Source organism: Geotrypetes seraphini, chromosome 3 (genome assembly GCF_902459505.1).
Source record: "Geotrypetes seraphini chromosome 3, aGeoSer1.1, whole genome shotgun sequence".
Lineage (NCBI taxonomy): Eukaryota > Metazoa > Chordata > Amphibia > Gymnophiona > Dermophiidae > Geotrypetes > Geotrypetes seraphini.
The window spans coordinates 124142310-124719025 of record NC_047086.1 but is presented as its reverse complement, the minus strand read 5'-3'; the positions used below and the strand labels follow the sequence as shown (position 1 = coordinate 124719025).

The following is a 576716-nucleotide window of genomic DNA, read 5'->3' as shown; positions in this document are numbered from 1 at the left end:
TGTGGAAATCAGAAACCAGACAACAAAGGTAGAAAAAAAATTCTATTTATTTTTTGCTTTAGTTGTGTTGATAAAAATTTATAAACAAAGCCCTGCCAGCTGAACATCTCTTTCTCTAGTTCAGCAGCAGGAACTTTGATTTATAAGAAAGGAATAAGCTAAATATTACAGTACTAAGGCTTATATGGATGCAGCGGGGACGGTGACGGGGCGGTGAATGGGATGGCAGTGGCGGTGACGGGGCGGTGAATGGGATGGCGGTGACGGTGACGGGGCGGTGAAGGGAACGGCGGTGACGGGGCGGTGCAGAGGATGGTGGGGCCGGTGACGGGGCGGTGACGGGGACAGATTTTTTCCCCGTGTCATTCTCTAATCAGGATTTCTCCCATTTTTACACTGGGTTTTTCAATTCCAAACAAAAATATGCTTCATTTAAATTCAAAAAGGAAAAAAACAACAACACTCCAGCAATTAGCACAGACTACAATTCCCACAATGCCCTCCGTTCACCTTCCTAAAACTAAACTGTGGTTAGGCCCAAAATTGGATCATCTTCCTTCCACTGTACTTTTGGATTCTGGAGCCTCCCTACAAATTGAGTTCTCCCCTAAGATTTTGGGAATACTTTTTGATTCTTCTCTTACTTTTAAGGATCAAATAAACTCTCTGGTTAAGAAATGGATTTTCAGCTTATGAATGTTGAGGAAGGTCAGATCTCTTTTCCATCAACGTCATTTTTCTGTTTTGGTCCAATCTATTATATTATCCCGATTAGATTATTGTAACGCCATTTATCTTGGCATCACTAAGAACTGCTTTCAAAGACTACAATTAACAGAATACCGCTGCGAAGCTGATCTATGGAAAGAGCAAATTCGACCATGTGACTCCTTTGCTTTTCTCTCTCCATTGGCTCCCGATTTATTTTAGAATTCAGTTTAAGTGTTTATGTATTGTTTTTAAGATTTTACATGGTATCTTTGCTCCTCTTGTTCCTCTGCTATACAAGTTTACAAGTTTATTAGGATTTTATATACCGCCTATCAAGGTTATCTAAGCGGTTTTTACAATCAGGTACTCAAGCATTTTCCCTATCTGTCCCGGTGGGCTCACAATCTATCTAACGTACCTGGGGCTATGGAGGATTAAGTGACTTGCCCAGGGTCACAAGGAGCAGCACGGGGTTTGAACCCACAACCCCAGGGTGCTGAGGCTGTAGATCCAACCACTGCGCCACACACTCCTCCTACCTATGGAATGTTTATAGATTTTCATATGCAAGAGGCATTCATCGATTTGAACTTTCTCTTCCTTCTAGGAAAGGAATTCAAGGAGTTAAGAATTTTAGCAGCTCTGTCCCAGTTCCTTCCAACTCTTCCATAAACTTCTAAAAACTTTTTTATTCGCTAAACATTTTGAAAACTAACTTTTGTATTTCAGTTTACTTTATTTTTTTAATTTATTGTTAATCACGTCGAGCTTCCTTTGGTTGAAGACTCGGTATATAAGGTTAAGTTTCAGTTTAGTTTAGCTCAGACAATTCCCACAATACCCTCTGTTCACCTTCCTTGGTTTAGGCATTTGTGCAGTTTCATCTCCCTTCACAGATCGACCTTTTCTTAACTACCCTTTCATCCAGCATCTCTCCCTCCTTCCCCACCACCCCAGGGTCCACCATCTCTCCCTTTCTTTTCCCAACTACCCTCCTATCCAGTATCTCTATCCCCCCTCCACACCATCCCCTGTGTCCAACTTCTCTCCTTTTCTGTTCCTTCCCTCCCTAAATCCCATTGTCCTTCATCTCTCTCCCTCTCTTCTATTTTTAGACCCATTATTTCTTCCCCCCCAGAGTCCGGCATATGCACATCTCTTTGAACCCCCCTTCCCTCCCTCCCTCCGTGTACTTCTATACCAGGGCCCCCTCCTCTGAAGGTCTGTCCCCCCTGAAGGCCTGCACCCCACCCCTGAAGGCCTGCCTGCCACCCTTGAAAGCCTGTGCTACCATCCCTGAAGGCCTGTTTCCCCCTTGAAGGCCTGTCTCCACCCCTTGAAGGCTTGTCCCCCCACTTAAAGGCCTGTCCCCCCCCCCTTAAAGGCCTGCATCCTACCCCTGAAAGCCTGCCTGTTCCCCCTGAAGGCCTGTGCCACCATCCTTGAAGGCCTGTCCCCCTCCCCTTGAAGGCCTGTCCCCCCCTTGAAAGCCTGTCTTCCCCCCTTAAAGGCATGTCCCCCCCTTAAAGGCCTGCATCCCACCTCTGAAGTCCTGCCAGTCCCCCCTAGAGGCCTGTGCCACCATCCCTGAAGGCATGTCCCACCATCCCTGAAGGCATGTCCCCTCTCCCCTTTGAAGGCCTACATCCCCCCCAAAGGCCTGCCTGCCTGTCCCCCTGAAGGCCTGTCCCACCCCCGACCCCCACGAAGGACTGCTCACCCACCCACCCCCCACCCCCCGGAGGGCCTGTGTGTTCCTCCTGGCCTCCCACTGGTGTCTGGCTTCCCCCCTGGCCTCCCCGCACTTACCTTATAGGAACAACCTGCAGAGAAGATCGCAGTGCTAGCGATCTTTGCAAACTGGTTCGGAGCTGTTTCTTCTGCTGCGGTCCCGCCCCTCCTCTGATGTCAGAGGCAGGATCACGGCGAATGAAACAGCTCTGAAGCAGTATGCAAAGATTGCTAACACCGCAACACTGCAGGCTACTCATATAAGGTAAACGGTTTAAGGAGGCCAGGGGGGAAGCCGGACGCTGGGGGGAAACCGGACACCAGGGGGGTAAAGCTGGACAACAGCACTTCCCGACTGACCCTCCCCCTCTAAAGCAGGTGCGGCAGTGGCCTACCAGCAAGAGCAGCGTTGCCGCTCCTGCTCTAGGGGGCAAGGGAGGAGGGTCAGCCAAATCGGGAAGCCAATTTTTTTTTGTTTTAAATTGATTCGAATCGATTCACCCAAAGTGAATCGGTGAACCGATTCGAATCGTGAATTGGGCAGCACTACTCTCTACGGTCCAGCCAGCATGGTGGAATAGAAGGAAAAAAACACAATTTAAGTTTCATTCTTGCCTTTAAGCTGCAGCCTGCATTGCTCAGACCCACTCCATAAGTTCTGGCCTGATTTCAGCCTTCTACTCACTGGGTTCCTGTTGCACTGACTCCCCTTGGAAGTTCAGGTCAGAAACCGGAACAATTTCCTCTGGTAGCTCTTTCATTGCTACATCAAGAGGGACGTTGGAGACAGGTGTGCTGGCTAACTCCTCCCCTTCTGCATCCTCTGAGCTTAATTTAAGTTCCGGGCTTCTATGGGCATGCCCTGACTCACCCAACCTCCTTTGGCAACCAGATGTCAGGTATTTCAGGAATTCCCCCTTGTGTTTCTCAATGTTTGTAAAAAGGCAACTTTCCCCTCTCCCCCCCCCTGAATTCTCCTGAGTCAGGGAAAGTCTTACCCTGGAGCTTTGGTTCAGCATAGCTTCTCTCTTTTCTATCCCTTCCCCAACCTTGTTCCTATTGGGGCTCAGGACACTAGCAGGCTTCTCAAACCAAGGAATATAAGTTGGTTTAGCTCCTAACATAGGAGCTGGCTTGAGCACTGGCAATGTTTCATCAGCGTGTGCAGTGTGTCTGCCACAATGGATCAGTGGCGTACCTAGGGGGGGGCGGGGGGGGCGGGCCGCCCCGGGTACCAGCCCTGAGGGGGTGTTCCCGGCCTTGTCGCTCAGTCCCCCCCCACGCCCGAAGGACCGCTCGCCCCACTGACCTTCCAGCACACCTATGAAGCAGCCCGCAGCAGGATCGCGACGTCAGCAATCCCTCAGCTGCTTGGGCACTGCTTCCTGCGCCGCGGTCCCGTCCCTCCTCTGACGTCAGAGGAGGGGGCGGGACCACGGCGCAGGAAGCAGCTCCTAAGCAGCGCAAAGATAGCTGACGTCGCGATCCTGCTGCGGCTGCTTCATAGGTAGTGCGGGGAGGCCAGGGGGGCGAATGGTCCTTCGGGGTGGGTCGGGGCATCAGGCCTTCAGGGTGGGGCGGGCGGGCGGGCAGGCAGACTTTCAAGGGGGAGGGGGGGTGACAGGCAGGCAGGCAGGCCTTCAAGGGGGGGTGCAGGTCTTCGGGGGGGTGCAGACCTTCAAGGGGGTGCAGGCCTTCAAGGGGGGGACAGGCAGGCAGGCCTTCAAGGGGGGACAGGCCTACAAGGGGGGGGACAGGCCTACAAGGGGGTGCAGGCCTACAAGGGGGGGGGACAGGCCTTCAAGGGGGGACAGGCCTTCAGGGGGGGTGCATGCCTTCAGGGGGGGTGCCGACCTTCAAGGGGGTGCAAGCCTTCAAGGGGGGGACAGGCAGGCAGGCCTTCAAGTGGGGGGACAGGACTTCGGGGGGGTGCAGGCCTTCGGGGGGGGGTGCAGACCTTCAAGGGGGTGCAGGCCTTCAAGGGAGGGGACAGGCCTTCAAGGGGGGGACAGGCAGGCAGGCCTTCAAGGGGGGGTCAGGCCTTCAAGGGGGGGACAGGCCTACAAGGGGGTGGGACAGGCAGACCTTTAAGGGGGGACAGGCCTACAAGGGGGTGGGACAGGCCTTCAAGGGGGTGCAGGCCTTTGGGGGGGTGCCAACCTTCAAGGGGGGGTGCAGGCCTTCAAGGGGGGGACAGGCCTTCAAGGGGGGACAAGCAGGCAGGCCTTCAAGGGGGGGCCAGGCCTTCAAGGGGGGGACAGGCCTACAAGGGGGTGGGACAGGCAGACCTTTAAGGGGGGACAGGCCTACAAGGGGGTGGGATAGGCAGACCTTTAAGGGGGGACAGGCCTTCAAGGGGGGACAAGCAGGCAGGCCTTCAAGGGGGGGTCAGGCCTTCAAGGGGGGGACAGGCCTACAAGGGGGTGGGACAGGCAGACCTTTAAGGGGGGACAGGCCTACAAGGGGGTGGGACAGGCAGACCTTTAAGGGGGGACAGGCCTTCAAGGGGGGACAAGCAGGCAGGCCTTCAAGGGGGGGTCAGGCCTTCAAGGGGGGGGACAGGCCTTCGGGGGTGCAGGCCTTCGGGGTGGGTGCAGGCCTTCGGGGGGGGTGCAGGCATTCGGGGTGGGTGCAGGCCTTCGGGATGGGTGCAGGCCTTCAGGGGGGGACAGACCTTCGGGTGGGGGGTACAATCCTTCGGGGAGGGTGCAGGCCTTCAGGGGTGGGGTTTAGGCCTTCAGAGGGGGACAGACCTTCGGGTGGGAGGTAAAGTCCTTCGGGGGGGTGCAGGTCTTCAGGGGTGGGGTGTAGCCCTTCGGAGGGGGGACAGACCTTCGGGGAGGGGGGGTCCTGGTGTAAAAGTACACAGAGGAAGAGAGGGAAGGGGGGGTTCAAAGATACGTGCATATGCCAGACTTTGGGGGTTAGAAATAATGGGTCTAAAAACAGAGGAGTGGGAGAGAGATGGTGCATAATGGGATTTAGGGAGGGAAAGAACAGAAAGGGAGAGGACTTGGAAACAGGAGATGGTGTGGAGGGGGGATAGAGATACTGGATAGGAGGATAGTTGGGAACAGAAAGGGAGAGATGGTGGATCCTGGGGTGGTGGGGAGTTGAGAAAAGGTGAATCTGTGGATGGAGACAAAAAAAAGGAAAGATGCCAGATCTCCGGGAGAGGGAAGGGAAACGGAAGGGGAGAACAGAGATGGCAGACGGATGGTTAGCACGGAGAAAGGAGACCCTGGCAAGCAAGACAACAAGAGCCTGGGACCAACAAGATTTGAATATTGATCAGAGAACAAAAGGTAGAAAAAAATAATTTTATTTTCTGTTTTGTGATTACAATATGTTAGATTTGAAAAGTGTACATGAGACAGCTTGAAATGGGAACTTTTCTATTTTTGTGAATGGCAAGGCTGAGTTCAGTTAAAATATATGCTTTATAAGAAAATATAATAATGTGTTTTATAAAGTTTATAAGCATTGCTGGCATACTCGGTGAGGTGTTCCTAGTGTTGGTGGTGGTGGTAGCATGTCAGTGTGTTGAGAGGAAGAGGTAGTCTGGGAAATTCTGCTGAGCAAACTCTGGGCCCATTTCCACCCCCAGTTAGTCCACTCCACTCAACTGGTTCACACGCTGAGTGGGTCTTTGGGTGTTATTTCTGGGTAGTTGTTTTAGAATCTCTTCCAGTGGTTTGTCAGTATCTCCTTCTGGTCCAAGGAAGGAAACTTTGTCAACCTTAGCATTGACCTTCAGAATATGTTTGTAACAGCGCTGCTTGTGTGGCATTAGGCTATGTAGTGATCGAAAGAAAAAAACAGACCTTTGCACATTTTTGCACTATATGGTGGGTGTATGAGGAGATTCATTTCCTGCACAGTTAAGTCCATGTGAAGTTACCTTGTGCTGTATTTGACATCTAGCAAGGTCTCTGTTTGGAAGGAAAGATCTAAGCTTAAAAATGAAGTGGCCAGAAGATATGTTAAAAGTAGATAGCGTAGCTGGTTTTAAGAAAGGTTTGGACAAATTCCTGGAGGAAAAGTCCATTGTCTGTTATTAAGACATGGGGGAAGCGTCTGCTTGCCCTGGATTGGTGCACTCAGCAGCAACAAATACTAGTTTTGGCTGGCTCTTTCCCCGCATTTCTCCTCTCTTCCCCACGATTTAATATCCAGTTCAGGCAGTAAGTAAATGCATCGGCATGGGGGGTCTGGTAAGTCTTGGGGGCTGGGGATGGAAGGTGAGAATCAGTTCTGTAGGCTATCAGAAATTTGCTTAATTATCTACTCACACAGAAAAGCAGTAAAGTCAATAGGTTCTCTGAGTGGGAACAACCTGTTTGATCTTGCACTCTTGTGATTGACCAATTGTTTATCACTGTTTAATTTATCACATTGATTAATTTGAGCACACCTGAGGTGTCCTATGATGGTGTGCACTGCAGGCAGAGGAGCCTTATTGTGTAAAGCACTGGAGAATTCTCTCCTCTCGCTTACCTCTCACGCTGAGGACACCCTGCTTCAGTATAATCATTTATATGATTTATCTTATAAACATTATTACGTGGTCTTTTCCTCAAGTGCTGAGACATCAGGTTGTTCCCACTTGGAGAACCTATTGACTTTTACTGCTTTTCTGTGTGGCTTTAACATTTTTGCTATTCAGTATACCTAAACTATTATTCAGTAGAAAAAATATGGTTTGTTCAATCAAATCCTGTGTGGACATTGGACTTCTATGAGTGAATGTTCTGCTTGATTGAACAAACTAAATTTTTTCTACTGAATAATAGTCTAGGTACAATGAAAGTAAATAGCAAAAATGTTTGAGTAGATAATTAAGGAAATCTTTTTCATATTGCTTGCTTATGGACTGGGAAAAAAGACTGTTCAAGCAAATGTCTCCAGAACTGCTTTAATGGAAAAATGTGATTTTTTTTTTTTAAGTACTTTGTGAAATTTATTGTTGTTGTGAAATTTATTGTTATACTTTGTTTAAACTTAAAAAGCGGTGTCATTAACAGTGAATCTAATCGAAAAATCGATTCAACAGGGTGAATCGAATCGAATGAAATATTTTTCTCTGAATCGGGCAGCACTATTGGCTACCATGAGAATGGGCTACTGGGCATGATGGACCATTGGTGTGACCCAGTTAGGCTATTCTTATGTTATGTTCTCATCTGTAGGGGCCTTTGTTTTCACTTCTTATTTTAATGTATTTTTTTCCTGGGAACTTATCAGTGTTTTTTTATAATGGGAACAAAAATGGAAGAGAATTAATGTGTGTGGAATGGGGGGGTAACTAATTTCTTCAGCTAAATAATTCAATCCACTTCAAACAGACATAGGAGAACTCACGCACCATTCACACACCCTCCAACCAAAAACGTCAAAAGAAAAAAACTGTTCGACAACCTCCTAGCCATTCGAGCTGCAACACTTGACCCCCAACTCTACAACCTATTGACCTCGACCACAAACTACAAAACCTTAAAAAAGAAATAAAAACCCTTCTATTCAAAAAACACATAAAACCAAACTAACATAATCAGAACTGTCCCAAGCATCACCTGCAACTACTCCATATGTACTTCTGATGTCATGACAATTCAGACATAATTTATGTTATGTTATGTTTGGAATAATGGTTACATAAATGAGGTTCAATAAAAGAAAATTTTCACTGCCTGTTTCTATTCTGACCATTTATTCCATTTCATGGTTATTGCAAAAAAAAAAAAAAAAAAAAAAAAATTTTACATGAGGGGGGGGGGGGGTGTCAAAAAATGATGGGCCCCGGGTGCCACATACCCTAGGTACGCCACTGCAATGGATAGTCACTTTGTTCACTTGCTAACAAGGATAGATAATGGTACCTCTGAAGCCACATTTATAAATGCCAACAGAGGCAGAATTAATCTCTAAGGTTATAAATACTAGTATGGGGTATTCCTCCTCTCCCTTTACATAAGAAACTAATAATGAGAGCAAAATAGTTTTCTCTCATTCAAAATTTGTCAGGTTCCTTGGGTCCCAGCAACCACATCAAAATGGCAAGTTCTGTGATTCATACACATTCTGGCAAAGAACCAGTATGCCGGGGTCTTGTAAAGGTGAGAGATGCCAGACAAGGCCAATATTAAGTTGGCAGCTGCTTAGTTACGGGTCGAGACAGAGTTTATTAGGGTTTCCTTAGTCCCTGGGCATTGCAGTAAAGGAGCCGGTAAATTCATCTACCTACTGTAACTGGCTCTCACCTCACACAGCATTAATCACCTCAGTGAAATCTGGGGTTTCCACAAAAAACAGTTGGCAGCCTGTGTCTGTCCAAAATATAAATGAATGGACATGAGAAAGGAAGCACCTGCAGACCAAGGAAATCCAGAACAACTTTTATTACCCTTTTTCACAGGTCCATTCAGGAGTACATTAGGGGTTTCCTCTTTCCTTTTCTGGTACTTCACACTCATTCATAACAAAGCACATTGTCCTTCTGAGGTGCAAGCCATAGAATATGTCTAAGGATAATAGTATTAGAAACCTTTGCCAATGAACTTATTTTTAAAACACTTGAATAGATGACTGAATATGTGACTTTTTTTTTTTTCCTAAGGCAAGCTTGTCTAACATTGCAATACGTGGAAAGGCCCATTGGCATGAGAGGAAAATTGATAGGCTCATTTTAGTAATTTAAAGTTCTTTTAACTAATTACACACAAAATCACCATACTTTCCAAACTGTCAGGCAAAATTTAATCAGGAACTAGTTTGCCGAACATGTGAAAAGGAAAAGTTGATGTGTTAACTGTTCCCAAACACAGTGCCATTTGGCTACAAGCACGACTATGACAGCTTTTTGAAATGTGTGAAGAGTGATTGCACGTGTTCTAATAATGGCACGTCATATTGTAAATAAGGGAATCATTCAGAGTGGCACTCATCCAGGAAGGTCATATTTTAATCCCATTCAGGCTGCCTGTCTTTTCCATGTCATACAAATGCTCCTATTCCTTCCAGGGGCTGTGGTTCACCATTTCCCTGTTTCCACATCCATATCTAGACCGTATGTCATCCTTTGGCTATACTTGCTTGGGCAGGGGATTCCTTCTCACTTTCTGTGTCTGTAGAGCAAGGGTGGGCACTTTTATACAGAGGGCCACATGAATGTCAGTACTATATATAGTTCTCACCATTTTCTTCTTAGGCACTTTAGCTTAATCTGTGATCCCAATCTGGGACAGAGAGGTTAATTCTAGGTGCCTAATTCCATATACACAAATGGTTCAATTAATTTTAATGCTAACAATTTTTCTCCTTTGATGTATCCACTTTTCTGTAAACTGCCTAGAACCAAAAGGCATTCACGGTATATAAATAAAGATTTATATTATGTTATCTTTCTATCCCTTGCAGGCCACAACATTATGTAATGTCAGAATCAGAAATGCATAGAGTCCATAGACTTTCTCTGATAACACTGCACAACAAAGTTTTTGCTTCCTGAACACTGCTGGGTGTTTCTTATAGAATTTTGGGTGCTGATCATGAATATTACATCAAAAATTACCCATCACGTACCATTTCAGAGAAATCTTCAATTTTGTCGTGATTTTTTCTTATATTTGGATGCAAACAATTTTTTCTCCCATAAGTGTCTTATCAACAACGGTTTGTGCCGCCTGGGTATGTCCATGCATAAAATCTAGCCAGGTTGGAAGCTGTTTTATGGAAGATGACATCCTGGGCATGTCTGGGCAGGTCTGAACGAGCTTGCGCTGTCTCACCATGCTATAATGGTGGCTTCCATACACCGATCCTGCTCATTTGGTTAATATAGATAGTCCGTGTGTGTATATAGTATCAGTATAGTAAAGTATAGTAGTATAGTAGCTGTAGCAATATAACAGTAAGTAAGCTTGATGCTATAGACGTTTTGGTGTCGGGCAATATGTCTCGTCGGTGTCGTAACAGCCGCGACACATTCTGCTATATCTGTGGGGAATATACACTTACGCCTCAGAGACGTTCGATGACTGCCCTTGTAAAGAAAGCCTATCATCTGTATTTTGGCTGCAAAATAGGTGATCAAGACAAGCAATGGGCGCCTCACATTTGCTGTGCGACATGTGCTGTTAGTCTGAGAGCCTGGCTCAGAGGTACTCGAAAGACGATGCCATTTGCTGTTCCGATGATATGGCGAGAACAGAAAGACCATGTGACGGACTGTTATTTCTGTTTGACTAATGTGTCTGGTTTCTCTGCCAAAAACAAGAAGTCAATTGAATATCCTAATCTGCCTTCAGCAATGAGACCCATGCCACATGATGACAGTCTTCCAGTTCCGAAACCACCAGAGGATTGGACCTTAGACGAACCAGATGAAGAAACTGCAGTGCAGGGTTCTAACAGTGACATTGACCCGGATTTTGAACCATCCTCATCAGGCGATCCACATCTGATAACACAGTCCGAATTGAACGATTTGGTCAGAGATTTGGGTCTGTCAAAAGCAAAAGCTGAGCTGCTAGGTTCGAGACTGCAGGAATGGTGTTTGCTATCACCAGGTACGAAAATTTCTGTGTTTCGAGACCGGCATCATGATATAACCAAATTTTTTGCACAAGTCGACAGTCTCTGTTTCTGTTGTGACATTGAAGGATTGTTCTCGGTCTTTGGTTGTGATCACAACCCGGAAGAGTGGCGTCTTTTCATTGATTCGTCAATGTTAAGCCTGAAAGCTGTTCTGTTGCACAATGGCAACGTTTATCCTTCAGTACCTGTTGGCTATGCAGCACATATGAAAGAAACATATGAGAATATGGAAATGTTACTAAAGTATGTCCAGTATACCAGGTATAACTGGAATATCTGTGGAGACCTCAAAGTCGTTGCTCTGTTACTAGGACTGCAGCTTGGCTATACAAAGTACTGCTGTTTCATCTGCGAATGGGACAGCCGAGACAGAGAGTCGCACTATTCTAGAAAGAACTGGCCACTCCGTAAAAAGTTAGTTCCAGGACAGAAAAATGTAGCACATGAATCGCTTGTTGACCCGACAAAGATATTTTTGCCTCCTCTTCACATTAAACTGGGACTCATGAAGAATTTTGTGAAAGCAATGAACAAGGAAGGGGAAGGTTTTCGTTATTTAAGACAGATGTTCCCAAGAATAACTGATGCCAAGATCAAAGAGGGTATTTTTGTTGGCCCCCAGACATGTTATGTTATCAGACATGTTATGAGTGACAAGCGATTTGAAGATCTGTTAGTTGGGCCGGAAAAAATTGGCTGGAAAGCCTTGAAAGACGTTGTTGACAATTTTCTGGGCAATTACAGAGCCCCAAACTACATTCAGCTGGTAGACAAACTTCTCAAAGCATACAAGAGAATGAAGTGCAATATGTCACTCAAGATTCATTTCCTCCATTCACACTTGGACTTCTTCCCCGCAAATCTCGGTGCTGTGAGTGACGAGCACGGTGAAAGGTTTCATCAAGACATAGCTACGATGGAGAAACGATACCAGGGCAATTGGAATCCGTCAATGCTTGCCGACTATTGTTGGATGCTACAACGTGATGCACCAGACACTGAATATAAAAGAAACTCGGGAGCAAAACACTTTTAATTCTGTTTCATTTAGTCGCTTGTGCGAAACGTAAACTTGACTATATATTTTATTGTCAGTAAACATAAAAATGTCTATTTCTCATAGTTCTTACGTGATGCAGTAAAACCAAAACCATATTTGAGCATACCAAGTTGGTACCTGTCATAATCACCAAAAACTTTTCAGGAATCAAGACTTAACCAAAAAATTGTTGTGCAGTGTAAGCAAATAAGTAAAAATTTAATTAAAAAGTAGAGAAAAATGAAAGCAGAAAAAGACCATATATATGGCCTATCTAGTCTGCCTATCCTCTCCCTTAGAGATCCTTTGTATTTGTCCAAATGTTCTTGAATTCAGATACATTTTTCATCTCTACCACTTCCACGAGGAGGCTGTTCCACACATTCACCTTTCTGTGGAAAAGTATTTTCTGAGGTTACTTCTGAGTTTGTCCCCTTATACCTTCATCCTATGCCCCCTCCTTATAGATCTTCCTTTCAGTTGAAAGAGACTCGTATCATGTGCGTTTGTACCATGTACAGTAGATACTTAAATGTCTCTAACATATCTCCCCTCTCCCGCCTTACCTCCAAAGTATACATATTGAGCTCTTTAACTGTCTTCATACACTTTATGGTAAGGACCTCCAACCAATTTAGTCGTCTTCTTCCGGATCTCCATCCTGTCTATATCTTTTTGCGGTCTCAAGAATTGTATACAATATTCTAAATGAAGTCTTACCAGAGTCTCATACGGGGGCATCATTGCCTCCTTTTTCCTACGGGCCATTCCTCTCCCTATGCACCCAAGCATCCTTCTAACTTTCACCATCACCTTCTGCTTGTTTGGCCACCTTAACTTCATCACATATGATCACACCAAGTCCTGCTCCTCTTTTGTTCACAGAAGTTCTTCATCCACTAAACTGTACCGTTCCCACAGGATTTTGCAACCCAAATGCATGACCCTGCATTTCTTAACATTAAATCTTAGCTGCCAAATTCGGGACCATTCTTCAAACTTGCTAGGTCCTTCTTCATGTTATCCACACCATCAGAGGGGGGGTGGGGTCGTCTACCCTATCACAAATGTTGGTATCATCTGCAAAGAGGCAGTCCTTACCAGACAGCCCTTAAGCAATATCACAAAAATGTTAAGAAGACCAGGTCCAAGAATCGAACCCTGTGACACCCTGCTGGCACTCCACTTACCACTACCCTCTGTCACCTTCCACTCAACCAGTTCCTAACCCAATTTGTCACTGTGGGGCTGCTAGAGTGGCTATTTTGAAAATATTTGCAAAATATGGAATTTAAAATTGCCAAAACTCTGACGTTTTCTGTGCATACTTCCCAAGGTCTCATAAGTCAGAATTATGGGCCACAGGTCCATTTGCCCCTATAGTATGCAGTTTACTATGTCTTCACTACTATACTTTATGGACATGAGTCTTGGACATAATGCCATCTCTACATTCCGAAGCTTCATCAGTTTAATCTATGCTGCATCTGCCAGTGTCAGAAGGGAAGAGAGAATTATTACACTGAGGCTACAAGCAGCTCAGCTTCATTAGGTTAGCTGTGTTGTGTATAGGGAATGTATTCATATTCCTAAAATATTTTTTCTTTGGGCAGCTGGCAAATGGGCAACAATCATGAGGTAAATAGTTTAAAAGACAGTCTGAGAACCTATATGATGGCATGAAATCTGGAGACTCCGACCTCTGCTCAGCTGCCAAAGATGGAACACAGTGGCATCTGATTTGCCCCACGGCTGTGTACCAGTTGGAGGTTTATTTTGTTGCTAATAGAGAAATGTCTGTGCCACAAAGCACCTGCATATCCATTTAATCCTTCACTGGAATGCAAACTCTGTGGAATATTGTGCAGTTTGAGAGTTGGCCTGTAGTCCTATAAAAAGCACCATCGCTGACAAGACCTATCAATCAGCGACTGGGTCCAGGTGCTGGCTGACAGAAATGGTTTCTGTTTAGTGTGTACAAGTTGAAATTCCAGCTGATATACATTCCCTTGGTATTCTGATTGTATTGTAGCACAGATTGTTCTACTGGTGTTAGGACGGTGCCAGCATATACTTTCCGTTGGGTTTGAAATTGTAGCACTTTTGCTGTCCAAGCTCACATACAGTAGTGTTGTAAAAATGTAACCCATCACATTCACTTATACATCATTGTTTATCTGGGAATCAATCTCATGTGCTTGGCTATGACTTCCATATGCACTGTAAGGCAAGAATGCTAGTTTCATAAACCACTTTTAATTCTATTTTTGAACTGCATTTGCATCAAATATGGATAGAATCTTGCTATCAGGGTTGCTGCTTAGATCATTAATACTCATCTCAGCTATACAAATATTTCATTTTCTTTTGTTTTTGTCTCCAGCCTCCAGTGAAGTGATTTTTCTTACCAGGGTCTCCTACATATTGTAGCAGTTTCATACTATCCTCCACAGCAGTTATAGTGGCCAGTGCACCATTTCAGGCCCTGATGAGCTCATCGTTTTGAATATGAGATAACGCTTGTTCACTCACCCTGCAATGTTAGCGTGGGGTTTCTGAGCACTCTCGTCCGAACTCTTGTCTTTGATGCTTATGACTAACTGGTCATAGATATGTTCTCTATTATAATCGCACACATCAGTCAACCATATTTTTTGCAGACTGGTATGCATTGATCTTTGTACACATCTGTGAAAGGCAGAGCTTTCATTTATCACATTTCTGGAAAAATGCTTTTGGAAGCATCCAAACTTTTTCAGGAATCTTCTGTTATCCAGGGTCATATTCAAGTGTAGGTGAAGGATGTGGCATTCTCTCTCCATTTTAATCTTCAATACCTCAACATTTCTTTTATTATATTTTTCTTCCAGGCCTGTTGCAATTTTTTAATTCTCTCTTATGATCTGGAAAGGACCCAGTTTTTGAAGATATCACCTGTTATTTCCACAGGTCCCTGAACTGGAATCAGACTTGCAGCTATGTCTTCTTTGTATGTAACATACTGGGACAAACCAAAGGTCCATCAAGCCCAATATCCTGTTTCCAACAGTGGGCAACCCAGATCCCAAGTAATAAAACATATTTTATGCTACTTATCCTAGGTATAAGCAGTGGGTTTCTCCAAGCCATCTCAATAATGGCCTATGGACTTCTCTTTTAGGAAATTATCCAAGGCTTTTTTAAACCCCGCTAAGCTAACCGATTTTACCACATTCTCCGGCAATGAATTCCAGAGTTTAATTACACATTGTGTGAAGAAATATTTTCTCCAATTTGTTTTACATCTACTACTTAGTAGATTCACTTCTAAGGTTCTGTTTTAGGTGGATAGCAGATGGGTTGGCCACTGTTGGAAACAGGATACTGAGCTTGATGGACCTTCAGTCTCCCAGTATGACAATTCTTATATCTTATACTAGCTGATGCCCCGGCGTTGCACGGGTATATAATTATAGCAATAACACAGTAAATGGATTGAAATAAAGATACTTTATAGTGGTGAATGAAATTATTTTTTTACAGCTTTATAAAAAGTACAATAATCAAAATATAATGTGAAATATTTGACAAAATGATTACAATACAACTAACACAAAACTTGATTATAAACAACAATTTTAGTTTCACCTCCAGGAGCAAGAACATATAAATTCTTGGGTGAACCCACCCTTGATCAAGCAACATAGAGTTGTCCATGGGAAAAACAGGGGGATCTTAAATCCACTCCACAGTATGTAATAGTCTGTCCCTGTGATTTGTTGATTGTGATAGAGAATGCAAGTCTCACTGGAATTTGCAATCTCTTAAACTGAAAAGGAAGATCTGTAGGAATAAGTGGCATCCAAAAGTTTCAGTATTGATTTAAACAACTCAATATGTGGAAACTCAGGTTGAAAAGAAACTCCATGCAGTTTGTTCCCAGTTCTGAATGGAACCTGTGTTCCTAGCTCAGGATATGTGAGTACTCATGTAATGTAATAACATTATGAACTGGGGTGCATGAAGGAAACAGTTACAAACACAGTTAGAACATACAAACTCTATATGTATGGTGTCCGTGCTAGAATAGAAACGATGTCCCTAGTGGTTATAGTGTCATAGAAAGTGTTTTATAGTTGGAATTACTGTGAGAATGGCAGCTGTTTACATTTTTTCCATTGACATGAATGGGTGAAATCTGTTTGTAGCTCCGCCCACGTGTGCAGGTGGGCCGCGAGACCCCCAGAACATATCACCCCAGGTAGTGAGGGATCTGCATACCAAGTTACGTTCAAATCGGTAAAGTCGTTTTTGAATTACTGTGAGAATGGCAGCTTTTTACATTTTTTCCATTGACATGAATGGGTGAAATCCGATTTTATGTTTGTAGCTTCGCCCACGTGTGCAGGTGGGCCGCGAGACCCCAGAACATATCACCTCAGGTAGTGAGGGATCTGCATACCAAGTTTCATTCAAATCGGTCAAGCCGTTTTTGAATTACTGTGAGAATGGCAGCTTTTTACATTTTTTCCATTGACATGAATGGGTGAAATGTGAATTTCTGTTTGTAGCTCCGCCCACGTGTGCAGGTGGGCCGCGAGACCCCAGAACATATCACCCCAGGTAGTGAGGGATCTGCATACCAAGTTTCGTTCAAATCGGTCAAGCCGTTTTTGAGTTACTGTGAGAATGGCAGCTTTTTACATTTTTTTCCATTGACATGAATGGGTGAAATCTGATTTTATGTTTGTAGCTCCGCCCACGTGTGCAGGTGGGCCGCGAGACCCCCAGAACATATCAACCAAGTTACGTTCAAATCGGTAAAGTCGTTTTTGAATTACTGTGAGAATGGCAGCTGTTTACATTTTTTCCATTGACATGAATGGGTGAAATCCGATTTTATGTTTGTAGCTTCGCCCACGTGTGCAGGTGGGCCGCGAGACCCCAGAACATATCACCTCAGGTAGTGAGGGATCTGCATACCAAGTTTCATTCAAATCGGTCAAGCCGTTTTTGAGTTACTGTGAGAATGGCAGCTTTTTACATTTTTTCCATTGACATGAATGGGTGAAATCTGATTTTATGTTTGTAGCTCCGCCCACGTGTGCAGGTGGGCCGCGAGACCCCCAGAACATATCATCCCAGGTAGTGAGAGATCAGCATACCAAGTTTCGTTCAAATCGGTCAAGCCGTTTTTGCGTGATCGCGGCACATACACACACACATACATACATACACACATACATACCTCCGATTTTATATATATAGATATCAGCTCCTTTAAAATAGGCCTGGAAACATTGGGATGCAATTTGGTGGCCCAATACTTCTGAGTTATAAAAACATTCCAGATTTTAGGGGTTATTTTACAAGCTGTACCACTGCTTATGGTGTGCAGCTACTACACACTGCAAGCACATTGACAATAACAGCTGCATTAGGACAAGACAACTTATGTTAGTACCTTTTAAATCAATTTAAAGGGCAAATAATGCAGGTTATTGTCCTAACACAGCTTGATAACTTCCCCCCTAACTATACAAAAGGGAAAACTATACGGGAAACATAATAAAGGAGCATAAAATATATACAGTGGTGTGCAAAAGTCCTGCATCAAATGGTGAAATTCGAGTATTTAGTCATTTGAAACTCAGTTAACATAATTTAATCTATAAACAACATAATTGTGTCTGAAAAGTATAATTCCATGTAATTTCATGAAATTTCTGGTAATTCCTTGATAAATGTGACTATTCAGCTACATCAGATTGATCAGAATGATTTTGATAACAGGCATAAGAGTTTGTGTGAAAACTGAATTGAAATTCACCAATCAGCAGTATAGCATTTGTAGCAAATCAGAAGTGATATTTTTGCAGCCAATCAGCATTAAGCTTCACTACATGGTGGGAAATATAAATTTCTGGGATTCCTGCAACTGATATCATTCAAACTGATTGACCAGCGATATCAATAGCAATGAAATCCAAATTTTAGTTCTTGTCGCTGGAAAACCGGGTTCAAATAGTGGTTCTTGGTGAAGAGGGGTATTCCAGCAGGCAGATTGCACAGAGGTTGAGATGCAATCAAAGTACAATGATCAGGGTGTTTCAGAAGAAGGAGACAGGAGGAACATAGGAGACAGTATTCAGGTCGACCAAGAAAGACAAGTTACAGACAAGATCTAGTATTGAGACACACATCTCTTGACAAAAGGAAGCTGATGTCACCTGAGAGTGAATTGTGGGAAAGAGAAGAGAAAGATGTCAGACCACCAGAGGGGGGAGAGATAGGGAGGAGATGTTGCAAAGGGAGGGGAGGAGAGGAAGGAGAAAGAGAGGGAGGATATGCTGCAAAGGGATGGGAAGGTGGGGAAGAGAGATTTAAGAATCACTGTTTAAGAAAAGATAGAAAGAAGGGAAAAGAAAGAGGGAGGAGAGATGGTATACATGGATGGAGGGGAGGAAGAGCAGAGAGAGGGAGGAGATGGTGCAGTAGGGAAGAGGGAAGGGAAGACATGGAACAGTAGATTTGAGAAGGAAGCAGAAAAATTGAAGAAAGTTGAATATTAAAAGTTAATGCCAAAGAAGGATGTATACCAAAACACAATCACTCACCCGTTAGAACAATCTTATATTATCAGGCTTGGTAAGTGTTGCAGCATTGAAAAACACTTTTTACATTTTTTGTGTGCTGATAGATGCTTCAACAGGGCACCATGCAGTGATATGAAGTCACTGATACTGCGGGTTCATAATCACAGCACATAATCATGAGCACTAAGGCTTCTGTTACACATTAAACTGTCCAAGTAGCTCTTCAGAAAAAAGGAATGGCACTTATCTGAATTGGTGCATCTCGGCTCCAACACAGAGCTATGTCAGGAAGTCAAATGTGAAGACTCTTTAGTTTGTCTTTTTCTTTTCTTTAAATGACTCTGACACTCATAGTTTGAAAAAAGATGCCCCAGGTGAGGGATTTTGTGTTGGTTTACTATTGGTCTCCTACCCCATCCCAAGCAATTTGTTTGGATTTAAATCCCCTGTGTTTTTTGAAAGAAGGATGTAAGGCAGAAAGTGAAGAAGGAGAGAAAAACAACAAATGATGGCCCTGGAAACACAATTAAGTGCACAGACAGAAGGAAGTTCAACCAGATCATAGCCCTGAGACTAGCCCTATCTGCATACATTCCGGTTCAGCAGGAACTTTTCGAGCTTGGTCTTGAATCCCTGGGGAGTATTTTCCCCTATGACAGTCTCCAGAAGAGCATTCCAGTTTTCTACTACTCTCTGGGTGAAGAAGAACTTCCTTACGTTCGTATGGAATCTATCCCCTTTCAATTTGACAGTGCCCTCTTGTTCTTCCTACCTTAGAGAGAGTGAACAACCTTTTCTTTTTCCACCAAGTCTATTCCCTTCAATATCTTAAATGTTTCAATCATGTCCCTTCTCAATCTCCTCTGTTCGAGGGAGAAAAGGCCGAGTTTCTCTAATCTTTCGCTATATGGCAACTCCTCTAGCCCCGTAGCCATCTTAGTCGCTCTTCTCTGGACCCTTTCGAGTAGTACCGTGTCCTTCTTCATGTATGGCGATCAGTGCTGGACGCAGTACTCCAGGTGAGAGCGCACCATGGCCCAGAACAGTGGCATGATAACCTTCTCCGATCTGTTCGTGATCCCCTTCTTTATAATTCCTAGCATTCTGTTCGCCCTTTTCGCCGCCACTGCACATTGTACGGACGGCTTCATCGACTTGTTGATCAGAACTCCCAAGTCTCTTTCCTGGGAGGTCTCTCCAAGTACCGCCCCGGACATCCTGTATTCGTGCATGAGATTTTTGTTACCAACATGCATCACTTTATACTTATCCACGTTGAACCTCATCTGCCATGTCGATGCCCATTCCTCGAGCCTGATTATGTCACATTACAGATCTTCGCAATCCCCCTGTGTCTTCACTACTCTGAACAACTTTGTATTGTCCGCAAATTTAACTACCTCACTCGTCGTATCGCTGTCCAGATCGTTTATAAAGATGTTGAAGAGCATGGCACCGAGCCCTGTGGCACCCCACTGGTGACGCTCTTCCAGTCCGAGTATTGTCCATTTACCCCAACTCTCTGTTTCCTATGCTCCAGCCAGTTTTTAATCCACGTGAGTATTTCACTCTCAATTCCATGGCTCGCAATTTTCTGAAGTAGTCATTCATGCGGAACCTTGTCAAACGCCTTCTGAAAATCCAGGTATACAATGTCGACTGGGTCGCCCTTGTCTATCTGCTTGTTTACTCCCTCGAAGTGCTACATTTTTGTCAAACAAGATCTGCCTTTGCTGAAACCGTGCTGGCTGGTCCTCCTCAGACCGTGTCCGTCAAGGTGATCAATGATACGGTCCTTGATCAGCGCCTCTAACATCTTTCCCGGTACTGAGGTCAGACTCACCGGTCTGTAGTTTCCTGGGTCTCCCCTGGAACCTTTTTTGAAGAGTGGCGTAACATTCGCCACCTTCCAGTCCTCTGGAATCTTTCCCAATTTGATCAACAGATTCGCTATTAGCTGAAGCAGTTCAGTTATAGTCCTTTTCAGTTCCTTGATGACCCTCGGATGGATACCATCTAGTCCCGGGGATTTATCACTCTTAAGCCTATCAATCTGCCTGCATACCTCTTCTAGACTGACAGTTAACCCTGTCAGTTTCCTGTTTTTGTTTCCAGCATATAGCCTGATTGGTTACAGTATGCTGTGTATATCCTCTTCGGTACATACAGATGCAAAAAATGCGTTCAGTTTGTTGGTGATTGCTTTGGCTTTCTTTAGCGCTCCTTTTATTCCTTGGTCATCCAACGGTCCCACCGCTTCCTTCGCGGGTCGTTTCCCCTTAATATATTGAAAGAACGGCTTAAAGTTTTTCGCCTCCTTGGCTATTTTCTCCTCGTACTCTTTTTTGGCCCCTTTTACCGCCTTATGGCACCTGCACTGATGTTGTTTGTGCTTATTTCAGTTTTCATCAGTTTTTGACCTTTTCCATTCCTTAAATGAAGTTTTTTTTGTCTCTGATCGCTTCCTTTACCTCTACAGTGAGCCACGTCGGCTCTTTCTTCTTTTTCTTTTTGGATCCCTTGTTGATACTCGGTATATATAGATTTTGCGCCTCGGTGACCGTATCCTTAAAAAGGACCAAGCTTGTTCTAGCATTTTTACATTGTTCATGCTCTTCTTAATCTTCTTCCCCAACATGCATCTCATCCCTTCGTAATTCCCTTTTCGGAAGTTCAGTGCTGTGGCCATCGTGCTGGACTGATGTTTCGCCCCTGTGTCCAGGTCGAAGCGGATCATATTGTGATCGCTGTTTCCCAACGTTCCTTCTACTTCTACACCTTGTGCCAGTCCTCACAGTCCATTTAGAATTAAGTCCAGAATTGAGTTTCCTCTTGTATTTTCCTTGACAAGTTGTTCCAGGAAGCAATTGCCTACAGCATCCAGGAACTTGGTCTCTCTAGCGCAGTCTGAGGTACCTAAGTTCCAGTCTATCCCCGGATAGTTGAAATCACCCATGATAACTACATTACCTCCCTTGCAGTTGCGTTTAATCTCATCCGTCATTTCCCCATCAATTTCCTCGGACTGCCCTGGGTGTTGGTAGTAGATGCCGATCCTAGTTTCCAGTCCATTTGTTCTTGGAATTTTGACCCATAGACACTCTAACTTATCCATCTGGTGTGGCATGTTCTCTCCAGTAGATTCAATTTCCTCTTTGACGTATATGGCAATGTCTCCTCCTTTTTGAGTCACTCCGTCTCTGCGGTATAGTTTATATCCCAGTAGCACTGTGTCCCATACATTTTCCTCAGTCCACCATGTTTCTGTGATGCCGATGATGTCAATGTTATCCTTTTGTGCCACAGCTTCTATTTAACCCATCTTATTTCTAAGGCTCCTTGCGTTCATGTACATACACTTGAGTTTGCAGTCTGTTCCCTTCTTGCATGTCCTTCCCTCTTGTGTCCCTTTTGGTCTGTTTTGCATGTGATCTGGTGAGTCTTCCCCTCTATCTTCCTGTACAGTATCCTCTGGGTATACCGGTTCCTGAACCATCGACTCTCTCTCTCAGTCGATTGTCGGCTTTCCCCTTCTTCCTAGTTTAAAAGCCTCTCATCTTCTCTCTTGATGTTGCTTGCAAGTAGCCTCATTCCGTCTCTGCTGAGGTGGAGTCTGTCCTTCCTGAATAGCTTGCTCTTCCCACAGAACGAATCCTTCTTCCTCACACCAGCGCCGCATCCACTCGCTGACTGCTTGCAGTTCCATCTGTCTCTTCCCATCTGCCCTGGGTACCGGCAGGATCTCTGAGAATGCTATCCTCTGCGTTCTGGTCTTCAGCTCCCTTCCTAGCATCGGGAACTGGTCCTTCAGTACTTCTCTGTTGTAGTTTCTGTTGCCCATGTTGTTCGTCCCCACATAGATCACTACTGCTGTATTTTCTTCTTCCACACTGCCGATGATCCAGCTGATGCGGTTCACAATGTCTTCTAACTTGGCTTCCGGTAGGCAGGTCACCAGCCGATCCAGTCTTCCTCCTGCTATGTGGCTGTCAACTTGCCTGATGATAGAGTCCCCCACGACGACTGCTGCCCTCTCTATCTTCTCCTGATTTTCCAGTCGCAGGTCTGTGTCCCTGGTGTATGTCCATCTCTCCAGCTGTAGGTCCGTGTCCTTCATTCCCATCCATCTCCTCTCATCCTGGCGTTCGTCTTCTTGTGGGTTCCCTCTGCTGTTTCAAGATTAGAAAAATAAAATCACCAGACAAAGGTAGGAAAAATGATTTTTAATCTAGTGATTGAAATATGGCGGTTTTACATCCGCTGTCTACAGTATATTTTGCACTGTTCAGGAAAAAATGCATTTGTTTCCATTTCTCTGGTGGTGTTGTACTGTATGCAGAGTCTTGCATCTTAGGGTTTCCCTTGTGTATATTAGGACTTTTAGTTTGTGGTCCTGTATTTGCATAGCATATTTCTGTGTTATGCTTGTGTGATCAAGGCCAGATGTTCTGGTAGGAATGAATGTTGAAAAGTGCCATACAGTGTGTTTTGTGTAGTTTAATTTTGTGGTTATCCATTATGTATTGTTAATAAGATTATATTGTATGTATATATGAAAAAATGCACATTACAATTAATACTATTATTATGGGGTGGAGCTTTGGTAGGTCTGGGTTGGAGATTGAGCACCCTCACACCTCTAATCACTGAAGTCAGTGGCATTGCCATGGGGAGTGGGAGGACTTGGGGACCTGAGTCCCCTTAGCTTTGGCTTAGAATACCCTGCCTTCATGGCTGGTGCGGATGCCAAACCCCACCAGCTGAAGATATCACCTACCTGAGCATGCGCCAGAGAGCCAGCATTAGCAGCTAAAGTAGGCCTGAGTGAATTAAGTACTACTGCAGGTGCAAACCAGGCAGGAGATGTCTTTGGCTCGTAAGAAATCTCTGCCATCAAAGGTAATATTGTGGCGGGCGGCCGGAGGGGAGGAAAAATATCAGGACTCCCAATCCATTTTTGGGAACATTCAAAAACTGACTTCTAGCTGTGCCCCTGATTGAAGTTAGAACAAAAATAAGATGCTGTCAGATCTGGGAACCTGGACTAGAAGCCTCTAAACCCACAATCCATGGACAGGGAAACCCTGGAATGGACAGCTTGCATCAGGGACTCCCAGGCTTGAAATCCCTCAGTCAGGAACCCCTTAATCCAAAGCCCTTGACCCAGAGATTCTGATATCAGACCTCAGAGCCATAAAACCTCTGAAGTTATAAAAAATTTGGTGTTAACATATGAGAGGATGCGCTTCTTTAATGAGCCGCCAAAATTTAGGTGCCAAATTTTCATGAGCTGCAAACTGATTCTTTAGGGATAGTTATGCACATAAGTGTTATTATATAATATTAGCATAAATTGGCATTGGAGTATCTAAATGTAGGTGCACATACTTAGAAGAGAAAGGTCCTCTGTGAGAAGAAAGTCAACAAAGTCTACAACAGAGCAGATGGTAACCAGAAGGCGCCATATTATCCAAATGAGTAAGTTTATTCCATCAAGTCAAGAAAAAAATCTTGTTTCACATTAAGACAATGCAACAACTAGATGACACAATATGAATCGTGTTTCGGCCAAACAGGCCTGGATAATATTGTGCCTTTTGATTTCTGTCTATTCCGTTGTTGGCTTTGTTGGTACACACACTTACTCAGCATTTACAGACATAACTTACAGTATTCTAGAAGTAGCCCATGTAAAAGTTGGCTTCATCTAGGACACACCCATGGCCCTCCCCTGTGAATGTCCACCTTGCATTTACATACCGATTTCCAGATTCTATATAAGGCACTCAGATCCTCATGCCCAAATTTTGCATGTGCACAAATAAATTGAGAAACAAACTTTTAACTATCAATAATTGAGTGCTAACAACCAATTATCGAAGTTGGAACTCATTAAAATGTGCATACACATCTGGCTGCATGCTATTCTATGAGGGGCCGCTAAAAAGTTCTCAGTTCAACCAACAAAGTTGGGGCAGTCTCCATCGAAGGCTATACACTTAGTCCAGTGATTTTCCACTTTCATCGTTCTGTATTTTTTCAACAGAATGAAAAAAGTGGAAAATCAGGGTATAGCTCTCGATGAAGACTACCCCAACTTTGTTGGCTGGGCTGAGAATTTTTCAGCAGCCCCTCGTACAAAGCATGGCATGTAACTCAAAAGACGGAGTAGTGTTGCCATTCAACAAATTACATATAATTGGAAGGATTGGAGAAGATTAAATTATAATTTTTGGTGGAACTCTTTATGCCATATCTATAAAATGGAAAGATTTATTGCAATACAGAGGGGATATTTCAGGAAATTTCAGGATGTGTGCAAACCATTAAAATATTGTACGGATTAGTTGACATTGTTTCCCTTAAATTTATCAGTTAATAGTGTAGGGGGGGATATTTTGTTATTACACATTCTATATGATAATGGAATATATGGTAGGGAGGGGTGGGGAGGGGGGAGAGATAAGAGTTTATATAATGTACCAATGATAGCTTGTAAGTGATGTATTTATTGTTAATGTGATTGAATATATATAACACTTATTGAAATTTTGAAAATGAATAAAGATTTAAAAAAAAAAAAAAAAAAAAGAGGGAGTAGTCATGAGCATTCCGAAAAGTTGCACGTGTACTTATATAATGCAACCTCAGCACATCTAAGTTAGGCACCAGCATTTACACCAGGTTTCAGCAGGTGGAAGTCTAATGCCAAAGGTTAGGCATCAGAATTGGAGTTAAGTGCAATTCTATAAAGGGCGCATGCCCTTTCTAGTGCTGAATTTTGAGCACCATTTATAGAATTCCCTCCTAACCTATTTGAGTATATAAATGCAGAAGAGTGGTTAGGAGCATTACTGTCATATATGTGCATAAGTGTCCACTTATGCATGTGAATGGCAGTATTCTATAACTTTAATTTGCAAATGGTGCTTATATTTGGTTGGCCTGCTAAGCGTGAGAGGGTTAGCACTCCTGAACTCTTTTAACAAGCCACGCTGCTGAGCATTGCGAGTTAAATGTTGTGTCGCCCATAGGATTAGAATGGCCATCTCAGCATTTAGCTTGATTTGATTGGGGGGGGGGGGGGGTACATGACATAGGAAGTACTCTATAATGTATGTGGTAAATAGCATTTCCATGTTCACTTATACAATATATATATGAGTGTGTTATTTTTAGTCACTTATAGTAACCAGGGACTGGAATTATTTTTATGCAGTAAGCCCAATATATTATCAGAAGTAACGTGCACTACCGATAACACACTTCCTCCCTTTTTACAAAACCGTAGCGTAGTTTTTAGCACCTGCCATGGCGATAACAGCTCTGACGCTCATAAAATTCTAATAAACATTGGAGCTGTTACTGCTGTGGCTGGTACTAAAAACCATGCTACGGTTTTGTAAAAGGGGGAGGGGGTATTTCTTTAGTCCCATCATGCCTGTGAGGAAGCTGTCCTTCATTAGAATGACTGCACATATAAACTGTTTATTGTGGACTGTGTGTACTTAAATAATTTGTCTCACATCTGTCTAGGAACATGTCCTGTCTCACCCCTCCCCCAGCTCATTCTCCTTTTCTTCCTAGTTACTGTGGCATGATTTCTCCTGTTTCCCTCCTGAGCTTTTTTCCAGGCCATAGCACGGCTTTACTTTATTTGTTCTTGGTAACAATGGCTGTTCCTGCTGGACTGCAGTACAAATATAGTCATTACCGCCCTAAATCATCAGTGATAATTATTTTCCTCATCATTTGAACTTGCTGATTTTTGGATTTAGTTCTATATGTTTTTTCCCCACAATCTGTGATTTTTCCAGAGAATCTTTGATTTGACTTCTTTATATTAATGATTGTTTAGAGCAGAGGTTCCCAACATCGGTACGTGTACCCCGAGGGGTACACAAACCACTACCAGAAGGTATGAGGCACCTGCATGTCTCCCTCCCTCCTTCCTCCTCCCCATAGATGAGCAACAGCTCTCCCTTTGTCTCTTCCCGTGGTCTGTCTTAAACTTGCCTGGATTGCTGCCAGCATAGCAGAGCAGAGCAGTGATCCATACAGCTAGCCTCCGGGCCTTTGCATGCCCTGCCTGCATCCGATGATGCAACTTCCTCTTTCCTCAGAGGTGGGCTGAAGCCAAGGAAAGGCCTTGAGGCAGGCAGGCTGGCTGTATGAATCACAGAACTGGAATACCGGCAGCATTCAGGCAAGTGAAGACAAACCAGGGGACGGACAGAAAGGGAGAGGAGCTGCTGCTCATCGGTGGGAGGAAATGCAAAAAGGGAGATGAGCTGCTTCTGGTTCCTGAGGGTTGAATGATAGGCAAAGGTGTAGTTGGACCTGCAGGGATATGAGAGAGTTACAACCCATAAACACAGAAATTCAGGATTTCCCCGCAACATGGGAAATCTACAGCAAAGAACTCTTAGATCAAATAGCACCTTATAAAACATACAAAAAGAAAAATAGACCACCAAACGAATGGTTTGACGGTGAACTTCTAACCACCAAACAGGAACTAAGAAAACTGGAGAGAATCTGGCAAAAAACAAACAATGATTCAGACAAGTCAAACTGGAAACAAAAAATGAAAATATACAAAAATCTGATCAAAGAAAAACGCACTAAGCATTATGCAAATAAAATCGGTACTTCAAAAATAAACAGCAAAGAATTATTCAAACTAGTAAAAACTATAACCGATACAACACAAATACTGAAAAAGGACACTGAGCCCACTACATCGGCACAAACCCTAGCCAACTTCTTTCAAAACAAAATCACCGAATTAAGAGCAACTCTACCCACATCCACAACAAATGCTCTTCAATTCCTGGACCCCCATGACCAAGACACCAGAGTAGACATGCTATGGGACCACCTCGAATACCCAAACTGGCAGCAATTCCTAAATTTATTTAACAAGTACACCAAATCTAACTGCCTACTTGATGCATGTCCCCCTAAAATCATGACAATTGCCCCCTAGAATTTAAAAAGGAACTTTTTGCATGGCTAACATCCGCCCTTGCAAACGGAACACTAAACAAAAAAATGGGACATATACTAATCACTCCAATCCCCAAAGATCAAAAAGCCTCCTCAGCACTGACACCCAATTTCAGACCCATAGCAAGCATCCCCCTCTTCACAAAGATACTGGAAGGATTGGTCAACCTTCAACTAGTCAATTACCTGGACAAATTTAACCTCCTTAGCGAACACCAATCAGGATTCAGAAAAGGATACAACACAGAAACTGTCCTAGCCTCCTTGCTGAACCACCTTTATGATCTCTTTAGCAAAGGCAAAAGCGCACTGATCCTACAATTAGATCTCAGCAGCGCGTTCGACCTGGTAGACCACGAAATCATGCTACTGTGCCTTGAAGCAATGGGAATCTCGGGAAAGGCAAAGAAATGGTTCCAAGAGTTCCTAACAAACAGATCCTACCGAGTAATCAGTAATGGAAACTACTCTAAACCATGGAAAAACCCTTCAGGCGTGCCTCAAGGTTCCCCCCTATCCCCCACACTTTTCAATATCTACATCGCCTCCTTAGGTCACCTACTACAAAAACTAAATTTAATATACTACATCTATGCGGACGACATATCCATCCTTATACCCTTAAACGACATCACAAAAGAAACTGTAGATAATCTCTCAAACACAATGACCGCAATCGATAAATGGACCACTAATTTCAAACTAAAACTAAACGCAGAGAAAACAAAAGTCTTTCTGGCTAGTCCCAATGACAAAATTACGAAAACATCGATAAAAATAAACAACCACGAATACCCAATTTCCAAAAACATAAAAATACTGGGTATCACTCTTGACACTCACCTAACTATGACTGACCACACAAACTCACTTGTGAAAAAATGCTTTTATACGCTATGGAAACTAAGAACCATAAAAAAATTATTTGACCCTTCATCATTCAGGTTGCTGGTACAGGCACTGATCCTATCCCTTCTTGACTACTGCAACATCATTTACCTAGGCATCCCACAAAAAACAATAAAAAAACTAAGATTAATACAAAACACCGCCGTTCGCCTAATTTTCGGACTTAGAAAAAACGACCACATCAGCCCCTACTACAAAAAGCTGCACTGGCTTCCAATAGAAGCGCGAATTCTATTCAAATTCGCTTGCACCTGTTTCAAACAAGCCTGGGGACTAGCACCTTCATACCTACTAACTCACTTCACCCTACACAACCCCACAAGAACGACCAGAAACAAAAACATCTTTGCATACCCAAAGACCACAGGCTGCAGATACAAATCCTTCTTGGACAGAACCTTTAAGTTCCAAGCGAACAGACAGCAAACCTGGCTGAAAAAACCACATAAACGAACCAAATATGACTTATAATACATTCCGCAAATCGATCAAAACCACCCTATTCGCTAAATTCATTGACTAAAACGGTCCCCTCCCCCACTAAGACCCCCCTCATGGATGTTCTAAATCTTTCAGACACTCATTACCCTTAGATCTCCAATTAATATGTAAGTTTACCATTTAGACTATTGTTCGGCATCTAGACTCTTTGTTCGGTACGGTATTTAAACTTATTGTATAGTATTGTATTTAGACTTACTGTATTGTATTATATGTGGAGTTATTGTATTGTATTAGCATTGTACTGTACTAAGACCTTTGTTATTCGCTGAATGTCCAGCCTTCTTACATTGTAAACCGCCTAGAAGTCGCCTGACTATGGCGGTATAGAAAAATAAAGTTATTATTATTATTATTATTATTATTATATAGAGAAAAAGAGGTGCTGCTGGATGGAGAGTAAGGGAGAGGAAAAGAAGTGCTGTTGGACATGTGTGTGGGGGGGGAGTAGAAAGAAAGATGAGCTGTTGCTGAGGGAAAGGGAGAGAAGTGCTGCTTGATCGAGGGAAGGGGAGGGGTGAGGGTGAGATGCTGCTGAGTGAGAGGAAGAGAGGTACTGCTGGATCGAGGGGAGGGGGAGAGATAAGTACTGATGGTCTGTGGGGGAGGTGGGGGAGAGGGAGATTGAATTGGGGGATGAGATACTGGACTTATGGAGAGAGAGATGAGGACTGCAGGGGAAGAGCGAGGAAGAGAAAGAGATAGATACTAGTCACAGAGTGTGGGGGGAGGGGAGGGGATGGAAAAGAAGAGAAAAGGAAGGGAAAGAGGCACAGAGAAGAGATGCTGAGCATGGAGGGAACATAGGAATAAAGATACAAAAAGGGAGATGCTGGACACAGAGGCGCAAAACTATATCTACTACAGAATCTACATCAGGAAGATAAGAAAAGAAAGAATTCCTCTCAAAAAATATTCTCAAAGCCAGAAACTCCACAAAATCCCTATACCAAGTAGTATATGGTTTGCTGGAAGAAAAATCAAAAAGAAATCACTACCAAATGCTTCCTAACTAGTACAGAATTCAGCAACTTCTTCACAGAGAAAATAGGATGCAGAAAGACAACGGCCTAAATAACAACCTATCTATAGACAAACATACGAGGGAAACCTGGACACCTGGAATGCGCTTCCAGAGGGAGTAATAGGGCAGAGTACAGTACAGGGGTTTAAGAAAGGATTGGACAATTTCCTGCTGGAAAAGGGGATAGAGGGGTATAAATAGAGGATTACTGCACAGGTCCTGGACCTGTTGGGCCGCCGCGTGAGCGGACTGCTGGGCATGATACCGGACGACTGGAGGATAGCGAACGTCACGCCAATTTTCAAAAAAGGATCGAGAGGGGAACCGGGCAACTATAGGCCTGTGAGTCTTACGTCGGTCCCCGGCAAGATGGTTGAAGCACTGATCAAGGATAGCATAGTCCGGCACTTGGACGCACACGACTTAATGAAACCCAGTCAACATGGATTCAGGAAAGGGAAATCATGTTTGACGAATTTACTCCAATTTTTTGAGACCGTAAACGAGCAAATTGATAGTGGGAAGCCTGTGGACATAATATACTTGGACTTCCAGAAAGCGTTCGACAAAGTTCCACACGAAAGACTTCTCAGGAAACTACAAAGCCATGGCATAGAGGGAGATATACAAAGATGGATAGGCAAATGGCTGGAAAACCGAAAGCAGAGAGTGGGCATAAATGGGAAGTTCTCCGACTGGGAGAAAGTGACTAGTGGTGTACCCCAGGGCTCGGTACTTGGGCCGATCCTTTTTAATATTTATATCAATGACCTGGAGGAAGGAACATCCAGTGAGATCATCAAGTTTGCAGACGATACAAAACTATGCCGGGCAATCAGATCGCAAGAGGATAGAGAGAAACTCCAGAGCGACTTGTGTCGGTTAGAAACATGGGCGGAGAAATGGCAGATGAAGTTCAATGTGGAGAAATGCAAGGTAATGCATTTAGGCAATAAAAATAAGGAATACGAGTATACAATGTCAGGTGCAACTCTGGGAAAGAGTGAACAAGAAAGGGACCTGGGTGTACTGATAGATAGGACCCTGAAGCCGTCGGCACAATGCGCGGCAGCGGCAAAGAAGGCAAATAGAATGTTGGGCATGATAAAGAAAGGAATCTCGAGTAGATCGGAGAAAGTTATAATGCCGCTTTATAGGGCAATGGTCAGACCACACTTGGAATACTGCGTCCAACATTGGCCTCCCTACCTAAAGAAGGATATAAAACTGCTGGAGAGGGTGCAGAGACGAGCAACAAAACTGGTGAAGGGTATGGAGAGACTGGAATATGAGGATAGACTTATAACACTAGGATTGTTCTCCCTTGAGAAAAGGAGAATGCGTGGGGATATGATCGAGACCTTCAAAATACTGAAAGGAATCGACAAAATAGAGCAGAGAAGATTATTTACACTGTCCAATTTGACACGGACTAGAGGACATGGAATGAAGCTAAGGGGGGACAGGTTCAGGACTAATGTCAGGAAGTTCTGCTTCACTCAGAGAGTGGTTGACACCTGGAATGCCCTCCCAGAGGAGATTATTGCGGAATCGACCGTCCTAGGCTTCAAGAGCAAACTAGATGCATATCTCCTTAAGAGAGGCATATAAAGATATGGTGGACTATAAATTACGCCAGGTGTACACCTGGCGGGGCCTCCGCGTGTGCGGATCGCCGGACTTGATGGACCGAAGGTCTGATCCGGAGATGGCAGTTCTTATGTTCTTATGTTATGATGGACCTCAGGTCTGACCCAGCAGAGGCATTGCTTATGTTCTTATGTTCACAGTGGAAGAGTTTGAACCAATCGCAGAGAACCAGGTGAAGAAACTACTGAGAAGAGTGAAACCTGGCCCACCATCCATCGACACATGCCCGATACAGCTGATATGAGAACTCGAAAGCCCAGGACTCGCCTACCTCACAGACCTGATTAATAAATCACTACAGTCCATTGAGATCCCTTTTAAATGGAAACTCTCAATCATCAAGCCCATTCTAAAAACTAAAGAAAAAGACCTAGAAGATCTATCTAACTACAGACTGGTAGCCAACCAACTGTAGATATCTAAACTAACAGACAAAATGGCCTGCCAACAAATATCAGACTTTCTAGGAAACGTGTCAAAGCTAGACCAGGCTCAATCAGAGTTCAGAAGATACGTGAGCAGGGCCGGATTTTCCTATAGGCTAACTAGGCTTCAGCCTAGGGCCTCAAGATCAAGAGGAGCCTACATTCAAATTGTTTGCAAAATTAAAATTACACTATTCTAAAAACAGTGAACACTAAAACACTGAACCGAAAATAAGGAGAAATTCTACGCATATGACTAATAAACAAACATAAAAATGTATTGGTTATGATCAACGCGTTCGGTTCATTGGGTCTGTTCGTTTGTATATACTAGATTGCACCAAAGTATAGTTCATACGTTTACTGATTGCTATGGCAAATATTGACGTGCCTTATGCTACTAAGCTCTGGTTTGTTCTTGCATAAATAAAGTGCAAATTGGTGTAGATTGGAACAGACAAACGAACAGACCTATTGATATCCCAACGTTCGGTTATATTCGTGTTACTTCGATAATATGAAACACGTGTTAATGTTATTAGAAAAGATTCTTATTTTAGGATTGCGTACACGATTCTCGCCTTTTGAGTTCAGTAGGTTCAATACTTTAGTGAAGTGTTTATAGACTATTGAAAAAAATTTTTGTGACAATATCTTCATTTCGCGGAATTCTAAGTAAGTTCTTAACATATGTTTTAATTTGCATATTTTAAAATGTATATTATGTGCTTTATTTTATATTTTCATGATTATATCATAAATAATAAAATCCTAGAGCGCGCATGCGCTGTTGAAATATCGTGAGTCCTGGTGGCATGAGGTGTGCTTCTTTGTCACTCCTCACGGCGCCTGCGCCAGCGACACATCAAAATTCAGCCGGGGGTGGGGAATCCGAATTGCACACATGCTCCAGCTCCAGATCGGATCCCGCTGCTCCTCTCTCCCCCCCCCCCCCCCCACCCCTTTCCCGGCTCTGGAGGGGAATCGGTCTCAGCCCCGGGTGATGTATTTTATTATCTCTCATGTAATTTACAAACTTAAAAATGGGAGGTGAAAGGGCCTCATAAGTGGAATAGCTTAGGGCCTCTTTTCATCTAAATCCGGCCCTGCATGTGAGCACTGAAACCCTATTAGTAGCAGTACAGGACTCATCCTCAAACACCATACTAAAGGAGAAGACGTGCTGCTGGGATTCTTGGACCTCTCAGTAGCTTTTAACCTAGTCCAACACACTGCTACAATCAATAAGGATTGTAGTTTAACTAAGACTTTGAGTCTGAGTTAAATTACAATCTTTACTGAGATTCATAAACATTTCTAAATGATTATGTGCTGTGCAAGGAAGTTTTGTTTTTTGTTTTTTTTTAAAGCCGGTGAGGCTCTTATCCTTTCTAGTCCTTCAGCAAGATTAGTTCTGACTGAGAACGGGGATCTGAGGCATTTTCCCTCCTTGTTGATATGCACACATAGTATAAGAGCAATAATCGACATTTAAAGTAACTAAAGAAGTGAGTAGGTATATTATTATTTTTGATCTAATAGAACCCACTCCACCTACATTATTGTGATAGAACCCCACTATTTACTCTTTTCCTTTGAGAATATTAACCATTTAAACGTACTCTGTTTTCTGTCTTTTAACCAGTTCTTAATCCATAATAGGATATTACCTCCTATCCCATGACTCTAATTTCCTCAGAAGTCTTTCATGGGGTCCTTTGTCAAATGCCTTTTGATAATCCAAATACACAGTATCATTGGCTCACCTTTATCCATGTGTTCATTCCCCTTCACAGAAATGCAGTAGATTGGTAAGGCAAGATTTCCCTTGACTAAATCCATGTTGGCTTTCTCTCATCAATCCATGCCTATGTATATGTTCTGTCATTTTGATCTTTATAGAGTTTCTACCGTTTTGCCTGGCACCGACTCCAAATTCACAGGTCTATAATTTACTGGATCACCTCTGGAACCCTTTTTAGAAATTGGCGTCACGTTGACCACCCTCCAGTCTTCCAGTACTCTGCTAGATTTTAGAGAAAAATTACAAATTACTAACAATAGTTCTGCAAGTTCATTTTTCAGTTCTGTCTGGCTCATCTAATCTGCCCAACAAGGTGACCAGAGTTGAATCCGGCACTCTTCCATGTTCCAGTTCTTCATCATTAAATATTAGTACGCTTAATCTCTGTCTCTCTCTGCCAATTTTTGGGTACAGAGCATAGAAGTCTGCCCGGCAATTGTCCTACTTCCCAACTACAGACATTGTCAAAGCCCACTCCAATCTTGATCCTGATCTGTTTTTAGCAATTTACGGGACCCAGACCATAGAAGTCTGGCCAGCAATTCTATCTCATTCTTATTCATTGCGGGCATCCTGAAAACCTGGCTGGCTGAGTGTGTCCTGGATTTAGAAAACTTTGCTCATACCAACAGAGTCACCATTATGCACTTGTTTGTTTACACTTTTTAAAAAGTCTAATAACACGGACAAGTTCTGTCCGCATATATGATCAGTCATTTTGTTTCCCAAAATATCAGAAGAAAGTGAACTCTGCAGATCATGAAGACCAAGGAGCATGTGGCGATGGCCAAGATGGAAGGATAACCACTATTAAAACCTCATAAACAAATTTAGCAGATACGAACAAAAAGATTTTAGGGCCAAAAGCAGTGCTTGACGTTTACAGTGTTGAACTTCACTAGTTGGTAGCCTTGAAGCTTTCATGAAACTTTAGAAGTTAACTGATGAGATCATCTTCCTCTTGGAGTCCATGGCATAGCTCTGCCACATTTAAGACTAATCTAATATTTACAAGTGTTTAATCAAAGGTCTTGCAGCTGAGGCTGTATCATAGCAAATAAAAGAAATCTGTTCAACCATGTCAGTGGAAATACACAAAGTTTTCAGTGGCTGCAGTCACATTGCCTTTCAGCCTAAAAACTGAACAAAAACAAACAGTCAAATGCTCACTGCACACATCAGATCTGTGCCAATGCCAAGACACAGAGTATTGTTTGGTAAGTAAATAGGTCATCTGGAGTGTGCCTACCACATAAAGATATAAATGAATTACAAATGGGAAAAACTTCATCATTCCAATTCAATGAAATACATTTCTTTTTCTTGAAACACACTATAAATTAATCATTAATTGATGCCAATCAATGGAAAATACGGTTTTGATATAATAGAGTGGCTAGGATTTGTATTAAAAGGACAACTTTCCAATGCCATTTCCCTGGGTGAATAGGCTGTCTGAATATTTCCTACCTTTTCCTCAGATAAAAGCACTCAAGGAGATCAACAGCATGTGCACCTTCATCTGCTGAAAAAGTAGGTGGGCTTTGAGATGGGGTTAGGTAAGAATCAGGCATCCAATATATCATGAAGTTTCACATTATCAAACCTATCACCAGGACCAGATGGCATTCACTCCAAAGTCCTGAAAAAGCTTAAACATCAAATTAATAACCTGTTGCTAGTCACCTGTAACCTCAAAACAGCAGCAATAGGTATGGATTTCTCTAAAAGACTCCCAAGGTGATCTGGGAGTTAAAAGTGGTGAATAAATTCAAAGGTGCATGGGATAGACAAGATGCCTAAATAGAAAAAGGATAGAAATACAACATGGCTGTTGAAGTGTTATATTGGGCAAGAGGAACTAAGGACAACACTGGACAGACTCATATGGTCTGTGTCCCTTAAATGGCAAATAAAGTTAAAAAAAAAAAAGGAAGATTCATCAAATCCAGCATGGAGGAATCAAGGCTGATAAGAACATAAGAATAGGTTTACTGGGTCAGACCAATGGGCCATCAAGCCCAGTAGCCTGTTCTCACGGTGGCCAATCCAGGTCACTAGTACCTGGCAAAATTCAAGGAGTAGCAATATTCTATGCTACCGATCCAGTGGCTTCCCCTTTGTCTTTCTCAATAACAGACAATGGACTTTTCCTCCAGCAAATTTTCCAAACCTTTCTTAAGACCAGCTACGCTATCCATTCTTATCACAACCTCTGGCGTTCCAGAGCTTAACTATTCTCTGAGTGAAAAAATATTTCCTCCTATTGGTTTTAAAAGTATTTCCCTGCAATTTCATCGAGTGTCCCCTAGTCTTTGTAAATTTTGTAGGAGTGAAAAATTGATCCACTTATACCTGTTCTACTCCACTCAGGATTTTGTAGATTTCAATCATATCTCCCCTCAGTTGTCTCTTATCCAAGCTGAAGAACCCTAACCTTTTTAGTCTTTCCTCATATGAGAGAAGTTCCATTCCCTTTATCATCTTGGTCACTCTTCTTTGAACATTTTCTAGCACCGCTATATCTTTCTTGAGATAAGGAGACCAGAATTTAATGCCGAACAGACTTCTACAGTCTTTGTCCTACAAATGGCAAAATACAGGTGAAGCTTTGAACTTCTAGTGTTGTTGATCACTTTATTGTCACGTGTTATGAGTGAGGGTACTACACAGCTCAGGGGGAAAGGGAAGACATCTTAACTAGTAGGCTGATTGACTGGTAATACTGTCAACAATAGTTAGGGGTGATATAACCAAGACTCCCAGGTTTAAGTGACTGGGGCCCACTCAGAGTAGCGGGCAAAGCTCTAGCTATCTTGTTGAGCAAACTGGATGGACTGTTTAGGTCTTTATTTGCTGTCATGTACTGTGTTACTGTGAAACTATAGATTGGTTAGCCCAGTGGTGTAGTAAATGGGGGGGAGGGTTTGGACTCTTGGTGGGGGCACCAGCACCTCTCCATCCCCCATGCCAGGCTCACACCCTCTCCCCCAAATACCTCTTTAAATCTTTGCCAGAGCGAGCAACTTATCTGGGCTGCTATTCGCGCCAGCCTGGCTTCCCTCTGAAATCACTTCTGGGTCACAGGACCAGAAAGTGACATCAGAGAGAAAGCCAACACCGGCACAAGCAGGAGGCCAAAGAAACTACTCATGCTGGTGAAAATTTAAAGAGGTACGTAGATGAAGGGAGGGTGCATGTGTGGCATGGGGGGGGGGGGGGTAGGGAGGGAACAGGGAGGCAGATAGGAGGGGGCAGGGGGCAGCACCACCTCAGGTGCCTCCTACCCTCACTACGCTACTGGGTGAGCCTAATGCTGGGACTGGAAAAAAAAGAGTTTAAGATATTCTATAAAATAAAATTACTGGACCAAGGAACAAGCTGAGATGGCCAAGACGGTACAAAGGATAACCACAGGTGTCACATGAGGTGTGTAAAGATGATTTATTTAAAAGCAGACTCAATATGTCTGTGTTTCAGCATAAGCCTCAGGGGTCCTTACTTCTCTATATAATCAGTCATATCAGGGGGCGCTAGAGGGCGAAGTGAGAGATGGCAGCTTGATTATAACGCTCCGGCAAAATCTTACTACAATCGCTATTTCATCAGTGATTAAAATCATTTTCTAACCTGTCATCTGCTACTGTGAAGAGTATAGCATGTCTACTACAAAAGTGAATAAAAGGCATAAGCCAGAACCTGCTTCTCCCAGCAAAAAAACGGAAGACAAGGATGAAGCCGACACCATCCAAATGGTCCTCGCTGAAATATGCACCATGCGTGACACACTTAACGAAGCTAAAGATGAAATAACTGAAATGAGGTCCGACCTGGTTTCATTAAGAGTGGATTTCTCACAAATCAGACTGAGGATGGATGAGCTGGAAGCCAAACAAACGGGCACACAAGCCTCCATCTCCACACTGCAACACCAAATCAAGCACGTGGCACAGCTTGAGAAAGAATTAGAAGAGATGAAACTGCGCTCCAGAAGAAACAACCTACGGATCCTTGGAATCCCGGAGTTTTGCAAGGGATCGTATGCGCTTAAATTTATGGAATCTTTCTTACCAAAGCTCTTGGATATACAATTTATGTGAGATTTTGAGCTGGATAGAGCCCACCACGTCCCATCATTCAGGCCTGCTAATGCACGCTATCCCAGACCCATCATCGTCTGCTTTCTGTGGTATAGTCAACTCACGGAAGTTATGCAAAAAGCAAAATCTAAAGCACCACTCAATCTGGACACTCACAACATCCTAATAGTGCCTGACCTGAGCAAAAATACAGCACACCAACGCAAGCAGTTACTCGTCTTCCGTCCTAGACTCCGGGTGCTCAAAGCACAGTTCGGCATGATGTAGCTGGCTACAATGAGGGTTACACTCAACAATTTTACCAAGAACTTCACTGATCCAAAGCAACTGGCAGACTTCCTGGAGGAACAACAACCGACTAGCATCGACCAAGTTTGACATATTACCATCCGTCACTGCTGATTCTCCTAACAGGTTCTTTATCTGTATGATAATGCTTGGGCTGATGGCGCTCTTTCATGGATTCCACCATGTGGCGGGCCCATCGCTGCACAAGCAGCATGCAGTTTGCCTGTTCCAAATTGTTCTCCTATCACTATGATACTAAATCAATTTTCTTTTTATTAGTATGACATGTTATCATTCTTAGCTACTAATGAACTTAGATCAGTTGTTAACTACAATCCATTCCCATCATTGCTAGTTTCAAGTTTGAAGTTTATTTATAATTTCTTATACCACCCAATCAGCCTTCTAGGCGATGTACAAATTCATAAAAACATAGAACAAACTTTAGCTAAAATACAAGTTTAAGCTGATATTACGTTACCAAACTGTAACTTTTAATAACTTTTGAAGGCATTTAAAGACAAAGACAAACAGGAACAAAAGGTAAAAGGCAAGAACTACAATAGTCAAAGCAAAAGAGAACAATTAAGGAAAAACAAAAGGAGGGGCTGCTATAAATAACGTTGAACTCAATAGTATTTGCACTCAATTGCCCTTAAAAAGACAGGTGGGTCTCAATTGTCACTAGATGCTACTTTATATCACTTATCATAAGATATACATTATTATGATGTTATCATGTTGTTATTACCGACGTGTTCATTATTTTGCATCTTGTATCTATGACTTGTTTTGTTATGGAAAAACTCAATAAAAATTTCATGCACTTAAAAAAAAAAAAAAAAAAATCAGTCATATTAATATAAGTACAGGCAGAAAAGTCCTCAAACTAAGTTATGGTCAATTAGAGGAATTTCTGATTCGACTTTCATGCAGCATAGTAAATGATGTCAGATAAAGGTCTGCATGGTCCATCCAGTCTGACCAACAGTCACATACATTTTCAAACGTTAAAATAAAAATAGTGAAGTGACAAACAACTGCTCTAACACAATAAAAGCCACATCCGCTAGCTCTTGTTGTGTTGGAACAGCTGTTTTGGGTTTTTTTTTAAACTTCTATCTGATGTAACTATCTAATAGAGCCTTTTATATACTATCAGAAAGCGTAAAGAGTATATTTTACTATTTTTGGTAAACATATGGAAGGTGCTGGACTTGGAAGTCAATGAAATTCTGCTAAGGAGACCTTTAATGAAGCATTATGATCAATGTTGTAACTAATTTGCCCTAATATAGGCTTGAAACTTATTGTTTTATCTTTTTTAAATTACTTACTTAAAGAGTCTTTTGAATTTTATAGCGTTCACTTTCTTTAAAGACAGATTAGCTTGTGTTCTGATATAGTTAAACCTATCCTTTTGTTTTTTTCCTTTTTCTCCGAACCCACAGTGTAACTTTATGCTATTCCTTACCCTTCATGTAGGTTTTATATTAAGTGTAATGTGTAATTTGTCAATGTTTGTTATATTTTAGCCTCTTGAATACTTTTATTTTGTTAATGTACATCGCCTAGAAATTTTGTAATAGGCGATTAATCAAATGTCCAATAAAACTTGAAACTTGACAATTTGATGCTGTGCTGGAATGACCTCCAGAGGGAGTGGTCGTGCTTCTGCCACCAAAAGAAAGAGTTCTGTATTGGAGTAGACACTAATAGGCTGGGAAGGGTGAGAGAGGGCATAATTCATATATCTGCAACATGTGCAGAAAAAGCTGGCAGTATCCCACTAACTTGTTATTCAGGCACTGTCAGCATTTTCTCTCCTATACCCAGAATTAGGGTTACCATATGGCTCCAGAAAAGGGAAGACGGATTGAGACATCCGGATTTTACTTCTACTGAAAGCAATGGAAGTAACAAGGACAGATAGAGACATCTGGGCTTTACTTCTATTGAAACAAATGGAAGTAAAATCCGGATGTCTCAATCCATCCACCTTTTTCTGGAGCCATAGGTAACCCTACCCAGAGTAGGTAACCCTACTCCTCTTTTCTTTTTACCCTCCTCTCTCCCTCACACAGAATGTAAGACTCCCTACCACAATTCAAATCTTACACTTTCCTTTTATCCTAGTAGGTATTTTACTTCTGAGCAGGATTGAATGTTTATATGGAGAGAATAGAACATCTGTAAGAGATGAAGTCTTGCTAGTAGCATTGATAACTTGTGCTGATTAAAAAACTATTTCTTTGAGTTACTTGCCATTACTCTGTGCCATCTGTTCTACAACCAGCAGAGGGAGCCAAAGACCCAGAAAAATGTACTGTATATTCAGCTTCAGGTCACAAATGAACGGAATGTATTTAATTATGAGTTTTATTGCACTTTCTTCTGCCCACACATTGTAACAAAGGGTTTGTTTATTTACTGTTATCTATAGAGTTATTTTGAATCATAACTTAAATCATTTAGGGCTAGCTGCATATATTCTAAGAAGTGAAGAGATTATCCTTTTGGGTTTTCTTTTTGTTTAGTTATTCACTTTTCCAAATTTAAGCTCAAGACAAGTCATATAGACTTACAGTAGTGCCTCCCCACTCAGAGGATTTACAGTGGAAGAACTAAATTTACCAATATTCCCCATTATTGTCAATGGGGCTTATCTGGTAATGTGGGGCACAGTTTTATACATGTTTTTTGGCATGCAAAGGTGTTTTTTTAAAATACATATAACACAGTAAAATTAATTTATTTAAATTTATATCCCATCCTCCCCAAGGAGCCCTGAACAGGTTAAATGGTAACATACACAACAGCAAACAAGACTCACAATAATTAACAGAGAACAGAAGACTAAGACAATAGGGTACCATGAGGAGCCTGAAGCATGTGCAGGGAGACACATGATGCCTGAGGCATGCACAGGGAGAGAGTCGTTTGGAGATCTATTAAGAATACAGTGGTTTGGGAGTAACAGTCTGAATGCTAGCTTGTTCTGAGGAGTCAGGTGAAGAGGTAGGTTTTATTGCTGAAAAGTTCATTCAGGGATTTGATGTTAGGAGGTAGTTGATTCCAGTACTTCGGTAAGAGGTAGAGAATGACATGGGGACAATTTTTTCCCCCGTCTCCGTAGGAACTCAATTTCCCTGCCCCGTCCCCGCAAGTTTTGTCGCTGTCCCTGCCCCATTCCTGTAAGCTCTGCCTTAACCATACAAACCTCAAACACTTATGATTTTAAATTGTTTGAGGCTTGTGAAGATGAGGATGGATCTTAGGCATTGGTGGAATGAGGCATTATGACATCACAATCTGAGCTATAGAATGTTGCTTCTTATGATTTTAAAGTGTTTGAGGCTTGTGCAGATTAAGACAGAGCTTGCAGGAATGGGACGGGAAAAGAACTCGCTGGAATGGAACAATGAATTCCTGCAGGGATGGGGAAAAATTTGTCCCCGTGTCATCTAGTAAGCAGTGAGAGTATGACCTTCATCTGGCACTCTCTAGTTGGAGGTTCCAACCAGGGGTTATTTGAAGACGCATTTCTTCCTGGGAGCGGAAGGGTCTGTTTGGAATATAAGGCAGGAGTTTGGCTGATATGTAGCCGGGGGCCATGTTATGGAAGGACTTGAACGCAAGTACTAAGCCTCTGATGATGCAATGTTTGGCTATGGGTAATCAATGGACTGATACTAGCGCTTGGGATACTGAATCGTAGGCGCAAAAGTTCTTCAGTAGTCTGATTGCTGCATTTTGTACACATTGGAGACACTTAATATTTTTTTGCCCAGTCCATTGAATAATGTGTTGCAGTAGTCCATGAGGGAGAGGACAAAGGCATAGAGAAGTTGTGAAAAGTCCATTTCAGAGAAATAGTTTCTTATTTTCTGTAGTTGTCGTAGATAGTAGAACAAAGATGAGACCACTTGTGAGATATGGTTGGTATGTGATAAGTTAGCATTGAGAAGTACCCCCTAGGCTGTGGACTTGGTCTTTAGCAGTTATGGTAGATGATTCCCAGAGGAGAGAGGGGCAGTTGTAGGTGCAATGTTCTTTACGGATCCAAAGGAGTTCAGTTTTTGGGGCGTTTAGTTGGAGCTTGTTTGCAGTCATCTAGATTTTGATTTCTGAAAGACAGTTTTGTAGTTTTGCAATCTGGGAGTCATGTTTGTCTCCTAGTGGTAGGTATAGTTGGAAATAGTCTGAGAGTGATTCGCTGTCGAGGCTGGTGTTCAGGTGTTGATTGTCTCCTTGTGGTGCTGAGAATATATTTTTGGATAATGTAAAGAAGTTCTTTGATCAGTTGAGGGGTTTTAGTAGTTGCCAGAAGTAGTAGGCCTTTTTTGCATCGAGTATAACTAGTTTGCATTCTTCATGCAATTTTCTCCAGTTGGATGTGTCGCCATTTAGCCTGGATTTGTACTATTCCTTCTCTGCTTTCCTTAGTTCTTAGGTTGTCAGTGAGGATTGAGGCTAGGCCCTTATAGAGGTTTTACTTGGGTGTGCCACGTTGTGTCTGCTTCATTGACAGATTTGTGGTTTGAGTTCAGTGTTCTTGCTAGGTTAGAAAGGCCCGAGAGATTCTTTAGGTCGATTGAGTCGTTGTTATAGACTTTCATCTGCTAGGATTGTTTCTTAGGTGTTAGGTTTCTTAGGTAATAGATGATGACAGATAAAGATCTGTATGGTCCATCCAGTCTGCCGAAGTATGTTGATAGCATAAATATGATGTGATACTATATATCCAAGTTTCCAAGTTTATTGGGGCTTAGCTTACATTCTAAAGTTGTAAAGGGGGGGGAGTGAATGAAATGTGATAGTAGGGAAGAGGTCTACAAATAATAAAGGAAAGTGGGGGATACTTGATCTTGATTTGTCCTTGCCATTTGTCTGCCTGGCTTTACATAGAAACATAGAAATAGACGGCAGATAAGGGCCACGGCCCATCTAGTCTGCCCACCCCAATGACCCTCCCCTACCTTTCTCTGTGAATAGATCCCACGTGTCTATCCCATTTGGCCTTAAAATTAGGCACGCTGCTGGCACGCTTTAGCCTTGTTCTCCAACTGCTAAAGCTGTCATTGAAACCCACTCCAGCTCTGCCCAATCTCTCCAGACATAATCAGGGCACAGGACATAGAAACTGGCATGGCACTAGTCTAGTTCTCCAACTACTGAAGCTGAATCTGTCCAGCCATGATCAGGGCACAGACCACAGAAGTCTGCCCAGCCCTGGCTTTGCTGCTCAATTACTGGTGTTGCCATCTAATCATCACTAAGCTTGTTTGATTCCATGTGCTTCATAAAGGATTGCTTTGTGTTTATCCTACACATCTTTTAATTCTGTTACCATTTTCATCTCCACCAGCTCCTGTGGGAAGGCATTCCAGGTATCTACTACTCTCTAGTTCTACCATCCTCCCTCTTCTGGAAAAGGTTTGTTTGTATATTAATACCCTTGAAATATTTGAATAGAAACATGACAGCAGATAAAGGCCAAATGGCCCATCTAGTGTGCCCATCTGCAGTAACCATATAGAAACATAGAAACATGTCTTTACTTTCCTCCAGGGTGTACATCTTCAGGTCATCAAGTTACTCCTCATACTTCTTGTGGTGCAAACTGCAGACCAATTTTGTCATTTTTCTCTGAACCACTTAAAATCTTTTTACATTCTTAGCAAGATACGGCTTCTAAAACTGAACACAATACTTCAGATGGGACTTCAGCAACAACCTTTCTTTTCCTAGTTATTCCCCTCCTTCTGGCTGTGGCCACCACCTTGTCGCACTGTAGTATGATGAGACTACCTCAGGTCATGGTTGCCATTTTAAAGCTGTAGCCACTATGGTCAGGAAAGAGTGAGGTTTGTTCCTACCTCAAAGACCCACTCGACCACCAGGGAGGTAAAGATAGGCATAGGGGGAGAGTCCTATTGACACATGGAGGGGGGGGGCTTGGTATTGGGGGAGATTGTTTTTGTAGGGGGGGTCCTGGTCGCTATTCAGTGGGATCCGCATAGGTGTCTTACTTGGATCCCAGCTGATTATCGACCGGGACCTACATAAATCCATGTGGCAAACTCTTGGCTAGCTGCCCTGGATATTCAGTATTAGTGCCTGCACTAATTTAGCTAACCACAATCAGCATTTTAAAATACACTGACTGCCACTGGCTGAATATTGACCTAACAATCAACAGAACAAAACCAAACTAGAAAGAAATTATTAGACTTCAAGGGGACAATATTCAAACTGCGGGATTTAGTTGGGCTGATTCCCACAGTCAGCGGCAAACCCAGAAATCCAATGCTGGGCTGTATCTGGTAGCTGGTGTTGAATTTCTGGTCTACTTTTAGCCGCTTTCAAGAAAGCCAGTTAAGCTAAAATTTATCAGCCAACTTACTAATTTATAGCGGCCAAAGATAGACCTGCAATTTATGCTAAACTTAGCCAATCAGCCAGTGAATATTGGCGCTAACCAACTATGGTATGTTGCAGGACATAGCTATCTCCCACTGAAAATTCGTGTTTAGCCGGCTTAGTGCTTTTAACCAGTCAGGAGCTGTTCTTGGCCAGTTAAATAGCACTGAATATCAGGCAGCAACATATTAGGTGAAAGCTGGAGTTTTTTTTCTGACTTGAGGTATTTTATTTCTGACTTGTTAAAGTAATTTGCCTTGATTCTAGAGAAAGGCTGGCCTTCCACTGAGAGTGCAGTGAATAAATGAATACGAAATACTGGAGAACTTTCAAGGTGGCAAAACAGTGTGACAAGGCAGTGGCTGAAGCTGTAACCAGAAGGATACTAGGCTGCATTGAAAGATGTACCTGGGGGTACTGATAGACAGGACCCTGAAGCCGTCGGCTCAATGCGCAGCGGCAGCAAAGAAAGCAAACAGGATGTTTGGCATGATAAAGAAGGGAATCACGAGTAGATCGGCGGACATCATAATGCCGCTTTACAGAGCAATGGTCAGACCACATTTGGAATACTGTGTCCAACACTGGTCTCCCTACCTAAAGAAGGATATAACCCTGCTGGAGAGGGTACAAAGGCGAGCCACGAATGTAGTAAAAGGTATTGAGAATTTGAGCTACAAAGAACGCCTCGGAAAACTGGGATTGTTCACTCTCGAGAAGAGAAGACTGCGAGGGGACATGATTTTGTCGAATCCTTTTAGAATACTAAAAGGATACGACACAATAGAGCAAGAAACATCGTTATTCACATTGTCAAACTGAGGGGCACCAGGCCCAGGACAAATATCAGGAAATTCTGTTTCACACAACGAGTGGTGGATGCTTGGAATGCTCTCCCAGAGGAGGTCGTGATGGAGACCACCATTCCAGGATTCAAGGGCAAGTTGGATGCACACCTTCTCGCAAATTACATTGAGGGATACGAGTAAACAAGGTTTCTCAGCAGGGAACACCTGGCTTGGCCTCCGCGAGTGCGGGTCGCCGGACTGGATGGATCTGAGGTCTGATCCGGCGAAGCCATTTCTTATGTTCTTATGTAAGAAAAAAGACGTTGACGCCCCTGTACAAGTCATTAGTGGGGTCCTTTTTAGAGTACTTTGTTCCGTTTTAGAGGCTGTATCTTGCTAAGAATGTAAAGAGACTTAATGAATTTCAAATAAAAGCAACAAAAATGGGGTTTGGACCAAAAGACTCGAGTAACTAAATATGTTTACCCTAGATCAGGGCTACTCAGTTTCAGTCTTCAAGGTCCACAGGCAGGGCAGGTTTTCAGGATATTCACAAGTATCTAAATTTATTTTATTGTAACCTGTTCTGGGCTCCTGAGGAGGACAGACTATAAAAATGAACAAATAAATAAATAAAATAGAATGAGGGTAGGGTTATCAGATGTCCGGGGAGACCATGATATCTCCTCTTTTTAGAAGACTGTCCGGTTGCCCGGATGGATTTCCAAAATCCAGAAGTTTCTCTGGGTTTTGGAAAGCCTCGAGCTCAGGGCGGCATCTGGAGGGCCTCTGAGCATGCGTGAATGTGATGCAATGACATCACACGTATGCGCACATCGCATCCACACATGCTCAGAGGCCCCTCCAGACGTGGCCCCGAGCTCAAGGAAAAAGAGGCGAGGTTTCATGCGCAGGCGGGGCTGGGCTACATGTCCTCTTTTTTTTAAGGAGGAAATCTGGTAACCCTACATGAGAGAGATTTGCATGCATTGCCTCGTTGATATGCAAATCTCATTCATGCATATTCATTGTGGATACTATTTCTGTGTTTCTATGAATGAGTCAATTAGTCTTTCTACCATCATCTACTATGTCAATTCATATTGCTGCATGAATTCAGGTGGATTCAAGAGACTTCTAATGAAGTATTCATTGTGCTTGCTATATCAACGATATCCCTCTAAAAACTGAATTTTAATCCAGATTCTTCTGAGGTAATGACTGAGTCAGTGGATGGAATTTCTCATCTTTGTACATTAGCTGAAATACAACTTTTAATGAGTGCAATAATTCAGTGAAAGTTACTGAAGCAACAGAACACAAGTAGAGCACACATTAGTTAGTTAGTATGTGAATAGCTCTGAAAGCCAGGTTAGTATCCTGATTATTACTTACTATGTGGGAACTAACTCCTTAGGAGGTATGTAAATATTGTATATTTAGCTGCAATAGTAAACATAATATTATATGTGAATATACATAGGAAGATTGATTTGGTATAAACGTATGCATATAAGTAGGATGATCGATGTGCCAGTAATATAAATAGGATAATTGATTGTGCCGGTATTAATAACTCTGTATTGTAACACTGCTACAGAAGCCCCTGTAACTCAGTACAGATCCCATGTATTGTAGCACCTCGCAGAAGCACGTTGTAACTCTGCATTGTAACACCTCTACAGAAGCTCATGTATTGTAACACCTTTACGAAAGCTCATGCAAACTGCTCCGAATTGACTCCCCAGTCATTAGCAGCGGTATAGAAGCTCTCAATAAACAATAAACTCACATCCTCAATTATTTATCAATGGGATTTGTGCACTCAAGTCACATGTCCATTTTGAAAATCGGCCTGGCTAGAAAAAAAATCCCTCTGTCATGATATGGAAAATGCACAAAGATGGTTTAGTAAAAATGTTTCCTGGAGTGGCACTTGGCATGAACTTGTTTTCAGCCATGTCAGTTCCTGGGCTTACTTAGAACAAATATTAGGCAATCTGTTCCAAGGATACACACCTATCAATATTTTTTCTCTGGATTAATAAATGTGTATCATCATAGGATTAAGACTTTGACATAGAAGAAAAAAAGGAATGCTTCTGTAGTGCCTCTGTTGCTTGGTTTAGTTTGATTTGCAGTGAGTGGCAGATACTGTATTCCTAGGCTTAGCTTTACCATAAGCTAAGGTGCCTTAGGTCAGTCATTGTGCACTGATCTGCACAAAACCCCGGAGAAAACAAATGAACATTAGTGTCTTCTATACAACAGAACATGAAGAGGCAAATAAGTTCATATTTTAAATACAAGATAGTGAAGCTAAACACATGGAAGGGATGCATTGTCTCAGGGTAATCTATCTGGTGGCTCTCGCCTTCAAGGGTCTTCAGGACAGTTATTTTTCTTCTGGTCCTGTCTGCTCTTTCACTCAACATAGGCATACTCTTTTCCACTGTTCCCTCTGAGCTGAGTAGGAGTCCTCCAACTGCTTTGTGGTTAGTGGGGGGGGGGGGGGATGCTTCAGTATTGTACTTCCAGTTGCTAGGGACAGGCAGATTTCCTTGCATCCTGCAGAGCATGCTTGCCCAACCTTATTGAAAACGTGATAGTGAAACAGCACCTTCCACTGGAGGACTGTAGGTAGAGAACTCTCACTCAATATGTCATGTCTGTCTGCCCAAATTAGATTATAAGCTCTCCTGACCAGAGACTGTCTATTTAATGTCAAAATGTACACCCTTCAGCACTATAGAAGTTTTAAATAGTAGTAGTAGTAGTAGTAGATTAGAGGAAACAGTGATTTTCTCGGAGTGGAGGAGGGAGATTTCCAATCAAGGCCCAAGCAGAGAACTTCTGCTTCACTACAATGCTCAGAGACATGTTCCAACTAACTTTACTGAATATGCAAAACATGGCGAGAGCAATTTAATAAACTAGGTGCCCATGCTTACATGCCCTTTGCATGTGTAAATGTATAGAATATTTGCATGCATTAAATTAATTTTATTTATTTATTTGAAACATTTATAATCCACTTTTGCACCCAAAACGTATAGGGGCTCATAATCAAAAGAGAAAAATGTCCAAAAACCAGCCTAAGTCGACACTTGGACGAACATTTCCCAAATACGTCCAAGTGCCGATAATAAAAACGGGTTTGGGACGTATTTCTAAACGACCTAGGCCTACATAGTGCCACTGAACGACCAAAGCTAAACATGGCATTTTGGGAGGAGTATCGAGGGCAGGAATTGGGCGGGATGTGGGCTGGCTTAGACTTAGTCGTACAGCATGTATAACCGAAAGTTATACAGCCCACAATCGATGGAACTTGGACGTTGTGACTTAGACCATATAAAACATGGTCTAAGTCACAAAAACCCACCTAAAGTCACCAGATAAGTACTGAAAACACATAACGCAGACCCCCACACACTACCCCAGTGATCACCGACCCCCCCACCCCCACCACAAAAATATTAATCACACCTTTAAAATTCACCTGGCCGCCTGGCATAGGAAAGCCTAGTCGTCCAGCACAGAGGCGGCTTAAGCCATCTTGGGGGTGGGTTAGGGACTCATGCAGAGGAAGACCCATGCCCATAAGCCCCTGTAATCACTGCATTGATATTTAAACATGTGCACTCCCCTATATACCCCCAAAACCCTTTTTTATTGTCATATAATGGCTCCTGCAGTCATGAGGGCTTTTGGGGTGGTAGATAAGTGGGCCTAGGGGATTCTGGAGGTGGTTTGGGGGGTTCACCATGACCTATAAGTGAGCTGTAGTGAGGAGAAGACATGGCACCCTTTTTGTGAAGTTCACAGTAGTGCCCTGTAAGGTATCCCACTATTTAGGTGGCATGTCTGGGTGTTCAGTCCATCACTTTGCAGACCCCTCCCACATCCAACAGTGCTTGTTCTAGGCATTTGTGACTTGGACGAAAAGTTGGACGGAAATGTGGTATAAAGATGGACGATTTAGCAGCTTGGACAATCAGATCGGCAGGACGTATAATTAGACGATTATTGAAACAAACAAATTTTGGCCGTATTTTTCGAAAATGTGTCCTAGGCTGTTTTTTAGTTTGAACAATTTGCAACTTAGATGCAAATGGACTTAGACGTCCCATAAATCTACATGGGTTACAATGACACACTCATAAAAAAAATAAAGCAAATCAAAGAAAACTAGTATTACTTATGCCACAAAATATAACCCTTCAATATACAATAACAAGAGAACCAGAAATACTAGCTCCAGCTTCCATAACAGAAAACTTTCTGAAATAAATATGTTTACAAACACTTCCTAAATTGAAGCCATGACAATGATTGTCAAAGATATAAGGGAAGATCTTTCCACATGATAGGACCAGCAAATGAAAACATAACATAACTAGGGTTACCATATTTTTCTTCAGGAAATCCCAGACACATGACTCTGCTCTGTCCCACCTCCAGCCCCAACTCATTCCACCCCCCAGTCCCGCTCCCACAAAGCCTCCTTTCTTCTTCCAGATGAGTTCCAGCCGTGTCTGGAGGGCCTGGAGGATTTGAAGATATGTGTGACATCATCCGCACATGCTCAGAGGCCCTCCAGACACAGTCAGAGCTCGTCAGGGCTTTCCAAAATCCAGACAAATGCTGGGATTTGGAAAATATGGCTGGGAGCCCAGACAGTCCTCTAAAAAGAGGACATGTCTGGGTTTTCTCGGACGTCTGTATCCCTAAACATAACCCACCACTTACCTTGACTTCCGGAAGAAACTAAAGACATTCCTCTTCTCTCTATATAGCCCATCTCCTATCTTTCACCTCATTCTTTTAACAACCAAAAGATCTGACTTTAAAAAATGTAACATACTAAGGGGTTTTCTAGGGTCAGATTCACATCCAGGGAGAGGAAAAGGGGGAGGGTGGGATACATAGGGTCTATTGAGTGGGAAAATGATGGGAAGGGAGGGGGTATTTGTTTTGAAAGAGTTTTGTAAGAGTACTAAGTGACGTTAATTGTAAAATGATTGTATACTGTATCACACTTATTGAACGTTTTAAAATGAATAAAGATATAAACACAAGTAAAAAAAATGTAACTTGAAGAACTAGATTCAATTCTTATTTTAAACTACAGTGGTACCTTGGATTACGAGCATAATCCGTTCCAGGAGCATGCTCGTAATCCAAAATGCTTGTTTATCAAAGCGAATTTCCCCATAGGAAATAATGGAAACTCGCTTTGATAGGTTCCCCCCCCCCCCGAGGCCAGCAGCGCTGCTCCCCCCCCCCCCACGAGAACCAGCATTGCTCCCCCCGAAGGCCCCCCCCCCGTGAACTGGCACCCTCCCCCCGCAATCCTCACCCCCCCGCCGCCATCGGGCACCTGCCCCGCCGCCATCGGGCACCCCCCTGCCGTGACCTGAGGTTCCCCAAACCCACCCAAATCCTCTTCTTACTTTGCTGTAGCCTCCGCAGCGGCACCGGCACCAGCATGTCCTGTGCGTGGTGCCGGTGCCTGAAGATCTGCCTCCTGTGTTGGGCCTTGACAGTTCACGTTCGACGTGAGAGTTCACGTTTGACGTGAACTCTCAGGCCTTGAGCATGCGCACATGCTCAAGGCCCAGCACAGGAAGCAGATCTTAAGGCACCGGCACCACGCACAGGACATGCTGGTGCCAGTGCCGCTGCGGAGGCTACAAATAGGAAAGTCACTGCTTCTCAAAATTACAAATACAAATAATTTGTTTTGAAGGAGTTTTGAGAAGCAGTGACTTTCCTATTTGTATATTGACATTTTAGTCACTCCACTTCAAGTTTTTGTGCTTGAATTGCTTGCCCCGTTCTATTTTGTTTTGGCTGCGGAGGCTACAGCAAAGTAAGAAGAGGGTTCGGGTGGGTTGGGGGGACCTCAGGTCGCGGCGGGGGGGGGTGCCCGATGGCGGCGAGGGGGTGCGGATCGCGTGGGGGAGGGTGCCGGTTCACGGGTGTTGCTCGCAAATCGAAGCGCGCTCGGTTTCCTAGGCGCCGATTTTGCGAATGTTTTGCTCGTCTTGCAAAACACTCGCAAATCGGTGCACTCGTAAACCGAGGTACCACTGTACATAGATTTCTTGTAGAGAATTACAGGATACAACACACTGTATGGTATGGTATAACATAACATAATGGACTTGCTCCAAATGCACTTGTCGAACTGTAGGAACAGTTAACAACCATTTACTCTGAGATCTCAAAATTTTTGACACATTTACCTGGAAAAGTGTCAGCAGGGCACCTAAGTGCTCTTCTACAATGGCAATTGAAAATGGCAGGAGGGCATATACATGGGCAAAGCATGTGTGGGGCTCTCATCATTGTTTCCTCTTAAGCTGCATGGGAGTCCTCTACCCACAGCTCTGCCAGTGGGGGGTGCTGTGTGGCACCCTGGGGCTGTGGATTCATATCCCTCGCTGCTCCTTGTGACCCTGGGCAAGTCACTTAATCCCTTCATTGCACCCAGGTACACTAGATAGAGTTTGAGCCCACCAGGACATTAGGTACCTGAATGTAAACCACTTCCACTTAGGATATAAGCGGTATATAAATAATAAAATAAACAAATAAATAATACTACATTTTCAATAGTGAGGGGCAGGCAAGCTCTGCCGGGCTCAAGTAACCTCTTGTCTCTAGTGATTGAAAACACAATATTGAAGCACCAGCCCCCACTGGCAGCAATGCAGCTAGAGGATTCTCGCACAGCTTAGATGGAACAATGGCTCTCACATGCATAACTTATAGAATTCTGTAAATAAATTGCGCCCTTCCCCAGGGCAGGATTAACCAATAGGCTAAGCAGGCACATGCCTAGGGCCCGAAATGGTCAGGGGGCCCGATGAAGGAAGGCATCAACATTGTTTTTTCCAAACAGCGATGGACCCCCTCCAGCATCGATCGGCAATGCGGGCCCCCCCCAATCGGCAACGCGGGCCCCCCCCCCAATCGGCAACGCGGCCTGTCCCCATCGACGGAAAGTAAGACAAGAAAGGCAATGGGAACTGTAATTTTGCAAGCGGTGCTGCTTGACCAAAGCTTCCCTCTGACGCAGCTTCCTGTTTCCACCTGGGCGCATGGTGGGGTGGGGCGGGGCAGGGGGGCCCAGTGTACTTGTGTGCCTAGGGGCCCTCTACAAATTAATCCTGCCCTGCCCTTCCCACATTTACGTTGCTGCAGGTACACCAGGCCAATGGCTGGTAAAATTGCATGCATGCTAAATGTGGGATGCTATGTCACTCAAAGTCCAAATGATGAAATTACAACTGTCTTATTTTGGTCACACCATCAGAAGAGAGAGAGATCACTGGAGAAGTACATCATCATGTTTGGGAAGATCGAAGGCACCAGGCGAAGAGGGCAACCTGCAATCAAATGGCTGGACATGTTGAAAACAACCATGGGGATGACGCTGGAGAACCTTTCCAGTCTAGCACAAAACCGATTTCTTTTTAGATCCGCAATTCATCAAGTCGCTAGGACTTGAGCACAAGTCGATGGCAACCCAACAAGTCGATGGCAACCCAATACCGGATTACACTAGAATTCTATAACTGAATCTGGATGCCCAGATGCCTTAATAGAAAAGGCTCCCACCCCTTGTCCTTGGGAAGCCTAAATGGAGGTACCCAGTTGCAGAGTAACCCACATTGCTTTGAAGTAGTCATTCTTTCCTGAGGTTGTACAGCATTAGATAAATATTGTGATCTGTACAATTACACATCACATATTTCCTTCATCTATGATGTGAATCCTTTCAATTTTTGTCAATTCTTTTGAAGGTAAGGGTTTTCCTGAATGTTGGGTAAACTATTCCCTTTTGAATGAGACTTTACAGGGCTTTTCCTTCCTCTATGGGAGACTCTCTCCATAAGGGTATTTTTTCCCCCACAATACCTTTTTCCTGTAGTTAAGCTCTAGTTGCGTATGTCTCCCTTTTTGTTTGTACTTTGTTTGTACTTTGTACTCGACTTCCCAGCTGATTAAGGTTTCTCCTGGTAATTGACTGGGTTATCACTGCCCTGGTTTCCCCCTTCAAATTAAGCCCATACTTTTTGGCTACTTAGAAGAACTTTCAGTTTGTTCTTTTTCCTTTCCTTCCTGGATTCCCCCTGTGTCTTCCCAGACCATCTTGCTTCAAACTACTGCTAATTCCTGGTCAGCACCTGTCTCCTGGCTTTTCCAAAAACCAGGCTTTAAATCCCTGAGTAACTGGGGTACTGCAAACCAAGGAGGATGGATGTATCATTCTTCAACCTTGCATAAGGAAAAATACATTTATTTTCATGTAGCCTTTGTCTGATTCTTTGTAAAAAGCCTACTAATCTTGTTCCATCTTCCATCTTACTGTATCTGGAATCATATCACCATTTATTTTGTCCATCCTAGCCCCTCCTTCCTACCTCTGAGAGGCACACTGACAGGGTGGAATTATCCATATTACAGGTAACTCCATAGAGGGTTGGAATCGAATACAAAGTTTTAGGCTTTCACCCTTAATTTGTGTTTACTCCAGATGATACAGGGATAACATGAAACATCTGTCTCTTGGAAGAGATCCTTGCTACCATGAAGTGTGGGTCTCCTGCATCTCTGGGGCTTTACATAAACTTAAACTTTTCTTTCCACCTGATCTATCTAATGTAAATGATAAAAATGGTTGTTCTAAGCTATTTAGACATGGCTGCATTTGGCACATGGCCAGCAACGACAAAATTAATTATTTGTGCCAATTCCCCTCTGGAAGAGGGAGATGTATGAAAATAATGTGGAGATAATCCATCAAGACCTGCAATGAGGCTTTTGGCCTGTCACCTGGACAGAGTATTGAATGAACAGCAAGTCTCTCAGGACAGACATGTTATGGAAAGTGTTCTATCATCAAAACCAATTCATTAATAATAAGAAAAAAAACCTGGGAAATATATGACAGAGAGTTTCAGTTGTAGCACATAGACCACTAAGAGCAATTTTTCATCCTAATGCCAGCAACTGCACTCAAACAATTGGCTTTTTGAAATAGTATTCATCAAGATGTGATGTTTCATATTCAGAAAATACAAGCATTACATTTCTGATGAAATTCAGATACTCAGAGATCACAGTTTTTGGTTCATTGAAGACTGTGAGGCCGATTATTCAGCCCACGGGAGGCAGTTGGCACTAACCCTGGATATTCAATGCTGGGCTATTTCCGATGAACGACACTGAATATCCAGCTTCACTTTTGCCTATGGAAATTTAGACAATCAAGCCAATATTGAGTGCTAACTGGCCTATTTTGACCACTATATAAAGACAGTTTAGTGCTGAATATCTATGCCTAGTCCCATATGTCGCCCAATATAGCAGGTTAGTGGCTAAGCGCTAACCGGGATATTCAGTGAGAGATATGTTTTGTTCATTTAGTGCTTGATATACCGTTGTTTCTGTGTAACAAGTCACAGTGGTTAACACACCATAGACTATCAGGTACTCTAAGAATTTTCCCAGTTATCTCCCATTGAAAATCTGCAGTTAGACGCCGATATGCTATTTAACCGCCCAAGAGCAGTTCCTGGCTGGTAAAATAGTTTTCAATATCGGGGGGTGGGGGTTGTTTTTGCTGGACTCAAGATATGTACCAAACTCCAAGAGAACCATGCTCTTTGATGCTAGGCCATAGACTGCCACTGCTAGGTTAGAAGAGAGGAGGGGGATTATAAAAATAAGGTACAATTTCTCAAGGACCACCAGGAACAGCAGGTAGGTCCAGGGGGCTACCTAGATGGTGAGAGGGCGGTTTGGGGAAAATTCATGGCAGCAGGCTGGGGGATGGAAGGAAGGGACTTTGTACCATTAAAAAACATATGTGGCTGCCAGCCAGTGGCGTACTTAGGGTATGTGGCACCCAGGACCCATCATTTTTTGACACCCTCCCATGTAAAAAAATATTTTTTGTAATAACCGTGAAACGGAATAAATGGTCAGAATAGAAACAGGCAGTGAAAATTTTCTTTTATTGAACCTCATATATATAACCATTATTCCAAACATAACATAAATTATGTCTGAATTGTCATGACATTAGAAGTACATATGGCATAGTTGCAGGTGATGCTTGGGACAGTTCTGATTGTGTTAGTTCAGTTTTATGCTTTTTTGAATAGAAGGGTTTTTATTTCTTTTTTGAAGGTTTTGTAGTTTGTGGTCGAAGTCAATAGAGGTCGAGAGTTGCAGCTCGAATGGCTAGGAGGTTGTCGAACAGTTTTTTTCTTTTGACGTTTTTGGTTGGAGGGTGTGTGAATGGTGCGTGAGTTCTCCTATGTCTGGTTGAGGTGGATTGAATTATTTAGCTGAAGAAATTAGTTACCCCCCACCCCATTCCACACACATTAATTCTCTTCCATTTTTGTTCCCATTATAAAAAAAACACTGATAAGTTCCCAGAAAAAAAATACATTAAAATAAGAAGTGAAAACAAAGGCCCCTACAGATGAGAACATAACATAAGAATAGCCTAACTGGGTCAGACCAATGGACCATCATGCCCAGTAGCCCATTCTCATGGTAGCCAATCCAGGTCACTAGTACCTGGTCAAAACCTAAAGAGTTTAAACATTCCATGCTACCGATCCAGGGCAAGCAGACACTTCCCCCATGTCTTAATAACAGACTATGGACTTTTCCTCCAGGAATTTGTCCAAACCTTTCTTAAAACCAGCTACGCTATCTGCTTTTACCATAACTTCTGGTCACTTCATTTTTAAGCTTAGATCTTTCCTTCCAAACAAAGACCTTTCTAGATGTCAAATACAGCACAAGGTTACTTCACACGGACTTAGCTGTACAGGAAATGTGAATCTCCTCATACACCCACCATATAGTGCAAAAATGTGCAAAGGTCTCGTTTTTTCTTTCGATCACTACATAGCCTAATGCCACACAAGCAGGGCTGTTACAAACATATTCTGAAGGTCAATGCTAAGGTTAACAAAGTTTCCTTCCTTGGACCACAAGGAGATACTGACAAACCACTGGAAGAGATCCCAAAACAACTACCCAGGCACAACACCCAACCAGTGTGAACCAGTTGAGTAGAGTGGACTAACTGGGGGGTGGAAATGGGCCCGGAGTTTGCTCAGCAGAATTTCTCAGACCACCTCTTCCTCTCAACACATTGACACGCTGCCACCACCACCACCACTAAAAACACCTCACCGGATAGGCCAGCAATGCTTATAACTTCAACAGCCATAAATTTCCAGTGTTGTCTATAACAAAATTTTTTTTACCAGACCTTAATTCAATTAGGAATGGTAAAGATCCTCAGAGGGTTAAACTACTCCAGTGGTTCTCGTGAAACAAATCACTGAACCCGATCTTCATTGGATCAAATTTTCATTAATTATTTTTTGAATCTATTATTTCATTGATTCATATATACTTTTTTAGCATTTCTAATAGTCATATATATTTTTTTAGCATTTCATTTTAGTAAAGTACTTAGCTTAAATGACTTTATGGGAGCGCCTCCACCAACATGCCCATGTTTCAGATTACTTTCGTCAGAGTTGAGACTCCCAATTTTAAATCTACAAAAACACACAAATAAATAGTGTTAAACAGTGAGAATTTCTTAATTATATTTTCTCTCATTTAACCAACTAATCCGGATATCTTTCATATTCTTTAAGTTATATTTTCTTGATATTAAAGTTATATCATTTTAACATTAAAGAGCTTTAAACTTACTATCAAGCATTCGAGAAACCACTCCTCTCTGTAGATAATCATGCTTTGAGAGCGTCTGTCGTCAGTTCCGGTTATAACCCAAGCTCATAAACCGAAACTAAAAATCTGATTGGAGCAGGTTCCCACTGAATGAAACAGTGGGAGCCAATTAATTTGAACTAATATAAGTGAAATTTTTTTTCCAAGAACTGTATTTATTTAGTATTTTGATCACTTTAAATGCCTTTTTATCCATGGACAGGTCTAATTGGATTCAAACTAAAGACATCCAAGATATATCCATTTCTATTCTTTAGTATTCAGAGCTTTTTTATAATTACCAACCTCCCTCCCTATTTTTACAGTATCAATTACACACCACTTTATATCTTGCCAAATGTGGTTCTTGGCTATCCAATGATTGACTATGGGAGCTGCATCCGTCTCAGTATTCACTCTTGATTTATGTTCATTCAAGCGTGTCTTCACAGACCTATAGATTCTCCCCACATAGACCTTATTACATGGGCACTGAATAATATAAATGACATTCATTGTCGTGCAGTTAGTAACCACCTTTGAATAGACTTCTCCTGTTTTGGGGTGTATCCATACTTCTCCTGGTATCGTCAGAGGACACCATTGACAATGGCCACAACCTTCATGATATCCCCGTTGATAAAATGTATCGGGACTATGAAGGATTTCTCCTATATTGTGATGTCTATGGCAATCTGCAAGGATTGCTAAAGTACCCGCGATCCTTTCTGCAGGCTGCTCTCTGCCGCAAACAGGTACAGGGAGGCGCGGGAGGCAAGAGGGGAAGTTGAACACTTCAGCACTTCCCGACTGACCCTCCCTCCTCGCCCTCTAAAGCAGGGGCAGCAGTGCCGGCCAGCAAGAGGCAACACTGCCGATCCTGCTTTAGGGGGCGAGGGGGGAAGGTCAGATGGTGAATCGGGAGGCCGATGTTTTGAGGATTCAAATCGATTCACGTGAAATGAATCGGTGAATCGATTTGAATCGGGCAGCACTAGCGCAAACTCTACAAAACACCACCAATAGTGAACAGAGCAGCTCAACAGCAATACTTACCTTCGGTTAAGCGGCGGCCCTTAGTTCAAAGACCATTGCCCTATTTGAATCTAGCCTTACTTGCGTATGTTCTGTTCCAGTAGGAACTTATCCAACCTTGTCTTGAATCCCTGAAGGGTGCTTTCCCCTATAACAGCCTCCAGAAGAGCGTTCCAGATTTCTACCACTCTCTGGGTGATGAAGAACTTCCTTACGTTTGTACGGAATCTTTTCCCTTCTAACCTTGGAAAAGTGAACAGATTTTCTCTACTAAGTCAATTCCCTTCAATATTTGAATGTTTCAATCATGTCGAATCTCAGTCTTCTCTTCTCAAGGGAGAAGAGGCCCAGTTTCTCTAGCCTATCTTACAGCAACTCCCCCAGTCCCTTAACCATTTTTGTCGTTCTTCTCTGGACCCTTTCGAGTAGTACTATGTCCTTTTCATGTATGGCAACCAGTGTTGGAGAGAGTATTCTAGGTGGGGTGTACCATGGCCCAGTATAACAGCATGATAACCTTTTCAGATCTGTTTTTGATCCCCTTCTTAATCATTCCTAGCATTCTGTTTGCCCTTTTTGCCACCAACATGCATTGCGCGGACGGTTTCATTGACTTGTCTACAAATACTCCCATGTCTCTTTCCTTGAGCCTCTCTCCGAATATAGCTCCGGACATCCTGTATTCGTGCATATGATTTTTGTTACCAACATGCATCACCTTACACTTTTCCACGTTGAACCTCATTTGTAGCTCCACCCACATGTGCAGGTGGGCCGCGAGACCCCCAGAACATATCACCCCAGGTAGTGAGGGATCTGCATACCAAGTTTCGTTCAAATCGGTCAAGCCGTTTTAGAACTACTGTGAGAATGGCAGCTTTTTACATTTTTTCCATTGACATGAATGAGTGAAATCTGATTTTCTGTTTGTAGCTCCACCCACGTGTGCAGGTGGGCCGCGAGACCCCCAGAACATATCACCCCAGGTAGTGAGGGATCTGCATACCAAGTTTCGTTCAAATCGGTCAAGCCGTTTTTGAATTACTGTGAGAATGGCAGCTTTTTACAATTTTTCCATTGACATGAATGGGTGAAATCAGATTTTCTGTTTGTAACTCCGCCCACGTGTGCAGGTGGGCTGCGAGACCCCCAGAACATATCACCCCAGGTAGTGAGGGATCTGCATACCAAGTTTCGTTCAAATCGGTCAAGCCGTTTTTGCGTGATCGCGGCACATACACACACACACACATACATACACACATACATACCTCCGATTTTATATATATAGACTAGCTGATGCCCCGGCGTTGCACGGGGATTTAATTATAGCAATAACACTGTAAATGGATTCAAATAAAGATACTTTATAGTGGTGAATGAAATTATTTTTTAACAGCTTTATAAAAAGTACAATATTCAAATTATAATGTGAAATATTTGACAAAATGAATACAATACAACTAACACAAAACTTGATTATAAACAACATTTTTAGTTTCACCTCCAGGAGCAAGAACATATAAATTCTTGGGTGAACCCACCCTTGAGCAAGCAACATAGAGTTGTCCATGGGAAAAACAGGGGGATCTTAAATCCACTCCACAGTATGTAATAGTCTGTCCCTGTGATTTGTTGATTGTGATAGAGAATGCAAGTCTCACTGGAATTTGCAATCTCTTAAACTGTTTTATAGTTGGAATTACTGTGAGAATGGCAGCTTTTTACATCCTTTCCATTGACATGAATGGGTGAAATCTCAGTTTCTGTTTGTAGCTCCGCCCACGTGTGCAGGTGGGCTGCGAGACCCCCAGAACATATCACCCCAGGTAGTGAGGGATCTGCATACCAAGTTTTGTTCAATTCGGTCAAGCCGTTTTTGAAGTACTGTGAGAATGGCAGCGTTTTACAATTTTACCATTGACATGAATGGGTGAAATCTGATGTTCTGTTTGTAGCTCCACCCACATGTGCAGGTGGGCCGTGAGACCCCCAGAACATATCACCCCAGGTAGTGAGGGATCAGCATACCAAGTTTCGTTCTAATCGGTCAAGCCGTTTTTGAAGTACTGTGAGAATGGCAGCGTTTTACAATTTTACCATTGACATGAATGGGTGAAATCTGATTTTCTGTTTGTAGCTCCGCCCACGTGTGCAGGTGGGCCACGAGACCCCCAGAACATATCACCCCAGGTAGTGAGGGATCAGCATACCAAGTTTCGTTCTAATCGGTCAAGCCGTTTTTGAAGTACTGTGAGAATGGCAGCGTTTTACAATTTTACCATTGACATGAATGGGTGAAATCTGATTTTCTGTTTGTAGCTCCGCCCACGTGTGCAGGTGGGCCACGAGACCCAAAGAACATATCACCCCAGGTAGTGAGGGATCTGCATACCAAGTTTCGTTCAAATCGGGCAAACCGTTTTTGCATGATCGCGGCACATACACACACACACACACATACATACATACACACATACATACCTCCGATTTTATATATATAGATTAGTAAACAGGGCCCATAGCATGTTAGAGGGAATCATGGCTATTGAATGGAGAATCCCTTTGATGAATCTGCATAGTCAACAAACCAATTTGAGAATTGATTTTAAGGAACATCCATACATATTGCAAGATTTGCTTCATATCATCAAGAAATACAAAATGGATTTATTTGAATCACGAGATTTGCTTTTCATTTTTTGGATCTGCTTTGGATTTTGATGCCTAAAAGCAATGGGTAAAATTCAGTTGCTCTAAGATAAATTAAAAATACCCATCAAATTAAACCAACTACTGCTAATACTTACATTTCTATAGCACTATTAGACTTATGTAGTGCTGTACAGATACACATAAAAGTCAGTCCCTGCTCTGTATAGCTTAAAATCTAGTCAAGTCATTTGGACAGGTAGTCAAAATCTACCTGATTGGAACCGTGATTCAACTGTTAATGTTTTTGCTTTTGACTGCCAGGTAATCCCATTTTAAGAAAGACAGAAAATTGTGTCCATTAGTCTTGTACTGTGATTTCTACTTATTTCATATTCATTTCAACTTTAGTAAGTATTTCATGCCTAGCAAGGCCTAGCAAAGCCTAAGGGACTCGTTTTCAAAGCAATTAAACACACAAAGTACAATAAGTTTATATGGTACTTTGTGTGTCTAAGTGCTTTGAAAATGACCCTCTAAACCTTCGTTCATTACTGTCTGGAAAAGTGCATCAAGAACTGTAAAGAAGGAAAGGGAAAAGATGGAATAAAAGTCCACCACATGTAATGCTGTAGCCCAGAGTAACTAGGGATCAACTGTAATGGCAAAATTTCAAGTTGATATATGGTGCCTCAATCGTTATTAATGGTTTGCTGATTTTTACCTTTAAAACTTTGGGTAGATTATTTATTATGTCATAGCAGATCTTGCATGATATATGAAAGGTGCAATAATCTTTGCCTATGCCTCTTTGGATACACTGACTCTATAGCTGTTAATTAGGATTCATTCTGGCTACCCTATTAAGCACACAGACCATACCTGATAATTTTAAAGGTACAAAAGTGCAAAGCAAGGACTCAGAAGAAGCTTGGTTTTCAGGACAAGAAATATCCTGTTTTTCACTGGAAGGGAGAACGTTGAGGAAGAAAGGTTGAATTCATTCTTCCTCTAACAAAATAGACATTAATTTCAGAGCATCTCGAGGGACCTGTGTAGGAGATGTGGAAGGCATTTTTGATATGACACGGGTTCAAATCCCACACTGCTCCTTGTGACCCTGAGCAAGTCACTCAATACTCCATTGCCCCAAGTACACTAGACAGATTGTGAGCACACCAGGACAGATATGGAAAATGCTTGAGTACCTGAGTGTAAATCACTTAGATAACTTTGATAGGTGGTATATAAATACCTAAAATAAAATAAAAAAAAATCGGAAGTTAGACATCGCCTGGAAGATATCTAAAATCTAACAGTGATAATCAAGAAACACTAAAATGTATGGCGTATTTCAAAAATCACCAAGATCTAGGTGTCTACAGGCACCAATAAATTTTCCATGCTTCGAAAATACACAACAAAAATATTTGCTGTGTTGAATGTCAGTGATGATGTCAACATGGTACCGTGATGACAAGCCAGCATTCCCATGACGTGCTAAACATGCATAAATAGTGCTTTTTATAGAAAAATGTTTGTGGGAGTTAGGAGTTACAGAGAGGAGGAGAGGTAGTGGAGGTACAGAACATAAGAATTGCTGCTGCTGGGTCAGACCAGTGGCCATCGTGCCCAGCAGTCTGCTCATGTGGCGGCCCTCTGGTCAAAGACAAGTACCCTAAGACTAGCCCTACATGCATATGTTCCGGTTCAGCAGGAACTTGTATAACTTTGTCTTGAATCCCTGGAGGGTGTTTTCCCCTATGAAAGACTCCAGAAGAGCGTTCCAGTTTTCTACCACTCTCTGGGTGAAGAAAAACTTCCTTATGTTCATACGGAATCTATCCCCTTTCAATTTTAGAGAGTGCCCTCTCATTCTCACTACCTTGGAGAGGGTGAACAACCTGCCTTATCTACTAAGTCTATTCCCTTCAGTACCTTGAATGTTTTGATCAGATAGCGAGGAAAGAGAGAGGAGAGAGTGTGAAAAGAAAGAGCATGAAAGATTTTGAGAGGCTGTGTAAGCAGCATGCAACCAATGAACTCAGAATAATTTTTTCAGCACAGGTGGAGGCTGTCATGTTTCACCAGTTGGTCGTATGCCCCTTGTTGGCATAACACGGCCACATCAGGCACTATATCTCCTGGCAGCATTGATTAAAACCACTTTTCTTCATATGGTCTTACTACATAGAGCAATCTCGGGGCCAGCTCACTAAAGTACAGTGAGCCACCCCAAACCACACTTGTCTGTCCTCAATGACCATCTCCACCTACTCCCAGCAGTGTAAATGTTCCACACAGAGGCCACCAGGCCATCCCAGCTCATGACCCACCTGGGCCAAGTTGGCCAATCCCCTCCTCCAGCCCTCCCTGTAAGCAGCCCGTTGCTCTCTGTCCCTGGCCTTGTGAGGAACATTGCACAGCATGTCCCAACAAATAATCATGTATGTGAAGCAAGGACTCATCACCTGATCCCATTCTCCAAAACTTGATCTTACAGGCACTTCAGTGTGCACTGTTATCTTGAATCATTGCAGGGCTGCTACAGGTACCTGTGCCAGGAGGATCCCAAACTCATCCGGCACATGAGACTGTGCCTTAGGGCTGAATATGAGTACCCTTTCCACAGCACCTCTGTATCCCCCATTATGTCTTCTGTGCAGAGTGACCTTCCTTTCAGTGTGCCCGCACCTCCCAGAACCACAAACAATGAGATAACATAGACTGGCTCGGGTAGGGTTACCAGGTCTGGACAGGTTTTCAAAACAAAGTAGTTTGTCCAGGTTTTAAAAAATGTTGAGCTTGGTTCCACATCTGGAGGGCCTTGTGCATCCCCATAAAAGATGAGGTTTGTGTGGGGCCAGGGTTGGGGGACAGAAAAGGGAGGAGCTATGCGTTCTCTTTCTTTGAAGAACAAATCTGGTAACCCTAGGCTCAGGGAAGGGGGTAGCATTTGCCCATCAGCAGCCAGAAATCCAAAAGGCCATAGCATGCCACATACTTATATCTACCATCTTGTAGCAGCTGAGGGTAAAAACAAAATCTATCCCCACAAATCTTCAACTCTTGAATTGCTACACCTCAGTTCTTACCCCTACACCATACATACATCTGAGGTTGCAGAGAGTGATGAAAGAAAGTGTCCACAGAGGGACCTCACAGCATCCCTGGCCCCTTCAACACCCCCTAACCCACATTCCCCTTCACACACCCCCCCTAACCCACACTCATTGGATAGACCACTGTCAACTTCACAGGCCAGGATACTGCTATGGGAAACATGCCTAAGAGGCACAAATCCAAGTCCCATTAAATGTCCACAGCACAGGGCCTCCCCAAACCCATCCAGCCCCCTCTCTTTCTCTATCTCCCTCCCTACCCTGGGAACTCCCACTTATGTCTGTACATTCCCTCCCTCATGCCGTCCTCATGTGCAGCTTCCCCCCACCACTCTGCTCCCCTACACATTCATGTCCCCAAACCTGCAATCCCACACTCATATCCCAACCATACCACTCTCCAGGGTTCCCTGCTATGTCTTCTTATTGATGTCACCCCTCAGCCCTGTCTTCCTGGTCCCATAACAAGGCCACACATCTGTCCCCATCCCTGCCTCCTGACCCTCAGCTGCACCATCATAGAAACATGTATAATGTTGTGACCCTAATTATAAAACTCTCACACAGAGGCCAACTTGAGGAGCAGCAGAAGCCAGCCTAGGAGCAGCCTACCACACCCTAGTACCCCTTTCTTCCAGAATAATTAATCATTCAGCTTTCTAGAAATATTTTATCTTGTGGCACATTCCCCTTGTGTAAAGATCCCTAAATTTTCAGAGCTAAATGTGTTGCATTGCCAACATAATATTGTAAATAAACTTGCTCTGTAAAATAAGATTCTAGTTCTTTCTTAATGTTCTAAATATACTGCATGTTAAATATTGCACAGAGCTGTTATAAGTAAATAGTGCCTTCCTCAAATTAACAACTACTTATATTTCACATAATAGTAAAACAAGTGCCAGTCGATCTTTAAATTTAATCCATCCAGTTCTTCTTTGTTCAGATGAAACACCCATTCTTGCTTACAGCTTCTCAAAATTAATATTCTGTCTCCTCCCAAAATATTAGTTGGTATATGGTCAATCACTAGATACTTCAGCTCTAATAGCTGATGACCCATGTACAACCAGTGTTCCAGGTTTCTCCAGTTTCGAATGTCTAATACAACTTCTGTGCTCTGTAAGTCACATTCTAAATCCACGAGATGTTTGACTGACATAAAGTTTTGCACAGGGACAAACATGACATAGAATACAAAATCTGTTGAACGTATGTTTAAGTCTAAACTTTTGATTGATTCTTGAGTGTACCAAAAATTCTATTGCTTCAATGGTACGTACACAAGTCAAACAACTTCCACATTTCATATGATATCCAGGCGTTCCAATGGTGACCTTGGACTAGAATCAGTGGGGGTTTAAAATTCCTTTCAAATTATGGCCACAGATAAAAGCCACATGCAAATGTTTCCTTTCAAAAGATTCATACAATTGGGGAACCTCCAAATGTTTCTTGAGAATAGATGTTACCTGCTGTATGCCCAGTCCATAGCAAAGAATACAGTAGGGACACACTCTTCCTCTATACTTGATTTTTTCTCTAGCAACAAATCACATTTGCAATGTTGAGCCTGTTTCTAGGCTCTATTAAATTACACACTATGGATAGCCTCTAGGTAACAATGGGATTTCAAATCTTTTACTTGAGATTTAAAATACTGAATTCCATATTTGAACAAATCCTTCTGTACCACAGAAATTGAGACAGAGTAACACTTTTCTTTAAAGCAGGTGGATAGCAACTTTGAAAATGCATAAAGGTATTCTTAACTGTGTTCTAAAGCCCTCATCAGATCTCAGCACTATCACATCCAAAAACAATATATGTGAAGAATGAGAGAACATAATAAATTTAATATTGGGGTGGCATTGATTCAACCACTTGAAAATTACTTCAAGATTAGTTTTAGTTCCAAAATATTGTTCATAAATCGCACCCATAATTTAATATGGGAGGAAATATTATTGGTCTTCACCCATTTATTTTTAGAAACTGTCATAAATAGATTTGCTACTGATGGCCCCCATTGCAGCTTCTGAATTTTTTTTTTTTAATTCTTTATTGATTTTTAATCAAAAACAGTATCATACAAATGAAAGAACAGTAGATATTATACACATTACACTAATATCTGTACAGGTAACATAAATATCATTCAATAATTTCATTTTCTTGCATATAATAATAGTACAATATATCCTAATATATAATACAAATGAAAAATAAAGTTACCCAAATATCACTATCAATATTTACTCCTCTCCCTCCAACCCCCTCCCCCCCCCCCCCCCCCCCGGATGTGTAAAGATAAATAAATCAAAGGAAAGATATGATGAAAATACACTATTATGTTTTTACAAATTTAGTCAATGGGCTCCAAATTTTATTAAATACCTCATTAAAACCCCTTCACTCTGCATTAATTCATTCGTATCTGTATATTGTGCACACATTCACCCACCAAAAAGTATAATTTATTCTATCATGGTTCTTCCAATTACTTGTAATCAATTGAATGGCTATACCTGTTAGGATCATAAATAGACGACTTATATTTATCTAGAGTGGGTTTCACATGTAAAATCGTTCCACAAATTATAGCTTCATATGATAATGGAACATTTGAATCTAAAACTAGATTTATTTGTTCCCAGATTGACTTCCAAAATATTAATATAAACGGACAAAAATATAACAGATGATCCAAAGTCCCTATACCAATATGACAATGCCAACATCTATTAGACTTAGAACTATCTATTTTATTTAATCGAACTGGGGTCCAGAAAATCCTATGTAACAAAAATAACCATGTTTGTCTCATAGATGCTGATGCTGTACATTTCAATCTCCAAGTCCAAATTCGTGGCCAACGAGACCCAGAAATATATTGTTTTATCTCGATGCTCTAGATGTCTCTAAGACTATTTTTTGGCTTTTTATTCAAAAATCCAGAAATCAATTTGTACCACTGAGCAGCCTGTTGTCCTACTAAATCAGTTTGATAGCAAAGGATTTGCAGGCTAAAATATGTTTTTAAATTTTTCCATTCAGGGAACCCACTCTGAATAGCCTGCTTCAACTGCAACCACCTATATTGTTGAGATTTTAAAATTCCAAATGAAAAATCAAGCAAATTTCCATTAGACATAATGACATCTAATGTCCGAATATCTGTCTGCATCTAATTCTTCCAAGCGATCCCAGCACCGCCTATTTGAATCTTGGAATTTAACCATAAGGTCTGCAAAGTAGACTAAATTATGGGAACATCTGTTAATTTATCAGTAAATTTAATTGTTTTCCATGTGTCCAATAAATTCACATTGTCCTTAGCGTAACTAGGTATTTTAATGTTTAATATATGAGACAGTCTCATCGGGGACATGATTTTCCACTCAAGATATAGCCAGTCTGGGTAATGTTCTAAGAGCTCAGGGAGGATCCAATACATACCTTGACACATTATATAGGCTTGATGATACCTATAAAAATTGGGAAAATTTACCCCACCCTCCACAATTGGTTTTTTGTAGAGATACTAAAGCACTTCTTGCTTTTTTCCCTAGCCAAATAAATTTTGTCAGAATAACATTTAACTTTTTGTAAAAGGATCCTTGAAAATAAATTGGTAACATACCCAATTGGTAACAAATTACCGGCAAGATCATCATTTTGACTGTTTAAACTCTCCCCCACCAAGACAAATGTAAAGGGTTCCATTGCTCACACACCTCTGTGACCTTTAATAATAATGATCTTTCATTTATTTTCATAGTTTCTTTCAAGGTATTTTTAAACCATATACCTAAATATTTAATTCCATCTTCTTTCCAAATAAAAGGAAACTCATCAAATAATCTTTTTGTACAATGTACATTCAATGGAAGAACTTCTGATTTACTCCAGTTTATTTTGTAACCAGAGAATTTTCCAAATTTGTTAATCAGATCCAGTAAATGTGGGATGGTAGTTTCAGGATTTCTCAAATGAAGCAAAATATCATCTGCATATTGAGAAACTTTGTATTCCCGACCTGCAGAAGGAATACCACAAATCTCCTCCGCTTGTTTAATAGCCAACAATAAAGGTTCCAAAACAATATCAAACAGCAAAGGAGATAACGGACATCCCTGTCTAACTCCCCTTTCCAAGCGAAACCGCTCTGAAAAAGTATTATTAATATTCAGTCTAGCAAAAGGGGAGCTATACAAGGTTTGAATCATTTGTATAAATCCAGAACCAATACCAAACCATTCCATAACCTGATACATAAAGGGCCATTCTACTCTATCAAAAGCCTTCTCTGCATCTAGAGATACAGAAAAGGCCGGATCATCCATTTTCTTTGTCAAATTTAGCATATGAAAGGCCAATCTAGTATTATTTGAAGAATGTCTATGAGCAACGAACCCCGTTTGGTGGATGCCAATGATATAAGGAAGAGCCTTGGCCAAGCGTAAAGCTAATAATTTAGCTAATATTTTCCCATCTACATTAATCAAAGAAATTGGCCTATAATTAGCAATCAACAAGGGATCTTTATTTGCCTTTGGCAAAACAATAGTTAATGATTCCGCTATAGTACCTGTTATACAACCATTATTCAGTTGATCCTGATATAAATTTAGTAAATGGGGTAATAATATGTTTTGAAATAATGCATAAAATTCTACCGTATAACCATCACCAGCTGGAGCGGATCCAACTTTAAGGGACTTCTATTTTATCATTTGATTGTAAACTGGCTAGATGCTTGTCGATGGTCAGAATATTAAAGATCAATAAACTTGAAACTTGAACATGGATTTAGTCAGGGGAAATCTTGCCTTGCCAGTATACTTCATTTCTTTGAAGGGGTGAATGAACATGTGGATAAAGGTGAGTTGGTTGATAGACTTCTGAGGAAATTAGAAAGTCATGGAATAGGAGGGATGTCTTATTATGGATTAAGTACTGGTTGAAAGATAAGAAAAAAAGAGTATGGTTAAATGGGCAATGTTCCCAACAGAGAAGGGTTCCATAATCAAAAAAAGAAAAAGCACTGAAGCTATATATTAATAACTCAATCTTATCAAAAAGCTTCAAAAAAATCAAGTAGAAGATATCTACAACTGCTTGTCCTCTATATTTTTTAATAGAACTGATCTTCTCTCCACATATATATATTTGAATAAAGCCTCTGAACTCCATTGAGAGCAAATTTAATATTGGGGTGGCATTGATTCAAGCACTTAAAATTTCTTCAAGATCAGCGATTACAAACTATCATGAATTGCCGGAAGATCCTACTCAAGCTATTCAAACAGATTAGAGAAATGACTCAAATTGGATTGGACAGAGGTTTTTTGTACCCAACAAGAGCTTGTATTTTTAAATGTAACTCATCCTAAGGGTCAAATTTATTTACTTCCTAAAATACACAAAACACTGGTAAAGCTTCCTGGCAGACCAATTGTGTCCAGTGGAGGTTCTTTTCTAGAGCCATTATCTATTTTTGTTGACTACTTTTGAAAGAACTATGGACATTTTTTGCAGAAATTAACCTCTGTGGGTTTGAAGGAGGAATTTACATACATGGTAACCCTAGATGTGAAATCACTATATACTGGATAAAGAACTATGTCTCATTAATCAGTGCTTATGTATATGCCCTGTCATATTATTCTTTATAATAGTCTCTACCATTTTGCCCAGCACTGATGTCAGACTCACTGATCTGTCATTTCCTGGATTAACTCTGGAACCCTTTTTAATAAATCAGTATTATGCTTGCCACCCTTTAGTCTTCTGGTATCATGTGGATTTTAAATATAAATTACAAATCACTAACAACAGTTCTGCAAGTTCATTTTTCAGTTCTATCTGTGCTCTGGGATGTATACCATCAGATCCAGGTGACTTGCTACTGTTCTAATTGTCAAATTGCCCCAATACATCTTCCAGTGTTACAGAGATGCAATATGATAATGTCATGCAAATGCACACATGTGTGTGAAGTCATTGCATCCTGCCCGATGAACAGGTGTCAGAGTGGCACTAGGGCATAACGGGGCAGGGATGGGTGGAACTGGGCGGGCCTGGGGGCAGGACTAGAAGGTCCAGATACTGACGTAAAATCTGGTAACCCTAAGCATGCCCACGTCAATGTCTGCTCGCCCTTTGACATTACTTCCTAGGCACAGGTCCTAGAAGTCATGTCAGAGCGCCAATGCCGACACAGGCAGCAACCTCATGCCAAGGAAGTAAAAAAGGTACGGGGGAGGCAAGGAGTGCATATACGTGGCAAGGAGCGGAGTTGGGAGTCAGAGAGAAAAGGGGTGCCACGCCCTTAAGAAGACCACACCCAGGGTGGACCACCCCCTCCTCTACACCACTGCTACTACACAGCCTAAGTATCCCATAATCATAGACCAGCAACAGATATTGCTGATATGTGAGTGGCCACATATCTCGCTTCCCTCTATTTTTCAATAGATAATCTCATTGCAGTATTAGACCTCAAACATCTACTGGGTATAAACCTCCTCAGAGTTTGTGTTAAGTACCATGAGAACTTATCATAAATCACCTGATGAATTGTTGATAAGATTTTCTGCTCTGTTCGATACATTATAGGCAACCAATGCAACTGTTTCAGCAAAGGCATCACATAATCAAAACGTGAAGCTCCTATAATCATTCTGGTAGCCATGTTCTGAATCACCAAGAGCATGAATCTTAGGTTTGCTATCCCCAGACATAAGGCATTACAAAGGTCCAGTTTGAAAATCACAACACTCTGAATCACTGGTCTAAAATCACACATAGATAACATGGGTTTGATTTTGGAAAGCATCTGCAATTGGAAAAGTGACCTGTAAAATGTGAGACTGCATTGACAATCCTCAGATACTAATAGTAATCACCAAGGGCTTCGAGGCGGGCTTAAGAAAGTATAAAGTTCCTGGTCATGGCAACAGATGAAACATTTCTGGCAAAATTTACTTAGAGATACATATGAGTCAGGAGTTCTTTGGTAGCTCATTGCCAAATTTTTCACAGGATAATTTGAGGCCCTTAGTCTTTTTAAAGCAGCTCTAAAAATTTAAATCATCTTCACCAATTTTATGATCAGAGATTTCTACTTTCTCTAAAAGCAATTTGTTATTACAAATTAAACCATCATTTTGACAAGAACTAGCAATAATGTTATCCATAGTCCTCTGCTCTGGACTTGGACTCATGGAGTTTCTACCTTCATCCTCTGATAAACTATCTAGGTACATTTGTACTGGCTGACAATCAAAATTGTTCAGATTTTTTCTTGTATGACCATCATTTGCATTCATAAAGTCTTCAATCTTTTCACTAGTTGTCTCTGTTGAACCTACTTGAATTTCTTCTGAGACGTTTCTCCAAAGTGAATTGAGAGAAAATGCAGCTGGTTTTATTGTGCCTTCATGCTCTTCATTTCCATGTTTGTAAAATACAGATTTAAAATTCTCTTTTTTTCTCATTTCAGCAACAGCTTCAGCATTTTTTACAGATTTACCACAAACCACCTCCCCTTGACTAGGTACCTTATCAAGTGGAAGAGATGATTTTACCTTATCCATATTTCCAGCATCTAATAAAGTGTCAGAATGCATATGATGTTCTACATCTAGTTTTCCACTCATATTTTTTTCCTGATCCTCCTTTGTTGCAGCATAATGAATTTTATTTTCATTTTCTTTCACAGTCTCTCTATCTGTATGTTCAGTGATGGCATGCACTTCAGGAATTTTAGTATAAAGAGACTTGTTTTGCTTGTTGTTTCTAAGTGCTATATTATATTCTCTTCTCATTCCATCCTCCATTTCATTTTCCCAGTTTGACCATTCTGTGGTGTCTTGATCTTTAATTCTGAATGCATTTCCCTTTCCTTTTTCATAATTACACTTGTCTTTGTATCCATTTAAAGAAGGTGAGTTATTTTGTTGTTCACTTTCTTCTCTTTGATTCTCTCCATCTTCCTGATCATCATCATTACGTTGCTTTTCTGGTGAGGTTTTATTTCTGTCATGTTCAGAATCCTCTCCCAGCATGTTATTTTCAGCACTGCAATCACATGTTTTATTGCTTGGATTGATTTCATTTACTGTATTTGTGTGTTCATTTGGAATTGCCTTCTTTGCAGTCTCAGCAGGAAATGCACTCGATGGTGGCTCATTTTTTGTTTCTTTGTCTTTTTTCATCCTCAGAATTTGCTGTAGATCAAAAGCTTTTACAATAGGAGCATTAGTTGCTATTGTACATTTGACTGGTTTGGGAGCTATCTTTTGTATGCAAGTTTCACAGGGACAGTAATCATCTCCAGCTTCCTGTCCATGTGCATCATCTCCCCAGGATGCACTAAAGGTGAGGTCTTCATCATAAGTGTTCACTGACAGGCAATCAGAAGAAAATCTATTACGAGCCATACTCAGACCACTGAAAGCAGAGTTCTTGTGTATGGTCTGCAAACGTCTTCGCCTTTGTTCTGTTAGTTGTGCACATCTGGTCCTGGATGCTTCAACTGGAGGCCTTGGGATCCTCTTTTCTGTCTTGTTTTTTATTTTTTTAAGTTCTTTTTCTATACTCTGTTGTATTCTTTTACCTACATCATGTTTGAGCTCAGCAATCATTTCATCTAGTCTTTCATTATTTTCCAAATTCCACCTGACTTTAAATTCATTCATTGCATCAACATAGTGAATCATGAACTGTTTCTCAATGTTTTTTAGCAACATCGATACCCATTCAGGGTCTTCAAATGAATGCTTCAATATTAATGGGTCATTTTTCTCATTTAACTCTGAAATATAGTGGACTAGGGATTGTTCAGTGGATTTAAGATTAGCTCCAACCATGTCCTGTGATCTAAATTCATTAAGATCAAATTCTTTATCATCACTACATACATATTGCTCATCACTCTCAGTTCTTTTGTTACTTTCAGTCGTATGAATTGTCTCTTTATCTGTATCCTTCATGTCCCTTTTTGGAACTGGTAGGTCTAAAGTATCATGTTCTTGCTCTGCTTCAATTTTATTTTCTTCTATTTTAATTTTGCTCATATGTTTGTCCAAATCATTTAGGTTATTTACACATTTACATTGCTGATTACTGCTTTCATTTTCTTCATCAATTGCTGAATTTGGAAAAACAGCCTGCAACGAGTCTTCGAAAGCTGTTTCTTCTTTAACCTTATATTTAATAGAGGATGCTAAAAATCTATGGTCTTTCTCATTATCAAAATTATCTGAATTAATCAGATTAGACACAGTAAAAGGTGTAGCATTATTTGTTGTCAAGTTTGTAACTAGCAAGGATGATTTATATTCAGGAATTCTCTCAGGAATTACTAAACAATCCAAAATACCAGCTACACTTTCCTCACCTGACCCTCTAGAATCACTGTTGATATCAATTCCAGAAGACGACACAGGGGTTAATTCATCATCTCCTGAATAATGGTTTGATAATTCTGAAGTTCTGTTTGGTTGAACTGATGTTGGTTTACTTGAAATTGTTCTGTTTTTTTCTTCTTTTCCTCCCAACCAAAGAGCCCGAACAATATTCAGCAACTCTGTATACCTGGGTTTGTATAATTCCATTGACTTCTCCATTGGATTTAGTAAATTTTCATCCAGAAGCTGAAGACTGGCAAGACAAGTGATCAGAACACTGGTGGAACTGCTTAACTTTCTCCACATAGCTGCTGATACTTCAAACAAGCTGTTTGACCTCTCAAATGCTGCTTCTTGTGGAGGATTAAATAAGGCCTTCATTAGCTGTACAGAAGTATGAACAGTCTTTGGCAAGACATTTTTCCTAATATGAGACAGGGGTGCTATAGTGGCAGACGTGCATTCACTCTGATTAATATTCATGCCTTCCAACAAAATATCATCTCCTTTTTTTGCATGATCTGCCTTATGTTCTGGGTTATGTTCTGGGTTATTATTATCACCAGCATTTGTGCTTTCTAATAAAAAACCTGTTTCTTTCATATTCAGGTCAAAGTTTATATTTCCTTTCACAGGTACTTTAACAGAAGTTTCATCTTCAAGCAATCTATTATTTTCAATGAGTGGCAAGTGTTTGGTAACATCTTCATAATCCTTTTTGAGACTATCATCATCTCTATATTCCACAATTATTTCAGAAGGAATCTTCCTCAGCCACTCCTGAACTAATTCTTCTACACATAAGTTTGGTAATGAGGAAGGCATTAATTCACCATCCTCCAAAGAAGCTCCTTTAGCCTTCTTTTCAACAAATGTACTACTGTTCCTCCCATTCTTACTATTTGGATTTTCTTCTTTAATGCTATAGTTCTTTCCTGACATTTTTGTTTTATTCATTGTTTCAAGACTCACTTTTGAAATGAAAACTGATTTATGTCCTAAAATAGATTTCCTGAAATGATCATGCTTTTCTCCTTGTGTATCAACATTTTGTACCAAATCACTAGATGAGGTGGAGGGGGAAGAGCACTTCATACGAGCTGCATTCTCACTCATTGGATTTTTCTGTGGTGGAAGGCAATGCTTACTGTATGTGTAAGCTGTAACAGGGACTGACATTTTGCTTGAGATTTCTGCTTTATTATGAAGCTGCTTATCTTCTTTTTTGAATGGTTGTATAAGCTGCATAACACTGTATTCAGATATGGCATTGCCACTCTTGTGGCATTCCACTGTTTCAATAGATTTATTTTTAAAATCTGCATTACAAGTACTGATATTGTGAAGTACTTCATATCCGGGAAAATTACATTTGCATTTTGGACTAAAAGATTCTGGCTTAATTAATGACCTTGACAGAGGAAATTCATCATGAATACTTGTATTCTCTTCTTTTTTTAAAGAGGACTTTGAAAAGCTTAAAGGAGAAGCTTGGGTTACTGCATCATATTCACAATGACTTACTGTTTTGCATTTTGAGAACTGATGTTCAGATGCAATGTCTGATGGCCATTGATAATCATTACTAGCATAAGGTAAATTTGCTTCACTTACAGATGGCGAACTTGAAAGATGAGAGTTGAGGAGTCTTTTGGATCTCTTTTGCTTTTTAAGGATTATTTTTGACTCTTCTGGTCCAGTGTATGACAATGACATCTCTGACTGTTCTTTGTCACTGTCTTCAAATATTTTTGTTTGCGTGCATTTTCTCTTTGGGGAGTTTCTAGAATAAGAAGGTTCACTTAAATGAATGTTGTCTCTAGTCTTCAGATCTCTTTTCTTACTGTAGTCTTTGAAGTGGAAATATTCTTGTGTAGTGCATTTTTCACATGGAGCAGTAAGCATTCCCTGGGGTTTTGTTAATTTAAGGACATTTTTATCATCTTTATTCCCTACATCATCATTCATCTTATGAGAAGAATGCCCAGACATGCAATGATTTACCTGCTCACAATTGGTTTCTATCATTTGATTACTGTTTTTTCTTGATGTGGTAAATACCTTGATTTCTTCTCTCTTCTTATAGCCAGGATTAGGTGTGGCACCTCTTGTTTGACCACCCTTTTTTGTATGTAAGTTTTCTTTATTTTTCTTAAAATGAACAGATGATTTGGAAATCATAGTTCCTTGTTCTATATTCTCAGTATTGTTTGTTTCACATTTTAAACAAGGTGTTGGGAAAGTTTCAGTGCCATCACTGAAACTTTCTGCTTTACTCTGAAAACCAGTCATGCCACTGGCAACCCTTTTAATAAAATATTGTGAATCTAGTGCACTTTGATTGTTTGTATCTAAGATCATATATGAAGATGGTTGCCTCCGATTATCATCTAAGTTTATCATTCTAGTTTCCTGCACTTCTCCATTTGAGGCAGTTCTTGATAGATCTCTTTGACCATTATACTGATTTATGATACTGTACTGCATTGGTGGGCTTTCATTCTCTAAAGACTCTGAGTAACAGGACAAGTGTTCAGTATATGCTTCACTAGATATAGTACAAATGCTGTCCATGGATGTCTTTTGCTTGGATACTACTCTCCTATATGAAGAGGTATTGGAGCCTGTAGATCTAGTTTGTCTGGCATTTTTCATATCAGAGTTATCTTTCTGGGAATCATCCATGGAATTTCTCCAAATATCATAAGCCTGCTTTTCACAGTTCTGATAATACATGTCTTCAAATTCCACCTCATTGAGTTTGGAACTGTAAGAGTCAGCATCACATGGGTAGAATGAATCATCCGTTTCTGAAAATGCCTCAGCATCCATTCTTTGCAAGTGTCCCTTGCCATCTTTTTGACATGGACACAACTGTTCGCACTTCCCCTTGTGAAGCATGCCAGATTTCTTGATTTGTGTGGACCACTGAAGAGTTTCATTATTTAGTAAATTGAAATGAACTTTCATCTCCACTGACAGACTGCCATCCTTGTTAACATGCACTTTCTTCTCAATATCATCATTTGTTAAGGAATGGGCCATATCTCCTATTTTTGCTTGTTGGCAGGCGCCGGCAAAAGAAGCATTCTTCCCCAGTGACAAATGAATACCATTTGTGGAAGATTTTTCTGACGACAAGGAAAACCTCATCCTGTTGCTTGATGAGGATCTTGGATGTATCACACTTTTTTTTGTTTTCAGTCCAAGATTCACTGGACCACCACATCATTTTAGAGTAGAATTTTCGATAGAAAAGGGAATAAAATAAAAAGGAAACATGTGAGACTACAGGCAACCATGAAAAACAAGCTTAGTCAGCTGATCTGCAACAGATTCACATCCAAAACACAAAAGGGGGAATTTTATAATTAGGGTCAGGGGGGAGTGTCATGAATTTGATATATTCTCTTTCTGTGGATACAACCAAGGTAGTTTACATATATTATATTCAGATACATTTTCTTTCGCTAGTGGGCTCACAATCTAAGTTAAGTGACTGGAGGATTAAGTGACTTGTCAAGGGTCACAAGGAGCTGCAGTAGGAACTGAACCTAGTTCTCCAGGTTCTTAGCCCACTGCACTAAATAAGATTTTACAAGTAATTTTGGGAATAATTCAGAGAGAGGTTCCTCCGTTCTATTTCTAATATCATCCAAACCAATCACTTTAAAGTATGGTACAATCAGTAACATTTTGTCTGCTAATCTTAATGGATGAGATTGACTGTGAATTTTAAGCCGAGAGACTAAAAATGGAGTAAGTCTCTCAGCTTAGAATTCACAGTCCAGATATATGCAGCACCATTTTACAGAGAATGGAGGCATCTAGGTTGGGAAATACTCAATTCTGGTAGTATTTTGGAAAAGAAGCTGCTAACTTAGAATTTCCAGGTGAGGATTTACTAAAATACCTGCAAGAATTCAGGTATATTTGCCTGCATATACAGCAAGAGAAGCCCTTTTACAAATAAACACATGGAAAAATTCAGAGGAGGAAACACAATAAGTGGAAATGCCAAGATATATGCAAGGTGTAAGTGTAGGCAGTTACACATGGTAGTTCAACAGGCAACAGGAGAAACACAATCGTGTCGAGTCTGTTGTTTTTGTGGCAGTTCTTACACATGTACATCAGCCATTGTGAATTCTGCTAATTAAATACAGGGCTCCAATCTTTATTTTCAGTTTGGAGGAGAAAATAAACAATGGGGGATCTATTTTATACAGAACTAGTCAAAATAAAACTATATACATATCAGAGAGTAACTGTAAATCTCACATAGAAATTTTAGATCATACACATGCATTCTCTTAATGAAATGGGGAATAAATATGTAGGCTTTCGACCTAAGCATGGCCTGACCAAACCATATCCTCAACATGTCCCCTTGCAATTTCTGCATATTACGTACATTCACATGTAAGTTGAGCCCCTTCTAAAATCACCATTTACATATGAATTTTTTCCATATTTAAATTCCAGCATTTCCAAGTGGAATTGGCAATAAGGCTTCTAAAATAATCCAATAATCTTATAAGGAAGAAACACTTATGTTCAGAGTGTACAGTATATCTAGTGAGAGGTTGCAGAGCCTATAGTTCATTAAAAAAATATTTTTGTGGGGTTTTTTTTTGTACAATTGTATTACATTCTGTAATTGTGTGCATGTGTGCAGGGCAGAATTAATTCTTTGAGGGCCTCTAGGCACACAAGTACACTGGGCTCCCTGGCCCTGCCCCGTCCCCATTTACCTGTTTTCTTATTTACTTCTTTATTTCCACTTGATTTCTTTTTTTTTATTTTATTTTAAAATTCAAAATAAACAAAGATTACCATACCAGTGCCAGAGTACAGATTTTCTTCTATGCAACCCCTAAACATCTCTGAACAAATCCCCCCTTCCTTCCCTTCCTACCTACTTACCCAGGACTTAAACTCTGAACCCTTTCCTCATGGATCCTGCAGACCTCAGTGGGATCTATGAGGTCTACAGGAGTTAAAACAAGGATCCATGGGGTGAGCGGGATCCATGAGGTCTGTGGGAGTTGAAAAACGAGGATCCTTGCAGACCCCATGCCACAGCCGCTTTCTTTTTTAAGGACATGAGCTTTTAGTTCTGTTGGGTCCATGGGATCCTTGTTTTAACTTCTACCCTTTATGACTTCTTTTCTATTTGTGGTAGGGATTGCTGGTGCTGAATACTACATAAATTGCCTGCTCTCACCCTAGATCTGTGATGCACATATCCCAAAGCTAACATATTCCAGGTAATACATTTAAAATATAACTTTTTTTCCGCCTTTGTTGTCTGCACATTTTATTTTTCCATCATGTTGGTCAACACTAACAGAAAACTATGTCTTTTATACACACAGAACATGGAAACATCCTCGCTCAATATGGAATAGTAATCACAAACTAACCAACCCCCCCCCCCCCTTTTTACAAAAGCGCGGAAGAGGTTTTTAGCACCGGCTGGTGCACTGAATGCTCTATCACCGTTGGAGCAGTGCAGAGCATTCAGCATACCGGACAGCGCTACAAACCTCTGGCGTACTTTTTGTAAAAGGGGCAGGAGAGGTAAAAATAGAAATTTGTATATAAAAACTGAACCATAAAGAAGCCATGCTCTGCATACAATGCAACACCACTGCATGCTCCCTAACACTGTATAAAATATAAATATAGCAGATGTAAATTTGAAAAAAAAGAGAAATAACAAATCACATTACAAATTAACAAATAAAAATAAAACAAAAATTGAAAAATAAATAATACCATTTATTGGACTAATACATTTTTAATTAGCTTAAAGAGGTCAAAATCTCTTTCCTCAGGACAGCAAAGTATACTGCTGTTACAGTATCCTGCCCTGACCTGAGGAAGGAGAATTTGGTCTTTGATAGTTGGTTAAAAATGTTTTAAAAGTAGTCCAATAAAAGGATCAACTTATTTCCATTTTCTATTTATCAACACAGCTACAATACTACTTTATCCTAAAGCAAAAAAAAAAAAAAAATTAAATAAATATAATTTTTTTCTACCTTTGTCATCTGGTTTCTGCTTTCCCCATCTTCTTATTCTCTTCCTTCCATCTATCCACTATCTGCCCCTTCCAGAAACTGTCTGCCTTCCCCTTCCATCTCCCCCCCTCCATCAATATTGGTCTGGCATCCATCTTCTTCTGTTCCCCTCATGGTCTGGCATCTCTCTCCTTCCCCCATGCTCTGGCATCTCTCTCCTCTCTCTTCCCTTTCCTTTTCTTCCCTGGTCTTCCTTCTCTATTTTCTGCCTCCGTCTAAATTAAATTCTCTCCTTACTATCCAGTCCTCAGTTTTCCTCTTTTCACTGTGTCTACTCACAGCTTGCTACTCCTTTCCTTCATCCTCTCCAGTAACACACTAACTCTATTCTCTTCTCCCCATCCAGCATATGCCCTTTTTCTTTATCCCCTCCTTCCATCCAGTATGTGTTCTCAACTTCCATTCAACATCTGCTCCCTCTCTTCTCTCTCCCTTCACCCTACTTTCATTATCTGCCCCCTTCTCTTTCTGTCTCTCCCTCCACCCCAATTCCATCAAGTTATCCTGCCCTCACTTCCCCACTGCTGCTGCTACTTTCCCACTGCTGCTGCTACTTTCCCACACGCACCTGATGGTACATGATAAACCTCAAGCACCACTTAACCTTTCCTCTTGTTGGCCCATCTTCCTTCCTTCCCCTCACCTTCAAGATCACCTTACCATTTCAAAATTGGGGTTTTTTTCAGACAGGCCCTGGCGTCGGCAGCCGTTCTCTCAAGTTGCAAGCAGCTTCTCAGCCCAAAGCCACCTAGGCAGAAACAAGAAGTTGAATCAGAGAGGAAGCTTCAGGCTGAGCAGCCACTTGCAATTTAAGAGAATGGATGCCAACACCAGGGCCTTTCTGAAAAAGAAAATGTTGATTTTGAAACAGACAAGTAACCACAAAGATGAGAGGAAGGGAGGGAGATTGACCAACTAGGGGAAGAAATGCCCAGACCATGGGACCCCCTGGAGCTGTGAGGCTCAGGGCAGCTGCCCTGTTTGCCCTCCCCTAACATTGGTCCTGGTCAAAGCACCACACCGATGGGACCCCCCTAACGTTTTTGGGCCCAAGGCACCTGCCTACTGGCCTATCCTTTGATCTGGTCCTGCATGTGTGTGTGATTGCCTTATCCATTCAGAATAACAAATGTATTTTGAGTATCTTTGTTATTTTAAATGGATAACAAATTTTTGCTGCTCGCAAGAACGGGGACAGTCATTTACAGAGCAGCACAGGACAAGGCAGGAAGCGAAAAACTCGCACCTACCTGCTTGCCGCTCTGCCGCTGCCGTTCGGGGGGAGAAAGGAAAGAAGGACAGGAGGCTGTAGGCAGGAAGCGAAAAACTCGCGCCTGCCTTCTTGCAGCTCCGACTCTGCCTCCCGCTGGGGAGAAATCCGGATGGAAAGGCAGGAGGCTGAAAGCTCCTGCACTACAGTGCTGGACCGCTGGACTGCCAAAGAAATTGCCTGCCTCCAGGTGGGGAGCTCTACCTGCCTGCCTGCCCTGTCCTGCCACTAGGCCTGCCTATCCTGCCCTGTGCCTTGTTCTGGCCTATCACTAAATCACCAGAGGGGGGACAGGGTACAGAGCCTGGCAGGGAGGGGGACAGGGTGCAGAGCCTGACAAGGAGTGTGGTGTTGGGTGCAGAGCCTGGCAGGGAGAATTTGGTTCAGAATGGGTTTTTTTCTTGTTTTCCTCCTCTAAATCTTGGGTACGTCTTATGGTCAGGTGCATCTTATGGAGCGAAAAATACGGTAGGTTCTTACCTGCCAATTTACTTTCTTTTAGCCTCTCCAGATCAGCATAGGGTTAATCTTACAAGCGGGTATATATCTCATCATGACCAGGTGGAGACCAGGTGGAGACTGAGATAAAACTTTGGAACTGTACATATCATGTGACCTCTCCCTAATTACCTCAGTCCGCCAAATAGCCATGCAGAATTAAGAACTATATACAGGAAACAAACAGGACTCTGAACAGGAGTATCAACAAATAAAAATAGGAACGCTGTTGGAAAATGCAAAGGAACAAATGCAAATAGCAAAGGTTCCCATAGCTCGCCAGTTGAGTCAGCCAAGCCACAGCCGCTGTTCTCAATCTCCCCGGCCCTAGAAAAATACTAGATACCGATGGAAAAATGAAAATCTTCATGCAAGAACACGAGAATGGACAGGGTGGGATCCTATGCTGGTCTGGAGAGGCTAAAAGAAAGTAAATTAGAAGGTAAGAACCTAATTTCTCCTTCTTTAGCAACTCTCCATACCACCATACAAGCGGGACGTACCAAAGCAGTCCCCATCATGGGCGGGACCCCCGAAGGGCTGACACTAGAACACGCTCACTGAATACTGCGTCCCAATGAGCCTGAATGTCCACACGGTAGTGTCTGACAAAGGAATGTAGGGAAGACCAGACCGCTGCCTTACAAATATCCACAGGAGGTACCAGCGAATACAGCACAAGAAGCTGCCTGACCCCGAGTAGAATGAGCCTTGAGAAATTCTGAAACAGTCTTTTTCTGAAGAAGATAAGCAGAAGCAATAGTCTCCTTGATCCAGCGCGCAATGGTAGCCTTGAAAGCGCCATCCCCCCTACGAGGACCCGCTAGGACAAAAAGATGATCTGATTTCCTGATCTCCTGGGTCCTGCACAAGTAGGCACGAAGGACCCAACCAACATCCAATTTGCGCAACTGTTTCTGCTCAGAAGAACCTGCCCGACTACCCAGGACCAGAAGGACCATTGACTGATTGACATGAAAAGGAGAAACTACCTTTGGCAGAAAGGAAGGAACAGGCCTCAACGCTACCTGCTCCCTAGAAAACTCAAGGAAGGGAGACCGACAAGAGAGAGCCTGCAGCTCCGAAACACATCTAGCAGAAGTAATAGCCACAAAGAACACTGCCTTAAGAGTAAGATCCTTCAACGTTCAGGCACACAAAAGCCCAAACAGGACCAGATTCAAATCCCAAGAAGGAACAGATGGTCGCATGGGAGTCTTGAGCAACTTGGCCACCCGCAAGAAGTGAACGACATCAGGAATGGCTGTCAGACGCTGATGCTTTAATAATCCACAAAAGGCTGAAAGGGCTGCAAGCTGAACCCGGAGAGAAGACCAAACCAGACCCTTGTCCAGGCCATCCTTCAGGAATTCTAAGATGTTAGGCAAGGAAGCGCGAAAAGCAACCACTCCTCATGCCATATACCACTCTTCAAATATATATTCTATAACAAAATGCTAATAAAAATGATTGAACTTAAAAAAATATATATACGCCAAACTAACACATAAGCCCGAAAAGTGGAAAGTTTGCAGGACCCCAAAAGAGTGGAGATCACTTTGTCTGAATACCCCTTCTTACTTAGGCAAGTCCTTTCAAGAGCCAAGCCATAAGGTAAAAGGGTTTCGGATCGAACATGGGAATGGGGCCCTGAGTCAGAAGATCATGCAAAAGAGGCAGAGGAAGAGGATCCAACATCAGATGCCTCACCAGATCCGCATACCATGGTTACCTGGTCCAATCTGGAGCCACCAGAACCACAAGGCCCAGATGTTGAACTATGTGGAGAAGAACTCTGCCCACTAATGGCCATGGAGGGAACACATACAACAGCCCCTCCATTGGCCATGGTTGAACCAGAGCATTGAGACCTTCGGCCTGACCGTCTCTGCGACAACTGAAGAAGCGGGCAGTTTTGGCGTTGACTCCTATGGCTATCAGGTCCATTAAGGGCTGACCCCAAGACTGCACTATCAAATGATAGACCACATGGCTTAGACACCACTCTCTGGGATCTAACATGTACGACTGAGGAAGTCTGCTTGAACATTCTCCACTCCGACAATGTCAGAGGCTGAGATGTCCTGAAGATGTGACTCTGCCCAGAGCATGAGCAGAGCCGCCTCCTGCACCACCTGAGTGCTCTTGGTGACCCCCTGACAATTGACATAGGCCACCACCGTGGCATTTTATGACAGAACCCGGACCGAATTGCCCGTTAAGAAGGAATGGAAGGATAACAGTGCCAGATGGATGGCTCTGGTCTCCATAACATTGATCGACCAGGTCGCCTCCTCCATGGACCAGGTACCCTGAGCTGAATGACCTAGACACTAAGCTCCCCAACTGAGAAGACTGGCATCCATGAGAAGCACTATCAACTGTGGCTGATCCAGACTCGTCCCTTGAACAAGATGGGAAGTCTGAAGCCACAAATGAAAACTGGAGCGAGCCAAGCCTTTCAGAGGAACAGGTTATCTAGACTGAGGGTCTGGAGTGACCACCTCCAAAGCAGGGCATACTGAAGAGGACGTATGTGGCCCAAGCCCACCTCACCACGTTGACCCCAAGACTTGGAGGAAATCCTGCACCCGAGGACATTAGGACGCCATAAGAAGGCAAATTTGAGAGTGTAATTTGTTTACCCAGGCCTCTGGGAGGAAGACCTTCCCCAAGGAGGTGTCGAACACGACCACAAGATACTCCAGGCAATGCGAGGGCCAACCGGCTCTTGGGAAGGTTGACAACCCATACAGAGTACAGAAGATGATGAAGTGAGGTAAACTGGAAACATCCACAATGGCAAATCTCTCCACTTCAGAGTGTCCAATTTATAAAGAGGTCTAGAGGGTCTCCAACACCCACTCGATTGCATACTGATTGTGTGTTTCAAGCTTTTAGTAGGTGATAATATACATCCTTGGCTCTTATTTTAACCTCCTCCTTGATGTCTTGTTTAACACTTACTGTTGTTTCATAGTTCAATAAACCATTTCAAATAAACAACATAATAGAAAGTATTTTCACTTATCTTTTAATGTGCAGAATCACTAGCCTGCCCCAACGGGACTGTTTCGCAACATAAAGGCTTTATCAAGGGTTCTTAAGGAGCTCCACTCAAGCGTCCTTTCTTTCTTAGGGCTAGGTCGAATCTAATCATTAAAAGATAAGTGAAAATACTTTCTGTTGTGTTGTTTTATTTGAAAAGGTTTATTGAACTATGAAACAGTAAATGTTAAACAAGACATCAAGGAGGAGGTTAAAATAAGGGCCAAGGATGTATATTATCACCCACTAAAAGCTTGAAACACACAGTGTGCAATCGAGTGGGTGTTGAAGACCCTCTAGAACTCTTTATAAATTGGACACTTATTTGCCATTGTGAAGGTTGACAACCCATCCCAACGACTGCAGGAACTCCAGTCGTCCAGGTAACGATGTTCCAGAATGCCCTCTGTCCGCAAGGCCACCATGACGACCACCATAACCTGATAAACATCCAGGGAGCTGTGGCCAGACCAAAAGGGAGCACACAGAACTGAAACTGCTGGCCTATGATCGCAAAACAAAGGAAGCATTGATGAGAGGTCCAGATTGGAATGTGCAATTAGGCGTCTGTCAGTTCAAGAGAGGTTGGAAACTCCCCTGGCTGAACCGGCAGAATGACCGATTGCAGTGTCTCCATGCGAAAAGACGGAACTCTGAGAGCCCTGTTAACCCCCTTCAAATCTAAGATGGGCCGGAAAGTCCCCTCTTTCTTGGGCACCACAAAGTAAATCGAGTACCTGCTGGTGCCCGATTCCTGAGGGGCCACTGAAACCACAGCTCTGAGATCTAGCAATCTTTGAAGGGTCTGGCGAAAAGCCTGCTTCTTCTACTCGGCGCGACAATAAGAAGCTAGAAAATGATCTGGCAAGAAGTGGGCAAACTCTAGAGCATAGCCGTCCCAAATCACCTCCAAGACCCACTGATCAGAAGTGATCTTTGACCATTTGTGAGAAAATTTGCGCAGCCGGGCACCCACCGGAACCAGAGAGGCTGGTAAGGAGTTATTGGGCAGGACGGGCTGCAAGGGAAGTGGCATGGGGATTTCCAGCCCCCCCGATGGGCTCCCTGTAAGGATTGCATGCGGTGAAAGAAATGCCCCCAGGAAAACCCAGAAGATGGGAAGGTAGCAGCCCCGCGGCTAGTGCGAAATCTGCGGAAATCCCGCAGATGCCCCCTAGCAGTGCCTCCTCTAACCGTCTGACGGGCACGATCCTCAGGCAGGCGGGGCACCTTAGAGTCTGTCAAAGTCTAAACCAACTTATCTAAATCCTCTCCAAACAAAAAAGACCCCCGAAAGGGAAATTTTGTGAGTTTAGGCTTGGATGCTGCATCTGCCGACCATGTGCGTAGCCACAAGGTACAACGCACGGCCACCTCAAAAACCATAGACTTCGCAGAAGATCGTAACAAGTCATAGAGGGCAGAGAGGAACAAGGCCGCCATTTCAATCTTCGTGACCTCTTGATCCACCAAGGACCAATCATCAGAGTCACGGTCAAGAATACGCTCAGCCCACCGAAACACAGCGCGAGCCAAGAACCCCCTACACATAGCCGCCTGGACTCCCAAGGCAGAGACATTAAAATTCTGTTTAAGGAGAGCCTCCAATTTATGCTCCTCAGAATCACGAATGGCAGAACCGCCCTCTACGGGCACAGTATGCCGCTTTGAAAAAGCTGAGACCACCGCATCTACCACTGGCTCTATCCACGTCCGGGATGGGATACAAACAAGCCATGGAGTGCGAAAATCGAAACAGCTCCTTCAGCGTATTCCACTGCGCCAGAACAAAATCTCGAATATCCTGATGCATAGGAAAAGAGCAGGATGCCGGGTAGATCCCCCAAAGAAGAGCATCCATCACCCGCGGGGTCTCAGGTGGCATCTCCTCAAAACTTAAAACTGAGGAGACCTGCTGAATCAAAAGTGAGAGCTCGTCTCTGTGAAAAAGGCGCACAGCGGACATCTCCTTGTCGGTAGTCGGGAAAAAACAAGATCCTGCTACCAGCAGCCATCCCCTCAAGAGGATCCTGGGGGTCCTTCCAAGGGTCCAGGTCCTTATCGAAATCTGCACGCTCCTCAGACCACAAGTCTTCGTCTCAAGCCATCCGTGGGCGCTTGGACGAGGGAGGAGGAGGAGGGAACGGGAAAGAAGTAGAAGGGGGCAAAGCTGCAGGGGGTGCGGGGGGGGGGCACCACCTCCCCCGAAACCCCCGGGCCAACTGGAAAAGCCCCAGTAGCCTGTAAATAAGCTTTGCATAAATTAAAAAATAAATCAGGGGAACCCCCCGCGGCCCCATGGACCACCTGCCTGAGCAGGGGTCCCAGCAGAAACCTGCCCATTTTTCTAGGACAGGGGGAAGGTCACCTGAGGTGGAAGAGCTAATGGAGCGTTTATTGTTCATAAATGGAAAAGTTCCTGCTAAAAATAAACCCTCCAGGGCCTGTAGCGGCTGGGAAGCCTGAACAGTCCCAGCCTCTAAAGCAGGTAAGCCGGTATCAGCTGATTTAGAAACAGCTGAGAGGTAGTCCCCAGCCAAATCGGCGGTAAGGGAGTCCTTTTTACCCTCACCGTCGGCGGCTGAGGAAAATCCTCCGTGGGTGGTGGGGGAAGACTGGGCTTCCCCACTGCTCCCAGCCAACTCGCGAGGCACCAGCAGTGGGGAGCTCTGGTCGCCTGCAGCCGCTGCCAACAGAATCCCTGCACTGCACCGGCCTGTACACCGCTTGCACAGGCCACCCGCGAGTGCCTCGCATCTGGAGAAAAATAAGCACTTCTTCTCCTGAGAAGTGCTCATTGCTCCATACGCGACCTAGCTAGGAAAAAAGTGCCAGTTAGTTGAAAAATATAGTAAAATACAGCAAATTTAAAGGGAAAGCAACCCTTCAGACAGGCAGTACCTCATGTTTGTTTGTTTGTTTTTTTACAGAACAGACTCCACTGGCTTTTTAAACAATATGTCTTACCACCAGGGGATAAGGCTTACTGTTGAGGCACCTCTACAAAAATCTGGGGAGGTAGAGGAAGGTGGGTGGAGGGACCCCACTCGAGACCCGCCGGGTTTGATACCCCCGAGGTTGGATGGACCGCTAAACAGGGTCCACCCAAGCTCAATCCGGCAACAAAAATGGATAAAAATTCCTAAACAAATTCCAGCAGCTCAACCAAGGGAGATGGGTACAGCTCACCACACCTGCTGGAGACTGAGAGGAGACTGAGGTAATTAGGGAGGGATCACATGATATGTACAGTTCCAAAGTTTTGTCTCAGTCTCCACCTGCTGGTCATGATGAGATATATACCCGCTTGTATGATGCTGGTCTAGAAAGTTACTAAAGAACTTACATTGTTTAAAATAAGCTTTCATACCTGAGTGTAGCTATACATAAGGGTATCAGTGATAAGCAGTGAAACATAATATAATGTATATATACTGTATATTTGTTGTGAAATAAAACCCCACATTCTTGCAGATGCTGTTTCTTACAAAGCAAAACTAACCATTTTTCTTATTGTCAGTTGATTTGCTTGTTGTGTTGCCATTTGACCTTAATTCCATAGCAGGCAACTTTTGAGTAGAATTTTTTCTTGAATTTTCGGTCAGTATTGGTTTGAATGGCTCCTGACCCACACATACCAATACATCAGGAGAGTGTGCCACAGTTTGTATGTTGTCAATCTACAAAACAAGTACACATTAGTTAAAAATGTGGAGGGGCATAATAAAAAAAAATGTCTAAGTCTCCTTTTGGCCTGAAAGTAGAAGCAGGGAAAATATCCATTATCAAAAAAAACGTCCAAAAGGAGTTTTTTTTAAAATAATGGCCTGCCTCTACGTTCAGCTGTTTAAACGCTCAGACTACCACTACGTCTAAACTTATACCATATAATCAACCTAAAAAAAGCCTAAGCCCCAAATGTCCAAAACAAGAGCTGGATTCTGTAACCGGTGTCTGTCAAAAACAACACCGGTTACAGAATCCACCCCCCTCGACAACATCGGGGCAAGAGGTAGCCCAAACCCTCTTGCCCCGCAAGCCGCGACCCTCCCCGACAACATCGGCGCAAGAGGGAGCCCAAGCCCTCTTGCCCCGCTAGCCACAACTTTCCCCAACATCAGGACAAGAGGTAGCTCAAACCCTCTTGCCCCGCCAGCCGCGACCCTCCCCAACAACATCGGAGCAAGAGGGAGCCCAAGCCCTCTTGCCCCGCCAGCCGCGATCTTCCCTGACATCGGGGCAAGAGGGAGCCCATGCCCTCTTGCCCCGCCAGCCGCGACCCTCCCCAACATCGGGACTAGAAGGAGCCCAAGCTCTCTTGCCCCGCGATCTCCCCCCCCACACTATCCGGCCAGGAGGGAGCCCAAGCCCTCCTGGCCAGCGACACTCTCTACCCCCCACCCCCCACTAAAATACAGGCAGGCGGGATCCCAGGCCCTTCTGCCCTCGATGAAACACTCCCCCATGACCGCCCCCCGAACCCTCAATCGGCCCCCCCTGCCAACCAACGACCCCCCCGCTGACCTCATGACCCCCACACCCCTTCCCCTCCTGTGGGCGGGGCCTAAGACAAATGGGCCAATTCCAGTTGGCCCAGGTACCTCAAGCCCCACCTGTGGGCAGGGTTTGAGCCGCCTGGGCCAATCAGGCCCTAAGGCCAGCCATTCCCATGATGGCTGGCCTGTCGGATGGATGGGCTTGGCACCTGTCCGTCCAACCAACTTTTCTTAAGGTACGGGGAAGGGGGGTGGGGGGTCATGGGATCGGCTGGGGGGTCACGGGTCAGCAGGAAGGCTGATTGGGGATTCGGGGGGCGGTCATTGGGGGGGTTTTGTCGAGGGCAGGAGGGCCTGGGATCCCTCCTGCCCGTATTTTAGTGGGGGGTGGGGGTTAGAGGGTGTCGCGGGCCAGGAGGGCTTGGGCTCCCTCCTGGCTGGATCGTGTGGGGGGAGGAAGATCGCTGGGTCAGGAGGTCTTGGGCTCCCTCCTGGCTGGATCATATGGGGGGAGTGGGGAAAGATCGCTGGGCAAGGAGGGCTTGGGCTCCCTTCTGGCCCCATCGGAATCAGCCGGTGGGGGGGTGAGGCTTATGCTCCCTCTTGCCCGATTGTTGTAAGGGGAAGGGCTCATCACTGCAGGAGAGATAGCTCATCTCTCCTGCCGCGATGATTGCCTGCACCCCTCCGAACCACGGCACTTCGGGGTGAGCATCACTGGCAGGGGAGATGCCCTGCCCCGATGCTCATCCCGAAGTGCCGCGGTTCGGAGGGGTGTAGGTGATCATCATCATGGCAGGAGAGATGAGCGATAGGCAGGTTGCTAGGGCCGCTGAGCTGCAGCGATTAGCTCAGCGGGCCCTTTTTCAGCACTTGTAACTGTTTTGACTTGGTTATACGTGTTGTACGCCTAGGTGTAGGTTGGCCCACCTCCCGCCCTTTCCCCTCTTCTAAAAATGCCTCTTTTCTCTCTGTGCGTTTAGAGGCAGGGGAAAGGCCTAAGCTGGTTTTAGATACGTCTAAAACCAGCTTTGATTATGGGTATTTGGACGATCAGGCTTTTTGATTGCCCAAGTAGCCATTTAGGCCACTTTTTATACTTTTTTTTTTTTTTATTATGAGCCCCATACTGTGAATCTGCTTTTTATTTTCTATTTACCCTTTTCTTCAACTCCCTTGTTCCTTGCAACTTCATTTTCATCAAGGATACTTTTGCAAGGCTTTTTTAAGAATACAGTATGGATATTCATGTGCCTGTATATATAATCGGCTCTTCATATCCATGGGTTTCACATCTGCAGATTCAACCAGTCGTGGACCTGATCATGACTCTCTCTTTCCCCACTTCTCCACATCCATAGATCTTAAGTCCAAGCCCCACCAGGTGTCTCTTTGCAGGCAGGACCTCACCGTGGCTAGCTCTATCCTCTCAAACCCCCACCACCATCATCACCACCACCACCACACACTTCTGCAGATGCTCAAGTCTATCCAGAGTACCTTTGCAGCCAGTCTCAGCCCTGTAGCAATAGCGGCAGCCGTATGCAAAGGCTGCCTGGGTTTTCTGATGCAACTTCCTGGGTGGGCAGAGTCACAGATAAATGCCCGATGCAGGCTTTTCAAGCAGCCTTTGAGTATGGCTGCCACTCTTGCGGTGTGGGGGATCCTGGAACCAATCCCCCACAGATGCCGAGGCCAACTGTATCAAGTACTCCAATAACCTGAACTGAATGAGAGAACAAGATGCAGTTTCTTTGTGTGCTACTTAATGATATGTGAAAGGTACTGAAGGTACCTCAAGGCTGCCACGTGAGGTCACAGCAACTATTTTGAAGAGGCAGCTGTGCTGTGCAGGATTATATGCATATTGCATCTGACATTTCCCCTCCCCACTCCCGATAACCAAGTAGGCACAGAGAAGGGTGAGTCTATGGGGGGAGGGATTAGAAGGGAAGTTGTACCAGGGGGTAGAAGGAAGGATTGGGAATAGGAATAGCCAAAACCCTTATGCGACTGCCTGGAGGTCAATCAAGCACCAGCTAATATTCGCACTGGTGCCTGGTTACCTCCACAGCTAAAATTAAGACAGCCATTTAGTCACTTAACTGGTTAGCAGTGTGACTATCACCGCTAACTGGCCCATAAACTGCTCCAGCACTAAACAGACAGCACAGAGGTGGTGAGTGGTGCTATTTAATGCCACTGTCCAGTTAAGGTGGACACAGGCGATTTAACTGTGTAGAGGAGTCTCTCCTGCCCAGATAAATCACTTTGAATATCAAGCAGTAAAATTTTAATTTTTCAAACAGTTTCACAGGTGAATTTCCACACTAAGAACATGACAAAACTTGCTAGTTATATGGCATTATACCTTTTGGTATACAAAAGAGAGGGGGTCACAAATACAACCAAAAAGTTAACTTTTGCTATTTCTTGCCAGTCAGCAAAAATTCTTCTTATAAGAAAACATTTGATTGTGTGGTGTGGAATACAAGGCTGCAAGGAAACGGGGTTGACAGGAATCCCAAGGAGTCCATCTGGGGTCGCAGGGATCACACGGGGATCTCATGGGATGAGGCATTTTGAGGGGCTCCTACAAATGTTTCCTTGCTAGCTCCTCCTTCTTCCTGCCCTCCAATCATACTCTCCCCTCCACAAAGCCATGGGCAGCGCTTACTACATGCCTCCTGCAGCTGACCCAGAAGTCTTCCCTCCAACGTCAGAGCTGACATCAGAGGGAAAGCTTCTGGGTCAGCCATGTACCATGTGGGAGGAGGATGCAAGTACTTGGGCCACAGAAGGAAGGGAGGGAGCGAGTGAGTGCATTGGGAGTGGGACAAGGAAGGAAGAAAGAGGGGATATGAACTTGGGACAAAGGAGGGAGTGCATTGTGACATGAGAGGGGCACAAATTTCAGACAAAGGCTGGAACAAAGGAAAGATAGAGGGAGGGGGCCCAAACTTGGGACACAGAAGAGGGAGGGAGCGCATTTGGACACAAAAGGAAGGAAGGGAGCATGAATCATGAACTTGGGACACAGAAGGGAGAGAGGAAGAGGGCATGAACTTGTGACACAGAAGAGAGGGAGGGAGAGAGATGCTGAGGTGGGGGAGGGAATAGAAAGGGAGAATTGTTGGGCATAGGTGTATGAGTGAGAGGGAAAGAGAGATGGGGCACATGAGGAAAAGAAGAACTGTTGGACATAGGGAGGGAGACGATTGAGGCAGAGATGAATGGGGAAGAGAAAGATTAGAGGGAGAAATGGGAGTGGCTCTAGGTATCTGGCCAATCAGAGTCTTAGGCCACTGCCAGTACATCCCAGAATGCACTAGGAAGGAGGCGTAAGGCTCCGGTTGGCCCAGGTGCCTAAAGCCCTCCTATGGGAGGGGCATTAGGTGCCTGGGCCAATCAGAGCCTTAGGCCTCTCCCTGATGCATCCCAGGATGCACCGGGAAGGGGAAGGCCAGCAGGAAGAAGTGGGCATCCCTCCTACCAGGGATGTTGTGGCAGGGTGCCAGCAGGAGGGAGTAAGCATCCCTCCTGCCAGGGATTATTTCAGGGGTGGTGGCAGGAGGGATTGAGCATCCCTCCTGTTGGGGGTTGTTTCAGGGGTTTCGTCAGGAGCGAGTGGGCATCCTTCCTGCCGTGGATAGTGTGTGTGTGTGTGTGGGGGGGGGTGTCGGTGGGAGTGGGCATTCTTCCTAACTGCCAATTTGCAGGGGAAAAGGGTTCAGGGGTTTACTGCTGCTGCCACTCAGTTGATCGCAGCAGGGAGATTCCTTTGCCACGATAAACTCAGCAGCAACGTGATTCTCTAAATGGCGCCTGTGACATGGACGCCAGATAGAGAATTGGGGTGGTTAGGTGGAGTTAGGCGTCAGTCCCTTAAGAGAAATGCAATTCTGTATAGGACGCCTGTGTGCGATTCTGAAAAGCTGCTTAGGTGGCTGCTGAGACCAGGTGTCCAATACAGAATCAGGCTCTAAATATAAAAAAGATATAAATTTCTAATAGTGAGTGACTCCTTAGTGTGAGGTTATAAGCCTTATAGAGCACAATCCTCCAGAGGAGGCAAAAGCTACTCCACTCAAATATGGCCTCAATAAAACCAGGGAGAATATATTCCCTCTAAATTAACCATAAGAACATAAGAATTGCCACTGCTGGGTCAGACCAGTGGTCCATCACGCCCAGCAGTCCGCTCCTGCAGTGGCCACCAGGTCAAAGACCAAAGCCCTATCTGAGATCAGCCCTACCTGCGTACGTTCCGGTTCAGCAGGAACTTGTCCAACCTTGTCTTGAATCCCTGGAGGGTATTTACCCCTATAACAATCTCCGGAAGAGTGTTCCAGTTTTCCACCACTCTCTGGGTGAAGAAGAACTTCCTTCTGTTTGTACGGAATCCATCCCCTTTTATCTTTAAAGAATGCCCTTTCATTCTTCCTACCTTGAAGAGGGTGAACAACCTGTCTTTATCTACTAAGTCTATTCCCTTCAGTATCTTGAATGTTTCTATCATGTACCCTCTCAGTCTCCTCTTTTCGAGGGAGAAGAGGCCCAGTTTCTTTAATCTCTCGCTGTACGGCAACTCCTCCAATCCCTTAACTATTTTAGTTGCTCTTCTCTGGACCCTTTCGAGTACTACTGTGTCCATCTTCCTATACGACGACCAGTGCTGGATGCAATATTCCAGGTGAGGGCGTACAGAGGCATGATAACCTTCTCCGATCTGTTCGTGATCCCCTTCTTAATCATTCCTAGAATCCTGTTTGCCCTTTTTGCCACTGCCACGCATAGCGTGGATGGCTTCATCGACTTTTTGACCAATACTCCCAAGTCTCTTTCCTGGGGGGTCTCTCCATGTACCACCCCAGACATCCTGTATTCGTGTATAAGATTTTTGTTACCAACATGCATCACCTTACTCTTATCCACATTAAACCTCATTTGCCCTGTTGCGGCCCTTTTCTCGAGCGCGTTTATGTCCTCTTGCAGGTCTTCGCAATCCTTTTGCGTCTTCACTACTCTGAATAGCTTCGTATCGTCTGCAAATTTAATCACCTCGCTCGTTGTACCAATTTCCAGGTCATTTATAAATATGTTGAAGAGCATGGGTCCAAGCACCGAACCCTGCGGCACTCCGCTCGTGACACTTTTCCAGTCCAAGTATTGTCCATTTACCCCCACTCTCTGTTTCCTATCCGCCAACCAGATTTTTATCCACATGAGTATGTCACCCTTGATTCCATGGCTCGCAATTTTTCGTAGTAGTCATTCATGCGGTTCCTTGTCGAATGCCTTCTGAAAATCCAGATATACAATGTCGACCGGCTCGCCCTTGTCTATCTGCCTGTTTACTTGCTCAAAGAAGTGCAACAAGATCGTCAAGCAAGATCTCTCCTTGCTGAAACCATGCTGGCTGGTCCTCATCAGATCATGTCCATCGAGGTGATCAATGATTCAGTCCTTTATCAGCGCCTCTACCATCTATCCTGGTACCAAGGTCAGACTCACCAGTCTGTAGTTTCCTGGATCTCCTCTCGATCCTGTTTTGAAAATTGGCATAATATTCGCCACTTTCCAGTCTTCCGGAATCCTTCCCAATTTGATCAACAGATTGGCTATCAGTTGAAGCAGTTCAGCTATAGTCTCTTTCAGTTCCTTGATTACCCTCAGATGAATGCCATCTGGTCCCAGGGATTTATCATTTTTAAGCCTATCAATCTGCCTGCATACCTCTTCTAGACTGACCGTCAACCCTGTCAGTTTCCCATCTTCGTTTCCCGTGTATAGCTTGTCAGTTTCTGGTATGTTGTGTATGTTGTGTTCAGTTTGTCGGTGATGACTTTGTCCTCCTTTAGCACTCCCTTTATTCCATGGTCATCCAACGGCTTCCCCCTCCCCCCCCCCCCGCTTTCTTCGTGGGTCGTTTCCCCTTAATATATCGACAGAACGGCTTGAAGTTTTTCACCTCTTTAACTATTTTTTCTCATAGTCTCTTTTGGCCCCTCTTACCGCCTTATGGCACCTTCTTTGATGCTGTTTGTTCTTTTTCCAGTTTTTATCCGTTTTTGACCTTTGCCATTCCTTAAACGAAGTCTTCTTGTCTCTGATCGTTTCCTTCACTGCTACAGTGAGCCATGCCGGTTCGTTGTTCTTTTTCCTCTTGAATCCCTTGTTGATACGTGGTATATATAGATTTTGTGCCTCACTGACCGTGTCCTTAAAAGGGACCATACTTGCTCTAGTTTTTTTTACAGTGCCTATCCTCTTCTTAATCTTCTTCCCCACGATGAGTCTCATCCCTTCGTAATCCCCTTTTTGGAAGTTCAGTGCCGTGGCTGTCGTTCTGGATCGATGTTTCGCCCCTATGTCCAGGTCAAAGTGGATTATATTGTGATTAGAGAATGACACGGTGAAAAAATTGGTCCCCGTCACCGCCCCGTCCCCGTCTCACCATCCCCGTCACCGCCCCGTCCCCGTCTCACCATCCCCGTCACCGCCCCGTCCCCGTCTCACCATCCCCGTCACCGCCCCGTCCCCGTCTCACCATCCTCTTCACCGCCCCGTCACCGCCACTGCCATCCCATTCACCGCCCCGTCACCGTCACTGCTGCATACATAAAAGCCTCAAACGGGTACGATTTTATATACTTTTCTAATATCTCCCCTATGTATCTGCCATTGCCCCCCCCTGTGTCCATATTCCATCCACATGGCATGTCCCCTTTTTGTCTCTGTCCCTATGCCCCAATGCACATAATTTCCCCTCTTTCTGTTACCTTCCTGTGTCCAGATTTCCCCTATCTTCCTCTTCCATACCAGTGTGTCTCTTCTTTTCAACCCCATCTAGCTTTTTTCCCTCTTTCTTCCCCCCCCCCCTGCTTCTAGCATCTGGCTCACCTGCCTGTCCTTCCCTTTCTTTCCTGCTGTGGGTTTTTCTTTCCGTTTTCATCACCTTGGCCCAGAATCCTTTTCCCTTTCACTCCCTCCTTACAGTCTGAGCCGGGAACACTAGCGATCGCACGGTCCTCGCAGCCCCCACCCGCCTGCCCAATCAATCCTAGTGTTTAGCCAGCTCTCTCCCTTCTCCTCACCTTAATTTGCAGGCTTTCTTTTTCAGCGACCTGCACGCTTTCCCAAAGAGCCGCACACGCGCGGCTGCTCAGTGTTCAATCTTCTGCTCTGCTGCAACTTCCTGTTTCCGGTTGCGTCAGAGCAGAAGATCGAAACTGAGCAGCAGCGGGTGCGCGGCTCTCTGATAGCGTGCGGGTCGCCGAAAAAGAAAATCTACAAACTAAGGTGAGGAGAAGGGAGAGAGCTGGCTAAACACTAGAATCGATTGGGCAGGCGGGTGTGAGCTGTGGGGACCGTGCGATCCTTCATGCCTCACTGCGGGGACAAGACCCATTCACCGCCCCGCGGGCGGTGAATGGCCTTGTCCCCGTCGCCGCAGCGACTGCTAGTTTTCTTCCCCGTTTTCGGCGGTGACCCGTGGCTAAAATGCGGTGGCCGCGGGTAAACCGCCACCGTGTCATTCTCTAATTGTGATCACTAGTTCCCAGCATCCCCTCTGCTTTACATCTTGCGCCGGTCCTCGTAGTCCATTTAGAATTAAGTCTCGTATTTCCTCTCGTATTTTCCTTGACAAGTTGTTCCAAGAAGCAATCGCCCACCATCATCGGATGTCACTAGTGTGCATTAAACAAACATGTGAATAGTGTGTAATTTAGTGAATCATCAATCCTGATCAAATTAAATCTAGAGAAAGAGTCATATCCTTCCATGTTTCTGTGTTTCAAAAATCATGTAACACACAGGAAGCCCTTGAGCCAGCTTTTTGGGAAGCAAATGATGCAATGGAAAAAGCAAAACTTATCTGAAAGTAGCAATGCATTTGCAGAATCATCCAGCAGTCCATTAATCAGAGGCATTTAATATTTCCACCCACAGAAAATTAATGCGCTTAAGAATTCAGGTTCAACTAAGCTTTGTTTCAGGGAGAAACCCCTATTTCAGGAACCTCACCATCAAAAATTGCTGATGTGATGTGACGCTTCAAAAAGAAGAAAGTTTTGGCCACACCATTGCTCTACCTTGTGTTATGCTTCCAGTTTCATTTGTATGTCATAAGTTGTTACCTGCACAAGCAATTGGTGTTATATGGATCTCACAAATTTTATGGGTTTTTTAATTTGTATTTGAATTTTATGTCAATAAATTCCTATTACCTTAAGGCTCCTGTTACTACATCCAGAGACTTTTTGTTCCATCTTTTTGTATTTTGGATTGCACAATTAGATCCAGTAGTGTTAAACAATGAACATCATGGCTGCTTGAAGACCAAGATGGTGCTTTCACACAACTGACAGCATGATTTGGGAAGGGAGACTACTGGCTTCTGCTGGTGATTTGCAGAGACATCTTAAGGAAATTATTTTTCTAAAACTTTTTTGCCCTGAGACACAGAATAGGAAAACAGCCTTAGTAAATCAGTTTCTAAAAGAACTATTCCTTATCTGGGTAGGGATTCCTACCCCCCCCCCCAAAAAAAAATAAATAAATAAATAAATAAAAATAAATCACTCTGGACAGTTTTGGAGGCGTGGAGAAGCAAGAGAGGTCTCAACTGCTGGCTCCTATAGTTTGGGGTTGGCTTCAAGATATAATGAAAAATTGTTACGGTCTGTTCTAAACCTTACAGATTAATGACTCTTTAGAGCAAATTGCTGTTATTTGAATGTTTTCGTGACTGATAAAATTGTTCAGTTTCTGATGATGTCATTACAGATTGTGTGCATAAGTTTGTCTGCAACAAACAGCAGTTACAGAGTTGATGCCACGACTTCTTCCTGGATCCCTCTGGTAGCGTTTAAAGAACAAACTGCCTCCTGACAAAGCACTGAAATTAAGTACTTTGTTAGGCAGTTACCAGTGCTTCAAGAATTCAATATACATAACTGGAATATCTGAGTTTAGTTGACTCTACTGATTATATCTAATGATATTGGGATATATGATTTTTCACTGATTGAAGTCAGGTTTACTTTGTACTGAACAGACACTGCAATTATATATAGGAGAATCTAATTTCTTAAGGTGTATTATTTTGTGTTAAGCTGCACTGAAGCACTTTTAGAGAGAGGACTAATGATAGTATGGAGGAAAGACGGGAAAGGGGAGATATGATAAAAACATTTAAATACCTACATGGCATAAATGCACATGAGTCGAGTCTCTTTCATTTGAAAGGAAGCTCTGGAATCAGAGGGCATAGGATGAAGTTAAGAGGTAATCTAAGGAAATACTTTTTTACAAAAAGAGTGGTAGATGGGGTGAAGCCTGCTAGCTGGGGTGGAGCCTGCTAGCTACAGGGAGTAGGCACAGGGGCGGAGCCTGCTAGCTACAGGGAGCAGACGCATGGAGTAGAAGCTCCTCCACACCGACACCAATATACAAGATTCCGAGCTTTATTACATTGTTATTGCGCTCCTCTACAACTGATATTGATCGGACATATTCCACACATGTCACCACCGAAAACTGCAAAAGGAGACTCTACTCTGACTCAGCCCAGCGGTAAGCGGCCTAAAACTCAATCCGGCTTGCCAGACAAAATGGCGACGAAACATGAGGAGTCACAAATTAATGTTTTAATTAAAGAAATGCGATCCTTTAAACACATCATGTAGGAGCAAGTGGATGAAACCAAACGGGTGCGAGCAGAAACAGAAGCTCTAAATGATAAATTTGTTGACGTCCGACATCATCTGGATGCCCTTGAAGAGCAAACCGCCGCACTGCACAACAAATGCTCCTTGCTGGAAAAACACGATAAACTTATTAATTCGCTCCAGCGTGATCTGGAAGATCTCTCAAACCATGGTAGGGGGAGTAACATTCAAATTATCGGCATACCAGAGGCATCAGAAGGATCTGATATTATTGCCTTCCTAACAGATTTTCTGCCGAAATCACTGGGCCTCTCATTCACAGTCCCACTGGAAATCGAACGGGCGCATCATGTTCCCTCACATCTTTCAGCACAATCTACTATGGCGAGGCCTATCGTGGCGAAAATTATGCGTTTTCAACATGCCTTACAACTAATCAACGCAGCAAAGCACATCCTCAACTTCTATATCAGGGCAGGAAATATTTCATAGTCCCTGATCTCGCCAAATCTACTGCCCTGAAGCGCAAGGAATTTCTTTCTTGCCGTCAGCAGCTGAAAGATATCGGGGCAAAATATGGTCTCATGTATCCAGCCAGAATGAAGGTAACCTACAACAATCGCACTACTTCCTATTTTGAACCAACGGAATTAAAATCCTTCTTGGATTCCATTCAAAACGCTATGACTTGACTTAAGTCTCTCTGATGATTAATCATTCTCATAGCTTCCATATCAATGGAATAAATATGATTCATTTTAAGTATGGTGTGGAGCTGTTCAATGCTCCGTGTGTTTCTCACTGGTTCTATCAGGTTTACCCACATGCTGTTGTTACATCTTGATACAACCGGAAAAAAAACTCCAAAAAGAACACTGCTGGAAAAAACTCCAAAAAGAACACCCAAAAAGCAGTAAAGTCAATAGGTTCTAAGGGTGGTATCTTGGACAAAAACGTATGAGCAGGGTAAAACACCCTCAACTAACAAGCACCTAAACCCAAATAATGACAATGAAATGGGATATCCTCAGTGTGAAGGATTAGCAAGGGGAGGAGAACCTCCAGCGCTTAACACACTAAGGCAGAGGCGGGAAGCCCCTACCTGCACAACATCACTGGATATCTCACTTGTGCCTAACACAATTAGTGGATAATAGTGCAGTAAATAATGAATAATAATACGGTGAATAATAAATGAATCACAGAAAAAATGAGGGCCAAGATACCACTCTAAGAACCCCCCCCCCCAGCCAACTCCAGAAAAAATTAAACTTAGCTTGAATTGACGAATGGATAATATCCTTCCGATTTCAAAACGTCTAAAACGAATTCAAGAGCTTGTTCTTCAGGCTGGGTTCAACCAAGCCCAGTTTCAGTGACAAGGTGTCCCTTCATCAGGAACCCATTAAAGTTGAAATGCTGAAGACATCAAAAGCGTGAAGGACCGCAATCCAAGCTGGCTGGAGAGAGGGCAGAGCTACCAGAAGGAAGCCCACGCCGAGCTTTAAAACAGTTCATGAAATACATCAGATGAAATACAGCCAATAGGGAGCCAGAAACAAGCTTCCTATAGGATAGTATTCCACTCGATACAGTCATTTAGTCCGTCTGGTTGAACAGCACGTAAGTGAAAAATCCAAAACTGCTCTCTTAATTGAATGCAAGACATTCTATCGCCCTTATAATTCTTATCTATCTGTTCCAACACAAACCAGGTCAGATCATCAAATTCATGACATTTATCCAGACAATGAGGGATTAGAGGAGCAGTGTTGTTACATCTTGTGCACATGTGCATGCTTTTTTATACAGTCATGCTATGTGTTTGTTATGCTGATCTTTTTCTACTCTTCTTCTGTTCATTTCTTCTCTTCTTATCCTTCATATATGGAATGGTCCGCAACACTGTTTTTCCAATTTCTCCAATCTAAAACTTTTATAACCTATGCCAAAGATTTCACATCTCATACTTCTCTGCTTTTCCACAATGGCTGATCTTCATATAATGTCTTATAATGTCAATGGCCCAATCACCCAATTAAAAGAAAAAAAATTGCTAATTATATTGTTGCAAAGCATCCAGATGTGGTTTTCCTTCAAGAGACACACCTTCCCTCTGCACCTGCTCTTAAATCATTAAAGACTACTCGTCTCATCTTTTTTCACCCGCTATCAACAAAAAGAAAAATGGGGTTTCCATTTTCTTTAAAAATAATGTTCCTATTAACATTCTGTCACACAAAGCAGATGCAGAGGGAAGGTAGTGCCTGGTCCATGCTGTGCTGTGTTAGTGGAATATGTCTTTTTGAATATCTATGCCCCAGTTTTAGATCACCCTGAATTTTTTTTGAGGTCTCCAATCTATGCTTCTTGAATTCTCTTCCAAATCCCTGATCATTGGAGACTTCAACCAAATACAAGATCTGATTCTAGACAGATATTCCTCTTGCAAGCCGTCTCAATCCAAATCATACCATGACAGCATGATTTGGGAAGGGAGACTACTGGCTTCTGCTAGTGATTTGCAGAGACATCTTAAGGAAATTATTTTTCTAAAACTTTTTTGCCCTGAAGCACAGAATAGGAAAACAGCCTTAGTAAATCAATTTCTAAAAGAACTATTCCTTATCTGAGTAGGGATTCCTACCCCCCCCCCCAAAAAAAAAATAAAATAAAAATAAATCACTCTGGACAGTTTTGGAGGCGTGGAGAAGCAAGAGAGGTCTCAACTGCTGGCTCCTATAGTTTGGGGTTGGCTTCAAGATATAATGAAAAATTGTTATGGTCTGTTCTAAACCTTACAGATTAATGACTATTTAGAGCAAATTGCATCCATTTCCTTATATCTACTCAATTCTTCTCAACCACTCAACAAATCCTCATGGAGATTAAATAATCATCTCTTACTAGACAATGATATTATGGAAAAAATTAGAACCTTCACGACTGAATTATTTGAGCTTAACACAAAAGATCCTGAGATTTGTCCCTCTATCATATGGAAGGCATACAAAGCCACCTTAAGGGGTGAACTGATCAAACTTTCCACTTGGAAAAAGAAACTTGCACTACAAAAAGAAAAAGATTTAGAATCATCCATTAAACAATTAGAAACTCAACATATGGCTAATCACATACATGACCCATCAACTATTGAAACTTAAATATGAATATAATTCCTTGACTTCATATAAAGCTAGACAAGATCTCTTTATGATGGCTTTGGGTCATTACATGGGGGACAATCTCATGGGGAAACCTCTTGCTAACTATCTCAAAATAAAGTCTAAAAGATTTACTATTTCTTCTATTCAAACTCCCACAGGTCAAATTGTCACTTTCAATGATTCCATTTTGTCTCAATTTGACCTCTTCTACTCTAATTTATACAAATCTGAACTCACATCACAAGAACCTGATTTTGGTTCCTTTTTAGATAAAATAAAACATCCACAATTGAGTGCCTCCACTAAGTCAGAATTAGAAACACCTATTTCTGTAACAGAAATCATTTCAGCGATTTCCTCTATAGCAAAAAAATAAAGCCCCAGTACCTGATGGGATTACAAACAAATTCTACAAAAAATTCAATATTATCCTAGTCCCTCAGTTCTTAAATTATTACAATTTCATACACTATACTCCGGACAAACAATATAACTTTGCAGACGCTACTATTGTAGTTTTTCCAAAACCTGAGAGAGACCCAACCCTAGTTAAAAATTACCGACCTATTTCTCTCTTGAACTTAGACTATAAAATTATGGCTAAAATCCTCTCTACCAGATTAAATAAAATCATCACCAATCTGATTCACGTAGATCAAGTAGGTTTCATTAAACATCGCTATATAGGAGATAATTTGAGACTTTTCCACCACATCAATGCCTATACCAAATCCATTTCGGAACCCATTGATGCTGAAAAAGCTTTTGATTGTGTGGAATGGCCTTTCCTATTGTGGGTCCTACAATGGTATAATTTTGGGGACTATTTCATAAATTGGATTAAAGCATTATACTGGCATCCTTCCTCATGGATTCTCATTAATAACACCCTCTTCAACAAAATCTCTCTACAAAGAGGCTCCAGACAAGGATGCCCTCTATCACCCTTACTATTCAATCACGCCCTGGAGCTCCTTCTATCTGCCATTTGTCAATCTACTCTTGTTGAGGGCATTCCATCTACAAATAGACAAATAGGCTTATGCTGATGATGTTTTCCTATTCATCCGTAATCCTGTACAATCTCTCCCAGCCCTTGTCACAATTATTAATGAGTACTCATCATTGTCTGGCTACTTGGTTAATTGGGAGAAATCAGAAATATTCCCATTGAAAGATTCCATCACCCATGTGGATCTATCCAATCTCCCATTTCATTGGTCTGAAGCAGCTATTAAATATTTAGGTATTATGATACACAAGGACCTCTCCCATATTATGAACCGGTATATCTGAGATCAAATCTCAGATAAAACAAAACATCACCAAATGGTCTCCATTATTTTTGTCCTGGTGGGGTCGCATTGCATCTGTGAAAATGAATCTAGCGCCACGAATCACTTAAATTTTATCTATGCTACCCTCACTTTGCAAAAAAAATCTTTATTTCAATGGATTGATAAAAATCTGTCACAGTTCATATGGAACAATAAAAAACCTTGCATTGCTCTGGCCAAATTGAGAGCCTCAAAAGAGAATGGTGGTATGAATCTTCCAGATTTCCACTTTTATTATTTAGCCTCACTGGCTAAATAAGGGGCTTATTGGGTTCAAACTCAACCCTTCTCAGATTTACCTCCTTGGTTAGAACTGGAAATACATATATGTCATCCCTGCCCCATGTATGTTCTTTGCATAACTAAAGAAATATACCCTTTTGGGTGCAACACAATGGGCCATACGACATCTGGATGCTATGATGGACTATTCATTATATAACACCTTGAAAATGTCTGTTTGGAATAACTCAAAATTGAAACATAATGGTAAACAGTTTTATTGGAAAAAATGGCAAAATGCCAGAATATGGTTTGTGGAACAACTGATTTGGGCCAACAAGATAATTCTTTTTTCCTCTTTATGTATCCAGTTTCCTCAGCTTGTGAACTCTTATCCTCAATGGCTACTGTTGTCCTCATCCATTGCAGCTGAAATACCTCACTTTGTTCCCTCAGCAACTGTACTCTCTTTCCATCATTGGAGTGACTCGTTTATCGCCCATGGGAAAGCTGTATCAGTATTCTATAAAATTTTGCGTGATCATAAATATACATTCTCACCTCATGTCCTAACGCAATGGGAATCTATGCTAACATCTCCCATCTCGAACATTGATTGGCAATCGTATTGGATGAAAACTAATTGCCCGTTACTTTCTTCCAGAGTATCACAATCCTTGTATTTTGTTATGTGGCAGGCGATCTGGACTCCTCATTGCATGTGGAAAGCTAAACTGAGATCTGACCCTACCTGCTGACATTGTCTTAGGCCGGACGGCACCTTGGAACATGTTGTTTCACTGCAATGCTATTCGTCCATTCTGGTCCAGAATTTGGAAGACCATCAAAAATATTACCACATGTCACTTAGATATTACATTTGATATAGTCATGCTACGCTCTCAACACCCCTGTTTTGCCAATACTGACTGCCCTTCAAAGCTGATTGACACTATGTTTGCTACTGCTATCATGCATATTCTCAAGAATTGGAAATCAGCCTCTCACTTAGACTATACTTTCTGGTGGAATTCATTATGTCTGTACAATAAGCATTAACAATATGCGCTTGAAAAACGTCATATTTCTGGAATGTCTACCGTCTCCATTGTATCACCTTGGAAATTTCTTGAAAGGTTCAAATAATCCACCTTACCGACCATTCCATAGTCTTAACTCTACTATATATTTATATTTTTCCCTTTTTTCTTTCCTTTTATTCAACATCTTCTTCTGCTTATCCTAATTATTCTCATAGGGATGTTATGTTGTGTAGTATGCCTATTGTGTGATACAATGCCCTTCAAGCATCTATATGCTCATTGTTATGTTTATTGAGTTCATTTTGTATTGTTTCAAAAATTTCAATAAAAAATTTGAACTTAAAAAAAAAGGGTGGTAGATGCATGGAACAGTCTCCCAGAAGAGGTGGTGGGGGCAGAGACTGTGTCTGAACTCAAGAAAGCCTGGGATAGGCACGTGGGATCTCTTAGAGAGAGGAAGAGATAATGGTTACTGTGGATGGGCAGACTGGATGGGCCATTTGGCCTTTATCTGCATCATGTTTCTATATTATCTATAGCTTTGAGGGTCTTGGATGAATGGTCCCTTTGATCAAATGTCCTCTCTCTTACACTTAATTATTACTTCATAGCCAGGGAGGGCAATCAGGGCAGCTACAGGGGGCCCCTCTGGACTTGGATTTCCTTCCCGTTCTGAAGCCCCTTCAACTTTTAAAATGCAAAGAGGTTACCGGCGTGGCAGCAGTTCTCTAGTACATGCCCCTCCCTGGTGCAACCCAGGATGCACTGGGAAGAGGAAGGCCCACCATTTTGTAAGAGGCAGGCCAAACAGCCAGAGGGGGTAAGCGTCCTTCCGGCCGGACTTCGTGAATAAGGTAGGGAGGGGCAGGGGGGGTTCGCTGAGGGCATAGAGGAGTTGTTGAGGGGGGTCGAACGATGGCGGGAGGGAATGGTGGTGGGTGGGCAGTAGTAGTATTGGGGGATTGTATGGCGGGATGGAGGGTTAGAAGTCAAGGGATTGTGCGATGTGGCGGGAGTGGGCATCTCTCCTGTTATGAGGTGGGGGTGGGGGTTGGTAGTAGTGTCGTGGATTGTGCAACAAGGTGAGAGTGGGCATCCCTCCTGCTGCCAGGGGTGGGTGTCCAGAGGTTATGTGAGTGCGGTGGGAGAGAGTGGGCATCTCTCCTGCGATTTTCAATTTGGCTTGATGTGGGGGTTTTTAAAATTTGCGGGTGTATTCTGCGCATGTACTGATTGCTACCACTAGTGACTCATCTCAATTAAATTTAGTGAGCCTACATCAATATCCGCAAACCTCATTTCCATGTGAAGTCTTTTGAGAATGACTTGCCTTTTTGAAATCGTTACATTAGTGACCTCGGAAGTAGCCCATTGTATTTTATCGTGAAGTTTTGAGAATCTTCCTCTAAGCGAGTTATATGTGCCCTTACAAATCAACACTTAGCTGCATTGTCACCTCATGTGTGTAAGTATACACTTCCTACAAAACTGCTGGCATTCTGTACATTTACTTGCATAAGTTGTGCTTAAATGTGGTTGTCTAGTTATAGAACTGCCTTTTAGATGTTGGCACTATGCGTTTTCTGAGGTCTCCTCTTTGTAGTACACACTACACAGTATGCCTAGCCCTGGCCAGTTCAGTATGCAGAAGACCTGACCTAGGAATTGAATTCAGGTCTTCCACGTCGAAGTACACCGCAAATGAGTATAGGGCTATCCTTTGGAAGCCCAAAGAAACAGGAAGAAAGAGTGCTAGACCCAAGCAGCTGCCTTTATTTATTTGATTTCAATGGAGGGCATGCTTCATCAGTGAAATTCAAAGTAAGTTTCATCACCACAATCCAATCCCCAAAACCATAAAATTAAATCCACCTCATGCCACATCTATAATCACTAACTCTGAAGTTTTAACGTAACATATTGCACCCACTTTAATATTCTTAGATAGGGCAGAGTTAGGATTTGAGCAGCTCTTGCCTTTTTCAGTGTTTGGTCTTGTAACAGAGGATGTTGTTAAATGATAGGAGAAAACAAAGGGAAACTTCAACAGCTGGACCTAGTGTGATATTGCTGGAAATGAGTAAGGCTATCCTGAGGGTACTTTAACTTGCTGATGACACTTGAATACATGTTTGTTGGTCTGTGTGTGTGCCTGGATGCTGCTGAAAAGTAGAAGCAGAGTAATTGCCTTGAGTGTGAGAGGAGACCATGTACAGTATGTGAATAAACAATAGCAATTGTTAGTGGGCTACTTGCAAATTTACCCTTCTTCCATCCAGAGTGTAAAATTTCTTCACTGTACATTGCAGAAGCTCTGAAACATCATCAAGTAATGTCTTCAAATTGCAAGCATTTCTTTGGTTCAGTAGAATTGACCTCTGGACAGTAGGATCTCCATTTTTAATAAGTGTGACTCTTTTACATCTCTTAGGGGCATGATCAAGGTAAGACACTGAGTCTTCCTCCCTTTGGAGCTCCAGAGGATCTCTCCTTTGGTTATTGGGAAGGTGACCATTCCACTGAGGTTCTACTCTGTATCCAATAGCACCAGGAGTAATAGGCTGTACATATTTCTTATCAGAACAGAGGTAGCAGGCACCATCTTCCAACTGCTCCAACTTATTGATGTGATGTGTTCCCCGAGGTGTGGTGATGGTTCGAACTCCAAATGGCAGAGAAATCTTGTGGGAGAGGTCATCTATGAGAGCATTAAAACTTTTAAAGCTACGTTTATTGATGGCCATCTTGACACCAGCAAAATTTACGTCACCACTTTTTAAGAAGGTTATCTTCTTGGCAGGGGTAACCTGAGCGACGGCATTTTCTCGAACCACTGGAAGAAATGATTGCTCATAGCTGGGAGGGCAGTTCATACCCAAGCTGTGGTTGGCAAGGGTCTGATTCATGCTGTCCAGTTATAGAAAGCTGAGAAAACAGAAAAAATGTAAGAGTTAGAGATATAAGTGTATATACATTTAAATAATTGCTCCTGTGCCATTGGTCCAATGAGTACATGCTATGCATCATAAGAATATAAGAATAGCCTTACTTTTTTTTAATGTCCCTATATAAATGCCTTTTGGAAGTTAATTTGGTCCCAAATTAATTCATTGTTAGAAAATCATGTTGCCCTTTCATATGATACTATACTATTTGGTACATCTATGAGATTTAAAAGCCCAATTTCAGCAAATAATAATAAACTTTTATTAATATTGATCGGGGTTGCCATTCAACATATTACTGGAAACTGGAAAGATTATACTAAACTTAATTATACCTTTTGGTGGAATTCAGTATGTCATATTTACAAAATGGAGAGGGTGCTTGCCATACAGCAAGGAAATTATCATAATTTTAAAAAGATTTGGGGGCCATTGATTACTTATTCTAATGATCAGACATCTTAAACACCTTGGTATTATATAAGATATAGGTGGGTGGGATTGGGAAAGATAATAATTGCTAATTGTTTTATTATTAATAAATGGGTGGGTTGGAAGGGATTCTTTTATATTTTAATGATTATAAGTAAGATTGTCAAGTGATTTGTTAAAAAATTTTCTGATTGATTATTATACACTTGTTGTAAGATATGAAAATGAATAAAGATTTTTTTAAAAAAAAATAAAGAATAGCCTTACTTGGTCAGACCAATGGTCCATCAAGCCCAGTAGCCTGTTCTCATGGTGGCCAATCCAGGTCACTAGTACCTGCCCAAAACCCAAGGTGTAGCAATATTCTGTGCTACCAATACAGGGCAAGCAGTGGCTTCCCCCCATGTCTTTCTCAATAACAGACTATGGACATTTCCTCCAGGAACTTGTCCAAATCTTTCTTAAAACCAGCTATGCTATCCGCTCTTACCACATCCTCTGGCAACGCGTTCCAGAGCTTAACTATTCTCTGAGTGAAAAAAAATTTCCTCCTATTGGTTTTAAGAGCACTTCTCTATAACTTCTTCAAGTGTCCCCTAGTCTTTGTAATTTTTGACAGAGTGAAAAATCAATCCATTTGTACCCATTCTATTCCATTCAGGATTTTGTAGACTTCAATCATATCTCCCCTCAGCCGTCTCTTTTCCAAGCTGAAGTGCCCTAATGGTTTTAGTCTTTCCTCATACGAGAGGAGTTCTATCCCCTTTACCATCTTGGTCGCTCTTCTTTAAACCTTTTCTAGCGTCACTATATCTTTCTTGAGATAAGGAGACCAGAATTGAATGCAATACTCCAAATGAGGTCACACCATGGAGCAATACAGGGGCATTATAACATTCTTAGTCTTGTTAACCATCCCTTTTTTAATAATTTCCAGCATCCTGTTTGCTTTTTTGGCTGCCGCCACACATTGGGCAAAAGATTTCATCACATTGTCTACAATAATACCCAGATCCTTTTTTGGGGCGCTAACCCCCAAGATGGACCCTAGCATCCGGTAACTGTGATTCAGGTTATTCTTCCCAATGTGCATCACTTTGCATTTGTCCACATTAAATTTCATCTGCCACATGACATTTTATGCATTCAAACCTTCCAGGCAATATTGTAAGCAGCTTAAGTACATGTAAAACACAATTTTATGCACACAAGTGGCTTACAGAATTAATGGAATAAATCCGAAGACTCAATGAGTTTAATGGAATGACCTCATGCCTATGTACATTGAAGACTATTTAACAAAATTAAGGACTCGAGTGACTTAGTAAGGGATTACAGAATGACAGGGAGACAAACTTTTCCCCATCCCTGCAGGAACTCAATTTTCCTGTCTTGTTTTGCAAGTTTTGCTGCTGTCCCAGTCCCATTCCTGTAAGCTCTGCCTTAAGTGTTTGAGGTTTGTACAGATGAGGATGGAACTTGCAGGAATGAGGCAGGGGCAGGGACAGGACAAGAAAATGAGTTCCTGCAGAGATGGGGAAAAATTTGTCCCCGTGTCATTCTCTATAAGGGATGAAGTTGGAGGGAAATAAAAGTAACCAAATGCACATTGACGCATATTAACTCACACTGACACTCAGTTTTATTTTCCTTTGTCAAAAATGGACTATAAAGACCCTTTTCATTGCCCTTTTTCATAAATGTCCCCATCAACAAACTGTTTTACATAGATTTACCTTATGGCAGTTCATTAATGGAAAACTGCATGAACATTCTTGCATAGTGGCATGTGACCCCTGTTAACAAACGTGCACAAAGGTTTTGCATTTAATTCATTTTAACAGCCAAAGTTAAGGCATTAAGTGGAAAACCTCCATGGTATAGGCATTCTTGGCACTTACAGATTCTCTAACCACCACCGTTGTCGGCGGCTGCCTTAAAAGTGGCCGCCAATCATGTCAATCACGCAACAATGCCAGTTATAGAACTGCACCCCCGGCAAAATAGGCGCTGGAAATACAGGCCAGGGATTTCCAGTGCCTCTCTTTGATGTGAATCGTGCCTCTATAGGTGCTTTAATCAACTTAACATTACTTCTGGCCTTAGCCATTGGTATTAGGCGGCCTAAAGTGTGCCTAATTACTGTTATAGAATTGCAGCTAAACAAGCCCCATTGTGGCTCCTACATCTTGGCATCAAGTCATAGACATGCCTCTTATTACTTAATTTGATTTAATTGCATTAAAGTGCACCAATGCTAGTTGTTAAATGAGGGCTTATGTTTGTTAATATTTTTTTCTATTCTGTGACTACAGGAAATTACCCTAAATGGATAAGGGAGAGTGTCAACAAGTAAGTTTTAAAATACAAGTGAACTTGGTGACTTTTTAATAATATGTATGTGCAATCCATGCCATAGTTTTCACGGAGGTGAATGACTGGAATGCCTTCCCAAGGGAGGTGGTGGAGAGGAAAATGGTGATGGAATTCAAAAAAGCATGGGATAAACACAAAGAATCTCTAATAAAAAAAAACAACAACAAGCAAATGATATAAATTAAAGAACTAAGGCCAGTATTGGACAAACTTGTACGGTTTGTGTACCATATGTGATGATTCAATGTAGGATGGGCTGGGGGGGGCATCAACCAGAACTCCACTAACTTGAAACAAGAGAATGTTACTGGCCAGATTTTACAATGGATACCCTGCAAACAATGGGATGGTTGGATAGGCTGGAGTGAGCTTGGACGACAATTTCACCAGTTGGAACCTAGAACAATATCAGGTGGACTTTAGTCTATGGCCCAGAAATATCAAAGAAGAGACGAGTTAATTTAATCATGAATTTCTAATGAGAATAACTAATGGACATACTGGATGGACCGTTCAGGTCTTTATCTGCCGTCATTTACTATGTTACTATGTTTTTAATCAGGAAACTTGATCCAAGTTTGAGTTTAAAATGAAATGAAAACTAGTAATCCTGAGCCATCAAGATTATAAATTATCTAATAATTCATGTCAAGGTTACTTTTGCCTGGTGTAATAAGCATTCCCTTAATATCATGGAAAACAAACACTGCACTTACCTCATTGATGACAGCCCCACAATGCTGTTTACTAGTTCTCAGTCAGCAGTAGAATTTTTCACTTTCTAGGTTTGATATGTAAAATCCAGGCTAAGTAAAACTTGCACCCTGAGCAGTATTATATGATGTAAAAATCTTTCATATAATTACCAACATCATGAGAAAGTTCTTCAGTAGCACCTGAAGCTAGTAAACTATATCTCCAATTGGCCTCTTCTCTATTCATATGGCAGCATATTTGCTGAAAACATGCAGACAGAAATCTATCCTCCAACCACTGGTCACAGCAGACTGGATTAGGATGACTATAAAGAAGATTACTGCTGGGCACCATCTGCAACAGAGATAATTAACTAATAAGGTCATAAAGGTCACCTTCCTTGCAATTCCTCCCCTCAGGCAACATCTTATCAAGTCGCTATGATGATACGTCAATGCATACCTGGAAACATTGAAACCACCAAATATCTCAAAATGTCCGATACTTCTACCTATAAACAGAATCTACCTCTCTGTAATGTAAAGTTATGCTATGTAAAATAATGTAATGTAAAGTTATGTAAGTACTGTAAGGTAATGTAAAGTAATGCAAAGTAAATCTACGTAAAGTTATGTAAAGTTATGCCTATACCATAAAGTTATGTATGAAAAGTTATGTAAAGTAAGGTATGCAAAGTTTGTCAAGTAATGTAAAGTATTGTATTGTCATCGCCTGGAAATGACCAGCCATCTTCTAATGTAATCCGCTTAGAACCGCAAGGTACAAGCAGAATAGAAATCACTAATGTAATGTAATGTAATGTAATAAAGATTGTTTTCTTTATTATTAGCACTAGAGATTGACACAGAGATAAATTTTTCCTTGTCCCCATAGGAACTCAATTTCCCTGTCCCGTCCCCGCAAGTTTTGTCGCTGTCCATTCCTGTAAGCTCTGCCTTAACCGCACAAGCCTCGAACACTTATGATTTTAAAGTGTTTGAGGTTTGTGCAGATGAGGATGGAGCTTGCAAGAATGGGGTAGTGACAGGAAAAGAACCCGATGGGAAAATTAGTTCCTGCGGGGAGGGGGAAAAATTTGTCCCTGTGTCATTCTCTAATTAGCACAAACATTTTCCTTGCTGACTTAAAACACATATTTAGCTGGTTTCAAAACTTTCCAAGCTGATAATACAATCTCAGAATAAATATCTGTGTCCTCTTGCCAGTGGATGTCAGATATGTGCATAAGATTCTCTAACTATCAAAGAAATTCCTTTTCTTGGATACCTACAACAGAGCCAGTCCTCTCTGAAGCACTGTAGCAGAACAGACATGTCATTATATACTAGTACTGTCTGATTCTCGATTTGAATCGATCCATTGAATTAGTTTTGATGACTCAATTGTGTCACTTTGCAGATTTTCGCAATCCCCCTGTATATTCACTACTCTGAATAACTTCGTATCATCCGCAAATTTAATCACCTCACAATATCGGAGTTACCAATTCAGGCCGCACAGCCAGTGGGGTCAGGACCAGCACCGTCTCCCTCCTGCACCACTCTCCCACTTTCTGCCACTGCTGATGTATTCCCTAAGAAGCAGCAGCAGTGGTGACAAACTAAAACAGATGGGTAGTGGCCCACTACCCATCTGTTTTAGTTTGTCACCACTGCTTACATTGGATAGGCTGGAGTGAGCTTGGACGACAATTTCACCAGTTGGAACCTAGAACAATATCAGGTGGACTTTAGTCTATGGCCCAGAAATATCAAAGAAGAGACGAGTTAATTTAATCATGAATTTCTAATGAGAATAACTAATGGACATACTGGATGGACCGTTCAGGTCTTTATCTGCCGTCATTTACTATGTTACTATGTTTTTAATCAGGAAACTTGATCCAAGTTTGAGTTTAAAATGAAATGAAAACTAGTAATCCTGAGCCATCAAGATTATAAATTATCTAATAATTCATGTCAAGGTTACTTTTGCCTGGTGTAATAAGCATTCCCTTAATATCATGGAAAACAAACACTGCACTTACCTCATTGATGACAGCCCCACAATGCTGTTTACTAGTTCTCAGTCAGCAGTAGAATCTTACTCTTACTGCAACAGTGACTTCCTGTTCCTGCCTAGACGGGCGGCTGCTGCAGTAAGAGTTCCGGGGCAGGCCGAGGTTAGACATCTCCACTGATGGATACAGCTCCGCGGCTATAACATTTAAAATAATAGCGATCCAAAGGGGGAGGGGAGAAGGTGCGAGGAAGTCTGGAGCTGCAGGGCCGACATTAGAGGGAGTAAGAGTTGATGGTGCCGCAGGGTCCCGCGGGGGGGGGGGGGGAGGAAGGAAGGAAGAAGAGGAACCGAAGCATGGCAATTGTGGGGAAGTGCAGAGCTGCAGGGAAGAGTGTTGCGGTACCCAGCTGGAGGGAGAAGGAAGATGAGGGAGGGAATTAAAGGAGATGCCAGGGCTTGGAGCGTAGGAGGAAGGTATGCCAGTCTAAGGGAAAAGGAAGGGGGAGATGTGAGAGCATGGAGGGGGAGCGAAAGATGGAAGAAAAGGAAAGGAGAGAGATGCCAGAGAATCAGGGAAGGGGAGATACCAGACTATGAGGAGAGGTGTGGGAGAGGGAAGGCGAGGAGAGAGATGCCAGACCAATGGGGTGAAAGGAGAGATGGAAGGGGGAGGCATACAGTTTCTGGAAGGGGCATAGAAGGAGAGAAGATGCCATATAGGGGAAGAGAGACGGCAGACAGTGGATGGAAGGAAGAGAGTTACAAGAAGATGAGGAAAGGAGAAACCACAGAAGACAAAGGTAGAAAAAAATTTCTATTTATTTATTGCTTTAGGAGACATGTGTCACTGTTTCTGTGAAGCATTGTATGCAGAGTCCAGCTTCTTGCTGGTTCAATTTAACCTTTGTCTATGTATTTTTATTTTATCCCCCCTTTTACAAAACTGTGAAGCGTTTTTTAGCACCAGCCGTGGTGGTAGCAGCTCTGATGCTCAGAATTCTATGAGCATCAGAGCTGTTACCTCCGTAGCTAAAATCCACACTACAGTTTTGTAAAAGAGGGAGGGGTTAGTTTGTGATTACATATTCCTTACTAGGCGAAGGTGTTTTCTGTGTTCTGTGTGTTCGAAAGACATGGTTTTCTGTTAGGATTGACGGTGTAGGATTGATCTGTGCTGGTCTGGCTTGTTTAGTTTTACAATGGGTGTATTGATGTACTGTTCACTGCAATATGTAAGATGCTGCCTTTTCCTAGGTACTCATGTGTGACGTGTGGCTTGTTACTAAAAATCACGTTTTTCGTACAGATGGGGGGGGGGGGGTGCCAAAAAATGATGGGCCCCGGATGTTACATATGCTAGGTACGCCACTGTATGTAAAGATACCAGAAAGCTGGCGTAGCAAAAACTTCTAAGTTTTGAGTATTTAACCCTCCCACAATCTCACGGGCACTCGTTTCAAGTTTATTGAGATTTTGATTTAAACGCAATATCAAATATTTTCAATGCGTATAACAAAAATAAATTTGGGGAAATAAATAAAACCATTTGAACCAGTGTTCCCGCTAAGCTGCGCTGGCGTGCGCTGGCGCACAAAATATTACATCGCAGCGCACACGTTTCTCGTCACAGCGCACGATCGGAAGAGGCGTACGGCAGATGGCAGGGCGGCGAGAGGAGAATCGGGCGAGTTGGCTCATAACTTGCTGGCGCCCGATATTTTTGGCTCACGGTGAAAAAAGTTTGCTCACAACACCCGCCCGCTTAGAGGGAACACTGGTAGTGGGACCTTCCCATATGTATCTGTAGTTGCCAGAAGAAGCCCCAAGTGAATCTGGGAAGAAGTTGCCATGGAGAAGGCAAGAAGAGGTCATGCTGCAGGGAAATTGAGGAGAGATGTGCCTGGTCAGAGAAAGGCAATTCTGTGTATGAGGAAGCTGCTGCAGGAGGGAGAGAAGCCTCAGGGAGGAAAGAAGAGATCTGCAGGAAAAAGAAAGAGAGGGAGCTGTAGGGGCAGAAGAGAAGAGCTGCAGGAGAGGACCTGAGCAGATGAGTGAATCAAGAAGCAGCTGAGAAGTGAACCAGACAGCCCCAGGCAGTAGAGGAGCTGCAGGTGGGCCCTGAAGGGAAGATTAGAACTGCCTGAGCAGGGCCTGAGAGGGAAAGAGCCTGGATACTGAGGCTGGCTCTGGGGAGTGAGAGAGAGAAGGCCCAGGTGAGCTCCAAGCAGCTGTAGTCTCTTCTCCTGAGAACCCTTATTTGAAAGCCTGTCTCTGAGAAGTTTTGCTTAAAGCACCAAATGCCATCTCACCGGAGCAGATAACCCACCTGTTCTCTTCATCTCAACCAGGATAAGCGACACCTACCAGCTGATCATCATCAAATCCAAGTGTGATATACAAGCGGATTTCAATACCCTCTTCATGTACATTAGGTAAAAAGATCACTTACAGGTCATGGACCTGGGGGGCTGCTGCAGGAGCGGACTGCTGAAAGGATTACCTGAAAGGATACTGAAAGGATACTTACCTGAAAGGATACTGTGAATCTGTTGACACCTGAAAAAGGGGAACAAAGCGAGGAATTTAAGAACAAAGAATCATAGTCTTTGTGAAGAGAATTGAAATTGAATGAGGGAGACTTATCTGATGTTATATTCTTTAAAAGTTGTTAGTGACAGAATTGAGTTCCAATAGTTGAATTACTGTGGGGATGAAGCAATAATTAAGTTTTAGGTGTGAGCATATGAAACTGTCTATAAGTTATAGAAGTTAATCAGGCCATTGACCTTTTGCCAACTTTAGGGGGTAACTGTAACATCCTATTACTTTTGTAATTTACCCTTAAGTATTAACAGCCTGTACCATCTAGATCAGGGGTCTCAAAGTCCCTCCTTGAGGGCCGCAATCCAGTTGGGGTTTCAAGATTTCCCCAATGAATATGCATGAGATCTATGTGCATGCACTGCTTTCAATGCATATTCATTGGGGAAATCCTGAAAACCCGACTGGATTGCGGCCCTCAAAGAGGGACTTTGAGATCCCTGATCTAGATGTAACAATTGGTACCCGTGTAAAGAGCTTCTACCTCTATAAATTTTACAGTTCTTTTCTTGTTGAATCCCTTGGTTGTGTGGAGTTATTTGGGGGACTTTACTAGGTACGGTGACACTTCCATCCATTTTTATACTTAGAGGTAATTACACAAAGAAATTAAATTCATCAAATTGCTGCAAAGTGTGTTTGTTTGGTTTTTTTAACTGGTACTTAATGCGCTTGAGATTTCATATAATTTACCTAAATCTTCATTTTAAAATCGCTTGCACCATTCCATAAAACTTTGAAGAGTATGTCACTAACAAAGCTGAAGTTGACTCCTACTTGCCAGACTGCCATGCTCAATACAAACTTTTAGGATTTAGCTGAAAATGAATGGGATTCGTGGTTTTCGTGTGTCTGCTATTCGTTTGATGCCCCCAAATCGAACACTGCATTTTCAGCTCCTGGCAACATATTAAGAGAATACAGAAAAACAAGCAAAGGTCCATCTATAAGCTCTTGAAGAAAAATCATAATCAAGAAGTTTTGTTGGAGTGGTGACAAGTTTGTATGTGTTTTCCCGAAGTTATACATTTACAAAATACAAAACATATCTGCCCATAAACCCAGAGGCTTTATAAATGTTAACACACTTTGCTTTTGTCTGTTTTACTTCCATCGGGGATTTTTTTTTTTAAGCCACATATCTTCCTACGTCTCTCTCTCCTCATAATAGGCATCAAGGTTTGATTATCCCTTTGACAAGTACGTAGTTGAACACCTTACACCGGCGCCATCTCTAACTGAAAACCTATCTTCCCGCCACTGACTGGAAGGCGGGTCGGAAGTGGGACCGGCAGCAGCTGTCAATCAGTCGCCTCGTCACCAATCAGTCGTCTCGTCACCAATCAGTCACGCCCCGTCACCAATCAGTCGTCTCGTCACCAATCAGTCACGCCCCTTAGCAACCGTTTCCCCTAGAGCTCATGGAGTCCTGGCTGCCTGTAGCAGTGGTGCAACAAGTTGTGAAGCTGCAGGTAATCGTCTGCTTCCAAACGAAACAACGAAAACTAACGAACTACTGTGGGTTCTTCTTTCTGGAAATGAATGAAGGCTTCGGCTTCTTCCTAATTTTTAATTTTGGCATGCAAGGATAAAAGAGTAGGGTGCCCTTTCCTCTCTCCCTCCACAGTTTAATACGCACGAATTCCTTATCTTCGGGTTTTGTTGTTTGTTTTCCCTTTCTTTCTAACTCAATAGAGGAAAGAAAGAGAGTCGGGAATGTCTGGGGGCAAAATAACTCTCCAAAATATAATGGAATGAGAGGAAACTTGGCATCAGGAGGGAAACTGGTAGAATGCCACGAGCTCCAAACGGGCTAAATCGTATTCGGGATTCCACCCACACCTCGAAAACTATGTTCTAATCTAAGTCTTTGCTATGGAAGGACTTCTGGAGCATAGAAATCACCATTAAATTGGCTTGTGGGGGGGGAAAAAAAAACTCCATACAGTTTGTAAAGGACCAAATCAAACCAGTTGTACCAGAGAAATGAGTCCTCCTGCCCCTCTCACACACTCATACCTACTTTTCCACCACCCCCCCCCCACCCTCAAACTGCCCTAGTGTTACCATATGTCTCGAGAAAAAGGAGGATGAATTGAGGCATCTGGGTTTTACTTCCTTCAGTAGAAGTAAAACCCAGATGCCTCATTCTATCTTCCTTAATTCCATTGCTTTCAATGGAAGTAAAACCTAGATGTCTCAATCCATCCTCCTTTTCCTGGAGTCATATGGTAATCCTACCTACCCTATAGCCCACAATTGCAAGACCACTCTGAAATCTGCCCCACCCCCAAAATTATTTCCCCACACAAACTGCCCTGTCCCACCAAACTATCTCCCTGCAAGTGTCCCACCATTCACAAATTGGCTTATTCCCAAAAACTACCCCCTTCAACTTCTCCACACTCAAATATCCCCAGAACCTATATTAATCTGCAAAAAGGCAAACTTTTTGCAATGGCATACCCTAGGGGCAAGGATCCCCAAAGTCCCTCCTTGAGGGCTGAATCCAGTCGAGTTTTCAGGATTTACCCAATGAATATGCATTGAAAGCAGTGCATGCACATAGATCTCATGCATATTCATTGAGGAAATCCTGAAAACACGACTGGATTTGGCCCTCAAGGAGGGACTTAGGGGACCCCTGCCCTAGGGCATGGGTAGGCAATTCCAGTCCTCGAGAGCCGGAGCCAGGTCAGGTTTTCAGGATATCCACAATTAATATGTATGAGATGGATTTGCATGCACTGCCTCCTTGAGATGCAAATCTATCTCATATTTATTGTGGATATCCTGAAAACCTGACCTGACTCCGGCTCTCGAGGACTGGAATTGCCTACCCCTGTCCTAGGGCAGTGGTTCCCAACCCCCATTCACGATGCTGTCCCTCAAATGTTCATGGAAATGACTGATAGAAAAATAGTAAGGCCCTCTTCTATGATTACTGTGGCAGCCCGTGGTAATCGTACCAAAGCCATTGGGAATTAATGGGCTTTAGTGCTGTTGTCACATGGCTTTGTAAAAAAGGGTGTAAGTTAGTTGCATGTGATTTTCTGAGGGCTGTCCTCGGCTTTGTTATTCATGTTGGGTGGGGGGGGGGGTATCTTTCCTGTTGCACTTTTAATGTAAGCTCTGGAAGATCTTCCTCTGCAGTAGCATAGTAAGGGTGAGGGGAGAGAGGTGATCCTTTCAGGGTGCCATCACCCCTCCTCCTCTCTGCTCCCCCTTCCCTTGCTGTGCGTATGCACCTTCCCTTTCTCCATACCTTTTTTAACTTCAGCACAAGCAGCCACCAACTTGCTGCCTATGTTGGCTTTGGTACTCTCTCTGATGTCACTTCTGGGACCCAAACCTAGGAAGTGATGTCAGAGAGAACACAGAAGCCGATGATGGCAGTAAGTTGGTGGCTGCTTGTGCCGAAGTTAAAAAGGTATGGGGAAGGGGCACGTGCAGGAGAGGGATGCCACAGCCCTGGGCACCATTCACCTTCACTATGCCACTGCTTCTCTGCTGCCTTTCTACTTTCAGTTGGCATACCTCAGGGATTTGTCCTGGATCCTCTTCTGTTCTCCATCTACACTTCTCTCAGTGCTCTAATTTCAGCCCACAGTTTCCAGTACCATGTTTATGCTGTTGACTCGCAAATCTACCTCTCCATGCCTGAAATTTCTACAGGAATCCAGGCTCAAGTCTCGGCCTGCCTACCTGACATTGCTACCTGGATGTCTCGCCACCATCTAAAATTAAACATGGCCAAGACTGAACTTATCTTTCCTCCTAAACCTGCCTCTCTCCTTCCCCCATTCTCTATAGAGGTGGATAACACCCTTATCCTCCCCGTCTTGATGGCTCGCAACCTCAGGGTCATCTCCGAGGCATCGCTCTCATTCTCTTCTCATGTCTTTCATGTCCAACAGATTGCCAAAACTTGTCATTTATTTCTCTATAATATTGCTAAAATCTATCCTTTCCTTTCTGAGCATGCTGTCAAAACCCTCATCCACACCCTTGTCACCTCTCGTCTGGATTACTGCAATGTGCTTCTCGCTGGACTACCACTAGGCCAAATCTCTCCACTTCAATCTGTTCAGAATGCTGCTGCATACCTCATTCTGCCAGGCTCGTTATAACCACATTATTTTTCAGGTCACCAAGTCCGTCTCTACATATGATGACGTTCAAATGTACTCTCTCTACTGCTCCTCGGTATCTCTCCTCTCTTGTTACAACCTGTACTCTCCTCTTGGAACTCCATTCATCAGACAAGTCCTTCCTCTCTGTATCCTTTTCCTCTAATGCCAACTCCCGTCTCCATCCCTTCTACCTTGCTGCGTCATGAACTTGGAACAACATGCTTGGCTCACTACGTCAGGCTCCGTCTCTGGTAGTATTCAAAGCCAGACTAAAAACCTAATTATTTGAAGCTGCTTTTAAACACTGACCCAACCAACATATCTGTTTGTCATTCCCTTAATAGTCCCCTAACACCTTTTAGCCCCCTCTGTGTGTCTGTCATAATTAGATTGTAAGCTCTTCTGAGCAGGGACTATCTCTTGCATGTACAATGTACAGCACTGCATATGCCTGGTAGCACTATAGAAATAATAAATTAATGTTATTGATTCCCTTGTCCTTTCTCAGGGGGAGCTACCTAAGTTTTGAAGGCGACCTTCAGGTGGGTGGATGTATGTATGCTAACTATTAGTGTGGCCTAAGAGCCAGATTCGCTAGAAGTGACCAGAGTGACCGGAGGAGCCAGACTGGCAAGAGACGTCTACCTACAGGATTGTTCTTGATATGTTTTACACATGAATAATTAGAACTAAAATTATTGTCTGGATTAAAATATCACTGATATTGAGCTGATGTTTGGCTTTCTATTGCAGAACCCAGCATGCCTCACAAGTTGTACTTTTATTGATGTTCTTTTAATAAAAATAAAAGTTAGGGAAAAAAAATGCACTACAGGCTTAAAATGTTTACTTGCAATACCTTAGGCCCATAAAATTACATAAAAACATCTTTCTGATTTGAGCGGGAAGATGCAAAGAAGAAAATTAAGACTGTGAAGATGGTAAGAGGATAGGTATGAAAATGCACTTCACTGTGGGACGGGGATGAATCTTTGTCCTCATATCACTCTCTAATCAGTAGACCATTTGAGATCAGCCCTCATTAAGAAAATTTGCAAAGTTGCAACGTGGTCTTCTGTCCATGCATTCACATCTTACTACTGCCTTCAGCAAGATTCCCAATAAAACAGTCAATTCGGTCAGACTATTCTATAAAATTTATTTGGAGTCTAGAATCCGACTGTACCTTCCTAGGCCCATGTTTATTCTGTTCTAGGCTGCACTCACAATAAGATTGTATGTAAGTTCTAGATTAATTGGTTCCTGAATGGCCTTGCCTTTTGCAAGTCCCTGTTTGTTGTCTTCAGTACGCCTGATATCTACGGATTGCCGTTAGATAAAGAGCATGTAGTAATATGTACCTAGCTAGATCCCAAGTAGTAAAACATTTGATGCTGCTTATTCTAGAAATAAGCAGTGGATTTCCCCAGCAGTGGCATAGTAAGGGTGAGCGGTGCCCCTCCTCCACCCCCTGCCACGCATGTGCCCACTTCCCTTTCCCCATACCTTTTTAACTTCTCCAGCATGAGCAGCATGCCCATATCGGTGTTGGCGCAGGTCCTGAAAGTGACATCAGAGAAAGCGCCGATGCCCACATGGGCAGCAACCTCACGCCGGAGAAGTAAAAAAGGTGCAGGGGAAGCGCATGCATGTGGCAAGGAGAGGAGCAGGGGACAGAGAGGAGAAGGGGGTTCCACACCCTTAACAAGACAGCGCCTGGGGTAAACTGCCCCCCCTTACTGCGCCACTGTTCCCCAGGCCTTCTCAATAATGACCTATGGACTTCTCTTTTAGGAAATTATCAAAACCTTTTTTAAACCCTGCTAAGCTAACTGATTTCACCACATTCTCCAGCAATGAATTGCAGAGTCTATATGTTATGTGAAGAAATATTTCTAAGGTCTGTTTAACATCTACTACTTAGTAGCTTCATCACGTCCCCTAGTCTAGTATAGCTCTAGTATTTCTGGAAAGAGTAAACAAGTGATTCACATCTATCCTTTCTTCTCCACTCAGTAGTTTATAGACCTCTATCATATCACCCCTGAGTCATCTCTTCTCCAAGCTAAAGAGCCCTAGCCGTTTTCGCCTTCTCTCATAGGGAAGTCATCCCATCCCTTTTATCATTTTTGTTGCCCCTCTTTGTACCTTTTCTAATTCCACTACATCTTTTTGAGATATGGTGGCCAGAATTGCACACAGTATTCAAGGTGCAGCCATACTATAGAGTGATTCAAGGACATTATAATATTTTCATCTTTGTTCTCTTAGGCTACCACAGCTGGCGTCATGATTGTTACTGTTTTCCGGGTCTCGCCACATCTGGGTTGCCTGGGCCACCGAGGAGCTATTAGAATCATGGTGGCATGATCATTCTTGAGCTTAACAAGAGTCTTGAGAATGAGAGGGAATGGAGGGAACGCATATAGGAACAGATTCATCCATTCCAGAAGGAAAGCATCTGCCTCGAGGCGATGAAGATAGTATATCCTGGTGCAGAACTGAGGCAGTTTGTGGTTGTGGGGAGATGCAAAGAGATCTATTTGAGGAGTTCCCTACTGAGAAAAAATGTGATGAGAGGCGAGGAATTGAGTGTCCATTCGTGAGGTTGCAGAAGACGACTCAATTTGTCCGCCTGACAGTTTTTCTCTCCTTGAATGTAGACTGCTTTGAGGAAGGTGTTGTGATGAATCGCCCAGTCCCATACCCTTTGAGCTTCCTGACAAAGAGGGAGAGATCCTGTCCTTCCCTGCTTGATGACGTAATACATGGCAACTTGATTGTCTGTCCGAATAAGGACTACCTGGTCGTGAAGAAGATGCTGAAAAACTTTGAGAGCATTGAAGATCGCTCTGAGTTCCAATAGATTGATGTGACACTGACGATCCATGCTGAACAGTGGCCCTGAGTACGGAGACCATCGAGATGAGCCCTCCAAGTATAGGTCGAGGAATGTGTCATGAGAACCTTCTAGTGAGGGGATGTCTGAAACAGTAAACCTCTGGAAAGATTGGAAGAGAGCATCCACCATTAGAGAGACTGTCTCAACGAAGGCGTGACTGTAATGTGTTGAGAGAGTGAGTCGAGATGCCAGGGTCCACTTAGGAATTCTGAGGTGAAGTCTGGCAAAAGGAGTCATGTGAACGGTCGACGCAATGTGACCGAGTAGTACCATCATGTGTCTCGCTGAGAGTGATGAAAGGGAAGACACTTTGCGACAAAGCTGAAGAAGAGCATCTAGACGCTGCTGAGGAAGGAATGCTCTGAGTTGGACAGTGCCCAGAACAGCTCCGATGAGAGGGCTGAAGATGGGATTTGGGAAAGCTGATTTCGAATCCCAAGCTTTGTAGGAACCACGTAGTCCATTGGGTTGCTACAATAACCCCCTGAGATGTTGAATCTTTGATGAGCCAGTCGTCCAGGTAGGGGAACAAGTGAAGACAATGGTTCCACAGAGCTGCTGCCACCACCACTAGGCACTTGGTGAACACTTGTGGAGATGATGCCAGGCCGAAGGATAGCACTCTGAACTGAAAATGCAGATTCCCCACCTGAAATCTGAGGTACTGATGGGAGGCTGGATGAATGGGGATGTGAGTGTAAGCCTCCTTAAGATCTAGAGAACATAACCAATCGTTCTGATCCAGAAGGGGATAAAGGGATGCCAGGGACAACATGCAAAATTTTTCTTTGACCCAAAATTTGTTGAGAGCCCTGAGATCCAGTATGGGCTGCAGATCGCCTGTCTTCTTTGGGACTAGAAAGTAACGGGAGTAAAACCCCCTGCTCTGCTGTTCCAAGGGAACTTCCTTGATTGCAAGGAGATGAAGCAGAGCTTGAGCTTCCTGAAGAAGAAGGGCAGTCTGGTGGAATCTGAGTGAAATGAAGAGAGTATCCTTCCCTGATTATTGACAGCACCCAGAGGTCGGATGTAATGGTGTCCCATCGATGGTAAAAATAATGGAGGCAACCTCTGATGGGAAGAGGAATGGACAGAGGCAGAACGGTGGAGGTTGTGCTCTGTTTGAGACAGTCAAAAAGGCTGAGAAGCCTTTGGTGCAGCAGAAGGATGAGAGAGAGCAGTCAAAAAGGCTGAGAAGCTTTTGGTGCAGCAGAACGATGAGTTTTCTGTTGCTTCTGCTGTTGTTACAGTTTTTTGGGGGGTGCTCGAGTGTAAGGAGCTGCCCTCGGAGTATAACACCTCTGATAGGATGGAAGAGGTCGAGAAGGCTTGGAAGGAGCTGGCTTAGGCTTTGGTCTGACGATGGAAGCAAAAGATTTCTCATGCTCAGCTAACTTCTTGGTGGCGGCTTATATCAGTTCATCAAAGAGGTCATTGCCTTCACAAGGAATATTGGCCAGACGATCCTGAATGTTTAGGATCCATATCAATGGTGCGAAGCCAGGCAAGGCGGCGCATCGCTACTGAGAAAGCAGTGACCCTCAAGGAAAGTTCAAAGGCATCATAAGATGACTGAAGGGGTAACCAGAGTTGTGCTAAAGTAGCAATGACTTGCTGGAACTCTAAAAGTCTGTGTTGACGAAGATCTTTAGAAAACCAGGGAGTATATCAATAAAATACTTGAAATAAGTAGTAAAGATAAAATTATAATTTAAAACCCTGGAGGCCCTCATCAAATTTTGAGCAGAATTATTAGATTCAATCCTCACGGTGATGATGTTATCTGACCTTTAGAAACAATAAACTTAGATAATTGCTGCGGCTCGTAAAAAACATATCTATTCTGCTGATATACTAATACACATTTGCAAGGGTAACGCAGGACAAAAGTCGCTCCTAACTGCAAAGCCTGCGGTCTTAAAAGCAAAAACTGTTTTCTCCTTTTCTGGGTAGCCCTAGATATATCTGGGTACATTCTCACTTTATAAGTCATAAAGGAAACCTCTCTATATCTGAAGAAAAGTTTTAGCAACCATTCCCTGTCCGAATCAATAACAAAAGAAACAAGTAATGTTGCGGTACCTGGACATCCATTTCCGACCTCTCCAGTAAATTAGTCAAGTCCAGACTATCAGCAGAAAAATTCTGCTGGTTAGGACTCTGAGATTTAGCCTTATTAGGCAGGTAATAAATTTTGGACATAGGCGGATATGATGTCTTGGGTACTTTCAAAATTTCTCTCAAATACCTTTTAAACATATCCAATGCAGAGATAGACACAACTTTGGGGAAATTTATAACCCTAAGATTCTGACTGTATTGTCTAGCATTTCATACTTGAAATGCAAATTTCCACTGTCTTTAATCCAGACTAGGGATTGTGCCTCCACAGATTTCAGCCTGGTATCACAGTCTAACGACTTGCTTTCCAAGCTTGAGATTTTGTTCTTTAATTCCAAGTGTTCAGATAGCACTGATGTACACCGGTTGGATAATCTTGACAATGTGGTCCTTTGTACTCATCCTAAATTCTTACCTAAAGTGGTTCCAGAATTTCATCTCAATCAATCCATTGTACTTCCAGTATTTTCTTCCAAGGCCTCATTCTCATCTTGGAGAATCAGCTCTTCATATCCTGGACTGTAAGTGTGCTTTGGCCTTCTATTTAGAACACACCAAATCACACAGATCTGCTCCTCAACTTTTTGTCTCCTTCAATCCAAACAAGTTTGGACATCCAATTTCTAAGCGAACCATCTCCAACTGGATGGCTGCTTGTATATCTTTCTGCTGTGCTCAGGCTGGACTGAATCTACAGAGTTGAATCACAGCCCACAACGTCAGATCCATGGCGGCTTCAGTGGCTTTCCTCAGATCCACTCCTATTGAGGAAATTTGCAAAGCTGCCACCTGGTCCTCGGTTCATACTTTCACCTCTCATTATTGTCTGGATGTTTTCTGCAGATGGGATGGCCATTTTGGCCAGGCAGTATTACAAAATTTATTCTTCTGAATTGCCAACATTCCCACCATCCCATTCTGGTTAGCTTGAAGGTTACCCACATGTGAGAATAGGCTGCCTGCTTGTCCTGGGATAAAGCACAGTTACTTACCATAACAGGTGTTATCCAGGGACAGCAGGCAGCTATTCTCACAACCCACCCACCTCCCTGTGTTGGCTTCTTTGCTAGCTATCTGAACTGAGGAGACATGCCCTGGGCTGGGCAGGAAGGCACTCGCGTATGCACGGTGCGGCAGACTCAAAACTTCTGAGTTTCTTCAAGCAAGCCTGCTTACGAGGCTGTCCGCATCCGGGCTCCGTGGATGATGTCACCCACATGTGAGAATAGCTGCCTGCTGTCCCTGGATAACACCTGTTACAGTAAGTAACTGTGCTTTCGGGTTCCTCTTTCCCGCATGCATCACTTTCCACTTGCTCACATTAAACATCATCTGCCATTTTGACGTTCAGTCTCCCAGTTTCACAAGGTCCTCTTGTAATTTTTTCACAATCCTCTTACACTTTAACAACTATGAACAACTTTGTGTCTTCAGCAAATTTAATTATTTCACTAGTTATTCACATCTCTAGATCACTGATAAATATGTTAAAAAGCAGCAGTCCCAGCAGACCCTGAGGAACCCTATTATTTACACTTTTCCATTGAGAATATTGACCATGGGGGAAGCCACTGCTTGCCCTGGATCAGTAGCATGGAATATTGCTACTCCTTGGATTTTGGCCAGGTACTAGTGATCTGGATTGGCTACCATGAGAATAGGCTACTGGGCTTGATGGACCATTGGTCTGATCCAGTAAGGCTATTCTTATGTTCACTCTCTGTTTTCTGTCTTTCAACCAGTTCTTAATCTATAATAGGACATTACCTCTATTCCCATGACTCTCTAATTTCCTCAGAAGTCTTTCATGAGGTACTTTGTCAAATGCCTTTTGAAAATCCAAATACATAATATCATCTGGCTCAACTTTATCCATGTGTTCACTCATCCCTTCAAAGATTGCAGTAGGTTTCTGTGGTCAGCTTTCATCATTAAAGAAAAGCCAGTGTTTCCCAAGTTGATCCTGGAGTACCCCCTTGACAGTCAGGTTTTCAGGATATCCACAATGAATATGCATGAGATTCATTTGCATACACTGCCTCCATTGTATGAAATTTCTTTCATGCATATTCATTGTGGATATCTAGAAAATCTAACTGGCAAGGGGGTACTCCAGGACTGACGGGAAACACTGCTCTAATTCCTTTGTGATTTAACATACTTGCAGCCTCTGTGTAGTATCATTAAAAGTTATAGGTATGCTATGAACTGTATGGCAAAACAAAGAAGCAGATCAAACAAGATCCAAATTAAAGTTCTTTATTAAAAATACTCAACAGAAACACAGAAATGTGCCTGACGTGGCCGCGTTTCACCTATATGGATATGTCAAGTGCAAACCAGCTGGTGAAATGCACACAAAACACCAAACCTATAAGTATTAGTAATCCCAGGCATATTTGTACTTACAGTTTTAGTATTTTTAGCAAGCATTTCAGCAGCTGGTTTGCCCCTGGTTGTAGCCAGTCTTACTTGCAAGGCAGCTCAGCCTCTGATGCACAAAAAGGTTCTCAGGGGCTTTTACCAATCATGGCAGCAGCCACCGAGAACCCTATGCAAATGCATTACAAGGAACTCATTAGTATTCAAATTTTCCAGCAGGTCTGGAGCTGCCAGTAGCTGTTTGTGCCTGTTTTGTGTGAGTGTTTTTATTTATTTAGATTTATTAACTGCTTTTCCATGAAGAGATTCATCCAAAGTGGTTTACTATACACTGAATAATGAGCAGGTACTCTTAAGTCCGTGCCTATGGTCAGAACACAGCTGTTAGGCGTGGGTCACATACACATATAAAACATGTACAACAGCTGCGTTAATATTGTGTCCAAACAAAAATAGACTTGCCCATAAGCTACAGTGATCAGGAACTGCACTGTGCCTGTGCAGAAGAGCTGTTCCTACTGGTAAGCTCTTGTGCGCAGGTGCCAGGCACAATTCTTCCCCCCCCCCCTTTCACCAGGTTACTCAGCACCAATAGTATTCATATGATTTGCATGCTACATATTTATGTTGAACATAGCCTGGCACATTGAAATTGCTTCCAACCAGGTGTTTTTTCTGGGTTGCTGGAGCTTTGTGCATCTTGTCCTAACTAAGATAACTATTATCTCTAATTTTAAATGATCAGAAGTTGCTGCTCAAAATATTTTACTTTATTTCATTTCTTTGCAGAAAGAAGCAGGACGACAGTTTCTAAGGACATCATTAAAGTGGGATGAATTTGATGAAGAAGGAGATTTGAAGAAAAGCATTCTTCTTGATCTGCTCTTTGACAGCCTCACCTTTGCAGCAGGAAAAGGATTCCCATGGTCTGGAGTGACCCTGGTAGGAAAGTTGTCAGAAGACCTTATGAATCAATGCAAAGGTATTTATCACAGCAAGTAGTCAGCCATTCTAATTTCATTTTTAAGGCGTCGGTATTCAAAGTGATTTAACTAGGCTCCTACCTGGTTAAATCAATTGTGCAGGGTTATCTGCTGATATTCAGCAGCACTTAACCAGTTACTGCTGCTGAATATAAGTACTAATTGCTAAAGCTATGTCTGGCGATTTAGTGGCCATTCTGGGGGCATAGTCAGCAACTAATTTCTGCTGTTTTGTGGTCAGGTTTCTTTGAGGACAAGCAGGCCATATTATACTCGCATGTGGGTGACATCATTCATGGAGCCCTGATGCAGACACTGATAGTGTAATATAGCACTACTTATGCGTGGATGCCTTTCCACCTGATTCATGAGCATGAAACCAGCAGTCTTCTCTCATCCACAGTGAGAGGAAAATGTATCGCTAGCGTCTCCTGTCAGCCTCATTGTTTAAAGCAGGGGTGTCCAACCTGCAGCCCCATGAAGTATTTTGTGTGGCCCCGGTCGAGGGCGATGCAGTGTTTTCCTCTGCTGCCCCACGGGTGTTTACCGTCTTGCCGGCTCCCTCCTCTGTCTTGCTGTAGCGTTTATGCGGCCCCAGAAAAAAAAATTTCAGCCAAAAGGTTGGACACCCCTGGTTTAAAGTCACTTTTTTCAGCATGTTGCTGCCTTCCTTCGTGGGATTTTTTTTCTTTTAAACTGCCTTTAAGTGATGTTTTTTACCTGTCTTTCCTATTTTTATTTTTTTACTTTTGGCCAGTTTATAAGTATTTTTTATTAGCATTGGCCAGGAACTTTCCCCTTATTTTTTCATCAGTGACTGTCCCTTTTTTTTCACAGAGCCATGGCTGTTTTTCCTTCCATGTCATTGAAGGTACCCAGTGGCTTTAAATGCTTTGCACAGTGCAGTCAGACCATCTTTTGTTCTGACACTCATTCCTGGTGTATCCAGTGTTTGGGACCAGATCATAACCATCTAAACTGTCTTCTTTGTTTTCATATGCAATTATGCAGAGAAGACCATAGAGGTCCAGAGAGATTCAAAAACAGAAAATATTTGGAGCCAGTTCCAAATTATCAATGTTGGAATAGGTATCAGCATCAAGAACATCAGTCCAAATGGTTATGAGACCTGTATCCAACACTGGGAGTCATTGAGTATCGAATGGGTCTCCATCTGCCTTGGCATCAACTACTGAGCAGGGTCATCAGGACTGATCAGCATCAGACTCGACACCAAGGAGATGTGGGGATTCAATGTCATTCTCATTAGTGCGAACATAAGAATTACCATACTAGGACAGACCAAAGCTCCATCAAGCCTAGCATCCTGTTTCCAACAGTGGCCAACTCAGGTCCCAAGTACCTAGCTAAATTCCAAGTAGTAAAATAGATTATCCCAGGACAAGCAGGCAGCATATTCTTAACACATGGGTGACGTCACCGACGGAGCCCTCGGTACGGACCTTTTAACTAGAAGTTTCTAGTTGGCCGCACCGCGCGTGCGCGAGTGCCTTCCCGCCCGACGGAGGAGTGCGTGGTCCCCAGTTTCTTCGTTTCCGCGGAGCGAAGAAGACGCGTGTATTTTTTCAACGGCCGTTGAAATCACTTTTTGCCTTCCCGCTCGCGCTTTTGTTATATTTTTTTTCTTCCTCTACCTCCGGGTTTCCTTTTTCTTTCAATTACAAAAAAAAAAAAAAAAAAACTTTGATTTTTATTGTTTCTTTCGTTTTTGCCCCGGCGGGGCCTGTTGCCATTATACAGGCCTCGGACTTCGATTTTGCGGAGGCTATCTTCCCCTTCATGCCCCCGCAGGTCGGTTTTAAGAAGTGCCAGCGGTGTGCACGCCCGATCTCCGTTTCTGACCCACACAATTGGTGTTTGCAGTGCCTGGGTCCGGAGCATCGGGCAGATTCCTGCACCCGCTGTGCCACTTTACAAAAACGTACTCTTAAAAACCGAAGAATCCAGCAAACCCTGCTCTTCGGCTCCGAGTCGGCGATGGATTCATCACCCTCAGCGGCGGTACCGCAGAAATCGGCACCGTCCAGCTCGACACCGACCGATCCCGCATCGGCGCCACTGGCGCCAGGTAAGCCGGCTAAGAAGCCTTCCTCTTCCCTCGAGCGCCCTCCAGCTACGGTGACGACACCGTCCATACCGGCATCGCACCGGTCCCGTAAACGCTCCGCCCCGATAACGGTGAGTGCCTCGTCATCGGCCTCCTCATCGCCGGGGCGTGGAGCGGCATCCAAGGAACCGAAGAAAAAGAAAGCGGTTCCGATGCCACCCCTGGATGACCGTATCTCGGCCATCCTACAAACTCAGCTTCAGGAGCAGTTGAAGAAACAGCTTGAACAACTGCTACCCTCTATCCTGGCACCGCTCCTTCCGGTACCAGACCGGCCCGAGCCCCGCACCGAGCCCCCGGTGTCCACTCCTTCGGTACCGGTAAACACCTCGATGCCGATCCTTTCGGCACAACAACTTCCTGATGATCCTGTGGTTCATTCTCGAACCACAGTGGATCCTGCTCGGCACCAGGCGGTACGGCACTCTTCTCGGGACCGAGAACGACGCCGATCGTCCTCCCCTGGTGCCGTTTCGGTGCGCTCTGGTAAATCTTTGTCCAAAACTCACCACACCGCACCCTCCACCCCGGTGTCCCGACACGCACCAGAGGTCAGGGATCCGGATTTATGGGAGGAGACTCCTCTCGGTACCGAGGAGGATCCCTCCTCATCTGATGAGGAACCATCGGCGCCTGATGCCTCCTCTAAACCTGAGCAGTCCTCTTTTTCTAAATTTCTGAGGGAAATGTCTGCTGCTCTGTCACTTCCCCTTGAATCTGACTCCAAAAAGTCCCAAGCCTTTTTAGAAGCCTTAGACTTTGAGCAACCTCCTAAAGAGTTCCTCAAACTTCCCGTACATGACATCTTACGGGAGACATTCTACAAAAATTTGGAAAATCCCCTCACGGTACCGGGAGCTCCCCGTAAACTGGACAACCTTTACCGTGTCATCCCTATTCCAGGATTCGACAAATCTCAATTGCCCCATGAGTCCCTTCTGGTGGAATCCACCTTAAAAAAGACTCAGGGCTCCAGTGTCTATGCCTCTACCCCTCCTGGCAGAGAAGGTAAGACCATGGACAAGTTTGGCAAGAGGCTTTACCAAAATGCCATGCTTGCCAACAGGGCAAACAACTATTCCTTCCATTTTTCCTTTTATCTCAAACACTTGGTCCAACAGCTGTCTGCCCTCCAGAAGTACCTTCCTGAGCGCAAGGTCCCGCTATTCCAGCAGCACATATCTGGCCTTCTCCAAATGCGCAAGTATATGGTCCGCTCGATCTACGACTCCTTCGAGCTCACCTCTCGGGCCTCTGCCATGGCTGTAGCCATGCGTCGCTTGGCCTGGCTCAGAGTCTCCGACCTGGACATCAACCACCAGGACCGCCTGGCCAACGCCCCCTGTCTCGGGGATGAGCTTTTTGGAGAGTCACTGGATTCCACCACCCAGAAACTCTCCGCCCATGAGACTAGGTGGGACACCCTAATCAAGCCGAAAAAGAAGGCTCCGCCTGCTCGACCCTATCGGCCTCAATCATCCTACCAGCGGAGGTTCTCAGCCAGGCCACTCAATCCGCCTCCCCAACAATCTCGGCGACCCCGTCAACAGCAGCACCATGCCCAGGCTCGGTCTCAGGCCACCCAACCCTCCAAGCCTCCTCAGCCTGCTAAACAATCTCAGCCCTTTTGACTCTTCTCTCCAGGGCATAGCCAGTCATCCACCCTCGCTGCCTCTTCCACAGCCTATCGGGGGTCGTCTCACCATTTTCTCAAGCCGTTGGGAAGTCATCACGTCGGACCAGTGGGTCCTCAACATCATCCGCCACGGCTACTCTCTCAACTTCCAGACTCTGCCTCCGGACAACCTTCCCGTAGAGTCTGCTTCAAACTCATCTCAAACCCCCCTCCTCCTGAGGGAGGTTCAATCCCTCCTCCTTCTCAATGCCATCGAAGAAGTACCTCCAGATCAAAGGGGGCAGGGATTCTACTCCCGCTACTTCCTGGTACCCAAAAAGACGGGAGACCTCCGTCCCATTCTCGATCTCAGGGACCTCAACAAGTGTCTGGTCAAGGAGAAGTTCAGAATGCTCTCCCTTGCCACGCTCTATCCTCTTCTTTCTCAACACGACTGGCTATGTTCCCTGGACCTCAAAGAGGCCTACACTCACATCTCCATCAATCAACATTCTCGCCGCTACCTGCGATTCCAGGTACTGCACCACCACTATCAGTACAAGGTGCTACCGTTCGGCCTCGCCTCCTCACCCAGGGTCTTCACCAAGTGCCTTATAGTGGTAGCGGCCTTCCTCAGGTCTCACAACCTCCAGGTGTTCCCCTATTTGGACGATTGGTTGGTGAAAGCACCTACGTCTCCACTTGTGCTACAGGCTACTCATCACACCATCTCTCTCCTCCACCTCCTGGGGTTCGAGATCAACTACCCCAAGTCGCATCTGCTTCCCACCCAGCGACTTCAATTCATTGGAGCAGTTCTGGACACCACGCTAATGAGGGCTTTTCTCCCCTCCGATCGCAAGCAGACCCTGCTCCATCTCTGCCGTCAGGTACTCATGCATCCCTCCATTCCTGCTCGACAGATGATGGTCCTCCTGGGTCACATGGCCTCGACAGTGCATGTCCTTCCTCTGGCTCGTCTCCACCTTCGTACACCTCAGTGGACGCTCGCCAACCAGTGGTCACAGACTACGGATCTTCTTTCTCATCCCATCTCTGTGACATCATCTCTTCAGCAATCTCTCCAATGGTGGTTGAACTCCTCAAATCTTTCCAGGGGTCTACTTTTCCATCTGCCCCCCCACTCTATGATCATCACCACAGATGCGTCCCCCTACGCGTGGGGAGCTCACCTGGGAGATCTACGCACCCAGGGACTTTGGACCCCACAGGAGCGTCGTCATCACATCAATTTCCTGGAACTCAGAGCCATATTCTACGCCCTCAAGGCTTTCCAGCATCTTCTCTGTCCTCAAGTCCTCCTCCTGTGCACAGACAATCAAGTCGCCATGTACTACATAAACAAGCAGGGCGGCACCGGATCTCGCCCCCTTTGTCTGGAGGCTCTGCGCATCTGGACCTGGGCCACGGACCGCAATCTCTTTCTCAGGGCGGTCTATATCCAGGGCGAACAGAACTCTCTGGCCGACAATCTCAGCCGCATCCTTCAACCTCACGAGTGGACGTTGGACCCTCCGACTCTACTCTCCATCTTTGCTCGATGGGGCACTCCGCAGGTGGACCTCTTGCAGCACCTCACAACCATCAGCTGCCCCAATTCTGTTCCAGACTCTTCTCTCCTCACCGTCTGGCCCCGGATGCATTCCTGCTCGACTGGAGGGATCGGTTCCTCTATGCCTTCCCTCCACTTCCTTTGATGTTGCGGACCTTGTCCAAACTCCGCAAGGACAATGCCACCATGATCCTCATCGCCCCTCGGTGGCCTCGTCAACACTGGTTCTCCCTTCTGCTTCAACTCAGCTCCAGGGAGCCCATTCCTCTTCCTGTGTTTCCTACTCTACTTACACAGCAGAATCAGTCTCTACTACATCCCAACCTGTCTTCCCTCCACCTGACAGCTTGGTTTCTCTCGGGCTGACCTCTCCGGAGAATCTATCTCAACCGGTCCGCCTCATTTTGGACGCCTCCAGGAAACCGGCCACTCTTCAATGTTACCATCAGAAGTGGACCAGATTCTCCTCGTGGTGTCTCCGGCATCATCAAGAACCCACCTCTTTGGCGGTGGAAACTGTCTTGGACTATTTGCTCTCGCTGTCCAACGCTGGCCTCAAAACCACTTCCATCAGAGTCCACCTCAGTGCCATCACTGCGTTTCACGAGCCTATTCTCGGGAAACCCCTCACGGCTCATCCTCTGGTTTCAAGATTTATGAGAGGGCTCTTCAACATCAAACCGCCTCTCAAGCCTCCTCCCGTCGTCTGGGACCTGAATGTGGTTCTCTCTGCCCTTATGAAACCTCCGTTTGAGCCTCTTGCCACAACTTCATTCAGGCTTCTTACCTGGAAGGTGCTTTTCCTAATTGCCATCACCTCTGCCAGGAGGGTTAGCGAACTGCATGCACTGGTTGCCGACCCACCGTTCACTGTTTTTCACCATGACAAGGTTGTTCTGCGTACCCACCCTAAATTCCTTCCCAAGGTGGTCTCAGCTTTTCACCTCAACCAGTCCATTGTGCTTCCCGTCTTCTTCCCTAAGCCTCACTCGCATCCTGGAGAACAGGCGTTGCACACGCTGGATTGTAAGCGTGCCCTTGCTTACTACCTTGATCGTACCAGAGCTCACCGAACATCCCCTCAGCTCTTTTTGTCTTTCGATCCCAACCGTTTGGGCCGTCCTGTCTCCAAACGGACACTTTCAAATTGGCTTGCTGCCTGTATTGCCTTCTGTTATGCTCGGGCCGGTCTCTCACTGGAAGGATCTGTCACGGCCCACAGAGTCCGAGCTATGGCTGCTTCTGTGGCTTTCCTCCGTTCCACGCCCATCGAGGAAATCTGCAAGGCGGCCACTTGGTCCTCAGTTCACACGTTCACTACTCACTACTGTCTGGATGCATTCTCCAGACGGGATGGACACTTCGGCCAATCTGTGTTACAAAATTTATTTTCCTAATGGCCAACCATCCCTCCTCCCTCTTTGTTAGCTTGGAGGTCACCCATGTGTTAAGAATATGCTGCCTGCTTGTCCTGGGATAAAGCACAGTTACTTACCGTAACAGGTGTTATCCAGGGACAGCAGGCAGATATTCTTAAGTCCCACCCACCTCCCCGGGTTGGCTTCTTAGCTGGCTTATCCTAACTGGGGACCACGCACTCCTCCGTCGGGCGGGAAGGCACTCGCGCACGCGCGGTGCGGCCAACTAGAAACTTCTAGTTAAAAGGTCCGTACCGAGGGCTCCGTCGGTGACGTCACCCATGTGTTAAGAATATCTGCCTGCTGTCCCTGGATAACACCTGTTACGGTAAGTAACTGTGCTTTTTATGCTGTTTATCCTAGGAATAAGCAGTGGATTTCCCCTAGCCATCTCAATAATGGCCTATGGACTTCTCTTTTAGGAAATTATTCAAACCTTTTTAAACCCTGCTAACCTAACTGATTTCATCATATTCTCCGGCAATGAATTCCAGAGCTTAATTACACATTGTGTGAAGAAATATTTTCTCTGGTTTGTTTTAAATCTACTACTTAGTAGCTTCATCGCATAACCATTAGTCCCAATACTTTTGGAAGAGTAAACAAGCGATTCACATCTACCCTTTCCTAGGGTTATCAGATTTACTGAATCAGTCGGCCGGCATGCAATAGGAAACGGATCGTGCGCGGTTTGGAGGTTTAGTGAATTCTGCCCTTTGTTGCTGATATATACAGTATATTAGGCAAACAGATGTCACACCTTAAAAAGTGTGTATGGACCTTCTTTAAGATCTAAGTCAATAGGTATTAGGTATGAAATGGTAGCTGGCAGCTGAAGATGAAATTTAATGTCACACCTTGGGATGGAAGCTAGATTCTAATCCTTTATAAAAGCTGATATCTTACATAAATAGACAGTGTTAAACTTGTTCTGCTGGTCTCATTAACAGAAACATCAGCCTGGAGTACGATGGAAAATAACTTGCCCCATGCTCCAGTAATTACCACACCTGAAAAAAGTAGAGAGCTGTAAATCATCCTGTTTTACCAGTGATTTTATTTTTCTCTTATTTCTGAAGTCAAGCTAGCTAGTTGAAACTCTGGATGAATTTTTACAAGAAAAACTACTATGATGGAAATCACTTACTGAGTACTTCCACCAAGGAACAACAAACATGGTTTGAGTAGACCTCACAAAATGCTCCTGCTACTTGATAGAATGTTCAGTGACTAAGGATTTTAAAGTCTGCTTAGAAGCGAGTTACCATTTTTAAATCGCCAGCATTCAGTTAAGCAGAGTCTCACCTGAATGAATGGGGCCTTTTATCCAGCTCTTCTCTGGATTCGCGGTTTCCCTACTCGCGAATATGGTTATTCGTGATTTTTTATTTTCTTCTTTATGCAGGCTGCCTGAACCTCCCCGGACCTTACCTGGTGGTCTAGTGGTGACATGGGGCAGGAGCGATCTTCCTATGCTCTTGCCCAGTGCAGAGCCATCATCAAAATGGCTGCTGTGAGTTCCCGAGACTACAACGGGAACTCACGGAAGCCATTTTGATGACGGCTCTGCACGAGGCAGGAGCAAAGGAAGATTGCTCCTGACCAGCGTCGCCACTAGACCACCAGGTAAGGTCAGGGATGCAGGAGGGAGGTGGTGGTGGGTCAGAGCCGGCCCAAAAAATTATTTGCGACTTTCCCTATTCGCGGGTAGGCTCTACACTTAACCCCCGCAAATACAGAGGGAGAAGTGTACTAAGGTTTTTTTCTCATTCTCATCTATGAGAAAAGAAAAAAACAGTAAATCAGGGCACCATCATTGTCATTATTTGCTCCATTTCTAGATGCTCCATTTCAAAGATCTGTCTCTGGCAAAATTGAAAGAAACAGCACAGCAGAGCTAGTAATTTATAACATGACAATAGCAGGAAGTAAGAAAGAGAGCACTTTCACGCCCACTGTTCCTCCTTCCAAGCTGTTTACTTCTCTTCTCCTGTAGTAAAAGACTATATTTAAAGACACCAGTGTACCTGTAGTTTACATGCTTCAGAGCAGAATATGTGCAAGCCAATGTTTTATTACAGAACCCAGTAGTGCTGCCCGATTCAGGGAAAAAAAAAAATTGATTCGATTCGATTCAGCCTATTGAATTGGTTTTTCGATTCAACTTTCCTGCCCAATTGGGTGGTTTTTTCAAACATCCTAGTGGGTTTATTATATAGCCTCTTCACCCCCTTTGTCTTCTCCTAACCACACTGGCGCTGTGGTGTAAACAAAATAAACAAACAAAAAAGACTTTTCCTCTCTCTGTTAAATCCTAGCTCACGTTTGCGGTCTAACACCAGCTCTGGCAGGATACACCTTTCAAATCTGACATATTATAATCACAAAACAGAAAATGAAATTAGTTTTTCTACCTTTTGTTGTCTGGTCATTATTCAAATCTTGTTGGTCCCAGGCTCTGGTTGTCTTCTGATAACCTGCTTGCCAGGGTCTCGTTCTTTCTTCTTTCTACGTACTAACCATCCATCTGCCATCTCTGTCCTCCCCTTCCGTTTCCCTTCCCTCCCCAGGAGGTCTGGTATCTTTCCTTTTTTCGTCTCCCTCCCCAGATCCAACTTTTCTTAACTACCCTTTCATCCAGCATCTCTCCCTCCTTCCCCACCACCCCAGGGTCCACCATCTCTCCCTTTCTTTTCCCAACTACCCTCCTATCCAGTATCTATATCCCCCCCTCCGTACTAATCCTTCTGTCCAACTTCTCTCCCTTTCTGTTCCTTCTCTCCCTAAATCCCATTGTCCATCATCTCTCTCCCTCTCCTCTATTTTTAGACCCATTATTTCTTCCCCCCCCAAGTCCGGCATATGCACGTCTCTTTGAAACCCCCCTTCCCTCCCTCCCTCCGTGTACTTCTACACCAGGGCCTCCCTCCCCTGAAGGTCTGCCCCCCCTGAAGGCTTACATCTCCCCCTGAAGGCCTGTCCCCCCTTGAAGGCCTGCATCCCCCTGAAGGCCTGCCTGCCTGTCTCCCCAAAGGCCTGTCCCCCCAACTTGAAAGTCTGTCCCCCCTTGAAGCCCTGCCTGCCTGTCCCCCTTGAAGGCCTGTCCCCATTGAAGGCATGAACCCCCCCGAAGGTCTATCCCCCCCTTGAAGGCCTGTCTCCCTTTGAAGGCCTGTCTCCCCCCTTAAAGGCCTGCATCTCACCCCTGAAGGCCTGCCTGCCTGTCCCACCTGAAGGCCTGCTCCACCCCCCACCCCAAAGGACTGCTCACCCCCCCCCCCCCAGGAAGGCCTGCGTGTTCCCTTGACCTCCCACTGGTGTCCAGTTTTCCCCCCCCCCTGGCCTCCCTGAACCGTTTACCTTATAGAAGCAGCCTGCAGACAAGATCACGATGTTAGAAATCTTTGCAAACTGCTTCGGAGTTGTGTCCTCTGCTGCGGTCCCACCCCTTCTCTGATGTCAGAGGCAGGATCGCGGCAGAAGAATCAGCTCAGAAGCAGTTTGCAAAGATTGCTAACATCGCGATCTTGTCTGCAGGCTGCTTCTATAAGGTAAACGGTGCAGGGAGGCCAAGGGGGAGAAGCCGGATGCCAGCATTAACCGGCTGACCCTCCCCCCTTGCCCTCTAAAGCAGGTGCGGCAGCGGCTGGCCAGCAAGAGCAGTGTTGCCGCTCCTGCTTTAAGGGGCAAGGGGGGAGGGTCAGCCAAATCGGAAAGCCGATTTTTTTTTTAATCGATTCACCCAAAAGTGAATTGGTGAACCGATTCGAATCGTGAATCGGGCAGCACTAGAGCCCAATGACATACCTATAGCAGATACACAGGAGTCTATACTGTAGCTATTAATTCACATTTCCTATGAACTGCAGAAGAATATCACTTTAGGAACTTGAAACTCTTCCCCTTCTGCAGTGGAGCACAACACCCTCCTCAGTTATTCCTTCTGCAAGCGAACTCGGGCGTATTTTGCTCTGCTCTGTATTTCTTTATTATTTTTGTGTATTTTTTCTGTTGGATTTTTGAAATTATTTGTGGATTTGGTGCTCAGAGGTCCCCTGTTTGGGCATACTCCGTCGGGGAAATGATGCAGTCCCCATGGGAAGACTGCTGCTCCCAGGCCAATCTCACAGAGTATCTGCGGAGCCAGCCTTCTCTGGGTCCCTTCAGGAACTTGGGATCTGTTCCCCTGGGAGCAGTACACCTGCTGATTTTATTAGACTGTGTGGCCCCTAAGAACCCTAGGGGTATCAGGGTGCCAGCTTCATAATTTCTCCCCCTCCCCCCATCACTGCGTGAGGAATCCCAGGGGTGGGAGTCAGTGGTCAGAGTCCAGCCGGTTGGCAGCCAGAAGATTTCCTTCGATGGTTAAGGTTTGAACAATTTCTGAGGTGAAAATCATTTCCCTGCAGCCAGGCTGATTCAGACAAACAAGCACAAGAAGTCACAGTGAGTACTCCTATTATTCCCTATGGGGGAACATCAGAGGGGGAGGGGGGTTGGAGTCTTGATTTAGTACTTGGGGGGGGGTCTGGATTTAGTACTTGGGTCCCCCTCCTCTAAAACCCTAAAATTGCTAATTTTTATTTTTTTTCATTGGGCTCCAAAGATCTGTTTTTGGCACAAATTTGTTGTGGCAACCATCTTGGATTTTTATAAGTCTGATTTTAAACTCATTTTTTTCTGCTTCAAAACCACTCATTTTTGTAAGTGGCTGCCTCTGATGGATGCCCCAAGCCTTTCTAGTCACTGATCCTATGTCAGTCATGCAGAGTTGCCAGTTGCGGAGCAGCTGAATTCCATGTGCCGCAGGACGTGGAAGGAAGGGGAAGGAGCTTCGGGCTCAGCACCAAGTCAGTCCTCCAAGGCCTTGGAACTCCTGATCCCCCCCAAAAAAACCCCAAAAAACAAAAAAACTGGTCTAAGGGGAAGAGATCTTGCTCAGATGAATCGAGCAGTGATGGGGCATAATGCAAACGCATTGCAGCGGAAGATGCCTCTCCTCCAGTCTAGAGTTACACAAGAAACCTCAGGTTCCCCACTGTAAGGCTTCTCAGATTTTATCAACCTTTAATGGAAAGAACATAAAAACATAAGAAGTTGCCTCCGCTGGGTCAGACCCGAGGTCCATCGTGCCCAGCAGTCCGCACCCGCGGGGGCCCATCAGGCCCATGACCTGTAATGTGATCCTTCTCTAACCCCTTTTATCCTTCTATCCATACTCTGTCTAAAACCTATATCTACCTCTATCTGTATCCTTCATTCCCCCTATCGTTCAGGAATTTATCCAATCCTTCCTTGAACCCCCGTAGTGTACTCTGTCCTATCACAACCTCCGGAAGCGCATTCCAGGTGTCCACCACCCTCTGTGTAAAAAAGAACTTCCAAGCATTGGTTCTAAAATTGTCCCCTTTCAGATTCTCTGAGTGCCCCCTTGTGCTTGTGGTTCCCAATAATCTGAAGAATCTGTCCCTTTCCACCCTCTCTATGCCCTTCATGATCTTGAAAGTCTCTATCATGTCTCCTCTGAGTCTCCTCTTTTCAAGGGAGAAGAGCCCCAGCCTTCCCAACCTGTCTGCGTATGAAAGGTTTTCCATACCTTTTATCATTTTCGTCGCTCTTCTCTGGACCCTTTCAAGTATCGCCATGTCCTTGAGGTACGGTGACCAATACTGGACAAAGTATTCCATATGCGGGAGAACCATCGCACGATACAGCGGCATGATGACTTCCTTCGTCCTGGTTGTAATGCCCTTCTTAATAATACCCAACATTCTGTTTGCTTTCTTGGAGGCTGCTGCACATTGTGCCGTTGGTTTCATTGTAGTATCTACCAGCACACCCAAGTCTTTTTCAAGGTTACTATCCCCTAGCACTGATCCCCCCATTTTGAAGCTGAACATCAGGGATTTTTTCCCTAAATGCATGACCTTGCATTTCTCTATATTAAAGCGCATTTGCCATTTGCTTGCCCACTCTTCCAGTTTGTTTAGGTCCCTTTGTAGGTCTTCACATTCTTCCGTGGTTCTACCCTGCTGCAGAGTTTGGTGTCATCCGCAAATTTTATAACTTCACACTTCGTCCCCGCTTCTAGGTCGTTTATGAATACACTAGTATTTTAGCCCGTTACATTAATGGGTGCTAGAGTAGACATCTATTTTGGGGTTGTTTTTTTTCTTTGTCTCTTTCTCCTTGGATGGTGTCTGTCTGTCATTCTTTCTGTCTGTGTCTCTCCCTGGCCCCCTGTCTATCTTTCTTTCTGTCTCTGTATTTCTCTGTTGTGCCATGCCTGCCTGTCTCTCAGTGGTCCCCTTCCTATGTCCATACTGTCCCATCCTATGTCCTTAATGCCCTCAGTGCCTCCTATGTCCTTAATACCCCAGTTCTTCCTTCCCATGTCCTTAGTGGCCCCAGTGCCTCCTTCCCATGTCCTTAGTGCCCCCAGTGCATCCGTCCTGTGTCCTTAGTGCCCCCAGTGCATCCGTCCTGTTTCCTTAGTGCCCCCAGTGCCTCCTTTCCTGTCCTTAGTGCCCCTAGTGCCTCTGTCCTGTGTCCTTAGTGCCCTCAGTGCCACTTCCTATGTCCTTAGTGGCCCCCAGTGCCTCCTTCCTATGTCCCCCTCACTGCCTTCCAGACTTTGACCCAACCCCACCCCCGAAGCCAGCCTGCCTCCCTCCCTCCCATCCCCTGTGTAGTAGACCCAATGAGCAGCATCTTTAAATTTGTACCCCCCTCCCATCCCCCCTGTGCAGTAGAACCGGTGATCAGCCTGTTTCCATCTTCCCCTGCCCCCGCCCCTGTGCATCTGACCCCATTGACCCTCCCATCTGCCCCTCCCACAGCGAGATGACCTCGGCGTTTTGTTTCCGGCTCCAGGTAGGTTTGTCGGCTGCGCCTCTGCCCGGGTTTGGGGGGAGGGAAGGAAGTAGCCGACATCTGACTCGGGCCACCGCGCCATAGGAGAAACAGTGCCCAACTTAAAAGCAGGGTTTGGCTGCCGCGGTCGACATCCGCCTCAGGGGGGGGGAGGAAGAGAGAGAGCGGAGAGGCGGCAATGGCAAAGTTACTGTAAGGGAGACGCTGCCTTTCAACAGGGAGCAGGACAGAGCGTATGCCGCGCATGCGCACTTCCTATGTGTCGCTACAGCTCACGGAAAACTGGTGCACACATAGGAAGTGCGCATGCGCGGCCTAGCGTTTTATTATATTAGATTGAACAGCAGCGGTCCGAGCACCGACCCCTGGGGAACACCGCTCGTGACCTTCCGCCAGTCCGAGTAGTGGCCCTTCACTCCAACCTGTTGCTTTTTGTCTGACAACCAGTGTTTAAGCCATCTGTGTACGTCCCCTTCCACCCCGTGGCTCCACAGCTTCCTAAGAAGCCGCTCATGGGGTACCTTGTCAAAGGCTTATTGGAAGTCGAGATAGATGATGTCTACGGGTTCTCTTTTGTCCATCTGGCTGTTTATCCCTTCAAAGAAGTGCAGTAGGTTCGTTTGGCACGATCTTCCCTTGCAGAAGCCATGCTGGCTTGCTTTTAGTTGTCCATTTTTTTCTATGTGTTCACAGATGGTGTCCTTTATCAGTGCCTCCATCATCTTGCCTGGGACTGAGGTCAGGTTTACTGGCCTGTAGTTCCCCGGGTCACCCCTCGATCCCTTTTTAAAGATAGGTGTGATATTTGCTATTTTCCAGTCCTCCGGGATCTCCCAAGTTTTCAAGGACAAGTTGCAAATTTGTCAGAGAGTTTCCGCTATTTTGTTCCTTAGCTCTTTTAGAACCCTTGGGTGGATTCCGTCCGGGCCCGATGATTTGTCGCTTTTTAGTCTGTCTATCTGTTTGAGGACCTCCTCATGGCTTATCTCTATATGCACCAGTTTTTCTTCTTGATCTCCACTTATGATCTCTTCGGGTTCTAGTACATTCGATGTGTCCTCGCTCGTGAAGACCGACGAGAAGAACTTGTTTAACCTGTCGGCTACCTCTTTTTCCTCCTTTACCACCCCTTTCTGTCTCCATCATCCAACGGTCCTACTTCCTCCCTCGCCGGTTGCTTCCCCTTGACGTATCTGAAGAACGATTTGAAGTTTCTGGATTTCTCAGCCAGCTTCTCCTCGTATTCTCTCTTTGCATTCCTAACCACTCGGTGACATTTTTTCTGGTAATTTTTGTGTTCTTTCCGGTTTTCCTCGGTTTGGTCCTTTTTCCATTTTCGGAATGATTTTTTTTTATCTCCTATCGCCCTCTTTACTTCTGTCGTTATCCATACCGGGTCTTTTGTTCGATTTTTTTGCACCCTTTCCTAAACCTGGGAATGTACAGGTTTTGTGCTTCCAGCATCGTGTCCTTGAATATGGACCATGCTTTCTCTATGGTTTCCATCCATTTTGAGCAATTTTTGAGTTTCTTTTTCACCACTGCTCTCATAGCGTCATAGTTCCCTTTCCTGAAGTTGAGCGTCGTCACTGCAGTTCTTTTCACTTTGGATGCTCCTACCTCTAATTTGTACCGGGAGGCACTGTGCTGTCTACGGGCATGCCTATTCCACCTAAGGAAGATCCTTCACCCAAGAAGGCGTCCCTGCCTCATACCAAGCCAGCTTCCAGTGTCAGTAGCCCTTCAAAGCGAGATTGAGATTATTGGAAGACCCTTTCTATGCCTTTTTTTTTTTTTTGCAGGGCTCATCTGCAATGGTGGATGATCACAGTGATGATCCTTCCATGTGTTGCCTTTTCAGGTTAGCTTCAGTTTTCCATGTCGTTTCTGACACCCTGTCTATACTGAAGCTCGATGCAAAACAGCTTTCTACCTTGCAGTGCTCCATCATGTGTGGCACTAATGCACAAACAAACTTTTTTTTTCTGCTCATCCGGATTTTACCTCTTTGGTCACTGACCAGTGGGAGACTCTTGAAGGCTCTCTTAAGGTGGCCAAAGTTATGTCTTGGCTCTGTCCTATGGCTCTGAACTTCCAGCAACTGTTTTCCAACCAAAGATGGACTACGCAATGGCATAAGTGTCCAAGTGCACCTCCCTTCCTAGTGATGGTGGAGTGATGCTGAATGTTGGTAGAAAGGAGGGAGAAATGTTGGACTGGGAGGGGGGTTAGAAAGGAGAAAGGGAAGGGAGATGGACTGCAGGGGACAGAGAAATGTTACACTGGGGGAGGAGAGAGGACTAAAGGAAGGGAGAGATACCAGACCAGTGAATGGAAGGGAAGAAGGGGAGTCTGGTTGCGCCATAAAGATAATAATAGTAGTAGTAGTAGTAGAAGAGAGAGATGCAAGATTATGGGAAGGAGAGGAGAGAGATGCCAGACTGGGAAGGGGGAAGGAAGGAGAGAGATGTTGGTCTACTGGGAGGAAAGGAGAGAGATGTTGGACTACTGGGGAGGGAGGGAAGGAGAGAGATGTCAGACCATGGAAAGGGGGGAGGAAAGGAGAGAGAAAATAGGAAGGGAAGGTAAGACATAGAAAAGTAGATTTTGAGAAGAAAGCAGAAAAATTGAATGTTAAGTTAATGCCAAAGATGGATGCAAGGCAGAAAGTGAAGAAGGAGAGAAAAACAGTCAATGGATAAGCTAATTTCTTGTTGTAAACCGCCTAGAACTGAAAGGTATTGGTGGGATAGAAGACATCAATGTAATGTAATATAATGTAAGAAGGCCCTGGAAACAGTTAAAAGCACAGAAAAAAGTCACCAGACAACAAAGGTAGGGAAAATGTTTTTATTTTCAATATAGTGATTGAAATGTGTCAGTTTTGAGAATTTATATCTGCTGAGTATATTGTGTATATATTGAAAATGAATGGAAAAAATTGCATTACAATTATTAAAGAGGCTGGGATCTGAGGAAGAGCTTGGGTGGGCCTAGGTCGGAACTTGGGAGCTCAGTTGATACTCAGTTAATATTTGTTAGACATAGGGGGTACTTAGCTTGTGAAGTAGTTGAGAAACACTGCTGTAAGACAACTTGAAAAAGCACAAACACCATCAAAACAGGTGCCATAAGGTGGTAAGAGGGGCCAAAAGAGACTACGAGGAAAAAATAGCCAAGGAGGCAAAAAACTTCAAGCCATTCTTTCGATATATTAAGGGGAAATGACCCACGAAGGAAGCGGTGGGGCCGTTGGATGACAATGGAATAAAGGGAGTTGCTAAAGGAGAACAAAGCTATCGCCGACAAACTGAACACATTTTTTGTGTCTGTGTTTACCAAAGAGGATATACACAACATAACGGAAGCCGACAGGCTATACACAGGAAACGTAGATGGGAAACTGACAGGGTTGACGGTCAGTCTAGAAGAGGTATGCAGGCAGATTGCTAGGCTTAAAAATTATAAATCCCCTGGACTGGATGGCATCCATCCAAGGGTAATCAAGGAACTGAAAGGGGCTATAGCTGAACTGTTTCAACTAATAGCCAATCTGTCAATCAAATCGGGGAGGATTCCGGAAGACTGGAAGGTGGCGAATGTTATACTGATCTTCAAGAAAGGTTTGAGAGGGTGATCCGGGAAACTACAGGCCGGTGAGTCTGACCTCGGTACTGGAAAAGATGGTAGAGGTGCTGATAAAGGACCGCATCATTGAGCACTTGACGGACACAATCTGATGAGGACTAGCTAGCATGGCTTCAGCAAAGGAAGATCTTGCTTGACGAACTTGCTGCACTTCTTTGAGGGAGTAAACAGGCGGATAGACAAGGGTGACCCAGTGGACATTATATATCTGGACTTTCAGAAGGTGTTCAACAAGGTTCCACATGAACGACTACTTCGAAAAATTGCAAGCCATGAAATCGAGGGTGAAGTACTCAAGTGGATTAAAAACTGGCTGGAGGATAGGAAACAGAGAGTGGGGGTAAATGGACAAGCGTCACCAGTGGAGTGCCGCAGGGTTCAGTGCTTGGACCCGTGCTCTTCAACATATTTATAAACGATCTAGAAATTGGTATGACGAGTGAGGTGGTTAAATTTGTGGACGATACAAAATTATCCCGAATAGTGAAGACACAAGAGAACTGCGAAGATCTGCAACATGACATAAGCTCGAGAAATGGGCTGCGACATGGCAAATGAGGTTTAATGTGGATAAGTGTAAGTGGATGCGGTACATTGATGATATCTTTTTCTTTTGGATGGGCGACCATGTTTCTTTGCTTTCTTTTGTTGACTGGCTTAACAACTGCCACCCCAAGATAAAATTCTCTGTACAATGCAGTACCACACACATCATGTTTTTAGATGTGGAAATTATGAGGGATCAAAATATTCTTTCTACATCTATTCATCGCAAGCCAACTCACAGAAACACCACATTACATTATGAAAGTTTTCACCCCCCTCATCTTAAACAGAGTTTGTCTTTTTCTCAGTTCCTCCAGTACAGGAGAATCTGTTCCTTACGGGATGAATTCATTGTACAGTCTAAGATACTGTCTAAACGCTTTTTGGACAGGGGATATCCCAAATCAGTCATACGTAAAGCATATAAACGAGCATTGTATGCCAATCGGGTTTATCTGCTTTTGGATTCTACCCACAAGGTTGAGCACAATACCATCACGTGTGTACTTAGTTATACTACCAAAGTGCATCAAATAAGAAGTATTCAGAAGCATTGGTCTTTGGTGAGAATGTTACCTGCCTTCTCTCAGTACGCACTCAGGTTTGCTTACAAGAGAACTCAGAACTTGAAACAAATTCTCAGTCCGGCGGTTCCTCATTCCAAAATAAGAAACTCAGGAGCGGTGGGGTCACATGGTCCCTATGGGAGATGCAGCAATTGTGATATCATGCTTAGCTGCAGTGAGTTCGTTAATCCTGGTGATGGGAAATGCTACCAACTTAAGGTTCATACCTCTTGTGAATCTGATCATGTGATCTACTGTATTGTTTGCCCCTGCAGACTTATTTATGTGGGACAAACTTCACGTCCTCTGAGACTACGTCTAAATGAACACAGAAGTGCTTTTAAAGAGAGGACTAGCCTCAGCTCTGATGGTTCAGCATTGTAATACTCATAAGCATGAGTTTTTTCAACTACGCTGTTTGGTACTTCATCAGATTCTTATTTATCCTAGGGGCGGCAATAGAAGACTTCAACTCCAGCGCAGGGAGCAATTTTGGATTTTTCAGCTCCAGGCTGTGCAGCCCCATGGATTAAATGCAAGCATCGATTGGTTCTATTTTTACTGAATCCAGTCAGCATTTCTATAGTTAATCATGTCTTCATTTTAGTTTTATCTTGTCTGCAGTATTTCTCTAGTATGCCTTCTTTTGTGTATCAGCTGTTTTCAGCTCATGTGATTTCAATCATTCTGTTTTGTGAATGAGCTGACATGGTCTGCCCGGATTGGCTGGTTCGTGTTCAGCTGACCTGTCATGTGATCTTTTTCCTGACAGGGCTAGACATGGTTATAAGCCCCACAACAGTGCTTTGAAAGTTGTGGTTGAAAGCAGCAGTTAGGATCTGCGTACTATAAGTACCGTATTTGCCGGCGTATAGGACGACTGGGCGTATAAGACGACCCCCCAACTTTTAGTTAAAAAATAGAGTTTTGTGTTATACTCGCCGTATAAGACGACCCCTTCTTCCGCACACCTTCTCTACCGCCCCGGGTGCAGCACAGCCGGCCAGGTTCCCTTACTTTTGTGGCACTTCCCCGACCGACCGACAACAGCCCCGGTCCGACAAACCTCCCTGCCCTTAATCGCGAATCTAAATTACCTTCTTACAGCTGCTGTAAGAAGGTATTTAGATTCGCGGCTACAGGGCAGGGAGGATTGTCGGACCCGGGCTGTTATCGGTCGGTCGGGGAAGTGCCACAAAAGTAAGGGAACCTGGCCGGCTGTGCTGCAACCGGGGCGGGGCGGCCGCCCCTCTCTCTTGGTACCGCGAGGCTACTCTCCTTCTCCTTACCTGCCATGCCTGCAGCACAGAGCCGAACGGAAGTCTTCCCGACGTCAGCGCTGACGTCGGAGGGAGGGAGGGCTTTGTTTAAGCTTTGTTTAAGCCCTCCCTCCCCTCCGACGTCAGCGCTGACGTCGGGAAGACTTCCTTTCGGCTCTGTGCTGCAAGCAGAGAAGGTAGGGAGAAGAAGAGCCGCGCGACTGAGTACATCCAGCCCCGCAAGTAAGGGCATGTAAACTGTACCCGGCGTATAAGACGACCCCCGACTTTGGGGAGGATTTTAAGGTACTAAAAAGTCGTCTTATACGCCGGCAAATACGGTAGTTAAATGAGCTTTTGCTCTTTTCCAACTTTCAGCAGGTGAGCAATTTCATTTCCCTTTTGGGTTTGTTTTTTATGTTATAGGATAGCCCAGATTTGGCGCTAAGGCCCTGAAGCAGTGGTTACCGGCCACGAAACGATCGTCGGCCTGGCCTGTTTGTGTTCAGTGATTTTTACCATTAATAATTCTCTGCTATTTTTTGCTTCCACCTGCTAACTTTAAACTTGTGCGAAAGTTTTTTGCCTTTGATGCTTGGGTGGAAGAGTGTGGGTACACCTTTCTGTTTGTCTGAGGCTTTTCTTTTGCTTAAGTAATAAGCTAGCTTTCTTGGCTTGTGTGGTGCTTTTGTTTTGCAGTGATATTTTGAATCTTTGTACTATACTTCCCTCCATTCCTCCCTGTTTTTTGTAAGTGTAAGGTGATGCATGTTGGTAACAAAAATCTTATACATGAATACAGGATGTCCAGGGCAGTACTTGGAGAGACCCCCCAGGAGAGAGACTTGGGAGTACTGGTTGAGAAGTCGATGAAGCTGTCCGTGAATGTGTGGCGGCGGCAAAAAGGGTGAACAGAATGCTTGGAATGATTAAGAAGGGGATCACAAACAGAAGGAGATCACGAACAGAAGGAGATCACGAACAGATCGGAGAAAGTTATCATGCCGCTGTACCGGGCCATGGTACGCCCTCACCTGGAATACTGCGTCCAACTCTGGTCGCCGTACATGAAGAAGGACACAGTACTACTCGAAAGGGTCCAGAGAAGAGTGACTAAAATGGTAAAGGGGCTAGAGGAGTTGCCATACAGCGAGAGATTAGAGAAACTGGGTATCTTCTCCCTTGAAAAGAGGAGACAGAGGGACATGATAGAAACATTTAAGATACTGAAGGGAATAGACTTAGTAGATAAAGACAGGTTGTTCACCCTCTCCAAGGTAGGGAGAACGAGAGGGCACTCTCTAAATTTAAAAGGGGATAGATTCCGTACAATTGTAAGGAAGTTCTTCTTCACCCAGAGAGTGGTGGAAAGCTGGAATGCTCTTCCGGAGGCTGTTATCGGGGAAAACACCCTCCAGGGATTCAAGACAAAGTTAGACTAGTTCCTTCTGATCCGGAGCGTACGCAGGTAGGGCTGCTCTCAGTTAGGGCACTGGTCTTTGCCCTGGGGCCGCCATGTGAGCGGACTGCTGAGCGCGATGGACCACATGATTTGACCCAGCAGCGGCATTCATATGTTCTTATGTTCTTATCAGCCGGCGCCAGCATATCTCCTTTTCTCCGGCCCTGCTGGCACCCCTACTGGCATCTCAGGCCCGTCTGGAGGGCCTCTGCACATGTGCGGAGGTCAACGTGATTATGCCACGCATATATGTGATGTCATCGTGGTGATCTCCGCGCATGATACTCCAATTACTCCTTAACTATTTGAAAGGAATTATTTTTCATTGCCTTTTAGAAACTGTGCTAACTAGATTGGATCCCAAAAAATATAATCCTTATTTTGCAATAACACATTTGCATGGGAATTTCAAAGAAAATGTAGCCCTGGGGCTACCACTAGATTTCAGTGCCAATAAGGCCTTGCACTTGAGTTGAGTAGCCCGAGCCACTTCTTGAAAAATCAATATTGTAGCACCACAAAATAATGCTTCCTTTTTTAAAATACAATTCATTATCAAAGATGTATCATTTTCATTGAGAAAAGTTACTAACAAGGTGGCTATTGTTTGTATTACATCTTGAGTGTCTTCCCAAAAAAGCTGTTAAATTCTCTCCTGGTGAAACCAAACAGTCAATACCTTGTTCTTCAGTAATCTTAATTTTAGTAGGTACATAATAACAATTAGATATGGCTAAGGTATCAGCATTATTAATCAACTAGTTTTTAAGCTCATTACATTAACGGGTGCTAGAATAGATGTGTCTTTCTGTCTTTCTTTCTCTCTCCTTTTCCGCTGTCTGCCTTTCTTTCTTTCTCTCTCTCTCTCTCTCCTTGGCCGCTGTATTTCTTTCTTTCTGCACTCAGGCCCAACAATTGTCCCTTTCTATTCCCTCCCTCCTTCCTCCCTATGTCCTTATTGCTCCCAGTGTCTCCTTCCTATGTCCTTAGTGCCTTTTTCCATATCCGTAGTGCCCCTTTTCATGTCCTTAATGCCCCCAGTGCCTCCTTCCTATGTCCTTACTGCCCCCAGTGGCCCTTCCTATGTTTTTAGTGCCTCCAGTGCCTCTTTCGCATGTCCTTAGTACCCCTTCCTATGTCCTTAGTGCCCCCAGTGCCTCATTACATGTCCTTAGTGCCCTAGTACCTCCTTCCTATGTCCTTAGGGCCCCTTCCCATGTCCTTAGTGCCTCAGTGCCTGCTTCCTATGTCCTTAGTGCCCCTTCCCATGTCCTTAGTATCCCCAGTGCCTCCTTCCCATGTCCTTAGTTTCCCAGTGCCTCCTTCCCATGTCCTTAGTGCCCCAGTGTCTCCTTCCTATGTCCTTAGTGCCCCTTCCCATGTCCTTAGTGTCCCCAGTGCCTCCTTCCCATGTCCTTAGTGCTCCAGTGCCTCCTTCCTATGTCCCCCTCACTGCCTTCCAGTCTTTGTCCCACACCCCTCCCCCGAAGCTAGCCAGCCTCCCTCCCTCTCTGCCGCGCTAAAGCCAGCCTGCCTGCATGACTGCTTCCCTCCAGCACCAAAAGCCGATGCCTGCCTCCCTCCCTTACTGGCACCCGCAATTGTTACCTACCTATTGTCTGTGCCAGTGGTCAGCTGCCGCAACTAAGACTGCCACACGCTAGCGATAGGGGAAGCGTCGGAAACCGCTCAGCTGAAGGAAACCACCGCGCTTCTCCTATGCTGCTGTGGAAATGTGCTGCACGCATTGAAAACAGCTGCTCCTACTGCGCATGCAGCGCCACGGATTACAGATTACGGAAGCATGAATTTCCCACTGCGCATGTCCGCTAAGGCTTTTATTATATCTGATAAGATCTCACTAATACCCCCTTTGACTAAACTGCGATAGCGGTTATTAGCGCAGGAACTCTATGAGCGTCAGGAGCAGCGCGGAGCATTCAGCATGACTCCCTGCGCTAATAACCGCTATCGTAGTTTAATAAAGGGGGAGGGGGTAAGGTATTTCCTCAGCAAGATCTCTAAAGAAATGTATATGAGGAAAATTAATAAAATGCAGGTTTTGGGGCATGGCTTGCCACGCGCACAAGATGGAGGTGTGATCGCGACGTTCCTATAACCCGGGCAACGGATTGATACTTTGAAAGATTACCTTACACTTTTTTCTTCCCCAAAGTGCCAGATTTAAGTGTGGTAGCATGGCGAGTACACGGCAATCTAAAAACAAAGCGGCTTTTATGACAGGAGGGACGGCAAAGTGTCAAAAACAAGATCAGACGACGCAGTCGAAGGTTCCTCTTCCGGGAGATCTAACAGAAGTACTAGACAAAAAAGAAATAATGTCTGAACTGAGGTGCATAAAGCAGATGCTTCAAGACAATGCAAACAACATCACCGAAGTGAAAGCAGAACTGCTGAATATGAATCGGCAGATGGAAATAGCTAAGAAGCGTATGACTATCTTGGAAAACAAGATGGAACAGATGGAACTCTCTGAGAGGAGATGTAAAATTGACAGTGTAACGGTTAAGGAATTAAAGAAACAACTTGAAGATTATGAAAATCGCAGTAGAAGAAAGAATGTAAAAATTATTGAATTAGCTGAAGGTTTAGAAGCGGGGAATCCTATCCAATTTCTAGAAAATCTTCTGCCGAAATTATTGCAGTTAAATTTAAAACATCCCCTTGAAATAGAACGAGCACACAGGATTCCATTAAAATGGTCATCAAGTCAAGTGAGTCCAAGGCCTTAGATCTTCAAGCAACTAAGATTTCAGCAGGCTTTAGATATTTTAAATTTGGCTAAAGCTGATAAAAATTTAAACTATAAGGGATCCAAGTTGCTGTTTGTGCCTGATTTTGCTAAAAACACAGCAAATGTAAGGAAACAGTTCCTCATGTTACATCCTCAAATGAAGGAAAGGGGTTTACAATATGGCTTGTATTACCCTGCAAAAATGAGAATAACAAGTGGTGACAAATCCTTATTCTTTGATAATCCGGAAGAATTAAAGAACTTCTTGCTAAATTCTGAGCAAATGTCTACTTAAAAGGAATTAATTTTAGCAACATGGACGAAGTGTGAGATAATAAAATTTGCGGACGATACAAAACTATTTAGTGGAGCTGGGACTAAAGAGGAATGTGAAGAATTGCAAAGGGACTTGAACAAATTGGGGGAATGGGCGGCGAGATGGCAGATGAAGTTCAACGTTGAGAAATGTAAAGTATTGCATGTTGGAAACAGAAACCCGAGGTACAACTATACGATGGGAGGGATATTATTGAATGAGAGTAACCAAGAAAGGGACTTGGGGGTAATGGTGGACATGACAATGAAGCCGACGGCACAGTGCGCAACAGCCGCTAAGAAAGCAAATAGAATGCTAGGCATAATCAAGAAGGGTATTACAACAAGGACAAAAGAAGTTATCCTGCCATTGTATCGGGCGATGGTGCGCACGCATCTGGAATACTGCGTCCAATATTGGTCTCCGTACCTTAGGAAGGATATGGCGTTACTCGAGAGGGTTCAGAGGAGAGTGACACGCTTGATAAAAGGGATGGAAAACCTCTCATACGCTGAGAGATTGGAGAAACTGGGTCTCTTTTCCCTGGAGAAGAGGAGACTTAGAGGGGATATGATAGAGACTTATAAGATCATGAAGGGCATAGAGAGAGTAGAGAAGGACAGATTCTTCAAACTTTCGAAAAATAAAAGAACAAGAGGACACTTGGAAAAGTTGAAAGGGGACAGATTTAAAACGAATGCTAGGAAGTTCTTCTTTACCCAAAGAGTGGTGGACACCTGGAATGCGCTTCCAGAGGGCGTAATAGGGCAGAGTACAGTACAGGGGTTTAAGAAAGGATTGGACAATTTCCTGCTGGAAAAGGGGATAGAAGGGTATAGATAGAGGATTACTGCACAGGTCCTGGACCTGTTGGGCCACCGCGTGTGCGGACTGCTGGGCACGATGGACCTCTGGTCTGATCCAGCAGAGGCATTGCTTATGTTCTTATGTTCTTATAGAAGGAATTGTTTGACTCTAAATCCTATGTTTTAAAATGTACATATGATTTTCAAAGGTTACTTCAGCATATAGAATTTAGTGTGTTGAAGGTGTCAATGGAATAGTCAAATGGGTAAAAGTCCATTAAAGAGGAGGCACGTCTGGTAGCTATGATTGTTCCTGATTGATAAGGAGGAAACTGTAGTGCCTTGAGGGGCTTTTTGTAAGGAACCCCCATGGTTCATATCCGAATTAACAAAAGTTTCAAAGGAATGTCATTGACTGAAGCCAGAAAACTTAGTAACTATTTTCATTACATGGAGACCCTGAACCTCAAGATAAAAACACTGCAAGAAAAGGCAGACTTAGATCTATGCCATTGGTTTCCTGAATTCACTGAAGCACAATATTCCCAGAGTGTCCTGGAGCCTCCAGTTTGAGAGGGGAATCAGTGTCTCAGTGTTGAGGAGCTTCCTCTGGCTAGGACTGATATTCTTCCACCTGCCCTTGACTTCACACCTATGGCGGCATCTACATTGGCAACGGGCAAAGAAACATTGATTTGACATTCAGGCTGTGACCCTATAAGGTTATTTCTCTCTTGCTGTTGATAAGTTCTAAGGGATAGATACACTTTCATTTTGTTAATGAAGATCTGCACTGGAATTCTTAAAACGTAGATTGGGTTGAGCAGAGGCAGATTTTGATGTACACACTTTGGAATGGGCATGGTAAGTATAAAAGGATATACAGGATAGATAGGAAACTATGAATTAATTAAAGAAGTTGAATACTGTTGTATGAAGTTTATGGAAATGATTAATTAAATTTTTATTTCGTAAGATGTTAGATTGGGGGGGAAAAAAATAATTTTCATCTTCTATATTTGGAATATGATTTGTTTAATTGAAAAGGTGATTCTTTTCTTTGATTTCAATGGTTATATGAAGTCTAATTTCATTTATATTGATTAGGACTTTAATATATGCAAACAGGGAACTGATTTAATGCCAAATGCCTGGCTGGCAGGCAGGAAACAGAGGGTTGGAGTAAAGGGCCGTTACTCAGACTGGCAATGGGTCATGAGCGGAGTTCCACAGGGGTCAGTGCTGGGACTGCTCCTGTTCAATATATTTATCAACGACCTGGAGACGGGGACGACATGTGAGATTATCAAATTTGCTGATGACACCAAGCTTTGCAGCAGGGTTAGAAACACGGAAGACTGTGAAGTCCTGCAAAGAGACCTAACAAGACTGGAAGAGTGGGCAAAAAAGTGGTAAATGAGTTTTAACATAGAGAAATGTAAGGTCATGCATGTAGGGAAAAAGAACCCGATGTTCAGCTACAAAATGGGGGGATCACTGCTAGGGGTGAGCAACCTTGGAAGAGACCTGGGGGTGATTGTGGACACAACATTGAAAGCATCAACACAGTGCGCGACGGCCTCAAAGAAAGCGAACAGAATGTTGGGTATCATTAAAAAGGGTATCACGACCAGGACGAAGGAAGTCATCATGCTGCTGTATCGTGCAATGGTGCACCCACATCTGGAGTACTGTGTCCAGTACTGGTCGCCGTACCTCAAGAAGGATATGGCAGTACTTGAGGGGGTCCAGAGGAGAGCAACTAAACTGATAAAAGGTATGGAAAACTTTTCATATGCTGACAGGTTGAAAATGCTGGGGCGGTTCTCCCTGGAAAAGCAGAGACTTAGAGGAGACATGATAGAAACCTTCAAAATCCTGAGGGGCATAGAGAAAGTGGACAGGGACAGATTTTTCAGACTGAGGGGAACCACAAATACAAGGGGTCACTCGGAGAAATTGAGAGGGGACAGGTTTAGAACAAATGCTAGGAAGTTCTTTTTTACCCAGAGGGTGGTGGACACATGGAACGCACTTATGGAGGTTGTGATAGCCCAGAGCACATTGCAGGGTTTCAAGGAAGGTTTAGATAAGTTCCTAAAAGATAAGGGGATTGAGGGTTACAGATAAAAAGAAGAGGTAGGTTACAGAAATGGACAGGAACCACATCACAGGTCATAGACCTGATGGGCCACCGCGGGAGCGGACCGCTGGGCGCGATGGACCTCTGGTCTGACCCAGTGGTGGCAACTTCTTATGTTCTTATGAAATGAAAGTCATATAATACATGAATAGTCTTTAGTTGAAGGTTTAGGGGATGATTTTATGTATTTATTTCTTCCATTGTAAACTGTAGTAAAATGATTTATGCTAATAGTCAGATATAATTTTTCATAATTGATTAATTGAAAAAGATTTAAAATGGATTTTATGGAAACTTCTCTAATATAAGCAAATAAGATTACATTATAGCAAGGTTATCTATCGAAGGAATTCTTGATTTATATATATATATATATATCTCAAAGTATAAGTTTATTAAAATATTGTCAGGGTAAAGGTGGGATGGAAGTTGCCTGGGGAAGGGGGTATTGTGATTACTAATCTTATGTGTGTTCCAAGGCAATCAATTTATGTGGGGTGGGGGGGAGGGAAAAGGGTGGGGGTTTCTTCAAAATCAGGGATGGGAGGACAGGGACTGAAGGGATTGAAGAGGAAAAATTTATTTTTTTAAGGTTTAACTGTAAAGGTGTCTAATCATATTATTCTAGATAAATTTAAATATTATTGTTGGAATATATACTTAATAATAGATGGAGATTAAAGTATTTTCTTTGAAAGTCAATGGCCTTAACCATCAAATAAAAAGAAAAAAAATGTTAGCTTTCCTAAAACAACAGAACGCTAATTTATATTTTATCCAGGAGACGCACTTATCAATGATTGAATCAAGAAAACTAGAAGGGGATTGGGTACAACTAATTTTTTTTTGCCCCTGCAGTTGGTAAGAAAGCTGGGGTTGCCATATTAATAAATAAAAAATGTACAGCTAATTTTCAGTTTGTTGATTCGGATCATTTGGGTAGGTGGGTACATGTAAGAATGAGCATGGGAAATACTACCCTGGAATTATTCAATGTGTATGCCCCAAATACGAATCAAATGGAATTTTAAAAAAATCTACAACAATTACTACTCCCACTGGCTGCTTCTAATTTAATAGTGGCTGGAGATTTCAATGCTGTAATGGATCCATTATTGGATAAAAAACCAAGTAAAGTTATGAAGTTATTAGGGTTAGATAATATGGTACAATCCTGTAATTTAATAAATAAATGGCGTATACTTCATTTTAATGATCGGGAATTTTCCTTTTGTTCACAAGTCCTTAATTCTTTTTCAAGAATAGATTATATTTTTGTCTCGAATCAAATTATTCAGCGAGTGACAAAAGCCACCATAGATCCTATCATTTTATCTGATCATGGTGGTGTATGGATTGAATTTCAGTTTGATGAACAAGATTTTTGTAAGTCTGTATGGAGATTTGATAATACATTGATTGCGGATTCAAATTTCCTTGAAGAATTTAAATTAAAAATGATTGAATTCTTTCAAATTAATACTTCAGAAGATATCAGCATAGAAATGTTGTGGGATGCATTTAAGGCTACCATGAGAGGTAATATTATTTCATATTCGGCGTATATTAGAAAACAGCTTAAAAAGCAATTTTATTATTTGGAAAAAGAAATTAAACATTTGGAATCTAAATTAGTTGATAATTGGGAGCAAAATACCTTACAGGCTCTATTAAAAGCAAAAGGTAAATATAATGAGATATCTTTTGTTATTACTAAAATCTTAATAAAAATACTTGAAATGAGATATCTTCTAATTTTGTAAGGAAAGATTTGTTTTCTCAACAAACTATGTATTATGGAAACTCAAATAAGGCGGGAAGATTATTGCCAAGTTATCTCAAAGCAAAGAAAAGAAGAACAAAAATTATTGCAATAAAAGATAAGAACGGAGAGACACATGCTAAGATTGAAAATATTTTAAGTCAATTTCTAAATTTTTATAAAGACCTATATTCTTTTGAGCCTTATGGAGATAGGGAAAAAGATGGTTTAGAATTTTTAAATTTAATTGTTGGACCAAAGGCTCCTGAGCATATAAAAAGAAGTTTAGAAGAGCCTATATCACTAAAAGAAGTAGAAACAGCATTGAAGTCTCTTAGAGTTGGATCCACTCCAGGTGGTGATGGTTTCACAGTGGAGTTTTATAAATCATTTCAAAGTACCCTATTACCTTATTTATTAAATTTATATCAGTTTCAACTAACTAAAGGTTGCATTACAGGTACTATGGCAGAATCATTAACAATTGTTTTGCCAAAGCCAAACAGATCCTACTTTGGTTTCAAACTACAGGCCTATCACGTTAATCAATGTTGATGGAAAACTTTTAGCTAAGATATTGGCTTTACGATTGGCTAAGGCTCTCCCTTTTATTATTGATATGCACCAAACAGGATTTGTTGCTAAGAGACATTCTTCTAATAATACCAGATTGGCTTTCCATATGTTAAATTTAACAAAAGACATGGATGATCCAGCTTTCTCTGTCTCTTTGGATGTGGAGAAAGCCTTTGATCGTGTGGAATGGACTTTCATGTATCAGGCATTAGATTGGTTTGGTATAGGTTCTGGATTTATACAAATGATTCAGACGTTGTATAGCTCCCCTGCTGCAAGATTGTACATTAATAATAATTTATCAGAGCGTTTTAATTTGCGGAGGGGAGTTATACAAGGCTTTCCGTTGTAACCAGCCATGCACTGTGCCTGCCAAGCTTCCAGTCAAGACCGAAGCCAAGACACATTGAAAACCCAGGAAGGGAGTGTACAAAATCTGTCCTAGTGCTGATCTGAATGATTTTCAGGCTGACCACCAGGGGGAGCCTGAAATCACCAAAAACTTATTAGACAAGCAGTATTCAGGTCACCACCGGAGGAGCTCAAGAGCTCCACAGTATCCTTCTGACTCAGCCAGGTTAGGGCGTGTCTCTAAGGTAGAAAAGCTCCTAGCTGAGAACAGACAGACAGGCAGGCAGGCTAGGGAGAAGGTTCCAACCTTTTCTCCCTAAGGATCTCCCTGGGTCAAACAGGTGCAATAGGCCTGCACCTATGGAAATAGAGGAGTCTGGACAAGCGAAGGAACTAACTTTGCTGGAGGCGGAAGTTCCAATGGAAATTCAAGAAAGCTTTCCTGAAGTTAGTGAAGACTTAATTGAGGACATGGAGGTTAGCTTATGCACCAGCTGCAGACCATAATTGCAAGCAGTAAATTTTGCTTTTGGAAACTGTTTGCTTTTGAACTGTTTGATTTTGGAGCTAGTTGGTTTAAGCTCAGTATTTTGTTTTTCTCAAAGCTGGAAGTGTCTGTGGGGAGAGATTTGCTGTCACCCAGGGAGGGAATTTTGAAGGCTTGTGCAAAAGCTGTTTAAAGCAAACTTGAGACACTCTCCTGTACCCGATAGTAGTACAATAGGCTACCAAAGGCTTTATTTTTGAAACTCAGTGAATGGTGAAAACCAGTGCTAGAAACTTTATGTTATGGACTGAGCAACCTGCTTGGGAGAGCCAAACCTACAAGGCAGTAGGAGATTGAGCCAGAAAGGAGGAGAAAGTTTTGGACTTATTTTGAACTGTTTATTTTTCCCTCTTCTTGAAGTTGAACTGTTTTGAATTTGTGCCTTTTTGCCTCACTTTACTTTATTCATATCATTCTGTCCTTTATGTTTTGGAGCAGTAAAATTGAAATATTTTCATTTATACTCCTTTTGTGTGTTTTGATTTTGGTTCCTGTTTTGGTGTCCAGTCCTGCAGGGTGACTCCAGGCCGGGTCACACGCTAGTGTTCTTTGTCGTTGTAACCACTGGGAGTGCTGTGGAGTCCCGGTCGGACCACAGTGTGGGTTACACCATTATCTCCTTTGCTTTTTGATATTGTATTAGAACCCTTGTTATTAGCCATTCAACAAGCAAAGGGGATACAAGGTATTCCTCGTATAGATTGAGACTATAAAATTTCTGCATATGCAGATGATATACTGCTTTATTTGAGAAATCCAGAAATTACCATTCCGTGCTTGCTTGAATTGATAGAGAAATTTGGAAAATTTTCAGGATATAAGATAAATTGGAGCAAATCAGAAATTCTTCCACTTAATGTACACTGTACTAAAGGCTTTTTTGATTCATTTTCATTTATATGGAAAGAAGATGGATAAAAGTATATAGGTATTATAATTAAAAACACACTAGAAGATACAATGAAAGAGAATGAAAAATTTTTATTAAAAAAGTAACAGAAATGTGTGAGCAATGGAATCCTTTGCATCTTTCTTGGTGGGGGGGAGAGTCCAAACTATTAAAATGATGATATTGCCTGTGGTTTGTTATCAAATGAGTATGATACCAGATTTTTTTCAGGGGTCCTTTTATAAAAAGTTAAATGGTATTCTTACAAAATTTGTTTGGCTGGGTAAAATGCCTAGAATTGCCTTAGTATCAATACAAAAACCAATTCTGGAGGGTGGGGTAAATTTTCCAAACTTTTATAGGTATCATCAAGCCTACATTTTACGCCAGGGTATGTATTGGGTCCTCTCAGAGCTCATGGAAAATATCCCGGATTGGCTGTATTTGGAATGGCGACTCATGTTTCCTATAAATTTGTCTCATGTTCTTAGTGTTACGATGCCTAGAAAATATAAAGAGAACAGAATATTAATGGATACATGGAAAACACTACGTTATGTCAGCAATTTAACTCCAAACCCAATACACAAATCAACATATCAATCTTTATGGCTAAACTCCAAGATTCAAGTTGGCGGTTTTAAAATTGTATGGAAGCATTGGATTATTGCAGGTATACAGACTCTAGGTGATGTAATTTTAAATGGTAAACTGCTTGATTTTTCACAGTTGCAACATAAATATGGTCTTAACAAATCACAAAGCTTTAAATGGTTGCAACTGAAGCAGGCTATTCAGGAGGGGTTCCCTGATTGTAAAAATCTTAACAGTCAGTATAGTCTGGAATTCTTATGCTTTCAGATGGATTTCTTGGGTCACCAGGCCGCACAGTGGTATAAATTAATATCTGGATTTATGAATAAAAAAACAAAGACTGGTCAGAGACATTTGGAGCATTGAGATTAAGCATCAAATTTCTGCATCTCAATGGCCACGAATTTGGTCTTGGAGAATGAGATGTACAGTGTCTGCATCTATGAGGCAAACTTGGTTCTTTTTGTTACATAGAGCATTTTGGACCCCAGTTAGATTACAAAAGTTGGATAGCTCTAAGTCTAATAGATGCTGGCATTGTAATCTGGAAGCATGGACTCTAGATCACTTAATTTACTTTTGTCCCCATATCATGGCCTTTTGGAAATCAGTTTGGTCTCAAATTAACTGTTTATTAGAAAACCATGTAGCTTTATCATATGATACAATTCTATTTGGAACGTCAATGAGAATAAAAAGTCAAATTTCATCAAACAATAATAAACTTTTATTAATAATGACTGGAGTCGCCATTCAACATATCACTAGAAATTGGAAAAATTACACTATACTAAACTACACCTTCTGGTGGAATTCGTTGTGCCATATATACAAAATGGAAAGAGTAATTGCCATACAAAAAGGGAATTATAATACTTTTAAAAAGATTTGGGGGCCATTGATAACTTATTGTAATGATTAGACGCCTTTTTACACTGAGGCCCTGATTCTCCAAAAGTGCGTCCCAATTTTAGGCAGCTGTAGACGTCCTACAGCTGTCTAATCAGCCAATCGGGATGCACGTTTTTTAAAAAAAAATGCTCCCCAGGCAGGCCTGAAGGCGCCTCCGGGAGCCTAGGGAGACCCGCAAGATGCCTAAGCTCGCCTACAGGCCTTAGGCGAACTTAGGCGACCCTATGCGTCTCCCTAGTAGAGGAAGAGACACTTAAAATGTAGGCCAGCAAAATGCTGGTCTACATTGTAAGTAGACGCGGCCGCTATACTGATCGCGGCAAGGGATCTCCCTGCTGCAATAAAGTATAGCGGCCGCGGCCGCCTGTCCCATCACTGACAGGAGGATGCCTAACTCCTCCTGTCGGAACCCCGAACCCCGGAACCCCCTCCCCCCCAAACTCGTAATCGCCGACAGGAGGATGCCCAACTCCTCCTGTCGGAACCCCCTCCCCCCCAAAACTCGTAATCGCCGACAGGAGGATGCCCAACTCCTCCTGTCGGAACCCCGGAACCCCCTCCCCCCCAAACTCGTAATCGCCGACAGGAGGATGCCCAACTCCTCCTGCTGGAAAGCCCAACGACCCCCCGTCCCAACTAATCTCCCTCCCCCAACTAACCTTTCAATGTTGGTCAGCTGGACGGGTCTTGCTGCCGTCCAGCCGACGGGTCTGCCTCGTGGAAATGAGACGGCACGCCCCTTCCCGGCCCATCCCTGCTAAATCTAAGGCCTTATTGGCCCAGGCTGTAGAAGCCTGGACCAATCAGGCCTTAGGCATAGCGGATCCGCCCATCCCCACTAATCCTAAGGCCTGATTGGCCAAGGTGCCTAGCCTGGGCCAATCAGGCCTTAGATTTATCGGGGATGGGCCGGGAAGGGGCGTGCCGTCTCATTTCCATGAGGCAGACCCGTCGGCTGGACGGCAGCAAGACCCGTCCAGCTGACCAACATTGAAAGGTTAGTTGGGGGAGGGAGATTAGTTGGGACGGGGGGTCGTTGGGCTTTCTGGCAGGAGGAGTTGGGCATCCTCCTGTCGGCGATTACGAGTTTGGGGGGGGGAGGGGGTTCCGGGGTTCCGACAGGAGGAGTTGGGCATCCTCCTGTCGGCGATTACGAGTTTGGGGGGGGAGGGGGTCCAGGGTTCCGACAGGAGGAGTTGGGCATTCTCCTGTCGGTGATGGGACAGGCGGCCGCAACAACCGCGGCCGCTATACATATTGCAGCAGGGAGATCCCTTGCTGCCATAAGTATAGCGGCCGTGTCTAATTTAACCCGATTCTCTAAAGACGCCGGTTACAGAATCGGCGTTTAGTATAGGACGCCTCTCCCGGGCGGCCTGCCTGGGGAGCATTTTTTTTTAAAAAACGTGCATCCCGATTGGCTGATTGGACAGCTGTAGGACGTCTACAGCTGCCTAAAATCGGGACGCACTTTTGGAGAATCAGGGCCTGAAAGTATAATTATAATTATGGGAAGGGGGTGGTTTAAAGTTATATTATAAGTTCTATCAATATTTATGAATACAATACATGTATGTTATTTTTGATTATAATTTTGTGAAAAGGGTGGGTGAGGGAAGGTGATATTTTTATGTATTTAAGATGACATATGGAAAATTTCAAGTAATGTATATGATTCAATTGATATAATATGGTGTACTTGATGTAAAATAAAAAATGAATAAAGAGTTGGAAAAAATAAATAAATAAAATGCGGGTTTCATGTGCAAGTTATGAGAGTCCTTAGTAGAAGAAATTGAAGTAACCTGAAGAGCTTAAAACCTGCGAATCTATCACTTGAAAGTGTTTATCCAATGTAGGCCCCCTTTTATCAAGCTGCGTTAGAGCTTTTTATCGCTGGCCGCTGAGGTAAAAGCTCCAATGCTCACAGACTTCCAATAAGCATCAAAACTTTTACCACAGTGGCTGGCAATAAAAAACCCTAATGCAGGGGACCACCTCCTTAGAAAAAAACGCAGGGGAGCCACCTAATGCAGGGGGCCACCTCCTTAGAAAAAAAAATAAATTTTATTGAATGCATAATGTAATTTGTTGCCGGAAAATGGGATCAAGATAGTTAACAAAGCTGGATCTATAAATGCTATAGACAATTTCCTGGCGGAAACATTCATAAGCCATTATTAGCCATGTAGACTTGGAGAGCAACCACATATCTTAGTGTAATAAGGAATGGAACTCGTCTTGGAATTTGACCAGTGCTTATGACCTGGCTACTGTCAGAGATAGGACAATGGGATCAATGAATTTTTGATCTGGCTCAGTATAAAATATTTTATGTTCTTGTTTATTTAGAATGATATATTTTATAATATGAAACCTACAGTGCTGCTTCTGCTAGAGATATTTTGGAGTTGGAGTGAAAACCAATGTCCAGATTTTTTTATAGGAGGTGTAAATTTTATTATAAAACCAGTTCTCTGAGGACAAATGGGTATAATATTCTCGCATGTGGTGATTTCATCCATGGAGCCCAACAAAGAAGTCAAAAACTGTAGTCACTTTAAATCTTTTAGGACCACTTGTACCTCATGCATTCTGGTGCCTTCCCACCTGACATCAGCTCATGGGACCTGCAGTTTAGTTTTTCATGGATCTAAGAAGCTGTATTTTTTTAGTTCTTTTGAAATCCTCTACTTCGGGCCAGCTCCACTGCCATCGGGAACTGCCCCAGCGCCTCACTCGACCTCTCCGCTGCAGGGATTTGGGTTGGGACGGTGTGGGAGACGAACTCCGCCTCCCAACATCCCTAGCAGTGCTAAACTTTTGAAATCCTCTACTTCGGGCCAGCTCCACTGCCATCAGGAGCTGCCCCAGTGCCTCACTCGACCTTTCCACTGCAGGGATCTGGGTTGGGACAGTGTGGGAGACGAACTCCGCCTCCCAACATCCCTAGCAGCACTAAACTTTTGAAATCCTCTACTTCGGGCCAGCTCCACTGCCATCGGGAGCTGCCCCAGCGCCTCACTCAACCTCTCCACTGCAGGGATCTGGGTCGGGACAGTGTGGGAGACGAACTCCGTCTCCCGACATCCTTAGTAGCGCTAAACTGAACGAGCAAAACCGCGAACCTGAAAGGAGCTGTGCCCGACTTTGGTTCTCCTTATTCCAACTTGCATTCGCACTACGGGACAACCTATTGTGCACTTAACTTTTAACCCGCTGCCACTGAATCTGATTTAGTGTCACCTGATTTACTGCTAATTTAACTGTTAATTTATCTGCTATTGAATCCAATTTAGTGCTATCTGATTTACTGCTAATTTAATTATTAATTTAACTGATAATTTAACTGCTGTCTTTGTATCTGATCTAGTGCTATCTGATTCACTGCTAATTAATTAACCTAGAAATTGGGAGTAACAAAAACACCAAACAGCCACTAGGAGAAGAAGGAGTCATTCTAATCTGCAAGCATGAATTTCCTACTGATTTAACTAATCTATTTAATATGCATCAACATTAAGGATGTTAAGTCACTCAATCCACAACTGCACTCAACCCATTATCCTGACCTACCCATCAGGCTTATAATTAACCAACAGGAAGACAGAGCAAACCATATTAATGTAATCTCAAGCAACGGTAGACATCAACGTACCCTAAAAAAAGAGGATAAGGGAAATAAAACCCATCAGAACCACTACATCTACCAAACCTATCACATCCACTTCCGTTCCCTGTGCATACCTTAACACCAGATCTGTCAGGAATAAAGCATTTTTAATTAAAGATTGGATCATCACCAAGCAAATAACCTGTCTTTTCTTAACAGAAATGTGGCTATTGACTGAAGATGACCCAATAATAAATGATCTCCTACCAGATAATTTTAAAATTCACATGCTAAATCGTGATGAAAGAAGAGGGGGAGGATTAGCAATTGTTTCTAAGGAAGGATTTGTAGTAGAACTATTGGATTCCAAAATGACCAATCATTTAGAAATATTAGCTTGTAAAATTAGCAATAAGGAACTAGAAGATTCCCTTTCTTGTATATTATTCTATGTTCCACCAAAAAGCTGGTCAAAAGCTAAAGAGGACTTTTGCGAATTTGTCCTACATAACTCAATCACTTCATCTCATAATTTAATTGCAGGAGACATAAACCTACATTTAGATGAAGTGGACAATCCAGAAGCGAAAGACTTTAAAAACTTTCTATCTCTACTTAATTACAATCTCCCTTTACCCACACAAACACATGAAAAAGGCCATCAATTAGATGTGGTAGCGATGTCCACAAAAGAGATATTAGACCCTTCCATCTCTCTTTCGGACGGTACTTGGTGTCTCGATATCTGGTCTGACCATTTCACTTATTATTTCAATCTAACCTGGACTCAGCTAAAATCTAAGACTCATCCACGGACAAAAAGAGAACACCTTACAAGGGACCATATCAATCCAGAGGAATATTGGTCACAATATGATCTACAAGCGAAGATAGAAGAAGGAGTTGATTTCTATGATCACTGGATGAAAACTAGCACATCATTTTAGATAAAACTGCCCCTAAACAAAAGAGTAAAAGCTGCTCAAATAAATACAACAAATGGTTCGACGTTGAACTCCTAACAATGAAACAATCAGTAAGATTATTAGAAAGAACTTGGATAAAAACGGGAAAACGGTCAGACCGAAACAACTGGAGATCCAACATAAAACTCTACAAACAACAGATAAAAGAAAAACGTAAAACATTTTACTCATCCAAAATTAACTCATCTAACACTAGCTCAAAAGGAGCATTAATACAAAAGAACTGTTTAACATAGTTACAAATTTATTTGACACCACACACCACACTCAACCCTTGCATAATATCAATCTACCCTCAGCAAATGATCTAGCACAACATTTTGATTCAAAAATTAAAAACCTAAGAAATAACTACTCAACAATTGTCACACACGAACATCAATCAACTGATATACATGGAAATGAAATACCAGCGGACATGATTTGGAGTTCCTTCCACAACTTAGACTGGAATAACTACATCAAGTTATATAACAAATACTCTAAATGATACTGTGTCCTGGACCAGGTAGACTCCTTGATTAGAAAGATCTTTCTCACCCTCTGGAAGCTTCAGTCCATTAAAGCTTATTTTGATGTCTCATCATTTAGAATTCTGGTACTGAGTCAACTTGACTATTGTAACATCGCCTACTTGGCACTCTCCCAGAAGAATATGCGGCGATTGTAACTGGTACAAAATGCAGCGGTTAGGCTACTTTGTGGACTGCAGAAGTTTGATCATGTAACACCTTCCTATCGACTTCTACACTGGCTGCTGATGGAGGCACGTGTGAAATTCAAGTTTGGTTGTTTTTGCTTCAGGATACTTTATGGCTTAGCCCCTAAATATATAACAGACCTTTTCTCTTTCACAACCAACAGACATAGGAGAAGCTCACATCCGAACTTTGTCTCTCCACCGGTTAAAGGTTGTAAATTTAAAAGTCATCACCAACATCTTTTCTCACATCAAGCAGCATTATGGGCTAAAGATCTGGAACAACTGCTCGTGCCTACTACTTATAGGGAATTCAGGAAACGCCTAAAAACACATCTGTTCCTGAAGTATTTAGGTAACTGACCTATACAATCTTAGTCCTCAACAAATGATCTTTAGAACTGTTATTCACTATCTCTGAACTATGTTTATTCCACTCAATCTGTAATACCTTTTAATCATTGTAAACTGCATAGAACTTCACGGTCCTGCGGTATATAAACTGTTATTATTATTATTATAATACATCAAGCTTTTCCAATTTTTGTGCCTTCCCTCCAGTTTTTCAAGTTTCAAGTTTATTTAAAATATTTGATATAATCGCAGTATCCAAATCCAATGCGATTTACAAAATTAAAAAAAAATTTCCAACAAACAGGACATTAAAGACAAGTATCACGTAAAAACACTGATGAAGAGGGGGGGGGGGGGGAAATGGATTAAAGACAATTCGAAAATAAATAAAAAGGAAGGGTAAGGAAACAAAAGGTTGGGGAACGGTACCCACTTAATTTCTACTTAACAGTGTTCCTTGTCCATATAAATTCTAGGGAATGAGATAATGTGATTAAGAAAAGGGTCAGTTAAAGGCGTCCTTAAACAGGCAGTTTTGTTGTTATTAGTTGTTTTCTTATAAGTTATGTTGTGTTGTGTTGTGTTTTGTCAAGTTTTCAATTTCTTTCCAACTTTAAGTTTTTCAGGCCTTCTGGCCCTTTTCAGCCCATTTTTCATCTGGAAGCATCGACTCATATTTGGACAAAATTCTACTCAAGCTCCCCGAACCTTTAACTTCATATCAGTGTTTTTTCCATCAATGTCCAAAGTTCCTAGCAGCTTCAAATGGTGCCCTCAGTGCAATAGGACCATTTCAGGCACCAACCTGCACAACTGGCATGTATGTGCCTAGATCCTGATCATTGAGATATTTCATGTACACTCTGCTTTCATATGCAGAAGAAATCACTTAGAGCCAGAAAGCTTGAATTTGAAAACATTTTGGTACAATTTCAGGGACATCGAGCATGGCTGGAGACTCTGACCCAGACACTCAATCTTGTTCTACTCCAGCACTGACACCGGCATCGGCTCTGTTGACAGCGCACGGCAGAGACAACACTTCTTTGTCTTTGGTTCTGCCGGCATCTGATGGGACTCATAAGAGAGCTATGAAGCACAAATATGTCTCTTCTGTGAGGCATGCCTTGGCATCTTCTCAGGCATCCACTCTATCGATGCATTCCAAGCATTGATTCACCCTGAGTAATCACTGTCCTTGCAGTTGGTGTTTCCTTAGAGGTGTGCCTTAGCATTGAGGTCCCCGATGCCTCAATGCGCAGTCCAAAAGGCTCCTACTGTACCCTTGTGAACATCAATACCAGGGCCATTGCTGCAAGAGCAGCTTCGAGCACTGCTACAGCAAGAGCTGACTGGGTTATTGCTGTCATACCCTATGCAAGTTCCTGCACATTCTCTACCAGCCTCAGTCCAGTTTGAGCAAGAGCCACGGAGTCACTTCAAGCATCACTCTAGGACACCTTGACACTTAAAAGGTGCTTGATGCATGCTTCATCATCCAGGGAGCATAGCACACTTCGATGTTCCTTTTACATTCTCGACACTTGTCTCGACAAGCATCAAGGAATCTGATTCTGATTTGTTACCACATTCTTTTGATGGATCTCCCAGAGTTTTCTGCAAATGAATCCTATGGAATACCATCAGATCCTTCTCCACCTCCTCCATGATGCTAATCCCTACCTGAAAATACCAACTTTGTAAGACAGGAGAAGCATTCCTGGAGTCTGAAGAAGAGACTCACGCAGAATTCATGAAAGCCTTGGACTATGAGAAATGGCCTAAATATTGCATCCTAGTCCCGCTTCATAAGCTCATGAAGGAAGCTCTGTTTATAAACCGGGAAAAACCTCTAACTGTCCCAGCAGCTCCTCGTAAATTAGACTCTCTCTATAGACTTGCTCTGGGTTTGACAAACCTCAACTTCAACACTAATCTCTAATAGTTGAGTCAACCATGAAGCATGCTAATAGATCTCGCACATATGCCAGTATACCACTAGGCAGAGAGACAGAACTCTGGACAAGTTTGGCAGGCATATTTTTCAAGCATCAATGCTTGCTAACAAAATACTTAATTACAATTTCTACATGACCTTCTATTTAAAGTCTTTTATAAAACAATTGCCAAATTTTAAGCAGCACCTGACATCAGACCAGCATAAACCTTTTCAACAACTGGTTAAAAATTTGTTGGAGACCAGAAAATATATGGTCAGATCCACTTATGATGCCTTTGATGTCACCTCATGGATTTCCAAGGTACCCACTGCAATGTGCAAATATTCTTGGCTCCAAGATCACCTCCAATATTTTGTGTATTAAGAAACATAATGATTGCATGACAGCGTTAACTAAAGTTCAATCTTCACAAATAGCTCAGTCATTTTGAAGGTATTCTAGCTCTTTGTTACAATCAGCCTTCCATGTCTTTACATCTTTCTACCCAGAGGCATCCTAGACATCAAAAATCTCAGTCTTAGCCCATGCAACAGCAGTCCTTTTGACTCCCCTTTTAGAGAGCATTGCTAACATCTCCCACTCTCTCCCACTAGATCTTCCAATAGAGGAGTAGGATCCATCACTTTTACCATCATTGGACCCTCATAACATTAGACCAATGGGTTCTCCAGGTGGTGGCTCAGGGTTATGACCTATGCTTAATTCATAAGCCTCCAAACCATCCTCCAAGAGAATCTCTTTATAACTCCCTCCAGAAGATCCTCCTTCACCAAGAACTCTCAGCCCTTCTCCAGCTCTCTGCAATAGAACAAGTTCCTCTGCAGCAGACAGGCCAAGGGTTCTGCTCCAAATATTTCCTGATACCAAAAAAGACCGGAGGTCTCCACCCAATTCTGGACCTCCACGTTCTCAACAAATACTTAGTGAAGGAGAAGTTTTGCATGGGCTCTCGGGGAACTCTCTTACCATTAATAGAGAACAATTGACTCTGCTCTCTAGACCTCAAAGAGGTGTACACTCACTTTCCAATCTTAACTGCCCATAGGAAATATATTCGATTTCAAGTGGGTACTCACCACTTCCAGTACAGGGTCTTTACCATTTGGCCTAGCATCAGCACTGAGAGTGTTCACGAATTGCCTGGTAGCAGTAGCTGCAACCCTTCACACATGGGAGTTTCACATATTTCCTTATCCAGACAACTGGTTGATCAAGGTCTCATCATTGCAACATACTCAGCATGCCATCAGTTCAACAGTTCATCTTTTAGAACTCATGAGATTTGCAGTGAACTACTGGAAATCACATCTCCAATCACCTCAGACCTTAGATTTCATAGGAGCTCTTTTGGTAATATCGAAACGGTCCTAACTTTCTCTATCTTATTTCACATTCCCCTTTGTAAAAGACTGTCGATACAAAAATTTCTTGATATATTACTTTCATATCAGGCTGCGATCAGAGACAAGGAATTTGGTCGGCTAATAGCTAAACATTTCAGGAAACACTTGAAAACCTACTTATTTGATAAATTTCTGTAATACATAATTATGACATACTAACTTGCTTTTGTAGTTCCTGAGATTGACTCAGTAACTTAAAGTTTTGAACAGCATTGAACTATATTAGGTTATGCAGTATTTAAATGACAATGTAATGTAATATAATGTACGCAAGCTCATGATTTTCTATTTCAGCAGAGAGTCAACAATCTTATCCACTTGTGTCAGAAAGTCTCCTCTCTACCATGTATTACTGCATGCTACATGTTTCTTTTTCTGGGTCACAAGGCTTTGACAGTTCACATTGCTCCATTTGCTTGTCAGAGTACCTCAAATGGACTCTCCTCAGTGGACTCAGACCACTGGGTCTCTTTCTCAACTCATACACTTGACCTCAGAACTTCATCACTCCTTTCAGTAATGGATGCTTCTGACCAATCTCTTCAAAGGCCTTCTCTTCCAGCCTCCATACCAGCTGCTGCTCACTACAGACACTTCCCCGTTAGGCTAGGGAGTTCACCTCGATATTTTTGGGCTTCTCACAAGAAAACTCTCCACATCAATCTCCTGGAGCTACAAGCAGTTCGCAGTGCCTTTTGCACCCTTCAAGATCATTTACAGAATCAAGTAGCCCTTATTCACACCACAGTCAAGTTGCCATGTTAAGAACATAAGAATAGCCTTACTGGATCAGACCAATGGTCCATCTAGCCCAATATCCCATCTTCACAGAGGCCAATCTAAGTCACAAGTACCTGACAAAAACCCAAATAGTAGCAGCATTCCATCCCACGCCACTGATCCAGAACAAGCATGTCTGTCTCAACAGCAGTTTATGGACTTTCCCCCCAGGAACATGTCCAAACCTTTTTTGAAACAAGCTATATTAACCACTCTTATCACATCCTCTGGCAACACATTCCAGAGCTTAACTATTCTCCAAGTAGAAAAATATTTCCTCCTATTGTTTTTAAAAGTATTGTAGAGTGTCCCTTAGTCTTTGTCAATCTTGATGCAGTAAAAAATCAATCCACTTGTACCCGTTCTACACCACTCAAGATTTTGTAGACTTCGATCATATCTCCCCTTAGCCATCTCTTTTCCAAGCTGAAAAGCCCTAACCTCTTTAGTCTTTAATGTTAGGAAGCGATAAAGATATGGTCCTGGGTGATTGCTCACAACATTCTACTCAGAGCAATATACCTTGCAGAGAAACAGAATGTCTTAGCAGATAAACTGAGCATTCTCCTTCAACCTCACAAGTGGTCTCTCAACACATCTGTGTCAGATCTTCTCAGATTGTGGGACCTCAGAAATAGATCTCTGTTTCCCCCTACAACAACAACTTCTACTCTTCTGCTCCAGACTATACACTCCTAATTGTCTGGAGTCGGATGCCTTTCTCCTGAACTGGCAAGAGTGGTTCCTCTTTGTGTTCCCTCTAATACCTCTCGTTGGGAAAACTCTACTCAAACTTCATCAGGATCAACTTACCATGATTCTCATTGTGCCCTGTTGGCCACTTCAACCATGGTTCCCTTTCCTCCTATAGTTCAGTGTTCAGGAACTCATCACACTTCACTTTTTTGCTCACACAGAACCAAGGCTCTCTCCTTCATCTTAATCTGTGCTCATTAGCACTCACAGCATGGTATCTTTCTCCCAGATAATAGATACTATCACCCTATCTGCGCTAGTGTCAGTTATTATTGAAGCTTCCACTGTTTGGTGTGGTTTCCACTTGCTAGATCTAATCATTTATCCTCTGCTATTCATTTTGTATTACCGCCTTCACCTTTCCAATTCTGGACTCAAGACCACTTTGGCATGTGTTGATCTCAGTGCTATTAGTACCTTTCATTCACCATTGAACAATAAACCATTATCTGTGCATCCCTTGGTTTCTAGATTCATTAAGGGCCTTAGCTGCTGTGACTGAAAAATGCAACAAGTTGCTGCACTTAAAGGGTAAACTGTGTTTGAAGAGTGAGAAGATGCTAGAACACATGTATAATGACCTGAAAATGCAAAATACACAGATTTTAGATAAAGAGGTTCAATTTGAATATTTTTATAATGAAGATATCATAATGATCCATTAGCTTTGTTTGAATTTAACATTTGCCAGGCCTCCACTCAAGCCTCCTGCCATTGCCTGAGACCTCAATATTGTTCTCTCAATATTGATAAAGTCTCCTTTTGAACCTATCTTAACTTCTTCACTCAAACATCTTAAGTGAAAGTTGATCTTCTTTAAAGCCCTTACATCTCCACGCTAGATCAGTAAACTTCAGATACTAATATCAGATCCACCTTAAACAACATTCTACCATGATAGGGTTGTTCTTTGAACATATCCAAAGTTCCTCCTGAAAGTTGTCTCCAAATTTCACCTCAACCAGTCCATAGTTCTTCTTCCGAAGACCACATTCTCACCCAGGTGAAGCAGTTCTTCACACATTGCTTCACACTTGCTTACTACTTGGATCAAACCAAGCTTCACAGAACTACCACTCAACTCTTTGTGTCATTCAGCCCTAACAGACTTGGAGTTCCTATCACCAAGAGAACCATCTGCACTTGGCTGGTGGACTGTATCTCCTTCGCATCTGCTCGGACTGGACAGACACTTGAAGACCATTTCACTGCTCATAAATTTCGAGCAATAGTGACCTCAGTAGCCCATGTTTACTCCACATCAATTGAGGATACCTGTAAGGCAGCCACTTGGTCTTCAATTCATATCTTCTCTTCCCACTACTCTTTGGAGAATCATTCCAGATAGGATAGTTAATTTGGGCATGCAGTTCTGCAGATTTTTTTCTCCTCATAAAAGCCAACTTACCCTCCAACTCTTTGGGTTTTGACAAGTTCATGTTTGTTAACTATGGCCCTATTCCCAGAGGTATGATCCTGGCAGCTCCCGTTTATACCTGCTTGTCCTTGGAGAAAGCACAGTTGTTCACCTGTAGCAGGTGTTCTCCAATGACAGCAGGTATATATTCTCACAACACGCCCGCCTCACCTAGTTGGTTTCTTAGCTTTCTTACTGAGCTGCAGGTCCTGTAAGCCGAAGTCGGATGGGAAGGCATGCATGTGCACGGTACAGGTGGTCCTAAATGATTTAAAGTGACAATACATTTTTTGACTATCTGTGCCGGGTTCCATGGATGACATCACCATATGCGAGACTATATACTTTCTGTCCTTGAAAATGTGCATGCTGGAGATCTGCACATGTAAATAACTTTCTAAAACAACAATTCACATGCATTGGTTATTTATTGGAGTAAATACCTCTATTTGTATATGTTAAAGCTGTGTATGCCACCTAAAATGACCTCTATAATGAGCTTAAATACTAATTCACAGAATATGTTTTAATTATTTTAGGGCTGTCTATTTCAGAAGCAATAATATTATTAAAAAATAAACTTAAAGTATATGAATCTCAGCTCACCCCTCATCACCTGCTTACTTTGTTCGACTACTTCAACAATACATTCTTCAGGCACTATCAGCTCTATCAGTTTGTACTATGTCAAAACCAAGAAATCAATCAGAAAGTAATCAACTTGGAAATCCAAGCACCACTACATCCTCTTCCATTAACTGAAGGTATTGATGTGAATCTGTACAAATATCGGCAAAAAGAAGCAGAACTCATAGCTGCTGAGGCTGAAAAATGCACCAAGTTGCTGCACTTAAAGGAAAAACTGTGTTTGGAGAGTGAGAAGATGATAGAACGTATTTATAATGACCTGAAAATGGAAGATAAACAGATTCTAAATAAAGAGGTACAATTGAATATATTATGAAGATAACATAATGATCCATTAGCTTTGTTTGAATCTAACATTTACCTAGATTTTAAGATAGATAACACCTGGCTATGACAGCTGCCAAGGAAAAATTGGAATCTGACCATCCAGAATTCTGACTGTCTTATCATAAGAGATGTTTATTTTTAAGCAGTAAATTATTCATGCATTTGGGGGAGAAAATCATGTTCTTTCTTTAATGTACTGTCTTGCTATTTGATTTGCAAGTTCAAAGATAGTTTATAGTAGGTCTCTGTGCTTGTTAGTCTTCAGAGACAAAGAATAATTATGCCTGTTCTGCTCAAATATCAGTTTTCTGAACAGAAAGGCTATATGACTTTTTATATCATAAGTTTTGTTCCTTTTTCTTTCTTCTATTTGAATAGCTTTAAAAATATTTCAACAAAAAACAAAGAAGAAACTGCAGAACTGACGTACTTGATGCAGGAGCTTTACTTGAATCAATAAAACATATTGAAAGTGGTCCACCTTTGTTCTAAAGAAATGAGGATCCAAAATGGTATGTGTTTCGATTAAAACATCTTCCTCAGGGGCTCTATTGTAAAATATGGTATTGTTACTCAATGAAAGAAAATGAAAGTGGCGTAGAGCAAACTACAATATACTAGAAAACAAATCATTCCATTAGGTCAGTACACACCAAAGCCAAAAAATGTTTTCAATTACAGTGTGTGGTAATAAAAGACCCCAGCTCCAGAGAAGAGAACAATGCTGGATTTTTAAGCTACAAACTGTGCAATCCCATGGATTAAACAACAACATTGATTGGTTCTATTTTTACTAATTTTTTCAGTTTTGTTTTTTATTTTTATTCTCTGAGATGCCCTCATGTATGATCAGTTTTTCTATAGTTGTGAATTCTTTGTATTTGACAGTTCTGTGATTGCTGTTTTGTTTCCCCCCTGCCTTGATTGGCTAGTTTTTTTCATCTATGTGACTGGTCATGTGCCGTGTCACCTGACTGGCCTGGATGTCTTTTAAGTACTGCACTGGTGCCTTTGAAAGTGCAGTAGCAAGCAGGAGATTTACTCTGCGAATCATGAGTAAAGGTAAGTGTTTTTTGTTCCTTTCATCTGCAGCAGGTATCTGAGCATGTTTTGATTATAGTTTTGTATTATTGCAGGATAGTCTGGAGCGTTTGTGTCACGGCCCTGAAGCAATGGCTTAAAAGCCACGAAATGATCATCGGCCTGGCTCTTTTCTAACTAACCTGTTTTTTCTAGTTAGTTTTATTTTCAGGCTTCCACTTGCTAGTAATAAGTTATATGCGAATGTTTTTGCCAGTGATGCTTGGGTGGAAGAGAGTGGGAACACCTCTCCATGTCTGAGGCTTTTCTTTCGCCTTAAAATACTTTTTCTGGTGTTGGTGTGTACTGACCTAATGGAGTGATTTGTTTTCTTGTATCCTCTATAATAAAACCCTAAGCGCACATGTGCACTTAGAAGGTCATGATCCCTGCCGCCGTGCTGTGTGCTTCCGTGGCTGCATTCCATTTGCGGCGTGTGGGGCAGCTTGCGACGTGTGTGCTAGCTTGGGGCGGCTTGCGGTGCATGAGCGGGCTTGGGGTGCAGTGTATTGAGCGGCGGTTTGTCTCAGCAATGGCAGGAGTTTATCGTGCGGGTGCTGCGAGGTGTCCCATGCTCGTAAGAAGTGGAGGGGGAGAGGGAAAGGGGGATGCTTTGGGGGAGGGGTGTGCTGGGGTGCAGATAGCAATCATGCTTTGCACTGGGAGGGGGAAAACAGAAGGAAGCCACAGGGGGAAAGGCAGGCATGGCGCAACAGAGAAATACATGGATGGAGGAGGTAAAACGAAGGGAGAAGGGCTCCTGCTGGACAGGGGGGAGATAAAATGAACGGAGAAGGGCTGCTGCTGGACAGGAGGAGCAGTGAAGGGGTGCTGCTGGACAGGGAGGAGGTAAAACAAAGGGAGAAGGGCTGCTTCTGGACAGGGGGAGCAGGCAAGGGGTGGTGGTGGACAGCCAAGGAAAGAGAGAGACAGAAAGAAAGGCAGACAGCGGCCAAGGGCAGAGAGAGAAAGAAAGAAAGACAGACACATACATCTATTCTAGCACCCATTAATGTAACGGGCTTAAAGACTAGTATTGTATATTTTCCCTCCAGTCCTCTTTTTTTGTTATTTGTGTAGAGCAAAAAACATCAAATGGTGAAACTGACCTTATATCTATTTACCGGATCAGAAATGGTGTAATAAAACATGAAAAAGAATTTCTCAGATAAGAAGCCATAGAGTAATAAAGCTGTTTATAATATTGAATCGAAAAAGACAAAACAAATCTTATATCTAATTATTTATTGAACAATGTATGCTGGTTGTAACCGCATGGGCGATAATCTGCCCAAGTGGTGCCGTTGTTACAAAATTATTATTAAATGGATGGAACTCCACCAATAATATACATCCCTCTCTGGCTTAGAAAAATATATATTATAAAGAACTATTACATTACATTACATTCGTGATTTCTATTCCGGAGTGAGAAAAGGAGAGTTGGGTGGCACCAGGGAGGAGTCGGGAGAGCAGAAAAGGCGGTAGGAGAGGAGAACCGGGAGCAGGGAGGTGAACCGGGAGCAAGGGGCAGCGGTGAGAGAAAGCTCCGCCCACCCCCACCGCGGCATCGCCCGGGCTCCCCCTTAAAAGGGAGCGGACCAATCGGAGCCAGGAAAGCCACGAGGAGAGAAGCGGAGTGAGAGGAGAGTCGGCTGGCACCAGGGAGGAGTCGGGAGAGCAGAAAAGGCGGTAGGAGAGGAGAACCGGGAGCAGGGAGGTGAACCGGGAGCAAGGGGCAGCGGTGAGAGAAAGCTCCGCCCACCCCCACCGCGGCATCGCCCGGGCTCCCCCTTAAAAGGGAGCGGACCAATCGGAGCCAGGAAAGCCACGAGGAGAGAAGCGGAGTGAGAGAAGGAGAGTCGGCTGGCACCAGGGAGGAGTCGGGAGAGCAGAAAAGGCGGTAGGAGAGGAGAACCGGGAGCAGGGAGGTGAACCGGGAGCAAGGGGCAGCGGTGAGAGAAAGCTCCGCCCACCCCCACCGCGGCATCGCCCGGGCTCCCCCTTAAAAGGGAGCGGACCAATCGGAGCCAGGAAAGCCACGAGGAGAGAAGCGGAGTGAGAGAAGGAGAGTCGGCTGGCACCAGGGAGGAGTCGGGAGAGCAGAAAAGGCGGTAGGAGAGGAGAACCGGGAGCAGGGAGGTGAACCGGGAGCAAGGGGCAGCAGCGAGAGAAAGCTCCGCTTACCCCCACCGCGTCATCGCCCAGGCTCCCCCTTAAAAGGGAGCGGGCCAACGGCGCAGCCGTTCAGCGCGCGGTGAAGGCGAGCAGCAAAGGCACGCCTTTGCGAAGGAGCCTTGAGAAGGAGCCCAGGCAGTGTGCAATCCTCACTCAGCAGGATAAACCATTCAAAACAGAACAGACCAACTTGTGACGTTCTTCAATTTTCTTTATTCAAAAACTTTTCTTTTTTCTTATCATTCTTGCTCCAATGCTCAAATGCCCGACGGGACCCATTTCGCCAAACTGGCTTTATCAAGGGTTCCAGCAAGGAGCACTGTACAATACAATAAATTAAATTAAAGAATTAATATACATATTATCATAAATTTATATAACATCCTGAAAAACTGCATTTTAACTAATAAAATTTATATTGAATGTGCAAAAATGCAAATCCCATATAAATATTTAAATTAATCTATTACTTATCATTCAAATTCATTTATCATTCACAAATCAATACATGCCTTCATGATTACCTCAATGAATATTCAATAAATACCTCCCTGAACACAAACAGTGATAAAAAGATAATAGAAACCAACATATTTGATGAATCCATATTCATATATTATACAACTCATTTGTGATATATAAAAAATTAATTAAATAATCAAATAATTATTTCATATACATCACTAAAAACAAATCGTATGTACAAATACAAACTTTAATAAATGATAATCAACCCATAGAAATTTGACATTCTTAAAACACAATCTATCTTAAAACATATTAGCTATTAATTGATGAATAAATATAATCAATCATATATATATTCTTACACATTTTATCTAATAAATACATCATTAATATTAAAAACTATCAATAAATATACTTTTAAATATCAATAAATATTCTTTAAATACCATATCTCTAAAAAATAAACCTCTAAATATCAATTAATTAATAATTATTTAATTAATTTTTTATATATCACAAATGAGTTGTATAATATATGAATATGGATTCATCAAATATGTTGGTTTCTATTATCTTTTTATCACTGTTTGTGTTCAGGGAGGTATTTATTGAATATTCATTGAGGTAATCATGAAGGCATGTATTGATTTGTGAATGATAAATGAATTTGAATGATAAGTAATAGATTAATTTAAATATTTATATGGGATTTGCATTTTTGCACATTCAATATAAATTTTATTAGTTAAAATGCAGTTTTTCAGGATGTTATATAAATTTATGATAATATGTATATTAATTCTTTAATTTAATTTATTGTATTGTACAGTGCTCCTTGCTGGAACCCTTGATAAAGCCAGTTTGGCGAAACGGGTCCCGTCGGGTATTTGAGCATTGGAGCAAGAATGATAAGAAAAAAGAAAAGTTTTTGAATAAAGAAAATTGAAGAACATCACAAGTTGGTCTGTTCTGTTTTGAATGGTTTATCCTGCTGAGTGAGGATTGCACACTGTTTGAGTTGTTCATTTTACCTCACTTCCTATCTTCAAGAACCTCTCCTGTAGTGTTTACTGCTTTCAAGGAGCTCAGGCAGCCCAGCAGCAATATCTAATATCTAACTTCTGTAAAATAAGCCACAGGTACTTTCTCTCTACTCATTTCTCTCTTCTCTCTCTACTCTTTCAGCTAGCTGCGCGCCGGGCAACACTCATACACACCGTGGGACATAGGAACGAGGAGAGAGCAATGGAGGCTGTAGGAATCCAGCAGAACTACCCAGTATACTGCACCGGGTGTCATATGTATGACTACCTCCCCTCCGGGAGGCAGGCGCATATGCGGTCGATGCCAGGAACTGCATAGCTTGAAGAAGGAGGTCGGGAGACTGCAAGTTAGAGTCCAGGAGCTGGAGGGACTCTGCACCATAGAGGAGCAGTGCTGGGCAACTGAAGACACCACCAGAGAGAGCCACATCACAGAACAAGTTAGGGAGCTCGAGAAGTTCATCGAGGAGGCCTGCAGGATGGTGGAGGCACAGGACCACCAACACACCAGGAGAGAACCAACAGTTGGACGACAGGACCTTTCGGAGGACCTGGACAGGCAGATGAGGTGGAGACCCAACAGAGCCTAGAGGAAGGACTAGCGGACTGCGCAAATGACACAGACCTGAGACCAGAGGTGGAGATCCAACAGAACCCAGAGGAAGGACTAGTGGACTGCGCAAATGACACAGATCTGAGACCAGAGAGGCAGTTGAGGAAGGGGAGATCAGCTATCGTAGTTGGAGACTCAATCCTGAGAGGAGTGGACAGTCACATAGCCGGAGGGAGAGAGGACAGACTAGTGACATGTCTCCCGGGGGCAAGAACGAAAGACGTCATCGACAGAATTGAGAGGATCCTGGAGGGAGCCGAGACGGAGGAGACAGCAGTAGTAATCCACATTGGAACCAACGACGTCAGCAGGAGGAACTTCAACAGGACTACACTAACTGACCAGTTCAGGATCCTGGGGAGGAAACTGAAACTGAGGACAAGGAAGATAGCCTTCTCAGAGATCCTGCCAGTACCAAGAGCGGACACAAGGAGGCAGAGCGAACTACAAGCAATGAATGGTTGGCTGAGGAGATGGTGCAAGGAGGAGGGTTTCCACTTTGTTAGGAACTGGACAACTTTCTTGGGGAAGAACAAGCTCTACAGGAGAGACGGACTGCACCTGAGCACAGCTGGGACGAGGATGCTGGCACGCAACGTCCAGAGCGTCATAGACTTGGCTTTAAACTGAGGAGAAGGGGAAAGCCGATAGTTGATCTGACCTCGACACGTCGGCATTAGTATCAAATAAGGATACTGAGCAGGGACATTGTAAAGGAGGGCTCGGAACTGAGTGGAAATGTTTGGAAAAAGGACCTAAGGACGCATTGCAGGGGCCCAGGGCACAAATGGAACTGGCAAGCGGGATCAACAAAGAACAACAGGAGCCAAAGGGGCAAAGACATTGTGAAAGAGGGCTCGGGACTGAGTGGGAATTTTGGGAGAAAGGACCTAAGGACGCAATGCAGGGGCCCAGGGCACAAATGAAATTAGCAAGCAGGAACAACAGAGAACAACAGGAGCCAGAGGGGCAACCAAAAACGGGGAAACAGGCTGAAGACGACACAGACACACCGAAGGAGGAGGATGACCGAGATGAGGCTCAGGGACTGGCAACCCATGAGGGGGTCTGCAGGAGTGCCAAACCACGAGGAAAACCAACAGGGAAGGCAAACAACCGGGACTTAAATTGCCTATACACTAATGCTAGGAGCCTAAGGGCCAAAATGGGAGAACTGGAAGTCATAGCCAGCAAAAAGGACCTAGACATAATTGGAGTCACAGAAACGTGGTGGACTGATGACAATAAATGGGATGTGGCCATACCAGGGTACAAACTATACAGGAGAGACAGGACACATAAAAAGGGTAGAGGAATAATGCTATACATAAAAGACTCCATACCTTCAAACAGGATGGAAACAACAGTATGGGCGGATGGTTTGGAATCACTATGGGTTAAGCTACCGGGAAGAACTGGAGCAGACATAAAATTGGGTCTGTACTACCGCCCACCTGGACAACTGGAAGAAATTGACCAGGACCTGGAGACTGAACTGAGGCAGGTTTGCAAAAGCGGAAGTGTGGTGGTGATGGGGGACTTCAACTATCCTGGGATAGACTGGAATATTGGACACTCAAACTGCACGAGGGAGTCCAAATTCATGGAGGTCACGAGGGACTGTTTCATGGAACAGCTGGTCGCGGAACCAACATGGGGTGATGCCACTCTTGACCTAATCTTCAACGGACTAGGGGGACCCGCAAAGGAGGTGGCGGTATTAGCCCCACTAGGAAACAGCGATCACAACATGATCCAGTGCAGGCTAGAAATTGGATCATCAAAGGTGAAAAGAACCACAACTACGGCACTCAACTTCAAAAAAGGGACTTATGATGCCATGAGGAAAATGGTGGGAAAGAAACTCAACGGCAACACAAGGAAGATGGAGTCCGTAGAAAAAGCCTGGACCCTACTCAAGGGTACTGTGCACGAAGCACAGAACCTGTGCGTCCCCAAGTTCAGGAAAGAGTGCAAAAAAAATAGAACAAAAAACCCAGTGTGGATAACAAATGCAGTGAAGAAGGCGATAAGTGACAAGAAAGCATCGTTCAAAAAATGGAAAAAAGACCAAACAAAGGAAAACCAAAAGGAGCACAAAGAACACAAAAGGGAGTGTCACCGAGTGGTTAGAGAAGCAAAAAGAGAATACGAAGAGAGACTGGCGGGGGAAGCAACAAACTTCAAATCGTTCTTCAGGTACGTTAAGGGGAAGCAACCGGCAAGGGAGGAAGTGGGACCCTTGGATGATGGAGACAGAAAGGGAGTGGTAAAAGAAGAAAAAGAGATAGCTGACAAGTTAAATGAGTTCTTCACGTCAGTCTTCACGAGGGAAGATACAACCAACATTCCGGAACCCGAGGAGATCGTAAATGGGGACCAAGCTGGTCAAATTAGAGGTAAGCCATGAGGATGTCCTCAGGCAGATAGACAAACTAAAGAGCGACAAATCGCCAGGTCCGGACGGCATTCACCCAAGGGTACTCAAGGAACTCAAGGAACGAAATAGCAGAGCCACTTCGACAAATATGCAACCTATCCTTAAAAACCGGAGAGATCCCGGAGGACTGGAAAATAGCAAATGTCACGCCCATCTTCAAGAAGGGTTCAAGGGGTGACCCAGGAAACTACAGGCCGGTGAGCTTGACCTCAGTCCCGGGAAAGATGATGGAAGCACTGATTAAGGACAGCATCTGTGAACACATCGAAAACAATGGACAGCTAAAGTCGAGTCAGCATGGCTTCTGAAAGCCTCACAAACTTATTGTACTTCTTTGAGGGGGTAAACAGCCAGGTGGATAAAGGGGAATCTATAGACATCATTTACCTTGACTTCCAAAAAGCCTTCGACAAGGTACCACACGAAAGACTGCTTAAGAAGATATGGAACCATGGGGTGCAAGGGGAGGTCCACCGATGGATCAAAAACTGGCTGGCAAACAGGAAGCAGAGGGTTGGTGTAAAGGGCCATTACTCAGACTAGAAATGGGTCATGAGCGGAGTTCCGCAGGGGTCGGTGCTGGGACCGCTCCTGTTCAATATCTACATAAACGACCTGGAGGCGGGAACAAAATGTGAGGTCATTAAATTTGCAGATGACACCAAACTATACAGCAGGGTTAAAACCACGGAAGACTGCGAAGATCTCCAAAAGGATCTAATGACACTGGAAGAGTGGGCCAAAAAATGGCAAATGAGCTTCAACATAGGGAAATGCAAGGTCATGCATGTGGGGAAAAAGAACCCGATGTTCACTTACAAAATGGGGGGATCACTACTAGGGGTCAGTAACCTTGAAAGAGACCTAGGAGTGATGGTAGACACAACACTGAAGGCGTCGGCGCAGTGCGCCACAGCCTCAAGGAAAGCAAACAAAATGTTGGGTATCATTAAGAAGGGTATCACGACCAGGACGAAGGAAGTCATCCTGCCACTGTATCATGCAATGGTGCAGCCGCATCTGGAGTACTGTGTCCAGTACTGGTCGCCGTACCTCAAGAAGGACATGGCAGTACTTGAGGGAGTCCAGAGAAGAGCAACTAAGCTGATAAAGGGTATGGAAAATCTCTCATATACTGACAGATTGAAACAGTTAGGGCTTTTCTCCCTGGAGAAGCGGAGACTTAGAGGGGACATGATAGAAACCTTCAAGATCCTGAAGGGCATAGAAAAAGTAGACAGGGACAGATTTTTCAAATTATGGGGAACCACAAGTACAAGGGGGCACTCGGAGAAATTGAAAGGGGACAGGTTTAGAACAAACGCTAGGAAGTTCTTTTTCACCCAGAGGGTGGTGGATACATGGAACGCGCTTCCAGAGGCTGTGGTAGGCAGGAGCACATTACAGGGCTTCAAAGAAGGTTTGGATAGATTCCTAGAAGACAAAGCGATTGAGGGGTATAGATAGGTGTAGAGGTAGGTAATAGGGTTAGGTGTAGAGGTAGGTTATAGGGTTAGGTGTAGAGGTAGGTTATAGGGATAGGAGTAGAGGTAAGTATAGGGATAGGAGTAGAGATAGGTTATAGAGCTAGTCAGGGACCACTGCTCAGGCAATGGGCCTGATGGGCCGCCGTGGGAGCGGACCGCTGGGCGAGATGGACCTCTGGTCTGCCTCAGCGGAGGCAACTTCTTATGTTCTTATGTTCTTACTTTGCAGTTCAAGGCAGATTACATAAGAATTGAAATAATATTACTAAATATATAGGTGGATTACATTAGAATTGTCATGTATTTGGAAATACAAAGAGTTAGTTTGAACGTGGTATTAGGAAATACAAAGGGTTAGTTTGAGCATTTTAGGTTTGCTAAGGAGTAGATAGTATTGTAGGTAAAGCTTGGGACGGATCTGGATGTGTTATATAGATTATATGTACTTTTTGAAGAATAGGGTTTTTGTTTCACTTTTGAAGGTTTTGTAATCTGTGGTCGAAGACAGCAGATTGGTGAGTTGTCTTTCCAGTTTTGCTGCTCTGGTGGCCAGTAGGGGAAGTTAGCTCGCTTGATTAAAACTTTTGTAACAATAATTAAATATATATATATGTGTGTGAATATTTATTCAAGAATTAAGACTCAGAACATTTATAAGCAACCTGAAAATTTATTTTCTGTTTAGAGCACATGTGTCAAAGTCCCTCCTTGAGTGCCGCAATCCAGTCGGGTTTTCAGGATTTCCCCAATGAATATGCATGAGATCTATTAGCATACAATGAAAGCAGTGCATACAAATAGATCCCATGCATATTCATTGGGGAAATCCTGAAAACCCGACTGGATTGAGGCCCTCAAGGAAGGACTTTGACACCCCTGGTTTAGAGCAAGTATAAAATTAAAATCAAGCAGGTAAAGCTGTAACAGATAGGGTCTTTAAGCAAAGATAATAGAATACACTCGACAAAATTTCTCTAAGGTTAAATGATTAAATTTACTCACAAATGCTGGTTGAAAAGTCCTTAGAAGGCCACCCTGTAGTCCCGAGCACATGTTTGCAGGAAGCACATGGCCTGGAGAGGTTTCAGCATGATCCAGCGCTGGTCCGCAGGAAGAGGAGAAAAGAGTTGTTGCAGCTTGATCCAGGGCTGGTTCCAGAGAGAGAGTGCGTCTTAGAAAGGATTTCACCTCATATTTATAGGGCTGAGACCTGTTCTAAAAATAGAATCTTAGGTGGACGACGTCATGATTAAATTCTCTGGACCCATGATCCATAGCAGTCCAGCCTTTTTCTCTGTTCCTAGGTGGTGTCATGATTGAATTACAATGGCTTAAAATGGTGTCCCAATACATTATATTATTACTGTCCTTGCTGGATGTGGTGTGAATCTATGTCTGAGTGGTTTAAAATGGAGGATAGGCAGATGAGGTCATCTGATTGAATCTTCTTTGAGTGGCTTAAAATGGTGTGATGAGCTTCTATTGTTCTGGCCGATTGGAGTAGTCCAGAGATGAAAATGGTGTGAAGAGCTTCTGACCTACATCCTGTTCCACTGATAGTAGCGTTCTGTTTAGCTCTGGTAGCCACCCTGGCTGTCCTTTTTCTTATCTGAATAGGTTTACTTAACACTTTCTGAAAGTCAGTCTTCCTTTTTGTACTCCATTGAATGGATGCATTTAACACTTTTCTGAAGGCAGATGGCTCAGTCCTTTCTTTTGTAATAGGTACATTAACACAACACCTGGATAATATGGCTGGAGGCAGGCCTGGCTCAGAAAACAAATCAGAAAATCACTTTTAAATTTATCAAATTAATATACTTTGGGCTAGATTCACTTACCTTTCTGATCCGTGTCCGATCCGATTCATGGCCGGTCAACCGATTCACGACGGGTCTGCATGCAAATTATCTTGATCGGAGGCACGCCCCAAACCGACCACGTGGATCACTGAAGAGTGATCCCGATGCATGCACAGATCATCTTCTTTGCCTGTAGATGGTCTGTGCATGCACTTGCTCTCCATGGAATCAAGTTTGCTTTGGGCTTTTTTTTAACTTGGACTTTGACTTTTACTCACAAGCCCGTGGTTTTAGCTCGTGGGTTTAAAGTGTGGCTCTACTGCAGGTTAAAACCACGGGCCCACACTGCAGGGAAGGGTGGCAGAGCAGGAGAAGTCAGGGCAGCAGAGCAGGAGAAGTCAGGGCAGCAAAGCAGGAGAAGTCAGGGCAGCAAAGCAGGAGAAGTCGGGGCAGCATAGCAGGAGAAGTCTAAAGAGAGTAGGAAAGGACGTGAGCGACTGGTCCCCAGCAGTCGCTTCTTTTTTGATCGGCCAGCCCAGTTGGTGTTCCTGAACAAGTTTAGTGAATTGAGGCCCTTCCTACTTTGCCTACCATTTCCCTTCATTTTATGCACGGATCAGAATCAGATCGGAGGTTGATCGGCCATGAGGTTAGTGAATTGGGTCAGGGTCACAAAGGGGTCGCTAAGTGGTCAGTACATGATCGGTGAATCTAGCCCTTTAACTTAAATTCAAATAGTTCACTTTACTATAAATCCATAATTTAAATCACATCCTGTCTTGGGTCAAGCAATAATTCCAGCAAACTTACATAATTTACCTCCAACAAAACCAAATACATCCTGCTAGATATTTTAACTCCAAACAGAATTATAAAATCATTTCATGCTAAACCTTAAGGCAAAACTATTATTCAGAGAAACCACTCGTAAGAGAGGAGAAAAAGTGGTGGAAAAATGATAAATGAAGTTGGAAACTTGACCCTGATAGTGAGCGGCACCAGGGGTATATTTCACATAACTTTGATTAAACCTATGGTACACATGATTATAATTTATTGCTTAATGCCACACTATGTACAAGATATCCACAGAAAAACTGGTGCTCACTTCAGTTCAGTTTGCTTCACTTGTCACAATTAGCACATTAACATGACATTACTCAGTTTTTACATTTTTCATATCATTTCATCGAGTAACACTTTCATTTTCTTTCATTGAGTAGCACTGCCATATTTTACAGAAGGATCCTAAAGGAAGATGTTTTAATCGAAACACGGACCGTGTTTGGTCCTCATTTCTTTAGAACAAATGTGGACCACTTTCAATACAATGTTTTATTGATTCAAATAAAGTTCCTGCATCAAGTACATCATTACTTCTGAAATGTTAGATTTTCTGTTCAAGGACCACTTCTTTAGAACTCACTCTTAATCCCACTCCGTCAGCAGATATCTCTTGATAAATTCAAGTCTGAATTAAAATTCTCTCTTCAGGAATGCTTACCTATGAAATTCCTAATCTTCCCACTGCCCTTGCAGGTGGAAGGCTCTGCTGATGCAAAGAATAGGATCTACTAACACGATGTTCTGTCCCTCATAGTTTATCCCTTCCCTTCTATCAAACAATTGTAATTCTTACCCATCTTCTCACTATTCAGTCCATGTCATATATATCTTTTGCACTATTCCCCTAAATAGATTATAAGCCACTTAGCAAGCCCCACACACCATTGTGCGGGGTAGTAAGCCCTTAATAAACTTAGAAACTTGGATATGCTACGCCTTCTAGATCTCTTAGCATCCATAGAACATGTGACTGTTTGCATACCTCCACTTCAGAATACTTTAGTGGACTCTCCTCGCAATGGTCTCAAGCCATGAGACTTCTCTCTGCTCACATTCAAGTTACCCCAGATCTTTGACACTACAGTGGTAGATGGTTCCTTCCAATCTCACCCAAGGTCTTCCGTTTCAGCCTCTTCAGCACCAGAAACTACTGATTACAGATCATCTATGCTGGGCAGGGGAGCTCACCTTGATGATCTCCACACCCAAGGGTAGTGAACATTGCAGGAAAATAACTTCTATATCAATCTCTTCAAGTTGTGTGCAATAGGCAATGTTTTCAAAATGTTCCATGACCATCTACTTCAACCATACAGACAGCCAAATTGCCATGTGCTAGCTGAAAAAGCAGGGAGGAACAGGATTTTATTCCCTTTACAAGGCAGCCATGCAGATCTGGTCTTGAACAACAGCTCAAGAAATATCTCTCAGAGCAGTTTATCTAGTAGGCAACCAGAATGTTCTGGCAAATAAACTTAGCAAACTTCAGCCTCACAAGTGGTCACTCAGCACATCTGTCTTACATCAAATCTTCTCTTAGTGGGGAACATCAGAAATAGAATTGCTTTTATGTTTCAAAAACTCAGCGCCTACAAAACTGCCATAATAAGGACCATACCTAGCCAAAGACAGCACAATAAACAATGCAGTTGGATGAAGAACATCAGTACACCTTTGGGTACATTTATTGTCTGATCATTTTATTTTTCAAACTGTATTATCCAGTCTCTAGTTTCTGTGTTCCTTTGTCTTCTCTTAACTGTTTTTTTTTCCAGTTTCTCCTGTTCATTTGGCATTTCTTCTCTCTGCATGTCCATCATCCATCTCCCTTCTGTGTCCAGCATCTATTTTCTTGCTCTTACCCTTCCCCAGGTCCAGCATCTCACCTTTATAACTCTGCTCTCATCCTTCCCTGAGTCTAAAATCTCCCTTATTCCTTCCTTCATATCCAGCATCCCCTGTGGCTAGTACCTCCCTGTGTCTGGAATCTCAACCCATTCTTTTCCTCATCCAATATCTTCTCTCTGTATGCAGAGTTTCCCTCTGTGTACAGTTTCCTCTTCAATAATATCAGAAAAGGAAGAAAAGGTGGCAGAGACCAAAAGAGGGTTGACAGAGGTGGCTGGGGAAGGGAGATGTAGAAGTGGCTTGGTTGAGAACTCAAGGTTAATCTTGTGAACCTTGCCATAGAAGTACTCAGCCATAGTCTGGGGAAAAGTGAGGGGTTAGAAATGAGGGCACTTTGAGTAAAGAGTTCAGTGTGACAAAGATGGCGAGGGTTGGAGCTAAGAGAGTTATTTGAAAAGTGAAAGAGCAGACTGGAAGAAGTTCAGGAAGAATTTGAAATGTATGAAGTTAGCATGAGTGCAAGATTTGAGCCAAAGACATTTGGCAGACCTAGCAGAGGAACATAAGTAGTGGATTTTAGAGGTCAGCCAGGGATGGGGTTTGGCACACCTTACAGAACATAGAGTAGGAAGAGTGAGGGTATCTAGAGCAGAGGAGAGAATGGTAATATAGGAGGAGACAGCCTCATTGACAGACCTATGTAGATTAATCTTCATTTTCCTGGATTCAATCCATTGTAGGATTATCTCCAGTTTAATAATCAATGAAGGCAAAGCCAAGGGATTAGTAGTATAGAAAGTTACAAGAATCTGAATATCATCAGCATATATAATAGGCACAAAGCCTAAATCAGTAATAATTGCAGTCAAGAGTGCCAAGAAAATATTGAACACTATGGGGACCAAGAGGGAATCCTAGGCACCCCAGAAGCCAGTGGATAGACTCAGACATGGCATTACACAGAGATGCAGTAAGAGCAATATAACAAAGCATGGTATACCACATCAAAGGCCACAGAAAGATCAACGGAAAGCAGCAAAGTTGACAAGTGCTGAGAGAATGCAATTTTAACTACTTTTACCAGAGCTTTAAGCATCATTTCTGAGACTACCTATTGCTCTCTTGCTCCTCTATTTACTAAAACTGTTTCCTACTCCCGTAAGGCCCCCTTCTTATAGAGAACTGAAGCAGAAATGCTGAGTACTGGAGCATAAATGGAAAAAAATCTAAATCTCCTGCAGATAGACAGTCATGGAGGGACAGTATTAGGTTCTATAATACAGCATTAAAAAAAGCTAGGAAAAATTTTTACGATGATAAAATTATCAGATCCAATCAAAGCAGTTCTCTGTTCAACATCTGGCGCACTTTAACTTCTAATAATAATTCATCTATACATCTTTCCTCTCCAGTAGCGGAATCTCGCAAAATTTTTTAATGAAAAGGTCACTGCTATGAGAAACTCTTTCCCTTCATTAGTCTCTTACAATTCTCTGGTGACCAGCGACACTAATCTTATTCCAGTAGACAGAACCTGGGCAGTCTTTGAGTATGTATCTGAGGCTCAGGTTTCAAAATTGTGCCACAAACTAAGATCTTGTAAATGTGCCTTGCATCCATTTCCTTCATACCTATATGAGAAAATTCCTACCCAGGCTATTTCATCCCTTACCAAACTTATAAATTCTGCCTTACTATCAGGTCTATTTACTGCAGAGATGGCTCACATTGCTCTGACCTCACTACTGAAAAAATCTGATCTAGACCCATCCTCACCGTCTAGTTATCGACCTATAGCGAATATGCCTCTCCTGACCAAAATGTTAGAATCTATCATTTCTACTCAGCTGTTATCATACTTAGAGAGATTCTCCATTCTTCTACCTTGCCAATATGGTTTCAGACCCAGCTTCAGTATCGAATCTCTATTGGTCTCACTAATCTCAAAGGTTCAAAAACTACATTCACGTAATAAGTTTGCAGTCCTATTACAATTCGATCTATCTGCGGCCTTTGACGTCATTCACCACGATATCTTGATCTACCAACTTTCTGAGATAGGCATTGATTCTACAGTCTTAGACTGGTTCTCAAAATTCCTACAATCTCGTTCATATACTGTCAATACGAATGGCACCATGTCATCTTCTTGGAAGCCACTATGCGGAGTCCCGCAGGGATCACCTCTATCCCCTATTCTTTTCAACATCTATATGTCTACTTTATCTTCCTTTGAAATATTATATACATATGCAGATGACATCTTTGTCCTTCTTGAGATAGATTCAAATCTCACAAACCTTGCTGAGAAGTTTCATGCATAATGAAACTTCAATTTTGGGCCCTTACTGTGCAAATGAAGCTGAATGAGTCCAAAACCAAACTACTGTGGCTTGGCCCAAAATTAGATCAACTACCTTCATCCATTTCATTGCCATCCGGATCTTCACTGCAGATTGAACTCTCAACTAAAGTTTTGGGTGTCATAATAGACTCAACACTGTTATTCAATGACCATCTTTATTCTCTGGTAAAAATAAAAATGCTTCTTTAGTCTCCATATGCTGAGGAAAGTGATATCCTGCTTCCACCAACAACATTTTGCTGTCCTTGTACAATCAATCATTCTTTCGAGGTTCAATTATTATAATTCGGTCTATCTAAGTCTAACCAAGAAAAGACTTCAACAGATCCAGAATACTGCAGTTAGGTTGCAAAAAGCAAATATGATCATGTTTCCCTGCTTTTGTTAAAACTTCACTGGCTCCCAGTAATATCTAGGGGCAGGGGTGTCCAACCTTTTGGCTTCCCTGGGCTGCATTGACTGAAAAAAATGTTTCTGGGGCCACACAAATGCACAAACGCTGCAGCAAGACAGAGGAGGGAGCCGACAAGACGGTAAACACCCGAGGGCAGCAGAGGAAAACACTGCATCGCCCTCGACCGGGGCCGCACAAAATACTTCACGGGGCCGCATGCGGCCCTCGGGCTGCAGGTTGGACACCACTGATCTAGGGTTTACTTTAAATGTGCCTGCCTAACATTTAAGATCTTGTGTGACACTCTTCCCCCTTTAATTCCTCTATCCTGGAACTCTGTGAGACCTGACATTACCAGATCTATCCAAAAGCTTAAATTATCTTTCCCCTCATTAAAAGGCGTTATCTATATTGGAAAATTAGGGAAATCTCTGTACTTTAAAATTACTGAGCTTTGGAATAACTTTCCTGTCCAGCTGCATAATGTGGGTTATTTCCAATTATTTTTAAAACATCTGAAAATGTGTCTATTTTCAAAAATGCAAATTCCGCTGCTCTCTATATAATCACTAATTCTTATTATATTTTCCATTCTTCAAAACTCTTATAAACCGTGCCGAGCTCTATCCTTATAGAGAAGATGCGGTATATAAGCTTAAGGTTTAGTTTAGTTTGGTATTATAGAATGCATGAAAGCCTGTTTGATTAGGATTTTATTTATTTATTTAAAATTTTTCTATACCGCTTAAGAACTAAATGGTTCACATGAGTTAAAAAACAAACATAATAATTATGACAAACTAAAATCTTTTAAAATCAACAGGGGAGCACTATCTTTTCCAAAGAACTGTTAAGTCATAAGAATGTAGTGACAAACAACTGGGTTTTTAGCTGTTTCTTGAAATGAAACCAATCAATGCATTGATGAGAGCCTGTGTAAACTCAAGGTGCGTGACTAGTTGAGACAGAGTAGATTCTGCTGTTCTAGAAAGGAATGGCAAGAGTGCTTTCTCTTGGGGCAAACCATGGACATTTTCCATTGTACTGGACCCTGACCCAGCACAAAGCTTTGGGAAATCATAGATACCTTAAAATTGCTTATAAAATGAACAGTTTGAACAATTAGCCAGGAAGGGCAAGGATCATGCAGTGCTGTCATTGGTCTAATGTTCATAATCTGCATCAAAACAGACTGAGAAGATGGATCAAAAGAAGGCATTAGAGAACCTGAACCTGAAAAGGATACAGGATCAGTCTATACAAGGGGATCTAACCATGCCATTCACAGAGCAAGCACTGCCACTAGATACATGTGTAGTGGACAATGCGGAAGTTTGCCTAATAGTGTTTACCTTTGCCAAGAAATATATTGCCAGTCCAATTGCTGTAGGCTTATCCAAAGAAATATGTTCAGGCTGCTCAGTATGCACCTGCAATATTTGAATCAGAAGCCTTTGGTATCTGCTGGGAAAAATCATGTTTTTTTCACAGCATTGATTTGTTATTTATAAAAATATCACAAGAAGAGTCCAACAGGACAAGATCCCACAGACACCGAACAACAGAGAAAGCAGAGGGAACAGACAATGAGCAATCCACAAGAGCCAGCGGTATAGTCAAAGCCTTGTTTATTTTAATCCAGGACGTACAGTAACATGGATCCATGTTACTGTAAGTCCTGGATTAAAATAAACAAAGCTTTGACTCATACCGCTGACTCTTGTGGATTGCTCAATTATAAAAATATGCCATGCATTTATAACTCTGGTGCAATGCCGCTGTTCTATGCTTTCTCCATTTGTGCTGTTTGTGACATAACATCTCTAATGGTGCTAATCTATCCACTGCTTCTAGTAGTGCAGGGTTCCAGATTCGCTGGGATAAAGTGACTCATGTTTCTTCTACGCTTCTTACTAGGTAGAGAAAGCGGAACCACAAGGGAGCCACAGTCATTTTCAATTGTATATGGTAACAGAAGTTGAGAGTACAAGGAGAATGTAATGCTAAGGTCCTTTTGGTAAAGATGCCATCAAGAATATGACCATTTGAGTAAATGGGTGTAAAAGTGTGATGGGAAAATTGTGCATCGTGCAAAGAAAGACAGGAAGTCCCATATTCAGAGACAACGTAAAGACGTACACACACTCCACCAATGATCGCTGACCTCCTCACACTCCCACAAATATCAGAATTAAAATGTACATATCTGTCTCTCGAACATCAGCACCTGCTATAAGAAAGCCTAGTAGAGTTGCATACCGGTGTCTTAAGTAACCTGGTGTATGGGCTAGTGAACCACAGAGAGCAGGACCCAAGCCCATAAGCCACTCTAACCACTACATTCATGGTAGAAAATGTGAGCTCACCAAAAAAACCAAAACCCTACTCTACTGCTATATAGAAACATAGAAACATGATAGCACATAAAGGCCAAATGGCCCATCTAGTCTGCCCATCCGCAATAACCATTCTTTCTTTCTCTTTCTGAGAGATCCCACATGCCTATCCCAGGCCCTTTTGAATTCAGACACAGTCTCTGTCTCCACCACCTCTTCTGGGAGACTGTTCCATGCATCTACCACCCTTTCTGTAAAAAAGTATTTCCTTAGATTACTCCGGAGCCTATCACCTCTTAACTTCATTCTATGCCCTCTCAATGCAGAGTTTCCTTTCAAATGAAAGAGACTCGACTCATGCGCTTTTATATTACATAGGTAATTAAACATCTCTATCATATCTCCTCTCTCCCGCCTTTCCTCCAAAGTATACTGATTGAGATCTTTAAGTCTGTCCCCATATGCCTTATAATGAAGACCACATACCATTTTAGTAGCCTTTCTCTGGACCGACTCCATCCTTTTTTATATCTTTTTGAAGGTGTGGCCTTTAGAATTGTACACAATATTCTAAATGAGGACTCACCAAAGTCTTATACAGGGGCATCAATACCTCTTTTTTCCTACTGGCCATACCTCTCCCTATGCAACCTAGGATCCTACTAGCTTTTGTCGCCACCTTTTCAACCTGTTTGGCCACCTTAAGATCATCATATACAATCATACCTAAGTTTTGCTCTTCTGTCGTGCACATATGTTCTTCACCCCCTACATTGTACTGTTCCCTTGGGTTTTTGCAGCCCAAATGCATGGCCTTGCATTTCTTAGCATTAAATTTTAGCTACCAATTTCAGACCATTCTTCAAGCTTTACCAGGTCTTTCTTCATGTTATTCACACCATTCGGCGTTTCTACTGTATTGCAGATTTTGGTATCATCCGCAAAGAGACAAATCTTACCCGACAACCCTTCAGCAATATCATTTATAAAATTGTTAAAAAGAACAGGCCCAAGAACAGAACCTTGAGGCACACCACTGGTAACATCCCTTTCTTCAGAGCGGTCTCCATTGATTACTACCCTCTGTTGCGTTCCACTCAACCAGTTCTTGACCCAGCCCGTCACTTTGGGACCCATCCCGAGGGCACTCAGTTTATTTATTAGATGTCTGTGTGGAACACTGTCAAAGGCTTTGCTAAAATCTAAATAAACCAGATCTAACGCACACCCTCTATCCAATTCTCTGGTCACCCAGTCAAAGAAATTGATCAGATTTGTCTGACAAGACCTACCTCTAGTGAATCTATGTTGCCTCCGGTCCTATAATCTACAGGATTCCAGAAATTTGATCATTCTCTGTTTTAAAAGTGTTTCCATTAATTTGCTTACCACCTGCAGCCATAAGTGCTATTGGGGTTGTAGACAGGTGAGTATACTGTCCCCCTGTTTTACAAAGCCGTGCTAGCAGCCCCAAAGCCCTTTAAATCTCTATGGGCTTCGGGGCCATTACTGCGGTGCAGCCGCTAGTTCGGCTTCGTAAAACAGGCCCTGTGTTGTTGTTTTTTTTTGGGGGGGGAGCTCATCATAACCTATAAGGGTGTTCTGGTGAGATGTTTATAAGGCACCCTTTTTGTGAAGTTCACTGCAGTGCCCTACTGCTCTGTTTCCATGTCTGGGTGGTTAGTCCATCACAATGCTAGCTCCTCCCATGTCCAAATGGTCTTGTTCTGGGCGTTTGGGACTTGGACAAATTTTTGGTCAAAAATGTGGTATAAAGATAGACATACTGGCAGTCTAGACCAGTGTTCTTCAACCTTTTTACACCCGTGGACCAGCAGAAATAAAAGAATTATTTTGTGGACCGGCAAACTACTAGGACTAAAATTTAAAAACCCCGTTTACGCCCCATCTCCGCGAGCTCGGTCCCCGCAAACCATCTGATCCCATCTCCACAAGCCGCAATTATGATTTTATATTGAACGTATTTTATTAAAGTATAAAAAGAAACAATATTCTGAACAATTGTGATTTTATAAATACAAATATACAGAGCACGGACCAGCAAAACCCATGTCTCCCCTCCCCTTCACATATATCCCCTCTACTATCAAGAAAACTGAATAAGCCAAATTATTATAGAATGCTACATAGAAATATCATGCTAACAGAATACTGCAGTCCCCAGTTATGTCTCTAGCAGGATATATATTTCAAATCTGATATATTCTAATGACAAAATAGAAATAAAATTATTTTTTCTACCTTTTGTTGTCTCTGGTTTCTGCTTTCATATTCTTTTCACTCTTTTCCTTCCAGCATCTGCCCGTTCCATCCAATGTCTGCCCTCTCCCCCTTCCATATGTATCTGACTTCTTTCTATGCCCCTCTTCCCTGTCCATCCAGCCTGTTCCTCCTCTCTCCTTTTTACATCATTCATTCCAGCTTCACTGCCTTCTTCATTTTTATCTCTCCTACACCAGATCTAGCATCTTTATCCCTCTCTCATTTCTCTGCTGACCCCCTTTCCAGCATCAATGTCTCTCTACTTTCTCATTCCTCTCTCTCCCCTTTCCCTCATCTGATCTCTCCATTCCACCCTGACCCCCTTCTCCTCCTGTAATCTCCCTGCCAGCTGTTTCCTTCCTTTTTTCTTTCTTCCTTCCCTCCTTCCTATTTTTCCTTCTCCCTTCCCTCCTCCCTCTATCCAACATTAACTCTCTTTCCATCCCTTTCCCTCCTCCCCTCCCAGCAGCATCTCTCCTCCCTTCCCTCCTCCCTCTATCCAACATTAACTCTCTTCCCATCCCTTTCCCTCCTCCCCTTCCAGCAGCATCTCTCTTTCTTCTCCCTTCCCTCCTCCCTCTATCCAACATTAACTCTCTTCTCTTCCCATCCCTTTCCCTCCTCCCCTCCCAGCAGCATCTCTCCAAGTCCAGTAATAGTTCTCTTTATCCAGCAGCTTCCCTGCCTCCTACAGTGGCTTCCTCCCCTTCCAGCAGCTCTCAGTACTTGCCTGCAGGAAGTTGCCGGTAAATCACTGCCCTGGCAAGTAGGAGAGCTGGTGGAAGGGGAGACAGCCACTGTGAAGGCTCCCCAGGATGTTGCTCGCACACGCTGACCATCTCCCTCCACCTGCACCTGAATCTGCAGCTCTCTCCGCGGCCCTCTTCAGCAACTCGGCAGGGGCGGCGATCAAGGCAGGCTGCTGACATCGGGACCTTCACTCTTAATCCCCCCTATTTTGTTTCAACTTCCTGTTTCCGAACAGGCGAGACTCAGAGAGGGAAGGCCCCGACATCGTCAGCCTCTCTTAATCGCCTGAGGCTGGGAGGAACATTAATGAGCAGGAACCGCAGTCGGCAGGAAATTTAACTGCCAACTTGATCTCGCCGGCCCTGCGCGGACCGGCAGAAATTTTCTGCGGACCGACACCGGTCCGCGGACCAGCGGTTGAAGAACTGTGGTCTAGACAATCAATGGCCTGGACATCCAGTTAGACGATTTTTTGAAAACAAAAATAAAATATTCTAGATGTGTTTTTCAAAAATGGACATTTCCCCCCTGCCAACTATGGGCATCTAGCGCCATACGTCCAAATCGGACTTAGACATATCTTTTGATTATGCCTGTCCATGTGCACTATAAAGAAAGCCAGACACAAATTTTGTGCACATAGTTGCTAGATGTGTGCACTTCCTTTCTGATCCATGTGCATGCACACAGCTTAGAGGGAACTTGATGCCAGTTCTATGGCTGATGTAACTGCGGATGCAAAAACGTAACGGGCTAATACTCCATAATGGAATCTGGGTACCCAGATACTATTCTAGAATAGGCTGTCATCAAACAGCATCAGGGTGCCTAAATAGAAGCACCCCCTTATAAAATTGTTCCTTTGGTGCTTACCTTATGACTTTTAATGAAATGTTAAATTTATAGAAATGTGAATGACTACGTAACAAGTTATAGAAAACTGAATGACTGTGTAATATAAGATAAATCTTTTTAGCATTTACAAAATTTAGTGAAAGAAGTCATTGGATCCCAAATTAAAGCTGTTGAATCGATTTTGAATGAAGAGATCAAGATCAATTTTGAGATCTTGGAGCTGAGACTCCAAAAGAAGATGCTGATGCCTCCCACTCCATATCCTCCACCTCCAATAAAGTCCGCATCTCCTAAAGAGCTCTCTAAGCCTTCAAAGAAGTCAGCCAAATCCAAATCAGAAAAAAGTAAAAGGAAGTAATGATTTTAAAAAAAAAACATTATATAAGGTATAGTAGTCATTTTTACATTTGAAATAAGTGTTTTCAGATTTTATAAATGAAATCCTTTAGTTTGTATATTTGAATTCTATACTGTATAAAAATATGTGTACATAATTGTTGATTCTTTGTTCAAAAGGACAATGCATTTGTAAAATGACTCAAATAGCAACTCAGTTTTTTGCTCATGTCTCAGATCAACTAGACAAAGTTGGCACTAATCATTTGGAATATGCTACCTGTCACTCTTTGTACTGAGTGGTCCTATAATAAATTTAGAACAGACCTCAAAACTCATCTATATGTGATAGCCCGTGAAAAGTCCCCTGATGTTGCAGCCTTTTCCTAAGACTAGATCTCGTTTTCTCTGTCTTGCTTCTTCTCCCTTACCTATTATAGAAACATAGAAATATGATGGCAGATAAAGGCCAAATGGCCCATCCAGTCTGCCCAACAGTGGCATCCACTATCTCATCCTCTCCCTAAGATATCCCACTTGCTTGTCCCATGCTTTCTTAAATTCAGTCTTTTTCTCCACCACTTCTACTGGGAGACTATTTCATGCATCTACCACCCTTTCTGTAAAAAAAGTATTTCCTTAGATTACTCCTAACCTGTCACCTCTTAAATTCATCCTATGCCCTTTCATTCTGGAGCTTCCTTTAAATTGAAAGAGACTTGCTTCATGCATATTTATACCATGTAGGTATTTAAACATCTCTCTAGAAACCATACTAACAATAACAATCTTAAATAAATTACTGCAGTAAATGCCGTCTGCATATAAAATTAGTTGAGACTTTTTTCTCCATTTTACTTAAATGTTTTTTCAAAGGATAGTTCCACCACTTGGCTTATAACATTTTTGCAACAATTTTTTTGCTGCAGTAATTTATTTAAACATTTCTATCATATATTTTCACTCCTACCTTTCCTCCAAAGTATACATATTGAGACCACTCACCATTTTAGTAGTCTTCCACTAGACCAGTAGTAGGCAAACTCATTAGTCAAAAAAGCCAAAGACCAGCAGTACAATGATTTAGATTTCTTTTGAGAGCCATACCCCGCATCCGCTTGCGCTACAACAGCTATGTCAACCCAACTGACACCCCGCTCGCCCGCACGTAGTCAAAATCAATTAGTGGCAGAGCCTAGAGAATGACACGGGGAAAAAAAATTGTCTCCATTCCTGCCCCGTCCCCACGAGCTTGGTCCCCGTCCCTGCAAACCATCTGATCCCATCCACACAAACCTCGAATAGTTTTATACTGAACTTATTATATTAAAGTATAAAAAGAAACAATATTCTGTACAATTGTCAATTTATAAATCAGCATCTTCTCCCCACTCTCTCTTCCCCATTTCCCTTCAGCATCCTCAGCCCACTCTCTCTCCACCTCCCTTCAGCGCACACACATAAAAACAAGCTAGCAATTTTATAACATTTTCATTCTATTCATTCATAGAAATTAAAGTCTAAATAATGCCAGTCACATAACAAAACATGATTTTACAAAAATAATTTCCTGCACAGTCAAGCCTGCAAGGATTACTAGATGTCTTTCAGCAGCTCCCCTTCCTCCCCCTTATCTTCGTGGCCAAGTCAAAATGATCTACCAATAATAAAATTTTAAAAAAACACAAAGCACACTGTACGCAGAGAAAATGTTAATTATCATTTATATTCCGTGGGTTTTCAAAGAGGTCAAGGCAGGTGACTTTATACAATGTCAGCTCAGTAACAACTCTACAAAAATAGACAAATATACCCCCTCCCTTTTTACTAAACTGCTATAGCAGTTTCTAGTGCAGGGAGCTGCGCTGAATGCCCTGCGCTGCTCATGGGCTCCCTGCGCTAAAAAACGCTATTGCGGTTTAGTAAAAGGGGGCCATAGTGCAAAATATAGACAACAGATATAAATTCTCAAAACGGACACATTTGGATCACTAAATTGAAAATAAAATCATTTTTCCTACCTTTGCTGTCTGGTAATTTCATGAGTCTTTGGTTGCGTTTCCTTCTGACTGTACATCCTTTCTTTCTTTCTGCACTCAGGCCCAACAATTGTCCCTTTCTATTCCCTCCCTCCTTCCTTCAAATGTCCTTAGTGCCCCCGGTGCCTCCTTCCTAAGTCCTTAGTACCCCTTCTTATGTCCTTAGTGCCCCCAGTGCCCCTTCCTATGTCCTTAGTGCCCCTTATGTCCTTAGTGCCCCCCAGTGCCTCCTCCCTGTGTCCTTAATGCCCCTTCCTATGTCCTTAGTGCCCCAGTGCCTCCTTCCTATGTCCTTAGTGCTCCCAATGCCTCCTTCCCATGTCCTTAGTGCCCCTAGTGCCCCTTCCTATGTCTTTGGTGCCCCAGTGCCCCTTCCTTTGTCCTTAGTGCCCCTTCCCATGTCCTTAATGTCCCCAGTGCTCCTTCCTATGTCCCCCTCACTGCCTTACAGCCTTTGTTCCACCCACTCTCCCGAAGCTAGCCAGCCTACCTCCCTCCTTCCCTGCCACGTTAAAGCCAACCTGCCTGCCTCCTTTCCTCCCTCCAGCACCGAAGCCTACCCCCCACCGGACTAGGCCCCACTGCTGCTGCTGCCTACCACCACTTCAAACACCCCCGCCCGCTGCTGCCTGCCATAACTAAAGAGAAGGAAGGTCCAGGCGCCGGCCCACAAACCTTCCAGACTTCAATTCTGACATTGTAGTAGAAGTTCCAGGCCAGCTTCCTCTCTGACATCAGAATTGATGTCGGGAAGAAGGTTTGTGGGCCGGCATCTGGACCTTCCTTCTCTTTAGTTGTGGCGGGCAGTAGCAGCGGCGGACCAAGGGTGGGTGTTTGAAGCGGTTGTAGGCAGCAGCAACGGGGGCCGATCTGGGGTAGGGGGCAGGCTTCGGCATCGGTGCTGGAGGGAGGAGAAGCAATCGCCTGTTCCGTTGTTCCCACGCACAGCTTCGGGATGCTGTCCCTGAAAACGGGACATTTCGGCATCCTGAAGTTTTGCGTGGGGACTATGGGACAGGGGATCTAAAAAGGAACCACAATATAGTATGGTTCAACCTTAGGAAAGGCTTCCCTAGATCAAACACGAAAACAAAGGTACTCAATTTCCGGGGCACAGACTTCGCACGCATGGGAGATTTCGTCCATCAGACGCTGCAGGACCAAGTGGAGACCGATGATGTAGAAGCTAAGTGGTTAACACTGAAATCAACCATACATGAAGCAACTAGCCGCTTCATAAAATCAGTAAATAAACGACAAAGAAACAATAAACCCCAATGGTTCACCGCAGAGATCTCGCACCTCATTAAGGAGAAGAAAAAAGTGTTTCTCTCCTACAAGCGCACGGAGAAAAGAGAGGCAAAAGTAGAATATAGGACCAGGTCTACAGCAGTCAAAATGGCAGTTAGGGAGGCAAAACTTCGAGTGGAAGAAATTCTGGCAAAAAACATTAAAAAGGGGGACAAATCCTTCTTCAGGTATATTAGTGACAGAAAAAGGAACACAGGCGGGATAGTATGCCTTAGAAGACCGGACGGAAGTTACGTGGAAGCAGATTCCGATAAAGCCGAACTACTGAATGAATACTTCTGCTCAGTCTTCACCTGTGAGGCACCGGGACACGGTCCCCAGTTGAAGGCAACACAAAGCACAGAAGACCCGTTTCAGAATTTTGAGTTCACACCAGGTGAAGTTTACAGTGAACTGGCAAGACTCAAGGTGAACTAAGCCATGGGACCAGACAATTTGCACCCAAGAATGCTCAGAGAATTGAGCGATGTCCTGGCGAAACCGTTGGCTGAGCTATTCAATCTCTCCCTAAGTAAGGGGAAAGTTCCCCTGGACTGGAAATTAGCTAATGTCGTTCCTCTGCATAAAAAGGGTTGCAGGGCAGAGGCTGCGAATTATAGACCGGTAAGTCTCACATCAATAGTGTGCAAACTCATGGAAACACTAATTAAAAGCAAATTGGACACGATCTTGAATGAAGGGAATCTTCGGGATCCCAGTCAGCATGGATTCACCAAGGGTAGGTCCTGCCAATCCAATCTCATCAGCTTCTTTGACTGGGTAACAAGAAAGTTGGACTTGGGAGAGTCTTTGGACGTCGTATACCTGGACTTCAGTAAAGCTTTTCACAGTGTCCCACACCGCAGGCTGCTAAGCAAGATGGAATCGATGGGGTTAGGAGAGACACTAACTGCATGGGTCAATGATTGGCTGAGTGGCAGACTTCAGAGGGTGGTGGTTAATGGTACCCTCTCTAAAACATCGGAGGTGACCAGTGGAGTGCCGCAGGGCTCGGTCCTGGGTCCACTCCTTTTCAACATATTCATAGGGGATCTGACTCAAGGGCTTCAAGGTAAAATAACACTATTCGCCGATGACGCCAAACTATGTAATATAGTAAGTGAATGCAGTTTACAGAATTATATGGCGCAGGACCTGCTTACATTGGAAAGTTGGTCCTCAACCTGGCAGCTAGGCTTCAATGCTAAGAAATGTAAGGTCATGCACCTCGGAAGCGTAAATCCATGCAGGACGTACTTCTTGAACGGAGAAACTTTAACTAGGACTTCAGCAGAACGAGATTTAGGAGTAATCATCAGTGCAGACATGAAAACTGCCAATCAAGTGGAGAAGGCTTCATCTAAGGCAAGGCAGATATTGGGTTGTATCAATAGAAGTTTCGTCAGCCGAAAGCCTGAAGTCATAATGCCGTTGTACAGGGCCTTGGTGAGACCTCATCTGGAGTACTGTGTGCAATTCTGGAGGCCACATTACAGTAAAGATGTGCGCAGAATTGAATCGGTTCAACGGACGGCCACCAGGATGATCTCGGGGCTCAAGGTTCTCTCGTACGAAGAGAGACTGAACAAATTGCAGCTCTACACTCTTGAGGAACGTAGGAAGAGGGGAGACATGATCGAAACATTTAAGTACCTCACGGGACGTGTCAAAGTGGAAGATGATATTTTCTTTCTCAAGGGACCCTCGGCCACAAGAGGGCACCCGCTCAAACTCAGGGGCGGAAAATTTCATGGCGACACCAGAAAGTATTTCTTCACAGAGAGAGTGGTTGATCATTGGAACAAGCTTCCAGTGCAGGTGATCGAGGCAGACAGCGTGCCAGACTTTAAGAATAAATGGGATACCCATGTGGGATCCCTACGAGGGTCAAGATAAGGAAATTGGGTCATTAGGGCATAGACAGGGGGTGGGTAAGCAGAGTGGGCAGACTTGATGGGCTGTAGCCCTTTTCTGCCGTCATCTTCTATGTTTCTATGTTTCTGTTCAAAATGGGATGTATGGTCACCTTATCTTTACGGGGAAGGGAAGGAGGTTAGGCTTCCCTGTTCTAGCTAGCTGAGTCACAAGCCGCACTCAAGTGGCTAAAGAGCCGCATACGGCTGGCGAGCTGCAGTTTGCCGACCACTGTCCTAGGGACAAGTAATGGATTTCACAAAGCCATCTCATTAATGGCCTATAGACTTCTCTTTTAGGAAATTATCCAAACCTTTCTTAAACCCCGCTAAGCTTCAGGTCGTGTAATCCACTGGATTCCAGAAATATCACTATTCTCTGTTTTAAAAGAGTTTCCATTAATTTACATACCACAGAAATCAGATTTATGGGCCTGAAGTTTCCTACTTCTTCCGTACTTCCACTTTTGTGGAAAGGAACCACATCCACCCTTCAGTCCTCCAGTACCACTCCTGACTCTAGAGAAGCAGAGCCACTAGAACTTCCCTAAGTTCCTTTAGTACCCTCAGATGTACACCATTTGGCCCCATCGTTTTGTCCACCTTTAGTTTAGCTAGCTCCTCATGAACACAATCCTCTGAAAATCGATCAGGCTTTACCAAACCTCCAGCCCTATTCACATTTGTCTTCTGCAGTCTCTCTCCTGGCGCTTCAGCTGTGAACACAAAACAGAAATATTTGTTAAGCAATCCAGCCTTATCTTTATCAGCTTCAACATATGCCTCCCCCTCACTATTAAGTCTCTCATTATTTGGTTATCTTTCTTTTCTTTTTTTTCTCTTCTCTTTGCTATTGATTTCATGGCATTCCTTTCATCTTTGTTTTATTGTAAACTGCTGTGATTGGTGCTCCTGAAAGGCAGTTATTTCAAATGTAAAAGAAACATTAAAAAGAAATACCTATTTTGATTTATCCTAGAGCTTCTTGCAAATCATAATAAAATCATATAATCCTGAAAAGCTAACCATCAGTAGTATATGCATTTTTAACACTGCTTGGCATTGGCATTGCCATATCAATTCCCAAATCCTAGAAAACATTTTATAGGAATTCTTTTCTATGACCAATTTATCTAATGCTAGAGTAGCAAACTGACAAATCTTACTTGATATGCTTTTGATTATTGGTGATAGCGGTGACTACTTTCTAACTTTTTGCTCTTATTTCACAACCATAAATATAGGTATGATGCCTACTTTCTATTTGTGCATATGTGAGCTGGAGAACCATCTGTTGCAGATTAAGCTGAATTTTCAGCTTACAGGGTGCTAGTTAAAATGATGCAACAGATGGTTCAAGTTTCCAGGTTGCCTACTCTCCCTTAAGCCTCCTATTCTGATACCCTTTGCCCTGAGGCAGCAGTTAAATCAGCCCAGCTGCAGAGCATAAAGAGAAATGGAACTACACAGTTGGTCCTAGCACTGAAACAGCGTCATTATACTCTGCATGGAAGAGCTCACACACAACAACCCTAACAATTGTGATCTGATTTCAGACTTGTCCCTTGTCTTTCCATCTGAAACAAAGCCCATGCCAGGGAGAAAGAAGAAGGAAAAGGCATAGCTCATTTGTAGTCCCAGAGTCATTTTAGAAATCCTATTCACGATATGAATGGCCATATAGCCCCATATTTCCGTCTATGTGGCATAAACATCTAAACTGCCATTTCAAAACAGATATTGTGAATGTCCATGAATGAAGATCCCTGAAGGAAGCATGGCTGGGGCATGACCAAAAAAGATGGACATCCACATGCAATAACATTTAGCGCAGCAACATCTAGCCCAGGTAACATCAATGTCAGTTTCTTGGTTTGCTATAATACATGTCTAAAAGCCATAGCAATTTGTCTTTTGTGACCTAGTATGTTAGCAGAAAGTGACCCCCATCCAGACTATTAGTGGCTGGCAGGGATGTTAGGATGAGGTCAACCGCTGTAAGACAGCCCCCTTGTGGTCACAGTGGGTAGCACACACCTTGCTTGATGAGGCACATAGGGAAGAGAGGAGAGTCCACAGAAGGCATCCCTGAACCCAGTTCTTAGAGCTCACTGAAGATCAGTGCATCACTTGGTTTCTCTTTGATAAGGCTGCTATCTATTATCTTTACTAGGAGCTAGAACCCCTCCTATACTCCGAAACACATAGGGGTCACTCAGTGTCTGATCACCTGAAGATTACCTCCTCCCTTGCCTTTGTTGCCACAGAAAGCTTCTAGTCAGTATTGACTATGAATGCTGACCTGCCATAATGCAATGCATCATGCATTTCCTATCAGCCTTTCTCACTTCTCACAGTACATTGCCTTCCTAAGTACAGTGTAGCTAATCATGAAATAGACTGAATGGGCCATTTGGCCTTTATCTGCCATCATGTTTCTCTGTTTCTATATACTATATTGTAAACTGCTTAGATTTCTTTTTTGAAAATATGTGCTATATCAAATAAATTGAACCTTGAACACAGTTTATAACATACACCATTTTCTATATGTTATTGGCATTATTGATTGCCCTCAAGTGGCCATCAGAACCCCACCTATCACAACCAAAAAGCCTTTCATTCATTCAATATGCAGGTGGTGACTGGCAGTGTTCAAGGCCAAATTAAAAGCCCAACTCTTTGCGAGTGCTTTCAACTCCTAACTCTTCTCACCTTGGGTTCTGCAATTCCAACCTTATATGTCATGTCTGTCTATCCAAGTTAGACTGTAAGCTCTTCTGAGAAGGGACCGTCTAAATGTCAAAATGTACAGCACTGCATATGCTTTTCAGCGCTATATAAGTGATAAATAGTAGTAGTTATAATAATAGATGCCTGCTCTCGCTTCCCTGGAACATGCTGTGATTCATATACTTCAGCACTCTTGCATATATGACCAGTTTGACAGGGGGCAGATCATTGACAGATAGCTACTGAGTGAGGAAAGACTCAAAACACATGCACACAAAACCTGACACATGGAGGGAGCACCAAGTGATATGCACAATGAACACGCACACAAGGATTTTCATAGTCACTTCCCACATCAACTCATATATAGTGCCACACTTGTCATGGTCCATTGTACATATACAGGAGACAGAATGATCTCAAGAAGGTGGTTAATGACACCCCATTTTGATTCCATAGACAGAGGCAGAAGAGGAATATCAGGGCTCACCAGCATACCAGATCCATTATAGAAAAAAATATTGTCAAGAACCATTTTCATTGTATGTCTCAATCTGGGTAGGATCTATATAGGATGACTTCTATATAGTTCATACAGAAGGTCTGTAAAATATTTCTAGCATGCTGCCCAACTTAGCAATACCCATATTAGAGGAAGAATTACTGACAGCCTGGACACAGAGGAGGAGAAGGAAGTTGAGCCACCACCTGTCAGGGAGCACAACCTGGACTGACTGCAAGAAATGAGCTCATACATAGACATTTACAAAGAAGATTTCTGCATTTATAATATGAAGTGACCATATGGTTCAGGTTTATTTAAAATTTGATAATATTGCCTATAAAACATCTAAGTGATGTACATGATAAAAAATAGTCATATTAAAGCTTAAAAGTCAGACAAAAGGAACTGGGGTAGAACTATATTAGTTATAGAAGAGGAACATATATGGGAAAGTACAATTAGGATTATAGGGGGAAAGAACCATGGCCTCTTTTACTTCAATATTTAAGGCACATATCCTTTAGAAAAAGTTGAGCAGTGATTTTAGACTTCAAAGGCATCTTTATGTAAGAAAGCTTTCAGGGAACTCTTGAATTTGTGTAATATGCAACACCCCTCTCTCTACCACCCAACCCACACAGCTTCCCCTCTCTTGCACACACTCCCACATACACCCTACCTTCCACACCTCTACATGCAGCCCCCCTCACCCATCTGCACAAACACACACATATACACATCCTCCCCGCATATAACCTTTCTTTCCACTTCATCCTTTCCACTTCACCCATTCTCCTCTCCCCTTAAACATCCTTACCCACTGGTTCCCCTCATATTCTCACAAACACAGGAAGAGCTTAATAGACTGATTATAGTTGTTTGAATTGAAGTTTTTATATTAGTGGATTCATAATGTTTGTAAGACAGAAATGAAGTTCCATGTATTTATTCTGAAAATATTTATACAAGCTCATTTTCTTAATCACTGGAGTATATGTACTAGTTAAGGTAATGGAGAAGATATTCAGTCAGCAGCAGTCAACATTTTTTAAACACTGACCACTACCGGATAAATTAGCCCTGTATATTCAATGCCGGACCATGTGTGGGTACCAGCATTGAATGTTCGATGCTAATATCCTGGCTGCCAGTGCTTATATGGGTTCCTGCTGATATTCAGCTGGGGCCCGCATAGGACAGTTATGTGATCCCTGGCTGAATATCGGCCAGAACCCACATAACTTTAAACTCCCTTAACAAATGCAAGACTAAACTAAAAACGTTCTTATTCCAAGATGCATACCATAGCATCTAAATATTTCCCTTCCAACAGCATAGCAGTATATTACACGAACCGCTTTTAAAACCTCGTGTTTTATTTCCCCCCCCCCCATCTTCCCTTTAATTAATTTGTTTTTAATTATGTAATTATTAACTTCCCCCCTTTACCCTCAAACTCATGTATGTATTTATAATTTGTCTATTTAATGTTCACATTTGCCCCTCCTACCCCCCTACAAAAATTTATTTTAACCATTTTTAGTTTTTTAAACTGGTCAGGTGCATGTCAATGGTCAGTATTTAAAATTGAATTAAACTTGAAACTCTAATCCCCATTCTGATTCCACCTCCTGAACCAGCAGGTCCCTTCCCCAAAATGTCCCCTTGTAACATCAATCCCCCTAACATCCTTCAGTCTGCCATTGGGTGGACAACTCTGGTCCTCAACCTCTGACCTGCCTACTTTGGGGGGGCTAATCAGAGCTAATATTCATCAATACTGCCCAGTTAAGTGCCTCTAAATATCAGCAGTTGGGCAGCCCTAAGCAATTTACGTTTTTTCAGTGGTTGGATTTATTAGGCCTATTCCTGGATTAACCTGGGATATTAATTTTTAAATCCAAGGGGGGTCAATATTCAAAGTGATATAACCTGCCAGAAATGGCTCTTAGCTGGTTAAATCACCAGTTTGAAGCTATCTGCTAATTTTCATCTACAACCAGTTATCAACACTGAAAATTAGCAATTAGTGCCTAAGTGAAAACTGGCCATTCTGGAGGCAGAATTAGCACTTGGACAGAACTTAACCTGCCAGGATTGCATTAGAAGCAAAAACACATAGTAAAAACTTTTTTAGATATATTAAAAGCAAGAATCTGGGAAGAGAATCCATTGGACCGCTAGATGACTGAGGGATAAAAGGGGCTCTCAGGAATGTCAAGACCATAGCAGAGAGATTAATTGAATTCTTTGCCTTGGTCTTCACTGAGGAAGATGTGGGGGAGTTACCGGTGCCAGAAATGGTACTCAATTCTGAAGAATCGGAGAAACTAAAACAAATCTGTGTATCACTGGAAGATGTAATAGGTCTATTTGACAAATTGAACAGTGGCAAATCACCTGGACCAGATAATATACATCCCAGAGTATTGATAGAATTGAAAAATGAACTTGCAGAGCTATTGTTAATAATTTGTAATTTTTCTTTAAAAGCAGCATAGTACCAGAAGACTGGAGGGTGGCCATGTGACACCAACTTTTAAAAAGGGAAATTATATAGACCAGTGATTCTGACGTCTGTGCCAGGCAATATGGTAGAGACTATTTTAAAGAATAAAATGACAGAACTTATACATACACATGGATTTAGTCAAGGGAAATCTTGCCTCAAAAATCTACTACATTTCTTTGAAGGGGTGATGAACACATGGATAAAGGTGAACCGGTTGATATTGTGTATTTGGATTTTCAAAAGGCATTTGACAAAGTACTTCATGAAAAACTTCTGAGAAAATTAGAAAGTCATGGGATAGGCGATAATGTCCTATTATGGATTAAGAACTGGTTGGGTTGAAAGACAGAAAACAGAGAGTAGGTTAAATGGTCAATATTATCATTGGAAAAGGGTAAATAATGGGGTTCCTCAGGGGTCTGTGCTGGGACCACTGCTTTTTAACATATTTTTTTCCGACTGGCCTTTTCAAAATTGGACAATGTGTAATTTGGCAGCCATTTGGCCTTATTTTTTAAGGCACAGTTTTCAGGTTGTAAATTATATGCTGTATTATAGTGTGATTTGTTGAGTTTTGTTTTAATTATATATGTATTGCTGTTACCCGCATAGATGTTGGATATGTGGGTTATAAGTGTTTTAAATAAATAAATAAATAAATATTTATCAATGATCTAGAGATGGGAATAACTAGTGAGATAATAAAATTTGCAAAGTTGTTAAATTACAAGAGGATTGTGAAAAATTGCAGGAGGAGACTGGAAGACTGGGCATCAAAACAGCAGATGATGTTTAATGTGAGCAAGTGCAAAGTGATGCATGTGGGAAACAGGAACCCGAACCATAGCTATGTGATGCAAGGTTCTATGTTAGGAGTCATTGCCCAGGAAAAGGATCTAGGTGTCATTGTTGAGGATATGTTAAAACCTTCAGCTCAATGTGTGGTGGCAGCTAAGAAAGCAAATAGAATGTTAGGAATTATTAGGAAAGGAATGGAAAACAAAGATCAAAATGTTATAATGCCATTGTATCGCTCTATGGTATGACTGCACCTTGAATACCGTGTACAATTCTGGTCACTGTATCTCAAAAAAGATATAGCGGAATTAGAAAAAGTACAGAGAAGGGCGACAAAAATGATAAAAGGGATAGGATGACTTCCCTATGAGGAAAGTTTAACGCAGCTAGGGCTCTTCAACTTGGAGAAGAGATGGCTAAGTGGAGTGGAAAGGATAGATGTGAATCGCTTGTTTACTCTTTACAAAAATGCAGAATTTGAACAGAGCATATACACTAATACCTGGCAATCAATATGGACTGTCATATAAAGTATCTTATTCTGCAGCTATGTTGCAATCTCAATATTTTCTTTACATAGAGCTTATTGGACTCCGCTAAAGTTATTCAAACTAAAAAAAAATATTAAAGAGGATGCTATGTGTTGGTCATGTAAAAGTGCAACTGGTTCTCTCAAACATATGATTTTTGATTGCCCATTATTAAAAGTATATTGGGATCAAATATGGCTATCTATAAAAATTATATTAGGGATTTCAATTGCGTTTTCATATTCTGTACTGATTACAAGTATAGCCAATACTCAACTGGATTTGAATTCAGATATATTAAAACTGCTGCATTTACTATTGTAAATAGCAATGCAGTACTCCCCTTATATTCGCGGGGGTTCCGTTCCAGGTACCCCCGCAAATGTTGTAAAACCGCGAATACGGTTTTTAGTGGGGGAGACAGGAGAGAGCAGCTGGAGTGCCAGCGAGTGAAGGAAATCACTCGCAGTATGCTCCGACCGCCTCTTCCTGCACTAAAGTCGGGTCTCACCCATCAGGAGCTGCGTGTCAAAGCAGCTCCTGATTGGTGAAGCCCGACTTTAGTGCAGGAAGAGGCGGTTGGAGCATACCGCGAGTGATTTCTTTCACTCACTGGTGCTCCGGCTGCTCTCTCCTGCCTCTCTGGCCGCTCTCTGCTGCCTGGTCAATAGTAGTCAGAAAATACCATGAATTACCGGGACTGCGAATTGCCGACCGCGAATGACCAGAGGAGCACTGTACATATAATTTTAGCAAATTGGAAGGAATTTACTAATATTAACTATAATGAATGGTGGAATATATGAAATGGTGGACTATACAAAAGGGTGCAAAATACGAAAGAATTGCTGCTGAATAAAAAAATTCCTTTAGAGCTTTTGAAAGAATGTGGGCTTCTTTGATTAGCTTCTCATTAGCACCACCTGACGGATAGTTTTTGGCGAGCTACAATATAACAAACCATTTTCATGTTACTAGCCATGTAAACTTGGCAATATTTCAATATTTTCTGTATACACAACTGATATGGGTCTGTGTTACAAGTTTATTGTTATTTTCATTTTTGGTTATGTTAACCTTTGTATATTGACCTGTATATTGTCTTCTGTTGCATTATTGAGTCATCTCGTTGAGATGTTTCACCACGTCGCCTTCGATCTGCAGAACAATTGGAGCTACAAATTCCATCTGTGAGGCAGTTGAAACTGACAGTATCTAGGGACAATATATTCCATTATATAGGGCTGAGAGAATGGAATAATCTTCATGATATATTCAATGGCAGCAGAATATACAGAACTTTTAAAAAACTGTTGAAGTGGCACCTTTTCTGCCTGACAAAATGTAAGGTTTGAGACTGTGTTATTAATGAAAAAGGTGCTGGTTGCCTATGTATTTTATGGTTTGCACTTCTTGTTTTGTATTATGGGAGTATTTATTGTTGATGGTATATGTATTGTTGGTGTAATGTTATAGTTCTGTATGTAAGTTTGTAACCCTCTCTGGGTAAGGGCAGGATATAAATGAATAATCAAACAAACTAGGGGTCATATGATGAAGCTACTAAGTAGTAAATGTAAAACAAACCGGAGAAAATATTTCTTCACACAATGTGAAATTAATCTCTGGAATTTGTTGCCAGAGGATATGGTGAAATCAGTTAGCTTAGCGGGGTTTAAAAAAGGTTTGGATAAACTCCTAAGAGGAAGTCCAATGGCTTGGGGAAATCCACTGCTTATTCCTAGGATAAGCAGCATAAAATCTGTTTTATTACTTGTGATCTAGCTAGGTACTTGGGACCTGGGTTGGTTACTGTTGGAAACAAGATACTGGGCTTGATGGACCTTCGGTCTGCACTAGTATGGCAATAACCCAAAGCCAGTTAATTGCTGAATATTACACTTAACCAGCTATGCATTATCCGCTCTGCAAATTTGGATATTCATTGCTGAAGTCCGGCATTGAATATCCGGGAATAACGCCAGTGGTGGTCAACAAATTTCTGAATGCTGCTGGCTGAATATTTCTTGTGGTAGTCTACAATATTCATTATAATTAAGTATTTAAAAAACCTTCTTAAGGAAATGCTTTACAGAGTAAGTAATTTGTAACTAATATTAAATTGCATAGTCTTATTTACGCTAAGATGGTATATTTCTATAGTAAGCTTTAATTTACAGGGGTACATATGGTTTTATATTTATCTTTTTGTATGATAAAGAAGTTTTTATATTGTTTTAATATATTTCAAATTTAATATATTTCAAAATTTCTACATGTATTTTATTTGATATTTTTAGATTGTCATCTGATCCCTAATAGAGCCTATTTAGATGGAATGTGGCCATGTTGGACTATTTTTGTCAACTAACTCCATCTGCTGTAGTTCTACTAATAAATGTTTTAAAGTTTTACACGGTTTTATGTTGGTAATCTGCTGCTTTCATGTGTTTTGGCTGTTGCAGATCCTACTACTTGCCTCTCTTGGTTATTTATATAGGAGGTACATGCAGTTCCTTTTAAATCTATGCTATATTTTGCATAGCAATATTTTCTTAGCAAACTGTTGTGAACACACTACCAAAATGAAATTCTGGTGCAATATATCTAGGAATCAACATAAGAACATAAGAACATAAGAACTGCCTTCTCCGGATCAGACCTTCGGTCCATCAAGTCCGGCGATCCGCACACGCGGAGGCCCTGCCAGGTGTACACCTGGCTTAATTTATAGTCCACCATCTCTCTTAAGGAGATATGCATCTAGTTTGCTCTTGAAGCCTAGGACGGTCGATTCCGTCATAATCTCCTCTGGGAGGGCATTCCAGGTGTCAACCACTCTCTGAGTGAAGCAGAACTTCCTGACATTAGTCCTGAACCTGTCCCCCCTTAGCTTCATTACATGTCCCCACATCCCCCAAATATCCCCCAAATCTAGAATTACTATACATCCGGGAAAATCTGGAGATGTCCTCTTTGAGGACTGTCCAGGTGTCTGTCCGTTTTTTGTTTTTTTAATGGGGGAATCTGTCTGGGTTTAGACGACTCACCTAACTCCCCCTAGAGAGCTGCAGGGAACAGAAGCAATGGAAATCCTGCAGGGTTCCCATTCAGGTCAAAGGGAATCCCCTCCACACTTGTTGTCTTCAGGCCGCCAGCAAAATGCATCAGAATCGTGGAGTTTAACCATAAGGATTGACACGTGGATTGTTGTATTGGTATAGATGTTAAATTATCAATAAATTTTAAGGTTTACCAAGTGGTAAAAAGAATACTATTGTCCTTGTAAATACGGGGTAATTTGATACTCAAAATATGGCTTAACCGTAATGGGTACAAACAAAAAGGCAGTACAGTCAATAGATTCTCAGAGAGGTGTTATGGCCAAACCTGGAAGCAGAATAAGAACGCCCTATAACCCAAATAGGAATATAATTAGTGATAAGGGGATATCCTCAGTGTGAGGGATTAGCGAGGGGAGGAGAACCTCCAGCGCTTAATACAACAAGGTGGTGGCGGGAAGCCACCACCTGCATACCATCACTGGATATCACCCGTGTGCTTAACTAAATTAAATAATCAAAATTATACAATCAAAATTATACAGTGAATCAAAAGTGAAACACACAGTACATGGAGGCCAAAACACCACTCTAAGAACCCCCCAACCAACTCCACAAGAAGTAAAACTTAGCTTGAATTGAAGAAAAGGTATGTCCTTCCGATGTCAGCAGGTCCAAAAAAAGTTGAATTAAAGACCTTGTTCTCTGGGCTGGGTTCTACCAAGCCTGGTTTCGGAGGCAGAAAGTCCCTTCCTCAGGAACCCATTCAATATGAAAAGCTGAAGACCTCAGAGCTGAGAGAGCAATTTTGGATCTTTCATTTAAGGACGGTTCAACCCGAGGGACTAAATGAGTGCATAGAGTGGAACACTATCATATAAACTAGCCCTCCCCTTTCCTGTTATTGGTCCCTTCTGATCGTGACATATCTGCTGTTCTGTTTTAAAGCAGGGGGTGTGCTCTCCTCCAGTATCTCCGCCTCTCTTCCAGCCAGCTTGGATTGATTCTCCTTCATGACTCTGAGGTCTTCAGCTTTTCATATTGAATGGGTTCCTGATGAAGGGACTTCCTAGTTCCGAAGAAGATGGGCGATCTGCGACCCATTCTGATCTCAGGGCTCTCAACAAATTTTTAGTCAAAGAAAAATTTTGTATGCTGTCGGGTGATCTATGACCCATTCTGGATCTCAGAGCTCTCATCAAATTTTTAGTCAAAGAAAAATTTTGTATGCTGTCCATGGTGTCCCTTTATCCCCTTCTGGATCAGAACGATTGGTTATGTTCTCTAGATCTCAAGGAGGCTTACACTCACATCCCAATTCATCCAGCCTCCCATCAGTACCTCTGATTTCAGGTGGGGAATCTGCATTATCAATATAGAGTGCTACCCTTTGGCCTGGCATCGTCTCCCAGAGTGTTCACCAAGTGCCTCGTAGTGGTAGCAGCAGCTCTAAGGAACCATGGTTTTCAAGTGTTTTCCTACCTCAACAACTGGCTCAAAGATTCAACATCTCAGGGGGTTATTGTAGTGACCCAACAGACTATGTGGTTCCTACAAAGCTTGGGATTCGAAATCAACTTTCCCAAATCCCAACTTCAGCCCTCTCAGAATCTGCAGTTCATCAGAGCTGTTCTGGACACTTCAACTCAGAGCATTCCTCCCTCAACAACGTCTGGATGCTCTTCTTCAGCTCTGTCACAAAGTGTCTTCCCGCTCTTCACTTTCAGCAAGACACATGATGGTACTACTAGGTCACATGCCTCGACAGTTCACGTGACTCTTTTTGCCAGACTTCACCTCAGAATTCCTCACTGGACCCTGGCATTTCAGTGGACGCAGGCTTGCAATCCACTTTCGACACATTACAGTCACTCCTTCCTTAAGACAGTCTCTCCGCTGGTGGATGTTCTCTTCCAATCTCTCCAGAGGTTTACTGTTTCAGACACCTCATCATCAGAAGGTCCTCACCACAGATTCCTTGACCTATGCTTGGGGGGGTTCATCTCGACAGTCTCCGGACTCAAGGTCATTGGATCCGCACAGATCGTCAGTGTCATATCAATCTGTTGGAACTCAGAGCGATCTTCAATGCTCTCAAAGCTTTTCAACATCTTCTCCACGACCAAGTGTCCTCATTCGAACGGACAACTAAGTCGCCATGTACTATGTCAGCAAGCAGGGAGGGACGGGATCTCTCTCCCTTTGTCAAGAAGCTCTGGAGGTTTGGGACTGAGCAATCCTCCACAACACCTTCCTCAAAGCTGTCATATCCAAGGGGAGAAAAACTGTTTGGCGGACAAATTGAGTTATCTTCTGCAACCTTATGAATGGACACTCAATTCCTCACCTCTTCATCATATTTTTTCTCTGTGGGGAACTCCTCAGCTAGATCTCTTTGCATCTCCCCACAACCACAAACTGCCTCAGTTCTGCTCCAGGATATATTCTCCTCATCGCCTCGAGGCAGATGCTTTTCTCCTGGAATGGACGAATCTCTTTCTGTATGCATTCCCTCCATTCCCTCTCATTTTCAAGACTCTAGTCAAGTTGAAGAACGACCATGCCACCATGATTCTGATATCTCCTCGGTGGCCAAGACAACCTTGGTACTCCCTTCTACTTCAACTCAGCAGCAGGGAGCCATACCGTCTACAATTTTCCGTCTCTGCTTACACAGAGTCAAGCATTTCTACTTCATCCCAACCTGCAGTCTCTGCACCTGACAGCTTGGTACCTCTCAACATAACTCCTCTTCAGTTTTCTCAACCTGTCAGAGACATTTTAGAGGCTTCTAGGAAGCCCACCACAAGACAAGGCTACCACCAAAAATGGACTAGATTTTCTATGTGGTGCATCTCTCATGACAAGGAGCCTCGAGATACCTCCTTGGCTTCTGTCTTGGATTATCTTTTGCACTTGTCTACCTCTGGCCTCAAGTCTACATCTATCCGAGTCTATCTCAGTGCAATTGCTGCTTTCCATCAGCCTATTGAAGGGAAACCCCTCTCTGCTCATCCAGTGGTTTCCAAATTTATGAAAGGACTTTTCAATGTCAAACCTCCTCTCAAACCGCCTCCAGTGGTTTGGGATCTCAATGTTCTTGCTCAATTAATGAAGCCTCCATTTGAACCAATGTCTATGACTCATCTGAAGTATCTTACTTGGAAAGTGGTGTTTCTCATTGCCCTCACATCTGCTCGAAGAGTCAGTGAGCTGCAAGCGTTAGTTGCTGATCCACTTTTCACAGTTTTCCATCTTGACAATGTGGTCCTTTGTACTCATCCTAAATTCTTACCTAAAGTGGTTTCAGAATTTCATCTCAATCAATCCATTGTACTTCCAGTATTTTTTCCAAGACCTCATTCTCATCCAGGAGAAGCAGCTCTTCATACTCTGGACTGTAAACGTGCTTTGGCCTTCTACCTGGAACGCACCAAACCACACAGATCTGCTCCTCAACTTTTTGTCTCCTTTGGTCCAAACAAGTTGGGACATCTCATTTCTAAGCGTACCATCTCCAACTGGATGGCTGCTTGTATTTCTTTCTGCTATGCCCAGGCTAGACTGCATCTACAGAGTCGAGTCACAGCCCACAAAGTCAGAGCAATGGCGGCTTCAGTAGCTTTCCTCAGGTCCACTCCTATTGAGGAAATTTGCAAAGCTGCCACCTGGTCCTCGGTTCATACTTTCATCTCTCATTATTGTCTGGATGTTTTCTCCAGATGGGATGCCATTTTGGCTAGGCAGTATTTCAAAATTTATTCTCCTGAATTGCCAACACTCCCATTCTGGTTAGCTTGGAGGTCACCCACATGTTAGAATAGGCTTCCTGCTTGTCCTGAGATAAAGCACAGTTAATTACCGTAACAGGTGTTATCCAGCAGGCAGCTATTCTGACAACCCACCCACCTCCCCGGGTTGGCTTCTCTTCTAGCTATCTGAACTGAGAAGACTCGCCCTGTGCTGGGCGGGAAGGCACTCGCCATGCGCAGTGCGGCAGACTCGAAACTTCTACGTTTCTACAAGCAAGTCTGCTTGCGAGGCTGTCCGCTTCAGGGCTCCGTGGATGACGTCACCCATATATGAGAATAGCTGCCTGCTGTCCCTGGATAACAACTGTTACGATAAGTAACTGTGCTATATGTGTCTAGGGAGAACATCTGCTATAGGTGAGCAACTTTGCTTTATTGATTTAAACATATTTTAAATAGCATTGCTTAGAACTAATTACAGACCACCTCTGGCTAAGCTGTGTTTTCTGAGAGACACAGCATCTGAGAAAATCCTTGATGAATCAGGTCTCATGATTCACCCAACAACTTAAACCACATTTTTGTCTTTGAGCTTTTAAATCAAGTGTTTGCTCTCTCACATTCAGGTAAAAAGGTTAAGTGACAGAACAAAGGTAGAAAAGGGGCCCAGGACTGACGGGTATTTAGTTTCTGTAAGATTTTGTAAGTAAAGTTATTTTTTCTTGACATAAACAGCTAAGGTTTTTTTTTTTTTCTTTCTGAATACTTGTTTTAACCATGAAGATCAGATTTGACCCCATAACATCCGGTTGGATTGGCTGGTGTTATCAGGCAGGAAACACTCGACTGTGGACACATCCTCCTCTCTCTTCTTCCAGCAAAAGCAGCTCCCATTAGCAGGCAAAAGCAGAAAAAAAAAAGCAGCATGTCTCATTCCCTTTTCTTAATCTAGGGAGCAGCAAGAGGCAGAGAAAATATATCTATGCACTAATATGAATCAAAGCTCAAAGAACTGTCACTTTTACAGAGAGAGAGAGAAAATGCATTTCTGTTCTCTTAGCCGCTTTTGTCTTACTTTTTCCAACTGGTAATCAGTAGGATATTGGCATCTAATTAGACAGAATGTCTGTGATATGATTCTGCAGCTTTTATAGAGCATTTACTACTGGAGTTCAGATAATACAGACATGATATTGGAGCTGATCCTTCTCAATCAGTGCTAATATTCCCATATAAAAGTAACCTAAGAACAACCTACTGAAAATCCATAGCTGACATTTTATACATTAGTAGCTTCCTCAACCAGTTGCACAATATAGCGTTTTATACTATCTATCTCAAATATACCTATTGTACAGTAATCAGTGAACTCTCAGCTAATGGTCTTTAGAAAATTAGATCCTCAGTTTGCATGAGTCAAAAACAATATCCCTCTTTCAATGTCCATTAAGCATGTCTAATGCTTTGTGTTTAAAGAATATTCTTAAAGGTTCTTTTAACAACTTGTTAATGAGATATAAAAATCCTCAACAAGCTTTACAATATGCATTAAACAGCCTGCTAATATGTTTTTGCTGGTGAAAAGAAGCAGAGCTGCTAATATACTCAGTTCCTTGAGGGAGATTGTAGATCTATCTTGGATTTCTAACAACCCTAACCTAATGGATTATGAGACAGGCAGCCCTGATTTTGAATAAATAAAATCAGAGACTACAAATAGTGCATTGCACTGGGCTGTAAGTTCAAATCTAAGGCCTGGCCAAAAAGTTTCCCTCTTGGAACTTGATAATTTGGCAGCTCTGATTCTACTTCTTTCCGCTAACAAAAATATATTAGTAAATTCCGGATTCTACTTTCATTATAGTTGTCCCACTGTAACTGGAAGTCATTTTGTACCATTGATAACACAGGGTGTGTTCATTAATGCTAGGATTAGTGGTTGAAATAGTGTTACATCATACCTCTTGACATATCCAGGACATGCAGTTAATGCTGTAGAGAAAAACAGCCTATCTGTTACTGCTTTCAAGTGTGTTCTGCGGAGCTAATTAGCTAAAGGTACCTGAAAGCATATAACCTTTTTCAGTCCACAAATATGTTTATCAACTTTTTTTTTTAATGCTATTTATTGCTATTATGCAAGAGTAAACTTAACAAAAAACCTACCTCAAATTTCTAGTAAATTTGTTTTGTATCTTAGGCTCTCTTTTACTAATCCACGATAGAGAACATAAGAACATAAGAAATGCCTCTGCTGGGTCAGACCCTAGGTCCATCATGCCCAGCAGTCCGCTCACGCGGTGGCCCAGCAGGTCCAGGACCTGTGCAGTAATCTATCTATACCCCTCTATCCTCTTTTCCAGTAGGAATTTGTCTAATCCTTTCTTGAACCCCAGTACCGTACTCTGCCCAATCACGTCCTCTGGAAACGCATTCCAGGTGTCCACCACACGTTGGGTAAAAAAGAACTTCCTAGTATTTGTTTTGAATCTGTCTCCTATCAACTTTTCCGAGTGCCCTCTTGTTCTTTTATTATTCGAAAGTTTGAAGAATCTGTCCCTCTCTACTCTCTCTATGCCCTTCATGATCTTATAAGTCTCTATCATATCCCCTCTAAGTCTCCTCTTCTCCAGGGAAAAGAGACCCAGCTTCTCCAATCTCTCAGCATATGACAGGTTTTCCATCCCTTTTATCAGACGCGTCGCTCTCCTCTGAACCCTCTCGACTAACGCCATATCCTTCTTAAGGTACGGCGACCAATATTGGACGCAGTACTCCAAATGCGGGCGCACCATTGCCCGATACAACGGCAGGATAACCTCTTTCGTTCTGGCTGTAATACCCTTTTTGATTATACCAAGCATTCTATTCGCTCTCTTAGCGGCCGCTGCACACTGTGCCGTCGGCTTCATTGTCATGTCCACCAATACCCCCAAGTCCCTTTCCTGGGTACTCTTATTCAATAATATCCCTCCCATTGTATAGTTGTACCTCGAGTTTCTGCTCCCCACATGTAATACCTTACATTTCTCAACGTTGAACTTCATCTGCCATCTCGTCGCCCAATCTTCTAGTTTGTTCAAGTCCCTTTGCAATTCTTCACATTCCTCTGTAGTCCGAGCTCCATTAAATAGTTTAGTGTCGTCCGCAAATTTTATTATCTCGCACTTCGTCCCTGTTTCTAGATCATTTATGAAGATATTAAATAGTAGCGGCCCGAGCACCGAGTCCTGCGGGACACCACTCGTGACCCTCCTCCAGTCGGAGTAGTGGCCCTTCACTCCTACCCTTTGTTTTCTACCCTCCAACCAGTTTCTGATCCATCTATGTACGTCTCCTTCCACCCCATGGTTCTTTAGTTTCCGGAGTAGGCGTTCATGGGGCACCTTGTCAAAGGCTTTTTGGAAATCTAGATATATGATGTCAATGGGGTCTCCTTTGTCCATCTGTTTGTTAATCCCTTCAAAGAAGTGCAATAAGTTTGTTTGGCACGATCGTCCCTTGCAGAAACCATGCTGGCTGGCTATCAGAAGTTCATGCTTTTCAAAATGTTGATCAATGCTTTCTTTTATCAGTGCTTCTGCCATTTTCCCAGGAACTGAAGTCAGGCTCACTGGCCTGTAGTTTCCCGGATCACCTCTTGATCCCTTTTTAAAGATGGACGTAACGTTGGCTATCTTCCAATCCTCCGGGATCTCGCCTGTTTTCAGGGATAAGTTGCAAATTTGCTGCAGTAGTTCCGGTATCTCCTCCTTTAATTCCTTCAGAACCCTTGGATGTATGCCATCCGGACCCGGGGATTTGTCAGTTTTTAGTTTTTCTATCTGCCTGCGAACGTCCTCAATGCTCACTTCTATGAATGTTAATTTTTCTGCTTGACTTCCGTTGAAGAATTGCTCAGGTTCCGGCATGTTGGACGTGTTTTCGTTAGTAAATACAGACGAGAAGAACATGTTAAGCCTTTCTGCCACTACCTTCTCCTCCTTCACCACTCCCTTCCTGTCTCCGTCGTCTAGCGGTCCCACTTCCTCTCTAGCTGGCTGCTTCCCTTTAACATATCTGAAGAACGGTTTAAAATTTTTTGCTTCCCTGGCTAGCCTTTCTTCATACTCTCTTTTAGCTTTCCAAACCTCATGGTGACATTCTTTTTGATACTTCTTGTGCTCTTTCCAGTTCCCCTCAGATTTGTCCTTTTTCCATTTCTTGAATGAATTTTTCTTATTGCCTATCGCTTCCTTCACTGTTTTGGTTATCCACGCCGGGTCTTTTGTTCGATTCTTTTTGCACCCCTTCCTGAATCTGGGGATATACAGATTTTGCACCTCGTTCACCATGTCCCTGAAGAAGGACCAGGCATGATTTACCGTTAGCCATGTTTTGGAAGTGTTCCTAAGTTTCTTCCTTACCAATTCCCTCATTGCTTCGTAGTTTCCTTTCTTGAAGTTAAAGGTTGTCGTTATGGATCTCTTGCCTTTTGATACTCCTACCTCAACCTTGAACTTGATCATATTATGATCGCTGTTTCCCAACGTCCCCACTACTTCAACGTCCTTTGCAGGTCCTCTTAACCCATTTAGGATTAGATCCAGAGTGGCATTTCCTCTCGTCGGTTCTCTAACAAGCTGCTTCATGAAGCAATCTTGTGTGGCTTCCAGGAATTTTGTCTCCCTAGCGCATTTCTAGCTTCCAAGCCTCCAGTCTATCCCAGGGTAATTGAAGTCTCCCATAATAACCGTGTTGCCACTTTTGCATTCTCGCTTCATCTCGGCTTCCATTTCCTCATCGATATCTCCGGTTTGCCCGGGTGGGCGATAATATAGGCCCATCTTTATTTCAGGCCCTTTCCTTCCCGGTATTTTAACCCATAGAGATTCCAGCTTGTTGGTCGTCTCTGCTGTGTCCATTCTTGTGGATTGTATGCTTTCTTTTATGTACAGGGCTATTCCACCTCCTTTTTGTCCTGCCCTGTCCTGGCGATAGAGCTTGCATCCCGGCAGTGCTGTATCCCATTTGCTTTCCTCATTCCACCATGTTTCAGAGATTCCAATGATGTCGATGTCTTCTGCATCGACCACGGCTTCTAGTTCCCCCATTTTGTTTCTTAGGCTCCTTGCTTTAGCATATATGCAATTTAGATCTTGATATTTTGTTGTCCTCCTTTCCTTTCCCTGTGCTTCGGTCCTTAATTTCTTTTCTTTTGCTGTAAACATTGTAACCTCTTCTGGGTTAGTCGATTCCTGCAATTTATCCATTGTTTCTTCCCAGCCATTTTTCCCCTCAGTATCTTCACAGGATACCGTCTTCCGAATCGTCGACCCTAGGTCAACTGTCGGCTTTCCCCTTCTTCTTAGTTTAAAGCCAAGAGGTTTCTACTATGGCCCGGGGCGCTAAATGCTCTGATGTTCATAGGAATTCTCTAATGGATTTTTTTGAATGACCCTACTTATTAAGGGTTCAAGCGCTCTCATCATGTAAAGTGATTTGAGCAGCGTGTTTGACTTGGTAGATCATGCAAAATTATTAGAATGTGTAGATGCTTTTGGCATACAAAAGGGAGTCTATAACTGTTTTACAGGATTTCTATCTTCTCGTTCCTATCAGGTCAGATTTAATAATGATTACTCTGGTAAATGGAAAGTCCATGCGGTGTTCCACGAGGCTTTCCACTTTCGCCATTACTCTTTAATGTATATTTGTCTTCCTTGAGTAGCAGACTGGCAACTCTGGGGATAAAACTATTCAGCTATGCTGATGACATTACCATCATCCTTCTGGTTTCTCAGTCAATTTTCCATCTTACTAGTAAAGTGGAAGAGATACTTAAGATCATAGAAGATTGGATGTTTGGGTTTAAATTAAAATTCAATTCAGAAAAACCAAAATTCTTTGTTGCTTCCCCATGACTCAATTTTGCTGAGATATCTTTGTTAGTAAATACCATTAGGTACCCAGCTCAATCCACCATTAAGATCTTAGGGGTTATCTTGGACCAAAACATAATAATATGAAATCAAATTGATGCACTTATGCACTCTAAACAGGCTGCTTTGGCACTCTAAACGGGCTGCTTCAGCCTTGTCCGCTCGTGAATTCACTCCGCCACATTACTAATGATGTCATCAGTAATGCAGCAGAGTGAATTCACGGGCGGACAAAGCAGCTTGTTTAGAGTGCTGCTGGCCCGACGCTGCTTAGGGAAGTTTGTACTAGGGCTCACTCACGGTCAGTGGGGTTTGGATGGGGGTTCGGCTGTGTTGCGGGGACAAGTGTTCGGGGATGGGAGAGTGGTGCTCGCTCAAGGGTTCTGCTTCACAAGGGATGGGAGGGAGGGAAGGGGAACCACTGGTGAATCCTGGGACTAGGGCTTATTTTTGGGGTAGGGCTTACATTAAGACCTACCCCAAAAATCCTGCTAGGGCTTATTTTCGGGGTAGGTCTTATTTTTGGGGCGACACGGTACATGGTCTTGCATCAAATTACCTAGTAGATTCATTTTCCATCGTGCAGTCGATGCGTTCAGAGTTCTCATAGCCTTTTTAATTTTTCTTCTTTAAAAGGTTGTCATTTAAAAAAATATCACCAATGTCTTCTTTCTTATCAGGCAGCCCTTTGGTATAGAGATTTAAGTGCAAATTCTGTAAGAAGTGCCCAAAAGTTAGGCGCCTATATAGGCACTGTTCAGCGTGATTCGAGTAAAATTGGGTGCTATTTAATGAATCACGCTGAGCCTATTTGGGCACCTATTTTGGAGGCGCCCATTAAATAGGCCAGCTCTAGGAACACTTAAAAGGTAAGCACCTAGCTAAGTGCTTAAGAGCAGCGATTCTGTAAGAAGGCGCCTAACACATAGCCACGCCCACACCTAACATGCATAGCGCCTATTTTTTTAAAAGCCACCTAAATTTGTAGAGGCGCCTTGTTACAGAATCACGTTTTTCTTGATAGGCATCTATGTTTCAATCAGTGCTGATTAAAAACCTTAATTGGGCTTGTTATTCAATTTAGATAGGCACTTATCTAGATGGGCGCCTACGAAATAGATGCCTAACTTTAGGCGCTGATTACAGAATTTGGGCCTTAAAGCCTTTGCTTCAGAGTTCTATATCATATCAACATTTAAATATTTAAAAGCCTTTAAATGTTATATGATGATATTATTGAGAAACTTGCCCAGTATTGATGAGAGGGGGGTCTTTTGTGTTTTGTTCTACATCCATCTTTGGCATTAACTTTTTTTAACTTTTAACATTCAACTTTCTTTTTTAAAAAATAAAATCTTTATTAATGTTCCAAAACTAATACAAACTTCCAAGATTTATACAAACATTAATAATCAAAATAAGCACTTATATTCAATCAATAACAATGCAGAAGAAAAATATCCCTCCCATCCCTTCCAACACATTCAACTTTCTCTTATTTTTCTGCTTTCTTTTCAAAATCTATGTACTTTTCCATGACTTCCCTTCCCATCTATCTATGTGTACTATCTTCTCCCTCTTTCTTCTCCCCTATTCCCATCTATCCATAAGAAGCATTTCTTCTGTCTCTCTTGCCTTCCACACTCATCCCTGTGCACAATCTCCTCCCTCTCTCTCTTCTATGGTATGAATTCTCTTTCTCCTTGCCCCCCCCCCCCATGGTCTGACATTATTTTCCTCTCCTTCCCCAGCCTAGCATCTCTCTCCTCTCCCATGGTCTAGCATTTCTCTCTTCCCCCCTTTCCCATAGTCCAGTATCACTCTCTATTCCTTCCCCCTTTCCCATAGTCTGGTATCTCTCTCCATTCATTCCCACAGTCCGACATCTCTTTCTTCTCCTTCCTGCAGTCTGACATATCTCTCTCCCCTCCCTCCCTTCCATTCCCTGGTCTGGCATCTCTCTCTCCCTTCTTCCATCACCCTTCTCTGGAATCTGACATCTCTCTGGAATCTGACATCTCTCCCTTCCTTGAGCCATCTCTCCTCCCTCCCAGTGTAACATTTCTCCCTCCCTTTTTTCTGCTCCTTGCAGTACATCTCCCCTCCCCCCAGTCTGTATTTTCCCTCCCCACCCCCACCCTGGGCTAGCTTAAAACAACTCCAGGGGGTTACGCAGCCAAGGCATCTCTTCCCCTTCTGTACATCTCCCTTCCCCTTACCTTCCTGGTCTCTTTTCAAAGTTGAAATCTTCTTTTTCAGAGGGAACCTGGCACAGCAGCCATTTTCATAGGCTTCTGGCACTACCCCAAAGCTTTCCCTCTGCAGCGATCCATCCAGTCAGAAGCAGGAAGTTGCATCAGAGGGAGGCAGATCGTGGCAGATGGAAAGCTTCAAGGCAATGCCGGTATCATGTGAAAATGGCTGCCATGCTGGAGCCCTCTGGAAAAGAGGATTTTGATTTTGAAAGGAGACCCAGAAGGCAGTGGTGTATATTTGACACCCAGAACAAATAATTTTTTTTAATACCCTTTCCTCCATTTAAAAATATTTTTAGTAATAATCCATGAGTCACACAACACGGATGCATCTAGGAAAAGGCAGCATCTTAAACACTGCAGTGAGCACTAGAACATCAATACACCCACTGTAAAACTAAACAAGCCAGATTAATATAGATCAATCCTGCAAGAAAATAAAGTCCTTTTCATACATACAGAACACAGATACACCCTCACTTAGTATGAAAACACAGCAAAAATGGAACTATGTAGACAAAAGGTAAACTGAACTGCCAAGAAACCAGAATCTGCATACAGTGAAACACCACAGAAACAGTGACACATGGCCCTTAATACTTTGCAAAATATAAAGATAGCAGATGTAATTTGGAAAAAAAAAAAAAAAAGACAAATAACAATCACCACTTTATAAATTATCAAATAGAAATAAAACAAAAATTTAAAATAAGAAAATATTTTATTGAACTAATCCATTTTTCAATTAGCTTTTAGAGGCCAAAATTTCCTTCTTCAGGTCAGTACAGTATACTGCTGCTACAGTATCCTGTCCTGACCTGAGGAAAGGGATTTGGATTCCAAAAGTTAGTAAAAGTATTAAAATTAGTCCAATAAAAAGATTACACTGTGCAACAGAGGTTTTGGGGCATGAATTGTAGTGGGTGTTTGGGGTCGCTGAATTCAAAACTGATCTTAATTTTTCGATATAACTCTCTGATTTGTGGCAAAAGAGCATTATAATGCAAAAATTAACATTTTCACTATATTTTCTAATGCTTGGAGTAAATGTTATAACAATCTCTGAAATATTAAAACAGTTTGCCTCAGAGGTTGTGGTAAGAGCGGATAGTGTAGCTGGTTTTATGAAAGGTTTAAACAAGTTCCTGGAGGAACTGGAGGAAAAGTTCATAGTCTGTTATTGACAAAGACAGGGGGAAGCTACTGCTTGCCCTGGATTGGTAAATTACAGTAAAGCACCAACTTCTATAAATCTTACTTAGAATGAGAGCATTCAATATGGTTTGTTATTGTGGGACAACCACTTAGTGTTCCACCTTCAGTTCTCATTCAACCAATTTCTTATATAAATGTTGATTTAAATGACCCTCAGAAACCACCTGATCCTCAATCTCAACCACAAGCGCACATCCAGTGTGCGTCACTTCCGCATTCACAGCAGAATCCCGCTAGTGGGAGAAGACGTCTACGCATGAGCAATAGGGAATGAGTTTAAGCATTTTCAAAGGATGACTATGACTCCAGCAGTAGAAGGGGTGAACGGCCTTGAAAAAACTTCTTGGTGAAACATGTTGGCTAAGTTATCCCTGAAAGGAAGACCACATATAAGATAAGTCACTTTACTAAAAAGCTAGAGCTAAACCATTTATTTATTAAATTATTACATTGAAACAGCATTGTTTATATAAATATGATCTGGTGAGGAAACAACACTTAAAGCCTAAGACAATTAATTATAGGAGTCTCAGGTGGTGTTTCTGAGGGTCATTTAAATCAACTTTTATATAAGAAATTGGTTGAATGAGAACTGAAGGTGGAACACTAAGCGCTCCTTTTACAAAGGTGCGCTAGTGGTTCTAGCGCATGCTAGCTGCTACCGCCTCCTTTTAAGCAGGCGGTAATTTTTTGGCTAGCGCACCTTACTAAAAGGAGCCATAAGTGATTGTCCCACATCACCAGAAAGCCCTTGCTGTGGACTCTTTGTCATTCTGATTTTCAAGCATCCTGGTGTTAGCAGGTGACGTCTCTTCCGGTTTCAGAGCTTTAAAAGAAACAGCGGGTTTGAACAGTTTTTGTCTGCATTTTGAAAGTTGCAAGTGAATGGGAGAGACAGGTACCTTCTGCAGCTGCTAAGAGTCTTGTTTTTTATGTTTATTGTTATGCCTTTTTCAGTATGTTAGATTGTAACCTGTTTTGTGTTATTCATTTAATCCATAGATTAATATGAATTTGAACCTGGGAGGGTTTTTGTCCTAGTGTGACCGTTTATGGCTGCAACCCCCAGGACTTTGTTCTCTTCTATGGACTTTTGGCGACTGGAGATGGGTCATTAGGAGCGTGATCTCCAGGAGTGGGCAGACTTGATGGGCTGTGGCCCTTATCTACTGTCATTTTTCTATGTTTCTATATTTGAGAGAAGTGCTTTTTGATCTTTAAACAATTTTTGAAATGATATTTGAATATTTGAAATGAACTGATTGAGCTAAATATTGTTGGTTAATGGTAAATGGAGGTTTTTTGAGCAGGGATGCATTTCCTATGTAAGCTTTGAAGCTGAAATAATGACATCCATTTACTTACAAGAATTTGAATCTTTTTTCCCTTTTCCCTTTCTCATGTATATATTGATTGAAAGTTTTTTTTGCTGAACTAAGGTTGTAAACAACAGCCCATCCCTACCACACAGTAGACATAGGAGTGAAGGGAGGCAGGCAATAATTAAATTTGAAGGGGTAAAGGTCAGAAATCTGTTGAAAACTCAAAAATAAGAGACTAGAGGTAAAAGGAAATGAGACTTCTGGTTAGGGGAAACACTAGAGATGAAAACTTGAAGGGAGGGAAGAAGAGATTGGAAACAATGTGGCAGAAAGAGAAAAATAGACAGGGAAAGAGGCCTATGAAAGAAAGAGTGTTGAAGAGACAGGCTATAGTGAAATACAGTGACTAAGAAAGTGGTATGAAAAGAAGTGAGAAAAAAATGAAAAGTAAGAGAGGGGAAAGTATAGTGTTTTTTTTTTTTAATTTGGTGGGGGGTGGGGAGAAGAAAATAAATTATTAAGATGAACAACTAGGAAGGCCAGGGTTGATCCAGTTCTGGGCTTTCACCTACTGGATGAAGATTTGTAGTTCTCATATCCCAGGAAAGAGTGTGGTGCCTTAGTTAAAGCTAGTCTCAGCACCCTGAGGTTGTGGGTTCAAACTCATGCTGCTCCTTGTGACCCTGGGTAAGTCACTTAGGGCTAGATTCACTAAGCCCACCGATCAAGTCCCGACCACTTTGCAACCACTTTGCGACCCAATTTCCCTCCAACTTGATTCACTAACCTCGTGGCCGATCATCCTCCAATCCGATCCGCGCATGCAAATTTGGGGAAACGGCATGTACAGTAGGCAGGCAGTGATTCACTCACCAAAAACTTGAACACCAACTGGGCTGGCTGGTCAACAAACAAGTGACTGCTGGGTACCAGTCGCTCGTGTCGTTTCTGATCCGACTCTCCTGCTCTGTCTGCCCCAACTTTCCAGCTCTCTGCCCCGATTGCCCCCAACTCTCCTGGCCTTCCTCCGCAGTGCGAGCCCGTGGTTGTAACCCGCTGGTTTAAAGTGGGTTAAAACCACAGGCTCACTATAAAAAGTAAAGTAAAAAAAAAAAGGTTGCTGCTCTGTAAGCATGCGTAGACCATCTACAGATGGTCTGCGCATGCGTCGGGATCGCTATTCAACAATCAGTGCAGTCATTTGCGGGCGTGATTCCGAGCTTCCTCATTTGCATGCGGACATTTCATGAATCAGCCCCCTGCCCACAGATCGGATCAGATCACTCACAGATTGGATCCGATCCATGGGCTTAATAAATCTAGATAGATTGTGAGCCACCAGGACAGACAGGGAAAAATGCTTGAGTACCTGAATAAATTCATATAAACCATTCTGAGCTCCCCCTGGAAGAACAGTATAAAAAACTGAATGAATAAATATACCAACAATGTTCTCTCTTTGGCTAATTGTGTAAAAATGATCTCTTCTGCCACTTGTGTTACACACAAAGTGTACCTCAGCAAACATAATGTTAATAATAAATAAATACTAAAAATGAATTTAATTAATTAATTAAGGTCCTCTTTTACTAAACTGTGTTAAACACCCCCAGATTCTATAAGGGTTACTCAAATTTGGGCACCATCCGGAGTTGAGCAAGCAACTAAATTAATGAGCCATTAACACTCAATAATTGGCTGCTAACAATTACTGGTGTTAAATGGCAGTAAATTAGAGTTGCATGCGTAACTGCCTACGCATGATTCTATAAAGAACCACTTGCCTAAATTCTCTTGCATGCAATCCAAAAGGAGGCATGGCCATGGGCATTCCTAAAAGTTACACAGTGTTACAGAATTGGGGGGGATGTGTGTGCACTCAGCTTGCATGACAGGATTTATACCTCATTTCAGCAGGCCTAAGTCGCAGAAATCAGTGCTACATGCTATTCTATCCAAGAGTGTCCTTTATTGAATAGTACATAACTTCTAACTACTGCCAAATAAGTGCACTTATTTAGCTAATTAATTTACACGCAGATCTGGGATTGCATGCCCAGTTTTAAGTGACCTACACAAAATCTGGCAGGCACTGCTTCCTGCTGCTGTTTTCACCCCGTAAGGCTCTCTGGTTTTCTGCAGAAGTCAGGAATATATTCTTTAGCAAGGGTTAGAAAGTCTGCTACACAATTTTCAAGGTTCTACAGCAATTCTGTGAACATACCATTATATAAAATTTGCTTACTTAATATGCACAAATATCTATCTATTTATCTACATATTTAAAGCATATCTTCCTTGTGCATAAAACTGCTAATTGGCACCATATTTGCTCCAACGGATTGACCCCCATCCTGAATTTATCTCCATTTCATTAAGAGACTTGTAGTCAGTCTTGCTTCTGTTAGGGAATGGAATTGGGAGAAATGCTCCCTCTAAAATGAGTGTGTATGTGTGCACACACACACACACACACATACACAGTGGCGGAGAGCAGGAGGGGTGCCAGTGCCCAGAAGAAGACCGCCCAGTGATCTTCTTCTAGGCACTGGCACCCCTCCTGATCTCCGCATGCATGCCCCTTCCCTTCCCCCGTAGCTTTTTATCTTTGGCGCAAGTATCCATGAAGTTGCCACTCGCATCAGCTTCGGAGCTCCCTGAGAGCACTTCTGGGACCTGCGCCTAGGAAGTGACATCAGAGAGAGTGCCATAGCTGCTTGCGCCAAAGATAAAAAGGTATGGGAAAGGGGCATGTGTGCGTGGCGGGGGGCAGGAGAGGGGCACTACTGGTGAATCCAGTACAGACAACAAAATATAGCCTGCACAAGAAAATATAACACTGCAACAAACCTATGCCCTATTCTATAACATGCAAGCCTAAATTTCATAGCGTATAACTTCAATGGGGGTGTGGCCGTGGGAGGGGCTTGGGCAGCTCAGAGGCATTCTCAGAAATTAGGTATGATGTTATAGAACAGTGTTTCCCAACCCTGTCCTGGAGGACCATCAGCCAGTCTGGTTTTTGGGATAACCCTAATGAATATGCATGAGAGAGATTTGCATATAATGGAGGTGACAGGCATGCAAATCTGCTCCATGCATATTCATTAGGACTAACCTGAAATCCTTACTGGCTGATGGTCCTCCAGGACAGGGTTGGGAACCACTGTTATAGAATACCTATATTTGCAACCCACCTGCCATCAGTTGGGTGTGAACATTTATACCAGCTTTTAGCAGGCATAGTAAATGCTTGGGACCATATTTAGGTACAAAATGCTCATTAAGCTCGTATTCTGTAAAGGTCAATCCACACAGGGCACCATTTACAGAATTCTAGCTTAGCACACATCATTTTGGCACATATTTTTGAGCACCATTTACAGAATCTAAATCTTTGTGTTCCCTGAATGCTGATTTCAAAAAATGTACTTAATTCCAGAGCTAGACCTTCATCACAAGTTATGCTCTTTGCAAAGTGCTTTGGGAGTTAATCAGAATCAATTAGTTTAATATTAAAACTTAACAGTGCTCTCAGGTTTTACCCTCCAAAAGCAGAATAGCTGAAAACGTTTAAGGGTAAGTGAAGTTCCTTAGGCCAGGGTAGGTAATTCCGGTCCTCAAGAGCCGGAGCCAGGTCAGGTTTTCAGGATATCCACCATGAATATGTATGAGATGGATTTGCATGCACTGCCTCCTTGAGATGCAAATCTATCTCATGCATATTTATTGTGGATATCCTGAAAACCTGACCTGGCTCCAGCTCTCGAGGACTGGAATTGCCTACCCCTGCCCTAGAACATTAGGCATTAATTGAACATTTTTGCTCTCAGGGCTGTATCGGGTTTGATTTACAAAACAGAAATTTTCTTTGGGGGGTTATTATTGGGTGTTATGTAGTTAAAACAAAATTATGATTCCTATTTAGAACTGTCCTAGTTTGACTGCTATATTTATCATGTATTCTTCTGACCCTCTTCTCTATACACTCCTCCCTTTCTGCCCACGTACCGATATCTAGATTTTGCTCCAACCACCTGCTTCCTTTAACATTTTAAGCAAGTATCAAAAGCTAAATATAGGTATCTGGGATCTGTGTACATGAAAAATCAGATGCCTCCCTTAATTTGTGAGTTTGAAATTAAGTCATTTCAGATCACTCAATAAAATGTTTTTTTTATGTTAAAAGGCTTGTTCAATTCACTCTGCTCTTTCTAATCTAAACCAAAAGCACAACCCTTTATTAAAGTTAATGCACAGCTTATAGAAAACAAAATAAACCTTTAGCTTCACTAGTAGATTATACAAATATTAAATGTCATATCAGTTGTTTATAAAGTAAAGGCTAGATATATTTAATAAAATATGAAAACTGAGTAAAATGAATAGAATTCTGGCTTAACAATAATGAACAATCATTGTATAAAAAGAATATTTATTTAAATTAAATAGTTTAGGCAAACATATCTAAGTCATTCAAAATGCATATACGGTAAGTGGTAAGCAAAAGATGCTAAAAAATTGAAAAATATTTTGAATGGTTATGCATAATTATTATTAATATATGTTTTGGGATTTTAAACCTGTAATCACATCCACTACTAGCTACTACTCATTAATAAAATACTACCAAGGTTAATCAGTTCATATAATTGATTTACAATAAGACTTCATCCTTATTTTGATAGGAGAGAAAAAAAAACTTTAAAAATAGGAAAGAAAATCAAACAATATTAATTTATACCAGTTTTCACAAGCAATAGTATACTTTGATAAAAAGACATCATTTGGTAATTCATTTCTACAAGTTTGCTCCTTGGAAATGATGTTTGGCATAATAACAATGTCCACATGAACAATTTTTCCCAGTTGCCAAAGATAGAGCTTCACTAAAATTCCCAGTATGTATGCCAGCAAAGATCATAACCTACAGGTGGTATGGCATATAAATATCTTTTGTCAACCATGAGGTTTAAACTAAAAGCTCTCAATCCAACCAACCAACTTCTTAATTTCTGAGCAGTATTTTGTCACTATAGCTGAAGAGTGTTATCTGGTTAAGTGCCAATCTGCAGAAACAAAATTCTATGTTTTATTTTTTGTTTTTTTAACATCATTTCAGATCATTGTTTGAACCATATCCACCTCATTCTCTTCCTGGTTGGGCTGAGAACGTTTCAGTACCACCTCCAAGATTCTTGCATCTTTCATATGCAACATGTATTTATATAGATATGTTAAGTCAAGGTAACTCATTTGAGGTTTTAACATGTGTGTGGGTCTGTGTTTGTATACTGCAAGAAATATTTAAGCAAGAAAGTGAAGTCAGACTGAAAACCGTTAAAAAAACCCACCGACATCCTTTTCAAATTAAGGGGGGAAAAAGATATTAGCAGTGCATGTTGCTCTAAAGATTTTACAAAATATCTGGAATCAGGAAACTCTACACTTAGGGCTCCTTTTACAAAGCCGCGTTAGCGGCTTCAGCGCGTGCAACTTTTAATCACGCGCTAACCCTGCGCTAGTCAAAAAACTACTGCCTGCTCAAGAGGAGGCGGTTTAGCGTGCGCTTTTACGCGTGTTAAACCGCTACCGTGCCTTCGTAAAAGGAGCCCTTAGGCTTGGTAGACAAAAGCCCTTAAGAGTGGAAAAAGAACGAAAATCAGACTTAGCAACCCTGAGAAGCTGTCCACAAGTTTGATGTCAAAGTAATGCCAATAACACTGTCTTTTCCAGTTTTCGTTTATGACTTCAACTGTTAGCCTAAGATATGCTATAATTGTTATAATAGGTAGCAGTAGCGTCTGCCAGAACAGAAATGAGGCTGTTTTCCGAGGTCGGGCCGGCAGCAGTCTGAGACACCTGGTTGTGTCCAGTCATAGTCATCCCGGTGTGGTCAGGATGGCCAGACGTGTTTAGATATTGGTCAAACTCATTCCTGTCCATTTCACCTAGAAGTTCAACTTGACTGATCTGGTCCAGAGCGTCATAATTGCGGTGATCGGGTGGAGGGGAAAGCTGGCCCAAGTGGGCATGAAGGTTGTGGTGAACAGAATGAAAAGCTGAGGTATAGTAGGTGGGAACAGGCTGAAGCAGGGCACCAGGCTGTGGAATGGCTACCTGGCCCAGATGATTGCAGTGGATGGGGCCGGCAGAGTATTCGGCAGGGTAGGCTGCCCCACTCATCTGCTCTTCTGAGGTGCACTGGGGTGAAAAGAAGGTCCGGTCGGGCTCTAGCACCTCTAAAGGTGACATTTCAGGAGGCGTCGGAAGGCCATATGGGTAGGCGTCCGCCTTGGTGCTGTTCCTGAGGCTTTGGAGCGTTGCCCCTGAGGAATAGCTGACACTGTCATCTTCATTCCCAGCCGTCCTGCAGCTTCGGTTTTCTGACGCCAAGTTCGGCTCTTTGGAAAGGTTATTGAGCAGAAAGGCTGGGTCCACCCGTTTGCAGATCCGTTTGATCTGTTTCTTCCTCCTGGGACGGTATTTATAATTGGGGTAATCCTGCATATGCTGAACCCTTAACCTTTCCGCTTCTTCCACATAAGGCCTCTTCTGTGAAGGTAACAGGGCTTTCCATGACTTCCCTAGAACAAACAAAACACATTTAAAAAGAAGAAGAAAACACTTTCAAATATTTGGGTAACAGAACTTATTGTACAAAGTAGTCAAATGTTTTCGGAGGTCCTGAGAAACAGTTGCATGAGTGCGTCTTTAAATGCAGCTTCTTTTAACTCCAAAATAATCTAAATGATTACCAATAATAAAAAAAATGTTTAAACCTGCAAATTGTTAAAAAAATGTTCACTACAAATATGTTTAGAAAGTCATTTCTGGTATTATTAGCATTACTTTTTTTTTCCGGATATTATGAACAAATCTGCATTTTTCAATGATATTATTTGCATGAACAATAAAGTACAGTAGCGCGTTATCAGGTTCCATCTCTGCAATCAGACGGTTTCCTCTGCAGTTCCCGAGTTTTAAGCAAATTGGAAAACAAGTGTTAATGGCAAGTTCCCAAAGAAGAATCAGAACTCGCTTTTTCCTCGGCCTGCCCGACGAGCAAAACTACGAAAAAAAGTGCAATTATAGGTCGGATTTAAGAAGGTCTTTGAAGCTCCGACCAATTTGGGCAAACATTTTACGTTTTTGTAAATAAAACTATACAGAACATGTTTGTTAGTAACGAAACTATATATAACAAGCAAGAATGCTAATACTTTCTTTATTATGTTTTTAAAAGAAACTGCAAGGAATTGGGCGTGACAAAAATCATTTGAAAGAAAAACCCCTTTACCATTTACTTTATGATTATATTGACTTTTTTCTCTCTCGTTTACTAAGTCACGGTTCGGAGTTTGGGGCAAAGAAGAGAATCAGCCGCACTTTGTGGAACTAAGTCCTCGGCTTACCCAGACCAAGGGCACCAAACGGGCTTAGACGAGTACAGCGAACGGAATCGATCGGTCTCCTTCTAACTCTTACCCAGCATCTTGCTCAGTTCGGCGTTGTGCAGGTCGGGGTTTTGCACCGCCAGCCTCTTCCTCTCGTCCTTAGCCCACACCATAAAGGCGTTCATGGGTCTTCGGATGCGGCTCTCGGCGCCCTTCTCCGCAGGGGACAGTCCGTCCGAGCGCTCCCCGTGCAGGCCAGAGCACTCCAGACCTTCGGGCCACGAGTAGGCGCCCAGCAGGGAAGTCATGGCAAAAGTCGCCTCAAGTCCTGCTATGAGCAATCGCCTCGGCTCTCTCCTGATCCCACCCCCTCCCTTGAAAGTATGACAGCAGGTACTCTCCTTCCTTCAAGAGTCTGCCTTCAGTTCCTGCTGCCAGTCGGTATTTATCAGCTCCTGAGAGCAGGTTCCTCCAATTACCACTGGAGATACTCCAAGATTCAGCTCCTCCTTATTTGTAACGACATGATCCGGAGCCAGGAGGCGAGATGCCTTTCGGTTTTCCCTCAGGCCCAAGCTATCACCCAAGGTGGCCAGCTTTCCACTACCACTCCAGGTTTTTTTTTTTTGTTCTATTTTGCCTTTATATTTGCTTTTCTTCCACACTCTAGAGTAGGATTATTTCCTGGGGGTACACTATTCAAGTAGATTCTTTCCCCTATAGACGAAGATTATTCTATACCTGTGCTATGTAACTAACACAATACATTTCGAGCTTTTAAAATATAAAAAAAGGATGGGCAGTCATTTAGAGATGGTTCTTTATGTTTTACGCTTTCATTTTAAATTAACCAATAAATAACTATCAGAAAACTTAATACATATAATCGTGCCACATGAATACAAAGGAAATAAATGAAAACCAATCAATACAGTAGCTCAGCATTCAAACAGATCATCTAGTGGGAAAAAAATAGATTTGAATGTGACTTATCCATTTGATGTTTTTTTTAAAGTAGCATAAGTGACTAGTTAATAAAATTTAAAATAAGGTTCAGGGTTTTTTTTTGTAAAAAGATAAGTTATATGAGCGTATAGCTGCCCCAGAGCTCCGTGATGTGGGAAGGGGTAAAACGCAGACCTCGAGGATCTAAAACCGCACGTCCTTAAAAATCTGAGGTCCGTGCTACTTGTAGTTAGTTTCTGGCTCTGACAGACCTCGATGACATTTTAGCGCTGACGGATCCTAATACTTTTCCCTCCCTATGCTGAGACGGATCCGTCAGCGCTAAATTGCCATCAAGGTCTGTCAGAACCAGAAACTAACTACAAGTGGCACGGACCTCAGATTTTTAAGGACATGTTTTAAGGCAGTTTTAGATCCGCAAGGTCCGTCAGGTCCGTGTTTTACCCCTTCTCCTGTGATGTCACATTTGGTGCACAGGCCCTATATGAATACAATAGTCATAGTGGATCCTTGCTGCTTCCCTCTCAGTTTTCATTCTTGTTAAGCTCTGCAGCAAATACAAATATTGCTGAGAGAAAATCACAGAAATAAAGGAAACTGTTTCCAGATTATTTTAAAAAATAATTACACATCACCCAGTAGTTCATGCTCTGCCCCACAGAACACCTGAGTTGTATTCTGGGGAAGGACTTCTGGTCTATCAGAGGGCGGGTTGGGCTGCTACTTGTAGGCCTTGGGGTGGGGGTGGGAGGAGGAGTAAATAAAATCTCAGCTATTGCTCACAGTGACACTTAGGGCTCCTTTTACTAAGGTGTGCTAGCGTTTTTAGCGCACGCAACAGATTAGAACTAATGCCAGCTCAACGCAGCCTAGTAAAAGGAGCCCTTAGGCCTGGATTCACTAAACTAACCGATCTGGATTGTTGTAGGGCAATTCTTGGCTGAGTCCTGCCGAGCGACCGATTCACCACAGATTCCTCATGCAAATGATGTGATCGGAGGCACGGATCGCTGCAGAACGATCGAGACACACGCACAGACCATCCTCATTGGCTGTAGATGCGAATCGCGCATGTACTTGCTCTGCACAAGGGAGGTCAAAACAAAGGGGGAGGGGTGGCTGCAGTTTACTCACTGGCCCCATGAGTGGACATTTTAAGGAATCATTTCAATTTGTGCAGCCAGAATGGAACAGAACACGCTTTTGTGCAGTCAGATTATGGAATAGAACACACGGGTTAAAACCACGGGCTCGCACTGCACTTTTAAATAACAGGTAAATTGTCCTGATTGTGTCCCGACTAGTTTGCACAATATATAAAAAGAGAGGAGTATGCATATGTACAGTTTTTACTGTAACCTCGATACTGGGATTTCAGGAAGGCAGAGAGCAGGAGCAGGAGAGGCGGCAAGGACAGTAAGTGACTGGTCCTCAGCAGTCGCTTCATTTCGGATTGGCAACCCCAATTGGTGTTTCTTCTTCTTCTGCCTTTTTACTTATGTATGCCATTTCCCCTCATTTGCATGGGCTAATCGGATCGGGTGGGAGATTGATCGGGCAGAAGGTTAGTGAATCGGGTCGGGGAACGATCGCAAACTGGTCGGGACATGATCGGTGAGTTTAATGAATCTAGGCCCTAGTGTTCTGAGTTTTAATTTAGCATCTAATGGTATTATGTCCATGTTTACTGGTTTTTACCATCCTTCATTACAATATCAGCATAGTTTAAAATCAAATAATATAAAACAGAGAAAAAAGAAAGACAATTAACAGGTTACAAAAGCAGCCAAAAACACTAGCCTTCATGGCCAAGTCCAAAAGACTTTGGGAAAATAGTGTGTCTTAAGATCAGACAAACTTATTACAGGAATTCTCAAGTACAAGATATTTAGGCAAATAATTCCTCAATAAAGCTTACATGTACCTTCAAGGCTTCTGTGAGAAGGGAGTGGAATGATCAAGAATTTATCATCCTGAGAATTTAAAACATGGCTAGGTTCATAATTTATCAAGGAATTTAATAAGAATAGATTGGGGGGAGTCCCAATAAATTTTATTAGTTTTTCATAAGAAAAAAGGGTGCAAACATGAATAGATAGTATTCTGATTTAAGAATCCTATGAACTAAGCTGAGCACATTAAATTTTACCCTATAGGGAATAGAGAGCCAATGATCAATGCAGTGGTTCCCAAACCTGTCCTGGAGATCCCACAGCTAGTCAGGTTTTCAGGCTATCCACAATGAATAGTTATGAGAGAGATTTGCATGCAGTGGAGTCGGTGCATAAGCAGTGGATTTCCCCAAGTACATCTCTCATGCCGATGCAGCAGCTGTCCACCAAGACTTCTATTACAGATGGTATTATGCACACTGAATACACTTCAAAAATAATGCACAGCAAGTTAATTCAACATGTTAAACAAAATAGTATTTGAAGTATATTGAAACTATATGCAGGCATTTTAACACCTAGCTTCAAGTCAGTCCTAACTTCCTCGTTAATCATCTTCCTGTTGGGCATGTAAACAGTATTATCCAGCAGCACTATAAAAAAAAATCCTGTGGTTACTGACAACCATGAAATGATTTGCTTATCAGTTTTTTTGGGCTGGTTGCCAAATGGTCACCAGGCTTCAGATCTCCTGGCCTTTAGTTTACTGTTGAGTTAGCAGACATGTTTGGAATATGTATTACGGTATTTGTATTAGCTGTGTGATAGAGCAGTGGGTCTGAAAACCAGGGTTCAAATTTCCCTGTTGTTCCTTAAGATCTTTGGCAAGTCACTTAACTTCCCATAGCCTCAGGTACAGGGACAGGAAAACTCATATTGTACCTAATGAAAGTCACTTTGAGCTACTATTTAAAAAGGTGTGATTTATATCACAATCCAAAATTTTAAATCCCTACACAAGTCACTCGGGACCTACAGAGCAATTTTATGATAGGATAACACTGATTTCCAGGAGTCACACAGCAATAGCTTACCTACAAAGAGGCAGCACCATAAACATTGCAGTGGACACTAGAATATCAGCACACCTATTGGAAAATTAAACAAGCTGGACTAGTACAGATCAATCCTACTAAGGCATTCACTACTAACAGAATACTAGCCTCTTCACACACAGAGAGAACATAAGAATTGCCACTGCTGAGTCAGACCAATGATCCTTCGTGCCCAGCAGTCTGCTCACGCGGTGGCCCTTAGATCAAAGACCAGTGCCTTAACCGAGACTAGCCTTACCTGCATACATTCTGGTTTAGCAGGAACTTGTCTAACTTTGTCTTGAATCCCTGGAGGGTGTTTTCCCCTATAACATCCTCCGGAAGAGCGTTCCAGTTTTCCACCACTCTCTGGGTGAAGAAGAACTTCCTTATGTTTGTACGGAATCTATCCCCTTTTAACTTTAGAGTTCCCTCTCGTTCTCTCTACCTTGGAGAGAGTATAACTGTCTTTATCTATTAAGTCTATTCCCTTCATTATCTTGAATGTTTTGATAGACAGATACTCAAAAATTATATAATAGGTAATCACAAGCTAAAAATAGAAATATGTAAACAAAAATTAAACTGAACCCCCCAAGAAACTGGACTGGGCATACAGATGCAACACCTGAGAAAGAGAAACAGTGATGCATGCTCTCTCCTGTACTGTGCACAATATAAAGACAGCAGATATAAATTTCAAAAACTGGCATATTCCAATTACTACAACATACCTTTATATAGGGCTAATGTAATACATTTTTCAATTAGCTTTGAGAAGCCAAAACTTCCTTCCTCAGATCAAGACAGTATTCTTTTTTTTATGGCCTACTGTCCAGACCTGAAGCAGGAGATTTTGGCTTCCAAAAACTAATGAAAAATGTATGAAGTTAGTCCAATCAAAAGTTATCACTTTATTTTCTATTTATGTTTCATTTATTAACCTTCAGAGTGGACTAACATGGCTACCACCCTACTTCATACTAAATTAAAAATACAATTATTTTTCCACCTTTTTTGTCTGGCCATTTGATTTTTTAAAATTCTGTTGGACCTTCCGTCACTGGTATCTGCTTTCTTCTTTCTCTCTTTCTCTGAACTGTCTGGCCAAGATTTCCTGCCCATTTGTTATTTTCCTCACTCCTCCTGTTTTTACTTCCTCCACTACATCCATCTTTTCCTTTGAGTTTTCATCCATTTATTATTATTATTTAGATTTCATTTATTCTTACTATTGTCTCCAATTTCCTTCTTTTTACTGCGTCTACCATCTCTTTTGCTTATATTAGCCCACCTAGTCCCCATTCTTTTATTCCTCAGTCTATCATTAGCTCTCCCCTCTCTCCCGTTTGTCCAACATTTCCCCTCTCTTGCCCCTTCTAGCATCTCCTATCCCTCCTCCCTTCCATCCAGTATCTTTCCCCCTATTATCCAGCATTTCTTCTCTCTCCCTTCCAATCAGCAGTCTCTTTCTCTCCGCCTTCCATCCTCCTTCTCGCTTCTCTCTTCCCTTCCATCATCTCATCTCCTCTTCCATCCAGCATGTCCCCTCTCTTTCTCAGTTTTCCATTCAACATCTCCCTCTCGCTTTCTCCCCTTCCATATAGCATCTCCTTTCTCTTTCTGTCTTCCATCCTGGTTGTCTTCTTTACCCTCCCCTATTCACCCACAGCATCTACTGTTCCCCTACCTTTCAATCCTTGCCCCAGTACCAGGCTGCTACTACTTCCTATCACTGCAGGGGCAAGAACAGCTTTTAAATGAAGAAGAAAAAGCCCAGGACCAAATTCTTCAAAGGTGTTTAATTAACATCTGGTGTTGGAAGGGCCCACATCACCCGTCCCCCCCACCCTCCCCACCTTTTTGTTCCTCCCACCTTCACAAAATACCGGACACAAACTTACTGAAAAATATAGGCCGCAGCCTGTTTATTGGAATAAATAACAATAACAATTAACAAAACATTATAACATCCGAGCTACCATATAAACAGTCTTTATTCGTTAAATCCCCAATTCCCCGCCATCCTCAGGGCCTGGGGGTGGCATGACCTCCATGCCCCTTAACATACCATTCCCTGATGCTCGCTCCCCCTGAGCTCACGTCCTCTTACGGCTCATCGCCAAATGAGCCCACCCCCAAAAATGCTTGGTAGCTCGGGACACCGCCACAGCCTGTAAACCGGCAAGAATCTGCTGCAACATACGCTTCACAACATTCAGTAAAATCATTTAAAAGCAAATCTAATCCCACATCAGAGAGGTGTACACCATCCCGTGTAAAAAGATCCCAGCATGCAACATCCACCCACCTGTGGCATGTCTGCAAAACCTCGCATCCAACCAAATCCTCACTCATAAAGGGAAATCTTCCACAACTTTAACTTCTTTCTTTTTCCAAAAAATCCAGACAGACAAGGATAATGAATCTTAATCTTTTTCTTTATTGTATTCTGGCTTGCCCCATTTTAAAGGCCCGACGGGACCCGTTTCGCCTCAAAAGGCTTTTTCTAGGGTACCATGGGGAGCACACAATCATACGTCCTCTCACTCTCAGGGCAGGAGCACATGGAAGGAATCACCAGACAACTGGACGTGCTCCTTACGCAAGCCCCCATGCTGTCTCCCCGCCGATACCACCACAAGTTCGCCCACCCGAAATGCAGCAAAAAACGCTAGTGTAGAGGCCGCCTGAAATATGTGCTCCTCATAGGCAGAAAAAACCACACTGGGCAAGGCCCGGACCAGACGCAACAAAACAAGATGCGTAATGGAGCGGCTGCATCCGGCCCAAAGCCACTAGCGAACGCTGCACCAGGAAGCCCGCAGCCAGATCATCCCAGCCCAAAGCTTTGCAGAAAAAGAAAACCCCACTAAATGGCCTGCCAGCGTATGATGAGAACCACTCTGACTGGCACAAGCTGCAACATACGCCGTGAGCAATATGTCTGGAACTGGCCCCGAACACCACCCCCAAGTCTGCAGAAAAGACTCCACGGCTTGAAAACCGGCCAGATAATGGGCCCACATAGCCGGCGCCAAAGATCTCTTTAACAAAGTCCAGATGGCGCCATAATCAGCTGCCAAAGATGAGTCAGCATCACCACTCCTTCTGCTTGAGCCTCCAGTGCCAAACGGTGAAACTGAAAACTGAAAACATCAGCATCAGCTATGCCATTCTGCACCCCAGGTACATGTCACGCTCTGATACAAACATTAAGGGACAAACAACGCAGTACAAGCTCACGCAACAAGGCATTCACCAACAGACAGCACACAACCTGCTTATTAACCACCTCCACCACACCCTGGTTATCGCACCAAAACAAGATCTGGCGGTTGCGCAACCGATCAGGCCATAACTCGCACGCCACCACTAAGGGGAACAACTCCAGCAAAGTGATATTTCGGAGGACCCCCAAACTCTCCCACTCAGACAGCCACCGCTCCGTGCACCAAGTGCCTTGGCAGTACAAACCGAAACCCCCACCGCATCTGAGTACAATTCCAGATCGAAGTTCGAAACCTCACACTACTGAATCAGCAACATGCCATTGAAGGACTGTAGAAAACATACCCACATCCTCAAGTCCGCTCGGATCCCTGCCGTGACCCACACAAAATGCCTCTTATGCCGAACGCCCGAAGTAGCATATGCCAGCTGTCGTGAAAAAGCACAGCCCATGTGCAGAACCCGACACGCAAAGTTGAAAGACCCCAACAATTATTGCACCATCCACAATGTCATCTTCTTAGCCTCCAGAACCAACTGAATGATATCCAGCAACTTCGCTACCTTACCCTCCGGTAAACGGGTCACCATAGTGTCAGAATCAAGTTCAAGATGGGTCCCTCCATCTTGTCCACCACTAAAGGGATGCCAAAATCTGCCGCCAGCTGTCCAAACTCCTCCAAAAGCCTCTGACAATCGCCAGAGCCCGAGCGACCCACGAATAAAAAGTCGTCCAAATAATTAACAGCCGCGGAAAGCACGGAGCACTGCTCCACAACCCAATGAAGAAAAGTGCTAAAGATCTCGAAATAAACACAGGAAACAGAACACCCTATGAGAAGACATTTGTCAAAGTAATACTGCCCCTCGAAACAAAAATCTAAAAGGGGTTAAGAATCTGGATGGACCGGCAAAAGACAAAAAGCAGCTTCAATATCCACCTTAGCCAGGAGTGCTCCCTGACCCACCTCATGAATCAAGCTGAGAGTGCTGTCAAAAGAAGCATAACGAACAGAATATAGCTCCGACGGGATGCCATCATTTACCGAATGCCCCACAGGCGCTGAGAGATTGTGAATCAATCAAAATTTACCCGGCTCTCTTTTGGGGATAACCGCTAGCGGGGAAAGCATCATAGCGGAAAACAGTGGCATCTGGAACGGGCCAGTAATGCGACCCAAATCCATCTCCTCCTGCAACTTTGCATGCACTACGTCTCGCAACTGTCATGCCGATACAGCATTACGCACCTCCACCTGCCGCACCTGAACATGAAACATAACGACAAAATCCTCCCCAAACCCCAACTGCAAAACTGCAGCAGCCCCAGCGTTCCCATATCGGTGAAGCCAGGGCAGCAAGGCCTTCACCCACACAGGAGTGGGCAACCGGCCATCCGCCGAACTATTTGCCAGGAGCCGGGGCTCCTCCGGCTCCCTTCTTTGGACATTTAAGAGCCGAATGTCCTTGCCTGCACAGTGAACAGGCATGCTTAAATTTACAATCCGGAAAGGGGCAGACCAAGCGATTAAACTTCCAACATACGTCTTAGGGTCCACCCAAGCCAGGAATCCCCAGGCCAGGGGGAGCCTGAAAGGGCCGCGAAACACCCACCCTGGAAGCACCACTCCGTAGTGCTGCGCCAGGCATAGAGCCCCCTGATTTTGACGACATGTGCATCAGCCAGAGATTCACATCCTGAGTGCCCCATGACATGTGATGGTTTTCTTCCATTTTGTCTCGTCATAATTAAGCCATGCCCAACCACCAAAACGCTGATATGCCTCCAAAACCGAGTCCACGTACACCATCAAAAGACCACAATCCCCAAAATGCGCCCGGCCCTACACACTACCTAACCACAAGAAGGAATCCAACCAGTTAACCATATTCCACGAGATGAGCGGCACGCATGTTCACACCCCTCTGCCTTTCGAGCCTTCCACTTACTCCGCTTGCTCACCTGCCCCTCCATCAACCGAAACATATAGCACAGTTACTTACCGTAACAGGTGTTATCCAGGGACAGCAGGCAGATATTCTTAACACATGGGTGACGTCACCGACGGAGCCCTCGGTACGGACCTTTTAACTAGAAGTTTCTAGTTGGCCGCACCGCGCGTGCGCGAGTGCCTTCCCGCCCGACGGAGGAGTGCGTGGTCCCCAGTTAGGATAAGCCAGCTAAGAAGCCAACCCGGGGAGGTGGGTGGGACTTAAGAATATCTGCCTGCTGTCCCTGGATAACACCTGTTACGGTAAGTAACTGTGCTTTATCCCAGGACAAGCAGGCAGCATATTCTTAACACATGGGTGACCTCCAAGCTAACAAAGAGGGAGGTGGGATGGTTGGCCATTAGGAAAATAAATTTTGTAACACAGATTGGCCGAAGTGTCCATCCCGTCTGGAGAACGCATCCAGACAGTAGTGAGTAGTGAACGTGTGAACTGAGGACCAAGTGGCCGCCTTGCAGATTTCCTCGATGGGCGTGGAACGGAGGAAAGCTACGGAAGCAGCCATAGCTCGGACTCTGTGGGCCGTGACAGTTCCTTCCAGTGAGAGACCGGCCCGAGCATAACAGAAGGCAATACAGGCAGCAAGCCAATTTGAAAGTGTCCGTTTGGAGACAGGACGGCCCAAACGGTTGGGATCGAAAGACAAAAAGAGCTGAGGGGATGTTCGGTGAGCTCTGGTACGATCAAGGTAGTAAGCAAGGGCACGCTTACAATCCAGCGTGTGCAACGCCTGTTCTCCAGGATGCGAGTGAGGCTTAGGGAAGAAGACGGGCAGCACAATGGACTGGTTGAGGTGAAAAGCTGAGACCACCTTGGGAAGGAATTTAGGGTGGGTACGCAGAACAACCTTGTCATGGTGAAAAACAGTGAACGGTGGGTCGGCAACCAGTGCATGCAGTTCGCTAACCCTCCTGGCAGAGGTGATGGCAATTAGGAAAAGCACCTTCCAGGTAAGAAGCCTGAGTGAAGCTGTGGCAAGAGGCTCAAACAGAGGTTTCATGAGAGCAGAGAGAACCACATTCAGGTCCCAGACGACAGGCGGAGGCTTGAGAGGCGGTTTGATGTTGAAGAGCCCTCTCATAAATCTGGAAACCAGAGGATGAGCCGTGAGGGGTTTTCCGAGAATAGGCTCGTGAAACGCAGTGATGGCACTGAGGTGGACTCTGATGGAGGTGGTTTTGAGGCCAGCGTTGGACAGCGAGAGCAAATATTCCAAGACAGTTTCCACCGCCAAAGAGGTGGGTTCTTGATGATGCCGGAGACACCACGAGGAGAATCTGGTCCACTTCTGATGGTAACATTGGAGAGTGGCCGGTTTCCTGGAGGCGTCCAAAATGAGGCGGACCGGTTGAGATAGATTCTCCGGAGAGGTCAGCCCGAGAGAAACCAAGCTGTCAGGTGGAGGGAAGACAGATTGGGATGCAGTAGAGACTGATTCTGCTGTGTAAGTAGAGTAGGAAACACAGGAAGAGGAATGGGCTCCCTGGAGCTGAGTTGAAGCAGGAGGGAGAACCAGTGTTGACGAGGCCACCGAGGGGCGATGAGGATCATGGTGGCATTGTCCTTGCGGAGTTTGGACAAGGTCCGCAACATCAGAGGAAGTGGAGGGAAGGCATAGAGGAACCGATCCCTCCAGTCGAGCAGGAATGCATCCGGAGCCAGACGGTGAGGAGAGAAGAGTCTGGAACAGAATTGGGGCAGCTGATGGTTGTGAGGTGCTGCAAAGAGGTCCACCTGCGGAGTGCCCCATCGAGCAAAGATGGAGAGCAGAGTCGGAGGGTCCAACGTCCACTCGTGAGGTTGAAGGATGCGGCTGAGATTGTCGGCCAGAGAGTTCTGTTCGCCCTGGATATAGACCGCCCTGAGAAAGAGATTGCGGTCCGTGGCCCAGGTCCAGATGCGCAGAGCTTCCAGACAAAGGGGGCGAGATCCGGTGCCGCCTTGCTTGTTTATGTAGTACATGGCGACTTGATTGTCTGTGCATAGGAGGAGGACTTGAGGACAGAGAAGATGTTGGAAAGCCTTGAGGGCGTAGAACATGGCTCTGAGTTCCAGGAAATTGATGTGATGACGACGCTCCTGTGGGGTCCAAAGTCCCTGGGTGCGTAGATCTCCCAGGTGAGCTCCCCACGCGTAGGGGGACGCATCTGTGGTGATGATCATAGAGTGGGGGGGCAGATGAAAAAGTAGACCCCTGGAAAGATTTGAGGAGTTCAACCACCATTGGAGAGATTGCTGAAGAGATGATGTCACAGAGATGGGATGAGAAAGAAGATCCGTAGTCTGTGACCACTGGTTGGCGAGAGTCCACTGAGGTGTACGAAGGTGGAGACGTGCCAGAGGAAGGACATGCACCGTCGAGGCCATGTGACCTAGGAGGACCATCATCTGTCGGGCAGGAATGGAGGGATGCATGAGTACCTGACGGCAGAGATGGAGCAGGGTCTGCTTGCGATCGGAGGGGAGAAAGGCCCTCATTAGCGTGGTGTCCAGAACTGCTCCAATGAATTGAAGTCGCTGGGTGGGAAGCAAGTGCGACTTGGGGTAGTTGATCTCGAACCCCAGGAGGTGGAGGAGAGAGATGGTGTGATGAGTGGCTTGTAGCACGAGTTGAGATGAAGGTGCTTTCACCAACCAATCGTCCAAGTAGGGGAACACCTGGAGGTTGTGAGACCTGAGGAAGGCCGCTACCACTATAAGGCACTTGGTGAAGACCCTGGGCGAGGAAGCGAGGCCGAACGGTAGCACTTTGTACTGATAGTGGTGGTGCAGTACCTGGAACCGCAGGTAGCGGCGGGAACTCTGATTGATGGAGATGTGAGTGTAGGCCTCTTTGAGGTCCAGGGAACATAGCCAGTCGTGTTGAGAAAGAAGAGGGTAAAGCGTGGCAAGGGAGAGCATTCTGAACTTCTCCTTGACCAGACACTTGTTGAGGTCCCTGAGATCGAGAATGGGACGGAGGTCTCCCGTCTTTTTGGGAACCAGGAAGTAGCGGGAGTAGAATCCCTGACCCCTTTGATCTGGAGGTACTTCTTCGATGGCATTGAGAAGGAGGAGGGATTGAACCTCCCTCAGGAGGAGGGGGGTTTGAGAGGAGTGTGAAGCAGACTCTACGGGAAGATTGTCCGGAGGAAGAGTCTGGAAGTTGAGAGAGTAGCCGTGGCGGATGATGTTGAGGACCCACTGGTCTGACGTGATGACTTCCCAACGGCTTGAGAAAATGGTGAGACGACCCCCTATAGGCTGTGGAAGAGGCAGCGAGGGTGGATGACTGGCTATGCCCTGGAGAGAAGAGTCAAAAGGGCTGAGATTGTTTAGCAGGCTGAGAAGGCTTGGAGGGTTGAGTGGCCTGAGATCGAGCCTGGGCATGGTGCTGCTGTTGACGGGGTCGTCGAGATTGTTGAGGAGGCGGATTGAGAGGCCTGGCGGAGAACCTCCTCTGGTAAGATGATTGAGGCCGATAGGGTCGAGTAGGCGGAGCCTTCTTCTTCGGCTTGATTAGGGTGTCCCATCTGGTCTCATGGGCCGAGAGTTTCTGGGTGGTGGAATCCAGTGACTCTCCAAAGAGTTCATCCCCGAGACAGGGGGCGTTGGCCAAACGATCCTGGTGGTTGATGTCCAGGTCGGAGACTCTGAGCCAGGCTAAACGACGCATGGCTACGGCCATGGCAGAGGCCCGAGAGGTGAGCTCGAAGGAGTCGTATATTGAGCGGACCATGTATTTACGCATCTGGAGAAGGCCAGAGATGTGTTGTTGGAATAATGGGACCTTGCGCTCAGGAAGGTACTTCTGGAGGGCAGACAGTTGTTGGACCAAATGTTTCAGATAGAAAGAGAAATGGAAGGAATAGTTGTTTGCCCTGTTGGCAAGCATGGCATTCTGGTAAAGCCTCTTGCCAAACTTGTCCATGGTCTTACCTTCTCTGCCAGGAGGGGTAGAGGCATAGACACTGGAGCCCTGAGTCTTTTTCAAGGTGGATTCCACCAGAAGGGACTCATGAGGCAATTGGGATTTGTCGAATCCAGGAATAGGAATGACACGGTAAAGGTTGTCCAGTTTACGGGGGGCTCCCGGTACCGTGAGGGGATTTTCTAAGTTTTTATAGAATGTTTCCCGTAGGATGTCATGCACGGGAAGCTTGAGGAACTCCTTAGGAGGTTGCTCAAAGTCTAAGGCCTCTAGAAAGGCTTGAGACTTTTTTGAGTCAGATTCTAGAGGAAGTGACAGGGCAGCAGACATTTCTCTCAGAAATTTAGAAAAAGAGGACTGCTCTGGTTTGGAGGTGGCATCGGGTGCCGATGGTTCCTCATCAGATGAGGAGGGATCCTCCTCGGTACCGAGAGGAGTGTCCTCCCATAAGTCAGGGTCCCGGACCTCTGGTGCATGTCGAGACACCGGGGTGGAGGGCGCGGTATGGCGAGTCTTGGACAAAGATTTTCCAGAGCGCACCGAAACGGTACCAGGGGAGGAGGATCGGCGTCTATCTCGGTCCCGAGAAGAGTGCCGCACCGCCTGGTGCCGAGGAGGATCCAATGTGGCCTGAGAAAGAACCACGGGATCGCTATGAAGTTGTTGGGCCGAAAGGATCGGCATGGAGGTGTTCACCGGTACCGAAGGAGTGGACACCGGGGGCTCGGTACGGGGCTCGGGCCGGTCTGGTACCGGAAGGAGCGGTGCCAGGATAGTGGGCAGCAGTTGTTCAAGCTGTTTCTTCAACTGCTCCTGGAGTTGAGCCTTTAAGATGGCCGAGATACGGTCATCGAGGGGTGGCATCGGAACCGCTTTCTTTTTCTTCGGTTCCTTAGATGCCGCTCCACGCCCCGGCGATGAGGAGGCCGATGACGAGGCACTCACCGAGATCGGGGCGGAGCGTTTGCGGGACCGGTTCGATGCCGGTAAGGACGGTGTCGCCACCGTAGCTGGAGGGCGCTCGAGGGAAGAGGAAGGCTTCTTAGCCGGCTTACCTGGCGCCAGCGACGCCGATGCGGGGTCGGTCGGTGTCGAGGACGACGGTGCCGATTTTTGAGGTACCGCCGTTGAAGGTGAGGAGTCCATCGCCGACTCGGTGCCGAAGAGAAGAGTTTGTTGAATTCTTCGGTTTTTAAGAGTTCTCTTTTTAAGAGTGGCACAGCGGGTGCAGGAATCCGCCCGATGCTCCGGACCCAGACACTGCAAACACCAATTGTGTGGGTCAGTAATGGAGATCGGGCGTGCACACCGCTGGCACTTCTTAAAACCGACCTGCGGGGGCATGAAGGGGAAGACAGCCTCCGCAAAATCGAAGCCCGAGGCCTGTATACTGGCAACAGGCCCCGCCGGGGCAAAACGAAAGAAAAAAAGGGAAAAAGCAAATTTTTTTTTTTTTTTTTTTTTTGCAAATCAAAGAAAAAATAAACCCGAAGGTAAAGAAAGAAAAAAAAAGGAAAAAAGCGCGAGCGGGAAGGCAAAAAAGTGGTTTCAACGGCCGTTGAAAAAACACACGCGTCTTCTTCGCTCCGCGGAAACGAAGAAACTGGGGACCACGCACTCCTCCGTCGGGCGGGAAGGCACTCGCGCACGCGCGGTGCGGCCAACTAGAAACTTCTAGTTAAAAGGTCCGTACCGAGGGCTCCGTCGGTGACGTCACCCATGTGTTAAGAATATGCTGCCTGCTTGTCCTGGGATAACTATACATTCCCATTTGAGAATCTTCTTTCTCAACACCAGGGGAACCTTTTTCCACAACTCAGAAAGCGCAAGTAATGCAGGCGCACACCTATCCTGACCACCTGACCCTTCTGTGGTCCCCTGGCCCTCCTCAGTACCTGCCGCCGAAAATTGTGAGGAAGAAGATGAGGAAGATGAAGCATGCACCCGGCCCCTATGCCTAGCCCTACACTTCCGCTTGGATCCTTTGCCCTTCCCCCATGAGTTTGCCCCATTACCCAATCCAGCAGCACCCGATGGTCCTGCCATTCCAGAAGTAGATGGGCCAGTGACACCATGCATAGCAGCCACAATAGACTCCGGACGATCTCCTGCTCCGCTCCGGTCCGCTGAAGAGACTCCAGTCGCCAGCATTCCACTCGAAGAAGAAGCCACCGGTCTGGGAATACTAACACTATAGTTCTGCAAAGAAAAAAAAGAAACTGGAGCAGCGACCAGCACAGAACTCATAGCAGGCAGTAACCGAATGGGTCCTGACTCCCTAGTGCTGAGCCCAGCACCCACGACCCCAGGGCTTTGCCCCAGATTACCCCCGAAACCCCAGTCAGCCATTGAAGCTGAGAGAGTAGGGGGAAAAGGAGGGCACCAGGCAGGTTCCCAACTAGCCATCCAGGGACCAGGAGGCCAAAAAGGCCAACCACCAGGGGGCACCCCTGCAGGCCCGGGAGACCCTGTAGCCCTCCCTGCTCACCAAGAATATGAGCAGGCCCCGCATCCGCACAACTAACATACTAACCCACACTGCTTCCCGAAGCACCTGCAAGCGCCCCAGAAGTCACATCCTGTTGCTCCTGCACATGAGGGGAAGCCTCCAGCAGGACAGCAGTACTCAAGGCCTGCTCACCCGCGGCAGATGACTCTGGAGCCGGACCAACCCCCAAAACCCCATGGCGGCTGAACAGACTCCTACCAACCTACCTTGGCTCCTCCCAACAACACGGCCCCGCCTGCCCCGGCACTCCCACTGCGCAACAGAAGCTGCTGCCATCGCCACCAACATAGAGGGCTGCCGCAGCAGAGAATCAGCCGTACATATCTGGTCCGAAGCACTATCCTTGGTGAAGGAATCACCGCCATGCAGAGACAGGTCCACCAGCTCATTCTCCGACCCGCTGCCATTGACCTCCACGCCACCGCAGCCTCCAACTGCCGCCACCATGCTTTCTCGACCAGCAACTGCACCTGACCCACCAAAACGAAGCCGCCCTCCAGGAGTCAGGAACCCCTGACCCTGGAAGGTCCCGGCTTACATACCCCCCTTCCCCCCGCTCAAACCTTCCATGCCTTGAACAATCAGAAGATCTGACCGGTCAAGGCAGGAAGAAACCCCTTCCCCTATATTTCTCCCAACACTGCCTACCTAGTCCCAACGGGCAATTAACGGGCCCTCCAGCCCAGTATTAAATTTCACCCTTCGAGACAAGCTCTTGAACTTACACTTCTAAAGGCTATCCTAGAAAGACAGTCAAGACTACCTATAAAATTTATAGGCTTCTTAGGTTCATATCTGAGTGGGATTTATATGGTGTTGAAGACCCCACAGTCAGTCACATTTTCAGGATATCTCAATGAATATATATGAGATCAATTTGCATACACTAGGTGTAGTCTAATGGTTAGAGCAAGGAATTGAGAATCAAGAGGGTCTGGTTCAAATTCCATTGCTGCTCCTTATGATCGTGAGCAAATCACTTAACCCTTCGTTGCCTCAGCTATAAACAGATTGTGAGCCCTACTGTACTTGAATGCAACTCACCTTGAGCCACATCTGGTAAAGACCTGAGCTAAATTTTAAATCCCTTCCTGTTAATTTCAGATGCTAGATTTTTACTAGCTAAAAGTAGAGATCTGTGTCTGTTACAAATTGATCTGACGCAGCTTCTAATAAAGTCAATCATAATAGCCTACCCTAGTTTAAACCTAGCTCATGGGGTATCTCTGGGTTTGTATTAAAATGGTTTAGTGCATTCTTGCACAATAGGAATTATGATGTTAAAATGAATGATACCAAGGCCAGTAAGCTGCTGCAGAGTACCCCCACTATCTCCTATTTTGTGTAATGTTTGTATGTTTTCTTTTGATCAAGGTTTTAGCTCTTTTGGAGTAAAGCTTTATTCGTATGCAAATGATGGCATCCTTAGTTCCTACTGAAGATGATCGGGCAAATACGACATTGAAGATGGCTAATTACATCATGTTGATAGAGCATAAAAGTAGGCCTCATGGTCTAACTAAACAGATTTAAGATCAAATTGCTGTGGTTAAGTTCTCATGCAAGGTCTACACCTGATGAACTAAAGGTGGAACTTTCTTCCAAGAGCTTAGGCATTATTTTAGACACAACTCTTTCATTAGAACTACAAGTGAATAATTTGGTTAAAACTGTTTTTCTGAAATTTGGCAACTTCTTCATATTCACCCTTTATTTTCAGAAGACCATTTTGCAATTTTGGTTCAGGATCTTCTCTTGTCACACTTGGACTATTGTGATAGTCTTTCTTGTAAAACTACAGTTTTAAAAAACTTGGAAGACAAATATCATGTTACATTTACATTTTCTTATCCCTCCCCTCCCTAGTTGATTTCTCTCCCCCAGTCTATCATTAGCTCTACCTTCTCCCCCCCCTTTAATCCTCTTTCTTGCCCCATCTAGCATCTCCTAACCCTCCTCCCTTCCATCCAGTATCTTTCCCCCTATTACGCAGCATTTCTTCTCTCCTCCTTCCATCCTCCTTCTCACTTCTTTCTTCCCTTCCTCATATTCGCCCTTTATTTGCAGAAGACCATTTTGCAATATTGGTTCAGGATCTTATCTTGTCACACTTGTACTATTGTGATAGTCTTTTTTGTAAAACTACAGTTTTAAAAAACTTGGAATACAAATATCATGTTACATTTACATTTTCTTATCCCTCCCTAGTTGATTTCTTTTCATTCCTTTTCTAGCCTTAAACTGCTGGAGTACCTGGAGGAATCCAGCCAGAATATACAGTTCAGTCCCCACCACCACACACAAGGCTTAGTGACAGTCCTATCTGGGATATTTGTTAAGTTAACTATTGTAAACCGAATCGAGCTTTCTTGGACTGATGTCTCGGTATATAAAGCCAAGCCTTAGATTAGATTAGATCTATTTCTTGCAGAGATCTTTAATGTTTGGGTTTTTTGTGGGGGGGAGGGTGTTTTTTTGTTGTTGTTTTTTTTGGGGGGGGTATATTTAGAACCATTACTGAGCTAGGCGTCAGCGCAAGTTTGGGAGACTTCCTCTCAGTATCAGACTGAGCAGATTCGGGCTTTTGTTTTCCAAGCACAAGCACTTGAACTTGCTGAAGACTTTGGAGGCCGTAAATAAAAGCAAGGAACCGAGACGAGAGTTTCAAAGCAGCGTGAAGTGAACCACTTTCAGGAAGCAAAGCTTCACTTAACCTTCTTACAGAGGGTGAAGGAGCTGCTTCTTTGGGATCAGGCGGGGCTGGTTTCCTGGCTGCCTGATTATTTCTGCCCCTGACCTTCAGTGACTCTGCTCTAAGTGCAGGGGAGCAGAGGCGGCCGACAGAAATCACCGTGTTTCCTCGTCCCAAAAATTCCCACGAAAAGTCCTCCAGCATCAACCAAGTTCTTTCTTGGAGAATTGGGAACAAATAAATAGACGATCAAAAGATCATATGGACTCAATCGATTGTAATGCACATAAAATAGCTACCTCAGAAAAACAAACAAACACTGCAACCGGTTAACAATCCACATTTGTACTGGAAGTGCTGATAACATTTTGGCCAGATTCAACACACGAGATCGCCTTAAGTTTGCATCACCGGAGGAGGCGCTATTCAGTATTTTGATCATGCATAAAGGCTGGTTAATTACAGAGACAAATAATAAAATCTTCTTGGGGAGAAGAAACCCATTAGTTCGCTAAATTGGATTGCAGGCATTTCTGGGGTTTTGTTTTGCTCGCTTTGGTTTTTCTTTTTAAGGCGACACATAGAGCTTAACTTAAACATATGCGGCCTCGTCAATCGATATAGAAAATATGAAAGCAACACATTTTGGAAAGTGTGATGTTCTGGGGAAGACTCGTGGTAGCTTTAAAGGCAAAACTATGTTACTTTAAAAAAAAAAATATATATATATATATATATACTGACATGATCTGTAGCTCAAAACATAATGTTCCTTCTGCAAAGAATCCGGTGATTTGTTTCCAAAAGATGCAAGAAGATTTATCCGATTTTAATCACACTTCTTATCGGGACACCATATTTATTAAATCCCACGAACAATTTGTTCCATAATAAAAAGATTGTGTTTTCACAAAGAGATTTTTTTTCTTTTTGTAACTCAAAAGTCTGCAAGATAAATCAGAGCCATCAAGCTATACGGTTTTTCACCCATTCGTTAAATCAATACATAAAAAAATTATTACAAATCGAAGAGTGCTTTATTAAATACATTCAAAATTATTTATTTCCCTTCAATATCTTCGTTCTACAGTACCCACTAATCTTACACCTGAATCAGGAAGCATCCCTGATTAAAAATATATTCGTGCCAAAAAAAACCCCTCCCTCCTACATAAAGTGCGTTTATGTGGTTATCAGTAAAAAGTATTTTTGATTGTGCTCCTTCAGGCATTTTTTTTTTCAATTCTCCTATATGATTACAACATATTCCTACCACTAAGCCCTCTAATTATGTGAGTGGGATCGGCAGTTGTTCAACCTGTTCACTTAAGATAAAGGAAGCTGTGAATTTCCAGAGGTTTGGGTTCATTAAAGCTCTCTAAACCAGTGGTTCCCAACCCTGTCCTGGAGGACCACCAGGCCAATCGGGATAGCCCTAATCAATATGCATTGAGCAGATTTGCATGCCTGTCACTTCCATTATATGCAAATCTCTCTCATGCATATTCATTAGGGCTAGCCTGAAAACCCGATTGGCCTGGTGGTCCTCCAGGACAGGGTTGAGAACCACTGCTCTAAACCATACCCCCCGACAGCACTTAAAAATCAGACGTTACAAGTGTACCTCCAGCATAATGAGATCTGTAAGCAGGATATAGGGGAGGGCCAAGAACGATTCGCATTCCACAAAACGAAGCGGATAAACTAGTTTTACTACGTTTGAGGTAGCCACTATAGGCAGGAACCAAAACAAACGGACAAAAGTCGGCAGCATTTGAATCATAAAATAAATGTATAATTTTGTGGATTGGATCTTCCAGTTTTTAGTTTTGCTTTACATATCTATTTACAAAATGGCGTATATGGAACAGTGCTTGATTAATTTCTTTCCCTGCAGAAACATCCTGAATTCATTTAGGGCTCCTTTTACTAAGCTGCGCTAGCGTTTTTAGCGAATGCAGGATATTATCACGCGCTACGCGGCTAGAACTAACGCCAGCTCAATGCTGGCGTTAAGGTCTAGCGCGCACTGCAATTCAGCGCGCGTTTATGCCCTAACTACAATATATATATATATATCACTTAAGATAGGACTGATATTTATGTGATCCTATTGATGCAATGGCCTTGGCCTATGAAATGATGAATATTGGCACTTAATTGTCCGTTCTCCAGCTCTAGCCTCAAATAACCAGTTTTGAGATAGGCATTAAGGGCCAGATTCTATAAGAGGTGCCTAAAGTAAGCACCCATCTTAATTACCCAAACCATCTTAATAGATTCAATTATGAGCTTTAACAAGTTCATAATTGAAAAAAACCCTTTTAATTGGCTGACAGGCGTGTATTGCATGGTGCCTAAATGTCTAAGTGGGCGTATTGATAAGCGCAATTCTGTAAATGGCACCTAAAGGTGATTGGCACTTGGCCAGTGCTTTTTCTAGGTGCCTGCCGATTTAGACCCCATTTATAGAATCTGGTTCCAACTGTATTTTATCAGTGGCATTAACCATAAAAACAGCCTTACTGGGTCAGACCAATGGTCCATCAAGCCCAGTAGCCCGTTTTCATGATTGCCAATCCAGGTCATCAGTACCTTGCCAAAACCTAAGGAGTAGCAATATTTCATGCTACCAATCCTGGGCAAGTGGTGGCTTTCCCCCGTGTCTTTCTCAATAACAGACCATGGACTTTTCCTTCAGGAACTTGTCCAAACCTTTCTTAAAACCAGCTACGCTATCTGCTCTTACCACAACCTCTGGCTATACGTTCCAGTTTAACTATTCTCTGAGTGAAAAAATATTTCCTCCTATTGGTTTTAAAAGTATTTCCCTGTAACTTCATCGAGTTTCCCCTAGTCTTTGTAATTTTTAACAGAGTGAAAAATCGATCCACTTCTACCCGTTCTACTCCACTCAGGATTTTGTAGCTATTAACCAGTTAAGTGCCGCTGAAATAACAGGATAGCCCTGAGCAAACAATTTAACCAGCCAGGAGTCATTTCTGCCAGTAAAATTACTTTGAATATTGACTCACTGACTGACTAGATGTGTCCCTTGGAATATGTTGAGAACTGTAATAAAATAAGCACACAAATATTCATGCAGAACAGATGGGTAGCACAATGGTAACAGCAATAGGCTAAGGCTCAAGTGACCCAAGTTCAAACCCAACTTCAGCTCTTTGTGGGGTTGTTGTTTCCCCCCCCCCCCCCAATTGTGAGCCCTCTAGGGACAGACATATCTATTCTTCAATAGTCTTCAGGCTTACAGGTTTCTTATACATTCAGGTACAGTAGGTATTTGTCTGTCTCTGCAAAGCTCAGAATTTAAAATAAATTCACAGAGTTCACATGGGATTTGAACCTGGACCCAGTGGTGTACCTAGCATATGTGACACCCAGGGTCCATCATTTTTTGACACCCCCATCTATATGAAAAATATGATTTTTAGTAACGATCCACATATCGCACAACAATAGTGTACCTAGGAAAAGGCAGCATCTTAAACACTGCAGTGAACACTAACACATAACAAGCCAGATCCCGCACAGTCAATTGATCCTGCAGTCAATGCCAACTGAAAACTATGTTCTTTTCATACACACAGAACAGAGATACACCCTTGCCTAATATGGAATAATCGCAAACTAAAAATAGAAATATGTAGACAAAAGTTAAACTGAACAGCCAAGAAACCAGACTGCATACAATGCAACACCACAAAAACAGTAACACGTCTTCTAATACTGTGCAAAATATAAAGACAGTAGATGTAAATTTGAAAAAAACTGATACATAAACAATCACCACTTTACAAATTAACAAATAAAAATAAAACAAATAATGAGAAATAAGAAAATACCATTTTAGTGGACTAATCCCCGTGAGCTCAGTCCCCATCCTTGCAAACCACCTGATTTCATCCACACAAGCCTTGAATTGTTTTATATTGAACGTATTATATTAAAGTATAAAAAGAAACAATATCCTGTACAATTGTCAATTTATAAATCAGCGTCTTCTCCCCACTCTCTCTTCTCCATTTCTGTTCAGCATCCTCAGCCCACTCTTTCTCCACTTTCCTTCAGTTCACGCACATAAAAACAACCAAGTAATTTTATATTATTTTCATTCTATTCATAGAAATTAAAGTCTAAATAATGCCAGTCACATAACAAAACATGATTTTACAAAAATAATTCCCTGCACAGTCAAGCCTGCAAGGATTACTAGATGTCTTTCAGCAGCTCCCCTCCCTCCCTCCCCCTTATCTTTGTGGCCAAGTCAAAATGATCTACCAACAATAAAATTTTAAAAACACAAAGCACACTGTACGCAGAGAAAATGTTAATTATCATTTATATTCCGTAGGTTTTCAAAGAGGTCAAGGCAGATGACTTTATGCAATGTCACCTCAGTAACAACTATACAAAAATAGACAAATATACCTCCTCCCTTTTTACTAAACCACGATAGTGGTTTTTAGCGCAGGGAGCTGCGCTGAATGCCCCATGCTGCTCTCGATGCTCATAGGCTCCCTGTGCTAAAAACCGCTATTGCGGTTTAGTAAAAGGGGGCCATAGTGCAAAACATAGACAGCATATATAAATTCTCAAAACGGACACATTTTGATCACTAAATTGAAAATAAAATCATTTTTCCTACCTTTGTTTGGTAATTTCATCAGTCTCTGGTTGCACTTTATACTTCTGACTGTGCATCCAATATTTCTTCCCTTCTTTCAACCTCCTGTATGCTTCCTCTCCTCCAGACCTCTTCCCTCCCCCGTTTTCTTTGTTTCATCCTGCCCCCTTCTTTCTTTCTCTCTCTATGCCCCCTTTCTTTCTGTATGTCTGCCTTTCTCTCTCTCTCTGTGTCCCATTTCTTTCTTTCTTTCTTTCACCCTGCCCCCTTCTTTCTTTCTAGCTCCATGGCCCCTTTCTTTCTCTGTCTTTCTCTCTCTGAGCCCCATTTCTTTCTTTCACCCTGCCCCCTTCTTTCTCTCTCCATGCCCCCTTTCTTTCTCTATGTCTGTCTTTCTCTCTCTCTCCATGCCCCATTTTTTTCTTCTTTCTTTGTTTCACCCTACCCCCTTTCTTTCTCCCTGCCCTCCCTCATGCCAACGCCATTGGAAAACATGCTGCTGCCACCACCGCAGGGGAAAGGCTGCCACTGCAGCCATCGGGAACAGGCTGGCACCGAGTTCTCCCTCCCTGCTTATCTTCCCCATGGGGCTGACCAACTCTCGCCGCCCGACGTCAATTCTAACGTCGGAGAGGACGTTCCGGGCCAGCCAGGGACACAGGACTCTAGAGTAGAATATCTGGCCAAGTCAAGAGCCGTCAAAGCAGCAGTTAGGCCAAATTCCGCATGGAGGAGTCTCTAGCAAAGAACATCCAGAAAGGAGATAAATCTTTCTTCAGGTATATCAGTGACAGAAATAAGAACTCGGGCGGGATAGTACGTCTCAGAAAACCAGACGGAGACTATGTAGAAACGGACTCGGAAAAAGCCCAACTGTTAAATGAATATTTCTGCTCAGTCTTCACCCGTGAGGCACCGGGAATCGGCCCTCAGCCACAGACAAGGGTTAAATCAGTTGACCCATTTAGTAATTTCAAGTTTACACCCAGCAGCGTCTACTGCGAGCTGTCAAAAATCAAGGTCAACAAGGCAATGGGGCCTGACAACCTACACCCTAGGGTGCTCAGGGAGTTTGGTGATGTCTTGGCGGAACCGCTATCCGCGCTCTTCAATCTCTCCCTTAGTACAGGTAACGTCCCGATGGACTGGAAGACAGCTAACGTCATTCCACTCCACAAGAAAGGCTCCAGGATGGAGATGGCAAATTACAGACCAGTGAGTCTCAAACAATAGTGAGCAAACTAATGGAAACCCTAATCAAACGCCAATTGGATAGGATCATGGACGAGGAGAATCTACAGGATCCCCGCCAACATGGATTTACTAAGGGGAGATCCTGCCAATCCAACCTGATCAGCTTCTTTGACTGGGTGACGAGGAAGCTGGATGTTGGTGAGTCCCTGGACATTGTCTACCTGGATTTCAGCAAAGCATTTGATAGCGTACCACACCGCAGGTTGCTGAGCAAGATGAGTTCTTTAGGTTTGGGCGACACATTGACCAAATGGGTTGGGAACTGGCTTGGAGGTAGGCTTCAGAAGGTGGTGGTGAATGGCACCCCCTCCGAAATGTCAGAGGTGATAAGTGGAGTGCCACAGGGCTCCGTCCTGGGCCCGATCTTGTTCAACATCTATATAAGAGACTTGACAGAAGGGCTCCGAGGTAAAATAACATTATTCGCCGATGATGCCAAACTAAGCAATGTAGTGAGCAAAAGCACAACAGCCAAAAATTCTATGGCAGACGATATGATGCATGACCTACTTCTACTGGAGCGCTGGTCTAGGTCCTGGCAACTCAGTTTCAATGCCAAAAAATGCAAAGACATGCACCTGGGAAGCCGAAATCCATGCAAGATTTACACCCTAAATGGCGAGATCTTGACAAGAACTGAAGCAGAAAGAGACTTAGGGGTGATTGTCAGGGAAGACATGAAGTCTGCAAATCAAGTAGAGCAAGCTTCATCCAAAGCAAGGCAAATCATAGGTTGCATACGCAGGAGTTTCGTCAGCCGTAAACCTAAAGTCATTATGCCACTGTATAGATCCATGGTGAGACCGCACCTAGAGTACTGTGTGCAATTCTGGAGGCCACATTACCGCAAGGATGTGCTGAGACTGGAATCGGTCCAGAGAATGGCCACCAGGATGGTCTCGAGACTCAAGGAGCTCCCATACAAGGAGCGGTTAGGGAAGTTGCAGCTCTACTCACTCGAGGAACGTAGAGAGAGGGAAGATATGATCGAGACATTCAAGTATCTCACGGGTCGCATCGAGGTGGAAGAGGATATCTTCTTTTTCAAGGGTCCCGCGGCAACAAGTGGGCATCAGTGGAAATTCAGGGGCGGGAAACTGCACGGTGACACTAGGAAGTTCTTCTTCAACGAAAGGGTGGTTGATCGCTGGAATAGTCTTCCACTTCAGGTTATTGAGGCCAGCAGCGTGTCAGATTTTAAGGCCAGATGGGACAGACATGTGGGATCTATCCTCAAAGATAGATAGGGAGGGTCATTGGAGTGGGCAGACTTGATGGGCCGTGGCCCTTATCTGCCGTCTATTTCTATGTTTCTATGTAACTGGGGCAGACTGCCCCCCCCCCCCCGATCTCCCCTGGTACGCCACTGCCTGGACCCCTTCATTTTCACCCACTGCATTAACAATTAGGCTACTCTTCAATTCGACATGGAAGCCCAGTGGCGTACCTAGCATATGTAAAATAATAAACACTTTCAGTAATGGTTGATGCAATGATGTCCTATGGTGTGATACAAGGACAGCATAGGTTATAAAATAACTCAAAATGAAGGAAAAAGCCTCAGAAAAGAGCCCTCCCACCTCCACTGGAGTGGTTTGTTATAGGTGGTTGAGCGGTAACCTCATTGTCAAAAAACCTTCAATACCATTACAGCCTTATGCTGTACTCCGCTTAATGAGAAACAAAATAATAATAATAATAACAGTTTATATACCGCAGTACCGTTAAGTTCTATGCGGTTTACAAAAGATTAGTGAAGTACAAGTTGAGTTGACGTACAAGTTGAGTTAACTTAAGGGATTTGGGAACAATAGGGAGAAAGGGCAGGAACACCGTTAGAGAGGGGAAAGAGAGAAGTGGGTCAGCTGTCTAAGTATTTCAGGAATAGGTGAGTTTTGAGGCGTTTCCTGAATACCTCATAAGTGGTGGGCAATAGGAGTTGTTCTAGGTCTTTACCCCATAGAGCTGCTTGATGTGAGAGAAGATGCTCATGGTGTTTTTTTAGTTTGCATCCTCTAACCGGGGGAGAAACGAAGTGCAAGTGGGAGCTTCTCTTGTGTTTGTTGGCTGAGAAGGAGAGGTCAGTGATGTATTTAGGAGTTAGACCGTAAAAAACCTTAAAACAGAGGCAGGCGAACTTAAACTTTACACGAGCTTCCATCGGCAGCCAGTGTAGCTGTTTGAAGTATGGCGTCACGTGATCGAACTTCTTTAGACCGAAGATTAGTCTGACCGCAGTGTTTTGCATTAGTTGTAAGCGTCGCATATTCTTTTGGGGGATTGCTAAGTATGCGATGTTACAGTAGTCGAGTTGACTTAATACGAGGGATTGTACCAGGATTCTGAAGGCAGAGTTATCAAAGTATGCTTTAATGGATTTAAGTTTCCAGAGGGTGAAAAAACCCTTTTTGATTAGGGAGTCCACCTGGTCTTTCATGGTGAGGCATTGGTCCAGAGTTACACCCAGTATTTTAATGGTGGGCTGTATGGGGTAGTTATGTTTGTTGATGTCTAGTGGAGTTTTGGTGTCAAGAGGGCGCGGTGAAGCGACAAAGAATTTTGTCTTCTCATATTGAGCTTGAGTTTGAAGTCTGTCATCCAATGCTCCATCAAGTTTATGGCTTCTGATGCTTTTGGAATTGTTTCCGAGATGGAGTTGGCAAATGGGATAATGATCGTACAGTCATCAGCGTAACTGAATAATTTTATCCCCAGCTGGGTTAATTGAACGCTCAGTGAGGTCATGTAGATATTGAAAAACAGAGGGGATAGTGGGGACCAGTGTTCCCGCTAAGCTGCGTTGGCCTGCGCTCGCGCACAAAATATTACATCGCAGCGCAAAGTTTCTCTTCACAGCGCACACACGCGTCGGTAAGGTAAGGGGACGCATTGGGGGGATTGCACTTCCCCACAATTGCCATGCTTCGGTTCCTCTTCTTCCTTCCTTCCTCCCCCCCCCCGCGGGACCCTGCGGCACCATCAACTCTTACTCCCTCTAATGTCGGCCCTGCAGCTCCAGACTTCCTCGCACCTTCTCCCCTCCCCCTTTGGATCGCTATTATTTTAAATGTTATAGCCGCGGAGCTGTATCCATCAGTGGAGATGTCTAACCTCGGCCTGCCCCGGAACTCTTACTGCAACAGTGACTTCCTGTTCCTGCCTAGACGGGCGTCTGCTGCAGTAAGAGTTCCGGGGCAGGCCGAGGTTAGACATCTCCACTGATGGATACAGCTCCGCGGCTATAACATTTAAAATAATAGCGATCCAAAGGGGGAGGGGAGAAGGTGCGAGGAAGTCTGGAGCTGCAGGGCCGACATTAGAGGGAGTAAGAGTTGATGGTGCCGCAGGGTCCCGCGGGGGGGGGGGGAGGAAGGAAGGAAGAAGAGGAACCGAAGCATGGCAATTGTGGGGAAGTGCAGAGCTGCAGGGAAGAGTGTTGCGGTACCCAGCTGGAGGGAGAAGGAAGATGAGGGAGGGAATTAAAGGAGATGCCAGGGCTTGGAGCGTAGGAGGAAGGTATGCCAGTCTAAGGGAAAAGGAAGGGGGAGATGTGAGAGCATGGAGGGGGAGCGAAAGATGGAAGAAAAGGAAAGGAGAGAGATGCCAGAGAATCAGGGAAGGGGAGATACCAGACTATGAGGAGAGGTGTGGGAGAGGGAAGGCGAGGAGAGAGATGCCAGACCAATGGGGTGAAAGGAGAGATGGAAGGGGGAGGCATACAGTTTCTGGAAGGGGCATAGAAGGAGAGAAGATGCCATATAGGGGAAGAGAGACGGCAGACAGTGAATGGAAGGAAGAGAGTTACAAGAAGATGAGGAAAGGAGAAACCACAGAAGACAAAGGTAGAAAAAAATTTCTATTTATTTATTGCTTTAGGAGACATGTGTCACTGTTTCTGTGAAGCATTGTATGCAGAGTCCAGCTTCTTGCTGGTTCAATTTAACCTTTGTCTATGTATTTTTATTTTATCCCCCCTTTTACAAAACTGTGAAGCGTTTTTAGCACCAGCCTTGGTGGTAGCAGCTCTGATGCTCAGAATTTTATGAGCATCAGAGCTGTTACCTCCGTAGCTAAAATCCACACTACAGTTTTGTAAAAGAGGGAGGGGTTAGTTTGTGATTACATATTCCTTACTAGGCGAAGGTGTTTTCTGTGTTCTGTGTGTTCGAAAGACATGGTTTTCTGTTAGGATTGACGGTGTAGGATTGATCTGTGCTGGTCTGGCTTGTTTAGTTTTACAATGGGTGTATTGATGTACTGCTCACTGCAATATGTAAGATGCTGCCTTTTCCTAGGTACTCATGTGTGACGTGTGGTTTGTTACTAAAAATCATGTTTTTCTTACAGATGGGGGGGGGGTGCCAAAAAATGATGGGCCCCGGATGTTACATATGCTAGGTACGCCACTGTATGTAAAGATACCAGAAAGCTGGCGTAGCAAAAACTTCTAAGTTTTGAGTATTTAACCCTCCCACAATCTCACGGGCACTCGTTTCAAGTTTATTGAGATTTTGATTTAAACGCAATATCAAATATTTTCAATGCGTATAACAAAAATAAATTTGGGGAAATAAATAAAACCATTTGAACCAGTGTTCCCGCTAAGCTGCGCTGGCGTGCGCTGGCGCACAAAATATTACATCGCAGCGCACACGTTTCTCGTCACAGCGCACGATCGGAAGAGGCGTACGGCAGATGGCAGGGCGGCGAGAGGAGAATCGGGCGAGTTGGCTCATAACTTGCTGGCGCCCGATATTTTTGGCTCACGGTGAAAAAGTTTGCTCACAACACCCGCCCGCTTAGAGGGAACACTGGTGGGGACCCTTGCGGAACGCCGGATGGGTTGCTCCAGGTGTTGGAGAGATCATTGTTGAAGCAAACCTGATAGGTGCGGGATGAAAGGAAACCATGAAACCAGTTTAGCACTTTGCCTCTGATGCCAATAGCGTCTAGACACTGTAGCATTTTCGCATGGTCTACAAGGTCAAAGGCAGAGCTCATGTCGAATTGCATGATCAGGGCATTGAGGCCTTTGCTTAAAAGTAGGTGCAAGTAATCTAAGATGGCCACAATTGCCGTTTCTATGCTGAAAAGCGGTCTAAAGCCGGATTGAGTCTCATGAAGGAGTGAGAACTGGTCCAGATATTCCATTAATTGGGAGTGTACCAGCCCCTCCATGATCTTTACAATGAGTGGTATGGAAGCAATTGGTCTGTAGTTGGTAACTAGGGCTGACGATTCTTTGCTATTTTTTAGGATAGGGGTTATTATTTTGTGGCCTTTGTTGGTGGGGAATTTTCTGTCTTTCAGGTTATGGGCTAAGTAGTGCAGTAGAGATAGTTTAAATTCAAGTGGTGCCGCTTTCATGATTTCCGGGGGACATGAGTCCAGGAAGCAGTATGATTTGGAGTATTTGTTATATAATTTGGTATAGTTATTCCAATCTATGTCTTGAAAGGAATCCCAGAACATGTCTGCAGGGGTTTCATTTCCTTGTGTGTTAGCTATATGGTGATCACTAGGTTCTTTTATTGAGCAATTGTTTCTTAGTTTTTTAATTTTTGAGTCAAAGTGCAGGGCTAGGTCGTTCACCGAGGGTAATTTAAAGTTGTGTGTGGGTAGAGTATAGCGGGTGGTGTCGAATAAGTTAGTAACCAGATTGAACAGCTCTTTTGTATTAACTCCTCGTGAGCTGTTGCAGGATGAATTGATTTTGTTTGAGTAGAATGTTTTGTGTTTATCTTTTATCAGTTGTTTGTAGGTTTTTATATTGGCTCTCCAATTGTTACGGTCTGATAATTCTCCTGTTTTTTTCCATATTCTTTCTAGACGTCTGGCTAACTGTTTCATTTTTAGGAGATCGATGTCGAACCATTTGTTATATTTATTTGCATTAATTTTACTGGTATGTTTAGGTGCAATGTTGTCTAAAATGCAGGTGCTGGTAGTGGTCCAGTGATCCCAGAAATCAACTTCTTCCTTTACCTCTGCTAGTAGTTTATATTGCGCCCAGTAATTATCTGGATTGATGTGGCCTCTCGTGAGATGTTTTTTTTTTATTTTTGGTCGAGTAATTTGTTTTCGTTGGAACCAGATTAGCTTGAAATAGAAAGTGAAGTGGTCGGATCAGATGTCGTGGCACCAGGTGCCTCCTGGTAAGGAGATGGTGGGGTCTGGGATTTCCTTTGTGGACATGGCTACTACGTCTAGATGGTGGCCTTTTTCATGAGTTTGTGCGGGGGGAGGGAGGTTGTAGTTAAGTAGGGATAGGAAGTTTTTGAATTCTTTCGTGTCTGTGTTGTCCTCTTCATCGAGATGTATGTTTATGTCTCCTGCGATAATATTGTAGGAGGAACTAAGAGAGTTGTGTAGGACGAATTCACAAAAGTCCTCTTTGGCTTTTGACCAGCTTTTCGGTGGGACGTAGAATAGTATGCATGAGAGGGAATCTTCTAAGTGGATGTTACTGATTTTACAGGCTAGGATTTCTAGTTGGTTGGATGTTTTGGAGTCCATAAGTTCGAACTCGAATCCTTCTTTGAGAAGAATTGCTAATCCTCCTCCTTTTTTACCCTCACGGTTTAGTGTAAGGATTTTGAAATTGTCAGGAAGGAGATCAGTAATTATTGGGTCATCTTCAGACAGTAGCCAAGTTTCGGTTAGAAAGAGGCAGGCTATTTGCTTGCTGATGATTCAATCTTTGATTAGAAAGGCCTTGTTCCTGACTGATCTAGTGTTAAGATAAGCACAGGGGATAGTAGCGGATGTGATGGTATAGGTATAGGTAATGGTTCTTATGGGTTTTACTACCCTTGTTCTTTTTTTGAGGGTGCGTTGATGTGTTCTTTTGTTTGAGATAATGCTAATGTTATATGTTTTGTCTTCTTGTGGAATGGCGATGTGCGTGATCGATAAAGCGGGGAAATGGGTAAATTTTAGTTGAGGGTAGAGAGTGTGAATCTCTTTGATGCTAATACTTAGCATGTAGAGTAGTAATATTGATAAGAGATTCATGGTTGGATTGTAGATGGATTGGGGTGGAAAAGAAGATAAGTTAAATGGAAGTTGGTTTTGAGACGTCTCTGACCATTTAGCGTCTAACAGTGCATGCGTCCAACAGTGCATGCGTCTAACAGTGTATGCGTCTAACAGTGTGTCTAACAGTACATGCCACTAAGTTCTTCATGCATCTAACAGTACTTGCCATTAACAGTTTTCATGCGACTATCAGAACCTGTTCCTAGCGACACATGCGTCTAACAGTACATGATAGAAGAAAAATTATCTTCAGTTGATCGGTACACCGATCAGCTGAAGATAAGTTGAAAAAAAAATTTTTCTTCTATCTTTTGTCTAACAGTGTATGTGTCTAACAGTACATGCCACTAAGTTCTTTATGCATCTAACAGTACATGCCATTAACATTAACAGTACTTGTCATTAACAGTTTTCATGCGACTATCAGAACCTGTTCCTAGCGACACATGCGTCTAACAGTACAAGATAGAAGAAAAATTATCTTCAGCTGATCAGTACACCGATCAGCTGAAGATAAGTTGAAAAAAAATTTTCTTCTATCTTTTGTATTTCAGCTTCATCCCCTCTCCATTTTTCTTTCTCCACCCCCTCCCCTATGCTTTGGCATCTCTCTCTCTTCTCCTTTCCTTCCTTCCCACTCCACACCATGGTCTGGCATCTCTATATTCTTCCCTTCCCTCCTCCCATGTCCTGGCATCTCTCCCCCTCCATGGTCTGGCATCTCCTTCCCCTCTAGTCTGCCATTTGTCTCCTTAGTTTCCCTTCCATCTCCCCATGCCCTGGCATCTCTCTCCTCTCCTTCCAACTCCCCCTCCATTATCTGACACCTCCTCTTCTTCCTTTCTCTCCCTCCCTCCTTCCTTCCTTTCCCCTGATCTTGCATCTGTCTCCTTCCCTCCCCTCATGCCCTGGCATCTCTCCCTCCCCCTCCATGGTCTGGTATCTCCTTTCCTTTCCCTCCTTCCCATGGATTTGTCATATCTGGTTAATCTCCCTTGTCTTCCTTTTCCCTCCTTCCCTCTCTCTCCCCAATTGGGTGTTACAGCAGCAGCATTTCTCTCTTCCTCCTTCCCTTCCATGTGTAGCAGCAGCATTTCTCCCCACCACTTCCCTGTGCAGCAGCAGCATTTCTCTCCCCCCCTTGCCTGTGCAGCAGCAGCATTTCTTTTGCCCCCCCTTGCTTGTGCAGCAGCAACATTTCTCTTCACTGCCCTGTGCAGCAACAACGTTTTTGGCCGGTTCCTTGCTGCAGCCGGTTTTCCATTCAAAGCCGCAGGCGTCAACACCTCACACAATCCACAGCTGTGTTGGAAGCCTTCTGACGTCTAAATTACAAACTTTACAGAACATTGCAATACGATTAGTTTATGGAAGTGGATGATGTTACCCCATTGTTCATTCATAGCCACTGGTTGCCTAATTGTATTCAGACCTTTACATCTTGGATTCCCAACTACACTGGCTAAAATGTTAGATTTGTATATACCTCCTCAAAAACTACATCCTAGTCAGGCATTATTTCTTAAAAGTGCCAGAGGTAAAATATTCAAAATTGGAGAGCACGCGGAAGGGTGCTTTTTTCTATGCTGCACCAGCAATGTGGAACACATTACCACAGTACCTAAGGGAAGAATTATCCTTTCCCCATTTTAAAAAGTCCTTGAAGGCCTGGTTATTTCATCAGGCTTATGGAATTGTTCTCCAGGATGGTTAGTATGCAGACACAGAGAACATTGCTTTGTACTGTTATGTTTTATTTTGCTAGATCTTATGGGCTATAAGTAATGGTAAATGGGTTTTATTTGGAATCTTTTGGGTAGTTTTTGGTGAGTCTTTCTATATACATTAGACTCTCAGTTGACTGGCACCCATGGGGATTGATAGATGCTGGATAAATGTAGTCTCTGGTTGCTTGAGACTTACTATTAAAAATAAGCCTAACTAATACTATACCCCATACTATGCCATACCATAAACTGTTCCAAACTACCGGACATGGGGTAGGCAAAGCAGGGGCATACTCAGGTTAGAGAGTTGCGCGGGGACAGAAATCCCACCCGTCCCCACTCTTCCCCGCCAAAGTCCCACCCGTCCCCACCCGTCCCCGCGAGGAATCCCACCCGTCCCCACCCGTCCCCGTGAGGAATCCCTCCGTCCCCACCCATCCCCGCGAGGAATCCCCTTCGTCCCCACCCATCCCCGCGAGGAATCCCCTCCGTCCCCGCCCGTCCCTATAAACTTCAGAAATAGTTATTTCATTTAATTATGCTACTGAATTAAAGACTCTGGTAGAAACCCATTTACAAATAAGCAAAAAGACTTTATTAATTTGAAAATATTAATTGGGAAGAATACATACTTTGTAAACGGGTTTCTACCAGAGTCTCTAATGTTTATAAATTTTTATCAACACAACTAATATACTACTTTATCCTGAAGAAAAAAAAAAAAAGAAATAGAATTCTTTTCCTACCTTTGTTGCCTGGTTTCTGCTTTCCTCATGTTCTCATTCAATTCCTTCCATCCACTGTCTCTCTTCCTTCTGCATCTTCCATTTGCTCTGTTACTGTGCCTCTCCCTTTCTTCCCCCTTCCAAATTGGTCTGGCACCCATCTTCTTCTCTCTGCTCCTCCCATAGTCTGGCATCTGTCTTCTTCCCTGTCAGCGTCTTCTCCCTACTCTCTCTTCCTCATTTCCTTTCAATGTCCTTCTCCCCCCATCTTCCCCATGTCCTTTCAGCGTCCTTCTCCCTCTCTGTCTTCCCCATGGCCTTTCAGCATCCTTCTCCACCCCTTTGTCTTCCCCATGTGCTTTCAGCATCCTTCTCCCCCCTCTGTCTTCCACAAGTGCTTTCAGAGTCCTTCCCCCCCTCCCGCCCTTCCCATGGCCTTTCAGCGTCCTTCTCCACCCCTTTGTATTCCCCCATGTGCTTTCAGCGTCCTTCTCCCTCTCTGTCTTCAAGTGCTTTCAGAGTCCTTCCCCCCCCTCCTGTCTTCACCATGGCCTTTCAGCGTCCTTCTCCCCCCCTCCTTCTCTACCGCCCTGGGTGCAGCACAGCCGGCCAGGTCCCCTTACTTTTGTGGCACTTCCCCGACCGACCGACCGACCGACAACAGCCCCGGTCCGACAAACCTCCCTGCCCTTAACCGCGAATCTAAATTACCTTCTTACAGCTGCTGTAAGAAGGTAATTTAGATTCGCGGCTACAGGGCAGGGAGGATTGTCGGACCTGGGCTGTTATTGGTCGGTCGGGGAAGTGCCACAAAAGTAAGGGGACCTGGCCGGCTGTGCTGCAACCGGGGTGGGGCGGGGCGGGGCGGACCGCCCCCCTCCCTTGGTAGCCACTTGAACCGCGAGGCTACTCTCCTTCTCCTTACCTGCCCTGCCTGCAGCACAGAGCCGAACGGAAGTCTTCCCGACGTCAGCGCTGACGTCGGAGGGAGGGAGGGAGGGCTTTGTTTAAGCTTTGTTTAAGCCCTCCCTCCCCTCCGACGTCAGTGCTGACGTCAGGAAGACTTCCGTTCGGCTCTGTGCTGCAAGCAGAGAAGGTAGGGAGAAGAAGAGCCGCGCGACTGAGTACATCCAGCCCCGCAGGAGCCCCGCGACCCTCGGAGGCGTCCCCATGGGATCCCCGCGACCCTAGGGGGCATCCCCACGGGATCCCCGTGACCCTAGGGGCGTCCCCATGGGATCCCCGTGACCCAAAGGGGGAACCCACGGGATGCCCGCGGGTCCCGCGGGATTCCTGTCGTCCCCGTTCCTGTGCAGCTCTCTAACTCAGGTGTGGCACGCCAAGTTTACCCTTAAATTTCCATCAGAAATTGATTTTATTTTCATTTAAAGTATTTCTTAGATTTCTTTTCTGGTTACTTGAGAGTTCTGGTTAATTGAGTTCCAGTTAACAGAGAGTCTACTGTATTTGATGATGTTCCTTTCCTGATTTGATGTCATTTTTAATATTGTAAACCACTTACATTCTCTATATCAGTGGTTCTCAACACACGGTATGCATAGCCCTAGGGCAGAGGTAGGCAATTCTGATCCTCGAGAGCCACAGGCAGGTCAGGTTTTCAGGATATCCACAATGAATATGTATGAGATGGATTTTCATGCACTGCTTCCTTGACATGCAAATCTAGCTCATGCATATTTATTGTGGATATCCTGAAAACCTGACCTGCCTGTGGCTCTCAAGGACTGGATTTGTCTACCCCTGCCCTAGGGGTACATAAGCCGCTTGTGGGAGGGGAGGGACATGGCACGGGTCTTCCACCCCTTCTTCCCCCCTATGCCAAACCTGCCAAGGCTCCCATCTCCCTCTGCTGAAGCTGACATCAGAGGGAAGCCTTTTGGGTCATCCAAGGGTGGCCTCATATGCCAGGCAAACCAAGCTAACTCCAGTGACAAAGAGCTCTCCATCTTCTGCCATCCTCTTGCTGCCTATCAGGGAGTCCAGAGTCTATACAAGGCCTGGTACTGGTGCAAGTTTAACTGATGCAGAGCCTTTGAGTCTATCCACTCGTGAGGCCCTGTTGGTACTACCCTTCTGATGCAAAAATGTCAAAGTGGGTGGAGCCGACAGGACCTTCCTGAGCACATGGATGTGAAGACTCTTCAATCAAGTTAGTGCCGGGCCCTGTGTGGACTCCAAATGCTGGGTCAGGCAGTGGTGGGGCAAAAGAAGGAGGAAGGTTAGAGGAGGGGAAATGCTGGACTTACCGGGGGGGGGGGGGAGGAGGAGAGAAGGAGTGATGTTGGACTGAGGGATGTGGGGAAATGGAGATAGTTGGTAAGGGTGGCTGGTTGGCTGGATGGGTGTAGAGAAACGCTGGACATGGATGAAGGAGAAGGGTTATGCTTCTTATGGGATGGAGAAGAAGGGAAGAAAGAGGAGGAAATGCACATGGATGGAGGGAAGGGAAGGGGGAACTGAAGAGAAAGGGAAGATATGCACATGGATGAAGAGGAAAATAAGAGAGATGAAGGAGGTGCACATGGATAAAAGTGGAATTGAAGGACTAGAGAGAGGCGATGTACATGACTGTAAGGGAAAAGGTAGAGGGAAAAGATGCATGTGAATGGAGGAAGGGAGTAGCATGAACTTGGGACACAGAAAGGAGGGAGGGAATAGAAATGGAGACTTGTTGGGCATGAGTGTGTGAGAAAGAGATGGTGCACATGGGGGAAAGGAAGAAAGAGGGAAACTGTTGGGCAGAAAGAGAGAGAATAGTGAGGTAGAGATGCACAGGGAAGAGAAGAATGAGAGGGAGAAATGTTGGATATGGTCTTGGAGAGGGAACAGTGGGACAGATTGAAAGGGATACAAGGGGGAGGAATGTTGGACATAGTGGTGGAGGAAATGGAGGGAGAGATGTGGCATGTGCTGGAGAGGGATGATAGAAGGATAAATGTTAGGCACGGGGCAGTGGTGAAAGATGCTGCACATGATCTGGGAGATGAGAGAGGGAGAAGTGTTGGATGTGGCAGTAGAGGGAGTGGGAGAGATGCACCTTGGATCTCTCTCTCTCTTTCCCCACTCCCTTTGCAGCAAGGGAGGGAATGAGAGAAAGACAGATGGACAGTGAGAGAGGGAGACATGTTGCCAATGGGGGTGGAGGATAGAGGAAGTAAAGTTGGATTCATGGAGGGACAGAGAGAGATATTGTTTGGGGAAGGGAATGAAGTCCGGAGGAGAGGAAGCGTGCAGGAGGCAGAAGTGTTGGATGCACAGTCAGAAGGAAGTGCAACTAGAGACTAATAAATTCACTGGACAACAAAGAAAGCGAAAATTCTTTTATTTTCAATTTAGTGATCGAAAAGTGTCCGTTTTGAGAATTTATATCTGCTGTCTATATTTTGCACTATATATTTGTCTATTTTTCTATAGTTGTTACTGAGGTGACATTGCATATTTTAAAGTCATCTGCCTTGACCTCTTTGAAAACCCCCCGAATATAAATGATGATCAACATTTTCTGTTTTTTTAATGTTTTTTAATTTTTGTGGTTACCATTATGTATTGTTAATAAGATTATATAATGTGTATATGAAAAATGGATGGAAGAAATTGCATTACAATTAGTACCATTATTATGGGGGTGGGGTCAGGGGCAGAGTTTGGGTGAGTGTACTCAGTTGACATTTGCTAGATTTAGGGGGTACTTGGCTTGAGGGAGTTGAGAAACACTGCTCTATATAGTGAAACAGTGGTATATTAAATAAATAAAACCTATAAACCTGTAAGTTAACAAAGAATTTAGTACCAGAAACATCCATAGTTCCTGAAGCTGTCATAGAGACCCTTATCCCTTGCTAGTTTCACATTCAGGGGAGGGAGGAGGACAGCAACCATTGGGGGATTAAGGAGGTGACTTGCTGTAATCTCTCCAGTGGACAGCTGCTCAGTCAGAGCACTTTTCTGTAACTTGGAGGTGCCAAGTACCAGATCTAAAAAACAGTTTTCATCTTTTTTGGACATAGATATAAGAATAGCCATACTGAGCCAGACTGATGGTTCATTTAGCCTAGTTTCCTGATTTCAACTGTGGCTGATCCAGGTCATAAGTACCTGGCAGAATTCCAGAGAGTAGCAGGATTCTATGCCAGTGGTTCTCAACCCCTGGACAGGCTCCTGGAGGAAAAGTTCATAATCTGCTATTAAGATAGACATGGAGACAGCCACTGCTTATCCCTGAGATCAGTAACATAGAACAATGGTTCTCAACCCTGTCCTGGGGGACCCCAGCCAGTTGGGTTTTCAAGATATCCCTAATGAATATGCATTAGACATATTTGCATGCCTGTCTCCTCCATTATATGAAATCTCTCTCATGCATATTCATTAGGGATATCTTGAAAACCCAACTGGCTGGGGGTCCCCCAGGACAGGGTTGAGAACCATTGTTCTATGTTTCTGATCTCAGGGATAAGCAGTGGCTGTCTCCATGTCTATCTTAATAGCAGATTATGAACTTTTCCTCCAGGAGCCTGTCCAAAACTTTTTTAAACCCAGATACACTATATGCTATTAGTGTATGAAATTTAGCATGCATGTTAGAGAACAGGGTTAGGGCAAATCCAAGCATAAGTCCTAATTACTGCCAATTGAGTGCTTGTTACAACAATTGATTGCTAGGGCTTAATTGGCTAATTAGTTTAGACACAGCTCTGGGCACCCAACTTTGGATGACCTATACAGAATCCAGGGGTTAATCACCTATAACTTAACTCATTCCCATTTCCATATCATTTATAAATATGATATACAATATATATATCAATCCTGTACAGACTCTTGCAGCATTCCACTATTCATTTTTCTCCAGTTCTCAATCCACAATAGAACATTGCCTCCTATCCCATGGTTTTTTAGTTTTCTTAGGAGTTTCTATTCTGATTCAGGCTTTTATTTGATCTCACCTGGACTATTGCAAGTCTTTATTCATCTCTTTCAATTAGACTCTATACTAAGCTTCAGATTCTTCAGAACATTGCTGCTAAACTCATATATCACTTAAAAGGGAAGGGGAATGGGGACTTGTGAAAAGCCACCTGTTTACGGTTTTTCAATACCACTGGCTTCATGGAAACTCAATATGCTGTTATAATTAATATATATTCATTTTATTAACAATCAATAACAGGTTACAAGAACAAATCTTTAAAGCATATGGAGCTGACAAATAGTATGCCTCAAGCGCTTGAGTATACCTGGATGTCTGACCTGTTTTCATAATCCCAAAGGCTGTCTCTTATACAATTCTTGAAAGCTTGAGGCCACGTTGGCACATATCATATTGTTAGTTTTTATTGGTCACTTACAAACGTCATTACATTTATCAGTTTATTAATTGGTTCATAATATCTGTGTCATACCATACGCATGTCCTGTTTACCAGAAAATCTATCTTTTCCCACATATGCCGTTTTAATTTGTCATGTCAGCAATTTCAAGCCATCGGCCAGTAAAAGCCTGCCCATCACAGGATATTCTTGCAAAATAATGTATTTTTATATTCTTGGTTAAGACATGTTCTCATCCTTCTTAGATCCACTTCCCTGGCATTACTGCAGATGTGACACCAGTTGCCATGTAAAAGAATAAGTTTCGTTTCACTCGCTCATTTTTCGCTTGGCATGCTGATTTCAGCAAGCATAGATTGTGCAAAGGCTTGACAGTTTTAGTCAGAGCATTCTCAGCCATCTTAGGCCTTTAGTTGTGTTTATTGGCCTAATATGTTAGGGGATTTCAGAGGAGGCTCTTCACCTGTCACCTGTACAGAACTCTCGCTCTCTCTCTCTTTCCTTCCCTTCTCACTTGTATAATGCCTTTTTTTTTTGCTTTGAAGGATTAAGTGACTTGCCCAGGGTCACAAGGAGCAGCACTGAGATTTGATCTCACAACCTCTGGGTGCAGAGGCAGCAGCTCAACCAGTGAGCTACAGCCCTTCCTCTTTAACCCTACTCCTCTGCCCTCCAACCCAGCCAGCTGATTAACTGTTCCCCTTAATCGTATCCATGACATCCTGTTTGTCTGTTTAGATTGTAAGCTCTTTTGAGCAGGGACCATTTTCTTCTTCTTTGTGATTCTTTACAGTGCTGCATACATCTGGTAGCGCTATAGAAGTTTCAAGTTTATTAGGTTTTTATATACTGCCTATCAAGGTTTATCTAAGCGGTTTTACAATCAGGTACTCAAGTATTTTCTATGTCTGTCCCGGTGGGCTCACAATCTGTCTAACGTACCTGGGGCTACGGAGGACTGAGTGACTTGCCCAGGGTCACAAGGAGCAGTAGTAGTAAAAGAGTGATAGAGTTACTCCTACATTGGTTACTCCTCACTAGCTTCCTCTACAGGCCTGTATTCTCTTTAAATTGGCCTGTATAGTATTCAAGATGTTTGAGGGGTCTGTTCTGGTTCATCAGTGGTTTCTGTGGGCATTTCCACGCCAGAGTGCCATTTTCATTTGGGCTTCAGCTCAGCTTCCCGTGTTCCCACGCTTCCTCTTTCAATTTTGAGAAGTTCAGTGCTGTTGCTCTTGAGGAAGGAGGTAGTGTTGCCTCCAAAACAGAGCTCTGTTGATTATTTATCATCACAGCATGAACGATGGACTGTTTATGCACAAAGGTCCGGGGATGTAACAGTTAAATAATCCTTGTGGTTTTATATAGCCTTCAACTCAACAACGTAAGGCTTGTTCCGATACTGAGTTGTGTTAACTGAGGACCTTGCAAATACAAAATTTATTTAATTAATACGGTTACAGTTTAAGAATTTTTCCTTTGTTTGGGGCACTTTGTGCGGATCTCTCAATATACCTGGCAGCTCATGAAGAACTCCTTATTGGGGCTGGAATAATTAGAAACATGAAGGTAGATAAAAGACCATATGGCCTATCTAGTCTGCCTATCCATGCCACCAAATATCCTTTCTTCTCCCTTAGAGATCCAATGTACTTGTCCCAAAGATTTCTTGAATTCACATACACTTTTCATCTCTATCATCTTCACCGAGAGGCTGTTCAACACATTCACCCCCTTTTCTGTGAAAAAGTATCCCCTTTCACTTTCATCCTATGTCCCCTCATTCCAGAGTTCCCTTTCAATTGACTTGCCTCATACACATTTATGCCACTTAAGTATTTAAACATCTCTAGCATATCTCCCCTTTCCTCCAAAATATACATATTGAGATCTTTAAATGTTCCTATACACTTTATATTCTCTGGACCATCTTGTTTATATCTTTTTGAAGGTGTAGTCTCCAGAATTGTACATAACATTCCAGATGAGGTCTGTTTTCATTTCTTTCTAATCATAGGATCTCTAGGTCTATAGACCCATCTCTCCAATTTTTCTATCATTTTCTGGAGTCCAATATAGGAAAATTTTGTTTACCAGTTCACTTTTGGCTATCCCTTTCTTTTGACCTATGAGCTTCTACTTATAAGTCTGCATAAATTTGAAAACTTCTCTTAAAAAAGTTCTTGTTTAATCACTTTTTTTGAATTGTGTTTCTCTTTTCCCCTCTTCTCTCTATTTTATTTTTATCTGCTTTGAACCAGTTTGATGAAAGCAGGATACAAGAATCGTATTACATTACATGATGCACTTGTCAAAAGCTTTCTGAAAATCTAGATACATTACATCAACAGGCTCACTTTTTCCCCACATATTTGTTCAGTCCTTCAAAGAAATGAAGTAAATTGGAAAGTCAAAACTTCCTTTGGCTGAATCAGTCGGGGCCTACCACTCCACCATCCCTATTCGCGTTTGTCTTCTGTGGTCCCGCTCCCAGATTTTCAGCCATGAACACAGAACAAAAATATTTCGGAAGCAATTCAGCCTTTTCTTTATCAGCTTCTACATATTTCTTCTCTTCACTTTTGAGTCTCACAATGCCACTTTTGTACTTCTTCCTATCACTGATATATCTAAAAAAAATGTTTTGTCTCCACGTTTTACCATGTCAGCTATTTTTCCTTCCATTTGTATCTTTGCTTTCCTGACTTCAGCCTCTCTTAACTTTTCCAGATAATTTTGCCTGTCTTCCTCTTTCTGCGATCTTTTGTAGTTTATGAAAGCTAACCTCTTATTTAGTATTTTCCTCTCACTTTTACTTACTTGCCTCACAAAAATATTTGTTGCCCTTAGAATAACTGCTTTTTAGTTTTGCCCACTGCATTTCTACTCCTTCCAGACGTTCCCATCCAGACAATTCCTTGACGCAATCCCCCATCCGAACAAAGTTAGTTTTTTGAATGAGCCCAATCTATACCCGTCTTAATATTAAACCGTACCATGAAGTGATCACTGGATTCCAGATGATCACCCACTATAACATCAGAAACACTTTCCCTGTTTTTAATCACTAAGTCCAGTATGACCCCATCCCACGTGGGTTCTATTACCAACTGCTGGAACAGTTCTCCTTGTAGAGAATCCAGGATCTCCCTACTTCTAGAAGACCATGTAAAAGGGATACCCCAATCAACATCTGACATGTTAAAACCACCTATTAGTACAACGTCCCCTTTTTTAGATATATTCTGAATGTCTACTATTAAATTTCTGTCCATGTATTCCGTCTGTGAAGGAGGGCTGTATATCACATCAATATAAATATATTTACCATTCTCTCTTTCCAAATTGATCCACAGTGCCTCTTCCTTGCCCTGCAGTTGTGTGGCTTTAATATGATCTTTAAGATATAACACTACTCCCCCTCCTTTTCTTCCTACCCTGTCTTTCCTGAACAGATTATAGCCCGGTATAACTACATCCCAGTCATGGTTCTCTGTGAACCATGTCTCTGTGATCCCACTATATCCAACTCATCTTCTTCCATCACTGCTTCTAGACTTAGAATCTTGCTTCCCATACTTCAAGCATTAGTATATACTGCTTGCCAGACATTGTCCCCTTTTCCCATCCGTGATTTACTTACCTGAGGACTTATACTCAACTGGAGGCTTTGATCACCCTTTTCCATCACTTCTAGTTTAAAGCTCTCTTCGGTACATTAGTCAGCCTGTCGCCAAAGACACTTCTTTCCTTCTTTGATAGATGTATACCATCCATGCTCAGCAGCCCTTGGAAAATCATCCCATGGTCCAGAAAGCCAAAATGCTCTGAATGACACCATCCACGTATTCATCTCCAGGATGCATGCTTCTCTGACCTGGCCCTTATCCTCAACAGGCCAAATGGAACCTACTGATCCCTGACCATTAGAAGATAGCTTATGGAGTCTTCTGATAGCCCCTTCAGAGATGCAAATAAAAACATTGCATTGAACAAATGCAAGGTACCTAAGAGTAAGTTGATGTTAAAACCAGAGAATGTGCTAGATGCTGCAAAAGATGAAGCAAAATTATTCTCCAACTCTAGCTGTAACCCAATGGAAACTCAACCGAGAATATCTGCCCATTCTCCCTTTCCTACCTCTACAATGGCATCATCTACCTGCCATCTCATCTGTCTCATTGACTCCTTTCAGCTGTATGGCTGCGAGACCATGCATAGACCATTCTCATGTTTGTATGCCACATATGTGTTTCAGCCTCATACTAGATACATTGGTACACCAAATTCTTATACTACACCAATAATCCATGCTTAAGTATGCCACAGACACACTTATTAAAGCCACACACATAGGTGCACCACACATATGCATGGATCAGAATCTATATGGGCCAGTACAGCAGATGCATGCACTGCACAGCTGATGGTACTACTCTTGAGAGGCCAAGATGTGACAGTATGGACAGAGTTACCAAACTTTAGCCAAGGATATGCCTGAAGAGAAACTTTATTGGTTACATAAACTATAGTTTTCATTACACAAGAAAAATACAGGCTTTAATATAATACGGCTATCTGAGGTAGAGAACAGAATCTTATTATAAGACATGCTGATGAAAAAAGAATCTGTGATTGGAAGACAAAATAAAATATTTGGAAAATAGGCTTTAATGCAAAAATCTTAAAATCAATAGTCAGAAGTGAATTTCTGGGTGGGCATATCTTCCCTCGACTCCTCCTCCCCCTTCTGTTAGAAAATAATACTTGATTGGCGGGGAGCCCCAGGTCCCACCAGTTGAACACTGTTGAAGTCAGCAGCATAATTCAGCTGCCAACACCAGCAGTCCGTGTGAATGCTCAGTTCATGCGTATGAACTGAGATTGCGTGTGGAATGTTAGCAGCAGCGGTTACATTTTGTCTCTTGACTTTCTTTTTATTTTGTCTTTCTGGCTATTTTGTCTCTCCAGCGAGTCTAAATTTTAAGGGGGCATGTTAGAGGTGTGTTTTGGGCGGGATTAGGGCAGGTTTAGCACTTGGACATTTTACAGTGATAATGAATTGACAAAATGTCCAAGGCACAATTTGGACATTTTGGGCTAGACCTGTTTTTAAAGCGAATAAGGGCCAAAAAGATACTCAAACTGACCAGACCACATGAGCACTGGAGGGATGAAAATATGGCCCCCATACTTCTCTGTCTGGTGGGCAGTGCAGTGGACTGCAGAGAAGGGGACCCAGGTTCATATACCACCCTAACTAGTACACTTGTGGTGGAAAGTGTGAGCCCACTAAAAACCCACTGTACTGTCATAAAGGTAACACCTGCAGGCTATTGTGGTGGTAAACAGGTAGGTACAGTTGGTTTTAGGGCAGTTTTGGAGGGCTCACCATATAATATATGGGAGTTATGGTGAAATGTGTACCCGACATCTCTAATGTGAAGTTCACAGCAATGCACCCTGGGATGCCCCACTGCTCTGCTGGCATGTCTGAATGGCCAGTCCATTAAAAATGTTTGTCCCTCCTGCATGAAAATGGCTTGATTTGTATGTTTTTAATTTGGATGGGGTCCCCCCCCCCCCTCTAATGGCAAAAAAGCATTGGACATCCAGTTGGACAAAACATCTAGCTGGGCCATTAAAAAAAAAAAAGAAAAAAAGATGGCCGTCTTGCAGGTTCAAAAATGAACATTTTCTCCACTCGATTTTTGTATGTTTTTCTCAAAATATCCAGTCGGACTTAGACGTCCTATCAAAAATGCCCTGCCACTGCATGTCTTCACCTAAAATGGCCGTTTCTGTTCTTTCAAAAAGGGAAGAAAACTTGTGTTAATAAGCAGAATTAGGTCACCGAGGTGGGGTAATTGCTGGATTAATCATCAAAGTGTCCATTAGAAGCATTTCCCCTAGAAACAAATAAAGTATATATGGACAGAAAAGATCCCAAATACCTTCTAGTCACAGGAAATTCTGAAAAAAAAGAGGAAGCCTCACCGGCAATGATTCTTTTCCTGGGAGATGTGGTGATTTAATGCTTTGGATAAAAAAGAATTTGCAGGATTACAAAACAAACTATCCCTTTTAATCTCATTAAACAAAACAAACCATTAATAGCTTGCTTAAATAGTCTAACATTCTTTTATCTTAGTTTCACTATGTGAGAATCCTACAGCGGTTAAAAATAAATAATCTCAGATTAGATACTTAGCAGGTCTACACCATTTTGTTTTAGAACTGAGTCACACACAATAAAAATTCAGCAAGAAACAGATAGTTACCTGGAATCTTTATGGACAGAAATTCCAGGTGTGAAGAGAAAACGAATACTGGCAGACCATCTGTCTGGCCATAATGAAAAGACCATAGGAGCCAACTTTTCAAAATGATTAGGGGGTGCTCAACTCAGCACACAATCTCTAAGGAATCGCCTAGTAGCTTTAGGCGGTAGGAACATGCATAAAGCATCTGCTTGTGGTCCCGTCACTAAGAATTATAAACACACGACAAGATACTATCTTCTCAGTTACATCTCCTAAAATATGGAACCCGTTACCAGCTTATATTAAAGAAAAATCACTCATTAAGTTCAAAGGAATGTTAAAATGCTGGTTATATAAGGATGCTTTCGAGACCTGATTTACGCGTGACAATTTGATGCTTCTTTTTAAAAGGAAACCAAAGAAACTTTTTATCCTGCCATCATTTTGACTTATATGAGCCAATTTAATGCTTCTTTCTAAAAACAAAAGCTTCTACCCACCCCCTCATGTCTTGACCTTTTTTGGTTTTCTTTTCTATATTTATTGTAATTCCTCCCACTTCTCTTCCAATATATTTTAAATACACTTCTCCCTCGGTATTCGCAGGGGTTAGGGGCAGAGCCGGACCGCGAAATGTGAAAAATCGTGAATAACTTTGTGCCGGCTCTGACCCACCCCTGGACCTTACCTGGTGGTCTCTGCCTCCAATTGTCTCTTTCCGTGCATGTTGTGTGTTTGCAGGGGCCAGTGCGGGTGCTTCGGTATCCTCTTTCCCTGCTTCGGTGTCAGGCAGGGCAGAACAAAGATTGTTCCTCTCTGGGCTGGGCAGCCTGTGCCAGCCTTACCTGGTGGTCTAGCGGGCTTTCGGGGAAGGAGCGATCTTCCTACGCTCCTGCCCCGTGCAGATCACCAATAAGAAATGGCTGCCTTGAGCTCCCATAGTCTCTTGAGACTACGATGGGAGCTCACGGAAGCCATTTCCTATTGGCGATCTGCATGGGGCAGGAGCGTAGGAAGATCGCTCCTTCCCCGAAAGCCCGCTAGACCACCAGGTAAGGCCGGGATGCTGGGGGGAAGGCGGGGAAGGTCCGAAATGAAGTTTTTCTTTTTCCCCAAAAAATCATGAATAACTGAGTCCGCGGATGATGAAACTGCGGATTTGGAGGGGAAATGTAATATGGACTCCTGCATTTATCTGTAAATCGCTTTTAAATTATATTGTGATTTAATCAAAATTTTAATAAAACTTGAAAACTAATACCAACAGAAAAGTATGCACCATATTTTGATGGCAGCTAAATTATATTTATTTATTTATTTCAATTTTTATCCTGTTCTCTCAGAAGCTCCGAACAGGTTACAAATAGACATTCACAATCGTTTGAAAACAGACTAGTCATGACAATAAATAGGTTACAGTAGACAATAACAGAGCTTATTCTAGAGACTAGACTGGTCATAGTGAAGAGTACTAGGAGAAGTATATTAAAGAGGCAGTTTTTAATGGCCCGATTGGCGGGAGAGGAAGGTCTTTACTGTTCTGCGGAAGGTCATTAGTGAGTCTAGCGACCTGATCTGTGTGGGTAGTCGGTTCCATAGCTGAGGTAGGAAATGGCTGTACGATCTTTTGTACGCCGTACTCATTCGGAGGGATCTCCCTGCGTGAATGCTGAGTCTTTATATTAGAGTGTAAGTACAGGTGCTCTGGCTAACATCTTTTCAATTCCTCTGGTTTCATTATACAGCAAGTCCCTGTTTTGACATGTTCTGCCCTTTTCTGCTATATCCCAATCCCACAAGAGAACGGTGCATCATAGAGAGCATGAATTGCTGGAGCTAGAGCACAGCGTCAGTGTAAAACATGGACCTTGCCATGAATCATACCTCCTGTAACGAAAGGTTGCCTTCATGTGGGGAAGGGAACAGACATATGACAGCATAGGGGTATGCCACAACAGCATAAGGCTTTTAAGGTGTACACTGAGGGAACGGGATAGTAGGAGGATCCAAAGGACTTGTCCACAGCTTTAAGGACATCTAAAGGTATTTTAAAAAGAAGATGGAAAACAATCCACATCTCAACAACTGAGGCATAAACAAGTCAGGTTTTAAAGGTTTACTACGAGGATCTTGGACAGGGGTATCAAACTCAAATCACATAAGGGGCCGAAATCTAGAAGACAGGCTAAGTTGTGGGCTGAATTTTTTATTAAGATACTTAAGGCCTCTTCTATCAAACTGTGCTAGCAGTTTGTAGCGCGGTTAGCAGCGCTGAATGGCTAGTGCTGCTTCCGATGCTCAGAGTTCCTGAGCATCAGGAGCAGAGTGGCCCATTCAGCGCGGCTCTCTGAGCTAAAATCTGCTAGCGCAGTTTGATAGAAGAGGCCCTTAGTCTTAGTAGAAGTATAGGGATACAACCTCTCCAACCCCATGCTGGCTCTGTGGTATAAACCAGTGGCGTACCAAGGAGGGGAGCGGGGGCGGTCCACCCCGGGTGAAGGCTTAGGGGGGTGAAAAGCCGGCCAGAACCGGAAAATTCAGCGGTGAATTTGAAACAGCTCCCTTTCTCCCTCCCTGCCCCTTACCTTGTGGCCGTGAGTCTAAATTACCTTCTTACAGCAGCTGGAGTTGCGTGTGGCTGCTGTAAAGGTAATCTCTGACGCAACCGGAAGTTGCATCAGAGACGACCTTTACGGCAGCCATACAGCAGTCGGCTGCCGTACGAAGGCTGTTTAGACGTCGCCGGTCACAGGGCAGGGACGTTTGTCGGACCGGGCCTGTTGTCCGGACGGGGGGGGGGGGGGAAGAAAGCGCCACGAAGGTAAGGGGCAGGGAGGGAGAAAGGGAGGAAAGGTGGGGTGGAGAGGAAAAGATGCTGAAGGGAAATGGGTAAAACAGAGGGGGGGAGGACGCTGAAAGCACATGGGGAAGATGGGGGGAGGACGCTGAAAGCACATGGGGAAGACAGGGGGGAGGACACTGAAAGCACATGGGGAAAACAGAGGGGGAGGATGCTGAAAGCACATAGGGAAGACAGGGGGGGCAGAAGGACACTGAAAGCACATGGGGAAGACAGAGGCGGGGAGGTCGCTGAATGCACTTGGGGAAGACGGAGGAGGACGCTGAAAGCACATGGGGAAGACATGGGAGGAGGACGCTGAAAGCACATGGGGAAGACAGAGGGGGGAGAAGGATGCTGAAAGGACATGGGGAAGAAAGAGTGGGGAGAAGATGCAGGCAGGGAAGAAGACAGAGATGCCAGACTATGGGGGGAGCAGAGGGAAGAAGATGGGTGCCAGGCCAATTTGGAAGGGGGGAGAAAGGGAGAGGCACAGTAACAGAGCAAATGCAAGACGCAGAGAGAAAAGAGACAGTGGATGGAAGGAATTGAATTAGAAAATGAGGAAAGCAGAAACCAGAGAAGACAAAAGTAGAACAAAAATTTTCTCTTTATTTATTGCTTTGGAAGACATGTGTCACTGTTTCTTTGGTGTTGCATTGTATGCAGAGTCCAGCTTCTTGCTGGTTCAATTTAACCTTTGTCTATGTATTTCTATTTTATCCCCCCTTTTACAAAACTGTGGAGCGTTTTTAAGCGCCAGACGTGGTGGTAGCAGCTCTGATGCTCAGAATTCTGAGCGTCAGAGCTGTTACACCGTGGCTAAAATCCACACTACAGTTTTGTAAAAGGGGGAGGGGTTAGTTTGTGATGACATATTCCATATTAGGCAAAGGTGTTTTCTGTGTTCTGTGTGTTCGAAAGACATGGTTTTCTGTTAGGATTGATGGTGTAGGATTGATCTGTACTAGTCTGGCTTGTTTAGTTTTACAATGGGTGTATTGATGTTGTACTGCTCATTGCAGTATGTAAGATTCTGCCTTTTCCTAGGTACTCATGTATGACGTATGGCTTGTTACTAAAAATCATGTTTTTCGAACAGATGGGGGGGGGGGGTGCCAAAAAATGATGGGCCCCAGGTGTCACATATGCTAGGTATGCCACTGGTATAAACAAAATAAATAAAAAAGACTTTTCCTCTCTTTTAGTTCCTAGTTCACGCTTGCTGTCTAACACCAACTCTGACAGGATACACATTTCAAATCTGACATATTGCAATCAGAAAATAAAAAATAAAATTATTTTTCTACTTTTTGTTGTTTGGTCATTTTGCTTTTCCATCATCTTGGTCCCAATTTTTCTTTCTGTTTTTTGTCTATCTTCTATTAATTTTCTTTCTGGCGTCTGCTGTCCATTTTTTCTCCTCTTCTGTTTTATTCAATTCCCTCCTTATGCCTGTCTCCAACATATTGATTTTTCCCATTCAGCTTTCTTAACATTTTCTTTTTTTTTGCATGTCCACTCAAATCTTGTCCTTTTTTAAAAAAAATGTCAGCTACCTCTTAATTCTCCATCTACTCTCAGGTCCTAGGTTCTCCCATTTCCTATCTCACTCCTAGCCTAGCCTATCCTCAGTTCCTAGCTCTCCCATTTCCTTTTATCTACTCCCTATTACCACATCTCTCCTTCTCTCTCCCCATGGTCCAACATTTTGCTCCCTCTCTTTTCTGTTGTTCTTCTTCCCTTCCCCCCTTGAAGCTGAACAATGAGATGTAAAGGAAAAAAAGAGATGCTGCATCTCTCCCTTCAATCCCCAGGCCTAACATGTCTCCCTCCCTTCCATCCCCAGATCCAACTTCTCTCCCTTTCTCTTCTCAACTGCACCCCCATCCCATCTCTCCCCCTGTCTGCCTGCATGCCACCCCCCAGATACACCATTTCTCCCTTTCTCTTCCCAACAGTTCTCCCTTCAAGTATCTCTTTCCCTCTGCCTCCACACCACTCCAGGTCCAACCTCTCTCCTTTTATCACAGCCCAGCACATCTTCCCTCCAGTGCCGGGTCCCTGTCTCCTCACAGCCCAGCATGTGTTCTCTCTCATGCTGGTCCCTCTTAGCATGTCTTCCCACCCCCGCCGGTCCTCTCTCCTCATAGCCCAATATGTGTTCTCCCACACCGGTCCCTCTCAGCGTGTCTTCTCTTCCACACCAGTCCCTCTCTCTTCACAGCCCAGCAGGTGTTCTCTCCCGCGCCAGTCCGATGTTGCTGTCACTTTGAAAAATCTGCTGGCCTCGGCAGTGATTCAGCAACGTTGTCTGCGGCTCCTCTTCCCACTTTCTATCTGCCGTGGTCTGTCTCCAATGACGCACAACTTCCTGTTTCTGCCTAGGTGGACCATGGCAGACGGAAAGCAGGAAGGGGAGCTACAGACCTTGTTGAATTGCTGCCGAGGCCAGCAGATTTTTCAACGTGATGGCGACATCGGACCAGTGCAGGAGGGAAGACATGCTGGGCTGTGAGAACAGGAAGTTCGGGATCACTACCGCGGACCACATAAAATGGCCAGGCAGACCGGATTCGGTCCCCAGGCCTTGTGTTTGACACGTGATCTAAGAGAATCTAGAGGATCCTGCAGTCTTTCTAATGCAATAGGTGTGTCAATCTGGACAGTACAGTATTCTCCTCATGCTTGCGAGCTTGCAGAAGGAATCCATTCCAGTTTTTTAATTCCTCCTCCTTTTCCAGAGGGCTCTGCTGCTCCTTTCAGTTTTCCTTGTGCACACGAGCCAGGTGTCTTTCTGATCTGCTCTGTAGTTTTCTTTATTAGTTTCAGTATTTTTTCATGTTTTTTGTAACTATTAGTGCATCAGAGCACCCCAGTGTAAGGGAAAACTCTGCCTAAGTTGAGAAGCAGACTTGGGTCTGCAGCCAGCAGGTTAATCCATGGGGACAAGTTTGGCTAGCCTGCAGAAAACTTTGTGGAGCTCAGGGTCTGTATCCCTAGTAGCTTATCTCACCTACTAAATCACAGGGGCTTGAGCGCAGGCTGTTACGCATCCACAGGGGGCTCAGTGTGGCTCTCCAGGGTTTCAGTTGCAATTTCTCATCTCCCCTTTACATGTGCAGTTCCATGGGGGTTGAGGATCAATTTGTCTTTAGTCCAACTGGCAGCCTGAAGATCTGAGTGTTTCAAGAACTGGCTGATTGAGGTAGGAATTCTCCCAGATCCAACTACTTCTTAAAGCTAAGGCAGGCTGCAGCGCCTTCAAAGCACATGAGTAAGGCTATTACAGCCCATGGGCAAAAATCAGAGGTCTGGAAAACTATTTTTGAAGGTTTCTGCCACATCCTCTAGAGTCCTCCACATCTAAACTCCTATTTTCTGGAGTATTTTACTTTTAGTTAAGGCTTTTTTTTAACTACTCAAAAGTAAAGGAGCTTAAACAAATTAATACTTCTGTGACCAAGATATACCCCCAAAAATCAAAGAAATCACAGAAACAATGTATCAGAAATCCTATTCCAAAACTTATATCATGAAATAAATCATAATTAGAGCAAACAGTGCTCAGACCAACCACCTCCGTGCTCAGAAGGAACGAGCAGAGATAGCACCTTTAGATTTAAACTGCCTGTGGGAGATGGGGCGGTTCCTTTGCCAGTTTTGGCTTTTCTAGTTCTTCTCTAATGAAGTAGCTACCAACAGATATTATTGGTGTTTCTTTATTTTGGTTACAGTAGCAATTTAAGTGATAAAATAATTTTAGAGCATGCAGTAGGCTGCCCTGGTTTTTTATATTTTATTTCATTTTTGTTTTGTTTCGGTTCCCCTCCTGACGAAGCACAGTGAAACCCGGGTTAAGGGGTAGATGCTTTTGGGAGAGTAGTTCTTGTGAGTTTTTCTAGTTTCACTATTACTTCACATTAAGAGGACCGACACAGAGTAGTAGAGGATTTTTTACACCGCTAGAGGCAACAAAATTTCAGCCCACATTCCAACAAGATTGAGATAAGTACACTATTTGCTTGGCCATTTACTCTGGCGGTCCGGGACGTAATGAATGCTATGATGGTCCCGGTACTATCTCTGCTCGTTCCTTCTGAGCACTGAGGTGGTTGGTCTGAGCATTGTTTGCACTAATTATGATTTATTTCATGATATAAGTTTAGGAATAGGATTTTTGATACATTGTTTCTGTGATTTTTTTCCATTTTTGGTGGAAATGCATTGGATATCGACTCAGAATGCACATAGCACCATGAATCAATGAAAGGTTTATGAGGGGGTAAAAAGGTTTAAAGCAGGAAGAACAGGTGTAACCGATGGTCATGCTAGTCGCCCATCAACATCACATACACAAGAACACATTGACAGGGCAGATGCCTTGATTAGAGAAGGGTATTTCAAGTGGTTGCAAATTTGGATATCAACTATGGATCTGCATTTGCCATAATGCATGATGAATTGGAATACAGGAAAGTCTGTGAATGATGGGTTTCCAAACAGCTTACTGCTCTACACAAGCAACAGCGTGTGGAGGTTGTGACTCAGTTCTTGAGAAAGTATGAAAATAATCCAAGTATTCTGGAGAGAACTGTCACTGGCGACGAGACACGAGTGCATCACTGTGACCTGGAGAGCAGAAAACAAATGCATGATGAAGTAAAGACAACAGTGCTCACCTGGCTTCGGGTGCAAATGAAAAACTTCTCTGCAGGAATGCATAAGCTAATTGAATGATATGACAAATGCGTCATCTTGCATGGGGACTATGTGGAAAAGTGGTATGTTCAATTGCTCAGTTAAAGCTCTTAAATGTATTTTGCCTTTACTTTTTTATTTACTCTCATATTTAAAAGTTTATCTTAGCTCTCTCCACCAAGGTGTGCAGGTTTAGATCTTTCTGTCCCGATATATGACAAAAACAATCAACCAGTTTAGTAGCTAACCTGTGGACTGACTCCATCCAGTTTGTACCTTTTTTGAAGGTGTGATGTCTGGAAATTTACACAGTACTCCACTCCTTACCTCTTTTTGTTGTGCTGGTCATTCCTCTCCTAATGGACCAAGCTTTTCTCAGTCCTTTTCGGTTTGGCTACCTTAAGATTATCAAGTATTGTATGATCACCCCTGAGCTTTACATTTCTTCAATGTACAGAATTTCATGCCCTACACTGTACCACAACCTTATGAACCAAACACCAAGGGCTGCCATTTTTTTAGTATTAAACCTTAGCTGCCAAAGGATTCTGGTATTGCATCTGTGAAACACTGTTACATTACATAAATATCCATGAATCACTAATATACCCCAATAGGAGCTCGATGCAATTTCCAAATTAATAAGAGGCTGGACATCTCCAGGAATTGCAATCTTATATTAAAATCAAAACTTAAAAACAAAGAAATTTGCTCATCTGTTGAGTGGGAGTGTTGTTTTGCAAATACGTTTTCAAACCTTTATAAAATCATCTATTAGTATGCAAACAAATAGGTCTTCAGGCCTTTACAGAAACTCTCATCAGAGGGGATAGCACTTAATTGTATTGGAAAAGAGTCCCACCATTTTGCTGCCAAATATGGAAAAGATATAGTGTATTGTTTTATATTTAATATCTCTAGGTTTTGGAAATCATAATCTCAGATGATTGCTTATCAAGTTATAGTTCTTAGCAGATGGTAGTTCTATTAAATTCATCATATAGTCCAGGATATCTCCATGTAAGATCAAGAAAATCAATGTATATAATTTAAAAATACCTCTTGCTTCGAAAGGAAGCCAATGTAATATGTGATATAAAGGTGTCACCTTTTCATATCTTGTTGCTGAGAATATAAGCCTAGCAGCAACATTCAGATCTGTAATCTTTTATGTTTATTGTACAACCTACATAAAGAACATTACAGTAATCTATTTGAGACAATACAAGTGATTGAAACAATAGATAAAAATGTTCTCTATCAAAGCAGTGACAAATTTTTCTTGATATTCTGTGTTGCAAACACTCTCCTAATTAAAGCTCATACCTGTGCTTCCCAGGTCAGATGTCATTTGTTTGAGCATCATATAAATCAGTAAAATAGAATAAAAATTCACCAGCAGATTTAAAAAACCCTTAAAAATTAGAAGACAATATCACATTAATTTACTTACCAAACTTCAGACATCTAATCTTAACCCCATACAATGGGCCAAAGATGTAACTGAAGGCAAGATTCCACTCCACTCCCAGTCTTTGGCTCTGGTGAGGAATTGCTATCAGGGCTGTGGAGTTTGAGGCAGAGTCAAGGAGTTGGAAACAATTTTGGGTAGTCGGAAAAAATGTACCAAGTCAAACTTCAACTTAAAAATAAAAACTTACAACATTATATGGCGAATTTATCATCTTATACTTATATTTTTGTTCTGAATCTAAAGTAAATATGTTATATTTACTAGTATTTTAGATACAGAGAAAAACATTTAAAACCTAACATTAGTAAGAGTTGGAATCAGAATTAAAGGTTTGGTGTAAACTAAACTAAACTAAACCTTAGGTTTGTATATCGCATCATCTCTACATTCGCAAAGCTCGACACAGTTAACAAGGGTTAGGGTAGAAAGGAACTCCAGTGAAGGGAGAAGAGAAAATTTAGGACAGAGTAACCAGAGAGAGGAAGAGTTACATTTTTGAAAATAACCAGGTTTTCAGATGTTTGCCGAAGAGTTGGAGGGAGCTCAGATTCCTAAGAGGGGAGGTAAGGTTGTTCCAGAGCTCAGTGATTCTGAAAGGGAGGGAGGAACCTAGTTTTCCTACAAGGAAAACACCTTTTAGAGAGGGAAAGGAAAGTTTCAGTTTTTGGGTAGATCTGGTGGAATTGGGGTTAGAGGAATTCCAAGAAAGAGGACTAAAAGGGGGGAGGATGCCGTGTAGGATCTTGAAAGTAAGGCAGGCACATTTGAAGTGGACTCTGGAGATTATCGGAAGCTAGTGGAGCTTGGACAAAAGTGGTGAGATATGGTCAAATTTGCTTTTTGCGAAGATAAGCTTAGCAGCGGCATTTTGAATCCGCTGGAGTCTTTGAAGGTTTTTCTTTGTTAGGCTTAGGTAGATAGAGTTGCAATAGTCCAGTCTGGAAAGGATGGTGGATTGGACAAGGACGGCAAAGTGTTTTTGATGGAAACAGGTTCTCACTTTCCTTAGCATGTGAAGGCTGAAGAAACATTTTTTTATTAGGGAGTTGAGGTGATCGTTGAAGGAAAGTGTAGAGTCAATGATGACTCCCAGAATTTTACTTGAGTATTCAAGATGCAGGGTGGGGCCAGAGGACAGTGGGATGGAGGTGGGCAGTTGGTCCAATTTTGGGCCGAGCCAGAGAAGTTTTGTTTTGGATTCGTTCAGTTTCATCTGCACAGTGTGGGCCCAGGATTGAAGGTTCGATATACATGAGGATATGTTCGCAGAGAGGTTGGTGAGGTTCCGGTCGGTCTCGAGGAGGACAAAGATGTCATCTGCGTAAGTGTAAAGTGTTTCAAGTGGGGAGAGATGGAGGAATTTAAGGGAGGACATGTAAATGTTGAAAAGGATAGGAGAGAGAGATGAGCCTTGTGGGACTCCACATATCGGGTTCCAGGGGGAGGAAAAAGTGCCCTTCATGTTGACTGTGTAGGAGCGGGAGCGTAAGAACTTTGAGAACCAGTCAAGGACTGTGGAGTTAATGCCTATCTCGGTGAGTTGGTAAATTAGGATATTATGATGGACGACATCAAAAGCTGCAGAGAGGTCGAATTGAAAAAGGACGGCGAACTTGTTGCGAGAATGGAGATGTTGAACTTTTGAGATTAAGGAGGTCATAAGTTGCTGAAGTTGGGACGGAAGCCGTATTGGTAGGGTAGAAGAATGGTGAATTTTTCAAGGTAGGAAGATAGTTGAGTGGATATGATGGATTCTAGCATCTTGGTAAGGAGAGGAATATTTGCTATTGGACAGTAGCTGGATGGTGCGGAGGGGTCTAGATCAGGTTTTTTCAGTAGTGGGGTTAAGGAGATACGGCCCATTTCTGGGGAGAATAGACCCGAATGGAGGGTGGAGTTTATGAGAATGATAAGAGATGAGATGGCCTGAGGGGGAGTGTTCTCGTAAAGGTAGGCGGGGAATGGATCCAAGGTACAGTTGCAGGATTTCAATTTGAGGCAGAGATTATGGACCAGGGATTCAGAAACTAGTTTGAAGGAAGACCAGGATCTGTCGGCTGGGATGGGGTAGGAGTCTATTGGGATAGGGTTGTGGTCGATTGGAATCAAAGATTTGTAGGAGATTGCAGGTGGGAAGGAGCACCTCAAGGTGGAGACCTTATCGCTGAAGAACTTTGCTAGAGAATCGGCTGAGGGGGAGGATGGAGTCATTTTTGGAGGTTAAGGAACGCCAGATGTTAAATAATGTGCTACTCTGGTTGTTGGATTTGGAGATTTTGTCACCGTAGAAGTTTTTCCTTGCTTTTTTTAGAACAGAATTGTAGAATTTAATATTGACCCTCCAGGAGTGTCTGTCTGTAGGGGATTTAGATTTTTTCCATTTTCGTTCCAGAGCTCGGCATTTCTGTTTCAGTTCTCTGTGGTATGGGAGGTACCAAGGGGCCTTATGGGAATAGGAGATGGTTTTAGTGAAGAGAGGGGCGAGGGAATGGAAGGTGGACTCGGAGAGGGCGACCCAGTTTTGCCAGTTAGTTTCTGGTTCTGCAGGTTTAGGGATGGGGGAAAATTTGTCAAGAAAATTGGTCCAGAACAGATTGCTCGAGATTTTTTTACGAAAGGTAATAGAATTTGAGGTGCAGGATGGGGGCCCAAGATGTGACATGAAGACTGGGAGACAGAAAGCCCCTAGGAAGTGGCGGACCAGGGGATTATTTCCCAGCGAATGTCGTCGGTTGAGGTTTTGTGGGTAGTGAGATCTAGAAAATTGATGAGGTCTAATGTGTGGCCTTTTTCATGGGTTGGGGAGAGTGTGGGGGGAGGGAAGCCTAAAGAGGAGAAGAAGCTATTAAATTCAATTCATCCTTGCTGGTGACATCGTCAAGGTGGAGATTGATGTCTCCGATGATCAGTAATCTTTGAAATTTGAAGAAGGCGTTTGTTATGGTTTCAAAGACGAGTTTGGAGGAGTTATTCCAAGGTGTAGGTGGGCGGTATAGGAGCAGGATACCCAGTGGATGAGAGTGGAGTTCATCGTTAACTAAGGCTAACATGTATTCTAATGAGGAGAGGCTGCCCTTTTCAAGGAGCTGGACATTGAAGAATGTACTCATGCCAAAACCCTGATTGCTAGGCATGATGTCTCAAGTGCATTAATCTACACTGAGAATAGACAATTTAATAAAAGAAAGGCTTGTATTAAGACAACAGGATCAAAACCACAAGCAGACTAATGGAGGATTAACTTTATTGCATGACCTCACAAGAAAAAAAAAGTCCTAATCCCACATAACAATCTAGCATTTCCCCCATATCCTAAAATTAAGGCTTCCCCCATCTCACACCTTACCCAGTACTTATTCTCCCCTATAACGAGGCTTGCCCTGTGTTTGGGGCTGGATTATTCCAGTTAATGGGATTTCCTTTACATCACCTCAGATACATATATCTATTAGGGCTGAATTCTGATTAAAACTTTTAATCAAGATTATTTACACAATTAAAAGACCAATATCAGAAGCAGAAAATCTAGCAATACTGTCTTTATTAACCAGCCTGAATCTCCAGTCTTTCAATAAATCTAGTGTCTGTCTTTCTCTCTTTACCCCGTAACCAGCATTTCTCTTGATCTACCCACTCCTATGCCTCACAGCATCTCCATCTTCTCCCAATGTTCAGCTTGCCAGCATCTCATTCTCCTACTCCCCCCCCACGTGTGTATCTATCCCTCCCTTCTGTCTCCTCAGGTCCAATATCTTTTCTTCACCCCCACCCCTGGTCCAACATCTCTCCCTCTATTCTTCTTCCCTTCCCTTCCCTCTGCATCCCCCATCCAACATCTATCATCTCTTCCCTCAATTCTCTCTCCCTCTCTATACCTTTGACAACAGTGGCAGTGCCTATATATTGCCTGCTGTGGGGGCTCACCTCTGACCCGTCCTGTTTCCTTGGTTGCAGGAGATTGTGCCAGGGAGGATAGAACAGGTCAGAGGGAGCCTCCGCAACTGGCAGAATTTAGAAAGCAGTTCTGTCACTGCTATCTAAGAAATTTTTAAGATACAGGGGAGCAGGCAAGGGAGGGATGTACAGGGAGAAATACAGATTACACCACTGACAGGGGTAGTGGTGAGAGGTGAGATATTTTATCTATCTATCTATCTAGAGAGGGACAGAGAGGTGGAGGCATTAGGCCGTTAACTGTCTTTATGAAGAGACAAAAAGCAGCTTCAGTGTGTTACTAATTTTGAGAAGACAGCTCCATCCCGGTGTTCCAGTTTCAAAGTCAAATAAAAACTTTTATGCAGTGCTTCCTAGACATATATTTAATGATCTAAAGATTGCAAAACAGGTATGCCAACCAATTTATCATACATAGATCTTACAAATAATTTGTGTACACTGAGAAAGATAAAAATACTCTGGTGGCATGAATCCATTTTACTAGCTAGTATTCAGCTACCAGTAATCATTCTAGAAAGGGTTGTTGGTTCTACAAATTTAACTTTGCCCAGTTAGATTCAGGTGCCTACTGGTGCAAAACTTAAGCAGTCTTTTTTCAGACTGAAGAGTAGAAGCAGCCCATGTAAACACACTGCTCATATGAAAGTCAAACCTGAGTACTGATTTTGGACTGCTATCTTTTGATAAAGTGCCACAATCTGTATGCCAGTGTTTGATTCATATTGCAAGCCTCAAATTAGCAGTTTTAATTTACTTCACATGGTGTTTCTTCTTTTTCTTTCTCTTGCTTTCTTCTACTGACTGAAGATAACTATCTCCATGGTCCTCATCAAATTCAATGGTCTTCTGTTTCTTTTTCTTCTTCTTCTTTTGGTTTATCCCAGAATCCTTTTCATGAAAAGTGTGCTCCTCACAGGCTTCCAAGTGGGTCATTGACTTCTCCACAAAACTCTCTCTTTCTGTGTCCTTGCATTTCTTTTTCTTTTTCTTAGTTTGGGAATCCAGCTGGTCTTCACCCTCTGACCCACACTTTACAGAGTGCTTGACTTGAGCTACTTCAGAATAATCCTTCCCCTTGCTGTGTTTTTTTTTCTTTTTAGGCCTAGATTCCAGGTCATCTTCAGCCTCTTCCAAAGTAGCAGCTGCTAAACAGGTTTCTGTGAACTTGACCTTGGTTTTGGCCTGGGATTTCTTAAGCTCTGCCATCCGTTTGGCAAAATACTCATTCACAGAAAGCGCACTAGTCACTGTATTCCCACTGATGGCTGCTTCAGCACTGCTGGGTGTGTTCCCAGTTTCTCTTTCAACCTCTTCCACGGAATCAACACTGGCATCTTCCTATAAAATAAAACACAATGCAAAAAGGTACATCAGTACTTTTAGAATTTTATATTATGCCTATATCATAAAGAAGTCAGTGAAAATAGGCTAGTTTGTGTAATTGATAACTATACTTTTGGGGACCCTAAACAAAGTATGGTACATTCAAGAAGTTACAAATATGCAGCAAATCAGCATGCTACACTACTGCAGGAAATGGCTTAAGGGCACGCTGAGATTATTTTCTAGAACAGCTTGGTAAAGGTGAATGACAATAAAAAGTAGAAAGTTAACAAGGTTTGCTGGAATGCAAAACTCCGATCATATCAAGATCTTAGAAAACCAAAAATGAGATGACAACCAATTTCTCCCAGTTTTTGTGATCTCAGTTTGGGCCTTAAATTTTATGGACTTTGCCTCCCAGCATACAAAACACATCAAATACATATAAAAGTTTATCCTTGTGCTTTTTGAAACCATTTGACAAATTCATCTCCTAAACAGAAGCCTCACTACTTACTTACAAAGTTATATTTTCCCTCTGACAATTTCTGTGTAATATGTTGTTCCCTCACTTTCTGCATTTTGCAGATTGTCCAGCATTATTCCTTGGGTTGCATATATGAGACCTAAATTACATACTTAAGATTCATATTTTCCTTTTAACTATTTCTTGTTAATAAGTTGTACCCTCACTGCTTGCATTCTGTAATTCGCTGACTGTCCAGTTTTATTCTGTAATTCGCTTTATCCAGTATTTTGCTTTATTCTGTAAACCGCTTCATTCTGCAATTTGCCTTATTGTCCAGCTGTATTCTAAAATTTGCAGATTGTCCAGCTTTATTCCTTGGGTTGCATATATGAGACCTAAATTACATACTTAAGATTCATATTTTCCTTTTAACTATTTCTTGTTAATAAGTTGTACCCTCACTGCTTGCATTCTGTAATTCGCTGACTGTCCAGTTTTATTCTGTAATTCGCTTTATCCAGTATTTTGCTTTATTCTGTAAACCGCTTCATTCTGCAATTTGCCTTATTGTCCAGCTGTATTCTAAAATTTGCAGATTGTCCAGCTTTATTCCTTGGGTTGCATACAAGAGATCTATACTACATACTTAAGATTCATATTTTCCTTTTATCTATTTCCTATGTAGTAAGTTGCATTCTGTAATTCACTGATTGTCCAGCCTTCTTCAATGTGAACCGCCTAGAAGTCATTCGACTGTGGTGGCATAGAAGAATAAAGTTATTATTATTATTTATATAAGGTCCTAAGAATTGACCTAAACTCAATGAAGTTGTTCCTAATTTCAGGCTGCCCTTAGACAATTCTGACTGCCTCAACAGCCATATTAAAATGGGATAGCAATATCACACTTCAGCAGGCAGGAATAATCCTCCTCTGTATACTCCCTTCCACTATGTAAACATCAGAAAAGAAACAGGGGGTATAAACAACTTGTGTTATCTGCACCCATAATACTTAAGATGATTTTTATCTTGTAAGAGTTTTGTTGAGGGGATTTCGAGAGAGCGAGACCAGAAGGCTTTGAGCATGCGCAAATGCTCAAAGCCTAGTCCAGCCCGGCGCAGGAAGAAGGAGGATCTCTCCTGCACCGCACCGCCCAGCTCAGCCCAGCCCAAACCAACCCAAACCAACGAGGGAGGATCTTCGGGCACTGGCACATCCTGTGCATTGGTGCTGGTGCCGGTGCCCAATCGGGTAAGACATGTTTTGCGGTGCTGGGGGGGGGGGATGTAGGATCGCGGGGGAGGGGTGTGTGATGTGAGCGGGGGGGAGGATGCCGGTTCGTAGGGGGATGCCGGATCGGATTGAAAAAAAAAAGTTGTAAAACGCGGGTAAGCTAGCGGGGGGGGGGGAGGATGTCGGTTCGGAGTAGGCGGGAGAGGTTTTAGCATGCGCGGTATACGCGTGTGCGCGCTATATTAAAATTTTTTTACATAGATTTGTGTTCCCCGCGCGCTATACCCGTGTGCGCGTTTTACACGGGTGCGCGTTATATCCGCGAAAATACGGTATTCCACTGAAACAGTTTCCTTGAGTATAAGAGGAAGAACAAATAGGGACGTGCTGAGTCATTGTTGATTTATAACATATCCAAGCTGATACAACCTAGGAAAGTAAACATTTACTCTAGTTCACTAGTACAGTATTTTTACCTAAACTACAGGTTTAGCATAATAGGAAGAGTAACCCAGTGGCTAGAGCAGTGGACTGTAAGCTAGGGAAGTCTAATTCAACTCTCACTGCTGTTCCCTTTGATGTTGGGCAAGATATTTAACTCTCCAGTGCCTCAGGTACAAAATTACATTGGAAGTCCGCCGGGGACAGAAAAATATGACCTACTATACCTGAAAATAACTCACCTTGAGCTTCTGAGAAAGGTGCGAGGTAAAATCCAAACTCCAAGGGCTAGATTCACGAACCGTCCGATGAATTTTCAAAGCCCCAATATGCAGATGAGGGCGATCGGAGGAACGCCCTCCATCTTCCTGCCTGGATCGCTCAATAGCGATCCCAGTGCATACACAGACCATCTGTAGATGGTCTGCACATGTGCTGGACCTCCAGGCCTGGCAGAGATTAAAAAAAAACAAAACATGGTTTTAACCCACTTAGGTCCCGCGGGTTAAAACCACGGGCCTGCACTGCAGGGAAGAGTGGGAAAGTCGGGGCAGGCAGGTGATTGGGGCAGGCAGCTCCAGGGATGCAGACGATCGGGGCAGGCAGGTGATCCGGGGCAATGGAAGAGTTCGGGGCTGCAGGAGAGTTCTGGGCTGACAGGGCAGCGAGCAGGGCAGTCAGAAAGGGCATGAGCAACTGGTCCTCAACAATCGCTTATTTGTAATCAGCCAGCCCAGTCGGTGTTGCAGGGTTTTGGTCTGTGAATCACGTCCCTGCCTACTTTGCATGCCGTTGCCCTCATTTGCATGCGCAGATCAGAGGATGGTCGGCAGATAGGTAAGTGAATCGGGCCGGACGGAAATTTGCTCGGAAAGGGGTCGCAAACCGATCAGTACACGATCGGTTTGCTTTGTGAATCTAGCCCCAAATCTTTAATGACGGCTCAAGTAAATACTATGGCTCTATTTAATACCGTGAACCCACTGCTGGGATAATTAGGATACATTTACCACAATAATAGATGTATGCAGTGGTATAGTAGGAGGTGGCCCACCCCAGGCGCCGGCACACCTCCTGCTCTCCGTCCCTCTGCCGTGCGCACACACCTCTTCCCTTCCCTGTATCTTTTTAACTTTCTCCACGCAATCAGCATCACCAACTTGCTGCCCGCGTCGGTGTTCTCTCAGACGTCACTTCTGGGTGCCATGCCTAGGATGTGACGTCAAAGGGACAGCAGATGCTGTTGTGGGCAAGTTGGTGATGCTGCTCGCACCGGGGAAGTTAAAAAGGTACGGGGAAGGGGCACGGTGGAGGTGGGGCAGGGGAGGGGGGCACCTCTCACCCTCGCTATGCCACTGGGTGTATACATGGCTGGAAATAATTGTGAAGTCTTTGTTTTAACAAAGTCTGTGATGTTTGTGCGTCTTTTTTAATGCTCTCTCATGTGTTTTCTGGGCTCATTGTATGCACACAAGAATTTTTTGTGCACACAAATTCACTGTACATGCATTAATTTGTAGGTATATATTTATACAAGCAATTTACTGATTAAAATTTTTATGCACCCAAATGAACCTAATCCATACTCACAAATGCATTTACCTAGTAAATTATAACACATTAATAGCTAATAAGTGACGTGTGCTATCTGAATACCATGTGTTAGTACTACTAACACACTTTGAAGTCCTTTTACTAAGCTGTGGTAAAAATAGGCCTTAGCATGCCCTTACTCAGTACTTTCACACATGCTAAGCTATCTATCTATCTATATATATATATACTAGTCTTTAAGTCCGTTACATTAACGGGTGCTAGAATATATGTATGTCTGTCTTTCATTCTTTCTTTCTCTCTCTCTCCCCTTGGCCGCTTTCTGTACATTAACGGGTGCTAGAATATATGTGTGTGTGTCTCTCTATTTCTTTCTCTATCTCTCTCTCCTTAGCCGCTTTCTTTCTTTCTGTCTTTCTTTTTCCTTGGCTGTCCATCACCACCCCTTGCCTGCTCCCCCTGTCCATTCTCCCTTCCTTTTACCTCCCCTGTGTCCACCACCACCCCTTCACAGCTCTCCTTATGCAGCAGCAGCCCTTCTCCCTTTGTTTTACCTCCCTCCTGTCCAGCAGCACCTTCCTTCTCCCCCTGTCCAACATTAGGCCTCCGTTCCTTTTTCTTCACTCCCCCCCGTCCATCAGCACCTATTTCCTTCTCCCCCCTGTCCAGCAGTAGGCGTCCCTTCCTTTTTCTCCCCCCCTCCTCCTTCTTATCCCTATGATACACTTACCTTGCTCTGCCTCTGATCAGAGGCTCCCGACAGCCGCCCAGTTGCACCCATTGGAAAAGTTCCCTCTGCGGCATCCCGCACCCCTCCTGACGCGACTCCCGCTGTCTTTCTTTCTGTCTGTCTCTGTTCCTGGCCCCTTTGTCTGTTTGTCTTTCTGTATATCTCCCTGCCCCTGTCTTTCTTCTTTTCTTTCTGTCTCTCTTCCTCCCTCTGTCTGTCTGTCCAAAGCAGCATTTCTTCCCCCTCCATTTCCCTCCCCCCACACCAGTTCCCTGTGCACCTTCCCCTGTGTCTTTCTTCTTGTAGCGTTTCCTCTACCCCCTTTCCCTTCCCACAGTCGCGACTACAAACGCGGGTCCGAGTCCTTTGCCGCTCCCCCTTCCCTTCCCGCGGGCCCGACTGGCGATTTAAGCAGCGTGTCAGCACTCTTCACACGCTGCTTCGGGTCCTTCTACTGCCCTGATTTACTCTGGCACGTCCGGAGCAAATCAGGGCAGTAGAAGGGCCCGAAGCAGCGTGTGAAGACTGCTGACACGCTGCTTAAATCGCCAGTTGGGCCCGCGGTAAGGGAAGAGGGGGGGGCGGCAAATGAGTCGGGTCCCGGGCAGCGGAAAGTTGCAGGGCTCCTCGGTGGGGGCGCTGAGTGGCCGCGAAACTTCTCCTGCCAGACCCCCCCCCCCCCCCGGAGGAACGGAGGCTACAGCCGCTGGCTTCGGCGTCTTCTATCCACTGCGGCCAACCCTAGCGGAAACAGGATGTAGTCAGAGAGGGCGGGCCGCAGTGGACAGAAGACAGCAAAGCCAGCGTTAGCGTAGTGTAGTGCTTTTCTCTTTATTTTTAAAAGCGGGTGAGCCGGCGAGAAGGAGGAGGTGGTGGTTTTGGCAGTGAGGAACAGAGATTGTTGGTGGCGCGAGATGGAGAGCAGGTGACGTAAAACCCGTGCATGCGCACTCGTGTTTTCGCGACGGGATCAGGGAACACGATTTTTTTAGTGCGCATGCGCGGTCTATCATTTTATTATATTAGATTTTTTAGAATGGCTGTGAAAATCTCAATTGTCTCCATTAATGGCTATACACTAATGTTAATACTTGAACGAATGAAGCTACAGTAATCAAAATTAGAAAATGATCTCCACAAGGCTGCAGAATGACCGATATCTCACCACACATATAATGAAGAAAAATGCCTCGGTGTTAACTTAAATGAAAGTGGTTATACACAAAATAGTTTAATAATTCAAAAAATTCCCAGTTTCAAAACTGATATCCTGCACTTATATGTATAGAGAGATTCTTCCAAAACACAGTGATACTTCAACGCCATAGGAATTAAACAGTGAAAAATAGTCCAGCTCTTAAAGCCATTTTTCAATCATTGTAATATAGCTGCCAAGCTAGCAGGAGTTCCGACAAGGATGCCTTGCTTTGCCTGAAAGGGCTACTTCAGGAGACAGATATATTTAAAGACCTGTGGCTTAATAAACAGCTTATAAGATGGCGGCTCCTTGCAAGTTATTTATTAAGCCACAGGTCTTTAAATATGTTTCTTCTCTGTTTATTCTTAAGTCTGTTTTGAGTGTCTTTTTAACATGCCTTTTCTCTGTTGTCCACTATCTATCTTTCCTGTGTCCCTATCCCTCCTGTCCAGCATCTCCCTTCTGTGCCCCTATTTCTATCCTTGCCCCCCAATTTCACTGAATGTCCCTATTTTCTCTCTATATTCAGCATCTTTCCATTTTGTCACTATATTACTCAATCTAGCATCCACCCTCTATTGTTATCTCTCCTCTTTTGTCCAGCATCGTCCCTCTATGGTCCTTGTCCCTACCTACTTCAAGCTTCTCTTTCCTCAATTCCTATCCACCTGCACCCCCACCCTGGTTCATCCTTCCTCTCTCCCCATCTTTCTCCTCCTCTTTGCCATAGGTATTTTTTTTTCCCTTCTCCCCCTTTTCACTCTGCCACAGGTCTGGCATTTCTCCCCCTTCCCTTTTGCCCCAGGTCTCTCACTTGCCTCTGATTCCTCTCTTCCCTCTCAGTTCCAGCATCATTGCACCTTTCTTGCCGACACTGCTGCCTGCCCCCCAGCAGATCCAAGATCCCTCCTTGCCTCCTCTTCCCATGTGGGACTGGTGTTTGTACAGCATCCACCCTCCTAGAACTGACATCTCTCTAACTCTCCCTCCTTTCACACGCCCCCTTCCCTTGAAGTATAGAAACATCTGAAAAAGACTGCCTCTGCCTCTACTTGGTCCCACCAGGGCCTTTCTGGTACTGTGTACCGCCTACCTATGATGTAATTTCCTGTCAGTGACTCAGCACCAGAAAGGCCCTGGTAGGACCAGGTAGAGGCAGCCTTTTTCAGTTGTTGTCTCAGCCAGTGACATGAGGATGGTTTGAAGGACTGAAGGGGAGGGGGGATATGTGAGAAGGGGGTGGTAGTGGCATAGATATAGAAGGATGCCGGCATTGTGGAAGGTGAGGAGTGAGGTAGGGTCTACGCCCCTGATGTAAATGTTTGATATCCATGTGCAGACTATTTTAATACTGTAAACCACTTAGATGCCTATGGACAGGCCCTTAGCGGTATATCGTGCAATAAATAAATAACACCTCCCGCCACATTAAGCCATGTCACCTCCCACTCTCTCCATCATCATCTGGCTAGTCTCCATAACAACCATCTACTCTGTAATCTAACATAGCTTCATTTTTGTAGCTTTTCTCACCTTTGTTTTTATTACATAGTTCTTTCTTTCCTCTCATGTAGGATAGTCTCTTATCTACAATACCTGTGTTACTCATCAATTGTATCAGTATTTATGAAACCTCAACTCACCTGAAAATAGCCCTGTAAACACCATCAGTGCTATAAATAAACTGATTAAAAAAAATCTCATCTGAAAAGTATTTGTTTTGAACTGATAGGAGATGCCATTTGCCTTCCCGATGCCTCATTTCCTCACATCAGTATCTCAGTTCAATAAAGAGTTATCACAACCTGTAATTATTCAGGGCCGATGCAGCTCAACTAGAGCACTGCACCATTCACTGTACAAAATCACTGCACCAATTATGCATCAAAACTTAGCAGAAGACCTAAAGATTATGATCATGTTGTATAAAACATATGAATTCTCATATCATATCAAACGTTATGAAGCCCAATATCCTGTTTTCCAACAAATTCCATGCTGTTTATTCAAGGTGTAAGCAGTGGACTTCCCCAAGTCTACTTTAAAATGCAGAAGATTATTGAGATAAAACTTTCCTTGGCTAGATTAATGTTAACAGTCCCATTAAACCATGACTATCTATATGTTCAATAAATTTTGTTACTATAGTTTCTATCATTTTGCCCAGCACTAATGTCAAGCTCTCTGGTCTGTAGTTTCCTGACCACCCTGGAACCTTCTATTTTCTTCTTTTTTTAATTAAGTCTGAGGTTATGTTTTCCACCCTACAATCTTTTCAGTATGAGCACTAAGGTGATGTAATTATCCCAATTTGAATAATTACCACAATGACTAGGCCCAGGGAATGATTTGCTCCTGTTTCTTGCCCTGCAGCTCTGATATTGTGGTTGTACTAAGGAAAGAAGATGCCCAGTTGGATATATATATTATAATTTATTAGAGACTAGTCTTTAAGCCCATTACATAAATAGATGTGTCTGTCTGTCTTTCTTTCTGTCTCTCTGTCTCCTTAGCTGCTGTCTGTCTGTCCTTCTTTCTTTCTGTCTCTCTCTCTCTCCTTGGCCGCTTTCTGTCTCTTTCTTTCTCCTTGGCCGCTGTCTGTCTGTCTCTCTTGCCCCGTCTTTTTGTCATTCTTTCTGTGTCTCTCCCTGGCCCCTTGTCTGTCTGTCTTTCTTTCTTTCTTTTTGTCTCTCTCCCTGGCCCCCTGCCTATCTCTCTCTGGCCCCCCCGAACAAACCAAGATTGCTGCCTGCCCCCCAGCACACCCCTCCCCCCAAAGCAGCCCCCTTTCCCTCTCCCCCTCCACTTCCCTGTGCAGCAGTAGCAGCACCTTGAAGGACATAGCACCTTGAAGGACACCCTCTTGCCATTGCTTTCACTGCCGCACGCACCGCAAGTCGCCACACATGGAACATGGCACGGAAGCAGAAATCACGGCGGTAGGGATCACGCCGTTTCAACAGCGCATGCGCGGGTAAGGGTTTTATTATAGAGGATAAATAGCTAGGTGGCTTCATGATAATAAATTATCCTTGAATACTTCCAAAACGGAAACCATGCTCTTTCCTTGTAGGAAGGGACAGGAATTAGGAACCAAATTAATTATGAACACAACCAACCTCAAAACAGTTACCAAGGTGAAGATTCTTGGAATCATATTATATCAAAAGCTCAGTTATCACGAGCAAGTTAGCTCACTAGTAAGAACATGTTTCTATAGGCTTAGAATGATCAGATCTTTATCGACCTTTCTGGATGAATCAGCTTTAAATACATTAATACATTCTCTAGTAATATCAAAAATTGATTATTGCAATGCACTCTATAAAGGAGTTGCGTTAAAAGAGATACGCAGAATACAAATTATTCAAAACACTGCTATAAAATTAATTAAGAAAAAGAAAAAATTTGATCATGTTACACCGCTTCTAAAGGAAGAACATTGGCTTCCAGTAAATTATAGAATCACTTATAAAATAGCTCTACTCACACATAAAACACTCATAAATAAAGCTCCCATATTTTTAGAAAGATATCTAATTCCATACTCCCCCATAAAATCCTTAAGATCTGTAGATAAAGCCCTGTTAGTAGTACATTCCGTAAAAGTTTTATACTCTAAGAGATATGATTTTTTCTGTCACAGCTCCACAAATTTGGAATTCACTTCCACTTAATATAAGAGAAGAAAAATCTCTTAGTAAGTTCAAAAGTCTTCTAAAGAGCTGGCTATTCAAAGACGCTTTCCAATAGATTGGTCATACTCTACAATTGATTCAGGTAGACGATTTAATAGAATAAAGCGGGTATTTGTTCCCTTACCTTTTGCGTCTTAACCCTTCCCTGGTTTTATTTTTACTCTTAATTTTTTTTAAAAATTGTATTTACGTTTATTGTTTTTACCCCTTTCCCCCCTTACATATAATATTGTATTGGTAATGAATATTATGTCTGCTAGTTTTATAATGTTTTTTTTTTATAATTTTGGAACTTGTGTAATTCGCATTGGATTTGGACTATGCGAGGTAATCAAAATACTAAATAAACATGAAACTTGTTATGGCATACAAGCATACAAAATAAATCCTTTTGATAGCAAATGGTTACAAAAATATAGATATATATTCTGTTACGCAGCATTGCTAAGATAATTCCTGAGTAAATTAGTTCTTACATAATACAAGAAAAAGTGAAACATTGGTAGCCTAACATATACTGTCCTAAAACAAAGAAACCTGTCTTGCCTTTGTTGCAAGCTAAGCTCTCTGGCACTGCTGCACAACTCCAGGCCAGATGTATCTTCCTCCTTGGCTCCAGCTGGTTATGGGAACAGCAAACCTGGTCAGCAGTAGCTAAATAGTTGAAAGTGTGAGCTGGATATGTGCGTCCATCTTTATTGGAAACTTCTATACCGCTACTAATGACTGGAGAATCAATTCAGAGCAGTTTTCAAAGACATCTGTAATGGATTTTAAATACAGATTCAGATGGATTCCACTGTGATTGTTGTCGGCCTCCTAGCTGCTTGGCTAGGGTATCATGTTTGTATTTGCATTATTACACTGTTATATATCTCTACTATATTATATACTATATATACACTATTATATATCTATACTATATTATATATCTTAACCATTCTAACTAATTATGCTATATTTACACCCTTCTAAATAGGTTAACCGTTACAACTAAGTAATCTATATTTACATGCATCCTAAATAGCTCTAGCAATATGTACTATATTTGTCCTATTTACTCTCATCCTATATAATTCTAGTTATTCTCATCCTAATTTATTTTAGTTCAGTTTACTATATTCATATTGGTCTATGTGCTCAAATCCCTTGAAAACAATTTGCTTCTTAGTTTTGAATCCCTGAACTCTAGTCTTTCTCTTTGTCTAATAGAAGCTGGTGTAGCAGTAAACCTTCCCTGCTTAAACACTCAGATGCCCTTCAGAATCACTTTCATGAGGCCATCTCTACTACAGAGATGTTAGAACTTATTTTTTCTTCTGATGTTAAACAAAGTCCTTTGTATTAGAGTAGCTGAGAAATGTCACCAAACCTTTTCATAACTATCTGTAAGATGGAATATCAAAAAACAGGAACATGTCTGATTGGCTGAGCCAATACCAGACTTTTGCTGGACCAATCAGGTGTGTCTGGATTGAAGTGCCATGCGGGCAGGGCCGCCATCAGGGCAGTAGTACCAGTCCTGCATTCAGGGGCCCGGAGCTGACAGGGGGCCCGGGCTCCCCCAGGGTCCTAGGCAGTGTTCTAAGGCAGGGGCGCCAGTAGCTCGCCAAGGCAAAGTGAGTCGATCACCCAGGACTCACTTTGCCTTGGTGATCTATCGGGCCGATCAGTCTTCCTCTCCCCGAAGTCAATTCTGCAGTCGGAGAGGAAGTTCGGGCCAGCCAATCGCTGCCTGGCTGGGCGGAACTTCCTCTCCGACGGCAGAATTGACGTCGGGGAGAGGAATGCTGGTCGGCCCGAAGCAGGGAGAGCATGCGTCGGCTTTGGGGCCTGTTATCCATTGGTAGGTCCTGTTCTCCAATGGCAGCAGCAGTGGCTTGGGGAACGGCAGGGAGAAAGAAATAAAGGGGGCAGGCAGGGAGACAGAAGGAAAGAAGAGAAACAGAAAAAAAGAAAGAGGGCATGAAGAGAGGAAGAAAAAGTTGAGGGAGGGAATGAGGTGTGGAGGAGAGGAAGCATACAGGCTGAAAGAAAGGAAGAAAGATTGGATGCACAGTCAGAAGAAGAAAGTGCAACCAGAGACTCATGAAATCACCAAAGGTAGGAAAAATGATTTTATTTTAAATTTAGCAAAGTGGAGGCAGTATTACCACAGTTTTCAAAGGAATTTGCCCAAATAACTTAATAGTTAACTGGGTGAATTCCCAGAGATGAAAACTTCCCTTCACTTACTATGCACAGTTCTGAATTTATATCTGCTGTCTATATTTTACAATATGGTCCCCTTTTACTAAACCGCAATAGTGGTTTTTAGCGTAGGGAGCCTATGAGCGTCAAGAGCAGCGCTGGGCATTCAGCGCAGCTCCCTGCGCTAAAAACTGCTATTGTAGTTTAATAAAAAGGATGGGGGGTATATTTGTCTATTTTTGTAAGGTTGTTACTGAGGTGACAATGCATAGAGTCATCTCCCTTGATCTCTGAAAAAACTCCAGAATAGGAATGATAATTAACATTTTCTCAGTGTATAGTGTGCTTTGTGTTTTTTAATTTTATTGTTGGTTGATCATTTTGACTTGGTCATTTTAAAGTAGCTCACAAGCTCAAAAAGTTTGAGCACCTCTGAGCTACAGCGTTGAAACTGTGTATTTCTATTTTATCCCCCCTTTTACAAAACTGTGGAGCGTTTTTTAGCGCCAGCCGTGGTGGTAGCAGCTCTGATGCTCAGAATTCTATGAGTATCAGAGCTGTTACCACCGTGGCTAAAATCCACACTACAGTTTTGTAAAAGGGTGAGGGGTTAGTTTGTGATGACATATTCCATACTAGGTGAAGGTGTTTTCTGTGTTCTTTTGTTCAAAAGGCATGGTTTTTTGTTAGGATTGACGGTGTAGGATTGATCTGTGCTGGTCTGGCTTGTTTAGTTTTACAATGGGTGTATTGATGTACTGCTCACTGCAATATGTAAGATGCTGCCTTTTCCTAGGTACTCATGTGTGACGTGTGGTTTGTTACTAAAAATCATGTTTTTCTTACAGATGGGGGGGTGCCAAAAAATGATGGGCCCCGGGTGTTACATATGCTACATACGCCACTGTATGTAAAGATACCAGAAAGCTGGCGTAGCAAAAACTTTAAGTAAATTGTTATTCTTCTAAGTTTTGAGTATTTAACCCTCCCACAATCTCACGGGCACTCGTTTCAAGTTTATTGAGATTTTGATTTAAACGCAATATCAAATATTTTCAATGCGTATAACAAAAATAAATTTGGGGAAATAAATAAAACCATTTGAACAATAAACATACAAACATATCCATAGATGATTAAAATTACATAAGGAGTACAAGGATAAACTACATTTATTTAAAAATGCGTTCTCTGCGCCTGCTCATAAATTTGTTGACTGGAAGGATCCAGCAATGTGGCCAGATGTCATTCAGGACAAAGACAGAGAAAGAATTGTGCAATTTGGATTAATGATGGAAGATGATTTAAAGCAAATGGCACAGTCTATGAGTAAAGATCTTGACGGACGTTCTTTTTATGAATATCTCCTCTATGCCAAATCATCCAATGGACGTGAGAAGATTTTAAGGGACTGGCTTAGGTGAAGCATTAGCAGAAAAGTATGTGTGTATTCGGCCCATGGAAGAAGGGGGGGGAGGTCGGGGGTGGGGGGGAAGGGGTACGTGGGGGGCCCAATAGGATTGCTCAGTAAGGGGCCCAGAAATTTCTGATGGCGGCCCTGCATGCGGGCACTGTATCAGGACTAGTCATAACTAGTATAGATACAATGTTGCCTCCTAAGGCTGTCCAAGCTATATTTGGTTAATTCAGAGTCTTCATTTAAACAATTTTTGGGGGGGGGGAGCGGTTATTTATAAGATTTTCAATTTTACATACAAGCATTGCTTTTGCTACAGATCTAGAAATTACATTCAATATAACATATAAAGGAAACGTTAACTAACTCTTATTTAGTCCACAAAAATGAGGATCAGGAAAAGAAATAAACTTCCTATCAGAAATAAGAAAAATTAACTTAAGGTCACGGCATTAGATTCCCGAACTACAGCCAGATGGTAGGTCATACATCACTAGGCATGGTTACCAGCCTTTCTTTTGATCCGATAAATTCTGAAAGTTGTTTAGGTTCAAAGAAAAGAAAATTCTTATCTTAAAACAATTTGTTTTTAAAAGAGCAGCACAGTTGCCAAAATACATTATGTCAGGAAATATAGTAGAAGCCATGACCATATTGCTCAAAGAATAGAGATAGGCTTCAGAAACACAAAAGGTGACAACATCCCATCAATACCACAGACAATTTTAACAATAAATTACAAGTTAGTAATTATGTTATTACAGTTTGTAAAACCGAGGTAAAGGAAGGTGAAATTATTTTCTAAGATTATGTAAGAAAGGAGGAGAACAATTTATGGAGAGAAACACTTCCCTGCTCTAGATTCACCAAAACACAGGGTAGCTCTTTATAAAGGAAATGAGATCTTTTAAACCCTTTATTTGGCATTGTTGCTCAGAAGCAACACGTGTCTTCTATGGCTCTTATGGGAGATCTGCATCGCCAAACGCCTGTTGGCACAGTTGCTCTCGTTCAACATCAAGCAGACGTTTCACCATCTGCCAATTAAAGGGTTAATGATGCATTTGACACTATGGATCGCAGGAAGTAATTCTATAGCTGTCTAGTTTTAGACATCAGAAATGCATGTATAGTGCTCCCCCGCGAACTCATAGTCGGTGGTTTGTGGTCCCGGTCATTTGCGGTATTTTCCAAAAACGAATGACTGGGCAGGAGAGGGCAGCTGGAGAGGCAGGAGAGGGCAGCCGGCTCGTGAAGGAAATCACTCGCTGTATACTACAACTGCCTCTTCCTGTATTAAAGTCGGGCCTTACCAATCAAGAGCAACGTTTCAAAAAAGTACAAAGACTAGGGGACACTCAATGAAATTACATGGAAATACTTTTAAAAGAAATAGGAGGGAATATTTTTTCACTCAAAGAATAGTTAAGTTCTGCAACTTGTTACCAAAGGATATGGTAACAGCAGTTAGCATTATCTGGGTTTAAAAATGGTTTGGAGGAAAGTCCGTAGTCTGCTATTGAGATAGACACAGGGAAAGTCACTGCTTGCTCTGGGATTGGTAACATGGAATGTTGCTACTATTTGGGATTCTGCAAGGTACTTGTGACCTAGATTGGCCACTATTGGAAACAGGATACTGGGCTAGATGAACCATTGGTCTGAACCAGTATAGACATTTTAAATAAATTCTTCCCCATCCTAGTTCTCTTCCTGGGTACACATATGTACTGTAGATCCTTAAGTCTGCCCTCAAATGTTTTATGACAAAACACCAGCGCAAGCAAAAGATTGATCCTTGATGCTCCACAGAATCAAAAGTCCGAGGTATCTTGTCATGTGGATTATCTGACTGTACTTTCAATAAAGCCTGCATCTTGAACCTCATGACAAAACACCAGACCATTTCAGTAGCTGCTCTCTGGACTGATTCCATGCTGTTGGGGGTTTTAAGAAATTAAATGGCAAGAGTGCTTGAGTTCAGAGATTCAAAACTAAGAAGCAATTTGTTTTCAAGGGATTTGGCACATAGACTAATATGAATATAGTAAACTGAACTAAAATAAATTAGGATGAGTGTAACTAGAATTATCTAGAATGAGAGTAAATAGGACGAATATTAGTACACATTGCTAGAGCTATTTAAGATCCATGTAAATATAGTTTACTTAGTTGTAATCGCTACAAGATTTTTGGACATTGGAATATCAGGCGGGGCAGATGAATTCCTGGATGAGTCCGTTGATTGCCCAAACCTATTCTTATCTTACATTTAGGAAATCACTGAAAACTTACCTATTTGATAAACAAGAATTCTGATTCTTAATTATATATTTACGATGGTGTTTTATTAGGCTATGTATTTTAATTGTACCATTTAATTGATGTTGTATTTATAGTAGCAGTGTGTTTTTGAAATTGTATTTTTCAACTGAAATGTCTCAGTTCTTCTGTTGTGAATCGCTTAGAACTGTTGATGGGGCAGTATACAAGAAAATAAATTATTATTATTATTATATTTAGGAGGGTATAAATATAGCATACTTAGAATGGTTAGCTGTAATCTTGTGTAAACATAGGGCTCCTTTTATGAAGGTGCGCTAGGGTTTTTAGCGCACACACAAAATTACCGCAAGTCGAAAATCTACCACCTCCTAAAAAAGAGGCAGTAGTGGCTAGCGCGCTCGGGAATTTAATGCTCGCTATTGTGCGCGTTAAGGCCTTAGCGCACCTTTGTAAAAGGAGCACATAGTATAGATATATAATAGTGTAATAATGCAAATATGATACCCTAGCCAAGCAGCTAGGAGGCTGACAACAATCTGAATCTGTATTTAAAATTCATTACAGATGTCTTTGAAAACAGCTCTGAATTGACTCTTCCAGTCGTTAGTAACGGATTAGAAGCGTCCAATAGAGATAAAGATTTGACATACTCAAATAGGCTCTAAACTGCCCGGAAGAATAGACTCATAATATGTAGAAAAGCATATAGCACCTACTTTTATGCAATTTTATAGCGGTCTACTTATTTATTTGGATTTATTAACCATCTTCTCACAAAGAGATCCACCCAGAGAGGTTTACAACACATTTAATACTAACCCCTCCTTTACTAATGCGCAGCACAGGTTTTAGCGCCTGCAGTGGCGGTAACTGCTCCAATGCTCATAGAATTCATATGAGCGTCAGAGCAGTTACCGCTGCTGCTGGCGCAAAAAACCCGCACTGCGCGTTAGTACAGGAGGGGGTAAATTAGGTACTCTTAAATATTCGGAATGTTTGAAACATTTCTCTTTACAAGCAAAGCCCCCTATCAAGTTACTCTCTAAATTGTCAAGTTGCTGGTCTAAGACACTAGCCATTATGAAATGTGTTGTGCACATAGACTATTCCAGTGTTTTTCAACCTTTTTACACTTATGGACCGGCAGAAATATAATAATTATTCTGTGGACCGGTATTGGTCCGTGGACCAGCGGTTGAAGAACACTGGGCTAAGTCGTGGGCCAGACCCCGCCCATCTCTACCCAATCTCCACCCCAGACCCCGCCCCCATAATAGTACTAATTTCACCTTGCACATCCCGTGCACGTCCCATCTGGAAGCCTTCCCTCTGACGTTGCAACGTCAGAGCGAAGGCTTCAGGTTCAGGCGCAGGATACCCGTAGGAGCTACTGTCTGTGGCTTTGTGCACTGAATCAGTTAGGAAGAGGGAGCTGGCTCGAAGATAACGCTGCATCTATCGCACCGTGGACCGGCGGTTGAAGAACACTGTTTTGGGCCTGATGAACGTGCTGGCCCTGTGGACCGGCAGGAAATTTCAGTGGACCGGCACTGGTCCATGGACCGGTGGTTGAAGAACACTGGACTATACTATGCTTTTGATACTGTCATTTGGGGGGCTTTTTAAAAAATTGTTCTTTGTTGTATTTTTATGTTTGTTAGTTTTTTTACTATAATCCATATTAACACTTGTTCCTTAGGTGGGAAAAAAAGTGTAAATAAATAAATGACCAGGTCATGCAGGACAAAATGGTGCCTAGAGCAATTGCTGTTTTCACTGCTTCCTATCCTTGTTAGCTTGTTTAGGAAGGCTGGCTCAGAAAGGCAGCAAAGTATCCCGTCCCAGTGTGGCATCCCAGACATTTGCCCTCTTTGTCCACTGCTGCAATGATCCTGCACCATGACAATGAAATATAAAGAGGATGACTTTTTTCAGATAAGTGTGATCCTATTGTAGATTAATTGAAAGACCCTTTATTTTGATTCTCTGATATATGAGGACGAATCAAAAATTAAAGGCAATTGTTAAATTACGTGATAACTCAAACAGAGCTGTGGAATGCATCATATGCACTCGTACATTGCCTGTTGGATAGTTTTCCCACGCACAGTGCTGTGCTCAGCCTATAGTCGTGTGGCAACCATGAGGTCAGAATCATGGACATTCCATTGCAAGATTGCACCATCGAAGAACAACATGCAGTAGTGCACTTTCTTTGGGCAGAGGGAGTGAAAACTTTGGAAATTCACCGTCTAATATTAACTCATAATGGACATAGCATCATGAATCAACAAAAGGTTTATGAGTGGGTATAAAGGTTTAAAGTAGGAAGAACAGGTGTAACCGACAAAAGTCGCTCTGGCCGCCCATCAACATTGCACACACAAGAGCACATTGACAGGACGGATGCCTTGATTAGAGAAGACTGACAAAGAACTGTCTCAATTGGCTGCAATTGGATATCAGCTATGGATCTGCATTTGCCATAATGCATGACTTCTTGGGATACAGGAAAGTCTGCGCACGATGGGTTCTCAAACAGCTTACTGCTTTGGACAAGCAACAGTATGTTGAGTTGTGACCCACTTCCTGAGATGGTATGATGAAGATCCGGGTATTCTGGAGAGAACCGTCAACGGTGATGGGATATGGCCCTAGTAATATCAAAGAAAAAAAGAATTTGCTTTTATTTAAGCTTAAATTTTTATAATGAGTGTAACTCTTGGGCAGACTGGATGGACCATTCAGGTCTTTATCTGCCATCATTTACTATGTTACTATGATGAAGACAAGGAAGCAGTGCTCATCTGGCTTTGGGAACAGCCGAAAAACTTCTTCTCAGCAGGAATGTAGAAGCTACTTGAACACTACAACAAATGCGTTGTCTTGCATGGGGACTATGTGGAAAAGTGGTATTTTCAATTGCTCACAGTTACTTCTATTAAAACTGTTAAACGTATCTTGATTTAGCCTTGTTTCTTTTACAAACTGTGTTCTATCATAGGATTTGAACTTATCATTCAGTTTTTACAGTGATTTTGATTATTTAGTACTGTGTGTTTTTCACTTTTGATTTTGTAGCACATTCACGGTATGAGAAGCCCATTAATGTTTCCGTATAGCAACGGTAGGTCTAAAAGAAGAGATCTGGACAGAGTGTGTTCTTCTGTAAGGGCACAGAAAACTGAGAGCTCTCATTCCCTTTACATATTTTGTTACCGTAATTAATTATTAATTGTACTATTACAAGGGGTTATATTTTGATATTTTTAGTGTACAACTCACCTATTTGCACCCAAGGATTAATTTAAGGCCACAGCACAAAATGTTCTATCAACTTAAAAAAACAGAAGTTACCTTAACTGGAAGTACTTTAGCCACTTAGAAAATGACCTTTTATAGAATAGAGACTAAATTGTATGCTCCCCCGGCCTTTTTTTTTTTTTTTTGGTAAATTCCAGTTCTGACAGGTTAATTACTGTAACTAACTGGTGAAATTAACTGGAGCTCCTGAATGCCTTTTTGCTGACTTTGTTTTGGTCAAACTGATAAATTAGGAAGGTGTTTTGATCCTAGAAACAAGAATTCTAGTTGAAAACTCCTATATTGATAAGAATTTTAATAAGCATGGCCCAGTGAACACAAAACTAGCAGGGCATGGAGACAGGAAAGGAGGTGCCAGCCCTGCATGCCTATCCAGCTTAAGTGAAGCTTATGCAGAGGTATAAATCATCTCAGGAGAGGTATCTGATGCCAGTTTTCTTCTCACACCCAACTTTACTCCAAAGTTGATGTTTGATACAATGTGCCTGTTGAACTAACCATGGAGATGAGCTAGAAACAGGGAAATGGCTACTGTGATGTTGGTTTTCTTTTTGTTTTTATTTTTTACCTCTCTTGTAAAACAAACCAAAGATAAATAATTAAGAAAGAAAACTTTGCCTTCATTTGTACAGTCTTGGACAGAGTTATGGGACATTCCCATACCAACCAATAAAAATCAATTCCAGTAAAACAGATACCGTGGTATTAAGGCGGTGTGTGTGTGCAGAGGCAAGTGACGATACTGTGATTCTGTATTAATCATGGAGCGAAAGATAAAAAAGTACAAAGGTATATAGAGACCAGAAAAATATGGCAATAGTCTTAGGCACCACTGACATGATTAAAAACTTCAAAGTACACTTTACAAGCTCCAGAAGGAAGCACTCTTTGGCTGAATGCAAGAAGAGAGGCACCAACTGTAAAAATATGAAATTAACATTGTTTTAAGTGTGAGGGTTATTTTCATTTGGCATATGCAAACCAATCTATTTGGAAATCCTACTCTGAAATAATCCTATACAAATATGTCAGCCATCCAGAATTACTTATTGGGACAATACTCTGAAAACGCACATACTTGTCAGCAGGTTTGTTGGTGCTCTGTGATGGCTTCAATCCCCAATTGAGAGATTTGCTTAGATTAACACAAATAAAAGGTACTATACAGTGAGGGAGCAAAGGTTTCTGAACACCCAGTCAGAAGTTATAGATCTAGCAAGTGTGCTAAGGAAACTAAGACTATAATGGTCTATTTTACTTTCCATGCACAAATACAAGATGTCCGGGGCGGTACTTGGAGAGACCTGCCAGGAAAGGGACTTGGGAGTTTTGATTGACAAGTCGATGAAGCCGTCCACACAATGTGTGGCGGCGCGAAAAGGGCGAACAGAATGCTAGGAATAATAAAGAAGGGGATCACGAACAGATCGGAGAAGGTTATCATGCCGCTGTACCGGGCCATGGTGCGCCCTCACCTGGAGTACTGCGTCCAGCACTGGTCGCCTTACATGAAGAAGGACAAGGTGCTACTTGAAAGAGTCCAGAGAAGAGTGACTAAGATGGTTAAGGGGTTGGAGGAGCTGTCGTACAGCGAAAGATTAGAGAAACTGGGCCTCTTCTCCCTCGAACAGAGGAGACATGATCGAAACATTCAAGGTACTGAAGGGGATAGACTTAGTAGATAAGGACAGGTTGTTCACCCTCTCCAAGATAGGGAGAACGAGAGGGCACTCTCTATAGCTGAAAGGGGATAGATTCCGTACAAATGTAAGGAAGTTCTTCTTCACCCAGAGAATGGTGGGAAATTGGAACGCTCTTTCGGAGTCAGTCATAGGGGAAAACATACTCAAGGGATTCAAGACAAAGTTAGACAAGTTCCTGCTGAACAAGGACGTACGCTGGTAGGGCTAGCCTCAGTTAGGGCGCTGGTCTTTGACCAGAAGGCTGCTGCGTGAGCGGACTGCTGGGCAGGATGGACCATTGGTCTGACCCAGCAGCGGCAATTCTTATGTTCAATAAATGTTTGTTTACTTGAAAGCATGTTTCTGTATAAACATTGTTATAGTTCAGTGTTTTTCGAAGAAATTTGGACTAAACCCATCAGAACACAGGTGAGTGAATTTAAATCTTGCATCTAAATTGTGTGTTGATGCTAGTATTTCTGAAAAATTCACACTACAATAAACTTCACATTTGTAGGTGTTTGCCTGTTTTGCTTATATACGTAACTAATAATATTTTGAGGTATTTACTGCACTGCTTTGGTACGTCAGCTCAAGTACGGACTCCTGTGTATCCGCAACAGAATGACATATTAGGTTCTTACCTCGACAATCTGGGTTCTGTTAGAATACACAGGAGTCCGTACTACCATCTCTGTGGTTCACCTGATTTCTGCCTTGTTCATTGGGACCTCTTCTACTGTATCTAAGATTAAGCAGAGACGTGTTACACGAACAGGGGGTTTCCTTTTCTCTTTCCTTTTTTGGGGAGTCCTATAGCCCCTGCTTGTTACACTTAGCAGATTGGCTCTTAGTTACTCATGTGATAGATTTATTGTTCACTATTTGCTTGTTAATTGTTTATTGATCATTGTTCTATTTTCTAAATTTTAAAACAGAGCAGAATATGTTTGCAGTCAGGGAAGTTTTCTGTGCCTCTCCTTCTCCTTCCTTTTCAGTGCAGTTTAATTGCTTTGGTATCATCTAAGAATGGAGCTGTTCTCCACTGCAGAAGGGAAGGAGTTTAAAGTTCTTAAAGTGATACCCTTCTACACTGGAAATCAACAGCTCAAGTATGGACTCCTGTGTATCCTTGGCTTCTTATCATAGAGAATTGATTTTACCAACCAAACAAAAATTAAAAATTAATTAATTATAAGTGCTCAATGAAAAAAGCCAACAAGCTTTAAGTATAGGAGCAGCAGACTCCACCAGCTTGGACTTCAGAACATCATAGCACCATTCCTACCTTCCATTCACATCACTTTATTCAGTACCTGATGAGTACCTGATTGTAAAAACCGCTTAGATAACCTTGATAAGCAGTATATCAAATCCTAATAAACTTGATTCATTTTAAATGTTCTCAATAAGGTCAGTAAGGGGGCGCTATCATTGAATACTTATAGAGATGGTACCATATAGGAAAGATAAACAAAATTTTTACTTATCTCTCAGTAGCTGGTTGTTTACTATGTCTGTTGCTTGCATTGCTCCAACTCTTCAGCAAGCTTAGTGTGCTCCCAGTGATACGTGTCAGTTCAAAACCAAAACATCCTTCCAAAAAAAATGATAAGTTCATGCAACAATCCAACACACAAAAATATCAAAAAATAAAATCCACACGGAAATCTTCAAAAGCAAGATTCTCAGTCTTCCTCAACACTGTACGTGTTTCTCCGTTAGATGTTTGGTTCTTCAGGAGGAAGAATAACCAGCGCTGGTCTTCAAACTTCATGCAAGCTCCACATTGAACAGGAGGCACATCCAAAGCCCACTGACGAATGAACTGCAAAAGACGCCTAACATAATCCAGATAACGAATCAACTGCAAAAGACGCCTAACATACTGTATTTTTCATGCCATAAGACGCACCCTAGATTTAGAGTAGGAAAACAAGAAAAAAAACATTCTGAACCAAATCGTGTACTAATATATACCAGGCTCTGCACCCAGCCCCCCTCACTCCCTGCTAGGCTCTGCACCCAACCTCGCACTCCTTGCCAGGCTCTGCACCCTGTTCCCCCTCCCTGCCAGGCTCTGCATCCTGACCCCCCATCCCTGCAAAAACAGTGACAAACAGTAAAAGGAAAATAGAGCGACTAAATTCAAATACTGTACAATACTTCATGTGACAAAAAAATGATACTTCTTCAATAATTTTTTTAAAACTCCATAAATTATTCTGCTGACGGATATTTGATGGAAGCTTGCTCCATTCCCCAGGGTCTATAGAGTATTCAGTAATAGCTATCATTATGCTCCATGTTACCCTTTTATGCAAAGAACCCGAGCCCTAAGCCTGACAGCCCTTGGCCCATGCGGAAGGAAACGGCTGTTGCTTAGGTTTCCATAAACAGCCTGAGGCTGAAGCCGCTATGCTGCCCAAATAAGGGCCCAGCCTGCCCCCTGCACCTCAGTGATCCGACCTCAGCTATTCCAGGAGTCGTAATTACCAGGTGCCCCCCCAATCCCCCACTGTGTTATAACTGGGCAGTTGCCGTAAAGGAGAAGACCGAGGGCTTGGTGGCCATGTCAGTTGTGGGCAGGAGCAGACGCCTGTGTGTTGCGTGGTGATGTTTCCAGCTGGAAGCACATGCCAGCGAAATATACCCCAGAGAGAGGTATAAGCGCAATCTATAATTCTGTTTTGCCTGTATGAAAAATGGCGCCAAAGAACTCACGCTCGTCACCCCTGGGCAGTTCTGTACAGCAGGACCTAAGGGAGTATCCGCAGATTTACAGGCTGCTGCAATGGTGCTTTCTCCCTTTCATAAGGCGCTGCCCGCCGTCTCCTTGGGTCTTTGCGCCTTCGTTGTGCTCCTGAGGTTCTTCAGAACATTTTTGGACCCACTTTTTGGGGGGAAAAAAGTGCATCTTATGGAGTGAAAAATCCTGTAATCTAGATTATCAAGGTAAGAACCTAATTGTTTTTAAGTTAAATGGTATTTATAATCTGCCAACTACCTTAAAATCAAATCATAATAAATAGCTGTGAAGCAGCTATAGATAATGACAAGAGTCATATAATAAATAAAGTAAACATAGTCAAATGGTTACAGAACAATAAAAACTAGTTCTGCAAAACTAGTGCTTTTGTGTGATGTCGAATGGCATCACAGGAACAAAACTAATCGCGAGAATGGTCAGGACTGATTCTCTATGAAGAGGGCTGGCAGGGTAAAGAGGAAGAGGTTAGTATCTAAGAAACAAGCCTCTAGTTAGAACCACCCCACTAAATTCTTTTCACAGAGCACTTTATCCTAAAATTATTCAAAATATTGAGACAATAGAATCCAACTGGCAATGTGGAAGACGCACTTACAGCAAATCCACTGCCGAACTGAGAATAGCAAAGGTGTTTACTGTTCGCAGTATGACAATCAGAAGACAGTAAGTATTTGTCTTTAAGAAATACTAGTACAAATCCTGCCTATATGGTGCCTAGATCAGTGGTTCTCAAATTGTGGGATCCCAAATGGAGTTAGATCATCAATACAAGGAGTCACAGAAACAGCCCTCCACTGGAGCCTATATCTAGTAGTAGCAGTCAGGATGTAAATGTAACATCAAGGCATGCTAGGGAAGTAAAACTCCTTGATGAAATCGAGGATTGCTTTATAGAGCAAGTAAATAGACTACAAATGGGTACAAATTAGACTACAAAAAGGTTGACTTGAATATAAACCGAACTCCTGTCAGTCTCACAAAGTTCCTGATTAAGGATGCTGCCTCAGCACCCTGAGGTTGTGAGTCCAATTGCAGCCTGCAGGGACAGATAGGGAAAATACTAAAGAGTACCTGACTACTATTCAATGCATTGTAACCGCTTTGGGTGAATCTTTTCATGAAAAGATGGTAAATAAACATAGCAACCATTGTGGGAACTTGTGTCTGCTCAGAGGGTTCATAGACAACCCCGCGAAAGACAAAGGCGCGCGCCGACAACTGAGCGCAAGATGGAGGCGCGCGCCGAAGAAAATTACAGTTTTTAGGGGATCCAACGGGGGGTTTTGTTGGGGAGCCCCCCCAGTTTACTTAATAGAGATTGTGCCGGCGTTATGGGGGGTTTGGGGGGTTGTAACCCGCCACATTTTACTGTAAACTTAACTTTTTCCCTAAAAACAGGGAAAAAGTGAAATTTTCAGTAAAATGTGGGGGGTTACAACCCCCAAAACGCCCCCACAATGCGGCGCGATCTCTATTAAGTAAAGTGGGGGAGTTCCCCCCACGCCCTCCCGTCGGAGCCCTAAAAACAGTAATTTTCTGCGGTGCACGCCCCCGCGCTGCGCTCAATTGTCTGGGCGCGCCTTTGTCCCGGCGCGCTTTTGACCTGACACCGCTCAGAGTGGCCTTGAAGGCTGAGTCACCCACCCTGATCCAGAGCATCTGACAGGCAGAAATGGAGTGAGTTGAAATTTTACTCAGGACTCTGATGATGTCATAAAGAGGCACATAATACACACCCTCTTTAAACATATGGGGACAGGAGTCCCCAAGCTCCAAGGGACTAGTCTGCAGTCTGGTATGACAGGCCCATTCTACGAAGGAGGCAGCAGCTGCAGCTTTGATACCCAAAGCTGATCACATCCATTCTACGGTCCTGCGTATCCTTCAGCATCACTCCACCTTCACTAGGAAGGGAGTTGCACTTGGTCACTTGCGCTGCTGCTGGAAGTCCGGAGCCATAGGATAGAGCCGAGACATAGCTTTGGACACCTTAAGAGAGCCTTCAGGTGCCTCTCTTTGGTCAGTGAACTAAGGAGGTAAGATCTGGATGAGCAGGAAAAAAGTTTGTGTGTGCATTAGTGCCACACTTGATGGAGCACTGTGAGGTGGAGGGCTGCTTGGTATCAAGCTTCAATATAGACAAGGTGTCAGAAATGACATAGGAAACTGAAGCTGACCTGAAAAGGCAATGCACTGAAGGATCATCACTGTGATCCGCTGCTGCTCCTGTCACCCGGACCCCATCAGGGATCCTATATCATCCACCACTGCAGAGAGCTCTGTGATGGACCTCCAATCATTCCAGTTCTGCTCTGAAGGGTCACTAAGAATGGGTTCTTTCACAGGGACCACCTCAGATAAAATCAACAAGGGGAAAGACCCTGAGCTCCTGAAAGGATTCAAAGCAGGCTGGCTCCACAGGTACTCTACGAGACTGGCCTTGGAGCAGGAGTCCGCTCGCAGGGGACTGCGTCCTTTTCCCAATGGAGTTTGCCCGAGCAGGGGACCTCTGAGCATCGCAGCCACAAAGAATTTCAATAAATCTGATGGAGAAATACCTGAAAATAACAGAGAAGCAGAGTAAAAGCACACTTTCTGAGTTCGTTAAGAGAAGGAAAAACTGAGGATGGAGCTGTTCTCCGCTGCAAAAGGGGAGGAGTTTAAAGTTCACAAAGTGATACCCTTCTGCAGTTTTGTGGGAATCAACAGTTCAGATAAGGACTCCTATGTATCCACAACAGAACAGAAAATTCTACCTACAGAAAAAGTAGTTACAAGTGACCATGTGTACACTTTGTATCCATGCAAATTTCAAAGTAAAAGCAAATGTGTACTTCTACCTTGAAAACTGGTTCAAAGCCTCCAGGCACAAAATATGCACAATCTCTGCCCAATGTGGACAGTTTACAAACTGCCCACCATGTCTTTCAACACACCCTTTACTGGGATGTGGCAGCTTCTTCCCCAGGTAATTGTCCTCTAAATAGCGTCATCTGAAAACAATCTCAAAATTCTGAATCAACAGGCTGAGAGAGATGCCATGCATTTGACTATACACAAATTCTAACCAATTCTCTCTGGTAAGCTCTGCTGTACTCTACTATGCTTCTCTATTCAATCAGTCAATTAAATTTTCCTTGGGTATGCAAAGCACATTTAACTTAAACAGGCTAAGAAAATTAAAAAATATAAAGTAGTTAATCATCTAAAATTACTACAGGTCTTAAGCACTACTGTCTCCCATCAATTCTCAAAACAATTCGTTTCTCAGCTCCATTCACTCTTCACTGATCTTTCTTTTCCATTTGGGTTGAGATTTTAAGATCTAACTACTTACCTTTTCCAAATACGAGGGCGGATCAAAATTTGTTCATTGCTTATTGAAAGCTTCTATATCACTACTCACTTAAAATTATTAACACACAGCGGCATTTCATCTTTTCTGTAACAGCTCCTCAAACATGGAATTCCCTCCCTATTTACTTAAGGGAAGAAAACAATTTGGATAAATTTAAGAGCAAACTAAAAAGTTTTCTTTTTAAGGATGCATTTGATAATTGGAAAGCTTGACTAGGAGTTTCATTCCAATTCCATAACTTCTCTGAGGTTCATTGTTCTCTCCCTTCCTATTGATTTTTTTTACTATAATTGTCTTCTCTTCTATCAACAATTTGTATTTCTTTTCCCATCCTTTCCTCTTGTTTTAATATGTTTGTAAAGTTAGTCTTCAAATATGTTTCGTAAGGTTTAGTTCTTTGTTTTGTTGCCCCCTTAATTTTGTAATTTTACTGATATGTTCATCGCTTAGAATTTTGAATAAGCGATCAAACAAATTTATAAACTTGAAACTTATACTAATGACTGGAAAGTCAATTCAAAGCGGTTTACAAGGCAATTGTTAAATTACACGATAACTGGAACAGAGCTAGCAAAATGCAACATATGTACTTGTACATTACCTGCTGGATAGTTCATCCACACACAGTGTGGCAGCCACAAGTCAGAAACATGGACACACCATTGCAAAATTGCACCATAGAAGAACGTGCAGTAGTGCACTTTCTTTGGGCAGAGGGAGTGAAACTTGTGGAAATTCACTGTCGAATATTGGTTCAGAATGGACACAGCACCATGAATCGACGAACGGTTTATGAGTAGGTAAAAAGGTTTAAAGCAGGAAGAACAGGCGTAACCGACAGGTCATTCTGGTCGCCCATCAACATCGCACACACAAGAGCACATTGACAGGGCGGATGCTTTGATTAGAGAAAACTGATGGATAACGGTGTCTCAATTGGCTGCAAATTTGGATATCAGCTATGGATCTGCGTTTGCCATAATGCTGATGATTTGGGATACAGGAAAGTCTGTGCACTGATCTGCACAAGCAACAGCGTGTGGAGGTTGTAACCCAGTTCTGAGATGGTATGATGAAGATCCAAGTATTCTGGAGAAAATTGTCACCTGCGACCCAGAGAACAAAAGACAAAGCACGATGAAATAAAGGAAGCGGTGCTCACCTAGCTTTGGGAGAAGCCGAAAAACTTCTTCTCTATAGACTGCAGAAGCTAGTTGAATGATACAACAAATACTTCGTCCTGCATGGGGAACTATGTGGAAAAGTGGTATGTTTAATTATTCACAGTTACTTCTATTAAAGCCGTTAAATGTATTTCACCTTTACTTTTTTATTTACCCTCATATGAGCTCGACAAGTTACAATTAAGAAAACAAGTTATTTCTCTATAGTAAATTTACATTCTCTTTTGGTTGAAAGGTATTCCATTTATTTCCCTTGTTAGGTTTGTTTTCTTGGGAATTAAACATTTTTTTTTTAAATTATCATGTCTCTCTCCCCCACATTCTTCTATTAAAACTTTTTCTATCATTCTTCTATTAAAACTTTTTTCTATCTAATACAACTTACCCATTTATACTTTACTTCTTTTTTTAAGGAGAACTTAGCCGAGTATTCTAGGACTGTTTCCAAAAGGTGGCACATAAATGATTCCCAAGAGCCAATAATTAACTTCACAACAAAAATGTCAAAATCAAATGTATCCTCAAGGAGAAACAGTACAAACTTTTCCTGTTTTTCTAGTTTTAGCTGTGTTCAAAGCAGAGATACAGCTTTGGTACTCATTTCTCAGGCAAGCCATATGGACACTCATTACAAATATAAAATGTACAGAAATAAAGACTAATATACAAAAAATAATACTTTTTCATGGGATTAAGAATATCTCTGATTTGCTTTCAGCATCGAAAACTCCCTCTCCACATGTTATGGTGGAATGACCAAAAAATGGCAAATACAGAAAATACAGTAAGTGAATCATGACAAATAATCCAATAAATAATCATTGGAAAGTGAAAATTTCCTGAATTTTTAAAAAATTCCCCTGCTGTATGGCTATTATCCTTTCCATTTTATAAATGTGGCATAAAGAGTTCCACCAGAAACTGTAATTCAGTCTTTCCCAATTTTTCCACCCAAGTTTTTCAGTTTGCAAAGCCTGCATATTATTAATTTTTAAGAACCAAACAAGCTCAAAGTGCTGGACCTCTAATGGCTGTGACAGGTCAGGCTGCCCCAGAAAGCCATTGAGATTAATGACACCACCCAGAATAGCAAACCATGCATCTTACCACTCATAGCTTGAAATGAAAAAAAGGTAAAAGTCAAAGGATTTTTGCTCCTCTGCCTTATTCCCTGAAGATCTCAGTAAAACTGTGTCAGTTTTTCCTATACTTTAGACATCTAACCTTAAAACTCATCCAAGCTCTCCTCACACACGATTCTTCTTTTTTTTTTCTTTGTGAAACCCATAGCTCAGTGTGCAATGCTAAAATAAAGGAAAGCTTATAAATTGCAAATAAAATGATCTGTCTGGTGCCATGCTAAAATAAATAAATTTCAGCTTTGTACTGTCATCTATCACTTAGGGCTTTTATTAAGGTTTGTCAATGACTAGTGCACACCAACCCCCTGTTTTACTAAGGTGTGCTATGCATTTTAGCGCACACTAAATCTACACGAGCGCTAGATGCTAATGTGTCCATAGACTATCACGCACGCATTACCGCACGCTAAAATGCTTAGCGCACCTTAGTAAATGGAAGCCCCAAATGTTAAAACAGCCCGAAGGAATAAAATGGGTTTCTTAGCATATAGCACATGCTAATCATTAGAGTATCTTAGCAAAAAGAAGCCTTAAGTATCTACACGTGCAAACAGTGGAATTTACACATATAGAGTGTACAAACAGTAAATAGAGGTTTCAGAAAGCTGCCACTTACATACAGTATGTCGCATATGCATTAGTCTTGTCAATGTTATAAGCGTCTGTGTGCGTAAGGATACGACTGCCCAGACAGGCATTATTCTTTGATGTGATTGGTCCTTGAAAACTAACAGAAAGTAATTTTATTTTTATTTTTTATGCAGTAGTTATCCTAACTTGAGCAACAAGGCTTTGTTACCGTTTGGATCTTTTTATCTTTGTGAACTTGGATTTTCAGCTCTGACAGAAATTAAATTGAAAAAAAAAAAAAATGACTGTAGATGGTAGATGATGAAACGCGTATTTACTTCTCGACTATCGAGCTGTGTTTTGAGTGAATTTGCGCTCAAAACCAAGCTCATCCATCGCATTGATTAGCAATTTTATTCTGTCTACTTTAGTTTCACCATTCTTACAATTACCCATACATAGCTTAAATAACTTTAAACAAATAACTCTCAAATTTAAGTTTTTGAAGGTGTTGCAATTTTATAATTTCTAATTATAATGCGCTGTGAAAAACATTCGCCGGAGCTAAAAACATTTATAAGACACTGCTCTATGGTTATTACTATTTATTTTTAAACAAGAAAATCTCCTAACACTTTCATTTCAATATCAGTGTAACCAATATCTAGAACTGAAGTGCTATATACTGCACACTTAAAAAGCAGCAAATGAGAGCACGTGATATTCAATGGCGTACACTGTCATCCCACTGCTCTCTCACATCTTAACGCGAGCTATCTCAAAATGCTAGTGGCGTGATTACCACTGCAGGGTATTTATAAGCTACTCAAGCAGCCTTATACCAGCTTTGCTTGTTCCCCAGGTGCAGAAATGATTCACATCCTGAAAGGCTAGGTCATAACACATCACAATGTACACTGACCCTAGAATTACTGAGAGGTTTGTAAAGTGATAAGGAAGGCAAAATGATAGGCAACAAAGAATAAATAAAAGAATGACAGCCTTTAATTAAGCGTAGGAATTCATAATTCCTAACCTTTTAATGTAGTTGTAGCATAGACAGCATTGGAGAGGAGGAAATAAGTTTGCCTTAGTTTCTTAAAAAAATAATTGAATGTAACAAAACTTTCCAGGCAGCTCACTCTCTTAAAAAAAATATTTTTAATTAAGTGAGAGTCTAATCCCAAACATAATCTGTTTGAAAAGGGCAATTCTGCATGAACAAGGAGTTATTTGCTGTCATATTCGTGCGTAGGAAAGCAGCACCCCTTATCCCCACCTCAAAAAAAAATCCCTTGTTAGTATCTTCTTGGAGCCCCTAACATGTCCTGAATATTTAGTGTGGATATAACACACACAATTGCCAATTTCATAAGCCACCTTCCTATTGGAAAAAGGGCACTTCCTAACAAGGCCAAATACTGCCATACTGGGATAGACTGGAGGTCCATCAAGCCCAATATCCAGTTTCCAACAGTGGCCAACCGAAGTCCCAAGTACCTAGGCTAGATCCCAAGTAGTAAAATAGATTTTATGCTGCTTATCCTAGGAATGAGAAGTGGATTTCCCCAAGCCATCTCAATAATGGCCTATGGATTTCTCTTTTAGGCAATAATTATCCAAGCCTTTTTTAAACCCCGCTGATTTCACCACATTCTCCAGCAAAGAATTCCAGAGTTTAATTACATGTTGTGTGAAGAAATATTTTCTCCAGTTTGTTTTAAATTTACTACTACTTGGCTTCATCGCATGCTGGGCAGGATTAAAGGGTAGGTACAGTAGGCACGTGCCTCAGGTCAGAGGAGGTCAGGGGCGCCCGCGTGTCTCTCTCCCTCCTGTGCAGCAGTTGCCATCTTGCTTTCTTCTCTCCCCCCCCCCCCCGGTCAAATAGCAGTTGTTCTCTTCCCAGCCTCCAGACTAATGTAGCTTCCTCCCCTCACAGCAGCTCTCAGTGTTCTAACTTGCCTGCAGCAGTGCCAGTAGCCTCTCCTCATAGTAAAGTCGTCCCAACCCTTTTGTCATTTTCATCGCTCTTCTCTGTACCTTTTCTGCATCTTTTTTGAGATATGGCAACCAGAACTACTGTCAGCCTTCACTTGAAATTGTGTGTCATGTTTTTTCCCTCCAAGTTATTACTGTTCAGCACCCAATACACTCTAAAAGAGGGGTGCCCACACTTTTTTGGCTTGCAAGCCACTTTTAAATTGACCAAGTCAAAATGATCTACCAACAATAAAATTTTTAAAAAACACAAAGCATACTGTATGCAGAGAAAATGTTAATTATCATTTATATTTGGGGTTTTTTTTCAAAGAGGTCAAGGCAGATGACTTTAAAATATGCAATATACCCCTTCCCTTTTTACTAAACTGTAATAGCAGTTTTAGCGCAGGGAGCTGCGCTGAATGTTCCTTGCTGCTCTCGACGCTCATAGGCTGCCTGCGCTAAAATCCGCTACTAAGGTTTAGTAAAAGGGGGCCATAGTGCAAAATATAGACAGCAGATATAAATTTCAAAATGGACACATTTTAATCACTAAATTGAAAATAAAATCATTTTTCCTACCTTTGTTGTCTGGTGATTTCATGAGTCTCTGGTTGCATTTCCTTCTTCTGACTGTGCATCCAATATTTCTTCCCTTCTTTCTGCCTCCTGCATGCTTCCTCTCCTCCAGACCTCATTCCATTCCCCAACCAACATCTCTGCCTTCCTTAAGTCCAACTTTTTCTTCCTTTCTCCCTGCCCCCTCTCCTTTCTTTGTCTCCTTGCCCCCCTTTCTTTCTGTCTTCCCTGTCCCCTTCTTTCTTTCTTTCTTTCTGTCTCCCTGCCCTTTCTTTCTTTCTCTCTGTCTGTCTTTCTGTCTCCCTGCCCCCCTTTCTTTCTTTCTCTCTGCTGTCTTTCTTTCTGTCTGTCTCACTGCCCCCTTTCTGTCTCCTTGCCCCCCCCTGTCTTTCTTTGTCTCCCTGTCTGTCTTTCTGTGTCCCTGTTCTGCCTCCCTACCTTTCCTTTCTTACTCCCCAAGCCACCGCCGGGGCCGTCGTCTGGGAACAGGCCCCCAAGCAATTGCTGCAGTCTGGGAACAGGCCCCCCAAGCCGCTGAGTTCTCCCCGTTTCCCAACATCGCATCAGGCCAGCAGCGACTGCAGAAACCCCAGGACCACCATCCTTCCCCCCTGACGTCAATTCTGATGTCGGAGAGGAAGTTCTGGGCCAGCCAGGCAACGATTGGCCGGCTCGGAACTTCCTCTCCGATGTCAGAATTGACTTCAGGGGTGGGGGTGGAAGAAGGCTGGTGTTCCCAGCGCTTCTGCAGTTGCTGCTGGCCTGTTAAAGTGCCGGGGAAGCAGGGAGAACGTAAAGGCAATGCGAGACTATCGCGGAGCCCGGGATGGACTCTATGATCGACTTGCGTTGCCTTTGCAATCTACTGGTCGATCGCGATCGACCTTTTGGGCACCCCTGCTCTACAAGATTGAAGTACTTGAAAAGACCATGTTAACATGAAGTGCCCCTATAATTTCAAATCACATTGCCCTATCTGCAGAGATGATTCTGGTAGCAAGGAATACAAGTCAAACAGCTTTTCAAAGCAAATACTTTTCAGCTTTTACAATGTCACTATATAATAATAATAATAATTTTTATTCTTGTATACCGCCATACCCGTAAAGTTCTAGGCGGTTTACATCCATTAATTAAGGTCCGTGATAACACACGGATTTACAAAATTTTGACAAAGATACAGGCAATGAAGTGGGGGGGGGGAACTCTTTGAAGAGATTAGGTCGAGGTAACGGTAATACAGGAGGACGGGTTGAAGATATGATATAGCGAGAGGGAGAGAGGGACAGCCGAAGGGGCGGGGTAGAGAGGGAAAGGGGAGAAAATAGGGGGCAAGGGGGATTAAAAGGCCTGTTCACGGAAAAGGTGCGTTTTGAGAAGTTTTCTGAAGCTAAGGTAAGAGGGGGCCTCGAGTATCATTTGGGCAAGCCAGGGGTTCAGCTTGGCTGCCTGGTAAGCAAAGGTTTTGTCGAGAAATCTTTTGAAATGACATAATTTTAGGGATGGGAAGACAAACAGCTGTATTCTGCGGGATTTCTTGTTGGTGTGGTTCAGAGTGAAATGGTGATTGAGGTATCTAGGTAATAGGAGTGCATTAGAGTGGTTTCTCCAAAAATAAAGCCATTTCAAATCCATTTGCATGTGTGTATGTGTTGAAAAGGGAAGGAAACATTCATAAATCAATTAAAGTCAGCATTATAAAGGTCATTCTGAATGTATCTACAATCCCTTCATTAGCAGTGATGTCCCCTGCACCTCTACTCAGGAGTATTATTAACACATGAGCTCTTCCTTATTAATGTTTACTAAAAAAAAAAAAAAAAAGTTTGAAAGACAGACTTTATAACCTGATTTAACAGAAAATGCAGAATGAAGCTACAGTAACACTCAAACCTATTCACTCAATGACCTAGCAACAAAAAGCTTCATTTAGATATTACTTTTTAATCTTAAAATTCAAGTGGAGTTTTATTTCAGTTGATGCTGTTTTTTCCACTCAGTTTTTATTATTATTATTAATACAAAAAAACCCCCAAACATTGAAATTACGGCAGATAAGTACCATATAGCCTATTCCAGTGTTTCTCAACTCTTTCCTGGAGTACCCCTTTAGCAGTCAGGTTTTCAGGATATACACAATGAATACACATAAACTTGATTTGCATACACTGCCTCCATTATATGCAAATTTCTTTCATGCATATTCATTGTGGATATCTTGAAAACCCAACTGGCAAGGAAGTACTCCAGGACCGAGTTGAGAAACATTGGCCTAACCAGTCTCCTCATCCATACCATCTACTATCCCATGATTTCTTAAATTCAGATATAGTCTTTGCCTTAGCTGTTCCAAGTATCCACCACCCTTTCTGTAGAGTATTCTCTTAGATTATTTCTGAGTCTATGCCTTTCCATCTTCATTCTATAGCTTCCTCTCAATTGAAAGTGATTTCTCATCGTCTTCCCCCAGTTAACTACCATATTTTTTGCTCCATAAGACACACTTTTTTTCCCCCCAAAAGTGGGTGGAAATAAGGGTGTGTCTTATGGAGCGAATACACCAACACCCCAATACCTTTTTTTAATCCAGGCGGTGCACCGCTATATTGGCAGGAGTTTCCATGCTCCTGCCCTTCCCTCGCTGAATGGCTGCCTCCCTGAATGGATGCTACTTATAACTTCCTCCCACTTCCTATCCATGTAAGCAAGCCAACCCCGCCCGCAGCCATGGCCTTGTAAGTAAAATTTAAACTCGCGCGAGGGATAGTGGAGAGGTGAGTCTCCCTGAGCCGAACAGAGACCTGCATGTTTATGACCTCACTGCATTCCAGAATGGGGTTTGGAAGTGAGGCGCCGAGCCTCGCCCCGCTCCACCGGCCTCCACTAACTGTTTGGCGTGCAGGAGCGCTGGCGATGCTCCTGCATGTTTATGACCTCACCGTGTTCCAGAATAGGGTTTGGAAGTGAGGCGTCAAGCCCCGCCCCGCTCCACCGCCTCCACTAACTGTTTGACTTGCAGGAGCGCTGGCGATGCTCCTCCATCCACGGGGATAGCAGAGAGTCGGCGGCTATCGCCATAGAGACCAACCTTCAGAAGCGGAAGGAGGCTTGCATGTCCCTGCGTATTAAAGTGATCAGCATGGGCAATGCCAAGGTGGGCAAGGTATCAAAGGGGCTACAGGGGTGGGGAAAGGAAAGGTCAGTGTGAGGGCAGTGATGCTTTAGCTCAGGTCAGTAAGTTCCTGAAGGCTTTGCTGTAAGTGAGCTTTTTGGGTAGTAGCAGTCTGCAAAGTCATGTACAGCAATAATGCTTGTAACCTCCTGGGAGCAGGATTTTGTTACTAGAAATTATCGTATATAATGCTGTGAACTGTCTGTAGCATCATCTGGGAGGGAGGCAAAAAGGGACCTACTAAAGATGTGTCATTCAAGTTTCAAGCTTATTTAAAATTTCTTATACCGCCCAATCAGTCTTCTAGGTGGTGTACAAATTTGTAAAAACAAAGGACAAACTTTAAATAATATCAAAGTTTGATGTGACACTACGTCACCAGACTCTAACTATAAAAATTTATAAAAACTATTAAAAACACAGACAAACAAGAACATAGGGTAAAAGGCAAGAACTACATGAGGCAAAGTAAAAGAAAACAATTAAGCTGGTGGAGTTTGGAGTATGAAGAAGTTTCACTGCTTCAGCTTGATGAGTTCCGCAATAATTGACGGCAGCCATTTAGGGAGCGGCGCGGAACAAGGAAGGCGTGCAAAAAGCTCACGCCTGCCTTGCGCGCCACTCTGCTGCTGCTGGAAGACATCAGGAGGCAGCCGTCCAGCGAGGGAAGGGCAGGAGCATGGAAAGCTCCTGCCGATACAGTGCTGGACCGCTGGGATAAAAAAAAAGTACCAACGTATCGGGGGGGGGGGGGGAGGGGGAAGGTTCCCTGCCTATCCCTAGGCCTGCCCTGTTCCTGCCTGCCCTGTCCTACCACAAGACCACCAGAGGGGAGACAGGGTTCAGAACCTGGCAAGGAGTGTGGGGTTGGGTGCAGAGAGCCTGGCAGGGAGAATTTGGTTCAGAATGTTTTTTTCTTGTTTTCCTCTTCTAAATCTAGGGTGTGTCTTATGGTCCGGTGCGTCTTATGGAGCAAAAAATACAGTATGTATATTATATTTCAAAGAAACCAATGGGGGAAAGACCAAAACCCAAGTTGTAGCAACATTCCATGTTGCGAACCACTGGCTTGAAGTTTGCTAGGTCCCTTCTCATGTTATTCATACCATCAGAGACGTCGACCCTATTGTAAGTTTTGGTATCATCTGCAGAGAGGCAAACCTACTAGACAGCTCTTCTGCAATGCTGCTTACAAAAATGTAAAAAAAAAACCCCCAGCCAGATGAAAAGCTATTACTGAGCTTCATTACCAGTAATGCCCTTTTTCACAAAGTGAACTCCCATTTACCACTAACTTTTGTGGCCTTCTACTCAAACAGTTCTAACCAATTAGTCACTTTAAAGTCCATACCAAGGATACTCAGTTTATTTATAAGTCACTAATAGGAAACTGTGTCAAAGGCATTGCTAAAATAACCCACACATCTAGCGCTCTCCCTCAACCTGATTGTCTGGTCACCCAAAGAAATTAATCACAGAGCTCCATAGAAACTTTTTCATGTCCATTACTATTAAGCTCAACAAATTTTTACAAAGTAAAAGCAAAACTGTACATCAAGTCTTTCTTGGCACCATTCTGTGTGATTTTAAAAGATGCTTGACATCCTGTTAACCCAGTAGCTCTGCCAAGCAGGAAACCCACTGATGATTTCCAAACTACATACATATATATACATATACACAAACACACCATGTTCAAAATGTACAGTCGATAAGAAAGTGTTATCCATTTCTATTCACCGATGCCTATAGCTTGAACCTGCCATATTAGCAATCCATTTAAAAACATTCACCACACTGCTTCTAGACCAGTGTTCTTCAACCACCGGTCCATGGACCAGTGCCGGTCCACAGAAATTTCCTGCCGGCCCACAGGGCCAGCACGTGCATCAGGCCCAAAACAGTGTTCTTCAACCGCCGGTCCACGGTGCGATCGATACGGCGTTATCTTCGAGCCCGCTCCCTCTTCCTAACTGATTCAGTGCACAAAGCCACGGGAAGTGGCTCTTACGGGCATCCTGCGCCTGAACCGGAAGCCTTCTCTCTGACGTTGCAACGTCAGAGGGAAGGCTTCCAGATGAGGCACGGGACGTGCAAGGTGCAATTAGTACTATTATGGGGGCGGGGTCTGGGGTGGAGATTGGGTAGAGATGGGCGGGGTCTGGCCCACGATTTAGCCCAGTGTTCTTCAACCGCCGGTCCACGGACCGATGCTGGTCCACAGAATAATTCTTTTATTTCTGCCGGTCCATAGGTGTAAAAAGATTGAAAAACACTGTTCTAGACTATCAATGCTTTAACAACTCAGCAAGGAGCTCAGCTCAGCCTGTGAACAAAATTTTCTCCTCTCACCTGTGTTTTCCCTTTTCTTTCCTTTCAAATATTGTAGTTCTCCCCATCTGTACTTCTGTATCCTGTTCCAAACATTTGTTTCTTGTTGCATACATCTTGTATTCTCATTGCACGTATCTTCTTGCAAACCGCTCTGAACTTATGTATCTTGTTGTAAACGTATGTTTCTTGTTATAAACATCGCATACTCTCATTGCATGAATCTTGCTGTAAACCGCTTTGAACTTATGGTATAGCAGTATATAAGAAATAAAATTATTATTATTATTATTATTTCCACCTTTGGTCAATCTTCTCCTACATTTCTAAGCCTTACTTTCTTCTCTCCCCCACTCTGAATTATGAAAATTGTGAGCCACTCAGATCTGATGGGCAGTGTATCAAGAGACTAATAAATGTGAAACTTTTATCAGATGCCTATAGTAATTTAAACATTATTCAATCATAAAATGATCACTGTATCATAACTGTTTCCACAGATTACTATACATGCGGGAAAAGTTAGAAACTAAAGGAAGAGCAAACAAACCACTTTTAGTCTTGAATTCCAATTGTTTTCTTCTAACTTTTAATATGAAAACACTGAGAGCGCTACTGTTACTCTTTATCCTGCTGCATTTTTTTTTGTTACCTGCTTGGTTTACTGGCTCACAGAAGCACTTTTTTTTTTTTTACTGGCATGAAACTGGCTTCCTCCAAAACCCATGACCCACTTTCACCTAGTTCATGTGAGCCTCTCGAGAGGTGCAGGAAGATGCAAAGCCTGTAGTAAGTCAGAGTAATGTTTGAAGTCCCTGCTGTCAGGAGATGGCCAGTTTACGTCTCCTGTCCCAGCACAGGAAAAGGATGCATTCTCAGCCCCATGTGCTGCAGTGAGATAAGCATAACCATTTGTGTCCTATGCGCCTTATCAGCTTTTCCTGCTACTTTATAGCGCAGACACTGCAAAGCCTGGCAGTCCTTAAGCTTGCTCAAGACAGAACAGGGGGGGGGGGGGAGATATCCCAAAACAAACAAAATTGATATTTCTCAAAACAGTCGGACTTCAATTACTTCAAAGTGCCATCCCCCCTCCTCCAACCAAAACTGAAAGGCTATTTATTTTTTACACTATGAATATCCCCTTTAAAGTACAAATCTCACTGGTTTGGTCGATCAACTGTTTACAACCAAACGAAGACACAAATATCTTATAATCCAAGTAAAACAGATGACCACATGTTTAAGGGGAAGGAGAAAGAAAAAGGTAGCAAAGCAATACAATAAAAGATGTCACATGAAAAGACCATTAGGGTGTTAACTCCTTAATTTACTTGCGTCCCTTCTACATTAATTTCAGTAGCCACACATTGACCAACTTTGAATCCAGAAAAACCCTCAACTGACCTGACAATTGAAAAACATATTTATGGTTAAATCTGTTTATTAGTTTTGAGTGCATAATAATAACAACCAAACACAGTTAGTAAGCACCAACAAAGCCCCCCCCCAAATCCCCCCCCCATGGGAACAGTTACACTATAATCCAGCAAGCCAGTATGTCAGTTCAAAAGTCTGCTGCGCACCATTGGCGTTAAAGTAAAGCAAAAGGGTAACCAACACTTGAGGTACAATGCACCACGTCTGGAGTTCATGTCCGTAATGTCCAATCGTTCACACCCTGCAAGTTGGATCATCTGGGTCCGCCAATGTGAAACAGTAGGTGTATGAGGTGAGAGCCAGCGCTGAAGAATAGTTTTGATGCCCATCAAGATGGCCTTTCGAACAAACTCAGCTGCTCCAGGTCGAATCGGTTGCAAAGACAACTTCAAAGTGAAGAGAAAAGTATTCGTAGGTATCCATGTACAGTTCCAGAAAGCTGCAATAGATAGGCAAAGACGTTTCCAAAAGGCCCGAATACCGGGACACAACCAAAACATATGTCCCAAAGACGCTCTAGGAGTCGCACACTTAGAGCAAACATCAGAAGTACAAATGTGGGCATGAAATGCTCTAACAGGAGCAAAATAAGCCCGAACTACAAATTTATAATAACGTTCCCGTTCAGTCACAGCAACCAAGGATTTTGTCCCTTGTAAAATGCTTCTCTTTATCATATCCGCAGAAATGGAAAACTGTAAGTCTGCTGACCACTTGTCGGCCAGGGTCGTATAATCCAACTCTCCAGCCAGCTCCTGCAAAGAACGATGATGAAAGCGCAAGGGAATGCGCACCTGAGCAGTAAGACTTAAGGTTTCAAACAATTTTTCCTGGACATCCTCACATAAAGCTAAACCAGGAAGCGAATGAACATAGTGTTGCAATTGTCCATAAGAAAACCAATCCCCAGCTGCCAAGGCAGAGGAATCACATAGAGTTTGAAAAGGCTGGAGAGTACCATCAGGTTGGAGGACATGAAATAAATAGTGCATGCCCCTCCCCGGCCATCTGGGATAAGCGTCTAGGCCCATACCAGGGAGAAAATCTCCATTGCCAGTAATTGGTAAGCATGGTGTCACATCAAACCGAAGAGATAATTGAGAGCAGATCTGTTTCCAAATTTTTCGTAGGGGAAGGAGAAATAAATCCCCATATAGTTGTTTCCGGCGGGGCATGCACTTCACATGGAGCAAGTAACTAAAATGATAAGGAGAAAAAGAGCTGCATTCCACCCCTGTAGCAGAGAAATAAGATGTAGCACAGAACCAATCATTCAAGTGCCTAAGCTGACAAGCCACATTAAATCTACCTATGTGTAACAGTCCAAGACCCCCCTGAGTTATAGGTAAAAATAAAGAGTGTAAGGAAATACGAGACCTCCCACCACCCCATAAAAAAGAACGGAGAGAACGATGATGCCGTCGCAAATGACATCTCTGTAAAAGAATAGGTAAAGTTTGTAAAAGATAGAGCCACTGCGGGACCATCATCATATTATATAAGGCGATTTTCCCCAGAAGAGATAGCGGATAGGAATGCCAAGCTCGCAGTCGACGTTCTGCGCCTGTCAACATAGGAAGGACATTGATAGAGTAAAGCGTAGTCAGGTCCCTAGGTATAAGAACACCTAAATATCGAATCGAAGAATCAGCCCACACCAAGGGAAAGGGACCCCTCCAAGTTTCGCGGACAGAAAGTTGTAAAGGGAGCACTAAAGACTTCTGCTTATTTAAAGTCAACCCTGAAAACAAATGAAATTCGTCAAAGAGATCCATAGCTCTTGATAGAGAACGATGTGGATGAGCTAGGGTAAGCAATAAATCATCTGCAAAGGCCAGAACACGTAATTGTGAAGAGCCCTCAGGTAGTCCAACCAGTTCATCATCCCGTTGGATCGTACGCAACAAGGGTTCTAAATAGAGAAGGAAAAGCAACGGGGAGAGAGGGCAACCCTGACGAGTTCCTCGGCCCACAGCAAAAGAATCAGTCAGAATCCCATTAACCAAGACTGAGGCTGTCGGTGCGGCATATAATGCATGTAAAGCAGAACCAAACCAACCCCCCAAACCTACATAATCTAAAACCTGGAAAAGATACGGCCAACGGACTTGATCAAAAGCCTTGGCTGCATCCAGACTCGCCAAGAGACCAAACGTAGAAGTCGCCTGTGCCCTAGATACAGCCAATAGCACCCTACGAACGTTGACCACAGAGTGTCGGCCCTGTACAAATCCCACCTGCGCCGGAGATATAACATGAGGCAGCAGAGGGGTCAGCCGATCCGCCAGCAAACGAGCTAATATTTTCAAATCAACATTGATAAGTGAAATGGGACGATAAGAATCAAGTTCGTCTCGCGATTTGCTCGGTTTCGGCAAGAGAGTGATGGTGGCAGAATTAGCATGTAAAGGAAACTCTCCCCGTTCCAGCGCCCTAGTAAAATATCCTAATAAGGGTCCACACACCTGCAAAGAGAGCATCTTATAAAATTCTGAGGAAAACCCGTCGGGACCCGGAGCTGTACACGAACGCAAATGTTTAATCGCCTTCTGAAGTTCCGTGCCCCGAAAGGGTCCACCCAAAACAGACCGCTGCAGATCCGTGAACTTAGGCATACCTGCGTCTTCTAGATAATCAAGAATATCAGGACCACAATGAGGTCCTGGACTGGCATAAAAAGTGGAGAAATGTTGGTAAAAGGCATCTGCTATATCTGCTGTCTTGGTAGTATAAGCGCCATTTGATAGCCGAATTTTTGAAATATAACGATCATCTTGCCAGTTCTTAGTCAAGGTAGCTAACATTTTTCCCGTTCGATTGCCATACCGATAGAATCGATATTTTCTGTAAAAAAGTGATCGTTTGGTACGGTCATGCAATAAAGCGTTAAGGGCTACCTGAGCCGCATGAAGTTCCTCCCGCAATATACGAGTAGGATGACGAAGATACTGAACTTTCAAGTGTGAGTATTGTTTTTCTAGCCGAAGAATACCAGAGGAGATACGTTTACGACGAGCGGCAACGTACGAAATAATGTCCCCCCGAAGTACTGCCTTGGCCGTCTCCCAAAAAAGGTCAGGAGTAGATTGATGTTGACCATTGGTAATCAGTAAGTCATCCCAGCGAGTACTAAGATAGGCTATAAAATCAGGGTTATCTTGCAAGTAAGAAGGAAAACGCCACCGAAAAGATCCAAAGGGAGGAACACCCCAGGCCACATCAATCCACACCGGACAATGATCAGATACTTCTAGGGGCCCAATGGTAGCCTCAGAGACACGAGAGAAAAGATGTTCTGAGACCAAAAGATAATCTAAGCGAGAAAAGGACCCATGCGCTCTGGACTGGTGAGTATAGTCCCTCTCAAAAGGATGGAGAAGACGCCATGGATCGACCAAACCCAGAGACTTACACAGAAACGACACTCCCTTAGTGGAAGCAGTGGCCAGTGAGGGCGAAACAGTAGAGCGATCCAGAGAGGGATCCAACACTTGATTGAGGTCCCCAGCTACAATAAGAGGAAAGGAAGAGTCCAAGAGGCCCAACGAAATTAGAGTAGCAAAATAAGTAGAAGAATAGACATTAGGCCCATAAGTAATCAGTAATCGAAAGTCCATACCCTGTAATGATACATGCAACAATAAGTTTCTACCCTGAGAATCCTGATGACAGACTGAGACAGCACATTTCAGACCCTTACGAATCAGCAAACAAACCCCAGCCCTTTTACCAGAAGAGGATGCATAAAGCACAGAGCCAACCCAGCCCCTCTGCAGTTTTTTATGTTCCTCAATAGTCAACTTAGTTTCCTGCAAGCACGCTAAATCAGCGCGATGATGTTTCAACTGTTTAAGCAGCTTAGAACGTTTCACCGGGGATGTAATCCCAGACACGTTCCAGGACACAATACGGAGTGTGCTATCACCCAGGATCCATTAACCTAGTCAATATACAGCAAGCAGTAATCAAAATGTACACCCAGGTGCCCAGCCTCACCCAAGTGTTATCCATATGGTACCCTAGAGTACGCCCAACTAGTGACAGTGAAACTAACAGTAGTAATATAAGACAAAGAACCGATAGTGGCAAGAAAATAGCAGTAGCCAGTAAGGAGGTCCTGTAGACTGTTCCCATCCAAACAGCAACCCCTCCCCCCCATTCCCCAAATAACCCACACAGCATATTCCAAGGAATATGCTCAAGGACCGTGAAGACACCTCACGGTGCCCCGATCCACCCAAGCCCAAGAAACAGTGAAATGTAAACTGAACCTCAACACAATAAACAGTAACTAGAAAAGGGTCAGCAGAGAGCACCCTGGCCCTAAACAGCCAAAAAGTACTTATAGAGTCAAAGTGGGTCCGCAGGAGAGCCAAGATGTTGATTGATGTAATCTGCTGCTTCTGTGGACACAGAGAAGGAGTGCCACGCTCCATCATGCTGGATCTTTAGTAGAGCAGGGTACACAAAAAGAAATCGCTGTTTGAGCTCCACCAATTTCGTACAGAGCGGATAGAAGGCCTTGCGCCGCTCAGTAAGGGCCGATGAGTAGTCTTGACTGAGACGTATGACAGAGCCCCTTAGTTTAAGAGAGTCCTTCCGGGCCCGGGATTGCCTCAATACGCCCATCTTGTGCCGATAGTTAAGAAATTTTGCAATGACCACACGTGGTCTAGATTCACGAGTAGGTCGCACACCCAAACGATGGGCCCGCTCCAGGCAAAGAGATCCAGGTACCACAGCATCAGGGAACTCCATCTCGAGCCAACCCTCCAACTCAGCCAACAGGCGGGCATCAGGGATTGTCTCGGGCACGCCCAGAAATCGTAAGTTATTTCGACGTGACCGGTTTTCCAGATCATCCAATTTATCAGCCTGCACCTGTACCGTTTCTTGTAAGGCTGCTAAATCCAGCTCATGAGAGTTCACAGTGTCTTCTGCAGCTGATACCCTGTGTTCCAGCTCAGTAGTACGTGTCGCTGTATCTGTAAAAAGTTGCTCCAGGCGATTCATTTGTGATGTAATGGTGTCCAATTGCGGCCCCATCACCTGGGCTACAGCCTTTTTGATGTCTTCTATAGCTGTGTCTGCAAGCACAGACACAGCCGCGAGCGGTGCCGCCGCCATTTTGGCCTGGCCAGATTTCGGCCGCTCAGCCGCGATCATTGCCGCCGCCATTTTGGCCTCGCCGGATTTCAGCCGCGCCGGTGTTTTACGAGCGGAGGGAGGACGAATCGGGTCTTGTGATCGGGTCAAGTACCGTTCCATGTAATCCCGATCGTGCGCGCTGCTGACTAGAGCGGCCAGAATGCCGCGGATCAGTTTAAAAAATTCTGTTTTGTGGATCGGGGCCCCGGAACTGCACGGGAACGCGTCCTCAGCAGCTCATAGCGTCACGTGACCCCGAAAAACATATTTAATGCCAGAATACCCAATACAAAATGTACAAGGGTATTAAACTGGCACCCATATCTTTTGTCTTATCCTCAGGAAAGCTTTACATAGTAAGGGACGGCAGCTAAAGACCTGAACATAAAGAATGACACGGGGACAAATTTTTCCCCTTCCCCACGGGAACTTATTTTCCTGTCCCGGTGAGTTCTTTTCCTGTCTCTGCTCCATTCCTGCAAGCTCTGTCCTCATCTGCACAAGCCTCAGACACTTTAAAATCATAAGTGTTCGAGGCTTGTGTTAAGACAGAGCTTAAAGGTTAAGACAGAGCTTAAAGGAATGGGGCAGAGACAGTGACAAAACGCGCGGGCACAGGATGAGGAAATTGAGTTCCTGTAGGGCTTAAGAGTCAATACCCAAGGAAAAGATCTAGGTGTCATTGTAGACTAGTGGTTCTCAATCCTGACTTTGGGGACCTCCAGTCAGTCGGGTTTTCAGATTATCCCTAATGAATATGCATTAATTAAACATCAATTTAAAAAAGTTAGTTACATCCTCAATTCAAATATCATCATTTATTATAATATTCATTAAATTCTTTTATTAAATACTCATTTATATAACTCAATATTAACCATTCACAAATCACAAACACAGAGCCTTCCTAGTTCGTTCACCCAATTAAAAAGTTCTATTTTAAAAATTTCATGAAATGTTCAGCCATACAGACGGGTATAGCAGCAATCAAGCTTCCAATACAGGACAAAACAGTATGCCACCTGTATTGGAAGGTGGCTGGCTTTTGATCTGAGTTTGGGGATCCCAGTCCTGATGCTGCCATTGATAGAATTGATATTAGAATGAAGAAAGAGGAGCCCTTGCCTGCCTAAGCTCTTGAAGACGCTTATTAACGAAACATAGTTTTATGTGGAGCGTGGCTAATCATAGAACTGCTTCCAGAGCTTGGCTGATTAGTGAACTATTTTTCAGCATAAGTGTGAAGAATTACAGCTTATCTGATGAACAGAGTGACCTGTGACAAGTTGTTATGAAAAAACTCGTAAAATGGTGGTATAAGTAGTGGACACTTTAGGGTGAATTTATAATTGTAGAGAGACAGGGAAGGTTTCTTGCTAGCTACAAGACTGATGACCTAAACAAATTTGTATTATGTGCTTGATATTTATAACATGATTGTATGTACAAGGTTGTAATAAATAATTTTAAAAGAAATAAATAGCTTTTTCAATAGTATGTAAAAAAGTAATGCATATTTATTAGGGATATCCAGAGTAGTAGCCTTTAGTGGCTTTAATAGAGGCCCTATAGAACGATGGAAAGATTCCATGAAGAGAAGGATGATGCAAGGGAGGCCACAAACGAAGCACCCCTCTCAGAAACCTGGTCACATCTGGAAGAGCAAGAAGCAAACTAGAACTCCTGCGTGCCCTGAACTGTAAGGGAGGCCCACCGTTAAACCCCGAAATGGGAGTCCGTTAAGGTACCACCCGGTGCTTAGCACACCACTGTTGGAAAACCTTCCAGGCTCAGACAAAAGAAGTCACAGTTTAGGGTTTCTTGGACTTCAAGCATTGAGAGGACCTCCTCTGAATAACTACGCTTCATCAAGGCTGAGCGCTCAAGAGCCATGCAGGAAGACCAAAGCGCAGTGGGTCTCCATGGGTACCAGATTCTGACCGAGAAGGTTGCAAGGAAGAGGGAGGTTGAGCTTCCTGTCCTGCTGAAGACTGATGAGATCCGCAAACCATGGACAACAAGGCCAGTCCGGAGCAACAAGAATCACGAAGCTGGGATGCGTCGCTATCTATCGGATGACATGACCAACCAGAGGCCATGGAGGGGACACATCCTGCCCTAAGTTCCCATGCTGTGCTCATTGACTGAAGAACTGCCTGACCCTTGAGTTCTCTACTGACACCATCAAGTCTATCTGGTGCCAATCCCAGCACTGTACGACCAGACAGAAATGCTGTCCGCAAGAGGAACCATTCTCCCAGGTCCAGGAGTTGTCTATTGAGGAAGTATGTTGATTCTTGCCACGTGCATCTGTAGAGGTTTTGTCAGAAGGAAGCCCGAAGTCATAATGCCATTGTACAGATCCATGGTGAGACCTCATCTGGAATATTGTGTACAATTTTGGAGACCACATTACCAGAAAGATGTGCTGAGAATTGAGTCGGTTCAACGTATGGCCACCAGGATGGTCTCGGGGCTCAAGGATCTCCCGTATGAAGAAAGGCTAAATAGATTGCAGCTGTACTCACTTGAAGAACGAAGAGAGAGAGGAGACACGATTGAGGCGTTTAAATATATCACGGGCCGTATCGAGGTGGAAGATGATATCTTCTTTCTTAAAAGACCCTCGGCCACAAGAGAACATTCGTTGAAAATCAAGGGAGGGCAATTTCATGGCGACTCCAGAAAGTATTTCTTCTCCGAAAGGGTGGTTGATCGTTGGAATGAACTTCCACTGCAGGTGATTGAGGCCAGCAGCGTGCCAGATTTTAAGAGTAAATGGGATAAAGGGGGGTAAAGTCAGGGGGGGGTCATTAGAGTGGGCAGACTTGATGGGCTTTGGCCCTTTTCTGCCGTCATTTTCTATGTTTCTATGTTTAAGATGTAACTCTGCCCTGCGAAATAGCATGTGAGCCTCCTGGCCCAAGGGAGCGCTTCTCGAGTCTTCTTGATGAATTATATACGCCACCACCGTGGCTTTGTCTGAGAACACTCGCACCGCTGTTTCTTCCAGAGTGGGCTGAAAGCAATTAATGCCAGGTGAATTGCCTGAGGCTCCAAACAAGTGATCGACCAACACCACTGACGAGGATACCACTGCCTCTGAATTGAGTGGTCCTCGCAGAGATCACCCCAACCCAACAAGCTGGCATCTGTCATAAGTGTTAGCCACTCTAGAAGCTTGCCCTGGCAGAGAGAGCGCCTCTTCCTGAAGCCACTAGCGCAGACTTCTGCACGCTGGGTCCATCCAGGGGAGTGGCATCCAAAATGGATGATGTTGCGGAGACCACCAAAAGAGGAGGGACTCTTGTAGAGGGTGCACGTGCCACTGGCCCAGGGGACCGCTTCCAAGGAGGCTGCCATGAACCCCAGCACCTGAAGATAACATCAGGGCGTGGGAGATCTTTGATCTGCTGCTGAAGTTTTGGACTGCATGGCTCGGGAAGAAATGTATGACCCTGTGGGTGTTGAAGAGAAGGCCCACATACTCCAAAGTCTGAGACAGCATCAACTGGCTCTTTTTGAAGTTGACAATCCAACCAAAGCTCTGTAGCAGAGAGACCACCATCTCCACCATATGGACACACTCGTGTCGAGATGGAGCCCGGATTAACCAGTCATCCTAGAAAGGATGGCCCTGGACATCCTACCTGTGGAGAAAAAAATGCTACAAGTACCATCACCTTGGTGAAAGTGCGGGGAGCCGTTGCAAGCACAAAGGGAAGAGTCGCGGATTGGAATTGCTGTTGCAGAACATGGAAGCGCAGAAATCTGTGATGTTCTGGAATATTTGAATATGGAGAAAAGCCTCCGTGAAATCCAAGGACACCCCAGGAGAGACAGCAGTAATTGACTGCACACAGTTTCCATTTGGAAATAAGGAATCTACAGGAAGCGAGTGACCGACTTGAGATCCAGAACTGGCCTCCAGTCCGTTGAGCTGTATTTTGGCATGATGAAGTATAAAGAGCATCTGCCGAAGCCCGATTCGTGTTCAGGAATGGGTTCTAGTGCTCAGATGTCCAAGAGATGCTGCAAAGTAGTGTGGACCTTTCACTCCTTTCACGGCTGACCTGCCGGCGAGTCTAGAAACAAATACGGAGGCAGGGAAAAGAAAATCTATCTTGTGCTCCTCCCGAATAATGTCCAGCACCTGTTTATCTGAGGATGTGCGAGTCCACTCCTGGTAACACTGAGCAAGGTCATCCTCTGGAGGGCTTTTTAGGAGCAGTAGCTGCCTGGGATCCAGATGTCTGAGGACAGTTGGAATTGGCCATGTTGTCACAGGGGCTGTATCCATGGTAATATCTCTGTGAGGAAGAGCCCAAGGATCTCTGATGAAAACGGCGGGAGGGACAAAAATTACTACCATCCCCTCCCAAAGTCTGGCAAGACTTGGTCACAAGAAGAGACTTAGGGTTTGCAATTAGTAACACCAGTATAAGGTCATCCAGACCTGTCCCAAAAAGAAGCTGACCTTTGAAAGGAAGTCTGCTTAGAGTGGCCTTGGAGGCAGTGTCCCCAGCCCAAGGACTGATCCAATGAGACCAGCACACAGACACTGAATAAGGGAAAGAATTCAAATGAGATCAGAAAGGGTGCATGTCACATAAACCACACCGTCCAGCACTAGCTGGGGGCAGACATCCACTTCCACAGAAGGTACCCTGCACAATCCCAAGTGACAGGCATGCGCCACAAAGGAGGCAGCCACCGCCTTGATGCCTGAAGAAGCCACTTCATAAAAATTTTTTTTTTTAAATACAATATCCACTGTGCAATCTTGGGAGTCCTTAAACACTACTCTTCCATCACTAGGGAGGTCCATGCGCCATGTATCCTGCGCTAAGGCGGAATCCACCTTAGGTTGCTCAAAACTGCTGAAAAGCAGGAGCCAGCGGATAAAGCTTAGACATAGCTTGAGAAGCTGTAAAGAGCAACCTAGGCATCTTATTGTTCTATAACCTGACCAAGAAGCTGTGGATGGGATGGAAAAAAAGAGGACAGCACATTAGAACAGTCCATGATCAAACACTGTAACTTCGAAAGAGGAGATTTATTTATTTAGATATTTATAGTCAGCATATCAACATAAAGAACAATAAGCTAGTAATATGATAGGCACATTAAAACTGCCCTCTCTGTCCCAATTTGGGCTCACAATCTAAACTAAGTGCCTGAGAAGAAAACAGTGCTTTTATAAAAAATGAGCTGGGAAGAGGAAGAGAAGAATATATTTATAACTATATAGCTATATAACTACAGTGGTACCTTGGATTACGAGCATAATCCATTCCAGGAGCATGCTCGTAATCCAAAATGCTCGTATATCAAAGCAAGTTTCCCTTACTTTCTATGGGGAAACTTGCTTTGATATGTTTCCACCCCCCACCTTCCCACCCCCCGAGGCCAGCAGCGCTGCTCTCCCCCCACGAGAACCGGCATTGCTCCCCCCGAAGGCCCCTCCCCCGCGAACCGGCATCCCCTCTGCCATCGGGCACCCCCCCTGCCGCCATCGGGCACCCCCCCCCGCCGTGACCTGAGGTCCCCCTAACCCACCCGAACCCTCTTCTTACTTTTCTGTAGCCTCCGCAGCGGCACCGGCACCAGCATGTCCTGTGCGTGGTGCTGGTGCCTGAAGATCTGCTTCCTGTGCTGGGCCTTGAGAGTTCACGTTCGACGTGAGAGTTCTCGTTCGACGTGAACTCTCAGACCTTGCACAGGAAACAGATCTTCAGGCACCGGCACCACGCGCAGGACATGCTGGTGCCGGTGCCGCTGCGGAGGCTACAGAAAAGTAAGAAGAGGGTTCGGGTGGGTTGGGGGGACCTCAGGTCGCGGCGGGGGGGGCCCGATGGCGGTGGGGGGTGCCGGATCGCGGGGGGGAGTGTGCCGGTTCACGGGGGGGGGGGGGCTCTCACAAATCGAAGTGCGCTCGGTTTCAGAGGCGCCGATTTTGCGAATGTTTTGCTCGTCTTGCAAAACACTCGCAAACCGGTGCACTCGTAAACCGAGGTACCACTGTATAAGGTACATTTCAAAAGAGTAAAAACAAAAACACAAAAAATGCATAACTAAGATCAAATAAATAGAAAAATGAAAATAAAGAAGTGAAAGAAAAAAAATTAAACAAAATCAAATTTAACAAAGGACAATCTTATTGGACAGTAACGTCAACTCTGGAAAAGTCTGTCTTTAACCTGGTTCAGGACTTCATTATGAACGGAACCGATGGCAGTGTTTTAAAACAGTTGAATAAGACAAGTTTTCCAGGCTTTGTGCAGATGATAACAGAACGTGTAGGGATGGAGCAGGAACAGGGACAGAACCCGCAGAGATAGGACGGGGATGAAAATAGATCCGATGGAGACAAATTTATCTCCATGTCTTTACCGCACCAAAAGTAACCCAAGTAGGAGAAATGGCTAAGTCAGAGAAAACCAAATCTCTCCAAAAGATATACCGTATTTTCACGCAAATAACGCGCACCCGTATAAAACGCGCACACGGGTATAGCGCGCAGAAATCACGATGATATGTACAAAAACTTTGGTATACCGCGCTCACGGGTATACCGCGCATGCTGCCCGACGCTCCTTTCGCCCGCCCTGACTTTCCGACTCTCCGTTCACCCCCCCTGACTTCCGTGCACTGTCCCCCCTTGAAGGTCTGTCCCCATCCTGAAAGCCTGATGCCCCCCCCCCGACGTCCGATACATCCCTCCCCCCGAAGGACCGCCGACTCCCCAACAATATCGGGCCAGGAGGGAGCCCAAATCCTCCTGGCCACGGCGACCCCCTAACCCCACCCCGCACTACATTACGGGCAGGAGGGATCCCAGGCCCTCCTGCCCTCGACGCAAACCCCCCTCCCCCCAACGACTGCCCCCCCCAAGAACCTCCGACCGCCCCCCCAGCCGCCCCGCGCCCCCCCCTGGCGACCCCCACGACCCCCCCACCCCCCTTCCCCGTACCTTTGGTAGTTGGGCCAGAAGGGAGCCCAAACCCTCCTGGCCACGGCGACCCCCTAACCCCACCCTGCACTACATTACGGGCAGGAGGGATCCCAGGCCCTCCTGCCCTCGACGCAAACCCCCCTCCCCCCCAACGACCGCCCCCCCCAAGAACCTCCGACCGCTCCCCCAGCCGACCCGCGACCCCCCTGGCGACCCCCACGACCCCCCCACCCCCCTTCCCCGTACCTTTGGTAGTTGGCCGGACAGACGGGAGCCAAACCCGCCTGTCCGGCAGGCAGCCAACGAAGGAATGAGGCCGGATTGGCCCATCCATCCTAAAGCTCCGCCTACTGGTGGGGCCTAAGGCGCGTGGGCCAATCAGAATAGGCCCTGGAGCCTTAGGTCCCACCTGGGGGCGCGGCCTGAGGCACATGGTCGGGTTGGGCCCATGTGCCTCAGGCCGCGCCCCCAGGTGGGACCTAAGGCTCCAGGGCCTATTCTGATTGGCCCACGCGCCTTAGGCCCCACCAGTAGGCGGAGCTTTAGGATGGATGGGCCAATCCGGCCTCATTACTTCGTTGGCTGCGTGCCGGACAGGCGGGTTTGGCTCCCGTCTGTCCGGCCAACTACCAAAGGTACGGGGAAGGGGGGTGGGGGGGTCGTGGGGGTCGCCAGGGGGATCGCGGGTCGGCTGGGGGGCGGTCGGAGATTCTTGGGGGGGGGCGGTCGTTGGGGGGGGGGGGGGGTTGCGTCGAGGGCAGGAGGGCCTGGGATCCCTCCTGCCCGTAATGTAGTGCGGGGTGGGGTTAGGGGGTCGCCGTGGCCAGGAGGGTTTGGGCTCCCTTCTGGCCCGATATTGTCGGGAAGTCGGCGGTCCTTCGGGGTGGGGGTGCGAGTGGTCCTGCCGGGGGGGGGGATGTATCGGACGTCGGGGAGTCGGCCGGGCAAGAGGGCTTGGGCTCCCTCTTGCTCTGATCGTGGATGCGGGTGCGGGTGGGAGCGCGTGCGAGCGGTCGTTCGGGGTGGGGGTGCGAGCGGTCCTGCTGGGGGGGTGAATCGGGCGTCGGGCGGGGTGGGAACTATGTTTTAAAACTTTTGTATACCGCGCTCACGCATATAACGCGCGAGGGGTATGCGCGGTAGGTAAAAACGCGTATAACGCGCGCGTTATATGCGTGAAAATACGGTAATTAAGTTGTGTACAGCGAGAGCAAAGCCAAAGAACCACCCAAATAGAACACAGTTCAATAAATAATGAACTGAATAGATAAATAATTAAATAGTGGGATGGACCCTCAGTTCACACAACTTCACAACAGGAGAGAATAAACCCCTCAAAGGAAAGTTATCAGAAATTGAAACCCAAAAGGGTAACCTGTGCTACATCTCCGGGTCCTAACCCACCAAGTGATAATGCACAATGCAAAATGATATGTGCCGAACAATATAGTGAAAAATTAGAGTAGATCAAAAGTCATTGCTGTCGCTAAGCACATACAGTGACTATCAAAATAAAGCAGTCACTGCCGAAGCAGAGTACTGACCCCATAGCAGGGAAAATAGTTCATAACCAAAAAGGTACTTATCTTCGGGCTTGAATAGAGTAAATGGCCCAGACAAAAAGATGCTCAGCCTTAAAATTCAACGGACCCCGTTTCAAAGGACGAACCTTCTTCCTCAGGAACCAAGAGTGGCTTAACAAGGCAAAATCAACCTGCTGTGGTAAAGTATGTTTGAAAAATGGCGCTGCCGGAGGGAAACACCTATACGTTACTTAACTGCAGACCAAGGAATATGTAGGGACGTAAAAACAGCTGACCCCATGCGAGCGTGAAAAAGTAAATGAAAAATAAAAATAGCCAAATAATGCGAAAAAAAGTGTGAAAGAAAAAAATATATATATGTATATATAAAGGAAAAAAAGACACATGATAAAAGTTGAATAACAAGAGTAAAAATTAGTTAAATAACACAATTCCATTCTATATAATCATTGAGCCCATAGGGAAACACTGTTTGAAGTTCGAAAATCCAGAATTGTTCTCTCAGGGCTAAACGAGCAGCTTTGTCTCCTTGGAAATCATCCAGTATTTTTGCTATAATGAACCAACGCAAATCAGTGAACTGGTGATCATATTGTAGACAGTGGGGGACTATGGGGGCATTCTCAGTTTTAGTATTAATCCTGCTGCGGTGTTCAATCAGCCTCGTACGAGCCATACGTTGAGTTCTCCCTACATATAGTAACTGGCAAAGAAACATCAATACATAAATGATCCTAGTGGATCTGAAGTCTGTATTGCCTCTCATGTGATAGTGTTTTTGCATCCTAGGATGGATCCAACCCTGTATTCTATTTGGGTGGTTCTTTGGCTTTGCTGTCACTATATACAACTTAATTATATCTTTTGGAGAGATTTGTTTTTCTCATTCTTTACCGCACAGCTCAAACACAAAAAGAATTTGAAGAATCTTATGATAAGTATAGATTGTTGATGGACAGCTGATGTCGCAGCCCTTGATAAAGCTAGATGCGAAACAGGGCCACTATTGGGCATTTTTTGAAAATGTGATATGAAGAATAGAGCTAGACTTTGTTTTTAAGTGCTGGTTTTTCGGACTGGCACTATGTAGACTTTAGTTAGACTTAACTCTTTAAGCTAAGTACTAAGGTTTTGTGCACGCCTTAAGAAGTTGGGATTGAATCTATGAGAACTGTGCTTTAACACACATTTTTGCAATTTGTCCTGAGTCTGCAGCAGAATGTTTTATGTATAAGGGGATTTTTTTGAACAATGACTGTGAGCTCCTTAATATGTATAAGTAGTCTCATGAAATTGAGACTAATTGGAGCAAGGTATCTGAGGCCTTTTTTTCTCCACTGTTTGAAATTAGTGAAGTCTCTGGGTTTTATAACTGCTAAAGTACTTAGCCTATTCTCTCACTATAATTATTTTTGAGTTTTGTGATTATAAATAGTGTATTCCTTTTGCAATTTTATTGATTTTATTAAGCAATTAATTTGTGTGTGCATCTCAGGCACATGGCGCCATATGTAGAATCTGGGAAAAAATGGCTGGGTAATAATATCCTCTTCTAACAACGGAAAAAGAACAAGTGCCTTTGGGCCTGGCAGTATACAGGAAAGTACTATGCAAGCCTGGAAGGATTTTTTAGAATGCTTTGGAAATATCCTCCTTGCTGGCAAGAGACAGTCACATGGCTTGTGCATATGATCTTGTTACAGCTGCTCATCAGATCAGCACTAACATTCTCAGAAGGAAGCTAGCCTTTCACTTAACCAGGAATACTTACATAAGAACCTTATACAGTATAAGTACAGCCATAGGAACAGCTCTGTAAGTGCCTGAACACCACCCCAATATTGAACAAATTCACCAACTGTGTCCAGTGAAAGGTAAATTTCCACTGGGTTTAGCAACCCCAATAATTTTGGAAAGGTGGCTCCCACAAGTGCACCTGTAAGACTGAGGGAATCCCTAGCTCAAAGTAGAGAAGAGAGGATAGGGTCAAAGGCTTTCACCACTGATTTTACTTTTTGGGAGTAAAGCAGTATATATTAAGTTTAAATTTGCTCTTGGCTGATTAAAATTGTAGGCCAATTGGTTTCTCTGAAGAGCTTGAAACCATGTTACTATGAACACTAATAGATAATCATCAATCTGACTAAATTACTATAGTCAAAAGCTGTCAAGATGACCATCAGACATCTGGACACAGGCTACTACTGCCTTTCACTATATTAGACCAATCTCAACTCAGTTCTTGAGGCACACCTAGTCCTGTTGGGTTTTCAGGATATCCACAATGAATACGCATGAGATAGATTTGCAATTGAAGCAGTGCATGTAAATCTAACTCATACATATTCATTGTAAATATCCTGAAAACTCGATGGAGCTACTTGTAAGTGTACCCTGAGGCCTGGGCTGGGAATGGTGGTGCTAGATAGTGAGGTTAAAGAGTACAGAGAGCTCTCGTGTGCCAGTTCAAAACAAACTGATGAAAATATCTTAAAAGTTCAGATTGATTGGATACTACTTATTGTTAATGCTGCTGTTCCTGTCTGAATGAGTTCCAGCACAACACAGAAGAGATAACCTTGTCAAAGAATAACCTAAGCAAAGCCTTAGGACATCTGTATTTATGGCATTCTTCTTTGGCACAAACTCATTTGACATTGATGTCTCAAAACAAAACTGAGGCAACTTCCTAAAGCACTTTGTTCTAAATAAGGAACACTTGACAGTTACAGCATGTGGCAATCTGACAGGCTGGCTAGCTGCAAATAACAAAGAATGCCAATTCATACCTAGAAATATTAGATGCCCATCAAGAACTTTTAGAAGTCAAGGAATTTTCTATTTTGCGTTTTGTCTTTTGTTGCTTATTTTATTTTTGCATCCCTCCTTCTCCGACTTTGTCCTTCCCTCCCTACAGTTTTTTTGTCCTGGGCTTCCAATCAACCATTATCCCCTTCCCTCAGTCTCTGTCTGTCCAGCTGTCTTCCTCCAGCCTAACTGCAGCATAAGCAGTCCCTCTGCTCGAGCCCAAAGTGGCAAATAGGACGGTGGATTTGGTACACAAATCCTTCCACTCTGACTCCTCAATTTTTCCGACTCCTACTGATTTAAATTTTTTGTACTGGATCTAAAGTACTGGTAAATATAACTTATATTTATTAGTACTTTAGATCCCAGACAAAAATATATATATATGTGTATGAAATGAAATTTATCATATTTTATAATATGTTTATTTTGAAGCTGGAGTCAGAGTTCGTTTCATTTTTATTATTTAAAAAATGTATATACCGCTTACAATTCTAAGCAGTTTACAGTCAACTTACAAAGTATTTAAAACAATACATCTTATATCTAATAAAAGCTTCTGCTACCCACATTGCTGACCATATTCCTACTTATTCCAAAATCTCATAGAAAAAACACTATGGGGCTCATAATTGAAACTTAAACACGTCTAAAAACCCACCCAAGTCGGCACTTGGATGACCTAAAAGACAGGTCGCCCAAGTGCCGATAATCAAACCTATTTTCTGCACGTATCCAGGGACATTTTAGGCTTCTGAATGCCGCTGTGTGCCCAGAGCTAAAAGAGGAATATCTGGAGAAGTGGTTAGGGCGGGATGTGGGCCGACCTACACTTAGTCGACCTGCAGGGATAATCGAATGTTTTATGAAAGTTCCTGGACGGAACTTATACAATGTGACTTAGATGATGTAAAAACAGGTATAAGTGCCAAAAATGTATCCAAAGTGACCAGATAACCACTGCAGAGACAACACTCCTCCAGTGTTCACTGACCCCCCTCACATCCCCACAAAGATTTTAATAAAAACATGCCTGTCTCCAGAACATCAGCACCTAGTATAGGAAACCCTAGTAGAGCTGCACACAGGTTTCTTAAATAATTGCTTGGGGGGTGGGCTAGTGAACCATAGAGAGGAGGACACAGGTCCATAAGCCACTCTAACCACTACATTTATGGTGGAACATCTGTGTCCACCAACACCCCCCAAACCCTACTGTACTGCCATATAGGTGCCACCTGCAGCCATAAAGGCTATTGGGGTTGTAGACAGGTGGGTATAGTGCAATGGTCTCAAACTCAAATCCTTTCCAGAGCCACATTTTGGATCTGTAGGTACTTGGAGAGCCACAGAAAAAATAGTTAATGTCTTATTAAAGAAATGACAATTTTGCATGAGGAAAAAACTCTTTATCGTTTATAAATCTTTTCTTCTGGCTAAGTCTTAATAATAATATTGTAATTTATACCTAGAGACATAATAATAACAGTTTTTTTTATATACCGCAGGACCGGTTTACAATGATTAAAGATGTTACAGATAGAGTGGAATCAATAAAGTAAAGACTTGGTGATTGACAGTTCTAGAGATCATTTGTTGAGGGCTAGGATTGTATAGGTTGGTTTCCTAAGTATTTCAGGAACAGATGTGTTTTTAGACGTTTTCTGAATTCCCTATAGGTAGTAGGCGCGAGTAATTGTTCTAGGTCTTTACCCACAGAGCTGCTTGATGTGAGAAAAGATGTTGGTGATGATTTGTAAATTTACAGCCTCTGACCGGTGGGGAAACAAAGTTCGGGTGTGAGCTTCGCCTATGTTTGTTGGTTGAGAAAGAGAAAAGGTTTGTTATATATTTAGGGGCTAAGCCATAAAGTACCTTGAAGCAAAAACAACCAAACTTTAATTTCACACGTGCCTCCATCGGCAGCCAGTATAGAAATCGATAGGAAGGTGTTATGTGGTCAAACTTCTTCAGTCCACAAAGTAGTCTGACCACTGCATTTTGTACCAGTTGCAATCGCCGCATATTCTTCTGGGGGAGTGCAAGTAGGCGATGTTACAATAATCGAGTTGACTCAGTATAAGGGATTGTACCAGAATTCTAAATGATGAGACATCGAAGTAAGCTCTGATGGACCGAAGCTTCCAGAGGGTGAGAAAAATTTTTCTAATCAAGGAGTCTACCTGGTCTTTCATGGTCAGGCTCTGGTCCAGTGTTACTCCCAATACCTTCATAGTGGGTTGAATGGGATAACTAAGGTGACTGATACACAATGGTGTTTTTGTGTCAAGTGGGTGTGGCGATGCTATGAAAAATTTTGTTTTCTCTGAGTTTAGTTTTAGTCTGAATTCAGTCATCCATTGCTCCATATGATTTAGTACTTCTGTTGCTTTGGGAGTGACTTCTGAGACAGAGTTAGTGAATGGGATAATTATCGTGAAGTCGTCAGCGTAGCTATATAGTTTTATCTCCAGCTGGGACAATTGCGCACCCAGTGAGGACATGTAAATATTGAAGAGCAAAGGGGACAGTGGTGTTTCCTGTGGCACGCCAGATGGATTGCTCCAGGTGTCAGAGAGATCGTGATCAAGAAACTGTTTTATTTTACTTTTGTGATTATGATAAACATACCGAGAGCCTCAAAATAGCACCTGGCGGGCCACGAGTTTGAGACCACTGGTATAGTGGGTTTGGGGGGAGTTCTGGTGAGATGTTTATGTGGAAACATTTCTGTGAAGTTCACAGCAGTGCCCTGTAAGGTGCCCCAATGCTGTTGCCATCACAATGCTGGCTCCCTCCCACATCCAAATGGTCTTGTTCTGGGCGTTTGTGACTTGGATGAAATTTTGGTTGAGAATGTGGTATAAAGATAGACATACTAGTGGTCTGGACAAACAATAGCCTGGACGTACAGATGGATGATTTTCGGGGGAAAAAATTTTTTAGATGTATTTTTCGAGAATGGGCATTTCTCACTGCCAGCTTTGGGTGTCTAGTGCTATACGTCCCAATCGGACTTAGATGTATGTTTTGATTATGCCCCTCCACATCTTCTGCTTTATAAGAAATACCACAAAAACCATCAATCATATTTGCTCTTTTCACATAAACAACAAAGCTGTGTCTTTAAAAGCCTCTTAAAAGTTTCTCTAGGACTACACAAACTCAACTGACCTGGCATTGTGTTCCAAAGTTTCACACCATCAACTGAAAACATAGAATTTCTAACTCATGAATGCACTATATTCCCCTCAAGTCCAAAGCCACTCAAAATTGCTTCCAACTCCAACTCCACAGCCCAGGTGACAACCATCCTGCCCAGGAAAAAACAGACCCTAAACTGCAGGCACCTGGGTGATTAGATGTTTTTCCAGCCTTGTATTTCACTAATTTACTCATTCATTTTGTGCTCCGAGGAAGAATAACATTATTCGCCGATGATGCCAAGCTAAGCAATGTAGTGAACAAGAGCACAACAGACAATAATTCAATGGCAGATGATATGATGCATGACCTACTTCTACTGGAGCACTGGTCTAGGTCCTGGCAACTCAGTTTCAATGCCAAAAAATGCAAAGTCATGCACCTGGGAAGCCGAAATCCATGCAGGATTTACACCCTAAATGGTGAGATCTTGACAAAAACTGAAGCAGAAAGAGACTTAGGGGTGATTGTCAGGGAAGACATGAAGTCTGCAAATCATAGGTTGCATACGCAGGAGTTTCGTCAGCCGTAAACCTGAAGTCATTATGCCACTGTATAGATCCATGGTGAGACCGCACCTGGAGTACTGTGTGCAATTTTGGAAGCCACATTACCGCAAGGATGTGCTGAGAGACTGGAATCGGTCCAGAGAATGGCCACCAGGATGGTCTCGGGACTCAAGGAGCTCCCATACGAGGAGCGGTTAGGGAAGTTGCAGCTTTACTCACTCGAGGAACGTAGAGAGAGGGGAGATATGATCGAGACATTCAAGTATCTCACAGGTCGCATCGAGGTGGAAGAGGATATCTTCTTTTTCAAGGGTCCCGCGGCAACAAGGGGGCATCAGTGGAAAATCAGGGGCGGGAAACTGCACGGTGACACTAGGAAGTTCTTCTTCACCGAAAGGGTGGTTGATCGCTGGAATAGTCTTCCACTTCAGGTTATTGAGGCCAGCAGCATGCTAGATTTTAAGGCCAGATGGGACAGACATGTGGGATCTATCCGCAAAGATAGATAGGGAGGGTCATTGGAGTGGGCAGACTTGATGGGCCGTGGCCCTTATCTGCCGTCTATTTCTATGTTTCTATGTTTCCAGTTGAACTGGAACCTACTCTAACCAGAAGGGTAGCTGGATTTTGACATCAGGGGTGGGGGTGGATGAGAGGGGAGCAGATCTTTTGTAAAATAGGGCCCAATTTACATAGGCATCATTTCATTCAAAATCTATTTGGCAGAGAAACTCCTATCCTTGCACCCCACCTAGCTACGCCTCTGACTCTAATGTGTGCTAATGTGCCAGGAGTCTTTATTCCTAACTATGCTAAGTTTTTTCTTCAATTTTTTTCTTTTTTCATATTCAACCTTATTTAGCATGTGTATAGCAGTGAGCATACTATGGTTTCATTTATTAATCACAATTGAACTTTATGGATGAGAGATGTGGACTGAAGTTCCATTCAGAAACTAGTACAAAGTGTGCACTGATGCTTTGACTTCTGAGAGAAGTGAATAATGATTCTGTAATATCCACAGACCCAAAGAACAGGATCCAGGTATAGAAATTTTTATCAGGTCTCCCAGACAGCAATTACCTGGTCCAGGTTTATATAGGAGTCCAAAAAGAATAACGCATGGCAAAAAAACAAAAAACATAGTGTGAACAGACGTGGCGAGCCTGCTAGGCAATGCACATTGATACAAATTACTAGGAGGTCAGAAGTTCACCCCGAGTCCGCAGGCAAACAGCAACATTACAGTAGTCTAGTTGGATTTGGACCAGAATCTGAACCAAACTGCAAAGTGGTTGCTGTAGAAATAAGTCTTGATCAGCCTTAGTTGTTTTAGGCTGCAGAAGGTTTTCCTCCAGAGGTTGGACACTTGGGGTTCATAGGACTGTGTGGAGTCCAGCAGGATTCAAAGCACATTGGAGGTCCTTTCAACTTCTAGTGTTGCACCAGAGAATAGGGTTAGGATTGTGGGTGTTGACTGTGTGAAGTGTGGAACCAGACAACCTTGGTTTTAGTGGTGTTTAATTTCAGTTTGTTGGAGGTAGCCCAGGAGAATATTTTTTCGATGCCTTTGGAAGCTTTATTGGTGGAGTCTGTTTGTGTCCGTATATTACGGGATGAGGAGGAATATGTCATCGTCATAGGATAGAAGGCACTCACCATCAGTGAAGAAGAGATTACCTAGGAAGATCATAAATATGTTGAAGAGTACTGGTAAAAGTGGAGATCCTTGAGGTACTCTGCAGATTAATTTCCAGCTTTGGGAGTGTGTTCCATCTTTCCGTACACTGTATTCTCTTTAGTCAGAAACTCTCTGAACCAACTGAAGACAGCTCCAGTTAGTCCTATTTCACTGAGCTAGCTCAGTAGGAGTTGATAGTCTACAGCAGGGGTGTCAAACTCAATCACATTAAGGGGCTGAAATCCAAAAATACAGGCTAAGTCATGTGCCAGACCCCGCCCAATCTCCGCCCCAGGCCCCACCCCCATAATAATACTAATTATAACACAATTTTTTCCGTTCATCTGTCATATATACACACACAATATAATCTTATTAACACATAATGGTTAACCATAAAATTAAACTACACAAAGTACACTGTATGTTTCTCAACATTCATTCCTACCAGAACACAGATAACCCCTATGCAAATACGGGACCAAAAACTAAAAGTACTAATATATACAAAGGAAACCCTAAGATTCAAGACTCTGCATGCAGTACAATCCCAGAAATAGAAACAAATGCATTTCTTCTTGAACACTGGAAAATATAGACAGCAGATTAAAATTCTCAAAATTGACAAAATTCAAACACTTGAATTCAAATTAACTTGAAAATAAAATCATTCCCCCTACCTTTGTTACCTCCCTCCAGCGGGTGTCTTACCTTCTGGCCGGCTCGTACCTGGCCGTATTATGCAGCCCACGGTCTGATGCCCACGGTGTTATCTTGTGGCAGGCTCCCTCTTCCTCATATCACAGTGTGCATGGAGCAGCAGCTCCTCGCGCATTCTGCACCTGAACTGGAAGCCTTCTCTCTGACGTCGCAACGTCAGAGGGAATGCTTCTGGATGAGGCACGGGACGCGAGAGGAGCTGCTGTACATGGCTTTGTGCAAACTGCAGCTGTGAGGAGGGAGCCAGCCACAAGATAACACCATTGGACTGTGGGCCACATAAAATAGCCAGGCAGGCCAGATTCGGCCCGTGGGCCTTCAGTTTGACACCTGTGGTCTACAGAGTCAAATGCTGCTGTTATATCAAATTGTAGGAGGATGGATTGTTGCTTCTTACTGAGCATATGTTTAATTTTGTGGTTAGTATAAGCAGTAGTGATTCTGTACTGTGTTTTGACCTGAATCCATACTAAGATGGATGTAAACAAGAGAATTTGTCTAGGTAGGTAGTGAGTTGTGTGCAGACTAGTGATTTGAGGAGTTTGGTGAGAAGAGGTATTCCAGCTATGGGTCTAAAGTTGGAGGGTGAGGATAGATCAGCTTCTGTGTTTTTTGGGATTGGTGTGAAGACAATGTGACCCATTTGAGTGGGAAGCTGGCCTTTCTGTAGGAGGTTATTTAGCATCGTGGTCAACCAGAGGGTGAGTTCTTTTGGGATGTCAGAGTATAGGTGTGATGGACAGTTGTCTAATATACTGCCATTGGTTGATAGTTTGTTTACCTACCCAGATCAGGTTTCAGGTTTATTTAAAAATTTGATATACCATCTTATTAAAAATTCAAAGTGGTTTTACATAATATAAAAACTGCTACAATCATGATGCCAGCTACGGAAACCCAAGAGAAGATAGTTTGTTTAGTTTGGGGAGAACTTCCTCAGGGGTGAGTGGTTCAAAGGCATTCCAGATTTAATCTGCAGTGCAGGGATTAGTGGTAGTGAGGATAGCTTGGATCGTAGGTTGTGCCATGCCTGGTAATTTGTTGGATTTTCTTTTGTATGTTCCTGATTTTGGCTTGGAAGTAATTAGCTAACTCTTGCACCGTGGATTGGTTGTTGGAAGCAACCATGCCAGGTCTTAGAAGAGCGGTGCGCATTAGTTGGAATAGTTTCTTGATGTCAAAGATATAGTTAGTAATTTCTGAAGCAAAGAATGTGTTTTTAGCATCGACCACATGTTGCTTATATGACTTCATCTCTCTCTTTTTTTCTCTCTATTTGTGGATTTAGCATCTTTCCCAATCTTCTCTCCTCATTTCTCTGTTCCCTCTGCTCTTCCAGCTCCCCTGTCTCAGCATCTCTCTCTTCCTCCCTCCATGACTTCAGCCTCTCCCACTCTTCCCCACTGCCTTATCTAAAATCTCTCTTGTCTCCAAGGCTATCTCTTTCCCTGCCTACCCTGTAGTAAGGCATCTTTTTTCCTCCCTCCCTGAAATCCAGCACTCTCCATTCATGCCCACTCAAGATCTGATAACTCCTCCTATTCCCTTCCTCCTTCCCTCCCTTGCTCTCTTTGTCACCCCCAACACACACACACCATTGGCAGCACAGTCTTACTCAGTGCTGCTCTTGCTGGCGTTCGGCCTTCCTTTCTGCTGGGTCTTCTCTACTTCCTGTTTCCGCAAAGGCAGAACCCAGCATAGGAGGACCCGACGCTGGCAAGAGCAGCATGTTGTGAAGGCTGCTGCTGTGGAGAAGATCCAAGACTATGACAACACTGGGCTTGCACTGAATTGGTGAGGCCAATTTTTTCACAGATCGAATCAATTCAAATAGATTCAACCAAAGTGAATTGATTTGAATTGAAAATCGGGCAGCTCTAGCCACAGAATTCCTATGAGTGTCGGAGCATTTAGCGCCCCAGGCTATGGTAGAAACCTCTATCATGGCTTAATAAAAGAGAGCCTTTATTATTTGTTATCTCTAGAGCAGTTCCCTTTTTTAATGCTTTTCTTGGTTTCCCTTATTAGTGTTTTACTTCTAACTTGGAAATGCTTGTGCTCAGCCCTATTTTCTTCATTACAGTTTGCTTTCCATTTACTAAAAGGATACCCTTTTGGCTTTCATTGTTTCTTTTACTTCACCATTAAACCATGTTGGTTGTCATTTGGCCTTCTTTGACTCTTTAATACATGGAATATATTTTAGATTTGGGCTTCATGCAAACTTCTGACCTTGGCCACTGCTCCTTTTAGATTCTTTTCTATTTTCCACATTTTATTATAATCTCCCTTTAAAAAAAAAAAAAAAATTAAATGCTACTGTAGCACTTTATTTTTGGCACAGGGGTGCCCACACTTTTTTGGCTTGTGAGCTACTTTTAAAATGACCAAGTCAAAATGATCTACCAACAATAAAAATACGAAACATATACTCCCCTCTTTTACTAAGGCGTGCTAGCCGATTTAGCGCGTGCTAAGTGCTAATGCGCCCATTATATTCTATGGACGCATTAGCAAAAGCCTTAGCAAAAGACCCCTATATATATATGGTTTTTTTTTTTTACTAAGGCTTCCTAAATGCTAACGCATACATACACATAAGCACATACATACATACACATACATACACACACCGAGTGCACCTCTTCTGTCCTCCAGACCTCATTCCATTCCCCAACCAATATCTCTCTCTGTCCCTCCAGGAGTCCAACTTTTCTTCTTCTTTCCTCCACCCCTATTGGCAACATGTCTCCCTCCTCTGTTATGATCTTGCATATCTCTGTTTTTCCTCAGGATCTCTCCCCCTTTGTCCCTTCTGTTTGCACCTCCCATAGTCCAGCATCTGGCTCCTGTCTTTCCCCTTTGGTTCAGGCCTCTCTGTTTTTCTTCTGCTTACAATCTGCTGCACCTCCACCCCCACCCAATGTCCAGAATTTGTGTTCTCCTTTCATCCAGGTCTTTCTCCGCTTCTCTCTCTCTCTCCTTCCTTCCTCCCTCCCTCGTCCAGAATCTTTCCACCTCTCTGCAGTCTCTCTCTTCCCTCTATACTCCCCTAAGTCCAACATCTGCCCCCCTCTCTTCTGCCTCCCCTTTGTGTCAGGTTTCTCCCTCTCTCTTTCTTCTGCTAACATTTTGAGTCCTCCCACCTTTAATTCAGGTATTTCTGTCTCTCTCACTCTCTTTGTCATCCCCCTTCCCCAGGGCCTGGTATCTCCCTTCTCTAAACCCTCTAAGTAGTCCAGCATCTGCCCTGTCTTCCCCCTCTCTTTTGGTTCAAGTCTGCTTTCCCGCCCCTCTTCAAGGTCCTTTTGTCTCTTCTCCCCCCCTCGTCCAAATCCAGCGTCTCTAATGCAACCCCCATCCCGCCGGGGCCCTCACGACGAGCATAGCCTTACCCCAATGTGGGGGGCCTTACCTCCGCTGCTTCCCGCACACAGTGACTGTCAGGACCTCAAACCTCTTGATTGCAAATGTCCTCGCCTCCGTTCTTCCCTCTGGGCCTAACTACCACAGTTGAAAGTTAATTCCAGCAGTCTGAAGAGCGAACATCAAGGGCGGGACCGCGGCAGAGGGAACATGCTACAGAGACTGCCAGCAGCCTGCTAGGTTCGCTCTGCAGGCTGCCGTAATTAACTTTAAATGTGAGACAGTGACCACAGAGGAAGCAAAGGTGAGACAGTGACCACAGGGGAATCCGGAGGACGTTGAGAGGGAAGCCTGTCATTTGAGTAAGACAGCCGGGCTCTCACTTAAATTAGCTGGGCGCTCGATGCTAGGGAGAACACTGGCTCTGCGATCTACCGGCGTTGCCTTTGCGATTGACCGGTAGATCGCGATCGATGTTTTGGGGACCCTGTTTAGCATCTTTCTTCCAGTGTTAACAAATTTGATCTTACTGTGATTGCTATTGCCAGATAGCTCCTCAACTACACCTTGTAGCTTTTTCTGATTGGTTCCTAGAGCAACTACTTCATGAAGCAGCCATGTTACCAGATGTAAGCCAAAGAAGAATTGCAAAAATAATGCAGTTTGTAAACTATAGATATCCTAATATTTGTTTCATAGGCTCTACCTATATCTATACACTCACTCAGTGATGCAAATGTCTTTGTCCTACTAAAGGCTAGATTATTAACATATCAATAAAAGTCTTCAGGCTCAATTAAGAGGTTAGAGCGAGGTTAGAGCGTAGCGTAGAAGGGTAAGGAAGAAACAATCAATTGTCATAAAAGGATCAACTAAGGATAAAAACAGCGAGCCTTTGGCGAGTCTCAATTAACCAAATGGCAAGTTTAGTCAATAGGAGGACTGTGACTGATATTCCTCACGCTGCTGTTGGGAAGACTTCATGCAGTCTTAAACCATGAAAAAAAAAAATCAGTCTTTCCCCTTTTAGTAGTAATGCAAAGAGAGATAGATCTGGTCGTGTATACTCAAGCCTGCCCTGCTTTGCCAAGTGATAAGCAATTGGTAGTTTCCAGTTGAAAAGGAAATGAGATTTGTCTTTAGTTAGTAAGCTATTCTGGAATTCTTTCTGCCTGTGGAAAAAAAAAAAAAAAAATAGCAATCTGTTCCTGTAATGTGGAGGTGCGGTCTTGGAGTTACAGCTAGTGACTGCGACACAGGATTTTATGTATCACACATACCACGGTGAGCTCTAGTTTTTCTGCCTTTTGCTGGGACAAGCTGCAAGCCAAAAAATACTAATAGTAATTTTTACAGAACAAGTAATTTAAGGGGAAGTCTCGGCCAAACACTGACATTCAAGAGGCAGCACCTCCTTAATGAAAATGAGCTCCCACTTATGCTACCATCTACTATATTGGTAATTCTTAATGCTTGACACTTTTACAGTAACTGAGATCAAAAACGTTTCACCATCACTGCACTGAACAAAGTGTGTGTGTGTGTGGAGGGGGGAGGAAATATGAATTAGGTCTCTCTGGCTTTAGCTTAACTTTGCTGACACTTTATGACCTTAACCAAGCCACTTTATTTCCCTGGGTTACATGTCTACCCAACTGTAAATGATTAATACTGTTCCACCTCTCCTATTTAGGAACAACTGTGATTTGATTAAGTACCAGAGTCATGTGAGAACCAGCAATACCAGCTTCATGGAGGAAAGCTTATGTACTGTTGAATGTGCCTACTTAACTTACACTTCTCCAATAGCCAGTATGGCTATTAGAACTATGCATCTTTTTAAGTATAGTTTTAGCCAAGATGCTGCATACTCTTATTTAAATATATATATAATGAAGAGATAGTGGATACTGTGGATGGGCAGACTGGATAGACCATTTGGCCTTTATCTGCCTTCATGTTTCTATGTTTCAAAAATGTTAGCAGCCACAAAGGTACAAGGAACAAGATTAGAACTCAAGAGATTGCAGAAAAAGAAAGACATGCAACAATATTCAGAATGTAAAAAAGATGGAAAAGTAATCAGGAAAACAGAGGTGCAAATGCAACCTCACTACACTCATATCACACCTCTCCTTAAATCACTTCACTGGTTCCCTATCTGCCTTTGCATACAGTTCAAGCTCCTATTGCTAAGTATGTTCATTCTGTTGCCCCCTCAATATTTCTCCTCTCTTCTCTTTCTTTATATACAGTCAAACCTCGGTTTGCGAGTAACCCGGTTTGTGAGTGTTTTGCATGACGAGCAAAACATTCTTGCAAAACTTGTATTGCAAACCGAGTGTTGACTCGATCTGCAAGCACACCCTCCCCCCGATAACCGGCATCGCTCCCCCCCCCCCCCGCTCGCAAAGGCTCCTGCGCACGAACCGGCACCCCCTGCCTGAACAACTTGAACTTACCCACAGGACGTGCCGTTGCCACTAGAAGATCTTTCTGCCTCTGCTGGCCTTGAGCTTGCATCTGCGCATGCTCAAGTCCTTCTAATTATTCCTCTTGCTGAGAATCTCGGCCTTGAGCAGCGCCGTTGGTCTCGGGGAGGGGGTGTGTGGGAACATATCAAAGCGTGTTTCCATTATTTCCTATGGGGAAACTCGCTTTGATATACGAGTATTTTGGTTTACGAGCATGCTTCTGGAACAAATTATGCTCGTAAACCAAGGTTCCACTGAACTTCCCAGAGAACTCCAATCCTCAGATAAGCTACTCTTAGCGTTAACCCTTTTCCTCCACTGCCAATTCCAGACTTTGTTCCTTTCATCTAGCTGTCCCCTTTGCCTGGAATAAATTACCTGAGCTTGTCCACCAAGCCCCTTACCTTGTTTAAAAGCAGTTTGCAAACCCACCTTTTTGATATAGCAATCAATCCATAACCTTACTCTCCATTGCCTTCCAACCCAGCCAGCAGGCTTAGAAATCCAAGACGCCCAAAAATTATTCAAATTACTAAAGGAACTCAGACACTAAACCCTATCTGACCACTAACAATGCCCCCCCCCATCTGCTTCCCAGCTAGCAGAATTCTTTAGAAGCAAAATCGCAATAGCTAGGGATACCTTCACTGGAACCCCAACCCAACTGGATGAGATCACTCTGCCCCCCGCTCCTCCCCCCCCCCCCCCCCCGAGAAAGAGGCATGTGCAGTGAACAGAACCTGGTCTGACTTCTCAAAACTTCAATGGTCCGACAAACTATACAATAAATACAGCCATGCAGAATGCGACCTCAACTACTGCCCCCCCCCCCCCCCCATATCTTTTAAGAACCTCAAGCCTGAAATTTAATCACTGTCATGTCTCTGTCATCCAGGCTGACTCCTTCTGGAGTCTGACTGACTGAGACCAACGTGTCAGCAGTGAGCTCTGTAGGAGGTGCAGGTGCACTCTTTTCATGGACCCCAGAACCTGCAGGTAATGTTGAACCATAGCAGCCGACTTTGCCAAGATGTCTAGGATCTGGTGTCTGAGCTTCAGTTTGTGCGACTTTGGAAGAAACACTCGGCCTTCTGCTGAAAAGAATTCCCAGATACTCCAGACACTGAGTTGGTTCCAGGTGACTCCTTCTGAAATTGATAATCCACCTGAGATCCTGCAACAGCTGGACTACCTGAGCGACAACAGATAGATGGGGCAAAGGAGTCAAGTAGTAAATCCAGGAAGCACTCTGCCACTGCTTAAGAGTAACAAGAGGATGCTGGACTTTGAGATGCAATGAAGTTGCTGCTGTCAGAAGGCAGCACAGCAGGGCCAGAGGAACACCATACCAGCTGCTGACATAAAGCAAAATAAGCAGCACAGCAATGCTGAGAAGCATGGTAGCAAGGGACACCCTGCCACTCCTGGAGAGGGAGCAGAAGCAGCTAGGTTGAGTGGGATCCCGAGAACACAGGAAGCAGCAGCAGGCAGAGCAACCTTGGCCTGTTCCTTTCACCCGCTGCCAAAAAGCAACAGAGTAGGGCTGTGGAATGAGGTCTCCAGATTAACCCTAGCAAACAGGAGGCAGAATCAGTAGCACAGGAGCAGTGGCATAGCAAGGGGGTGAGGTGCCCTCCCCAGGTCACTCCCCTTCCCCCATATCTCTGTAACATTCCTGGCGCAAGCAGCAATCCCCAACCTGCCATCGCGCCTGCATGGGCTCGCCATCTGCCATCACTTCCTAGGTGTGGGTCCAGAAAGTGACATCAGAAGAAGAGCCATGGGGTGGGGAGGGGCAAAGAGGACGGGTGTTGTGCTCGTATGAAAACGGCACCCGGGACAGACCGCCTCCCACCTTACTACACCACTGCACAGAAGTGAAGGGCCTAAAGGGAGGCTGCAGTGCAATCAAATGGGATCACAAAGAACATCTGTCATCTTAAAAGGCGAGCATGAGGAAAGCCAAGCAGCTGGGTTGCAGCAGGTACAAAAAAAAAAATCCCTTTGCTCATATCACCCATTGCTCATGATTCTGAAATCCTCCTGCAAGAGAAGCAGTGTGATGTATCCTAGGCACTCCTCTGGGCCTCATAGGAGAGAGCTAAGGCAGCAATGAGAGGTTGGGTGGGAGGAGAAAGAGGTGCTATGTGTATATGTACACTTTTCAGTGAAGGAATTACTACCACTAATACAACTAATTTCTGTAGTGCTACTAGACGGTTCATAGACAGTGGCGCGCAAGACGCCAGCGCGCTGACAATCCAGCGCTGACAATTCGGCGCAAGACAGAAGCGCGCGGGGGAAAAAGTAATTTTTAAAGAGGTCCGACGGGGGGTTTGGGGTGGCAACCCCCCCACTTTATTGGTTAGTGTTCGCGCTGCTGTTGGAGGGGGTTCAGGGGGTTGGAAACCTCCATTATAGCGAAAACAGAACTTTTCTGATTTTTTTCAGGAAAAGTTCCATTTTCTCTATAATGTGGGGGGTTTCACTCCCCCCTCCCCGGCAGTGCGAACACTAACCAATAAAGTGGGGGGGATTGCCAACCCAAACCCCCAGTCGGAGCTCTTTAAAAATTACTTTTTCCCCCGCACGCTTCTGTCTTGCGCCGAATTGTCGGCGCTGGATAGTCGGCGCGCTGGCGTCTGGCGCGCGATTATCCCGTCACCCTACTAGACACATGCTGTATACATTATATGTAGGTACTCTCTCTGTCCCTAGTGGACTCACAATCTAAGGCAGTGTATCGTAAACTGTGTGCTGCGGCACACCAGTGTGCCTCCTGAGATTTCTAGTGTGCCACGACACACTGGTGAGGAGGAGAGTCATCCATGCTGGCTGCCTACCTACAGGACATGCCTCTCGCAGCGAGAAGCATGTCCTGTAGAAGTCAGCCGACGTGGATGACTCTCCTCTTCTCCCTACACCTCCCGGATCCCTGTAATGGCGGGGTCATGGCAAGACGGGCCTCTGCGCATGCGCGGATGTTGACGTGATGATGTCATGTGCATCGCGTTGACTTCCGGGTGCCTTCTGGCCGGGGCACTGCATTTAGTGTGCCGCCGTCCGGAAAAGTTTGCGGGACACTGATCTAAGATATAATCATATACTCTTATCCTATCCCACCCCCTCCAAATTAAAAATAATATGGGCTGGGGGAAGAAGACATGAGTACACATGGTCCTTTGCAAGTAAGATTTAGAGAAATAAAAATTAAAAAAAAATTCTGCTTATGAGGCGTTCTACTTTCTTTTAGGGAAAGGTAAATCTCTGTTGCAGAGTATGCTCAGATTTCAAGGGCGAACTTAACGCCTTCAACTCAACAAAAGGAAATATGTAGAAATAAAACAAAGGAAAAAATAATACCTTTTTGATTGGACTAACTTAGGGCTCCTCTTACTAAACCGCGGAAGAGCTTATCAGCTTATAGGCTAGCGAAGTAAATGCTCCGATGCTCATTCAATTCCTATGAGTGTCGGAGCATTTAACTTGCTGGCCCGCGGTAAGAAACTGTTCTGTGGCTTAGTAAAACCCAGCGTTAATGTAGCTTATGATTAGCTTTCAAAGGTAACCCCATCTTCCTCAGATCAGAAATAAGCAAATGTTGGCAAAATCAGTATATATACTTATTTTCTTAAAAACAAACAACACTGTGGGACTGTGGGGTGGACTCCCAGAGATTAAAATGATGACGTTTATTAATACAGAATTAAAATGCAATACACTTCTTCCTCCATATTTGCAGTTTCAGCATTTGTGGTTTCGATTATTCACAGTTTTTAGCTTGCTGGCTCCTCCCCCCAAATTACATCAGCTTGCATAGAGAAATCGCTGATTCCAAGTGTTTACAGAGAAAATCACTGATTCCCAGCACTTTGTTCACCATGTTTTGCCTCTCCTTCAGGAACAGGCCAGATCTCCCGCCATGTTATTAGCGGTTTCACTATATTCACAATGGTTTTTAATAGAAAACAGCGAACAACATATGAAAAAGTTATTTGCAGTGCTGTTAATCCCCTTTCACAGCGAATACAGAGGGAGAAGTGTATGATAAAAGCCAACAAAGCCCCCTCTAGTGTTATTTGTTTTTAAGAAAATAAGTATATATACTGATTTTGCCAACATTTGCTTATTTCTGATCTGAGGAAGATGGGGTTACCTTTGAAAGCTAATCATAAAATACATTAAGCTAGTTCAATAAAAAAGGTATTTTCTTCCTTTATGATTTTGTTTTATTTCTACATATTACTTAGAAGAGTGGACTAAAAAGGCCACCACACCAATTAACTCAACAAAAGAAACTGAGAACACAGCAGCAAAACCATAAAAGGCAGATATGGGTGATGGGAATGGTTCATTTCCCTTCTGAGGTAATATTTTGGACATCAGCTACATTTGCGATGTTAGAACATTGGCTGAAACATTTTCCTGAAACAGTCATAATTCCCTTGTACGCTTTGATAAACAGGAAATAGTAATATATTCCTGGTTGTGCAAGTATGACCAACAGAAATATTTTAAAAAAAGATTCTGGCAGGAAGAAATATACATTAAACAGCATAAATTAGATAAAGGCATCTGGCACCAATCACCATTACCCAACCGTTTCATTGTACCCTGAACAGTAGCACAACAAAAGCACAAATTAATGTTTTTATTAAGTGGGAAAAGGCATGCAGAATATGGCTTATGGAATCTTTTCCAACCTTTCCTTATTTAAATGCTGTGTTTGTGTGGGTGGGGGTATGTTTTTGTGTGTTGGTGTGTGCATTTTCTGTGTATTTGATCAAGCAGATAGATGAATGTGGAAGAAAGGCATTTCTGAACCACTGTGTAAGTGTGAGTCTGTGTATGTATAGTGCAGCTGGTAGAACTGAGTCTCTCCTTGAACTGGGGCATTTGTTCTTGGAACAGGTTCATTTCTTTTCACCTAACCCCCACATGAAGGAAATTCCTCTACTTTAGATCACCTCTCCTTTCCTGTGACTAGAGCAGCCTTCTACCCCCATTACCTGGATCCTACCTACAGTTTCTGCTGCTAGTTACAATGGCAGCACTCAGGGTAGGCTCACTTGGGGGGAGGGGGAGTACAATTCCATATAAAAACTAAACTAAACTAAACCTTGGGTTTATATACCGCACCATCTCCACGAATGCGGAGCTCGGCACGGTTTACAGGAAGAAAGATGAGAGAGGAACTACAGTGGAGAGATTAAAGAGTTAGGTGTAAAGGGGGAAGGTGAGAGGCCTAAGAGGGGGGAAGTGTTACAGTTTTGAGAATAGCCAGGTTTTTAGGTGTTTGCGGAAGAGTTGGAGGGAGCTTGAGGTTCGGAGAGGGGAGGTGAGGTTATTCCAGATCTCAGTGATTCTAAAGGGGAGGGATGACCCAAGTTTGCCTACATGGGAAATACCTTTTATGGAAGGGAAGGATAGTTTAAAAATTTGGGAGGATCTGGAGGAAGTAGGGGTTGGGGAGTTCCAGGATAGAGGGATAACGGCAGGAAGGATGCCATGTAGGATCTTGTAGGCCAGACACGCACATTTGAAGTGGATCCTGGGGATTACTGGGAGCCAATGGAGCTTAGACAGGAGTGGTGAGACGTGATCAAATTTGCTTTTCACGAAAACAAGCTTAGCTGCGGCGTTCTGAATCCGCTGAAGTCTGTGGAGGCTTTTCTTGGTTAGGCTGAGGTAGATAGAATTGCAATAATCCAATCTGGAGAGGATGATGGATTGTACTAGGACTGCGAAGTGTTTTTGGTGAAAATAGAGTCTGACTTTCCTTAGCATGTGAAGGCTGAAGAAGCATTTCTTCACCAGGGATTGGAGATGTTCGTTGAAGGATAGAGAAGAGTCTAAGGTGACACCCAGAACTTTGCTTGAGAACTCGAGCTGTAATGGGGGGCCGGTGGACAATGGGATGGAGGAAGGTAGATGGTCTAATTTTTGGCCGAGCCAAAGGAGTTTTGTTTTGGACTTGTTTAGTTTCATATGCATTGTGAATGCCCAGGATTGGAGGTTCTTTATGCATGAGGATATGTTCGTGGAGAGGTTAGTGAGGTTTGAGTCGGTCTCAAGGAGGACGAGGATGTCATCAGCGTAAGTGTAAAGAGTTTCAAGGGGGGATAGTTGGAGTAGTTTCAGGGAGGACATGTAAATGTTAAAGAGGATTGGGGAGAGGGGTGAGCCTTGTGGGACACCACAAGTCGGGGTCCAGGGGGAGGATGAGGTGCCGCTCATGTTAAAAAGTCCTGTCATCCTACCAGCTGGACAAAAAAATTAGATTATGAGCTTTCCAGTGACAGGAAAATAGGCTCTATGACCTCATAATGTAGGCAAAAAGAGCCCTAGCCTACAGGAAGAGGAGGAGATGGTGGATGCTGCGGATGGGCGGACTGGATGGGCCATTTGGCCTTTATCTGCCATCGTGTTTCTAGTTCTAGTTTCTACTGTACCTGAAAGTGGCTCACCTTAAGTTATTACTGAAAAAAAGTATGAGCAATAAATAAGTGATAAACCTGCTGACCATCAAAAAGCAATCCTAACTCTCAAATACTGAGTAAGCATATCTCAAAAGGACCCTTTAACTATGTGGGCACAGACCACCTAATTTAATATATAGCACTCAAAATTGCATGCACAAATTTGCGTGCATGTCCAATCTGTGTGCACACAATTTAATTACTTAATGAGCGAATTAGCACCAAGAATTGGGTGCAATTAATTACTGGCGCCAATTGGCAATAGCTGGCATTTATCGTCGCAATTCTATACAGATGTGCACATAATATTTTTCATGTCGATATGAAAAGGAGGCATGGCCATGAGCAGGTCAGAAGCATTTCTAGGATTTGCGTGCAGTGTTACAGAATTCAGAGGATCCGCATGTCATTCAGGTGTGGGGGATTTACAACCGGGTTCAATTGGTGTATAGTCCTTGCAATAAAAACTGGGTATGGATCTCGGCGCTAAGTGCTATTCTGTGAACAGCATCCAAACTTGGAGTACTGTTTACAGAATAGCGCTGTGTGCACATTTTTTGGGTATGTGCAAAGTTTGCCAATCACTTAATCTGGCCTCACAGCAACAGATGCAAATTGGCAATCGACATAGCAATCAATAAGAAAATTGCATGATTCTTGAAACACTATTCCTAGTAAAATTAACAACAGGCTCCTCTAGCAGCAGCACATCCTTTCAGGGATCCAAGCCCTGCCAGCTGAAACATAGAAACATCACGGTAGATAAAGGCCAAATGGCCCATCTAGTCTGCCCATCCACAGTAACCATTATCTTTCTGAGAGACCCCACATTCCTATCCCAGGATCTCTTAAATTCAGACACAGTCCCTGTTTCCACCACATCTTCTGGGAGACTGTTCCACACATCTACCACCCTTTCTGTAAAAAAAAGTATTTCCTCAGATTACTCCGGAGCCTATCACCTCTTAACTTCATCCTATGTCCTCTCATTGCAGAGTTTCTTTTCAAATGAAAAAGACTCGTGCACATTTATATTATGTAGGTAGTTAAATGACTCTATTATATCTCCCCTCTCCCGCCTTTCCTCCAAAGTATACAGATTGAGATCTTTAAGTCTGTCCCCATACACCTTATCACAAAGACCACACACCATTTTAGTAGCTTTCCTCTGGACCGACTCCATCCTTTTTATATCTTTTTGAAGGTGAGGCCTCCAGAAGTGTACACAATATTCTAAATGAGGTCTCACCATAGTCTTATACAGAGGCATCAATATCTCCTTTTTCCTACTGGCCCTATGCAACCTATCATCCTTCTAGCTTTCGCCATCATCTTTTCAACCTGTTTGGCCACTTAAGATCATCACATACAATCACACCCAAGTCCCAATCTTCCGTCATGCATAAACGTTCTTCACCCCCTAAAGTGTACCATTCCCTCGGGCTTTTGCAGTCCAAATGCATGACCTTGCATTTCTTAGCATTAAATTTTAGCTGCCAAATTTCAGCCCATTTTTCAAGCTTCGCCAGGTCTTTCTTTATGTTATTCACACCAGGAGTATCTTAATTCATCAAGCTCAATCTTACCATGCTTTTAGAAAAACACTGAAAACCTACTTGTTTGATAAATTCATATCTTAATTGTCTTAGTATTGTATTTATGATATGTCATGTGGTGCATTTATAAGATTCGCTGATTGTCCAGCTTTTCTTGATGTAAACCGCCTAGAACTCATTGGTATGGCGGTATACAAAAAAAAGTTTATTATTATTATTATCCTGTGAAACAATAACTTGAAAATCTGATGATGAATTAATTCTCAACACTATCATATAACAGATATGTAATTATTCAAAGATCTTTGGATGATGGCTGTGGCCTTAAATAGTCGCTATAAGTAGGAAGGGATTACTGCCTTCAGAAAACCATAATAGGTGAAACATGTTGGCTTAATATCACTGCACTCCAACCACTAAGCTACGTACTTCTATACTTTATATATAGTTGAACAACTAAAATTAAAATAAATTAAATAAGTAAAAAATAAAGTTTAAAAGAGTCCGATGAAGAGAGAACACTTAAAGCCACGGACTATGAAAGTATTGCTGAGGATTGTTAGTAATTGGTATTGAGAAACATAATGGTCACTGTTTTAATTTATAAACAGTTGCTTATTAGCTGTTGAGATTATTTACATGCACTGCTTCCTTTGTATGCAAATAGATCTCATGCATATTCATCATGGTAATCCTGAAAACCTGACTCATCAAGGGCCGAGGTTGGTGACCCCTTGTTTAATTCATCTACTGAATCCCACCGGTAGAAAGCCACAATTCACACTCTGCAGAACCCTGAAAAAAATAAGGTTTACTTAAAACCTCCTTTAAAGTTATACGTTACAATGCAAACAGTAGCCGAGAATGTCAAGAACCATCTTATTATCATTCCCTAGAGCAGGGGTAGGGAACTCCAGTCCTCGAGAGCCGTATTCCAGTCGGGTTTTCAGGATTACCCAACGAATATGCATTGAAAGCAGTGCATGCAAATAGATCTAATACATATTCACTGCGGAAATCCTGAAAACCTGACTGGAATACGGCTCTCGAGGACCAGAGTTCCCTACCCCTGCCCTAGAGAATCATGAAAGTATAAATTATAAGGTGACCTGAGCTACTATGAAGTTCTGAATGGAGTATGCAGTTAAACTTGCAAACAAGATGCATACCTTGTGCTACTGGAACTAAAGAACCTAAGAAACGGCATAAATTCTTGTTGAGGAACAGAAAAGAACATTTATATACAGCACTTGAGGCAAGCCTCCTCCTTTCTATCTTAACAGCAGAGAACATAATGTTACTCAAGATGACAGAGTGATAAAGGATCTGCTACAAGTAGTCAAATGAATAAATGACCCACTTCTCGAAATATTTAGGCAGCAAATGAATAATATGCACCACTAAACAACTGGGAACTGGTTCTGAGAAACACACCAGGGTATATCACTGCCCATTAATTACCGCATTATGCCCACACACTGGACTCCCTTTTGTATCGCATACAATTTTTCTTCTTGTTGGGACTTGGAGTATAGGTGGGAATTTTCTAAGGCTAGAGTTCTCTGAATAGCAAAGAAAAAAAAAAAGGCAAAGCAAAATTAACTTTAGTGGGAAAGACAAGGTGGTCCTAATTTCTTTTTAGTTTTAAGATGCTAATAGCTTGCTTTTTTTTTTTTGTATAGTAACAAACCCTACAAAACAAGCAATTTAAATCTATACATACTAGTGCAGAACTGAATATCACATCTGAGGGCCCCTCCTTTCCAGTTTGAATGTTTAAGTAATAAAAAGGACAAACAAACCTTAAGGCAGCACTACCAATAAAAGAATACATTAAAAATCTTCCAGAATACTTCAGACAATTTAAATAGGACAGGGATGTTTAAATTGTCTGAAGTATTCTGGAAGGTGCTGGATTAAGGTTACGCACCAATCTGTTTCCAGTAGGCAGAAGCCGAGAGGACGTTGCATCTGAGGCGTGCGGGGCCAATCCCAGCAGAGCCAAGCGATACATTGGAAAAGTAGGATGCAGGAAGGGGTCTCTGCAGTTCCCTCCCCCTCTCCGGCAGAACCACCAAATTTGGGGGGAGGTGGTTTCCTAGGCTTCTCTCCCAATGCTTTGACATGTCAAGCACTTCTGCATTCATAGACCCTCCTCCCCAGGCTTGACTCAAACTCAGATGTGTCGCCCTGCAGCTCCCCACTAGAGCCTAGCGCTGCATCTGCATCAAAGTAAAGCCCCACCGGAAAACAATGTGATGCCTACGAGCAGAAAAAAAAAATATGATCACTGCCCTTTTCTATCTATATATAGCAAAACTAATCCCAACTCGAGTTGACCCTTTCAAATTCTACTCTTTTAAACGTGGCTTTCTTCTGTGTATGTGTACCTTTAACCCATGCTGACTTTATGTTATGTATGTTAACCTGTAACCTGTTCTGAACGGGATAGAAAACAAATTAAATAAATAAATAAAATAAGTGTCTGCCTTACAAACCTCTACAAACAAAGGGGGGAAAGAACCAACAAAGTCTGCAGTGAGGGATGCAGAGCCAAATGAAGGTGTGTTAACTGAAACACGGACCGTGTCGGGTCCCTTGCTTTGTGTTTTTTTAAGGTGGTATTATTAACCGCACTCAATTATTTGATACAATAAATTTAGCCTGCATCATTGCACGTTTCTGCAGTTTTACAAACCTCTACCACATCTGTCTCTATCTCTGAAGTTGCCATATCTTTTGCCCAGTAAGAAGTTCCAATCCTACAAAAGATAACACTGATGCTTACCTGAAGCCAGCTTATTCTTAGGAGCTGCCCCAAATAAAACTGCTCTGGTTTCCTGAAAGGTTTTGAACTAGTGGAAATATGTACTCATGCGGTGGAAATTATTCTCTACAGATGTAGCCTCTTGGCACAAAGAAGGAAACACCAATTCCTGACAAATGAAAATGCTGAATTCACATTACAAATAAAAGTAGAGACTATTCTTCAAACGTATCTTTACTCTTTCGGAATTTAACAAAAAGAAAACAGAACTCACTGAACTTGTCTCGATAAATAGATCACCACCAGAAAAACCATACATGTTTTGACCAACAATAAACCAAGGAAACTGTGGCTGATATTTCTAAAGGCATCATCATTAGCACTTCCCAAAACAAATTTAAACTCCAAGTTTGTACAAACTTCTAAAATAAAGATTAAACATTTTAGCTGTTCTCATAAATCTTACAATATCTAATTGGAAAATAATTGGGCCTGTATTCAAAGCCAGTTATAGGTTCACCAACTGCAGGTGAATATATTTAATTGGCTTATCCATGGACTTTCTGCCCTTATATGGAGAGAATTGGGCTGTAAAGCTAACTGAATGGAACTATACTATTTGTGTAGAATTGGGTTGGAAGCCTTTCTCAACTTAAGTAGACCTTCCATGGATCCATCAGAATAGCCCAATTTCTTCAGGGAAAGCCTCTCCATCTCTAAATTAGTAGACAGCAATTAGGATTGGGATTAAGAATCAGACCTGAGGACAGATTAAGAGGACATCAAAATCTCCCAATAAAGCTATTAAAATCATTTTCCGCTAGTGTACTTTTAGCTTTTTCTCAAAAAAATTTAAAACTTTATTTCCCTTGTATTCTCTGAAGGAAAAAAAAAAAAATTGGAATGAATAGCTTCATGCCACTCCCACATTAAGACTGCTTGGATTAGTTCCTACTGTCGTGGTTGAAAGTAGCATTTGCTCAGCCTTTCTGCTTGTAAATGTATCTTCCTCCTGTATGACATACTACTGGGGTTGTACCGAATATTTGTATTCGATTTGGCCTCGAATAGTGCCCCAAATATATAATTCACATTCAGCCAAATAGATATTTAAATTTGAATATGACTAATCCAGGGCTCTACTGAAATAAACACTTAGAAACATAGAAACATGATGTCAGATAAAGACCAAATGGCCCATCCGCAGTAACCATTATCTCTTCCTCTAAGAGATCTCACGTGCCTATCCCAGGCTTTCTTGAAATCAGTCTCTATCTCCACATTACATTACATTAGGGACTTCTATTCCGAATACCTTGCAGTTCAAGGTATAGGCCTCTTCCGGGAGACTGTTCCACGCATCTACTACCCTTTCTGTAAAAAAGTATTTCCTTAGATTACTCCTGAGCCTATCATTTCTTAACTTCATCATATTCCCTCTCATTCCAGAGCTTCTTTTCAAATGAAAGAGGCTCGACTCATGCACATTTACACCACATAGGTATTTAAACGTCTCTGTCATATCTCCCCTCTCCCGCCTTTCCTCTAAAGTATACAGATTGAGATAGATCTTTAAGTCTGTCCCCATATGCCTTATGATGAAGTCCACGCACCATTTTAGTAACCTTCCTCTGGACAGACTCCATCCTTTTTATATCTTTTTGAAGGTGCAGCTTCCAGAATTGTACACAATATTCTAAATGAGGGCTCAGCAGAGTCTTATACAGGGGCATCAATACCTCCTTTTTCCTACTGGCCATACCTCTCCCTATGAACCCTAGCATCCTTCTAGCTTTCGCTGATTTTTTGTTGCTTCTTTTATTATTTGTTATGGTAAAGCTTAATATCCATTATTCGTATTCGGTCAAATAGCAAAATAACATATTTAGCCTTTGAGTACAGCTCTACATGATGCTGCCAAAATGGATATGTCCACAACCAACCATTACAGTCTCTATCTTTACCTGTCCTTCACTTAAAGTCATTACGGTACCAAAATAGTAAATGAATTCAAGAATGAGTGGAATAAGCACAAAGAAGCCTTAAATATTAATATGAGTGTAAAGTCTCTATAGTACTATATTGGGAATGGGCAGATTTTAGATGAGTCTTATACAGCATCAGTCTTTTGTGTGAGTATCCTTTTAATTGCTCCTTTGCTGGAAGAAAATTCACCCTGCTTGTTCACATGCACATTTCCTCTCTTTCTGAGACTAAAATCCTTAGGCTGAGAATCTCATTGTATACTATTACTCCCTATCCAAGTAAACTCAGTAAAAAAAAAAAATTTTTCTCTGCAGGGGTCTTTCTTTTTAGACTTTCTCAAAGTCTACCAGATCAAAGAATAGTTAATTTGCTGAGCTTTTGAAGCTGCTAAAAAACTGTGTTGCAGACTTTCTCAGTAGTTTCCATTACTTGAGTAAAAGATCTTATAATGGTAGTACTTGGACCACAGCATCATCTCCATCGCTGCCAACATAAAAGTCTGTCAGATATGGGCAAGTCAGAAATTACAGCACTGACCTCATCTAACAGATGACTCCCCCTGACCTTTGCCAGAATTACCAAAATGTTTCCAGAGACAAACTTCATTCCCAGATGACAGGTTCTGAGATGAAAGAGGATAAGGCTAATCGTAATGGTAATCCAGTTGAGATCCTGGATAGATTTTACCATAATATCACTCATCCTTTGTGCCTCTTGGTTCTTATAAGAACTGTTCAAATAAGTACTGCTACTAGGATAATGAACACCTCTATGAAAACTCTTGGCAGTTGATGCTAGACCAATGGAAGCATTATTTACTAAAAATGACAAGAGTCCACTATAAATCTGAGAGAAACATTTGGTGACATTAACCCTTTCAGGACCATAAGGATCGTAGGCCAATTTTTGTGGTTTTGACGACATTTTTATGGTAAAAAGGGCTTGCAGATGCCAAAAAAATTGATTTTTTTTGTGAAATATCATTATTTTTTTTAAAAAAAATCAAACTTCTGGCTTATGGACAGTGTGGCAAGTGAATCTTCTCGTCAATCTGGCAACGACGCTAATGAATGAATGTCGGAACCAGTTTGTTTACATAAAGGCAGTATCATATGGAATCCGTACATATCAAATTTAGAACTGTAGACTATCCCAATCAAAATTTATAGGATTTTAAAGTTATGGGACAAATATGTCCCTTGGTCCTGAAAGGGTTAAGTGATGGGAATACCAAAAATGTGTTGTGAACATCCAAGAAACACAGAAAGGTCTTCAATCTGCTTGCTTAGATTATAGAAAATGGAAGGCCCTTAGGAGGGGCCAATCAGAGCCCTAAGCCACTTCCATGGCTCATCCCGGGATGCACTGGGGAAGGGAAGGCCTACCATTTTGAAGAGGCGGGCATGCAGGCCAAAGGGATAGGCATCCCATTTGCCAATCTTTGTAAACAAGGGGGGGAGGTCGTTGGGAGCACAACGGCGGCAGGGGGAGTAGGCATCTCTCCAGCTGCCGGGGCGGGATGTCGGGGGTTGTTACATGGCAATGGAAAGGAATGGTCATCTCTCCAGCTGCCGGGGCAGGGGTGTCAGGTGTTATTACATGACTTCTACGATGTTAAACCTAACTTTGTACAAGTTTACTCTCTAAGATTCTTCATCATTTAGAATGCAATTTGAGTAACTTAAGATTTTCAAGTTGTATGAGTGGAAGGGTTAGGGCATCTCTCCAGCTGCCGGGGGGGGGGGGGGGGTTGCTTGATGTTGGTGACGGGAGGGAGTGGGCATACATTGCTCCTGCCGATCTTCGATTTCAGGTCTTTTTTTTTTTTTTGCACGTTTATTCTATGCATGTGCTGATCGCTGTCACCAGCGATCAGCACATGCAAATTTAGCAACCCTCTATGAACCTCATTTGCATGCAAAGTTTTTAAGAATGACTTGCCTTTTTGAAATCGATACAGCAGCTTCTGCAATAGATTCCCGTCATTTGAGAATGACGTGAATCAAACATTTGAGAATCTTCCCCATAGTATGGTACAGAATGGCAGAGGCCCAAAAGAAAAAGTTTATTGTAAGAGGACTACAGCGAAATTACTACTTTGTCTATTAAAGCATTGCATAACTTCTTAAATGCAAGGTTTCTAGCAACTGTATTGGTCTAAGAAAGCAGATTCTCATACATAACAGGCACACAACCAGCATATGAATTATGCAAAATTGTAAAGAGCCTTTAAATTCCTTCTTTTGTTGTTTTTGATCAGTTCTTTAAAAATGGCATTTGTATTTCTCTAAACTGGACTGCAGGATTATATTATAAGACACACACATGCACACACAATTGCTGTTTGAGCTGACACAAAAATAAATCATTGTCAATAACACTAGAATTGTGTAAACATAAGCTTAGCAGTAAAGCAGGTTTCTAAAAGTTTCTAGAAATGAAGCAATGCATATCAAATTTTATAAACTACATGTACAGAACGGTTCATGGAATCAATAGTCAAAAAATAAAAATCCCAAGCAAAGTCTTTTTTACTCAGCCATCTGGCAAAAGTACTTGAGTTTCTTCAAACTGTGCTCTTTCCATACTTATCTTTACCCCGCAGCTACAAAATACCTTCATCATACAAGACTATCTGACCATCAAAACATACCTGTTATCTCCATGACAGCTGCTAAATCAGAAAACAAACAAAAAATGTTTCATATATCCTAGGTTACCATTTCATCAGCAGATCCAACAGCAGTGGACCTTCAGATGCATGATTAACTTCTAATTTCTATTCAAATTCCCCAAGCTATGCTCTTGAAAGCTACTTTAGCAACTCTATCAGGTTTCTGATAATTAGACCTGTGAAACGCAGCAAATATGAATGCTGAGTTCTTTTATAATCTCATCATGACAATGCATGATAGGTGTGTTATATCACAAGGCTTTAATTCTGGACATTCATAAAAGGGACACCCTCTAGCTATCAAGTTCTTGCTTACATCAGATCTCCCAATGCAAGTGTGTTCCACAGGAGAGAACTACTAGTGTGCAAGTCCAATAACTAGGCTCAAAATTAGAAACAGTAAAACTGACACTAACGAAACATTAGGTTCTTACACACTCTTGTTTGACATCTTAGCAAATCAGGACCTTAGGCTCCTCCCCATGCATCACATGGGATACAGAGGGAGGGGTCTTTGGCATCTGAACCAATCAGGGCCTTAGGCTCCTCCCCATGTATCACATGGTGCACCAGGGAGGGGAAGGACCTCGAACCTGGAGGGACCGTGCTTGCCTTCAGTTCCCAATGTCTACCAAAGGTATTGGGGGGGGGTTGGTTTCAGGGAGTGGGGGTGGAGTTCAGGGGAGTGGGCATCTCTTCTACTTTTTTTTTCTCAGGAGGAAGAGAAGGGGATGGTTCATGGGGGGGGGGTTGTTGGGGAGGGCCTTCAGCATGGGAGGCTTTTTTTCTTTTAATGGGGAAGATTGCGTGTAACACACACACAACATCTGTGCCATTAAAAAAAAAGAAGCCCTAACAGCAGTGATAGGAGGCTACTTCCCATGCCACTGCTATTAGGGCTCTGCGCATGTGTCAATCATATGCATGAAAACTTGGTAGTGCTTCACTCTTCTACAATCGTTCGGAGAATTGGCCAACAGTGCATCTTTTTCCCCCTCCTCCCCCCCACCCTTCCAAGATTGTTGCTCCCCCTTCTCATCTAATATGCTTTGTTCCCCCTTCTCATAAATCCAATTGTATTCTCTTTTATCCACAGGAAACTTCCCGTTAGAGCAAGGTCATATTATGATCACCCCAATTATAAAAAACGCGAAAGAACCACCAAACTCCCCTGCTAACTATAGACCAATTGCAAGCATCCCCCTATTTACCAAAATAGCAGAAGGGATGGTAAAGGCGGAACTCGTTGCATATCTAGAAAAATTCAACATCCTAAGCGACAATCAATCAGGTTTCCGCGCAGATCACAGCACTGAAACCATCATAGCCTCCCTTCTTGACCACCTCCACACACTCTTTAGCCAGGGCTCAAGTGCCCTGATTATACAACTTGACCTGAGCAGTGCTTTCGACTTGGTCGACCACTCCATTCTCCTTGAATGCCTGGCCCACATCGGCATTTCCGATCAGGTCCTCAACTGGTTCCAGGGGTTCCTAAGAAATAGATCCTACACGGTGCTCAAGAACAACTCGTCCTCATATAGCTGGGACAATACCTGCGGGGTCCCTCAGGGCTCCCCCCTGTCACCCACTCTCTTCAATATCTACCTGGCTTCCCTAGGGAACCTCCTACACAACCTTAAACTCAAATCTTTCATCTATGCAGACGACATCACAATAGCCATCCCACTAACCAATTTCTCACAAGAACTACTCAACTACATTACAAACATTCTCAACCAGATCGAACTCTGGATGCTATCTTTCAGACTGAAACTCAATCCCGACAAATCAAAATTCTTCCTAGCCACCCCCAAGGACAAAATCAAGGACACTACAATTCAACTAAAAGGACTAACTTTCCCCCTCGAACCCACCCTAAAAATACTGGGAGTCACTCTGGACAAAAATCTATCCTTAGAAAACCACACCGATCTCATGGTCAGGAAAAGCTTCTCCGTACTGTGGAAACTCCGCACCATAAAAAAATACTTCGACGACACCTCTTTTCGCCTACTTGTACAATCTTCCATCCTCAGCATCCTTGACTACTGCAACATCATTTACCTCAAAGCCACGAAGAAAACCACCAGGAGACTAAAAACAATCCAAAATACCGCGGTGCGTCTCATCTTCGGCCTAAAGAAATGGGAACACGTCACCCCTTCTACCACCAACTTCACTGGCTGCCATTTGAATCTAGAGTCCTTTTTAAATTCGCATGCTTCTGCTACAAATCGGTAAATGGTTCAGCACCAAGTTACATCAATTCTCACTTTAGCCTCTACAACACAAACAAGAAATCCTGTAGAATTCAGCTGTTCGCCTTCCCGTCGCTAAAACTTTGCCATCTTAAAAGATTCCTAGACAAAACCTTCACCTTCCAAGCAGCTAAGCTCAACCCATGGCTTGCACAAATGATACTCGAGGCCCCGACTTACCTCGGCTTCAGAAAATCACTCAAAACCTACCTATTCGGCAAACAAGACCCCTAACGACCCCCCCCTCCGCTTACATTACTACTCGCCCCCACGCCCTCCCCCCCCGCTCTTCTCCTCCCCCTTAATAGCTTCTCTCTTCCCTATCTTCCCACCGCCCGTCATCCTCTGTCAAAGTTTGGTTAACACTTGTTTATATCTGATAAACTATTTATATCTGATAAACTGTTGTAAATCTGCTTTAACACTTGTTTATATCTGATAAATTGTGTATATCTGATAAATTGTTTATATCTGATAAATTGTTGTAAATCTGCGTGTCAACGCAGATACTACTTTAATTGATGTAAACCGCCTAGAACTCACCGGGTATGGCGGTATATAAGAATAAAATTATTATTATTATTATTACAGTACATACTGTATGTGCTCTGTATTAGCCCTTCCCTCACCTAAATTGTCAATGTAAACTAGTTTTGACCTTTCGATTGCCTTGCTATGTTCTTCTTTTTTCAATCGCACTGTATGTAATTCATCTATTTGAACCGCCTAGAACTCCCTTGGTATGGCGGTATACAAAAAAATAAATTATTATTATTATTAATCTTTTGTTCTGTTATATATACACAGGAGTCCGTACTTTAGCTGATGTACCAAAGCCAGAACTGAGGACCGAAAAGCGTCATTGTCTTGAGCCTCCACATTTACTCTGTAGAACTCTGTAAAAGTATGAAGAGTAGCCCAAGTACAGTTTTCATCAGGTGAGACAGCCCGGGACTCTGCTCAGGAAGCTACTACACCTGTTGTCGAATGCGCTGCAATAGAGATAGGAGGCTGTGTCCCACAGGCAATGTAGGAAGATGAAATATCCATGCAAATCCATCTGGCAATGGAAGACTTGGAAGCTGGCTTGCCACAACTCGAGTGGCTAGTCAGCACAAAAAGTTGATCAGAAAGTCCAGAACCATTAGTCTTCTCTAGATAGAAAAGTAGGGTTATGCACACATCCAGCTTCCCCAAAAGTCTGGCCTGTTTTGCTAAACCCATAGGATGAAAGGCGGGAAAACAAAGCACCTGATTGACATGGAAGATAGAAACTACCTTCAGAAGAAAGGAAGGTACTGTGTGTAGAGAAACACCCAACTTCATGAATCAGAGAAAGGGTTCCCTACATGAGAGGGTCTGTCGTTTTTCCTGCCAAGACTATGACAACCAAAAATACTGTCTTAATCATAACGTCCAACAGGGAAGCCTCATACGAACACAGGACAGGCCCTTCAGGACCACACTGAGGTTCCAAGATGGGAACGGTCTGCACAACTGAGGTCTTAATCTGAAAGCCCTCCTCAAAAACCATCATTATCGACTCTTCTCTTTCCTTCAATGACCACCTCAACTCCTTGGTAAAATCATGCTTTTTTAGCCTCCACATGCTGAGGAAAGTGAGATCCTGCTTCCGCCAACAACATTTCGCCGTCCTTTTTCAATCCATCATCCTCTCCAGACTAGACTATTGTAATTCCATCTATCTAAGTCTAACTAAAAAAAGTCTTCAAAGACTTCAACTAATTCAGAACACTGCAGCCAAGTTGATCTTCGCAAAATGCAAATTTGATCATGTTTCCCCACTTCTGTCCAAACTCCACTGGCTCCCAGTAATTTCCAGGGTTAATTATAAATGCGCCTGCCTAGCTTTTAAGATCCTACATGGCATCCTCCCTCCCCTAATCCCACTATCTTGGAACTCCTTGAGTCCTGACACCACCAGGCCCACCCAAAAACTTAAATTATCCTTCCCCTCGCTAAAAGGTATCCTCTATGTGGGAAAATCTCTCTTCTTCAGAATCACAGGGCTTTGGAATAATCTTACTGCCCCGCTACAGAATCTGGGCTTCTTCCAACTATTCCATAAGCACCTGAAAACTAGGCTTTTCACAAAAATGTAATGCTCAACCTCCAAACCCATTATGTTATTCCTTCCTATATTAAGCTCTTGTAAACCGTGCCGAGCTCTATAATTATGGAGAGGATGCGGTATATAAACTTAAGGTTTAGTTTAGTTTAAGTGACATCCAGGTGAGATGCCAGAAACTGCAAGCCTCTCCGAGCCCAAAAGCACAAGATATTGGCTATCTGCACTCTGACAAAACCACCAGGCTCTTTTCAAGACCGGCCTGCAGGAATACAAGGACCACTGGAATGGGTGCCCTCTCAGTCTCCAACTGCTCCTTGGCACACCTTAACTGGAAGGTCTTCCAGGTCTTAGTGTAAATTGCAACTGTCGCAGGTTTCTTAAAGGAGGGTCATAACCCCAACTTCTGAGTAACCTTTCTGAATCAGGGCCAGGTGCTCAAGAGCCATGCAGTAAGACCACAGCATTCAGGATTCTCCATGAGAACTGGGCCTTGACTGAGCAGCCCTGGATGAACTGGCAGTTTCAGGCACCTGCCTCTCTGCAGATGGGCCAGATCTGCATACCGAGACCTACAGAGCCAGTTCAGAGCTACTAGAATCACCCACCTGATGGTTCGCCATCCTGTAGATGATCCGACCCACCATAGTCCACAGCAGAAAAACAGAGAAGCTGCTCTGTAGGCCAGGGCTGAACAAGGGCATCTAGCCCTGTGCTTCCCCACTCGGCTCATCGACCGTAGAAGCGAACTGCATTCACATTCTTCTTAGCTGTGGCCATTAAATTCCTTTTCAGTTTATCCCCAATTCTGAACAATGAGGGAAAATGCCCTCTGGGACAGAGACTACTCCCCCGGATCCAGAATCTGCCTGCTGAGAAAATCGGCATGGACATTGTTCACCCCTGTCACAAGAGCAGCGGAGAGGGCTGGATAGATTGCTCCACTGCTGAATGCTTGTTCTACAACTGGAAAACATCACTTTCATGGCATACATGCACCCTAGATTAGGAGAGATGAACCCTGGTCTCCATAGAGCCACAAGGCAGCTTAACACCTTTCCTAAGAAGTTTCATCCTCTCCATCAATACACACCTCCATTCTTCAGCTGCTAATAATTTGCTACTAACATGGTTAAACTTGTTTCAAAATGCATCTTCAGCCTTATTGTTCTGAAAGTGAAATAAATTTAGTTTTAGTAATACTTTATAGATCAGGAAGGCCATAGAAATAATGATGGTCCCTATTGGGCCCAATTATTATGGTCTTCTGAGAACCACAGGTTGGGGGGAGGGGGCAAAGAGAGCAAATACAGCTATTTGGTCTGCTAGATTCATTAATGAAATCAAGTGCTTAAATGGCTTGAGTGTATAGATTTGTTAGTTTCTTTTATTTTAATTTTCTCATAGCTCTTCTGCAAAAGGAGTTTTGTTCTCTTTCACCAACTCCCATTTGCACCTTAATCTATCTTTAGGGATTGCCTTCACTGAGGAGTAGAAATGCAGCTCTTACAACACCCAAAATCTTCTACATTCTACTTCCCCGATATGAGGAACGAAATAACAAGGCCAATTTCTGACTTGGAGGTAATCCTCTAGCACAGCTCAGCAAGGAAGGCTTATGGCTCAGATAACTTGTGAGTTCTTCAAGAAAACCTACGCATATTATCCAAGATAGTCCATTTCTCTGACACTATCTAGAAGCAAGGAACTGTCAGGTTAGGAAGTAGATAGTACAATTCAGAAATCTCACTGGCTGTGAATTCTGACCTAAATAATGGGTACACTGACTTGTCATTCAATGTAAAAAGTATCTTAATATATTTTTAATATCTGATTTACTACACAAGAGTACCATTAACTATAGTTTTTTGGATTTTTTTTTTTAAGGAAAGGAGATAGGATTTGAGAGTTGCACAGGGACAGAAATCCCACCCGTCCCCACCTGTCCCCGTGACAAGTCCCTCCGTCCCCACCCGTCCCCGCGAGGAATCCCCACCGTCCCCGCCCGTCCCTATAAACTTCAGAAATAGTTATTCCATTTAATTATGCTACTGAATTAAAGGCTCTGGTAGAGACTCATTTACAAATAAGCAAAGACACTGTATTAATTTGGAAATATTAATTGGAAAGAATACATACTTTGTAAACGGGTTTCTAGCAGAGCCTCTAATGTAAATATAAAATATAAATACTCAGCTGATGAGAACCCCCAAGCTGTCAGCTGAGGACTTCCTTTGCAGTTGGCCGGGGGTCCTTTTTGCCAAGCTTGGCAGGCAGCAGTAGCATCCCTGAGTCACAGATGCTGGCACCTCAGTGGCTCATGGATGTTGCCAGCGACTGCTGTGCTTGGCGGAGGGGAGTTCTGGCCGTCTCTAGAGGAGGTCCTCTGCTGGCGGTGCTTGGGGATCCCCACCAGTCACAGCAAGGGTCAGCAAGTATTTCAACATTGTAGAAATAAAACCAGAAATGCATTTCCTTTTCTTTTGAACACAATACAAAGACATCTGCTATATACATTTCCCAAAGCTAACATATTTTAGTCAATAAATTCCGTTTTTTACCTTTGTTGTCTGGAGACTTATTTTTCCATAAAGTTGGTCCCAGTTTCTTTTTTCTGCTTTCCCATCTTTTGTAAATTCTTCTGTTGCTGTCCATTGGTTCCTCCTACCATGGTCCAGCATTTATCCCTTTCTCATCTTTCACCCCTGCCCACCAGTCCCATGCCCAACATTTCTCCTTCCATCACCCCTCTCCAGCACCATGCCACATCTCTCCCTCCATTCCCTTCACCACTATGTCCAACATTCCTCCCTCTTGCATCCATTTCAATCTGTCCCAATGTTCCCTTTCCACCACAATATTTCTCCCTCTCATCTGTACCTCACTCCCTCCCTATGACCAAAAATTCTCCTTTCTTTCATTCCCTGTGTACACAACCATCTCTCTCCCTCCCTTCCTCTCTCCCAAATTCATGCCTTCTGAGTCCAAATACCCATTCCCTCCCCCACCTCAGCATCTCTTTCCCTCCCTTCCTCTCTCCCAAGTTCATGCCTTCTGTGTCCAAAAACGCATTCCCTCCCCCACCTCAGGATTTCTTTCCCTCCATTCCTCTTTCCCAAGTTCATATCTTGTATCCAAAAACGCACTCCCTCCCCCCTTTTGTGTTCCACGTTTGTCTCCAAGCCCTCATCTACAAGCAAATTACCTTAGCAACTTTCTCAGCCAAATGGAGCTCAAGCCGCGAGGCTCGTCTTCTATTTCCTGCCTGCCCTGCCGCAGCACACATAGCCAACCGGAAGTCTTCCCCGAAGTCAGCGCTGACGTCGGAGGGACGACTTTGCTTAAGCCCTCCCTCCGACGTCAGCGCTGACATCAGGGAAGACTTCCGGTTGGCTATGTGTGCTGCGGCAGGGCAGGTAGGAAAAAGAAGACGAGCCTCGCGGCTCGAGTTGTATCGAACCCCACAGGATCCCCGCAACTTTAGGAGGAATCCCCACGGGATCCCTGCAACCCTAGGGGGCGTCCCCATGGGATCCCCGCGGGATCCCTATGGGTCCTGCGGGATTCCCGTCGTCCCCGTTCCCGTGCAGCTCTCTAGATAGGATTTGATACACTGCCTTTCTGTGGATGCAAAGTGGTTTACATCCACTTGCTTGTAACCCAGGCAGTCCCTGGGTTACAAGCAATTTACTTTTTAAAGCTGTACTTAAGGCAGATTTGTATGTAAGTCAGAACATGCATATAACATATGAGAGAAAAATATTCAGTTCAAATTGGCAAAACATATGAGAGAAAGCCACCAATCTTTCCTAATCCCCCTCCATACACACATATCCCCCTGCAACCACCAATATTCCTTGCCTGTGCCACAGCTTCCTCCTTCTGCAGCTCTCCAGAGGGGGGCTGGGCAGCAGCAGCACTCGGGGTAGGTAGGCAGCCAATGTTCCTCCAACATTATCTTTGGCACACCAGGAGTGATATCAGTCAGATGAAGCGTGGGTTAATGAGTTGTTTGGTTCGTAAGTATGGGTTATATGTTAAGTCAGACATTCGTATCTCGGGCACTGCCTGTATTCAGGAACTTATTTTGTACCTGGGGCAATGGAGGGTTAAAGTGACTTGCCCAGAACCAAGCATTCTCCATATTTGTTTTTTTTAAAAAAAAATTTATATTCTGCATATCCTACAATTCTATGCGGATTACAAATTATTCAGACAACTCAAGCATTATTCCCTAACTGTCCAGGTGGGCTCCCGCTTTCAAGTTTCAAGTTTATTGAAATTTTGATTTACACGCAATATCAAATATTTTCAATGCGTATAACAAAAATAAAATTGGGGAAATAAATGAATCATTTAAACAATAGACATAAAAACATATTCATAAATTTAAAAAATACATAAGGAATACAGGGATAAAATTACATTTGTTTAAAGTAAAAACAAAACAAAACCCAAAAGAAAAACATTTAAGGAAGAACATCATCAGGAAAGGTATTTAAAAAAAAAAAATCATTAATATTTAAATGTAATTTAGGTTAAAAATACGTCTTTAAAAGAAGACTGAATCCAAGAATAAATAGGGAGATCATAAGAAGGGAAACATTATCTGATTTAAGATTCAAATGCATCTTTATAAAGGTAACTTTTTAAATAACTTTTAAATTTTTCTAGAGAGGTTTCGGCGCGCAGAAAGATTGGAAGTTTGTTCCAGAGCTTTATCTAATATACCTGGGACAATGGTGATTAAGTGACTTGCCCAGGGTCACAAGGAACAGTGCGGGTGCCAAGGCTGTAGCTCTAACCATTGCACCACACACTCCCCCCTTTAATGTCTAGGTTCTCATTTTACCTCCTAAGACTGCTCTTACCACTGCTTCATTGATGACGGCTATCTGACCTCCTCTGCATCTGAAAACCATCGTCAAATCGCTTCATAGATACAGTCATTTTCTCATTTTTAATACATTCAAAATTGGTATCTTCTTTCTATAGCATCTTTATTTTCTGTCCCCACTTGAGGTTCCAGTCTACTGATACAACACCCTTTTGAGAATTGGCTCAGAACACAGCACATTTCACTCCAAAACATCGTAATCTTATTGGGGGAAGATCAGTACTTCTGCCCATCCTGCCTTCTCTTCTTGATGAGTCCTCCTACCTGAAATTTAGATCTGCCCTACAAACCAATCTTTTCACCCCTGCCTTTCTAGGCACTGTGGAGTAGGAATTGCCAGTACTGACTGCAGTACTGTCTTTCGCCTATTGTTTCTGCTCGCTCCCCTATTTTATATAGTTCTTTTCCTTTCCCATGTTTAATAAGATTGTAAACCACCTTGATTGTCCCCACTGAAAGTTAGTATAATAAACGTTTGTGCATATGCAAACCGATGGATACACAGAGTAGAAAAGCAGAGCAATGGATGAGCTGTGGGGTGGCAGGGAGCTGCAGGTCCTGCCACTGGAACATATACAACAGTCAGCCCAAGCTGTAGAAGCAACACTCTGGTGACAAGGTTGGATCGCACCACCAGGGATTGTGGGATAAGACATCCTGGTTCATGGAAGGAAAGGTTGAACCTCCCTTTTCCTTTGGTTCTGTTGCTCATGGAAGGAAAGCACAAGATCTGAAGAAGCCCCACAGAGGTGACAAGAAGCTCAAGGATGAGCTTAAAGAGTGACAAACAGAGGGAGGGAAAAGGGGAAGGGAGGAAGGGCATAAGGGGAGAGAACATTGGATGGGAAGAAGCAGAAGAGGTAATGAACATAGAACAGACCCTCCCCCCCCAAAACCTTTCCCTTCCACACACAGTTAAAGCCTCTAACCCTCCAGAGAACCACACAAACTACCCACACACATATTCCTCACACAATACATTCCTACAAGCTTCCATATTACACACTCACTCACCCATCCATACCTCCCCTCTTCAATTACACAGCTGCTGCTACCAGCCTAGTGAGATACAGTTTTAATATTCTGTCTCTCAACAGAATCCCCACAAAGAATTACCCAAGTCTATGAACAAACGAAGGAGTGAATAAATTGGGGGATAAAGGTGAGCCAGTTGATACAGTACATTTTCAGAAAGCTTTTGACAAAGTCCCTCATAAGAGATTCCTGAGGAAATTAAAAAGCCAAGGGACAGGAGGCAATGTCCTATTGGGAACTGGTTAAAAGACAGAAAACAGAATATAGCTTAAATGGCCAATTCTCTCAATGGAGGCATGTGAATAGTGGAATGCCACAAGGATCTATACTGGCACCAGTGCTTTTTAGAGTATGTATAAATAATCTGAAAACAGGAATGAATGAAGCAATCCATTTTTCAGATGACTTGATACTGTTCAAAGTTGTTAAATTCCTCATAAACTGTGAATTATTGCAGGGCCACTTGGGGCAACTGAAGACTGGGCATCGAAATGGCAGATGAAATTTAATGTGGACAAATGCAACATGAATGTCCAAGAAAACAAGCAGGCAAACGATCTGCAGCATTCAATATGGGGCAGATCAAATGAAGAGTAGTCCTTAAAATACTTTATTCACTACAGTATTCAAGAAATATCTAAATGCCTGACAGGGTTGTATTTCACTCATGCAAGGGGCTTCAGTGACTGATTTATGTCGCTAGATATGGACACAAGCTTAAAAAGATAAGTGCTTTTGTTCCTACAAAGTTCTAAGAATGCTATTTGCACAAAGTTTTTTGCACTGATAAAAAGAGATTTGTTTATAGCTATTTGCACAACTAAATTCTCATATTTATGGTTTTTATAACTGTTCAAAAAAGAAAAATTTAAAAACAAAAACATAAAAAATCAAAAACAAAAATTTTTACGTAGTAAATTATATAAATATTTTTTGATTAAGTGTTACAATTACACATATTGATAGTATGAAGGTTTTGGATCTATGAAAGATACTCCTGCCACAATTCCTAAATTGGATAATATCCATGGAGTGGCAATTCTTAGATTCTTTCCTTCATGTAATTAAATATTTTTTCTCCTGATTGGTTAACATTTTGAGGATCTTGTTAGTGGTGGTTAACCATTTTCACTATTTATATTATTATTGAGAAGTACAAAGCCTGAAGGCCATCAGAGTTTTCCTCTGACTTTATTTTGTTGGGACACTGATGATTAATTTTGAACTGTATGCCATTCTTGGTTTTTTTCATTCAACCCACCGTGTCTGAATCATTGATTAGGATGTGTGGAAAACCTGCAGGGTGACTCTATCCTGGGTCACACGGTCTAGGGCTGCAGTGTGGTTACAGTTAATAGACTATAATGGACGCATTAGCGTTTAGCGCATGGTAAAACAGCTAGCATGCCTTAGTAAAAGGATCCCTATGTAAGCAATGAAGCCATTCATTAGGACACAATGGCCTAAATATACAAGGGGCCACTGAAAAGTTCTCAGCCCAACCAACAAAGGTTGGGGCAGTATGGATTTAGTCCAGTGATTGTCTACTTTTTTTATTCCTTCGGAAAAATACAGAATGAAAAAGTGGAAAATCGCTGGACTAAGTGTATAGTCCTTGATGGAAACTGCTCCAACTTTGTTGGCTGGGTTGAGAACTTTTCAGCAGCCCCTTATACATAGGGCTTTTAGGTCAAACAATAGACACTTGAGTCTATGCATTTAAAAAAAAACAAACCTGTAGTATTTTTATGAAATATGTGCTGAACAGAGCCTTTTATATACATGTTAGAAAAAAAGTCTTATTTAACAACCCACATACAAATAGTTTTTAAATCAAAATGCATATTTCTGCATCTCAATGGCCACGAATTTGGACTTGGAGGATGAGATTTACAACATCAGCATCTATGAGACAAACATGGGTTTTTTTGTTACATAGAAGTTTCTGGACCCCTGTTTGGTTATAAAAATTAGATAGTTCTAAATCTAATAGATGCTGGCACTGTTATCTTGATATAGAGACACTGGATCATCTGCTGTTCTATTGTCCTTTGATACTTAACTTTTGGAAGTCAATATAGGGACAGAGTAATACCATTCTGGAGGCATCAATTCCATTGACGTATGAGGTAGTTATATGCGGAACGTTATTGCATATTAAGCCCCCCATGGACTGTTATAAATGCTGGCTTTTCCTTATTATGACCGGGATAGCCATGCTAATGATTGCTCGCAAATGGAAGAATTGGGATCACCTTAGTTTTCCTTTTTGGTGGGCGAGCTTATACACTTCCCCCTCCCCATTCGCGGTTTCTCCATTTGCGGTTTCATATAATCGAGATTTTTTCTGGGGAGGGGGAAAATAAAAAAAGCAGTCTTAATTTTAAAATAACCCATATTTTTTTCCTCCCTGCCGCCTTCCCAGCTTGAGGGAGGGGTGTGCTGGGAGGCAGACAGCTTTGCTTGGGGGGGGAAGACAGAAGGAGGGCCACGGAGAGACAATCAGGGACGAACTGGAGGCCGAGAGGGAAAGGAGGCTGCTTTGGGGGGAGGGGTGTGTTGGGAGGCAGACAGCTTTGCTTGGGGCAGGGGAGACAGAAAGGGGCCACAGAGAGACAGTCAGGGAGCAACTGGAGGGGGAGAGGGGAAGGGGGCTGCTTTCTAGCACCCGTTAATGTAACGGGCTTTAACACTAGTTTGTATATAAATTGTATTGCATTTTTTACTGGCATTAAAAACTAAATAAAGTTAAAAAAAGACTTTAAATAGTGGCATTAAGCTGGATCTTTACATGTATAATTAATGCTACCTGCACAAGTATCATCAAACAGTGAATTTTGCAAAATTCTACATCCTCCTAGAAATCTGTGAATGCCACTTCATATATGCAGAAGTGATGCCTCTTCTAAAATCACTACTTGTATACATATAGCCCAATTTGCATGTGTAGATTGCCTTTACACACTTGTAAAAGGTATCACTTTTTGTCTCCCCAATATTAACGAGAACTCACTCTTGAGAAATGAAAATTTGGCACTGCCACACTGCTTTTTTGTCCATTTAAGAAAAAAAAGGGGGCAACCGCAGGTTTCACAGCCTTGGATACGATCCACACTTATTACTGAGCACAGCATTCCTTTCAAATTCAGTAACCAAGAAACACCAAGCTAAGGAAGTCATTCCGGTCTGCAAAAGTCGATCAGAGGAGGTCTTGGTTTAATGAATGGATGTCAGAAAACCAGCAGCCCCAATGATGCATTACGTACTAACTGTCAAACTGAGGGGAGGCTACTTTAGTTTTTGCAAGCTGCTGCTACTGGTAAACACACACCCCTACAGGCAGAGGAGCCTTGCTTCTTGTTATTTGAACTAGCCTTCTGATAACCTCCAAACAAAATTAACAGTGGGGCAGAAAACAAACCAACCCAGTTTTCTGCCCCATTGTAAATTTTCCTCCTTAAAGCAAACTCTTCCCCCTTCCTGCATACAAGCCACTGAAGTGATTCAGGGAAGTTGGTGCTTTGCTCAGGCCTTAATGCCTCAAGAGTTTTTAGATAGTTTAATTTAAAAAGTTGCCATGTCCTGAACCCAGTGCATAGTTTAATAAGCACACAACTGGCAAGGCTGTGAAGTTCAAAAGGTAAAGCATATACAAATAAGTGCCACTTTAAAAAGCCAGAAAGGAGCCCAACTCAAATCCAGCGTCTAGGAACACAGCACCTACAATACTGTGTAGGGTTATCAGATGGTCAGATTAACCTGAACATGCCCTCTTTTTAGAGGACTGACCAGGCATCTGGACGGCTTTGCAAAACCCTTCACTTTGTCCGGGTTTTGAAAAGATTTGAGTTTAGGGCCTCGTCTGGAGCACATCTGTGCATGCGAAGTGGTGACATCGCAAGCATGCATGTAATGTCATTGCATCACACCCGTGCATGCGCTGATGTTCTCCAGATGCAGACCCGAGCTTGAGAAGAAGAGGTTGGGGGGCGGGGCTGGGGCAGAATGGGGCATGACTTGGGTGGAACAGGGCGTGGCTGGGTAGAACTGGGCAGGCCTAGGGGTGGGGCCATTTGTCTAGATTTTACAGGCCTAAAATCTGGTAACTCTACTAATGTGCAGTAAATTAAAAACACAGATCAGCTGTAGGGATGGTTTGATGTTTAAATTTCTGACAAACAGCCAGAAAGCCCAAATTGAGAGGTTTAAATCAGTGCCATTCCAAGCCAAGAAGGATTAAGGCTAGGCACTTGCCTGAGATCCAAACATTTATAAGAAGACCTCTCAGATGAATTAATTAATTGGCTAAATCAAAAAAACACAAGAAAGGATGACATTATTGGATGTTTATTTTTGAAGAGAGTCTAATTCATTGGCTGCCAGGCAGATTTTTACTTTGTCAACTGATGGTGGAAAGGGTGAGGAGAACTAGCTCCACTGCTACCCACAGAGGTTTACCCAACCCTTGGTGAGCAGTACCTACTCATCTGCAGTCAGAACCACACAAGGCTCTATCTGTAGAAGTTTTAAAATTTATATCTTGCATGACTTTATAAAATTTTGACAGGGCAAGATATAAATATAGGGTATAATATAGGCAATAAGCAGATTACTGGGTTTATTTATTTATTTTTTAAACCAGTGATGACTTCGTTGGATGTTGCTATGATCTTTCTAAATATTTACCTTAGAGATGTGGAGACTTGGATGATGGAGAATAGATTGGTAGGGAGTACTTCAAAAACTGATTAAGCTACTGAACAGTTCATTGACATGTCCTACTTAGATTAATTTGTGCTTATATAAAGTTCTTCTGGTGTGACAGAGCAGGAGTCTAGGAATATTATTGGATCCTACTCGCCCACTAATTTGCATAGAAAAGAGGTGATTAATTTTAAATAGAAAAATTCAAATGCAGAAAAATTGATATGAATATATAGACCATTTATTGAACAACACTCCTGCTTACATTGAAACTAAACTAAAACTTAGATTTATAGACCGGATCATATTCATGTATTACAGCTTGACTCGGTTTACATCATTTAAAAAAAAAATAAAGAAAAGGACATAAGCTTACAATTTTGAGAATAACCATGTTTTTAAATTTTTGCAAAAGTGTTGACGTGAACCTAATTATCTTAGCCTTAGGGCAGAGGTAGACAATTCTGGTCCTCGAGAGCCCGAGTCAGGTCAGGTTTTCAGGAAATCCACAATGAATATGTATGAGATGGATTTGCATCTGCCTCCTTGAGATGCAAATCTATCTCATGCATATTTATTGTGGATATCCTGAAAACCTGACCTGGCTTCGGCTCTCGAGGACCGGAACTGCCTACTCCTGCCTTAGGGGAATATCATTCCATATTTCAGTTAGTTTGAAAGAATAGGATTTTCCTAATTTACCTGTAAAAACAATTCCTTTAAAAGAGGAAAAAGGCAGTTTAAATTTTTGCATGGTCCAGACTAGACCCGATCTTTGAGAGTTCCAAGAAAGAGGTATAAGTGAGGAAATGGAACATTTGAAGAGTATCCTAGAAAATATCGGAAATTTGGCCAATAGCGGAAATACATGCTCAAATTTGTTCTTGCTGAGAATCAACCTAGCCGTGATATTCTGAATTAACTGGAGCTTCTGTAAGCTATTCTTGGTTAGACTTAAATAGATTGAATTACAATAATCTAACCGAGAGAGGATAACAGATTGAACTAGAACAGAGAAATACTGCTGATGAAAATAGGACCTGATTCTCCTCAACATATGAAGGCTGAAAAAGCTTTTTTTTTAAAACTTTTACTAAAGAGTTAATTTGTTCATTGAATGAGAGGGATGAGTCTATGATAACACCCAAGATTATTGAGGAAAAGTCAATTTGTAGAGAAATACCTGATGGCAAGGAAACAGAAGAGGGGAGATGATCCAATTTTGGACTGAGCCAATTCAGATTCTGATCACAGCACAGAACTTCTTCTAACCCTGACCATAAATATCAAACAATTACTAGGTCGGCAAGCAGTTCTTCTCCAATTCGACATCTCAGATACCTTCGACTCAGTAGATCACAACCTCCTCCTAACAAAGCTCTCTGAAATAAGAGTAATATCTTCAACAACTGGAAGGCCTTCTGTGGACTCTCTCTCTGACTGTCTACACATATATACATGAGGTCACCTGGCAATATTAAATTCAGTGATGAGGGCATATTGTCATACGCAGATCCTCATCCCAACAACTAGTAACCAATCTGATACAGACCAAAAAATATCAGACAACATCGATAAAATACGAATGTGGGCAACAAACAACAAACTAAAACTAAATGCATCAAAAAACAAAATTCTTTGTTTTCATACCCCACAACAGACGGCTCTAACAAACATCACTCTCCAAGCAAGTAACACCCTTACAGTAGCCAACTCCTCCAAAGTTTTAGGCTGTTATTTGGACTCCAGGCTATCGATGGAGCCGCAAATCTCCAATATCTGGAGGAAAGCTTTCACTATGAGACAACATAGAAACATAGAAATTGACGGCAATATAGGCAATAAGCAGATTACTGGGTTTATTTATTTATTTTTTAAACCAGTGATGACTTCGTTGGATGTTGCTATGATCTTTCTAAATATTTACCTTAGAGATGTGGAGACTTGGATGATGGAGAATAGATTGGTAGCCCATCGAGTCTGCCCATACCAATGACCCACTCCCACAACAGACTCATCAGACTGTACTTACATCAACACTTCGCCCTGCTCGTGCGGATGCTGATCCTTTCTCAACTAGATTACTGCAACTTCATCTGCACAGGTATCAACATCACCCTTATCTGCAAACTGCAGCTCATACAAAACACAGCAATAAGACTCATATTCAGACTGAAAAAATATGACAATCTCTAACTACCTCAAACAACTTCACTGGCTACCCTTCTCATCTCGAATGAAATTCAAAACATCCTGCATTATGCACCACATACTCAACAGAAACTCCGCTGCACCACTAAGTCACCTTTTATCCTAGGCATGGTCCACTTCACCCAGAAATTTCAAAAGGATAAAGTTGAACTACCCCCAAAACAAGTATAAATGCATATTCCACTCAATGTTTACATTCTCTGGTGTGAAAGCCTGGAACGGTCTCCTAACAACTATCAGATCTGAAACTAATTACACCACGCTTTGCAAGAAACTAAAGACCTTGCTTTTTGACTCTACAAACTCTACCGGCAACTAAGCCGAACAACCATCAATGTCCAAAAGATTTAAAACACAACAGACTTCCAGCAAATTAGATGCACCAAACCACTCTTCATCTTAATACCACCATGGAATCAAGTTCTCAGCTAACCACTAGTTAAGGACTGCAACAGACTACCTCATAACATCTTTCTTCGAACCATATTAGCTCTCTTGTTTTATATATTCCTCCCCTTAATGTTCATTAAATGTACCTCCCTGTAGCACCGCTGAGCTGTTCCAAACTACTTTAATTGTACGATATGATAATCTCTCCATAAACTGTACTGTAAGTCGCCTTGAACCTTTGTAGGCATAAATTCCAAATTAGATTAGACATATAATATACAACATGTTAAACAGTATAAAACAGCGGTCTCAAACACGCGGCCCCCCAGGGACTATTTTGCGGCCCGCGATCTGTCCTCTCCACTTCTGATTGTGGAGAGGACAATCGCGTTCAGACCGCGACTGCTGTAATTGGACTTGCAGAAGTCTCTCTGAAGGGAATGTCGGCAAATGGCTCACATCTCGCTTAAAGCAGGGGTCCCCAATCTGCTGCCCTCCCCCAAGCCACCGTAATCGGGGAACAGGCCAGCGCTGAGGTCTTAGCTCTCCCTGCTTATCTTCCTCAGCTCGGAGCCGACCAATTCGTCAATTCTAATGTCGGGGAGGAAGTTCTGGGCCAACCAATCACTGCCTGGCTGGCCCGGAACTTCCTTTCTGATGTTAGAATTGATGTTGGGTGGCGAGAATTGGTCGGCCCCGTGCTGAGGAAGATAAGTAGGGAGAGCTAAGACCTCGGCGCTGGCCTGTTCCCCGATTGCGGCGGTGGCAGCCTGTTCCCCAATGGTGGTGGCTTGGGGGAGGTCAGGGAAAAATAAAGAAAGAAAGGGGGGGACAGGGAGACAGAAAGAAAGAAGGAAGATGGGACACAGACAGAAAGGGGCATGGGGAGAGAAAGACAGAAAGAAAGGGCAGGCATGGAGAAAGAAAAAAAGAAAGAAAGGGGGCATGGAGAGAGAGAGAAAAAAAGAAGGAGACAGGGTGAAAGAAATAAAAAGTTGGGGGAGGGAAGGATACAGATGCCAGACCAGGGGGAAGGAAGGAAGGAGGGATGGAGAGAAAGGAAAGAAAGATGTCAGACCATGGAAATAGGGACGGAAGAAGAGAGACATAGAAGGGAAGGTAAGACATGGAAACGTAGATTTTGAAAAGAAAGCAGAAAAATTGAATATTAAGTTAATGTCAAAGATGGATGCAAGGCAGAAAGTGAAGACGGAGAGAAAAACAGTCAAAGGACAAGAAGGCCCTGGAAAAATAGTTAAAAGCACAGAAAAATAAAGTCACCAGTCAACAAAGGTAGGGAAAATGATTTTATTTTCAATATAGTAATTGAAATGTGTCTGTTTTGAGAAAGAAAAGATATTAAACTTTAAATGTGAGGGCTGCAGAAAAAAATAGGATACTTGGAGGGCCGCAGAAAAAATAGTTAATGACAATTTTGCATAAGGTAAAACTCTTTATAGTTTATAAATCTTTCCTTTAACTGTTAAAGGAAAGATTTATAAACTATAAAGAGTTTTACCTCATGCAAAGTTGTCATTTCTTTAATAAGACATTAACTATTTTTTCTGCGGCCCTCCAAGTACCTACAAATCCAAAATGTGGCCCCACTAAGGGTTTGAGTTTGAGACCACTGGTATAAAACAAAGAGAGGAAGAAAACAATGCAAAGCATTATCAAGGACAATGAACAAACTATATTTATACATTCGTTATAGTGTAAATAGAAAGAAAAATTAGATTCATTTTGGAAATTATAAATATCATGTAACGATTATTATTTAAATATTATGCTGTCAAAAAGAAGTATGGAACATCAATGCTTAATATAAGACCAAACTATCAACAGTAGATTGTGTATTGGAATACTCAGCTGCCTTAACTTCCAATCTATATATTCATCCACCAAAAGGTTATAACCACTTTGGGTGAATCACTTCATGAAGAGGTGGTTAATAAATTAAATAAATATTTTTTAAAATGACTGATTTCCAATTGGTATCATTTGTAAAGTTAACGTTCTGAGAATATTAAATACGGTATTTTGTCATTTATTTTTAAATGATCATCAGGAACATATACAGTATAATATTTAAAATGAGTACAGAAGAGATTGGCAGTATAGATTTAATTTCAGTTATTCTATGTTAGGGGAACAGAGTGTCCCTATTACAGTAACTTAAAAAATGGACCAGATCAGACTGAGAGGGCTCCAGAGAAGCAAAGCCCAACATACACACACACACACACACACACACACACACACACACACATTCAGATCTTGAAACATAGCAGTTGGAAAATTGCTTCTTTTAAATTCCTTTCCCCTCTACTCTCCAACATGAATATTTATTTAAAAAATTTATATACCGCCTACTACACTTCTCCCTCCATATTCACGGTTTCGATTATTCACGGTTTTTAGCTTGCTGGCTCTTCCCCCAAATTATATCAGCTTGCATTGAGAAATCGCTGATTCCCAGCACTTTCTTCACCATGTTCCTTGAGGAACAGGCCAGGTATCCCGTCATGTTATTCGCGATTTCACCATATTTACGATGGGTTTTGTTTTTTTGTTCAAAAAATTTTATTAATGTTTTCTCTGTGTAATGCATATTTGTTTAGAATGGTTTTTAATAGAAAACAGCGAATAACATATGAAAAAGTTATTTGCAGTTTTTCTGTATTTGCGGTTCTGTTAATCCCCTATCACAGCGAATATGGAGGGAGAAGTGTATAGACCCATCACACACAAACAGGATCTTTACAGTGGTAGACTTCACTATATGGACTAAGTTATTAATAATTTTATGCCAGGAGCAGAATTAGATGATGATTTAAAAAAATAAAAAAAAAAGACTTTCTCTAGGCAGAGGGAAAAAGGAATTTGAAGAGTTAGGACAGGGGCTCTTAAATAATGGTGTCTGGACCTCAAAGCGTGTAAAGAAGGTTCTTGCAAGCCCTGATGTTAGAAGCGGACTTGGATATTGTTGCTATCACAGAGACATGGTTCACTGATTCTCATGGATATAACGCCAACATACTGGGCTATAATCTTTTTAGGAAGGACAGAGATGGTCAAAGAGGTGGAGGAGTAACTCTCTATATAAAGACAGATATCCAAGCAACTGAAATGCAGGGGACCTGGGGAAAGGAAGAAGCGATATGAGAAGACGGAACTTCTATCCACTTGGGTGTTGTCTACAGACCTCCGACTCAATTGCAGCAAATCAACAAAGATCTGATTACGGATATACAAAAGTTAGGAAAGAAAGAAGAGGTGCTGTTACTGGGTGATTTCAACCTGCCGGATGTGGACTGGAAAGTTCCGTCTGCTGAATCAGAAAGAAGTAGAGAGATTGTATATGCCTACGAGGGAAAAGGCGATACTGGATCTGGTGCTCACAAATAGTGAAAGTGTCTCTAATGTCCGAGTGGGAGCCCACCTGGGAACTAGTGATCATCATACAGTTTGGTTTGATATAACAGCCAAAGAGGAGGATAGTCGCACAAAACTCAAAAGTCCTGGATTTCAAACATGCAGACTTTAGTAGCATGGAAGAGTGCCTGAAGAAAGAGCTGATTGGTTGAGAAGACATGAGGGAAGTAGAAAAACAGTGGTCCAAGTTGAAAGGTGCAATAGAGTTACTGACATTTATGTGAAGAAAATAAATAAAAACAAGAGAAAAAGGAAACCGATATGGTTCTCCAAACTAGTGGCAGAAAAAATAAAGACAAAAGAACTGGCATTCGTGAAATATAAAAAAAACTCAAGAAGACGAGTACAGAAAGGAATATCGGATGAAAGTGAAAGAAGTCAAGAGAGAGATATGTCTGGCGAAAGTGCGAGCGATAGAGCAAATGGCTATAAATATAAGAAAGGGAGACAAAAGTTTTTTCAGGTATATTAGTGAAAAGAGGAAGACAAAAAATGGAATTACAAGACTGAAAGAAGGTGGAGAGTGATGAGGAAAAAGCAAATGTGCTAAACAAACACTTCTGTTCGGTGTTCACAGATGAAAAACCTGGAGAAGAACCGCAATTGGTCAGCAATAGAATGGATACTGCACCGTTCACAGAAGAAAGTGTTTATAAACAACTTAAAAATTGAAGGTGGACAAAGCTATGGGACCGGACGGGATCCATCCCAGGATATTGAGGGAGCTCTGAGAGGTTCTGATGGGTCCTCTTAAAGATTTGTTCAATAGATCTTTAGAGACGGGAGAGGTTCCACGGGACTAGAGAAGAGCGGATGTGGTCTCTCTTCACAAAAGTGGTTGCAGAGATGAAACAAGAAACTACAGGCCAGTAAGCCTCACTTTGGATATTGGAAAAATAATGGAAATGTTGATGAAGGATAGTGAAATTTTTAGAATTTAATGGATTACAAGATCCGAGGTAACACGGGTTTAACTAAAGGCAAATCGTGCCAAACAAATCTGATTGAATTCTTTGACTGGGTGACTGGATCAAGAACGTGTGCTAAATGTAATTTACTTAGATTTCAGCAAAGTCTTTGACACGGTTCCTCATAGGAGGCTCTTAAACAAACTCTGTGGGCTGAAGATAGGGTCTAAAGTGGTGAAATGGATTAGAAACTGGTTGACGCCAGAGGGTAGTGGTAAATGGAATTCATTCAGAGAAGGGTCTGGTAAGTAGTGGAGTGCCTCAAGGATCGGTGCTGGGACTGATTCTGTTCAATATTTTTGTGAGCAACATTGCTGAAGGTTAGAAGGAAAGGTTAGCCTTTTTGCGAATGATACCAAGATTTGTAACAGAGTGGACACCCTAGAGGGAGTAGAAAACATGAAAAAGGATCTGCAAAAGTTAGAAGAATGATCTAGCGTCTGGCAACTAAAATTCAATGCTAAGAAGTGCAGAGTGATGCATATGGGGAGTAGAAATCCGAGGGAACCTTATGTGCTGGGAGATGAGAAGCTGATAAGCACAGATGGAGAGAGGGACAATGGGGTGATTATGTCTGAGGATCTAAAGGCATCTAAACAGTGTGATAAGGTGGTGGCTGTTGCCAGAAGGATGCTAGACTGTTTTAGAAAGAGGAGTAACCAGCAGAAGAAGGGAGATGTTGATGCCCCTGTATATGTTGTTGGTGAAGCCGCACTTAGTATGGTGTTCAGTTTTGGAGGCTGTAACTGGCGAAGGATATAAAAAGACAAGCCAGAGGAAGGCGACGAAAATGGCAAGAGGTTTGAACCAAAAGTAGTATGAGAAGACCTAAATATGTATACTCTGGAGGAGAGGAGGGACAGGGGAGATATGATACAGATGTTTAAATACTTGAAAGGCATTAATATAGAACCAAATCATTCCAGAGAAGAAAAAATGGTAAAACTAGAGGGCATAATTTGAGGTTATGGGGAGGAAGACTTAGGAGCAACGTTAGGAAATTCTTCTTCACGGAGAGGGTGGTAGATACCTGGAATGCCCTCCCAAGGGAAGTGGTGGAGAGGAAAACGGTGATGGAATTCAAAAAAGCGTGGGATAAAAATAGAGGATCTCTAGTTAGAAAATGAAGGATGTAAATTAAAGAATTAAGGCTGGTACTGGACAGACCTGCACGGTCTGTGACCCATATATGGTGATTCAGTGTAGGGTGGGCTGGGGTGGGGTGGGCATCAATGTGAACTCCACTAATATGGAACATGAGGATGTTGTTGGCCAGACTTTACAGTAGATGTCCTGCAAACTATAGGATGGTTGGATAGGCTAGAGTGAGCTTGGACGGCAACTTCAGCATTTGGAACCTAGGATAATATCAGACTTTACAGTCTATGGCCCAGAAGTATCAAAGAAGAGACAAGTTAATCAAATTATGTATTTTTTTAAATGAGTATCACTAATGGGCAAACTAGATGGACTGTTCAGGTCTTTATCTGCCGTCATTTACTATGTTACTACGTTATTAAAACTTTCTTGATAATTATTGGTAGTATAACTGTAGTACTGTAACTTTAGTGATTTAGTGAGTTAGCACTGCTAGTGGCTAATAGCAACAAATAGCCATCAGTAGTCACCGATGGACATGTGGTTTGGAGAGGGGTATGAGGGTTTCATTAATTAGTTAAAGGGGTGCAGGAACCACAAAAATAAAAAGGTTAAGAACCCATGAATTAGGAGATGATCACTGTTTAGAAGAGCTATATGAATTATAAGGAGGCCAAATCAAATTGTAAAGGCAAAATACATTTAACGGCCCTAATAGAAGTAACTGTGAGCAAATGAACATACTTTTCCACATAGTCCCCATGCAAGATGATGCATTTGATGTATCGTTCAACTAGCTTCTGCATTCCTGCAGAGAAGTTTTCAGCTGCTCCACAAGCCAGGTGAGCACTACTTCCTTTATTTCATCATACTTTGTCTTTGCTCTCCAGGTCGCAGTGATGAACCCATGTCTCATCACCGATCATTCTCTCCAGAATGCTCGGATCTTCTTCATACTGTCTCAGGAACTGGATTGCAACCTCTACATGCTGTTGCTTGTGCAGAGAAGTAAGCTGTTTAGGAACCCATTGTGGGCAGATTTTGCTATATCCTAAATCACAGGCATTATGGCAAATGCAGATCCATAGCAGATATCCAAACTTGCAGCCAACTGAGACACCATTGATTAATCAGTCTTCTCTAATCAAGGCATCTGCCCTGTCAATATGCTCTTGTGTACGCAATGTTGATGGGTAACCAGCACGACTTTCATCAGTTACACCAGTTCTTCTCACTTTAAACCTTTTTACCCACTCATAAACCTTTCGTTGATTCACAGTGCTATGTCTATACTGTCAATATCCGATGGTGAATTTCCACAGGTTTCACTCCCTCTGCCCAAAGAAAACACACTACTGCACGTTGTTCTTCAATGGTGCAATCTTGCAATGGAATGTCCATGTTTCTGACCTCATGGTTGGCACACAACTAAAGGTCGAGCGCTGCACTGTGCGTGGATGAACTATCCAACAGACAATGTAGAAGTACAAATGTTGCATATCGCTAGCTCTGTTCCAGTTATCACAAATTTAACAATTGCCTTTAATTATTGACTTGCCCTCATATAATAGTTATGGTTATCTTTATTTGATATACGGCCTTTTTTCCATGGATAGCAAATCAATTTACAATATATTGAATAGCAGGTATTCTAAGTATTTTCCTTATCTGTTCCCAGAGTAATGAAGGGTTAAATGACTTGCCCAGAGTCACAGGAAGTGGCATTAGGATTGAACCTGCAACCTCATGGTGTTGAAGCAGCACTCTAACAACTAGGTCATTCCTCCACTCCTAACTTTGAACACTGCTTAAGAGTAGCTTTAGTTCAAGGAAAAGTGACACTTGAATACAAACGCATACACAGAGGAGAATAAATGACCCAATTAAGGCATACGCCGCATATTGTCCACCATCACCACCGTCCCTCTATCTCTGGGTCCTGGTGATTCAGATGAACATTTAATTTTCTTTAAACGGGGGCGTGGCTTGGAGCGCGCACGATATGGCAGCCTAACCGCAGCGCTCCCGTATCCAGGCAACAAACGGAACAAAAATAAAACTTCTACTTTTTCATATCGATATTAAAAATATATAAAACAACGTCGGAAATGGCTAGCATGAAGCAGGGGAAAGCTGAAAAACCTTCAACATCGGGAATATCAGCAAAAAGAACAAAAGTAACTCCCCTGTCACCAACGAGTGTCCCGTTCCCGATGGAGACTGAAGAACTCACTGAAAAGTCTGATATTATGACTGAACTATTCAAAATAAAACTGATGCTGACTGAAAATGCCAATAAAATATCTGAGGTAAAAGAAGAGCTTCTTAACATGAAACAAGAGATCCAAACGGAGAGACTGAGAATGACAGTGCTGGAAGAAAAAATGGAGAGGTTTGAATCCTTCACACAGGAATATGACAAAGATAAAAAAGAAGTAGCAGCTTTAAAAAATCAAATGGTGGACATGGAAAACCGAGGAAAAAGAAAGAACATCAGAATTTTGGGGCTGGCTGAAAATATTGAAGGGGGAGATCCTGTACAATTCTTGGAAAATCTTCTACCTAAACTGCTTCAGCTCAATTCAAAATGGCCGTTGGAAATTGAAAGAGCCCACAGAATCCCCACAAGAAAGCCAGTAAATCAGGCTGCTCCAAGACCTTTGATATTCAAGGTTTTAAGGTATCAACAAGCTCAAGAAATATTAAAAATGGCAAAAGCAAATAAAAACTTGAACTATAAAGGATCAAAACTGATTTTAGTTCCAGATTTTGCTAAATATACAGCAAACATAAGAAAACAATTCCTCACATACAGACAGCAGCTGAAAGAAAAAGGATACATATATGGACTATATTATCCATCTACTATGAGAGTATCCAGTGGAAATAAATCCATATATTTTCAAGACCCTGCAAAACTGAAAGAATTTTTGTCACAAAAAGAACCTATCTTTACATAAAAACAGAATAATTCAGCTGAAGAAAGAAGACAGAAGAAAGAAGAAAGAAGAAAGAAGATGGAAAAAAGGGAAAATAAAGAAGATTAAAAAAAAAAAAAAAAATTTTTAAGACATAAGAAATGTTATTAATTGGAAAATTATTCATTGATATAGTGGATGCAATAATATAATATTATTTTATTAAATTAATAATTAATGGATTAATAAAATATTAACATCCACAATCATTAATATTAAAAAAAAATAAAATAATAAAATATAAAAAAAAAAAAAAATTTTTTTAAATTATTAAAATATAAATAAATGAATTATTTACTTAGAAATTTGTATAAAGTACACATTTAATCAAAATAGAGAATTTATTCGATTATATAGCATATTAATTTATTATGATTAATGAATAATGAAATGATTATAATGAAAATATCATTAAAAATATAGAAAGGAAATTTTATTATTGCTATATTGAGAATAAGTTAGAAAAATGAAATATATTAATTTATTATAAATACAATATTTTAATTCTGTGAAAGAAAATTACAATTTTATGAAATATATACAAGAAAATAATTTGATTATTGACAGGATTAATTAATAAAATAGATGTCTACTATAAGATTTTTATTTAATTCAATTATTCAGTCACATTAACTTATTATAAAAATAAGAAATTAAGCTATTGATTGGTAGATAATTAATAAAATATGAATTTACTATAAAACTTATTTATTGATATAAAAATGTATATTTTGTTCAAATATTTATTTAAATTAATTTATTATGAAAATGATCTAAGAAATGATTGAAATGCATTATTATTAATAATAATATTTTTATAAAAATGGATATATTTAATTCACATGATGAATAACAGAATATATAGAGAATAAGAGCTATAGTTGTAATATATTTATTTATTCAGAGTATTATATTACATATATGCATGATATTGAATTAATTTTATGAATCAAATATACATAACTCTCAATATATTTATAAAATTTTATAGATGAAATGGACATAATTTACAATGATATAAGGGTGGAAGTATAAAGAATATATAGAATTTAGAAATATGTTTTTGAATGATACAATGAATTATTAGTTGCCTGGGAAAGGAGATTTAGGTTTTCCATGACCAATGCGTGTTCCAAATCAGAATATGATAATGGGTGGGGAGGGAGGGAAAATAATGGGTGGGATAAGAGATAAATTTTTATTGAATGTGCTGGGAGCTAATCTTGTAAATTATCATAGAATACTGGTTACAACATAATTATTAATTAGATGGACATAAAAATGTATTCCCTGAACGTCAATGGTTTAAATCATCCTATTAAGAAGAAGAAATTATTATCGTTCCTTAAAAATCAAAATGCGGACATTTACTTCATTCAAGAGACCCATCTTTCAGAAATTGAATCAAAAAAATTATCTGGAGGTTGGATTTCTAAATGTTTATTTGCACCGGCTTTAAAAAAAAAAGCTGGAGTGGCTGTTCTAATAAACAAAAAATGTAATGCAGATTTTAAATTAATTAATTATGATCCCTTAGGAAGATGGGTACATATCGAAATGGTTCTGGGAAATACAACCCTGAATTTATTCAATTTATATGCTCCTAATACGAATCAAATGGAGTTTTTTAAACAAATTCAACAATTACTTTTACCACTGGCTACATCTAATTTAATAGTAGCAGGGGATTTCAATGCTGTAATGGATCCGATATTGGATAAAAAACCAAGTAAAGTTATAAAATCATTAGGTTTAGATAATTTGATTCTATCTTGTGATTTAGTAGATATATGGCGAATTCTTCATTTTAATGATCAGGAATTTTCTTTTTGTTCTCAGGTCCATAAATCTTTTTCACGAATTGATTATATATTTGTTTCTAATAATATAGCGCAGCGTGTACTAAAAGCAATAATTGATCCCATTATAATTTCAGATCATGCTGGTGTGTGGATTAACCTTCAAAATTATGATGTTGAAAACTTTGATTCAATATGGAGATTTAATAATGATTTATTAGAGGATTCAAAATTTCTTGAAGATTTTAAAATAAAAATGCAAGAATTCTTTCAATTTAATGAATCAGATGATATTAATGCTGAGATCTTATGGGATGCTTTTAAAGCAACTATGAGAGGAAATATTATTTCATATTCAACATTTATTAACAAACAAAAAAAAAAACAATTTCTTGAGATGGGAAAGCAAATTAAATTATTAGAAAATAAATTAATTGAGAGATGGGAAAATAATACATTACAAGAATTATTAAAATTAAAAGTTAAATATAATGAGATTTCTTCTCAAATTGTGAGGAAAGACATTTTCAACAATCAAGTACAATATTATGGAAATTCAAATAAAGCGGGGAAATTATTAGCAAACTTTCTAAAAGCAAAGAAAAGAAAATCTAAGATTATTGCAATTAAAGATACACAAGGTAACACACATACCAACACAAAAGATATTATAACACAATTTCTTGATTTTTACAAAGAATTATATACTTCCAATTCTTATAAAAATAAAGAACAAGACGGATTAACTTTTTTAAATTCATATATTGGACCAAATATTCCAGATCATATAAAAGGAAGTTTAGAAGAACCTATATCTTTAAAAGAATTAGAAACAGCACTGAAGTCTCTTAGAGTTGGATCCGCTCCAGGTGGAGATGGGTATACTGTTGAATTTTATAAATTTTTTCAAAATATCATATTACCACATCTGTTAAATTTGTATCAATATCAAATAAAGAATGAAAACATTTCTGGTACTATGGCAGAATCGATAATTATAGTCTTACCAAAACCAAACAAAGATCCTACTCTGGTTTCAAACTACAGGCCTATTTCATTATTGAATGTGGATAACAAATTAATGGCAAAAGTATTAGCATTAAGATTGGCAAAAGCTCTCCCTTTCATTATTGATGTACATCAAACAGGATTTATTGCTAAAAGACATTCATCAAATAATACTAGATTAGCATTCCACTCATTAAATTTAGCAAAAAATATAAATGATCCAGTTTTTTTAATATCTTTAGATGCAGAAAAAGCCTTTGACAGAGTGGAATGGAATTTTATATACCAAGCTTTACAATGGTTTGGTATAGGATCCGGTTTTATTAAAATGATTCAGACATTGTATAGCTCTCCTGGAGCAAGATTATATATTAACAATAATTTATCAAATAGATTTAACTTGCATAGGGGAGTTAGACAAGGATGCCCTCTGTCTCCTTTACTTTTTGATATTGTCCTAGAACCTTTATTAATTGCAATAAACAAAACTAAGGAGATAAAGGGAATATCATTTACCAGTTTTGAATTTAAATTATCTGCATATGCAGATGATATATTACTATATTTAAGAGAACCGGAAACTACTATTCCATGTATACTTAATTTAATAGAAAAATATGGTACTTTTTCTGGATATAAAATTAATTGGAATAAATCAGAAATTCTCCCAATAAATGTTCATTGTACCAAAGGATTATTTGAACCATATTCATTTATTTGGAAAGATGATGGTATAAAATACTTAGGAATTATGATCAAAAATACAATTGAAGACACACTCAAAGAGAATGAAAAACTTTTATTGAAAAAAATAACAGAAATGTGTGAGCAATGGAATCCATTACATCTTTCTTGGTGGGGAAGAATTCAAACAATTAAAATGATGATATTACCTGTAGTTTGTTACCAATTGAGTATGATTCCAATATTTTTTCAGGGGTCATTTTATAAAAAACTTAACAATGTTCTTACAAAATTTGTTTGGTGTGGGAAAAGACCAAGAATCGCATTAGTATCATTACAAAGACCAATTGTGGAAGGGGGGGTAAATTTTCCAAATTTTTACAGGTATCATCAAGCCTATATCTTAAGACAGGGTATGTATTGGATCCTCCCAGACCTTTTAGAAAATGTACCAGATTGGCTGTATTTAGAATGGCGGCTCCTGTTCCCTTTATATCCAGAACAGTTAATAACTATAACAATGCCTAAAAGATATAAAGACCACAGAATTTTATTTGACACTTGGAAAACATTGAGATATATCAGTAATCTATCACCAGAACCCATTGCTAAATCTCTAAATCAATCAATATGGATAAACTCCAGGATCAGAATTGGCGGAATTAAAATCGTCTGGAAACAATGGATAAATGCAGGAATAAGAACATTGAATGATGTTATATCAGAAGGATCACTGCTTAGTTTTTCACAATTGCAAAATAAATTTGGATTAAATAAAACACAATATTTTAAATGGATGCAATTGAAGCAGGCCATTCAGGAAGGGTTCCCTGAATGGAAAAATCTAAATAATCAATATAGTCTACAGGTTCTATGTTTCCAGACGGATTCTTTGGGTCACCAAGCCGCAAAATGGTACAAATTGATATACGGATTTTTAAATAAAAAAAAGAAAACAGGTCTTAGGGATATTTGGAGTATTGAGATTGGTCAGACAATTTCTGAATCTCAATGGCCACGATTTTGGTCCTGGAGATTAAGATCTACAAGGTCAGCATCTATGAATCAAACATGGTTGTTTTTATTACATAGAGTGTTCTGGACCCCAACGCGCCTGCAAAAAATAGATAGTACTAGATCTAATAGATGCTGGCATTGTAAATTGGAAATTGGGACGTTAGATCATTTAATCTTTTTCTGTCCCTGTGTAAACGCATTTTGGAATTCAATTTGGCCCCAAATTAATAAGTTACTAGAAAATCATGTAGGACTCTCATATGACACTATATTATTTGGCACTGCAATGAGAACTAAGAATCCGATTTCAGCAAACAATAATAAGCTATTACTAATATTAACAGGAGTCGCCATGCAACAAATCACTCAAAATTGGAAAGATTATACCAAATTAAATTATACGTTCTGGTGGAATTCTGTCTGTCATATTTATAAAATGGAAAAAATAATAGCGTTACAACAGGGAAATCTTCCTAATTTCAAGAAAATTTGGCAACCATTGACAAATTATTCTAATGATTAGTTTCTTAGCACAATGATAAAAATTATATATGAATGGGGTGGGAACTGATTAATTAATGGAAACATATTATATAAAAAGGGAAAGGGATTTATATTCTATATGTTATTGTATAATCTTTATCATATTATATTTTAAATAATATGAATTATTAATGATAAAATTTTGATATGTAATAATTGATAATATTATATATGAATCAAATATTGTAAGAATGGAAAATTTATAAATAAAAATTTAAAAAAAAAAAAAAAATAATTTTCTTTAAACGTTCTACTGCAAATTTATAGTAATGACTGAGCTGGACAGCTTTCTTAATAATTGCTACACATAGTGACACCTAGTGATTCAATTATGTAGTGTGTTACTAGTTGCTATGTGTGTTGGTTTTATTTAATATACCGCCCTTCCTTATACAACAAGAGCAGTTCACAAAATCAATAACGTATGCAATAAAACTGTACAATCCATCCTTTGAAATCAAGTGAACAATGACACTAAATTGTTTGACATATAATCACACTTGGTTTCATTCAATTCTTGCCAAACCAACAACCCCATTCCTCACTTCCCAGGTCAAAAGCAACACACACACAAAGTGCTTGGGAAGAATTCCAAAAGCCATGCTCCATATGCTTTCCCTACTTTTTATTTATTTAATTTGTTTTCTATCCTGTTCTCCCCAATGAGCTCAGAATGGGTTGAAGGGTATTAACGTAGAACAAAATATTTTCCAGAGAAAGGAAAATAGTAAAACCAGAAGACATAGTTTGAGGTTGAGGGGTGTAGATTCAAAGGCAATGTTAGGAAATTCTACTTTACGGAGAGGGTGGTGGATGCCTGGAATGCGCTCCCGAGAGAGGTGGTGGAGAGTAAAACTGTGACTGAGTTCAAAGAAGCATGGGATGAACACAGAGGATCTAGAATTAGAAAATAATATTAAAAATTGAACTAAGGCCAGTACTTGGGCAGACTTGCACAGTCTGTGTCTGTATATGGCCATTTGGTGGAAGATTGGCTGGGGAGGGCTTCAATGGCTGGGAGGGTGTAGATGGGCTGGAGTAGGTTTTAGGAACCCAAGCACAGTACCGGGTAGAGCTTTGGATTCTTGCCCAGAAATAGCTAAAAAAAAAAATTTTTAAATTAAAATTGAATCAGGTTGGGCAGACTGGATGGACCATTCGGGTCTTTATCTGCTGTCATCTACTATGTAACATACATAATATATAGTTAATGGGTTACAATTTGCTAATGTTACAGTGCAAGATTTTTCAATACACTTCACCCTCCGCATTCACAGTGTTAGGGGAACAGCATGGCAGCGAATACAGAAAAACCACAAATAACTTTTCGTATGTTATTCGCGGTTTTTCTGTAAAAAACCCTAAAAAAGACACAAAACCGTGAATAACCTGACCTGCAAGTGTAGCGATTTTCTCCGTACAATGCTGGGAGCATCAATTTTCTCTGTGAAACGCTAGAAGCAATGATTTCCTGTGACATAAATTTGGAGGCGGAACCTGGGAACGAAAAAACACGAATAACCGAAAGCATGGTTAACAAAACCGTGAATACGGAGGTGGAAGTGCACTGAACAAGTCTGTATATCCTAATGTGACACGTACTGAGGATCTAGTACCAACATATATTTCTTTGTAATCCATCAGTCGTAGGCAGGGGAGTTAGGTGAAGAGGCATGTTTTTATTGCGTTCCTAAAGTTGAGCAGTCCTTCAAAAGATCTGATCTGTGGGGGCAGTCGATTCCAGTGGCTCAGTATGAAATGGGAGTAGGAACGTTGTTTGGCAGTTTGAAGTTGAAGGGCACAACCAGGGGGTATTCTAATAGCTACTAAGGGCTACTACTACTAATCACCTATATAGCACTGAAAGGCTATGAATAATCTGGAAACTACTACTGAAGGGCTGCATATGAGGGTTAATAAAATGGAATTTCAAGATTATACTAAAACAGAAAAACCTTCTGAAATGTCACTACTCAAGTGTGTGGTGTGGGGAGTGGGTATAGGTGAGAAGGAACTAGAACAAGGAATGTGGGATGAGGAAGGAAATAATGCCCCTAGAAAGGCATAAGAACAGCAAAGACCTCTAACTAACCTAACTCCTGAGATTAAAAAAATCATTTTAGCCTTTATTTTAAACCAGATTGATTTGTGGATGACTGAATTTAAATTGAAACTTAATTCTGAAAAAACCAAATTCTTTCTGGCGAGCCCTAATGACAAAATTAAAGATACGTCGATATTTTTAAATGGTCAGGATTTTCCTAGAGACTATTCCATAAAAATTTTGGGAGTGACATTGGACCAGCGTCTCACCTTAGAAGAACATACGGATTTGTTAGGCAGGAAATGTTTCTCGGTCTTATGGAAACTCCGAACCATTAAAAAATATTTTGATGTAGTATCATTTTGTCTGCTAGTTCAGTCTTCCAGCTTAAGTATGCTTGACTATTGCATTTAGGAACATATAAGAAAACCCTGAAAAGACTTCGAATTATTTAAAATTCAGCAGTTAGGCTGATTTTTGGTTTGAAAAAAATGGGAACATATTACTCCTTATTATCAAAAACTACATTGGTTACTGATGGAGGCAAGAGTTTTGTTTAAATTTTCCTGTATCTGTTTTAAATCAATATTTGGTATGGCTCCTGTGTACCTGGTCTCTTACTTTTTTCTAGACCGTTTTTTACAGGCCTACATGCAGAATCCATGTTTGCTTACCCAACAGTAAATGCTTGTTGTTTTAAAAGATTTCTGGACAGAACTCTTGCATTTTGGGTAGGAAAAATGAATGATTGGCTGGGTAATATTATTATGCGTGCTCCATCTTATTTCATTTTTAGAAAATTAGTAAAAACACAGTTGTTTGATCGATTTGAAACCTAATGATTCACTGTTTTAATTTTTTATCTTGTATGTATTTCTGATGATTTGTATTGTATTTTTTTCACTGATTATCCAGTACACTACTTCTTATTGTAAACCGCCTCAAACTATTATGGCTTTGGCGGTATACAAGAATAAAATTATTATTATTAAATATAAAAATGGAGAGTATGTAGTTACTATAAAACTGTTAAGCAGAATCTTATACCTAACAAAATAAATCTGTGTGTGAAAAGTTTTACTTGGAGTTGGAGCCAGAAGACTCATCTTTACAATTTGAATCCTACAGCTGTTACAGGCTGTAAAAGAACAAACTGTTCCTTGCTTTTAAGGCACTTGTCATTTTCTGGTACTCTTGTTACATGCTGGAACTTGCTTACTTGAAGGGAGGGGCCAAAGTGATCACTAAAAGTTTCTTTCAATGGCAAAAGAAAAAAATTAAGAAACCACAGGAGCTGCATAAGTAGGGATCAGCAGCAGAAGCCTTAAACCTGTTCTACCACCATCAGGAACCAGTGTGCCTCTCACAGATGCCTCCGTTGTAGCAAACATCAATTATTTGGAAAAAGGAGGTGGAAGCAAATCTTTCTAAGAAATGGCATAAATCTATCAAAGCACTCCAGATTCTTTATACTAACATACAGGAGGGGACTTTTAGCCATCAGCAGACTAGAGTCCCATCAGACACAGGGGCCGATAATGAAAATGGAAGCAGAAAGGAGGCTTTATCGCAGTCTGAATCTGAAGGAAACTCAACTGTCACACAAATAAGTCACAGACAAGAAAAGACCATCGCACTCTGATTACACCATGACCAACAGCTCTGTAACATTCTGTTTTTTTCAAAAACTAAAACATAATTCTAATTTGATGTATTCTTGTTTTCTTAGAAGCTAATTTCAAGCAGAACAAATTGGAGAAGTGTATGTTCATGTTGTGACAATTAAAACATATTTCAGTCTTGTTTCATGCCCCTGGTACCACCCGCTCCTGGAGAGCTCCACTCTCCTGGCACATCTATCAAGAGCCCTCCCCCTGTACAGATCTGGCAGGTATTTGGCAGGAATGCTGCCTTAAATAACTCCATCAGTTTTCAAAGTTTGAAAACCCTAATATGTCTCAGCGTTCTCAGATCTTAGCATAAAAGGACCCACAGTGGACAATTTATCATGCATTTAGCAGGGTCCAGCTTAGTCTCCTCAACATTTGCTTCTGAATTTGTTTTGACATCTCATGATTTTATTTTATACCCTAATTTATTTAATCCTTATTTGTTAATTATTTTATTTTGATTCTGTTTTAATTCTAATGTTGTTAGAATGTATATAATCTTTTTTGTTTTGTCTTATGTCTACTGTAGGATGGCTTATGTCTACTGTTTTGCCTTATGTCTACTGTAGGAGACTGCAGTCTCTCCGAACATTATGGAATTCTTTTCTGTTTCTAAACTACATTATGTTTTAGCTGTAAATCACTGAACTGCTCTGACAGAGAACTGTATATACTCAAATATAAACCAAGCTAACCTTTTTACCCCCAAAAGGGGAAAAAAAGGTTGATGAATATAAACCGAACTCATGTCTGTCTCATAAGGTTACTGTGGAAGTGAGTGACCTAGTGCAGAGATAGGCAATTCCGGTCCTCGAGAGCCGGTGCCAGGTCAGGTTTTCAGGATAGCCACAATGAATATGTATGAGATGGATTTGCATGCACTGCCTCCTTGAGATACAAATCTTTCTCATGCATATTTATTGTGGATATCCTGAAAACCTGACCTGGCTCTGGCTCTCGAGGACCAGAATTGCCTATCCCTGACCTAGTGGTTAAGGCTGCTGCCTCAGCACCCCGAGGTTATGAGTTCAATTGCAGCATGCTCCTTGTGACTCTGGGCAAATCACCTAATCCCTCCATTGCCCCAAGTACCACAGTTAGATTGTGAGCAGGGACAGATAGAGAAAATACTTAAGAGCACCTGATTACTATTCAATGTATTGCAGGGGTGTCCAATGTCAGTCCTCGAGGGCCGCAATCCAGTCGGGTTTTCAGGATTTCCCCACTGAATATGCATTGAAAGCAGTGCAAGCACATAGATCTCATGCATATTCATTGGGGAAATCCTAAAAACCCGACTGGATTGCAGCCCTCGAGAACCGACATTGGACACCCCTGATGTATTGTAACTGCTTTTCATAAAAAGGTGGTAAATAAACATATCAACCACTGTGGGAACTTGCATCAGCCATTTTTAGTAGTGAGATTGCACAGGACAGGAGCATAGGAGGATTGCTCTTGCCCTGGCTCACCACTGGACCAGCAGGGTTTAAGGTAAGCCCAGGGAAAGGCTTACTGGCTTACTGTATATATACTCTAATATAAACCAAGACCCCCATTTTGGAGCTTTTTTTTGCCCCAAAATCTAGGTTTATATTTGAGTATATACAGTAAATGTACTTTAAATACACACAAGTGAACCTGTCTCAGGTCACAGTTTTGTTTCTTCTATTCCCCTGGAACAAAAACAATTAAGGACCTCTGCCTTCAACAGTTCATGGGATAGATTCTTTGAAAAGGTTTATAAAATTGTGCACCATCTTCCAGATTCAATGTCAGTTCTGCGGCATATCTGCATATATTTTCATAGGAATATACATGTGGAAGATAACTATAACAGGTCATCTAGGTGTGGAGGCCAAGTAGGTGCCAGAGGCTATTTTACAAAGACACAGATACCTGTATGTCGTTACACCACCAGCACTAAATCTGCTGAAACTGTAGCTACAATGTGACTGTTTGCTTGGATTCTTCTACCTAGTCAGGAATACATCCTATCTACTCTAATATCCAAAATTGCCTTGGCAAAAAAAACCCAAAAAAACAAAACCTGACCAAAATGTTCTGCTGTCAATCCCAACAGTACCTTCTACCCCAGCCCACAGCCTTCACATATGCCAAACTAAACAAATGGTCCCAAATCTTTCTACATTCAACTGGACTGCTATATATCGGGTTTTTTCTTCTATTAATTTTCTCTTTGTAATCCTGTAGATGCTCTTTATACCTTATCAGAATCTTCCCAGTATGACTCTTCTAATTCCATTCTAAATGCCTTTCCTGCCATTTCAACATCAGTGATCCAGGGTAAAACTAGCCCGGTCATTATCTTCCTACACCCAACCAAATCTCCTCAACTACAGCCCACACATCCAAAGCAACTAAAACTATCATTCCACACATCCACTAGTGCATCTACCACCATGTCAGTCTGGGCTCCAACATCTAGCATCATTTCCACCAATCGCTTTCTTGATATTCTCCCTAGTTTACTCCTGGTGGAATTTTGTGCAAAAAAATCCCAAATTCTGTGCTAAAAAAAATTCCTAATTCTATGCTACAAAAAAATAAATCCAAATTCTGCGTACAAAATTTTGCAAGTTTATTTGACACCATTTAAATAATATTTTTGCTAATTATTATCTAGAATTTCAGTACAATTCAGTATTTTCATTAAATTATACTAGAGTAAACAAAGAGCTTTCACGTTTTTCTCGTCTATTGACTTTCTTCTAGCAGCACACCTTTGTAAAAGCCCACCTTAGTGGTTTATTTTTATAGTACTTCACTTTGCCTTTTATGTTGTTGAAAAACATTTCTGGAAGCGGACATATATCAATAAATTCAGAATTTTTTAAAAAAAACTTCCTTTTAAAAAATCTTTTGTTCTCTAAGCAGTTTATTTTTCCATTCATTTAGGTCCCAGAGTCCCCTTTTCTGCTTTTTTCACGCTAGGCTGGGATGGGATGGGATGGGCTGGGCTGCCATGATGTCGTTCTAAGGAGTTGGTGTGTAGAAGGCACTGGTACTCCTGACGGAATTCTACACAACTGCATAATGCAGAATTTGCACAGAATTCCCCAAGCACACAGAATACCTGTGTTCTGCCCGGAATCTCTGCTGCGGCCCAGAATTGTATCAGTGGGTCCTCTCTGTGGCCCAGAATTGCATCGTAACTCCTTCAGTGTGGCCTGAATCACTGCTTCAATATTTTTAGGCAGCCTGCGTGGGCTCTACAAGCTTCTCTCTACCATGATCCTACCCTCAAAGATGTCACTTCCTCTTTCTTCAGCTTGACCTAAGAACTATTTGGCATGGCCCTTAGGTGGGCACTCACTAAAGGGCCTGCTCTCTTGTAGGGTGGGGATCAATGGAACAGTGCAGCAGCACAAACCAAAGCGCTTATTTAGGTATAGATGGTAAGCACAGTCAGCCTTGCACAGACTCCCAGTGCAGTAGATGAAATGTCTATCCTTATCAGTTTGCCTTTTTGTAGGGGTGGCCACAAGTCCACATGATGGCATCCTTCTACCAGGGAATAGGGCTAAGAAAATCCATTGCAGCAGCAGCAGAAAAGAGCAATAGCACAAACTCAGGAGGGGGCTAAAACCAGGGACAGATGGTAAACATAGCATCCACCTTGCATAGCCCTCTAGTGCAGCAGGCAATCCTTGGCTGTGATTCACAGGCTGCAGCTTCCTCAAAGATCTTGTAAGAGCTCAAGCTGAATCAGGCTAGTAGAGGTCATGATTACGAGAGAGTTGAAGGAAGCAGAAGATTACCCATTGCTCTGTGACAGCGCTTTCAATAGGGGTGGGATGTGACCACAGAAGATCATTCACTCAATGCAATATTGCTCCGACATTTAAATCAGAGTGGGTCTGATTTATCAAACCATTTTCTCCATGGGCAAAAAATAGAAAACATTCCTAAGCAATGAGGCCTATTTTATGCTACTTTGAAGCTTTGGCTTTGCAGTGCCTTTTCCATTTCCATTGCTACCTTATCTCTCTCTCTCGAGTTAGACTGCTCTGTCACTGGAAATTACAGAACTAAATTTCTTGCCCTAAAAGGAGCCAGCAGCTTACATGTAACCTGTAAATGGCCATGATGCCAAAAAGACATACAGAACAGGTACTATCACAAATTATGGATGCTTCTCTGCCAAAAACAAAAAGATTGCAAAATTTGTGTCAGGAGTTCTTCCTTCCTCACAGGATGCCTGGTTTTTTTTTATTTTTATAAAAACACTTTTACCAATTTAAACATTCCCTACAACTATACTAAAATTATCTGTTCAATGACACTCTTGCAGAAACCACAATTTTGCTTTTATAACAAACCATAAACCACTCATTATTAAATAGTCCCTGATGATATAGTATAACTCACTGTATTACAATCTAATCTAATCTTCTTTTTATGCGTCATTCATACCTATACAGGCTCAAGGTGAATTTAAAGGGAGGGGAGAGGATGGGGAGGGAGGGAGAAGAGGAGGGAGGTGTATAGGTAGGAGAGAGAGGGGGGAGAGAAAAGAGGGAGGGGAAGGGGAGGGTAAAGAAGATTAAGTGTTGAACAGATGGGTTTTCAGTTTTCTTCGGAAGATGATGTGGCAAGGTTCAGTTCTGGTCATTTCTGTAAGGCCATTCCATGTTTTTACTCCTAGAAAGGTAAGCATGGAGTGGAAAATTCATTTGTAATGAAGGTCTTTTGTGGATGGAAGATTTAGTAGCATCCAGTTGAGGGTTCTGCGAGAAGTGGACCACGCCATTGAGAAGAGCTGGATGAGTAGGGCCGCAGTGTTTCCATAAAGTATCCAGTGGATGATGCAAGATATTTTGAATGTTATTCATGATGGGATAGGTAGCCAGTGCAATTGTTTGATGTAGGTTGTGACTGAGTTGTATTACAATAAGGTTCTATGGATGGCAACAAATACTCTCTTTAGAACTTCCAGCTACGATCAACTCAGTTTCAACATAAATCTCTTTATGTATACAGAGAGAAAATAGAACATGAAACCCAAGGTGTTGTGTTTAACCTGCTTCTATCACTAGAGTGGAAGAGTACTCTAGCAGTTAGAGGAGCCAGCTAAGAACTAGGAAAGCTAGGGTTCATTTTATAGAATGACAAGGGGACAAATTTTTCACCATCCCCGCAGGAACTCATTTTCCCATCCCGTCCTAGTGAGTTCTTTTCCTGTCCCTGCCCCATTCCTGCAAGCTCTGTCCTCATCTGCACAAGCCTCAAACTCTTTAAAATCATAAGTGTTTGAGGCTTTTGCGGTTAAGGTAGAGCTTACAGGAATGGGGAAGGGGCAAGGACAGTGACAAACCTCGAAGGATGGGACAGGGAAATTGAGTTCCTGCGGGGACGGGGAAAAATTTGTCCCCGTGTCATTCTCTAGTTCAGATCTTGCTGATGTGCTTCATTTATTTTTATTTATTTATTAAATTTTCTATACCGTTCTCCCAGGGGAGCTCAGAACGATTTACATGAATTTATTCAGGTACTCAAGCATGTTTCTCTGTCTGTCCCAGTGGGCTCCTAATCTATTTAATGTACCTGGGGTAATGGGAGGATTAGGTAACTTGCACAGGGTCACAAGGAGCAGCATGGGTTTGAATTCACAACCTCAGGGTGCCGAGGTTGTAGCTTTAACCGCTGCGCCGCACTCTCCCCCACATTTGCATCAGTTGTTACGCTGATGTCTAATGAAAACGAGGATAAAATCCTTAGACTCACTACTAGGCACTAACCTTCAACATATGAGATGTACATCTGATCTGAAGACACAGCCTGCACATACACATGGCCAGATCTCCCACTAAACATTACAGTATGCAAATCACCCACCAACTTTCCAGTGGTAACTACCTGATGTGACTCATCAAGATGAGCCAACCACATACAGCCAAGTGTGAGGCCTCCTACACCCATTCTTCTCACAGTCTGCAAAATGCTTATTCAAGGAAGGCAAGACAAGGGGAAAGAGTCAGCAGGGCACCACAATCTATATTGTCAATTGGTTGACTTCAGAGCCATGTTTAACAGAGCTAATTAGGGTGCAGAGTACTGATGGGATCTGGGGTAGCTCAAGACAAATCCTATACACTGTGACACCCTGATAGTGCACTGTAGAGATTCATCCATTCCTATTCAAGAAATATCACAACTGCCAAGACATTTGGGGGGCAAATTTATAACATTTCACCTATGTGTAAAGGAAGGGGTATCTATTTGCAGCTTAATGTATAAAGATATGTAACCATCTGTTGTGTGTCTTTTTAAGATTAACAGCAGTATGGAAATAAGGGTCAACCACTAAGTTGTAGATGATACCTTTTTATTGGTTAGTGAAGAATAACACTCAAAAGCTTGTCAAAGAAACATTAAGGCCCCGCCCTGATGCTCAAAAGCTTTTCATGGCAGTAAGAATTGTGAAAGCGCTGGCATGGAAAGCAGCCACCAAGAATCCTATGCTAATGCATTTCAAGGAGCTCATTAATATTTTAATGAGCACTCCGTGTAATGTACAGCAAGAAAAGCAGCTGTTTCCTGTGCAAACTTTAATGGCTGGGTCTGAGCTGTCATAGTCTCACTTTCCAGTCAGTGTCTGAGCACTGACTGGCTCAGGAAACTGATAGGAAATTAAGGCTGAATGACAGCTCAGACATGGCTGCAGGCTTAGCTGAATAGGGGCTTCCCCTGCTAGCTCCTGCTATGGAACTGTCAAGCAGTGGCGTACCAAGGTGGGGCCGTCCGCCCCGGGTGCACAGCCGGCCCGGTTATGAAGGTGACGTTGGACGCGTAGCTGTCCGGTTCTCACTACCTCTAACACCGGCCCTGCAGCTCCGGACTTCCCCACACCTGCTCCCCCCCCCCCCCCCCGGATTGCTATTATTTAAAAAGTTATGGCAGCCGTGGCGCTGTATCCGTCAGAGGAGATTTCTAACCTCGGCCTGCCCCGGAACTCTTCCTGCAGCAGCTGCCTGCCTAGGTGGGAACAGGAAGTCACTGTTGCAGGAAGAATTCCGGGGCAGGCCGAGGTTAGAAGTCTCCTCTGACGGATACAGCGTTGCAGCTGCCATAACATTTAAAATAATAGCGATCCGGGGGGGGGGGGGGGTGCAGGTGTGGTGAAGTCCGGGGTTGCAGGGCTAGCTTTAGAGTGAGTAAGAGCTGATGGTACTGCAGAATCCCACAGGGGGAGGGAGGAAGGAAGAAGAGGAACCAAAGCATGGCAATTTGGGGGGAGCAGGTGTGGGGAAGCCCAGAGCTGCAGGGGAGAATGTTGCTGTACCCAGCTGGAGAGAGAAGGAAGATGAGGGAGGGAATGAAAGGAGATGCCAGGGTTTGGAGGGAAGGAGGAAGGTATGCCAGACTAAGGGAAAAGGAAGGGGGAGATGTTAGAGCATTGAGGGAGAGGGAAAGATGAAAGAAAAGGAAAGGAGAGAGATGCCAGAGAATCAGGGAAGAGAAGATACCAGACTGTGGGGTGCAAAGGAAAGAAAGGAGAAGAGAGAGATGCCAGAGCAAAGGGGATGGGGTGGTGACAGAGAAAAAAATGGGGAGGTGGCAGAGCTGAAATTAATCATGTACAAAGGAGAGAAGGGGCACAGGATAGTTATGAAAGGAGCATAGAAAGAAGGAAGATGATGTATGGAAGAGAGAGAAGGCAGACACTGGATGGAAAGGGCAGAGAGGGCAGTGACTGGAAGGGGCGAGACAGAAGGTGAACAGTAGATGGAAGGGGTAGAGAGAGGAACAGACACTGAATAGAAGTGTGGGGGAGAGGGGGAGAGGGGGAGCAGACGCTGGAAGGAAGTGGGGAGGAGAAAGAAAAAAGGGCACATGCTGGATTGAGGGACGAGGATAGAGTTAGATACTGGAAGGGATGAAGGAAGGAGGTGGCAAGCTATAGGTAGACACAGTGAAAGAGGGAAATTGAGGACTGAATAATAAAAAAGAATTTAGACAGAGACAGACAATAAATTGAGAAAGAAGACCAGGGAAGAATGGAGAGTGAGATGCCAGAGCAGGGGGGAAGGGGAGGAGACAGATACCAGACCTAGGAGGAGGAAAAGAGGAAGGAGACAGATACTGGATCTAAGGGGAAAAAAGAAGGAGATATGCTAAAACCTGCTGGGAGGGAGGAAGGAAAGAAGGAGAGAAAGAGGCAGAGAAAGGGGGGGGGTGTTGTAAGCAGATTAGAAAGACTACAGAGAGAAAGGCCTGGACGAAAGGGAAAAGACAGGAGGAAGATGCAGGACTATGGAAAGTTCAGACAGAGAGGGAGGGAGACCTGGAACAACGGTACAAAGGAGAACTGACACTGGATCTGGGGAGGGTAATAGAGGGAAAAGAGAGAGAGAGACCTGGACCTAAAGGGGATGGGGCTGGATTGTGAAAGAAATGTTGGATGCAAAAGAAAGAAGGGAAGAAAGATTGGATGCACAGTCAGAAGAAGGAAATGCAACCAAGAGACTCATGAAATCACCAGAGAACAAAGGTAGGAAAAATGATTTTATTTTCAAAATGTGCCTGTTTTGAGAATTTATATCTGTCTAAATTTTGCACTATATGGTCCTGATTCTCCAAAAGTGCGTCCCAATTTTAGGCAGCTGTAGGCGTCCTACAGCTGTCTAATCAGCCAATCGGGATGCACGTTTTTAAAAAAAAAAAAATGCTCCCCAGGCAGGCCTGAAGGCGCCTCCGGGAGCCTAGGGAGACCCGCAAGACGCCTAAGCTCGCCTAAGGACCTTAGGCGGCCCTACGCGTCTCCCTAGTAGAGGAAGAAACCTTAAAATGTAGGCCAGCAAAATGCTGGTCTACATTGCAAGTAGACGCAGCCGCTATACTTATCGCGGCAAGGGATCTCTCTGCCGCTATAAGTATAGCGGGCCGCGGCCTGTCCGATCGGATGCCTCCCCCCTCCGACACTACCGACCGCCCGCCCCCCGACATTACCGATCTCCCTCCCACCCCGACACTACCGATGGCTGGCAGGAGAGTGTCCAATCCCTTCTGCCCGAGGACGCACCCCCCCCCCCGGCGCTAACAACCCCCAAACCTCCAAACTAACCTGTTCTTCAGGCCAGACGGTTCTTGCCCGTCTAGCCGGTAAGCCCGCCTCGTCGAAATGAGGCGGGCTCGCCCCTTCCCGGCCCATCCCGCCGAAGCCTAAGGCCTGATTGGCCCAGGCTCTAGAAGCCTGGACCAATCAGGCCTTAGGCATGGCGGGTCCGCCCATCCCCACTTAATCTAAGGCCTGATTGGCCAATCAGACCTTAGACTTAGTGGGGATGGGTGGACCCGCTATGCCTAAGGCCTGATTGGTCCAGGCTTCTAGAGCCTGGGCCAATCAGGCCTTAGGCTTCGGCGGGATGGGCCGGGAAGGGGCGAGCCCGCCTCATTTCGACGAGGCGGGCTTACCGGCTAGACGAGCAAGAACCGTCTGGCCTGAAGAACAGGTTAGTTTGGAGGTTTGGGGGTTGTTAGCGCCGGGGGGGGGTGTCTTCTGGCAGGAGGGATTGGACACTCTCCTGCCAGCCATCGGTAGTGTCGGGGTGGGAGGGAGATCGGTAATGTCGGGGGGGGGGCGGTCGGTAGTGTCGGAGGGGGGGCATCCGATCGGACAGGCCGCGGCCCGCTATACTTATAGCGGCAGAGAGATCCCTTGCCGCAATAAGTATAGCGGGCCGTGTCTAATCTAACCAGATTCTCTAACTAGCGTCTGTAACATGGACGCCGGTTACAGAATCAGGGTTTTAGTGTAGGCCGATTCTGAATAGGACGCCTCTCCCGGGCGTCCTATACAGAATCAGGGCCTAGGTGTCTTGCGGGCCTCGCCTTCAATATAGGCGGCCTGCCTGGGGAGCATTTTTTTTTAAAAACGTGCATCCCGATTGGCTGATTAGACAGCTGTAGGACGCCTACAGCTGCCTAAAATCGGGATGAACTTTTGGAGAATCAGGGCCTATGTGTCTATTTTTCTATAGTTACTGAGGTGACATTGCATATTTTAAAGTAATCTGTTTGACATCTTTGAAAAAATCCCTGAAACTCGTAAATGATAATTAACATTTTCTCTGCGTACCGTGTGCTTTGTGTTTTTTTAATATATTTTATGCTTACCATTATGAATTCATGAAAATGATGGAAGAAATTGGGGGTGGGGCTAGGGCAGAACTGAATATTAATAGATGTCCTGTTTTGATGAAAAAAAAAAATGGTCACATTAGTCTTACCTCCCCGTTGCTCCTGCTAATCGCTGACAAGAAGTCTTCTTTCCGATGTCAATTCTGACATCGGAGAAGATGTTCTGGGCCAGCCATTCACTGCTTGGCTGGCCTGGAATGTCCTCTCCGATGTCAGAATTGACGTCAGAAAGAAGACGTCTTGTCGGCGATTAGCAGCAGCAACAGGGAGGTAAGACTGCAGTGGCGCGGACCGGGGGAAAGGAAGGAGAGAGGCTTTTTTTTTAAGCGGTGGGGAGGGAAGGATGTAGGCAGGCAAGCTGGCTGGCTTTAGCACAGCAGGGAGGGAGGGAGATAGGCAAGCAGGCAGGCAGGCTGGCTGGCTTTGGGGGGTGGACAAAATCTGGAAGGCACTGGGAGCACTAAGGACACAGGAAGGAGGCACTGGGGGCACTATGGACACAGGACGGAGGCACTGGGGGCACTATGGACACAGGACGGAGGCACTGGGGGCACTGTGGACACAGGACGGAGGCACTGGGGGCACTATGGACACAGGACGGAGGCACTGGGGCACTATGGACAGACGGAGGCACTGGGGGCACTGTGGACACAGGACGGAGGCACTGGGGGCACTGTGGACACAGGACGGAGGCACTGGGGGCACTGTGGACACAGGACGGAGGCACTGGGGGCACTATGGACACAGGACGGAGGCACTGGGGGCACTATGGACACAGGACGGAGGCACTGGGGGCACTATGGACACAGGACGGAGGCACTGGGGGCACTATGGACACAGGACGGAGGCACTGGGGGCACTATGGACACAGGACGGAGGCACTGGGGGCACTATGGACACAGGACGGAGGCACTGGGGGCACTATGGACACAGGACGGAGGCACTGGGGGCACTATGGACACAGGACGGAGGCACTGGGGGCACTATGGACACAGGACGGAGGCACTGGGGGCACTATGGACACAGGACGGAGGCACTGGGGGCACTATGGACACAGGACGGAGGCACTGGGGGCACTATGGACACAGGACGGAGGCACTGGGGGCACTATGGACACAGGACGGAGGCACTGGGTGCACTATGGACACAGGACGGAGGCACTGGGTGCACTATGGACACAGGACGGAGGCACTGGGTGCACTATGGACACAGGACAGAGGCACTGGGGGCACTAAGGACATGGGAAGGAAGGAGGGAATAGAAAGGGACAATTGTTGGGCCTGAGTGCAGAAAGAAAGGATACACAGTCAATTAATAGATGTCCCCTTTTGATGAAAAAAATAAATGGTCACGTTACCTCTTTCTTACTTTCTCTGCAGCAGAGTCAGCAGCTGCGCTGAGGTGCAGGAAGGTCCTTCGATGACTCGTCTACTGGCTCTGCTCCGGAAGAAGTAAGTTACGTCGGAGGGGGTGGACCCGGCAGACGCAGTCATTGCGGGACATTGCCGCAACTCCCTGCATCTGTCGGGTCCACCCCCTCCGACATAACTTACTTCTTCTGGAACAGAGCCAGCAGATGAGTCATCGCGGGACCTTCTAGCATGTGGCTGCCGAGTCCGCTCCAGAGCAAGTACGTCGGAGTGGGGTGGACTATCAGCCGGCTGCTACCGTCATTGCAGGACCTTGCTGCATGAAGGGAAAGAAAGGAGCAGGACTGCTGGAATGGAAGAGTGGTGTTGGGAAAGAAAGGGGGCAGGGTGGTATGGAAGGGTGGTGCTGATGGAATTGATGTGCAGAGAAAGGGGAGAGACATAAGGGGGAAGGATATTGGAGGGAAAGAAAGGGGGCAGATGCTGATTGAAGAGGGGTGGATGGAGAGAGAAAGGACAGACACTGGATGGTGGTGGGGAGCCTATGCTGAATGGAAGTGCAGATGGAAGAGATAGGGGAGCAAATGCATGAAGGAAATGGGAGGAGAGAAAGAGGGTAGCAGATGCTGGATGGAAGTGGACAGAGAGAGGAGAAGGTACTAGATGGAAGGGTTAGAGAAAGAGGGTACATGATGGAAGGAGGGGATAAATAAAAGGAGGGCACATGATGGGGAGAAAAGGATTGAGTTAGGGAAACACTGGAGGGGTGAGGAAAAGAGGTGGCAAGCTTTAGGTAGACAGTAAAAAAGGACATTGATGAGAGGGTAGTAAGAACGTAATCTAGACAGATGCAGAAAATAAATTGAAAAGGAAAATGAGGGAAAAAGGAAAGGGATTGCAGAGGAGAGGTGTGGGAGAGGGAAGGAGAGGAGAGAGATGCCAGACCAATGGGGGTGAAAAGAGAGATGGAAGGGGGAGGCATACAGTTTCTGGAAGGGGCATAGGAGAGAAGATGCCATATAGGGGAAGAGAGATGGCAGACAGTGGATGGAAGAAAGAGAGTTACAAGAAGATGAGGAAAGCAGAAACCATAGAAGACAAAGGTAGAAAAAAAATTTTCTATTTATTTATTGCTTTAGGAGACACGTGTCACTGTTTCTGTGGAGCATTGTATGCAGAGTCCAGCTTCTTGCTGGTTCAATTTAACCTTTGTCTATGTATTTCTATTTTATCCCCCCTTTTACAAAACTGTGGAATGTTTTTTAGCGCCAGCCGTGGTGGTAGCAGCTCTGATGCTCAGAATTCTATGAGCGTCAGAGCTGTTACCTCTGTAGCTAAAATCCACACTACAGTTTTGTAAAAGATGGAGGGGTTAGTTTGTGATTACTTATTCCATACTAGGCGAAGGTGTTTTTCTGTGTTCGAAAGACATGGTTTTTTGTTAGGATTGACTGCAGGATTGATCTGTACTAGTCTGGCTTGTTTAGTTTTACAATGGGTGTATTGATGTTGTACTGCTCATTGCAGTATGTAAGATGCTGCCTTTTCCTAGGTACTCATGTGTGTCGTGTGGATTGTTACTAAAAATCATGTTTTCATACAGTGGGTAGGGGGGGGGTCAAAAAATGATGGGCCCCGGGTGTCACATATGCTAGGTTCGCCACTGCTGTCAAGGAAATCCATGCACAACACACACATGAGCTGAGACTATTAAAAAAAGGTCCCCCCAACACTCCGTCACTCTCCCGCCTAGACCACCACCCAAAAACAATGGGCTGGTCCAAAGACACTCCCCCCCACCTGGAAATATGGTCTGGGAATCCCTGGATGCCACCACAAACCTGTATCTTTCAGGTGAAAATCGGCAGGAGGGAATGGGCATCCCTCCTGCTGGCAGGCCCACGTCTTCCAAATGGCAGGCCTTCCCCTTCCCGTTGCGGCTTCAGGAAGTCCTACTGACAGATGCCCATTGAAAGAGGAGCTGAGCCTCTAGACATAATGGGGCATTCTTGGTGCCTCCTTGTCAGTTGAATACTCTGTCTTGCCTTCCAGGATTATCTCAAGGGCCTATAACGCCAGCCAAATGGCTCTGAGGTCTATGTGATTTATGGGCCACCTCTGCTGAGCTGGGAACTAACAACCCTGAACTGGGTGTCTGTTGCAATGACACCCCCCTCCCCCCCCCCACCCCCACACCAACTGTAAAGGCTGGCATCAGTTGTCAATATTTCCCAGGAAGGTACTTTAGCAAGATTTCAATTTATCCCACTCAGGTGATAAGTTATACTTGCTAACAAACTTTTTAAATCCTGCAACTGGAGGATATTTTGTTTATTTTGGAGGGTTTTTGCAAGCAAATATGAAAGTACATTCATAAATTAATGTTACTAACAAATTAGACTGTGACACAAAATTCTCCCTTGGCGGTTTATATATAAGTGCTCCTGTTACAACCTGGCACAACAGGCAGGAGGATTAAATCACTGACCTGCGACGGGTGAGCAGCAAGAAATAGAAAAACACTACTGCAACACCCCACAGATGAGTGCTTAGAAAAGGTAACATTCGCAAGAAGTCTTCCCCTGTTTCAGATTAGCAATTCATTTTGCTCGATTTTCTAACAAATCAGGTGAGGAGTGGACTAGTGGTAGAGCTGCTGCCTCAGGAACCTGAGGTTGTGGGATCAAATCCTAGTGCTGCTCTTTGTAACCCTGGACAAGTCACTTAATCCTCTATTGCTCCAGGTACAAAATAAGTATCCATACTATATGTAAACCTTGTATTGTATATATGCAAAAAGGCAGTATACAAGTCCCACCCCCCCTTTTCTCTTTCCTTTCTAAATGATGGCCGACAGAGAGAAATCAATTTTTCAAACCCTGTGTGAAGACAGGACTGCAGCAAGTTACGAATGAATCTGTCTTACATTTTTCTGAGCAAAGTAAGCTAAGCTCACTTGGATAAGCACAAACCAGTGGTGTACCGAGGGTGGGGAAGTGGAAGCAATCTGCCCCGGTTGCAGGTAATAAGGGGGTGCATTTTCTTTAGAGAATTTAAAAATAATAAAACCAACTAAAAGTTGGGCTGCTTTTTATCATCACCATGCACTGGCAATTCTAAACAAGGAAAGTGTTAAAAAATTATCCTTCCTGGGCGTCAAACACACTAGGTATACCACTGGTAGAAACAAACGTTTAATGTGTCGACCAACTTAACATTGTGATTATTAGGCGACTTGAAAATATGCTTCAGTTCTGAAGTGTTCACAAATCGAAATGAGTAAAAAGGAAGAGTCTCCTTGGGAGAGTTCTTCAGAGGAAGAGGCTTTTTGTCTTTAAAATGTTCATTTGTCTCTTGCACAGAATTCAAGGTGGTCAACTGTTTAATTGGTTAAAATACCCTTCATTCCTACCTTTCAGTTCACCAGAGGGGGGGATTTTCTTGCTCCTGGATCACGGCTAGCAGCAACAGGGCAGTAATAGAGGAGCGCAGTGAGCCGATAACTGAATTTGATGCCCACTGTGGCTCTTTGTGACATTGGGCCAGAAACTTAATCCTCCATTGCCCCAGGCAAAAGAAACTAAGATTGCAGAGAAAAGTATCTGTTTGTAATATGCAAACCGCTTTGATTGTACCACAGAAAGGTGGTATATTAGGAATATAATAATAATAATAATTATACTAGCCAACACTTATTTTGGTGCCTCAAATGTTAGACCCGATTCTGGGTATGTCTCACTTGCTGATTTCAAAAATGGCACCAGTTTTCTCCTATTAGCTCTAGCTTTTGAGATACAGAACATGTTCCACATACCACTCTTCACTCTGCTCAACCATTAAATCAGGATATTTTAATGTAGTGTTTAAATTAATATCTTTTAAGCATGAAGGAAACTTTTTTTTTTTTTTTAAATAAAAAATTAAAAGAAAAGTGTACAACATGAAAATCTACTTATTTCGTATCAAAAGCACAAGTTTATGATACAAACTTTCCAGTCATTCGACACAAAAGAAGCTCCTTTTGTAAGACTTCCGAAAGTGGGATCCGCCAAGACAATCCCGCATAAGATTCCAATAATAGTCTGCCATCATGTGTGCATCCCATCTTCCTTGGTATCTGGCTTCCATTGTTTCTATGTCTTGGTGAAATATTTCAACTTGCTCTTTGCTTAACCTTTTCCTATCGTGTGTCCCGGATGCGGGACATTCCAAAAATGTCGTTGCCATTGTGGATAAACAGTCTGTATGGACTAATAAAGAGCCAGGAACACAAAATATTTGAATTTACAGACTTATGACTTATTTACATTATGTTTACAATAGCCGTAAATGATAATGGTGAATAATACAAAACTTTGCTAAAATAATTACGATTGGAACCAGCGTAACGTAAAATTTATTACGATAGGAAAAGGTTAAGTCACCAAGGTTCTCTGGAAAGAGATCTAAGTGACTGTGCAGATAATAGACTTTAACACTCATGTTACAGCCAAGCCTGTGGAAATGAAAGAGCATATTCTCTACTAATTGTCTGTCTTCTTGTTGCCAAGAAAGTTTTTCACAACAAGAACAAATGAAGACCAGGCACATGAATCCATTTCATTCACTGATGCTATGAAACGTGGGTCATTTATAAGTTGTCTGATCTGTGGACCATCGAAAATTCTTGCCTTCAGTTTTTCCATAGTAAGTCCAGGTAACAAATGTGTTATGAATTCAATGCACAAACCGTCTTGATTCAAAGCCTTTACAAATTGTTTTATCAGGCCTAGCTTTATATGTAGTGGCGACATTATGATTCTCTTTCGTGCTACCAAAGGTCATTATACACAAAAAAATAATGGGTAATTTAAATACATAAATTTCTCACTCAAAAAAGAAAGCTTGTTATGACATCCCGATTCTGCAGAAGAGATCTTTTAAATAGCAGTAAAAAATTAATAAATACAACCATATCTAAGAACCTAGAGCGGATGTGATCTATCCAATGCAATTTTATGAATCAACGCCCCCAAGGCATCAAGAAAAAAAATGTTATTCCTCCTCAAGACACATGACATCACCATAAAGCACTCTTATTTCCCTACTATGGGGAAACTTAGCCGATACTAATGCTAGCCCAGATTGGATTGTCCCAACAAGAAGAAAGTGATGAACTGAACTAGCTCAGAGGGGGTACTTTCACTCATCAGGCAAACAAAATGCAAATTCTGAACACAAAGCTTCCTTTTAGCCCGACACTGATGGTCCCACCTTAGTGTTTACTGTGAACCTATTCTCTCTTTTGGAAGAATTGGCATTGATCCAGGAATATCCCTCCCAAGTGACAGAAGAAGAAAATTCCATAAGCAAAGGGATGGGGTTTCTTTACCCCCCAGGCATTAAGTGCACATTAAATTCTATTAAGAACATTACTTAACATTTTCCCTGGCTTTCCACCTAATATTTATAATTAAAAGAAAAAAAACAAAACAACCAATCTGATGTATGAACATTTTGTGATGCCTAGTTTCCTTCTTTGGTACAGGAATTTGCATGTAGTTATGACTGTTAACCAGTGAAAGGAAAGTTTGAAAATATTTGTTGTCACCCAAAAGCAGGAGAGCCTGAAGACTGACATTCTCTCTACTACTTCAGCTGAAGTAACTGTCCTTTTCCAATAGCAGGGTACACAAGTTCTGTCCTTCAGAGCTGCAGATAAAGCACAGTTACTTTCCGTAACAGGTGTTATCCAGGGACAGCAGGCAACTATTCTCACATATGGGTGACGTCATCAGCGGAGCCTGGATGCGGAAGCTCGCAAGCAGACTTCCTTGAAGAAACTAGAAGTTTTGAGTCGACCGCACTGTGCATGCGCGAGTGCCTTCCCGCCAAGCGCAGGGCGTATCTCCTCAGTTCAGATAGCTAGCAGAGAATCCAACCAGGGTAGGTGGGTGGGTTGTGAGAATAGCTGCCTGCTGTCCATGGATAACTCCTGTTATGGTAAGTAACTGTGTTTTATCCCAGGACAAGCAGGCAGCCTATTCTCACATATGGGTGACCTCCAAGCTAACCAGAATGGGATGGTGGAAGTGTTAGCAATTTAGGAGAATAAATTTTGTAATACTGTGTGGCCAAACTGGCCATCCCGTCTGGAGAAAACATCCAGACAATAGTGAGAAATGAAAGTATGAACCGAGAACCAAGTAGCAGCCTTGCAAATTTTCTCAACAGGCGTAGATCTGAGGAAAGCTACTGAAGCTGCCATTGCTCTGACTTTATGGGCTGTGACTCTACTGTGTAGGGGTAATCCAGCCTGGGCATAGCAGAAAGAGATGCAAGCATCCATCCAGTTGGAGATGGTACGCTTAGAGATGGGATGTCCCAACTTGTTTGGATCGAAGGAGACAAAAAGTTGAGGAGCAGTTCTGTGTGGTTTGGTGCATTCCAAGTAGAAGGCCAAAGCACGTTTACAGTCCAGAGTATGAAGAGCTGATTGTCCAGGATGAGAATGAGGCTTAGGAAAAAACACTGGAAGAACAATGGATTGGTTGAGATGAAATTCTGAAACCACTTTAGGTAGGAATTTAGGATGAGTCGGAGAACCACCTTGTCATGATGGAAGACAGTGAAAGGTGGATCAGCAACTAAAGCTTGCAGCTCACTGACTCTTCGAGCAGAAGTGAGGGCAATGAGAAACACCACTTTCCAAGTGAGATACTTCAGATGAGCCGAATCTATTGGTTCAAAAGGAGGTTTCATCAATTGAGCAAGAACAACATTGAGGTCCCAAGCCACAGGAGGCAGTTTGAGAGGAGGTTTGACATTGAAAAGTCCTTTCATTAATCTGGAAACCACCGGATGAGCAGAGAGTGGTTTCCCTTCAATAGGCTGATGGAAAGCTGCAATTGCACTGAGATGGACTCGGATCGATGTAGACTTGAGGCCAGAAATGGATAAATGCAAAAGATAATCCAAAACAGAAGATAAGGAGGAATGTTGAGGATCCTTATCGTGACAAAAACACCACGTAGAAAATCTAGTCCAGTTTTGGTGACAGCATTGTCTAGTGGTAGGCTTCCAAGAAGCTTCTAAAACATCTCTTACAGATTGAGAAAACTGAAGAGGAGTCATGTTGAGAGGTACCAAGCTGGCAGGTGTAGAGACTGCAGGTTAGAAACATAGAAACATAGAAATAGACGGCAGATAAGGGCCACGGCCCATCTAGTCTGCCCACCCTAATGACCCTCCCCTACCTTTCTCTGTGAATAGATCCCACGTGTCTATCCCATTTGGCCTTAAAATCAGGCACGCTGCTGGCCTCAATCACCTGTAGTGGAAGACTGTTCCAGCGATCAACCACTCTTTCAGTGAAAAAGAATTTCCTGGTGTCACCTCGTAGTTTCCCGCCCCTGATTTTCCACGGATGCCCTCTTGTTGTCGTGGGACCCTTGAAGAAGAAGATATCTTCCTCCGCCTCGATGCGGCCCGTAAGATACTTGAACGTCTCGATCATGTCTCCCCTCTCTCTGCGCTCCTTGAGCGAGTATAGCTGTAATTTGTCAAGCCGTTCTTCATATGGAAGATCCTTGAGTCCCGAGACCATCCGGGTGGCCATTCTCTGCACCGACTCCAGTCTCAGCACATCCTTGCGATAATGTGGCCTCCAAAATTGCACACAGTATTCCAGGTGGGGCCTCACCATGGATCTATACAATGGCATAATGACTTCCTCCTTACGGCTGACGAAACCCCTTCGTATGCAACCCATTATTTGTCTTGCCTTGGATGAAGCCTGCTCCACTTGATTGGCAGACTTCATGTCCTCACTGACGATTACCCCCAAGTCTCGTTCTGCTACCGTTTTTGCTAGGATCTCGCCATTAAGGGTATAAGACTTGCATGGATTTTGGCTGCCCAGGTGCATAATTTTGCATTTTTTGGCATTGAAGTTGAGTTGCCATGTCCTAGACCAGCGCTCCAGCAGGAGTAGGTCGTGCATCATGTTGTCGGGCATTGAATCTTCGTCTGTTGTGCATTTGCCCACTACATTACTTAGTTTGGCGTCATCGGCGAATAATGTTATTTTACCTCGAAGCCCTTCTGCCAAGTCCCTTATAAAGATGTTGAATAGGATTGGGCCCAAGACTGAGCCCTGTGGCACTCCACTGATCACCTCCGTCATTTCGGAGGGGGTGCCATTCACCACCACCCTTTGAAGCCTACCTCCAAGCCAGTTCCCAACCCATTGCGTCAATGTGTCACCTAATCCTATAGAACTCATCTTGCCCAGCAACCTGCGGTGTGGTACGCTATCGAATGCTTTGCTAAAGTCCAGGTACACGATGTCTAGGGACTCCCCAATATCCAGCTTCTCCGTCACCCAATCAAAGAAGCTGATCAGGTTGGATTGGCATGATCTCCCCTTAGTAAATCCATGTTGTTGGGGATCCCGTAGATTCTTTTCATCCAGGATTTTATCCAATTGGTGTTTGATTAGAGTTTCCATTAGTTTGCTCACTATCGATGTTAGACTCACTGGTCTGTAGTTTTCTGTCTCCATCTTTGAGCCTTTCTTGTGGAGTGGAATGACGTTAGCCGTCCTCCAGTCCAACGGGACGCTGCCTGTACTAAGGGAGAGGTTGAAGAGCGCGGACAGTGGCTCCGCCAAGACATCACTCAGTTCCCTAAGCACCCTGGGGTGCAGGTTGTCCGGCCCCATTGCTTTGTTAACCTTGAGCTTTGACAGCTCACCGTAGACACTGCTGGGCGTAAACTCAAAGTTACTAAAAGGGTCAACTGAGCCAACCCTTGTCTGTAGCTGAGGGCCAAGCCCCGGCGCTTCTCGGGTGAAGACTGAGCAGAAGTATTCATTTAATAGTTGGGCTTTTTCCGAATCCTTATCCACATAGTCTCCGTCTGGATTCCTAAGACTTACAATCCCGCCTGAGTTTTTTCTTCTGTCACTGATATACCTGAAGAAGGATTTATCTCCCTTCTGGATGTTCTTTGCCAGAGACTCTTCCATGTGGAATTTAGCCTCTCTGACTGCTGTTTTGACGGCTTTTGATTTGGTCAGGTAGTCTGCTCTAGAGTCCTGCTTCCCTGATTTTTTGTAAGAGATGAATGCTTTTTTCTTCTCCTTGATGAGGTTTGAGATCTCCGCAGTAAACCACTGTGGCTTATTGTTCCTTCGCCGTTTACTTACTGATTTAACATAGCGGTTTGTTGCTTCTTGTATGGTGGCTTTCAAAGTCGACCACATTTCTTCCACATTATCAGTTTCTGCTTGGCTTTGTAGCGCCTGGTGAACGAAGTCTCCCATTTCTTTGAAATTTGTGTCCTTGAATTTGAGGACCTTGGTCAGTGTGGTAGATTTAGTGAAACCTTTCCTGAGATTGAACCATACCATGTTGTGGTCACTGGAGGCCAATGTGTCGCCCACCGAGACCTCTGTGACACTTTCTCCATTGGTAAGTATCAGGTCCAGTATTGCCTGATCCCTTGTTGGTTCCAACACCAGTTGCCTGAGTCTTGCTCCCTTCATAGTGTTTAATAGCCTCCTGCTGCTGCCGGAAGCAGAGGTAAGTGTAACCCAATCCACATCAGGCATGTTGAAGTCACCTAGCAATACTGTGTCCCCACGCAAGGTGATATTTTCTATATCTCCGATTATTTCCATATCCAGGTCATCCTGTTGTCTTAGGGGTCTGTAAATTATGCCAAGATACAAGCATTTGTCTTTCCCTCTGGCCAAATTAACCCAAAGGGATTCCCCAGTATACTGGACATCTGTGATTCTCGTGACCTTAATGTCATCTTTAGTATATAATGCTACACCTCCTCCCATTCTGCCCTCCCTGTCCCGGCGAAGCAAGTTGTAACCCGGTATGACCATATCCCACCCGTGGGAGTCTGTGAGCCAGGTCTCGGATATCGCCACCACATCCAGGTCGGCATTCCTTATTTCTGTTTCCAATTCCAGGATCTTGTTTCCTAAACTGTGTGCGTTGACGTACATAGCCCTCCATGTTGTATTTTTGTTACGTCTCAATGGGGATATTTCTGCTTGAGCTATTTGAACACCTTTAGCATTGTTTGCGTTATTTGTGCTTTCCTTAGGCCCAGAACTACAATGTGTACTCCCCTTAGACCCAGAATTACAATGTGACCCATAAATATGATGTGACCCTACTCCCGACTTGAAAGTGTGTGCACTCACCCCCGACCCAGAATTTTGGTGACTACTTACCTCAGCCTCAAAAAAGTATTGGCTGTTTAGTTCGCCAGGTATGTTGTTTATGCCTGTACCCTCCCCCGACTTACCTAGTTTAAAGCCCTGTGGAGAAGGCGGGCTAGACGGTGTCCAAGGACATTCTTCCCTCTTCTGGTCAGGTGTAGCCCGTCATGTCCCTGTAGCCCTTGCAGTGCTTCTCCATGGTGCAGAAACCCGAAGCTCATCTCCTTGCACCATCCTCGCAGCCAGTCGTTGGGATGAAGGAGAGATCCTTGACTCTGTGTAAGCAGAGATGGAAAAACTGGTAGAAGGTATGGCTCCCTGCTGCTGAATTGAAGTAGAAAGGAATACCAAGGTTGTCTTGGCCACCGAGGAGCAATCAGAATCATGGTGGCATGATCGTTCTTCAACTTGAGGAGACGCGCCCTACACTGGGCGGGAAGGCACTCGCGCATGCGCGGTGCGGTCAACTCGAAACTTCTAGTTTCTTCAAGCAAGTCTGCTTGCGAGCTTCTGCATCCGGGCTCTGCTGATGACGTCACCCATATATGAGAATAGGCTGCCTGCTTGTCCTGGGATAATTTGGCTTTTCAGGGTATCACTAATGCATATATTTATTTATTTAAAAATTTATATCCTCTATAATAAAACCCTAAGCATGCAAGCGCACTTATAATGCTGTGATCCCTGCCACCGTGATGTGTGCTTCCATGTCAGTCATGCACAGTAGAAAGAACCAGCAGTGGTACTCTGACTCTTTCTACTGCGCATGTGGAGGCACCTTAACCACAGCAGTGGCAACTCCCCTCCCGCCTTACAGGTCCCCCAGGTCTGGTTGTAGCCCGCAGTCTGGCCAGCTCCCTTACTGAAGTTATTCTTCAGTCTGTTGCCGCCGCCGCAGCTCCTCTCACAAGCTGCACCTGCGTCGGAAGCCTCCCTGACATCATGTCAGAGAAAAGGCTTCCGACACAGGCGCTGATCGTGAGAGGAGGTGCAGCGGCGGCTTTGAGGAAGAGAAATGCTGCTATCCTGCTGCACAGGGAAGGAGGAGGGGAATGCTGCTGCTGCTCAGGGAAGGGGGGGAATGCTGCTGCTGCACACGGAAGGGGGGAATGATGCTGCTGCTGCACAGGGAAGTGGGGGGGGGGAGAGGGAAAGGGGGCCAGGGAGCAGTCTTGGTTTGCTTTGGAGGGGGAGACAGAAGGGGGCCATGGAGAGAGACAGAAAGACAGGCAGGCAGCGCAAGAGAACGAAAGACAGACACATAGAAAGACAATGGGCAGGGAGAGACACAGACAGAAAGGAAGACAGACATGTATTCTAGCACCCGTTAATATAACGGGCTTAAAGAATGGTACTGTATATTATCTATAGGGTTTACATAGTTACAGTCATAAATGTTGGACAAACAAACATTTTAACTAATTATAAAAGCTGTACCATAAAAACTTGATCATTAATCAGATAATCTCTCTCATGCATATATTCACTAGAGATATCCTGAAGCACTGATGGTGAAAACTCAGCTGGACTCACATCCACCATCCAAATCACACAATCCTTCCACAACTCAAGGACAATCTAATGATGGGAACTACCACCCCCCTCTGCTCGCCATGTTCGAAGGAAGGCTCTCTTTGAGACCACCTTCGAGTTTCAGGGGCCCAGAATCTGGAACAACCTTCCGGACAGCCTTCAACAAACACCCACATACTTTCAATTCAGGAAAGCACTGAAAACTCATCTTTTTTCCTCAATTCATTGACCCATTCCCATGCAGTCCCCTGCATATCTTCCATGCAATTTCTATATAATATCTATGTCTCTGTAGCAATTCTAATATTGTGTAAGCTGTAATGATTTCTAGCTGACATTTGTGGGATACAAGAGTCAGTATGGTATGGTATTTTGCAGTCCTTGAACTTCTGTAACCCTGCCCGCTAGGAAATTTAAAAAATGAAAGGGGGTTTCAAAGGCGCATGAAAAATGGGAGCTGGGTGCCATTGGGTGATCTGTGACAGACATCTGAATTTGATAATTATTCTAAAGTTATTTGGTGGGGGGATGCAGGACGAAGACAGATGGACAGAATGATATTAAAAGTAAAGTTTCCCTGTAGGACACTAGGCTACAAGGTGGTTCTGAAAAACCATGCCCATGCTTACTAAAGAGTAGCATTTGTCTCATGGAAATTAGTCAAAAGCTTGTAGTACTGGTAGGTCTCCCTACTGTTCAAACTCTCATAATGTATGCAAACATATCAAGCTTATTTATCATAATGACTTAAACAACAGCAGTCTCAGGGCAGCACAGATCTTTAGCTAGATTAGATAACAATTTAACCATGTTATAAACAAAGTGGTAGAAATCCAAAAGGATTTAACCTTTTCCTAGCGTAATAAATTTTACATGACGCTGATTCCAATCGTAATTATTTTAGTAAAGTTTTGTATTATTCACCGTTATCATTTACAGCTATTGTAAACGTAGTGTAAATAAGTCATAAGTCTGTAAATTCAAATATTTTTGTGTTCCTGCCTCTTTATTAGTCCATACAGACTGTTTATCCACGATGGCAATGACATTTTTGGAATGTCCCGTCATCCGGGACACACGATAGGAAAAGGTTAACCAAGTGGGAAGGCTCTTACTTGGTTAAATCCAGCTGGCCAGCCTCATAGCACATATTTACTGGTATTTGTTTGGCAAGGAATATGGGCTATGACCACTACTTAATTAGTCCCATCTGGAGCCAGGACTTAACTGGTTAATAGGGCTTTTTAAGCTGTCCTAACATTATCCAGGCTGTTATTCAGGTACTAGTGTGAATACTGGCCAGCACCCAGATAACTTCCAGTGACTGGCCAAATTTGGATATTCAATACTAATGCCTGGATCAGGCCTGGAATTCAATATCCAGATCGAATTCAGTCTGTGGTAGTCAGCACATTTAAATTTGCTAAATATTTAGCCTAAATAATTTTTTACTTGCTACTATACTTTTAAAATAAAGACAATTGCCTAAAATCTGTCAGCCAATGTTCAGCACTATTTTACCAGCCAGGAGCAACTCCTGGTCAGTTGAATAGCGCTTGGCCGGCTAGCTGCCTATGTTACATGACTAAGTTGGCTAGTCACAAATATTCAAGCACTAAGTTTGGATGGCCAAATCTGACCATGTAAATAGCAGGCTTACATTTGACCACTATTAACTTAACTGGCCAGTGCTGAATACTGACTTAGCCAGTTAATAGCGGTAAAAAACAAAACGGATATTCAATGCCCGTCACCAGAAACATCCCGGCATTGAATATCTGGGCTCACTGCCAGCTGCAGGACTGAATACTGAATCTTTAATGTAAACTTAAAGGAAGAAATCAAAATCATTTTGAATGGATTTTTTTTACTATTTTCCTAACTTTGACCCCATAGGGTCAAAATTACTTCACTCATCAGATCAAAGCCATTTTTTACTGGATAAGTACCTTACCCATGCACCAGTTTGGTGAATTAGTGTGACAGTATTATAACTTATTCCTCCCCCTCAAGACAGACTGTTCAGTTCCAAAGTAAATTTTTCTATTTTCCTGCATCCAGTGACCAGATTTGCCACCATGATCACAGGGTTCTGGAAGGAGCCCCAGTGCATGGCACCAGGCAAAGGACTATCACTAAGTAATTATCTTTAAGGATCCTGGTCTACGGTTGGCTTGGGGCTTCCCTCGGTTCATCTTTATAATTTGGCCTGTTTGCTCCACCACATTAGGGACTGACTTTTTGCTGGTTCTCAATAAACGGATGTAGCCTTGGAGGCTGATTATTTTTTCCTTGGGCTTTGCCTTATCTATTACATTGGGATGGGAAGCAGCAATTGGGTCCTGGGGCTCATAGCTGTCTGGTTCGACTGCTACGCAGGGCTTGGCGGTGTGTATCACGGTTTTGGGGCCACTCGTATTCTAGCTCGGTTCTCTTGCCCATGGTGGGTAACATGGCCTTTTGTCCGGGTCAAGATAATGTGGTTTTTAAATGATGGGTGCGAAAGGGGTTCTGCAATCTGGGGCATTTCCTTCAGGCGGATGGGAGTCTTTCTCCTTTCCCGGCTCTCCAGGCGTCCTGGTCCCTGAGTGGTTTGGATCATTTTGCGTATCGTCAGCTTGCTCATTATGTTGCTACTCTGTCCAGGGACTCCCTCCAGCACGCTTTTTTGGTCACATTGCAGGAATTCTTTTTTGAAGATATAATTGGGAATGGCTCTTGGTGTCTCAGTACCACGGCTGGCTGGTGGCTCTGCAGCCACAGAGGGACTATCACCAGCTTCTGTCTCTATGGACTCGGGTTGCCGCCCTCGGGTAGCATCCTTGTCCCTTTGGTGCAGCAGATCCCCCGGGTGGTGCAGAGCGCTGAGCTCCAGGAATGTCAATTTTGGGTCCTCCATCGGGGTTATATTTCCCAGAAGCAGGCCTTTCACTTCGGGTGTGCCTCTACCTCTACGTGTTTGAAATGCCACCGGGTTGATAACTCTCTGGCGCATGGTCTTTGGTCTTGTGCAGTCATTGCTACTTTTTGGTTTGAGGTTCATTGTTATTTGCAGACTTTGGTGGGCTATGCACTTCCTTCTCAAGTGGAGGGCTCTCTGTTGGCGATTCTTTACTTATCCGCAAGGGCTATATAGTGGGTAAGAAACGTATTCTAAATCATTGGCTCCAGGACTCCCCACCCACCATTTGGTATTGGCGCAATAAATTCCATCTTCTAATGGTCTGGGAATCCCTGTCAGCTCGGTTTTCTCCTCATCATAGTAAGCTTTTCTTGTCCGTTTGGGTGCCTTATTTGGATACTTTACCCCTTCTGATTAAAAAACAAGTTCTCGATCAGTTGCGGAAGCCAGTGGTACCCGAGCTGCCAGTGGGTTAAGGGGGGTTAAGGGGTGGGGGGTGGTAGGGGGGGAGGCTTCTCCTGTTGGGTGAGGCTTGGCTGAATCTGGGTATAAAAACCCAACCCGGACTCTACCGGTCTCCACACGTTCGGGTGGTTTGTTGTTTTGTTTTGTTTTCTGTATACTGAAAATGCTGTATCACCTGCTCTGTTTGTTTGGACTTTATCATTTAATAAACTGTTTTGAAAAAATAAAAATAATAGGTCTGTGTATGTTGGGATGGTACAGAAAATAAGGAAAAAAATTCTCAGGTAGATATGATATCAGGCCCATAGCATCAGATCCAATACCCAATTCTGACTGAGGAGGCCTATAAAAAGAGCACTAAAAAGGGATCCAACAGATCCATTAAGAACATAAGAATAGCCTTACTGGGTCAGACCATGGTCCATCAAGCCCAGTAGCCTATTCTCATGGTGGCCAATCCAGGTCCCTAGTACCTGGCTAAAACCCAAGGAGTAGCAACATTCAATGCTACCGATCCAGGGCAAGCAGTAGCTCCCCCCCATGTCTTTCTCAATAACAGACTATGGACTTTTCAAACCTTTTCTAAAAACTAGCTACGCTATTCGCTCATTATTAAAACACTGAGGTTGGCATTTATACATTTACCTGAATATTCAGCACCAATATCCAGATACTAGTGCTGAAAATCCAGGCCTCTCTGTCCTATGTTATCCAGATATTGGTGCTGAATAATGCCAGTGGGGTTCCACAGGAGTCTGTGCTAGGTCCGTTGCTTTTTAATATAGTTATCAATGATCTAGAGATGGGAATAGCTAGTGAGTTAATTAAATCTGCTGATGACACAAAGTTTTTCAAAGTTGTTAAATCGCAAGGATTGTGAAAAATTGCAAGAGGACCTTATGAGGCTGGGCATCAAAATGGCAAATAATGTTTAAGGTGAACAAGTGTAAAGTGATGCATGTGGGAAAGAGGAATCCAAACTTTAGCTACATGATGCAGGGTTCCACGTTAGGAGTTATTGCCTAGGAAAAGGATCTAGGTATCATCAATGAGGATACACTGAAACCCTTGGCTCAATATGTGGCGGCAGCTAAGAAGCAAATAGAATATTAGGAAATATCAGGAAGGGAATGGAAAACAAAGATGAAAATGGTATAATGCCCTTATATCGCTCTATGGTACAGCTATATCTCGAATATTGTGTGCAATTCTGGTCACCATATCTCAAAAAAGTTCTGAGCTCTCCTGGAAGAAATAAATAAAAGGTACAGAGAAGGGCGATATAAACGGTAAAAGGGATGGGATGACTTCCCTATGAGGAAAGGCTAAAGCAACTAGGGCACCTCAGAGACAGCTCAGGGTGATATGATAGAGGTCTATAAAATACTGAGTAGCATGGAAAGGGTAGAAATAAATCACTTGTTTATTCTTTCCAAAAATACTAGGACTAGGGGGCATACGATGAAGCTACTAAGTGGTAAATTTTTAAAAAAAACCACAAACCAGGAGAAATATTTCTTCACAGAACGTGTAATTAAACTTTGGAATTTGTTGCCGGAGAATGTGGTGAAATCAGTTAGCTTAGCAGGGTTTAACAAAGGGTTGGATAATTTCCTAAAAGAAAAGTCCATAAGCCATTATTGAGATGGCCTGGGGAAATCCACTGCTTATTCCTATAATAAGCAGCATAAAATCTGTTTTGCTACTTGGGATCTAGCTAGGTATTTGGAACCTGGGTTGGCCATTGTTTGGTCTGTCCCAGTATGGCAATTCTTATGTCCTTATACTAAAGCAGAGACCCAGAAAAAGCCCTTGGACACTATGGAAACAAGATAGGATGATTGGCTCATTTGAACTTTGGTGCTGGAGAATGATTTTATGCATGTCGTGGACCACCAGAAGAACTAACAAATCAATTCTAGAAGAGATCAAAACGGCTATGACATTCGAAGCCCAAATGATGAAGTTATAACTATCATGTTTGAGAAGATCGAAGGAAACAGGTGAAGAGAGTGACCTTCACCCATAGAAACATAGAAAATGACGGCAGAAAAGGGCCATGGCCCATCAAGTCTGCCTACTCTAATATAGGGATGACGCTGGAGGACCTTACTGGACTAGCACAAAACTGATTTCTTTTTAGACCTGTAATTCATCAAGTCACTAGGGCTCAAAACATGAGTTAATGACACCTAACAATCTCATACTGTATTATGTACCACATTTATAGAATGCTGAACAAATAGCTTACATAAATAGTCCAAGGATTAAGGCACTTTTATACTAAAGGACTTCTCCCATTTTGTGTCCATAGGAAAAATATTTAGTGCACAAGGGGAAGGAAAGGGGGACTTGTATACCGCCTTTTTGTGGCTTTGGTATTTCAAAGCTTACATTCAAAGCGGTGGGTACTGGAGGATAGAGTGGCTTGCCCAGGGTCACAAGGAGCAGCACCAGGATTTGATTTCACAATCTCTGGATGCAGTGAGCCACAGCCCTTCCCCCAAGGTTTTGAGTTTGAGCATAGGGGTTTGCAACTTGGTGCAGAGGGAACCAAGTTAGGCCACCTTCTTTAGGTGTCTTATGATTCAACTGCTACTTTTCATCCAGTCTTTTCTAATGAATTCTTTTTTTAAATGATTCTTACAACCTTCTCCAGTGTTGATGAGTACGTCATCAGTAAGACAAGTGAACATTTTAAAGACAAAATGCCTCTTCCTCTGAAGAACTGTGCCAAGTAAACGCTTCCTCTCTACACGCTTTGACTTGTGGAACACTTGAGCACATGTTGGAGCTCCAAGCAATACATTTGCTGAAACATGCAAGAACAAGATAGGCTTTCATGCTCAGACCTCTGCATAGAGCCTCATTATAGGAAGGGCCTCTTCCACTCTGATCTAAAGTAGTGTTTCTTAAGTCACTCCTGGAGCACCTCCAATGCATGAAGTAAACTTGTATGCAATAGTTGAAAAGAAGCAGTGCAGGCAAACTTTTCAAACATATGCGCTGTAAATATCCTGAAATCCAGACTAGCTATGAGAAACACTGGTCTAGTGAACTGACTAGCTTTTTATTTGTTTTTATTTTAATTTCTTAAATACCGCTTTTAAGCCAGTGTGCATTCACGCATAATAGGTATTTTGCTGTCTCTGGTAGACTCACAATCTGAGTTTTTGCTCCTGAGGCACCCAAGATCACAAAAAACTGCAGTAAGATATGAACCAGGCTCCCCTGGGTCTCACTCTGTCCAAAAGGCTGCATTTTGCTTTTTTTACAAAAGTAAAACTGCTATAGGTTCTGAGCACATCAACTGAACAATTTTCTTCTGTGAATCTTGAACCCTAATTCAGGAATTTAATATGAGAGATGCAGATTAAATCCAGGCATTCAACAGTACAAAATACACATGAATTGCTCCTGAAACCTCTGCAAGTGCTCTTAAAAGTTATGCTGCTATTTGAGTATAACACATATATGAGCTCACCATCTAAGGTGCTAAACATACTGTTAAAAGTAAATTAACAAACAGAATGTGTTAAAAATGTATTCTTCTACTGACAAAAATGTTTTAAGGCAAAGGAAACAAAAATACAAAAATGAAATCCCAAACTGCAATCTAGCTTTCAAATATAATGGTTAAAAAAAAAAATATGACCAACTTTTCTTGATGTATGAATTGGCCGGGAAGCAATTTATCAATAGCCCTGTTTAGCTCTGCAGCAGAGTCCCTCAAGTCGAAAGCCATGTCATTCCCCTATGACTGATTAATTAGCCAATCAGGGGACATTTTTCACCATGAGGCATGATGGTTTATTTCTGCTAATGTCTGGTCTCCAATGGCGACACATTAAAGCCAACTCGGCTCTTTTAGCCCACTGAAGTGACCAAAAGGGAAGCATGGAAAATAAATCAAAGGCACTCCCCTCACTTTCAGTACAGTCCCTAACAAAACCCCAAGGAGCAAGCAGCTAGAGGCAAATGCTCAGGACCAAAGGGGGCAAAGAAACAGCTCTGGCTGCTTCAGATAAAGAGAGAGTTGTTTTCTGATTATTTCTGGAAACCTGTAATTTATCTTCTGCTGATCATCATAAAGAGGGGTCAATATTTTCTTCTTTACTTCATTGACAACAATGCTCACGGCTCATAACTGGATAGGAAGAAACTGTCAAGTAGCTAGGTCTTGATGGTGTACCTTCAGACCATCTGCTGCTGCTGTGTGTTTACTGCTTCGGAATTTATCTCCAGGAAAGCATGCACAGCTCATGCCAAATAGCAGCTCAAAATGTTATCAATCAACACAAAAAGTGGCTGGTGGCATCTGCAGTCACGTGAGCATTTGCATGATTACTCTGGGATTTGCTTTTTAAAAGTTATACTATTCAGACTTGGATGGCACAGTTACTTTTGGGTAGATCTGGTGCTAAGTCTTACGAATTATTTTCTGCAGAATTATGTATTCCTGTGAAGCTGTATTAGTATTATATTATTCTGATATTATATCTGCCTATAATATTTAAAGATGACTCATTCATGCTTGATTTTCTAAGTAATAAATTTAAAACCAGATCAGAGAAAATACATTTCTTCACTCAACATGTAATTAAACTGGAATTTGTTGCCAGAGAATGTCATAAAAGTGGTTAGCAGGGTTTAATAAAGGCTTGGACAAGTTCCTAAAAGTCCATAAGCCATTATTAACATGAACTTGGGAAAACCCACTGCTTATCCCTGGGATAAGCAGCATAAAATCTGTTTTACTCTTTTGGGATCTTGCCAGATATCTGTGACCTGGACTGGCCACTATTGGAAACAAGACACTTTCTGGGCAAGATGAAACTTCTGTCCGTCCCAGTATGGTTGGTGCTTATGTTTTTACATTCCTTCTCTCCAGAATGAGTTTGAAACTTGCAACAGCCTAACACGACCCATCTAACACACACTGACAGAAAAGGGCCACTAAGCTACATAGCAACTAAAGTGGATTAACCTGCAGCTGAAGCTCATTAGCCAGCAGTTTGTATAAATTAATACACACCTTTTCCAATTAACCTTTGAGAAAAATGATCCTGCAATCTAGCACGAAAGTGCATTAAAAATAGGCATCATAGAGTGCCATCTGCCAGTGCTGTAATTGGTTTGGCATGTATTAGATACTAGTACCCATGGCTCCATAAATGCATGCATAGCTCATACAAATATTAATCCAGGAATAGATTTTAACAGTTAGGGCGAACAGACTTAGTAGATAAAGATAGGTTGTTCACCCTCTCCAAGGTAGGGAGAACGAGAGGGCACTCTCTAAAGTTAAAAGGGGATAGATTCTGTCCAAACGTAAGGAAGTTCTTCTTCACCCAGAAGGTGGTAGAAAACTGGAACGCTCTTCCAGAGTCTGTTATAGGGGAAAACACCCTCCAGGGTTTCAAGACAAAGTTAGACAAGTTCCCGTTGAACCAGAACGTATGCAGGTAAGGCTAGTCTCAGTTAGGGCACTGGTCTTTGACTCTAGGGCTGCCGCGTGAGCGTACTGCTGGCACAATGGGCCACTGGTCTGACCCAGCAGCGGCAATTTTTATGTTCAGTTACTGACACTGAAAAGTGTATTCTAATGTTTGTCTTTTAAAGTTCTAGTGCTCAAATTCAAGGACAAGGATTATGCAAGGTCCTTTCAAAATCTACCAAGCTTAAAACTATTAACACAACCAGGATGGTCCACTTAGGCCTAGATTCACTAAACTCACCGATCCCGGGTGACCGATTCACTATGAGTCATAATAAGAACTTAAGAACATAAGCAGTGCCTCTGCTGGGTCAGACCATAGGTCCATCCTGCCCAGCAGTCCGCTCCCGCGGCGGCCCAAACAGGTCACGACCTGTCTAAATCTCCAGAAGGTGCCCCCATGCCTCCTTGGTTTCCTAATTGAGTCCTATCTTCCTATCAAAGTCCTAGCCCTCCGGTCTTGCACCTGCACGACCTGGTTGGGTTTCTACATTTATTTTCTGGTTAGCTTTCTCAGTATCCCACGATCCCTTTATCCCTCAGGAATCCATCCAGTCTCTGTTTGAATCCCTGTACCGTACTCTGCCTGATCACTTCCTCCGGTAGCGCATTCCAAGTGTCCACGACCCTCTGGGTGAAAAAAAACTTCCTTGCATTCGTTTTGAACCTATCTCCCTTCAGTTTCTCCGAATGCCCCCTCGTACATGTTGTCCCCTTCAGCCTGAAGAATCTGTCCCTATCCACCCTCTCTATGCCCCTCATGATCTTGAAGGTCTCTATCATATCACCCCTGAGCCTCCTTTTTTCCAGAGAGAAGAGCCCCAGCCTATCCAACCTCTCAGCATATGGGTAGTGTTCCAGCCCTCTTACCAGTTTCGTTGCTCTCCTTTGGACTCTCTCAAGTACCTCCATGTCCTTCTTGAGGTACGGCGACCAATATTGAACGCAGTATTCCAGATGCGGACGCACCATCGCTCGGTACAGTGGCATGATGACTTCCCGCGTCCTGGTAGTTATGCCCCTCTTTATGATGCCCAGCATTCTGTTGGCTTTTTTTGAGGCCGCCGCGCACTGTGCAGATGGCTTCAGTGATGCATCCACCAGCACACCCAAGTCTCTCTCAAGATTGCTTTCTCCCAACAATGCCCCCCCCAATTTGTAGCTGAACAACGGGTTCTTTTTCCCTATATGCATAACCTTGCATTTTTCCACATTAAAGCGCATTTGCCATTTGTTTGCCCAGTCTTCCAGCTTGTCTAGATCCCTTTGCAGGTCCTCACACTCCTCCCTGGAGCTAACTCTACCGCACAGTTTGGTATCGTCTGCAAATTTTATAACCTCGCACTTTGCCTCCTTTTCCAGGTCATTGATAAATATGTTGAAGAGTAACGGCCCCAGCACCGATCCCTGCGGCACACCGCTCGTGACTCCCCGCCAGTCAGAATATTGGCCCTTTACTCCGACCCTCTGCAGTCTACCCGACAACCAGTGCTCGATCCATCTGTGCACATCCCCTCCCACCCCGTGGTTCCACAGTTTCCTAAGCAGCCTTTCATGTGGTACCTTGTCAAAAGCCTTTTGAAAATCGAGGTAAATGATGTCGATGGGTTCCCCAATGTCCACCCGACTGCTTATTCCCTCAAAGAAGTACAGAAGGTTCGTTAGGCACGACCTTCCCTTACAGAAACCGTGCTGGCTTGTTCTCAGTAGGCCATTTCTCTCAATGTGCTCGCAAATGCCGTCCTTTATCATAGCTTCCACCATCTTCCCTATAATTGAAGTCAGGCTCACCGGCCTGTAGTTCCCGGGGTCACCTCTCGATCCCTTCTTGAAGATAGGTGTGACATTCGCCAATTTCCAGTCCTCTGGTACCTCTCCAGCTTTCAAGGATAGGTTACAAACATGCTGGATTGTGCCCGCTATTTCTTGTCTTAGTTCCTTCAGAACCCTTGGGTGGATCCCGTCCGGACCCGGTGATTTGCCGCATTTTAACCTGTCTATCTGTTTGAGGACATCCTCCTTACTTACCTCTATGTGCTCCAATTTTTCAGCCTGTTCCCCACTCATGAGCTCCTCTGAGTCCGGTATATTAGATGTGTCTTCTCTCGTGAAAACCGACGAGAAGAACGTGTTCAACCTCTCAGCTACCTCTTTATCCTCCTTAATCATTCCCTTCCTATCCCCATCGTCCAACGGCCCCACCTCCTCTCTCGCTGGTCGTTTCCCCTTTACGTAACTGAAGAATGCCTTGAAGTTTTTTGCTTCCCTGGCCAGCCCCTCTTCGTATTTCCCTTTTGCTTTTCTAACCTCTCGGTGACATTCTTTTTGGCATTTCCTGTGCGCCTGGTGATTTTCCTCCGTTGGATCCTTTTTCCATCTCCGGAAGGATACTTTTTTGTCATTTATTGCCTTCTTTACTTCTGCTGAGATCCAAATCGGGTCCTTTAACCGCTTGTTCTTGCAGCCTTTCCTGAAACTGGGGACGTATGTTTTTTGTGCTTCCTGCAGGGTGTCCCTGAATAGGGTCCAGGCGCTTTCCACAGTCTCCATCCTAAAGATGTTTCTGAGCTTCCTCCCCACCATTTCCCTCATAGCAACATAGTTCCCTTTCTTGAAGTTGAGCGCAGTTGTTGCGGTTCTCCTTACTATGGGTGTCCCCCTTTCTAATGTGAATCTGATCGCATTGTGGTCGCTGTTGCCTAGTGGTCCTCCCACTTCTACCCCTCTTGCAGGCCCCCCTAATCCGTTCAGGATGAGGTCAAGGGTAGCACTCCCCCGCGTCGGTTCCTTGACCAGTTGCTCCATGAAGCAGTCCCTCACAGCTTCTACAAATCCTGTTTCCCTAGTGCAGTTGGAGTGTCCCGTACTCCAGTCTATCCCTGGGTAGTTGAAGTCCCCCATCACTGTTACACTTCCAGCCCTGCACTCCTGTCTCAGTTCAGCTTCCAGGTCGTGTCCGAGTCCTTCCGGCGTGCCATTCCTCATGCAAATTAATGCGATCGGAGGCACGCCCCACAGTGACCCCACGGATCGCTGCAGAGCAATCCAGACATGCGCAAACCATCTTCTTTGCCTGTAGATATGGTCCGCACATGCGTTTGCTCTCCGCACAAGTGAAGTCAAAACAAGGGGGGGGGGGGAAGAAAAGCTTTAAAGTAATAGAAAATGCTTTAGCCAGAGCTATATGGAACAGAACATGCTTTAAACCTGCGGGTTAAAACCACAGGCTCAAACTGCAGGGAAGAGCAGCAGAGAGCAGGAGAATCAGCAGGAACAGGGCGGCAGAGAGCAGGAGATTCAGCAGAGCTTGACTTCTTGTGCTTTTTGCACAAGGGAGATGTGTTTAAAATGTTTTATTTTGTTGGCTTTATTTTTGTTTTGTTGCTGGGATTTCAGGGCTGCAGGACTGAGATTTCAGGGCGGCAGAGAGCAGGACAGTCGGCAAGGACATAAGAGATTGGTCCTCAAGCAGTCACTTCTTTTTGGATTGGCCAGCCCAATCAGTGTTCCTTCTTCTGTTTAGTGAATTGCTGCCTTCCTACTTTGCATGCCATTTCTCCTCATTTGCATGTGCAGATTGGGGTCGGGGTCACAAACTGGTCGGGACACAATCAGTGAGCTTAGTGAATCTAGCCCTTACTTTCTTTTAGTATCAACTGTGATGTTTATTATGTGAAAATCTGGGTATTAAATGCATTAATAAACAGAAATTTTCTCAGCAGGAAAGTAGGTAACAAAATCAACTGATGAGCACAGCATCTAATCAACGGCAGGGCAGTTTTAAAAAGCAAAGTAGCTTATATTCAGTTCAGCGCCCACCCGTCACCCTCCCAGACCTCCGCCGGGCCTGTACTAAGAACTGGTGGGTCAGGACAAGAGGGATCCCTCCCACCTCAAAAAAACTTTTACCCAGTCTCCTGCCTCCCCCACCCCAGAGGTCTAGGAAAGAAGGGATCCCTCCGCCTCCTTTCTTTGCCTCCCTTCTGCCTCCGGTGTTCCAGCGGTGAACTGGAGGAGGAGAGGCCTTCCTGCGCTCCTGCCCCATTGAGAGCCACTAGTGATTGGCTGCCATGAGTTCTCACACATCAGCAAGACACGGGAACAAATTTTTCCCCGTCCCCACAGGAACTCAATATCCATGTCCTGTCCCCGTGAGTTTTGTTGCTGTCCTTGTCCCATTCCTGTAAGGAAGATAGAAGGGACGGAGTCTGGAGTTGGCAATAAAGGAGAAGAATGCAGATAAGAGAGATTTACACCCCCCCCAGTTCATATACTAAAATTCAAGAATTAGAGAAAGCCTGAACATACAAGCGTGTTTTAAGCACTTTTTAAAATTGCTGTACATAAGAACATAAGAACATAAGCAGTGCCTCCGCCGGGTCAGACCATAGGTCCATCCTGCCCAGCAGTCCGCTCCCGCGGCGGCCCAAACAGGTCACGACCTGTCTGAATCACCAGAAGGGGCTCCCTTGCCACCTTGGTTTCTCATTGAAGTCCTATCTTCCCATCGAAGTCCTAACCCTCCGGTCTTGCACATGCACGACCTGATTGGGTTTCTATACTTATTGCCTGATTAGCTTTCTATACTTGTGTTACATCCCAGCACCTCTCTCAGTATCCCACGATCCCTTTATCCCTCAGAAATCCGTCCAATCCCTGTTTGAATCCCTGTACCGTACTCTGCCTGATCACTTCCTCCGGTAGCGCATTCCAAGTGTCCACGACCCTTTGTGAGAAAAAAAACTTCCTTGCATTTGTTTTGAACCTATCTCCCTTCAGTTTCTCCGAGTGCCCCCTCGTACCTGTTGTCCCCTTCAGCCTGAAGAATCTGTCCCTATCCACCCTCTCTATGCCCCTCATGATCTTGAAGGTCTCTATCATATCTCCCCTGAGCCTCCTTTTTTCCAGAGAGAAGAGCCCCAGCCTTTCCAACCTCTCAGCGTATGGGCAGTTTTCCAGCCCTCTTACCAGTTTCGTTGCTCTCCTTTGGACTCTCTCAAGTACTGCCATGTCCTTCTTGAGGTACGGCGACCAATATTGAACGCAGTATTCCAGATGTGGACGCATGGCATGATGACTTCCCGCGTCCTGGTTGTTATGCCCCTCTTTATGATGCCCAGCATCCTGTTGGCTTTTTTTTGGAGACACCCTGGTAATGTGTTCCATAATTTGTGGAAAGCTACAAAAAAAGCACAAGTTGCTGTTTCAGCCTATTGAAAGTAACCGCCGTAACCTTGGGGTCATCTTTGACATCTCTCTCTTTCTCTGCATAAATTCAACAGACTTGCTTCTTTCTCTATAATATTGACAAAATCCAACCTTTCCTGTCTGATCACACTACCAAAAACCTTATCCACACTCAACACCTCACGCCTAGATTACTGCAACTTGCTTCTCACATGTCTTCTGCTAAACCATCTCTCTCACCTTCAATCTGTTCAAAATTCTGCTGCACGGCTTATATTCCGGCCCTGTCACTATGTTCATGTTATCCCTCTCCTCAGATCACTCCATTGGCTCCCTATCTGCCTGCACATACAGTTCAAACTCCTCTTATTAACTTAAAAGTGCATTCACTCTGCAGATCCTCAGTATCTCTCTATACTCCTTTCCCAGGAACTCATTGGGTAAATCTCTCTTATCTGCATTCTTCTCCTTTATTGCCAACTCCAGACTCCGTCCCTTCTATCTTCCTGCATTATATGCCTGGAACAGACTACCCGAGTCAGTATGTCAAGCTCCATTTCTGGCAGTCTTCAAATCCAGACCAAAAGCCTACTTTTTCAAGGCTGCTTTTAACTCCTAACTCTAACCCACTTATAAAGTATCCATGTCTAATTTGTCTACCCCAATTGTTCTGTCTGATTAGATTTATAAACTCTGTCGAAAAGGGGTAGTCTCTTACATGGTTAATATAATGCACAGTGCTGTGTGCGTCTGGCAGTGCTATAGAAATGACAAGTAGTTCTTTAAAAGACAGTTGCAAATCCAGCACAACTCCGAGACTTTACAAGGAGGACTTAATAGAAAGAAATTCATTTGTTCCTTATGATGACATGCAACTTTGAAGGAATCATGATCCCTGTTATCCCTCATTTCTGGGAAAATCTGTGCCAACATTTTTTTACCCAGAAAATGAAAATTTCAAAAAATATGCTACAATTTTAATACAATAAGAAACTACTAATCATCTGGCATCATAAAATACTACTGCAAAAAATTGTTTTCAGAAATGAAGAATTTTTAGTTTTTGGGCAAAGAACTCCCCAGGAGTACTTTAAATAATTCCCACTGCTTTCCTCCACTAGCCTCTCATCCCTCCTCCAGCTTTTCTGCCATTATCAATCATCAGCGAAAGCCGCTGCCCCCATCCTCCATCTCTACCTTTCCCATATGATCCAAGCCAACCTCCATCAACAAATAAGAAACAATTGTTTACCCTTTCAAACAGTACTTATGTTCTAACAGAAGCAGATTTAACACAATGTTACAGTATTTTTTCCACTCGGTGTACCATTAAGATGTGGAATTTGTCACTCTAGGATGTGGTAAAAGCAGCTAGCATAGCTTGGTTTAATAAAGTTCAGACAAGTTCTTGAAAGTCCATATAATCCTCACAGCTATGTGAGCATGGAAAGTGAATTAACCATGGGAATGTGCAAGAAGAAATCGTTTACTCTTTAGAATCTCCTGAGCAGTGGCAGAAATTCAAATGAAGGGCACCTGTACAAAATACCAAAAAATATTCCCAGAACAGCAGAAAGGGGTAAAAGGGGCTCTTAGGGAAGACAAAGCCATAGCAGAAAGATTAAATGAATTCTTTGCTTCGGTCTTCACTGAGGAAGATGTGGGGCAGAAACCTGTCCCAAAAATAGTATTCAATGCTGATGAGTCAGAGAAAGAAATTTTTGTAACACTGGAAGATGTAATGGAGCAATTTGACAAAATGAATAGTAGCAAATTGGTTGGGCCTGATGGTATACATCCCAGAGTACTGACAGAATTGAAAAATAAACTTGCAGAGCTATTGTTAACAATTTGCAGGGCTTCAGGAAGATTAACAATTTTAATCACAATTAATCGCATTGTGCAATAGTGATTAATCAGTAAAATATTTTAAAAGAAAATAAGACAAACACAATCTCCTCCATAAACACACTCACAAGTGCAAGCACATCACACTCCGCCACATACACTCCCCTGCACAAAGCATGTACCCCTCGCACAAAAACATCACCCACTCTAAAGCAATGGGACTTATCTTGAACATGACTGCAATTTTCAGCTCATAAAGATCGGTTTTTGTGTTGGTTGGTCTTTGTAAGTTTAATCTGATACCCTCCCTGTAACAGCTGGCAGGTAACTACATTTCACTAGGATTATGAGCCATCCATAAATGGAAGATCATTTCATTCTTTTCACCTCATCTTTAGCTAATATTTTAACAATATATGACGATGAGATTTTGAACGAAGGAAATGGGGCGTGGCTTGGCTGCAATACAAGATGGATGGGTGATTCTACAGCTCTTCCCTCAGCAGCACTACTCAGCTAATTTGTCAGTACAAGAGGTCAAATTTTCTCTCAAAAAGTAAATATTTTGATTTGTGAAATCTTCTACAGCAGATATAGCTTCAGGAAGACAGTCCAGATTAGAGACAGCATTTATTACGGGGGCCTCAGCTAAACAGGCTAAACCAGACCCACCAACCCCATCTAAAGTGCCACTTCCTAAAGATACTTCAGAAATGTTTGAACAAGTGTTACTGGAGCTGAAATCTATCAGAGATATGCTTCAAGATAATACAACTGAACTAAAGACACTAAAAGAAGAAGTTCACAATCTCTCACAGCAGCTAAAGGTATATGATGCCAGGAATGAGGTGGAAGGCAGTTTAAATAAAATTCAAACTGATTATAAAGCTGTGGCACATCTAACCAAGGAATTGGAGGATGCTAACAAAAGAAGTAGGAGAAACAACATTAGAATATTAGGGCTCCCAGAAGGGGTGGAGGGCACAAATGCCATTTCTTTTCTTGAAGATTTCTTACCATAACTGTTTTCCCTCAATTTGAAATATCTATTAGAAATTGAAAGAGCACACCACATTCCATCAAGGGCTTCTAACAGTCAAAATGGTCCCAGGCCCTTGATATTCAGGGTTCTGCATTTTTAACAGGCTATGGACATTTTATCTACCGCAAAACAAATGAAGTCATTGAAATGGCAGGAAACAAAAATCCATCTTCTGCTGGATTTTGCTAAAATTACTGCTGGCTTGAAAAAGCAGTTTCTGCTCCTCCGACCTCAGCTAAGGCAGTTGGGGGCTAAGTATGGGCTTTTATATCCAGCTGTTATGAAGATCACTTACAATAATAAAACCAGTCACTATGATGATCCGACTAAGCTGCAAGAGTATATTAATCAGCATTTGGAGCCGATGACACAGGGAGTGACAAGGAAAGACTGGATTTATTTTTCAACAGTGATAAATTATTTTGTTTAATTTGGATTTTTTATGGAAGATCATACAAAGGTCTGGACAAGGTATTAGTTTTCATTTCTTGGAACTTACAGCCTCTTTTACAAAGTCGCACTAGTGGCTGACATGCGGCAACAGCCCTGAAGCCCTTTAAATCTCTATGGGCTTCGGGGCCGCTAGCGTGGCTTTGTAAAAGAGGCCGTTCGTTTTATTTTTTCTAATGAAAGAGTTGTTGGTAAACTTGTAATAGGTTTTCAGAGAGCCAATGGATTACAGGAGAGTAAGTGAAGGGGGCAGAACTTCAAGGTGCTTTTGCTGTAATAACAATGAACTGCATATGTCAATCTCCTAGGATTGCCTGTTCTTTCAGCTTCAGCTCACATATTCTGAATGGTGTTTCCATGGTAATGGAGTTGGCAAAGCAGGAGAGCTTTCAATTTGTTTGTGATGGGTGCTATTCTCCTGGATTATGTGGGCATCAGAGACAATGCTGTTGTAGTGGCAGTGAATGCAGCCAAAATGTTCCTCTGTTATTGGTGAGGAAAGAGTAGATTGCTTGAACCAGGAGAGCAGTGACCTCTTTACGGATGGCTGTTGCAGATTCTCAGCTTTTCAGAAGCTTGTACATTATTTGTGTAGCAGCATGCAAGCATAAGTTTGAAGATATGTGTATATAAAGAGGCGAATGAACTGTTTGCAGAGGATCAAACTGCAGGAATATAATAACCAGCACTTAGGCCCAATGACATAGGAGAGTGACAAGGAATGATTTTAACTTGGCTTTTGTTATAGACGTTATATAAAGTTCTGGACAAGGAATGGGTTTTGAACTTATTATAATTCAGTCCTATTCTTAAATAAACTTAAATAGGAGAAAATATTTTTGTAAAGTCACATTCAGGCAGCAAGTGACATTTCAGATTATCAAGACTGAGCTCCCAGTTTGGTTTTATCATTTACCTGACATGGATGTATGTCCCTGAGCCCTGACTGTACTCCTTGGACTTACAAACTGGCCTTAAAAGTACTAGGCCCTTGCGGTACCTGTATATCTGCTCCTCAGTCTGAGCATTGCTTATATCATGTTGTTTGGTATAAATATGATGAGCACAGCTCAGATGGATTCCATAGAGACCATCACAATGAGTTATGCAAAATTTCAGTAGTGCAAACCATCTTCAGAAGAAATGCTGTCTGCACTGAAAGATTTCCTTTAACATCTAGCATCTAACATTTATTTATGAGGAGGAAAAAGACTGGTGGAATGCGACACAAGTGTTGATGGGAATCCCATTAGAAACTGAATAGATGCAGTACAAGGTGGATTACAAATTGGAAACTTATCTGGCACAATGGATGCAAAATGACAGAGGAAAAGAAGAATTTAGATTGACATCAGTTCCCTGAAATAAGTAAATCATCTTCTTCTACATCCTGAATATAATTAGTGGTAATGGATCCAGAAAGATACAGCGGCTTGAAGGAAGATTAATACTTCTAAGACTGAGTCCTTCCTTCCAAAGAAAGTTTGTTTGAAGGCTATATATTCTTAAGTTACTTCTATATTTTTATTAGAGTTGAATGATGAGTTTATTTTGCAGTGATTCTGATTTTTCCTTTATTGAGTTTGGTAATTCTTTTTAATTAATTATTAATATTACATTGTTAATAGGGTAATGAATTTGGGAGCCCTTCCTATTGGTTTATTGATTTTTACAATTTCCATCTGGTTATTGCTTATGAGTATATATCTTTTCTTAATGGATTAAATAATTGTTTTATTAATTGATTGAAGGAATACTGCAGTTCTTAATGAATTTTTTATGTATTATATAGTATAATTGTTTATAGTCCTAGTAATATTAATAGATAATTCTGCTGGGAGAGATTCCTAGTGGTTTTAGGTCTGGGTTTTGTTTTAATTATTAGAAGGTCTAAATGAATTATTTGTTATTACGGAGTAAGGAGCTCAGGATAAGATATGATCTATAATGTTTAATGTATAATGTTAAACTGAATACCTAGATGAGGCAATAACTTACTTTTAAAATATATTGAATTGTAAATTTTTATGGGGATTAAATATGACTTAATATTTATTGATACGTGGAGGGTTAATTTGGGGATGAATTTAGGGTGCTTGGGGGAAGACAGTAGTTATATGTTTACACACAAGCTTTCGTGTTATATGCCAGGATGAGAGGGAGTGGGAGGAATTTTAGATTAGGGTCTTGGGTGTGTGTGAAAATACTATTTTTATATTCAGCCAAATGGAAATTAGAGGTCCATACTTTAACAAGTATTAATCAATTAAAATGGCTTTAAAATTCTATTCCTTGAACGTTAATGGACTCAATCATCCTATCAAGAAGAAAAAGATTATTAACTTTCTAAAGAAGCAACAAGCAGACATATATTTTATACAAGAAACCCATTTGTCAGCTAAGGAGGCAGCCAAAGTAGGAGGGTGGATAAAACATTGGGGGGGGGGGGTTGCTCCAGCAATGGGGAAAAAGGCAGGGGTGGCAATCCTGATTAATAAGATTTCTGATAACTTTCGGGCTGATCCAATGGGTAGATGGCTCCATGTTAATATGACTTCAGGAAATACCTGATGCTTTTTAACATTTATGCACCAAATACAAATCAGGCGAAATTCTCTAAAAAGCTCCAACAAGTAATTCTTTCGCTCGCTACATCTAATTTAATTGTAACTGGAGACTTCAATGCTGTAATTGATCCAATAATGGATAAACAACCAAGTACACAATTAAAATCATTAGGATTAGAAAATTTTGTGCATAATTATGGATTAAGATATATGGCAGATTTTTCATTTTAATGCTCGAGAATTTACGTTTTGTTCTCAAGTATATAAATCATTATCAAGAATTGATTATTTCTTTGTTTTGGATCATCTAATTCAACAGGTTACAAAAGCCAGCATAGATCCTATCATTTTGTCGGATCATGCTGGAATTTGGATTCACTGAAGAAGATTCTAACAGACCTGTTTGGAGGTTCGATAATACACTGTTTGCTGATTCAAACTTTCTTGACGAAATTCAAATAAAAATGAATGAGTATTTTCAATTCAATACCTCGGAGATCTCTTTGAAAATTGTATGGGATGCTTTCAAGGCAACTCTAAGAGGGCAGATTATTTCATATTCGGCGCATATTAGGAAATTACTTAGATTAGGATTTTCTAATTTAGAACAAATTATTTCTGCTTTAGAATCACAATTATATTACAGGCAACTTGTTCTTAGGTTCCAATCTTGTAGAGAAACTGTTCAGAATCTACTAAACAGGATTCAGCAAATATACTTCAAGCTGTGTCCCTTATGTTTCTCAATAGTATTGTTTTAGTCCTCAGTGGCACCACCATGGACTCAAAATATTTTCATAGTCCCTGGCTTTATGTATCTATTCATCATCGGACCCATAATCTTAATCCATTTTTAAAATATCTATTTTTAGGCTAGTTTTAATAAATTGTGAAAGTTCTTAGCTTAGTGGTCTGTTTTATGGATATCAAGCTGACATGTTTCACCTTTACAGTTTCCTCAAGGCCACAACCCCTTACTGCTTACAGCTATGACTTAGTAGACCACAATTACCATCTAGTTCCATCAGAGTTATTTTTATAAAAAACTAAATGGGATTCTTACAAAATTCCTTTCGCTTGGTAAAACTTCTAGGATAGCTTTAGTATCTTTGCAAAAATCTCAATCGGCGGGAGGGGTAAATTTTCCAAATTTTTAGATATCATCAAGCTTTTATTTTACATCACGGTATGTATTGGATTCTTCCTGAATTCATGAATAATCTACCGGATTAGTTGATTCTGGAAAGTCATTTTATGGCCCCATTTCATATCAAACCATACATCAAACTTGTTTCCTTTTCGAAACAGGTCATAAAGGATTGTCAACTAAATCCTCAGATGCACCACTCCATGTTCAATTTGATTTCATAACATTAAGCTTAATGTGCATTGTCTTTACCGGATCCTATTTTGTAAATTTATATATTGTTCTATTTATTAACTTTATAAATAATTTTAACTTATCTTTTAGTTGTGGTCTCTCTTTCTTAGGGACTTCCTTTAGCCAACATGTTTCGCTGAAAAGAGCTTTTTCAAGGCCCGGTCGCTAGACCACACTTCTCCATGAATCAAGATCATGGGGCCATTTCATTTCAGCCATATATTGAGTATCAAGCTTCCTAGAATATATAAGGACAATGTTATTTTTCGTTCAACTTGGGTAACGTTAAAATTTATAGATGCTTTTAACTCCTATTCCGATACAGCAAGCCAACTGTCAATCCCTATGGTTGAACTCCAAGATACAAATCGGCGAGTCTAAAATCCTCTGGAAACATTGGTTACAGGCAGGCATTCGTACTCTAAGGGCTCCTTTTAATAAGCTGCGCTAGCCGCACGAGCTAGACGCTAACCCCTCCATAGAGCTGGTGTTAGTTTTTCCATGTAGCGCAGGGGTTAGCGCGCGCTAATCTTCAGCATGCGCTAAAAACGCTACTGCAGCTTAGTAAAAGGAGCCCTAAATTATGTAATTCTGAATGGGAAAATGGTAAATTTATTATAGTTACAACAATCATTTGGCATATCAAAGTCTCAAGGTTATAAATGGTTGCAGTTTAAGCAGGCCATTCAGAAGGGGCTCCCTGACTGGCACAACTTTAAAAATCAGTACAGCTTGCCAGGTCTATGTTTCCAGACAGATTTTCAAGGGCATCAGGCCGCTAAGTGGTACAAATTAATATCTGTGGCACTAGGGAAGGGAGGGATCCTAACATGCCTCCGAGAGCTGAGTTGTATCCCTGGGAAGAGAGTATCTGTTTAGAAGCACCAGTATGTGTAAACCAAGCTCAGACCCCGAACTCACGATTAGCAGCAAACTTCTCAATAACAGCTGTCAACAGCACAACTGTAACTCTAAGCCTTTAGAAGGGGTCAGCACCTTCAGTGCTACTACCAAGCAGCTTACATTCATTTTCAGACAGTCCTTCTCTGCCTTGGGCTTACAAGCTAAGTTTTGTGCCCAGGGCAATGGAGGCTTAAGTGACCTGCTCAGACTCAGTTCCCAAGAACCAGCTAAGGCATTCCCACATGCCTTCCACAGAAGTTGAGCAAGAGGCTTACCTTCATGTCACTGACAATGGACAATGCTGGAAGAGCCCCATCCAGCATGCTGCACTCCTCCTCCAGACCGGCATCCATCTTTCCTTCTGAGGTAAAAGCACAACAGAAACACCGCTTAACACTCAGACAGAGCGTGCTCATGGACCTGGACCCACAACTTGAAGCTCAGGTGCAGCAGTATGATGGCAGGAACCCACTCAGCTCAACGGATCCGGGGCTGTGTGCACACGATTGGAATCAACTCACAGTCTGCATTGTGTTCACCCGCACTGCTTCCAGTCACAGAGCACCACCACAAACGCAGAAAGGAAGCGCACATTCACAAAGTACAGAACTTTGTTTCTGACAGAGCCAGCTGACCCGGAGAAAAAGTGGATCATTACAGGAACAGGTATTCGCATTAATTGTGATTAAAATTTTTCGCGACCATTGAATATTTAGTGTGTTAACTGCATTATTAACGTGCTAAATACACAGTTCTAGTAATTTATAATTTATCTTTAAAATCCAGCATGGCACCAGAAGACTGGAGGGTAGCCAACTCAACAGTTTTTAAAAAGGGTTCCAGAGGTGATCTAGGAAATTATAGACAGGTGAGTCTGACGTCAGTGCCTCAAAATGTTGTGGTGAATGACATGAAACTTGTAATACATAGAATGGGACAGACTGTAATTATCCCAAAATTGTATTATTGCAATGCTCTTTACTTGGAAATGTCATCATCATGGTGTAAAGTATTGCAAATGATTCAGAATGCTGCAGCGCATATGATACATGGTGGGAGTAAATTTGAGCATGTAACACTGTGGTTGAAGAAACTTCACTAGTTACCTGTCTACAGAGTTCTTGTGTTGATTTTCAAGGTTATTCACTGTAAGATCCCTTGATATTTGACACAAGTGTTGTCGCTTTATCAACCCCTCAGATCATTAAGGTCTGAGGTAATGATGCGTCTGTCAATGGATGGGTTTGTACATATGCACTATGAAAATATAAGAGCAGCTGTGATTTCAGTAGTGGGGCATAGTGCTATGGAATAAATTGGCAGAATCATTGATATCACTTTCTGATATTCTAAAATTTAAAAAGCTACTAAAAGCTTTTAATTAAGGAATAACGTTATAATGAATCCATAGAATGTTGGTTTTTTAAATGTATATTCTATGTGTTTGATAATTATATATGTATTTTTCTAAGCAGCTTAGGTTTAAGCGGGTTAGAAATATCATAAATAAATTACCAAGCATATGCATAAGCATGAATTAATGAGACAAAGTCAACATGGATTTAGTCAAGGGAAATCTTGCCTCATCAATCTATTACATTTCTTCGAAGGGGTGAATAAACATGTGGATAAAGATGAGCCGGTTGATATTGTGTACTAGATTTTCAAAAGGATTCAACAAAGTTCCTTAAGAAAGACTTGTGAGGAAATTAGAAACTCATGGCATAGGAGGTAATTTTCTATTATGGATTAAGAACTGGTTAAAAGATAGAAAACAGAGAGTAGGGTTCAATAGTCAATATTCTCAATGGAGAAGAGTAAGTAGTGGGGTTCCACAGAGGTCTGTGCTAGGACTCTAGCTTTTTAACATATTTATCAATGATCTAGTGATGGGAATAATTAGTGAGATAATTAAATTTGCTGTTGACCCAAAGTTGTTAACACACAAGAGGATCTTGCAAGAATGGACATCAAAATGGTAGATGTATAATGTGGGCAAGTTCAAAGTGATGCATGTGGGACAGAGGAACGCGAACTATAGAAAATGGTATGAAAGAGGTCTATAAAATAGTGGAGTGGAATGGGTAGATGTGAATCGCTTGTTTACTCTTTAGAAAAAAACAACACCTATGGCTAGGGGGCATGCAATGAAGCTACTAAGTAGTAGATTTAAAACAAATTAAAGAAAATATTTCTTCACACAAAGTGTAATTAAACTCTAGAATTCATTGCCAGAAAATGTGGTGAAATCAGTTAGTTTAGCATGGTTTAAACACGGTTTGGATAATTTCCTAAAACAAAAGACCATAAGCCATTATTGAAATGGACTTGGAGAAATCCACTGCTTATTCCTAGGATAAGCAGCATAAAATCTGCTTCATTCCTTGGGACCTTACAAAGTACTTGTGACTTGGCTTGGCCACTGTTTGAAACAGGATACTGGGTTTGCTGAACCTTCGGTCTGTCCCAGTATGGCAACTCTGATGTAAAATATAGGAGAAAGGATAGAAGGCATGCCTCCTCCTTTCCTAAAGCCCTGCTGTACTTACATGGCTGCTGCTGCTGCCTATTTCTTAGGGTTCTAGGCTGGCCACTGTCAGGGATAGGATACTGGAATTGATGGATCTTTGGATCTGACTCAGCACACTAAATTTTCTGTTCTTATGTACTACCACCCTTTTCATGCTCAAGTTCTACTCCTCATCAGCCTGCCTTACTTAGGGTTACTATATAGCTCCAGAAAAAGGAGGACAGATTGAGACATCTGGGTTTTACTTCCATTGCTTTCAATAGAAGTAAAGCCCACATGACTATCTGTCCTCCTTACTTCCATTGCTTTCAGTAGAAGTAAAATCCGGATGTCTCAATCCATCCTCCTTTTTCTGGAGCCATATGATAACTCTAGCCTTACTCCCTCAGCCTCTCTCCTTTGTTACTTGCCTTAATATCATCACCCTTCATCTCTCTTTCTAACTTTACACATTGCCCTGCAGCCTTACCTCTACCCCTTTTCATCTTGCTTTCAGCTTCTTTCCTCCTTAACCCCCCTTCCAGTCTTCTCTAATCTTCCCACTCCACTCCTCGGTCTCCTCCCTCCACCCTCTTTTTTGCACACTCTCTCTCTAGAGTGCATTGTAAAACAACAGTGCTTTCTCTGCATACAGATGTGCTTCTTTTAGCCTTTCCTGCACATTTACATAACCAGCTCTGATTTTCATCCTCACAGGAGCTAGCTCCTCTTGCTTCCACTATCTCTCTATAACCTATTGTTTGGGATGGAGGAGAGAATAGTAAACTCTCCTTACAAAGTGATGCAGAATCGCCATTCCTGTCCCCACAGATTACCACATGAAACAATCCAATGTTATTCTTTAGTGTCTGTCTCAACCTCAGTCCTTCTACACCAGCATTCTTCTATGCAAGGCTTGAGGGTCAGTGGCTCTGCCCATTCATACTCTGATTTTTCCCTCTCTCGTTAAAGAATGACATGGAGATGATTTCCCATGGTTATCCATGGGGAAGGGCATGGTGATAAATTTTGGCAGCCTGTCATTCTCTATATTCTCTAAGGCAGGGGTGCCCAAAAGGTCAATCGCGATCGACCAGTAGATCGCAAGGGCAATGTGAGTCGATCGCGGAGTCCGCTCGCTTTGCGTTCTCCCTGCTTCCCTAACGCTGCAAAAGTCAGGCGAGTGCATCCACTGCGCAAGCGCAGGGCCCACAAGCCTTCCTCCCCTCCCCCGACATCAATTCTGACGTCAGAGAGGAAGTTCTGGGCCAGTCAATTGCTGTCTGGCTGGCCCAGAACTTTCTCTCCAATGTCAGAATTGACATTGGGGGGGGGGGGGGGAAGGCTTGTGGGCCCAGCGCATGGTTGGGAGTAAAGTCATGGGAAGAAATAGAGGGGACTAAGAAGGGATGAAATGAATTGAAAGGGTTAGCAGCTGGGACAGAGAATGTTGCTATGAAGAGCCAGAAGTGGCTGAAAGTTCTAAAGGGAAGAGTGACAGACTGATAGAGATAGAAACTTAGAGTGGAGCTGTGGCCGTGGAGAAGAAATAGGCTGTGAGGGTGACAGGAACTCAGAGAGGGAGCATGTGCTGTAATGGGGGAAGGGAACTGAGAATAAATACATAATCTGGGAAATAAGAGTAAGAGCAGACAGGAGGAAGTGTTTGGTGGGGCATTTGGCAATGGTGGAGGTGGCTTGGGGGGCAGGGAGAGAGAAAGAAAGACAGAAAGGGGGCAGGGAGAGAGAGAGACAAAGAAAGAAGGAGGGTAGGGGGAGAGAGAGAAAGAAAGGGGAGGGAGCAGGGAAAGAGGAAGAAAAAGTTGGGGGAGGGAATGGAGTGTGTCAGGTGGCAGGGGGCAGGCAGAGAGAGAGGAAGAAAAAGCTGGACTCGTGGAGGGACAGAGAGATGTTGGTTGGGGAATGGAATGAGGTCTGGAGGAAAGGAAGCATGCAGGAAGAAAAAAAGAAAGAAATATTGGATGCACAGTCAGAAGGAAGTGCAACCAGAGACTCATGAACTCACCAGACAACAAAGGTAGAAAAGTGATAAAAATGTGTCCGTTTTGAGAATTTATATCTGCTGCCTATATTTTACACTATGGCCCCCTTTTTCTAAAATGCAATAGCGGTTTATTGCGCAGGGAGTCTGAGTGTCAGGAGCAATGCGGGGGCATTAAGCGCAGCTCCCTGCGCTAAAAAAAGCTATCGCGGTTTAGTAAAAGGGGAGGGGGTATATTTGCCTATTTTTGTATAGTTGTTACTGAGGTGACATTGCATATTTTAAAGTCATCTGCCTTGACCTCTTTGAACCCCCCATCCCCCCGAATATAAATTATAATTAACATTTTCTCTGAGTACAGTGTGCTTTATATTTTTTAAAATTTTATTGTTGGTAGATCATTTTGACTTGGTCATTTTAAAAGTAGGTCGCAAGCCAAAAAGGTGTGGGCACCCCTGCCCTAAGGAATCTTCCTTCCTAATCATTCGGAACCTCAATAAATGCCTGCTGTGGCAATTCTAGTAGATCCAAAGAGTGCACCCTCAGAAAGGATGAGTGCAATGAGTATGGCATCTGCCTGGGCTATCAGCCTGCCATACAATTGTTGCTGCAATTACACTAGAAATAATTTCTGGTTCAGCCATATCATCAGAAAGGAAGACTCCCCTATTTGGGGCAAAAGCAAACTCTCGTGCATCATGAGTGCAACCTCCTAAAACAATGCTGCCGAAATAACAAAAAAAAAACAAAAAAACAACCTAACCCCAACAGGTACCAACATCTTTACTACAATCCTATTTGTGAGAATGCAGATTTAAATGCTGCAAAATTATTTTGCTGATGAAAAGTGAATATATGAAGAAGACACTCCTGCTCAAAAGTGTTATAAGGAGGGGGGGAGAGAAATGTTTTGATAACAGATTCTTGCTTTAATCAATTGGCTTTTTTATTATTACTTCAGCATTATTTCATCTAAGAGATACTTTGTACTTTAGAGAACTAACACAAGGGAAAACTTGAAATCATTAATAAAGAGAGAAGGAATAATGTACGATCAAGGGCTTCTGACTCCTGGGGCACAGGAATTGGTGTTACGTGTTATTCTATAAAAGGCTCTTACCCAGGAGGGTCCTTTAAGGCAGTGGTTCCCAACCCTGTCCTGGAGGAACACCAGGCCAATTGGGTTTTCAGGCTAGCCCTAATGAATATGCATGAAGCAAATTTGCATGCCTATCACTTCCATCATATGCAAATCTCTCTCATGCATATTCATTAGGGCTAGCCTGAAAACCCGATTGGCCTGGTGTTCCTCCAGGACAGGGTTGGGAATCACTGCTTTAAGGAACACGGCCGTGTGTTGATTTTTCCCGGCACTAAATTCTGAGCACCATTTACTGAATCAGTCCTAAATATTTTAGGATGAACTTTTGCATTTATTGAAAAAAAATCTTGAGGAACAAGGAATCATGAGTCACAGAAGCTTTAACACCAGCTCTCTTGCATGGTAAAAAAGATGTAGATTTTTAAAATATTGTATCTATTGCTTTTAATAGAACAGGGGTTGGCAACCTGCAACTTGCGAGCCACATGAGTCTCTCCATGCCCTGATCCTTTAATCTCCCTCTCAACCCCATGATTTCCACACACCCCGGACCTACCGAGGTACCTGGTGGTCCAGCAAGGGTCATCATGGCAGGAGTGCGGCCCTCTCGCTCCTTGCCTCCTCAAGGCAACCTTCTAAAATGGCTGCTGTGATCTCTTTCGATACTACAGGAAATGCCATAAGCAGCTGCGAAACATTATTTTAGAAGGCAGCCAAGTGGAGGCAGGAATGAGAGGGCTGCGTTCCAGCCATGAAGATCCCAGCAGGACCACCAGGTACCTCGGTAAGCCCAGGGGAGGGGGGTGGTGGAAACCATGGGGTTAGGAGGGAGATTAAAGGATCAGAGCCTGGAGAGGGGAGAGAACCTTAGCTATAGGTTGGGGGAAAGGAAACGGGGAGGGAGGGAAGGAAGAGGTGCAGAGACCTGCAAGGAGTTGGAGGGAAGAAAGAGGGGAGAGAAGCGAGAGACTTCGAATATCTCAAACTCGCTTCTCTACCCATTGTGGCTCTGTAAATCTTGGGTTAAATTTTTAGGATAAATTGGCTGTTTGCTTCAAAAAGGTTGCTGTCCCCTGTACTAGATGGTGCTGCCAATGAACAACTGCACATATAACATGGGGCTATTATCTGGTGGTCATCTTTCACATCCAATGAGTTGTAACAGTTTACTTCTGCAATCATCATTAATAATGCAGAATAGTTCCAACTCTATATATTCCACCCAATTCCGAGGCTCTCTCTCTTTCCTTCATCTGTAACTGGTGCCAGCAACATACCAGTTAAGAAGCTTGGGGCTGTGTATAATTAATGTGTTAGGTCTTGCTGCAACCCAAGAGCATTTTCTCTAGTGATAAGGCTACATCAGGAAACACAGCTGGATGAAACAGGAAATCCAAATAAAAAAGTAAAAATGTACAGGGAATGTTCCAGGAAGTTCAACTAGATAGGAACTGGAGGAATTTGATTTTCTGTCTGTGCAATCTCCTACATCTCTGGGGCAAGTGAAGAAATAAAATTCCTGGTGAAAGGTTAGCTGCAGCAGGTTGCCCATTCTGTGTGCCTGCAAAATCAGGCTGCTATTTCCAATACAAAGTGATGTACCATATATACGCGAATATAGGACGAGATTTTGGGGCCACAAAAATGGTCCCAAAATGGGGGTCTCGTCCTATATTCTGGTCATCACCCAGTGACCACCTGACCCAGTCCTGGACTTGCTGCAGGCCTCTGCTGGACTGCTGTATGATCTTGTAGGCCGGGACAGGAGGGATCCTTCCCATGTTGCCTGATTCTAAAAAAGTTTTTACCCCCTTTCCCCCACATACCTTTTTTTGCATCCCTGCTGGTCTAGCGGTGTATGGGCAGGAGCGAGCTTTCTGCGCTCCTGCCCTGAGCCCCTCCCTCAGATCTCGTGGCCAGTGGCTGGCATGCAAAAGCAAACTTTTCAAACTCCTGCCTGGCCCTGTGTCACTCCCTGAATGGCTGCCGTCAGTGCTCACGAGTCCCATGAGAACTGGCAGAAGCTATTCAGGGAGCGGCGCAGAGCCGGGCAGGAGTTCAAGGAGCTCGCTCCTGCATGCCGTGAGATCTGAGAGAGGGGGGGGCTCAGCGCAGGGCAGGAGCGCAGAAAGCTTGCTCTTGCCCATACACGGCTGGACCACCAGGGATGCCATAAAAGGTACGCAGGGAGAGGGGAGTAAAAAAATTGTTAGAATCAGCCAGGATGGGAGACAGGAGGGATCCCTCCTGTCCCGGCCTATCATTAGACCACCAGAGGGCAGTAAGGTGGGACAGGATACAAAGCCTGGCAGGGCGGGGGGATAGGTTTCAGAGCCTGGCAGGAAGTGAGGGGGCTGGGTGCAGAACCTGGCAGGGAGGGAGGCTGGATGCAGAGCCTGGAAGGGCAGGGTGTGAGGGAGAGGACAGATCCTGGCAAGGCATGGCACTTGAATATTAAGCCCCTATCTTATATTCGAATCAACCACTTTTCCTCCTTATGGGGGGTCTTGACTTATATTTGGATCAACTTACTCGTATATTCAAGTATATACAGTATATAAGAAAAACTAATCCCCACCTCTAAAGAAACTTCCTGTTTCTGCTTGGGCGGATCACTGCAAAGGAACGTTGCAGAGGAGGCCGCTGGCAGTGTAAGAGAATCACTCCTGTGCTAGCAACCTCTTTGTAGTTTTCTTGGTGAAGGGATCTTTGGAACCAGATGGAGAGAACATTTGGTGGAACCGGGAAGGGGGGGGGGGCGAGAGGGAGGAAGAAGGGAGATTCTGAATGGGAGGGGCAGAGAAGAGGAATGGGGGCACATGGATGGAGGGGAGAGAAAGGAGATGGTGGCACACGGATGGATGGATGGAAGGAAGCAGAAGAGAAGGGAAGAGAAGATGTACATGAATGGAGGGAAGGGGAAAAGTTGGAAAGATAGATTTGAGATGGAAGCAGAAAAATGGAACTAAACTGAATATGAAAATCAGTGCCAAAGATGGATGTAGTGCAAGAGGTGAAGGAGAGGAAAGAAACAGCAAATGCATAAGGAGGCCTTGGAAACAGAGTTAAGAGCATAGACTGAACAAAATGATCAGAAAAATAAAATTGCCAGATAACAAAGGTTGGAAAAATTATTTTCATTTTCAATTTAGTGATATGTCAATTTTGAAAATTGACATCTGTTATTTTTATATTTTGGACTGTTCAGGAAGAAATGCATTTCTTTCTATTTCTCCTGTAGTATACTGTGTGCAGAGTCTGGCTTATTAGGGTTTCGTTTGGTTACAATAGTACTTTTAGTTTGTAGGTTTGTATTTGAAAATGTTTTTTTCTGCTTTCTGCTTGTGTGATTCAGATCAGGTGTTCTGGTGGGGATAGTTCAGAAACTTTGGATGGTGTTGTGGCCCCAAGGACGAAAATATTTGTCAGCTATCCATTAGCTTTTTAGGACTCAAAACAGCCCCAACAGAAAAATTAGTGATTACTTAAGGTATGATCCCTGACAAACGACACTTACATAATCCAAATTTATACCTCATATCTGAGTCAACCCAAATTTATAACCTTATATTTGAGTCAACCTCGGTTTATATTTGGATTGTTTTATATTCAAGTATATATGGTAAATAGGTTAGGGTACTTCAGCTTGGAGAAAAGAGAGCTGAAAGTAGAATTACTGAAGTCTATAAAATAAGTGGGGTGAAATAGGCAAAGTGTAATTTAAATGGTACTAAGATTAAGGCAGTGTCCCTCTCCCCTCTCCTGAAGGCACACCTAGCCAGCCATTACTGAATATGCTTGAGATAAATCTATATATATTGGAGACACTTAGTATGCAAAACTGTCATGCATATGCATTGTGATATTCCTGAAACTGAACTGGCTAAGTGTGCCAGTGGCTGAGCTGCATTGACTAGAGCAAGGGTATGCAATTCCGGTCCTCGAGAGCCATAGCCAGGTCAAATTTTCAGGATATCCACAATAAATATGCATGAGATAGATTTGCATCTCAAGGAGGCAGTGCTTGCAAATCCATCTCATACATATTTCATTGTGGATATCCTGAAAACCTGACCTGGCTCTGGCTCTCGAGGACCGGAATTGCCTACCCCTAGACTAGAGGATACCCCATGTTAAATAATAGGTAGCACCTTTAGAGCTAATTGGGAAACAGGTATTTTTACATCCAAAGCACAATTAAGCTGTGGATTTGTTAGAGAAAGGATGTGGTAAAAGCAGTTACCATAGGTGGTTTAGAAAAGCCCACAAACCATTAACCATATAAAGCCACTGCTTATCTCAAGATGTGAGCAATAAGGAACGATTCTATTTTCTAGGATCCTGCTGGGTACTTGCAAAGTGAATTCAACACTACTGGAAACTCCATCTTAGGTTCAATGGACTTTTGGTCTGACCCAGCACAGGACGTCTTATGCACAAATGATTTTGGTCATTTGATTGTCCTGTTGAGAAACACTATGGGGCTCATTTTCAAAAAAGATAGATGTCCATAATACAACATAAACTGGCACTTGGACATCTTACTAATCAAAATGTCCAAGTGGAAAATGTCAAAACTGACTTTCTAGATGTCTTTCTGGTCATTTTGTCTCCAGTATCTCTAAATCTTAAAGGGGCATTTTAGAGGCATGTTTTGGGCAGGCTTAGGATTTGGACATTCTGCAGGGATAATCAAATTTTAACAAAACATCAGGGCACCATTTAGACATTTGGAGCTAGACCCGTTTTAAAAATAAATAAGGGTCAAAAAGGTGCCCAAACTGACCAGATGACCACTCAAGGGATTAAAACATGATTTACCCTCCCTTACTCCCCCAGTGGTCACTGATTCCCTCCCATCACCTAAAGGTGTGAAAAAAAACCCCAAGTACATTTCAGCCCATATTACAGCTTCAGATGGCCACACAGATAGCGGTTTTACAGAATTAAAATAACAATTTTACAACAATTAATAATAAAAACGGGGGAAAACCAAAACCAAAAACTAACTCGACACAAGACATATACAGAATATAAAAACATGGACTAACTGGAACGAGAGGAAAAAGGGGAAAGAACTGCTGAGCACAGCAGAGGGGTGCTCTAAGGAGTATTGAGGTGAATATTACATAAAAAGACCCAAGTACACATTATTATAATCTGCTTATATTATACTGTGAGCCCTCCAAAACCTACCCAAAAACACTGTACCTACATAAAGATGACACCTGCAGGCATAAGGGTACAATAAATTTTGGGTAGATTCTGGAGGGCTCACCAAACAATATAAGCAGGTTATAGTGACACATGCACCTGGCACTTTTTAATGTGACGTTCACTGCAGTACCCCCTAAAATGCCCCTCTGCTCAGCTGTCCATGGCCAGTTTGTTTTTGTGTGTTTTTCATTTGGACATCTTCGTATTCCAAAATGGCCAAAAGAGATAGACGTACTAAGGGCCAAAACGTCTGGATAGGTCATTAAAAAAAAAAAAAAAAGACATCTTGCTGTTTTGAAAATGGACATGTTCTCTCTACTGGATTTCTGGACAACTTTCCCAAAACATCCAACCTCAGATTTAGATGTGCTATCAAAAATGCCCCTCCACATGTGTTCACAGTACAGGTGCATGTCCAACCTGAAATATTGTTGGGGGCAAGTGTACCTGCTTTTCCAGACACATAGTGGGCAACCTACCGCAGCTAGCCCTTCACCAGGAACTTTATTTCTTCACTTACCCCAGAGATGCTGTCATCATTTCAGCTCCTTACCCCTCCAGAGTTATTTTGCTGCAATTCCAACAGTGGTAAACCCCACCCCAAACAGACTGACATCACATACCATCATCTCTGAAGCCCTACAAAAGGTCATACTTGTAGAATAACACCATCTTTATTCTACGGAAAGGTCATCGGCCAGGTTCCAGCTGGATAAAGACCTTGTTATCATTTCAGCTCCTTACCTCTCCGGAATTACTTTGCTGCAATTCCAAGGGCAGTAAACCCAGCCCCCAATGGACTGATGTCACTTACTGGCTCTGAAGCACTACATGAGGGCAGGCCTCCTGGTGGGTCCTGCCAAAGGGCCCTTTGGGTAGCCCGAGAAAGACAATTTATTCTTGAGGTACTCTGGGTCAAATAGACTGCTAAGCTTGTCATCATGCATGGTTTTATACTTTGCATTCTCTGTCTTCTGAGTTGATCAAAACCTATTAACTCTGAGTTTCACTCTTCAGAATTTAACTATGACAACATTTTACCAAACATCAATGCTAACTATAATGTTCTTATGAAGTTATTATAGGTAATCGTTCCCCTATTAGATACAAAAAGCATCCTAAACCTTCTGACATTTCTGGAAACTTGTTATCTGTAAAAACTGTTCCAGCTAAGTTGTCACCTTCGTACTTGCCAATACCTTGTTTCTATTTTAATGGTAGGTCAGTTTGTAATAAACGCTTACCTAGTAGAGATTTGATAGGGGATGCACAGGTGGGTTTTGTTTTTATCACAGAGACTTGGATAGTAGATAATTTACTTTTTCTCTCACAGCTGACTGACTACACCCACAAATCTGCTCTTACTTAACAAGAAAGAAAATAGATTGTAATCAGTTTTGGCAAATTGCTCTACCACACTTGGGTCGTGATTTTTACAGCCATCATACTTTTTCAAGAGATGGCATGCAATTCTTTCTTTGACAACTGAGTATGACCCCTCTTGTTAGGAAAATTACCGTAAACCTCTGAATCATAAGATTAAATGATATACACATGAGCTAGCTAAATTGAAATCAAAATGTCGCCGACTTGAACAACAGTGGTGCTGTTCTCAGAGTTTTGATATTAAATCAGAATGAAAAAACCATTTAGATATATAAGGCATCAATACAAGCTGCAAAGAAAGCTTTTTATACTACTCAGAGCTAAGTGTAACATTGAATTCTCTCATATTTGCAGCTGGCTAATCTTTTACTGCTGGTTTTGGATTTTTGATTATTCTGTTGCTGTGAATTTCTATGCTTTCTCAAAAAAAAAAAAAAATTCAAACTTTTTCTTATCTGAACCTGTACACACAGCTTAGACCAGGGGTGTTAAAGTCCCTCCTCGAGGGCCGCAATCCAGTCGGGTTTTCAGGATTTCCCCAATGAATATGCATGAGATCTGTTTGCATGCACTTCTTTCATTGTATGCTAATAGATCTCATGCATATTCATTGGGGAAATCCTGAAAACCCGACTGGATTGCGGCCCTCGAGGAGGGACTTTGACACCCCTGGCTTAGACTAACTTTTCAGAACTGTTGAATCTCTGTTTACTGCCAACCTAGGTGGAAACTAGATATTTATCAGTGGCCCTTCTAAAAACTTTATTTCTTTCTTTAAAAAGTATTTGTGCTAGCCTTAAGGTATTTGTGCTAGTCTCCTCCCCCTCACCTTTTGTCTAGAGGTAGGCTCTATTGCAGAGTTATAGAAAGGTTTAATAGAAAATAATTTGTTCAGTTTCTGGGACATTCAGTGATGATTTTTCCTAATCTTTGTAGGGCCACACAACTGAGAAGAAAGGCTTTTTTAGCTTTTAAATCTCAGGTATTGGATTTCAAAGGGACTTTTTTCCTACAATTTCCATGTAAATGCATTGTTAAGATATTGGCGAGAACTTATGTATTTCCAGACTCAGAACATTTAAAGAATTTCCTAAAAGAAGGCAACCTCCAGTTCCTATAGCAATACCCACTCCTTAAGATGGTGATATGAATAACGCGGTAGAGAAGTGCATTCTGTTTAGTCATACACAAAAATTTTCTTGTATTTTTGTTTTATATTTTTTGGTCCTCCATGATTCTCTGTAATCTTGACCTTCTCTTTTTTATTTCTTTAAATTGGGGTCTGAAGAGGCACGTTATTGGTTATTTACTTTAATCTATAATTTCCTGGAAAATTTCTGAGTGTAATTCTACTTAACAAGTATAAACTTGTAATATTTGAAAATTGCATAAATTAAAAAAAAACAACAAAAAACCCAACACTCCAATACAATGAATATTGCCTATCATCTATGGAGTTGCAACCATGGCATTCAGAAATTTCAATCATAGCTTTAAAAAAATAAAATCTCAGCTCACCTACAATACAATACCATATGTTTCTTATATTCTGGAATTACCAGATCCCTGGTTCATTACATAGCCCCCCAAATTTGGAATCTATTACTAACCCAGGTGAGGGAAGAAAAAACCCTAGATAAATTCAAAGGGAAATTATAAAGCCACCTCTTTAGGGATGCCTTTGAATAAGAGCCTGAGTTCAATTTCACATTGAACCTCTTTGTAAAGTTATTCCCCAATGTTTTACTCCTTCGTTCTCTTTCCTATATTGATTATAATTCTCCCCAATTTCCTTTTGTTTTACAGTCTACCTTTGTCCGAAGTAAGTTACTGTCTCCCAAACGAATTGTCTGTCTTCCCCATTTTTATTTTTTAATTTTAACAAATTTTTATTGAACAAAGGAAAAAGCATACACAGGCTGAATGCCAACAGCAATAACAACAGAATGTCCCCCAGCATAATAACCGCCCCACCCACCCCCGACTAAGTGTTGGACAGGCCCAAATAAATCTGGCAAGCTACTACACATGTCAGAGTCCGGGCACCTATGCAAGGCCCCTCCATTTACCATATGCACACCATACATGATGAAAGGAACCACAGGTATCAGTCCGTAAAGCGGTCAGTTTGGACATAAGATAGATAGATATCCACTTTGAGAAGGAGATCTGACTGTGCAGGGAGATCAGGCTGTTTCCAAAACCAGGCCACACACAATCTGGCCGCCGTCACGTTCCAATCTGGCCGGGGTCACATTCCAACTCCTCAGCAGGGTGATTGAGTAAGAAAACATCTATATGCAAAGGTACAGGAGCATGCAATACCTCAGACACCAACTGTTGAACCATCTCTCAGAAGAGTATCACCCTGGGGCAATCCCACCATATGTGCCCAAAAGTCCACAACCTCCCACATCCTCGCCAACAGTGGCCATCCCCATGAGCATACCACCGATACAATTTCCCAGGAGTATAATACCACCGAAATAACATTTTGTACCCTTATTCAACCAATGGGGTGGCTAACGAGACCCACAGCAACTGATTATAAAGGTGTTCCTATTGCTGGAAGTCCAAGGACACCCCCAAAAGGGCCTCCCATTTATGCTCAAAGGATCGAACCTGGGGGCGGCTATATAATAGAGCTTTATACTAACGTTAAATAAGTCCCAAAGCAGAGCCCATGCGGAAAGGAAAACCTGAAGAAAGGCAGAGTCCACCCCCTCCCATTCCGGAAGAACTCTCCTCCATAAAAAAATCCCGAAGTTGAGTATAGGCAAAAATATCTGCCACTGGGAGATCATAGATGTCCCGCAAAGCTGCAAAAGGGGTCAGCATGCCCTGGAGAAGCAGCTGACCCAGCACTCCGAGTCCACTTCTCTCCCAGCTCAGGAAAATCCCAGAATCTCGGGCAGGCAAAAACCCTGGGGCATATCTAATAGGGGTAGCATAAAAATAGCGCTGCCCGAGAACCAGTCCCATCGCACTTGGCCCCACAGCTGTAGAGCCCCTTGCTGAACTTCACGAATGATCTCCAAAGGAAGCCACAGCAAGGCTGCTAGGGGATAAATAGGTTGTAGCTCCCGTTCTAAAGAGACCCAGCGATGAGATGGAAAAGCCCAGTGAAAACTTGTAACTGGGCAGCATAATAATAATTCAAAAAATCTGGCACTCCCATGCCTCCATGATGCATCCCAATACATACGCTCCCTCCTAACCCTAGGTGGTTTATGATTCCAGATATAAGTGAAAGCCCGGCGCTGAAGCCGGAGCAAAAATTGTTTGGTGACAGAGAGAGGCAAACAGGAGAACAGATACAAAAAAACGGGGTAGAACATTCATTCGCAGGGCACTAATCCTACCCATCCACAACAATCGTAGGCCCTCCCTCCGATCAAGACCAGCAAACACATCCCACAATAATGGGGGATAGTTCAGGCAAAAGAGCTCATCCAGATCACAAGATACACAAATCCCAAGATAGCGAATCGACGTAGCAGTCCAACGAAATGGGAAGGCCCCTTTTAAGCCAGTGATGGAGTCCACAGAAAGAGAAATATTAAGGATCTCAGATTTTGCGGCATTAATTTTGAACCCCGCCACCCGGCCATACTGTTCCAACACCAGAAGCACCACCCACAGGGGCTTCAACTGTTGAGAAAGTGTGAACAGAATATCATCCGCACAAAGCGATATCTTATGCTCCTGCACCCCTGGTGTAATCCCATGGATATTAGCATGAGCCCGAATGGCCTCCGCTAAAGGTTCCATCACCAAGGCGAAAATAAGTGGGGACAATGGACAACCCTGTCTGGTCCCACATTGTATCAGAAGGGGGATCGTATACAGTCAAGCCTCTGGGTTACCATACAACAGGGTCAGCTAATGCAAAAAATTTCCACAAAAATACCATGCGTTGAAACACCAACTGCATAAATGGCCAGAAAACCCTATCAAAAGCTTTCTTGGCGTTGACCGAAAGCAATACTGAGGGGATAGAAAAATGCCAGGCCGCCCAAATAAGATCTAACACTTTACGGATGTTATCACCAGGGTGCATCCTAGAAATAAAACCACATTGGTCCCCATGAACCAGTGCCGGCATAAATCTTTACAAGCGGAGTGCCAAAATACGAGTGAACAACTTATAATCGACAAACCAACAGGGAAATCGGCCTATAAGAGCCGCACAGCACTGGATCCTTCCCAGGTTTAAGAAGAAGTGACTCTGCTGCTTGACAAAAAGAATACGATAGACTCTTCCTCTAAGAAAGAATTAAACAACCGGGTAATGGGATCCACAAGGTAAACTGCCATTTTTTAATAAAATAATGGGGGAAAACCATCAAGCCTGGGCGCTTTATGGGCAGAAAAATGTTGGATAGCCTCCAGGACCTCCTGAGACTGAATGGGAGAAAAAAGCCACTCCACATCCACTGCCACCAACTGGAGCAAGCAAACTCCTATCAGAAAAGCCTCTTCCTCCGCCTCTGAAGCAGGAGACTCAGGAGTATATAAAGAGCGATAAAACTCCAAGAAGGCCTGTTGGATGCCCGCCTCATGCAACTGGAGCTGTCCAGCAGTATCCCGGACTTTAGTGATGAGATGGCGAGCCTGAGTCTGCCGAAGATGCATGGCCAACAGACGACCTCCCCCCCACTCAAAATAATGCCGTTTCTACCACTGAAGCGACCAGGCCAGCCCTTCTAAATCAAGATCCTGAAAATCACGCTGACATGCCCCCAGCACTCCCCGCTGCAGTAGGATGTTGTTTATGCCGACCTTCCAACCGCCAAAGACGAGCCAGCAAGTCCAATCATTGTGCAACCCGACATTTATTACGGAAGGCACCCTGTGAAATGCAGCACCCATGCAAAATCGCTTTAAAACTCTCCCAAAGCACTCCCGAGCTGACCTCACCCGTATCATTCAAAGTAAAGAATTTTTTAACATCATTCTCCAACAACGCCAGGATAGCGGGATCTTTTAGCAAGAAAATCATTCAATCGCTACTTACAACACCCCTCCCTATCCCGACCCACATGCCACTCTAGAGAAAGTGGGGCATGATCGGATTACACTCGCGGTTCAATAGTAGAGCCTCCGGTCTATTTTGGTATAGGAATGGTGCAAAGAAGAAAAATAAGTGTAATCATGCACTCCTGGGTGATGATAATGCCATACATCAACCAAATCATGCCTCAAGAACTTTCTGTGAGTCAGAAAGATAGAAATATGAAAGTATGCCTCTGTGAGATTCAGAGAAGGAAGGTATTCCTCTGGCGCAACTGAGGGAATCTTGAGGGCTGCATTGACAGACTTTAGATTCATTTGCTCTCCTGGACAGACAACTCACCAATCTGCTGATTTCGACCACAGACTACAAAACCTTCAAAAAAGAAACAAAAACCCTACTCTTCAAAAAATACATAAAACCAATATAATACAACCAGACATGCCCCAAACTCCTCCTACAATACTATCTACTTCTTAGCAAATTAGAAAATGTTCAAACTATTCCTTAAGAACTTCATATTACCTTAACAATATGTACTTCTTAATATCATAACAATTCTTATGTAATCCGCCTTGAACCGCAAGGTAAAGGCAGAATAGAAATCACTAATGTAATGTAATGAATTGCTGTTTCTTGGAAGCCACAGAAGAACAGGATCTGAACCCTTGGAGAGGCCTGGTGCTCCCTATCCTTTGTCTCTGGCCCTGTAATGTCCTATGATTGGAGGGGCTCTCCCAAATTATGGCAAAACCATCAGGAGCCATGAAAATTTCCCCTGCCAGACCCCCTGATATTCCAGGATCTGCTATCTGGTAGGGATTTCAGATTACAATCCACCACACTAGCCATGAGACTGTCCAGGCCCTTGCCAAAGAGCAATTGTCTCTGAAAGGGGAGTTTGCTCAGGGTTGTCTTGGAAACCATCTCCCCTGCCTACTGCTTAATCCAGAGCATTCTACAGGAGGAGATGGTATAAGCCGAGACCTTGCTCAGAAACCTGAAAAAGTCACAGAGAGCATCCACAACATAGTCAAACCTCTCCAAGAGGAACTGAGGGTTAGAGCCACTGTCCAAATCCAGAACATGGCTTAGATGAGAGTGGCAAGCTTGGGCAATATAAGATGCCGCCGCTGCTGCATTCAGTCCCAGCGCAGCAGCCTCAAATTGTTTTTTAAAGGACAAAATCTACTCTGTGGTCCTTTGCATTGTTGGGGAGTATACCTCCTTCACTAGAGAGCACATTTTGCTTCGTAACCTGTGCCACAAGTGAATCCACTTTAGGTGTAGCAAACCACTGCCGAAACTCAGCATCCATCAGATAAAGTTTAGCCATGGACTTAGCTACCGCTAAGGGTATCTCAGGAACACTCCAGTGATCTGTTAACATTTTAATAATCTCTGGATGCAAGGGAAAGCAGGCATTCTGTTCTTTGGTGCTGCTCATGAGCGAGCACTGAGACATGGAGGCCTGAGGCAGCATCAACCTTAGTTCCTGAAGTGCCTCCGCAATCAAACCTTGCAGGCCAGAGGGTTTGCATAATCTTCACATCCTTGGATCATCTTCGAGAGCCAGGGCTGCCACCTGATCATGGTCAGCCCCTCTGTTGGGATGCTAAATCTTCAGTGCTGAGGACCCTGAATGAGAAATTAAAGGCATGAACTCTGAACCTTCAACTTCTGAGTCTATCAGAGCTTGGATCCCCGAGAAATCAGCATGGTTCCTTGAAGTGGACCCTGTGCCTTTAGTTAGAAATCCTAGTGCTATCTCTGCCAAGACCCCCTCTGGGTTAGGGTAGATTTTAAAACCTAAAAAGGTATATGAATTTGGGAGCGAACCACTGCCCAGGTTGCCCAGTGGGTCCTAGCAGGGTCTCCCGCGGTGGCTTCTGGTGTTTGTCCACTGGCATTTGGCTGTGCTTTGACGGGGACATCAAGTCCACTTTCACTGGCTCCTGTAGGAATTTCTGGCCCAAAAAACTCTCAAACTGAGCACTTAAGCCATCAGAAAGAGAGGCGAAGGCTGAAGATCCTGCCCTCCTCTCACATGCACTGCGGCGCGCAACCCCTTTCCAATAGGCATCTGCCGCAAATCTGACTTGAATCCGAAGTATCTTCACCTGAGGAGTCCATCTATACTGTTTTCTGTCAAAATTAGGGGGTAAAGACAAATAGAGGCTTTTAAAATAAAAATCAGGAAATCCAAGATGGCTACCGCAATAGCAATTCTGGCATCTAAAACAGCTCATTGAGAAAAAATGCAAACTCAATTAAGGGAAGGGTTTTGGGAGGTGGGGATCCTAAGCCCTAACCTCAGAAACCTTCAAAAATGAGTTTTAAGGACCCCCCCCCCCCCCCGATTTTTCCCATAGGCTACAATAGCATTACTCACTGTGCTGTGCTGGAGCTGCCTCAGATCAGAGGTGAGAGAAGATTTCTGCCTCAGGCAAGCCTGAAGTCCAACAGATATCTTGTTTCTTCGGACTGCTGTCCAAGTCCCCAAGTGGAACTAACCCTCAGACCCCCACCGGAGCTGTGTGACGTAGTGAGAGGAACACAGTCGGTTCTGATCCACCACGGGACCTGTTCAGTCTGCACTCAAATCCACTGTGGACAGAACCTGAGGAAAGTCACTCAAGCCCACCGCGGATGAACCTGGGCCGAGATTTTTCCCAAGGGTACAGACCCTGAGCTCTGAGAAATACTGATGCAGACTGGCCACACAGGAATCATGCCAAGTATATGCCTGTGAGCTACAGACCTCAGCCTTGAGAGTCTTATCTTCTCATAGCCAGAGATACCCCGGGGTGACCAGGATCCTCTGCAGTACCGAAAGCCTCCGACCAGATAATAAAAAACCTAAACAAAAAAGATTAAACTGCAGCAGAACAGGCAGGCTCCCTACTCCTCGCTTGTAAAGTAAAACTGAGGGGGAGAAGCTCATCCCAGAGTGACAGTGGGCTCTCTATAACCCTCGCAATTAGTGGGGTTAAATCCTGATGATCAAGACTACCAGTCCTGTTGCACAAGAATGTATGGTTGTGTGTGTTGGATGGTAAACGGAGTTAAGGGTATTTGAGAGGGTTGATAGAGTATGTGTAAATGTGGGGGATACAGAGCTGTGTGATTTAAGATAAAAGCAGGGACTGGTGTGTGTGTAGGTATTTGTTTTTCAGTAGGCATTCTATATGGGAGGGATTGCATGTGCAATTTGGGAACGAGGTTGTGAAGCCTGTGTGTATGGAGCAGCATGATGCTGTGAATGTGGAATGTGTGCAGGGGTATTGGAAACAAGGTTTTGGGAATATGGCAATGCATGAAGGTGAGATTGTTAACGTAGGGTGTGGTTCGCACAGATGTGCTTGGAAAGGGGTGTATGTGAAATGAGAAATGTGGAAGGAGGTAGCTTTGAAGACTTTTTTGGAACCATCAATCCACCAGCTGTGTCAATTATTTGCCTGGTCTCTTTGGGACAGCGAGTAGGAACTTTGTAAACCCACGTGTATGTTGAGAGCAGGTGTGCATGTGTTGGAATATGGGTATGAGGGTACAAGAATATGTATGACTTTTGAAATGTGGCGGTGGTGGTGGCATATAGAGCAGTGGTCTCAAACTTGCGGCCCAGGGGCCACATGCGGCCCGCCAGGTACTATTTTGAGGCCCTCGGTATGTTTAACATAATCACAAAAGTAAAATAAAACAGTTTCTTGATCATATGTCTCTTTAGCTATAAATTACAATATTATTATTAAGACTTAGCCAAAAGGAAAGATTTATAAACTATAAAGAGTTTTACCCCATGCAAAATTGTCATTTCTTTAATAAGACATTAACTATTTTTTCTGAGGCCCTCCAAGTACCGTCAAATCCAAAATGTGGCCCTGCAAAGGGTTTGAGTTTGAGACCACTGGTATAGAGTGTACACCGAGATGGGAACAATGGGAAACTTGTGGATATTGCGGGAATCCACAATGTTAGTGACAAAATTGTCATTAATAACGGAGGTTTGGGAGGGAAGAGATTCAAAGTAAATGGAGAAAGGAGGGGTTAGGGACCAGGTTATGTACCTGTGCATACCTTGACTTGAAAACCTGAAATATCAACACCGCAGCTAAATAAATAAAAAAATTAAAAAAATCTTGCATTTTTAACAAAGTAATGACTATAGTTTTGTGTTAAATTTTAACAAGTTTCAGAACACATTTTATGTTTTGTTTGAATTTACCAAACAACAGAAGGCAAGGGAGATGTCCTTTCAACCATGTGGTCCTAACAAGAATCCTAGTTTTGGCGTGTGCAAAACGCCTTCCTAAGGGGACCCTCAACCAAGCAGTGTGTCTGGATGTTGAAGTCAAGGAGTATACTACAGCCACTTCCTTCTCCTACTCCTCTGGGTGGTGTTCTTTTGCTTGTTTGAATTTTCAAAATATTTTAAATGTGGGTTGGGAATGGGGGGATGGGATGGGGGATTTAAAAAAATAAAATAAAAAAAAGACTGGGGATGGAGTGGGGATAAGGATCAGTTTTTGTCCCCAAATACCACCCTAGTGGCTTTGAAGATATCTTGGTGCCATCCTTTGGCATAAACCACCACAGGCAATGAAAACCAGGTAAAACTAAATGAAGCAGCTGGCAATGTACTGGAAAGTGGGAAGAGGAAGGGCTTTTGGAATGGAGATGACCAATATTTCCAGTGTGTTTTCTACAGAAGGCAATGGAGATTTTGTATGGAGGCTCTGTTCGTCAAAAATACTAACCTGCTGCTTTTAACTTTACAGCTTAAAGTATTCATATATTTTCTGCCAAATCTGGTGAAATTCTATCCCTTTTTAAAAATTACTGTGCCTTCAGACACACATATATTGACTCTTTTCATTTAATTATTTCCAATATTCTGTATGTTAGGAAAGCATTTAAACACTGAGAAGTTGATAAACAGATTTTTGACCAATCCTGGATTCTTTGTCTTTCTTTAAGAAGTCACTCTGTGACTCTGATGATAAAGTATAGGTTTGGCCTCAGCAGGCTGGTCCCAGAGGAAAAAGTATAGTCTGGGCAGAAAGGAAACTAAAAATCTGATTGCTACAGTAGGAAACAGTGAACTGCAAAAACCACAGTTTTCAATTTCCCACCCAGAAAAATAACAAGCACCTGATTTGAACAGGAATTTGTGGCCAAATTTCACTCTATTAATTAAGCCTTGAGGTGCTGACGGGCCCCAGCGCTTCCCAAGGCTGCCAACTAAGAGACGTGCCAGGAAATGACTCCTGTCATCAGGAGGGTTAAAATTTGCAATTCCTGCAGCCAAAGCAGGAAGTCTTTGAAGTCTCCAGCTGCTACCCTTGTAAACAGTATATTACATAAACCACAGCTCAAGTGTCTTCTAATCAGTATTCCACATACAATATTGCTTCTGCAGGTATGAGGGCACTGTCGGATGCAAACTTGCAGGGCAGATCATAGATAGATGACTGGCTAGCTGGCATGCATGGTTCAAATAAGGTGTGTTCAATGGGCAGAATGACAATAGCACTACAAAAAAAGGGCAAAAGAAAACCTCTTCTAAAGTTGTTATAAAGAAAGATACTATTTTTTTTTTTTTTAAACTATTGTACATTTGATGATAGGCCTGTTTTTGAGGTGTGTTTTTTTTAGGGAGGGGGGGATTTGGGGGGAGAGTTGGAAGGTTGGAGTAAGTGCAAGTAAGAGAAAAAAATTGTACAAAATTTGAATCTGTGCCCATAAGGGCAATACCAGATTATATCAGCCCCAAGGTATGCAGGCAGACCCTTACACTTCAAACTGCAGGCTAAGAGCAGGAAAAGATTCTTCTGTGGCTCAGAATTCCCACCCTCAACTTCCCTGAAGAGGTAAACTTATACTCCTTGTTTTCCAGTTATTAGAGGAGCTTCCTGCTCAAACACAGCTGTACAACACAGAAACACAATTGCAGTCACAAAACAAGTGCTTCTGAAGTATCGAGGAAGTTTTGGCTACCAGTATGGACAAAAGGATCTATAAGATTTAGGGGTGTTCAACCAACCAAATCACTTAACAGATTTTCCCTCTCCAATCAATTGAGTTTTTTTAAAGCTTTGTTTTTGGTTCCCCCGAAAAAAAACATCAGCACTGGACTGTTACCTGTGGGCAGCCGCTAAAAAAAATTCCTGCAGCCAAAATTAAACTCTCTCTCTCTATATATATACATATTATGACATATCAGTATTTAACAGTAAATTTATGGAGAAAACACAAAGATGCTTGATTTTAAGTTAAGAGGTGTGCACAGAAGCACCACAGCAAAACTCATGATTGTGTTGGCTTGTTGCTTTGTTCATGTAACGTGCCCAACCACCAACTTCCACCTAAACCAGAAAAATGTGTATTAAACACATCTATGCTAGTATATGTTTCAGCTATAATGTTTAAATGGCCTCTACCATGCTAAGACAGATAGTTTATATGGACAGATCCATACACTCATTGGTTGAACTAATAGGTATAAACACAGCTCCAGGAGAGTGCAATAAATATTTTGAGCTAGAATCCATATTAAAGGTTATCTTAAAAGATGGCGCGAAATAGAGAGAGAGGGGCAAAAAATAACAAACGAGAGAACTACAAACATGGAAGACTGGAGAAGGGCGGATGCAATTCCCTCTCTACAAAAAAGGAAGTAAGGAAGAGGTAAGGAACTACATGTCAGTAAGTGACTTCTACAGTAAGTAAATCAATGGAAATGCCTTTAAAACAGAGTATAGTGAAGTTTCTACAATATGGTTTCACTTCAGGTAGGTCTTGTCAGACAAATCTGATCAATTTCTTTGACTGAGTAGCCAAAGAATTGGATAGAGGAAGAGCGCTAGATGTGGTGTATTTAGATTTAGCAACGTCTTTCACATTGTTCCTCACAGCCATCTAATAAATAAACTAAGTACCCTCGGTATGGGCCCCAAAGTGGCGGACTGAGTTAGGAACTGGTTGAGTGGAACACAACAGAAGGTATTGGTAAATGGGGTTCAGCTGAGGAAAGGGATGTTACCAGTGGTGTTCTTTTCAACATTTGTAAGTGATACTGCTAAATGGCTATCTGGTAAGGTTCACCTCTTTGTGGATAATACCAAGATCTGAAATAGGGTAGAAAATCTTGATGGTGTGGATAACAAGAGGATGATGAGGGGGGGGTGACAAGATGGCGGCAGTGAGTGAGTCGCAGTGAAGCGGCACAGGAAGATCGGGACGATTGCGGGACATTTGCAGGAGTATTTTCTTCTACCATTTTCTTGAGAGCAATGCCGCCAAAAAGGAAAGGGGTGTTGAGGGCCGTTTCCTCGCCGGCCCTCTCTTCGACACCCATGCAGCAAGTTATCCAGCAAACGGTGGACCGCTTCTTTACGACTCAATCGACGGCAACCCGAGTTATCGGAGGAGATGACCCGGTTTTGGGAGAAGGCGGTGGAGAGCTTTTTTCCCTTTCAGGGAGTGAAATATCTTTGTCCTCTCCGGACCCTTTCGTCCCCAGGTGTCCTGCTACAGCCGGGATCCAGCAGCGGGAGAACCATGACCCCGGAAGGGAAACCATGGGGCTGTGCGGTGAGGGCGCTGGACCGGAACGAGCAAGTGCAGGGAAGCTGAAAGAACCAACAATCAGCATATCTACACCAACATCAACGGAGGCTTCCTTGGGAGATATCTGGGTGCTTCTACAACGTATGGAGGCTTCTATGGCTAAAAATACTGAGGAGGTAACAAATATTAACTTTAAGATTGATACTTTAACTAAAACTATTGACTCAGTTAAATTGGATTTTTCAAGCCAAAACAAACAGATACAGGAGGATATACAACAGTTTCAAATGTTTAAAACAGCAATAATTAAAGATAATTCCTCTATACATAGGAAATTAGAGCAATTTGAAAATCATAATAGGAGATTGAATCTTCGTATATTGAATTTTCCAATTTCACCTGGTATTCCACTTATTGATTTCTTCAAAAGATATTTGATTGAAAATTTGGGAATTTCTCCTGAAAATATTCCTCCTTTAAATAAGATTTATTATTTGCCAAATAAAAAAATTCCTCTGGAAAAAAATGTTGGACAAGAGAAAAATAATGGACAAGAGGAACAGATTGACTTTGCCAATGTTGTTGCTCTTTTGGAACAAACTTTGAATCCAGATACTGCAAGATCTACACTTCTAACATCTTTTGTTTTTGAGCAAGATTTAAATATGATCTTAAGATTATATTTTAAAAATTCTCAAAAATTGTTTGGGGCACAACGTATCTGGATTTACCCAGATGTTTCTAAAGTGACTCAGGAGTGAAGGAAATAATTTATTTCCCTACGACAAGAAACTCTTAAATTGGGTGCTACATTTCTTCTAGCCTACCCCTGTAAATGTTTGGTAAGGTACTTGGGAGTCAAATATGTTTTCTTTTCTTCAGAACACTTAAAGGAGTTTCTAAGAGTTAAAAAGATTACTTAGAGTTAAAGGATTACCAAGGTATGATGTAGAAAGGAATAAAAATAAAATTAAGCCTTTTTTCTTTAAATTAAATTCTTTAATTTATGTCTCCAATATTATATGATTATCACACCCCATTTTTAGTGGTCTAAGGAAGGGATAAAATGTTGTATTTTCAAATTTGAATTGTTTTGTTCAAATCTGATATATTATTTTGGTGAAATCTGTTTTCCTTCTCTGTATTTCATGGAACAAGATTACGCTTGTGAATTGTTGTTTAAAAATTTAAATAAAGAATTAACAAGAGGATGATGCTTGAAGAATGGTCCAGAATTTGGCAGCTAAAATTTAAAGCTAAGAAGTAATGCATTTGGACTGCAAAATCCCGAGGGAGCTTTGGGGGTGAAGAACTTTTGTACACAAAAAAGGAACAGAACTTGGGTGTGATTGTATATGATGATTTTAAGGTAACTAAACAGGTAGAAAAGGCAATGGCAAAAGCTACAAGGATGCTAGGGTGCACAGGGAGAGGAATGGCCAGTAGGAAAAGGAGGTAATAATGCCCCTGTATAAGACTCTGGTAAGACCAAATGTAGAATATTGTATACAATTCTGTAAACTGCACCTTCAAAAAGATATAAACATGATGGAGGCGGTCCAGAGTAAAGCTACTAAGATGGTTAGTGATTTTCGCCAAAAAGCATATGAGGCAAACTAAAAAGATCCCAATATGTATACTCTGGAGAAAAGACAGGAGAGAGGCGACATGATAGAGATATTTAAATTCTACATGGCATAAATGTGCATGAGTTGAGTCTCTTACAATTGAAAGGAAGTTCTGAAATGAAGGGGCATGGGAAGATTAGGTTCTTGCCTCGATAATCTACTTTCTAGTAGATTTCTAGTAGATTATTTAAAAAATGATTGGTAAAACAAGGTGAAAACAAGAACCAAGATGGCACAAACAAGACACCTAGCTAAGAAGAATTTGTCTTAATAACTATGGCGCTTTTACACTCCCTCATTTGCTTCTTTCATCTTACACTTCAAACCTGCTTGACAATGAAAAGGCAAACATCTGGCAATACATGCATGTCTGAGACAGTAAGAAGGCTATCTGAAATCTCACAGGGCGGGCCTTTAAGACTCATATGCCTTTCTATTAGAAAGAAGATTATCCAGGTGAGAACCTACCGTATTTTTCACTCCATAAGACACTTTTTCCACCCCCAAAAAGGGGTGCATCTTATGGTCACGTGTGTCTTATGGAGCAAAAAATACGGTAATCTTCCCTTCTAGTACAAAAGACATACGATCTTGAGCAACAGACATGCCAAAGCAGTCCCTTGAGTCTAGGGTGGGGGAACAACATCCAGAACTACAGACTCCAGATCATTACCCTATGTCAGAACAGCCACAGTTAATGAGGCATTGATGAGAGGAACGGTTTATGATGTTAAGTTCAGAGGCTTACCTCAGATGTTTGCTTTTCCTTCTTTTGCCGTTTTCCAAAAATGCAGGCCAAGTCTGTTTCACTGCGAGAAGATAAATCTTTTCCTAAAACAGAAAGCACATATGTTTGGTGAGCCATGTGTCATCGGGCATCTCAATATCACTATTACCCAACTGCATGACACTATCATTGTTATTTGGTCACTCTTATTTCTGCATGTTATTAATAGAAACAAATGTGTTTTTAAAAAACTTTCGTTTCTATTCTTGAAACTCATTATTTGCTAAATATCATCTAATTAACAAATGATAAGTGACAAAAAAAAAAATCAAACTTGCACTAATACTTTTCATCCCATGTGAAAATTTAAAAATCTTGAGACTACTTCTGAAGCGGCCAACCCATTACCAACATCAAATGCATAGAAACTTCCAGAAATGTTTATGAAATTGCAGCTGGATCAACACAATTATGGGAATATAATATGATTTCTCTGGTGGAATATGAGAGAACCCAAGCTAGAAAGATTGTGAGCCCACTTGGACAGACAGGGAAAATGCTTGAGTACCTGATTGTAACCTTGATAGGCGGTATATAAATACCTAATAAAATAACACATTTTTAAAAATGAGCACATCTCCCAGAGTTCACTGACTACCAATTTGTGCATGACTCCAAAAGCGCACGTTCCCTTTCTAAAGTCTATGTGGAATCATTGAAGAACAAGCAGTCTCTTGCATTGTGCAGTAAAGGAAAAAAAAAGCCCTTCAAAACAAGACACTTTTCCTTTTAACGTCTTCTGTAGAGTGAAGTAGCCTAATGGTTGGAAAAATAATAGAAGTGTTGCTGAAAGAAAGGATAGTGTACTTCCTTGAATCTAATGGGTTAGAGGATCCAAGGCAACATGGCTTTACAAAAGGTAAATCGTGCCATATGAACCTGATTGAATTTTTTGATTGGGTGACCAGAGAGCTGGATCGAGGACATATGCTAGATGTAATTTACTTAGATTTCAGCAAAGCCTTTGATATGGTTTCTCATAGGAGGCTGTTGAACAAACCTGAAGGGCTGAAGTTAGGACCCAAAGTGGTGAACTGGGTTAGAAACTGGCTGTCGGACAGACACCAAAGTGTGGTGGTTAATGGAAGTCACTCGGAGGAATGAAAGATGAGTAGTGGAGTCCCTCGGGGTTCGGTGCTGGGGCCAATCCTGTTCAATATGTTTGTGAGTGACATTGCTGAAGGGTTAGAAGGAAAAGTGTGTCTTTTTGCAGATGATACCAAGATTTGTAACAGAGTAGACACCGAAGAGGGAGTGGAGAATTTGAAAAGGGATCTGCAAAAGTTAGAGGAATGGTCTAATGCCTAGCAACTAAAATTCAATGCAAAGAAATGCAGAGTAATGCATTTGGGGATTAATAATCAGAAGGAATCGTATATGCTGGGAGGTGAGAAGATGATATGCATGGACGGGGAGAGGGACCTTGGGGTGATAGTGTCTGAAGATCTATAGGTGAAAAAAAACAGTGTGGCAAGGCGGTGGCTGCTGCCAGAAGGATGCTGGACTGTATATAAAGAGAGGTGTAGCCAGTAGAAGGAAGAAGGTGTTGATGTCCCTGTACAGGTCATTGGTGAGGCCCCACTTGGACTATTGCATTCAGTTTTGGAGACCGTATCTGGTGAAGGACGTAAGAAGACTTGAAGTGGTCCAGAGGAGGGCGACGAAAATGATAGGAGGCTTGCACCAGAAGACGTATGAGGAGAGACTGGAAGCCCTGAATATGTATATCCTAGAGGAAAGGAGGGACAGGGGAGATATGATTCAGACGTTCAAATACTTGAAGGGCATTAACGTAGAACAAAATCTTTTCCAGAGAAAGGAAAATGGTAAAACCAGAAGACATAATTTGAGGTTGAGGGGTGGTAGATTCAAAAGCAATGTTAGGAAATTCTACTTTACGGAGAGGGTGGTGGATGCTGGAATGCGCTCCCGAGAGAGGTGGTGGAGTGGAAAACGGTGACTGAGTTCAAAGAAGCGTGGGATGAACACAGAGGATCTAGAATCAGAAAATAATATTAAATATTGAACTAAGGCCAGTACTGGGCTAACTTGCACGGTCTGTGTCTGTATATGGCTGTTTCTGGGAGGATGGGCTGGAGAGGGCTTCAATGGCTGGGAGGGTTTAGAAGGGCTGGAGTAGATTTCAACAGAGATTTTGGCAATTGGAACCCAATCACAGTACCGGGTAGAGCTTTGGATTCTTGCCCAGAAATAGCTAAGAAGAAAACATTTAAATTGAATCAGGTTGGGCAGACTGGATGGACCATTCGGGTCTTTATCTGCTGTCATCTACTATGTTACTATGTTAATGAAGCAGACTGAGATCCAAGAGAACCGGGTTCGATTCTCACGGTAGCTCCTTGACTCTGGGCAAGTCACTTAACCCGCCACTGCCTCAGATACAAAATAGGTACCTGTATATAATATGTAAACCACTGGTTGTAACCACAGAAAGGTGGTACATCAAGTCTCATCCCATTCCCCTTTCTTCTTGAGATGTTTAACCGATTCCATTCCAGTGAAATCAAACACAGTAAAAGGAAGAAGAAATATATAGGTCAAGTGATTATCTATTATTAGAATATAACAGGGGTTCTCTGGGCAAAAAGATGTGTCGTCTTGAGTTTTCTCCTGATACAAGCTGCAGCAGAGCATGGGTGGGTTCAGCAGGCCCTTCCAACTAAACTGAGCTTGCAAACATACCAAAGAGCAGAAAACTGACCTTTATAGTAGCAAATATTTGGCTATTACTGTGAATTTGTGCCTACTGAGAAGGCTCCATCCATCTGCATGAATAGGCACCAAGACACATGCCTCATGCAGCCTGTCACCCTAACGAGAAATACTTTACCGTATCTTTTCCTGTCCAATCGCCAGTCAGACATGCACGAGTTAGCATGTGTTTTACAAAATGTACAAGTAAATCATTCCCAACCCCATCTGCAAACATTTACATCTGCTCCAAAGCAGCTTTAATATCCACACAATTTGTGCAAGACTTTGTGCTAGTACTTTTCTTCATAAAGTGCCTATGTCTTTACAAAACAGGCACCTTCCTGTACAATCAACCTAGCTACCTTGTTGTAAAAGTTACCCTCTTACAGAGATCATAGTAAATGATGGAAGATCAAGACCAGTATGGTTCATTTAGTCTGCTCAGTAAGGTGGCTAGCGTTATACCTGTTACACCATGATAACCTGGAGTTTTGAAGAAAAGAGATCCCTTTTTGATACTACAACAGATGTAATCTTTAGAGCAGTGGTCTCAAACTCGCAGCCCAGGGCTATATGCGCCCCGCAAGGTACTATTTTGAGGCCTTCGGTATATTTATCATAATCACAAAAGTAAAATAAAATGGTTTCTTGATCATATGTGTCTTTAGCTATAAATTACAATACATTTCCCCCTCCGTATTCGTGGGGGATCAGGGCACAGCCGGCCCGCGAATATTAAAAAAATGCTACCCCCGGCTATTTTAAGTCCTGAAAGCTCCCCCTTAAGCCTTACCTGGTGGTCTAGCAGGTTTTCGGGGCAGGAGCGATCTTCCTACACTCCTGCCCTGTGCAGATCGCTCACATAAATTGGCTGCCTTGAGCTCCCTTAGTCTCTCGAGCCATTTTCTGTGAGTGATCTACACGGGGCAGGAGCGTGGGAAGATTGCTTCTGCCCCAAAAACCCACTAGACCACCAGGTAAAGCTTAAGGGGGGGCTTACAGGGCTTAAAATAGCCTGAAAAATGAAAATGTATTTTTTGATCTAAAACCACGAATAAGCGAATCCATAGATATGGAATTCGCGAATACGGAGGGGGAAGTGTTATTATTAAGACTTAGCCAAAAGGAAAGATTTATAAACTATAAAGAGTTTTACCTCATGCAAAATTATCATTTCTTTAATAATACTAACTATTTTTTTCTGAGGCCCTTCAAGTACCTACAAATCCAAAATGTGGCCCTGCAAAGGGTATGAGATCATTGCTTTAGAGGGATTGCATGCAACAGGAGGTTGCATGGGTTCACAGAAGATACTACTTTCTCAGAAACTAATGTTTTATTATTATAAAAGTCATTTGAATAATCTGCCATAGATATTGAAGCTAGCAAGTTGCTCATTTGAATTCACTCTGTACATCCATGACAATGCAGGGATGTTCTTCTTAGAGACATGGTGACAAATTTTTCCCCGTCCCCGCAAGAACCTATTTTCCCCGCCCCGTCCATTTTGTAACTGTCCCTGTCCCATTTCTGTAAGCTCTGCCTTAACCACACAAGCCTTGAACATGTATGATTTTAAAGTGTTTGAGGCTTGTGCAGATGAGGACAGAGCTTGCAATGGGGCAGGGACAAAGAAAAGAACTCGTAACAGGACAGGAAAATGAGTTCCCATGGGGATGGGAAAAAATCTGTCCCCGTGTCATTCTCTAGTTCTACTGTTTTTGGCCTTGTTTTTAAATGTGCATTTTAGATATAAATACTGTTTTTCATGAGCTAAAGTATAAGGGAGATTAGAGATCTTGCCAGGTACTTATGACCTGGGTTGGCCAATGTTGGAAAATAGGATACTGGGCTAGATGGACCTTCAGCCTGTCTTAGTATCGCAATTCTTCTTTATTATGCGGGCAAAGGATTCCACCATTTTGCTGTCAGGTATGCAAAGGTTGTAGAACGAATAATCTTGTATTTGATTCCTCTAGGACAAGGGTAGGCAAATCCGGTCCTCGAGAGCCACAGGCAGGTGAGATTTTCAGGATATCCACAATAAATATGCATGAGATAGATTTGCATCTCAAGGAGGCAGTGCATGCAAATCCATCTCATACATATTCATTGTGGATATCCTGAAAACCTGACCTGCCTGTGGCTCTCGAGGACTGGAATTGGCTAACTACCCCTGTTCTAGGATTTGGGAATTTTATTCTCATATGGTTGATCAGGTTATATTTATCTGTGGGTGATATTTCAGTTAAATTCAACATATAGTCTGGTGCTTCTCTATGGAAGATTAAAAAGATCAGTTTACACAGTTCAAAAATACACCTTGATTCGAAGGGGAGCCAATGTAGTTCAAGGTACAGGGATATCACGTCATCATATTTTGTTGTCGAGAAAATAAGTCTGGCTGCTAAATTTTGAATGGTTTGTAGTTTTTTCCATATATATATATATATTTTTTTTTTTGCAACCTACATAAAGGACATTGAAGTAATCTAATTGGGACAGTACTAGTTACTGAACCAAAATTTGAAAGTTTTCTTTGGCAAATGCAGAATTCATCTGTTTAATTGTTGTGAATATTTTCTTGGTTAATATTTGCATTTGTTCCTACCAGGATAGGTTTTTGTCAAATATAATCTCTAAGATTCTCAGTTCTGATCCCAGTTTCAGTGGGGCATTATGCAGTGTTGAGTGTCATCATTGGTGATTCTAAGTGGGCTTATCAGTAAAAATTTGTTGGTTTTTTTTTTTTTCTTTCTTTAGAACAGTGCTTCCCAAACCTGTCCAAGCCCCAGCCAGTCAGGTTTTTAAGATATCCCTAATGAATATGCATGAGAGAGATTTACATACCTGTCACTTCCATTATATGCAAATCTCTCTCATGCATATTCATTAGGGATATCTTGAAAACCTGACTGGCTGGGGGTCCCCCAGGACAGGTTTGGGAACCACTGCTTTAGAACATAAGAATAGCCTTACTGGGTCAGACCAATGGTCCATCAAGCCCAGTAGCCCGCTCTCATGGTGGCAAATCCAGGTCGACTAAGATGATATATATGATGAAGTCAAAATGACGGAAAAGATCTCAGAATTGCCACTCCAAAGGATCATAATACTATCATCCATATAAGGAATTGTGGCGTGGGTATCTTTCATTGATCAAAAAACCTTCATGACTTCACATATGACTTAATTCGTCAATATTTCAAAATTTCTTTAACTACTCATCAAATTGAGACTGTAGTAGTATTCTTGGCTATAATAATTTACTTATCCTATCATAAAAATTACTTGTTAGTATATTTTTTTTATCTATAACAAAACTGTGCACAATAGCAAATCACAAAAAGTGCAAAATGGCAACTACCTGTATTAGAACTGTGCAAAAATAGCAAAACACAGAGAGTGCAAAATAGCAACTATTGTGCTGCAAAATTAGCAAAGTAATATATGAGGTGTTGTCAAGGGTCTGTAGAATAAGGATTGACAAGCTTATAAGTTTCCAAGTTTCCAAGTTTATTAATATTTGATTGATCGCTTATTACAAACTAAGCGATGAACAATTTATTTAAAATAAATAGAATTTTAGAAGTATTACAATAAGTTGGGGGTTCTAATACAAACAGACAAAACAGACTGACATGATACATAAGGGAGGAAAGAAAACGGGAGGGAATAGTTACAATATTTAATCTTTTTCATAATCTAAAGAAGAAGAAGAGGGGGCAGGAAAAAACATGCGGAAAGGGAATTTGAAAATATGATAAAAAGTAATTTTTTTAAAAATAGAAAATTAAATAAAATGTGTTTTTTTAAATGTTAAAAGCGTCTTTAAATAAAAAAGTTTTTAAAATGATTTTGAATTTATTAAGATCTTTAACTTCTCTTATATATAGTGGTAAATTATTCCAAATCTGGGGGGGCCATTACAGAAAACATGTCTAATCGTCTAATCTAAGAGGAGGTAAGAAAGAAAAATGATTAGGAAGGTTTCTAAGGTGATGGGGTGGAGCAGTCACGTGATTGGTTGGATGTTGTGGCAATCTGGAGTGAATTCTGTGAGGAAACGGGAACAGTAGAGAAGTCTCTTCAGGAAAAGATTATCCCTCCCTCCCTCCCATTTGTGCTGGAGTTATGTTTTGCGTCAGTGTTGTGGGGTGGGAGGTGTACATGTTATATGTCGACTTGGGTGGGTTTGGTGGAGCTTATGGGGTTAGGGGGAGGTGGTCGCAGCTTTGGGTGGGGCGGAAAATGGGGTTTGGCCCAGTTGGATCTGGGAGATGAGCAGTTAATAAATAAATAAATAAATGTAACACTCGTATGCTATACCGCTGCGAGGGGAAGCATGGCCTTGTGTCACCGTGGATCATGTTTGGGGGGAGGAGAAGCATGGCCTTGCGTCACTGTGGGTCATGTTCGGGGGAGGGGAGGGGAAGCATGGCCTTGCGTCACCGTGGGTCATGTTTGGGGGAATGTTATAAATTTAAAGACTTAACAGGAGCTAGTTTAGACACTGAATGGACCCTGGAGGTGTGTGAAATATGCTTTGGGGGTTTGTTGGTTTTTGGACACAGATTGTATTGTAAGTAGAGATAATATTCAGACACATAATAAAGCTGCAGCCAAATATTTATTCCAATAAAACTGAGTTGTGTGATTATTGATTGATGGTGATTAGCTTTCAGTTACAGGTGACGAGAATGCGAATGCTAATGTTAGAGGTTAGTTGTTCCATGGACCAAACATGAACACAGTTATAGCACACATAGGAACACGTGGAGGGGCATAATTAAAAGAAACATCCAAGTCCATTTTGGGCCCAAGTTACAATTCACCCAAAGTCGGACATGAGAAAAGGTCCATTTTCAAAAAATACATCCAACATTTTTTTCCCCCAAAAATCGTCCAACTGTACGTCCAGCCATCTGATCGCCCAGATAACTAAGTTGTCCATCTTTATACCACATTTTCATCCAAAAATTCATCCAAATTCACCTTTTGGGCACAGGAGGGGCCAGAAAAGTGATGGGCTGGACACCCAGACATGGCACCAGAGTAGTGGGGTACCTTACAGGGCACTGTTGTGAACATCACAAAAAGGGTCCCATATAAACATCTCACCACAACAATCTTATAGGTCAGGGTGAGCCCCCCAAAACACCCCTACAATCTACTAAACACATCTATTTACCACCCCAATAGCCCTTATAGCTGCAGGTGCCACGTATATGGCAGTACAAAAGGGTTTGGGGTTTTTTTGGTGGTGCACATGTTTCACCATGAATGCAGTGATTAGAGTGGCTTATAGACCTGGGTCCTCCTCTCCATTTTTCACTATCCCAACCCCAAGACCATGTATGCCACCTCAGTGCAGCTCTACTAGGCTTTCTTATGTCAGGCTGCCAGGTGCTGATGTTCTGGAGGCAGATATGTGAAGTTGTTATTATGATTTTTAGGGGGGGAGGGGGTCAGTGATCACTGGGGCAGTATGTGAGGGTCTGTACTTTGTATCTGCAGTGCTTATCTGGTCACTTTGGATACCTTCTTGTGACTTAGATCTGGTTTTAGATGGCCTAAGTCACAACGTCCAGGTTCTGTCTAGGCAGTGTTGTAAAACTTTTGGTTATACATGCAGAATGACTAAGTCTAGGACGGCCCACGGCCCATCCAAATCCTGCCCTAGACACTCCTCCTGACACATCCCTTTTAGCTCTGGTCGTTCAGCAGCACTCTGAAGGCCTAGCTCATTTTTAAATACATCTAAAACCGGTTCAATTATCGACACTTGGACGACCTGTCTCACTGATCGTCTAAGTGCTGATTAGGCTGGTTTTTAGACATATTTCCATTTCGATTACGAGCCCCATAGCATACATATAATTTAATTATTTTTAATTACTTAGTTTGTTTGTGTGCTATAACTATGTTCATGTTTGGTCCATGGAACAACTAACCTCTTATTATTTGAACACATTTGTTTTAAATGTTTTGAATGATATTGTTTTAAGTATGATATTACTTGCGTTTTTCTCATTTATAAAATTTTTATGCAGTTTATTTATTTATTCAATTTTCTATACCGTTCTCCCAAGGGAGCTCAGAACGGTTTTACATAAATTTATTCAGGTACTCAAGCATTTTTCCCTGTCTGTCACGGCAGGCTCACAATCTACCTAGGGCAATGGATTTTATTATAATACATATTTTTGGGAAGATATTTTGGTAAAGATTTACTTATTCTCGGCACCCTTGGTCATCTTCATTGTTTCTGTGCATTTGCATTTTAATAAAAATCCCTTAAAATCTCAACTAGCAAAATGCTCAAAAAAGCCAAGATGGTCTTAGAAAGAGACCCAAACATAAATAAGGAAAGGAAATCATTTTTTCTCTGTCTTTTAAATGAATGACCTGGCCATCACTAGTCTCCCTTTTTCACGTTTTGTTTAATCACTTATCTCCTATTTTTCATATTACTGTTTTGTAGCTTCTGGATCACTGGGGTTCCCTCTTTATCTCCCTTGTATTATTCAAGCCGCCACCTAGTATTTTGCATGATTTTCATTCATCCCAACTCATTCCTGTGCAACAAATGCCTAACAATACAAGTATTTTATCAATAAAGTAATTTATCATAGTTTTAGCCACTGCCTATCTTTTAAGTACTATTGCATAGTAGTACTTGCAAGACAACGTGGAGCAGTCAGCACAATCAACTTGTATTAATGATAAATAGTAGTAGTACTAATAAAAAGTAGGATTAAAAGCTTCTTGTGTAATGACTATGAAACATACAGCATAAGAGTGTGCTAATTTTCATTACAGAAGAGTTGCTGTAGTAATGATACAATTATGTGATGGACTGCATGTGCAACCTGGTTCACCTTTTCCTGTCAATGAGGTCACACATTGCTTGGAAAAGTATAGTGGTTCTGTCTCAACATTTTTGATAATGTTGGGTGCCTAAAAGAAGGCCTGTTATCCTTATAAGACCCTAAGATAAACCTTCCCAAACTTTTCCACTTGGAGTGGTTGATACAGTATGTAATTATTATTCTGCAAAATATGAAGCTAAAACATTAGTTGTTTTTCATACAAAAAAAGAATTTCCATTGTCCTTCACAATACTGGCAAAAGCTTTCATTCATAGGTATTTCATGAAGAACCTGTACCGTCATCTCTCATATGGCCTAGTGTAAGAAACAAAGACCATAACTAGGCCCCGTCTCTCTTCAGTGAAATGCAGAGAAACATTTGCAGATCCAACAATAACAAACATGACATTTATATACTGTTTTAACTACAAGGCTCAAAACGGTTTAAACATAAAAAGAGTAAAAAAATAAATAAATAAATCTACAGGTATAATTTGTTCAATACTGCAATTACAATAACTGGCTAAAAGAATTTATAAGAATAAAAGCTAGAATTTCCCAAATAACCAAGTTTTTAACTCTTTTCTAAATTCCACATAGTCTGTTTCACATCTCAATTCCTACAGAATAGAATTCCATAAACTTGGCATAACCACATTAAAAAAATCTCTTTTGCATTTACTAATTTTTAAATTGATAGGAATTTGATGGGAATTAAAATTTAAATGTGCTGTTCTCAAATCTTAAACCAAATTTAATTAACTTGGTATTTTTCCAGACAGTCACCATAAAACAACTTGAAAGTCAAGCATAAAATTTTAAAATTAATATGTGCTGCTTCTGGGAGCTAGTGTAACAAACATAAAAGGGGATACCTCTCCCCCACCTACCACCACAGTTTTTCCCCCAACATAATTCTTGCTGTGGTTTTTGGATAAGTTTCATCCTCTGTATCGTAGTTAGAGAAGCCACTAAATACAATGAGTTGCAATAATCTAGCTTTTACACTACAAATGCATGCGCCATCTTCTGCAAATCTTCCACTAAAAAATAGCTCCAACATGAAACAAGTACATTGCTGTCATGAAAACATCCTTAGTGCTCACACACACTATTAATCTATATCTTAAGTAGTTTTTACCTACCTCCACCAGCAAAATAATGTAACTTCAATCAAAAAGGAATAATCTTTTTATGTTTAAATGTGTTTATTATAACAAAGTGCACAAAGAAACATTCACATCAAAGTATAATCATTTTCTTAGTATAAGAGCACCAAAAACAATCCCCCTACCCTGCCGCCAGGTTGGCCCGAACCTGCCCACATTTAGGACAGCCATGAGATAGTGAGATTCCCATGCGGAAAGTCCGCATGGGTGAAATATAGAGTCTCACAAGAAACTTCAATTGTAATTCTCAATGCAAAACATTTCCTGTTAATTTGTGTGACATTCTCAATCATTGTTGCAATTGGGGAGCAGTAAATTTGCATTGTAAGTCTTCTGCCCATGCTGTAGCCAGAATCTCAAAATTAGTAGCAGGTTGACTGTCTCTAATGCCCACATGATGAAATTGTAATGCAATGTGTTGCTGTACTGAGAGGCTAAATTTGGGGTCTTGTTCAAATATTGCTTCTATTAATATACCCTTGACATATGCTGGAGTTATTTTTAATGACTCTTTGTTATAAAGAAAAGTTATAAGAGACAGTAGTGGCTATTCAATCAATTTTAAAAGCATCATTATCGTTTCAGTTCTGGTGGAATTCTGTTTGTCTGGTTGGGAAATATGAATCAGTTGTTATGGAAAAGAGGTAAAAAAGCAAAATTTGATTTAATATGGCCACCTGTTAAAAAATTTGTGGAAAATAATGTTACAGGTGAATAATATACATATATATGTATGTTTGAAAATGACATCACACTCTCTATATGAGGGGGGTAGGGTGGGAATTATTTATTTTAGACTTATATGTATCCCTTGCTTACTTTACTTTAATTGTTCAAACATTTTGAAGTATATTCGATTGTCTAATTGTTTTATGTGGAAATGTTTTCAATAAAAAAATATTTGAGCTTAAAAAAAAAGAACATGCATTCAAGTACAGCAGATATTATCCTGTCCCCAGAAGGCTTACAGTACAAATTTGCACATCAGGCAATAGAGGGTTAACTGAAATGCCTGAATCAGAAGGAACAGTGGTGCAATTTGAACCCTGGCTTCCCTGGTTCTCAGGCTGCTGCTCTAACCATGAGACTACTCCCTTCCAAGAAGATGATGATGATGAATTTAGAATGCAAGAGGAAATCAGCTCTTTCTGCAATTCTAGAGTGCTGTGTATGAGCCACAGTGATACTATAGGTAAAGTTGCAGTCTGCTTTTCTTGCTCCTGTTTCTGATCACTACCAAATTTTGCCTACTGATATAGCAATGACCAAGTCAAATGGAGTTTTAGAATCAGCCTATGCTTCAAGGTTAATTTGATTACACAATCAACATTGCACATCCATCCCAGTAAACCTGCTGACAAGCTCCCAAAGACTAAGGCAAAGGAAATGATTCATTATAGCAACCAACAGGCAATATACAACCAAAGCCTAGCTACTTGCTGGCAACTGTCTTGAAAGCTACTATAAACTACAGAACTTTTTAAAACATAAAGCAGAATGCTACAATGAGATAGTTCATGCAAGATGTATCTATGAAATGGCCAAGTGTTTTTAATTTTCCACTCTTTTGTTGGCTATGGTTGCTTCCTTCTTTAGTTATCTAGTTCAAATCAGTTTGAGATTTTCTGGATTTGTTTTTATCCTTAGTTACTGAAGGATTGAGTTACAAAAAAAGAAATTATGATGAGAATTTTTTTTCCATTTTAGCACATGGGACTAAAAGTCAACAAAAAGGATGACTTTTTTTCTTTAACTGTAATAACAATGTTTTCTTGACTAGCAATTCAGAGTCATACTCCCTTCATCATTTTCATAGGTGCAAGCTTTGTGAGTGCTTGAATAACCCTAGTACTGAGTAGTGCTGCCCGATTCAGGAAAAAAAATTTTCGATTCGATTCAGCCTATTGAATTGGTTTTTCGATTCAATTCGATTTTCCTGCCCAAACTGGGTGTTTTTTTTCAAACATCCTGGTAGGTTTATTTTATAGCCTCTTCACCCCCTTTGCCTTCTCCTAACCACACTGGCGCTGTGGTATAAACAAACAAAAAAGACTTTTCCTCTCACTGTTAAATCCCAGCTCACGTTTGCGGTCTAACACCAGCTCTGGCAGGATACACTTTTCAAATCTGACATATTGTAATCACAAAACAGAAAATAAAATTATTTTTTCTACCTTTTGTTGTCTGGTCAATATTCAAATCTTGTTGGTCCCGGGCTCTGGTTGTCTTCTGATAACTTGCTTGACAGGGTCTCCTTCTTTCTCCGTGCTAACCATCCATCTGCCATCTCTGTCCTCCCCTTCCATTTCCCTTCCCTCCCCCGGAGGTCTGGCATCTTTCTTTTTTTTTTTCGTCTCCATCCACAGATCCACCTTTTCTTAATTACCCTTTCATCCAGCATCTCTCCCTCCTTCCCCACCACTCCAGGGTCCACCATCTCTTTCTTTTCCCAACTACCCTCCTATCCAGTATCTCTATCCCCCCTCCACACCAACCCTTGTGTCCAACTTCTCTCCCTTTCTGTTCCTTCCCTCCCTAAATCCCATTGTCCATCATCTCTCTCCCTCTCTTCTGTTTTTAGACCCATTATTTCTTCCTCCCCCCAAAGCCGGCATTTGCACATCTCTTTGAACCTCCCCCTTCCCCTGAAGGTCTGTCCCCCCCCACCCAAAGGCCTGCACCTTCCCCTGAAAGCCTGTCTCCCCATCCCTGAAGGCCTGTCCCCCCCTTAAAGGCCTATGCCACCATCCCTGGTCTGTCCCCACTTCGAAGGCCTGCCCCCCCTTGAAGGTCTGTCCCCCCCTTAAAGGTCTGTCCCCCCTTTAAAGGTCTATGCCACCATCCCTGGCCTGTCCCCACTTTGAAGGCCTGTCCCCCCCTTGAAGGTTTGTCCCCCCCTCTTAAAGGCTTGTCCCCCGCTTAAAGGCCTGTCCCCCGCTTAAAGGCCTGTCCCCCCCCCTTAAAGGCCTATGCCACCATCCCTGGCCTGTCCCCGCTTTGAAGGCCTGTCCCCCCTTGAAGGTTTGTCCCCCCCCTCTTAAAGGCTTGTCCTCCGCATAAAGGCCTGTCCCCCCCCCCCTTGAAGGACTATGCCACCATCATTGGCCTGTCCCCCTTTTGAAGATCTGTCCCCCCTTAAAGGCCTGTTTCCCCCTTTAAAGGCCTGTTTCCCCCCTTAAAGGCCTGTTCCCTCCCTTAAAGGCCTGTCCCCCTTGAAGGCCTGACCCCCACCTTGAAGTCCTATCCCCCACCTTGAAGGCCTGTCCCCCCCCAAGGCCCCCCACTCCGAAGGACTGCACCCCCCCCCCCAGGAAGGCCTCCGTGTTCCCCCTGGCCTCCCCGCACTGTTTACCTTCTAGTTGCAGCCTGCACAGAAGATCGCGGTTATAGCGTCTTTGCAAACTGCTTTTAGCTATTTCCTCTACTGCGGTCCCGCCCCTCCTCTGACATCAGAAGCAGGATCACAGCGGAGGAAACAGCTAAAAGCAGTTTGCAAAGACACTATAACCACGATCTTCTGTGCAGGCTGAAACTAGAAGGTAAACGGTGCGGGGAGGCCAGGGGGGAAGCGGGAGGCCAGGGCGGGAAGCCGGACAGCAGCTCAGCAGCACTTCCCGACTGACCCTCCCTCCTCACTCTCTAAAGCAGATGCGGCAGTGGCCGGCCAGCAAGAACAGCGCTGCCGCTCCTGCTTTAGGGGGCGAGGGTCCGAATCGGGAAGCCGATTTTTTTAAAAATTTTTTAAATTGATTCGAATTGATTCACCCAAAGTGAATCGGTGAACCGATTCGAATCGTGAATCGGGCAGCACTAGTATTGAGTAAACTCTTTCCCTGTGTCAAGGAAGGTGTTATTTGCTTTGAATTAGAGAATGACGCGGGGACAAATTTATCCCCATCCCCGCAGGAACACAATTTCCTTGTCCCCTCCCCACAAGTTTTGTCACTGTCCCTATCCCTGCCTCATTCCTGTAAATTCTGCCTCAACCACACAAGCCTCAAACTCTTATGATTTTAAAGTGTTTGAGGCTTGTGCAGATGAGGACAGAGCTTGCAGGAATAGGAACAGGGATAGGAAAAGAACTCGCCAGGATGGGATGGGAAAATGAGTTCCTGTGGGGATGGGGAACATTTTGTCAAGTTTCAAGTTTATTAAAATTTGATATACCGCCTAATCAGGCTTCAAGGCGGTTTTACATAGTTAAAATAACAGGGAATACAAAAAATGAATAGTGCATCAAACCTACGACAGATAAACATGAATCATACACTAAAAACAATTATTGATACGAAAGAAGGGGAGGAACTACAATATTTAAATAGAAAATAACAAATAGAAAAGAAAACAAAAGGTAGGGAAAACAGAGAGACCAGCATAAGAGCAGGTCTAACATGTCATTCTCTACTTTGAATTTAGCATCTCAATCATTCAAGAGTTGACTCCTTTTATCGTTTCCCATCAAGGCTTGAGCAAGTGGAAGAGAGAAAAATACTGAAAAACAGGCAAGAAAGGTACTGCTCTTAAGCTGAGTGATATGTATCAATTGCTGGCTAGGAGTGGGAGAAGGCCCTAGGCCAACTTTGGGGCCTGCCCAAACTACCACCACCCCCTCCCTGCTTTTCATTTTTAGTTATTCAAGTTCTGCAGCTTCAACCATTTAGTTAAGTGTCTTATTAATTCATCTTGACAGATAAATGCAAATTAAGCACAACCTCTAATGTGGCACTTTCCACTAACCCTGGCCCTTGGGCTTTAAAATGGGAGTCACCATGAAGTGCATCTTCTGGTTCTTTCCCCAGTATATGTTCTTATATATTCCTTTCTCACCTTCTCCAGCTACTTGCTGCTGGCAATAGAACAGCATATTACAGAAGTATTTTCTACCTGCACTGTGCATCTCTGAGTATAAGTTACAGTATGTGCTGCCCAAACTCTTGCACTATTCTCATGATGCAGAGCAATGCAGGAGATCAGGTAGAGATATAGTTAAGGCAGAAAAATTTAAATGGGCCCCTAGAACATGACATCTTTCCCAAGGTGGTAGGGGCATAGAGGTGTGTGTAGAAACTGAGGGGTATTTGAGGCATTTGTATGGGGTCACGGGGATACATATTGGCCCTTATTCTGTATACGGCTCCTAAAAAAAATTGGTGCTAACTACTACTGTGTTAAGCACAATTCTATGAAATTAGGGGCACTGTATAGAACTGTGCTTAACACAACTTAGGCAATCTAGAAATCCTAAATTTAGACACTATATTATGCCAGAATTTTCTTGGCTTAAACACTTTTTCGAGGCTGCATTTAACTCCTAACTCCCACTCAGTCATAAAATACCCATATCTGTTTTATCATTCCCTCTGTGAGAAATTCCCTACTCCCTATTTGTCCTGTTTGTCTGTTTTAATTAGATTGAAAGCTCTATTGAGCAGGGATTGTCTCTTACATGTTAATGTACACGGCTACGCATATCTATCGGGTTCCCCCCAAAATAAGACACTGTCATTAATTTTGGGTCCAAAATGCACTAGGGCTTATTTTCAGAGGATTTTTTTTTCAGTATTTTCAGAGGATTTTTTTTTCAGTATTTTCAGAGGATTTTTTTTTCATGTACAATGATCATCTCTCCCTTCCTCTCCTCCACCCCAATTCTTCCTCCTACCTTTCTCTCCCCCACATGTGCAGTATCTTTCCTCCCCTGACCCATCCGCTTATGCCTTCCCTCTGTAGCATCTTTCTATCCCTCCCTCCCATCCTCCCGTACAGCAGAACCCTTGCATAGCATCTTTCTATCCATCCCTCCTCCCCCTCCCTCCCATTCCCCCTGTGAAGAAAAACCCCTGATCAGCATTTTTCTATCCCTCCCATCCCCCCTCATGCAGCAGAACCCTGCCGTCCCTCCCACCATGAGACCGACATACCTCCCTCCAAACAGCAGTGCTCTAAACAGGCTGCTTCAGGGCCTTCTCCCTCCAGGGCCTTCCCTGTGCTGTGTCACTGATGACATCATCAGTGTTGCGGCAGAGGGAAGGACCCGGCAGGAGAAGACCGCGAAGCATCCTGTTTAGAGTGCTGCCAACGCTGCTATTTGGTCTCATGGTCAGTGGGGAGAGGGTCAGTGGGGTTCAGCTGCGCGGTGGGGGAGGAGGGGGAAAGCGTCGCTGCTGGCGAATCCAGGGATGGAGCCGGGGACATTTGGGAGGGGCTTCGGGAGTCGATCTAACTAGGGCTTATTTTTGGGGTAGGGCTTATATTAAGACCTACCCCGAAAATCATGCTAGGGCTTATTTTCGGGGAAACTTAGTAGCAGTGCTATAGAAATGAGGAGTAGTAGTAGTAGTAGTAGTAAGTGTCAATTACTGGCACCAATTAACCCTATCAATCAAGTCAGGCCACTGCCTGCTAATTAAGACCAATGATTGGTCATGTCTTGAACTGAAAAGATACGACAGGATATAAATAAAGCTATTATTATTATTACTATTCAGGCAGTGGCACTGAACATCTGAGTCCGTGGCAGTACTTGGAATTTTTGTGGGTACAGTCAACAATGCCTTGAGTGAATCTCTCCCCAAAAAGGTGATTAATAAAGCCAAATAAATATTTATTGCTGTACCCATGTAACTGGGCATAGAACATAGAAACATGACAGTAGATAAAGGCCAAATAGCCCATCCAGTCCATTCATCTACAGCATCCACTATCTCCTCCTCTCCCTAAGAGATTCCACAAGCCTGTTCCACGCTTTCTTGAATTCAGACACAGTCTGTCTCCACCACCTTTACTGGGAGACTATTCCACCCATGTACCACCCTCTCTGTAAAAAAAAAGTATTTCCTTAGATTACATCTGAGTCTATCACCTCTTAACCTTTGTCTATGCCCTCTCACTCTGGAGTTTTCTTTCAATTGAAAGAGTCTCGCCTCATGTATATTTATGCCACACTGGTATTTATACATCTCTATCAGATCTTCCCTCTCCCGCCTTTCCTTCAAAATATACAAATATTGAGATCTTTAAGTCTGTCCCCTTACATCTTATGATGAAGACCACCAACCATTTTAGTAGCCGCCTTTTGGACCGACTCCATCCTTTTTATATCTTTTTGAAGGTGGGATCTCCAGAATTGTACACAATATTCTAAATAAGGTCTCAGTAGAGTCTTATATAGGGACATCAATACCTCCTTTTTTCCTATTGGCCATTCCTCTCCTTATGCACACAAGCATCCTTACAGCTTTCGCTGTCGCCTTTTCAACCTGTTTGGCCACTTAAGATCATCACATACAAACACACCCAAGTCCCGCTCTTCCGTCGTGCACAAAAGTTCTTCACCCCCTAAACTGGACTGGACTGCTATTTAAGCAGCCCTACTTGTCCAATTAACTTATAGCAGGAACCGGCATGGAATATTGCTGGTGCCTGCATTATTTTTGGAACTGCCCTGGCTCCACCCTCAGAGAGTGCCACGGTGATAAGAGGGGATATTCAGCAACACTGCCCAGTTAAGTACGACTGAATCCCCCCCACCACTACCACCACCCCTTCAATGCTGAGAACACTTTAACCAAGCAGGAGAGAGATCATGCCCCCATCTTTTCAGTATACATCTTTTTAACCCAGATGCATTATAGGAAATTAGAATAATCTCAAATACCTTTTCAGGTTCATCTATGGTAAATTGAAGAAAGAAAGTTTCCCAGGAACCCCTCCCACTCATAGAATAAGCCTTTTAGAGCCAGGATCTGTAGTCTGATATACTGGCTTTCTAAGTCACTTTGAGTAGCTGGATCTGGATTTCTGCCACTCCTTAGATATAGTGTGCTGTATACTGATAGCACTCTATACATCAAAAATATTAGCTAAGCAAAAGAAAATATTTAGATCATCTGTGGGATCAAGTTTTTTTCAGAAAGAAGTGGTATTTTTGGCTGCCTTTCCTGACACTCCATCACTTTCCCCAAAATAAAAGAAACCCAAGCCCAACTGGAGTTTTAATACTGCATCATTTTAAAGATTTTTTTTTTTTTGTCTAAACCTTCAACAATCACAAACCTCTCTCATTACAAGATGTGCCCTGATAAAAGGATCTAAATATCACCAGAGACAACTATTTAGAAACACTTTTCTGGGGGAGAAAGCAATTAAAATGGAAGTCACAGATCATGATATAAAACTTAATTTCAACTCTTATCAATAGCAACCACTACAACAGCACCTACACCAAAAAATCCAAATAATACCCAGAATCAAGTGGTTAAGCCACCTCTGATCAGTACTGCCCTTTTCTGGGGTGTTTCTGTTATTTCCACACTGCCCTGCCAACCTAGAAGCCACGTGAAACTATTCCTACGCATTAATTTACCTCCTCAGCTGTGAACTTCTGAACCCGGTAACAGATACTTGCGCTGTAACACTGTGTGCTGATATAATGAGCTAATTTTCAAACAATCCAGTTTTTCAGCCTTGGCAGATCTCATAATTAAGCAATATGAACCGAGGAGGGTGGGGTGCTTACAAGAACACAGCACCACACCTCAAAGAGGCAAACCCAAGGCAAAATCCAGCATGAGACACTTCAGGTGGGCCATTTCCCTTTATCAAAAAAAAAAAAAAAAAAAGGTCAGAAACTTATCTACCAAAGTAGCAATGCAACTGATAACCAAGGTTTCCTCCACTGGGCTGTGGGACTTCTTAATTAGACACTGCTGGGCTTCTACAATTAATTTATGTATTTCATTGATCTCCCACATTTTCTCAGCCTGCTCTACAAAAACACTAAAGGCCCTGAGGATGTCCGATTATTAGGGCTGCAGGAAGATTAAAAATTTCTGAAATCAAGCATAAATCACTTGTTTATCTGTTGTTTCCTCTCTATCTTTCATAGAGAGGAAACATTTCTTCTCTCTGTACTTGCCCTCTCAGCTCCATCCTGGTTTCTCCTTTCTCTTGTCTCCAGGCCAGTGCGTCTCCTCTTTTTTTTTCCCCACTCATCCCTCATATATCCATATCTCTCTTCCGATCTCCGTGCATCCAGTTTCCTCCTTCTTGTCCCTTCAATGGATCTCTCTCTCCCCTCCCCACTCTCTTCCCAAGTTCAGTCCCTCCTCCCTCCAATGCAGCACCTCTTGCCCTCCATGCCCTCCCCAAATCCAGTGCTTCTTTCATCCTCCCCTTACAGCATTTCTCTCTCTTTCCTTGCTCACCCTCCCTTTGATGCAGTACCTCACTCCCTCTTTGCCCCGAGTCCAGCGTTTCTTTCCCTCTCCTTGCCCCCCCCCTTCCTCCCATGCATCATCTCTCTCCTTGCCACCCACTCAAGGTAGCAACTCTATCCTTCCTTGTCCTGAGTCCAGCATTTCTTTTTCTCCTTGCCCTCTCAATGTAGCAACTCTCACCCTCCATCCAGCATCTGCCCTCTTTCTTTGCCCGTCCCCACCATCCAGTGTCTGCACTCTTTCTCTGCCCTTCCCTTCCATCAAGCAACTGCCCCTTCCCCCTCTACATTGGAAGTCTCAGCGGCCATTTTTACTGCAGGGAAAGAATTGGCAGGAGTGAGTAGAAATCGTTCCTTCCCCAACATGCCACCAGACCACCAGGAAATCACAGTAGGCCTGGGGGAGATTTTACTCTTGCTTGAGAGGAAGGGAATGCTAGCTGCCAGCTGGTGGGGGAAAGTGGGTGGGTGTTGAAGTCTGCTGGTTCAGGGGGAGGGAGGGGATGGGGTTTGGCAATGGCAAAAGGGTGAAGAATATAAAAACCAAGATCCCCTTTTCTGGGCCAAAAATCTCAGTTTATATTCAAGTATATATGGTAACTCTCCATTGCCCCAGGTACAAAACTGAATGTGAGCCCACGAGGGACAAAGTACCTTCATATATTATATGAATCATTTTTTTTTGGTAACAGAAAGGTGGGATATTCAATACCTTACTCTTATCACATACATCTATGGAAAGACTTATGTGATTTTTAAGTTCACTCATACAACTTTTTTTCCAGAAACCTGATAACAAAATGTACAAGCTATAGAAATTTCAATTTTCTCTAGGCCCAAAAAGTGACTAGCTCTACTAATATTTATTTAAATCCAGGTCTTGACATAATTTAGGACTCAACTCCAAAACTTAGAAGCCAGTGGCTGAGATCTCTGTCAGCTCTCAACTGCTTCAGTGAAGAATGGGGTAAAGACAGCCTCTCCAAGGTCTGCGGCAGCTCCTTTACAACCCAACTTACTATGGCTGTTTTCCCATTCCATATCCAAGCAAAAAGAAAGCTTAGTAAATCAGGCCTATAAATGCTACACTGCTGGGTGCTGGCAGAACTCATACAGCTAGTGTATGTGTGGTGTGTGTGGTGTGTCATAGCCCTCTCCCCAACTATTCGTCACCTGTTTTACTCTTATCCCTCATTCCCCCCCTCTCACCATCCAGCCATCTACTCTCCCCCACAGCCACTGTAATAGTTATCAAGCAGTCTCCTAGCCCACCTCCTCTCTACGTAGCCATCACCACTCATGAATCTAGTTAGTCAGCACCCCCCCCTTCCCCCCCGGCCCCAATTCTACCATCTAGCCACCTTAACATCCTACAAGGCTCCCAATGTCTTTCCACATCCTTCTTCTGTAATCTCGTAGAATTTTAATAAGTGTTGATACTGTTAGTTAAGACTTTGCTTGTATTTGTCTGTTTAGATTGCAAGCACTTTTGAGTAGGGACTGTCTTTGTAACTCTGTACAGCGCTGCTTCCTTGACACCTTCATCATTGAAAACCGCTGAACACGCAGATAATTCTTTAAAACTCAGAACAGGAAATAATTTGAGGAAGTCAGGTCAGAACTGTAGGGTGCATGATTCAGCTGCTGAAATCCACATTCTCGGATGGCAGCCTGCGATTGTTGTGACATGTGCACCGGCGCATTGTCATGACAAAGCAGCACGCTTGCTGTGCGTTTTCCTCATCTTTTCTCCATGATTGAGTCCCGCAAAGTGATCACTGTGTTGGCATAACTCTCCCTGATTATGGTTGTCTTGTGAGGCATGAACTCCAGAAGCAAAAGTTCTTCATCATCCCAGAAGACAGTTGCCATGACTTTGCCTGCAGATTTTTCTGTCTTGAAATGTTTAGGGGTGGAGGATGACTTGTGCTTCCACTGCATTGTGAACTCAGAATCTCTATGATAGACCCAAGTCTCATCTCCAGTCACCAAACAATGAAAAAAATTCACAAAGCATCTCCAAGTTCTCTAGACAGCACTGGAGCCTCGTGGCCTTCTGACATGGTATCAGCATTCTTGGAACCCATCTTGCACTAACCTTGCACATGCCCAACTTTTCATGAATTATTTTCCAAACTGTACCTGCCGAACTTGCCCATTTATTCAGCTATTTGGGAAATCTTAATTCTTCTGTCTGACAAAATTAAATCCTCAACTTTCTTGCACATTTCTGTGGAAGTTGCTTCCACAGGTCATCCAGTGCGAGAGTAATCTTCAATGGACTCTCAACTCCACTTAAATTGCTTGCTCCAAGATGATGGGGCAGACTCTCCATAAACTGCAGGCATGCATTCCTTTTATGTTTTTTTCCGACAATACATTGTAAACTTTTCCTTCTATAGTCAACCATATTGTGTCCTGTATGTTATCCTAGTTATGGCATACTTGTTATGTCAGTTTTTAGTGGTTTTAATTTTGTCTTTTCCCTTGTTTGGTTTGTTTTTTTTAATTGTAAACCGCTTTGGTTTAACTTTTGTTAATTAATTGCAGTATATCAAATAAACATAATTAACAGTAACTTTAGCTTTTTCCCTTCTTTTGTGAGATATTTTATCACTTAATAATGCTCCAAATCTAGTAGTTTCTTATTTGATTTGCACGAGGCCTCTCCTGACATCCTGTCTCTTGGAATGCTAGACTTGTGCTGAGCTGCAACTGTGAAACCTTGAGACATGTCACAATATGCACAGACTTCTAAGCGATGAACATAGCTAAAAAAATTTTTTGCAACTTTCAGGTAGAACAATACATGCAACATAGACTAAACTTACAGGACATATGCTACCAATAGGGAAAAAGGGCAAGAAATACAATAATTGATAGAAAATGAGACAAATAAGGGATAAGACAAATAAGAAATAAGGGAGGGTTAAGCAGAAGGGTTAGGCAAGAAGAGAGTTTGACGGTGCAATCCTAACCTGGGGAGCTAACAGTCAAAAACATCTTCAAAAAGAAAGCATTTTAACTTGCTCTTAAATCTGTCAATAAGACACTCTTAAGTGAATGGAGAGGGAATTCCACATTTGTGGTGCCGTGACAGAGAAAATGTATTGTCGACGTGTGTTGATAATTTTGAGGGAGGGGACAGTCAGTAAATGTTGGTCGTTGGATCTGAGCATTCTAGCGGGAGCATACGGAATCAAGAGTCTATCAATGAAGGCTGGGGCTTTATAAAGAAGTAAGAGGGCTATAAAGCACAGTTACTTACCGTAACAGGTGTTATCCAGGGACAGCAGGCAGATATTCTTAACGTATGGGTGACGTCACCGACGGAGCCCCGGTACGGACACTTTTTACTAGAAAGTTCTAGTTGGCCGCACCGTGCATGCGCGAGTGCCTTCCCGCCCGACGGAGGAGTGTGTGGTCCCCAGTTAAGATAAGCCAGCTAAGAAGCCAACCCGGGGAGGAGGGTGGGACGTAAGAATATCTGCCTGCTGTCCCTGGATAACACCTGTTACGGTAAGTAACTGTGCTTTATCCCAGGACAAGCAAGCAGCATATTCTTAACGTATGGGTGACCTCCAAGCTAACAGAGAGGGAGGAGGGATGGTTGGCCATTAGGAAAATAAATTGTGTAACACAGATTGGCCGAAGTGCCCATCCCGTCTGGAGAAAGTATCCAGACAGTAGTGAGTAGTGAACGTGTGAACTGAGGACCAAGTGGCAGCCCTGCAGATTTCCTCGATGGGCGTGGAACGGAGGAAAGCCACAGAAGCAGCCATAGCTCTGACCCTGTGGGCCGTGACAGCACCTTCCAGTGAGAGACCGGCCCGAGCATAACAGAACACAATGCAGGCAGCAAGCCAATTGGAAAGCGTCCGTTTAGAGACAGGACGACCTAGATGGTTAGGGTCGAAGGACAAAAAGAGCTGAGGAGACGAGCGGTGCACCTTGGTACGGTCAAGGTAGTAAGCAAGGGCACGCTTACAGTCCAGCGTGTGCAATGCCTGTTCCCCAGGATGAGAATGGGGTTTAGGGAAAAAGACAGGCAACACAATGGACTGGTTGAGGTGAAAGTCCGAGACCACCTTGGGGAGGAATTTCGGATGAGTACGCAGAACCACCTTGTCATGGTGAAAAACAGTGAAAGGTGGGTCGGCAACCAGTGCATGCAGCTCACTAGCCCTCCTGGCAGAGGTGATGGCAATGAGGAAAAGCACCTTCCATGTCAGAAATTTGAGTGAAGTTGTGGCAAGAGGCTCAAACGGAGGTTTCATGAGGGCTGATAAAACCACATTCAGGTCCCAGACGACTGGAGGAGGCTTCAGAGGTGGTTTGACATTGAAGAGGCCTCTCATGAACCGGGAAACCAGGGGATGAGCCGTAAGAGGTTTTCCGAGGATAGGCTCATGAAACGCAGTGATGGCACTGAGGTGAACTCTGATTGAAGTCGACTTGAGGCCAGCGTCGGAGAGAGAGAGCAAATAGTCCAGTACAGTTTCCACCGCCAATGAGGTGGGATCGTGATGATGAAGCAGACACCAAGAGGAGAACCAGGTCCACTTCTGGTGGTAACATTGGAGGGTGGCCGGTTTCCTGGAGGCATCCAGAATACAACGGACAGGCTGAGACAGATTATCTGGAGAGGTCAGCCCGAGAGAAACCAAGCTGTCAGATGGAGCGAGGACAGATTGGGATGTAGTAGAGACTGATGCTGCTGTGTAAGTAGAGTAGGAAACACAGGAAGAGGAATGGGCTCCCTGGAGCTGAGCTGGAGCAGGAGGGAGAACCAGTGTTGGCGAGGCCACCGAGGAGCGATGAGAATCATGGTGGCTCTGTCCCTGCGGAGTTTGGACAACGTCCGCAACATCAGAGGCAGTGGAGGAAAGGCATAGAGGAACCGATCCGTCCAGTCGAGCAGGAATGCATCCGGGGCCAGACGATGAGGAGAGAAGAGTCTGGAACAGAACTGGGGCAGCTGATGGTTGTGAGGAGCTGCAAAGAGGTCCACCTGAGGAGTGCCCCAGCGAGCAAAGATGGAGCGGAGTGTGGGAGGATCCAGAGTCCACTCGTGAGGTTGAAGGATGCGGCTGAGATTGTCGGACAGGGAGTTCTGTTCACCCTTGATGTAGACAGCCTTGAGGAAGAGACTGCGGTCCGTGGCCCAGGTCCAGATGCGGATGGCCTCCTGACAAAGGAGGGGAGATCCGGTGCCGCCTTGTTTGTTTATGTAGTACATGGCGACTTGGTTGTCTGTGCACAGGAGAAGAACCTGTGGGTAGAGAAGGTGCTGGAAGGCCCTGAGAGCATAGAACATGGCCCTGAGTTCCAGAAAATTGATGTGATGTTGACGCTCCTGAGGGGTCCAGAGTCCCTGGGTGCGAAGATCTCCCAGGTGAGCTCCCCATGCATAGGGGGAGGCATCTGTGGTTATGATCATGGAGTGAGGGGGTAGATGAAAGAGTAGACCCCTGGAAAGATTGGAGGAGTTTAACCACCAGTGAAGAGATTGCTGAAGAGACGATGTCACAGAGATGGGATGAGAAAGAGGATGCGTGGTCTGCGACCATTGGTTGGCTAGAGTCCACTGAGGTGTCCTGAGGTGGAGTCGCGCCAGAGGAAGTACATGGACCGTCGAGGCCATATGGCCCAGGAGGATCATCATCTGCCGAGCTGGAATGGAGTGATGAAGGAGCACCTGACGGCAGAGGTGGAGCAGGGTTTGATGGCGGTTGGAGGGGAGAAATGCCCTCATTAGAGTGGTGTCGAGAACTGCTCCAATGAACTGAAGTCGCTGTGTGGGAAGCAGATGAGACTTGGGGTAGTTGATCTCGAACCCCAGGAGATGGAGGAATGAGATGGTGTGTTGAGTGGCTTGTAGCACAAGCGGAGACGTAGGTGCTTTTACTAGCCAATCGTCCAAGTGGGGGAACACCTGAAGGTCGTGAGACCTGAGGAAGGCCGCCACCACAATAAGGCACTTGGTGAACACCCTGGGTGATGATGCGAGGCCAAAGGGTAGCACTTTGTACTGATAGTGATGGTGCTGTATCTGAAACCGTAGATAGCGACGTGAAGTCGGATTGATTGGGATGTGAGTGTAGGCCTCCTTGAGGTCTAGGGAGCATAGCCAGTCGTGGTGAGAGAGAAGCGGGTAAAGCGTGGCCAGGGAGAGCATTCTGAACTTCTCTTTGACCAGACACTTGTTGAGGTCCCGGAGATCGAGGATGGGACGAAGGTCTCCTGTTTTTTTGGGAACCAGGAAGTAGCGGGAGTAGAATCCCTGACCCCTTTGGTCCGGAGGCACCTCTTCGATGGCATTGAGAAGAAGGAGGGAGTGGACCTCCCTCAGGAGGAGGGAGGTTTGGGAGGAGTGAGAAGCAGACTCTACGGGAGGATGGTCTGGTGGAAGAGTCTGGAAGTTGAGAGAGTAGCCGTGGCGGATGATGTTGAGGACCCACTGGTCCGAAGTGATGACCTCCCAACGGCTGAGGAAAAGTTGAAGACGTCCTCCGATAGGTTGAGGGAGAGGTAGCGTCGGGGGGAGACAGGCTATTCTCTGGAGAAAGGAGTCAAAAGGGTTGAGATGGTTTTGATGAAGGAAGAGGCTTGGCAGGCTGAGTCTGCTGGCGAGCCTGAGGCTGATGCTGGTGGCGAGGACGGCGAGACTGTTGTTGAGGCGGGTTGAGAGGTCTAGCCGAGAATCTGCGTTGGTAAGAAGACTGTTGTCTGTAGGTGCGAGCAGGCGGAGTCTTCTTTTTAGGTTTGATCAGAGTGTCCCACCTGGTCTCATGCGTTGAGAGCTTCTGGGTTGTCGAGTCCAGGGACTCTCCGAAGAGTTCATCACCCAGACAAGGTGCGTTAGCCAGGCGGTCCTGGTGGTTAATGTCTAGGTCAGAGACTCTCAGCCATGCTAAACGGCGCATAGCCACCGCCATGGCAGATGCGCGAGAGGTAAGCTCAAACGAGTCGTAGATGGAACGAACCATGAACTTCCTGAGTTGGAGGAGGCTGGAAATTTGTTGCTGGAAAAGAGGGACCTTAAGTTCAGGAAGATATTTCTGTAAGGCGGAGAGCTGTTGCACCAGATGCTTCATGTAGAAGGAGAAGTGGAAGGTGTAACTGTTTGCTCTACTGGCTAGCATGGCATTTTGGAAAAGGCGCTTACCAAATTTATCCATAGTTTTCCCTTCTCTGCCAGGAGGGGTGGAGGCATATACACTGGAACCCTGAGACTTTTTTAAAGTAGATTCCACCAGGAGGGATTCGTGGGGCAATTGAGGTTTGTCAAACCCTGGGATTGGAATAACCCGGTACAAGCTATCCAATTTGTGAGGGGCCCCAGGAACAGTGAGGGGAGTCTCCCAGTTTTTATAGAAAGTTTCCCGTAAGATGTCGTGGACGGGCAACTTTTGAAATTCTTTGGGAGGTTGCTCAAAATCTAGGGCATCGAGGAAAGCCTGAGATTTTTTAGAGTCGGACTCTAAGGGGATGGAAAGAGCTGCTGACATCTCCCTAAGGAATTTAGAGAAAGAGGATTGCTCAGGTTTTGAGACGGTGTCGGTCATGGAGGGTTCTTCGTCGGTTGACGAAGCGTCCTCTTCGGTACCGTGTGGGGAGTCTTCCCACAAGTCTGGGTCTCTAACGTCGAGGTGTGCACGTTTGGACATTGGTGTAGAGGGCTCGGCATGGCGGGTCTTTGAGAGAGATTTGCCTGAGCGTACCGATGCGGTACCAGGTGAGGAAGACCGATGTCGTTCCCGGGACCGGACAGGGTCGGCGGCAGCATGGGTATGCACTGTAGGTGTTTCAGCCAAGAGCACCGGCATGGAGGTATTAATCGGTACCGAGGGTGTCGACACCGATGGGACAGTGCGAGGCTCGGACCGGTCCTGTACCGGAAGGTGCGGCGCCAGCAACACCGGCAGCAGTTGTTGGAGTTGTTGCTGCAGCTGCTCCTGTAACTGTGTTTGGAGTATGGCCGCGATGCGGTCATCCAGGGGAGGCACCGGTACCGCTTTTTTCTTCTTCGGTACCAGAGGTGCCGCTCTACGCTCCGGCGATGAGGAGGCCGATGATGAGGCACTCACCAATATCGGAGCGGAGCGTTTGCGGGGTCGGTGCGGTGCCGGGAGGGCCGGTGTCGCAACCGTGGCAGGAGGGCGCTCGAGGGAAGTGGAAGGCTTCTTAGCCGGCTTACCTGGGCCCAACGACCCCGAGGAAGGGTCCGGTGGTGTCGACGTCGGCGGTGCCGACTTTTGGGGTGCCGTCGACGTCGCAGCAGTTTCCATGGCAGATCCGGTACCGAACAAAATATTTTGCTGGTTCTGCCTATTTTTCAATGTGCGCTTTTTAAGCGTAGCACAGCGGGTGCAGGTGTCAGCCCGATGCTCTGGACCCAGGCACTGCAGGCACCAATTGTGCGGGTCGGTGAGAGAGATCGGGTGTGCACACCGCTGGCACTTCTTAAAGCCCGGTTGAGAGGGCATGAAGGGAAACACGGCCTCCGCAAAATCAAAGCCGGAGGCCTGTATGGTGACAACAGGCCCCGCCGGGGCCGGCTCGAAAAAACAATGAAAACTCGACGAGTTTTTTTTTTTTTTGAAAGGGAATTTAAAGGAATCCGAAGGAAAAAAAATAGGAGAAAATCGAAAAAATACGCGAGCGGGAAGTCAAACTAAATAATTTCAACAGCCGTTGAAACACATGCGACTTCTTCGCTCCGCGGAAACGAAGAAACTGGGGACCACGCACTCCTCCGTCGGGCGGGAAGGCATTCGCGCATGCGCGGTGTAGCCAACTAGAACTTTCTAGTAAAAAGTGTCCGTACCGGGGCTCCGTCGGTGACGTCACCCATACGTTAAGAATATAATAGAAAATAATTAATAGATAATAGAAAATATTAAGGTTTCTTATTCTATGTATGCCACTCAGTATGAAGAAAGGCTTATTTACCTATCTACTGTGAGAACTGTTCTCATTACAAATAGCAAGAATGACAGGAAATACATAATCATAGGTGCAGTAAAATTGGCAAAGCTATAACAGTGTGACATGTGAGAAAAGTACAAGAGTATTCATGGTAATAATATGTACCCGTGTATGGAAATAAAATATTACAACATACCTTTGGCTAGCGTCCAATTGCTTTTCAAATCATAGCAAATGTTTCTTCAAGCCTACATACTGACTTAAATGTCATGACTCCTTCAGTCAAATAAATGCTATTAAGTACTGCCATACTAGGACAGACATGTGATCCATCAAACCCAGTATCTTGTTTTCAATAGTGGCTAATCCAAGTCACAAATACCTGGCAAGATACAAAAAAAGGTAACCCAGATTTTATGTTGCTTATCCCAGAAAAAAAAAAAAAGCTGTGAATTTTCCCAAGTTGATCTTAATAATGGTTTATGGATATTTCTTTTAGGAAATTGTCCAAACTTTTTTTTTAAACCCTGCTATGATAACTGCTTCATTCTCTGGCAACAAATTCCAGAGTTTAATTACATGTGAATGAAGAAATATTTTCTGAGATTTGTTTTAAATGTACTACTTAGTCACTTCATTGCGTGCCCCCTAGTCCTTGTATTTTTGGAATGCCTATCCGTTCCACTCCACTCAATATTTTATAGACTTCTGTCATATCTCCACCTAAGCCATCTCTTTTCCAAGCTCAAGAACTCTAACCTCTTTAGCCTTTCCTTATAGGGAAGTCGTCCCATCCCTTTTATCATTTTTGTCACCTTACTTTGTACCTCTGCTCTGAAGACAAGGATCAGTGCTTATGAACTATGCACTCATAATAGAGAAAGTCCATTTGGATAGAAACTTATCTATGATCTCTAATGTTGATGCTTAGGTTCAGAAATGTTATTTTACATTATGGAAGCTTATTTTAACAATAATGCATTTCAATTATTAGTTCAATCACTCATATTTGTGAGGTCTCCAAAATAATTTTTATCGACTTAGACTGATACAAAACACCTCAGTTTATCTAATTTTTAGATTACGAAAGACAGATTATATAACCTTCTATTATAGAGAGCTATACTGGCTACCTTTTCAGACGAGGGTGGTGTTTAAGTTTGAATGTCTATGTTATAAGGCAGTGTATGGCATGGCTCCAGGGTATTTAGTTGAGCATTTCAATTTCTCCAGTTCTCAAAGTTCCTTATGAATATCAACAATATTTGATTTCCATCAGTTAGGGGATGCCTTTATAAAAGATTTCATAACAGACTGCTTTCATATCAGGCAGCCACTTGTTTTTTGGTTTATTATTTTCCACTTCCACTTCTTGTGCGAATTTTAGAAAACTGCTCAAGACTTATCTATGAGACAAATTTTTATAACTGGTTAACTTATACGTTTAATTATAACTCCCTGTTTCATGTTCAGCTTCTCTTGCTTATTGTAAACCGTAACGATCCATATGGTTTTGCGGTATACAAGATGTCATGTCATGTTAAATGTAGAACTCCAATTGAAGGGTGATGCAGATGACCGGAAATCTATTTGGCCGATGGTGCATAAAATTGCTGCATGCAGTAAAAATAGGGAACTTAAATATCACACCAGTAAGGTCCTTCTATTCTAAATTTAGCCATCGAAGTCCTCTGTGTTTGATAAAAAGATGTAAATGAAATGGCTCCCACCTACAATGTGGAGGTCATGCACTATATGCTGCAGATTTTCTGTTCAGATGTAGAGAGAGGATAATTCTTGTTACTAGAGATGATTTTTCTCTGGTCAGCCTCTATGTCTTTTGGAGCACTGAGGTGTTTACTCTTGCCTCTTATATCAAAGAAATTCATCATAAATTCATGTAGCAAGGGTTAACTACATAAAAACTTAACCCTTGCCTTCAGGGCTGTGGAGTCAGAGTCAGAGACAATTTTGGGTACCTGGAGTCGGAGTCGATAAAAATGTACCGACTCCTGATAAATTTAAAGTATAAAAAAAAAAAACAAAAAAAAAAAAGCAAGTTCAAATATCCCATTTCATAAACAATAATCATAATTAATACATTGTTTGCAGGCATTTTTCGCTGATCTACACCGAAAAGCGGGCAAATTTTTAAATGTTGCACAGGCCCCACCCACAGGAGGACCCTAAGGTTCCCGGGCCTATTATGATTGGCCCAGGCGCCTCAGGCCCCACCTGTGGGCGGGGTTTCAGCCGCCTGGGCCAATCCGGCCCCATTCTGGAGCCGGCTGGTCTGCCGGACGGGGGAGCTTGGCACCCGTCTGTCCGGCCAATGATTTCAGGTACGGGGAAGGGGGGGGTGGTGTCAGCCGGGGGGGTTGCAGGTCGGTGGAGGGGGCCAATCGGGGGTTCAGGGGGCGGTCGTTGGGGGGAAGGAGGTTGTGCCATGGGCAGGAGGGCCTGGGATCCCTCCTGCCCGTATTGTAGTGGGGGGTGGGGGGTAGGGGGCCGCCGGGGCCAGGAGGGCTTGGGCTCCCTCCTGGCCAGATAGTCGGAAGGGGGGGGGTCGCCGGGGCTCCCTCCTGGCCCAATGGTACTCGGCGGAGGGGGGCACGATCACCGGGGCAAGAGGGCTTGGGCTCCCTCTTGCTCCGATATCGTCGGGGGTGCCGCGGCTGCCCAGGGCAGGGGGGCTTGGGTTCCCTCCTGCCTCAATGTTGTGTGTTGTTTTTGACAGACACCAGTTACAGAATCCAGCTTTTAGGCAAAGGACTGGCTCCTCCTTCGCCTAAAAGCCCTTGTGTTGGACGTTTTGGGCTTATGCGTTTTTTTGGTTCATTATGGGGTATAAGTGTAGACGTCGTGGGGGTGTACTTGTAGACGTAGTGGTTGGCTGGCCATCTAAACAGCTGAAGGTAGAGGCAGGCCATAATCAAAACAAGGACGTTTGTTTTGGTTATGGACACTTTCCCTGCTTCTGCTTTCCACGTTTAAGGCCTTAGGCCAAAAAGGGACTTAGACGTTTTTTTGATTATGACCCTCCACGTGTCCCAATGTATTCTTGAAGATGATGGTGAAAAATAATGTGATGCAAAAATTAGCAGTTTTAGTGGGTCTAACAAAAATGCACCTACAAGAGCATCAAATTTGAAAAGACACTTGCAGCGTTTTCATCCTACAGTGTTAGAAGTTGTGAATGAGAACGATAGCAATGAAAATATTCCAATAAATAAAACTTTGTTTTCATTTTTTTGTCTTTTGTTTAAACTGGCCAATACAGTAGAGCGTCAGCTTCCTAGCCAGTAGTTCTGTGGTTAAATGGCGTGTATGTTGCTTTACTTCAATCAACGTGGAAAATACATTAGTATATTAAATACAGATGAGTCAGAGTCATGGGTACCAGAAACTCAGGAATCGGAGTCGAAGGATTTATCTATCGACTCCACAGCCCTGCTTGCCTTACTGGGACAAACAAAGAGTGATTTAAACATTCATCTTGATGATTCTTCTGATTATCTCACTTGCGATTTACTGACTTTTCTTGATGATTGCTATCACTTTTTTTCCTCCAATAGATGCCAATTGAACCTTCCATGTTTCACTATGTCATACTTCACATCCATTAAAATTCTTGGAGTTACTTTGGATACATCTTTACCTCTTTCATTCTCATATCTACTTCATTCTTAAAACTTCACCTGCTTTGTTCTGTTCGGTCACTTTTAAATCGTATTTCACTTTGGATTCTCTTACACTCTTTGGTCTTTTCTAAACTCGGCTACTTTAACTCACTTTTAAATCGACCTTCCTCAATATCAACTTCGTTGACTTCAGCTCTCCGATTGCTTTACTGTCAATCTAAATATGATCATATTACCCCTTTCCTCAAAGCAGAACATATGCTTATGATTGCTTATAGAATTCCTTTTGTTTAACGTACTTTGTTTCCAGATTCAGTCTTCAGGCAAGTTTGTGAACTTAATTGTCAGACCTTGTAACAAATTCCTCTTTACTTTTTACCAATTTCTCATAGCATCTGTAGAGAATTCTGCAAAAAACTGCATGAAAGATGCATCATTGCTATATTGCAGGGGTCTCAAAGTTCCTCCTTGAGGGCCGCAATCCAGTCGGGTTTTCAGGATTTCCCCAACGAATATGCATGAGATCTATGTGCATGCACTGCTTTCAATGCATATTCATTGGGGAAATCCTGAAAACCTGACTGGATTGCAGCCCTCAAGGAGGGACTTTGAGATCCCTGCTATATTGGGACCTTAGGATTTCATTTCAAATCTCTGAACTAGAGAATGACAAGGGGACAAATTTTTCCCCACCCCTGCAGAAACTTAATTTCCTCATCCTGTCCCTGCGAGTTTTGTTGCTGTCCCTGTCCTTGCCCCATTCCTGAAAGCTCTGCCTTATCTGCACAAGCCTTGAACACTTATAATTTTAAAGTGTTTGAGGCTAGTACAGATGAGGACAGAGCTTGCAGGAATGGGGCAGGGACAGGAAAAGAACTCGCTGGGACGGAAAAATGAGTTCCCGTGGGGACGGGAAGAAATTTGTCCCTGTGTCATTCTGCACTCTGAACCCTTCCCCCCCCATCCAAAACCCCCATGTGCTGCTGCAAGGCAACACATTATTACAAATCTGCACAATGGTTAAAGAGCACATGTAACCATTGAAGATGCCCAAGAGGAATGCAGACCAAAATTGTTTTCACATTACATTTGCTCACTACGGCACAGAAAACATAAATCCTAATCAGACAGGGTTGATCCTACCTAGAAAACAACTGCCTTCATCTGCTACAGAACAGAAGCTGCTCACCGGCAATGGGAATTCTCAGAGGACAAGCAGGACTATCAGCTGCACATGAGGGATGATATATCATACAGCGCCAATATACTCCATGTTGACGTCACCCACATTCATGGTATATTCATCCTGTTTATCTTCAGAGAACATGCTTACGTTTATGATGATTTTATAAACCACCTTTCTTGCAGATGCAAAGCTGTTTACAATCAAATCCAAAAGAACTCCATAAAATCAGAATAAATAGCAACAGATGAGGAAGAAGCGCTTAGAAGGACAGAACAAGGCTATGGCCTCCGAGAGTATTAGGCAGTACAAAGGCCTGTGTAAAGAGGAGAGTCTAAGCCATCTTTAAATTTAGCAAAAGTGGGTTCAAGTTGAAGAACTCTAGGAAGTGTATTCCAAAAGGAAAAAAAAGTGGCTCAGGCTGCAATAGGAATGCCTAATTTATAGGCCAGCTGTAGGCCACAAGAAGCTTGAAGAAACATCGGGAATGACCTGTGAGGCAAGATAAGATAGAGGGGTGATATTGAAAAATGAGATAGGATTTTGAACAGTACTCAAAATTTTACAGGCAGCTAATAATGCTGCATAAATAAGAGTAACACAGTCAAAGCCTTTAGCGTAACAAAGAATTTGGATGGCACTTTTCTGCAGTGCCTGAAGACATTTAACTGAGGCCCAAGTGTTACAATAGTCAAGTCAGGACATGACATATAAAAGAAGCAAGGTAATCTGAGTAGATTAGGGAAGATTAAATAGAATTGGCAAAGGTCCAAACAGAGTCGAGCAACATGAGAGATCTAGAGATGAAAATGAAGAAACTGATTAAAGGAAACACCCAAGTATCTGAATGAATTAACAAGAGCAATTGGTTTACTGAATAGATGAGGTGAGAATGAAAGAGTAACCCAGCAAGCAATTGTCTGGTTTGGATTCACGATGAGATGGTTAGTTGCAAGCCAATCTGAAACAGTATTCAGACAGGACTGCACTTGACAGACAGAATAAGAGGGGTCAAACTGGGCTAACAAAAAGATATAGCCTATATATTAAGTGGATTTGCCATGATTTAAAACCAAATTGAAGTGGAATGAGATAAATTTTAGAAAGTAAAAGAGCAAGGACTGAACTTCAGGGTAAACCACAATGTAACTGCTGGCGAGCTGATATAGATGATGTAAGATGACAGCAGTGATGTAAGGACCTTACCAGAAAGACTAGCTGAAATGTATCAAGTACTACTTATATTTAAACTACTGTTCTTAATTTGCTGTATAGTCCCTATATTTACACTGCTACACAGTCTCGTATGTCCAAGTATTTAAATCTATTGTATAATCTTGTATGTCCAATTCACTCCATTGTGAATGTTTACTTGTAAACCTTTCTGAGCTACTGGGAGGACGGGATAAAAATCTAAATAAATAAATAAAGTACATCAAATGCAGATCACAGATCAAACATCATCATGAGCAAAATTACCAGAATCCAACATACTGTGAAGCTGAGAAGGACCACGGTTTCTGTGCAACATCCAGGTTGAAATGGAAGATTAGGTTTTCGTCTTCGATAATCTTCTGTTAGTCCCTGAAGGATTCAGTACGCTAGGTGGACAATCCCTTCCCGCAATCCGGAAGTTGCAGAAATCCAAACACTTTGCTGAGCACAAGCTCTTCCCACCTTAGAGAAAGAGTTAGAGCCACCTGCAGTTCAGTCCCAAAGCCAAGCAACATACCTGAACAATTTAAATCAAAACTAAAAAGTTTCTTGTACAGAGATGCCTTTAATTAATTTGCCTTTTTAGCTGAATTATCACTTCCATTTCAAGTAGGCAAGTACTGATCTAATATGACTCCTACTGTTTTATCCTTATTTGTTCTCTTTCCTATATCAAATTGTAATTCTTCCCTGATTTCCCTATGGATTATATGTCTGTCTATCCCAAAACTGTATGTCTCTCTCATTTATAAAAAATTTTATTCTTCATCGCTTTGTAACCTTTGAAAAAAAAACAACGATTTTATCAAATACGAAATAAACTTGAAACAAATCTACGACAAGGAAAGGGGTACTGAGGAAGCTCCCCAGCAAGATAAATTGGTCTGCTCTGCAAAACATGAAAACAAGCAAAAAAAAAAAAACCCCACAAAAAACCAGGCAAAGAGGCAACACAGAAAAACCATTGAGGAACAATATAAAACTAACCTCTGTGTGCAGTGAGAACCATAAGAACATAAGAATTGCTGCTGGGTCAGACCAGTGGTCCATCGTGCCCAGCAGTCCGCTCCCGTGGCGGCCCTTAGGTCAAAAACCAGTGCCCTAACTGAGTCTAGCCTTACCTGCGTACGTTCTGGTTAGGCAGGAACTTGTCTAACTTTGTCTTGAATCCATGGAGGGTGTTTTCCCCTATAACAGCCTCCGGAAGAGCGTTCCAGTTTTCCACCACTCTCTGGGTGAAGAAGAACTTCCTTATGTTTGTACAGAATCTATCCCCTTTTAACTTTAGAGAGTGCCCGCTCGTTCTCTCCACCTTGGAGAGAGTGAACAACCTGTCTTTATCTACTAAGTCTATTCCCCTCATTATCTTGAATGTTTTGATCATGTCCCCTCTCAGTCTCCTCTTTTCAAGGTAGAAGAGGCCCAGTTTCTCTAATCTCTCACTGTACGGCAACTCCCCCAGCCCCTTAACTATTTTAGTCGCCCTTCTCTGGACCCTTTCGAGTAGTAGTGTGTCCTTCTTCATGTACGGCGACTAGTGCTGGACGCAGTATTCCAGGTGGGGGCGTACCATGGCCCGGTACAACGGCAAGATAACCTTCTCCGATCTGTTTGTGATCTCCTTCTTAAATCATTCCTAGCATTCTGTTTGCCCTTTTCGCTGCCACTGCGCATTGCACAGACGGCTTCATTAACTTGGCTACAAGTACTCCCAAGTTTCTTTCCTGGGGGGTCTCTCCGAGTACTGCACCAGACATCCTGTATTCGTGTATAGGATTTTTGTTACAGACATGTATCACCTTACACTTATACACATTAAACCTCATTTGCCATGTCGCAGCCCTTTTCTTGAGCGTGTTTATGTCACGTTGCAGGTCTTCTCAGACCTTCTGTGTCTTCACTACTCTAAATAATTTCATTTCGTCTGCAAATTTAATCACCTCACTCGTACCAATTTCCAGGTCGTTAATAAATATGTTGAAGAGCACGGGTCCAAGCACCGAACCCTGTGGCACTCCACTCATGACACTTTTCCAGACCGAGCATTATCCATTCACCCCTACTCTGTTTCCTATCCACCAACCAATTTTTAATCCATATGAGTGTATCACCCTTGATTCCATGGCTCATTACCCTGCCACTGCCAATTCCAGACTTCGTTCCTTTCATCTAGCTGCCCCCTATGCTTGGAATAAATTACCTGAGTTTGTCCGTCAAGCCCCTTCCCTTCCCTTGTTTAAAAGCAGACTGAAAACTCACCTTTTTGATATAGCTTTCAATCCTTAACCCTACTCCTCTGCCCTCCAACCAGCCAGCTGATTAACCATTCCCCTTAACTGTATCCATGACATCTTGTTTGTCTGCCTTACCTGTTTAGATTGTAAGCTCTTTTGGGCAGGGTCTGTTTTCTTACTCTTTGTGACTCTGTACAGCACTGCGTGCATTTGGTAGCGCTATAGAAATAATTAATAGTAGTAGTAGTCACACCATGGAGTGATACAGAGGCATTATAACATTCTTAGTCTTGTTAATCATTCCTTTTTTAAATAATTCCTAGCATCCTGTTTGCTTTTTTGGCCGCCACCACATATTGGGCAGAAGGTTTCATCGCATTGGCTATGATGACATCCAGAGCCTTTTATTGGGCGCTAACCCCCAAGGTGGACCCTAGCATCTGGTAACTGTGATTTGGATTATTCTTCCCAATGTGCATCACTTTGCATTTGTCCACATTAAATTTCATCTGTTACTTGGACGCCCAGTCTTCCAATTTCCTAAGGTCTGTCTGCAATTTTTCACAATCTGCATGCATTTTAACAACTTAGAACAGTTTAGTGTCATCTGCAAATGCAATCACCTCACTCGTCATTCCAATTTCCAGATCATTTATAAATAAGTTAAATAGCACCGGTCCTAGTATAGATCCCTGTGGCACTCCACTGTTTACTCTCCTCCATTGATAAAAATGACCATTTAAACCTACTGTCTGTTTTCTATCCGATAACCAATTCCTAATCCACAACTGAACTTTGCCACCTATCCAATGACTCTTTAATTTTCTCAGGAGCCTCTCATAAGGAACTTTATCAAAAGCTTTCTGAAAATCTAGATACACTATATCAACCGGCTCACCTTTATCCACGTTTATTCACACCTTCAAAGAAGTCAAGCAAATTGGTGAGGCAGCATCTCTCTCGGCTGAACCCAGAAAAGTGTTTGGATTTCTGTAGCTCCCGGATTGCGGAAAGGGATTGAACACCTAGTGTACTAAATCCGGAAGAGACGTAATAGAAACCTTATTGGTGTGGACTCAGCATGTTGGAGAAGTTGCGAGAAGACAGCCTTCTCTATGAGTTTTGAGATATAAGAAAGGTCAGTGACTGGCCTGTAATTAAGGAGTACAGCAGGATCCAAATATATTTTTTTTCAACAGAAAGAAAACTAAAGCATGTTTTCAGTCAACAAGGACCTTATCAATGTCAACAATGTGATTGACAATAGTGAGAAGAAAGGTTACAAGTCACATAAAAAAGCACATATTGAGGAGGAGGAGGAGGAGAATAGGCCAAGTTGGTGCATACAGTAAAACTTTGGTTTGCAAGCATAATTCGTTCCGGAAGCATGCTGGTAATTCAAAGCACTCGTATATCAAAGTGAATTTCCCCATAGGAAGTAATGGAAACTTAGATGATTCTTTCCACAACCCAAAATCTTTAATACAAAATACTGTATGCTATGAGCACTTGAGTTATGGGTAAATTGGGTGTGACACTTCTATTACATTCAGCCATGTTTGGCATAAGATGCACGTTTGTCGTGCGTACTTGAACTGTGGGTAAACTGGGCATGACACTTTTATTACGTTTAGCCGCGTTCAGCGTAAGATGTGTGCGCTTCAACTGTGGGTTCTGATGACGTGACGTGCGATATGTGCTTGTACTGCAAGACAAAGCTCGTTTATCGAGTTAAAATTTAATAAAATGTTTTGCTTGCCTTGCAAAACACTCGCAAACCACGTTACTCACTATCCCAAGGTTTGATTGTATTTGATTTTGCTGAGGAATAGCTTTTTCAGGGGAAGGTTGGTGAGTAAATTAAAGCAAGACCAGAATTTAGTCAATGTGGACCCTTGCAGTAAATCTTGATTCTAACTGCTGGACCTGGAAATCATAGAATAATCACATACAGCTACAATTATGGAGTCAAATGAAGATCAATAATAACTGATCAAAAATGATTTGCAAATGAATCCGACGTAATAGATGGCTTTGTTCCACCCGACAGCAAGCAACTGGCTCTGGCCATTTCATGGGTTAGGAGGTGCAGAAAGCCCAAGATCCAAGTCATAAAACCTTGTTAGAGGCTCTTATATATAACTTGCTGTTGCCAGTGAAGCGTTTTTCCGCAGACTCCCATGACCCTGAGAGGAGATATGTGGTAGACCGGCAGAGGTCCCAAATCAGGTCTTTGACTGCAATTTTGTGACTTTGATGTATGCAGTTTATCAGAAGCATAAAGGGTCGTCTGTGTGTCAGCCAATTAATTCTCAGAGGAGTTTACCTCCACACAAAGTGAGTTCTTGCTGAAACTAGTAGAGCTGTAGGAAACAGAGGACCAGTCAGAAAAGGTTTGGGATGATTTGGGGTTGGATGCAATTCCGCTGCTCTCCCACCATGCATCCTACTTGGAGGATTCTAGTTTTGAGTTTGGGGCAGGTGAGGGCCTAGATCAGAGCTGTGCAGGCTGTTTAAGCTGACAGATTTAACTGAGGTTATTACAGTTTCTTTGTAGGAGATGGATTTAGAGTCTCCGCAGGTTTCTACTGCCTAGCTCTTGCTGTTAAGCTGTACCAAGTCACAGTCCATGTGCTTGTCTTTACACCCAGAGATTACCAGAATGAGATTCTCTGATGGGGGCCAGGTCAGTGATGAAATTGTATCCCATGGCTTCTGATTTCCATGAGATCGGTCATTGGATTTTGGCAGTACTACAGAGAAAGAAACGACAAGCTTTAGTAGTCTGTTCGGTAGGACTCCGTCCAATTAACTATTGCTATGCCCTTCTTTTGAGTAATAAGAAAGGTTTTTCTGAAGGCTAAGTTTAGAACTCTCCAGCCTGATAGGTCCTTTCACTATATTGTTGCACGATACGACTTTATTATCTGATTATATGTTTATGCTGTTTTTTTGCTGGCTCCAATTATTGAAAGTCAGCACGAGCTGCTGGATTCGAGCTCTAAAGTTTCACAGCGAGTTGGCAAAAAAAGAGTTCACAATCGAAACACAAAAATAAAAACACAAAACCAATAACTAGTCGTGGTACCATAAACCCAACATAATTCTGGGCTCACTATGAGCTACGTCCCACCAACGAAATACAGGAATTCCCAACAAGGTGGGAAAAGTTCAGCAAAGACTCCTAGACCAAATAGCCCCTTACCAAATAAACAGAAAGAAAGATAGACCACCAAACGAATGGTTCAACTCAGAACTACTAACCAACAAACAGGAACTAAGAAAATTGGAAAGAATCTGGCAAAAAACAAACAATGAAATAGACAAGACAAATTGGAAACAAAAAAATGAAAATATACAAAAATCTGATCAAAGAAAAACGCACAATACACTATGCACAAAAAATTGGTTCAACAAAAATAAACAGTAAAGAATTATTCAAACTGGTAAAAACGTTAACAGACACAACACGAATCCTGAAAAAAGGACAATGAGAACCCCCCATCTGCGCAAATCCTAGCTAACTTTTTTAAAAATAAAATCACTGACCTAAGAACTACTCTACCCACACCCACAACCAATACTCTTCAATACCTTGAACCCCATGATCAGGTTCCCAGAGCAGACATGAATTAGGACCTTCGAACTCCCAAACTGGCACCAGTGCCAGTTTATTCAGCAAATATACTAAATCTAACTGCCTGCTCGACGAATGTTCCCCTAAACTCATGACAGTTGCCCCCCCTGAATTCAAAATGGAACTATTCAATTGGTTAACAACTGCCCTTACAATCGGAACCTTAAAGAAGGATATGGGACACATACTGATTACTCCTATCCCCAAAAATCTAAAAGCATCAACAGCACTAACAACCAATTACAGACCCATAGGAAGCATTCCCCTTTTCACAAAGCTACGGGAAGGATTGGTCAACCTACAACTAACAGACTACATAGACAAATTTAACACTCTCAGTGAACACCAATCAGGCTTCAGGAAAGGATACAGTACAGAAACTGTCATAGCTTCCATACTAAACCTCCTCTATGATCTTTTCAGCAAAGGCAAAAGTGCACTGATTCTGCAATTAGACCTTAGCAGTGCGTTCAACCTAGTAGACCACAAAATCATGCTACTGTGCCTTGACGCAATAGGAATCTCGGGAAAGGTAATGAAATGGTTCCAAGAATTCCTAACAAACAGATCCTACCGAGTAATCAGCAATGGAAATTACTCCAACTCATGGAAAAACCCTTCAGGGGTACCTCAAGGCTCCCCTCTATCACCCACATTATTCAACATCTACCTCGCATCCTTAGGTCACCTACTACAAAAACTAAACCTAAAGCACTACATATACGCAGACGATATAACCATCCTAATCCCCATAATTGACATCACAAATGAAACTATAGATAAACTCTCACATACTATGATAGAAATCGAAAAATGGTCCACCAGCTTCAAACTAAAACTAAACCCAGAGAAAACAAAAATCTTCTTGGCAAGCCCCAATGACAAAATAATGAAAACATCGTTAAAAATAAACGACCATGAATACCCAATCTCCAAAACCATAAAAATACTGGGTATCACTCTAGATACTCACCTAACCATGGCTGACCAGACAAACTTACTTTTACACGATGTGGAAGCTAAGGACTATCAAAAAATACTTTGACACAACATCCTTTAGATTACTGGTGCAATCGCTGATCCTATCTACCCTAGATTACTGCAACATCGCCTACCTGGGTATCCCCCAAAAAACAGTACAAAAATTAAGATTAGTGCAAAACACTGCAGTTCGCTTGATCTTCGGACTGAAGAAAAAAGACCACATCAGCCCCTATTACAAAAAATTACACTGGCTACCAATGGAGGCGCGAATACTGTTCAAATTTGCATGCATCTGTTACAAACAAGTCTGGGGCCTAGCACCTTCCTACCTGCAAACACACTTCACTCTGCACAACCCCACACGTACAACCAGAAACAAAAACATCTTTGCATACCCAAAAATCACAGGCTGCACCTTCACGTTCCAAGCAAACAGACAGCAATCCTGGCTGGAAAACCACATAAATAAAGCCAGACAGACCTATAACACATTCCGAAAATCAATTAAAACCGCTTTATTTGACAAATTCCTTGCCTAATCAGATGACCTCTCTCAGATATTCTTTCCCCTTATAAACCCAATACATTATGTAATTTCTTTCTCTCATGTATTCCTTCCCTATGCTTCCCTAATTATTATGTAACTTCCTTTTTATTACATTGTGTATTTCGCTGATTGTCCAGCCTTCTTTTTATGTGAACCGCCTAGAAGTCAGTTTGACTATGGCGGTATAGAAAAATTAAGTTATTATTATTATTACTAGTCTTTAAGCCCGTTACATTAACGGGTGCTAGAATACTGTTCACCCTCTATGTTGCCCCTTCCATTCACTGCCCTCTCTTCTCTTTCCATCCAGTGTCCGCCCCCTCTCTCTCTCTGTCCCATATGGCCTCTCTCCATCTCCTCCTTCCTTTTGCCTTGGTCTGGCATACCTTCCTCCTTCCCTCCAAGCCATTCTCTCCCCCTCTGCTCCCTTTCCTCATTTAACTACTTCATTGGGCAGCAGCAGCATTGACAATTCATTGCTGTTGCTGGCTTCAGGTCTTTCTCTCTGGCCGGTCCTGTCTTCATGAAAACAGGAAGTAGGCAGAACCGGTCAGAGAGGAAGGCCTGAAGCCAGCAACAGCAGCGAATTGTAAACGCTGCTGCTGCCTGAAGCAACCGAGGCAGACGCTTCTCTCCCCTTCCAGCCCAACCCCCGCTGACTCTGCGACCCTCCCAGCAAGATGATTTTAATATCAAACCTCCCTCCAGCGTTGGCATCCGCTGCACGTTAAACAGGCTGCTTCGGCTTTCTTTTGCAGTTGAGTCCCTCTGTTGCGTCATTGATGACATCATCGGTGACGCGGCAGAGGGACTCAACTGCAGGAGAAAGCCCGAAGCAGCCTGTTTAATGTGCAGCGGCTACCAACGCTGGAGGGATGTTTGTACCGGTGCAGAAGCGATATGTCTCTCCCCCTCCAGTACCTGTGCAGCACTTTGCTGCGGCGCATCCTCCCATGGGGGGGGGGGGGGGTTTGCACAGTGGGAGCGGGTGAGAGAGCCGATCTCCAGTTGGGGTTTTTTTTTTTTTTGTTTTAAGTTGAAAGCCGGCGCTGCAGCTCCTCTCTCGATCCTGGTGCAGTTCGAGAGAGGAGCCGGTACCATTCACGGTGAGGAAGGCCGCCGCAGCTGTATAATTTTTTTTTTTATTATTTGAAAGTCTGCGCGAGCAAGTGGTGACGTAAAACCCGCGCATGCGCAATCGTGTTTTCGCGACGGATCAGGGAACACGATTTTTTTAGTGCGCATGCGCGGCCTAGCATTTTATTTTATTAGATTATGTTTTAATTTCTATTCAGAAAACACGTCATTACCAACTAATATCCTCCCTTTATGCACAAGCTCTCCCTCGATAGAATAACACATTAATTCAATTCTTAGAACCTTTCCTATCATACATACTCTGATTCCTATATAAACATTTTCCACACTATCCAATAAATTTCTTACTTCATTATTAGGTAACTTCCAATCTGTAAACCGTATATACTGATAATCTCCACTATATTCTGTTATCACTTGATTCCCTTGATTTGTAATTCTCAAAATTGAATCCTCTACCACACCATTTAATGTACACGAATCACTGTTATGTAATTTATCTAGATATTCTTTATTACACAATTCTTTTGGTAATTCCTATAATTTGTATTCCGCCTTGAACAATATATAATGTATAATGTATTCGAAATTAATTTTCCTATGAACTGTTTTCCTACCTTCTTCTACTCTATGTTTATAACCTAACTAATTTATTTTTCTCAAGTACTTTAGCAAGAATGTGAGCCTTTGGGACAGTCAGGGAACTCTAAGTACTTTCTCTTCATCTTAATTAATCTTACTTATTGCATTTCTTCTGTTTCTACTGTAAACCGCTTAGAACCTCACGGTACAGCGGTATATAAGAAATAAAATTATTATTATTATTAATATGGATTTTACATACTGGGTAGTTTGGTTAAGCACAGTTACTTACCGTAACAGGTGTTATCCAGGGACAGCAGGCAGATATTCTTTACGCATGGGTGACGTCACCGACGGAGCCCACGGTACGGACCTTTTTACTAGAAAGTTCTAGTTGGCCGCACCGCGCGTGCGCGAGTGCCTTCCCGCCCGACGGAGGAGTGCGTGGTCCCCAGTTAGTATAAGCCAGCTAAGAAGCCAACCCGGGGAGGAGGGTGGGACGTAAGAATATCTGCCTGCTGTCCCTGGATAACACCTGTTACGGTAAGTAACTGTGCTTTATCCCAGGACAAGCAGGCAGCATATTCTTTACGCATGGGTGACCTCCAAGCTAACAAAGAGGGAGGAGGGATGGTTGGCCATTAGGAAAATAAATTCTGAAGTACAGATTGGCCGAAGTGCCCATCCCGTCTGGAGAAAGCATCCAGACAGTAGTGAGTAGTGAATGTGTGAACCGAGGACCAAGTGGCCGCCTTGCAGATTTCCTCAATGGGTGTAGAACGGAGGAAAGCAACAGAAGCGGCCATAGCTCTATCCCTGTGGGCCGTGACAGCACCGTCCAGCGACAGACCGGCCCGAGCATAACAGAACGCGATACAAGCTGCAAGCCAGTTGGATAGCGTCCGTTTAGAGACCGGTCGACCCAAACGATTCGGGTCGAAGGTCAGGAAGAGCTGAGGGGACAAGCGGTGAACCCGGGTACGATCAAGATAGTAAGCCAGGGCACGCTTGCAATCAAGACTGTGCAATGCCTGTTCTCCGGGATGTGAATGAGGCTTCGGGAAGAAAACAGGCAACACAATGGACTGGTTGAGGTGAAAAGCTGAGACCACCTTTGGAAGGAACTTTGGATGGGTGCGCAGAACCACCTTGTCATGGTGAAAAATAGTGAACGGTGGATCGGCAACCAGTGCATGAAGCTCACTAACCCTCCTGGCAGAGGTGATGGCAATGAGGAAAAGCACCTTCCATGTCAGGAATTTGAGCGAAGTTGTGGCAAGTGGCTCAAAGGGAGGTTTCATGAGGGCAGACAAAACCACATTCAGGTCCCAGACGACCGGAGGAGGCTTCAGAGGTGGTTTGATGTTGAAGAGGCCCCTCATGAATCGGGAAACCAGAGGGTGAGCCGTGAGAGGTTTTCCTAGGACAGGTTCATGAAATGCCGTGATGGCACTGAGATGGACTCTGATTGAGGTAGACTTGAGGCCTGCGTTGGACAGGGAGAGTAAGTAGTCCAGAACAGTTTCCACCGCTAAAGAGGTGGGATTGTGATGATGACGGAGGCACCAAGAGGAGAACCTGGTCCACTTCTGATGGTAACATTGAAGGGTGGCCGGTTTCCTGGAGGCGTCCAAAATGAGGCGGACAGGCTGAGACAGATTTCCTGGAGAGGTCAGCCCGAGAGAAACCAAGCTGTCAGGTGGAGCGAAGACAGATTGGGATGTAGTAGAGACTGATGTTGCTGTGTAAGTAGAGTAGGAAACACAGGTAGAGGAATGGGCTCCCTGGAGCTGAGCTGAAGCAGGAGGGAGAACCAGTGTTGACGAGGCCACCGGGGAGCTATGAGGATCATGGTGGCTCCGTCCCTGCGGAGTTTGGATAAAGTCCGCAACATCAGAGGTAGAGGAGGAAAGGCATAGAGGAACCGATCCGTCCAGTCGAGAAGGAATGCATCCGGGGCCAGACGGTAAGGAGAGAAGAGTCTGGAGCAGAACTGGGGCAGCTGATGGTTGTGAGGAGCTGCGAATAGGTCCACCTGCGGAGTGCCCCAGCGAGCAAAGATGGAGTGGAGCGTGGGAGGATCCAAAGTCCACTCGTGAGGTTGAAGGATGCGGCTGAGATTGTCGGCCAGGGAGTTCTGTTCGCCCTGGATGTAGACAGCCTTGAGGAAGAGACTGCGGGCCGTGGCCCAGGTCCAAATGCGAAGAGCCTCCTGACAAAGGAGGCGAGATCCGGTGCCGCCTTGTTTGTTTATGTAGTACATGGCAACTTGGTTGTCCGTGCATAGAAGTAGAACCTGAGGACAAAGAAGGTGCTGGAAGGCCTTGAGAGCATAGAACATGGCTCGTAGTTCCAGGAAATTGATGTGATGTAGACGCTCCTGCGGGGTCCAAAGACCTTGGGTGCGTAGGTCTCCCAGGTGAGCTCCCCATGCATAAGGGGAGGCATCCGTGGTGATGATCATGGAATGCGGGGGCAGATGAAAAAGAAGGCCCCTGGAAAGATTTGAGGAGTTCAACCACCATTGTAGAGATCGCTGAAGAGACGATGTTACAGAGATGGGATGAGAAAGAAGATTCGAGGTCTGTGACCACTGGTTGGCCAGAGTCCATTGAGGTGTCCTGAGGTGGAGTCGTGCCAGGGGAAGCACATGCACCGTCGAGGCCATGTGGCCCAGGAGGACCATCATTTGTCTGGCAGAAATGGAGTGATGAAGGAGCACCTGACGACACAGGCGGAGCAGAGTTCGCTGACGATCGGAGGGGAGAAACGCCCTCATTAGTGTGGTGTCGAGAACCGCTCCGATGAACTGAAGTCGCTGTGTGGGAAGCAGATGCGACTTGGGGTAGTTGATCTCGAACCCCAGAAGATGGAGGAGAGAGATGGTATGATGAGTGGCTTGTAGCACAAGTGGAGACGTAGGTGCTTTCACCAACCAATCGTCCAAGTAGGGAAACACCTGGAGGTTGTGAGACCTGAGGAAGGCCGCCGCCACAATGAGGCATTTGGTGAACACTCTGGGTGATGAAGCCAGGCCAAAAGGTAGCACTTTGTACTGATAATGGCGATGGTGCACCTGGAATCGTAGGTAGCGACGTGAGGATGGATTGATTGGGATGTGAGTGTAGGCCTCCTTGAGGTCCAGGGAACATAGCCAGTCGTTCTGAGAGAGATGAGGGTACAGCGTGGCAAGGGAGAGCATTCTGAACTTCTCCTTGACTAGACACTTGTTGAGGTCCCGGAGATCGAGAATGGGACGTAGGTCTCCTGTCTTCTTTGGAACTAGAAAGTAACGGGAGTAGAATCCCCGGCCCCTTTGTTCCAGAGGTACTTCTTCGATGGCATTGAGGAGAAGGAGGGATTGGACCTCCCTCAGGAGGAGGGGGGTTTGAGTTGAAAGAGAAGCAGACTCTACGGGAGGATTGTCTGGTGGAAGAGTCTGGAAATTGAGAGAGTAGCCGTGGCGGATGATGTTTAGGACCCACTGGTCCGATGTGATGACCTCCCAACGGCTGATGAAGATGTGGAGCCTGCCTCCGATTGGCTGAGGAAGAGGCAATGAGGGTGGAAGACTGGCTAAGCCCTGGAGAGAGGAGTCAAAAGGGCTGAGATGGTTTGGCAGGAGGAAGAGTCTTGGCAGGTTGATTAGACTGGGCACGAGCCTGAGCGTGCTGGTGTTGGCGGGCCCGCCTAGGTTGCTGTGGAGGTGGATTGAGCGGCCTAGCGGAGAACCTGCGCTGATAAGAGGTCTGAGGTCTGTAAGGACGAGCAGGTGGAGCCTTTTTCTTAGGTTTTATGAGAGTGTCCCATCTGGTCTCATGGGCGGAGAGTTTTTGCGTGGTGGTATCCAGGTACTCTCCGAATAATTCATCACCAAGACATGGGGCGTTGGCTAATCGGTCTTGATGGTTGACGTCCAGATCAGAGACCCTGAGCCAGGCCAGGCGGCGCATGGCCACGGCAATGGCAGATGCACGGGAGGTGAGCTCAAAAGAGTCATAGATAGAGCGCACCATAAATTTTCTTAGTTGAAGCAGGCTGGAGACGTGCTGTTGGAAAAGTGGAACCTTATGTTCTGGCATGTACTTTTGCATGGCGGAGAGTTGCATTACCAGATGTTTGAGGTAGAATGAGAAATGGAACGAGTAGTTGTTTGCCCTGTTGGCAAGCATGGCATTCTGATAGAGCCGCTTGCCAAACTTGTCCATAGTTTTGCCCTCTCTGCCAGGAGGGGTGGAGGCATAGACACTGGAGCCTTGAGTCTTTTTTAAAGTGGATTCCACCAGGAGAGACTCATGAGGTAGTTGGGGTTTATCAAATCCTGGGATTGGTATAACCCTATAGAGGCTGTCCAATTTACGGGGGGCCCCAGGAACAGTCAGCGGGTTCTCCCAATTTTTATAAAAAGTTTCCCGTAAGATATCATGCACGGGCAACTTTAGGAACTCTTTGGGAGGTTGATCGAAATCTAATGCCTCCAGGAAAGCTTGTGACTTCTTAGAGTCAGATTCCAGTGGCAAAGACAAAGCACCCGACAACTCCCTGAGGAATTTTGAGAAGGAAGATTGTTCAGGTTTAGATGTGGTATCGGGTGCCGAAGGCTCTTCGTCCGACGACGATGCATCCTCCTCGGTACCGGTAGGGGATTGTTCCCATAGGTCCGGGTCTCTGACATCGGTATGTGCGTGTCGAGAGACTGGAGTGGAAGGCTCGGTATGGTGCGTTTTAGACAAAGACTTGCCTGAGCGTACCGAGACGTTACTGGGTGATGCAGACCTGTGTCTGTCTCGGTCCCGGGAAGTACGGTGCCGGTCAGAGTCGTGGGGAGACCGGTGCCCTGCCCGGTCCCGAGGAGGATCGGTCGTCGTCAAGGCCATAGCCTCGGCATGGGAATGGAGATGTGGTGCCGAGAGAATGGGCATGGAGGAGTCCATAGGTACCGATGGAGTGGATACCGGTTGGACGGTGCGGGGCTCGGGCCGGTCTGGTACCGAGAGCAGCGGTGCCAAGATAGAGGGTAAGAGCTGCTTAAGTTGCTTGTGGAGTTGTTCCTGCAACTTGTCCTGGAGGATGGCCGCAATGCGGTCATCCAGGGGAGGCACCGGAACCACTTTTTTCTTCTTTGGTTCCATGGGTGCCGCTCTACACTCCGGCGATGAGGGGGCCGATGACGAGGCACTCACCGAAATCGGAGTGGAGCGTTTTTTGGCTCGGCGTGGAGCCGAAAGGACTGGTGTCGTCCCAGAGGTGGGAGGGCGCTCAAGGGTGGAAGGCTTCTTAGCCGGCTTACCTGGCGCCGGAGGCGCCGATGTCGACTCAGGTGGTGTCGAAGTGGTCGGTGTCGATTTTGACGGTGCCGCAGATGAAGAGGTCGAATCCATAGTCGGGCCGGTGCCGAAAAGTAGATTTTGTTGGATTTGACGATTCTTCAAAGTGCGTTTTTTAAGAGTGGCACAGCGGGTGCAGGAATCCGCCCGATGTTCCGGTCCCAAGCACTGTAAGCACCAGTTGTGTGGGTCAGTGAGGGAGATCGGGCGTGCACACCGCTGGCACTTCTTAAAACCGGGCTGCGGGGGCATGAATGGGAACACGGCCTCCGCAAAATCAAACCCCGAGGCCTGGATCGTGCCAACAGGCCCCGCCGGGGCAGGAACGAAAAATAAAGCAAAAAGAAAGGATTTTTTTTTTTTTTTTTTGAATTGAAAGAAAAAAGCACCCGAAGGTGAAAAAACCGAAAAAAGAACGCGAGCGGGAAGGCAAAAGGAGGATTTCAACGACGTTGAAAAACACACGTCTTCTTCGCTCCGCGGAAACGAAGAAACTGGGGACCACGCACTCCTCCGTCGGGCGGGAAGGCGCACGCGCGGTGCGGCCAACTAGAACTTTCTAGTAAAAAGGTCCGTACCGTGGGCTCCGTCGGTGACGTCACCCATGCGTAAAGAATATGCTGCCTGCTTGTCCTGGGATAACTTCTCTGCTCAAATGGGCTTATCTCCTCTCGATTCTCTAGAGCTAACTCTAACAGATTGTTTCTGTCTGGGTCAGAAAATCCCTGTTATTTGAGGTATCAGAAAACCTTTTCATAAGAAAATGATTTCTCCTAGAAATTTAATAGTTTTGAAGCCTACTCTGCCAGATAATAACGACGCAAAAGCTTTTTTAGACTCCCTTACTCCAGTTCTAGTCCTTTATTGTAATGCCAGATCTGTCTGCAATAAACAGCAGATCATTAAGGACTTGATAACCAATTTAGACCCAGGTTTAATGTGCATCACCGAATCGTGGATTTCCCAGGATGACACTTTTACTCAAAATGATATTTGTCCCCAGGACTTTAGGAACCTATTGTCCTTTAGAAATAATAAAAGGGTGGTGGATTAGCTTTGATCTTTAAATCATTTTTTAATGTTCAATTACTTGAAAAGGCTAGTAGCCCAGAATTAGAGTTTTTGCTTTCATATGTTAAGGATGAGTTTTTTTTACATCCTCTGGGCACCAAAGTTTTGGCTAATCATATGGCTAGAGTTCTTCCGCATTTGATAGCAGAGCCGCAGGCTGGGTTTGTTTGGGATCGTAAGGCCACCAAAAATTTGCACCCAATACTTACCTCATTAGAACTTGCGGCCCTCCAAGAGGAGCCTTCTCTGCTGGTGAGTTTCGATGCAGAGAAGGCTTTTGACTGGGTCTCTTGGTCTTTTCTGTTTACCACACTACAGAAATATGAGTTTTCGAGGACTTTTCTACAGGCCATCATGGCTTTATACTCAGCCCCTACAGCAGTTACCTAGGTCAATGGGATTTTGTCTCAGGCTTTTGAGATATACCGGGGTACTCGGCAAGGCTATCTGTTGTCCCCGCTTTTGTTTGTTCTATCATTAGATCCTCTGATCCGAGATATACTGTCTAATTCAGAGATACGAGGGAGTTAAGCAGGGAGTTTAAGAATTCGGCCTTTGCAGATGACCTTTTAGTCCATTTAACTACACAAACTTCTTTGTCCATTTTATTGGACACCATAGCTGAATATGGGGATTTTTCTGGGTTTAAATTAAATCTTGACAAATCCTTAGCCCTCGCTAATCTCCCGGGGTCTAGCATTCCTGGGAAGGTCCGTTTCCATTGAAATGGCAGGAGCAGGCTTTTCGGTATTTAGGTGTGCAGTTGACTCCTTCCACATCTAATTAGCGAGTGCTCAATGTAGAATATTTGATATGTAATACCAAACGATGTTTTGTCCATTGGAAATTTTTTCCCTTATCGGTTCATGGTAGGATTCAGCTCATCAATATGGTTGTGTTCCCTAAATGGCTCTACGTTGCCGATTCGACTGCTGAAACGGGATTTGAAGGCTCTATACAGACTTCTCTCCATTTTTATTTGGGGAGGTAAGAAGCCTTGTATGTCTTTTCGTTTTCTATTGGGGGCCTGGAGGCATGGGGGGATGGGAATCCCAGATGTCAAGAAGTATAATTCTGCTTGCTTACTCTGCTATCTGGGAGATTGGATATTGGACCAGTTGGTCTTTACCTGTTTTGATTATGAAGCCATGTATTATTGTCCCTGGCATCTTTCTTCCCTTTTGCATGTTACTCACTCCTCACAACCTCTTCACTTACGGTCCAGTGTGTTGTTGCATTCTTTGAGAGATGTGTGGCGGGTGGTGGTACGTTTTTTGGATGGATTTCCGGATCAGTCGGACCTGTTGCCTATTCAGAGCAATCTGCATTTCTCCCCTGGTAGAGACAATGTCAATTTTGGACAGTGGGTGCGGTTTGGACTGACCTTTTTGTCTCATGTTTTGCAGGCGGATGGTTCGCTGATGCCTTGGAGGATCTTTTGTCAGAGGGAGGGCATAGTTGGGGGTGATTATTTTGCCTATATTCAGTTACACCATTATATCCGATCGCTGAATCCAGGAGCTCTTGGTTTCCAATTAGAGGCGAAGTTGCATTCTTTCTTCGAGCAATCTGAGGTGATGGGTCTTTCTGTGGCTTGGTTTTACCGGGAATTGCAGGCTCATTCTGAGGGGATATCATGGGAGGGAATCCGCACCAAATGGGGCCTAGAGGTGGGCATTTCTCCGGAGGCTATAGACTTTCGCGGTCTTATTAAACGAATCCCCACTTTATCAGTGAGTGCAGAGTTGCATGAGTGCCAATTCCGAGCAATACATTGGTTGAAGCCAGTTTGCAGCAAAAGCATGGCAGAATGTAGCAACTGTAGTCTCTATTTTTTTTTTTACAGAGAAGGGAAAGAAGAAAAAAATTGAGACCCAGTCAGACCCTCTAGCAATGGAGGGAGGATGAGGCAAGGACCTGGGGGGGCCCAGGTGTAACCCCTAAAGCTGGCACCGTTCAGCCGGACACCCCTGTCTCACTGAAGAGAAAATCTCAACAGGAGAAATAGCATTGCCAGCTCACTGAAGAGAAACCTCAACAGGAGAAACAGAATGGCAGTCTCACTGAAGAGAAACCTCAAAAGGAGAAAATAAAGTTCCAGTCACAGCCAGAATTCAGGAGCTAGTTGAATAGCGACCTTTTCCTGCTGGGAGATAGAGAATACTGGATAAACAGGAGGAATGCCAGCCAATAGGACCACCTGTTAATCAGTTTCTCTATCTCCGCCTGCTGGTAGATGTGAACTATCCCATTGGTCTCTGGATTCATCTGCTGCTGTTACTAGGGAATAAAAAATTTTCACTCAGACCCTCAGAAACTGAAAGCAGGCACAAAAAGCAACACCAAGGATACATCTAAGTGATCACTTTCAGCTCTGAGATACTTTTCCAGCTTCTCTCACTGGATAGAAATTTTTCACAAAATTCTGTAAAACCAAGTTCTTACCTTTGGCAAATTTCATATAGTGAACACGCTTTCTGGAGGCCTTGGATTTCTCTTCAAGGCTGAATATTTTCTTCTGCTGGCACTCTGATGACTCTGAAACACAAACGTAAAGCAATTTTAGATTCTGCGTGTGTGTGCAATGCTCCCTCTAAACTGCTCAGTTTGCTTCAGACCGCAGTATACCAGTTGCTGAATGCCGCTCATCAATTTGAACATGGGAGAGCTCTGCATATACACCAATCAGGGAGATGGAGCTGGAACTTGTTTAGCACATTAGCTTTTTCCTCATCACTCTCCATATAGCAGTTCATACCTTCTTTCAGTCTTGTAATTCCATTTTTTGTCTTCCTCCTTTCACTAATATACCTGAAAAAAAATTTGTCTCCCTTTCTTATATTTATAGCCATTTGCTCTTCCGCTTTCACCAGACATGTCTCTCGCCTGACTTCTTTCAGTTTCATCCGATATTCCTTTCTGTACTCCTCTTCTTGATTTTTTTTTTTTTTTTTTTTTTTTATTTATTTTTTTTTTTTTTTTAATTCTTTATTTAAATTTTTCAAAACAACAATTCACAAGCGTAATCTTGTTCCATGAAATACAGAGAAAGAAAACAGGTTCCACCAAAGTAATATATCAAATTTGAACAAAACAATTCAAATAGAAAATTTAAAAATACATTTTTATCCCTTCCTTAGACCACTAAAAAGGGGTGTGATAATCATATACTAGTTGGAGACCTAAATTTAAGAATTTAATTTAAAGGAAAAGGCTTAATGAGGCACGGCTACCCTCCAATTTATTTTATTCCTTTCTACATCATACCTTGGTAATCCTTTAACTCTTAGTAATCTTTTTAACTTTTAGAAACTCCTTTAAATGTTCTGATGAAAAGAAAACATATTTGACTCCCAAATACCTTACCAAACATTTACAGGGGTAGGCTAGAAGAAATGTAGCACCCAATTTTAGAGTTTCTTGTCGTAGGGAAAGAAATTCTTTCCTTCGCTCCTGAGTCACTTTGGAAACATCTGGATAAATCCAAATACGTTGTGCCCCAAATAATTTTTGAGAATTTTTAAAGTATAATCTTAAGATCATATTTAAATCTTGCTCAAAAACAAAAGATATTAGAAGTGTAGATCTTGCAGTATCTGGATTCAAGGTTTGTTCCAAAAGAGCAGTAACATTGGCAAAGTCAATCTGTTCCTCTTGTCCATTATTTTTCTCTTGTTCAACATTTTTTTCCTGAGGAAATTTTTTATTTGGCAAATAATAAATCTTATTTAAAGGAGGAATATTTTCAGGAGAAATTCCCAATTTTTCAATCAAATATCTTTTGAAGAAATCAATAGGCGGAATACCAGGAGAAATTGGGAAATTCAATATACGAAGATTCAATCTCCTATTATAATTTTCAAATTGCTCTAATTTCCTATGTATAGAGGAATTATCTTTAATTATTGCTGTTTTAAACATTTGAAGCTGTTGTATATCCTCCTGTATCTGTTTGTTTTGGTTTGAGAAATCCAGTTTAACTGAGTCAATAGATTTAGTTAAAGTATCAATTTTAAAGTTAATATTTGTTACCTCCTCAGTATTTTTAGCCATAGAAGCCTCCATACGTTGTAGAAGCACCCAGATATCTCCCAAGGAAGCCTCCGATGGTGTTGGTGTAGATATGCTGATTGTTGGTTCTTTCAGCTTCCCTGCACTTGCTCGTTCCGGTCCAGCGCCCTCACCGGGCAGCTCCATGGTTTCCCTTCCGGGGTCATGTTTCTCCCGCTGCTGAGTCCCGGCTGTAGCAGGACACCCGGGGACGAAAGGATCCGGAGGGGACAGAGATATTTCACTCCCCGAAATGGAGAAAAGCTCTCCACCGCCTTCTCCCAAAACCGGGTCACCACCTCCGATAACTCGGGTTGCCGTCGATTGAGTCGTAAAGAAGCGTTCCAGCGATTGCTGGATAGTTTGCTGCATGGGTGTCGAAGAGAGGGCTGGCGAGGAAATGGCCCTCAACACCCCTTTCCTTTTCGGCGGCATTGCACTCAAAAGAGAGGTAAGAGGAAAATACTCCTGCAAACGTCCAGCAAACGTCCCGATCTTCTTACACGCTTCACTGCGACTCACTCACCGCCGCCATCTTGTCACCCTTGATTTTTTTAAATATTTCACTTACACCAATTCTTTTGCCTTTATTTTTTCCGCCATTAGTTTGGAGAACCATATCGTTTTCCTTTTTCTTTTGTTTTTATTTATTTTCATCACATAAAGGTCAGTAACTCTATTTATTGCGCCTTTCAACTTGGACCACTGTTTTTCCACTTCCCTTATGTCTTCCCATTCAATCAGCTCTTTCTTCAGGTACTCTCCCATGCTACTAAAGTCAGCATGTTTGAAATCCAGGACTTTGAATTTTGTGTGGCCATCCTCCTCTTTGGCTTTCCCAAAGCCATCTCAATAATGGCCTATGAACTTCTCTTTTAGGAAATTATCCAAACCTTTTTAAAACCCTAATAAGATAACTGATTTCACCACATTCTCCAGCAATGAATTCCAGCATTTGAAGTACACATTGAGTGAAGAACACCAGCAGTTGTAGTATTTTTGGAAAGCGTAAACAAGCAATTCACATCTTCCCTAACCCCTATTTGTCCTGTTTGTCTATTTTAATTAGATTGTAAGCTCTGTTGAGCAGGGATTGTCCCTTACATGTTTAATGTGCAATTGATCATACATTACAGATTTTACACAGTCATTCACAAAAATACTTTCAAATCTGGAAAATTGTTGGTTTTTAGAACTTATTGCTGGCATGAGAAAAACTTTGTGTACACCCAGCCAGTCCTTAGAGGGACCATTGAACTTAGGTCTATAAAATCCTAAGTGACATAAAATGGGTAAAAATGATTACATTTGTCACTCTTTCATAAAGTACAAAAACCAGGGAACACAAAGAAATTACATGGAAATACTTTTTTATTGAAATAATAGTTAAGCTTTAGAACTCATTGCCAGAGGATGTGATAACATCAGTTAGATTATCTAGGCTTAAAAGGTTTGGACAAGTTCATGGAGGTAAAGTCCATAATGTGCTATTGAGACAGACATAGGCGAGGTCACTTCTTGCCCTGGGATCTGTAGCATGTAATGCTGCTACTATTTGGGTTGTGACCTGGATTGGCCACTGTGGAAACAGGATTAGATAGACCAGTGGTCTGACCCAGTATGGCTATTCTTATGTTCCCTAAAATAAATGAAGTAATAATTTAAAAACTATGTGATCACTCAGGTTCCATTTGTCTAATATTACATATTGTTTAAAGATCAGAAAACAGTCAATGTGACATACTGTATTTGCAATAATGAAAGGGAAAATCTTTTTTTGCATCACAGTAGATACATTTCTTCTAGCATAATGAGTTATCACTTTGGGCTAAATGTATCAAGAGTTTATTTTCATTTGCACTGATATACTATCAGGACTTGCTTTTTGACTAGATTGCAAATATTTCTTTTCTGTTTTGTTTCTCCACCTTTTTACCCCTTGAAGTGGACTTTTTTGAAATGATACGAGGTTGTTGTTTTTCTGATAATGTGACATGGATTTCATTTTCTTGTGGGGGATTTTCTGGCATTGTGCAATAAAACAAACAAACAAACACTAAATGAAAATATGTTAAAGGAGGGTAGGGGGTGGCATGAAGATTCTTCTTCAGTCTTGACTGCTAGAGGTTTTTCCAACCTTGGCTGTCATGGTGGGGGAGAGGTGGAGGAATATCCCCCAATCTTGCCTGCTAATGTGCATTAAATGTAGGTTAGCACATGATTTGATTTGATTTTTAATCATTTATATTCGGCATATCCTACAATTCTATGTGGATTACAAATTATTCAGGTACTCAAGCATTATTCTCTAACTGTCCCGACATGAAGTTTTCTATATTTTTACTGGAGGCAATAGACAGTGAAATGATTTGCACAAGTCAACTGGCAGTCCTAGCCACAGGATGAGCCCTGAAGTCCCTGAAAGCCTTTTCAAAGTAATGAATCAAAAACAAAACCTGCAATCAGTGCTTTCTTCTCCTAAGCCGTAAGCACAGGAGTAAACACTAACCAATGGCTTTATCTTGTGTGCCCTCTGGTGGTCTAAAAGCAGCATATCACCCACTCACATTAAGAAAAAGACAAAACCATCCGTGTAAGGATTACACACCACCATGTTTAGGGGGTAACATTATTAGGGGGTAACATTATAAAACACTTCCTAAATGTAAAGCATGTTTTACATGTGGAAAGTGGCTATTATAAAATATCTGGGTCTTGTGAGCTTTAAAACGTGGGTGATGCACAGCAGAACATTTCAACATCGCCCATTAGGCTAAGATGTTTTTAGTGATTCTCTACTGACATCTGCAGGTAACATTCTATAACACACTATAGACCAAACATTTCTGGAGGAATTTTCCCCAGCTTGCCAAAGGGAGTATGGCCATGGGAAAGACTAGGGTGTGTTAGAAATTAGGCATGATAGTACAGGATACCTGCATTTGCACACCTAACTGACTTAAATTGGACACTAGCAATTCTCTTGCCATTAAACAACTTTGTGTCATCAGCAAATTTAATGATCTCACTAGTTATTCCCATCTCTAGATCATTGATAAATATGTTAAAAGCAGTGATCCCAGCACAGACTCCTGGGGAACTCCACTATTAACCCTTCTCCATTGAGAATATTGACCATTTAAATCTACTCTGCTTTCTGTCTTTCAACCATTTCTTAATCCATAATAGGACATTACCTCCTATCCCATGACTTTCTAATTTCCGGCTCACCTTTATTCACATTCAAAGAAATGCAGTAGATTGGTGAGGCAAGATTTCCCTTGACTAAATCCATGTTGGCTTTCTCTCATTAATCCATGTTGACATATATGTTCTTTATAATAGCCTCTACCATTTTGCAATGTTATAATTGGTAGGCTACCCTCCAAGGATTTCTCAGACCATTTAAGAGCTAATTACTAGTTAATTATGTTTCTAGCCTTCTGATTGGTTCAAGGGACTATAAATCAGAGATCAGGCCAGGGTTGGAGCTGGGGATAGTAGGCGAGAGTTAAACACTAAACAAGACTTTCCTTGACTGCTGTGCCCCAATCTGATCTAATGTTCTGAAATGCAACCTAAAATACTAATCTAGACTAAAACACATTCATTGGAGATACCAGCCAGGAAGAAGTTTAAGATCAGAAAATGGAATGTTATCATTGAGTTGTGGGGTGAGAATGCATTATGTTGGCATTAAGGACTCTCAATGTTTTCTGTTGCAGGTTAAAAAGCTTTGCAATGCTCTTCCTGGGCAATTACGGCTAAGTGCTGAGCGGGTTACTTTTAAGAAACTACTGAAAATTCATCTTTTTGTAAAAGCATTTACTGTATATAAATAATGTAATATGCAGATTTAAGGTACATATTGGAAGGAAGGCAACTCTTGTATTATGTATTTATGTTTCGTCTGTTAATTTTATGGAAACCACCTAGGAATTAGAAGACAGACCCGACAGAAAGAAAGAAGGAATTAAAGAAAGAAAAACAAACCAAACTAAGTTTTTAAATTATGTGCATAAGATTGTTCACTTATGGAAAATAAAACTGATAAGAGCATATCTTCTGTTTTCAGGACTTCTTGGCTAAGGTGTCCTTGATGCAGAGGGCGTATGCGTCTCTGCAGACCTTCATAAGAGACGTATTCAATTTGCCTTACTATATCCAGCCAGATTGAAGATCTTTTTGAGGATAAGCCACATTTCTTTGACTGCAAAGGTTTCCCCCCAGTAATCGGCCACTCCTGGTCCCAGTAAGCAATTCTACATGGACTTACATCAACCTATGGGCTGGTTACCAACTTCCCTATTAGATGCTTCATAGTGCACACTGGACTCCAAAAACTTAAGTTGGTTCAACAGGAAACCCCCCCCCCCAAAAAAAAAAAAAAAATTTATCTCGCTCTCTTTAGGTTCCTTTTCACCATGTCAGCTTCTGGAAGGGGAGAGTGCAGACTCTGTTGGTGAGTTACAGGGCTCCTCAGTAGCAACTGTGCTAAAGGTTCTCCTGAATACTACATCAAACTTGATCAGTGCTTCACTATTAGTCTGTAGCTTGCTCTGGATCATCATCATCGTCTGGAAACCTTTATGGATGCTTTCTACTGGGAACTCATTTGTTTCTATTATTGGATTACGGGTTCTAAGGCTTGAGGAGTGAGTTGTGGGGGGAGGAAGACAGGATAGGAATGGTGGGTTGGGTAATTAGGGCAAGGTTTTAGCAGTACTAGAGATAAGGGCTTTTCTGGGTTTCCTTTGGTTTGAGTGTTTGGGGGTTTTTTTTTTTTGTTTGTTTGATATGGCTGTGTGGTGCGAACGATGGAGTGTGTGTGGCCTGGTGGACTGCTTCTGAGAGTCCACCAGCTTTTGTATGGGATGGATGGCAGGGGTGCTGGCTGGGACACCCCTACCCTTGATTATGGAGTATTTGGCTACTGGCTTTTACTACTCTTCAGCACAGTTTAGATGCCAGTTAAAATTTGTTTCATGGAAGGTGAGTGGTGTTACTTCTATAAAGAGAGAAAAAAAATAGCAAACTTTGAACTGATGTAAAGAAGATCTAGGGGGTTTTTTTTGTTTGTTTTTTCACATAGGAAAAACTCATTTATCTACACAGCACTATGAGAAGTTTAAAAGATGGTGAGTTCGAGATAATTATGGGAGTCCTAGCTATGCATTGCAAGGTAGGGGTCCTAATATTGATTCGTAAAGGTATAGACATAGTGGTACATCACTATTAAGCAGACGCCTCTGTGCATTTTGTAATTGCTCTGGTGACCCTTAGTCGTCAAATGTTAATATTATTTAACATTTATGCCCCAAATTCTTTTTAGAAAAAATTTACTAGGTCATTGATCTGTTCCTTTAACTCGGTTCATGATAAGTCTCATCCAGGATCCAATGAGGGTCATGGCTCTTCTAGAGGTATTTCAATGTTTGTTCTGATCTAGATTCAGCTGATGTATGGAGGATTCTACACCCTGATGAACAAGATTACATTAATTTGCCTAGAGTCCATGCTACACACGTGAGAATTGACTATTGGTTATTTCTATAGAACCTTTTTTCCCCCAAACTCAAGAGTGCAGAAATTGGTCCTCATAGTGTCTCACACCATGCTCTGATATGGTGCGTATTAGAGATTGGTAGGAGGATGGATCTGGGATATCACAGGTAGTTCCCCCTTACATTGTACTGGGATCCAAAGTTTAAGAATTTTATACTGCAAAAGTGGCCTGAGTATCAATGGCATACATAATGTGGCTCTCCAATTGTCAATTCAACTTTACCATATAAATATCATGATGCAATTTATATGGCAAAGTTGAATTGACAATTGGAGAGTTACTATTTGCCATATTTGCCATTTTTGTAAGTGGGTTTCAATACATAATGTGGAGCAGACAAGATACCAAGGCTCAAAGACAAACCAATGGCTTTATCATGGGTGCCCTCTGGTGGTTGAAATGTGACATCACAGACTCAAATTAAGAAAAAGGAAAACAACCTTATATACAAGGATTACACATCAGCACATTTAAATTTATAAAATGAACGTTCTGTGATTTACAAAACAAACAAGACAGCAGCAAAAGGTACTAGCATAAAAGTGTGTTTACAACATAAAGGGAGTTCTGAGCTTCTTAAAAGACTTGAATATGAAACCAGCTCAGAAATTAACCAAATACCACATTTGCAGCAACAGATACTGCTATTAGCGCAATTCTGGACATCTAATGTTTAGATGTGTTTTGATGATTATAGATGTAGATTATTATTTGTAAACTGCCTTGACGATGTTTTCATTGCTACTGGTAGAATATAAAGGCTTTCATGGACACAGGAGGAAGTACCCTACCACTATAAGGATAATTAATAAGTGTGTGTGGTGGTGGTGGGGGGGGGGGCTCAACAAGAGACTGAAAGGTTTCACTGTGTCCAACACATATTCCTGCCTAGCAGGATAACACAGTTGAATCTCCTTTATTTATTGGGATTTATTAACCACCTTTTTGAAGAAATTTACCCAAGTCTGTGTATAGAAGGTACAGTGTAACAAAACTTTACAATTTTGTTAACAGCAAAATAATAAAATGGTGATATATAAAGAATAAATGCTCTCAATGACATAAAATTGGAATTGGCCAACATGAAAAAAGTGTCAGAAATATACATTTTACAGCACTATAAAACAGCTGTAACAGGAAAATTAAAAATGTCAATACAATAAAAAAAAAAACACACCATAATGGACAGCATGGAAGAAAATGCAAAGAATAGATAATATGAAGACAGTAAAATACCAATGAAAATACCTAATAAGTGCACATTAGAACAAGAGTGTTGCACAGTGGTTAAGCTACATCATCAGCACCCTGTGGTAGTGGGTTCAAACCCATGCTGCTCCTTGGAACCCTGGGCAAGTCACTTAATCCCCATTGCCCCAGGTACATTAAATAGATTGTGAGCCCACCAGGACAGACAGGGAAAATGCATGAGTACCTGAATAAATTCATGTAAACTATTCTGAGCTCCCTTGGGAGAACTGTATAGAAAATTGAATAAATAAATAATGCAATGAAATATCTTACTATGTAGCTGAAGAGCCAAATGCCAATATACTGTATAGGTCATTAAGATCAGGACTGGCGGGGAGTACGAGCGTGTGCCACAGGGATCGGTGCTGGGGCCGTTACTCTTCAACATATTTATCAATGACCTGGAAAAGGAGGCAAAGTGCGAGGTTATAAAATTTGCAGACGATACCAAACTGTGCGGCAGAGTTAGATCCAGGGAGGAGTGTGAGGACCTGCAAAGGGACCTGGATAAGCTGGAAGACTGGGCAAACAAATGGCAAATGCGCTTTAACGTGGAAAAATGCAAGGTCATGCATATAGGGAAAAAGAACACGTTGTTCAACTACAAATTGGGGGGGCATTGATGGGAGACAGCAGTCTTGAGAGAGACTTGGGTGTGCTGGTGGATGCATCACTGAAGCCATCTGCACAGTGCGCAGCAGCCTCGAAAAAAGCCAACAGGATGCTGGGCATCATAAAGAGGGCATAACAACCAGGACGCGGGAAGTCATCATGCCATTGTATCGAGCGATGGTGCATCCACATCTGGAATACTGCGTTCAATATGGAAATGTTGTGTTTATCAACAGATGAATGATCAAAAGTACACTATGCTAATATGAGAGCATCTATAATTTGAAAAGCAGCAGCAATGCCAGACATGTACAATTTGGAAAACAGTGAAGCTGTGGGTATGAGGATAGAGGGAGGGGGGCTAAGGACAAAATACAGAGAAATGTACCTGCTTTTCCTTGTCCATGACAATTATTCAGCTCAGTTAACAGCTGATTGAAGTCATCTTGGTGGGCTATCCAGTTATCCTATAAAGAACAATAAAATCTATCAATGAAAAGACCTCTACACTGAAAATCCAACAATGCATCACTGAAAGATGAAGAGAACAGAGATGCATCAAGGCAAACCATAAGCAGCAACAGCGATAGCTTTTCACTCAATCAATAGTTAAGCTCTGGAACCCATTCTCAGAGGATGTAGTAATAGCGGTTAGCTGAGTTTAAAAAAAGGTTTGGGCAAGTTCCTAGAGGAAGAGTCTATAGACATGGGGGAAGCCACTGCCACCCAGCTCCTGATTGGTTAAGACCCGACTTAGAGCAGGAAGAGGCGGTCGGAGCATACAGCGAGTGATTTCCTGCACTCACCGGCGCTCCGGCTGCTCTCTCCTGCCTCTCCCGCTGCCCTTTCCAGTCCCCCCCCCATGAAAAACCATATTTGCGGTTTTTCAAGATTCACGGGTGTTCCTGGAACGGAACCCCCTGTGAAGGGAATGAGTTATTGTCTGAATCTGTACTCCTCACATCAGGTGAAAGGTGAATAAACTGATTAGGCGCTTTCCAGAGTTCCATTGAAACATACAGACTGCTGCCTTGCTGGGTCAGATCTATTGTCACTTCATGCTTGAAGATTTGGAAATGATAATCAGAAGATTAGTGAACTACAGCACTCCGGTTTAGACTAAAATAGGACACTTTTTAAACATTCTCTTTCTGAAGATCCTTTCTATGTTGCACCTCTTTAATTCTTTAATGACAGCTCATATCTTCTTTCACATAATCTTTACTTTCTCTAATTTCTTCCAGATAGCCAACATATTATTAACGTGCACACCCTCATAAGGGCAGTTGATCTTGCAATCATAAAAGTCCTTTGACTTTTACTCTTCTTTGTATTTCCTATGTCCTTATTTCAAGATTTAATTAAACCCCCTCCCCCCAACGACCGCCCCCCCCCAAGAACCTCCGCCCGTCCCCCAGCCGACCCGCGACCCCCCTGGCCGACCCCCACGACACCCCCACCCGCCTTCCCCGTACCTTTGTGTAGTTGGGCCAGAAGGGAGCCCAAACCCGCCTGGCCACGGCGACCCCCTAACCCCACCCCGCACTACGTTACGGGCAGGAGGGATCCCAGGCCCTCCTGCCCTCGACGCAAACCCCCCCCCCCCCCAGCCGACCCGCGACCCCCCTGGCCGACCCCCACGACCCCCCCACCCCCCTTCCCCGTACCTTTGGAAGTTGGCCGGACAGACGGGAGCCAAACCCGCCTGTCCGGCAGGCAGCCAACGAAGGAATGAGGCCGGATTGGCCCCTCCGTCCTAAAGCTCCGCCTACTGGTGGGGCCTAAGGCGCGTGAGCCAATCAGAATAGGCCCTGGAGCCTTAGGTCCCACCTGGGGGCGCGGCCTGAGGCACATGGGCCCAACCCGACCATGTGTCTCAGGCCGCGCCCCCAGGTGGGACCTAAGGCTCCAGGGCCTATTCTGATTGGCCCACGCGCCTTAGGCCCCACCAGTAGGCGGAGCTTTAGGACGGATGGGCCAATCCGGCCTCATTCCTTCGTTGGCTGCCTGCCGGACAGGCGGGTTTGGCTCCCGTCTGTCCGGCCAACATCCAAAGGTACGGGAAGGGGGTGGGGGGTGTCGTGGGGTCGGCCAGGGGGTCGCGGGTCGGCTGGGGGACGGGCGGAGGTTCTTGGGGGGGGGGCGGTCGTTGGGGGAGGGGGTTTGCGTCGAGGGCAGGAGGGCCTGGGATCCCTCCTGCCCGTAATGTAGTGCGGGGTGGGGTTAGTGGGTCGCCGTGGCCAGGAGGGTTTGGGCTCCCTCCTGGCCCGATATTGTTGGGGAGTCGGCGGTCCTTCGGGTGAGGGTGCGAGTGGTCCTGCCGGGGGGGGGGTGATATCGGACGTCGGGGAGTCGGCCGGGCAATTCTAATTGCTCTTCCTTCCTTCAAAGTTCAGGTTACTGTTTGGCTCAGCCATGCCCAGTGCAAAATAAGGTGACTTACCCCGCTCTTTTACGAAACTGCGATAGCAGTTTCTAGCGCGGGGAGCAGCGCTGAATGGCCCGCACTGCTCCCGATGCTCATAGGAGCTCAATGAGCATCAGGAGCAGCGCGGGTCATTCAGCAGGGCTCCCCGCGCTAGAAACTGCTATCGCAGTTCTGTAAAAGGAGGCCTTAGCGTTCCTCCATAATGTCCATTAAAATCTGTCTTTTAAAATACTTCCATATAACATCATCTTCTGTTACTGCCCGAAGCCTCCAACTCAAGTAGAATTGCAACACAATCATCGTCAGAGAGTCACCTTATTTTGCACTGGGCACGGCTGAGCCAAACAGCATTCAGTGCACCGGCTAGTACAAAAAAAACCTCTTGCGCGGTTTTGTAAAGGGGGGGGGAGAATAAATTAGGAGTCACAGTTTTCAAGATTCTAGCAGGCAATTTCTCTAGTATTTGATTAATTTGGTGACTTTACTGCATAATCTACTTTAAAAAAAAAAAAAAAATCAAATGAGAAATTCATTCCAACTGAAATTCCCTTCAGAAAAGAAAGTGAAATCTATCAGACAATTTTCGTTGTCTATTCAATATCAGTTGGGAGTTGGGTTCCAAAAACTAACTTTTTGAGCATTTCTGGACACTATTTCCAGTTTAAGAAATTTAAATCGTTTTTGTTTTATCATGCTAGATTTTAATTATCGTAATGAGTGTTTTAATTTGTAATTCCTAGACAAATTGGTCTGGTTTTCTTTAGTTTTGTTATCCATCCTTGAACTGGCTAGGTAAAGGTGGACTACAATAGAATAAAAGAGAATTTTCACTTGTCGGCATCAGCTGAAGGATTGCTGAGAGTGATTAATAGGTGTATAAATGTAATGTGAGCCTATGGCTGGGTGGGAGGGCCTAAGCAACAGGCATGTGTACACTTCTCCCTCCGAATCCGCGGGTTTAGTACCCGCAAATTTGTTTATTCACGATTTTTTTGCCCCTAGTTTTAAAACACTGAATCACTGCATCCCGGTCCTCCCCAGACCTTACCTGGTGGTCTAGTGGTGACGCGGGGCAGTAATGATCTTCCTACACTCCTGCCCCGTTCAGAGCCACCATCAAAAATGGCTCCGTTGAGTTCCCGTTGTATTCTCGTGAAACAACAGGAACTCATGGCAGCCATTTTTGATGACGGCTCTGCACAGGGCAGGAGCTTAGGAAGATCGCTCCTGCCCCGTGTCACCACTAGATCACCAGGTAAGGTCTGGGGAGGTCCGAGACCCTGGAGGGAGGCGGGGGTGGGTCAGAGTCGGCCCTAAAAGTTATTCACGATTTTCCGTATTCGCAAGTTGGCTCTGCCCCTAACCCTCGCAGATTTAGAAGAAGAAGTGTACACAGTGGAATCAATTTTTAATGGTGTCCTCAGAAGCAGGCATATACATTTTAGAGAAGCATATTTACCCAAAGCAAAGAGGAATGTGTACAGTAGTCCCCTGAAATTCACGGGGGTTCCGTTCCAGGAACACCTGCAAGTTCTGAAAAACCACGAATATGGTTTTTCAGCTGATCGAAGGCAATAGAGGGCAGCTGGGGTGCTGGCAGGTGCTTAAATTGTACTTATGAAACCAGGCACATTTTCCGACCACCTCTTCCTGGTACTAAAGTCATGGTTACATCAATCAGGAGCTGCTTTGATACGCCGGATAGCGTGTCAAAGCAGCTCCTGATTGGTGTAACCATGACTTTAGTACCAGGAAGAGACGGTTGGAAAATACTGCGAATTACTGAGTCCGCGATTTGAGAACCGCGAATTCACGGGGGTTTATTGTACACTGATTAGTAAGATAGGCAAGATTGTAGGCACTTTCAAGAAGGGATATGTAGGGATATTTCGTATTCACACCTGTGGGTTAGGCCTCTCTGATGTCATCAAAGCCTGAACCTTTGTCAAGAAATCTTTCTGCTGAACAAGAGATTTTTCCAGCATGAATTGCAAGAAGAAAGAAGTACACAGCTTTGCTGTTTCTGCCTGATGCATTATGGGTATGTACCAGAATGTTACTGTGCAAGGACATCTATCTGTGCTTTCATAATGGGACAGTGTGAATCTTGAAGAAATTATCCTGTTCTTATCTGTCTAACGGCCCTGGGTCTACCAGCCTATATGATACTTTCCACAGAAAGGCTATTCATCCAAGTTTTGTTTCTGGATTGGTCCGAGGAGGTCATCTGATGAGATACAAGAAAGACGGCTAATTAATTAATTAGTCTGTGATAAGGTGCAGGGAAGCTCAGACCTTCTCAAAGATGTTCTATATGTAACCTTTTTCTTTTAATAATTAGACCTGTAAGTTACCTCGTGTGACTCTCTGCCTAAGAGAGAGAAATTCGGACTTTTTAGACAGCTCTGAATTCAGCACTAAACGGGACTTGTTTGCGGATGATTTATAGCCTCATCAAGGATTGTCAACATGTGTACCTTTAACAACAGGATTCCTGACGTCTTCCAAAGCTAACAAGAAGTTTTCCCTTCCACCTAATTTCGCCTGAGTGGCTGATCCTAAGGTGAGAATACGGAATTTACACTCTTATCAGCTGGGTTAGTTGAGGATTCAATTGTGATAAGGACAAGGTTCGTAAATCTCCATTGGTGATAATATAATCATTTGCTAATCAGGGATTATTATTATAAGGAATTGTTTAGTGTGTGTTTAACAAGTAGAATACTTAATTGTCTAACAATTGTATTGTGATAATTATGTATTGAGTTTCATTTGTGTAATCAGATATTTTGTGAACAATATTTAGATTTTGCAGCTGGCTTGTGAATTATATTTTTCTATTTTCATAATAAAGATATTTCTCATTAGCCTGGGTTTTGTGTCGTATAAATAGACCATGATATTTGGACCTGGATAAGAGTTTATGGTTTTCCCTAGACAACTTAACAGAGACGTAACGTGTTTATAAAACTGCTGAGTGAACCATAAATCCTACTACAGATAGTCTCTTGTGCATTTAATGTACTGCGCTGCATGCATCTGGTAGCGCTTTAGAAATAATAAGTAGCAGCAGTATGTTTCTAAATATGCCATTATTTTAATCATTTATATATATAACAAGCTCATAAATGTTAGTGCCTATTTTATAGAATTACTTCCAAATTTATGATTTGTAACACACCATTTTTTGATTTCCCCAAAAGGTGGGTACATCAAATATATGTACAAACCTAACTAAAAACAGCAAAAGCTTAACACACACTATTTTGTACTAAAAGACGTAACCAAACATACTGGCTTCAAAAATTAGGAAAATATTCTGTCAACTTTCACAAAATGTCCAGTCAACTTTCACAAAAAACCAAAACAAACAACTGGTCAGGTGTCTTCTCACCTCATGGTTGATGGCTGCTCCCAATCCAAGGGTATTGTTTTTAATTTGGACCTTAATATGTTCTGTGGATCCTTGTTCTTGAGCCCCGAGTCCCTACAAAACATAAATACATAATAAAGGAATGAATGAAGAAAAAGATCTCCATCTAGCCCAGGGGTGTCAAACTCTGGCCTGCGGTGTAATAAAATTTGATCCGCCAGACAATTACAAATTTGCACTTAAGTTGGCTCGTCGGGTACAAGCACCGCATCAGCTGTAGGTTCATGCAGGATGCACTGCGCCACGCTTTGCACCGACGAGACATCCTTCACTGTGGGTGCCGGGTCAGCGACTGTGCTCCTGCCGTGGACGGCACGACTACAGATTTCTACTGCTTCTGATTCAGACCCAGTCAGACTCTCTAGCAATGGAGGGAGGGTGAGGCAGGGACCTGGGGGGGCCCAGGTGTAACCCCTAAAGCCGGCACCGTTCAGCCGGACACCCCTGTCTCACTGAAGAGAAAATCTCAACAGGAGAAATAGCATTGCCAGCTCACTGAAGAGAAACTTCAACAGGAGAAAATAAAGTTCCAGTCACAGCCAGAATTCAGGAGCCAGTTGAATAGCTACCATTTCCTGCTGGGAGATAGAGAATACTGGAGATACAGGAGGAGTGCCAGCCAATGGGACCACCTGTTAATCAGTTTCTCTATCTCCGCCTGCTGGTAGATGTGTGCTATCCCATTGGTCTCTGGATTCATCTGCTGCTGTTGCTAGGGAACTTCATTTATAAGGGTTAGTGGTATTATAATGGAGTATATTTAATTGTTCTTTATTTGTTTTTCGTACATTGTAATGCCTTTTCTTTGTGCTATCATTTGACTAATAAGGTGTGGCTCGTGGGGAACATTGGACTAAGAAAAGTGAGGGGGGGTTGTTGTGTTGCCTGTGATGTCACAGTTATCTTCGATCCACACAGCCCAATATTTGTTATCTGCTGCAGTTCCATCTGAATGGGAAGAGTAGCTAATGGTTACTGCTGTGGCCTCAGAATTTGGGGAACTGGGTTTAATTCCCACTGCATTCCTTGTGAGCCCAGGCAAGTTACTTAACCTTTATTGCCCCATGTACAAAAAAAAAAAAGATTGTGAGCCCACTAGGTTGGAGAGGTTGTAACCCTATATTTCTACTAAGACTAAGGGGTCCTTTTATTAAGGTGCGCATTTAGTGCACGCTAAATCGGTTAGTGTAGCTTAATAAAAGGACCACTATGTATCTTAATAAAACTTAGCGACTTAGCCTATGTTTTAGATTTCGGCCCCTTATGTGATTGAATTTGACACCCCTGCATTAGACAGACGGGCCTGAGAGAGAAGGCGGAAGGCAATGAGGGAGATGTAGGGAAAAATAAATAACGCACACCAACATGCTTGTGAACAGAAACACATATTACTCATGCATCCAATACTGTAGTGAAAGCTTTCTTCACTGTGCCATGCCTCCCAACCACTGCACTCCCTCTACGTTTAGCCAATCCTTTGAATTTTTTTTTTTTTTAACATGTGAGGAGGAAGAAGGGAGTACATGGCAAATGCGCAGGAAGGCACCGGGGATGGGTAACGAACTGGCACCACGTTATGGCGACGAGTCAAAACCATGCGAGACAATCACGCGCAGACAATCACGCGCATGACGTTAGCGCGCTGGATTAAAACAGTATTTTAAAGCACTCCAAGGGGGGGTGTGGGGAAACCCCCCACTTTACTTACAACTGTTGGTACTCCCGTTTGGAGATGGGTGGGGGGAACCTCCCCCATTACAGACGAAACTGTAATTTTTCCTTACAAAATAGGAAAAAAGCGCTGTTTCAACACCCCTCACAATGGGAGCGTCAACAGTTCTAAGTAAAGTGGGGGGTTCCCCACCCACCCACCCCCCTCGGAGCACTTCAAAATACTGTTTTAATCCAGTACGCTGACGTCCTGAGTGCGACTGTCTGCCCAGCATTGTCCACGCACAGTTTAGTCTATGAACCGCGCAGTTTAGTGTATGAACCCCAGTTATACCCTTAGAGAGACACCCAGGAAGCCTAATCCCCTTGCTCCACTGTAGTAGCCAAACTAAAACAGGAGCCTGTTGGGCACGCTAAGCAGAGATGAAACCAGGAGCAGGAGAGAGACCATCTATTCACCTGCGGAGATAGAGAATACTGAAGTACCAGTGAGCAGACCATCGTATATATGGTAGAGCTCAACTTTGTTCTATCTCCGCCTGCTGGTAAGTGGACACAACCAGCTCATCTGGATTCATCTGCTGCTGACAACAAGGAATTATTTTTGTATGATAATGGCTAATATTTATGTTTATAAAGTAGTTTAACTTAAGGTTTTTTAAGTCTTCATTTTTATATTACTTATACTATACTATGACATAGTCTCTAGGTGGACGAAAAGTGGCCACATCAGGCTTTCTTTAAATAAACCCTTAGCAAAGAAACCTTATCTTAGTGATCTGTATCTTTCTTGCACCCTCAATGCTTGTGGATCTATCAAGCCTCTCTTGTACTGTCTCTTGAGATGTATCCAAACCGTATTAGTGGAGCAACATTGCAATAACGGATGATTTTATTTATCCCAACAAATGTATACCCTTACCTTGCCCTTGGACCATCCCATCCTCTCAAGCATCTTCTGGCCAAACTTAGATTCATCCTTACTCCAAGCACTGTTCCTTGGATCTAATGACCACTTCTGCTTTCTACGGGCTACAGTGAGAAAGGGGCAAAACAAAAAAGCAAAGATCAGGTTATTCATCAGGAGGAACAGTTTCAATTCATAATAAACTTACTGCAGTACTACAGCTAGGGGAGAGGGGTTCAAGCTGCAACATATCACAAGACTACAACTAGTCACTGGGAAACTGCAAGGGGTAGGGACAACTGGTAATCTAATGGATCACCACAGATTGTTCCAGGGAGGCGGGACCTCTATACAGCTCTGGACATTTAGGAAAAAGATTCTCCAAAGTGGTGGGTCACATACGAGTGGTTCAGTGCTCCAGGGAGCAGAATAGCACAACCTGTAAAACTGACCACAAGTTGTGGTATTCATTTACAGTGGAAGTTAGTAATTCCTGTGGAAAACTGCCATATTTGACAGCGCAATAGGCTATAGGAAGGATTCTAAAAGAAATACATAAACCTTAAGATAGCAGGGGTGGGCATCAGGGAAACCTTTTTACACAGAGGGCAGCACTGTCACTAGGGAGGTTGCACACACCAAATCCCCATCCCACCCCCCAACACACACACACCGATAAATAAATGTTAAAGTAATAAATATTTTTATGTATGGAAATGTTTACAGTATGTCTCTCTGCATAGGCTTGACTGGATGGTTAGCTTTCATAAATAAATTGAAATTGTCACTGGATGTGAAAATCCCACGCCTGAGAATTCCCCTTCTTTGTTCAGTTCCCTTATCTCTATCTCCTCACCTTTCCCAATACCAACACTGTCCTCGTCTCTCTCTGTCCCTCACTCACCACAAGCTAATCTCTCCTCCATTTTCCTGGCCCTCAGAAACAAAGTGCCTGGTCCAGCATTGGCGATTAACTTCATGCAGCAGTTCTCCTCTCTTCCCTTCCCTATAATCCAGGGGTGCCCAAATGGTCTATTGCAATCGACCAGTAGATCACAAGTCGATCGCATTGCCTTTGCGATCTTTTTCTCCATGCTGCTTCCCCGAGCCAGGCCTGGCGCGTAAAATTCTGACGTCTGAGAGGAAGTTCTGGGCCAGCCAATCACTGCCTGGCTGGCCTGAAATTTCCTCCCCGGCGTTAGAATTGATGTCGGAGGTGAAGTCTTGTGGGCCTGGCGCTTGTACGTACCAGGCCTGGCTTGGGGAATCTGCAGGGAGAACTTGGCATGGTGGCTTGGGGAAGCTGCAGGGAGAACTTGGCGTGGTGGCTTGGGGGAGGGGAAGTGGAGAAATTGGCGCTATGGCTTGGGGGAGGTAGGAAGTCACAAGGAGATGCAGTGGGAATCAAATTCAGGGTGCTGAAGCAGCAATATTTGAGGCCTATCAGAAGCTCCACCCAAAGCCCAAGCAATCACTGAACTCAAGGAAATGCTGCAGATGATTTGGGACAGTCTGCCAAAAAGACCAACTGACAGGCTATTAAGAATTTCCAAAGCGACTGACTGAAGGCCTGTGTTAAAGCTTGGGGTAAACACTTTGAACAGTCACAATGACTGTGAAATCCTGACACACTTAATGGTATCATTTAATGAGGTCAGTAATGTCAACATAGTTTAGGATAATTAAATGTTTAATAGTGATACGCAAGTATGACGAATAAATAAGTACACTAAATTTCTCATGAAAATCAAACCAAACTGGAGGAAAATCTGGGACAGATCAACACAGCAAACGCAGATCTTCCAGAATTAATGAGAATAAGGAACAATGTCCTGGATAATAACCTTGAGAAAGTAGCCCCTTTCAAACTACAAAAGTCAGGGAGGAGAAATGCAGGATAGCCCCCATTTTGAAACGGGACTACTGCCTGCTTCTTAATATTTGTGAATTCTTTGTTAAGTTGCTAAGAGAATTGGAATATGTACACTAAAGTACCCTCAGATTGCTAGTTATATATTTATTTTTATTATTATTTTGTAATGTTGTAATTAGTGGTTACCCTACAAGGATTTCTTAGACTATTTCTTAAGAACTAAATACTACCCCAAAAATAAACCCTAGCATGATTGTCAAGGTAGGTCCTAATATAAGCCCTACCTTAAAAATAAGCCCTAGTTGGATCAACCCCCAAAGCACTTCCAAATGTTCCCCAAAACTCCCTGATTCACCGGCGGCAGCAATTTCTCCTTCTCCTCCCCCCGTACGCAGCATCTTTCCATCCTTCCTTCCCATCCTGCGAAGCAGAACTCTGATGACACTCCCACCGCAGGGCTAACATACCTCCGTTACAAACAGCGGCAGCACTTAACAAGCTGCTTCGCAGCCTTCCCTGCCGGGCCCTTCCCATCCCTCTGCTGCATCATCAGTGACACGGCACAGGGAAGGCTTCAGTGGGGAAGGCCGCGAAGCAGCCTGTTCAGTGCTGCCGCCCCTGCTGTTTGGAACAGAGGCATGTCGGCCTAGCAGTGGGAGAGTTGGAAAGATGCTGCGCAGGGGATGAGTTGGCAGGGTCGTTGGGGTTCTGCTGAAATATAAAAGTGTTGAGATCTTTGTGGAACAGATAACACGAAGCCATTCCCCCTGAATGGCTTCGTGTTATCTGTTCCACAAAGATCTCAACACTTTTATATTTCAGAAATGTTATGACATCTGAAATTTAGTTTGTTTAAGGATGATCTGTAATTTGTTTATTTGTTAACTGCAAACAGGATGGTTGGATAGGCTGGAATGAGCTTGGACAGCAACTTCAGCATTTGGAATCTAGGACAATACCAGGTGGACTTTACAGTCTATGACCCTGAAATATCAAAGAAGAGACAAGTTAATTTAATCATGTATTTTTAATGGGTATAACAGACTGGATGGACTGTCCGTGTCTTTATCTGCCATCATTTACTGTGTTAACCATTTAAAGCTCTATTTTATAGGGAAGATGTGGAATAGAAGAACAATGCTTAAGAACATAAGAATTGCTGCTGCTGGGTCAGACCAGTGGTCCATCCTGTTCGGCAGTCCGCTCACGCAGCGGCCCCCAGGTCAAATACCAGTGCTCTAAATGAGTCCAGTCTTACCTGCATACGTCCCAGTTGAGCAGGAACTTGTCCAGCTTTGTCTTGAAACCCTGGAGGGTGTTTTCCCCTACAACAGATTCCGGAAGAGCGTTCCAGCTCTCCACCACTCTCTGGGTGAAGAAGAACTTCCTTATGTTTGTACAGAATCTATTCTCTTTCAACTTTAGAGACTGCCCTCTCGTTTTCCCTACCTTGGAGAGTGTGAATAGTCTGTCTTTATCTACTAAGTCTATTCCCTTCAGAATTTTGAATGTTTCAATCATGTCTCCTCTCAGTTTCCTCTTTTCAAGGGAGAAGAGGCCCAATTTCTCCAAACTCTCAATGTACGGCAACTCCTTCAGCCCCTTAACCATTTTAGTCACTCTTTTCTGGACCCTTTCGAGTAGTACCGTGTACTTCTTCATGTACGGTGACCAGTGCTGGATGGAGTACTCCAGGTGAGCGCCCACCATGGCCCGGTACAGCGGCATGATAACCTCCGATCTGTTCGTGATCCCCTTCTTTATCATTCCTAGCATTCTATTCGCCCTTTTTGCCGCCGCAGCACATTGTGCAGATGGCTTCATCGACTTGTCGATCAGAACTCCCAAGTCTCATTCCTGGGAGGTCTCTCCAAGTACCGCCACGGACATCCTGCATTCGTCCATGAGATTTTTGTTACCGGCATGCATCACTTTGCACTTATCCACGTTAAACCTCATTTGTCATGTTGATGCCCATTTCTTGAGCTTGATTATGTTACTTTGTATATCTTCGCAATACCACTGTGTCTTCACTACTCTGAATAACTTTGTATCGTCCGCAAATTTAAACACCTCACTCATCGTACCAATGTCCAGATCGTTTATAAAGGTGTTGAAGAGCAAGGGTCCAGCACCGAGCCCTGCGGCACCCCGCTGGTGAAACTCTTCCAGTCCGAGTATTGTCCATTTACCCCCACTCTCTGTTTCCTATACTCCAGCTAGTTTTTAATCTATGTATTTCACCCTCGATTCCATGGCTTGCAATCTTACGAAGTAGTTGTTCATGTGGAACCTTGTCGAACGCCTTCTGAAAATCCAGATATACAATTTCGACTGGGTCGCCCTTGTCTATCTGCCTGTTTACTCCCTCGAAGAAGTGCAGTAAGTTTGTCAGGCAAGATCTGCCTTTGCTGAAACCGTGCTGGCTGGTGCTTAGATTAGATCTAACAGCAACACAATGAAATTGCTTTTGGGGTTTTGCTGCATAAGGGGATGGGTGAGAGATGATCTTTGTACACACACAAAAAAAATAAGACATCCCCTCAAAATAAGCCCTAGTGTGTTTTTTGAACCCAAAATTAATATGATAGTGTCTTATTTTCGGGGAAACACGGTATTAGTTAGGCCTATTTTTAATAGTAACTCTCAAGCAACCAAAAACTACATTTATCCAGCATCTAACAATCCCCATTGGCTCCGGTTAACTGAGATTCTACTGTATTCACTATATCCACCCATCTACCACTCAAATAAATAATACAAATGCAAACTTGACAATACACAAAATACACAAATTAACTTTGAAATGGGTTGGAAGGAGACAATCTATTGTACACAGTTATCCCAAGTCATATTATAACAGATAGCTGTGACAGCCTTAAGAGTACCACAACAAAGATACAGATCAAGGCTTTGTAACCCAAGCCTAACCAACACAATCCTTCATAATTACACTACTTTGATAATACCAATGCCACAATCTCTGCTCTCCTATTTCATGCCAATTACTCTCCTTGCCAACATATATTCCTCCATCCCAGTCATCACAGGCCAAGGTAGATATGGTGAGCCGAGTCACCTTCACCGCAGCAAATCCTTCCTCACCCACCCAATAACCTCGTAATTATACTGGCAAATGCAAGGCTGTAAACAACACCCTATTCAATGATCTCACAGCAAAGAACATACAGCATCTCCAACGTGTACAAAACACAGCAACCAGACATGAAAAACTTCCATGCCAGTGACCCTGTTTCCCAGGCTGTATCGTTAAGCTCACTTGCTGCCGGTAGCCAAAAGTTGCATCTTCAAGAGCCTGATGCTAGCATTCTAAACCTTGTATAACATGGCTACATGACAACTAAGCTTCCTCCATACGTACCGAACAGGTCCGCTTCCAGGATGAAATATGCCTCAAAACACCTCCTGGTTGTGCCCTTTAACTGCAAACCGCCAAACAACGTTCTTACTCCCACTTTATACCAAGCCACTGGAATCAACTTCCCCCACAGATCAGATCCCTTAAAGGACTCCTCAAGTTTAGAAAAGCAATAAAAGCATACCTCTCCATCAAACTCCCCTGCCTAAGGCCAACAGATTACAAAGAAATATTAATGTATATTGGTATTGGTACTAGATCCTCAGTAGGTGTCATATTAGGATAAAATGTTATATTGATATAGGGTATATTTATCCTATAAACTGTATATTATGCATATTGGTATTAGATCCCTAGTACCGGTACATGTCGAGTTAGGATAAAAACTTGTATCGAAAAACTTGTTCTGTAACTATGGCAATTGTAACCTGTTGCCCGTTCTGAGCTCTTTGGGCAGAACGGGATAGAAAATGAATTAAATAAATAAAAGTAAATTGTACCGAATGTAGTTGTTTCTTTTGTTCTCTCTGTCTGAACATCACAATGCTGGGTTTAACAAATTATCTAACACGGCAGATCCAAACAGTGCAAAATGCAACAAAAAGATTCCTGCTAAGAAAAACAAGGCAGACGTGTGCCACCCCTTTGCTACAAAAGCTGTACTAGCTTCCGACTAAGGGCAGAGTGATATTTGAGATCCTGCTGCTGACATTTAAAGTCCTGCATTTAGAGCGGGGGTCTCAAAGTTCCTCCTTGAAGGCCGCAATCCAGTCGGGTTTTCAGGATTTCCCCAAGCATGCACTGCTTTCAATGCATATTAATTGGGGAAATTCTGAAAACCCGACTGGATTGCGGCCTTCAAGGAAGGACTTTGAGATTCCTGATTTAGAGGAACCACAAAACTTGAGGCTTGAGGACCAAGACATCAGGCAAAGGATGATCTATAGCCGTCTTCCAGATTTTACTTTTTCAGGAATGTCACTAACTGTATGTAAATATCAGGAATCAACCTTTCCCCTCTGGTAGAATGTTTTACAAGTTCAGCCCCTGACCCAGGCTCTTTTTTTTTTTTTTTGCTAACACACGTACAATGAGATTTTAACAGGTACTCTTGAGCAGAAATTAACAAAATTACAAGTGCACATCCAGAGCCATAGTCCCAGAAGCAGTTGTGTTTGCAAAGTAACTTCTTGATGGAGAACTTTATTGTTGCAATGATTAGAACTACAGTTATTCCTACACAATATAAAAATTAAGATTTGGTTTTCTATTACAATTGAAATAAAATGGGGGAAGCCACTGCTTGCCCTGGATTGGTGGCATGGAATGCTGCTACTATTTGGGTTTTTGGCAGGTACTTGCGACTTGGATTGGCCTCCGTGAAGACTGGATACTAGGCCAATCCAAGATGGACCATTGGTCTGATCCAATAAGGCTATTCTTATGTTCTTAAAATCTGCTCAGCAGACTACACAAACACATAGAAACATAGAAGATGATGGCAGAAAAGGGCCATGGCCCAAGTCTGCCCACTCTAATGACCCACCCCCTAAATTCTTCCCTGAAGTGATCCCACATGCTTATCCCATTTTCTCTTAAAGTCCAGCGTGCTGCTGGCCTGAATTACCTGCAGTGGAAGACTATTCCAACGTCAAACACCCTTTCGGTGAAGAAGGACTTCCTGGTGTCACTATGAAATCTCCCACTCCTGAGTTTCAACGAATGTCCTTTTGTCGCCATTGGTTCTTTAAGAAAAAAGATATCCTCTTCTACCTCAATACTGCCCGTGACATATTTGAACGTCTCAATCATGTCTCCCCTCTCTCTACGTTCCTCGAGTGAGTATAGCTGCAACTTACCCAGCCTAATGCCGCTTTACAGAGCAATGGTCAGACCACACTTGGAGTACTGTGTTCAACACTGGTCTCCCTACCTAAAGAAGGATATAACCCTATTGGAGAGGGAGCAAAGGCGAGCCACGAAGCTAGTTAAAGGTATAGAGAATTTGAGCTACAAAGAACGCCTCGGAAAACTGGGACTGTTCACCCTCGAGAAGAGAAGACTGCGAGGAGACATGATAGAGACTTTTAAAATACTAAAAGGATTTGACAAAATAGAGCAAGAAACATCGTTATTCACATTGTCAAATGTGACTCGGACAAGAGGTCATGGACTGAAACTAAGGGGCACCAGGCCCAGGACAAATATTAGGAAGTTCTGTTTCGCACAACGAGTGGTGGACGCTTGGAACGCTCTCCCTGAGGAGGTCGTGATGGAGACCAGCATTCTGGGATTCAAGAGCAAGTTGGATGCACACCTTCTTGCAAATCACATTGGGGGATACGAGTAAACAAGGTTTCTCAGCAGGGAACACCTAGCTTGGCCTCCGCGGGTGCGGGTCGCCGGACTGGATGGACCTAGAGTCTGATCCGGCGAAGCCATTTCTTATGTTCTTATGTTCCTTTCCTCATACGGGAGATCCTTGAGTCCTGAGACCATCCTGGTGGCCATTCGCTGAACCGACTCCATTCTCTGCACATCTTTTTTATAATGTGGTCTCCAGAATTGTACACAATATTTCAGATGAGGTCTCATCATGGATTTGTATAATGGCATTATAACTTTGGGTTTCCGGCTGACGAAACCTCTTCGGATATAACCCATCATTTGTCTAGCCTTGGATAAAGCTTTCTCCACTTGATTGGCAGACTTCATGTCTTCGCTCATGATTACTCCCAAGTCCCGTTCTGCTGTAGTTCTTGCTAAGGTGTCACCATTTAGGGTGTAAGTTCTGCATGGATTTCTGTTGTCAAGGTGCATGACCTTACACTTTTTGGCATTAAAACTTAGTTGCCAAGTTGAGGACCAATGTTTCAGTAAGAGTAGGTCCTGCGTCATGCAGTCGGGCACTGTGCTTTTGCCTACTATGTCGCATAGTTTGGCGTCATTGGCGAATAATGCAATTTTCCCTCGAAGCCCTTGAGCCTTATGAAGATATTAAATAGGATCGGACCCAAGACCGAACCCTGCGGCACTCCACTGATCACTTCTGACGTTTCAGAGAGAGTACCGTTCACCACCACCCTCTGAAGTCTACCACTGAGCCAGTCTTTTACCCATGCAGTTAACGTTTCTCCTAATCCCATCAAACTCATCTTGCTCAATAACCTGTGGTGTGGGACACTATCAAAAGCCTTACTGAAGTCCAAGTACATGAAGCCCAGGGACTCCCCCATATCCAGCTTTTTCGTTACCCAGTCAAAGAAGCTAATCGGATTGGATTGGCAGAACCTTCCCTTTGTAAATCCATGTTGATGGGGATCTCGTAGATTCTCGTCATTCAGGATCGTATCTAATTTGTGTTTGATTAGTGTTTCCATAATTTTACACACTATTGATGCGAGACTCACCGGTCTGTGGTTTTCACCCTCCGTCCTGCATCCCTTTTTGTGGAGTGGAATGACGTTAGCTGTTTTCCAGTCCAATGGGACTCTTCCTGTATGCAGGGAAAGATTGAAGAGCGTGGATAATGGTTCCGCTAGGACATCACTCAACTCTCTAAGCATCCTGGGCATTACACTCAGGACAAAAGCTGTCATTAGAAACCACCTCTTCTAAAGACATTCAATTTGAGTACATAAGGGTAAATATGTTTTCGGTGATGACCCCAGTGTGGCGGAACGTACTGCTAAAGAAATTAAAAGCTGAAATGGATGCCGATAAATTTAATAGAAAGCTGAAGACACTGCTCTTCACAGAGCACTTTGGCTGATGCCATATCAGCAGTTTTTGTGTCTGCAGTAGTGCTTTTCGATTCGTCAATTCGAATTGATTCATTTTACAAAAAAAAAAATCAGACTTGTGATTCAGTGACCAACCCCCAACTCATTCAGTGAGACTTGAGCGATAAGCCTCCTAAAGCAGCAGCAGCAGTGATGGCGGGCCAGTAGGGGCAGCACTGTGAACAGGGTGCTTGCGGCCTGCCCTGCCGGGGCCTTCCCTCTGCCTCATCACTGATGATGTGGCAGAGGGAAGCCCTGGTGGGGCAGGCCACATGCAGCCTGTTCATAGCGCTGCCTCTGCCAGCCGGCCGCTGTCGCCTTGGGAGGCCTGAATGGAAGATTAGGTTTTTACCTTTGATAATCTTCTGTTAGTCTTTGTAAGATTCCTTACGCTTGGTGTTAAAATCCTTTCCTGCAATCCAGGTGTTGCAGAAATCCAAACACTTTTTCTGAGCACATGCTCCTCCCTCTTAAGAGTGAGAACTAGAGCCATCAGCAGTTGAGTCCCAAAGCCAAGCAACATACCTGAATAAATCCTAGACAAGGGGGGGTATGGGAGAAGATCCCTAGCAACATAAAGAATTCTTGAATTGGTGTTCTCTGCAAAACATGAAACAAGTAGTAAACAGGCACAAAGGCAGCCCAGAATAACAGTGAGGAACAATGTAGAACTACCTGCTGTGTACAAAGAAACAGACTTCAGCAATGTGCATACTTACAGAAACTGCTTGCAGGATCCGTCAACTGGCTTCCTTCCCTGCCTGCCAAAAACCTTGTAGAGCGAGCCATCGAACACAGGCTTGCTCGATGATGCTCGTGGCCTTCCCTCTCTCGGGCACCTCTTAATGACACAACCTCCTTTCTTTGCAAAAAAAAGGAAGTTGCATCATAAGGAGCCCGGCAGAGCAAAGGCTGCGAGCACCATCCAGCAACCCTGTGTAGAGATCGGCTCACTCTGCAAGGTGTGTGCCAGCGGCAGGGAGGGAGGGAAGCCAGCTGGAACTGTTGGACCGACGAAAGGAGGATGGATGAGCTAGAGCCTCCGGACCCACAAGTGAGGGATGGATGGGCTAGAGCGACCAAACATGCGATGGTGAGATATCGGGGAGCAGTGGTGGGTGGGGTTCCCCATGAGAACAAAGCTTTTTACTGCTCCATGGAGCGGTGAAAAGATTTGCCCCCATGCCGGTGGTGAACAGATATAAATTTTACCTGTTCCTGCAGTTTTACTGGCATCACCTGCAGTTAGCCAGTGGGAAAGAGTCCCCATGTCATTCTCTAGTCACCGCTAAACCTTCTTTAGGCCCACCTGAAGAAAAGCAAGGACCATCGAAACGGGAGCCTTTTCATGCTCCACCTGGTCCTTAGCACACCACTGTTAGAAAGCCTTCCAGGCGTTTCTTCTGCTCCATTGACAATTTATGTACACCACCATCATGGAGTCCACCCCAAATGATTTTTAATCAAATCGAAGGTTTTTGAGGCAGAAATCAAACTTAGAAAAAGATTGAATAAAATCCACAATGGCCGTCACTAGCGAATTTCTGCCAAAAATAAACAAAATCCAAAAATAAAAAATAGTGATTTGGGGTCTGGGGAAGTGAGGGGACCTGTACCCTACCCTCAGAAACCGTGAAAAATGAGTTTTAAAACATTATGCAAACCACTCCCAAAGTTCCCATAGGAAATAATGGAAGTTTACTCAGTCTCTGAAGCCTGTCAACTTTTTTACACAGCAGCTGAATGGAGAAAAGGATTTTTTGCCAAGAAAAGCTCCAAATTGAGCAGACTTGAAGATCTTCAGACTGCCAGTTAACTGGACACAGACTGTAACCTCCACCCCCACTGATCCTCTCCACATGACGGGGGGCAGGAAATACAGCCTGCGCCCTGAAACATTACATTACATTAGTGATTTCTATTCCGCTTGTGCCTTGCGGTTCTAAGCGGATTACAAATTAGAAGACTGGACATTTCCAGTAGCATTGCAGTACATAGAATCAAGAATGTGTCTAGTTACAATTGTTAGTCTGGACATTTCCAGGAGAAATTGAAAGCAAATAGTAGATAGTGATAGGTTGTTTTGATGAATAGAAATAATACAGTCAGGATTCAGAAGTGTTGCTATGGTGGTGGTGGTGGTGGTGGTCGTGAGAGTATTTTCTAATACTATTGTGAGGTTATGATGATGGGAAGTGTTTTTTGAAGAGATGAGTTTTGATTTCTTTTCGGGGGAGTTTCACTCTGGATGCATACAGCCTGCCCTTAAACCCCTGAAAAGTTCAACGGGCAAGCAAACTCCCAGGGGAATGGACCCCAAGTCCACGAATGGTGACACACAGCAGGCTGGCTTTACAGTCCGGACTTGCGGGACTGCATCCTTTCCTCCAACAAGGAACCACCGGAAAGGGGTCTCAAGGTACTGAAGACACCGGAAAATATGAACTTTAAGCGAAAAATAAGAAAAAGATGCAGAGCATAGCTAAAAGACTTCTGCACAGATTGCTTGCAGAAATTGAATCTGCAGATGGCTCTAGCTCTCACTCTAAGGGGGAGGAGCATGTGCTCAGTAAAGTGTTTGGATTTCTGTAATTCCCCATTTGCGGGACAGGATTGAACACCTAGCATATGGAATACGAAAGGAACGTAACAGAAGGTATTTCAGTCTCATGGTGAGGGGTTGGGGTTGGTAGGAGGTACTGAACAGTGGGATAGGAGGGATGGAAAGCTGCTGAACTGGGGGATGGGAGGAAGGGATGGGGATCTCTAATTAGAAAATGAATGGTATAAATTGAAGAAATAGGCCCTTCATATGGCAATTTGATTTATAAAGGTGCTGAGGAAGGCCTTGATGGGAACTTCACTAATATGGAACATGAGGACGGTGCTGGGCAGACTTTCACAGTCTGTATCCTGCATATGATGAGAGGGTTCAACTAGGCTGGAGTGAGCTTCAACAGCAACTCCACTAGCTGAAACCTAAGGACAGTACTGTACAGACTTCTACGGTATATGACTCAGAAATATCAAAGAAAGAGTAACTATTGGGCAGACTGGATGATCATTCAGGTCTTAATCTGCCATCAAAAAATGGAGAGAAAAAGGTGAGAGTAAAATCTAGAATTACTACTACTATTTATTATTTCTATAGCGCTGAAAGGCGTAAGAAGTGCTGTACATTTTAACATACAATAGACAGTCCCTGTTCAGAAGAGCTTACAATCTAATTTAGACAGGACATTTCAGGGTTGGGGATATTATGGTAGAGGAAATGATACAGTGGGTATAGGTATCCGACAGCAGGGAGTGGGAGTTAAGCATTGAAAACAGATTCAAAAAAGTGGGCTTTCAGCTTGGATTTTAACATTGCCTGGGATGGAGCGCGATGTATTGATTCAGGCAGCTTGTTCCAGGCTCTAGCTCTCACTCTAAGGGGGAGGTGCCGCAAGAAAGAAGAGACGAGGTCTGGAGTTGGCATTGGAAAAGAAGGGTATAGATAAAAGGGGCTTGCCCGATGAAAGGAGATCACTGGTAGGAGCATAGGGGGAGATAAGTGAAGAGAGATGGAATATCCCATAAATTTGGAAACATGAAAAAACATGTATGAGAAAAATTATACAAGCCTAGGTAATGCACTATGAGACATTAATAACACTCCCCCCCAATATTCAGCTTCTGAATAGTTAAATAGCATATAGCCCTATGCTCCCCCAGGGGAACTCCATTCATTGGGCAAGTCCCTCTTATCCGAACCCTTCTCCTCCACTGCCACCTCAGGCTCCATCCCTTCTATCTTGCTGTGCCATGGATCAAATTGTCAGAGTCATTATATCAGGCACCCTGTCTCTGGCAATACTCAAGTCCAAACTAAGGACACTGATTGTGTTCCGACCAGTTTGCGACTCTGACCCCCGATTCACTAACCTTACTCCCGATCCGATCCGCGCAAGCAAATGAGGGGAAATGGCATGCAAAGTAGGAAGGCAGCAATTCACTAAACTGAAGAAGGAAAACTGATTGGGCTGGCTGATACAAAAATAAGTGACTGCTGAGGACCAGTCGCTCACATCCCTGCCAACTATCCTGCTCTCCCGGCTCACACTGCAGAGAAGGACTCTCCTGATCTCTGCCGCCCTTCCCTGCAGTGCACCCCCCCCCCTCCAGGCCCAGATCCATCCTGTCCCTTACTACCCCGGAGTGACCTGCTGTAAAACTTTCCCCAAAACAGTAGCGCTGTCAGTCAGCACACCACCACATTAATACCCGCAGCATCACTGCCCGCAGTGTCCTTAACACTGAAGGGAAGGACTCTCCTGCTCTTTGCCGCCCTTCCCAGCAGTGCGAGCCTATGGTTTTAACCCGCGGGTTTAAAGCAGGGCTGCACTACGGCGTGTTCTGTTCCAGAACACGCAACAGTGCAGGCCTTCTTTAAACCTACGGGTTAAAACTGAATGTTTGGTCACATAAAGGCAAGGCTTCACATATCTGCTACATCACCAAGCTGCGACTCCTCTAGTGATGGTACTTTGGACACAGATTGAATAAAAACATTTGCCGCTGGATATTTTCTGTTCTGGTAAAAAACGTTACTGTCGTGAGCACGGGAGCAGAGATGGACAGCAAGTGCATGAGCAGACTATCTAAAGGCAAAGATGGCAGCTGTGCATGCGTCTGGATTGCTCTGAGCGATCTATGAAGTCGCTGTGGGGCATGTGTCCGATTGCATTAATTTGTATGAGTAGGCTTGGTGAATCGGTCACCCAGGAAGACTCAGCCGCGGATCAGTTTGCTAAGTTTAGTGAATATAGGCCTAAAAGTCCATTTTTTCAATGCTGCTTTCATCTGCTAACTCCCATGCCCCATAAAATTACCTCTATCCATCCAATCATTCTCTCTGCAAGAAACTCATCAATTCCTATACATCCTGTCTGTTCAATTAGTTTGTAAGCTCTTCTGAGAAGGGACTGTCTATTTTGTGTTGATGTATGCTTTTCAGCACTATAGAAATGTTAAAATAATACCATAGTAGTATTAGTAGTCACTGTGTTACTATTCTCCACTGCAATGGTTGCCAAACTTCACAAGCTACAGAGATAGGAAAACAAACAAACCTCCCTTAAGATGAGAACTACCCTACAAAATGTATTTACCGGTACTACCACCACCAATTAAGCATACATCTTATGACAACCTGAATTTGACCTTTTTATAATGAAGTCTGAACAATCTAACAGTACTCCAAATTCACTTTGGCAGACAACACTCTAACATCAGAATGCCAAAACATATCGAATAATCCAGATCCCTGATGCCGTTTTCAGAAAGCTCTAGCATTCCCATTGTTAAACCATTGCAAGGGATAGGAGAAAGGAAGAGCAAGACTATAAATCTCAGAAAGCTTAAGTAAAGAGCTAAAAAGCCCTATTCCAATCGCGCGCACTTCACCTTCATGGCGATGATGGGGGTTGCAGCCTTGCAGGAGTTCTTAGTGCAGATGCACAAGATTTACCAACTCGCCCCAGGTCAAGAAGACATATCCAGTACCGGTTTTACTCCACTGCATGCATGAAACTGTGGTTCAATGTACTTCATTGATTCCTCTTAATCTTCTATATATATAAAATTGGAGGTATGTATGTGTGTATGTATGTGTGTATGTGCCGCGATCACGCAAAAACGGCTTGACCGATTTGAACAAAACTTGGTATGCAGATCCCTCACTACCTGGGATGATATGTTCTGGGGGTCTCGCGGCCCACCTGCACACGTGGGCGGAGCTACAAACATAAAATCAGATTTCACCCATTCATGTCAATGGAAAAAATGTAAAAAGCTGCCATTCTCACAGTAATTCAAAAACGGCTTGACCGATTTGAACGAAACTTGGTATGCAGATCCCTCACTACCTGGGGTGATATGTTCTGGGGGTCTCGCGGCCCACCTGCACACGTGGGCGGAGCTACAAACAGTAAATCAGATTTCACCCATTCATGTCAATGGAAAAAATGTAAAAAGCTGCCATTCTCACTGTAATTCAAAAACGGCTTGACCGATTTGAACGAAACTTGGTATGCAGATCCCTCACTACCTGGGGTGATATGTTCTGGGGGTCTCGCGTCCCACCTGCACACGTGGGCGGAGCTACAAACAGAAAATCAGATTTCACCCATTCATGTCAATGGAAAAAATGTAAAAAGCTGCCATTCTCACAGTAATTCAAAAACGGCTTGACCAATTTGAACGAAACTTGGTATGCAGAACCCTCACTACCTGGGGTGATATGTTCTGCACACGTGGGCGGAGCTACAAACAGAAAATCTGATTTCACCCATTCATGTCAATGGAAAAAATGGAAAAAGCTGCCATTCTCACAGTAGTTCTAAAACGGCTTGACCGATTTGAACGAAACTTGGTATGCAGATTCCTCACTACCTGGGGTGATATGTTCTGGGGGTCTCGCGGCCCACCTGCACACATGGGCGGAGCTACAAACAGAAAATCAGATTTCACCCATTCATGTCAATGGAAAAAATGTAAAAAGCTGCCATTCTCACAGTAATTCTAAAACAGCTTGACCGATTTGAACGAAACTTGGTATGCAGATCCCTCACTACCTGGGCTGATATGTTCTGGGGGTCTCGCGGCCCACCTGCACACGTGGGCGGAGCTACAAACAGAAAATCAGATTTCACCCATTCATGTCAATGGAAAAAATGTAAAAAGCTGCCTTTCTCCCTGTAATTCAAAAACGGCTTGACCGATTTGAACGAAACTTGGTATGCAGATCCCTCACTACCTGGGGTGATATGTTCTGGGGGTCTCGCGGCCCACCTGCACACATGGGCGGAGCTACAAACAGAAAATCAGATTTCACCCATTCATGTCAATGGAAAAAATGTAAAAAGCTGCCTTTCTCCCTGTAATTCAAAAACGGCTTGACCGATTTGAACGAAACTTGGTATGCAGATCCCTCACTACCTGGGGTGATATGTTCTGGGGGTCTTGCGGCCCACCTGCACACGTGAGCGGAGCTACAAACAGAAAATCAGATTTCACCCATTCATGTCAATGGAAAAAATGTAAAAAGCTGCCATTCTCAAAGTAATTCAAAAACGGCTTGACCGATTTGAACGAAACTTAGTATGCAGATCCCTCACTACCTGGGGTGATATGTTCTGGGGGTCTTGCGGCCCACCTGCACACGTGAGCGGAGCTACAAACAGAAAATCAGATTTCACCCATTCATGTCAATGGAAAAAATGTAAAAAGCTGCCATTCTCACAGTAATTCAGAAACGGCTTGACCGATTTGAACGAAACTTGGTATGCAGATCCCTCACTACCTGGGGTGATATGTTCTGGGGGTCTCGCGGCCCACAACTCTATGTTGCTTGCTCAAGGGTGGGTTCACCCAAGAATTTATATGTTCTTGCTCCAGGAGGTGAAACTAAAAATGTTGTTTATAATCAAGTTTTGTGTTAGTTGTATTGTATTCATTTTGTCAAATATTTCACATTATAATTTGAATATTGTACTTTTTATTAAGCTGTAAAAAAATAATTTCATTCAGCACTATAAAGTATCTTTATTTGAATCCATTTACAGTGTTATTGCTATAATTAAATACCCGTGCAACACCGGGGCATCAGCTAGTCATAGCTAAAACGCGTACTGAGGGAGGATTAAAACAACGTAATCAGTCAACCTGGAGCACAACCCCCCCCCCCCCCAAGTTTCTCCTCGATTTAATCCACAAAATCTCTCGGGATCGCTTGAACCTGATCACGAAAACGACTGCACACACGTGGAACGGTCGAAAAACCACACACATAAGCAATCGGCGCATAAGACAGCTCGGTCGCCCGTCTCTGAGAACCATGTCAACCCTAGTTTCACATTCCACACACCGAACGGAGATGCATTCAGCAAATATCCAAGAATAAAAACTAACTACTCACGCTCCGCCAACATCGCCATCTTTCGGAAGCAGAGTCAGACAAACCAATGAATCCCAACCATCAGTCCCGCCTCCTTCCGCATGCTCTGGGCCAATGAATCCCAACAACTCCACCCCCAACAATCAGTCCCGCCTCCTTCCGCATGCTCCGGACCAATGAATCCCAACAACTCCACCCCCATTCTGTCTCCACTCTTTCCACTGTTCTGGGGGCAGTGACATCATATAAGGGGATTATCGGGGGTTCTTTTTGGATGCACGTGTTAGGCTATGGTTTGCGCGCGCATCCTGTACGTGCCTGTCTTTTTGAACAAAATGCAGAGGGCATTTTTGTGCTTGCGCTATTAATTTGTCTCTGTTTACTAGCTGTCCGCAGGAAGGCATTCACATAGTTAATCGTTCCTGCTTTCATTGTGTACTATTAGTACTACAACTACTATTCATTTCTATAGCGCTACCAGACGTACAGAGTCACAAAGAAAATAGTCCCTGCTTGAAAGAATATACAATCCAGACAGACAAACAGGATGTCATGGATACAGTTAATGGGAACCGTTAATCAGTTGGCTGGGCTGGTGGGCAGTGGGGAGTAAGGTTATGGTTTGAAGGCTGTATCAAAAAGGTGGGCATACTTTTAAACAAGGGAAGGGACTTGGCAGACAAACTCCAATCATTTATTCCAGGCAAAGGGGGCAGCTAGATGAAAGGAACAAAGTCTGGAATTGGCAGTGGAGAAGGGTACAACTAAGAGTGGCTTATCTGAGGAATGGAGTTCTCTGGGAGGTGTATAAGGAGGGAGAAAAGAAGAGAGAGATTGAGGGGCAGCAAAATGAACACACATACAGTAGGTCAGCAATAGGAGCTTGAACTGTATGCAAAGGCGGATAGGGAGCCAATGAAGTGATTTAAGGAGAGGGGTGACATGAGTGTAGGGAGGTTGATAGAAGATGAGCCATGCAGCAGAGATTTGCACAGATTGCAGGGGGGAGAGGTGGCACTGTGTGAGACCAGTTTGAGGTAGATTGCAGTAATCTAAATGTGAGGTTGCAAAAGTGTGGACAAGGGTCCAGATAGTGTGCCCAGAGAGGAAGGAGCAGATTTTGGTGATGTAGAGATAGAAGTGACAGGTCTTAGCAATTTGTTGAATGTCTGTAGAAAATGAGAGGTCGGAATCAAATACAATTCCAAGGTTGCGAGCAGAGGAGACTGGAACAATGACAGTATTATTTACCGAGATAGAGATAGGAGGAGGAGGAGCAGAGGATTTAGGAGGAAAGAGAAGCAGCTTGGTCATGGACATGTTTAGTTTCAGATGATGACAGAATATCAAAGCAGCAATGTCAGCCAAACAGGCAGAGACTTTTTCTTGGACTTTAGGTGAAATTTCAGGTGTAGAGAGGTAGATGTGGGAGTCATCAGTATGCAGTATAGGTGATATTGGAAGTCATGGGAGAAAATCAGGGCACCGAGGGAAGAAGTGTAGAGAGAGAAGAGGTCCTAAGACAGAACCCTGGGGTACATCAATTACTAGCGGAGTAGCAGCAGAAGAGGACCCACCAACACACAAACTAAAGGTGCAATGGGAGATGTAGGAGGCAAACCAGGAAAGGACAGATTCACGGAATCCAAGTGAGGACAGCATGTCAAGGAGTAAGTTGTGATTAACAATATCAAAAGCAGCAGACAGGTCAAGAAGGATGAGGATCGGATAAAGGCCCTTAGATCTGGCCATGAACAAGTCACTGCAGACTTTGGTGAGGGCAGTCTCTGTGGAGTCTTGGAGGCAAAAGCCAGATTGTAGAGGATCAAGAATCTGTTGAGTGTTGCCAGATACTTGTTTACAATCCCAAGTACCTTGAAAATACAGCCCAAAAACAGCCAATATACCAGGGGGTGCTGAAAAGTTCTCAGCCCAACTAACTTCAGTTGGGACAATCTTCATCAAGGGCTATACACTTAATCCAATGAGTTTTCACTTTTTCCATTCAGTACTTTTCTGACAGAATGAAAAAGTGGAAACTTGCTGGAATAAGTGTATAGCCCTTGATGGAGACTGCCCCAACTTTGTTGGATGGGCTGAGAACATTGACATTATTTCCCCTGGTAAAAAAGGAAGTACTGTATTTTTCACTCCATAAGACGCACTTTTTTTCCACCCAAAAGTGGGTGGAAATCTCGGTGTGTCTTATGAAGCGAAGATGCAAAATTTGTATCCCCTGTACAGCTGTGAAACACCCCCCCCCCCCTGCGCAGCAGCCACACCACCTTTTTAAACGCCACCCTCCCATACAGCTGTAAAACATCCCTCGCGTGCAGCAGCCGCACCACCTTTTAAACACCGCCGCTGGACCACATTTTTGACCCACCTCCGCCGCCATCGCCACCATACCTTTTTCAAGCAGCCTGGTGGTCCAGTGTATATCCCTCCCTCAACAGCTCCTTACTATTTCCGGGCAGCAGGCGCACGACTCGGGAGCGCAGATTTCAGGACCAAGCTTTACACGCTCACGCTTGGGCCCGAACCGCTTTCTGAATGGCTGCAGTTCTCGCGGGGCTCGCAAGAACTGCCGGCAGCCATTCGGAAAGCGGTGCTGGCCCAAGCATGAGCGTGTAAAGTTTGGTCCTGACATCCGCGCTCCTGAGTCGTGCGTCTGCTGCCCGGAAATAGTAAGGAGCCTGCCTGCTCTGTGTCCTGTCCCTACTCGCCCTGTGCCCTGTCCCGGCCTACCACTAGACCACCAGAAGGGGGACAGGGTACAGAGCATGGCAGGGAGGGGGGACAGGGTGCAGAGCCTGGCAAGGAGTGTGGGGTTAGGTGCAGAGCCTGGCAGGGAGAATTTGGTTCAGAATGGTTTTTTTCTTGTTTTCCTCCTCTAAATTTAGGGTGCGTCTTATGGTCAGGTGCATCTTATGGAGCGAAAAATATGGTACTTGGGTCTCTTCTCTGCGGCTTAGCATTATCTTGCGCTCACAAGGAACCAGAGCTGCAGTTATGGCTAACAGCCTGAGCTTACTAAACCCAAGAGTCAGGACAAACCCCACATCGACCAACAAAAAACCACCCAAAAATTCACTAGTGGCGGCCATTGTGGATTTTATTCAATCTTTTTTCTAAGTTTGATTTCTGCCTCAAAACCCTCAATTTGATTAAAAATCATTTGGGGTGGACTCCATGATGGTGGCGTACATAAATTGTACTTGCATTTCCTTCCCTCGTGTATCCCTTTTGATCCATCAGGATTTCTGTCTTGCCTATGATCCGGTGAGTCTTCCCCACTATCTTCCTGCATGGTATCCTCTGGGTATACCATTTCCTCTGGGTAGACCATCGACTCTTGGTCCTGTATAGCTTGCTTTTCCCCAGAATGTCGTCCAGTTGCGCACGAAGTAGAATTCTTCTTCCTCACACCAGTGCCTCATCCACGCGTTGACTGCTTGCAGTTCGGTCTGCCTCTTCTCGTCGGCCCTGGGTACCAGCAGGATCTCTGAGAAAGCTACCATCAGCGTTCTGGTCTTCAGCTTCTCTCTTAGCATCCAGAACTGGTCCTTCAGTCTTTCTCTGCTGTAGTTCCTGTTGCTCAAGTTGTTTGTCCCCACGTGGATCACCTCCACCGTATCTTCCTCTTCCATGCTGTCAATGATCCTGTCGATGCGGCTCACTATATCTTCTATCTTAGCTCCGGGTAGGGAGGTCACCAGCCGATCCTGTCTTCCTCCTGCTATGTGGCTGTCGACTTCTCTGATGATGGAGTCTCCCACAACAATCACTATCCTCTCTATCTTCTCTTGTCTCTCCAGCTGCAGGTCCATGTCCCTGGTGTATGTCCATCTCTCCAGCCGAAGGGCCGTGTCTTCTGTGCACTTCCATCTTCCCTCATCCTGGCATTAGCTTCCTGTGGGTTCCCTCCGCTGCTTCCAGGTCTCGCTGCTGTGTCACCCATTTCTTCCTTGTGGTTTTCCTCCAGGTGGTCCTTACTCACTGTAGGTGTATCTTGACAGTTCCACTGTTGCTGGTGATTCTCCATGGCCTCTCTGTATGCCTCCTCAATGAACTTTTCTAACTCCCAGACTTCTTCCTCAATGGTTTCCTCTGTCTTGAAGTTTTCTGCCTCTCTGTCTTCCTCCTCCACTGCTTCTAGTTCCAGTATTCTGCCTTCCAGAAGTCTGACTTGTTTCTTCAGACCCTCTCATTCTCTTCACCTTGGAGAGGGTGAGCAACCTCTCTTTCTCTACTAAGTCAATTCCCTTCAATATCTTGAATGTTTCGATCATGTCCCCTCTCAGTCTTCTCTTTTCAAGGGAGAAGAGGCCCAGTTTCTCTAGCCTCTTGTTGTACGACAACTCCCCCAGTCCCTTAATCATTTTTGTCGCTCTTCTCTTGTCTTTTTTCATGTACGGCGACCAGTGTTGGATGCAGTATTCCAGGTGGGGGTGTACCATGGCCCGGTATAACGGCATGATAACCTTTTCAGATCTGTTTGTGATCCCCTTCTTAATCATTCCTAGCATTCTGTTTTCCCTTTTCGCCACCACACATTGTGGGGATTGTTTCATTGACTTGTCTACAAGTACTCCCAAGTCTTTTTCCTGGGGCTCTCTCCGAGTATAGCACCGGACATCCTAAATTCATGCATATGATTTTTGATACCGACATGCATCACCTTGCACTTATCCACATTGAACCTCATTTGCCATTTCGCAGCCCATTCCTTGAGCGTATTTATGTTCCTTTGTAGGTCTTCACAATCCTTCTGTGGCCTCACTACTCTGAATAACTTTGTATTGTCCGCAAATTTAATTACCTCACTCGTGCCAATTTCTAGGGCGTTTATAAATATGTTGAAGAGCACAGGCCCGAGCACCGAACCCTGCAGCACTCCACTTGTGAAGCTTTTCCAGTCCGAGTATTGTCCATTCACCCCCACTCTGTTTCCTATCCGCCAACCAGTTTTTAATCCACTTGAGGATATCACTCTCGATTCCATAGCTCGCAATTATTCAAGTAGACGTTCATGCAGAACCTTGTCGAACGCCTTCTGAAAATCTAGATTTACGATGTCAACTGGGTCACCCTTGTCTATCTACCCATTTACTCCTTCAAAGAAGTGCAGTAAGTTTGTCAAGCAAGATCTCCCTTTGCTGAAGCCATGCTGGCTGGTCCTCATCGGTTTGTGTCCATCAAGGTGATGATGATGCAGTCCTTTATCAGCGCCTCTACCATCTTTCCCGGTATCGAAGTGAGTCTTTGCAATTTTAGACCTAGTGAAAAATCGATCCACTTTTACCTGTTCTACTCCATGCAGGATTTTGTAGACTTCAGTCATATCTCTTCTTAGCCATCTCTTTTCCTAGCTGAAGAGCCCTAACTTTTTTAGTCTTTCCTCATATGAGAGGAGTTCTATCCCATTTATCATCTTGGTCACTCTTCTTTGAACCTTTTCTAGTGCTGCTATATCTTTTTTGACATAAGGAGACCAAAACTGAAAACAATATTCCAGGTGAGGTCGCATCATGGA

The 576716-nt window shown here is 43.1% G+C and overlaps 3 protein-coding genes across 3 annotated transcripts; 1 reads left to right on the top strand and 2 right to left on the bottom strand.

Annotated features, from left to right (window-relative positions):
• Nucleotides 1-116887: 116887 nt before the first annotated feature.
• On the top strand, nucleotides 116888-174734 carry C3H8orf74 (chromosome 3 C8orf74 homolog). The gene is made up of 5 exons (XM_033939624.1): nucleotides 116888-116966; nucleotides 127822-128014; nucleotides 173264-173667; nucleotides 174078-174211; nucleotides 174632-174734. The coding sequence occupies exons 1-4, from the start codon at nucleotides 116916-116918 to the stop codon at nucleotides 174081-174083; spliced, it is 654 nt and encodes a 217-aa protein (XP_033795515.1). The 5' UTR covers nucleotides 116888-116915; the 3' UTR covers nucleotides 174084-174211; nucleotides 174632-174734.
• Nucleotides 174735-231088: 56354 nt separating this feature from the next.
• SOX7 (SRY-box transcription factor 7) lies at nucleotides 231089-234487 on the bottom strand. Its single transcript, XM_033935376.1, has 2 exons — nucleotides 234159-234487; nucleotides 231089-233257 (listed from the first exon to the last, which is right to left on the bottom strand). Exons 1-2 carry the CDS (start codon nucleotides 234373-234375, stop codon nucleotides 232434-232436), a joined length of 1041 nt encoding a protein of 346 aa, XP_033791267.1. The 5' UTR covers nucleotides 234376-234487; the 3' UTR covers nucleotides 231089-232433.
• A 57140-nt stretch (nucleotides 234488-291627) lies between these two features.
• Nucleotides 291628-571309, bottom strand: PINX1 (PIN2 (TERF1) interacting telomerase inhibitor 1). Its single transcript, XM_033938738.1, has 7 exons — nucleotides 571202-571309; nucleotides 554226-554335; nucleotides 551594-551686; nucleotides 546160-546238; nucleotides 536738-536830; nucleotides 483831-483913; nucleotides 291628-293686 (listed from the first exon to the last, which is right to left on the bottom strand). Exons 1-7 carry the CDS (start codon nucleotides 571218-571220, stop codon nucleotides 293099-293101), a joined length of 1065 nt encoding a protein of 354 aa, XP_033794629.1. The 5' UTR covers nucleotides 571221-571309; the 3' UTR covers nucleotides 291628-293098.
• Nucleotides 571310-576716: the final 5407 nt, after the last annotated feature.

Coding starts and splice junctions, on each gene's coding strand:
- C3H8orf74 (XM_033939624.1), top strand. CDS start 116,916: ATGGAGTCCTGGCTGCCTGTAGCAGTGGTGCAACAAGTTGTGAAGCTG. Junction 116,967..127,821: donor AACAAGTTGTGAAGCTGCAG/GTAATCGTCTGC, acceptor ATTTCTTTGCAG/AAAGAAGCAGGACGACAGTT. Junction 128,015..173,263: donor CCTTATGAATCAATGCAAAG/GTATTTATCACA, acceptor TAATTATTTTAG/GGCTGTCTATTTCAGAAGCA.
- SOX7 (XM_033935376.1), bottom strand. CDS start 234,375: ATGACTTCCCTGCTGGGCGCCTACTCGTGGCCCGAAGGTCTGGAGTGC. Junction 233,258..234,158: donor CGAACTGAGCAAGATGCTGG/GTAAGAGTTAGA, acceptor TGTTTGTTCTAG/GGAAGTCATGGAAAGCCCTG.
- PINX1 (XM_033938738.1), bottom strand. Junction 536,831..546,159: donor TCATGGACAAGGAAAAGCAG/GTACATTTCTCT, acceptor TTTGTGTTTCAG/AGTCATCAGAGTGCCAGCAG. Junction 483,914..536,737: donor CTATATGAAATTTGCCAAAG/GTAAGAACTTGG, acceptor TTTCTGTTTTAG/GAAAAGATTTATCTTCTCGC.